Here is a 476232-nt window from a genome sequence, read left to right as displayed (position 1 = left end):
TACAGTTAGAAAAGAAATGTTTGCGATATTATGATATCATTATTGAAGTGTTGTAAAGTTTTGTTGATTTGCATCTGAGCTGCTGGAGTTTCTTGCTGTAATTAAGTCATTTGGCCACAAGAGGACATTGTCTGACTATATATTGTGCTTGCAATATCTACATTTACTGATCGATTAGCCTCATGATTTTTTTATTTACATGTTTAGGCACACTAAAATCTGAAGAATCAGTGTTGTATTCATTAGTTACTGTTTTAATTATTTGAATCTTTGTTTTGAGGGGGGAAATGTATCGACCACTTTATTTATCACTCCTTTCCTCCCTGTAGAATCAAGGTCATTCATTTGTGAGTATTATCAGGTGAAAATAACAGGTTATATGAGATTTTCTTGTGTTTTGCTTTGATTTTTGTCACTGTTTTTTCTTAACAATGCATATGAATGCAGCCGAAGTTGCTTTATTCCTGTAGTTGAATTCAGTAAAATTTTCACTAACACATTGATGTGAATGCAGCTTTACAGAGAAGTGTTATGAATAAAAATGTCTCAGTCCCATTTCATTTGTCAAAAGGCTACTTAAGAATGAAAGATGCTTCCACCCCTCCTCACCCTTTTTTTATTATTATTATTATTCTCCCAAGGACGTATGAGCTCAACTGCTGGCCGGCTGCCTGGGCGAGGAGGAGGAGTAGGAGGAAGAAAAGGGGGGCGGGGGGGGGGGGGGGGGGGGACGGACGTGTGCATTCATCAGGTGCATTACGTCACCCTGGGCCAATCCCCTGCTCTCTGACACGGCAACTCACAGCAGCTCCTGTTAGTTAAGAGGGACGAGCTGAGTTTCACCTCAAGGACGGGGTCACGGGGTCGAATCAGGTTCAGTTCAAACCTGATATTTAAGATCTGTGGTTTGAACACACAAGTGCCCCACTGTGATGTGTGTAACACTAAAAGAGTTCTCAGGAACCAAAACTGCAATGACAAAAAAAAATAATGATTCGGTTGTTGAACGGCATCCCCCTGGGCCGACTTCCTTCAGAGGTTTTCCAGGTACAATACACAGGTGGGGAAAGCTAGTTAGACTCAGATCAGAAGAAGAAGTAATACAGGTTTGGCATGACATTAAGATAGAGAGCTAACACAGCTTACATAAACTTAAGATTTTCCAAACATCAGTTTTCTCTTCAAATATCTCACATCGTGTCCTTTTGTCACAGCTTTGATGTGGAGTTTATTTAAAGTTTCTGGTCAAAAGTTCACTGGCAGATTGCACAATTCACTGAAACAATTCTGATGTAACAACTGGGAGGATTTATCTTTGCATATCACTTGATTAACTTTGCTTTTATGAGTATGCTTCTGTTCTGAGCGTCCACAGCAAGAGATGCAAAGAGATTGAATGCTTTGTCGTATATATTCCAAGTTCTGGTTTCCCCTTAAATTGTCCCATTTATCTGAAAAACAAAAAAGCCAAAAGCAAAAAATACTTTCTTAACAAAGTCCAAATTTTAAAAAGTAACAAGGTCAAATAAAAAAGTCCAAACACAGGGAGGGAGACACAAGAGCACAGAAAGGAGACACGGAGAAGGCTTGACATCTGGCATAGTAGAGCTTAAAAATACATGGGAAACAACAAGACAGGTGAAACTGATGAGGGCATCCAAACTGGATGGAAAACACACGAGGGCAGGAGGTCAAACTAGACACAAAACACTGGGTAAAGAACTACAAAAAAAAAAGCAGACCAACAGAGAAGTCAGCGATAAAACAGTAACAACAAACACAAGGGAAGGAAAAGCGCTTCACAGGTGGTGTCCTCAGTAAGCATGAACACACGGATGTGATTAGCATTTTGTAAAGCTGAACATCGTGTTCATGCGTGAGGGTCAGAGCAGCTCGGGAACATCTGTATCTGTGCTGTCAAACATGCAGGGACGTGCAAACATCGATGAGATGAAACTTTAACGACTCCCGGAGAGGCTGCAGAAGGAGGATCCAAGTAATCGAGGCATGGCAAAGATGGTTTCACTTTGTGTGTGTGTGTGTGTGTGTGTGTATTTCTTTGTGAGACGGTGGAAGAGAACACACCTTGGAGTTTGATTGATTTAGTTTTTGATTTGATTTTCTCTTTTACCAAAAAGTCTTTAGAGGAAAAACACGGTGGCTGAATTAACTCCCTTTTTTCTCGGTGCATCTAAAAAGTTCTTCTTCTTTTAAACTGCAGAGGAAAAGGAGACACAACGTGTACAATGTAAGATATGTGATTGTGTTACGCCCAAGGACAAGCTTGCAGCTGTTACAAAACCATCAATGAGTGTTTGAATTACAGAATTCAGACTTTAAGTTTGTGAATGCATTGCAGGAATTTAAGCTAAGAACCTTTTTATCCTCCACAAGATCCAAATGTTTGACGCGTTAAATCACTGATAGTGTGTGTTGTCATGATTACACAAAAGCAAGAATTAAGGCGTGCTGGTGGCGCAGTGGTTAGTGCTGGTGGCGCAGTGGTTAGTGCTGGTGGCGCAGTGGTTAGTGCTGGTGGCGCAGTGGTTAGTGCTGGTGGCGCAGTGGTTAGTGCTGGTGGCGCAGTGGTTAGTGCTGGTGGCGCAGTGGTTAGTGCTGGTGGCGCAGTGGTTAGTGCTGGTGGCGCAGTGGTTAGTGCTGGTGGCGCAGTGGTTAGTGCTGGTGGCGCAGTGGTTAGTGCTGGTGGCGCAGTGGTTAGTGCTGGTGGCGCAGTGGTTAGTGCTGGTGGCGCAGTGGTTAGTGCGAGCGTCCCACATACAGGGACTGTGGTCCTTAATGTGGATGTCCTGGGTTTGAATCCAGCCTGCGGCTGCTTTCCTCCATGTTGATCCTCACTCTCTCTCCCTGATTTCTGTCTCAGTCCACAATCCTACCTCTCCACTTAAAGCCCACAAATAAATCTTAAAAAAAATAATAATCAAGAATTAAAGGTTACAGCAACAAAAATATGTTTTTAAAGATCTTCAAAAATGAGAAAAAAAGAGACATTTTCAGGTACCATAGTGTCTGAGATCCTAAATTAAAGAGTCAATATCAGCGCTGAGTCTTCTGGAGGGGCTGCAGGAACAAATCAATGAAGCATCTGTAATAGGCGGAGCCTAATCCAATCACCTCATGACTTACATGCCCTGCCCCAACCTCCACCTCCTCTTCCCTCACGCCGGTGCCAGCTCTGTACATAAGACGATCACTGAGCTCTAATAGCATGAAGAGAGAGTTAGATCAGATACCGGAGCTGGCAGCGATATCAAGCCGCGTGTTTGGAGCGGTGATGACAGCGCTGGCACAAACAGGGAGCGCTGGCGGCCAGCCGGGGTTCAGTGTGTGTGTGTTTGAGAGTGTGTATAAGTGTGTGTGTGTGTTGGTGTGTGGCGCCTGTCTGGCTTTTGGCAGGAAGTTGAAGCCTGTTGGAATTAGGGAAATTTAAGTGCAGAGGCCAAATGTGGACATGCAAAAGTCCACTTTAAGAGGAGCAAACAGCTGCAATATGAATCTTTTATTATGTTTATGCAACACTAATCACTCTTTTGTTTATCATTCACAACATGCAACTCCTTTATTGCTTTGATTTTAATTTTAATCATGCAGTTTCAGGGCTTATTTAACTTCCTGGGGGCGTGGCTTACAGAAACCTGCAGGCAATAGAAAGGGCAAAAAAGAGGACACTGTAAGTGAGGATACTTAGTCAAACGTATTCAAAGCTGCAGAAGCTAAACAAAGTGTGAAACGCATCCCTGACCCAGTACACATAAATGCTGCATGAAGAACCCATATTTCTCTGTAGGTGTGCAGCGAGGAAACGTATAACTCTAATTGATAACATTTGACATCCATGCTGTTTGGACATCTATAAAACGTTGAATTTAACCCCAAAACCCTGAACTCAGAGCTCAAATATTTTCCAACACTGACCCTGAAGACGAGATCTTAACCTTTCTTTAAATAACTGAACAGCAGATAAAAAATGTCCTCACTCTCAAGGTCTAAAACTCTAAAAGTGGACCTCACAAACACTGAAAATACACAAAACCACACACATGCATACACACACACTCACACACACACACACACACACACACACACACACACGCACACTTGCACCGTTCCCCCCTGAAGTGTTTTGATCTTAGTAATCAGGTTGGCCAGAGGGAAGGAATCCCACCGCTATATTTATGACCAACAAACACACACACACACACACACATACAGAGGACAGCCTGCAGAGATAGAGTGTGTTTGTGTGTGTGTGTGTGTGTGTGTGTGTGTGTGTGTGTGTGTGTGTGTGTGTGTGTGTGTGTGTGTGTGTGTGTGTGTGTGTGTGTTTTCCTCTCACCTTATTTCAACCCGTCATATTGTTTCACTACCCCTCTTCTGTGACTCTGTGACAACGTATACAACGTAATAACGTGTGTGTGTGTGTGTGTGTGTGTGTGTGTGTGTGTGCGTGCGTGTGTGTGTGTGTGTGTGCAGCTGTCCTCGTTGTTGTGTGTGTGTCGTTGTCTTGTGGTCCGCAGGTTGTAATCAGCCCAGCCCACAGCCCACCGGCTCGCTGTGAATGCTTCGTGCTTATCGCCATATTTTGCAGCATATTAAATCAACCACAGGCGTTTTCACACTGTGGTTTTGTCACCTGGAGCGTGGACTTGTGTCTCTTCTGACATCTGAAAGACTTCTTTTCAACTCCTCTGGGGGTAAAAATTCATCATGTTTATCACATAAATGTTCCTGCAAATTAAAATGGACACACTACAAATTTAAGTGAGGCTGAAAATGTGCAACTCAGGTGAAAATAAATGTGCAGACTTTAGATGACTGTAAATTCTTTTTAAATCTTTAATGTGATTCTGGAGTTCCACAGGGTGCAATTTTAGAACCACACCCTTTCACAATTTTTCATATTCTGATGAACTCTGCCACAATAATGTGAAGGCAACACTGTCCCTGATGGGCCGTGTTGAACAGCTGTCAAGCTAGTGAGGGTGCACGTCTTTCTGCCTGGTCGCCATCTTCATTAGCTGAGGCTGACAGTGGTGCGGAAAACGGCATAATTGGACTGTGAGCTACCATGTGGGAAAGTTTCAGAGCTGACGAGAGACTGATTGCTTTCCTATTTAAAAGATTACTCTATTTGAACGTATTCAAATAGAAATGCACACACAGATGTTCAAATGGATAAAAATGTCTCACTACACTTGACACATTTGAGTGTAAATGTTTGTAACTGTATTAAAGAAACAGGTAGTTTAAAAAGAGAACAAATTAGTAAGGTATCCTCCCCAGACAGATGTATTTTTTTTTGTATTTGATATTCAAATGTATTTCTTCTTAAAGACAGATTGAGGCCGACCGTGAGTCTCTGTCATCCTCCGCTCCAAACAAATCATCAGCGGGGGAATAACTAGGAGCGCTTCTTCATCTTTGTTATTCTGTTGCCTCCTTTCATAATTGACGGATATTAACTTCCCATCAAGCAGCTCTAATCATAATCAATCCTCCAATAAGGCGCGCAATTAAGGGAGCAATTTCAATGGTTAAAGTTGAACCCCTGAGTCTAATGAAGACGTGCACGTAAACAAATTCATCAGGTTGACAGCGTGTCAGAGTGAACATCTGGAGACGAGTGTTGAATCGGAGATGCTGACAGAGCGACACGGTGACATCATGACCTTGAATGAACTGTTCTGGGTTCATCCGTTTGCAGGATGATCAATCGTTGTTTGGAAATCACCTTTTTAAAATGTTGCACTGGTTAAAGATCCTTTAAGGATTCATGTCACACTGCTTGTCAGACAAATCTTTACTTATGTGGATAGCAAATAAGAAGAGCTCCATCTGAAGTATACGAGAAACACATTTATTGAAAAGCAGTAACAACCACCTGAGTCGATGTTTTCTGACAGTGTTGTTGTGCAGATAATGGCTGTCCTTAATAAAGAGTTGTAAACAGTGTGACACGATTGATTGTTGTGCTATAAAAAGAGATCAGGTGGATGGTTTGGCATACAAACGATCTGACTGGAGATAGTTGTCAACAACTTGTCTCCTGACCTTGAATCTGTAACATTTAGTACATTGGAGTTTCTTTGACTTGATGCAAACTCAGATCCTGTTTTTGAGATATTTTCAGACATATTTCAGTCTTATCCAAAGTGATAAGCGGACTCTGTTAGATCTACGTCCATGAAACAGATTATTTAAATGTATCAGAAGGCAGCATGTACCAAAGATAATGAATGGTTGTGTTAGATACACAAGGGTTAAATGCAAAGCTTAAAGCTTTTCTTACAGGCCACTTTTCTGGCTTCATTTTCTCATTCGCTGAAGGACATTCTTGGTCTGATATACAGGATAAATAATCCCGCTTTTCGAAGTTAATCCAGGGTTGTATCTGTGCAAACCCACGACTTGAGTACCTGTAAACCCTCGCCCTTGATGAGACTGGAAGGAATAAAAGACTGTGGCCCAGTTTGATGTCTGTGTCTCCCCGCTCACTCAATCAATGCCCCGAGCCTAAATGTAAGATGAAAGGCCGAGAGAGAAAGAAAGCGAAGAGAGGGGAGCTTTTTTAGCCAACAAAAGGATCCCTGTGCTCTCAGACACTCCAGCAAACATCGATCTTATTCCCCCCCACCCAACCTGCACAAATGGATTTGATTGAACTCACAAACTCAGCATCAAGTCGCATGTTTTATTCAGCATTTGGTGCTCATACTCAGCTGTTTGTCGCTGCTTTAGGTAAGGCTTTTATCTGTGTTGGTGAGAGGTGATGGTGATATATTCAAACTGCGACTCAACAATAAAAGATGCAATTATACTAAAAACGCACACAGGGTACAAACAGAATATCTGATATGTAAGACCATCAAATACAAAGCAGACTAGTCCTAAACTAAATTTTCATAAAACTGGTGAAATGGGTGAAACCGTCTGGTGCTAAGACCCCCCCCCCCCGCTTACCGTCAAGTTCACAGGCTTGCATTTCGTCCTCGACACTGCCTCATCAGATAACAAGGTCTTTCCCAGAGGGCGGCGGGACGCGTGGAGATGGAAATGAAAAGTCTGAGGGCCGAGAGCTGCAAGGACACACAAGATATGTTTCCTAGCAATGATGCATGACATTCACAGGCAGAGGGCATGAATAGAGTTAAAAAAAGACAAACATCTCACTCTGATCAGTACTTAGACCGATAACTGACTTTCAGTTCTTTCGCAATCTCTGGCTCTGAGATTAAACTGTTGCTGATAAAATCCTGAGGTTTACAGTTAGATTGCATTATCAAATTATTAATGTGCTGATTTTTAAGAGAAAATACTCCCTTCTTTCCACAAAGGCAAACCAGTTTATAGTAGGTTGTCCAAGGACACGCTGCTAAACTGGAAGCTGTAAACGACAGCAATTCTCCCCAGCCTGGAAATACACAAAATGAGAACAAGGTTGTAAAATGCAAAGCTGGCACATTCAGTGTTTCCCAGCAGGAAAGAGATTAACTGGAGGACACATGAGGATGAGGATTCCCAACTTATTCTGGGAAATTCTCCAGTGGGAAGGAAATCTGAGCTACTGAGTAAGGAGCAGAAATCTGCGTTATAACGAAGCGTTACCAAACCATTCAGTGCAGAATGAGGGGGCAAAGCTTTGCACACTCTGTCCAAAACAATTTTCAGAAACGCAATTTAAACACGGTTGCATTGTATGTGCTGAATCTTGCTCACACGATTAGTGCACATTTCTGCACACATTGGTGTGTTTGACCAACAACACATCCATCTACCCAGACGGTCAGACACCAGCCGAGCCCGCCTGATGCAAACACACATTATTTTCAATTACTGCAGTTTTCTTTGCAAGGTGCCAACTGAGAGAAAATAAAAACAAAACACCAGCCAGAGTTTCTCCTCCAAAGGCCAATGAGGAAAGCAAATCCCACCTGCACTCGCCAGGCACCCGGCTCTTTCTATTTTAGGTCGACTTTAAGTTTTTAATTTGAATTGATTACAGCAGTGTAGGTGTAGCTGCCGCCGAGATAATGAACGCTGTGGGAGGGGGGGAGCTGAAGCATTATTAATGAGACATTTAAAGGTGAAGGAAGGAGAGGAGGAGGATGGAAAAGAGGCAGATTAATGAAGAGAGGGATCGGAGGGTTTGATATTTGGGGAGAGAGAGGAGAAGGCAGACGGTGACAGAAGAGAAAAGATCCTTGTTGGATACAATCAACGCCCATTTTTATGTACACTTCACTTTTGACAAAGGACGGAAATGTGTCAGATCACAGTTGTATCTTCTTTAGAGTCATATCTGGAAGTAAACCAACACACAGTCGTGTGCACTGAATAATACATAAATGTATAAATATGTGCTCCACTGTCCTCTTTACATAAAACAGGAAAGGGAGCTGAAAATAGGACATGGCTTTTGTAAAAGATTAAGGGCAAGAGAGGGACGAAAAATGAGTCGGTGGAGTGGAAAAAAAACAACACGTTGTTTGTGCTATTGCATCTTATGATGTAAGATATGATTAAGGTTTAACCATGAGGTATAATCTTTACTTCTTGTTGATAAAACTTCAACTTGGGCAATTTGGGATCTAACATAAACCTAAAACTTGGCATTAGATCCAAACAAGTTCATATTTTAGAAATCAAAGTTTCTCCTCAACCGAAAGCTTTGAGAAAATCAAACTGTAGTCCCTGACACACCAAGGAGATCGTCGGACCATCGGTCCATGTTTGACCTTCTTCTTCTTTTTTTGATTCAATATGTTGAGGTGGTGTCGGTGAGAGGACTCTCTCTGATTGGCTCTTCAGAGGGTTCCTTTATCTCCACAGCTTTGTGAAAGCCTCTTGAGCCTGCCGCTGTCGTCTCCATTTCATCCATTAGTGCGGTTTCTCCTAATTTGTCGCCTCCCCCTCTTCTTTTCTTTTCCCACTAAAAGATTAAAAGCTTATTTTATTTAACATTATTCTTCCTGGTCTTCTGGTTTTATAACAATGGACTACCTTTGCTGTCTGCCTGGTGTGTCAACCTTAACAGAGAAAGCAAAAGGAAGAAAAGGCGTTGAATTATTTCTGCTGCTGTTGTGAACATCTTCACCTGTGTGTAAGTCCTGAAGCTCACCAGGCTGCGTGTTGTGTTTTTGTGAGGCTGCAGACACAACAGCATTAACAATACGGGATCCCCACGGTGCTGCAGATGTTTCCCTCATTAGTCTCTGCTCCTCTATAGAAAGCCCAAATTGATTATCTCTGCAGCTCGTCCCAAACTGTGAGCTTTTTGGGTTTTTTTTGCAGAGAAGAATGAAAAGTCTCCAGCTCAGTTCAAGCTGAAGGCTGAAGATCGATTTTTGTTCTGCTTTGAGGGGGATGTTGAGCAATTTGAAAAACCACACAAGAATGAAAATACAAGCTGACGTAAGTTTTATTAAACATAGAGATAAGGAATCACCTCGGGTTACTCATTCTAAAGTTTTTCACTTCGATTTCAGTTGAATTAAAATTAGAAATCAGACGGCTGGGATTACCAAGAGGCAGAAGAGCCTGTCTCTGTGTGTATAGATATGTGTGTTAGCGCTCCCTGAATAAACCACACACACACACACACACACACACACCTGTCAGGGCCTCACCTGATCCTGCATCTCCAGGGAACAGCAGCAGTCGCTTCTTGAACACCAGCAGCTATATATAACGACACGTCATTTGCATCAGACTACAACAACTTCATTTTCATGCTTCCACCGCTGACAGTAACGTCTAGGAATATGTTCTCAATAGTATTTCCATTTTTCTCACCTGTTTCATCACACGGCTGTCCTTGAAGGCCTCTTACTCTCCTTTACATCACGTTTCTTCAACCTGAACGTGATTATTTTTAATCCCTCTGCATTTTCCATGACAAGAATTCATTCAAACGAGGTCTGTGGCCCCCTCCATTTGCTCGGCAGGGGTCCCTGACACCTCTGCAAGTGATTGCTTGGTGGTCTGTAGTCAGCCAAAGGAGGGTGTGTTATTTCAAAGGTGGAGAGGAGACAGATTTAAGGGAGCCTTAAAGCCCTGAAGGCAGACTGGTGCCTCTTATCCACAATCCAAGTCAGAAGAAGCAAAAGCCTCCTGTTGAACCGGCCTGGGCTGCAGACTTCAGCAGACGAGCAGCCGAGGATTGATAGATTAGTTTGTCTGCTGGTTTGTGTTTGCAAGAAAAGATGGGTCTAACATGGGCATAGCTGATGACACAAAACATCCCTGAAGGTTATGTATTTATGACTAAATTTACATAAATTGATCATCTTTTTTTGCTGAGAAAACCTGCAAAAATACGTAGACACAGCCAGTGTGTCAAGACATTAACTATTCATACCAAATGAGTTTCTCTAAAAACAATATTTCAGCTAAGAAGCTTTTTGGAACATATGGGACCTCTGGGGCTTTTTGCAGCCGGCCTACAGCAAGCAACACCTGAAGTTGCTGCTTGCATTAACTGTTTGTTGAGTAACCTGCTAAAGTTTGCTGAAATTTCCCTGGAAAAACTGAATAGAAACTGTTTTGTTTATTGGTTTGAAAGGTGGGGAGGTCTGACATCCGAGATTCAAGCTCTGCAGAAATTTGGAATGTATCCTGAAAAAAAACAACCCTAAAAGACCAAGAATATTCAGCAATACTCATGAAGCCTTAATGGAAGTTTTGTGCTGTTTAATTTTCACTTCCAAACCTTTAGACAACATCGTTTAATGTTGTTTTCTAAACAAAAGTACAACCTGAAAACTTTCAGAAGTCATTTCTTCATCACTTTGAAGCAATTAGCCACAATGTATTTTAATGAATTTGTCCTCTCTTTGTTGGAGTGTTATAAAACACTGAAACTGTCACATTAACTGTGGTTGGACGCGCCGCAGAGAAATGTTGATCAGCGTGTGCTGGCACCTGTCCTGGTCGGATCTTCAGTACAAAGCCAGCAGCACCATGGGCGCTTCGCACTGTTTGGATTCAACTGCACCAAACTCAGCAGCAAAATCACCTTTTTCTTCCATGTGCAGATTTGAGCAGATTCACACAAACAGCAGGCCTTACTTATAATCACTTCACCTACGTTTCAGTACAGGAGAAGGTGCAGAAAAGTTCATTTTTCAGCTTCCTCTTTACTAATTTTATTGGTAACAGGGAAGCTGAAATGTTTGGCAGACTCCCCTTCACAGGAGACTCACACATTCTGGGCTCGCTGTGAGGAAAGAGAGACGTTAGAAAATGAATTATTGGGTGACATTTTCTCTGATTATGTAATTTGTAAGTTGTTGGAAGCAGAATAGTTCCATTTTGTTGATCTACTTCCTGCACAAAGTCGTTTTTTTAACACTTTTGACATCCTGTAAAAAGGGCACACGACCTCATTAAGATGGGACGTCTTGCTTTAGGATTGGATGCAAAGCCAATGCATACAACAAGACAAAAGAGACACAAGCACACATGCTTATTGTACTTACATGGTGTCAGTGGACGTACCGTTCAGTGTGAGCTTTGGGGGGTCGGTCCAGGACAGAGCGATCCATCTGAGGTGAGATATTATACAACTGAGTCAGACATAACATGAGGCTGAGCATCCTGGGAGAAAGATGGAGAGGACAGAGCGTGTTACAGTCTTCATTTGTCTGATTTCACTGCTACTCTCATGAGACACAGACTTTCATTTATTCTCGAAGACTCTGTACTGCACCATTGTTGCGTAAAAGCCTTGACAAATACACATATTTTGCCTCTTGCTTGATAAACGCTATCATTGTTTTATAATATAACTGCAGGACTCAATAGCTTTGGGTGAAATCTTTAGATAAGGTAAAGGCGACTGAAGATGATGCTTGATGTGGTTGCTGTGAGATAAGAGAGAGAAAAAAACACAGATTGAAGCGGGTTTGGTGTTTGCTTCACTTTTATTCATCTGTTTATTGATAAATAAAATCCTGCATGTATCGTCGATCGGATGATGATTGATGATGATTGAACCTCCTTTAATGCTGCATGTGATTTCTGCAAAGGATACACCTGTGCATCTTTATGTTAACAGGAAAAGCAACGCCACGTGCACCAACCCAAACCTGCTGCAGGTATATGAACATAATTCATGAAAAATAAAATGAAACATAGAAACAGGGTGAAAATACTTAAATGGAAGAGAATAAAAAAGGGATGTAGATCCAGAAGCAAAAGGAGGTAAACTGGTAAACAGGGTTCACGTGTTGTTTTGTGTTTCGAGAGAAAAAAGGTGATGATGAGGGATAGACATGATCAGAGAAGACGGATAGAAAATGAGTCTGGAAGAGAGAGAAAGCGAGATCAGCTAAAGAAATGAGACGGGCGCCTGCATCCATCAACAAAAGAGAAAAAATGAGACGGACAAAAGCTGCTGCAGAGACGTAAAAGAGAGAGAGAGAGACATCCATGAAGTAAGAGCGGTAATTAACTGGAGAGAAAAAGAGAGCAAGAAAAGGGCAGAAAGGTCTACATTTATGTGGAAAATAAAGAAAAAGGGAAATAAGATTGAAAGAGCAAAGAGAGAGAGAGAGGTCCGCATTAATAAATTATTCACGGAGACGGATACATGCGGCTGATAGATGGCTTAAAGACACAGGTAAATACTTAAAGAAGGGGAGAAGGAGACATTTGCATTCAAAGAAAATGGATTGAAAAGAGGCTGATGGAGAGCGAACCCACTCTGCATGACAAAAAAAAAGATGTCTGTGTGCAGAATTTAGACGTCAGCATATACAGGATGAGAGAATATAGAAGTTTCTTCGTCGCCCTATAAGGCACAAGAACAAGAAACAACTTTAACCAAATCTCAAAAGATCAGGAATTTGCTCCAATAATTAATCTTGATGGGAAACTCTTTAAATGTCACATTCTCTCCTCAAGAACTCAAGAGCAAAGCTGTCTCTTTGTGTTTAAATTAAAAAAGCCCAAATAAATGCCAGAGCACCGCTACTATTTGAGGCTGAAAAACACAGGTCATCGTAAATATAAAGTCCAATTTCTGTGCGAGTTGACAGCCGGGATCGGCAAAGGAAAGACCTGTTATCCCCGGGCAAGACGTGGAGGAAGTTGTAGGAACTGGAAAGAGACTTTAATGGCCGGATAGACGGATGGTTCGAATGTTTAAACTCGTTCAGGTCTTGTTAAAGTTTGCTGTAAGGCATTCTCGCTAATATAGGAGATCAGTAAGTGGATTCAACTTTCCTGGACGGTAAAGGAAACTTCACTGCAGACACTGATGATGTATAACAAAGACAACTGTCCTTGATGTTTCTTTAAAAACATTGCAATTTAGCTTTTCATGCTGCCTTCATCATCATCATCATCATCATCATCCTCAGTTCTGTCATACATAAACATGAAGCTTTTAGTTATAGCAAACTGAAAAAATACACTGACAATGATCCCCATACTTATTCCTCATTAGTGGACAATGCAAGGGCATAATTATTCCTGAGGAGGAATTGATAAAGCAACAGCAAAGCGCCGTTGCGTCAGCAGAGCCTTGTGAGAATGCGACGCGCTGAGAAAATGAAGGGGGAAGAAAAGGATCTGAAGTACATTGTGTAATATATCACCACATATGATTCATGTAGTATTTCTGGCATGATGCATCATGTCCTCTGCTTTATATTCTGCACAAGGCGTCCACATCTCATTCTTCAATCTGCAACCTTGAAGGAGGAAGAGGATGGATGCACAGGCCTTCATAGCTGCAAATGAAAAACAAATAAATATTCATTCCACTTATTCCAATTCACAGAACATTTATTTTCAATGCAGCCTTTTTCATCACATGTTTTAACAATCATTTGTCAATAAAGTCCAGGTTGAAAGCTTTTTTTAAGATTCCTCTCTGACAAATATAATCCATCAATTTCAGGAATCTAACAGCTATTGTTACTCATGTTATCACGCTACAATCTGCAGATATATTCTATGTTAATGGTCTTTTGTTTTGAGTGTCCTGTAATGAGAATTCAATATGTTCGACTTCAGGAGGGTTTATAAGTAACCTGTTGTAGTTGACTGCATTCAAACGGCTCTCTTAGCTTTTTAACATTTTGCAGATGCATTTGTCCAAATAAATACAAATCTAAGCAAGTGAGTAAGTGGGTCCAACAACACAAGCAATGAGTTAGTCTTACAAGAAAGTATCTCAGGTAAGCTAAAAGCACACAAAAATAAATTAATACGGAGAGATACTACATTGTAAATGAGCTCATTAAGCTAATGAATTAGCCTCAGGTGTAGACTGTTTAGCTTTGATAACCATCGTGGCTTCCCAGCTCCAACCTCTCTGCCATATGTGGTCACTTCTGGGTCTACAAAAACACGTCGACAGCAGAAATAGTGACCTCAAGGCTTTAAATAGGCAGTCAACAAGCTAAAGGATGATGTCATGCTTTACTTCGTGCATTATTTATACACTGAAAAATCACTACTTTCACCAACATTTCTGAGTTATTTTGTCCTCGAGCTATTTCACACCTCCTCACAGGATGGCTGAGGAGGACAAGGAGGAGTAGGAGGAAGAGGAAGGCACACTCTTCCTCCTTTCGATAGCCGAGGAGCAGATGGTGCGAGAGATTTGAAACATCGTCTGGAGTCGAACAACCCTGGGCTAATGGCAAGCTGTCCTGGCAGCACTGCGGGAGCATGTGACGGGTTTGAATTGTCTCACTGCACAGTCGGCATGCAAAGTTCATTTCTGTATTAATTTGAAGTTCTGTGTTATCAGTTTATGTGCATCTTCATCTTTGTGATTGCCACTCATGAAGAGACATTGTCAGGGTGTTTCGGAGTCATTATTTCTACACGATTAAACCGTACTAAAGCTCCAGAAACCGGTGGATAAAGAACAAGTACTTAAAGTGTTAACATGTGCAGAAGTAAACAAGCCAAAGGAAATAAACAAGTGTAAATGAGAGAGGCAGTTTATGTGTCTGTGTTACATTCTCCTCCTGTGATACAGCTTGTAAACGGTGCTAGTGACTTCAATAGAGCCAATTTGTCGCAGAAGAACATGTACCCCCTGCCAACTCGCCGTTGCTTGTTTCTGCAAGAATTTAGAGCCAATGCACTCTTAAAGAACACAAGCTCAGCTGGGGTTTATGGAAACACACAGGGCCTGGAAACATGTCTTTAGATTGAAACGATTGGGTAAAGTTGCATCAATATCAAACTAATGTGGAGAAAAATGTTGCATTTATGATCTCAACAAAGGACCAAGACACCCCCTGCAGATAATTCGAGCACAAGGACTAAGCCTACTGGGGAAATCTCCCTAAAGTCTGAACAATAACATGTAAAGAGAGGAGAAATGACGAGGGGCAGATAACATCAATGTGAGGTGAAACCAATCTAAGGAGGCAGCCAATCACATACCAAGGTGGGAAACAAATGGTGCATTCATGTGGTGTCAGACACGTTGGAAAAACAAGTATTCAAATTGTAAAAAGGACATTAGTACACGCTCAAGTCGGACAACAACTCAGAAACTCAGAAAAGAAAGATATCAAAACTTTTCCACCATGTATATTGCTTAGGAATAAAATGAATGTATTTTTTTCAGCTTTAAAGTATGGTAAACAGTTCACATTAAACAAATTAAAGTACAGCGAGATTGAGTTTTCCAGCCTGTCAAAGTCTGCTGACGTTGTCATTTTATGAAGCAGCGATTAAAGACGTTCATTTTTCAAACTGTGTTTTGTTTGTGTCTGCTGTGTCAGATTTTTTTAATGTGTGATGCTTCACACAACGCTGAGATATCTTTCTTTTGCAGTGCTTTATTCTTCTTCTTCTTACTTTTCTTCTTCCAAAGTAATTGGGCTTAACATAAATGTACTAAACTGATTGGATTGGTATGACTGGATTCAGTCCTCCGGAGACTCTGTGTTCACAGCAACAACTTCTGGAACAAATAAATAAATGAAGCCCAAGTTGACTCATCAGAATCGAGAGTTAAACAAAGCCTCGGAGTATTATCTTAAAAACGGCTGAATCCAACTCATGTGGACCTCCAAATCAAACAAACACATAATGTTGTTCCTTCATGCCGTCTTAAGGAACAGAGATCTCGCAGAAGATGTCGAGGTCGGCTGTTTGTGCAACAACAACATTCCTTTAAAAGGAAGATCGTTTCCATGATTCTCTCTCACCATAACAAATCAGTTTCAGGTGCCTAACTTCACCAACACTCCTCATTAAACATGACGGATAAGATATTGAACATATAAATCACTGCAGCACAGAAAACACAGATTGAAAACTTTCCAAATGTTTTAGTCTGATTTAAGTGCAATATGCTGCTTAATGAACTCCTTCAATCTGCACAGGCATTTATCTTATTTTTCCAATATTTTACAGACATGTGACATAAAGGAAACATGACATTGGGTGGGCATCAGAGGATTGATGTATACGCGGAAAACTCTGGGGGGGGGGCTCGTTGCATTTAGAGAGACAGGCTGGTTCCTACATGGTCACAAGCCTCCTCTGCTGCTTGATTCGTTTTATATTTGGACCAATAGGGTTCAATCTTTTTCTTTTAAAAAGTGTCACATTTTTGTCAATTTATTCCAGTTTTATCTTCACTTATTTTACGATGCATATGGTTCAGATTTGACTCTTTTATCTTCACCTGCAGGGGTGTCAAACTCCAGTCTTGGAGGGCCAGCTTCCTCAGACTGTCTTCCTGCTCCAACGCAGCTGAATCCAATGAGCGACTCGTTATCAGGCTTCTGCAGAGCTTGATGACGACACGTTGGTTTAAAGCAGGTGTGTTGGAACATGGAGACATCTAACAGTCTCAGGTATCTGGCCCTCGAGGACTGGAGTTCGACACCCCTAAAGGGACTTGTTCTTTTTGCGTTATTTATATTTGTAACCTGAAAAACTGGCTGAACATAAAATCACAAAGGTCACAACAATACAGAGAAGTGGATGTGGAATCTGATCAATTCTGCAGTTCCTCTACGATTTCCCAATCAGAAAATCTCCCTGTAGTGTTTTTTTTACAGTTTAATAGTGTGTGGCCCGTTTCAGGAAATGCCAGGATAGCAGGGAGATCCTGCAGAGATAAGTGGCGCCAAAAAAGCACAGCTGATGTCACTGTCTCCAGACCGAGAACACCCCCCCCCCCCCCCCCCCCCCCCCCCCCCCCCACCATCAGAAAAACGCTAGGTTTCAAAACAAGGTGAGGCTGCTGCATCCAGCACAAGAAAATCTTTATGAGAGAGCAGCCGAGTGAGACGTTGTGGACTTTTGCTCCTAAAAGCACAGCAGCACTTTCTGTTTTAATCTTTACATGTTGCTCATTGGGGATTTTAATCGCTCAAAAGATGCAGAAAAGTGGCCATTCACACCAAAATTCACAGGAAACGAAAGCTTAAACAAGGGCTTGTTTTCATTGTTGACTAATCCTGGAGGTATTAACAAGTGTAAGTAAATAATCCTTAAGTGCGTATTTCCAAGAAACTCAAAGAATACAAGTAGAATGTCTACTCAAATGTCTTTAGTTTGAACAGCATGCTCACTGCACAGTGATGAAGAAATATCTCACATTATAGAGGATAAGTCCACAGAATCTCAGGGGGGCAAAACTTGATGACCAGGACGGTAAAACACACACAAACATATGATTGTGTGTTTGTGTACGAGGAAAGAGAGGGGAAGTAAAGACAATGACACACACAAATTATGAACCTGCTCATTGCACCTCATGATAGGACAAACAGGTCGACATTTTCTCTGACTAAAATCTTGTCTTTCTTCTTCTTTTGGACTTTTGGGAGGTCATACTGTTCTTTTTGTATTTGAACATTTGCTGCTTCCAAAACGCATGGAAACGAGGGATAAATGAATTCTTAAAGATCACATCATGAATGTGTGCTTGATTTTAAAGCGTAGGATGAGAACATTTCAAGATGCACCGAGATGCTCTGAATCTAAATGTTCATGTAGAATGTCTCTTATTTATGTATAGTTTCAATAAAACATGACTCAGACTTAAAAGTATCTCCATGTTGAGTCAATGCTTTTATCCTGATTATAAACACACACACACATACACACACTGGGGATGGATATGTAAATATGACTGTATATAGTAGAACAGGTGAGCCATATGTGTATGCAGAGGCCATGTTGTTGCCTGTGTTAAACGCCCACATGGGGCCCCAGTGCATTGTGGGAGTGGGGGTGGCAGAGCGGAGCCATCTGGTGCAGGATTACAGAGATGTTTTATCTCAGGAGGCATCGATGGAGAACAAAAAAGAATAGAAATAATGTTTCAGCATGTTTTGCATTTTGAAAACATTTTATAGTTCCTCGTAGACTACAGATACTTCATCAGATGGTTTACAGTGGAAGAAGATGGGGGGGGGGGGAGTTGTTCTGCTGGCTGGAGAGGCGCCATTAAATGATATCAATGAATTTGTTATGCTGAGAAAACCAGAAAAATAGGCTGAGACCTCGTGAACAGCCATAGCTTACAGAGATGAAGCTTTTAAACACTATTTTATTTTTTATTCAAAAAACTAAAATCTGCATCATCCCCACCCAGTTAACACTTTTACTTATAAAACACAGGTGTGCTAATATCCTCATGGAAGCAGCTGGAATATCATTTCTGTTCGCAGTAACACCTGTGCTCTCACAGCCAGGGTCACGCTGGGCACGCTGGGGATGTCGTCTGGACCTCAGTGCACACATAATTCATGTATGTTTTTTTGTAATTAATGTGTTATCCTAAAACATTTTGAGGCGTCAGCATTGAGACTTTTTGCATTTCTTCTTTTCCACTTCATATCCCAACTTTTTTCCTTTATTTCTTTTCTCTGTTTGAATGCAGGGCTGTTCATTTTCTAAAACTAGCATGGCTTTTAAAGTAGCATCCTTCTAAAGCCATGCCGCTCACTTACAGGCACGAGCGCCGTTGCTCTAGAAGTGGACCTCGGCAGAACGAGCAGGGAGACAGGGAGGTGTATGATTGGTTCATCAGATTGGTACCTCGTGGCAGAGTCAAAGTTTTTAGTCAATACAGTAGATGATGAGTTGTAATTTCTGTCAGGGCCTAAAGACAATTTCAACCAATCTCTAAAAGTGTATCTGGAGAAAAAAAACCAACACTGACTTTAAAATGTGTTTTTTGTTTTGTTTCGGTCTCATTTTTCTCCTGTGGCTGAATGCATTCACAGTAATCATTAGCTAACAACAACGTTGCCTGTCTTTAAAAGGACAAATTATCTGCTGTGATGGAGGTCAACAATAAGATTCTTCAGATTTATACTAAAACATTATTAAACATGAGTTATCTTTTCCTCCCAGAGATATAAATATTGAAGTTTCATCCGTATTGAAAATAAAAAGTGCACTGCAAGTTCACAGGTTAATTCCACAACCCTGAAAGCTGAGATTTCTTTTCACAGTTGAATCAGAATTAAACATCACTTTATTAAATATGCTGTTGCTTCTCAGAAAAGTCTGAAACCTTTTAATTAAATCTTTTAAATGCTGTGATTATTTAATGACAGTCGGGATGTTATGTTAATTAAGAGGTACAAATATAGATTCAGCGTCTGGAGGATGTTTTCTGAATCAAAAAGTGTGTTTAGGTGGAGTGGTTGACTTTTTAATCTGCTTTTATTAGTGATTCCACCCTCAGAGTAACTTGAGTCTCTTCATTTGAAATGCATAAATGTCGCCTTAGAGCTGCCTTCATGAAGGTTGGCAACAACCTGTCTATAAAAGATTTGGGGTATTGAGTTACATTCCCTAAATATCTTCCTTGTATTGTGCGTTTACATAACAGTCACGTCATGCTCAGAGCATGCGACCGCCTCAGCTTTAACGCGGTGTTATTTTCAAACTAGCCTGGTCACGCCGACACGTATTTTGGTCGTGTTCGTATTAAATTTAGAGCTGTCAGCGCCGCGTCACACCCTGGTATCCCTCCTGAGACAGAAAAGAACAAGTCAGGAGAGGTAGATTGGTGCTCAAGTGCTCCTAAGCTCAACCCAAAAACATCAAACTTGATTTTCAGAACGAGTGATCATAGCTCAGAGGATTCATGCTGCAGCTTTGCGGCTTGAAATGACTGCCCTGAAAAATAATCCCGAAGGAAATCCGAATGAAAACAACTGTTTAGTGCATAATAATGAGAGGGAAGAAATCCAGAGATGTACAGGATACATCTTACAGCCTGCAAAGGTCAAGATTTGCATATAAATGCAGTGGCAGCAGGCCTTGATAGGAGTGCTCTGAGCTCTGAAGAGAATAAAGCATTAAAGCAGCACAATGAGTTTGTCCTTCGTGGAGTATATATGATACAACATGCATCTTTGCAGCATGCGTCATCATCTGCTCTGCTTCAATACATCCATCCAGGAGAGAAATATTCACTCCAACACACAGGATGTAGATAGATAGATAGATAGATAGATAGATAGATAGATAGATAGATAGATAGATAGATAGATAGATAGATAGATAGATAGATAGATAGATAGATAGATAGATAGATAGATAGATAGATAGATAGATAGATAGATAGATAGATAGATAGATAGATAGATAGATAGATAGATAGATAGATAGATAGATAGATAGATAGATAGATAGATAGATAGATAGATAGATAGATAGATAGATAGATAGATAGATAGATAGATACTTTATTGATCCCCAGGGAAATTCAAATTCATGTATTGTTTATGTGACCTTTATTGAAGCGGAGAAGGTTGCATGCTCTTTTTTCACACCTACATGCCTCATATACAGTACAGATACATACTGGTATTCAACTAGTTTAAATGCTCTCCAAGCCACTGCGCATGGATTCTCTATTTCTGTGAAAGTTGTCAGAAACACAAACCCACAACTGCCCTTTTACATGTGGAAATTCCATTTTTGATATCAACAATTAAATTTCGACAAGTTAAAATAGAATATGAGATACCTGTATCTGTACCAGATATAATAGCACATTTGATTCCATGTTTGCATTTTGTACTATTTCAAGCCACTTCTCCAGGCTTTCAGGCTCAAGTCGCTTTAATCTCCCTCCAGTTGACCTCCAAAGTCCCATGTTTCGTGGCTCTGCTGCTGCTGACAGCGCTTGCATGTCTGGGTGTAAATACAGTAGCTGCTGCAGATCTCTGCTGGCACGCTGGGGATTACGAAGACAGTGATACCTGCCTGCGTGACACAAGTGTGAACCGCAGAGATTGACGATGTAACAGTAGATTTGTTCTTTCTTTCTTTGGCTGCATCCAGCTGACCTTGAAACCTTTAAATTGTCTTCTGCTTGGCTTAATCTGTGCTTCAGTGGAGATATAAAGTGCAGCTACAAGCGATGAAGGCTCATTTTTAACTCCCTAATACCTCCTCTTCTTTGCAGGGTTCGTGCAAGGACAAGGAAGGCAGCTGGGTGCCAGATGAGAACGGTAATTAGGCCGGTATCCACCAGGCTTTGGTTACAGGTGCAGATCTGCCTGCAGGGATGAACAAAGCTGTCAATGGAAAAGATCATTCATGCTGAAACAACAGAAAGGAGGGAGGGAGGGTTGGCTGGCTCCGGCTACAGCAATCCAGAGCCAAGACAAGATAAATCGCTCTGAGTGGCATCGCGACAAGCCCAAAGCAGGCGTATAAATCATTTGCCTGGGCGCTTTAAGAGCAGAAGGAGAGGCTTTGATTTTAGCCAGAGAGCCGTAACCTGGCCTGGAAATACCTGCTTTTTAATCACATGTGCCTCTTGTGCATTGCTGAAAAAATACTAATTGCGCTCTTGCTGAGATACTAAAGACTCTCGAGAAGAATATTTGGTACAGAAGGTTCAGTATTTGACTGTTGCCTGGTGGACGCAAACAGTAGAAAATGTATTTCCCTTTCTTTATGTGACTTTGATGCTATTTTTGCTCATGTGCACACCTGCATCTTTTCTCTGCAGCCTCTTTAAATCTCTAGTTAAATCTGTTTCATATGGAAAATATTCTGCAAGAAATTCTTCAACATTTTTTGACACAGTCTGGAAAGGTAACTCTTTTAAACACTGCAAGTTCCATGTGGTGGACAAACTTGATTGACCTGCGTAGAAACACCTTCAGTATGAACAAGAATGCCGACTGTGAGCGAGATCTTAACCCAACTTCAGCGTTGAACCTCATTCCTCCAATCTCTGCAGCCAAGCATTTAAAATGTGCAGGAAGGACTCTGACCATGAGAAGAAAAGGCTGTCAAATTTGCAGAGAAATATTTTTCATATATTTTAGTACAGTTGTGAATCACTCAAATCCATTTGGAATAGAGTAGTAGAAGGATCATATGTTTCAATACAATACGAGGAGATAGGATACAACAACTATCCAATTTACTAAGAGATGATACAATAAGATTCGATACCAGACGAGACTCCAATAAAAGGCTATATGATGTAATTCTGAATCTAAAGACTTTCATCTTGGCCTCTTGGATCACCACCAAATGATGAAGACCTCCTCAGAAGCAGCAGCCTGATTTGAGGTTTGGGAAACTCCATCCTTCCATCCATCATTCATGACTGCACCTAAGTCTCCACTCATGTCGGTGTTTCCCTGCTTCCACTCCTCATCGCACTCACTCATCGTCGTCATGATCTCTAACCTCAACATTAACGTTTTGAAGAGTGTGTGTGCAGTTTTAGACGTATTTACATCCTTGTTGCTCTGCGCTGCACTTTGCAGCAACCTGCTTTTTGTTAAAAGCACTTTGTCGATAAATTTGACTTCCCTCGACACTCAATACTGAGTCCATTAAGCCGCAGAGCCATGGGGCTGCTCTGGAGCAAGGGCCACTGGTTCCAGTAAGGTATATCTGCTGAGCTCTCATTAGCGAGCATCATCATACGTAATTCTGGCACGAGTAATTCCATTAGAGGGGATTTGGCATCTGATAGTTGAGTAATGGGATTAATAGGCCGGTAAATCTCCAGTACCAGAACTGGAGATCTTCCCCACTCAAAGGAAGACAAGCAGACACACAACCCAACCTGGCATCTCCACATGAGCGTATTGCAACTCACCCCTGAATCATTGCTGGATGCTTACTAATGTGTGCTGAGCTGGGGTTTTTTTCATTTTCTACTCGTTTCTTTTTCATGGTAGACGCATGTTGCTTAAAAAAAGCTTCTTTTGTCAGTCAGTCTCTCCTGAAAGACATTATGCACTTTGTCTTTAACAGAAAAAGTGGCATAAATATTTCGAACTAAAGACGATGTCAGGTTGCTTTAGCCATCCTTCACAGCAACAAGAAACAAGTATTAATGTTAGAGTGTTTGGTTCTTAGAGTAAGGCCACAATTTGAAACAAATTATGAGGATTATTTTTACATATGAAAGTTGTGAAAGGTCCATCAAAACCGCACATGGAAAAAAAGGGAAACCCTTGTCGTTTTTTCTACTCCACATAAAAAACACAGATACAGATGTTTATTATGGATCATTACTTTTAAAAAGTTAGTCACAGTTCGTTAAGGAGTAGAATTTTTATTTTTTTGCTTCCATGGGCAAAAGTTGAAAAGATCCAAAAAATCCGATCAGTTACTTTGCGTGTTTTCTTTAATTGTCTTTTGGAGTATATAGTACACTCAACCACTACCTTATAGTCAAGCGAGAAACACTGAAATCTTAAACCTGCATTCTTTCTGTTGGCCTCTGTTGTAAGTGTACTTTAAAATCAAGGATTTCTATGGTCTGTGGACGATCAGCTAGGTACAAATGTTCCATTAGATTTCTCCTCAATGGACATCCTCCCTTTTTTCTTTATTTGCTGTGTTTCCTGTTCCGCACTTAGGTGGCTGATATTGCTACTACCCGGTTATAATCCCGCCTACTTTTGAGATAACTGTCCTCTGTGGAAATCCTCAAATAGACCATGAATTAAGGCACAAAGGTTCCTGGGGTATGTGCGGTGGAAATGGGTCTTTAAGGACACTGGTTTCCACTAATCTGATGTTGAAAGCTGTTTGGGGGGGGAGGGGTTTCTAAAGCTTATTCTCAATCCTACAAGCACTTCTGATCAAGTGCACCGGCCCCGTTAATGTCCACAGTCTGAGAAGTGGAGTGTGTAAGGACTTTGTTTAACATAAAAGACTTCTCAGAGCACTCCTGGTCTTTTCTCGGGGGTATTAATCTTCCTTTTATGTTTCTAAACCAGCCTTTTGTTCTCTTTAATCTGTTTTCCCCAGACATGTACATGCTTGCATACAGTACATCATTATAACACCTATTTAGACCTCAAGTCAACTTACCAAACAAATGCATTGAGACTGAGCTAGGTGTTCCCCCATTCATCGTAGCTCTTTTGTCCCAATGTTTAAAGTTCTTTTGTGTATAAAATATTAATCAAAAGGTGTCACATATTGACGAGGTAACGCTCTATCATTTGAGACAAACAATTCTTGTGTTGAATGTGGATGAAGGAATGAGCTTCCTGCGCCACGTAAAAACCAGATTTAATTCTTTTGTTTGCCATCATTAAACACAGACAGAAAACAAACTTGTGACAGATTAAGTTTTCAGTGATGTGTTTTATGAGCTTTGTCTTTAACAATCAAACAACATCCATTGAGTTTAACCAGGTTTACAGTTTTAACAGCTCAAACAGAAGCTGCGTGCCGTTTTTTGCAGTGGACTGAAACACATCATCAACCAGTCTCGTAAAATAAGAAAGGACTGAGTGAAGCATCAAGGTGATCAAATCATTTTAAGTGTGTTCTTTGAGCTGACTACAGATTTACACCTGTGTGTTAATGAAGTCAGGTCTGTGATTTTAAGCTGTTTGGTCGACGAAATGTATCTAAACTTCATGAAAAATGTTGAAATGAAATCATTCTTTCAACTTTAAATCAATAGTAGCACCTGTAATCAGAGAGAAAAAGAAGTCTAAAAGAGGAAAGGACGTCACTTCATGGTTCAGAAAATGTCTTAACAAAGATGACTGCATTCACCTGCGTCACTCACTGCAGATGATTATTTCTCTGTGACCTCGGAGGAAAATCAGACAAAGACGTGAAGATGCATCACAGAGACAAGGAAAGACATCTTTTTTTAAGTCTTTGAAGAAAGCTTTAGGTTTCATTTATGTTAATAGAGTTATTCTTAGTGTGCTGACTGAGGCCGCACGCTCAAAGTTTCAAAACTCATCTCCTATCTTATCAAGAGCTTTGCATCGTACGTTCTCAAAAAATTTCAAATTACTTAGTTAATAAAAGCCACATTCACCTAATAAGTCATAAAAAAACACAACTTCATTCGAGATGTAATGAGTCAAACTAGTCACCTGTGTCATTGTTTTTGGTCATATTTTTAGTAAAATACACCTGCAAGGACGAGTTTTAACTGTGTATTTTTTAAATTCATTGCTAATGTGTCTTTATCCCAGTATTGTCTCTTTAAATCACAGGAGAAATACAAATAGTTACTTCATGTATAAGCGCTTGTTAAATAAACAACAGATTTTTATTTTGGCTTCTTTTCTTGCAAAATAGTAATTGTCTGATCTATTACGCCTAAATTTTCAGGAAAAACACACATTGATGTTCCCAGAAGTGTCCTTGTGTTGTGATATCTGACAGTGAAGGTCTTTACAAAAACAAAAATATGATTAACAGCTGTTTGTGCTGCTGTCTCACTGTTACAACATTGATTTATAACTTTTATTTATAGCTTCCTTTCCCGACAATCGTAATAAGTGTCTCTTCTGCCAAACAAAAATATCATTAAATCAAATCCCTGATTACTGAAAATCCTAATACTTTGGGGTCATTTTGCAGGTGAATTATGTTGCTCATGCATCTTTAATTAAATCAAGAGGTCGTGTGAGGTTCATTTTAAATTCCTGTAATTCAATTAGCTAATTGTTTGTGACGCAAGACAAAGGAATGTAACAATGAAAGGAAATCTGATTAAACACTGATTTGGAAAACCACTAATGTCCAAGTGTTTTGATTCATGCTGCTTGTATTTGCCAGTGAGTAACCTGAGGGAATATTGTAAACACTTCCAAGGTGATGGGATTTTTCCAGAGAGTTTGATTGTGGCAATAGATCAAAATCAAGTTTGACAAATAACATCTTTACAGGAATCGAACCCCTCACCCAGGGGCCTCAAGCTTCGACCTTTAAGCTGCATTCAGGATTGTGTGTTTTGCTGAGGATGGAAGCCAAATGCTCAAATATCGAACAGGTGACTCAGCTTCCAGCTTGGCAGAGAAATCCCCTGAGACCTTTGACCACCTAATCGTTTAGCAGCGCTTATGGTTGGATATCTGCTCCAGGCTATTAGAGAGATTAGTGTCACGAAGATTTGGGAACAGGCCAAGCCTATATCTGTACTTCATGGTATTCTCAGCATTTATTAGTGAGCACCCAACACATGTTGAAAGGTGATATGTGACAGTATAGTATAGCCTACTGCAGCATGGTGCTATATGGGGGTGCAATATGTGGTGACCTACATACAGTGACATGCTATATGTTAGGAGTACCTTTAAACAGGAAACATTTTATGGTTTGTCACAGATTAGTGTAGTTGAATATGGATGAGGTTTCGGATCTAACTTTGCATTTACTGTATATTTACAGAGAAAATGCACATGTTGACACAGTGTAAAATGTACACTGAGATTAACCAATTTTAGACTTCTATGTGCGGATTCATCTTTAACAAAAACTGGAAAACATTGGATCCCGTTGTCTATTTGATATTTGTTGGAAGATGACAGTCGGATTTAGACCGCCTACATTTTTTTCCACAACGGCACACGCTGTAGTGAAAACGAGCACTCCCCCCGAATTAACAACAATCCCTAGCCCGTAAAGAAGTTTCATCAAGCTAGAGAACGTAAACCAAAGTAATACCGGAAATATGCGATTCCGCTATCAAAATAACAACTTAAAATGAAAATAAAAAAATCCGTCAATGCAAGTTCAAAATATGTCAGTACAAGCTGAAGCAAATTAAACACTTTGAAAAATAAGCATTTCGTCATTACTACATCTGCACCAACCTCTTGTGCTTCCTTTTTCCTGCAATTCAAAGGTTAAATAACATATTTATTCACTGAGTTTTGTTCCGGTTTCTAAATTTAAATCTAAAAAAGCTCAAACTACAGCTATAATGATAATTAAAGCTTGTTGGGAAAAAACATGCATTATTCTCAAATCTTTTTTCTTGTGTAAATAGCACGTAACTTCAGCGATGCGATGTTTTATTTTGAAACGCCTCACCGGAAAGTGTAGCTACGCGTTTAACGGTTAGGCTGGCTTGACGGCAGTGACGCCATCTTGAATCGTCCCGAGCAGAGGAGACGGACTTCGGGGGGGGAAAAACCAGCTCGTCCTAAACTCGATAGCTGCTTGAGCTACGCGGATTAACAGCAGCTTTCGAGGTTATTGCTAACAAACGAGACTGTTTCCACTTCTTCGTTGATGTTATTCGGACGGAAGGAGGCTGTTTGGCTCACTTCAGGGACAGGAGGGAGGCTTGTTTGGAGCGGACGGAGCCGCGGTTGTAGCCGGGCAGCCCCGGCGGAGCGTCGGGACGAAACTAAAGCTCCCACACGGGATATTAAAACAGCAATATACGACTTGGACATTCAATTGCCACTAAAGGCGACTGTAGGTGCTTATTACTTGGCCTTTTTTGTTTTTAAGCTACGCGAAGGGGCTTTTTGCGAGGATAAGTTTGATCGGAGGACGGCGGAGTGCGCTTGATTTGCAGTCCGATGGATGTTAGCCCTGCCCGTCTGTGGCTCGGCTGTCCTCCCCGCTGGTTGAAGAGAGCAGGTTGAACACCTCCAGGGCGAAGGTGAACAACAATGCTGAAAGCCTGCCAAGTGAATGACAGCTCCGGCTCGGGTGCCAAGAAGTCAATTGTTTGTGTGTAAACCTGGAAATACCAGCACCATCTTCTTCTTCTTCATCATCATCACCCTCCTCTTCTTCTTCTCTTCTCCTTTTTGGACGAGTAAAGCTCCCTTTACCTGGGATATTCTGGATTCAGGCTCGATCTTGACATTTTAAAATGTCCTTTTTGCCAAGACAGTGCTCTCTGGAGCAACAAGGCTTTTGATTTGACCCAGATATATATATATACATTAGATTCTGTCGGGTTTTTTTGTTTGTTTTTTTATTCTCTTTCCAGTCAGAAGATCCAGATTCGGATGGAAAATGGGAGACGCCACCAAACTGGCCTTCGCCGTTTTCCTCATCTCCTGCTCTTCAGGTGTGTGTGTGTTTGGGGGGGGGGGGGGGGGTTATTATGCCTGGCTTATTGTCAGCTGTGGATAATTCAACTCTATGCTCATTGTTACCTCTGCAGAGGGCAATGCATAGCTGGCTGTTGCATGTGGGAAATGCAAAGAAATGCAATGCAAGCCTGTGGGAAGAGGGGGGGAAACCCCTCTCTCCTCACTCTGTTCCGCCTCATTATTGTTGCTTTTTTCTGTGCATTCTCTATGCGTGCACGAAGATGTGCACTGACATCCATTATACAGTGAGTTCAAGATGGGGCCTGGGGACCTCAAGGGGTCCCTGAGGGGCTCCTACCAGGACAAATCGGGCTCTTTGAGCAGGATTTCACTGGAGAATTAAGAGAACTATGGCAATGTGTGAGGAGGAATCTTTTTTTTTTCACTCACTGTTCTTTTCTGATTTGGACTATTGTGTAAGGAATTACAAAATTAAAATACAAATATCCTCAATTTAGTTTTTAAATCAATATAAAACCTGTCTTTGAAAGCCTATATCTTCTATATTTGATGTTGCAAACCATGTAGGTCAATTATACTCAAATATTTGTGCTCAGAGGTGACTGGAGATTTAGGTTTAGACAACAGGAAGTGGGTAACTACATGTAGTTGTGGCTAACTTGTTATGTTGAAGCACAAAAAAAGACATTTACGAAGCGCTGTCATCAAAAGTTGACTGCTTGGTTAAGCCAATTTGTTGACTAGTATTTTGACATCATTTTATGGCTAAGATTGTGAGACGTTCTCTGCTTCCTGAATGTGCAGATGCTTTCCTTTCTTTGATCATAGCGATGTAAAGTGTCTTTGGCTTTGTTTGTTGGTTGGTTTCACTTCGAGCTCTTCGAATAATTACTCAGACTACATAAACTCCAAATCAGCAGCAGGTTCAGCGCTTATTCAAATAATTGAGTTGCTCCTCTGTATTTTGCTCCTTTGTGATTTTTGGACGCCCTCAGTGAACCCGTTCGACCTCCCCAAACCAGACGGTGTAGCAGCAGCACATGACACTGAGAGGGTCCTCCTCTTGGGGGTAAACAAAGTCTAAATGCAGGTGGGAAGCTAATTCAGGGATCAGAATCCCTACATTTGCTCTGATGTTTACTTCATCACATACCAGGAAGGTGACAGATACTTACTCAGCGCTCTTAACTTCCCTTTATTGCAGCGCTATAATTAACATGTCCAAACTGATAACAAGGACGCAGCTTTGGTTTCACTTTGTGTTATCTGCTGGAAGTGGATTGTGGTTGTCAGGAGACACTTCGTTTGGAAAGACTCAACAGTCCCACCTCAGGGCTGATTGTTGTTTATTACGCAGAGTGTTACGTTTCTCTAAAAATGCAAAGTCTTCTTCAGGATTGTTTACATATTTGTGCAACTTGTGCAAACCGGTTTGACTCTGCCGTGTGGAAGTGAACAGCCCGGTTCCTGTGCATGTTAATAAAAGCTCCTGCAGAAGGTAAAATAAAACTTGAGCTGCGGTGGAATCGTCTTTTAACGGCGAGCTCAGGGGGGTCTTTGAGTCGAAATTAAAAGGTGTCTCAAACACGGTAATACTTTGGGTTGGTTAGAGGCGAAGCACACAGCGCAGCACATGATTATTCCACTTGCTCATTACCGTCTGAAGAGGAGAAATAAATGGTGCCTTCTCGAGGTGGAATACTTTGTTAAATACAAGCAGAACTGGCACGGCTCAAGATGACACTGAGGAACCTGTGATAAAGACGGGGCGCTCTGCCCAGAGTTTTCCGTTTCTGCAACATGCCAAAATTGTGTTTTGATTTGTATTGTAAGCTTGAAAAAACAAACGGACACACATGGAGGGACAAAACGAGACTTTAGCTGCTTGATCCAGAAACCAACAACTCCTGTTCAGCCTCCAAAGAGACGAACCAGTGAAATAAGAACACGGTTCAAGTGATTCAGACTGGAGCAGCAGATCACCTTTATGTCCCAGTTGATTTATCTGCACAAAGGTTTCCTCTTCTGACCTTAAAAGCACAAACGGATAACATGAACATTTCCTTCAGGACTACATTAAAAGTTTGAAACACATCCTCATTCTCACGTTGAAGGGGCCAAATAGAAGACTTGTAAATAGACAGAAAGCAGGGTTTCTTTGAGTCTCCCAGAATAATTAACTAACAGCTTTGATTGGCTTGTAATCAATAATTTATTGTTCCGAACATGGACGTCTAAATGTGAAACGTTCATCTTACGTAACAGCGTAATAACTCGCAAATCAAGCGGCTGTTTAGATGGAACAAACAAACTCTGTGAACTTTCTTTTTCTCAGGTGAAACTCAAGGAGCCGCTCTCCCTGAATGTTTTCAAATCCAAAAGGAAAGACCTGGAAGCAGACTCTTTGGGATGTTTGGAACATAGATGCTTCTAGTTGAATGAAAAAATTATCTCTTTGTGTTTGTGTCGCTGACTGACGGAGCCAGATCTCCCTTGAAGATTTATTTTGGGCTTTTTGTGTCTTTACTAGAGAGACAGGACAGTGTGTAGATCTGGGAATCAGAGAGAGAGAGAGAGAGAGAGAGAGAGGGGAAGGAGCCACAGGTCGGATTTGAACCTGGGCCGCCCACTTGGAGGACTTAACCTCAGTCAGTGACCCAGCTGGTTAAGTCAAATAAAATCAGTCTTTACTCAGTGGGAACTTTTGGAGAGTGTCTTTACAGGATGTCTTGCTGGTTACAAAAAGACGTAGCATGTTTAGTTCTGTGCCATATTGTGGGAGAGAGGCTGTCCAGCAGGCAGGAATGTGAAATGTGAGCTGCTGTATTGTTGCTTTGTCCAGCAGCTGCCCCGTGTTGGTGTTTTGATCCCTGCTGGCATGTCTAAACTCTGCTCCAACACATGGCAGGTCAAGGTTGTGTGCTGGAGCGCTGATGAGACAGGAGAGTGGACGGACTGCTTGTGTACGTTGTTGATGTTTCATTGCATTAATAATGATAATAATAAAACAAAGAACAGGCCTGTGCTGAACTGGAGAATGACATTTAGCCTTCACTGATCTGATAATGTGAGGCGCATGTTGAACTCAGGCCGACCTCTGCCTCCCATCACGTGTCAGCCGCAACTGCTAATCTGTAAATATTTACTGTGCTGCTTCCTGATTCAGTGCAGGAGCGCTGCAGTAAACCGTGACTTTAATCAGGATCTTTTCCGAGATGGATCACGAAATGACAGGATCCTCAACAGAGAATTATTTCATGAACTTTTACATCCATAAACGTGTGCTCAAGTTTTCTATCATACTTTCAAAGGCTTCATTCTTTTCTTGTCGTATAACAGTGAACAAAACCAGAATAAAACAACTGCAGAATAAAGACAGTGAAAAGCTCCAAGCTTTAGTAACACACAAAACGAGACCAAGAGCCCAAATATCTGCAGATCTCCCAATCTCTAAAACAAACACATTGGACAATTAAAATGTGTCCAAACTCCCATTCCTGCAACTTAACTTTGGCTGAGCGTGAAGTGCTGCAGCAAGAGCAGCTGCTAACATTAGCTTCTGCCTTAGCCACCTGAACTCCTTCATTGGAATGAATGAAGGACTTTAAAGGCCATCGACGTTTGAAAAGTGACAGGGATGTATCTGTTGTCTTTGTGAAATGACTCCAGATGTGCAGAAGCTGATGGATGTGAGAAGCCTGAATGTTTCTACCTAAAAGACAACCAGTCAGTGGATGAAGCTTCCTGACAGCAGCTCCTCTCGTTGCTTCCACTGTTTCACCACGCTCTCATATTCTCTAATGACTTAAAGACTCTAAATGAGTGTGAGCTGAAGCAACAGGAGCCTGTTCTCTTTGTCCTCTGTGTGTCTGACGTGACAGGCGTGCAGCTCCATCAATCATCCTCGGGCTGGAGAGGTCATCCAGGGTGTCACGTCGGGTTCGGTTGGTTGTGTGTTTAGGTTTCTGCATGTGTCCACTAAAGACGCTGATTGATGGCTAAGTCTCTTCTTTACATTTAACCTCCTTTTTCGTCCGCTGCAGCACTTTCACACAGACATTGATCCTGTCGCACGCCAGTGTGAGGTTACATCAATATGGCGATGAGGATTCTTCTTTTTTTAAATCCTCAGCAGCAATCGGGATCGGTCGATCAGCCAAGTCTCAGTGACGTGTGGAGCAGCTATCAGCTGCAGGAAGTGGGCGAGCACCATAGATTGAGTCTTTCTGTCACCAAACGCTAGCTGCTGCTGAGTGTTGTTTCTGACTTTGAGTCGAGCTGGCCTTTGTTTACAATGCAAAGGACTAAACCACGGCCCTGCATTTGAATAAATAGAATATGATTCGACTGTTTCAGATCTTTAGTTATTTCACTGTGCCCACCTCGAACTCCTCCTTTTTCCTGCAGATGATGAAATATGAAGCAATGAAGGACACAAAACCGATGCGACCTTTAAGATAATTACCAAACAAACCTGTTTACATATTGATAAATCTGTTTTAGTCTTGTGTCTCTCATTCAATAGGTCGTTTGAGTTCAGTTCAATAAAACATGCGTGCCCAGACACGTTACAAATGTCTCATGATCACAGGATAAGTTTTCTGGGTTTACACAGAAAGCCCCAAAAACACTGAGAGCAGAACAGACTGTCCCAATGACTGACCAAAAGTTCTGTTTGCTCTGACTGGATAAGTTGATTATTCACTTTTTGAATCGTAGCAAAGCTGAACTGAAGGTTCTAGGTGTTTCCTCCAGTCAGAGGCCCTCAACCTGCTCCGTCCCATGCTCTCCCCCTCTCTGTTTCGAGTATGTGCTCTTGCATTATGCAGTAGGCTACAAAAGCACAGGTGTATTTGTTAAGGCCAGATGTAGCTTCTTTCTCCCATCGGGCTCAACGAGCCTGACTGCCTCCTTCCAGGCTCGTGCATCATTCTGAGCTTCAGCATCATCCAAACGAGCAGCAGCTTGTGGAACACGGGGGGGAAAACTGTGACCAGAAACAGCTCGTCGGCAAGTTGAACTGGGGAAACTGTGACCTAGTTGTGGCGATGGTTAAATTAAGAGTATGGTAAACACTCCGCAGAAACCTTTTGGTGAGCTTTGTGGAAAATTACACGAGTCTTGTATGCAGAGTAAGATGTATGAATTCATGTGCGCAGGATCGGCTAAATCTGCAGTTCAGATGGGTTTGATTTGTACTTCTGAGGGGGAAGTAAATTAAAAATCTCCTTTTTACACACCAAATGACAAAAGACGAGGCTGCTGGCTGAGCCTCCACCTCTTCTGTCAGAAGTTTCCTCACATTTCGTCCATTGTTTTTAGTCTTTTTTTTTCTTAGCTGTTCTGTTTTAAGTGTTCATGTTAAAAATTGTCAGAGTGGATTATTTGAATCTTCCTGCTCAGAGTCTTTGTATTATTACCCAGCCCTTCTTCAGAGCTGGCTTTAGTCCAAACAAAGACCAGAGCCTTCTTTATGTCTTTCAAGTGATCGCTTAGGATCAACTAGTCAGTGGACTACTACTCAATGCAGACCACCTTTGAAGGGTTCAGTAGGATCAATAGCTGGACTTGTTGCTGGGGTCTGATCCATGCTCAAAGTGAACACACTTGTGTTGAAGGCAACCTTTCAGACGCTGCTGTTATGACAGGTTTGAATTCTCAGGCCCAAGGCCGCTTAACCTCTCGCCACATGAATGACTATCTAAACTTTCACTACAATTATAAGTCATCTAAACTCCATAATTGCTATTGAGGGGATTTTCTCCCTGCAGCAGTGATTTGTCCCAGCCTGCTCCTGGTATCATCGGGCTGAGCGTTACCACACAGGACAATCCACTGTGAAAAAAACCGAGCAGCATAGAGGTTAAGTAATTAGAGGAAATCATTTGAAAGCCACTTTCGGGTACTTTCTCTGACGCTGACACCATCTGATGCAATAAATCAGGAGCAGGGCAAAGCACATGCAAAGGATTATTTGCAAACGCTGTAGGGCTGTGAATCTTTTTATAACTGCAGCGTAGAGACTAAAATAACAAACATATTTAATTCAGCATCACCTCCTGCGAGGAAGCAGAGGTGTAGGCTTTGAAGACGACACTTGGAGCGTCTCTGTTCTTGTCTGAAATAATGATGGTGGTTATTCCTCCCGTATAGCTATCAATCACTACACCATCACACTCGCCTCTTTACAGAGCTCACTTCTCCTGACCTTTTGACCCTGTTTTTGTTCCTTTTTGGCTGTGAATGGTTAATAGCTGCTCTGGTACAAAGCTGAAGTCTTCATTTGTCTAAAAGGCTTACAGAGTGACACAACACGACACCTTTCATAAAGGTGAGACGTCTATTTAAAACCAGAGTTGTGTGCTACATCGTCATTCGACTCCACTAACAAATTCACAAATATTGTGTGAGATCTGATTTTACATTGAGCACTCAAGTCAGTGTTAGATCAAGAGCTCACTTGTTTACGTCTGGTTACTTTTAAAGAGAGAAAGTTAAAAGACACTTCTGCTTTCTGAAGAATCATCTCACCTTAACTTAAAGGCAGAGTTCCTTAAGGAGCCTTTCTGTAAAGTTTTGTGACACCTGGAATAACAATATGAGCCTGTCAGCTGCGAAATCAAGCAGGACACAAGTGGACGTGCTTTGATCCAAAACAATTGTCCTGATGGATTATGTTGCAGCCTTCACAGCCCCTTTCAAGGCTGTCAGCTCGTGCAGCCTACTGGAGAAACTCCAAAATCATTTTGTCATTTGGACTCCAGAATATGTGAGAATAAAAGTCAAGGTACAACAGAATAATAATGCTGGCATTCCCTTTTTAATTGCATGTAGGAGAAGGTGGGTCAACGAGGCGGAGGTCACATGTTTAACATCTGCTGCAGGCTCTCGTCCTGTCAGCACGTCCTACCTGCTCAGCTTATTGGAAGTCGTGCCGGGTAAGAGCATCAGCTAAAAGCCTCAAATGTAAATGCAGACAGAGCGCACCTCTGTAATGGGAAGTCGATGAATAGTCCCTGTAAGCATTACTGACTCAAATTAAAACTAATGATAGGGAGACTGAGCAGGAGGTTGAAAAAAAAAAAAAGACCTTCTGCCAGCTGTCTGTGAGTTTTTATGCAATATGTAAGCTAAAGGTGGACATACAGAACATGCAGGACTATTTTATCTTGAAGTGTTGGTACCCCAGAGACTAATCCAGTCTGTTCCTTTACTGTAATTAATGCATCCTGCAGATGTTGCTTTATGTGCTTGGGAGAGTTTCAGTCTAGACAGGCTGGCTGCTCAGACGGAGAGACCCGGCTTTGATCCTTGATTAAAAACTGAGCTGTACATTCATCATGCTCTTGTTTCAGGCTCTCTCAAGGGTCCTCGCCTGCTTTACGCTTCCTCCTCCTCTTCTTCTTCTTCTTGGTCCATCTCTGGCCAAGATCCCTGACTGCCATGAAGGTCACTGTAACCTCTTATCACCAAACCACTAAAGGGTGATGTGTTCTCTGCGGGGCCACGCTGATCACTGTTTGCTCGTGATAGTGCGGGTTCATCATCCTGCCATTATTGTTGCTGTCTAATAAAGCTCAAATGTCATTTAGGAAGCTGCCATGTGAACAAAAAAAAATCATCTACAGGTCTTTGGTGTGACATTTATAATCCTGTTAGCAACACAAATAACACATTCAGAGAAACTGAATGAGGACTAAGCTTGTAAATCAGAACGGAAATCCTGCTGTAGACTGAAATAATAGAATGCGTCTCATACAAGGAGCTTTGAACTGGATGAAAACGCTCCATGACGTCATCGTGTTTGAATTGATCCATAATGAAATCCAAACCAGCGAGAGCAGTCGTTCTTTCTGCAACAGAAACTCGAGGCTCTCGTCTTATGGGTGATCGCTCTTCAGGTTGGTTGATGGCATCATTTTGCATGTTTGTCCTGTATTCAAATCCATCGATACAAAAAATATCATGACAGCAGGAGTTGAACCTGCACGTCCGGATGTTTGAGATGGTTTAAAGATACTGCAGGATTACAATCCCTCGAGCAGAGTTTTAGTGGAGCCACTGTTCGAGGTGCCGTACTCAAAACGACTTCAGTGACTTTGCACAGATATTTTAGGAAAAGAAACTCATTTGTGTTGAAGCCTTCCACCTGAATGTATATAAATGAATGGAAATATGTAATGCAAATAGTTGTTTGTTGCAGCATTCATCCGTCAATCACAGCTTTTGGAAAACCTGGAATGTCGGACAGATTTTCCATACTTAAGTCAGTCGTCATGATGAGCAGACTTGCTGAACTTTGCAGCAGAGGTTTCACAGATATGATGCTTTTGAAAGCACTTCTCAGTAAATCAGGACAGCTGCTGAGGACTGCCGAGCTCCCAGGATGAAACTCTTGTTTCTCACACGACTTGCTCACTTGTATCTGTAAGCTGCGTGTTGAATTGACGGCGAGGTGAAGAGGGGATTTGTTCAGTCTTGAAACTCTTAATGGTTGGGTAGTTTTCCCCCCTCGAGCACTATTGATGGGAAGGAGTTTTATAATGGCAGTGATTTCCTGGTTATCACTGAGTCATCAGTGGTATTGATACATAGAACACTTAGAGCCCTGCTGATATTTATGATGGTTCTCCTCTGCATCAGGCAGAGTCCGAATTCTTCGTGTAATAAAACCCCAATTAAAAATACACATTTATTTTGGCCGCGAGGGGCCGTGTGACAAGTATGCGTCATTAGTTTACACTAAATATAAAGATGAAGGCAGGAGTCAGTGAGGTCGTCTGATGGCTGCATGGCTAAAAGAACAAGGAGGGGGCTTTTATTGACTCGCACCATTTATTGGTATGTCTTGTACAAATGCGAACGTGGCGAGTGCAAACAGAGAACATAATTGAAAGGCAGATAACATGTCGGTGGGGGGGCGGGGGGTCTGAATGGGGAGGTCTTTGAGTTACATGCAGCAGCAGGAGCATGTGATCCTGCGTGGGCTAACCTTGACCACAGAGTATTTTTGTCCACTTTAAGCTCTCCTATTTTGGCTTTTCTAGCGTAATCAGAGCTGCAGGAGGCAAACACGATAGCGTATTTTGATCACACCGACTGTAAGTGGCTCTGCCATATGAATTGTAAAGGTTTTACTGCAAGCCTGCATTACTTTGTGATGGGTGCTTGAGGCACATTCAATAGCTTTACAGAAGTGGATTATGGGAAATATCTCTGGCTGAATTGGACTTAACTCACAAAGGACCAATCTCCTCATATATATAATAGCTCGTCTGCCAGTCTCCCTCCATTCTCCCTTCATTGATTGCTTGTTTTATAAAAATGAATTGAAATGCCCATGCTGCAGGCTTTGTGATATTGCAATATTACTGCAAACTCAATACACCGTAGAGCTTTAAGCCCAAGTGGCACTTAACACACCCTTCAAATAAATCCAAACAATCCAAGCACAGAGGGACTCGAGGAGAGGAGGAGGGGCGTTTTGCAGCTCCTTCGAGGAGAGATAACGAGGAGTTTTGGAAAGAATGTCCGGTATGCTTTGGCTGACTGCAGCAAGCATGAGGAACACTGGCTGGTATGTGCTCCTTGTGCAAAAATGGTCCAGTCCACCCAGGCGCTCTCTTCCTCCTCCTCCTCCTCCTCCTCCTCCTCCTCCTCCTCCTCCTCATCCTGACCTGTCCGGCAACCAGCTCCATCAGCGCTAATTGAGGCGGAGACCAATGGGCGTTTGACGCTCGGGCATACCAGCGGGGATTAAAGGGATTGGATTCAGTTGCTGAGTGCTGTGGTTTTTAATGCCCCCACCACCTCGCCACCGTGCCCCCGCGGAAAGAGTGCAGTCTTTGTGACCAGCTCACCCAAGCCAACCCGACCACCCCTGCCATGTCACGACACCATCTGATTGGGCATTAAAGCAGGGCTCCGGCTAAACCCTGTGGACTGTAAAACACCGTCTGGCTGTGTTACCTCTCTATTCATTCAGCTGCTGCAACCAGATTAGCACCCTGCAGGAGAGAAGATGAAACTAATATCATCAAGACTCCAGCCTGAAATGCATCATTTCATCCAAAGATCAAATCCCGTCTGTGCTTCATCTCTGCGTTTATCATTTTTCATGATTATTACTGTGTGCTGATAAATCTCCCCCGTCACTGAAACAGTGATTAAGCTATATGGGGTTATCAGACTTGAGAATCTGCTGCCAGCTCTAAAAGCAGTGTACGCTGAGGTGGTGACCTGTCTGTGGTCTACCATGCTGCTTTATGCCTGTGATACTTCAACAGTTAGAAACAGTCTTTATCCAAGCTGGCCGGGAGCTGCCTGCAAGGCAAGCGACGCGCTGAATCTCTAACCAGCAGAGCCCACGTTTTCAAACGGGGGGGGGGGGGGACTGATAACTGATTTATTTGTTGTAATAATGTGAATTACATTGTACAGCTGATTTCCTCAATTTTCAATGCTCCTGCAGGCGACAGCGAGTGAGTCAGAGGTAACGTTAATCATAGGTCTTACATGTACAGTAGATGGACAGAAAGTGATGCCGTATCATATCTCTCTACCTCTCTCCCTCTTTTTTACATGCTAAGAGTCTTCTTCCTCTGCTATGCTGCAGACAAACAAAAGCTGTTTCTCTTCAACACGTGCTGTACTTATTTAGTCGCGTCACATTTCGTCAACAGAAACATGAACTCAGGTATGGCCTGCAGACAGCAGCTTGACCTCACTTCTTCAGTACAGTTTGAGACTCCTCGCTCACATTCCCAAACACAAACCAGCGGCCCCAGCAGCCATGCATCACCTGGAGTCTGTTTCCTCTCACACCGGATGCAGATGATTAGTTGATCCTTTGAACAAATTCCATCATATTGAACAATCCCAACTCCTGGCAGCCGCACAAAAAAAGGCTGTGATGAATGAGTTGTTTACTTACTTCGGTGCAGGCCTGGCCCGCCAAACTGCCACTTCATTATGAGGCTTCAGCGCTGAGTGCTGCACCTCTGCAACCAGCCGGGAGGATATTAGACAGTAGGCTCTGGACCGTCAGTCTGAGACACATGCTCAAAGCACCGATCACTTTTTTCGTATTTGTTCTCTTGCTGCATGAAACAGAGATCAGCAGTGAGTGAAACCTTTAAACACGAGCTCTCTGTTTTATCAGAAGCTTTCTTAAACACAGGAATTATTTTTATTGTGGTGTTAACACAGCTGCTAATGGAAAGGAGCCAAGTGTACATTTATTTACATGAGGATATATTTACATAGAAACTGTGAGGCAGGTGTTACTGTTCGTGTTAAAGCTCACTACTAAAGGATGCCGACATTAAACACACATTGGATTACGTTTTAGAGTAAAGAGAACAATGTCCCTGGGCGTCCGCTGGCTGCCGTCCAAAGTGGCTACGGTGAATTTTTCGACAACATTTGGCAGCGTGCAGCTCACCTCTCTATGTATGCATGCTGCACAGCTGACCAAAACCTCCTCTCATACCTTGTGGCCCTAAAGAGAAACATGCACACACTGGATCTGATGTAGCTCTTGTGATTTGTGTTTCCTCTGAGGAAGTGTGGCTCATGTTTGAGATAGGACGTGGGCTTTTAGAGAGAGCGTGTCTCTGGACAGAGAACGCTTAGGGGACACATTTCTGTAAGCTATCTCCCCCAATTTAAGAGATAATTGACAACAAACTTGCAGAAAAGGTTCAGACTTCTGAGACAGACTTTATGATATCTGTGGATATGAAAAAGAAAGCTTTCTTGCTCTGAAGGGACAAAACCAAACCATTTCAACTATTTTTATTCTCCGGACATTTCAAGACCAATCTGGAAGTTATTAAAAGATTCTCCTTCAAAAACCTTCAACTTTGTTTGACTTAAAAAACAGCATTTTCAAAATAAAAGCTTCTTCTGAGAAGTCCACAGTTCAGATGATTAAGCTGGAAAACTCTGAGTGGACTTGCGTCACTTGAATCTCTGCCAGACAAACAAAGATTTGCTTATTTAAACCAGTGATACACCGATTTCTGTTTTCCTTCAACCCGTCTGGACGCCTTGACTTAAGAAGGAGCCATTGTTTGTCGCTCTAAACACGTTAGATTTCCTTCACTATTCTGTTTGTTTAAGCTTCAATCTTCTCTCCAAAAGCAACGAAAGGTGCTGCAAGCTAAGCTGCTAAATAAAGCTAACAAGCTGATTAAAACCTCATGTCCAGAAAAACAAGGAAAGACTTGTCCTGCTTCAGCCTTTATTACTGAATAAAAACATGCACGTTCTCTTCACTTGTATCTGGGATTCTGTAAATCATCCGTAGCATTGCTGCAAATCTCCTCTCCACACATCATTTCTCCAGCATTTAATCTGTGAAAGCTTGAATCAATTCCTGGGCTCCAGTTTCCTTTCTAAGCCTCAGGTGAATGGAGGCCAGCAGCGAGTTGGCTGTCAGCCTTCAGGTCTATCACGGTGCATGTCGCTGTCAAAGAGGACGGAGAGAGAGAACCTCGCCCTCTCGTTGTGTTCACCGTGTCGCGCCGTCCCGCTGTAACTCTCACATTCAGCTCCTCTGAATCGACTCTACCTAGCGTGACCTCCTTGGCCGTCACACAAAAGATTGAGTTTTCAGAGCCGGCTGCAGATAATCAGTCATTTCCTCCTGTCGCAGCATCTCTGCCAAGCAAACATCTTTTCCATCTTCATATTACACTATCGCTGCTGAATCTCCTCTCCTATTTGCAGCCTAATTGCTCTTGGCTGGAGGAACATCTTAAACCCCTCTCTGTGCATTTCTCTGAATCTCCACGTTATACCTGGAACGTAAAAACAAAGAAAATGTCAGAGGAAACAGGCTGAAAGTGAGGGGCAGAGAAGCAGTTTTTCTGAATAAAGCCCCGGTGGATGGAGAAGTGGGTCGAGTGTTTTCAGACGTTTTGCAGTGGGAGGCGTTGCAGAAAAGTCCACAGCTAAAGTAGGTCTCGGTTAACCTTGATAAATCTCTTGTATAGACTGGAGAAAGCAGCTCCTTGAAATGTTTTTCCAGCAGAAGAAAAGAAAGCGTGAAGGGGGGGGAAAGGTGTTGTGATTTGACTGATTGGGGTCTCTTCTTTGAGAGCAAATGTTCTCAGGACAAAGGTTTTCATTTTGGAGGGAGGCGATCAATGAAAGGGCATAAAAAGTCTTTGGTTTATTGTTGGAGTTTCTTACAATGGAAGCACGGAGGCACGTTTTGTTCAGCTTGCTAATTTAGCCCCATGTGAGCTGACCCTCCTCAGGGTCTGTCATTACTTTTAATTAACAAGACGTATTGATTGAGGTTGAACTTCACTTTCCCTCCATCTTTTCTGAAGTTTGTCTTTCCTTCCATTCTTTAACCTCGACACCCTGCGCTGCTTTCCTTTGAGCGCCCAGTGAATTATATATATGTTACCAGCGTCATCTCAAACATAACGCCCCTGCTCAAACAACATGAGGTCATAGTCATTCAAACACACTTTCTCTTGTGATCTTTCTCCACACCAACCTTATTACAGCAAACAAAGAGAGCCTGTGCCACTCTTGTTTGACATTTCCATGCGTGAAATATCTTCTTCAGACAAAGAGCCTTCTCTGTCTTTATTGCCTGGATGTGTGCTCGTGGGTGGAAGTCATATTGTATGTCCTTGCACAATCGCTGCGTGTAGGCTCTGCATTCTGTGACATTATCCGCTTTAGTGAACTCTGAGCGGAGACTTAGTCAGAAGATGGATTTCTCTGCTTTCTATCCTTCATATCCACCATACTGCCACGCAGCTCTTTGCCCACCTTTGGCACACGGCTCTATAGGCAGTCGCTTCAATTCAGAGAAGTGATTGATTTGTCCTCATGACGGCTGTGTTTACAACGCTGGACTGTATTTGCAGTTCACAGGGCTGGCAACTTTTTCTCACACAGTGTGATAGCTGAGGGAGGCGTTATCAATGGAACTGATGAGGTGTTGCAGCTTGCCTTGGCAAAAGAACAAAAACGGACGGCTTTAAGTCTCTCTTTCAGACTCAGAAGTACATTAGTCACTTTACGTCAGTGAAGTTTGCATTAGTGCCTTTTCTTTACATCCACATAATCCAAGCTTTAAATGGAGAGGGAGGAGCTACGCTTGGCTCACTGCAGATCTTAAAACAACATTTTGAATCAACAATGGCGGGCATTATAAATGATAGCAGACGCTAATTCATCTCATCGCAGCGGCAAATCATTGTGTGGACGCAGGCGGTCGAGCCAAGCACCTGTCTCCAAGTCCAGCTGCCTGCAGCCGTTAGCCTAAAGCTGCTGCAGCCTTCATAACACCGTGAGAGCTGATGTGATCCTATTATTCTACGTCTGCTTTTGATTTGCACAAGTTTCCGTCAGCGCCCCCAGACTAAGAGGCTTGCTGTGCAAAGGGCTGGACCTCCCCACCCATGAGGTGCATATGTGAGCAGCCAGGTCAGGAGACTCTCCGGAGCAGTCCTCCTCTGGAGATTTTCCAGTGTGTATGTGAAAACGGCGTCGGTCTTACCCGTACTTTTCTTTACCCGGCATCAGTTCTGCTAAAGGCCTGATGGAGGAGATAAACTTAGCAGAAACAGGCGAGGATTATACTGCTCATTTTAGACCGAGTCCCAGCATCCATCATGGGATACAGAAGCACAGCGGAGGAGGTTATCTGGGGACAAACATCAGAGCTGCTTCCTTATCTTTGGTTGGCGTGAGCTGCGGTGGGGAAATATTCATTCGTCACCGGTCACAGGAAAACATCTTTATTTTCTTAACACAACACCTGAAATGCATGATGGGATATCTCAAGGCTCATACAAATCAGTGCCATAAATATTGTTTGCATTATTTCCTTAAGAATGTCTTTCCAACAGCTGCTGGTCACTCTACAGCCTTCAGCAGGAAGTGTCCTGCCAAAGGGCGTCCTGGCCCCGCTGTAAACAAAGAATCCTTTCAACTCAAACTCAAATTAAATGATGGATTAAAAAACAAATGCAGGAAGTGATTGGTTTGCTTTTGCTGAAGTGTACCAGAGGACTGATACTAAATCACTCGCTAAATGATGTCATCCTCCCCCTGGCGTTTTTTCAGGCTCATGTTTGGACAAACTCTTTTTTTCCACGACATGAAATGAAACACCTACGTGTGGGTTTTTTTTCTTCTCTTCCATGTGTGTGAAGGAAGTTGGACTTGATGAAGATCAGGTTACATTTTTCAAACAGTCTGCTCCTAAAACCAGGACTGTGTTTTCTTTTGCTGCTCTGGATCTCTCAGCCAACGGTTCACAGCGGCACCTGTTGCTCTGAAATAGTTCAGGGGCTTCGTGGGGGAAATGGATTTTGACGAGAGAGGAAAAAAATGCCACCAGAGCTGCTAAGAGCCGCAGTGACCTCGCCTGCCAGTGAAGTAGCCGCTCTCCGTCCCTCTCGTCCATCTGCAGCTGTTCATGTTGCTGAAAAAGAGACCTGTGGTGCGTTCAGGGTCCATGTCTGCATTAGCTGGCTTTACATCAGCCATGATCTTCCTAAAGGAGGCTTCCAAACAAAACAAGCTGAGCGCTGAAATCTGGAGACGACGCTGTCAGGGCGCTGCAGGGCACACTGCAGAGGAGAGTAAATAATCACCAGGGAAATGGGAACATTAGTCTGTATTTGTGCTGCACTTTTCTGTTAGATTACAGAGCATTTTGGGACATTAAAAGAATCAAACATAAATATAGGAGAGCCTTGTTGAGACGGTTTCACACTGAGAACTGAGCTGCAACAACAGACCGGAGCAGCTTTGGGTTGAACACACAGCACGACTGAAGATCTTTTTGAACTCACCGATCACGACACTAAAAGAGCTGGAAGGGTTTTAAAACTCTTAATGCGACAGAGGTGTCAGACTGCATCACCTGACTGAACACAGAGCCAGAGGCCTGATCAACCTGCTGACCTTTTCACACACCCTCCTTTTCTAGAGTGTGATGATGACGATGATGTGTATTTCACACTAACACGTTAAGTAATGGGCTCAACACATGAGAGGAGGAAGCTGGCTGGTTAGGTGGGATTTTTTTTTTTGAGCTGAGTGTAAAATGAAAACTAGAAAAACCCTAAAGAAGACAAATCCTGGCTTCCTTTGAGTCTGGACCGTTTGGTTTGCATCCCCATAGAAACGTCTTCAGGCCCGTCAGCAGTCCAACGTGGACTAACTGTGTGACAGGTGATGAGAGGCGGCAGCAGCAGTGCTAAACTGACAAGCTGTCATGCAGTGTTTTCCCCTGGATATCAGTTTGCAGAAAAGCTGCCGTCTGTGCTCAGCAGAAGGAAATCAGAGTCTTCTTTATTTTGGCAGCGAGGAAAAACTCTCGACTCGCTCTTGAACAGGATTTTCTGCTTCTCTAACTTTTCTCTGTCATGCCTGGCTGCTTCTGATTGTTTCACTTTTCATTGGTGTGTAGCCTCTCCTGAAACACTTAGTTTAAAAAAAAGGAGCGGGGAAGTGAACTTTACAGGCCCTAAATGTTTTTCGACGTCACCTCATTTCGTCCTATTAGGTCGTAAAGATGTGTCCTTCCGCCGGGTATTGATACAAAAATAAATGATCCTTTCTTCTCTTTCATATCTCCTCGCCTCAGTGGCTTGTAAATCCACAAATTCAAAAGCTGCTTTCACAAGTTTCTGAGCACTCACCTTGATAGTGTAACGGTTTCCTGCTGTGGTAAAAGTGGATTTTTGTCTCTTGAACTTGATGGAGAAATGAAAGCGATGTCCTCTGTGTCCTGTGCAGGTGCCATCCTGGGACGCTCGGAGACTCAGGAGTGCGCCTACTACAACTCCAGCTGGGAGAAGGAGCGCACCAACCGCAGCGGCATCGAGCCGTGCTACGGCGACAAAGACAAGCGGCGGCACTGCTTCGCCACGTGGAAGAACGTGTCGGGCACCATCGAGATCGTCAAGCAGGGCTGCTGGCTTGATGACGTCAACTGTTACGACAGGTACGCAGGAAGTGGAGGATAACCTACATGTCATGAATCTTCATCAATAATCTCTGAAAATATCTGGTCTCTGTCTTTCTTGACAAATCTTTAGTTTTCTTTCTCACTTTTTATTGTTTGAAGATCTCAGTTTTAGTCCGATACTTATTTATTAATTCCACCCAAGTGATCTGCATCTCGTCTTCTCTACCAGACACCACTTTTAGAAACTCTCCTTTACTGATAACAATCTGCTTTAGATCCATTTATTTAGAATTGTGAAGTTATTTTTCAAGTTATTCGTATTAGATAGATAGATAGATAGATAGATAGATAGATAGATAGATAGATAGATAGATAGATAGATAGATAGATAGATAGATACTTTATTGATCCCGAGGGAAATTAGAGGCAGCATTCAAAGCTAACTCAATAGACTAGCTTTTGTCTCTTTGTGGCCTTCAGCTTTCTTTGTGCATCATTAAACCATTTATATTCTGTACATTTCATCAGAAGTTTGAGGTGGAAGCAAAAAAAAAACTTTCAACTTTTCAAAGGTTGCACTTGCATTCATCTGCTGCTGAATGAACCTTTCTGCACTTTATGTGGAGGTTTAAAAACATCCATCACAATCGAGTTTTATTGCATAAAGTACATTTTCATGGTGTATTCATGCAACAACAATTAGCAAGCAGAACTGGCAAGAACTTCAGTTTAACATAAAGGGAGCATCAACAGACCTGTTGGCTCTTGGGGGGGGGGGGGGGGGGGCATCAAGTCCTGTGGTCCTTGGTTTCCAGGACAGAGAGCAGCAGCACATGTCAAACACAACAAAGTGAGAGACATCTTGACTCTGAACACAGTGGGCGCAGGTTTTGTCCCTCTGTGTCAAACACTCGTACAGAGGAACGTTTCTAATCCTCGTTGTCAGAGAAGTTCTGTGAGAGTCTCGGCTTGAAACTGATTCAGCTCGACGCACGTGTCCATCAGCAAACAGATATTAATAGATGGTTTTATTATAGCTTGTTCCTCATCAACGCGGCATCAGGCGCCGGTTCGAGCCGGTTCTGCTCGTGTTTGTCTTTGATTCCTGAGCGTTAAAGTTGCTGTAGATTCTGCAGCCAGCACCGTTTGGGTACCTCTGCTCAGACGGCGCCGCCTCGCCTCCCTGGAGAGTCCAGAGCGAGTCGAGGGCGGCTGCCACTTCCTTTGGCTTTTATCTGATGACTGTGCCAGTGTGAAAGCTCGAGCGTGTGTGTGTGATTGTTAGTGCATGTGTGTGTGTATTGGTGATGGGTGGGAGTTATTTTCAAAATATTTCTCTTTCACGTCTTCTTCTGCTTAGAGGGCATGGAGAGGAGTGTGTGTGTGTGTGTGTGTGTGTGTGCGCGCGCGCGCTTTTAGAAAACCTCATGCATGAAGAAGCACATTTGTGTGAATGTTTCTCACAGATTCCTTTTGCGTTTAAAAAAATCAAATAGCCTCCATGCTTTCTGGGATACAGGCGAGTGTGTGCTCCTTCGTTCTCACCCCCTCCTTCCATGTCCTCTGCAGTAACGAATGTGTGGAGAGGAAGGAGAGCCCGGACGTCTTCTTCTGCTGTTGTGAAGGCAACATGTGCAACGAGAAGTTCCTGTACGCTCCTGATGCGCCCCCACAGAGCGACCCGCACCACTCCACCGCCTACAGTAAGTACACAGTCCAACATGTTCTCAGACACGCAGCGATATGTTCCTCTGAGTGTTACAGCCGGGGCTACATTTCAGCTGCGCCAAAAGATGTTGAGTCCACATTGCCTCCTTCATCTCCTTTGTCTTCTCCTTGTTCGACTATTTGTGCTTCCATTTAAATGTTACCTCATAAGACACTTTTTCAAAGAGCTGCTCAAATCTCTTCATCTCTGTTCAATCATCTACAAAGCATGTCCGCTGAGTTTGATGCATGTCTGACTATTTAAACCAGCCACGTCATCAACACTGTAAGGACGCCGCCTGTGTTGTGGATATTTTCCAGCTGTCAGAAAATTTTAAAAAAACATTGGAGCATTACAAAGCTGTGTAATGATATATTTATAGCTTTACTCTTTCACTTCAGTTTTTTTAATTGACAGCAGGCCAACATCCAAGTGATCCCTAAGAGTGAGCACCGTGCTGTTCACACTCGTACAGCACTTTAAACAATACTTCATTTACTTTTTTTCTATTGTTTAAAGATGGATGTGAGTGAGCTCTTCTTTCCAGGGTTCTTGTTTGGCTCGTTTGGTTGTAATAATGTTTGAGCCTCACTGAACAGTTTGCGAGCGTTCCCCGTCAAAAGGCGACTGTGTTGTCCTTGAACGCATCACCTCACAGCTAAGTTGTCTGTTTGTATTCCATTAAAATGTGACTTCTTGAAACCTGCAGACACCCTGCAGAGAAAAACTTTTCACAAACAACCCCGAGAGTCCCATGATGCAGCTGGTGCAAACCCCACTGGCCCCCCGTGGTCGGCGTCCAGGCGTCGGCGTTCTGACAACTCTGCCGAATCAGACTGTCACACCTTGTGATGGGAGGACAGGCTGAGCCAGCAGGCGTCACCCAGCGCCTCCTGCAGGGGTCGGACACAGTTCAGAGCTCCGTTATTTTTGGCAGGCGGATTACGTTATGTCACGAGATGGATTTGCTAATCCTGCTGCGTGTGTGCGTGTGTGAGAATGTGTGCGTGCAATGATATGATCCCCAAGCACAGTGGCAGTAAGCTGTGAGCACGGTTGCTGCAGCACTTAGAGATGATGTTGCACAAAGTCAGGGCAATCAGGCATGCTATGTCTTTCCTTTTTTTTACATTCCTCTTCATCTTTCTTTCTAATCTTTCTGTTTTCTGCTCACCTTCTTGATCTTTTATTGTCTGTAGAGATGAACTAATCCCTGTTTCCCTCTCCTCCTCTCCCCACAGCCACCTCCAACCCATTTTCCCCGAAGCCTCCGCTCTTCAGCACCCTTCTCTACTCCTTGGTTCCCATCATCGGTTTGGCCGCCGTCGTCCTCTTCTCCTTCTGGATGTGGAGGCATCACAAACTGGCTTACCCAGCGGCCCTCGTCCCCACACATGTAAGTCTGAGATCTCAAAAATCAACACTCATTGCTGCCTTTTTTGTCCCCGTCTTTGCTTCACAGCGCTCATCGCAGCCGTGAGTTTCCAGAGGTCACCTGTCAATCAAAGTGGCAGCAGGGACAGCGGTGTCCCCTTTCCTCAAAGTTGCTGTTGAAGCAGTTAGAGTTTCTCTTTTTGTCTGTTCAGCCAGAGTTGCCACTGAATCCCATTTCATCTTTTAATTGCAAACAAGGGGGAAATGTAAAACGCACAGGTTCCTGCATAGCTTAAAAAATCAAGAAACAACAAACATAGTTCAAAGTTACCTCTGTGAAGACTCCTTGTTCTGCTCACTGTTCAGACACTCACAGTGTCTCCATGAGGCGATCATCTTATTGCACCTTTTACAAAGCAGCCTCTGTCAGCAGGGGGTCCAAACTACAGTAGCCCACATTGGACACACTACAAAGAGACTTTTGCATTGGGTTAATTCTGTTTTGAGTGTTTTCTTTTAAATTTCATACACATACAGCATGAGAGCTGTGGTTCTGTCTTTCTCCAAGAGTCCCTTTGTGAGAGAGCAGATGATAGTCATGCTTTTAAAGCAGCAGACTGGAGCGTCTGGAATGAGTTCTGAGGCTTCATATTGTGTCGGATAGGCTTTAAATCAGCTAAATGTTCGAGTGTGTCTTTAAAGTGCACGTTGTGCGGCTCGGATCCGAATAATTACTTGTGACCTACATCTCATGGTGTACTCGTTCACCTTTTATCGTCCCGCTCTTATTCACATCATTATGTCCTCTTTTACTCCAAAGCTAATTAGTTGGAAAGAAAGCGTTGTCTTTACAGTTTTTAACTTTCAAGATGTTTGTAAACCTCCCAAACATTTCCGCATCTCCAGTGTTGTATTTTGCATCTCCAAAATCCTGACTCAAATAGATATTTTTCCATTCTTTCTTTGTGGATTCTGAGGCGGTTTGAGCAGAAGAGCGAGTGTGCTTCTCGGCAGCAGGGGAAAAAGAAAACCCATGCAGAGCCTCCACAGTATGGAAGAGGAGTCAGGGGCCTCTGCATTATTGATGAGGCTTTATATAGGCAAACAAAACTAAACACAGAGGCGCTCAGAGCTCTGCCTCAGAGGATGGATGGTGGTGGGCGAGTGGGCGGGTGGGTGGGTGGGAGGGAGGAGGGGAGCGCGTGGGAGGAGAGTGAACAGAGACATGCAATTCTCTCAACTTAGTTATTGTATTTGCACAGCGCTAAAGCATAGAAGGGAGAAGATAAAGAGACAGTGATACAATCCAGTCAGGAAACAAATGCTAATGTGCATTGGAAAGACAACAACTGCTGGGAAACATCTAGCATTATATAAATGAATAAATAAGGTACGCAAAAACTAAACAAGATCATGAGCAAAGACGATCAGATAACCGACGACGACGCAGTGGAAAAAAACAAACAGCTGAAATATTCATAAAATCACAAGGGGGACAAAATGAAATGAAATAGCCGGGACGGAACAAATGAAGTCATGCCGGCTGTGTGTGTGCGTGCTGCAGTGTATTAGTGCATGAATGAGTAGGTGTACAAGGACAAGAGATGGAAAGGAGGTCACGCGTACAGGAATGTAGTTAAAAGTCAGCTCGTATGCTTTTCTGTAAGGAGCTGATGCAGCAAACCCCACCCGGCTGCCTCGCAAAGGACACTAAAACAAACAATCAGGCTCTGAAACATGCGAAAGTGCTGTGGCGTCTGCAGCTTGTTCTGCACTTGATTAAAGCAGGTTTTTCAATATAGGAGATGGAGGAGTCTCATGGAGAGCAGAGAGATGGATGCAGCAGGAGGGGAGATGTGGAGGGATTTATTTCTATCTCTGACTTCTTTATTTATTTATTTTGTTGTTGTTAAAGAATGTGTTTTTGTGTTTCACCACAAGCTGTTTTTTTGTTTGTTTTTTTTAAAGCAGAGGTGACTTGACAATCAGTCAAACCGCTCGCTCTTAGAAAGTCACTGAGGACGGCTTCAAGCACAACAAAAAACAAGTCACACACGTTTTTCACCACAGGTAGCACCTGCCTGATGAAATCACATAAAAACTTTATTTTCTCAATACTTAACACACTGACAGGAGAGTGGTGTAGATTTAATCCTCTAGATCTCAGTAAAAAAAAAAACAACAACAGACAATTATTTTGACATTTTAAGAAGTGTTCATGTCCAAAAGGTTCAAAAAGTCCCCCAGCAGCAATGTAATCCTCGTGGGACATGTCAAAGAGGAAGAGAGCAGAAAGTGACTTCCTTCTCTTCATAGCTACCTGACTCCAAAGACAAAAACAGACATTTTACCTTGAGCAGTTGCTCTTCATCAAACAGTCATTTTGTGTTTTTTTAGTCTCAACAATGTTGTTCAACTATTTCAAGAATTGAAGTAAAGCAGTAAAAAATCAGCTCCAATTTCCCCAAATCAAAGTAAAACGTCTGTTTTTTGGTACCTGTGAAGAGAGCGTTCAGAAAAGGATCTGTCCTTCATGAAAAAGCTCGATCTCTTCAGGGATCTGATTGTCTTTTTTGGGGAGTTTCAAAGATGATTCAGTCAGTGACACAAAGCACGCATGGAGCAGTTCAAAAAAAGATTGTGTTCGAAAAAACTAGAGCCGCGGTTTGAAATGTGGTTAACTCTGCTCACTAAATCATTTTTTTAACGCTGTGAAAACCGTTTGTTAGAGACGTCAGGTGGCACCATGCAGTACAAGTGGAAAACCAGAGGACAACCTCTTCTTTGTTCAGACCAGAAGAATGCTTCATCATGCTTGTTTCTATCCTGTGCTGCATTCATCAGTGGATAATGCACTGTACTTACTCATGTATTTTTAATGTGACAGAAACAAATTGCCCACACCTGTTGCTGGTTAGCTTTGAAAGCATCCTGAGTGGACGGGAAGTTATTCGAGCTGTTCATCGTAGGTGTTGGTAGTAACCAGTTTCTCAGTGCTGCTGCCAGCTCCACTGCTGCCTCTTCACAACGGGCCGAGCTGTGCATCGCACTGTGCACATTTAATCTAAAGCTCTAATTAAAAGCAGTTTGAATGTGATTAAGTCATTAAGCGAGCAGCTGCAGCCTGAGCAGAGAAGAAGGGGCGACACACGCACTGTGCCCATTTAGGATTTCTTTTGGATTCTGGTTTTAGTTTTGAATTCGAGGCGCACGTCATTCATGTAAAAGAAAGGGCCATTAATGTTCTGAAAAAGAGACATGACGTACGTAATGACGTATATTAATGTCTAGTGAAACATGCATGTTGTGACGTGTGTGTAAGCAAAAATGAAGTCCAAAATCCTGCCGTTCCTCGAGTGTCCGCTTGATTCTGCAGGAACACACAGCCGGCAACAGAAGCTGTTTTTACAGCAGAAATAATAACGATGCAGCAGGCTGTAGGATGATTGCCATCACTGATTTTATGAACGTTTACGTGTTAGAGAGAAATTCTCATGCAGTACGAGTCAGCAGCAGCTTCCTCTGCAGAGAAGAAGAAACAACATGAAGCTGCAGCCACTCTCTTCTTTGCAAGCTAATGAAACATGCAGTCTTCATGGTGCAAAAGTAATTGTTTCCACTTAATGATCATTAACGGATCCATTACAGCCGCTCTCTTCTTTTCATTTTTACGACCAAGAGGAAAGTGGTGACGAGAGCTCGGGTCGTACTTTCACAAAGAGTCGCCAGCTTTACGTTAGTCCGTCCATAAAGACGGAGGCGGGCTCAGTGTTGAAACAAATGGATGTTCTGATGTTCTTGCACACATACTTAAGTTATCAAGGCGACTTCAGAAGGTTGCATTCAGTGTTAGATACAGAACAGGACATGCAGCAGAGAGGCATGATGTCATCATCACAGTCCATCGTGAGCCGCATATTTTCCACCAGCCCTCGGTTATTCACGCTGCGGCGTGAAGTGGAGTACACAGCTTTCACACGGAGCACGGACACGCATCGTATAGATGAGCTCTGACACAATCACAGGAACGGTTTGATAATGGAGAGACTCACATGTTGTTAGTCTGAGTGCAGCTTTTCAAAGACGGCTTTAAGGAATCTGAAAACCATGTGGAGCCCTCCCAAATCCTTCTGTACTTTTCAATACGACTAAAACATTAGCATTAAACTAACAGACTTTTAAAAGACGAGCTCTGGAGTAGTGTTGGACGTCTTTACCACGCAAAAGATCCTGATCAATTAGCATGTTGCAGGTATTTTCTGATTATTTATCGGCTCAACTTTGGTTTTGAACTTTCTGAGCTCGCAGCGTCTCCTCTGAGAACGTTTAGTTCCGGGCCGAGCCGGACCACATCACCCGGCTTTGGTCGTGAACATTTTTGTGTCTGATTTTTCCCAGTCTGAGCTCTTAGTGAATCTCTCGTTCCCCGTCTTCTCTCAACATTTGCACACGTTTGCTGGGAACATTTTGATGCTCCTGGTGCCGGAGGGGCTTCTGCTCTGAACTTTGTCTTTGTTTGCTTTCTCTGTGATCCAAGAACATCTTTTGCTCTGTTCCTTTGAAAGATTTGTCATTACATTCTCAGTTGCTCTCATTCTTCACACTGAACCATCTAACCCTGGATGTCATGCTTGTTAACGCCTCTGCGAGCGTCCGTGTGTCCTTCCTCTGGTGTGGAGTGCGAGGAGGAACAAAAGGTTGCTCAAGGACGAGCCGTCATCTCCTTCATTTATCTGCCTCTATTTCATCCTCTAACTGACAGACAATAATTTCTCTGTTTGCTTCTTATGTTCCTTTTCGACAAGCACGCCTTTCACATTATGGTGGAGGTAAGAGCAGTTCAATTGAAGTTGAAGCACTGTCAGTTTTCTCCTTTTTTTTGGGTTCAGAGCTTGAGAATCCTCCACTCCAATCCCAGACCACCATTTCTTGTTTTTTTTATCTGTCTGTTCTGTTGATTGTTTTCTGCCTGGGTTTTGTTGCATGGATGGATTTCTTTGTTGCTTCCTGCTGGAAATGTTTTGTGCATGGTGGAAAGTGGCCGACACGGCTCTGAATGCAGCCCCCCTTTTTTTTTTGTAAGAATGTCCGACTTTAAATGTTTTGTAACGTATTGTGTGTAATGTGACCCAGTTTCCAGAATGGTACCTGCTCAGACCAATGGCTCGCCACGTTCTCCGTGTGCAGGGAATCAGAGCGGCAGCCTGCTTTTTCCATCTGAAAAGCAGGCTGAGGAAGAAGAGTGCAGATACACTTAGCATAAGTAGGAGAATTGCCACTTACCTGGAACATATTTCAAGTCAGAGAGTGTAAATTACTTAAGTAGAATAGGAGTCTAAGCTTTTTGCAAATAGGCTTTGGCTGGAGCTCTATCACAGTGGAGTAAAAGTAAGACTGTAGACATGATTAAAAAGAGTCTCAAGAGTGGAAACTTCTGAAACGTAAGAATCAAACAATCTCCCTTTAAGGTCACATCAACACGTTTTATGGTCAAGAGTGTTGGAGGCTGAGTCTTGTCATTTTTGTTCTCTTACATCAAATATCAGCGACATGCAGGACCTTAAAGAGCTGAAGGTGAAACCTGATGAGGCAACAGGAGATGGTTGAGAAGAACGGCGTGAAGCAGCAGATTCTGTTTTCCTGCTTCCTGTGGTCTGCTGACAAAGTGTAATGCGTCCCCGTTTGAGGCCACAGTGCCCTGCGATCGGACCAGGGATCCGATGTCTCCCGAGGGAGCCCAAGCCGGGCTGAGCCGGGTCGTCTCGTCGGGCCGAAGCCTCGAGATACACGACAGCTTCAGATAGGATGCAGACGTGAAGAGAGAAAAGGACTATTTTTGGACGGATGACTTTGAGTTGAAACATGCAGGTTTTTTAAATCAAACCGTCCTCCTCTTGTTTACAGAACAGCATTTAGAACAGGTTGAGGAACCGTTCAGTGAAGCCACACGTTCATTATTCTGCTTCCTGCAATCTGTTTTTGCAAAGATGTTTCTCGAGGTGCCAGCTCGTGATATCTGGGTTGCTCTGTAATCCGACCTCGGCGTCATGGTGGGTCATTTTTCCCCCGTTTGGCTGCCATTGGGTGTGAAAGCAGCGTGCGGAGACAGCAGGTCTGCCTCACAGCTCTGTGTGAGAGAGAAACGACTTTAAGTAAACACACAAACTCCCCCTGCAACCCTCTGCTCCCCCCGCTCACTGAGAAGACACCCTGCTCCATTATTCAACCCAAAAACACAACAGAAAAGTGTTTTCTGCCAACGCGACGTCATATGCACGAACACAATACATGTGTCCATTTAGCAGGTTTAGGATCCTGCACTTTGAGCTAAAGGCTAACTTTAGCATGCTCCCAGTGACGATGCCAACATGCGAAAGTTTAGCATTTATGTTTACTGTGTTAGCATTTCCTGCTAACTGACTGACACAGTTTGCACAAAGTGCGATTATGATATCCAGATCCTTTTCATAATTCCTTTATGGGGACTGTTTCTGGTCTGTGAAGTTCAGGAAACCTGAATAATGAACTTGATATTGATTTTGAACTCACAAGAGTTTAAATTCAACAGTATGTATGGAATAAATATCTTTCTGTCCTGCAGACAGATCTCATGATTATTTGAGTCATTTCAGAAGCTTTGAGTCGTCAGAGGTGAATGCAAAATAGTTTTTTATTTTCCCATGTCTGTACATTTGATTCTTTTTATCCCACTTATTGATTTAAGGGCCTCTCCTTTCTTTCTGATGGAGACGTGTGAGAAGTGGTACGTGTTCTGAGACGCTTTCTTTCTCTCTGCTCTGAAACTAAAGTTCATGAGCACACAATCGAAAACTGATCAGAAATGCTGCTGCATGATCTACAGTCTGCTTCTGTGGCTGCGATCATCTTGTCAGGACAGGCGGTAAATGTGAAACCACTTTTTCCTGTTTTTATTACTCATGCTTTTAAATGCCTTTTGACTCTGCCCTGTAGCTTTGCTTTGGCTCATTCTTCACTGCGGAAATCACCCGTATTTGTCTTTAAGAAAGTGTGGCTGCCAAAACCTCCCCGGTCGACTGAGCACACTTAACCTAAGTGTGCAGAAATGTTTTATATATCGTGTAGTCTCCTTTATTAAGTGGCACTCTTTATGAGAAGGGGTGGCCATCCCTGTAACTCAGCGCCTGTGTATGGGAAGTCCTCAAAGTGTGTTTGAGTGGATCCTCTGGGCCTCGGGGTCTTGAAACTTGCTCCAGCTTATCAGGCATCGTGTAAGCCTACAGTTCAAGTAAAAACATGAACATCCTCGCCGTGGCAGAGTGAAAAGCTTGTCTTTTTTTTTTTTTTTACTGACAGCAGAGTCACGGAGGTAAAGTCGAGGATTTTACAGCGGCGTATCAGTTTCATCAAAGGCCATCCGTCATGCGCTCGTCTTTCTCCTCTACCTTTCATCCTTTGTGGAAATGTGACTCCCCTCGCTCGCTCGCTCGCTCGCTCGCTGCATGCTTCTGTTTAACCTTCTCTCTCTCCCTGGGTCCCTCTCTCTTCTCACTCGCCCTCTGTCCTTCCCTGTGAAGTCACATGTGAAAGTGATCAGCTTAATCCCGATCACCAGCTGTGTTTAACCTACTTTAGATTTGGAGCATTCGCCTTCCTCGCTTTCTCTTTTGTTTCGACGGGATTAGCATGAGCACACAGCGCACGCATGAGGTTTGACCTGCCACAGTTGGACACGACATCTTCATCAAAGCCATTTCTTCTTTGAAATCAAGCCTTCTTCATGTTCCTTCCTCTCTCTTTGCCTTGCCTCACACCCTTTTCGTCCCCCTCAGCAGCTCACTGGATTCAAACTGGCAACCGTCCAGCAACAGTCCCGCTTCTGAAAACCCCCCGAGCAAGTGCAGCCCTGGAAGTTTAATTGAATTTAAAATGATTTCATCTAAAAACCCTGCTTGCTATGCTGTGTCTTCTCTGCCAAAAAAAAGAAATCAAAAACCCGACACAGTAATATTAATATTAAACATGCAGCACTTCCTAAACTTTCCAAAGTGCTTCAACAATCGAATAAAGCAAACAACAGAGCCACAAAGCAAAGAAAGCCAGTGCATGAAATATAAAGGAGGCTAGAAACTAAATGTGATGAAAGCATCATCAGCGTAGTGTGATGTGAAGACGATGGTGATTGTGCTGCTCTAAGCTCCTCAGGCACGCTGTCTCCGAGCCAAAGCGCCCGGTCACCTTCACTCTAAGCCACTGCTATTTTAATGCCCTGCAAAAAAAGAATCAAGAATAACACTGTCCTCTCTCTCTCGGTTGTTTTTCTGCCCCTCTCCAGGATCCCGGGCCCTCACCCCCGTCCCCCCTGATGGGACACAAACCCCTGCAGCTGATCGAGGTGAAAGCCAGGGGCCGCTTCGGCTGTGTTTGGAAAGCCCATCTGCTGAGCGATTACGTGGCGGTGAAGATCTTCCCCATTCAGGTATTCTCCTCTCCGGACTGAAGTTTGTAGATCAGTGAGAGGAAACGTTTAAACTGTCAGAAGAAGACAAAGTGAAAACCAGGCGATAATGAGCTAGTTTAGCGCTGAAACGTGGGCGCTGTTGTGGCTGCAGCAGAACTGGAAATCCATCCACTTAAAGCAGGTTTTAATGTGGAGAGCTTCAGGAGGTTTTCTTTCTGGTCACTGACAACGTTTCTGAAAAAAGTGCCCTGATGAGATCGACCTTTCTGTGCAGGGTCAGACATGTCTGCACATCACCGTTCTCCAACGTCATTTTACAGTTTTCAGTGATGAGTTGATTTTGTGATAAAAATATTGGACTGGTTCTGAGTGGATCTCTTAAATCGAGGCAGCAGAAGAGCAGCACCTCCAGTGTTTGAGTTGGTAGAATAGCTCTCGATGGAGTATGGATTGCTTCCAAGACAGCTATGTCCTTTCTGTTCCTGGTTAAAAAGAAGAGGTCAAAAGGCTTTTTTGTAGGTATCTGCTCTGTGACAAACGAAGCCAAAACAAACACTTTGGCTGCATGTACTTTGGTCCCATGTTTGCAGCCGTTACCTAAGTGTGCCACAGGAATCAAAGTTTTCTAAATACCAACATTTAAGAGGGAAGAAGAATTCCCCTTTAATAAATTCTAGCACTCCTTTGCATCAGCTTTGTTGTCTTCATGCATGAATGAGACGCTTTGGTTGATTGGACAGAAACAACACCTGCGTCTGTCTCTCTGCTCCCGCGTAGGACAAGCTGTCTTGGCAGAACGAGTACGAGATCTACAGCGTGTGCGGCATGAAGCACGACAACATCCTCCACTTCATCGGCGTGGAGAAGAGGAACAACAACCTGGACCTGGAGCTGTGGCTCATCACCGCCTACCACGACAAGGTACGCTGTCACGGACTGAGCTCCGCACCTCCAGCAACCTGCACGGCTTCGGTTTATTGATCCAGATCTTAAAGTTTGTTTTAAAACAAGAAGCTAACTTTGGATTGATGAGGACGTCGTGCAAGGCTTTTCACTGTTTATTTAAGACTCAATAAGAGGTGCATTGACGTCCTCTGACGCTCATCTAACAGCTGGACTTAGAGGAGGAGCACTAAAGCACAGGAGACGTCTAAATGCTGACAAACTGCAGGCAAATGCACTTCTATCATTTGCATGTAATCAAATCCTTGCTGGATTTGTTGATTAATCAGACACACAGGATGGATGTCTTAGTGTATATTCTTCTCCCTGCAGGACTGACAGCAGACTGCATGAGACCTCCATACTCTATTGATTCTGTGCGTTTCCTTAAGAGCCGATCCATAATTACAGTATACTACATGCTGATTCTCCTTTTCAAACCTTGTTTATCCTGAGAAAGTGGCTTTCTTGGTCCCGGTCGTGCTTCACTTCCCCTCTCTACCACCAGTCTTTTAGGAGCTTTAAGTGCCTCTGTGAATCGAGGGTCATTACAGAAGAAGTGGAGTGATTCTTTTTTGCTTCACTTGCCTGAATTTCTCAGCCAGGGCTAAGCATTTGAATCCCAGTGCTTAAGAAAGGCGTCCCTGCATGAATTAAGGTTGAAAAATTAAAGGCTGTGCTGGGTGTGCTGGCGAGGCTTTAACCTGACAATTCAACTCTTCAGAAAGCCACTTAACCCTGCAGCAGCTCCACAAGGGCTGCTCTGATTTGTAGCAGCTCTCCAAAAAGAAATCACGCCAAAAGAATGTATTTTCAAGCGCTTTTATTTTTTAGTAAAGGTTGCACAGCTAAGTGGCTTGTCCAGCATGCTTTGTCGTCATTTAGTAGCCTTGAGAGGATACATAACATCAAATGTCTTTCAAAAGCCTTTCTTTCCAGCCAGTGTTTTTCAGAGCAGGTGTCAGGGTTGGTTTGGACTGAAGCTGAGGTTGTGTAACACAGCTGGAGCAGTGATTGCAGAGTTCAGCATCTCCTTGACAGCTGATTTATGCCTCTGTGTTTGATACATCGCAGCAGCTTTATGCCTTTGTATCGGTAGCAAGCAGTGGCTTGTTACCATGAAGTACAAGTCTCTCCAAAACGACTTAATCTTCTCATTTATTGGATCGTGCAAAGATATTAATAGCTGTCATGGGTTTGCTTTAAGGCCTCATTGTTTTTAATGCTTTATTATTCACAATTTCTCCAATGACACGACTGCACTAAAAATACTGAAATACCCAGGTGTAACAAAAACAAAGGAAAGCATTCATCCAAAACCAGGACAATCAGAGCATCGCTGTGATTACTTGTCTTCACATGTGGGTGCTGACTGCCCTCTGGTGGCCACGCCTGTAACTACAGCTGCCTTTGGCCTCAGCTGAAGTGACCTTGTATTATATTGACATGCATTATGTAAGAGCAGAAATGTTGTATAAGGAGGAGGGACGGAGGGGAAGTAGCTGGAACATGTTGGGTATCCATTTCTCCTCGTTCCTCATTATATTTGCTTTTATTTATCTCATCTTTAAATGCATACAAGGAGGGTTTATAACAGCGATCAAGCTCCAAACGAAAGAGTAGACCGATGGGATTATTTCACACATGTGCAGGACTTTAAAGTTGATTAAAGTGGATGCAGAGTAAGTGTTAAATGCTCTATATCAGCCTGCGTGAAATATGAAGCTTTATAATCGGATGAATTAAATATCCTGTTTAATATTGAACCCTTTGGATTTCTCTCGGTGTGCTTTACCTTATTTCAACCGCCGAGTCCCCTATGAAATACAATACCTTACACGAGCTCTGCGTCCATCCATCAGGGATGCTGCAGTTGCCATGGAAACCTGACCTGCTCCCTGCACATCTCTATACTGTTATGAAGCAGTAAATATATTCTCTGCATTTGGTTTTTACTGCTGAATCACTTCCTTGACATTTCTGGATGTGTTGAGTGGGTCATTTCACCGTGAATAGCAAATAAATTAAACCCGTCTAAAATGTATTAATGAGCTTTTATCCTGGCTCCACTTTCTGTGCTCTGATATAATAAACGTGTTGTAGTTTATGTTAAAGAGATGGATTTTTAGTGACTGGAAACACTTTTTATTTCAAAGCACTTTGAAGCCTTCCAGGTGTTTTTTTTAAAATCTGCGTATTCAGACTGGTCTTGTGTCTTTCTGCAGGGCTCCCTCACCGACTACCTGAAGGCTAACGTGGTGTCCTGGAACGAGCTGTGCCACATCACCTCGACGGCAGCCCGCGGCCTCGCCTACCTCCACGAAGACATCCCGGGCCACAAAGACGGACACAAGCCCTCCATCGCTCACAGGTCTGCTCTCCCAACATCAACCGGTCACGGTCATGTTGAAGCTGCAGGGTCAGGCCGATGCCTAAAGTCGTGTTGTTTCTGTTTGTGTCTCAGGGACATTAAGAGTAAGAATGTGCTGCTGAAGAATAACCTGACAGCCTGCATCGCAGACTTCGGCCTCGCTCTGAAGTTTGAAGCGGGGAAATCAGCAGGAGACACTCATGGACAGGTACGCTTTACTCTTCATCACGTGACTCTTGTTGTGTCGGAGAGATATTGGAAAATATGTTGTTGTATGATTCTAAAAAATAAAATAAAACTGACTGTGAACCAGTGACACTACTTTTCTAAACATTTCCAAAAACTGAAATCATGTCCTTTAAACTCATTCGTTTGATGTATCTGCCAGCAAAGCAAAAAGCCCTCGTGTGACGAGCATTGTTTTTTGTCCGTCTCAGCTGGTCTGTGAGCTGTGTCATGACTTTCCTCGTCCTCTCTGCTCCCGCTTGTGTTTCTGTCCCTGAGCTGACCTTTTGAGCGGGGATCTTTCTTTCTTTTGATCCTGCAGGTGGGAACACGCCGCTACATGGCTCCTGAAGTCCTCGAAGGTGCCATTAACTTCCAGCGAGACTCCTTCCTGCGCATCGACATGTACGCCTTCGGCCTCATGCTGTGGGAGCTCGCAGCGCGCTGCACGGCCGCTGACGGTAAGGCTGCAGAACCAAACCTGCTTGAGCCATGCACACCGGTTTTTATCCCTTTAAATTCTGTTGATGTTGTTGTGCGTTCACAGGCCCGGTGGACGAGTACATGCTCCCGTTCGAGGAGGAGGTGGGGCAGCATCCGTCTCTGGAGGACATGCAGGAGGTGGTCGTTCATAAGAAGCTGCGGCCCTGCCTGAGAGACTGCTGGCAGAAACACGCGGTGAGCGAACAGAGGCTGTTGTTTTCATGCTGCCTAACAAAAACTCCAGTGATGTGGAAGCATGTCACACAGCAGCACACTCGCCCTCATGGTTGGTCTTCTTGTCCCTGGCAGGGTCTGGCCATGCTCTGTGAAACCATCGAGGACTGCTGGGACCACGAGGCCGAGGCTCGTCTGTCCGCCGGCTGCGTAGAGGAACGCATCAGCCAAATGCAGCGCCAAGCCCCCATCATCGGCCCCGAGGAGATTGTCACCGTTGTCACCATGGTGACCAACGTGGACCTCCCGCCCAAGGAGTCCAGCTTATGATTCATCTGACAAGCTCATGGAAACACGGATCCACACGAGGGGGTGAACGGCCGACCCTGGTTGGTTGGCTTTGAGGTTTTTGTTTTTTCTCTCCCGTTTTTTTTCTTTCTTTTCTTTTTTTGTTGTTCCTTTAAGTGCGGGCCGCTACTTCAGGAAACACCCTGCGCCCACCTCACCACATCAGTTGATATCCACCTCATTTTGATATGTGTGCCTGAGGATTTTAACGTTCGAGGAAAACTCTCAACCCGAGCAAACGATTCAGGATTTTAAGGAGTGAAAGTGTCGACATGCTGGGACAAAACACTTTTATCATGTATTGTTTTTATATACACACACACACACACACACACACACACACTCACACAGGAGGGCGACCTGTTCTGCTCGGGTTTTCTACGGAGAGAGGAGACCCGGCAGGGAAACTTCACACAACTCTCAGTGCATTTTAGTGTAAAAACAAAAAGAAAAAAAAAAGAGGAGCACCTGGCTCTGGAGACATTTTGCTGTTTTCTCGTGTGCGTTTTTTTTTCTCCTGAAGAAACGACTATCGTTCTGCCAATAAGCAACGGCTTCTGAATGTTTATAGTGTAATGCTGCTGTACATAGTGTATTATGGACCCAGACGACTTGGTAATCAAGCTTATTTTAAAAGGGGGGGAGGGGGGACGTGGAGGGGAGGGGAGGGTCCATTTTCAAGCATTGCGACGATAAGAAAACCATAAACCTCCTTCAACCAGGTATACCTCACTTCAGATGGACACAGTTTAAATTTCCCTCTTCAAAGTCATGGCTCACACTTTTTTCTCCATCACTTTGGCTCGTCACATCCACACCATCCGTTCAAAGCCTCCTGGGTAATGTAGTCCGCAAAAACCTTGATACACATCGCCATAAAAAACCCCCCACCAGTTTCTCCCTCATCCCTCCCCTTACTCAGTCTCACTTTTCTAGATATTTCGGGGACTGAATAAAAAGTTTGGTTCGTTTTCTTTTCTTCTGATCACGGTAGAAAAAATCCCCCCCTGTGATGTAGTGGTTGTTTAAAGTGATTTTTTATTTTTATTTTTATTTTGGTTTGCCGTGATAACTGTCAGCGGTGTCATTTTGTCCGTGAGATCTGGATATTCAGATTTTTTTTACTTCTCTCTGGATTAGCGTTGGGTACCATGTAAAAAGAAAAACAACTAACCTTCAAATCTCTGGTATCAGCACCAACCTTTTAAAGTGCTCCAGTGTTCTTCTTGTTCTTGTGGTTCAGAAATAATCAACAAAATCCACCCAAATTTGCAGAGGTGTCAGATGAGTTTGAGGGGACCCAGCCCTCGTATGGATTTAAACCTGTATTTAGCTGAGCCAGCTTGCTTTTTCATTTGGCCGTGCACACACACATCTCTCTTTTTGTTGTATTACTATCAAGAGTCTCTTTTGATTCACCTCAGGAATCTTTGCTACTCACCACATCCTCTTCCTCTTCCTCCTCTTCCTCGCCTGTCTCACACTGGAATACCTCCTCTGTCGCTGATTCTGGCGCTTCCTCTCTTCCTTCCTCCTTCTCGCCTCATCTCAGCCGTGCTGTCATGCCCAAAAACACTACAACTGAGTCTCCTGTATATTTAGAACCAGCCAGATTTCTTTGATATTCGATCCCAGACAAAAATCTAACTACATGATCTCATCCTCCTTCTGTAGAAACAGACTTAAAGTTTGTTTTCTCAGCCAGGCCTGCTTCCACTTTTTGGACGAGCCCAACCTGTGTTCATCCTCCAGAGAAGGCATGAAAAGCTCTAAACCGTGCTGTGTTTGAATAGTTTTGGAGACTGCTGTCTTAAAGGGTTAATGGTTGTTTACTGGCATTCTGAATGAAGAACTATCTGAAAAGGAAGTGTTTCGAGCATTCACCACAAGCTGCTCGGGGGTTCAAAAAGTGCTGAAGAACCTGTATTTATGTGCAGTTTTCTGTCCCTCACACAGGTTGAAAATGACTGGTTTTAAAACTCCTTCGACTCTTATGAAACAACAACGTGGCAAACCGAACTCCGACGAGTTGAGACGAGGATTCTCTTCTTTCCTTCTTTCATCCTGGTGCCATTTCTACGTGTCCACATTAGTTACTCTTGTAGATGTCAGGCAAAACGGATGTATCTTGTCACTGCTGCGACGGCAACAGTGGCGTTTTTTGAATCTTTTCTTTCTTCTTGAGGGACGTTGAACACTGGTGCCGGCAGACCTGCAGTCTCTCCTCAAGCTTTGGGACGGTTTCAGGATGTGCAGTTTAAAGTCCAGCTGATGAAAGTCAATTCTTTAAAGGCTGCGTCAAATTTAAAACATGCAGAAACGTGTTTCACATTCAGAGCAATACATCTTCTTTGTTTAAAGCATGCATAGCATTTTAAGCAAACGTACTGTAGTGCTTGAGATCTAGAGAAGTGAAAGGTAAAGGAAGTCTGAACTCTCCTGAACTCTGGATTTATTTTTCCTTCTTTTCCAAATTTTAGAAATGATTTTATTTCCTGACAAATTCGCACTTTCTACCAAAACCACTACAAAAGGGTTTTTTTCAGGGGGTAGGGGATCTTTCACCCCAGAACTAAATTTCCCTTGTTCTTGGAGATAGCAGAGCTCATTGTCGCCAGCAAGCCCTCCAAAATGATGACTATTGTGTCGTGTCTGAGGAAGTGGAAGCAGTTAGAAGTCTCACAGCGCAGCAAACCTGTAGGAAGTAGAAGCCATCATCTTATTCGCTGACTGTAGCATGAGCACGATACTTAGGCCATCGTCTCTCCTGAAGCAGGGAGGTCCCAGCAGCCCTTTGATTAACACTACCTCACTCACAGGGATTTCTTCGGGGTAGAGTATGGAAAATGCACCCAAAAAATAGTTCCTGTTGTCATGGAAACGTGTCCTATTTTCGGCAAACTTCCCAATTTGGTAGTTAGTTCATTGGAGTTAAACTTGTTTCCCAATACATTGGATCCTTCCTAAATATTTGTATTGAATTTTAAATTGATCATTTTAAAGAACAGGCAGAAGTGTAAAAAAAACAACAACAGTATTATCAGACTCTTGTTTGCCCTCAAAGCAAAACCTGACAGTATTTCAGCAGCCAGGTGGATTTTTAAACTCCGCCTTCAAATGTTGGTCGGTAACCTTCCAGAGAGGCCACGTGGATTTGAACGTGTTCAGCTTGAGTTTAAACAGCGCTCAAGAAACCGTCCCAAACCACAAATACCATTCAGGGATTCAGTACTATGCTTTTCTAAGTTCTCGCGAGTTATATGCAACCAGTGCCGCAAACTACCCTCCACCTCTGTGGGATCAGCTGCAGGAGTGACTTTCAAAACACACAAACACACACACGATTAACTTGTAGCATTTTCATTTTGTTTTTTAAATATTGCATATTGATATGTTGTATTTATTTTTTAATTTACAGGTCTGAGGTTTTTGGGGAATTAGAGCTCAGGTGCAACTCAGAATAACGTTGTAAGAGTTGGCACGATTGTTGTTGTTTTTTTTGGGGGGGGGGGGGGGTTTTGGGTGGGGGGGGGGGGTGTAATTCAGGAAATACTTTGATTAATTCAAAAAAGAAAAGATTGAAACTGTAACGTGCTTCTTTCTATTCAGTCTATGGACAAAAACGACCGAGGATGAATGTTCTTCAGACTTCTGGATTCCAGTATTGTGCGTACCTTGATGGATTGAGCCCGGCCCTGTGTAACTTTAGAGGGCTTTGCGTTTGGCTGGTTTCGTGTGATTGTGCCCTGTCGTCGTAGAAACCAGGGAAACCGACCAACTTGGAGATCCATTCATACACCTCTTTGTATGAAAGAGAGACGAGCAGGCAAACCGTGTGTCCCAACCAGAAAGAAAAGAACAGTGAAAGCTCCTGTGAGGAACTTTTGGTTGATTCTGAACTAAGTAGGTTAGTCTTCTTTTCTGATCTTTTCCTCTACATGTGTGAGTCTTATCTAATCCTTATTTATTTTTACATGTCTAATGTGAACACAAGAATATTTTAGAAATGGCTGTTTCTGACACCGACCCCACCAGCAGCGGTTTCAGGTATTTAAAATAACTTGATGAGTTCTTTCCTGTTGTACGACACATAAAGACGTCAGTATTGATATCAGACAGTTAAAAACTCCTCACAGGAGCTTTCAAACACATTTTGCACTTTAATGGATAATTGGAAAATGCACCAAGTCAAATCGTTTGCTTTGGCCTTAATTCAAATCTGATGAAGCATTTGTATTCTCCCCCCCCCCCCCAAAAAAAAAAACACTGCTTAAGATCCTTAATATGAAATAATTTTCTCACTCTGAATGTTTGCAACAGATACAACAGTCTCAGATGAGCTTCCTCTAACATGTTGAACATCTCAAACCTTTTTGGTCTCAACTCAAGTCCCAGAATAGCGTGCAGGTGTATGAATGGTTTTCTCCAGCAGGCAGGTTTTACAGTTTTCTACCCGACGACCTCCATCCCAGCACCTCACTTTGCTGTGCATATAAACTACCAGTGAAACATTTGTGTCTTGTTGCCCCCCCCCCCCCCCCCCCCCCCCCCACACACACACACACACACTATGTTAAGCAGTCTAGGATGTGTACAGAAATGAGAACATAAATACCTGTATCAACTATATACTCTTGAGCTGAATCTTTATAAGTGCGTGTTGAACTTCAGTGTTTCCTCTACATTCATTTATACTTTGTGTTTTGAATCGGCAGCTGGGCTCAACCTGGCTCGGCTGCAGATTAAAAAAAAAAATCTTTCTTCACTTTAAGTTGAGCTTATTGTTAGCTAAAAGCTAGAGGCTCATTGGAGTACTTTGTAAGGTATCCCAGAAGGCACTTAACGGTTTCTTGGCAGAGAGAAATTGACAGACATTTGGCCCACGGCGTTCCTTTAGGTCCAGGTCCCCTGAAGCTCCCTGAAGCTCTTTAAGAGCACATGCAATACTCCATATGTGATAAAACAATCAACCACTACAGGTATTTCATTCCAGCATCTCAATCTCCTGCTTTTTCAAACCCTCAGCAAGAAATTTAGAGGAAACATTGAACTCTAATGACCTCCTGCCAAGTCCGTCTTGGCAGCAGGATCAGACGGGTCGCCAGGCCTGAAATTTCTACTAAAAAAAAAACAAAAAAAAACACTACAAGCTTTTTTGACCCCACATTTCTCGAGGCTCTCGAGTTGCAGCGCTGATCCAGGATCTGCCAACGCAGTCTGTCGTGATAATGATGCTCGCGGGGGTTTGTGGTTTTCAAAGCTGGAGGATCACTTTTGGTCACGAGCGAGGCGTGGGATGAAAAAAAGTGTCTACAGTGAGGAAAGATGTCTTGTTTTTGTTTGTTTTTTAAACTCCTGATACATGTGACTGTATGCTTTGTGATACTGGCAATAAATGTGAAATAGGACAAGACGCTGAGGTCTGGAATTTCAAACTGGAATTACAACAAAAGCATCCCACCAGGAGTTTTTTGAGCGAGTAGTATTATTAGTTCAGCAGAAGAAATCCTGCAGACATTATCACAAAACTGATCCCTCGTCAGCGCTGCAACTCTGCTAATGGTTTTTATCAGCTGAAGTGATCCACGTGATGTAAATAAATGTGTTTTTAGATTGTGAATTCTGATGTTTTTCTGGCTTTTTTTCCCCCCTGACTATTTCTTCTTATGACTACAGACCTTTGAGTTGAGACATTTGTTGAAGAGTGGCAATTCTGCAGATAAAGGACTCCATTTATAAATATCAAGCAATTAGTAATTTATTACACAAAACTTCATTTATTTGAAAGGTAATACTTGTTTTTAGGGAATCGTGTGGAAATAAAATGATGCCATTAGGATAAAGTACACAAAATATACTATGTGATAAACATTAATAATAAACAACTATTTTGTAAGTAATTAAACCAGCTATAATGTTCAAATTCATTTCAAAGATTAAAATAGACAAGTGATGTTACTTTGACAAGAGACTTAGTTTAGTTTCTAGATATTTCCTGTAACCTTCATTTTCTCAGGTAAAAATTGGCACGGTGAAATAAGATGATAAAATGTGTCCTTCTGCAAAAAGACCGTAAAAAACAAGCCGAAGGACGCGTCTCTTTCTGGGAAGTCGCAGATAAAAAATGTTGTTGCTGTCACCGAGAAGATAAAACGTAGGAAGTTTATTTATTGCGGCATGCCTTGTGCATGAAAAGAAACCAGAAGGTCTTTGCAGGACTCACGTTGGACAAACAAGTTTACTGTCAAGTCTGCAAACTGTCCTGATACCTGTGTGTGTGTGTGTTGTAAATAATGTTAACTGCATGATATTCAGTATGTGTTCAGGGTATTTCAGCATTAAAATAACAGGTGTCTGTTTTATTCATCAGGAATAATCAAAGTAGCAAAAGGTTGTTGTCCTCGCTCAATTACAAGACTGAAGCCAGAATGGAAACAAAAGCCTCTGTGGGTTAGTCTGCATTTTCTATTGAGGACAAAACTGACCACTAGATGGCAGCATTCAGTACTTTTTTAGTCTAAATCATCTGAATCTGCATTAAAACTCAATGGCTTATTGAAACCTTTTAAATGTGTCATCTGCCAATGTGTGCTGTTAGCTTTGATTCTTTGTTTATTTGACCCATTTCTGGGTGAATTTAAAAGAAAAAAAAACATCCCAGCTGTACAAAACTCATTTTTTATTAATTAACAACTTAAGTTTCTTTAGAAACAAATACAAATGGTGTGACATCCTGTGGACAGGATTAATGTTGGCCTTTTATTGGCGCCTGCACATGGTCTGTGTTCCAGTGACAGTGTTGCAGCGCTGACAAAGAAAACATATATCCGTGCACACACAGTCCTAGCCGAACGCCGACATGGCCCACTGCTTGACGTCAGTGGGGCATTGTGGGTACTTCTGCAGGGCCTCCATGATCTGACTGTGGTCCAGCATGAGTCTCATCAGCTGGTACTCCTTCTGAGTTTTGGCCGAGGAGCCGTCGACGGGTCGGATCAGCTCCAGCTGCTGAAGGTGCTCGAAGGCCTGCGGACACGCGAGTAAATAAACCACAGTCAAGTCTCTAATTGTGGATATTTTAAAGTGAAATATTTTCTCCCGAGCTAAAGACAAACCTTCATGATGACTGGCTGCTCGAAGTTGTACATGGAGCTCGATTTTCTGTGCAGAAACTTTTTAAACTCTGAAATAAAAAGGAGAACAAAGTTGAACTTTTGACTATTTGAGCATCAGAGCATCTCTTTATTGTCCGGTTGATCGATTGTACTGTTTCTGTTGTCGCTCTTTGAGGCTTTAGCACCAAAAACAGCTGTTTCTCTTTCTGTTTTTTTCTGGCTGTCTTATGGTTACAAAGTGTGAAAATTACAGAGGTATATTTCTCCACGTTACTTTAGGGTTGAGCAGCTCTGGTTCATCCTTTATATTTCTACACATTTCTTTTCAAAGCTCCAATGGGTGTTTTTATTCTTTTGTTTTTCAAAATAAAGGTGACTGACTCATCCGTACCGTTGTGAACCATCTGCAGGTTGAACGGCTCTCCCTCGTAGACGTCGTTGAGGTGCTTCATGGCGATGATGAGGCACAGCTCCAAGATGGACAAACCTGCAGAGAAAACAAAGTGAAGAGCTGTGAAGGTTTTGGAGAGAAAGTGCCAAAGGCATTCTCTCTCTCTCTCTCTTCATATGTGATCCTCACCGTGCAGCATGTTCGCCTTGGCGTCAGTGAAACACATTCTGCTGGCCTCCAGCACATCTGCAGGTTTGATGTTTGGTTTGGCTACGGTCACACGGCTCACACACAACATCTAAGAAAAAAAAACCACAGAGAATAATCAACTACAGCTCCGAAAGGTACGGCTCAAAAGAGACGGTGACTGTTAATATCTGACATGAGATGTTGAAGAGTTAAATGGTGAGGAAAATGTTGAACTTTTCTTATCGAAGCCCTTTGACAAAGTTGTTAACAGAGCAGTGTGTATGTCATTGTACAAACTAAAAGTTTAACTCTACCAGCAGCATGTGCATCATACGGTAATCTTTGCTGGAGTTGAAGTGTCTCTGCAGAACTTCTTCAACTGATTTGTCTTCACACAAAGTCTGAGGAGAGGAACAAAACACAATCTAAGATATAAAAACGACCACAGACTGCAGATATGGACTTACAGGTTCACTGTGTCCTCCATTTCTCCTCTTTTCACCTTCACACCAGCGTTCCAGCCCTGAGCAAACTTGTCATCAGGGAAGTCATCCGGCAGGCTGAGCTGGGTCCGAACTCGCTCAGCATACTGAGGAAACGTCAGATTGCTGAGCAGGTGGATCTGACGATGTGAGAACCTGGACTTCACCCTCTTCTCCAACAGCTCCAGAACATCCTGAAAGGCAAACGAAGCACAAAGAGACTTACATAAAACAGAAGAAGAACAAGCAAACCATGAAAGGTTTGGGTGTTGATTGAGACGCACCAGTCTGCAGGTGAGGCCCACCACAGCGATGGGAGCCTGAGCGGACTGGGAGACATCAAACAGGTTGTAGAGAAGCGTTTGGTTCTTGTGGTGGGCGAACAGGTCGAACTCATCCAGGACGAACAAAACAGGACGGCTGCTGCTGCGATCACCTGATGAGAAAAAAAACAGAAACAGCTGTCAAACATGTCCTCAAAGTGACGATTACATTTTACACACCCAGTCGTCTCACCTTTCTTTAGCGCCTCCAGCAGGAACACCAGGTTCTCTGCAAAACTGCCCTGAAATAAAACCGGAGCTGATTTTAGGAGCCGCTTCATCGATGACAAAACTCTTGATAAATTTCTTTTAAAATTACTTACAAACACTTTGTCACCGACTACATTTTCCAAGTTGAGTTGCCGCGTTATTTCTTTCAGTGCTATTCTGTCGTCAGTCTGCAGGAGACCTACAAGCGGGAATCAAAACAAATGAGAGATCCAGTATTTAGGCCCTTCAATTGACGAGCTTTGGTCGGGTATCAGTCACTGTGAGATGAACCTCATGAACCAGTTTTTTGTTGATGTTTTTTGCACGGCTTGCTTCATTTATTGAGGTCATTAAATTATGCATACATAGCATGAGGTTTGGTGGGGGAACAGTACCGTTGAGATGAACCTGCAGCAGGTTTTTCTGCACTTCTGTTTCTTCCAGGAGGTCTCTCAACACACACTTCAGGAGCTACACACACACACACACACACACACATCAGAAAATTCAAGCCTCTCAGGATTTAAAAACACTTCAACACAATTCATCATCTTCTCCGTCATCTTTTTACCCTTAAGGCCATTACCAGCGCCAGCTCCGGCTGCAGAGACTCACCATTGTTTTTCCTGCTCCCCTGGGCCCGACAATTAGCACCGAGTTACTCTCCCCGTGGACAGCAGTCCGCTTCAGCAGCTCCAGAAGGTGCCTGAAAAGACAGCATGTTGACTACAAAACCCACAATGCACCTCAAGATATGTAAAATAATGAGATCTATGTTAAAAAAAAAAAAAAAAAAAAGAGAGAGAGAGAGATCTACAGCTACAATCTAACGAGTGAAGTGTCAACCTGCTCCAAGAGAGCAACACCTGGGATGCTCGTGTTGTGTTCAAGTCAGCTGGGAACTTGGAGAATTTCCAGGCTCAAACTGGGACAGAGCTGTCTGCCAGGTAAGACCAAACTGGGTCACTATAACTTACATTCAGCCCCAGATTGTCTCTTTACTGCAGATGACAGCTCCTACTACAGAGTCTGTTTAAATAGGATAAATAAAAGCTGCAGATAAGTGAGGTTTCAGCCTCGCACTGTTATGACATAAACAGACCTGTGATGAGCTTCCACTCCCTCCGGCCGATCAGGGAGCTTCTGACAGCAAAACCGCTCCCTGAAAATCTCCTGGATCTGCACACGGTAAAAATAAATGAAATGACATCAAACTATGAAGCATAGTTCCACTCTTAAGTCAGTGTAAAGAAAACAAGTCATACCTGTGTGATGCATTCTCCCACTGGCATGTGAGCATCCTTCACTTTCCTCTTGCTCATGGTGATGATGAGACTCTAAACAGCAACACATGTGCTGCTTTGTTCAGGATACGTGACATGTGATGTTTTTGTAAGGACTTCTTAATTACGTCCCAGGATAATAAAAACTATTCATTTAAAGAGCAACATTATACAACTACTCTTCTGTGCCATGTGTATTTCATGTTCATGCAGTTCCGTTTTCATCGAGCCCAATGCAAACACAGTTTCCTCACTTTGAGACTAACATGCATTAAGTTTTTGTATAGTTAACACCAGTGTGTCTGTGCGTTACAAATAACAAAACTTACCCGGTGAGAGCAGTTTCATCCGCTGTGAGCTCTCGATCTTCGCGGGAATACTGCTCTCTGCAAGCGAGGACAGCTTCCGTGTCTGACTAAAAGTCGTCGTCTGATTGGCTGAGAGAAACGCAACGTCACACACTGCAAGGCTTTAAAAATACCAATAAAATAATAAAAACCATTAAAAAAACTGGCCTTTTCTTTTTCCATTTTTAATATTTATTCATGTATAAACTTTTTTTTTTGAGCTTTTTAAGTATTTTTTTTTTTAAATGATTAATTGGAAATAATCTAAATAATCTCATTTATCGTTGATTATATCCTTAACAAAGACATTTATATAATAATTAGCTGGATGATAACCAACATAACTATGTGTAAATGTATGTTATAATAAACAGGAATGATAAATTAGAACACAAAACCGATTGTTATGCATGTTTCCAGGTTCCCAATCCAGTTCCCTGCAGACTGAGCTACATTAAGTCTGAAGAGAATCAGTGTTTACATACATAACATATTATGCATTATGTCTCTTTACAGCATTGTTTCTCATAGTTAATTTTTGCACATGGGGCAATAAAACGTATGAAGTTATGTGCACATAAAAACAACTGATGTACGTGTGTACACCATAACTGCTACAAGCAGTCTAATTTTGATTAAATAAGGAGGGACAGTTCATCTGAGGAGCTTAAAAGTTTCCTGCAGAACAACATCTTTTACTCATTCTACTCAATGATAATAAAGCTCCGGAGACACTTAAATGTTTTCTGTGGCTTTGGGTTGATGAAAAAAAAAGCACAATAAACCACACAAGATATCTCACAAAATCGTCTCCCAGTCTCTGCTCACATTTAGCCTGTCACATTATTCTAAAATACAGCCCTCCGCTTGCACATTCAGCTTTGTGTTTGCCCTTAAAAATACATGAAGCGGTACTTTTACAGCAGCACATACTCTGAATTAATTCAACATCTCCTCAGGTTTGACCTTCAGACAAAATTCAAGCGTTTTACACCCTGAGCTGCATCTGCTTTTCAGTTCACTATGAGTGGTGTTATAACACATTTATTATCCAAGACAATAATTCATATAGTCTTTAAAACGAATTGCTTTTAATGCTCCAATAAAATCACATTTTTTCAGTGAATTCAGTGATTTGTTTGTATGGTAATCTTGTTCACATTTTAACATTTTACCATTGTGTTATAACATTGGATGAAATGCTATAAGAGACACACTTATCACTAACATAATGTGAAGTCTGTTTGTGTCATTATGTAGTTATAATCCTCATTAATGAAACCAATGAAACATTTAAAGGGTTTGAAGATGTAGACTTTTGCACATGCAGACCTGATGTGTGTGAGCTCTGGAGGTAACTGTGCATCACCTCTCCCATCTGCTGCTCCTGCCTCGCATGCGCAGTGGGGCTCTCCATCATTTCCAATCTCCCAGTGTAGGAGAACCAGCAGAGGCAGAGAACTAATGGGTAGGTTTTTATTCTTATTTTTAAGCACACGTTTCACCATTTCAGCTCAGCTGGATGCCCAGGTGAGAACGGCCTGTTCACGGGTGGATTTGACGCAGGCAGAAACGTTACAGCGTCTCCTCTTCTTCTTCTTCTCCTTCTTCTTCTTCTTCTTCTTCGCTCTCTCTATTTCTCTCTCTCTCTCTGCGAACGCAACGGCTGTTAGCTAGCATGCTAGGCTAACCTGTGCTAGCTCGGCCTGGCCCTGGCCTTGCCTGGATCCACTTTGGCTCGAAACCCCCCCAACGCGGGCCTAGCTGCTTTTTTCTTCGACAGTTTGAAGTCGGAACCTGCCTCGATTGCCCTCGGCGCGCACAAGACCAGTTTCGGTTCGTTAATTAAACGCTAAAATGTCACTAGCGTAGCCGAGCTCGCCCTCTGATTCATTTTCGTTACAACAAGCTAGCTGGCTAGTTAGCTAGCTAGCTGGCTAGTTAGCTAACGGGAGCTAGACAGCTGACGCTCAAAATGCTAAGCTAGCCGAGATGCTGCATCAAAAAGCACAGTCAGACACACAGATTCCGGTTGTTGACACGGTCTCTTCTGAACATAAAGCCTCACAGATTGTTACCTTTCAGCCCAGCGTGTCTCTTTGAAGTAAAATAAACATCTAACTTCGGATTACTCTCATTAAAAAGGTTAATAAAGCAACACTTGGCACAAGTCTAAGGCTAATGTTCTCAAAGCTAATGTTGCTATTATCTAACAGTCAGGCACCTTTGGTTGTGTACACAAGAAGCGGTTGTCATGTTGTCCAGTTTTAAGTGGATAAACAGTCTTGTCATGCAGCCTCTCAGCTGTCAATTCTGAAGGCTGCAGCAGCACAACATGCTGCTCATTTCCCCCCACAGCTAGCCATCTTAGCCTGCTCTAAGGGTTACTTTAAGATTTAGAATTAATGGATTTAATCTCGCCTAGTACTAAAAGAGCAGTGATGGATGTCTGTGGGTCCAATAAGAAGAGGTTGTACTACTCAGTGCTGCACAGTTCTTGTTTTATACCTTTGTTTTATTTGTATCATATTAAAGATTATTCTCCACTAACAGCACATGTTATTTTGCAGGTAACTTGTGTTGCTTCACTGAAGCTGTAAGTGAGAATTTGAATACCCTGAGGTGTTATTTATGATGACTAGTACAACCTTTACTGTGCATGTCAGATGTTACATCTTTCTGCCTTTTCAAGGTGACATGAAGCAGCACCAACATCTTGCAAAAAAATATAAATAAATATCTGAAGTCATTCCATCAGCATGCATCATACCTTAATTAGGGTTGTGCAATTAATCATTATTTTATCATTAGTGTGAGATATATATATAAAGAAAAGTCTGTGTTTATTACAATCAAATAGTTTAAATGAAGTTAAGCCATGCCATGTGTATATTTCACCAGCTGTATGGAGGTCTGGGCATGACATCCTTGCTTTCACACCATTTTGATGCATGCAGATGGAGCGAATGTTTGCTTTTCATGTCGTTATCCCAGTGTTATCGCAGTGTATCGCATATCGTGGTTTCCTACTGTTAATGTCAGCTGGATTAAGTTTCTGTAAATCACACATTTGATGTGTTTTAAAATAATAACTTCTCCTCGTGATTATATAGATAGGTATTTAGATCTTTTCATAAGTGTCTGAAAGTGCGTCATATCCCCTGAGACAGTTCGACCTGAAGGTGGTGAAATGAACGACGATATTGAAAGTCTCATAAAAACTTAAATTTATACACATTTAGTTAAACATTGCAACACAACATGTTGTTTGGAAATAATTCTGGGATGAGAAATATGTGCAAAATATTCCTCCAATATTTTTTTATGTAGCGCCTGTAAAGACATTTTGATAGTTTCAACTTAATTATGCATCTTAAAAAGTTTACATGGTTTAAATTGCTTTGTATTTTTAAATGTGCCCCGTCTTTTAAATCAAGTTATTAAGAGCATCTGTGTGTTGCCTGCAATATATCACTATACAACCCACTATTGTTTGCACATATTCCTCCAAATTCAGACATTGAGAAAGAACTTTAATTTACATAAACTTCCATCCTTAATGGACTGAAAATGTAGTTACTCAACCTTATGATGCAATTTCTTATCACAAGCATATTTTTCTTTCCAGGATGGCCGTTCTATAAACTGTATTTACGTATTTCTCTGATTTAACTTATGTTCTTGTTCCACGCTGATTGTTTGACGGTAGCAGCTGGTTTTTGTCCAGAGCATTCCCGTCAACATTCAAGGCCAAAGAGGTTGGGTCTTCTCCCCCATTAAGAGTCAAATGTTATATCGGGGGAAACATTTGGTAGGATTATGCTTCATGAGATGCTTTGTAGTCTTGTCGCAGAACTCGGTGACTTTGCAGTGATGTCAGCTTCACAATAACCTTTCTTGACAGTTGTCACAGACATTCCTCACAAATATAATTTGTGACGGTAATACAATGCTGGCAGTTTCTGTATTGCAGACTAAGCACATTTTACATGGGATTAGATTTACATAACCTAGCATAACCATCGCTTTTGGAGTCATGAATAGCTGAAAGATTTGGCAAAAAGATGAAGATGCTGCAGCCGTGACGAGTAACTTGAGCCGTACGTCAACTATGGTTTAGCTGCAGCGACTCAGGCTTATGCACTAAAGCTACTTCTTAATCCATTGCTGCACATCTTAAAGTTCAATGCTGACTTCAGACCACCTTTTTTGTCAAATAAAAATCCACCTGGAGGTGACTCCATGCAGGAATAACTGCGTTAACTCTGCATCGTGTCGATTGGACATGTCCTCAGTTTGACCACCACGATGCTCCTCTGTCCTTTTTTCAAATGATGCATTCAAAAATGCTAAAAAGCGCCATGTTAAAGATGATAAACCTGCAGCCAAAGGTAACCTGTTAGAGGAAACGGTGTGGGGAGATGAGCATTAAAATAGCAGGAGGTGAGACTGAAGTTTGTGCTTTACATGAACAAGGTGGCAGATTTAGAGGCAGTGGCTTTGCCAAATGTTTAGATGAATTAATTTGGCTAAGGCACAAATGTAGTTTTTAATTAAAATGACTGATTTGAATCTGCTCCAGGACTTTTGCTGCACATAATTGCCCTTCTTTCAATATCCTACTTCATTCAAGAAAACAAAAAAGACAATGTACGAGACAGAACCACTTTATAAATCGAGGTTAAATTTGTGACACCTTAAAGCTGGGACTCTGCACAAAGCTCGAGTTGGAAAAATCAGATTTTCTCTCCAATGTGAAGACAACAGTGTAATACATGTTTTCTCATGTTACCGCTGCATTTTCCAAACATGGACTTGTGGGAAATAAGATTTTAATGATGAGCTGGTTGTGATTGGAAGCATCTCTCCTGAGATGATGAGGTGTTACTGTTGCTGCTGCGTTTATGTCCAGACAAACAGCGTACGTTAAAGTGCTGCTGCCTTGTTTCTTACACTGTGCCACGGGTACCGCTCTTCCTCTGTGGTGGTGTCACTGGGTTTGGTCTCAGCAGCTCGCAGGCCAGTTATGAGTCAGCAGCAGCGGCGGCTGAGAGGAGGCTTTGCATGAAGCTCCTTCACTCACGTACAGAGTTCAGCCGATTTAGCAGCTTTGATGGGCTCATACCAGTGTTTGAATTTCTCAAACAGTGAGAGAGAGAGAGGGGGGATGAAATACTGCCAATACTTCAGCGTGGAAATAAATCCATCCGTGGTACACTATCATTAGATGAAACAGTTTGCCTTGATTATAGAATCTTTTGTCCAAAATCATTCAAATGTGTCCAAATGTGAAATAGTCGTTTTCTGTAAGATATGCCCAATAAAATGATTTTTCCAGTTGATCACTGCTGCTTATTGATAATAGTGTCTTGGAGACGTTAAAGCATCGATATAATAATGTGTTGTGTCGGCTCATTCGTGTTTTTACATCCCTACTCGTACACGTTGCATCATGAAAAGCTGTTTCAAAGCAGACAGTGAGAGCTGCGTTAAAACAACACAACGGGCTACCTTGGTGGGCATGTGTGGCCTTAGGCTCAGTTTGAAATATGATCCAGGGACTCCAGTATGACTAACAGATTTTTAAATCTAAAGGATTATAAACCTCCAAGATGCTCAACCTGTAGTCCTCTCCAAGGGGATTTTACCTGTGTTTTTATCCTCGAACATTTTGACCAACAGAAGAAATGAATGCTCGAGAGTGATTTACTTTGTTTATGATTGGCCACCGCCAATCTTCGCTGGTTGACACCACGTCGAAATGTGGAAAAAGATATCTGTTTTATACCAGATTTCAGTTCATGCATGGGACACGTTGGTGTGATGAAAGCCTGATTTCAGCAGTGCAGAAAATAAACGATAGGCTTGTAGCTACAAGTTAACGACAGCCAGAATATTCAGTTCCTCACTGGGTTTTCTCTTCTGTTTTGCTCTCACAGGAACCATGGGAAAACCACTACCCAACCTCATTTGGGTACCAATATGTTGAACACACTCAACTTGTCGTACTGAAGGACTGTTTCCTGAAAGACAAATGGTAAAAACTCAAAATAAAAGACTCTCCTGAAGTTGGCTTTTTCAGGCAAGATGCACTAATGGAAGTCCGTGCTCCGTTTAGCCCCCTGACCATGAAGCAGCTCAAAGGGTAGGGTCTGCCGTGAGCTCGCCTCACCCTACCCGACTACCCACCACCCCATCAGCTCCAGCTGAGAGCGGAGTGCCACGTTGAAAGCATAATCCTGCAGTCTCTCCAACCCTACCACCACCTCCTCCACTACCACGGCTTTGGAAGACGAACATGACGTGCATCGTGAGGACGCTGGTTGATGTCTGATATATATCCCTCTGAGGTGTCGAGCGTAAAACCAGCAGAGCAATGAATGGCGGAAAGGACTGTGACACGGGAGATGAGAGGCAGGCTGTCCCTGTCCAGGTCCCCATCGGCTGGAAGCGCAAGGATCATGGCGGTGCAGTGGTATACATAAGGTATGAATGTTTTACTGTAAGTTAATACGGCCATGCCAGTAAAACTCATGAACGCAACACTGACACATTTACTCGTGCGTTCAAGTCGTGGTCGCATGCACACTGGAAGTTGGTGTCCTTTCTGGCATCTGAACCCCGGCATGTGTGTTTAGCAGTCACAATGAACCAAAGCAGTTGGCTGGTGTCAGGTTTATTTTGGGTGTTGGAAAGAATCCTGTCTACTTCTGTGACCGTGGCCTGATACTGTCACTGCACACATGTATTTGCTCATGTTCTGTTGCATTAACAGTGTGCGTTTGCTGCAGGGAGGTTCAGCGGTACATTTTTGATACAACTGAAGATTCAGCCTGTGGTTGTCATGTCACATGTTACTGTATATGTTGGATGGGATCAACAGGTGGTACATTCTGTTCTTTATCGTTGGTGGACAGTTTGAAATGTGTCACTGGAGATTTATTCTCGGCTTTTCTCAATCATTAAGTGCAAAAAGGTTTGTGTTATTTCTCATGGGGGGAATCCTGCCTTGCAGCAGCAGCGACCTTCTTATCACATTCTAATTATTTACTTTTAGTCCTCTTATATTCACCACTTTGCAGCCAGGGAAAATGTACAGACTTTGTATAAGAAGATGATGTCCCCCATTGTTTATGTCCACAGTTTGGACGTATCCGTTGTCTGATAAACTGGAAGAGCTTAGATTCAGAATAATACTGTCCAGTATGTCCTCTTCTAAATAACAGTTTGTCTTCCTTTCTGGATTCAAAAAATGTTTTCAATTGTTCTTTTAATACATACAGATGGGATGAATTCCACTGTGCTGAAGCGCTGTTGAGTGGGAGGATTTTACCTTTTGATTTCATGGTTGCTAGCATGTAAAACCTGCAGCAGAACCTGCCTGAAGCAGCTGCTAACCCACCTTAAAAAAATCATTTGTGTCTGTCAGCGGAGAATTCCTCTGTGCAACGGTTTTACTCTTCTGAGTCAGGGATGAATTCATGGTGGGAGAAGTGTACTTTAGTAATATTTCCATGTAAAATGTTCACTTTGGTGCTAAAAGTGATCTGTAGTTTGGTCCAAAAGTATAGAACAGATATATAAAAAAAACAACATTTTAAGCAATTTAGAAAGGGCTGCAATGCTAAATATCCCAGAAGAAGAATTTGTAAATTGGAGCTCCACCAGCTGGAACGTCTCCACATCCTCACGTTGTTTTCTCTCTGCAGTCCCAGTGGCTCGTTGCTGTCCAGCTTGGAGCAGGTGAAGACCTACCTGCTGACAGATGGAACCTGCAAATGTGGCCTGGAGTGCCCACTCATCCTCCACAAGGTAATCTTTTTTTTTTTTCATCTTGATTCATTTAAAACACAGCCGGGCGGAGAGTTTACAGCTGCCTCTTAACTGAGGCTCCAGGAGGTAGAAGCACCAATACACAAATGAAGTTAAAATGCACTTGTCCAAAATATTACAGCTGAACAAAAGATCCTTTAAAACTGTCAGCCCGTCCTCCAGATGTATGAACACACGCTGCTGTTGTTTAGTTGGAGTGATCATGCATTTGGTCCCATCCTTGATGTTTACAGACGAAGAGATCGAACACCTCAAAGTACGTTTTTTGTTGTTGTTTTTTTAAAGGAGAAGATCTTTCGATCTTTAGTTTCCACAGGAGGAAAAATCTGCCCATGCATGTCATTCTTTGAAGTTGTACTATGACATATATTTGGTTAATCTACTTTAAAATGAAGAAGTCACATTTACCATCCATACAGTCATGTTCATAAAAAATAGAATGGGCACAGTAACGTCATTCAAACGCTCTAAAAAATGTTATCTGTGGTTGTCCAGGCCTGTAGTCAGTCAGTTTAATTATTTTGCCTCCCATAGCTTAAATGCAATCTGCAAACATTACTGCCATTTTGATGGACATGTTAACTGCTTGTCATTTGACACAGATCTATTGTTTGTAATTAGGAACTTTGCAATTGTTATAGATGCAGTTGCTGCAACTCATTAACTCGAGTGTAAGCACAAGGCTTCCTCAGAATACATTATATCCTCATTCAAAATAGACAATCGGCTCTCGTCTAAGACAAGTCGAGACAGGACACAAGCTAGACATTAGGAAGGAAATCAACATGTCTGAGAGAAGGAGCCAAGGTTAAAACAACTTCTGACAGGCTGTTGTTAAAAGTGACGCTTTTGTTTGTGTTGAAATGGATCAAAAAGTGACTCCTGTCAGCTTGAACGGTGGCTGTAAAAACCGTTTGTAGTTTCGTCCTTCACGCTGCGGCGTGTCACAATGAAGTCCAAAAAGTGAACAAAGGTACAGGACAGGATAGAAGCTGTCCTGCAGCCTAACTCACTTCTCCACTCCCTTCCATATGCTCGACAATGTATGAAATACATTCAAGCTGGCCCTCTCCACTGATCTATTTGAAACACCGATCCACAGATGTGCAGATGCTGTGAGGAGTCCACAGTCTCACATTACAAAGGATTATCCTTCATGAAGCTAAATCCGTCACACACCATGTCTGTCCTATCAAGATGTCGTCTTGTCTTGGAAACATTTTGACTTCCCTACTCCTGAAATGATGACTCAACATTTTCAGAACATTAAACTGGTTTGATTGTGTTATTAGTTTGTTTCGAGTGTCATATTCCTTTACATGTATGTTTCAACTGAGAACAGATTTATTTTCTGCTGAGACATCAATCTTGCTCCTTGGCTTAGAATATGATGTACGTATGTGGTGCGATTTGACGCGAGCAGCTGTGAATGTACATCTCACTGAATATCCTTCTCCTCAGGTGTTTAACTTCGACCCGGGGGCAGCTGTCAAGCAGAGGACAGCAGAGGACGTGAAAGCGGATGAAGACGTCACCAAACTCTGCATTCACAAGAGGAAGCTTCTGGCTGTGGCTACGCTGCACAAGAGCATGGAGACGCACCCACCTCTGACACTGACCAGTCCAGGGGGAGGTAAGAGTCCAGCTCGATCTACTTCATTTGATTTTAGGTCCTTTTTGGGTAAGATTAGGTTTTAAGTAGCTTGTGACGTGTATGTTTCACCGACCTATTTTGTCTTAAATGTTGCTTAAAAGTTATTAGTAAACGGCACGGTCTTTATTACCCTTCAAGGTACATCATCAGTGGTCACTGCGCATCCCACGTCTCAACGGGCAATAAGGACTAAACCCCATGATGGTCTGCCAAATGCTGTAGGACCAGACTGCAAGAATCCTTTTAAGATGATGATGGCAGCAGGACAGCAGCAGCAGCAGCAGCAGAGGCTGTACCCACCCCAGGAGATGGGTGGAGCCCAACAGCCCGACCTCTACTCTGGGTACTCCAGGCAGCAGAGGCTGGGCAGTGGGGAGCCAGGCCCCAAATCCCCGTACCGGGTTGGGTATGGAGGCATGCTGAGCCCACCTCCCTCCAGTGGTAAGCTGTACGGAGATGGTGCTCAGTCTCCCAGTGCAGACACTCTAGGCAGTCCTGATGGCTTTCCAAGGACCAATCCTTGTGGGTTTCCAGGAGCTGGCAGTCCTGGTTCAGCCTCTATCCATGGAAACACTAGGACTCCTCTTTCCCCACCTAATGTTATGCTCCATGGCTCCCCTGTGGGCCAGCCATCCTGCGCCATGACAGGGAGGACTAGCACGCCCCTGTCTCCGACGGCCACTGCCAAAAGCCCTGTCATGAACATGAACATGCCTCGGGGGAACTTCCCACCTGGTATGGATATGCCCCGTGCAACGTTTCACCATAAAACACAGCCCGTACCCCCTCCTCCATCCATACCACCATCCTGTGCCCTTCAGAAACGGCAGTTGACCTCTGAAAAAGACCCCTTGGGCATCCTGGATCCCATTCCCAGCAAACATGTCAACCAGCCCTCCAACAATGTCCAAAACCCCTCCAACTTCCAGCCTAACATCCACTCTCAGGTACCAATGATGAATGTAAACATCCCCCCTCCCGCCATTGTTCCCTTGCCGAGCAACTTACCTTTGCCCACAGGGAAGCCTGGGCCTGTGGGGCATGGCGGCCATGTTCAAAGGACTCAACAAGGGGGTCCCACATCCTCCATGTCCCCATCCCCTGTCACCTCTCCTGTCCACATAGCTGGACCTGCTCTTGGGCGAATGGAGGCCTCCCCTCATCGCTCACGCTCATCCTCCACCTCCTCTGATCATGGAAACTTTGCAATGCCCTCGGGCCACCAGGCCCCGTGTGGCACTATGAAGGTTCCTCCTCGTTCCCCCAGGTCGGCAATGGGATCTCCCAGACCAGCCATGCCCTCAAGTCCCTCCACCAACAAATCTGACCCACATTACCAGTACAAGGACTCCCAGTTGCTGCCAGGGATGGCAAACTCGATTAGCACCCAGCAGCACAGCAACTCCATGTACTCACCCACCTCCTCTTCCTCGTCATCCTCTTCTATGGCAACCCCCAGCGCTTCCCAGAAGGGCCACCCAGGACTCCTGGGGATGCCCCTCAACCAGATCCTAAACCAACAAAATGCTGCTTCCTTCCCCGCCAGCAGTCTCTTGTCAGCCGCAGCCAAAGCACAGCTAGCAAATCAAAACAAACTCAGCGCTGCTGGCAACAGCACTGCTGGCATGGCTGCTGGTGGTGCTGGTATGGCAGGCATGGGGGCAGTTGGGGGAGGTAACGGAGGAGGCAGTGGGCACCCCGGCCCTATGAGCGGCCCTCGAGGCATGGAGGGACACAGCACTTTAAACTCAATGCTCCCGCCAAACTCCACCATGCTGCTCAACAGTCCTGAGGGTCAAAGCGGACGGGCAGCTCTGAGGGACAAACTCATGGCCCAGCAGAGGGACCCCATGCGTAAAAGGAGACAGTCGTCAGGCAGTGCTGCTGTGAATCATGATAACAGTAACAACATGGTCTATAGTATGCTAAACAAACGAGGCATGGGAGGAGCCCACATGCAGGGGCCCAGTGCCACTGAGCAGCTGCGAAAAGTGGGCAGACTTGGAAACCTTCCACCAAACACCTCCATGGCCCAACTTCTTCAGACCATGAGCTGCCAGAGCTCCCACAGCATGGCCGGTAACAGCCATCGTCCAGGTCTAAGTCCCGGGCAGGGGCCTGTTCCTCAAGGAGCACAGCTGCACTACAATGACAGCACAGGTATGGTCCCCGGTGGCCCTCAGCAGAACCTCCTAGCTCAGCAGAGGCTGCGAGGTCCGGGAGATGCCATGCAGCACTGCCAGAGCATGGACCCCTCTGGGGGCCATCTCGGCCCTCGTCAAGGCCAGTTTCCTGACATGATGGCCCAGATGCAGGCCTCCTCGATGAGTAACTGTGGGCCCATGGGGCCGGGAGGGGTTCCGTTGGGCCCTGACGGCATGCCACTGGGACGCCAAAATGCCAACCCCCCGCCGCTGTCCCATCCAGGCCCTCACCCCTCGCAACAGAAACTTCTGCAGAGTATGGGACGGAATAACATGGTGGTGATGCCTCATGGAGGGGGTGATGGAAGCTGTACACAAAACATCTCTGATACAGGTGAGGAATCAGCACTGATGATATCAAACTGTATTTATCTTGTTTTGTGTGTAAATCATTTGCATACAGTTCAATCAGGATCATAATCCCGTTCACTAAGACTAACAAAATGTCAGCTCTGCATCTCAACTACCTAACTCTAAGATTTGAATACACAGCAGCTCCTTCAATAATCCCACTTTTTCAAACGACTCTGCGAGTAATTATTTGGCGTTTTGAGAAGAATTGCTGAACAAAAAACTGAGCAGCTCCAGTCCGAGCGAACCTCCCTCCCCCTGGGTCCTCTCCTTCCTCCTCCTGATAAGTTGTGTTTGGACAAGTTTCCGTCTTTATGAGTGAACTGAAACCGAAGGATTTCGATGATAGGCCCCGAGCCGAGACAGTTCGGGCTCCTCCAGGATCTGTGAGTTAATGAGCAGGCCCCTCATCTCTGGAAGCTCGGCTAATTGTCAGTCAGCCAGTGTTTCTCTTTGTTTTATTTGTATGCTAGCATCAGTCAATGGTGTTAGAAGATGGAAATGGGATCTGGATCTCGTTTTAAGGGAAGCAGCCCAGATAGGGCGTTTGAGAGAGCTTCTCTCGGCTTGCTGGTCACTATAGTAACGACAGACCCTGAATAGAGACCAGAGCGAAGCCTTTGATGAGGCTTTAGGCCTGTGTGTGGGTTTGAATGACTGTGTGTGCACTACTTGTGTTTACAGTGTGTGTGTTGTGTTTTAATTTATTGGATGATGTGTGTGTCACTGCATGTTTGTTTTTTATAATTTTTGTGTATAAAAGCCCTGAAGAGACAGAGATGTCGTGTTTCTTCCTGCCTGCTGTGAGGCCAGACGATGAGTTTATGTATTCATTGTGCGTCTGTGTGTCCTCATATGGTTTATAATGGAGATATCACCGAGGTCTGCTGCAGGCCACCTGTTCTTATCACCAGGTGTCCTGTTATTTTCTATATCTTCCAAGTCATTGAAATTCTGTTGATCCTGTGCAGGTCAGGAGGCAGCCTGTGACGTTAGTCCACACTCCTGCTCAGTTCAAGTTCCAGTTTGGACTTTGAAATTTAGAATTGACAAAAACTGATTTTTATCGGCAGAATTGAAGGGTGTAGTTTCACTTTCTACGTTCGGAAGAAAGTGTGTTTGAATATGAGTCCAAGCCGAGTCTGATTTGGTGATGATTGTTGTGGAAACACTGGTCGTAATTGATTTTGAGTTTTAAAATCCTGATCTTACACATTTTATTCATCAGAGATGTTGAAGAATTGTCTCCCTATGCTCCTGACGGGCCAAGGCACGTATGTTCTTTTAGCATGATGAAAGAAAAAGTGATCCAAACATTTTGTGTTGTTAGACTTTGGCTTTTAGTGTTTTCTCATTGGATTATTAAAATGTAAAAAGAAACCACACAGATGAACAGAAATATCCTTTGTGTGTCTCGGTCCCCTCTTAGCAATGGCACATTAAAAACCCACAGCGTCTTGGGGTAAAAAAAAACATTCTCTCATCATTGGCAGATGTAATACCATACTTGAAGCTAAATTGGAGGACATATTTGGGATCTTAAGAGCCCTCTTTGAAAGTGGCCTAGTGAGTGGCTTTTTAGCATTAGCCTCTAACCATCTGTTTCTAGACAGCTAGCAAGCTTTGAACAACCCTCCTGCCCCCTCCTATTGCCATCAACAAATACCCCAAAGTTCATTGTAAACCCCCCCAGACCTCCTGCCACCCAGCTGACCACCCCCACATCCCCCAGCAGGGTAAAAATCACACCACCCGACCCCCATAACCCCCCTCATCCGCCCACCCAACTCCCCACCTCCCCCCCAACAAGCTTCCTGGCAGTGGACAGCACCACCAATCATCACTCGGTTCCCATGGCAACCTCCCCCGGCAACAGCCGTCACTATATCATAGCGGTAGCAGAGGATATGGGGAGAGGGAGGGGGGTTGGCCGTGTCGTGGCTCTCAGCGTTGGAGAGGAGAGGGAGAAATAAAAGGAGGAGGAAAAAAAATGGAGAGCACACACAGCTGCCCTTCAGCCATGTAGCATCGCACCAGCTGCTCCACAAACACACACACACACACACACACACACAAAAAGCAGCGTTAGGCCTCGGAGATTTTGTATTTGCCTCCTCTTTGTCTGTACAACATTGCTGCTGGGCTTTCTCTTCATTCATTGATACATCTGTGGCCTCGATGGTTGTTGCTCATGTTCTGTCCCTGCACGCTTCGCTAACAAGTCCGTCCACACATCGCATCTGGCAGTGGGTCCGTCTGTTACTTCTGGTGCAACAGATTGTTAATGTGCAACTTTTTTTTTTTTCCTATTCTCAAAGGTTGTGATGAGACACCCTTTGATTGTGTTTTGGGAACTGTACATTTGAAAAGCTATGCAGTTCACTAAACGGCGACATATTTCAGCATCTTTGAGAAATCTACCAGTACTGCTCGTGTTGAAGAAAATGTCCTAATAATTGTCTGATTAACACGTTGACTTCGACTGATTCAAACTCAACAATTAGTAAAAAAAAAAAAAACACACAATTAAAGAAATAGCAGCTCCTGTGTTACGATTTGTTGATTTTATTCCTACCTGCTGTCAGTGTCACCTCTTTAAAGGTACAGCTGCTGCTCTGTCTTTTTAACACACTCTGTATCTTCAAAACGTTTTCAGGAAACCCCTCATCCCTCGGCTGTGGTATGGGCGGCTTGCAGACGCACATCAACACGGTGGGAGGTCCGATGTTCCAGCAGCAGGTCCATCAGGCCATGCAGCAGGGGGTCAGCTCACATCCAGCCTATCAAGGGCAGCAGCACTTCTCAGAGAACCACCCGTACACGGACAGCAGCAACACCAACGCCGGCTCCATGGCCTGCCTCTACCAGAACTACCAGGTAGAGATGACGACTTTCAGTTCCATCTCCAGACAACTTTATTGAAACACTTTGATCTTGATTTTACCTTGCTGTTGTTTCCCTAGCAGGGGATGTTGCCGCACCCTCATTTCGGGGAGGGGCAGCAGACTCAAGGCGAGGGGCTTCCAGCAGGCACACCTGCCTCTGACAGGGGACCGGGTGGAGGTCCTGAGTCCGTGGATGCCATCTACAGAGCTGTGGTGGATGCTGCCAGCAAGGGCATGCATGTAACTATAACAACCACAGTGAGCGGGACAACACAGGCGAGTCCGGTGCCAGCGCTCAGCGCCATGAGTGCCTTCACTGCCTCGATAGGGGAGCCGGTCAACATCCCCAAAGTGGTCAGCACAGTCCTGCACGGGCACCAGGAGGGGGAGGTGTTGACTCAGCAGGCCAGGCCGAGGCAGGTGAGGTCGGGGAGGGGTCAGAAAAACATGGATCCTGGAAAGAGCACTCCAGATGGCCACGAGGCCAATGAATACTTCCGTTCTCCTGGTCGTGGGACCCCCAGGGGCCAGTGGGACGGGGAAGGGCCGCACGGGGGAGGCTTTGACGCTCATAGTAACAACAGCGCCTGGGGTGGTGAAGAGTTTCTGGAGTGTTCCACACATGTGAGGAGTAGTCCCTGCATGGAGAGACCTGCCAGCCTGGCCCCTGCCCCACCCTGCCCCACTGAGGGCTCCAACGACCATGGCATGGCCCTGGTCCACGATAAGGCCTTCCTCGATGACACCTATCGCTTCAACAACTGCAGCCGGACTCCTGCTAACTACAAGGAGCGTCTGGAGCAGATGGTGGAGCGTTGCGCCCACATCAACGGCGCCACTTCCCACTTTAACACCCGGGGTTACGGAGAAGTCCTCGGTCCTCCGCGGCAGGAGCTGACGGGGGACGACCAGTCGCCCAGCTCCTCCACTAGCCTGGAGGGACCGCTGGCCACAGCCAAAGACTACAGCCACTACAACGGCCACTTCAACGGCATGGCGCCCAGCCCCTCGGACACGAAGAGCTTGAGCAGCGAGGAGGATCTACGTCAGCCGGACTCGCCCGCGTCAGAGCTGCTCCACTACCGCTCCAGGACCTTCAACATGGGAGAGCTGGTCTGGGGCCAGCTGAAGGGCTTCCCACCCTGGCCTGCCAAGCTGGCCGGGGACGAACAAGTGCACAGCGCTGCTATGCAGCTGCGGGAGCAGGCCAAGGTGAGAAACCTCCCTGTGAACACCTGTCTGTGTTTAACAAGCCAGCTTTGGTTTTTCAGGCTGGATGAGACCGGAGAGGAACGGCTGATTTGACAGCTTTTCTATGTTTTCTATCAATATGTGTATTTGGATTTAAACCAAGTTTTTACAAACTTTTTGTAACAGTAGTGTTTTGTTTTTGTTCCTTGGCCACAGAAGAAGCAGAGATAACAGGCTCCCAACATTTTCACCTGCTGAAGCAGAATTTCAGATTAGGAGAGCTCTCTCTCACGATGACTGCAGAAATATCTGATGAACTGTACAAAAAAAAAGTATAATTCTGTTTTTTCTGGTGTGAAATTGTCGACCATTTCCTGGATGTACTAACATGTCTTCTCTTGTCTCCATGCAGGTAGAGCCAGAGAAACTAAAAACACTAACTCACGACTTAGAGGCACTTGACCGAGCCGCCAAAAGAGGCCTAAAGTAAGCAAACGTTCAACGCAGAGATAACGCTGGAATCTGTAACTGGCTGCTTCCTTTGAAATGTAACGGCTTTCTAAATGTTCTCGTCGTCTAACAGACAGGGGAAACTGAATAATCACTTGGAAGCTGCTATCCACGAGGCCATGAGTGAGCTGGATAAGATGTCGGGCACAGTGAGTATCTCCAAATCTTTTAACCAATCCTTTCCGTCTGTCGTTTGATCAGCTGTTTGAAGAACATTTCTCCCCGTCTGTCTGCCGTCAGATCCCATCGAGGGATCGTCAGGTGAAGCTCCCCAAGCCTAAGAGGAGGAAGATATCCAGATAACATTGAATGTGTTGTCCTCAAAGCCTTCGGAGACTTTGTCCGATCAGCCTTTGATGCAATCTGAGCTCTCTAACAGGTGCTACACGTGGACTTTCAGTGGTACATCTTTGTTCCATGATTTCAACTTGACTTAATGACTGACCACAGAAGGTGCTGGAAATGTCCAATCACCGATTACAGTTCAAACTGTAGAAGAAAAAAGACAAAGTAGAGAAGAACGTCAAAAGTGGTTGCAATTTGTCTACAGCTCACTGAATTAACTATTTTTTTCTAGAATAAGATAGTAAAACAAAAAAAAAGCTACAAGCATTACCTTACATATTTAAGAAAATAGACAGTCCAAATATTTCTGATACATTTTCAATATGTATATAGATAATCCTGAAATTTCATGCTATTAAGAATTGTATGTAAATATTGTACAATGTCATGTACAAGCATACCTAATGCACATTTTATCTTTTATTGTACAAACAAAGCAGAAGTGTACCAATGTCTTGGTTTCTATTCAGAAATGCGGTTGTATACGGCCGCATGCATAGGATAAATAAGAATACAGCCTAAAGCTTTTATATGATGAAATGTAAGACGTGCTGTTTATTTTTCCTTTCATTAGTTTTGTAAAGGAACAGCAGTGGAACAGGCATGAGTATATGAGTTCTCCATTGCGAAGGTCGCTTCACGCCAGTTCAAGTGTTCGTTTGTTTTGGATTTTAAAAAAAAAAGAAAAGAAAAACAGAATGAACTTTACCAGCAGAAAGTGTTCAGTGTTCCTCGAAAGCAGCTTTCCGTTGGCCGGACCAATGTTGGTAAATCCTCATCTGCTCCAGCAGTCACTCAGACAGGAGCATCTCGATATGTTGAGCTAAAAGGCTGGTTAGCAGATGAGGATTTATGATGACAAAGAGTCGGTTTATCTTCCATTTTAAGGAGGAAAAATCCACCTGCAGTCACTTTGAAGTTTGTGACCTTCATTTCAGGAGCTTTGTTTGCATGTCCGAGTCAAAGAAAGAAGTTTCCTTTTGTACAACTCTAAACACGGCTCAGGAGTTAAAACAGATGAATCTGCAGCAATAGGATCTTTTTCTTTCTTTTTTTTTTCCTTGATTCAAACTTTCTCTGGCTCGGATGACGTTTCTTCATCATTTCTCACATTCGATAGCCTGATATGATCACCTAAATCATCGAATAATCAAACAAAAAAGCTGCATGTCAATTCAGCATAACACTAACTGGTTGCAGAATTTGAGTTACACAGGTCACCAATAATCACATTTAAATGTTTCTCATAGACGCATGTCAGAAATGGTCTTACTTGAGAAAGGTGATTGTGGACTGACATGTCAACACATCCCGTTTACTTGTCGCTGCAGTGTCATCTGATGAAGTCCTGCACCTTAAGGTACAGAAACATGTGTCAGGACTTCGTCTGTTGTCTCATCGTTATTAAAAAAAAAAAGCTTGAAAATATTCAAATTTAACATTCGGAAAGACCCTGAATGCAGCATCAGCTCGCTTCTGAAAGTGTCTTTGGGTGGATTTTTCCTTCCATCACTTTTGTCCTTACGTTCTCATGTCCGTCTGTACAGTGTGTTTCCTCCATGACTGTAGTCCTTTTCTCTCCACATCTCTAGCTGTAGGTGAAGTCAGCGACGTCAGAGTCTAGATATCATGACCAACACTAACTCAACAGCAGCCGAAGTATTTCTCACATTTAGGGGCCTTTTGAAATCTTTTTATTTGTCTTTTTGTTTTGCATATTGATGTAAATTATTTATGTACAGTACTCCATATTTATTTTAAGCTTTACAAATATGCTAGATGGCAATAATACTACCAAGAGTTGAGAACTCAAGCCTTATATGTGTATATGTATGTTTTTGTTTTTTACAGTGAAGAATAGATCATGTGTTCAGAGTTCATTACAGACGCTCATGTTCCAGGTGAAAAAGTGACCATTACAATAACACTTCTTTCTTACAGTGAGGCTTTCTGCTCCACTCCTCATTTTTGTTACAGATTGTGTTACGAAGAAGTGAAAGGAAAACATGTCTGCCTGCAGGACTGTACTATTTATAAAAAAAAAATGCACATCAGAGAAAGGCAGACAGCGTTTGTGTCTGTAACAAATGCAGTTTAAACACTACTTTTTCCGGAAAGCAAAAGAATCACTTGATCAGTCTTAAAATCAACAGTATTGGGATCCAGAGGTGAAACACACATTAACACACAGCTGCTCCTCGAGAACTACAAACAACCTGAAATCACTACAGAGTTATCAAGTGCAATATACAAAATTCATGGCAAAGATTAACAGCTCACTCACACTGCTTTTTCCTCCTCTCAACATCTCCCCTGACCTCTAAAATGTCTTTAACTTCCCCTTTTTTCACAAGTCCTGACCTCAAAACAATGAAGTAGTAATTTATTTATAGCTTTACCTTTTTACACTCAAACAAAAGTCCAACTACCAGGCTCAAATATCATGTTTAAAGGTATAACTGGCCAAACCTCTGAAAGGAAGCTAGGAGAAAGGAAGAATCAGCTTGAAAAGAAGTCACTCATAAATACTACACTACTTTCTGGAGATGAAAGCATATCCAAGTCTCAAGTAAGACTTCATCCAAATTATAATTGTTCAACAACCTGCTTTGTTCATGTGCTCACACTTTGACGCTTTTTAAAATACGACATATTGAGATCTCATCTGGATCCTTTTTGTTGTTTGCTGGATGAAAAATGCAGAAAATGTTTAAAATAAAAGTCTTATATTTGTAGCAAACAGACACCCGTGCGTTGAATGTCAAAGCTGTGCAAGAATGAAAACCCGTCTGTAAAACACAAACCAATAACTGTTTTAAAACATCTCTTCAAATACTGAAAGCTAAGACTTGTCAAGTGCATTTTCTTCTAAATCTAAATTGTGCTTTTTTTTGGCGTGCACACTGAAAATCTCACAGTCATGGTTTTTACAGAAATCTGTGGTCAGAAAATCCACATGACGTTTTCAGAAATGTGACTTTGGTGTTGAGAACTCGTGAACTCTTTCGGTAAAGTTCATTCTGCCTCCCCTTCCCTGTTTTTTGTGCAATTACATGCAGGACCCAGGTGTCACGTTGGGATCCCATGTGTTATGGATCTGTTTGATCAGTTTCATGTTATTTGTGGTCAATAGTTCAAAGCATTTTTTGTGTTTGCGATGGTTTGTGCAGTCTATTTTTTTCCTCCTCCTGTATGTTTTTGTGTGTTGAGGCGTGAGTGTGATTTTGATTTCCCCCTCTAGTGAACTTTGTTTTCTGCGCTCACTTTCACCCTTTCATTGTCAGTATTTTATTTTTACAACTTGTAATTGAGTATATATTTTCTCACTAATATATACTTTACAGAAATTAGACTCGCGTGAAGTATGATGTGCACTTGTTTTCTTTTCTTTTTCGCATTAATGTGGGCTAGGGATAGTTTGTCAGAGTCCATCATTTTGAGATTGTTTGGACTTTTTTTAATGGTTTGATGTAAGCAGCATTTTTTTGTAAATATTGTGAAACATTACAGGTCATGCAGTGATGTAACATTTTGAACAATGTTGCACAGATGTTTAAGATATTAAAAACATGGTCACTCTTACTTGAATAACACGCTGTGCAATGTGTTTTTATGCTCCTAGTTTTTTCTGTCCTGTATATATCAATTACAAATTATTATCAGCTTTAAAAAACAGCAGGGAAGTAAAAAGGCATGATTTACCAAAACTGTTGATATAAAGCAGTTTCTTGTCTCATACAGCCCTCTAGTGGGCAAAAGCGAGATCACACTTTAATCACAGTTAACTCAGTTTATTTGAGAATGATATGGAAATGATCTTCTGCCCAAAACATGATCCAAATAACCACCTTTAGGGACTTCAGGGTTCAGCACACACACAAAAAAACCCTCTGCAAAGCTTGAGACAGATAAACATTTAGGATAACAAAATAAATTACTAAACAACAAAGTAAAACACCTTTATGATGAGACACATCTACAGCTGAACACTTTTACCAGTCTCCCAAAACAAATGTAAAATCGACAGATTCTTGCCAAAAAGTCAATGAATCAGAAGCGAGGCGGAAAGATTGAGATTTAACTGTGTCAGGTGGGTCCCACAAAACATCACTAAATAATAGTAATGATAATATCTAATTTAGCTGAGTAAAACTGTAATTAAGTAAACATTAAAAGTGTATATCCTGAAATAAAGAGGAATAAGTGGATAAAATAGTTTTGTAAGAAGATAAATTAGTGTTAGTTTGTGTGCGCGTGCACAGTGCCTCCTTCAGTGATGGTGGTGCTGATGCAGGGAGCGGGCACGCGCCTTAGAATCGTGCAGGGCTCGCGCTTGCGTTGCAAGACAGGACGATGCGGCTCTCTCTGCGCGTCCTCGCCGAGCTCTCCCTCACCGGACCGGGCAGCTCCCACCGAGTCCGCCCCCGCCGTGAACACTCATAAACCGACTGATTGCTCCGCTGGTGTTTGTGCTCGACTGTCCGCGTCCTCGCTGCAGAGGGAGGCCTGCTCGACCTGGTCCGGGTCCTGTTAGAGGGACGCAGCGCTGCGGTGGATCCGGTTCGGCCATGGCGCAACCGATGACACTCGGATATCGTCGGGTTGGTTGAAGGACGCGTTGCGCATTGGATAAAGCGAGTTGTCTTTGCTGCTGTGAGCAAATCAGGAAGCCTGACTTTTTTCTATTTCAGTCCATGTTAAAGTAGATCTTTGAACTCACTCGGTCCAGGACCCAAGGAGCATCTTCCAGGCCCAGGAGAGGACCCTCAACCACAGTTTGGTCACCATCCTGCACAGTATAGCCTGATCCTTGCTTTTGTTTTCTGCCTGTTTATTTTGTCTGCTCCTGCATCTTTTTTTTTTTTTTTTTTTTTTGGAGGTGTGTAAACAGAGACAGCAGCAGCAGCAGACATGATGGATGCTGCAGAGTGCGGGGTGAGGGTGATGTGCCGCTTCAGGCCCCTGAACGAGTCCGAGATAAACCGAGGAGACAAATACATCCCCAAATTCAAGGAGGAGGACACGGTGGTCATCACGGCAAGTCAAGATGTGTCCTGTGTGTGTGTTTGTGTGTGTGTTTGTGTGTGCAGCTGAGAATACAAACACTGCAGTGAGTGAGAGGAACAAAGTCACCTGGAGCTGTGCAGAGAGAGGAAGCCAGTTCCGCAATAACAATATTGTCCTTTGGTAGATTATAGAAAGTCATCACAGCAGCAGCAGCACAATTATCTCACAGTGTTGCACAAAAATAAAGGCGTGAAATATTAGGAGAAACTTTCAGTTTTATAGGCTTTTGCATGAGGCTTAAATCGTACTAAATACATCCACAGTACGGTAGCTGCAGCGTGAACAGTTTTAGTAAAGGATCCTTAAAAGAAAAACCTTACACTACCCATAAACTATGCAAATATGCATTAAAATACTTTAAATGGCCTTTCATAAATAACTTTATTAAGTTGTGCTGCAGCATGAGAGGCTTCTGCTTGTTCATAAAATCTGTAAATAATGTGAAGCAATAACATGAGCAAACTGGACATTTCTCTGTGTTCATGTATTCTGCTGCTCAAATATAAAGTTCTTCTTGTTTAAATTCATAGACATTTAGTTTTTAGTCTTTCTTAATGAGCCAATCAGGAGCAAGCTGTGTTGTGATGATGTGTGTAAAAAAAAAAGAAAAAAAAGAAGAAGCCCTTAAAGGGTGTATAAGCTGCTCAGAGGTCAAAGGTCACACCTCCAGTGACTCAGCCGTGTTTGAAATGTGCTGATTCAGGAGGCGTCGCTTCTTCACTCGGTGTGTAGGTTTAGAAACAACGCTGCCTTTTTGTGTGCAGTGTGGCCAGGACGTCGATAAGGCCTCGTGTTTGTGTCCCACTCTCGGGAATCCGTGGTGGGTGGAGCTAACAAATAAAACCTCACACTTACTGCAAGAACTCGATGCACTGTACGCCATGTCAATCTTACTTCCTTTTCAAGGACTAGAGAGAGCAGTCTGAAGAAATTTAAATGAATTTTAGTCTTCATACAAATGTTGAAGTTGTGTTCTCGTCAGCAACCGTCTGCTGCCTTCACCTGAGAAGTCCTAGATTCTGTTTTTTCCTACCTGCCATTAAACATAGCAAAATAACTCTGTCCTTAAAAAACAAGAAAAGAAAAATCATTGCATAAAAACAGAAAAAAATCCACCAAACAGGTGAAGAGACAGAAACCTTGTACAGAATAATGATGCTGCTCAGTCACCGTGGAGCATTCCTTCTGTTGTTTTACATCCCAGGAAGTAACTCCTGCCATCCATCAAACTGCAGGAACACGTCACTGAAGCTGCAGCCTCCCATTCTGCTCCAGTCAGGTCTTTTTTCTTTCTTCATCTCGGAGGTTCAGACGGGTTCAGAGTGCCGCTGTTGCTCCTCGTGAGTGCTGAGAGACGCTCTTTGCAGGAGTGATGCTGCTTTAAAATCCCCATGAGAGACGGAGTCATGAGTTTGATAAGGGCAGGACGAGTGATGGATGGTCCCACTGGGGGATCCTGGAAGCTGCTGGAGCATTCAGGACGTCGAGTTTGATCACACCGGAGGGCAGTCCATCAACTTCATCAGTATTTGTAATTAGTATCTAAGAGATACTTGGGGTACAGAGGGATATTACATCAATGATAGGTGCCATGATCTCCTTCTTTAGTATCATTATGATTGCACATTGTGATTTATTCCGACTGTCACACAAATGTTCCCTCTACGTCCTCCGACAAAAGAAAAACTATTTGACAATCATCAGAGTTATTCTGCATATGAGCATGTTTTGAAAAGATGTAATGCATTGCAGTATCTTTGTTAATGTGTGCTGTGTTGGTTCGAATCAGGCTAAACCGTACGTGTTCGACCGAGTGCTGCCTCCCAACACGTCGCAGGAACAAGTGTACGACCAGTGTGCCAAACAGATCGTGAAAGGTACGAAGGTGGAAACGTTCTTCTGATGTAACTCTAATCTATCATAGCTCAACACTTACTTAATCTCCCCCCCCCCCCCCCGTCCCATGGTTTATCCCTCAGTGTGATTTTACATCATAGAAAAGAGGACAGGGTTGTCAGCCTTATTTACTGATTGGTTTTAGTCAGGCTGTTGTTGTCAGTTGTGCTGCTCCAGGCGGCTGATGAAACAGGTTTTCAGAGATGATGTAGCCTGCTCAAAAAAATCAAATACACAGGTGTCAAAAATCAGCAACAATCATGAACAGACGTGACAGGAATAAACGAAAGGATTTAAAGACTTGGATTTGGTTTTGCTGAATTTTAATAGCTAATTTGAATGTCATGAACAACCTGACTCGGAGGAGGACACATCTGATGTTCTCCCAATCTGAACTGTTGTATTTGTTAGTGTGTAATGATGTTGTTTTGTATTTGTATGTTTGGCTGCTCGTTGTTTTGTGTCTAACTGTGTTCCTGTCTAGTCCAGGACGCTCCTGAAAAAAGAAAAAAAGAGATTTTTTTTATTTTTAATGACTTTCTTACCTGCTGAAATAAAAAGAAAGCGAGGACTCAAGAACTGAATTAGAGTGATATAAGTGGGAGGAAGATAATGCTGAAATATTGATACAACTTTTACTCATATCATGAATATTATTTGCTTCCATGCTCTTTGTATTCACAGGGAACACATCTATGGCAGTGTAACAGTGGTGGCAGTTGTGCATCAAAGGTGTTTTTTTGTTTTCTTCCAGATGTTCTGGGCGGTTACAACGGGACCATCTTCGCCTACGGACAGACGTCCTCCGGGAAGACTCACACCATGGAGGTGAGACGCTCATCCACTTCTGTGGATTGGTAGGAACATCACAGAGTCGATGAGTGATGACTGGCACTGACCTTTCTGTGACCTTTAACAGCAGGCATTGTGTAACAGACTTAACACGAACACTAAATCCAATCGAGATCGTAGCAGGACTCAGCTTTGAAGGATAAAACAGCTCATTCCCTTCAGATCTAATCGTCTGCAGTTTTTGCAGATAAGAAGTAGAATCAGACTCTCTAGCATCCTGTATTGTTTATCTTACGTCTCGATATCGTCTGATAGGGGACTCATCCACTGAGACAGCAGCCTGAAGCCTCGTTTTAATCCCCCGATCAGATCTTTGATGCGTCTCTGTTTCTACATTAATCCACACCTTTGAACCCTTCTGTTTCTCTCTAAACTCCTCCTGTAGACGTGTCTAATTTCATACTTTTAAAAGCATTAGACACGTTTGTTTGATATCCACTTATGTGTTCAGGGCAAACTGCATGACCCCCAGCTGATGGGAATCATCCCTCGCATCGCCCACGACATCTTCGACCACATCTACTCCATGGACGAGAACCTGGAGTTCCACATCAAGGTAAAGAGGGATCAGTGTGTGTCACAGAGGAAACCAGCAGAAAAGTCAAGGCTGCGTTAAAGGCAGAAATCACAGCTAATAAGTCAAAGGACACGTGGAAATTAAATGTATATAATCTCTCTTTATGACTTTATAATTCCAGAAGTCTTTTTGTTTCCTCATGTTGAGTGTAAACTACAAGCTGCTGGTTCCTTATTTGTATTAGTTTACATACAGCTGGACAGACACATCGACACTGAACTGAAGATGCTGCATAAAATAAACACGTAACAGTATCTGCTGTTGTATGTTTCAGTCACTTATATAGAAATGTTTTTGCTGTTCAAGCTGTAAGAATGTAACGCTGTTGAACACATTCGCTGCAGGTTTCCTATTTTGAAATCTACCTGGACAAGATCCGAGATCTGCTGGATGGTAAGATGGATCATTGATCTGAATTTGACAACATTTAAAGAGATTTTCGGGGACTGTTGGAGTGTTTTATGTGACGACGTTTGAAAGAAGCAGCATGTGACTTTGGTGTGCTTTGCTTTGTTTCAAGTGTCGAAGACCAACCTCTCTGTGCATGAGGACAAAAACAGAGTGCCCTACGTCAAGGTCAGGACCCTCTCCTTAAGTTCATATTCGCTGGTCAGACACAGAAATTCATTTTGTGAACATTTAGCTTTTTGGGGCAAACTTCAGCAAAGTCAGATTCCTGATCTCTGTGAAGGTGGCATGACTCCGGTGAAACAACTTTGACTGTTTGTGTATCAGGGGTGCACTGAGCGCTTTGTGTCGAGTCCAGAGGAGGTGATGGACGTCATCGATGAGGGCAAATCAAACCGACACGTGGCAGTGACTAGTGAGTATCTTTATCTCTGTGTTGTCTTCACAGTTTGAGTTTGCATTTTAAATCCTTTCTGTTGCTTTGTCTGATAACAAGTGAACGCCACGCTGCTGTTTTGTAGACATGAACGAGCACAGCTCTCGCAGCCACAGCATCTTCCTCATCAACATCAAGCAGGAAAACATGGAGACAGAGAAGAAGCTGTCGGGGAAGCTCTACCTGGTGGACCTGGCGGGCAGCGAGAAGGTCATTGTGATGCAGTGTGAGGAGAACTGTAAAGTGTTGTGAATGAAAGGGTTAATGTGAGGTCTTGTTTGGTTGAACAGGTGAGTAAGACGGGAGCAGAGGGAGCTGTGCTGGACGAGGCGAAGAACATCAACAAATCTCTGTCAGCGCTCGGAAACGTCATTTCGGCTCTGGCTGAGGGAACAGTAAGACTATCTAACATACAAAAAAATAATCTGAATACTTGTTCCAATGTGATTTATGAGACGGGTATTTTCACTTTTAGAAAACACATGTGCCGTACAGAGACAGTAAGATGACTCGGATCCTGCAGGACTCTCTGGGAGGAAACTGCCGCACCACCATCATCATCTGCTGCTCGCCGTCCGTCTACAATGAGGCCGAAACCAAGTCAACTCTGATGTTTGGACAGAGGTATCTTATCTTATTATTATTTCTAATAACAGCAAGCTGAATGTGACACAGTGAGTTCATTGTTTTGTAGAGTTTGATGGTTAATTGTGTTGTTTATGTTAAATCCTTCTTGTTGTTCCTGTTTGGTATGATTTAATGAGATGTGTTGAGAGCGGCCTGTTGTGTTTGTGGTGTGTGCAATAATACAGATCCATGTGTAACGAGTGTCTCTGTGTGAGTGCTCACAGTTTGTAGTAAAGTGTGAATATCAGGGGGCGACTGATGAATGATTAGTGTGCAGCCATCTGAAACAGACTCACATTGAAATGAGATTTCCAACATTGCAGTACAACATGCAACGCTCCCTGTTATGACCTCTGCAGAGACGTTCTGGTAATGTCATTAAAGTGCATGTTACGAGTGTAAACAGCTGTGTGTCACCTGGTCTAGAGCCAAGACCATCAAGAACACGGTGTCGGTGAACCTGGAGCTGACCGCCGAGGAGTGGAAGAAGAAATATGAGAAGGAGAAGGACAAGAACAAGAGCCTGAAAACCATCATCCAGAGGCTGGAGGCTGAACTGAACCGCTGGAGGAACGGTGAGAGAAGAAAACCCCACGTGTTTTAATCCTACTGGGTTATCTTTGAACATCAAGCTGTTTAGTATTTCCAACCTTTTGTCAATCAAAAAACAGATGTAAGATGGAGCTAATGTTGGGACTAGAGGCTGTAAGTGTTCCACAAAACCGTGTGACTATGATGCACATTTGACCTACAAAGCAGTAAAAGTCAAATGTCAATGTAGCTTTAAGATCGTCCATCATGTTTACTTGTTAAAAACACTGTCAGGGGCTTCTCACTGTGTGGTTCTGTCTCTCTTCCTCTGCTGGTCGCCTGCAGTGACTCATCTCCAGCTTCACTGTTTTTTCATCCTCTGTTGCACGCCTTCTCTCTCTCTCTCTCTCTCTCTCTCTCTCTCTCTCTCTCTCTCTCTCTCTCTCTTCACTTTCCTCACTCTCTCTCTTCTGTTGCATATTGTATTTTTATATTTTGAATCCCCTTGCGGATACTTGCAGATAGAACGCCTCCTCCTTCGCAGCAGATCAGCACAGGTGCAGCCTTTATAGCCTTCAACGTGAATAGACACACACACATGCACACACACACACATTTTGCTGATGCAGTGTTTTTGATCTGCTGCTCACGCCATATGCTGAGAGATTTCAACCGAGCAGCTCTTCACCATTTCACTCCCTCTGGTTTGTAGAGGAGTTTTTGGTCAGAAATCGTTCCAGTTTCTCCTCCTGTCAGAGTCTTACTCCTGCTCTGTGTTTCAGGAGAGGACGTTCCTGAGGAGGAGCAGCTGAGCTCCAAAGATCAGAAGAGCATCGAGCCAAATGACAACACTCCCATCATCGATAACCTGCCGCCTGCCGGAGGAGGAGGAGTGTCGGTTACCGGCGACGAGCGGAGCAAATACGAGGAGGATATTAGCAACCTGTACAAACAGCTGGATGACAAGGTGGGGAGGGAACTCACACCTTTTCTTCAAGACTCAACATTAGAAAGACAACCTGGCTGATGAAAGATTAAAACTAAATACAAATGCTTTGATTTTCTGAATTCTTATTATAACTATGACAGGATGATGAGATCAACCAACACAGTCAGCTGGCTGAGAAACTCAAGGAGCAGATGATGGATCAAGAAGAGGTTTGTCTCTCAGCCTATGAAAAGGAAAAATACACATCAAGTATTTTCATCTAAGAGTGGATTTCATGAGGATGAAACTCACTCTGACCCCACGTCTGTCCCAGTTGCTGGCATCTACACGTCGCGACTACGACAAGATCCAGGAGGAGCTGTGCCGGCTGCAAGCGGAGAACGAGCTGGCCAAGGAGGAGGTGAAGGAGGTGCTGCAGGCGCTGGAGGAGCTCGCCGTCAACTATGACCAGAAGAGCCAAGAGGTGGAGGAGAGAGATCAGGCCAACCTGCAGCTGGCAGAGGAGCTGCAGCACAAGACGGTAAAGACGATGAAGGGAAGGCACCTGAAATTCTGCAGAAACACACTGATTGTTTTACGTGTGTGTGTGTGTGTGTGTGTGTTTTGGACAGGCGTTGCTCACAGCGGTGCAGAGGGAGCTGAGTCAGCTGCAGGAGCTGAACGGTCTGCAGAGAAAGAGAGCTACCGAGGTGCTCAACCTGCTGCTACGAGACCTCACTGACATCGGCGCCATCATCGGCACCAGTGACGTCAAGACGGCTGTGAGAATGAACTCACATTTATACACACACACACACACACACGTCTTTCACACTTAGCTCATCTGTAACCTCCGTCTTATCCTCAGTCCTCAGAGTCAAAGGGGAACGGCTCAGCGTTGGAGGAGGAGTTCACCGTGGCTCGGCTCTACATCAGCAAGATGAAGTCTGAGGTGAAGTCTTTGGTGAACCGCAGCAGACAGCTGGAGAGCACGCAGGCCGACACCCACAGAAAGATTCAGGCCAATGAGAAGGAGCTGGCGTCCTGTCAGCTGCTCATCTCCCAGGTAACAGTCACTTTTAGCTTCAATGCTCCTCCTCCGCACTCACTTGTACCACTTAGTTTGTTAAAGATCTCCTCTCTGTACAGCACCAGGCGAAGATCAAGTCTCTGACAGACTACATGCAGAACATGGAGCAGAAGAAGAGGCAGCTGGAGGAGAGTCAGGACTCTTTGACTGAGGAGCTCGCAAAACTGCAGGCTCACGGTCAGAACAAAACAAGAAGAATTTATCATATATGATTGATTCCTTTTCAAACATCTTATCTCACAGAGTTTTTCATCTTTGTCGGTCCTCAGAAAAAAGACACGAGATGTCAGGAGAGGAGAAGGAGAAGGAGGACATCGGCAGACAAGAAGGAGACGAGGACATCAAGGTGAGGAGAGTTTTAGACTTAAAAAAACCCACAGAAACACAGGTTGCACTGTCTTTAATCTGTTTCTACATGTCCAGAAAACTCTGGAGGAGCAGCTGGAGAACCACCGGGAGGCTCACCAGAAGCAGCTCAGCCGCCTCAGGGACGAGATCGAGGACAAGCAGAGGATGATGGACGAGCTCACAGAGTGAGTCCACACAGTTGAGGGATTTATTTGCAATAATAAGCTGCTTCAATTAGAAGAGCAAGAGTGTATTGACACAAGCAGACATGAAGATTAAGTCGTCTTCCTCCTTTCAGTTTGAACCAGGGCCTGTTACTGGAGCAGGAGAGGCTCATGACAGATTATGAGAAACTGAAAAATGAAGAGCAGGAGAAAGATGCCACACTACAGAAACTCATGTAGGTACCAGCGAACACATCCTATGGATCAGTATGTGTTACAAACTAATCCACTTTTTCTGTGCAGATTGTTGAATGATCAGAGGGAGCAGGCCAAAGAGGATCTGAAGGGCCTCGAGGAGACCGTGGTGAGTTTCAGACTGAAACAAAAACCAAACCCAGGAGGAGAGTTCTCTGATACATGGCCGCTGGTTTGAATCATTTTACTGCAAATGCTTGAGCATACACGTCCTCTGAACTACCTGAGCTCAAAGAACAGGATGCACTCTGTCCTGACTGAATCTCAGAGTCAGCACTCTAACATCATTAAAACACTTTAAAAACCACCACAAGTGCATGTTTTCCAGCTGTAGAGCCAGATACCTGGGTAATGCTTTTCTTTTGGACACTGTCAGAAATAGATTCTTATTAAACTCTTCAGAAAGGTTTGAATCCACGTCCTGTGGGGTCCCGAGCACATCTCGAACTCCCTGAGCTAAGCAGCATGACAGCTAGTTTTTATTTGTAAGAGCTTTTCAAATGAAGAAAAGCAACAACCAAGCTGTGTTTCTGAGTGTTGATGAACAGCTCAGTGCGTAGAGAGTTGGCACACTTCAGTCCGACAACTGAACCGTCGTTCTCAATCGTTTTCTCCTCTCTCAGGCCAAAGAGCTGCAGACTCTTCATAACCTGCGCAAACTCTTCGTCCAGGACCTCACCACCCGGGTCAAGAAGGTACTAGTCCTGTCCGCTGTGTGTTTATCAACCCTTCAGAATAGGCTAGATTTACTCTTGACCTTTGACCTGTGACCTGTCTGTGTGATTCAGAGTGCAGAGCTCGACTGTGAGGAGGGACTCGGAAACGTGGCTCAGAAACAGAAGATCTCCTTCCTGGAGAACAACTTGGAACAGCTCACTAAGGTCCACAAGCAGGTAAAGACCTGAATCTGTGGCATGAAAAACACCACAAAGGGGTCATAACAAACCACATATATTTACAAGTCAAATAACGTAACCAACGAATCATGTAAAGAAGCTTGTGCTAAGTTACTTTTCCACTGCTGTTATCAGCTGGTCCGAGACAACGCCGACCTCCGCTGTGAGCTGCCCAAGCTGGAGAAGCGTCTGCGAGCCACGGCGGAGCGAGTCAAAGCTCTGGAGAACGCCCTGAAGGAGGCCAAGGAGAACGCCATGAGGGACCGCAAGCGCTACCAGCAGGAGGTGGACCGCATCAAAGAAGCTGTGCGGGCCAAGAACATGACCAGGAGAGGCTACTCGGCACAGATCGGTGAGGTGGACGTTCACGTTCACGACTCGGGACGAGACAGAAAATAATTACATTCAGTGAATTAACCATTTTGTTTGTTTGTGCTGCAGCGAAGCCCATAAGGCCGGGACATCACCCGCTGTCATCGCCCATCACCAGCTCCATCAGAGCCGGAGGCGTCTACAGCCACAACTAAAACCACAACGGCAAGTTCAACTGTGAGTCATCTGAAGTGTGTTCAGGTTTCACTCTCTCCTGCAGCCTTCTCGTGTTGCTTTCATACTAACATGTATTCAAATGTGTTATTCCCTCCCTCAGACAGACCATTAACAACTCAACGCATGCCCATCACCTCACCTGGAAACCACAAGCCCCGCCCCTCCCACTGGAGCACCAATGGGAGGCCATCACAACAGACTGTCAGCACTCAGAGAAGCATACATCCCCGGTGTAAATACTGTTATGTGACTGTATTTAATTCGCTGAATGTCGATGTCAGAGGCCTCGTTTAAGAAATGTTCTGCTTGATGTCCTGAATTTTGATTTTAGGAACAAATATTTTACCCCACCAGTGTTTGAGATTTTACTGATCCCAACTCGTTTCATTTATACTGATGACTATGCGTCCTGTTGGATCTTTTATAAATCAGGCCCTGAGCTTCTGTGTGAGGGAGGAACACTTATTATTATATGAAAGATAGCCGGCAGGATTTTAGATGATTTTCTTTCTGAGATTTAAATGTTTCAGACTTCCCGGAGATTGAAGAGCTGAGGTTGATCTTTACAATATACTTTAGTCTTTAACCAGCATTTATTGATTTAAAGAAATAGTTTAACATTTTAGATAATAGTCATATTCATTTTCCTGTAAAGAGCAGGATGAGAACGTTGATGATGCTCAGCTGCAGAAAGCTGCTCGCCTGGTTCTGTCATAAGATGAAGGTAATCTGCTCAAACGCCCTCTTTCATTCTGTCCAGACGTCCCTGCACCTGGACAAGAAACGCCCCAGCACAAAACCCCCCAATAAACCAAAACTTTGACTTCAGAGCTGCAGGGTAGGATCTGTTTCACCTGAGAAACCAGCCAGGTTAGCAGTTCCCAGTCCTAATGCTAAGCTAACCAGATGTAGCTTTCTTTGTAGCATACGGACAGGAGTTTGGTATCAATCGCCTCGTCTCACTCTAAACTTAATAATTTTGAATCTGTTTACTTTGATCGTTGACGCTCATCATCAAACACTTGACTGTAAGTCTTACTAAAGAAGCGGGCCACCTGCAGAGATATTGTTCGGTCAGCGTTAGAATGTGTTTAAAAAAGCTTTAAGATGTCCAGATTGATTGAGAAAGGCTTTAATTAATTGAATGTTATAATGCTGCTGTACACATGGAGGATTACTGTATCTTTACTGGAGTCCTGCAGAGACACTGACCAGCCAATCAGGAGATCCCAGGACTCAGAGGACAGTTAAACTGGGAGGTTCAGGAGCATGAAGAAGGACGTTTTTCAATCAGTCTGGTAAGCTCCTGATCAGCCAATCAGGGACCCTAAAAACACAGATGGTGACGGAAGAATGAATTCCCCCTTGAATTAGAAACACCTGTTATCAGATCAATCTGTGGGGAGTCTGTCTGTCACTCTTCCACACCTCGTGCCTTCAGAATAACACAGTTCAGCATCCTCTAAATGTTCCCCTTTAACCACAGATATACGTACGACCTGTTCTGTGCTGCTTTCCTTTGTGCTGCCACGTGAGCATGTTCCTGAATGCACAATATTTTTCTCCCCTATCCATGAAAGCTGTGATACAAACGACAACTTTTTTTGGCAACAAAGCATCAAGATTGTTGCCCTGAATGTTGCTAGAGAATATCACATACCTGAGTTGGGGGATTCAGTGTTTTTGTTTGTTGTTTGGAGCGTGCAGGACGGCTGAAAACGATGTATTCATGAATGTATCTGCATGGACTCGAGCTTGTGTTCACAGCATGCTCATGGGAGGGAAAGATAAGGAGGATTTTTCTGACCTTGGAACTTATCAGGATGTACATTTAGAAATGTGTTATTTTAGTTTTGATTGGCTGTGGAATCATAACTCTTAATATATCTACGACTGATGCAATTAAAGCCAATAAATATAAATCTATTTAACTTTCATCATCTCGTCTTTTTGGGGCTTAAAAAAAAGACAGGATTCAATAAGCGCTCGTGATATAATCTTTAATCCCTAGACATAGATTTCCCTCTGTAACATTGCACATCGTCGTCATCAGTTTTGGACAGAACAGACAGATGGGGTATTTTGGTCAGGTCACACGTTAAATGAATAAAAACAATCATAAATCATAGAAAAATCTTGTTCACACAATCACATAGAAAGTTCTACATATTGAGTACAACAATGTAACAGGACGCTTTAACCATTGCATCTGTACAAATAGTTTCCACATGTTTTTGTCACATTTTTCACACGTTTTTTTATGATATACTGCACGTTTGGGCCAACATACAGACGAGCGCAGAGTTACAGGCGTAACCCCGGCGCTCTGAGTCTTTAAAGGTTCTCTTTAAGGGGATTTCCTCTTCTCCAAACCTGGGACAAATATTACCAACAACCATGGCGACTTTTCTCTTGGACTGGCGGTGCATCGCCTCGAGCCTTCAGACTAATAATCTTTGTCCCGGGGACGCTGGCAAACGATATTGACGTGATAAAGCCAACAGGCTGCACACTTTGACTGCAGAGAAACATGATATCAGTTGACCTTCACAAACACTCTGGTGAACAACAACATTAGGACTGTTTCTTTTTTTCCAGAAGCACCTTTTGACTCAGCTCGTCTCTACACACTGCTCATGTTCAGAATAATGCAGATAAAGCTGAAAAGATCTGCAACATACTGAAATATCAAAACAGTAAAAAATGAACTATGTAAGTGATACTTCACTGAACTGACGTCCTTACTTTAGATATGGACAGCCTCTTAGTTCCCTGGACTTGAAAAAGGCTGTCGAAGTGAAATGTGGGTCGCTAGTCCACCTGGGTGTGAAGTGAGAGTCGTTAAAGTCATCAGAGATGAGTCTGCAAACTCAGGCATGAAGAACCTGTTCTTCATTACTTTTGTTTCTATCTAAACTTTGCAAAGATTTGATTCCTGGTGACTTGTACTTTATACAACACTCGAGTAGTTTATTTTGCAAGTTAACTTTGTAACCAAAGAGCTAAATGTCAACCTGTGATATGGATGAAAACCAGGATGCTGTAAGTATTATCTGACTTTTTACTGACTGATATTTCTTTGCTGATTATGAGTAAGTTAATGACGCGAATGTTCAGCAGTGTCTTATCGTCATATCTCAGGAATAATGTCAGTACATTTCCTTTAACCTGATCTAATGTGCTGCACAAATGTTGACATAAGCAGCCTGTGAGGACAGATCGAACTCTCTCTCTCTTTAGGTAGAAAATCCAGCATGACCACTTCATCAATAACCTTAAACATGATGACTAGATCATTAGATGGCGTGATCAGAGCTGCAAGAAGGCAGCTGTTAGCTCGCATATTAGCCATAAAAACAGACAATAAAAAGTCATGGATTTTTGCTGTGGGTATTTCCACCCTCTTGTGGTTAAAACATGCACTGCAACATTTTCTCCACAAACTCTTAATATTTGACTGCAGAAAAACCAAAGAGGATTTATCTGCATTATTGTGCACATGATGAAACTCAGTCAAAAGCTGCACGTAGGAAACTGAGCCCTGCTCCTTCAGCACAGTTTCAACACAGATGCGCACACATCCACATGCACCCTCGACCACCCTCACACTCACACACACACACACACACATACACACCCAGAAACACGAGTGCACTCCGGTCACACTAACACCCACGGAAACACACTGAGCTGGACGTACGTGGCGCCCTCTTTGTGTCTACACCCACGAGTCAGGGGAGCCGGTGAACTTGTTGGCCCTGTTTGAAGGCCTCCGCGTGGTGGAGTAGAAGTCCACGTAGTTGGTGTTGGCTTTGAATCGAAGCGACTGGGTGGCGTAGCCGTCGGGGGAGGACGGGGTGAGGTGGACCGGCTCGTCCTCGTAGGGCTCGTCTCCGTAGCCTTGAGGGGACGACAGGTACATTCTGTAGCTGTTGTAGTTCTTCCTGTCGGGCTCGTCATAAAATGGCTCTGTGTGCTGGGAGAGATTTCAGGAGTTATTGGGACTTTATTTACTCTGAAACCTGCTGCTGTTACAAACAAAAGCTCATTTTTGTTTAAGTTTCTTACCTGGGATCTTCTCAAATCCTCTCCTGACTGAGAAGAATATGTCCCAATGAAATACGGAGTTTTCTTCTCAGACCCTGAAGTTGCAAAGTGGAAGAAACACACGGAGAAAAGACGAGATAAAAGAGTCAAAAGTTTTGTCTTTCATGAAGGAAAGCAGATCAATACATTGGTCTGCGAGGGACGACCTGTGTACTGCCGTTTGTGTAAACTGTTGTCTCCATAATACGTGTCGAGTTGCATAGATGACTGCGCCCTCTGATAGTTGGAGCTGTGTCTTCTGATCCCGAGCATCGCCGGAGACGAGGTCGCGCTACCGCCTGAGGAGAAGAAGGACACAAGCAATGACTTCTTCTTTTTCTGTTCGAGCTTCATGTTTTCATTTCTCTTTGGGGATTTTGATAAAGACGGAATCTGTTTCAAGATGTCACTCACCGGTTCTCTCACCTGATTGGATGACGGGGGACATCTGCAGCGGACTGGTGGGCAGGGTCGGCTGTGAAAGGTAGCGGTCTCGCTCCAGAGTGGAGACCGGAGTGACGAAGTGTGTGTAGTTCCAGCCGTCCTACACACACACACACAGAGTATATTATCAGCTTGTGTATCACCCTGTTTGTGCGTTTAGGATATTTAATAATAGATCGACGGATGAATGCATGTTAAGGTCATGATTATGATGGAAGACGATGTTGGTAGGTTCAGTCTCGAGTTGAACTGATCCCGGCGAGACGAACGAGATGAAGGGATGAGGAAGGAGGGTGAATGTATGAGAGGAAAGGAAGGAAGGGAAGGAAAGGTGGGTCGTCGAAGAAGTGAAACAAACAGCGTGGAGAGGGAGGGCTCGGTGTGAGTCAGCTTGTCAGCTGATTGAAGGTGTGTTTTGGCCGTGGTCCTGCTCACTTCATATGTACGCACTTCATTTCAAGATGACTGTGCTGAGACATCAGATGTTACACGTAGCACTGCATTAAGACTCATTAGGTTTCTCAAAGTCAAAATGATTTCAAATAGCATCCTTAAATAGAGAGCCTGAAGTCTCGTTCTTCCTCTTTTTTCTGATTCACTTCTGCTGGCGTAACGAAACATTGAAGTTCTGTGATCGTCTGCTTCGTCCTGCTCTCCCTCCTTCAGCTCATTCAGCATTAAGTTGTTAAACTTCAGAGTTAGTTACATGATGTTAATGTTTGAATCCAAACCTTTCTTACCCGGGTTCTTCTCCACTTCTTTCCTGACTGAGAGGAAAACGTCTCGTTGAAATACTAAAACCCAGAGAGAGTCTTTGTTTTTGTAAAGAGCTCCTGCTGGGTCTCACCTGTTTGTAGAGGGTCCTCAGCTCTCTGTACTGCCACAGCGTGTTCAACACCTGAGCGGCTGCTTTCACCACCTTCATGGAGTACCTGAAACAGGAACACACAAACACAGATCAACACAGGTCACACATCACAAAGTGTTCACGCCTTCCAACATTTTAAATCAGAACACTAAAGATGTGTTTCTACATGAAGTCTCGTACCCTTTCCCTCGCCCTTTGCTGATGTCCACCAGCTTCTCGATGCCCCCGCTGTCCGCTAAAGCTTTGGCATTCTCCATGTTCCGGCTTGTGACCTCGTGCAGCGTGCAGCACACCGACGCCACTGTGTCGTCTGACAGCACGGTGGGGCTGCCGCCTGGGAGCCGGTTCACCAGGTCCCGCATGGCGTACTTTCCTGCAGGAGACACAAACAGAAGACGGCGTCCTTCTTTTGTTTCATACAGGGTCGTTTGGGCATGGTGGGGAAAAAGGGAGGCAACGACATCGCGTGTCATCAGGTGGGTGCTCTCTCTTTTAGATCCTGGTTTTTATCTCCAGTCTGCATTTGGTTTTGTGATTAAACTGTTTCAGTTATCGTTCAGAGCCTCTAAATAAAAGAACTATAAAACATGACAATTAAACATGTCACTTAATAAGTCCTGCTGTTTCTGACATTTACTTTGAGTGACATCTTCAATGCCTCTTTTGTCCACAAGGGGGCGATGTGTACTCATTTATGTCTCAGTGATGTGACAAGCTGTTCCTGACTCATGTGTGAAGATGATCTTTTCACAGTTCAGCCAATCAATCTGTTTAGTGTGTGTGTGTGTGTGTGTGTGTGTGTGTGTGTGTGTGTGTGTGTGTGTGTGTGTTTCAGTGTGCTCGTATGGACCTATCAGCTCCTTGTTGCGGCCGTCCAGCGACATGTTTCGGAGAGCGGTGGCGACGGAGCAGACGACCCTGTCGTTGTCCATCCTCAGCAGCTCCACCAGGATGGGCAGACCTTTCTCCTTACGCACCGCTGCCCGGATGTAGGCCGAAAACTAAACACACACAATTTTTTGCTTTTTCAACAGCTTTTGTGGTAAACAATGTTATTTTACAAAAAGAAAAAAAAAAGACAGTAAAGACTTAAATATTTCAAGACTTTTACCTTCCAGTTCCCAGCAGACAAGTTTTGCAGTGAGCCGGCGGCGCCCTCCAGCGTGGCCGGGTTGGAGCTCTCGGCCAACAGATTGAGGTACGGTTTCACCACCAGCGGGTGCCACAGCAGCTCCGCCCCCCTCAGAGACTGAGAGAAACCTGGAATTGGCCCGACACCGTCCCACTGCAAGAAAAACAACAATCAACATGCACAACTTGTCGGGAAATGTGGTTTGAATTCTGCAAAGCCGAAACCTTTCATGTCTCCTTTTGATGCAGAAGAACAACCGCTCTTCCCAGACAGCCTTCAGAGGAAACTCATTTCAGCTGCTCGTATCCGTATCAAAGCTCATGACCATAGGTGAGAGTTGGAACATAGATTGACAGGTAAATGGAAAGCTCCAGCTCGTCTGCATTGATTTCAAAAATCTGACCTGACTCACAAAGTAAGCCTTTCATTTTCCTGATTTCTCCAGGAGCCCTCCCCATCCTTTTGTGTGTGTACCTTGTCGTCGGGCCAGCCGCCCCTCTTCCTGCCCCGCCTCCTCTTGCCCCAGCAGAGGTAGTCCAGCTCCTTGGCGGGGGAGGAGAAGCCCAGCAGGGTGTCCAGCTCCTGGTTTCCGAGGAGGCGGGAGGAAGGCATCTCCACCTCGAGGCGGTACGAGAGGTTCCTCAGGGTGCACACGCTGTTCTCCACGATCTGAGGAAAGAGACTATCATCGAACTTTCCCCACATCAAAGGTCAGAGGAGCGCTTTGAAGTGGTCAGCACAACTTACAGACCATGTTAGCGTACATGCATCTAATGCTTATTATTAGCTATTAAAGATGTTAAAGTAACACCAGTTAGATTTAAATACATTTAATAAAAATCTGCTCACCTCTCTTCTAGAAAACGACATGATTAATTATCTGCTTTTAAGGTTAATAATTTGGCTGTGCTGGGTTAGGATTTGATTAATGTGAGGGTACGTCTCCTGGGAATGTATTGTGTGCATAACAAAAAGAGTGTGTGTGTGTGTGTGTGCTGCACCTTGCTGTCGTAGTCGGAGGTGGTGACGCAGGCTTTGAGCACATGAAGCAGCGAGTCGACCAGACCTTCACAGCTACGCAGCTGACTCCTCGCCTCCTCCCCTGCTGAGCTCAGGTTCCTCACACACACACACACACACACACACACACACACACAATAAACACACACAAAAAAAACACACACAATAATTTCAGAACGAGGTGCAGTGTGTGGATTCTCCCACAGGGTGGCTAAAAAACCTGCCCGGATACAGCAAAGGAAGTAGCCCTTCCTCCAATGAGAGCCTGCAGCCGCCGCTCATGGAGAGCTGACATGAGAGGACTGCACAGCATCACAAGACTCCCACAGTGCATTTCTATACCATCAATATACGGCCTCAGTGTGAGCATTCACAGACGCTGGAGGCTGCACAGCTCCCTGCAGCACACGAGGAATAAATCTTCCTTCTTTGAGGAGAAAAAAGCAGCTTGTGTGTGGACACGTTTAATGACGTCATCAAATGATTCTGTTTCAGACGTTGAAGTTAAATTGCAAAAGCCTTTTTTTCTGTAAGTACAGATACAGCAGACACACCTGGACTCTGTCCTGATTGGCTCCTGACACTAAAGAGAAACTGGCGTCCATCCAATCAGGCCAGTTTGCAGCATGACAGGGGAGTCTCCGCTCAGCAGGCTCATTTATTTTAGGAGACATACGAGCCAATCAGAGAGAAGGACTGAAAAGCAAAACGGTCCAAATCAATGGACAGATTCTGTTTACTTTGATAAATCAGGTTTCAGGGATGTTGTTCAGCCGAGATGGTAAATAAAGACGCCTGTGGTGAAGAGCTGTGAGCGTTCATAATTTAGCATCCTTCCATCCCTGCTGACTTGGTGTTTACATACTCTCCTCCTCACTCACTCTGGTCAACATCTTCATGTATAAATTAACTTTGCAAAGATAGTCTGAGTGCTTCTGTTAAAAGTTGCATTTTAATAAACAAACGAGAAGCAATCCGAAAAGGTTTCATACATTTACACTGAGCTTTTATAGAGTGAGCTGCTTTTCAGGATTTATGCAAATCAAATGTGCAGATAATTAATCTCAACCTCCGTCTCGGGGTTTGGACTTTAAAGAGCCGCCGCTCTCTCTCTTTGCTGTTATCTCTCTCTGTAGGATAACGCGGCCATACGCGTGCTCAACACTTGATCATCAAATCTCTGTTACACACACTTTTATTGACGACTACGGGATGAAGATGATGTGCTGTGCTTCAACACAAGACGAGGATGAATTTAACGAGCTGAAAACAGGCGAGGCGCTTTGTGGCGTCTTCTTCATGGAGAGTTTCATTCATAAATATGGAGAAACATCTTCAGCAAACATTAAAAAGATAGAGAGAGATTTGTTTTTCACAAACACCGACCTTGTGCATTTCTTAACAAAGGGTGTGTTTGTTTTGCTCACCTCAGGCAGCCGGTGGTGTTTCGCAGCAGCAGCGACGACTGGAACTTGACCTTGTGTTCGTCACGGTGCGAGACGCTGCTCCAGCCCGAGTGTGGGATGACCACCGTGTTGGTGAGCGTGGAGAGGGCGTCGCGGATGATGGTCATCTTCACGGCGTCACACGAGGAGAGGTTCCACAGGACGCCTGGGGGTGCAGGGCGCCAAATAAGAAAATTGATTTTCTAAAGAATCTTTTTAAATATATATATATATATATATATATATATATATATATATGTATATAATCAAAGTGATTATAAACAATGTGTTAAAGAAAGAAAACCCTAAAATATTGAAGAGCAGCAGATAGACTTTGGTGGCGTCGGACAAAGTCATGTTGAAAGCTTTCATTCTAGTCATCACTTTCTCCTGCCTTCAAAATCTTTATGTCTTCTGTTTATTACTTTGACTTTTATCTCCCTTTTTAAAATGATATCGCTCCCATAAAGCATCCACTTTTTACAAAGCACTAAACCTTCACAGTCTGCCGATGAAGAAGCAGAACAGAAATAAAAATACAACATTTGAGAGGGAAATAAAAAAATAGAAAACTCTGAGGAGGATAAGACAGAAGCTGTATACTTTGGCACATATTTGAAACGTGGGTGTGAATCAAAGCAGCGCAGTGTTAGAGCCTCGCTGCTCCCTGCAAGCTGCAAGATACAAAGTGAATGTAAAAAAAAATCATAAAGAGATGTTCAATCACAAAGAGAGGAACATTTGGCAACAGACGTGGAAACAAAAGCTTCAACTGAGAGACGACAGCAAGCAGATTCATGTTTTGTTAAAGCAACATGTTGTTTCCTAAATCTGAAGGTATTTGATCATCGTCTTTAAAACTCTGACGACATACGCAAGAAGATTTAAGGTGAAAGACAAATCACAGGTGGAATATCTGCTGCCTTATTGGTCCAACAGAGTCCAAAAATCAAAGTCCTGACCTGAGCATGATGAAGTAAAACTTTCCAAACACTCACTCTCACAGATCTGAGCCGTCTAGCAGCTCCACGTCTCCTGGTACAACACAGTGTGTGTGTGTGTGTGTGTGTGTGTGTGTGTGTGTGTGTGTGTGTGTGTGTGCCTGCAGATCTTCATCCTGTTTCCAAATCACGATATCTGAGCATCTGTCCCGATGACTGTGCCGAGATCCGCTCTGTCAACACTGAGCTCGGAGTGTGTTTGAGCCACTGACGCTCTCACCTCCCACAGAACAGCCGACACACAGATCCACGCAGCCAGCAAGGCGGCCAGTCAGACGGCGAAACATTAGACAACTGTTCTTTGTCGGTGTGGGGGCTTCTCTCACCTCATTTTACCCCCCTGGGTCTAAAACACAGTCTTATATCGACTACTTCCCCTCAAAGAGAACTGAAGGGGCTTCACGTCTTTGTCTGGCTCGCTGGAAGCTTTTGTTTTGTTTTCTTTCCAGATTCTTTTTGCCAAATGTTCTAGACAGCTTGAGCAGCAGTGAAATAATCCGGGAGCAATCAAGGAGACTCTGAGGACTGTTTTCAAACAATATCTGCAGCTCATGAAAAGAATCTTACTCCACTCCTACATGTATATTCATGCAACTGTGTAGACATCATTTCCCACATTAACATCACATGTTGCATATAAAAAAGACTCCAGGGACGGAGCTCTGCAGTCTCCTTCCACTCTTTCATTTGAGTTAGTTCCTCCCATCTCAAATGAGCCTTTCCTTTATTTTCTGGCCTCCTATGTTTGTGTGATTTTAAACATTTGTTTTCTTTGACCCAATTGTTTAACACTCATCTCTAACAGTACATTTGTTCTGTTGTGCATTGGAAAAACTGTTGGCAGACAAAATGAAAAGCTTGATGCTTCCAAAAACAGCAAGACGTTTGGTAACTAAATTGCTTTTTTATTTGTCTGTTTGTTAGAAGAGTCCGCCCAGACTAAACCTACCCGTGACCAGCTCTCTGACTTCGTTGTCGGTGGTCTTCTTGAGGAGCCGCAGCAGAGCGGGCACGCCGCCGCAGTTCCTCAGCGCCACCTTGTTGTTGTCCGTGGCTTTGCCGTACACCAGGTTCCTCAGGGCCCCGCAGGAGCTCTTCTGGACCTCGGCCACCTTGTGATCCAGCTGGTCCACCAGGTGCTGGATCCCTCCCAGGTGACACACCTGCAGAGCAGGGACGCAGTTTAACACAAACGTAACTACACACACATTTACAGTTAAAGAAGAACTGAGTGATGCACTGGCTGAGGGTTCAAATCCGACTTCTGACCTTTGCTGCGTGTCATCTCCTCTCTCTCCTCCCAACATTTCCTGTCCCTCTTCAACGTGTTCGAAACTTTCCCGTGTCCTCTCAGGAAACACAAACGTGTCTCAGGAGAGCAGCAGTGAGACAGGAGAGCGCTTCCTGTCTCTCTCTGATTCTCTGTCCAAACCGTCACTGAACACATTTGTTTCTGGCTGAACGAGCAGGCTCGTGTCCAGGCCGCTCTAAAGGCTAATTAAAAGCTCATCACCAAACAAACCAAACAGCGAAAAATGAAGCGCCGTCATTTGTCTTCGAGTTATTTATTGCACGGGAGCAGAGAGAGAGCGAGCGGCGTTCGAGTGTGTCAGAGAGCCGGCACATTTGGCATCGACGTAACTTAAAGTTTTGTTTTAGCAGATGGCGCTCTTTGGCTCAAAGAGCAGCAGCAAAGATCGCTAATAAAATGTAAATATCAAACTGTGTCAGCTGAGAAAAAACTGAGAGACCGAGCTGGGACACACGAAGAGCAGATATCTGAGGCAAAGAGCAACCGTCTGGTCTCTCCTGACTTTACGTGACCTTTCATCGTCTTGATTTGATGCAATATTCAGATTTATGTTTCATATATTTTAAACTCCAAGGGCTGCTTTCACATCAACTGAAGCTTCAAACATGGCGGCCTCTTTCTCCACCGCAGGCGTGAGTCATGTTTGTGATGTCCATCATGTTATTTTTACTCCTGCTCAGCGTGTGATGTGACCTCACCTCCACCTTCACCCTGTTGTCTCCGTAGCACAGGTGCTGCAGGTAGGCGGCGGCATTGGCCTGGACGGAGGGGAAGTGATGCTGCAGCATGTGGATGACCTCCTGCAGCTCGGGGTCTCGCCAAGCAAACTCCCTGAGAGGACACGGACAAGAAATCCGGTCTGTGCTTTAATTCTCTTCTTTCAAAGACTCAAATCTGTAGTCATTTAGCAGCGTTCAAAGTCTTTATGAAGCTAAAGTGACCCGTAATAATTCTCGAGGATCCTGAATTATTGAAGCAACATTTTAGTGTGAAATTACGTCATTTATCTTCTCATCCAAACATAAAGCCGCACGTGTGTTTGTGTTAGAGTACCTGGGGTCTTTGTGGATGCTTTCCATGGACGGGGTTCGTGTGCCGACCCGCTCCACCAGCCCAGAGTGCCGGTGGGTGAAAACAGGCTCGCCTGAGACCCTGTAGGGGTCGACGTAGAGAGCTGCAGTGCTCAGTCCATAACTGCTGCTTCTTTGGTATGGCAGCGTGCTGCAGTGGCTCGTAGCCCGAGGGAGGGTGCCCATACCTGAGGAAATTAAGAGGAACAGTTCAGGAACAGAGAATATGAGGACATAAATTCAATCCAGGTTTTGTTCCCTTTAAAATGGAGTCAGTAAACAGTGTGTAACACGAGTGCTTGAAAACAGTGAGCCTTTTAAAAGCAGCCACAGACGGGTTTAGTCGACACTAAACGAAGCTAAAATGGCTCCTTAGATCCTCCACGATCAAACCCCGCAGAGCCTTCAGCTTGAAATCATTCTGCAAAGGCTTCAATTAAGACGCAGCAGAGTACATGAAAGGTTTCAGCCTAATTAAGTTCTGACCTCGGGGAGCGATAAGAACAACACTTCCTGTGCCTGTAAACTGTGATTTCCACCACAGATTGGAGAGCAATAATCCCTGGAGTTGATGTGTAACACAGCTCCAGTTAAAAATATGCACTGTGTTTTTACATTTTTTAAAAAGGGTTCAAGTAGTAGAATCATCTCAAGGTTAAGAAGTAAATCATGTGCGCCTGTAATGTTGAAGTACCTGTGTTTGGCCTGTAGAGGGCTCCCTGGGGGTCGTGTGTGGGGCTGTGGTACAGCGGGCTGTGGAAGGAGCGTTCATCGAAAACAGGCGTCATGTGGCAGTCCGGTGACAACGCCGCCCTCAGCTCGGGATCGATCTGCCCGGAGTGCCCGGCGTACGAGCTGTGAAGCCCTGCACGTAAGCACACAAAGACGGAAAACACTGATTAAACACAGGAACTTCAAACAAGAGCTGAAACCTAAATGGGCATTTTTTTTACTAAGTTAGTAAAAGTGGAGGAGTGCCGATGAACAAGCTGACAGCTAATTGCTGCTCATTCATTGCACGACCTGGAGTCTATTCGTTTTCCTCACGAGATCTAAAACAAGGAGCTGAGGATGAGATCTCAAACTGTGTCGGATTTGACACACATCCACAAAGACCCCAGGACCTGATGTTATAAATGGTCACAAGCCTGCAGAGATTGATGCATTATTCCATTTGTGCAACATATATTTGTTCTTGTGTATTTGACATTATTGCATGAATGCTTGCTGTCACTATGTCGCTGACTGCTGTCCACTCAACTTGGAAACATCTGCTTATTTCTTTGCAAATTGATAAAACCCTTAAAGTTTGTTTTTCAGATCATACTCAACATTTTTGATTTCAGAGAAGGTTACGGGTGACTCACACAAAAATCACTTGTTTTCTAGTCAGTGAAAAGAAGAGTGCTTCATGTAGCATGTTGCCGCTGATGGTCTCGTGTCAGCACAGGTTCCCCCAAAGAGACTTCCCCCAAATGTTCCTTGCAAGAGAATAACTGGAGCATGTGCTGTTTTTCCTGCTATGCTGCGGCTCGGTCATTGTCTCTGTTTAGCAATCATCCTCCATTCTTGTGTTTTTAAACTGCATGGAGGTTAGGTGATAAGGGTTCTTGTTAAATGAAGCAGCAGCAGCATAACGAACATTGTAAATATGAATCCATATAAGAAAGACTTTAAAAAACAAACTTTACACTGCAACAGTTCAGTTTGTTTTTTAAAGTCAGGGGGTTTGTTTAATGCTTTGTGTGCTGCATTTTAAACTGTAACCATTTATCATCCTACCACTAGCTGCTAAATACAGCCTCTTTCTGCCTGTCGTGGTCCGACATAAATCATCTCATTATTCAGCTCACAGTTGAGTCATCATTAGGTGAGGCCATCATGCAAATTCCATCTCCAACCAAACACTGTTTTTCATAACGCCAACTCATCCCCACTCGACATTGTGCTTCACGAAAGCCATGAAGACTCCGAACGGGCTGCAGGCGTCTTCATCAGCAAGTAAAACAAGCCGAGCAGAGGGTTTCTCCCTCCTCCAATCTCAGAGCAGATCAGTTCAAAGAGTGCTCCAATTATAAAGAGGCTTTAGGGCGGGGGGGGGGGAGGTCTGCGCTGCAGCGGACTGACAGCTCAAGAACATTATTTGCACTCAGAGCTGGTGATGAAGAAGCGTATCTGTTCTTAAATGTACACACATTTCAGATCCAAGAAAATGGAAACGCCGCTCTCTTCTCAGAAGATGTGGGAAAGATTTCAATGTTGATTTAAGTCGTCTGCATTTTTCCTCAGGGCCTTGAGCGACAACATTTCAACATTTCAACCATCTATTGATGACTTAGGACTCAAGTTTTCACAATGCTCCAGTTTTAAAGTGAGACATGATTCTTCTGGTTAAAACCACAATGACACCTGCTGTTGGATTCTGTAGCTACAAAAATATTGGCACCAAATACAACAAATATTTTTTTTTAATTTGACGCCTCCTCTGTGTCTTTGTTGAGATCCAGGATGCTCATAGATCAAACGTCGAACACGCCGCTGATGTTGCCGTGTTTCAGATTATTATCAAAAATGAAGAGATCATCTCACAGCTTATGTTTGTGTTTTGGTTGCTCACCAGGTTTCACTACCTAAGCTACGAGTGCTGCTGATCGGTAATAGACTAATCTTGTATACCCATCTATTGCTTATCTCGCTCATGTAATCTGGGATTATGCTGGATCTGCAGGAAAGCTGGGAATGAGGAATTAAGCAACGTATTAGGCCACTTAGCAAAGCGCCGGATGAGAATCACCCAGCTAGAGAATAGGAGGCATTTGATTTAGTTCACTGACTCTGCCTCCTACACACGGCCAATCCCTCTCACACATGCACAAACACAACAAATCACATCACAAAAGGTGCAGACGTGTATGTGCACATCCACAGAAACACATGCATGAGCAGGATGCAGCTACACACAGGGAGCCACACGTCACGGACAAGTGGACTGAATTAAAGCAGGCACACACTGATCGCAGCATAATAAAGCCTTCCACAGCCGTCAGCTGATAATCACATGCTGATGCGCCGAGGGGCTTTGTGATAGAAACACCCCTATATGGGTCAGTGGGAATGGCTTAGTAAAGTGACAGAGGGCAGGAGGGAGGAATAAATCTGTGTCGCTGCAGCATCAGCAGCACTTCAGCTGTAAATCCTGCAACACAGCAGAGAGAAGGAAGAAGGACGTCCATGACCAGGTCGGACCAAAGGACGGGCTGCAGCATATTGGGTTTTTAATTGTTCTGACGTTTTGCAGAAGTGAACAGTTAGTGGTTAACTGTTAGCATCCCAAAGACCCTGATGGCAAAGATTGAAACATCTGGCTCAAAGTTACCAGATGTTTGTTTGTGTTTGCTCCTCACAGGCGTCAGTAAGCAGCCTGGCACTAATCATCCCCAAAGTATCTCATGAAGCCTCAAATCAGATTTCAGCAGCAGCATCTCGTTCTTTAAAATACAGATAAAAGACTGCAGAATAAGACGCAACTTTCACAGACAGATTGTCTTTGAGATGGCCACCAAACCTCCAAACCATATTTTAGAAACGGCCTCAAGAAATGTGCTTTTTTAAAGTCAGGCCGATAGCGTTCATCTGCTATTACACGAACAAACCTTTCACTTTTTCTCAGTGTGACAATTGTCTTGTTGTAAGTGTTTGGTCTTATATGTTTGGAAGTAAAGGTGACATTCAAAGGGACATTTGTTTACTTTATATATTTAGGGTCGACATCCACTTGAGTGTGATGTTTTATGCCTGGAGTGATAAAACAATGCGGAGAAACATGACACATCAGCATCCAGTCTATCAGAAACCACAGCTGAGTATCTTTAAGCTAGCTATGAAAGTAAAACTTGATTTACATTTTTTACAGTGACAGCTAAAGCAACAGTACACATTTACTAGTCTGATTCTAAAATGGAGGGATAGCTTAAATGTGGTGTTGCCTCCGCTGTGACTAACTTCCTGTTTCCTCAGCCAGCGTATTTACATTTAGTTTTGAGTGATTTACTCTAAGCCAATCAGTTTCTTTAAAAGTTGTACGTGTTAGCCAATCAGAAATAACTATGAATAGCGCGACGGTTCCGAAAGGGAGACCGTTCCACTGCTCTCTGAGAGGGAAACAACAGCAATGTGCGGTCAGGAGAAGAAATTGTGTAAATTCCAAGAAGGAAAACATTGTCTCGTTCATGCCCGTTGTTAGAACCCGGAGTAAACATTATTTCGAAGTTACACATTGTGTGTCATCTCGGTTCGGTTTCTGTCAATGGAAAGTAAAGGTGCAGCATGCTATCTGCGTTTGTTGTTTTCATTAGCTTTGAACACGTGCAAGTTTGGATTTTTTTTTTAATGTAGCACAGTGTTCGGGGTGGACGGTCTGCTGTAAATGATGGATATAGATTCACCGAGGAGGGTAGAAGACCGGGAACTTTGCTGGTGTGCGTGGGTTAGCGACGTTTGCTGCTACCAGCGTGGACTGATCCTGTGCCGGAGCTGCGTCGCTTCACAGATCTGCCGTCATCGAGCTGCTTCATACATCGTGGTCAGGTGAGTAACTGAAGACTTTCATCCTGAAAGCTGGTCCCAAAGTTTAAAATCCAAGCGCTTGGTACTAATAAGAACATATAAAGAGGTAATTTCTTTAAGAGTTAGTTTTGGGTTACTTGTGACATCACACTCAAATCAGAAATTTTCTTATTTTATTTTATTTTATTCTTATAAGGATTTGAAAAGTAATACGGGTATTGAGTTTAGTTTGTGACCTTGCAAGAGAGAATACACAATACAGAAATAAATGTATTTTTGTTATTCCTCTTGTATGGTGGTCCTGAATATTTCATTTACACAAAGTGTACTGATATTTAAAAATACTTTACATTGCTTCCAAGGATAGCTCATAAATTGAGAGAAGTAGTTCCACAGTGGAGGCACCGCGCTGTTGACTTTACATAGATGTGCTCATCATATGTCAGCATGTATTGATAACTTTACTGGTAAAGGGAGATTTAGTGAGTTCAACAGGATCCTGTTTATAAACTTTAAACTAGTGGCCCAGTCTAATCTTAATCATTGCAGTGTTAGAAAGGGGTTACACTTATTTCTGCAGAAGGCGGCCAATCATTGATCTAAATTTAGACTGCTTTGCCTCCTCGAGTCCATTAACAAAGCATTTCTGCACGTGTGCCAATTTCCAAACAAGCGAAGATTCAGCTGCATAAAATAAGTCCAGAGAAAACACCAGGCTGTAAGCACACGCTGCTTTCTTCTGCTCCCATCGACCGCCGCCCATCCCGACCGATTGATACTAACACAGTTTGTTCTCCTGCGCATCAATCCACTAAACGATGCAAGAAGGGAGAAGAGACTTAATGCATGACGCTGTGAGTCATTTCTTCTTTACAAAGTGCAGTGTGATCGTTTTTAACTGCTGCAGATCAATCACTATTCTGGGTGAGTTCAACACTACCTAGTGAGATTAAAACCCTGTCCTTCAAAGATCCCACTCTTAAGTTTTCATACTTGCATCAAATAAAATGTTATCAAACCCGGCTGCATTATCTTGCAGTGTGGGAAGATAATTTGAGTAAAACCAGCATGAAATGAGCACCCAGAGATACAATCACCTGCAGAGCTTGCACTTTGCCTCAGACTCAGTCTGTTCAGCTTTGTTTGATAATTCCTCTCAGAGATGCACAAACTCTGAACAGATCCTGCACAGCGCATGCGTTGTGATCCACAATATTAAATCAGCGCTGCTCAGTCAACTTTCCCCGGACAAAGGAAAGGTTATTAAATCAACAGAGGAAATGGTTGTCGAGGCTGTGGAGCGTGGCTTTGTTTATTTACCAGGGAGGGTCTGCAGTGAATATTCCACACACACACACACACACACACACACACACACACACGGACCATCTTCTGCAGGAGTATCTGCACCACAAGCTCTGAAGAAAAAGTGCTTTGTTCAAGACACTTAACGAGAGTGAGTCTGATTTCTGACCTGGTTTTATCGGATGCAGACTGAAGATCACTTAGTTATACACACGGTCTCTAAGCTGCAAAATAGAATATAGACAAATATAGAAGCAACTTGTGAAGGAAATCCGACTGTTGTCTGGATGCTGCAGAGCGACACAATGTGAAAACTCAGCAGCACAAATCTGCAGCCAGGGGCAGATGGTTGTTTTTTTTGAACCAACACTTTATCAGCACTAGGAAATAGTTTGAAAAGACTTTGATGAGTGAAGTAGTGTCGGATGAATCGCATTATTTCCATGATTTTATCGCGATTTTTGTTTTGCAGCTCAGACGACAAAAACAACAGAGACAAAGTAATAACTGCGCTTCTTTTGAAACTTAATTGAAGTTATTTTTCAGGGTTATATCATCTCACATCTCTTTCTTCTTTCCACACAACATCCATGTTTATAAATTTTAATGTCAGCTTTTTTCAAATGTTCATTAGTCGAGTGAACCCTCTGATTTCAACAACACATTTTGCTTTTGTTGTTTTATCAGGCGGCTCAGAAAAAGTCCAGGATAAAAGAGATAAGTGCATGACTCCATTCACTGATAAATAAATAATGAACACATAATGATAAAACATCACTCTGCATCAAGCCGGCTCTCTTCTTCCAGCTTTTTATCTCCCTTTCATTTGACTTTAAACAAACTCTGAAAGTGAATTTTATTCCTTTTGGATTCTTTAGTTGTTTGTGTTTGATGTCTGATTTGAAGGTACGATATAAAACAAAGCTTTACCGAGTTTAGTTGACTTATTTCAGCCATCATTTTCTACATGTCATATTTGTAGACGTCAGTAATGTTTCCTGGACTGAAAAGCAGATTTTTTTTACATGGGGAGGTGTCAGACTGACCTATGAGGGAGTCCGGGCGGGGCAGTGCGCTCCTCTGATACAGGCCGTATGGATCGGCTCCGTACGCCAGCGGCTGGCTCTGCCTCGGCAGCGTGGAGCCGTAGTGCTGCGGCACGGCCGTCATCCCCGAACGCAGCGGTGACCCCGTCAAACCCCGCCCCTCCACCAGGGAGAGAGTGGAGCCGAGACGAACTCCTCCTATAATTCCTCCCAGTCCACCATTTCCTACACCAACACCGCCGCCCAGGGCCTGCGTGCCGTCAGACGGGGAGGTCGGCGAAGGGCAAGACGGTGGCATGGAGGTGCCGGGGAATATGGCGGGAAGAGGTTTTGGCTCCGAGAGGATGGGCGAGTCATAGGTGCTGCCTTGGGATGTTCGCAGGGAGATGCGGGAGGGCGAGACGGTGCCAGCAGTGCCGCAACCTGGAGACTGACTCCTGGAGGGGAGGGAGGCCATCCTGCGTAGCATCCGACCAGAAACCTGCAGCGAGCACGAGACAGAAAACACAGCTTTCGTCTTGTGTGGTAACGAGGCATCGGTTTGTGTTACAGCTGAATCAAAACAACAAGAACGTTGAGCATGAAATCATTTCGCGCTCGATAATTCATCAGTTGTGTTTGAAAATGAGAGAAACAAACTCGCCAAATTAGCCGTAATGTGACACATGGAGGCAGAGTGCTTCATCCTGTCTGATGAAGAGCGCCATTATCACTATCATTTGTTCGACTAACTGAACATGCGTGCCTTTGAGTAAATGTCTAAATTCATTTTAACATAAGCCGCGCTCTGTGAGAAGAAAATACTTTATGTTTCAGATCCTTCTGAAAGAATATTTCTAATTTATGGCAACAAAGATTTCATTTCTCCTCCTTATTACTAGATGTTCAAATGTCCCTCAGTTACAGAGTCGGCCAACTGTTAGCCAATCTGTGCCGCCTTCATCCATCAGAGCCTTGAACGCCCTTAGAGTCTGGTTATGAATAAATCAGGAGAAGTTCAGTATTATCTTCACTCCTGCATCAAACAATCTATAAATCAGACGTTTGTCCCAACCTTTCACAGGAATGTGGCTCAAACTAAGTGCAGTGCTTTATTTCTAAAAGTAGATACGTGTGTCCTCTTCCGATTGTTCACACGATTACGACTTTGGAGGGTCACAACTCGTAAATCTGATATTTCTGAGGAGCACATGCAGGTGTGTTTTTTTGCCCAGACCTGCCCAGAGGCTTGACCTTCAGCTCTCGGGCTCCTGGATATGGACGCTCGGGGCTCTGAACGCACCACGTTCTGGTTGCTGTAGTAACTCACGCTGCTGTCCTGGTAGCCGCTGTCTGAATAGGAGGTCATCTGAGCCGAGAGACCTCCTGAACCTGCGAGGATGGAGACATGAGAGGGTGAGGAAACACCAAGTCTTCATCATTACATGTTGATAAGTTTGAGGGAGGATCACAGCCGCCACATCAGCTGCTGCTGTTTCATCGATTTGCATATTATCTCACTCTGCTTTCAACTTCCCCCAAAAGACATTATGCATATAAATACACGGTGCACATATCTGCATTAAGCCTCTACGCTGCTCCTGGAACAATCTGCATATATACTGTAGAGCTGCAATAAAGCTGGCCTACATTTTCCTCTTGTTGGATGAAGAGGAGGGAGCGTGTGGGGGATATTTTTACTCTTCCAGTCCACTCAGAGTGTGTACAATATATAAATAAGACCAAAGGCAAGTTTGTTTTTACAATTTCAAACGGCTTCACTGCAGTCATGTACATATTTTAATTTATTGTAATCAGACGGAGAGTTTGAATAATCTGTATGAAGAACTCTCAGGGTTTGTTTTGGGCGTCTCTGGAAGAAGAAGAATCTCTGCTGCACACATCAGAATTCACAGCTGCACTGACTGCATCAACGCTCCGCTCTATCGGCCTCCCATCTTCTGCGGTTTAACACGAGCTGCGAGGGAGCTTGATGGACCGAGATGTCATCCGCTCCAGTGAAGATGCCTAATGTCCAACAGCGACCGGCTGTGGTGGTGCTGCAGAGCTCCCAGGTGTGAACGTATGTGAAACTTTCCTGACAAGACGGTAAAAGAAATGAAGAAGACGATTCAAGCAGCAGAGTGGAGGCGGACTTGATGTTTTTACCGATCTGAACAGATGGGCAATCGATTTATAGTAACCACATTTTGAAGTTTAGTCAGCAGCATGTTTCATAAAATCGATACTATAGAGAAGTCATGCTGCTACGTCATCACTTATAGACCATCATACAGCGTGGCGGCGTCTGCTGAGAAACTGTCCTCTGATTGGATTCTGATGTTGTGGTTGACTCGGGTGTTTCCGGGTGGGGAGCGGGTGTGTCTCCCGGAGCCAATGACAGCTTACGGGGGAGTTAAGGAGTGGAGAAAGAAAAACAGACAGAACTCCCATGATTCCCCGCCAGCCTCCATGTCATCTTTTGTTATTGTTTAGCTTGAGAGCTCCCTGCCGGCTGATTGGACATGCTCTGCGTTTAACAGTAATAATGTTTGTTCTTCCTCATCTTTGTCTCTGCTGGTGTAATCGTGTCATTATGCACCCAAAAGGATCAGACGGATCTTGAGTTGTGTTGCTCATGTTATTAGATCAAACCCTGATGAGTCCTGATGAAGCAGATGAGCTGAATTTTTAATCATGGAGCTGTTAATAAATGATGGCTAAGCACGTTATTTTTCTTTCACAGGCTTTTCAGTCATTCATATTTGATGTTACGGAGACACAGTTTGGATGTGAGAGCAGGGGTTCAGGGTACTTTTAAGTAGGAGAAGAAGTCCACCGTATCTTTTGATTTATTGAAGTCAAAACTAAGCAACCAAATGAAAAACTCCTGCCTGCATCAGATCAAGTCAACATTTCCAGTGACTTAAAAAAGTGTTGAGAAGGAACAGGAAGAGAAACGTCCATCGTATTAACGTGGAGTTACAAAAGGATAAACCTTGTTCAAAGAGATTTTCAGAGAGCATCCAGCTCTGCATGATTCACAGTGTAAATTTAACAGACCCTCACTGTCATGCAGGGAGGCGCGGTCCGGCTCAGGCATGAACAGTCCCTCCTCCGCCTCCAGGTGGCGACCTGACGCCTCTATGGCTCCGCCCTGCAACTCTCCACCTGCAGAAACAATCAGCCCTTCAGTTAAAAATAAACATCAAGTCCTCGACTGACTGTTTGTCCAACATCTGTGTGTCAAAAGTAGATTATTACTCCTCCTCCAAAAAGTAAAACAAATGGTGAAGTCTGTGTTGTGCAGCATCACGTTTGCAGACAGTCGCCTTAATCGAAGAGACTAAAAGTGTCGATTCATTGGTAGAAAAGACTGAAACATTTTATAGCCGTGCCTTTATTGGAAAGCTGAAAGTGAGGAATGAACCAGGAAACAGAGCAGAGGGATCTGTGACAGAATAGTAAATGGCTCCATTTCAGAGCCCATATACTCCAGCGGAAACGTTGTTTTGTTTTGCTTCAGCGGCCTGTGCTGCTTGCTGGCAATTTTCAGCCCCTTTGGAGGCTAAACGGACTTTATACAGCTGGAAAATGTCTCCTTTCATGCATCAGAGCTGCAAGACCTTTTAGTTTAAGTTCAAACTTCATATTTTCACTTGTGGTTTAAAAACTGAAATTCTCCTGTCACCTTATTTTTATGACAAACAGAGTTAAAGGTAGAAAAATAAGAACCCCTACCTGCAGTTCTCCATGCAAACGACTTCTCAGACGAGCTTCAGCAGAAGGAAAGAGCAGGAGGAGGAAATGGAGAGAGGGACAGAAATCAAATCAGAGGCACAATGCTATACTTTAAATTCAATCAGTCCAGAAAGAGAAAGAAGGAAAGTGTTCCAAATGTGAAATGAAAATATAGATATCTATGAAATATTTTCCTTTTAAATGATCTTTCACATTCAATCTACAAAACAAGAGCTCAAGGACAAAGAAAGCATCAGATGCTTTTGTTTGAATTTCCATTTTCTCTTCAAATTGATTCAAAAATTGAAGTCATTTGACCTCAGCTGGGATGGTATCGGAGGTTGTATAACCTGGGTGTGTGTGCAGGTGTTGTATTATCTGGTGTTTCAGTTTCTCTCTGTCAAACACACACAAATGTAGTTTTTCATATCACCCCGGAGAGGAACGCTTCAGCGCAGTCTACTACTGTTTATATTATCACGCACTGTAGGAAAAAGGCTTGAAGGACTTTATTTGACAGCTGAGTTTCAAAGAACTTCAAGCTCTGATATATTTGTTTTCAAAAAGAGATATCACTCTCACATAACCTCCCACCTCTAAAAGTGAGATTGTTTGGGGAGTTTCTTGGTGTTCGAAGTTAAAAATAATGGTACTGAGCTGGTCTGCTGGGGGAGTTTCTGTCAGAGCACAAAATCACTGTTTTAATCTCTTCAAATGAGTCGTTTTTGGTTTGAAACCCGTTTGAAGACCAGAACACAAAATGCCAGAACACCAAAGAAACCTCCGTGAGTTTCTTTAAAAATACAGTAAGATAAAACGGCTGAGAATCAGTTGAAACAACGTAAGAGAGGGGATATCGAGACTTAAAATCTACCTGCTACTGTCTCCTCCTGGCGACTCAGCTCCCAGCATGCACCTCTCCAGCTGGCTGGCCACGATCTGCCGCTCCTCCTCCAGCTCCCGAGTCAGCCGCTCAAACTGCAGCTCCTGCAGGGAGACATTTACGACGCTCATTACAACCTCGTATCTGCCGTGAGTCTGCAGTTTAAGCCCCTTCTTTAAGACTTATTTGATGCCAGTAAGAATTAAATGTAAAAACCCATTTCATGCTTCTTTTTTTTCTGCATGACTTTTTTCTCACCGTCTCAGAGCTTGTTGAGGGAGTGCAGCTGTTTTTTACTTTTTATTTTAAAGTGAATTCAAGACACGGGTTAGATTTTTTTTAAAGCCACAATTTACAATACTGAGGAGAAAAAGACATCACTAACTTCTTATTCAAAGACTGTCAGGAAATAAATATGCACTACAGTGCAGCGGTGAGCGAGAGGGGTGCTAGTTCAAATCCTGCTTCTTAGCAGTCCTCTTCCATAACGGTCGTTTTCCGTTTCAGTGTGAGATTTAAAAGAAGCTGTATTGAAAGCCTTTGATTTAATGTGCCGACATACCGCAACTTTCAGACCTTGCTTCTCTGTCTTTGCTCTCATGTTTTTAAAAGGAATAAATGAATGCGTGTTGTGAATGTTAATGGGAATCAGACGCCGCTTGTCGGTTCAGTAATTTGATGTTTCACTTAAATCACTTCTAAAACAGTCAAATGTGCTTTTATCATAAAATAAAAGCATTAAAACCTTTGAGACATTTTCATAGTTTAATTAGTTCAGAACAGAGGTGTAAATAAGTGTATTAAAATATCCATGAATGTGAGTCATTTGAGCGTTCTTCTGGCAATCTGACAACACAAACACAGCCACACTTTACGCTCGACTTATTAGAAGTGTTAAAAGCTGGTGAGGATCCAATGCCTGGCTCGAGGGTACCAAAGGGGAGCAGATGTTTACCAACTGTCGCCGAATGGCTGGTAGCTCTGGCACCTCCTTGTCTGAATTCGGTGACATAACACAGAGGTTTCCCAGCTGCTTTGTAAATCTTGAAGAAAAATCACAGCTGGTGTCATCATGGAGGTCCACCAGAGAATTATCTGTCTGCAAATAATGTCTAAATATAAAACTACTCGACCGGACGACACACGTCTCCCCGGGAAACCCTCTGTGGAGTAATCCTGGAAATGTTTGTAGTCACAGAGAAAAGTCTGAAAAGGTCAATTATGTTTGTTTTGATAGGGAGTTGTTTTAGTTTTACGGTTACTTGGTCTGGAGAACGCAAAACTGAAAGGCCATCCTATTTCAGGTCGAGTAGACAGATTACAGATTGTAGGTAGTTAGCCAGCTCAGACTCATACATGTTATTGTGGAACTGTGTGAAGTTGTCGAACATCCCCTCCTGAGATACGACAATGAGAGACTCAAAAACTCGACATGTATCTAAACAAAGACGTGATTTCGATGTATTTATGGCAGTTTTCTGGATATGGACTGTCACTGTACGGTGAGCTCCACATCGCTGTGAACGAGGGAAACCTCCGTGTCTTTTGAGTTTAAATAAAGGCTTTGAATTGAATTGAATTCATGTATCTGCTTTTCAGTTTTAGAAGTACATTAGGATAAACTGCCACAAATGTTAATCCTTTGTAGATTTTTTATCTGTTTACATGTCTGTATAAAAAAGCTCTTTTGTATTTGGGTCAGCTCTGGTTATTGTGATGCACCGAGCCTGGACTGTCTCTCTGGTCATATAATGTGACAGTGAGTTATTTACTGTTAGTCGTTTAGTGTCTGCGGCATGCCGAGGGGGAAAATAAAGTAAACTGGCTGATTTCAAAGGCAATGAATCTGCTTTATTACTCAGACAAATAAACGTTTTTAAAAATATTATGCCACATAAATACAAAAGTGAGCCGACGTCGTCACAGTGGCTTTGACTTCGAGAAACCGTAATGAGCCCAAAGAGGAAGCTCGTTACACAACTCATTTTGCAATGTTAATAAGTGTTGATTTTTTCCGAAGCAATTATTCCGAGTTAATGGGAAAGATGTTTGTCCACTTACAGGACTGATCTGCCTCTGAGGCTGCAGCTCCAAAAATCACAAAGACTTGTCAAGGTTTTTATTCATTATTCAAAATCTTACACAGTTTTGACCGTTTTTCAAGATGGAGGACGAAGTTGTGAAAAAAATGGAGTATCTGAAGAGGCTCACAAAATAATATGTGGAGCTCTGAAGACTAATTGAAGTTTATTACTGCAGGTCTTTTAAAAGCACTATTAGGGGAGCTTTAAGTTTTTACTTTAGATGCAGAATGGTGAATGGTGTTGACATTTACAAAAGCCATGTAAAGGTTTTCATTCATTCCTTTGTATGTACCTTACCAGGATAATAATCATGAAGTCATAAATAAACTCTACAGATCTGGAAAAGGGAACAAATAACCCGAGCACTACAGTGTTTAAGCTCTACTTCAAGGCCTCTTGAGAATAATAAATATCAGTCACTGGGTTTAAAACGTAAACAACACACACATTTCATTGAACGTAGAAATATGTAAATAAGATGTTTGCATAAAGGAGATTGAGCATTTAGATGTTTTTTGAGAACAGAAGCAACAAAACGATTGTAATGATAAACACAGACTGTAACGTCAATGAAAAGAGAGAGAGTCAAGGTGCATTCAAGTAAGAGAACGTCAATAAGACGTCATTTTAGGAACACATTGAATGCTAAATAAATCATTGACACATGCACGACTCTATAGTGAGCCATTCAAAGCTCATGGTGTTTAAACGTGCTGCAGACTGTCTGCATGCTGACTCTGCGTGACGTCTCCTTACATCACCTCAGAGCAGCACAGAGACGGCACAAGAGCACACAGCTCTCCTTGTTTCAGCATCACCACCTTACGGTAAGCCTGGAGGGACAAACAGAGCCACGTCTTGGCCTGCACCAGTCACCTCCTGACGTATGGGGACGCGTGCCAGGCGGCGTCTTGCACCAGCTGCCGGACGATTCTCCACGGCGTCACAAAGTGTTTCTCTCTCTTATCGAGTGACACCAACCGCAGACCTCCGCGTCTTTCTCCATTTCCTGCCGTGTCTAATCAGAGCCCGCCAGTTCACTTTATCCAGACCGCATCTGTGATATCCATGAAATGTTCGGCCTAGTTCTGCTGCAGCGACACATTGCTGCTCTCGCCGTCTTAAAGGGAGAATTCACCCGTAAAGACTTGGTTAAAAAAAAAAAAAAGGGGCAGCTTAACATTTTCAAGCCCATTTTGCTGCTTGAAGAAGTATTACTCGCACTTTCATGAATATCGAGCTATACATACTGTCCAGGACATAATGAGCCGTGCCTGATCCAGCCAAAACCACTCGTATTTTACAGCACTGACTGAGTGAAAAGGTAAAGTCTCTGGCTGTGTGAAGTGAAACTCTAAAGGACATTTCTGCAAACTGGTAGAGCTAACGAATGTTTCTAATAATTCAAACTTCAGATAAAATCAAAGAACTTCAGAAAGGAAAGAAAATATCTGTAATTAAAATAAACATCTCTTTAATGTGGCGATGCAGTTTGCTCAGACAGTTTAAATTTGCAATCGCTGCATCACAACGTCCTGGAGGAGTAGACGTTAGTGTGAAAATGTAGGAGGAGGAATCATACTAACAATAGTAAAGTAAAGAACAGATGACTGAAACTCCTCTGAAGTACAGGAACTAAGTCTTTGCACTTTTTTTCTCTGACGTGCAACAATCATTCTGTGAGGTAAGACACCCACAGTCGCTTCATCCGTCCAGCACGCTGTGCATCCGTTTATTCTTCTCTCCACCTACACTCATGACCCACAGTTAGATTAAAACACTTAGAACAGCTTTAGTTTGCTCTCTCAGGGCTGTGATGATGGAAGTGGCTAAGTAGATGAGGCAGGTGGAGAGTAAATAACCTCCGGAAACGCAAAGAGCATACTGTAGACTTGTGTGATCTAAAACAATGATCCGTGGGTGAATTTCCGTTTTTGATTTCAGCGCTCAAGCTGAAGAGAATATCGGCATTAGAATGACTTAAGACCCACGCTGTTAAACCTGCATGCATCCTTGAGAATCCATAATTTGGATTAAACCAAATAGAATGCAACAAGAGGCCATCATAAGCTCCCTCTTTCCTGAAATTACACCAGAGATCAGGCATTGAAATGGGTTTTGTGCCTCAGATATCGTGAGGGAAGCACCGGGGCGATGACATAACTGGATTGAGAGAGGAGGGTTAACCTTGTATGTGCACTTTGTGACCCTGCAGAGAGCCTTTTGCAGGAACAGCAGTCACACAGCAAGTTGAGCATCACAGTCGAGCTCAGCTTTTTTTTTTTTTAGGTTCTGCTTTGACGTTTCGCGGGTGGTTCATGGTCCTAATCGATGAAATCAATCCAAGCATGTAGAGCACTGACTTGGCCCAGTTGCTGTTGTTTTATCGAGCTCCTCTCTATCCTGGGAAGGCTTTTTCGCTGAGCATGCATGTTCTTTTTAGCAGCGCCATGTGTCACATTCATACACTGGCTCCCTGCTTTCACACCTGGGAGCTGCTCTGCACTGCAACAGTCTGCTCATGACGGCCTCAGGGAGGCAAAGTCCTCGAATGAATGTCTGACAACAGCTTGGCAGAATCACTCCTCTGTACTTCAGAAAGAATGAAAGATTAACTTGCTTTGTTTTCCCTAACAGGATAAAAAACAGACCAATGAGGGAATTAGTTTGATGTTATTGTGGTTTATTGACCTGCTTGCCCACACTGAAGCGATTGTTGGAGCCACATATTTAAGCTACAGCTGTGCAGCCAAGAATTGTTGCAACCATCACTGCATGATTTTACACTGTGGGCTGACTCGATGGCGTAGTTCGGGTTTTGAAGTCGCACTTTGACAAATTCCTACCAGTCAGAATGCATCAGTATCTTATGTCTAATCCATCCTTATTAGGTCACAGTGATGGCAAGATGAGAAAGTACGTCCAACATTTTCAGCTCCATCTATAGGCTAACAAGCAGACTTGACCCCCCCAAACAAGAAAGAAACAGCTGTGATTTACATTGTGACAGTGCTGTAAACTGTTTACATCTCATATCAGAGACATATTTCACTCTTGATTTCACACAACGATGCAAATAGCTGCAACGTCCGACTCATATTTCAACCGGTAGCATCTTCTCTGCAGGCTGTTGTCTCAACATCTAATCAATCTCCGCGCGTTTGCACCAGAAGTGACTAAATCAAGCCGAGCGCTGACACAGCATCGCTGCTATGTTTCTCCTGCTTTGGTATTTCTCTCTCCACGTCGATCACTCTCTAACTTTTAATGGGCTAAATGAGAGCAGAGTGAAAAAGCGCCAGGCCTGGAACACAATAGAAGGCAATAACTGATGTGCTCCATTTAGCACGTCTAATTTGACATTTCTGTGGAGGAACTGCAGGCGGTAGATTTGTCGCTTCAGCAGCGCTGCCGCATGCATTTTAACACAGAGACTTGTACAGCAACTTGATTCTATTTTCCGGTCTCAGCCTGTTCAACAGTCTGAGACAAGAGACATGATAACATGTTTGCTCTCTGGCAGATTCAAAGTTTAGAATGAGTGCCTTGTTGTATGTCGGAGGGTCTTTCTTTAAACCTGATGGGGGGTAATTATCCATCTTTGCTGTCTTGTTATCGGATTCTAACCCATATACAAATCAGGGCAAGTGAAATTAATGTTTCCGAAATTGTTGTTTTTGTCTTCTCTTATCTGCCCCTGCAGGTTTTTCTGCAAATCCAGATGACTTAAATAAGTAAAGGTTGGAAAAGATGTCAGTCATGGTTAATAATCAATGCTGAGTGTTGGCGGCAGCTTCAAATATCTAAGTCAAGAACAATCTTCTCGCTTATATTTTGCAACCAGCTTCTGCCCCGTTACTACATTAATTCAGTGCTTTCTGGACCAAAACTTGCAGAAATTCGTTCTGGGAACACGTCGGCTATTGGATGGCGGTGATTTAGCAAATATTTTGGAGTATTTACAAGTACAAAGTACAAATATTTTGCCAATATTTAAAGGCGTCAGATGTAGCCAGCAGATATCCAGATATGATCCTGATCAAGACGTTTGATGGTGTTGGTTCGTTGTTTTCAGTCTGACGAGCAACTTCAGGTGATTTGAAATGAAGAGATGGCATGCTGTTAGCTGCAATAAAGATAAATAAACAACTAAATAATCCACAGAGAATGATTGATGGGTTCAGGGATTGCATTTCAGCCAATGCTTCCCACATATTTTCTGTAGCGCTCCCCACAAACTATTTTCCTGCAAAGTATCAACGAATGCTCAAATCGGATTGGAACATTTTACTTGGACTACAAACCGACATGCTCCTGGTGTAAAAGTCAGTCCATCGCCAACAGATTATCCAATAATGTGCAAATATTTACATAGATATGATGCAGAACGACGGACAACATTTGATTTTGCTTTTGAATCTTGACCAAATGAAAGCAAAGCATTTGTGAAGTTTGCATGTTTTAGTTTTCTTCCTTTTCTTTTTGTGATCTGTGTTAGCTTATTTAGCACCTTCTAGCACGCGTTAGACGCAGATAACTTTAGAGCTGTGTTATCAGTGTCTATATGAGAGAGGGATAAACAAACCCAACATATTGTTTCTGTGTTTCCATATTCAACTTAACTATAAGGACATGAGGTCGATCCTGTGAAGGCTGTTTATCCTGCCTCCAGATTTCCCCTGCAGGATTATAAAACGATTCAAAGCCCATTCAAGCCTTGACTTGTGTCACTCTATCGGCTCTCACATGACAGTCAGGTGGATTTACAGCCCAAATGTGACCTCAGCAACACTACAGAGGTCGAACCCATCAGCCTCCACACCAGTCAATCAAAACTGAAGAACCTCTGTGATGAGAGGAGAAACTTCTCTGGAATCTCTAGAACAGACGGCCCTGACCTAACACCTCTTGACCTGGTCACAGAAAAGTGAGTCATATTAACGATGAGCATGGTCTGTTTACCTGCTCTTTTGTAAAGTGTCTCGAGATAACGCCTGTTATGTATTGACGCTATACAAATAAAGATTAATTTTTAATTTTGGATTTAATAGCTTTTCTTCACCTCTCATAGAAACGCTGGACACAGAAATTCCAGCAGAAATAAAGCAACAAACGGATCCATTATAATAACAAAACTTTATGTCTGCAGGATGGATCATTATGTGTGTAATGAGCAAGTTTCCCGCAGCAAGCAGAGTTTGTTAAGACTGAAGGGTTACAAGCCACCTCCTGCTGTGTTAAAAGAATATCAAAGCTTCATCATAGCAGCCAAAACATCCTCAACTTCACATCAACATTTCTGTCTGCGAGCTCCGAAGAAAATTGCAGATTAAAAGTAAAAGCAGATTCTCTTTTTCTTGGACATCATAAGCCTTTAAATAGCAGTGTGCCGAATTCAGAGTCACACACCCAGGGAATAAGTTGAGAACATGGCCACGGTCCAGCCATAATTAAGAGCAGGAGAACAGACAGGCTCCCATGTTGACGGGATAGACAGAAGCATAAAAATAACAGTGGGGATGAGAGACAGACGGAGAGATAGAGGCCGACTTTGCATTGCAGCTGCAAGTGTCGGTTTTTATATTCCTCCATTAATGTGAACCTCTAGTCTGATGTTTTTGAATGTGTCAGTCGCTAAAGTTAACATCTCTGGATGTCGGTTCAAATAAATATTCAGATCTAAAATATGTCCAGAGCAAATGAGTCATCAAATAAACATATTCCTGCTTGTCAAAAATCTGTCCTTCAATGTGTTTTCGGTCTTTTCTGATGCTGAGTTGCATCTTCTTTGAGCGGTTTGAAGGTCCTCATCGTAGTAAATGATTAAAGACAATTTGAATAGAATTTCTCGTGTAAATTTGGAACGCTCAGCATGGAGACCCATTACGATGCAGTGTCATCTGGAGATAATCCTCTGGATTATTCGGTAAATTTGGGTGACTCACAGACGTTATTTATCCTGTGAGCAGGGGCGGAGCCAGGGTTGGTGCTCCCGTCTATCACGGCCACAAGCGGTGCTTCCTAATTACAAAGTCAACTTCATATTGAACTGTGGTTTTTTAGAAAGGGCCATGGTGTTTTGTTAGTACCGTGCAAAAGACACAAAACACACCTGAGAGGTAGGTGCAAAATGACGCTGACGAAACGCAAAATAGAACAAAGAGATGCAAAATGACCACGAAAGAGAAGAAAATGCACCCTTCATCAAAGTAGAAACAAAATAACCACAAAGAGGTTTCAATCTGAAGCCAAGCATCCCCAAAAATGACCTCAGAAAGATACGACATTCTAATAAAGGGATGCAAAATATGAACAGAGGGGTTAAAATGAACACAAATATATACAAACATTTACTGTCAAGAGATCTGACATAACAAAGATGCTCCAGATAACCCCAGAGACTCCAAATCACTACCAAGTGACGCAAAGGCAGTAAACGGAGTTCTCAATGGCCACAAAGGGATGCAAAATGAATTTAATAAGACTGAAAAGAACTAGAAGAAACGCAGCCAATAAAGTTATGCAAATTATACAAGGACATACCAAGATATATACAAAGAGTAGAAAGTACAACGAAGATGGAAATGAGAAACGGTAAACAAACGATTGGAAGTAAAATGTCCTCAAAAGGATGCAAAACAACAACTGACGCCAAGTGGCTACAATAACACACAAACTGACAACTAGAGCAAAACAATACCAACAAATAGGTCATGCAAAAGATTAAATATACTTCTAAGAGATGCAGATCTTGAGTCAATTCATTTTCTGTCTCTTTGTGTTATGGGGTTCTGACTTTAATGGAAATAAGGGTATTTTCTTTCAAAGGGGCCAGGGTCCATTGTCATATTATCTTTGTACGACTGTAAGCTATTAGGAGATAGATTAAAGAACTTTTTAAAAATGTCATTATGCATAGGTGACATTCTCATGGAAGATATGAGCTGCAGAAGATAAAGAGAAAGAGTGCAAGTCAAATTTATAAGAGAATGATCTGATGGGTTAAACAATGATAGATGGGAAATTAAGGCAGACACAACAACAAGGGTGTGACTGCAGTATCTATCTCCTCTTACCTGTTCTTTGACAGAAGCCAAAAGATTGGTGGTGGTTGTCGTGGTCGTGCCGCTGTTGTTGTCCCGCTGGAGGCCGTGACCGCTCGGCCCCTCTCTGACCGCCATGGGCCCTTCCCCCTCTGCATCCCCCTCCTCCATCTCCATCTCTTCCTCCACCTCCTCCCCACGATCGTCCAGAACCGGCTGGCTGCTAAGGCGCCCTCTCTGACCCTGCAGGAGGACTACAAGCCGGTCAAGACGTGGACAAGAAGGGGACACCAAGAGCAGAAAATCTATGTCATGCCGACAAAGTGCCAGTTTACAGAGAGCATATTGTGTTTTATAATAATCCTGCAGGGATTCTCTGTGACCTTAACCTCTGCGCTATTTTGTGTTTAGACCTCTTAAATATCTCTGCAAGGACTTGTAGTGTATTTATGACATGCTATTTCTGCACACTGGGTTGTTGCATTTTATGCACCTATGGTATCAATGTCTACAGGGATTGATAAAGAAGATCAATACAAGATTACAGATCCTTCTCTGATATTATGTTTTGTTAATATTATGATGATTTTCAATCCACGCGTGTTACAGGATTTTCCCTATTTGTAATAGTATTTTAATATGTGGTTTGGTGTGTGCTTTTGCAGGTGTGCAAGCACGCTGCACACAAGGCATTTATCAGCATGTCACGTTCATGATTTCCCTCCCGCATATAAGAGCAGAGCACGATCCGAGATGAGCCTTCATCAGATGCTACACGCAGCCAGTCTGTCAAACGTGAACATCAATCACTCAAATACCATCCGGCAGCCAAGGACGAGGTCACACAGACTCCCCGAACCGGAGACGGAGGCGGGGAGCGCGGCTAAACTGAAACCGAGCGTCCCCTCCTTATTGTCCGTTTCATACAGAAATGCCCGCGCGCCTGGCAAGCGGCTGTGGCTGTCAGTGGACTCACCGGCCAGATGTTGATGTGAGAAGCAGGCCACAGCTGGCTCGATCCGTCCTGTTACGCATCCATCCTCCTCCTGCAGGCGGCTGTGGCAGCTACTACATCCCCCACGCGCAGACACGACAAACAAACAGCAAAAACAGTCCCCACGCGCGTCCACAAACACTCCTCGTGCGAAATTGATCCTTCTTTTTCTCTTATCCGGTGTTTGCTTTCAATGCACCCATGCACCTACCCCTGGCGTCCGCGCGGCACCCAACAGCCACCCGCCCACCAACCAGCCCGCCCAGCCACTATTACCGATCAACGACGTGACGTCACCATGCGGCTATGGATTATTTTCCGATACAGGAATCGATCAGCGCGCATGCACTGGTGCACGGCGGCGTAGCTGCAGAAGATAAGATGAGATCCGTTCAGCTCCGTGAGAAACACTGATGTAGAGGAAGGATGCAGCCTGCAGCAGCAAACATGCGCGTGCGTTTGACAGTGTGTATGTGCGTGTAAATGTGAGAGTGTGTGCGTGTGTAAATATAAGTGTTTATTCTCCTCCCTCACTGTAGGCCAAACTGATCCTTACAGGACTCATTATAAATTTTATTTTTATTAGTACATCTTTTTGTTAAATGCAATCTCTTGACACATTTTTGTTCCTCCAGTTTTGAGATGTTTCATAAAAAGACTACATTGCACAAATAGGCCTACAATGACAACGTCAATACCCAAAAGTTGTATATGTGTTTGTGCAAGGTTGGGCCCCTGTGTGTTCACTTAGGACTTTTATTTTCGCTGCTGTGGTTTGGAAACAGGTTTTGATGTTGTTCACGTTTTCCTTGAATCAAGGTTTAAAATTCTGGTATGAAAACCTTAGTGTGACATTAAAGTATCAGAAAGACTCCGACAATGAAGACGTTTGGTCAAAGGGGACAAAAAGAGAAGAGACAGTCATTTATTTATTGAGTTTGCACATTTATTCTGTATTTGAATATAATAGCATTGAATAGATCGTGTTGGTGAAACAGTGACAACCTGTAAAGTTGACTCGTCTCCTGAAGTAAGAGTTGCTTTCTGCAGCATCACTTCTGAGGTGTTTAATTTTTAGGATTTACTGGAACAAATTCAGAGCTGTAATCTGGCTGTTATACCCAAATAAATCATGAGCTTCTTTTTTTATTCTAAGAGCATTTCCTCCACCTGACAAATGTCCCTGTAGGATTAGGATTTCACTGTCACCGTCAGGTTCACAGTTACACTTGGGAAATAATAACCATTAAAATGAGTCAGGGCTGAGCTGTCTGTCAAATGTCAAAAGAATTTATTTTTTATTTTTTAGATATCCTGAAAAGCTGATTTATTCTGCAGCCACACAGGCAAGAAGAGGAGGAAAACTTGGCGAGCCAAGATCCAAGCAAAAGTTGAGTAAGTGTTGAAATTCACAGAGCAAACAAAGAAAGTGTTAAAATCTGGCTTCCACACTCACCAGTCTGACCAGTTTATCTGTTTCCTGTGTCCTCCATTCAACCATGATATTAAACCTACTGTCTTATTCTATGGGCCCATTTCATATTTCCAAAAGAGGAAAAACTCTGCACTTTATTTCAGCATTGAGGACAAAGACAGAAGCCACATTTTCTCCAATTATTATTTTACAAATGTTTAATTGTCACGTGACTTTGAAGCATTTCTAAAGCCATCATTTGGTACCAATAACAAACTCACACTTATTACTAATACTCAATATGTTTTCTGTTTTTACTTGAAAGCAAGAATGAGCTTCCATAAATTATAATAAAGTACTCCATAAACTTTTACTGTTACGGATCCTCAGGGAGTCCTTTAAAGATCAGTCTGGCCTACAGTGAGTGAGGAGAATAAACACTTATATTTACACACACACAGTCATGTAACAGACTGTTGTGTGGTTGTTATTTGTACCCTCACTTTTAGAGTGAGGTGTTTCTGTAGGGTTACCTTAGCTGCCGTTGTTATGCTGGAAGCTGTGACTGAAGAAGCTCCCTGTCTATGTGCTGTTTATTGTTTTTCAGAAAGCTCGGTTACACTAATGTTATTTGACTGGAGCATGGAGGAAGGATTTGACCTGTTTAGTCGGAGGAAGTACAGACAGGCGACAGCTGCAGGAAGGTATGATAATAGGCTAATTAAAGGGATACTTCACCCATTTACATGAAGCTGTGTATCATTAGAAACATAGTAGTAGTGTTGAATGGTCATGAATCCAGCCCTCATTTTGCCCTGAGACGAGAAAAATATGTTTTTCTTTGCTTGAAAGTTTTCTTCATGTGATGCAAAAAGCGTCATATTGCATCACATGAAGAAAACTTCCAGGGATTCACGACCATTCAACACTACTACCATGTTTCTAATGATACACAGCTTCATGTAAATGGGTGAAGTATCCCTTTAAGACTAATTAACTCTCTTGCATTAGCCTTGTTGTTAAACTGTACACACTCTGTATTTGAGATTGTGTGAGAGTTAAAGCAGGAATGTTTAAAGTGTTTTCTGGGGTGAAGTCTGTCTGTGTTGTTTTGGGTCTGACAAGTTGAAGAAGAGGTTGGAACAAATTGTGAGTATTTGCTGCCATCTGGTGGCAGAAATAATAAACTGTATACTTTGCTGAGGTGCAGAGTGTGTGTGTGTGTGTGTGTGTGTATATATATATATATATATATATATATATATATATATATATATATATATATATACTTATCCAAACATGACATTAAATTACACTGAAATTACACGTCCAGGCAAAGAAAAATAGACATAATTATGATAAAACAATAACATACGAGGGGAAAAGAATGATATGAAGACATCATTTATAAAAAATAAATCACTGCTTTATAAGGCTTGAAAGGAGCATTGGATTTTATTAGTTAATCAACTTCTTACTTTCTTATGATGATTTTATGTTAAAATGTCAGTTGCCAGTGACCCCAATAAGCTGTGGTCTTTAATGCACTACCACAGGGGTCGCTGCAGCTTTTGAAGGGGACTAAGAGAAATACTGCTGTTATAGAAAACTATAAGTGTGAGATTTTTGTTGGGGAGAAGTAGAAATGACAAAAATACCCCTGCTCTAACAGATTTCTGAGAAGTTGTTTAAAATGTCCACATCTCGACTTCAGTGAGTGCCTCATATGGTATAGCCTGCAACGTCCCCTGACCTGAACCCCATAGAGCACACCTGGGACCAGCTGAAGCAGCGACTGGATGCTCGTACCCCCCCTAGAGAATGAAGCTGTTGTGATGTCCATCATTTATATTGATATTGAAAAAGTAAAAAATCAAGGTAACAAGAACTATCATCAGTGTGTTCAGGCCTTCCATCCATTGTTCATCACTATCATGTGTGCCTCTCCTCTTCTTCTCTTTTCCTGTTTATTTTCATTCCCTATAGATGGACATGACCCCTTCATGTTTATTTGTTGACTTTTATTCATAAACTTTTGTTTTCACAGCAATAATAATAATGCACATCATGTTCAGCAGGAACACTGAGTGAGTGCTGTCAGAGGGTGCACTATTTTTTTAGGAAGGTTTCCTCCTGTCACTGCTTTGGTTTAAACTTTGTAAGGCCTCAGGGGGCCTCAGCTGGTCCGGGGTCCCTCACACCTGCCAGCCTTGCATTTTGATTAGCAGCGCCTCTGATTGTCACAGGTGTGCCAAACAGGATTCAGGATCAACAGGGTGAGCAGCGAGGACCACGGGCAGCATCGTTGTTGATCAAAACTGTGGAAGAAGAAGAGCCGGAAGAAGTGTAGATACTCAGTGAGTCATTCAAATGTAGTTTTGTGTGAAAAGCGATGAAATAGAAAAGCTGAGGCTGCATCTATATGCGAACACGTGGGCTAAAGGTCATGCTAACGTTATCACTACAAATGTGTGTTAAGCGGTTACATCGTTACAATAAAACAATGAAGTTGAACAATATTATAAATGTAATGCGTTGTTTTCGTCATACTGTGTAGTAGTTTGTTTCCGTTTGACACGCTACTGCGGATTAGCATTTAGCTAACACTTCCGGAGTGCTACCCATCGAGACGTTTCTCTGCGACTCGTTGCTAAGGCAACGTTTCTCCACGAAACACTGGCTTGAAGAATTAAACGAAACTATTTTTTATATGCGACTATTATTTAATCGTAATTGTCCCTCACTTTAAATAATGTATATCGCTGATTAAATAAACACAAATGGGTGTATTTAGCTTTAGTTGATATCTAGATGAATTCCCTGAAGAGCATACCAAGAAGTACATTTTATGGCGAATATTTCATTTTCCATACAAAGAGCGCCATCTGGTGGTTAATGGTATGAATTTCATTGTAGAATGGACAAATATCCACCAGAGGGCGCCCTTTGTATTTAAAATGATATAGAAGCCATAAAATGCACTTCTTTGAATGCAGCATGTCCTCGTATACAACAAATAGTGATGTATAAGCAGTTAAATGAATTCCTTTTAAACAGATATTTTAAGTCTAAAAAGTAATTGTATATTGGAGTTTAACCGCTTGTATCAGAAATTATTCATATAAATCATGTTATACAGTTCTACCTTGGACCTTTATTTATTTGAGTCTTGCTTTTTATTTAACTTTTAATCTAATTCGTTTAGCGTCTTTGACATTTTTAATGAAGACACTTTATTAGTGCCATTCATTAATACAATATTTATTAATTTGATAGAAACAACTGCTTCATATTTGATTAGTTCAGTGAATAATAAAATAATCATTAAAGTAAGTCCTTCCTGTCGAGACTTACATTATGATTTAAACATTTGATGTGAGAGTACATCTTAAAGTTTAGATTTAATGGAAACGTTTACAATTTCAACATTTTATTCCAGTTGCAAGTTTTTGAATTAATGCTTCTTAACCTTAAGTATATACACTTCATCTTTGATAATACTGAACGATAATCAAATGAATGTATCAAACTCTAAATATATAAAATTATAAATCAGTGAATCATAAAACTTAAATAATCACACTGTATCATCTTGTGTCCTTTTATTAAAACAGGTTGCTCTCTGTAGTCTTCATCAAACATATTCTTTGTTTTATTTGATGTCAGGAACTAAGATGTGTTTCTCTTCCTCTGCAGGAACTCCAGCGACGTAGATCTGCAGCCTGATTGGCCGATGCGTTGAGAAGAAGGATGGTTGAGTTTCTGCTGAAGATTTAAGATAAGAACATTTTATCAAAATGACAAAGCTTGTGCTCAATAATACATTTGATTAAAAATGATCTCTCTGCCAGTGATCTAATGTTTAGGGACAGGTTGTGGATCAGAGGGAATAGATGCCAAGTTTACATGAGTCCTCTCTTCTAAAAGCATGAAGTTATATTAGTGTTTAATGGGTTCACTGAATCATAAAGAAAATAGTTAAATGTGCTGAAGATGAACTCCCATCCTGACCTGTTTGTTTTGTGTGTTTCAGGTGAGCTGCTAAACCTCTGTGGTAAGATCATTTGTCTGTTAGAAAGTGTTTAGTGTGTTTTATTTAGAATAAAGTCATGTTTACATGAAACGTGCTCTCTGGCTCTACTCATTACATATTCAATGATAGCCTGCAGGGCAACATGTATTTGAAATGTAAATAATGGTATCAGTGCAGAGGTTTCACTCTTCATTATGAGTGTTCATTGATCAGACAAGTGTTAATGATGGCGTGACATGGTCAAGTTTTATTTCTGCCTCCAGCTGTTTGGACTGTGTCAGCATACTGACCTGAAAGTATTAAACCTTCAGTCTGACTAACCATACTGCTCTTCTTTTACAGATGTGTGCTGCTTTGGAAACAGGACGTTGACTACTTCCCCAAGTGAACTGTTCAAAGCAACTTAAACCCCCTTAGATTAATGAGCTCTCCTATTATATTCTGAGGCTCTTTACTGAAGTTTATATAGAACAGGTAGTAATCTGACTCCTTCCCTTATGTCCTGGGAGGAGCTGTTATAATCTCAGTGATAGTTAGTACCCTCAATATGTTATTGAATCAAACATTGAGGAATAATGACACATGAAAAGTTTTATTGATAGAAGTAAATGTTAGTTTGTGCTTTGAGATATGACTGGGGAAGTAGCTGATGTCCTCTGTTTCCAAAGCAGCATGCTGACAGTCCCCACTCCTTCCTCATTGGGTGTGTAGGTTAGTTAGCCACAGTAACATTAGCATAGCCTTGAAGTGAAGTTTAATGGTAAAGAAACTTTACATTTATCTCAGGTCCAGATCACCTTTACTTGATCTTTTGCTGAATAATTAACATTTTCTGCAAGTATGGTGAATGTTTACTTAAACATTAGCAGTGTGATGCTAAACTGACAGATGTTATTAACTTTGAAAGATTTTTAATCAGCACACAGAAGCTTAAATTTATGACGTTCAGCTTTACTTGTTCTTATGCTGAATTAACATTTCCTGCTGATGTAAGTATGGTGAACTCTGAGTGTACGTTACATTTGCAGTGTGATGCTAAAGCTAAACTGTCAGGTGTTTTTCAGGTTGAAAGATTTTTAATCTGCACACGTCAGAAGTAGCTGATGTCCTCAGTTTCCAAAGCAGCACACAGACCTGTAAAAGAAACAAGCACAGTTCAGATTAAATGGGTAAAGCACATGTTAGCTAGCCACATAGCTTAAAGAAAAATGGACTAAGTGTTTTGAAAAGTACTCACGGTTCTGGGGTGAATCGGGCAGCATACCTGGCCGGGGCCGGCTTACGTGTGCTCGGCTAAGTGGCGCAGGACAAGTGGCCTTTCCCCTGCTTTTGCCCTGCCGCGTGCCGCTGCCGCGCCAAGACACGACTGACTCTTTGTACTCTGCTCCCGCAGGTGTTCAGCTCGGACTCGGAGCAGGTGAACTCCATCGTCCTGATTGCTCCTCTCCCAAGCAGCCAATCAGAGGGCCTCTACAGCGCGAGGGCTAACGCGCATGCGTTGACACTATTAGGATGATGTCGGTCAGCTGCGTGAAGTCGGATGGCGTGTGGGGGGCGTGCATCAATCGGGACTTCTTCCTCTAGGCTTGGAGTAATCAGGGACGATGGAGTTCACCTGCTCCGAGTCCGAGCTGAACACCTGCGGGAGCAGAGTACAAAGAGTCAGTCGTGTCTTGGCGCGGCAGCGGCACGCGGCAGGGCAAAAGCAGGGTAAAGGCCACTTGTCCTGCGCCACTTGTCCGAGCACACGTAAGCCGGCCCCGGCCAGGTATGCTGCCCGATTCACCCCAGAACCGTGAGTACTTTTCAAAACACTTAGTCCATTTTTCTTTAAGCTATGTGGCTAGCTAACATGTGCTTTACCCATTACAGGTCTGTGTGCTGCTTTGGAAACTGAGGACATCAGCTACTTCTGACATGTGCAGATTAAAAATCTTTCAACCTCTTGTGTAGAATTTTTCAAACTGAAAAACACCTGACAGTTTAGCTTTAGCATCACACTGCAAATGTAACGTACACTCAGAGTTCACCATACTTACATCGACAGGAGAGTCAGCAGGAAATGTTAATTCAGCATAAGAACAAGTAAAGCTGAACGTCATAAATTTAAGCTTCTGTGTGCTGATTAAAAATCTTTCAAAGCTAATAACATCTGTCAGTTTAGCATCACACTGCTAATGTTTAAGTAAATGTTCACCATACTTACATCGACAGGAGAGCCTTCTTATGCAGTCACTATTAAGACATTCACAGCAGGAAATTTTAATAATTCAGCAAAAGAATAAGTAAAGGTAACACTGGACTTCAGCTAAATTGAAAGTTCAGTTACTGTTAAACTTTAAGGCTATGCACATCTTTGTTTAAGATGTTAGCTGCTCTAAGTATTACACCTTTGATTCAGTCTGAAGTGTGCTACTTCCCCAATAAAATATCTAAAAACTTTTGATGTCTCATTATTCCTCAACAATGTTTGATTCACTGACATTATAACAGCTCCTCTCAGGACATAAGGGAAGTTGATTACTACCTGTTCTATGTAAACTTCAGTAAAGGGCCTCAGAATATATTAAAAGAACAGTTTACTAAACACAGTGGTTGAGAAATAACTGCACATGTTGGTTTGGGTAAGTAGCTGATGTCTTGTTTCCAAAGCAGCACTCAGACCTGTAAAAGAAAGAAGAGCAGTGTCGTTGGAGTGAGCATGCTTCAGACTGAATACTTGAAACCAAACACTTTTAAAGAGGCAACATGGGGAAGTGGGTAGGCACAGAGGCAGACAGCTTGTGTATAACATTTAATCATGTTGTCATGTGATCTAACCTGTGTAATTGGTGAACTTAATAAAAGCATGTGCCCACAAAGAAATTCATGTACTGTGTGGTTGTGTCTACATTTAACATTGCGTAAAAGTTGTTTTGCTAACAATAAAAATGCAGAGCATGTGAGACATCTGAACTTTGATAATTGACATGAATGCAGCTTATACGCCTCCAACACTTGACTGAGTCTTTTGAAATCAATCATGGGAGGAAGTAGTGAACTTACGAGTGTAGCTGCCGGTGAACCCAGACTGGGTCAGACACCTCTGAAGCTCCTCAGCATCGACCTCACCGTCCTGCACAGAACAGAGAAACACAGTCCTGGAACATTTAATGTCCATCAGTGTGCTGGTTAAAAGGAAGAGAAAGCCACAGAGCTGTGGAGGCTACACCTAACAGTAAGGGGGGGGGTCATGTTTAATGTATATAAAACAAGTGACTCAGTGAAAACTAATAAATATAACACAATGGTACACTGTCTCATACAAGCTGCACATTCACAAAACAAATTAAAGATGTATTTGAAGGGAAAAGTGATGTTTACTGAAGAATAATTAATGATGATTGATATTCTGAATGTTTCCCTTGTGTTATACTAAGGTATGATGACTCTTCCACAGCTGTGTAGGTGATTGGATAATAAAAAACATAAATGTATGACATGGTCTAAACTAGCACAGACTACATTATATATATTTCACTTACCTGTTGACAAGCATCCCCGACACTGGACCCCCATACTGAAACAAAGAAGACATCACAGGTTGGATTAGTCCTTCATCGCACTGCTCTGTCTCCTCATACATGGACAGTTGTTGGGATATATCCAGGCCTTATAGACCTGTACATGTATAAAACATGCTCTCATAACAATTACTTCTTTTCTTGTCAGACTCACAAAATGCCAATATCATCTCTCCTATGAACATTCAGTCTCTGAATCAGCAGTTTAGTGGACGAGATGGAAGAATTAACTTCATACAACACAACAGATAAACATCAGCTAATGAAATCTATTCATGTCTGATGAACGTGAGCAGACAACATTCAGGGATCACTCTGTAACTTTATAAATGTAGGGAAGTTATCAATGTACCTATAAGAAGCTGATGTGGTCTAAAGGAATTTACAGGACTGTCCACACAAAAAGGATAAGAAAATACAATAAGGTCAGATCATTAATTAACATTACACAGCTGTGACACTTCACACAATACTGTATTTCCATAATATCTAATTGTATGAAACAAAAGCCTGTTTTCTACACATTTTAATAGAAGTTATTTTAAACATTTAAACAGGTAAAGCCTTCTTCTGTGTATTAGCAGACTAAAGGTGAGAACTCTTTCCTTTTCTTTTTTTAAAGAACAGTCATTCTTTCCGCTCGTAAAGAATCACAGCTGGTCTCAAATTACTGGAAATTAACCGCAACACAACCCTCAGTCTCAGATTCAAGAGTTTCACTTGATCGCTTCAAATTCAACACAAACTACAACAACGAATCATTTACTCACCCCGCCGTATCCTGGATAAGACATCTGGTTAAACATTCAGTCAACTTTCACTGGTCTTCAATGTTTCTAAAGTGATTAACGCTACTTACAGATTTACTCTGCTCTGCTGTTTTTACTTCCGATCAATCAGACCATTTCCTACATCACATCCGGGACATCAACACATGCCGGAAGTGCGTTCAGTGAAGACAACCAATAAGCGACGAGCAGTGATTCATTAAATCACAGTGTGTTATGGCTCTTTGGGATGTTACGAGGCTATTTAAAGGACTCTTAAGTCTTCGGAGTTTTAAAACACATTCAGTTTACTGTGCACATTTCAAGGACCCGTTTGTATTCATTGACGTCATTTTAGTGACCATTCAATCAATGTGCGTGTTTTAGCTGTGTCAGCTAAAAGCCCAGCAGCTGCTGAGGCTATCTTCTAAAATGTCTGTAGGATTTATTAGGAATGAGTCGACACATTTATTTGTAAAAGTACAACATAAAAAAAGTACTCTGACCAATTATGAGTATTTCTCTCCTGTCCAAAAGAAGCAATATCTCACATATGCCACAAGGTGGCAGCAATTAACCGGTACAGATCCCAGAGTCAATGCTTAGGCCAAAATAATTCATTCATTCACAGAAGCCAATATTTCTTGATCACAATGATCATCAACTTGCACCCTGGAGGGACATGACACCAGAACGAAGGCTCATTAAAATACGTCACTAAAAATGTGGTCGATGACCTCTTACCTATATCAACAAGACCAATAACATCAATCTTAAATGCATTTAAGCCGATGAGTTTGTTCATGGAGTCTTAACTGCAATTAAAACTCAAACATTTTAGAAGGCTCGGGTAGGAAAACTGTAAAGCTCACTGATTAAACCTCCTGTGTGAATTGAGACCTCTGGTGCTGTGAGAGCAGGATCATTTTAAAATCTGTGATCAGAGTATTGTGTCCGTCTATTTACCACTCTGAGCTGCAGGTCAGAGGGTGGGACTTTATCTTATTACAGAATGACATGAGACAAAAAAAGTGAATGATAAAGTTATGGATCCAACCTCCGAGGCCTTTCATGCTGATTTCTTCCTACTGTTTACGTTCTCAGTTGCATCATGTTTGGATTACTGGTCAGTCAGTGGTCACATCCTGAGCTCTTGTCGTGGACTGAAACACTGCTTGGAGAAGTAGAGAAAGTCAGAAATAACAGGCTGAGCAGGAAGTGGAAAATATCCTACACAACCTTCACAGCATCTTATGACTCTATCGGGGACTTTCACGTTTGTAAATCCAATATTTAGGGCTTTCTATAATCACTTTTTAGAATTATTTTTGTGTTCATTGAGACAAAAAAAACCCCACACGATGTCCCGACAGCAGCACAATTTTAACAAACTATGAACACATAGAGGAAATGTTCTGATTCAGTCCAAATTAGAAAATCCTTTTTAAACTGATTTCAGTAAAATCAGTTTAAAAAAAAGAATAAACTGTTCATCCAGTTTTAAGATGTTTCATAAAGAGGCTACATTGCACAAATACATAGACAACGCGTCTATACCCAAAAGTTGTCTGTTTGTGCAAGGGAGACCGCATGAAGGAATGTGCTTGACATTTTTGATCGTCAGATACAAGAACTTCCCAAAAAGGGTTCACTTAGGACTTCTACTTTCACTGCCGTGGTTTGGAAACAGGTTTTGTGGTTGCTCACGTTTTCCTTAAATCAAGGTTTAAAATTCTGGTATGAAAACCTTTGTGTGACATTAAAGTTTCGGAAAGACTCTGAGGAGAGGACAAAAGGAGAGGAGTCAGGGTTACATGCACATGCCCATTTATTGAAATGATAAGAGTGTGTGCAGTCATCAAGATTAAGCGGGGTCTTACATTGAGCTGCGTCACCTCCGGCACATTTAATCTGTATTTCAACCCACTTGCAGATGAAGAAAGCATAAAAAGTTAAGACTTCAGGGAAGACTTTGAAAGAGTTTCCACTAAATGTTTGATAACTTATAGAACACAAAGACACTGAGAAACTCGACAAAAACACAATTTTTTTAGCTGTAAATACCGTCTCTGAAAATGTAACAGCTCATGAAAATAAACCAGCCACTGAAAAAGACGATACATTCGCCTGTTTCTTCTACTGAAAAATAAAATCCAGTGTCACTAAACTCATCAGAGCGTCTTCAACACTTTAAATAGCACATAATGACGATACAATAGCATTAAATAGATCATGTCTGCCAAACAGTGAAAACCCTAACACTGTAAAATTGAGTCGCTTTCTGCAGCATCATCTCCGAGTTGAAGGTGATGACTTCTCTAAAGCCATCATTTGGTCAATCAGGTTCACCTTTGTATGGGCTCATTTATATTAATACAATATAACAAATAATGAAGGAATGTCAGAGGGGACTTTTTCAGTGCTTCCAATCAGTAACATTACCACTGACGCTACAAGGATTGACAGATCTATGACTTCTGGGTTTGACATCTTCCAGAACCTGCTGCTAATCTTAAATCTGGAAAAATCTCTGTTTAATCATAATGCTTTAAACCCCTGGATTAAAATCTCCTTTTCAAAAATGCTGCTGCAGAAACTCCTCTCTCATCAGAGGAGGATAAACTCCCATCCAGTTAAAAGAAAAGAAGATATGAGATGGAGGTTTTTGCGGCGTGTGCAGGCTGTGCACTAACACTAAGTTCTCCTACTGATGTCTACAAAGTCAAAAACACTGCATGAGCAGGGACACAATGCTTGGTTGGCATGTTCAGAACTCACATTGTTAAAAATCGACCGTGTTGACCTTCACAGGGAATAACACTGGATGAGATTTTCAGTCTGTGGCTCTGCAAAAGGTGGTTCTTTTCCCCCTATTCCTTATTTTCATCTGTTGTTGCATCACTGCTGTGCCATCAGGCTGCATGAATACAACAATGAAGATTCAAACATGCAGAATACACCCACATTTAGACAAATTATGCACAAGATTCAGCTAAATTTAGACTTGCATCAAACATTTGGCGTCTGTTTACTGATGAGATTCCTCATTTTAAAAAGTTTAGATACATTTGCAGAACTTTAAGACTTTTTTTTCTGGTGCTTTTAACAAAAGCAGTTAAATATTTATGTTTCTCAATCTTGAAGACTCAAAAACAGCCGAGGGAGAGTTAAAGAAGTGCAACATTTTGCAAAGCAGCATCCTGAAATTTAAACCAATCTAAACCGTGCCGTCTGTGGCCATCAGCAAGCACCTCGGCCCCCCACGGTCACAGCTGCAGGGTCGCTGTCTGGACCAATGATCGTTCAGGCCCCTGCAGCCGAGAACACACGAACCTCCTATGTCCCCTTCAGAGCAGGAGCCCTCGATCAAAACAAATAATACTTCACGTCACTGGAACCACATTTCATTAGCACAAGTACTTTGAAAACTCACAAACTCGATCTTCATACAACCAGGGAGGTAAACTAACACCAGACTCAAGCCAGGTTTCAGTGAATTAGAGCTTTGAAGCATCATTCAAGCGGACAAATCGAACCAAACCTGCTTCTGCCAATCTGAAGCGTTAGATTTCTGCCCTGTGCACAAATCGTCTTTCAAATCGAGAAATCGAGAATTAAAAAAAAAAAAAATACAGAGCACTGACACATCTACGGAACAAAATCTGAGTGTGAATTCTCTTTACAAGTCAGAGCAAATAAATAGAGAGGACAGTACCTTTGCATTAACATGAGTACAAAACTAACAGTCAGTGGATGTACAATTAATGAGAGTGAATTTGGAGAAGGGAGAAGTGGCGTGTTCGTGGATCTGTGACACCATGAACCAGTGTTAGGTGGACCCCCTTTCTCTCCAGACCAGAAGCTGGGTGCTCTAATCCAGGTCGTCCACGTCCTCCGTCATGACGGTGCTCGTCTGTTCGGAGGTCACACCTGGAGAACGGAGCAAACATCAACATGAGGAGCAAAATAAAATCAGCCAAACATTTAATGAAAATTAAATAACCAAACAATCCAAAAGTCATAAGCAATTAATAAATATGTTAACGATGAATCATCTTTTTCTGCGCTAGAAGAATTCAGAAACTCATCAAGGAGATGTTAAAAAGACAAAACGTTGAACTCTATTCATCAGAAAAGAAGTGAAAGCATTTCTCACTTGAGGTATCGTCATCGTTGGGAGACTTCTTGTTCTCAACGTAGCCATGACTCAGCAGCATGGACATGCTGACAGGGGGAGCCTTCTTATCGTAACACCTGCAGAGAGACAGCATGAGTCAGCAGATGTCTTGTGACTCTGGTGATACAGAGAATGAATTAAAGGCATCAAGGATCATTTATTGAACCTTTCATGTCAATTAGCAAGTCAACATATTCAGTTATCGGTGGCTCTGGATGGATGTTTCTCGTGGCTTCCTGTTGTCTACTTGAGAAAACTTCAACCCAGAATGAGTGAAATCATTCCAGTCAAACATTATTAATGTGAATACATCATCTGATTTTAATTAGAAGACAGGAAAGAAACGTACGTTCGCTTGTATTTGCCGCCCACAGTCAGACCCTCCAGCTGATCGGTGACGCCGTCAGGAGACATCTGAGAGGTAAAGATTGATATTTAAAAGCTTTAAATTTAAGTTTCGATCAAACTAAGAAATGACGAGTCTGACGTTCGAACTGCATGCAAGACACAGAGCGGAGGATGAAAAGATGGAAGGAAACTTCATGTGAAATTAGACATGCAGCTGAAAATGATGGAAGGATGAAAGAAACAAAACTAGCTTAATGCTACAGACCAAAACTGTGAAACCTACGTTGGTATAAGAACCTCAGAATGAGCTATAAGATGCATCTGTTTTTTTGTGCGTTTTGGTTTCAGCTGTTTTTTGTATTTATATAAACACCCTGCACATATTGAATATTTTCAGAAGAATTATCAATTTAAAAGCTTAAAAAACAGACAGAAAGACTTATTTTATAAGCTCTCATCTCTGAACTTACCTCAAACTTCAACAATCTCTCCTCAAAGCTACCAAACAGCCAAAGCACGAGAAGTCATTTTTAATGCGGCGATGGAGCAAAATGAGGTTAAAAAAAGGAAAACGTGGTGGTATAAATGCCAAAAATAAATAAATTAAAGGATGGGAAGAGATGGACTTTGGGTTGTAACTGTAGTTCGCTCCATTCACCTTATCTTTACCCGGGGAAATTCTATCAGTCTCCCAGGTTGAACCGTTATCAGTGCCAAACGGTGCAGCCAGAGGCTTCATCTGGCTGTCAGGAGACGTTGCTTTGCTTCCGCTGTAAATACAAAACCACGATGATGTACCAGATATAAGAAATCAATGCAGGCCACTTTCCCAACCTCTCGTTGTGGCACTCAGGTGGATCAACGAGCTCATATAAGGTGTGTCAGTAATTCAGAGGGATTTGTCTCTTCGCTGACAATACAAACAAGTCTGAGTTTTAAAACTGACTAACGTTTTCACGCTCCAGACTGTTTCTGATACCTCCGTTTGAAATGCCTCCAATAAGGCTTAAAAAGTCGCACCTGGTATCAGAGAGAAATATCAGTGCTCTGTAAGAAATGTTTCTTCATGTCGCCTGCAAACGTCACTTATGTCACGGTGAAACTAGAATCAGTGGTTGAAGAGGAGAAAAAGAAGAACCTGATTGATGTGAAGAAAACACACAACAACAGTGAGTGCACGCAGAGACACAGTTAGTGAGCAAAACGTCAGCAGTGTTATCAATCCCACACTGGAAGTCCGTACTCGTATGAACACTTAACATTGATAGTTTCTAAATGTGCATCTTCATTTAGTCTCTGGGTCAGGCCACACAACATCATCATATCCATACAGCTGTTTACATTGATACCAAAGTATACCCAGTAGAATGATGACACTTTTCTTATTTTACTTTGCTGTATTTTGTTGCTTTTATTCAACTTTTTCAATGGATTTTATTTTTTCTTCTTCGACTTGTTGTAAAGCACTTTGGTTCGCCGAAAGGATTGTTGTAAAAGGCTGTATAAATAAAGTACATTTTCATTTGGTGTTGTTAAATCTCTGATATATTGTTTGCACGTGTGACCGGCGTTTGTACCTCTTTGATTCTACGTCTCCAAACCAGTTGGCAGGATTGTAGGGCTTCTTCAGTTGGTCGTCGGACTCAGCATCATGACTCAGCAGCCCTGCAGGACACGAGGAAACATGGCGGTCAAGCAAAGCATGCAGTCATGACACATTGTTCTATATTTCACCTCTGACAGTATAACATGATATGTGACTCTCTGTCTTATAAAGACAGACTTATAAAAGATGTTCCAGTTCAACTCTGTTTCTCTGACACTGCAGCCAGCTCTGCATCGGTGCATCTTCATGCCGACAAGTATTACAGTAAGCTTTTACATGGTAGTACAGAACTAAAGAGTGAACAACAACAAATGACTTAATTCCCCTGATAACTGAAGCCAGCACTATCGCATTTTCAAGAAACAAAAACGGCTGCTGTGTTTTCCCAAAATGCATCTGAAAAAAATCAGCAAAGATCTGGCGGTCCAGAAGCGTTACCACAGCTCAGTATCTAAAAGGTCCTATAGCACCTTGACACAATAACACATTTTACCTTTGTGTCCACCGCCCTTTGCAAGCTTGACATATTCAGAGTCAGACTCGAATATCCCCACTCTGCGTCCACTGGTCCTCTCCGCTGGGCTGGTTTCATTCGCACTCTGAGACAGACCAGGGATCTGGGAGGTTGGTCCAGACGCACCCGTGTTTATCACAAGACCTTGCTTGATGCCTGCAAAAAATAATAATGAAAGTGAAAACTATATACTTTTCTCTACAACATTACTCAATGATTAGGTCTCTGCTCTTGTCTTATTGTGACTTTTGTCATAATCTAAACCAACATTCATTTTTTTTTAAAAACAAGACAAAGCTTTCCAGCTTTGATTATTTGAATGCATTACACATGGGGCAAGAAAATGCATGCAAATGTCTTACCACCAGGCTTGGTCCTCCGATGGTTGGGCACAGCAGCACTCATTTTATTTATAGTGATGCGCAATCTGGTGGGTAAAGAAAAACAAAGAGCAGAAGCTTATTTTTAAAATCAGAAAACATACAAGACTCAAATATTTTCCATTATCAGTCACATTTTGATCTTTTTTTTCCTCAGTTCATCTCCTACAAAGAAGGGCAGAGGCCAATAATCCAGTGAAAAAAATGAGATTTTTCGAGTCAAAATTGATTATTTAGTAGATATTCAGTGCGGCCGAATTATCCAAAGTGAACAAATCTTTTGATTCACGTTTCAAATCCTTCTAAGAAAGTCCAGTGAGCTACCTTTTTAAACACTGAAGACTTAAAATATCAGTTTTTCTGACCAGGTTCGGCCTCGTGTTTCTCCATTTTCAGCAGAGCGGCCTATAATCGATAAAGTAGCAATAGGGGATGTTGTTTAAAATAATTAAAGTCAAATAAAACCACTCTTATTTGCCATACGTGTGAGAAAACGAGCATCTTTATCAAGCTGTATAGTTTTTTTCTTTTGGCTAACAAAGCCTTGCTAGTACATTTAGCCGCCTTGCTAGTCGCCATAAAGGCTCTCAAAGCGTTAACCTTTTTGACGCTCAAACAAAACCTTTTTTCAAATATTCAGATAACAGAACTGCTCACAAACAGTAGAATGCTTATCTTACGTGATATACTTGTATCCCTTAGTCGGTATAATCGAGCGGCGTTTTGTAATTAAATTCTGTTAGCTTCTTCTTGTTCACTTGCACACACTTCCGGTGACACCTGCTGCCAACTTCCGGTGCGCTAACTAAAGATCGTATATTCACAAGATGCCATTTTGTAGGTTGCAAAATTAGAGGCGCTTACATACACAACTGTGCTCTGTTGCAGTTTTTTTTCATGAATAGGAGTGAGAGCTCTTTATCGTATACCTGATATACAGTAAGAACATGAGTCGAAGATCTCTGCCCACGTTCAGAGAGCAAGGAACTCACGTTTTCTTTATCATGATCATTAAATAATAGCACATTTTAAAAATGTATTATATGTCATGCAATACCATGTTAAATATTAAGTAATCCAATTTGGTGTTTATACCTGGACCAACATACTCACTATTTATGGTTTACAGTTAAATTTAAAGGTAGTTTGTTTTGGGATATATCACTGAAATGGGTTTGACTCTGTTTCAATATAGAAAAATATTGTCAGATAAAAAAGCACTCATCAAAGCCCATGGTTGTTTTTTTTTTATTAAGATACAACACATTTTATTAAATAATAATAAACAGTATTAGTAATGCTATAACATCTCTATTCAGAACAATTACAACAAAGGTGTGATCTATTTAAAAAATGTATGCTTTTAAGCTGTTATGTGAAAATGTTAATTTATTCTAGTGAGTTTTATTGTAACAACTGAGCAAACCATTACAGTTCAAAATAAAGGCCTTGACAAGTTAAGATAAAATACAACATCATCAGCATATCATGAAAATATGTCATCAGAAGGAACAGGTTAATGATTAAGAAACTAATAAATGATGCAATAAATGCAGCTAAGGACAGCTTGGGAGAGTGCTGCTGCAGCTCTCCGACTAACAGTCAACTCTGTTCGACTTAGAGATGTTTCAGAAGTCTTTGCCACAGTCAGGGCAGAGGATGTCGTCTTTGCAGGTCAGGAAACCACGGCCGACAAGAGACACGCTGCACTTCTTGCAGTTGAAGCAGTCGTTGTGCCACTGGCGCTGCTCGAAAGAGATGTACTTGCTCCCCCCGAGACCTGATGGAAAGGCACAAAAAATGAGCCATGAGTGACCAAAAAAGACTCAAGAGCATTAAGTAATTAAGTCATTACTGTAATCGATGGTGAGTGGGAGCACAGGATGCAGAAGGCGACATGTGACCTGAGATAGTTTTGGTACACGCACTGTACTGTTTACACTGGGATAAAATGATCATCCTTTTTTTGGTTGTGTGTTTTCAACTTGTCTTACCCAGCGTCAAGAAACAAAAGATGTCACAGAAAAATGGCGGCGTTCAAAAAGCATGTAACTAAGACGATCAAATCTGTACAGTAAAGAGATTTGAATTCAATAAAAGAGTAATTTTGACAGATAAAACTGTGAATTTAAAGCTTTAAATTCACAATACTATACATAATACTAATAACAACAAGTGAGAAACCTTGCTGAGTTGCACTCTGGGTAATGTAGGATCTGCTGCTCTAATCATGTTGTTTGTACTTTCAAAATCTGTCTCTTGCAAGTCCCTTTTTTTATTTTTTATAATAATTTCTATCATATAAAAGTCTTTATTCTAACTGGCTTTTTAATGCACTCCACGTGACTCATGCACAGCGTCTACTTTACCGCTGATCGAGGTGGTGCAGTGAGCACATTTCTTGGCGAACAGGTTGCAGAAGCAGTCGAGGCAGTAGGCAAAGTCGTCCCGGGAGGTGAACCTCTGGCCGGCCAGCTGCTGCTTGCAGCTGATGCAGACAAAGCACTCCTTGTGCCAGGGCATGTCGCGGTAGGTCACTCCTCCGGTGGTGATTGGCTGAACACACAACACAATGAATATTTATGGCTGTCAGAAAAGTAGAAGAGAATAACCTTAACCTATAGCCCCAGCATGAGTGCTGTATTTCTAAATAGAGCATCCTAAAAAGATCACATTTCAACAGGAAGACAAGCTTGTTTTCTCTACTGAGATTTAACACTCGGACACACAGAACCTTACATCACTGGACTCAGATTTGCTATTTGCATGGAGAAAATTGTTGTTTTACTCTCACAGCGTATCTCTAAGGATCCAGAGCTCAGAGCACATCCCAGTGAAGCTTCTCACTGCTTAATTTGTCTGTCTTCATTGCTGCGTGTTGCTGAGTTGTTGTCTCACTGACGAGCCAGATGCCTGCTGTCCAACCTACCAGCTTTCGGCACAAAAATATGCCTCGGATTCCTGCCTGTGAGACCATCTGTTTCCTGCTTTTAGCTCTTATACAACGTTCATATGATTCCTCTTTCAACCCTCACTGTATTTCTTATCACTGTGGAAGTCCAAGCTGAAAGATTTAGTCCCAGAGAGCACAAAACTTCAATTGAAAATCACAAACATTTCATGAAATAAACTTCAAAAACGTCATTCATTACACGCACTAGACATCCAGAAAATTCAAATATTTCAATTTGAACAACTTTAAAAAAAAATAAAAAATTTCAACACAATATCAGTATCAGGAAAAAGGCATTTTTTTTAACTTGCTGAGGGAGGATTTGCTCGTAAGTGACCTTTCGAAAACAAAAAGAAAAAAAATGAGAAATCTTGATTTCTGTTGGACTTCAGAAGGAAGAAAAAGGCATATTGATTTGCAGCTGTTGTTTTACCTTCTTGCAGTGGACGCACTGCTGGGCAAACTGCTTCTCGTAGCAGGGCAGGCAGAAGTAGTTAAGGTCCTTCTGGACGAAGCTCCTGGTGCCGATAGGTTGCTGGCAGCGGTTACAGGCGAAACAGTTCTCGTGCCAGCTGTTACCCTTGTGCTCCATCTTCTTAGTGCCTGGTGAGGGCGGAGAGATACCGTGTCATAGGCCTAACTAAAGATTTAGGCTCTTAGTTATCATCAATACATTTCCTTTATCACACCCTGCCAAGCAAAGAGATTGCTAGTACAGTTAGCATTTTTCTTCATTTTTTGTATCTTCTTCTATAATTAAACATTCAGGAGGCCTCTCTGTCCTAATGGCAATTTGACAATGGGTGGGATCAGACCCTCTCACCTGGCATGATGGTCTTCAGGCATGCATGGCATTTGGCTGAGTACTCGTTGGCAAAGCAGTCGGTGCACATCAGCAGGTCGTCCTTGGTGGCAAAAGGCCGATCCACCAGAGACCGCTCGCACTTGGAGCAGAGGAAGCAGTCGCTGTGCCAGTGGCGGTCCTTGAAGGACAGATCCTGAGAAGTCGACAGAGGAATAATTCATGATAAGAGAAAGGACAAAAACTGTGGAGACAATTTTTTTAATACCCACCAAGGATCAAGGCAAAAACATGGGCACAAATGCAAACAACAATTTAAAAAGTTAAACATGAATGTGAATGGTTGACCCTCACTGAATGTTTAAACTTTTACCTTGCTGGTGCAGCCAATGAGGTGTTTGCACATTTCACAGTTTTTGGAGAAAAGAGCCTCATAGCACTGAACGCAGTGTGGATGCTCCCCCTCCAGAAGGTACTTTTTCCCGTACAGGCTCTCCTTACAGTTGCTGCAGTCGTACGGCTCGACCATTTTGACTAAATTCTCCTTTCTGAGTCAGAAAAAAAAAGAAAAAGGAAAGGTTTGCTTTAATGTCATTTGACTGAAGTAGAGTAGAACAGTAACATCTCAGATCACATGTTGTTTGTAAAAACATCCATGACCGTGTCATGTAGTGAATTCTTTTTCTTGGAACTAAATTGAGAACTACATACATCGAATTAGGCAGAGGAATGTCACAAACAACCGACACAGGAGTAAACACTGTAGACTAAATACATTCCATGTTAGTAATTAAGACGATGTGACTTTTAAATCAGGTTTACTTGCTCCAAAATAGTCTGAATTCAAGTTTAAAGACTTCGATAATTGGCATAGTTTCCTCCTCCTCTTCCAATGAAACGATTGGTTCCCATCCATCAAGAAGGAATTGTCGCTTGTATGTCACACCAAATTCAATGAAGAAAAAAAGAACGACATGAAGGAAAACTAAATCAAGTCAAGATGTTCAAATTATCGCTGACATATCGAGTAGGTTTGGAAGAGGACTGAGGACGCAACTAATCTGATTATTGGAAAGTGCTTCAGTATCAGTGAGAACAAGATTGAAAAGCTTCCATTCAAAATCGAGTTCCTTTGGTCTAATTGGGAACATAAAAGGGTTGGATCAAGTTGTTTCCTCGCCAATCAAGAAAACATTTTCCATCAATTTCTCTCCATTTTTGAAAGACATCAGCTCTAAATGAACCTCAACAAACAACTACACACAGCGAGACACTAGAAACAGGTTTGAAGCCTTTTAGGATGTCAAATATATCTTTTTGTGGGAACATGAGACGACAAATATGAAAAAAGATGGTAAATGAAGCCCAGGTTTTGTCTTTGTTTTTCTCAGAAGTCTAAATTACCCACACCCTATAATAAATATGCTCCCCTAAGTATCCCTCTAAACCCAAAGTACCTTTTAATTAAACCTCCAACAACATCTTCTTTACTCCTCTCTATCCCACACAAACCCTCTGTGTCGTTCATCCCTAACTCTACCTAAAGATCTAAAAACCTCTTAGAAAGTTCCTCTTTTCTATTTGTTCCCCCACATGAACCCTCTTCTCTAAACCCTCAGTATCCTTTGAAATCCCCCATGCAGTCCCACTATCTGTCTTTTTAGGGCTTTTAGTCCATCAGATTACTTCATAACAAACCCTGAACCCCCCTTTGAATTACTTTCAACCATTGGTCCCCCTTTTCTGCCCCGTCACACCTTTATAAAACCATTTTCAATGATTCCATTTCTGCATTTGAAACTACACACAATACTTCAGATACTTGGATTATTACAATCTCTTCATTGCTGGGAATTTAGCGATGAAAATGTTTTTAAGATACAGATCTGACACAAAATATTATAAGAGGTTAAAAAGGTTCACACATCACTGATATGGAAGATTAAAACGCAGGATAAGAAATCCCCACACGTGTGTGTTTACCTTTAAAGGATTCAAAAAGACAGAAGAAGAGCTGTAGGAGGACAAAGCTGTAAAGACGGTCCTCTTACCTGTCGGAGCAGTCTGAGAGTCAGAGGAGGATCTGGGTCTCTGCTGAGCTCTGGTGTCCATCTGCCTTTAACATTGAGTCTAGAGAAGACAGTCATGTGACAGAAATGGGCAGGGCAGATTAAATTTAACCTGCTTTAAATTGACTACAAATGATGAATCTCAGGAATGCTTGATGTTGAACTTTTTGAATGCAAAACATTTTTAGAGGAAAAAACTATTATCTATTTTTTACACACCCAAATACGTACCTCACTTTTTAAAAGTATAAACATGTAATGTGTTTAAGGTTGGGGGGTTTCTGTCACTATCTTTAACTGTTTCTGTATGAACTCAAAGGAACCTGATATAATGAGCTTCTCGCTCCAGTTTTGTTTCTTGTCTCTCTTTCGTATCCTCTCAGGCTTCCACACTTGTGATGAGCTTTTGCTTTTAGCTTTTCTTGTTGAATTCAGCTGTATTCAAACATAGAAAGAGGAGGACATGTCTGATTTGATCTCTCATTCGTCCTAGAATGAACCATGTCGTCCTGAGTTCATCTTTTATTTTTTTGTTGATTTACTGAACATGATCTGCAATGTCCCAGCAGTACATTGGAAATCTGATGCAGAGAAAACAGTCTTAATTTGATTACATGTAACATAATAAACGTTTAGTCCTAGGTTAACTGACCCACTTTGACCACTCTGGGGACACGACAGTGTTCTTCAGGGGCTCATTAGAAGTTCTCTGTGTAACCTAGAACATCAGCTGAAGGTTAAATAGGTTAGATAGTAAATACTGTAGACTTTCCTCCTCTTACAGCACTGACAACAACTGTGTTTTTAAAATGGTTCAGAGAAGTGCTGTTTCATTAGAGCTAAACAGCAGCCACCTGCAAGTCATTAAAAAGCTAAAAGGTTCGACTTGATTTATCTGTCAAACTGTGACTTCAATGAGAGAGAGCGGAGAGTGAAAATGTGACGCCTTCAAAAACGTTCCGCTTTTTTCATCTTGAATTTAATTTTCTGCTTTTGATATGTCAATTTAAACTTAAGTCTTGTGTTACATGAACCGAACTATGTGGTATTAAATTCTATTTTTTGAAATGTTTTGTACAGCTCCAACCTTGTAAATATGTCATGGTAATCTAATAGTGCAGCAGCCTTAACATGAGGGGATCATGTGAAGTCAGGGGTCCTGTAAAACCTTAAAGTCTTCATTCAGCTTGTGTAATAAATTAGAGAAAAGAACAGTGTGATTACAGGCTGAGCTCACCTGGAAAAACAAGAGCTGATTTTGTTTTTTCGATGCAAACTTCTTGGAATCCTGAGGTAATAACCTTGTTACTCTGAAAAACAAGGTGAACTTTTTTTTCTGAACTGAACTCATTAAGCTTCAGTCGAGCCAAATTGGTAAACAAGATTAATGGTAAACCAATGAATGCAGTACTTTTAAAGCCCATTTGCTGTTTCTTGGTTATCCTACTTGATTTTCACATTAAATTGATTTACAAAAAAATTACATTGTAGTTTATCTTGATATCACATTTCTCCCATAAAGTGAAAAAAAAGAATTACATCAGGTACTGAATTAAATGTGAAGCTTTAATTATTGTTGAATTGTACAAACTAGACTGACTTAGTTAGACTGACTTGTACAACAGTCTTTAACATCCATACATTTTTCAAATGCGTCTTATTTGTTTTAAATGTAGTTAATTAGGTTGATTTCAATTTTTTACTTGGCTTTTGTTTCGAATATTAACTCCTATAACTCAGTTCATTTGGTTTTATTCATTTAAAAAGGGAAGTTGTTGTTGTGCACTGATGAGTTGATCCACTAGGGGGCGGTAATGCACCAATTAGGGCTGCTATCGGCCATTAAACTGCATTGAAGAAGAAACTAAATAAACACGGAAGACTCTGTAAATAAACGGTGTTTAAGATTCACAGCCGAAATGAAAATATAAAACCTTTAGTGAACAAGCGACGGACTTGAAGAGCTGGATGTTTGAGGAGGAGAGCACGGAGGAGGGAGAGCGGCAGCAGCTGGAAGGAGACCCGGACTGGATGTCCCGTCTGCCCGAAGAGCTGCTGGACGTCCCGCTGTGGAGCCTGGCTGTCCCCGGTAACATGGAGAGAGTTATTGTAGAAAAACAAACGCAGACTTTTATTTTAACGGGAAAATAGTATTTGCATTTAATAAAAATAGCAAAACATTAAAGACATTAAAGGGGTTTCCACATATGTTTTTTTTTTTTTTTTTAAATCAATGCACATCCTCCACCTGTCACTGCAGGGAGTCACGACAGCATGTCTTTCTGTCTGGACGTTTCATCACCTGTCCTGAAATCAGAGCCCCGCCTACTCAGAGTGATTGACAGGCTGTTTCCCTGCTGGACTCGACCCTGTGTATCCCGCTGGGCCACCACACAGGTAGGACTGCAGTAGGATTACACACAGGTGCAGCCTACTATTCTGCACAGCTCAATGTTCTTCTCAGGGGTTTATTGTTTTATATGATGTTAAATTATAAAGTCATTCAATTACGGGAAAGGAGTGTGAACATTTTCTGTTGGAGAGTTTCTTTTTTGCCCTTGTGTTTTTCTTTGTGTGTAATTCCTCTCTGATGTGGAGCATTGGTGTACGCAAGGCTCCAGCTGATCACACTCAGGTGCTTGAATGAGAGAAGATTGTTCATCAATCGTTCCATCCAGTCAGAGTAACTGATCCAATAGGATAGAGGCATAACTGCTTTATGATTATTGTTTAGTACATGGCCACAGTGGAAGGTCATTTTGCTTCCTGTGTTTACATTTATCCCTACCTCTTTTTCAGCAATCAGTCCTCAGTGACCAGTGCGACCTTGGTATTCGTTTCTTTGACCTGCGGATCGCCAGGAAGCCGGCAGAAGCCAGCAAGTTGTTCTTCGCTCACGGCATCTACACACTGTTGGCTGTGAAGGTACACAAACACATGCACAAGACAACAGTCCATGCCAACATTATACACCCAGTTAAGTTTGTACTCTTAAGTGGTGCAATGAACCCGAAGAGCCACAACAAAAGAAGACAAAACCTGAAATACAGTATTTACTAAAACACCTGAAACAGAGTCATTGATACTATGGCATGTTTGTGCATGTGTGTAGGAGGCTCTGGATGAACTGGCTACCTGGTTGGATGCTCATCCCAGAGAGATTGTGGTCCTTTCTTGTTCACACTTCGAATCCTTGACTGACGAGGACCATGTCGACCTCGTGGAGTTCATCGTCATGCTGTTTGGGAATAAACTCTGCTCCTCAAAGGTGTTTCATTGAATTGATGAAGTGATTATAAAAGTTGAGAAGAAAACTCAATACTTAAAGTTTTACTGATTTAATGCAGGAGACTCCCACTCTACGTTCCTGTTGGTCCAGAGGTTGGCAGATTGTTGTTTCCTACGCTGACCAGCAGATGGTGCTGCAGCATCCACAGCTTTGGCCAGGGATACCTTACTGGTAAAATACAAGTGGATCCTTTATCTTAACACTGTGTTGGTATTATGAAAAGAAGCAGGTGATAACACAATAATGCATTAAATTGTCACAATTAAAATGTATTACTAGTTGCATTATAAGTTAGGTTCATAGACAACCCATACAATGTCTTGTGCTATAAATTACTTAAACTAAATTTCACATGAGATCAACCGGGTTCATCACATTCCGTCTCCAGGTATGCTGACAGCCCCGACCCAAAGAAGGTGATCGCCTACCTGGAGGAGCAGAAGAGCAAAGGCCGACCAGGTAGGGATGGATGTGGAAAGTATTGAATTCAGTTATCAAAGAGGAAGTAGCATCATGACACTAGAATTGTCTGAAACGACCAGAGAAAGGAAAACTGGACATTTTGCCAACAAAAACAAACTTCAAATACAGAAAAGGTATGATGCATTCAAATGTTGATATGGTCAGGATGAAGCTAACTTTGACTAGTTTAATAACTATGCATTTTCTTTTATTTTTGTTGTATAAACTGCTAAAGACAACCAGTGTTGCAGCTTTTACATCAATGTAAAACAGGAAAAAGAACATTATTGATCTATAATTGGTATAAAATGTTCCCTTGAACTTTTTTGTCAATGGTTGGTTTTTCAGACGGTTTTTACGTCAGCGGTCTGAACCTGACAGAGGACACTCCCTACGTCCTCCTCCATCCGCTCCAGAGCATGAGGAAGATGACAGTGAGGGCTCTCTCTCTGTTGCTCGAGTGGACGAGCAATCAGCGACCAGGGGGCCGCGAGGGGGGCGGAGTCAACATCCTCTGCTGCGACTTTGTGGGCGTCAGTAAATTCTGCTCCCTTGTGATTGGCCTGAACTACAAACTGCTGGATGGTCGCTCTCTCGAAAGGAGAACACCTGCATCCTGATCTGATTCTATCACACGTTGACACAGTTTCTTTCTCAGACAACAAGTCAGAAATAAGAGTAAATATTTCATCTTTTTTCAGGTTATGAGCAAGTCTCTCTAAATGTTACTGTCAGTGTCTTAAAGATTCTGTTTTTAAAACTGAAAACTTTTTTATTGCACTTTGAACAAAACTTATCTTCACATGTAAATGTGTCATTTGCATGCACTAAATCACATCTGTATGTTTTTAATTGTAAATATGGTTTTTCTCCGGTATCGTGACTTTTTCTACTCTATTTTGTGTCTTTAAACTGAAAGGTGTAAAAACATATACTGCTATTTTGTACTTTATGCTTTCACTTCAAAAACTTTTGACTATGTTTGGACTGCTGACCTGCCTGAAACATGACTGATCACATGCTATCAGCAGAAAGCAGAATGAAGCTTTCATGAACCTCTTATTAATAAAATAAAAAGAATGAAAACAAACAGAAATCAGCACCCACAAAGCTGCAACGGAGCACGAAAAAAAACAGAGGAATTTTTGAAGGCATCATCATCAACTGTGAGTTGAGAGCCTGAAACTTACATTTCCTTTAGCATGAAGAAATTTTGAACTTTATAGAGCAGCCTTTTTCCCCAACGACTTCATGAACAGTGACAAACAGGAAGTTCTCGTTTCCACACTGGTTTATTCAATGAGATTTGCAAAGTTGCAAACACAAGAAGAATTACAGATAATAAATCTTGCTGCTTTGATTTTGGCACTGCTAAATGAAACTGTTAATATATTCTCCCCTCTGGGTTAGTACCACAGACTGTAGTTTAACATCAGTGTTTGAATGCCCTCCTGTTTGTCCTGGCTGCAGTGCATTCACTGTTCTGGAATAAGCTAAACATGAAACAACATATAAAAAGCAACAGTGCATTAAGAAACAAATATGGCTGAATCTTATGTAGAAAAACATCTGTACATAACTTGGATTTGCTTGTGCACAAACTATGTCCCTTAAGTTGCATCGGTTTGCACATCAGCTGGTTATATTTGGAAGTGTTGCTGTCACACATTGTAGTTAAAAAATGCACACTATAAAAATAAATATCCCTTTGTTATTGTAAAAAATGATTTGAAAATATCATCCCAAGAAAAACAGTAGCAAAAGTTAAAGAAAAAATAAACGGTTAATCAAGTGCTTTGGGTTACAGGAAACATCGGTGTAAAAAATAATCGTTATTAAAAAAAAACACATAACTCATGTTAATGTTGCTTTAGGACGTTGAACTGTCTGACTGACGGCAGAAAGAAAAGGTTGTATTATTATCCAAACACGTCTTTGATGCACGTCACTGCCGACAGCCGTTTAGTGAGTTAAGCTGTACTTTTGATTTGTTTTCAAGATGACAGTCTTTTGGTTAAACAGGCGGGCTGAGAAGACAGCGTGAATATGAATGCTTGTTGTGGTCCATGATCACAGTGGTACATCCCTCACAGAGAGAGAGAGATTTCTTCTAGCTGAAAAATGTTTTGTATCAAACTGACAAATGACTCCATCGGGTATGAAATCAGAGACATTTTACTCAAAAGGATTCCTTAACTGCTAAACTGGGTCGTATAAATTGGGCAAGAACACGTCAAAACTAGGTTAAATGTGATTTCATCATGCGTTTAAGATATAGCTTAGTTCATCCAAATGTTAAGAAAAGCTTTTTTTAAGAGCAGTGAGTATAAAACTGTTTCTTTCCGACTTTCTTTTTCTTTTTATAAAAACATGCTGGAAAAAAAAAAAAAAACAGTGCAGTGTCTCTTTTTGTCTAGATTAAAGACATTTTTATGAAGCAGAGTCCAGACATGCGTAGCCCTGATTCTGATTCATAACATAGTCTGTTAAGAAATTCAAAACTTATTGAATGAAATGTTGAAGGCACAAACGTTGGAATGATGGGCGTTTCTGCTCGCGAGCAGCAGAGAAATAAACCGCTTTAGTTCACAGCCTGTTTTCAGGCTTTTATTTGGTCTGAAGGTGTGAAACTTCCAACATGGCTGCCGGAGGGTGTTCCCGTCGTCACCTGAGTTTAACTTTGGTTCAACTGGTGGAATTATTCTCTATAGCACCGTATACAAAGGGCTAACAAACATTAACTCATTATTCATGTGAAAAACATATTTACAAACACAGAAACGTGTGAGTGTGTGTTTGGATTAAAGCATCCACTGTTGTGTGTGTGTGTGTGTGTGTTGTTGTGTGGAAGTGTGTGTGTCTATCTCTTGGAGTGGACGTAGCTGTTCTCCACACACAGCACCACGTAGGAGCTGGAGCAGCTGCTGGAGCTCTGCTGAAGCAGGCTGCCGCTCTGCAGCGACGACGCCATGCCGGTCAGCGCCTGGTCGCCCACACGCCACGTCTCGCAGAAGCTGTCGACGTGCCGCTGCCCGGCGCTGGTCGACCCATGCCACAACATCTTGTCCTGCCTGGGAGATTAAAAAATAAATTATAATAAGAGCAGAGGAAGTTTGAGTGATTTTTTTTCACCTCTTATTTTTTTTTTCTGTGTTTTTAGAATATTAAAGAAATGTTTTTGTGATTTTATTTTGAAAGATCACATTATTGAGTTACCATTTGCTGTCACTCATAATGTTTTTCCCATCAAAGGAGTAGATGGGCACGTTGTCCTTCATCCTGCCGTTATTGAAGATGGCGTCCCAGTTGTCAAACAGAACCTCATCCTGAAAAATAAACACAACATGAAGTCGGGGAAGACCACAGTCATTCTAAGTTCAAGAAATGATTAATAAACCAAAGAGTATGTTTGTTATTTTACAGCTGCAGCTTTTAAAAAAACCTGACCTTCAGGTTGACTATCGGCATCCGGTCCCTGTCTGCCTTGCGGACGATGCTGTGGAGATCCTGGAGTTTGGCGGACAGGAAGGCCCGGAAAGTTCCCTTCATCCCGACGGCCTGAGCCTGAGTGAAGCACATGTAGTCTGCACCGCGGATTCCCCTCATGAAGCCGGTCTGAGGGCTGTTCAGGGCGATCAGGTGGAGCTGCGGACACAAGTCCAGGATCACTATTTAATTTGACAACAGTGCTATTCCTTTATGCGGCGGCATGAGGCCCGGTCCGTAATTTAAACTCAGTTACTGAAACAGGATTCAGAGTAGAATGACAAATCGCTGCAAACTAGATCAATAAGACAGACAGATGGATGTAAAGTTAGCAGGACAATACCGTTAGCTACCTGTCTAGATACAAAGCCTGAAGTTAATTAGAAAGTTAGCTGGATAATAAGATATATAGCGAGGTGTTAGCACTGACGTTCACTAGACAAATGAATAGATGTTGATCCACTAACTGTTCCATTGCACAGTACATTGACATAAACTCAGCAATAACAATACAGGTGAAATAAAGACTAAACACTTGAATCGATCAGTAAATATATCAGAGATGAGGATGTGATGATTTGAACCTGTCTTACCCCTGGACCTGAGTTGTGATGGTGGACTGGAGTCTGGGGCTCAGGAGGAGCCGGTCTTCTCTGAGGAGTGACTGCGTGGTGAGTGTCCGGGTACACAGGACGAGTCTGCGTCGTGTGAACAGAATACCTGCCGTCTGGTTGATTTAACCGGTCGGTGTAACTGGGAAACCTGGGGTCTGTGGGAACGGGGTAGCGCGGGTCGGGCTGATACCTGATGTCAGGCTGGTATCTGGGATCCAGGTGAGTTGGGTTGCGTGGATCAGGGTGTGACGTGTGATGCTGGTCTGGATGTGAGTGATGCTCGGTGCCGGCGTGGACCGGGCTCTCGGGTTGCCTTTGGGTGTCGCGAGCGGAGGTGTCGATGTGAGAGTGGTGGTCAGGGTAGTAGGGGACGACAGGTGGGGGCTCCACTGCTGCAACCTCATTACCCTGAAAATAACAAACGTGATTCAGTTCTTAAAAAGGGACATTATTCATTCTGAAGAGGAGAAAAAGAAAAGACTTACATCCTCACTGGGCAAAGGAATATAGCCCCCGAGCTGTGAAAAACAACAAAGACAATGAAGTGACAATATTCAGGAAGTTCTTTACAACTCTCCTGCAGAATGATCAACATTAAAGAGGTGCAACTTTTACCTGGACTTGACGAACTCCATCTCGGACTCGTAAGTAGAGATCTGTTTGGTCTAAAATGTAAACCAGGGAGCCTTCAGGTTGTCTTCTAGCGGTGGCTGTCATGGTGTCGTAAGACCTCAAAACGGTCACCTAGACACAGAAAACACTCGTTACTTTGATGATCACTGTGCGGTTTTTATTCAGTGTTCCTGAGATACTGACAGGATGGTTCGTTACAGAAAATAAAATCAGTCTCTCCATGGAATCAAGTGTTAGATCTTTGAATTTCTCTCTCTCACAGCTTTATTGACAGTGGTGTTTGTATTCATGATATCTTATTAGATGATGAGAATTCTCACCCCTGAGGAGTGTCCAGGTGTTCCAGGTGCACCAGGGGGTCCCGGTGGTCCAGGAATATTGATAGCTGTCAATCAAAGGGAGTTACATGAGCTCAATGCAGACTGAGCAGAGACTTAAAACTTTGTGTTTTCATCCCCATAACTCACTCTGCGTGCCCCTGTAAGCCCCAGGTAAGGATGGGCCTGGTGGTCCAGGAGGGCCTGGTGGTCCAGGTTGTCCATCGTACCCTCTTCCTGGTGGACCTGATGGCCCCTGAGGGCCAGGAGGACCAATGATGGAGTCACCTTTTTGACCCTGATGGGGTAATGATAAAAAAGAATGAGGTTTTGATGTTTAGATTTCGTGAAGCTGTGTGTTTTGTTTTTTTAAATGTTCGTGATCTCACTGGTGGTCCGGGCAGCCCTGGGTTTCCGCTCCCTCCATAACGGGGGTCATAATATCCTCCACCCGGTTCTCCTTTCTCCCCTTTGTAGCCAGGAGTTCCTGTTTCCCCTTTCATCTCATTCTGGACACATAAGCATCAGGAGATAACCAGCAGATATCATCAAATCATTTAGCCAGAGAAACAGTAATGGTGTGATTCTATGGGTCAAGAGTTCAGACTTACTCTCAAAGTGTAGATGTCAATCGACCCGTAGCCTGAGAGAGACGGAAAGTAGAAAACCTTTAAATGTTTCCACACGCTGAAAACATCAAACTCTCACTTTTAAGCATGTCAGGTCGAGTTACCTGGAATTTCAAGCGTCCCAGGTGGTCCGCGGTCACCTTTCTCTCCTTTAGCGGCTAAAAAAAGGTAAACACAAACATTCCCCTGTTTTTAATCTAAGCTAAAGAGCTAACAGTTGTAGCGCTATATTTTAATGTATAGATACAAAATGTGATTTGATTGCTTTCAGCCTCTTTTATCTCTGGGAATTTGTGAGTTTACCTGGATAAAACCTGGAGGGATCATCATATCCCTGGAATGAAAACAAAGACTTCAAATCATCAAATAGAAACATGAAGGAAATCTAAAAGCCTGAAGGTAAACATCGAGCATCAGTCCTCTTTATAACGTCTTTGATATCGAGATTCATTTTATTGAAGCGCAAACATGTTTGTGTTGTATTTAAAGGATGAGTACACACTAAACCAGTGACCACATGTTTCATGTCTTCACTCACACTTTGCCTGTCATAGGGACCAGACACTCCAGGAGGTCCAGGGGGGCCTGGTGGACCTGGAGGACCCTGAAAGATTCAATGAATATTACTTTCTGTGAGTTAATCGTCTAAACGCTCGAGCTCAACTTGTCAGACAAAAATACTGTGGTACTCACAGGGTAAGCATATCCAGAGCCAGAGCCTGAATCTCCCTTTTCTCCTCTGGCGCCGTTCAGACCAGGGCGACCCTACAACAAAACACAACATTCAGCTTAATATTGCACATCCTTTATCAACACGTTTTAATCTTTGTCTTAGTTTTAAAGACACTTACTGGTCTCCCTGGAAGCCCGATCTCTCCCTTCTGGCCGGCAGGACCATAAGGACCCTGAAAATACAAGTTTATCACCATGATGGCATTTCTCTAGCTTGAATTCTATTGATACTTATTTTGTATAAACTAAGAGCTTGTTACGCACTGGAGGTCCCACAGGGCCAGGGGGTCCGCTCTCGCCCTGTAAAAGAACAAATACAGAACTTTGAATGCAAAGTTTTAAACAATGACATATGACTGAAGATCAAAGCTTAAAGCATGCCCACAAAATGTGCTCGTCTTTTTAAAAAGCTGTTTTTACCTGCTTTCCTGCCAGACCACCGAGGTACAGAGGTCTCCCATCAGGCCCCATAATGACACCCGGCTCTCCTTTCTCCCCCTGCACGCACAACAAACAAACTTACACTGGAAACACATCTGGACACATTGTCTTCATTTCCTTTGTTGATTTGTTTAGTGATTGAATAAAAGGGAATGCATTTATTGAGTATGTTTATTTTATTTTTTCATCCACTGTTAGTTACTATCATGCATTTTAAGACCTAAACCTGGAAAACAAAACAAATTAACTTACAAAGTTTTGTAAAATGATTCATTAAGTTGTAGTGCTGAGTTTTAATTTCAGTAACACTCATACACATTCACACACCACCGACGAGGCAGCAGGAGCTTGGGGTTAAGTGTCTTGCCTAAGGACACATCGGACATGTGGCTGCAGGAGCTGGGGAACCCTCAATGTTCCTGTCCAGAGACGACCAACTAGACCAATTTTTAATGTGTAAATTGCAAGGATTTTAAATCCAGATCTTACTTTCGGTGCATATCCTGGAGGGCCTGAGTCTCCTTTGTCTCCCTTTGGTCCTGAGGGCCCCTAAATCAAGACAAAAATATATTAACCATCTTTGTTTGTTATCATATTAGTCGTTTCTGTGCACTGATGAGGCCGGCACTTACTGGGAATCCTGCTCGGCCTGGCTGTCCGCCCTGCAGGAGAGAGAGAGAGAGAGAGAGAGAGAGGAAAAAACGTCAAGAAAAGAAAACACATTTTGTGTACAAGGGTTCAAATATCTGAAGAGTTTAGTGAGGTTCATGGCAAGGTTACTTCTAGGACGACTCACCTGCCACCCTTCGTTCCAATAAACGTCATTATACTACAGCAAGACAAAGTTAGGTCAGTTAGTGCGCAGGTGAGCAAACATACTGCAGGCTGTGACTGTTAGTGAACATGAACACGTGCTCAAACTCTATCTAAATGAGTGATTTAGTCATGGCAGGCATATTTTGTGTCTTTATAACTCACATCTGAGGTCTGCTGAGTGACTTGTCCAGGAGGTCCAGGAGGCCCTGGAGGTCCAGGCGGCCCACCCTCTCGCCCTGGAAGACCCTTAAAAACACAAATTAAGACAAAATCTCAGATGAAGGACTCTCCGTTACAGACAGATCTGACTTCCTGCTACAAATATACTTTGAAATACATCAAGTATTCATCATTACCCACAGAGGTTGAACCATGATTTTTTAAGTATTGAACGCATTTCAAAAAAAATTTCCACAGATGTTCCTTGTACCCAGAACAAAAAGTAAAGCACGTTTTAATTTTTTTCTCATGATCTGCACAGTTTTCTCCTCAGATTCACACAACTTACCGGTTCTCCTCTCTCTCCTTGGTCTCCCTTTTGACCCTAAAAAAAAAAAAAATGTCATGAAAGCCCGGACAGACGAGTTGAGGATTCATTTATGTATTTAAGTTATACAAAAAAAAAAAGGTATCTTGTTTCTTACGGATTGTCCAGGAAACCCATCGACTCCGGATATCCCAGGAGGTCCTCGTTGTCCCTCTGATCCTTTGTTTCCATGGATACCTGGCAGTCCTGGCTTACCCTGAAAACCATAAAAAAACCATTTCTCACACTGAAATAAACCGACTTCATAAGTAGTTCTGTCACTTTTTAAGAAAACCTGTTTTTACTTTCATTTACAGGAAATAAAAAAAACCTTATTGAAACAATGCAAAGACTGTGTAGTACTTACAGGTAGACCAGCAATACCAGGTGGGCCCTGACCAACAGAACAAAAGGGAAATGAGGTGATGTATGGACGCTAACAACATGGTAAAGGATGTAATGCTCAGGTGATGGGCTACCTGTGGTCCAGGTGGGCCAGGTGAGCCGCTGCCCCCCTCTAATCCGACCTCGTTACCCTGGAAGAAAGAAAAGAAATACATGAGACAGGTTTTCTTGTACGTAAAATGAGAGGAAATTCAGGTTTAACATTAATATTAAAACCACATTATAAATATAAACATGTTATTCAGAGACTGATGTCTTGTATTCTCATTCACTTATGCTGCGTTCACTGTCCACACACTCCTCCGGCTCAGAGTTTGAATGCACCTTGATGTCACCTCTACTCACAAAGCCAAAGCGGTGCGGTGGCCCAGGAGGTCCAGGGGGTCCTGGGGGTCCGACTGGTCCCATGGGACCTGGAAGCCCCGCAAGCCCAGTCTGCCCGGATGTACCTGTTCTTCCTACGTCACCCTGAGCACCCTGAGGTGAGAAGAAAATGTCAGCGTTCCTTGTGACTTTGATGTATGACTGAAGGAGGACTGTTAGACATTCCTGTTAATAAAACTGCATCAAAGTCTGATGCAAAAAAAGATGAAGAACAAGACAGATGAAAACTATGAAAGCTTCAGTGATGCAGTTTGATGGGTTAAAGAAATCAAGAAGGAAGGATATGGATAAGAAAAAAAGAGGAAACAAATCACCAAAAGAGAGACCCGCCCCCCGAGTACCTGTGCCCATTACACACCGTAGAGGACGGAGCAAAGTAAGAGAAGAAGGAGGTGAAAGGGTTGGAGTCTTGGGAGTCTTGCTGGAGAAAATCAACAAACATGGAGGACAGAATGTATCCGGATACACCCGCCACAAATGTGCCATAATTTGAAATGTAAATACAAAAGCAGAACTCGATGAAAACTTGAATGATGTGATTGAACTCACCTTTTCTCCAGCTGGTCCTGGAAGACCGAGCTCCCCGCCGTCACCCTGGAGATAGAGTGACATTTAGTCTCTCTGAGATCTTTGAACTAGTCGTGGATTGATTCTGATGAAACTTTGTACAGATATCATTTATTATCTTCAGAACACAGAAGGCTAACGTTAGCGCTCAAAGCAACACTCACAGAGGTGTTAGCATGGTCCAAGTCCGTTTTTAAAAGTTCATGTTGAAGTTGACCTCATTGGGTTTTCTGATCAAACGATCAGACATATCCACATCAACCTTTAAATACTCACCTTTGTTCCGCTGGGCCCAGGTGGACCCGGTCTACCTGGAGGACCAGGGGGGCCCTGAAACAGCACACAGCATATGCACAAATGTTAAAAATGTAATATGTGATGAAAGCAGTAATCAGGCAGCTTGAACAATGAAAACGTCACGTCAAGTCTGAATGCTCACTGGCAGACCAGGTGCTCCATCCACTCCTGGTGGTCCTGGAGGTCCAAAAGCTACTGGACCATTAGCTCCCAAAGCGACTGAAGTCCCAGGAAGGCCAGGCTGACCTGGGGGGCCCGGGGGACCAGGAGCACCCTGGGAAACAAGTCCAAAAGTTGTTATGTTGTATAACAATATTCATAGTTAAAAAATAATTCTGATTTATTAAACGTACCCGAAACCTTTCCAAGTCTGGGAATCCTGATCCCTCCATGTCGGAGAACGTCTATCAAAATAAAAATTTGTGAAAAACGGAAACAAGCAGCTTTGAATCAATAAAAACTAAAACATATATGAAGTGAGGACGTACCGGGCGGTCACCATTGCCAAGTCCTGGAAGTCCTGGAGGACCAGGGGGGCCTCTAGGTCCTGGCTGACCCTCTCCACGCTCACCCTGAAAACATCACACGGTGTCATTCCAAATAAATAATAAGAACATTATAAAGTAAAAAATAAATAACTGATTTCATCCACTGATCTTATTTCATCGAAACCTTTTGGCCTTGAGAACCAGGAGTTCCTGGAGTTCCTGGGAAACCTGGTGGCCCTGCTGGACCCTGGATGAAAAGAAAAGAAGAATTTAAGGGGTCGTTCTTCAATAATCAGTTTCAATATTAAACTGTCTAATAAGAGAAAGAGGCGTACAGTTTTTCCGTCCTCTCCCGGATCACCCTGAAAGATAAAAGGCATTCAGTGACGATGCTGATCCAAAAAGTTCAATAACGTCATAATCCAGCTCCTCTGTCTGCACTCACAGGCTCCCCATCAGTCCCTGCAAGTCCAGGAGCTCCGTTCAGCCCAGGTGACCCAGGTGGTCCGCTAGGTCCAGACACCTGCTGCACAACAGAGCCGTCCCCGAGTCGAACCACCTCGGCTGCGGGTCCAGCAGGGCCAGGGGGCCCAGGAGGCCCCGGATCCCCTCGCTCACCTTTGTTACCGGTGTAACCGAAGCCAGAGCTCCCCTGAAAACAAAAACAAGATGCTCAGCTACATTCTGACAGAACAATCTGCTGTTGAGTGAAGCAACAGAGCAAAGTGAACATACCTTTGCGCCTTTTTCTCCCTGAAACAAAAAGGCACACATTGAGTTAAAGCAGTCAAAGCAGATTCATGCAGGTAAAAGCACAGAGGGACGTTTTACCTTCTGTCCTCCACCCTGAGAGGACGAACCAGAGCCAGAGCTCGAACCTGGCTCTCCCTTCGGTCCTGTAGGGCCCGTGTCACCCCTCAAGCCTTTCTCTCCTCTGTCACCTTTCTCACCTTTCGCACCTCCAAGACCTGAAGAGGTGTCACATGAGGGCAGTTAGATAAAAGAGGGAAAAACCTGAATGAACTACACAAAAAAAGAAGTACCAAATGGAAAACCCAAAACAGATCAAAGGAGAGAGTGGGTGGTGGATTTGAAATGTTTCTGGATGTAGTCTGACGCCACCTCGTGGAGCTTATAAACACATGCATGACAGGGAGTGCAATTCTTCTGACCTGCAGAGGGCGCTGTTGCACCAGTCATCCCTCTCTCCATGGAGATTTACAGAGTCACTCTTTCATTATAACTTCACATGTGCATTTGAATGTCTTCATTAGGGTTAGGGTGAGAAGACGCTGAACTAATCAAACACGTTTGTACTGGAGGATTATTTCACATATGTAGGTTTCTTCTTTCCTTCTTTTTGTTTTTACCCCTCACAGGAATATCAGAATCAATGCATGCGGGACTGCTGTGGCGCTCATGTTGTCATGAAACGGAACAACAACATGCTCAAACATAATGACAAACCAAACCACCAGACACCAGGCGCTCATTCTATCCTGTGATAGGATGGCCTCATGTTGATTAGGACACAATCCTAATCTTAATCTGCACTGCAGCCAGGCTGTGACCCACCTCTGGAGCCAGCTTGTCCAGAGCGACTCTGGTCCACCGACTCCTGCCGAAACCTGGCGTCTAAAATTCAACACAAACACAACTTTACCTGCTCTGACAGGAAGCACGCATTGGCCTGCAGTCTCTGATTAACTCACCTGACACTTTTTAGAATTGCTAAAAAAAACATATCCTAACCAACCACCAGGGGGAGCTACAGAGTTTAAAATTACACAGAACCCTGCAGGAAAATTCCCCTCTCTTTCAGGTCCAGACAGGCAACCTGATGCACATATTTCTGCACAAAAGAGAAGTCCATCTATAGGACGTTTCTTTGGCAGCAGCTCCCCTGTGATTCTGTTTCAAATATTTTTATTGAATCTTTCACATGTCATCCATCAAGCAATTTTCCTTCACTTTGTTTTTTGTTTTTTTGATTGAACACAAAGGGAAATAAGAAGACCAGAAATGCAAATAAAAAATAAAATAATAATAATGTGCAAAAGAACCCCCACCCCCCCATTACCCCCAGCTCCCCTGTGATTCTAAACTTCCACCTTCATTTGCTCCCTTTAGTTTGTGTGTACTGTGCAAAGCGTCTGGGTAGCTGCAGAGGGTTTATCTGTACCTGTTTCTTTGACTCTGCTTCCCTTGGAGGAGATCAGAGGGGGTTCAGGTACGGGGCGGAGGGAGGCCGGGGTGGTCTGGACATGAAAAAAAGGAACATAAAGGTTTAGATTTGTGCAGACAAGTGGAACTTTGTAATATTTAATGCCTACAATAAAAGGGTCAGTTCTACTGGTTGGAGTGTATTGACCTTCACAGTGCGTCCCGTCTGTCTCCTGTCCCCGTCACCGCTGCCAAAGTCACCAGACGCCTGCAGGACACATAAATGTTGCACCAAATTCACATTCAGGGACACCAACAGTTTCTTCAATATTTAAGATCTTATACGTACAGCAAAGTCCGAGTCATCCTCGTCATCACACAAACGCTCAGCTGCTCGAGGGTTTCCAACCAGTTTAAAGTCGGAGATCTCACCCTGAAAAAAAATAAATACACAAACTGAATGAGTTTTAAATTCACCAGGAAGGAAAACATGTTCATGGCTTCAGCTTCTCCAACTAAGCACAAAGTCAGTATGTTTTAATACAACATATTAATAACTAATGATGTTGTTTTTCTTTGGAGAATGGAAACATGCATCTACTCATATGACAGGAAAGACAAAAACATTCGAGCAGCAAATCAGAGAGAAAAGAGATGCTGCCTAAGGAGTAATGAACATAAGCAGTAATGGCTTCCACATGTGAGAGACTTTCATTTATAGAGATACATCTATTTCAACGTCTACAATCTTTCAGACCTAAACTCCGGAGTTCCTGCAAAGGAAATACTCAAGTGCTGAAGAGATGTTTGCTCATCACACTTCTGACACAAATGACCAAAAAAACAGCCATGAATCGTCCAGTGGATGTCACCCACGGGAGCTGGAAAAGTCAGAGTAATAAACGGTGTGCTAAAAGAGCAGGTGGGGGAGACGGTCATTTGTCTGTGTTTTAATATCTCCCTGTGGCACCTCACAGCAGCAGGTTTGTGTCAGGGTCACAGGCAACCGGAAAGACAGAATGAAGCCTCCTCCTTCTACTAAATCTATTACTTCATCTCCTCTCTCACCTTAAACCTCTGACCTTTAGAGAGCACCCAGTCAATGACCCGGGCGACCACATGAGACCGTCACACGAGCTTTGAACTCATCCTAAAGCCTTCTTTATCCTAAGGCAAAATATCCCCCAAAGTCCTTCTTGTTTCAAAGGTTCAAATCTTTGTGGTAACTTTTTACAATACTTGTAACTGACCTTTATTTTGAAATGTTCACAGTACCTGGAACTTGTCCGCATCAGCTCCTCCTGCCTGACCTACAAAGATCCCCGCCCCTGAGTCCAGCTCCATAGGATCCGGCGAGCGCTCAAACTTCACCACCTGTGGCTCAGAGTCACAGCCCTGGTAGAAAGTTACCGTCTCCTCAAAGACAGAGAGCGAGAAGCGGCTCCATGTTCCCACCATGCTCGGCACGTTGAAGCTGGCTGCCTCGTACGAAGCCTCGGAGTCGGGCTCGGTGTAGAAGAACTGCACCATCTGACGTTGGGAGCGCACGGCGCTCAGCTTCACACCGATGTACATGATCTTCTGAGGAAAGTCTGTGATGGAGAAGAGGACCGAGCCGGACGGGGAAGAAGGTTTGATGTGGAAGACGAGGGAGAAGTGGCGATGGAAAGGGTTGGGGACGTGAGCCAGAGCCGGCTGGCCTGACGCGGCGCCCGCGGTGAAGACATAGGAGGCCTCCCCTCTCGGTCCGTAGACCCGGGTGATCTCATTGGGCGGAGGGTCTCCGATCAGCTGCAGCAAAGAGACACCGCTCTCTTCTGCAAAGAGAGAGAGAGAGAGAGAGAGTCATTGGATGTTCAAGAGCTTCTCTAAAACAGAAACTACGCTCCTAAGACAGTCAGTTAAAAAGCACAGAAACGATCAGCACATCACAATCTGTTAAGGTTTATCACACGGTGTGCTGTCTGACGCTCGTGTCCTGGCTCCTTTTCTGCACAACGTCCCTCTCTTCCCCTTTCCTGACTCTATCCAATGACTTGGATAACATTGAGGTAAAGATGATCTTTAAGGTGTTAAAAACATTCAGGAACTTATCCATGAAAACTCCAGAACCACAATCACTGGTCAAGTCACTGAGTTACAGGTTGTTAAACTAACAATGAATTCTAATTTTACAGTTTCTAATTTTACACCACTGTGCCTGTGAAACTGCGGGTCAAATTAGCTGGGGGGAAAATGCTGATTCTTTGGTTCCCATACAGCGGAGGAGTCCAAAGGGAAGAAAACTGAAGAAACAGAGAAAAATTAGAGTGTATTCTCATGAATCCACATCACAGGGGAAAACAAGTTTTTGTCTTGTGGACACTGTGGACGCTTCCACTCAGTGTCTCCTGAGGATGGTCCATCAGCCACAGATTTATGGAGTCATAAAAAATGTATTATGGGGTCACAGAGGTCAAAATGTGTTGGGATTCCCGCGTTTCTGAAGTGTTCAGTCAAACAAAGTAAACAGCAACCAGCTCGAGCTGAATGTGGGGATGTTTGCCTAAAGAACATTCTCTGAAGAGCCTTGAACTGAGTTTCATTAACACTCACTCATAACTGGGTTTATGTTCAAAGATAAGGGATTATTTTTCCTGCAGAAATGAGCTATTAATATATAACAGATGAATGGAAAGTCATTGAAAGTTATTGGAAAACCTTGCAGACGTTGATCAAAACTGTGAAACATCGTCCTGAACATGCTCTCTGAGGACTCCAGGCTTTGACACGGAGCTACTAAAGTTACGAGCTGTTGGACCTAAGTTCACGCCGCTCTCTCCACCTGCTGAGCACAAAGAAACATCTCCTTGTGCAGCAGCCTGCCATGCAAAGTCACCGACGGTCCAACCAGCTCATAACTTACAGCACATCTGCAGTGAGCAGCCCAGCATGGCAGGGACTAATCCTGAACACATGTTCCCACACACACACACACACACACACACACACACACACACCCTTAGTTACACAGTCCTTGTTGCATGAAGGGTGTGTTATGCTATCTCAAAGCGCTCAGCAGCTACAGCTAAGCCCGGATCTTGTGGGATTTCATCCAATTGGAGCTCGGACGGGACACGCCGGGTGGTCAACTTCCCACTGAGTTCACCTGCTCTTGGTTACTCTCAGAGTGACACAGCTGCTGCAGCTGTTGCACAGCTCAGGTGGGTGTGATTATGAGTGTAGGACTCCATTTGTGAAATGATAAAAGGAAACTTTCTCGTTTGTACCAGCTTGTGAATTTTCTGCAGCCAGGTTCCTGTTTCTCTTCGTACACGCACACATTCACATCTGGAAGCCGACCAGTCCCAGCACAGCTCTCCCACTCAGGCAGTCACAGCTAAAAGCTCCCATGAACAAGAATAATGCCTGCTTATTCTTCCATAGCAGGCACAGACCCATTATGTAAGAGTAAACATACTTTGACATGTCTTTATCAGAGCGCCGATCTCAGGCTAAGACTCTGAGGGTAGAGGAGAAGAAAAAAGGAAAAACTTTTTTTTTTTTAGGCTGGTTTTTTTTCTCCTTGTGTTAATCTGAATACGTCAGTCCAAAACAAACATTTAGGAGGGTGACAGTATGTGCAGGACCTATCATGTGGACAGTTCAGAGGCTGAGGTGAGGAGGTTTGCAGGTTTCATGGTCAAACGTTCCTGCCTTTGAGCTAAATAAAAAGTCCGCCTCTCATCTGTACTTGATACCTTTTGTTTTGGTCAATGCAACACATGATGAACTAAGTCAAAAAACATGCATGTCTGTTTAAAGCTTCCTCTGAGTCAGGGATCAGCTGCTTCTTTAACTTGGCTCTTCTCCAGACGACAGATGGACGCTGGCACGACACATAACCATGAGAAAGAATCCTGTTAACCTGGATCTCTCTGCTCATGGCTTCATGCCCTGTTCTTCACGCTAACAGGAGCGATTATAAGAAAGAACAACATACAGCCATGTTTCTCTGCCCTGAAGGCATCGCTGAAATGAAAAATGACTTCACGTATTCTGTTACAGAGGATTTTCCAACATAGAACACCAGAGAAATGTGATGCCTGTTGTAGTGTGTGAGGGGGAAAAAGCTGGTGAAGACTCAGACAGACGGACAGATGGAGAAGCTGAGGCAGAGGAAGGAAATGCGTGTCAGATGTCCATGGGAAAGTGGACCATGAGGGACTCGAACAGGAGGAAGAACACAGGCTGATTCAGTCCCAGAAGCCTTCAAGGAGGAGCCATGCCAGCTAAAACAGACTGAGATGTCATTGTAGGGAAGACGAGCTGCTCCAAAAGGGGAAGCAAAGCTCCAAACCGTCTACAGAACTTTAATAATTAAACAAATATAGCCCATCGAATCATGTACAAATATGAACTCAAAGCTTATAGGTCCACAGCTGATGGGGTTCAAATGCACATGACACATCCTTAGGTTCTCTGCAGCATCACAAGTGCCAACAACAAACAGACTTTTTGTCCGTGTAGGTAAGGTTTGAGTTCATATGTGGAAACAGACTCGAGTGTTTCAAAGTGCTGAAGCAGCGTTTGAATCTTCTGCATCACAAGCTCAATGAAATGAGCTGTGAAATTAAAGACATGCAGAACATTAAACCATACAAGAAACACTGCCTATCATGACTCTATAAATAACACAACGTTCATCCTGCAGCTCGCTGCATCCTCCATCATTTAAAGTCATGACTCATTATTACTCAGGGTTCTCGTCTTTTAGCTTCTTTGCAAACTCAAGTGGAGAAGTCTGTGCAGGCTCTCAGAAAAGGCCTCATTCAGAGCTCAGTGCTCTGAGAAGATAACTTTCTAATGAAGGACTGTGAAGGGATCCTAACTTCATGAAGTGCAGAGAGAGACTTCAGTTCACACCATCATGTGACCCCAAGCTGCCAGTTTAACCAGTGGGCTCAACCATTAACACTCCCAGCTGGAGTTGGAACCTCTTGAGACGGAACCAGCTGGACTTCACACGTCTGAAAAGCCCAGTGGATTCAGTCATCACATCAAACGGAGGCGACGCAGCTGTGACAGTTTAATCCGTGTTTGAATAAACTGAGAGCTGAGAGCCAATTAGAGGCGAGCGATGGGGATCAGTGAGGAGAGTCACATTTCTCCAGCCCGACTCTTTTTTACGTGTTGGATTTGAAAGAGTTTTTAAGTTTCTAACTGTGTGATGAGTTCAGGAAGTGATGAGGAGGAATCTTCAGCAGCTTCTCCTTCTATGTGTTCAAATGTTGAATCATGGATTTATATATTTCTAGTTTTTAAACGACTGCGGTGTATTGCTGTGGATTTCGCTGCTGTTGCTGTCGATGCATGAGCAGCTCAACACTTCCTGAAAAACAGTCATCAGAAGATGACAGGAAGGAGTAAAAATTGCAGCATGACGCTGTTTTGTAAGACAACTGGGCGTCATGTGGGACTTTTCCTTCAGCAGCGGGTAACTCCCTGCCCACACAAACAAAAGCCTCTCTCACTCGCTCTGTCTCTGCTCATCCTCTAATGCTCTGTCAAACACTTTATTACCACCCATCAAGTCTTACTGGTTTTAGAGGGTGGGCGACTGGCTGTGACCTGTGACCCCTGGCAGATACTTTGGGCCGCTCCAGTCAAAAGGCTCTCTTGTTGCCCTTTCTCCTAAACGAAGCACACAATCCCTGCAGTCTTTCCTCTGCTGCAGACCGATTCCTCTCCCACAGCCGCTGTCACAAATGCCATCCAGGGCCCCGTCCTCCCCTCCACACATGGTCTGATTGTTTCTCCCCTCTGGATGCTCAAACACCAACCTCTCTCCAAATCCACTAAACAATCCACAACAGCTGATCAGACGACTGTGAAACACGATGACGAGGAGATAACCCAGGAATGAAATGTGTCGGCACGCGAGAGTAGGATGTGACCCGAGGGATTATTGCTCCACAGGTTTTTTGCTGTGTGGAGGCAAACTAAGAAGACCAGAGGAAAATGAGAGTGACTCTAACCTGCACTGAACTCCTACATGTCCCTGGAAAGCCTCCAGTCCAGAAAATGAAGACGAGAGAATCAGTCATTTGATTAGTCTTCACACAGTTAAAGTTTCAGCAAATCCTCATCCCAAATGTCCCTGAAGCATTAATAACAAAGACTTTCATTTCATTTCCACTTGTGCTCAAATGATCTTCAAAAGGTTCCTTGCATATAAAAATATTCACTTTTGCATGATTTTTATTGCAGCAGTAGTTTAAATAAAACACATGTTTTTCTGGTCTTTGTCTGCACCCACTTCTGCCTGTAATGTTACCAGTGCTCGTGTTTCACACTCGGACACCAAAAAAAAAAAAAAAACCTTTTCATTCTGCATAAAAGGTTTTTTTAGGGAGCCATTTTCACGTCACCTTGGTCATCATAAGTCATGGAAGTCCCACACACAGGGCTGCAGATGCATCCACTTATCTTTGTCTTTAAATATCCTGAAGGTTATCCAAACAAGAACCCGACTTCTGGCCACTCACAAAGCGACCTGCCACTTCAAGCTGGAACATGTACATTAATTATTCCTGTGGGAAACATATGATGAAGATGCTTTTATGTAACAGAGTTCAGGCTGTTCACCCTTGAGAGAAAAGAGTCCATACAGCACAATTTACGACGCCACTCCAAGGCAGGACACGGGCCTCAGGAGCACTTCCTGTCTGAGCTGGGTTTGTTACGCTTGTCTTATCTTTCATCTATTCACAAACCTTTTACTCAGTGCAAGTTAGGCACACACATTAGTGCACAAAATCATCAAATAAGCAGAATATTTTGTAATGCATGGGGATGTTTTCTCACTCAATCTTTGTAAAAACATAAAAAGTTGTAACCAAGAGGAAGCATTCGAAGAACCTGTGAGGTTGCTGCTGCCGACCATTTCTGACAGATAACACGAACGATGCTTCTGCAGACGAGGTTCTGCTCTGCACAGCTGACAAGACCGTCACAGGAAGGTTGCATGCAGCTTCAGACAAAGACATGAACGGACGTGTGATTAGCATGCTTTTATACTGAATGACCTCCAGAACGAGAATGACACAACATCACATAAAAAACTAAAACAACCACAACACTGGTTCTGCATGTTTAAACACATTCACTGCAAATGTAGAATATTAGCATTATTCACTGATGCAAACTTCACTTACACATGCTAGATTGATGCCTGAGATTGAGTATTCATTATAGTGAGAGATCAAAGCTGTTTATTGGTCTATTAATGGACTGCTGTGTGCAAAACAAAATGCAACACAAAATGTAGATGTGCAATGATCATCATTTCTGACATTAAGTCTGTTTAAGAAGAGTTAAGGAATAACTGAATTAGGTTCATTTGGTCTTAAGTGATGTCACTTAAGTCAGGACAATTTCTGTTAAAGACTTCAAATCTCAAAAACGTAACAAATCGAAGTTTGTTAAGAAACAAAGAAATGTCCTCACAGGCTTCTGTAGCTGGTTATCTCTGGCTGCCCTTCTGAATCTCACCTGACCTGCAGACTGAACTGTCAGTGGGGGAGTTGCATTGTGGATAATGTAGGCTTTGGTTTTGCCAGATACAGTTCAGAACATAAAAGATCATGTTTGCTGTGTTGATTTGTAAAGAACTCAGTGAAGTTCTTTAACTTGAAGATTTATTTTGTCACATAAACGCATCAACTTTGTTGTCATCTTGAGCGCTTTAATGTTGGTTGTAATATTGTCAACATTGATCTAGATGTCTTGTGGTTGCATTAAAATGGGTTAAACATGCAAAATCAACATTTAGACCTTCAAAAAAAAGTCCACAGCAGCCAGGATATTTCTGGACACGTTTGTTACCCAAGCACACATCGAACAAACAAACGACTTACGCAGACTAAAGCTCAAACAGCGACAACAAGTGACGTGACATGGGATTGAAAATGTATCACCAAAGAGGATACATTCTAACCCACCGGGGTTACCTTTCCAGTTACTAACTGACACGCACGCAGGGCGCCCCGCCTCCTGCGGCCACTCAGGCAGGTCGTGACACTCCACCGGCAGACGCCCATTCTCCAGAGACGCCCAGCAGCTGTCCTGCAGCACCTGGCAGAAACTGCGACAAGGCAGGTGAAAGGACACGGCGGGCGAAGGACACCTTGGCGTCAGCAGGAGGCAGAGAAACCACTCTGCACCAGGGTGGCACCTTGCTTTTGTAAGCCACTCCCACTCATTTAGGACCGCCCCCACCTCCTCCACAGATGTGTGGTTGAAAAAGTTAGGTAGCGTGAGGATTCTTGGTTGTTTACTGGAACAAATGGGCCAATCAGAGGGCACAGGGAGACAAGCCGGGTGAGAACTATTTAGACCAGGCGTAAGTGTCGGCTCCCAAACACCATCAACTGTCCCGTTCATTTTAGAAACATCACTCAAGTTCCCAGTTACAGTGCTAGGTAGGACTTCAGCTCCATCTAAAACCATCTCTGAGTCTACCTGAGGATCGGCCATAAGCCCTGATCTCGACCCATCCCCATCCCATACCCCGACCCCCTCCTCCTCCCTCTCCCCTCTGAACCTGTCTGGATTACCCGTGGTGTTGGGCTTCGTGCTCTCCACCTTCTCTGTCAGGCCTCCGTTAGTAGTCCTGGCACTCAGGGTGGTGGGCAGGGTCGCGTCCCACACCTGGACAAACTTACGGATTCCTGTGGCCAAGTTGATGATCTCTTCCCCGACCCCAGACAGGTCGTCATCCTCCTCCACCTGCTTTTCCTGAGTGACGTTGGCTGCCAAGGTGGTCGCGCCCGTCTCTGCCGGGGCCGCTGACGTTGGCTCTGGAACTGAGGACCAAAACCAGGCCTCGGAGCTCCCGGCACAGAGAACCAGAACAAGCAACCACTTCAACATGCTGCAGCACCGTCCTGCACACTCTCACCACCTGTTAGCCAGCCGCTCAGCAGTTAAATCCAAGCTGTTCAAGGGCCACTGAGCATCGACTGAATGAGAAGCAAGACATGAAAACTCTGCTCACTCTCACAGACCCTCCCTCTAAAGCTCACAGTGCATGTTCACTGCATGAAAAAGCACTGACAGGGACAGGGGGGAAACCCACGAGTGGAGGCAGGCTTGTTATGATGATGATGGAAGTTATTGGTTACTCCGATTTGCCCCAAAACTCCTCCCCTGTAAGAGTCGATGAGGTTTTTAAATATAAGTGTCATTGAAGTGTGCAAGAATCTGAGGTCCTTTAATAAAATACAGCTTTGCAGGTTTTTAGAAAGTATGAAAGGAACAGTAAGACGCTCCCTGTTTGAATTTGTTAAAGAAACTTCAGATAACTGTAAAATACAAGCAGGAAAACGAGAACTGTTTTTGTACTATTTGTTCTTTTCTGCAGCAATCAAACAATCACGATCCTCAACCATATTTCCAAACAAAGATGAAGATGAATCTAAGAAGACAAGATGGATCTCAGACGGTCCTGATGAAGAAGAAGGCGGGAATGGACAACAACATGGGAACATTTTCACATCTCACATGTCTATTTCTGGTAAAAAATTAAAAAATAACCCTGAATACTTGACATTTCTAGGCTTCTTAAATGTTCCAGAAATGAGGGTTAACAAGTGCAGATGATAAAAAGGATGACTCGTCCTGGAATAATGGAGACAGCAGCTGACAGGTTGAGATAACACCGGGGGATTATCAGGCAGCAGCAGAGAAATGATTTCATTTGCTGTTTCAGACAACAACAAAAAGGAAAAAAAGGGCATCAGGAAAATGTGATGGCATGTGGCTGTGATTTATCTCCTTTATTCAAAGAGTGGAAAAACCAAACAGTCAGAACAACAGATGAAACTTTCTGCTGTTTCTGGAGTTTGACAGCTAGCGGGCAGAGTTTGAGGAGGACTGACAGACAGCAGCTGAGAAAGAGAGAGAGACAGCCGGAGAGGGCGTATCTGATTGGATCGATGTCTTAAGCTCTGCTCCCTTGGGTCTAACCCTGTTGCTTCATCGGAGAAAATCCTCGGAAAATGTACCACTTCCAGGTTCTCACAGCTCTGAGATAAGCAGAGGGAGGGATCCTCCTCTGTGTGCCCTCGTGTGCCCCCCTCGCCTTTCAGATACCCGCCTCATCTGTCCAGCTCAGACATCCAGCTGTCACACATTCCAGCCCTCGGACCTCCCACACCCACGCTGCTGCTGCTGCACGACATTTGGAGATTTGGAGGCCGATGCATTTTGATCATTTCTGCATCCATACAATCCTGTTACCGCTGTCAAAATGTGTGCTAAATCAATTCTGATGGATGCTGAGCAAGAGAGAAATTATTCTTACGTTGGAAGGAGAGTGGGAGAGCCAGCTGTTCAAGAAGATGTTTTTTTGGCTCGTTCGTCCAGAAAGGACTAAGTTATGGTTGTCAGAGAATCAATCTTCATCAAAGCACAGCAGAGAGAACAGTGGAGCTGCATTTATCAGATGCTCAAAACACAACTCTGAATAAAAACTAATACTGCCTTATAGCTCGTTTGCTCGCAAGTTCATAAAAAGGAAAAAAAACGACGTCAAAAATGTACAAAAAGAACTTTCATTTAATCAACTGAATGTGCAGCAACTCGAAATGTGAAACTTCTGGATGTTTCCTGCTAAAGCGAGATGGTCAAGATCTGAACTCTGCAAGAAAGAAATGTAAGCATCTAAAACAAAGAAAAAAACAAAGCTAGGTTTTAGTTATTTCGCAGTAATCATCGACAGCAGTTCATGCAGGAACTCTGTCAAGTGGAAAATTAGATTTTCTATTTGTTTGGTTCCGCTGTCTGTGCTGATTGTGTCCCAATAAATGCCTTCAATGTATCAGAAACCTGAGAGATTGGTTGTTTCTGGTATTTCTTTAAAAGGAGTTTGCTGGTCAAAAACGTGCACAATTAAAATTTAGTTTTCAGCTATTTAAACTTTAATTACAAAAAGTCAATTTAGACATTCATGACTGACATTCTCCTCTTCTCAATGGTGCGTTCAGGTTCATCACCTAAGTCGTTATTTCCCCATTAATGCACCACAGACCCCCCCATCATGTTTGCAGCACTTTTCATCACTCTCAGCTGACAGCTGCTCCGACCTGCACGGGGCCACGAGCAGGGTAAGTAAACACGCCACAGCTCTGTGGTTCACTGACTTAATGTCACACCATGAAGACGGCTGGCGCTCTGCGTGTGGAGCATCACACACATGAACACACACATACAGAGTCCATACAGGACGTTCAGTACTACAGCTGCCTGTTGAGGTCCAGAGGAGACTTCAACAACACACTTCCTCCTCAAACAGTCTGAAAACATCAGCTACATGTTTCTTCTTTCTCCAAACTCAAGTCGTCCAATATGACTAACGTTAGCTGTTTCCAGTCTTTATGCTAAGCTATGATAACTTGCAGGAGGTTGGGGCGAGCTGATTGAAATTCATTAATTGAGGAGATCAGGAAATTTAGTCATATTCATCAGGAGCTGGATATCCATCTTCAGTTAATGTTTCTGCCAGAGAAAGTTCCCCTGAAACTTCCCCATGTTTGACTGTTAGGACATAATATCTCCATAAAACATTGGCCAACAGCAGCTCCAGCTCCAGAGCGCCCGGCTCAACATGAGAACATGTGTGTTTCCTCACCACACTTTATTGAGTACAGAACATACATGTGAGCGTGTGAAACGGACAAGAATCCCTGTGAGAGAGAAACATGATACACCAATTAACTGGAGAAAAGAGGCTGTAGGGCCTGAGAAACACCAGGACACACACACACACACACACACACACACACACACACACACACACACACACACACACACACACACACACACACACACACACACACACACACACACACACACACACACTCCCTTTTATTATCCTGGCTCTTTATCGTTAGTAGGTTAAGGTTCAGAAATGTCTCTAAAAGTATGTTAGCTTTATGTTGGTGATCAATGCAGTTTCTGTGTATGCAGCAGTTATAAAGAGTGGAAAATCCCGACCAATCACGATTTGATTTGATGTTCCTGACAGCTTCAGTATAAACTTCCTCCTCCTCCTCCTCACTGAGTCATCCTCACATAGAATCCCAAATAAGGAGATACACAATACATCTGAACAATCTTCAAAGCAATAATTCAGAATAAAAAAATCGAATGAAACATTCATAGCTTCTTCCCCTGACAGCTCAGGATTTATTCGGTTGCCATGGCAATTAGTGAAAAAGTTGGATATTTAAACCCTTTACTGTAAATCAAGTTCATCTGAAGCACTAAACCTTAATTCTTTATCTCTTTCAAAAGACTGTTTGTCAAACCCTGTGTTCATATAACCGCTGAATGAAAACCTGGCATCTTAAATGCATGCTTTATGAAGACAGAGCTATCTTCTGAATAAGACTTCTCTGGTGTGTTAGTGCTCATCCTTTTATGCTTCTATCTGCATCTGTATTCAGAGGCATGAATAAATCTATCTGCAATACTTCACCGAGCCAGCAGATGGCAGCAGAGCAGCGGCTGCAGCACACTAACAGAGCACTACAATAATATAACATACAATAATAAACTCATCTGTAAAAACACAGCGTTCTGTTTATGCTTTTTCTATGAACACACATTATAAGTCTACAACACTGATTTTACAGAATAAAAAACTCCACTTTGGTTGATTAAAGGCTGCTTTTTTTGTCTCTGCAGAGCTTTAACTGATCATTTAAAAGTTTGAGATACAGAGATAAACTCAACAAAAAGAAAGTGAAATGCTGCCACCTGGTGTCCGAAGTCTGAATTACAACAGATGGGAAACAAGAACCAAATCTGCACTAAAATGTGTGAGAAGTGGTTTAAACCTCACCCTGTGACAAACCTAGAAATCTCTCCATCACTGCAGTAAATCATTCACACTCTCTGAATTATTCAAATGCTTCACAAAGTGAAGAGTTAAAAAAAGTTCCCCCGTGGGACATCTTGGCAGAGGCTCTGCAGAAACCAACACCCACGATTCACTCCTCCTCCTCCTCCTCCTTCCCCTCTTATGGTATGTCGAAGTGGGATTTTTGGCGCTGACAGACAAAAGCATTTTCAGACAAGAGGGTGTGAGACGGTTCACTTGTCGAGGCCTCAATGCACGATTCATTTAACGACACAGGAGCTTCAAGACAAGACAGTCGAGCCGTTGTTTGGAGAATCCTCGACATAAAGAGGACTTTTGTGGCAGAACACATGCGGTGAAGAATCATGGGAGAAAAGTCTTGTGGCGACTTTCAAACATGAGAAGTTTTGTTCCAGGACGAGGAACTCTGACGCCTCCTCTGATGACGTGATTGACAGCTAAATTTAAAACCAATTATGAAGATATTTCAGTAATTAAAGGTTGTTAATGTTGAGTGTTAGAAGCTTAAAATGTTCCTCCATGTTTTTCTTCTCTCCCTCCAAAGATCTCACCTGTCAGGAGGAGCATTTTTGCAGCATGAGCCTGAAGAGATGTGACATTCAAGTGAAGTGCAAAGAGCTCGTAACTCGAGGCTTCGGTTTAAATTCCTGCAGTTATGATACCGCGGGGCAAGTACTGTTCATAACCTCGCTAATGCTCACAGTGAGTCATAAAGTGGAAAGCTCGTACAGAGCAGCTACTGTGTCATCGACACAAAGGCAGCACGAAACAGTAACTGAAGCTTCCTCAAGCTGGATTTTTCACTCTCTCGTAGTTTCAGAAAGTTCTAGGTGATTACTTCAAATCATTTCATTCCCCCTTCAGCACATAAAACAAGAAGTCTGATCACAACCACTTTTGTTTTTCTCACAACATGCAATCAAGACCTGGCTCTACTCCAGTTCAGAAGGAGCTGGTGATGCACCTGAAGACAAAACCACAGAAGAAGACAAACTCCTGCACCTTGGCAGTCCGGTTAAAGAAGCCCCATTCTTCAGTCAGTTCTGCAGGATGTAGCAGCGCATGCTGCAGGACAGCTCCATGTGGAGATCAAATCCAGCACTGGTGCTTAACATCAATAAAGAAACCTGGATCCACCTCAGTCAAAGAGACACCTGCTGCTTCTCCTGCTAATATCAGCTTCAGGCCAACTCGGGATGTGCAGAAGTCTGACTCATGTGAACTTGACAATTATGGATGCTTGACCTTAAACATTCCTCCACGTCATTTTGAGAATCTCTTGTTAAATGCAAGTGTCGGTTTTTTAACATCTAAAGTTAGCTAAGTGATGTGTGGAGGAAGATGCACCTTCATCTTTTCTGAAGTTGAAGTTCCAAATACACCTGGCAGAAACAAAAACATCGAGAGATATGTAAATGCACGATGATTCATTCAAACACCTGTTCAGTCTTATCTGTCTTTTTTGTGTTCGAAATCTGAACCTGACAAGTCCCTTCAGCTGTTGGACAACATGTTTACTCTGAACGTGACGTTTCTTTAACCTTGCTCATGTTCTGTTTCACTAAACCGTCTTCACACATGTGCTGCATTCAGTGCTTCATCTGTGCTCAGTCAATCTGCACGTCAGTAAAACACCCAGCACAGTGAGGAGCTTCTTCTTCTTCCTCTGTGTCACTTTGGTTGATTAACAGCAGTGTGAGTCAGTCTTCCCGGCCTCTGGTCTTTGGCAGCTGGCCAGTCCCCTCTGGATGATATTAGTGAGTGTGGCAACACTGAACGTGATGAGCGAGGCAAAAAAAACCCAAAAACATGTTGAAACCCAGAAGGAGAAGACGGCAATGAGAGTTCAGGTTGAAGGAAGTTCAAAGTCTCACACGAAGAAAAAAGAGAAAGTTACTCCAGCAGCCTGACATGAAGAAAGCTTTTTTGTTGATTATAAATTCAAGTGAGGACACTTGAAGCCTTTTAGGAAGCTTCAGTGGAAAGCTCTCAGGTTGTCTCCTCCATCCTGCACACATGGACGATGTTTAGTGATGTCATTTTGCACGTTGAAGATCTTGCTTCAGGGCACTTCATCTTTTATTATCACGGTGATTGAACTTTAGTTATTTCAGCTAAAAGAGGCAGAGATCCAGAGCTTCACCCAGAAAATAACTTTTATTTCCATCATTTAAAACCAAAGTTCAAACTAAGCCTGTTCTTGAAGTGTGATTTTGGAAAAACCTCCTGATTAGATCTAAAAGAGACGAGAAGCTGAAGCAGGTGGGAGAAGCACAACCATTATCACCATTTTCACCACCTCAAAGCCACCAGTGTGTGCAGCTGGGAAAACAAAGCATTCCCCAGTGACAGAGAGGAACCTTCTGACTGAACAGTGGAGATGGAGGATCAGATAGAAAGATGGAAAACTAAACATCCTCTCAGCCGTCAGCTTGAGATCACACCTTTAGACTCGGAGCAGGTACGACCCACAGCTACCTTCATCAGCCTTTTCAAGCTCTCCAAAGTGAAGCCATCAGTATTTACACACTGCTGTAAAAGAGCTTTGAAGTTACTTTTGTTACTGTGTGCACGTCTAATCAGCGTGAGCAGGGTTTGAGACATGCAGGACAAAAAGGTGTAATTACAGATAAAAACTGTGTGGTAAAGGCGGAGCTGAAGAAATGTCCTGAGGCTGAAATAAAGAGGAGTGCCCCGAGTTTGTTTTAAAAAAAAAAAGACGGAGGGGAGACTGCTGTTTATTCAACCTGAGCAGACAAAAGCCTATTCTTCTGCTGGAAACATGGGTGGTTCTTTCAGGAACGACCAAATATGGGCATCATAAATCTGCAGGGTTTAATTTACTCAGCGGTGATTGATGGAAAAGCATTTGGTCATCAGTCCATTGGGTTATACATTTGTCATATCTAATACAATATACGGTGCACTGAATAAAACACAAAGCCTGGAGTCTCAGTCAAAACAATAACAAGAGGTGACGTCGAGGCTGGCAGGGAATCATGGGAGTTCTCTCTGCAACTCGCTTTGTAAAAAAGAAACCAATCAATGTTCCTCTGATACAATAACTACAGGTCTGTGAACAAACTACAGAACCGCCCGTTTCCTGTCCGGTAAGAAGCCTCTTTGAAGGGCCCATTCATTTCACCAGCCCCTTCATTAACAACCTTTAATCTACGAGAGAGCGACACAGAGCGACAAAGTCGACCCAGGTTAAAAGCCACAATCACAAGGAGAGGAGAGGAGTGACTCTGCACTCTGCATGTTCACTTTGTTGTGTCTAAACTTGTTTTGACACAACACAGAGTAAAGCTCATCTGATCTGAATCAAGTTAAGAGAAATCAGCGTTAAATCCAGCTGAGCCAGATGTGTTCAGTCCAAGCCAAAGACTCACCACAACACACACTTGAACACCATCATAAGCAGCTTCACTGAGAGGTGAGCAGTCTGTTGTCATCACACATACTCCACACTGACTTAGAGTAATCATCTGTTTTCTTTCTCTTCTTCTTACTGACACGTTAAACATGGATTTAAAGATCATCCAGATTTTGGGGAATGAAGGTACTTAATTTCTCAGCAGCCTCTTGTTGGATAATCCTCAGCAAGACCGGAGATAAAGATTGATAACATGCAGACTAGCATATTCTTAAAGTGGTTATTTGGGAAGCAAGCAGTCCAATGGTATTACATATGAGAAGATGTAAAAGAAAAATGGAGCCGTTTTTGTCATTTAGGAGGCGAGCAGTTAAGCAGCTTTTGTTCACTTGTTGCTGCTGTTGATTCACGAAAAGCTGAACAAAAGAATCTGTCAAAGAAAACAGAAAGATTCCACATTTAAAGTCCACAACATGTCGTCCTGATGAGTGAAGTCTGGCTTCGTAAACGTGTTTTAACAGCCTGCAGCTGTAATAAAACCTCACATACACAGCTGAGATTTCAAACTGACCATCAAGTTAAAAAATGTGTCACATTTATTGGTCTGAAAGTGTCAACAGTTCACTTTTAAAACAGATATTTGTCTGTGCAGAAGCAGCACTCACGTTGAGACAGGCTGAACGAGCCGTGCACGCTGGAAAAAGGCCATAAATCCTGATTGATAACTATGCTGCATGTTTCTGATTTAACTGTCAGGTAAAGATCCCTTGTTTTATTTTCCTCTTTACATCCTGTATCTACAACACACAGCTACTCATTTACACTGTTATCATCGGCCTCTTTTGTTGTCTGCTTTGATAAAATAGAGCTTCATATATCAGGGCTGTTGGGCCACCCAGGAGAGATGACTCCTGCTTGTGCTACTGCATACTTTCAGACTGCTGACATGTTATGTCAACAGAGCGTTCTATAAATCTGTTCATGCTGATTAAGAGAGATGATGTTAATTCAGATGATTAGCTGGAGGGGGAGGCTCCGCACTAAATTCCTCCAACACTTTAAGGCTGTAAATGATCTCTTCATGATGCTCCGTGTTTGACAGGAATCTCCTTATATGGTCGACTTGCCGCTCTGCAACCTGATTGAACCTCGACACTATTAATGAATGTCCTACATTTCCCATAAGACCTTTCAAACTTTCTGACCGTAATGATTCAAAACGTCTTACTCAGAAAGGTAATAAAATCCAAATGTTAAACAGTGCTTAAACATTTTAGTAATTGGAGAGAAACATGGATGGAAAGAATTCATTTGAAACACTTAAATTTGCTCTATTATTGTGTTTTTCTAACTTTAGATGGAAACAGAAACAGTCTGGTACCTTGCAACAGTCTGGTACCTTGCACAATGAAACTTTGTGTGGAGTCAATAAAGACTATCGTAAAATGTTCTACTTGTGCAGCTGAAGTTAATGTGAAACAGCAGAGTCAAATATTTTCTAGTCAGCACAGCAGATTTTACTTTGTCTCAAAATGCAAGTGGTGTTGATGCATTGTTTTCTGACTCTCTGAAACACAAAAGTGTGGGCGTAAACGATTAGTCAGTTCTGCCATTTGGACGACACATTTTGCTCTCTATGACTAAATAAAGTGTCGGACGATAAATCCTTAAAGCCTGAAGCACTGCGACAGACATCTCTACTTGTTGATATGCTGGTCTAATAATTGCAAAAAGATGTTCCTCTTTTTCTCTTTCATCTTTCGGTTACTTCAATAAAACAAAGTACACAAAACAAAAACCAGAACAACAGAGAGCTGCATCCACTAAAGCTGCTTTAAGAGTGTTTAACATCTGGAAATCTTGTGCAAATGTAGTTGAATCCTTTCTGCACCTACTTTGTCTCTACATGTATATGTGGGCATGCCTGGATGTCAGCATGTCTGTGTATTTTGTGAGTGTGTGTCTGCAGTCAGCAGAAAAATCAAACCACAGCCAGGTAAGATGAGGCGGTATGGATGAAGAGCGTCTGTCTCTATGGAAGAGAACCAACAAGCCCTGAAGAAGGGAAAATCTGAGCAAACCACAAATTACCACTTTATGCACACAAACACACACACACACACACACACACACACACACACACACGCACGCACACACACACAGACAAGCACCTGCATAAGCAACATCCCACATGGGCTGGATTAACTCTAATCCTAAATACCAAACTTTAAGAAGTCATCATCTTCCAACTTTGTATTTAAACACAAGCAGGCACATGTGTGCAAAAAAGATGCTCTAAGGGATACAGGCACTCTGGAACAACAAAACACACACACACTTACCAACAAGTAAACAACAGCAAAGAAACAAAATGGCTACAAGGCTACAAAACCCCGCTTAATGAGACGAAGAATAAACCACAGAAAGATGCAAAAGCCCCTGAAGGATGCAGAGTCAGCACAAAGAGGTTCAAGATGATCATAAAAAGATGTGCCTGCATCTCTTTCTGTCTAACAAAGGAGAGGAGGGGGATCTCTGCATGTCAATTAATTAAAAATGATACAAAGAAAAAAAAACAATCTGACAGGTCAGGTTTCATTTTTTGCTTTAATCGAAGAACAGGTCAGAGCATGAGTTGATAAATGCAGGATTAAAATCCAAACATAAGTGCAGACTGTACAGCTGAAGTACAGTATAAGCCCTGACAGAGCGCGAGATGCTGTGAGCTATTCCTGATTCCTAATAGACAAGTCCAGACATTAACACAGACCACAAACTCATTCCGACCTGAAGAACCCAGCGATTCATTCAGACAAAAAGAGGAGGAAGTTTCATTGACACTCACAGTAATCCTGTTTCTTTAGCTCATTTAAGAGTCCAATCAAAAGTCACTTTACAAAATATAACATTTACGCAGTTTAAAGACAGTTACAGTATTTCTACATGGTTTTATAGTATTTCTGTGCCTTTTCTTTTCACATCATTCCTGTGTGAATTTTGACTTATTTGCAGTTACATTTCGTTAAAAACACAAAATCAACAATAATGGCAGTAAACAATGTAAATATTATTATGCCTTAATCCTACCTGTTCGCTGTGATTGTGCCTGTGTGAGCAGCAGCAGCAGGATGCAGCTCTTCAGGGTCGACCACCTGTCGCGTGGACTCATCCTCAAGCTGGTTTTTTTTTTTTTTTTTTTACGATTTTGAAGATGAAGAAAATTGAATAAAATCCTTTTAGAGTTTCTTTCCTGGAGTTCTCATCTTTCAGGAGCTGGTGGAGAAAATAAATCACCGTGAGGGGAGGTTCACCGACCTGCTGTCTACCTGAGGAGGCTGCGAACACCTTCAAGAATCAGCAGCAGTGTGGACGCGCGCGGCATTTCAAGCACGAGCGAATCACGTAACATCCTGCAAAGTGTTGTCACAATAAAAGTGTTGTACTTTCTCTGTATTAAAGTCAAAGTCATGTTTGACTACTACTACAGATATTTTAAAAAATAAAGTTTTAAAGCATGTTTTAAGCAACTTAGGAACCATAACTGATTTAATGAGTATTCGCAGTTCCACTGTACAAATTAGACTAGCATGGCCTAATCTTTGAGAAAAGTAGCCTGTAAAGATTGTTTTTTTGGTATATTTATGAAGTTGACATTTTGCCTTTTTTATTTTTTGTACTCTAAAAAACACTTTTGCAAACTGGACTTTTTTTATGTAAATAAAATATATATTTCTATTATCTGTTTCGATATATGTCAGGTCAAAATAATTGCATTGAAATCTTAAAAAAAAAAAAAATAAGAATAATTTATTTTACTCCATAAACCCAAACAAAAACATGCATTAATACTGAAAGAAACTATTTTAAATCGGAAATCCTCATTTTTTTCTGTTAACTTCACACATCTGACAGCAGTAGTCATGGCAACGTAGAGTTACCCAAGGGGCAACCTCCAGTGTTGTAAAACGAAGCCAATGCGAAAGTGCAAAATCCTGCAGTTCTTTGAGAATTGTTTGATAAGTCACATTAACCTGACCTAACTGACAAAGGCTTGTAAAGACTCGGCTCAGCACCAGCTCTCAGTCTGTCATTGGCCAGTTAGGATGAGACAGCATGTGGACCGCAATCGATGGGACCCTAAAGCTCCCTGAAGTTCATTGGCAGTCATCCACTATCTCAAAGTGCAAATACTGTATACCAGAAAGTTTGGTCATCTGTTGTGCAGGTCCACTTTACACAGCTCACCTTTGTATCAGCCAATATGTTTTGTTAAAAGCTTTTTACAAGACTCTTACAAACAAAATATATATATTTCATATTGCTGCCTTTTTCTACTTTTTAGATTGTTTCAAACTTCTTTGTTATGTTTTTCCCCCTGTAATAATGACTGTTTATATGAGAGGTCCATTAAAGCTTATAGTTTAGTAATACCAACATAAGAGAATGAAAGGAAGCCCACAGGTTCTGTCTGGTCAAAAAGTGTGAAAATGATGCTGGAATCCCCCTGCCTGTAGTTCCATGAAAGTTTAGATTCAGAACCTGCAAACAGCCACCAATAAACTTTTGTGCTGCAACCACAGAAGCTTCCCCACATCTGAGACCTTATCAGTGTTTATAGCTGTGATTGTGAGAAAAATCAGTGGGCTAATGTAGGTTGTCCATGTGTTTCACTGCCTCTGTTCAGACATGTTAGCCTGCGGTGTGGCACCTGTCTGAAACCTACATTCCTTGCAGGGAGAAAGGCTTCTTATGATGACAGATACCCTATAAATACCCACGGTACATCCACACCGCCTTTTAAGCTGTGCATCTTTCTGCAAGAAATCAAGCACAAGATGGATGTTATTCAAAAGGATTCCTGGTAAATAAGCACTGTGTTTTCTTATAAGGAGGAAAATGAGTGTCAGCATTAAAGGGTTTGTCAGAACATGCCCTCCTCAATAGAAAGAACTCTTTGACACATCTCTCCCTGTGGAAGTCTGGATTTCAGCCTCGATCCTGTGTGCACACGTAAAGATAAGCCCCACTTTTCGCCTTCGGCTGTCTTCTCGGGGGGCATGTGTTGTTGTAAAGACCCCCCCTCGCCTTTCCCCTTGTCTACTTCTTCAGATCTAAATTCCATCCGTCCTCTCCCCTCGCTCTCGGCTGTCAGAGCTCAGGAAGAGTCGTCTTGAAAGGTACCACTTACGTTGCGACCTGTAAATGAGTGGTGCAACACCCGCCTGTCATTTTAGTCTGAAAGCACAATATGATAGTGAAGAGGAATCTGGGTCTCTTTCCAGAAAGGGTTGTACCTTCTACCTGCCAGGTGACATCAACTATTCCACCTGGATTTCAGGAAGACAAGCTCCTTAAATGTTACACATCCCAAATACATCATAAATAAACTATGAGGTGCATTTGCTCGCTACATGAGGTCGTTCAGCAGATTTAAGAGATTGTAAACAATACTCAAGAGTGAACAGTGGTACTATTTATTAAACCACAAAGAAATCAATGCTTCTGGGTTATTCAAATTATACGTATGCTTCTAGATGACAAAAAAGACTGTACACAAGAAATGCTTGTAGCTTAAATTTTTATTTGCTGCACAAGCGAATGGATGCAAAGTCTTGTGTGTTGTGTCCCTTTTTATAATTCCAAAAGTCTAGAATTTATTTATGAGCCCTTCAACTTGAAACATTTCAACATTTAGGAAACAAAATTGCCACAAAAACAGAAATATGAACAATTGCAAATGAATAAGACACACTTTCTCTTTTGATCCCATTTTGATTTGTTCTTCAAAATCCAGATACAGCTTGAATACACAACTACAATGTTCCCTTTCAGCTCATGGACATGTTGAAAAAATCTCTTTGGAATGTAATAAACAGCAAGATATACATTTTCAGATTCAGTCAGTCAAACACTCCACGTACTATACTGAACATACTGCAAACAAACAGGACTGTAGCTGCAACATGAAACCTTCAGATAACATGTTCATGCTGATATGTGATACAGCACTTTGTGACACAGTGAAAATACATGAGGCACCTGTAGGTGTGGTGTCACTTCAGTCCTGTTATAATCTCAGCTAGGACCACAAATCAAACACTGGCTTTGTGCTTGTAACGTTATCTGAAACCAAAGTATCCTTTCCAGGCACCGTTACACTTTGTAGCAACACGGGCAACACAGGCATGTGAAGAATACACATTATTCTTCATGTCCCAAATCCATACAAAAAACTTTCAAGGCAGTTCATTCTGCAAGGTTTGTTTATTAATCTAAAAAGGTAGCCTCGAGTAAGACTGCAGCTGTATTAAAGTGGGTTCAGTTTGGAGTGTTAAAGAAGAGCTCACAAAGAAGCTGCAGAAGCTGCTCATGGCAGGAAAAAATAAAAAATTATGTCAGTATTGTTGAAAAAGTTCCAGAAGATTTCTAAACAAACTTGATAAATTCATCATTCTGTCAGTGGAGTGTTTTTTCCACTTTTAAAAGAAGCCTCGTATGGCACGTTATTTTAAAGCGGGGTTGTTTTTTTATTGCTACATCGTTAAAAACAGTATTTAGAACATACTGAATAGAAATAGTGTGCAGTTTAGACCTGGGACACAAATGGCTCACATTGTAAGTCATCTCAAACATAACCTAAAAATACACTTCACAGTTTTCAATGTGAAGTATACTGACTTAAGAAACAAACTAAAGAAATTAACAAATTAAATAAAACAATACTAATTCTCTAAGCGAAACTTAAATAAATTCAAAAACACACATAAAAACTGTCAATTCAGATAAAGATGTCTATAAAGATGGCACATGATTATAAATGATGCACTTGATCTATAAGGAGAGATGAACAATCGTTTTCCTGATTTTTCTGTTACACTTCATGAAAGCACATGTGGTGGAACGACACCAAACTGGTTTGATGTTAATGAAGTGATTTAAAATAGGAAACATTCAGTATGTTGGCCATCTTTAGCAGCAGTCCATAAAGCGAAATGACAGTTTGATACAGCGCATGTATGAGGACCTCCAGTGGTCAGCAGTGGGACTACAGTAGCAGATAGAAAATAAATACTTTGTAAGAGGAAAGATCCCGCTGGAGTAGCATGTAACAAGAGCTGTTTTCACATTTGAATACACTTTTAGAAAGAAAAAAAAAGTTTAAAATGCCTCCCTCAACATTTCATTTCATCATTCATTCATCTTCTTTTTGGCATGTTAGCATTAAAAAAATATCTAAAACAATCCTCATATATATAGTTTATATTATTAAATGCCTTTCAGTAAAACAAACTCCTGTTCACATGGTAAGAAAAATAGATTTAAATAGACTCAAAAAGGGCTTTGGCTTTTCAAAGTGACAAGGCCTCGGTGCAATATAAAACATCGACACAGACCTGATAAATATTCAAGTTGGATGAGTGTCCTTGGAGGAGGCTGATTGTCTCAGGTTGGTTTGCACCATTCAAGTTTAGAAACAGCCACATTAAGGGAAGAAGCACCTGGAGCCTGTTTCTGTTGCTACAAAAATAACCTCTTTGTACAAAATACAGACTGTTTCCACTGTGAAAAAGGCAGGTCAAGTCACTACACAGTACTCAATGATAAGGTTTGGTGGTGATATCAAAAGTCCCTTTTATTTGACGTGGAGCACCACAATATTAATTTAGGATGATTTTAAATGAGTAACTTCAAGAGTCAGATCAGTTGGAGTAGAAACTGCATAGTTTTTTTTGCTGATGAAACATCGGTTGTAAGGAGCGCTGACAGCCCAGCGGTTATGACAAGTACAGACACTAAAGTCCCACTACACTACTAAAAGAAGAAAAGATAGTCACATGTGAAGAAAGCTGCTGTCAGAAAGCCCTGCAAATAGTTTATACTTAAAAATACAACTGTAAAGTTTTAAATGAGTATGAGCTCCTCCAGTTTGCATAAACAGCAGATCTTACATTTCACTGTGGAGCTTCAGTGTTTTCTGCCTATGTGGGTTCAACAGCAGCTCAAGTCCTCTCATCCCACAGAGAAAGAGGAACACTGTAAAACTAATAATAACTTGATGTTTCAGCTCAACACAAAAGTGCCTTTTTGAATATGTTGTCATGTAACAGTGGTCGATGTTGTAAGACCTGTCAAAGTACTTCATGAAACTTATTTGCCTTCTTCATAATATCAAACACGACCATATATCTGATAACTTCCTTTTGACCACACCTTGCACTCAGTGCACTGAATTTAAGTGTTGAGCACACTCAAGTGTTATATAACTGTGTGGTCCTCAAACACATAAAGTAACTTTGAAATGTTGAAGACATCAACAGCAACTATTTGTTTGCATTTACATTTCCTCCTTCACTGCTGTGATCGCTGAACAGGAAGACTTCACAGCACAAACTGCATGACACAAAAAACCAGGCGAGGCAGCTATGTCAGAGACATAAAAAAAACCAACATCCTGAAAACTTGGTCTTGCAGTAACAGTCATCTGTCTGCGTGTTCACACTGCTCATGGTGTAACATCTTCATATGGATGAGAACAATGAATGAACAACTGTTCTCATTATTGTGGTAAAAAAATAAATAAACTGAAAATACTTTAGGGTTCATTGAGATCTCCTGTGTCATCAGCTTCCTTTTCATCAGCTGGTGCCACTTCCTGCTCGTCTGTCAAAAGATGAAAAGAAAAAAAAATCACATTTACAGTAAAGGCAGAACAGTCAGAAACCAGCCCTTTAGTGATGGATACAAATATAAACAGACAATTAATAGTGTAGTATAAGATTATCAGGTGAGAAAGACTAAGGGCTGTTGTTTTATTTTATTGATTAGAGATAAAATAAAGTTTACTTTAGGGGTTATTCACAACAGATTTTTTAAGTGTTACCCTGAAACCTCATTTTTCTGGGATGTTCTCGGCTTTGTCAAATGAACTGGAGAGTTTTCGAGAATTTCTCAAAGAAACATTCACATTCATTAAAATAACAACATGTTGATGTCAATAAGCAAAGTTGGTGTTTTGGACTCACCTGTTTCCTGTCTGCTTGCAGGGGAAGCAGGAGTCGTTGGGTTCTGGTCAAACATCACAGCCACGACAGATGGGCTCTCTGTTCATTGATACACAGAAGGATTTTAATTTTGAAGAGAGAAATGGTGGGACTCGTTTGATCCTATAAGGTAAATAGACAGTTCTGGGGGGATGCCTGACCATCCAATGTGATATCTGACATAAAACATGTTCATTTTATATGGATACAACAATACATTTATTTTTTATCCTATTCAATGTGATTTATCTCACCAGCTTCCTGGTCGGCCTCTCGGGGTAAGGAACTCTTCAGGTCATCGGATGAATCCTCTGATGCCTTGACTACGAGATGAGACAACAAACAAATAGGTGTGAGGAGTAACTCGAGAGGAAATACTATGCTGGAGGAGTTCAAGTACCTGAGATATATCCTGAGGTATGTTCATGTACTCAGTATGATCTATAATATTATTTGACTCACCAGCTCCATTGCAGCCATTCTGCAGCGGAGCAGGGTTGTTGGATGCATCTTGGACCTCAGGGATCATCACTGCTGTTGACCATTTTAAAGAAAATAAAAAATGACGACAATTTCTAAGTGAAAGAAAGTTCTAGTTCAAAATTCTCATTTAAATGTTAAACAGAGGTTTTCTATTTCTATGCGTCTCCACTCCATAACAGATCTAAACATGTTTCAGATTCTGTTTACAAACCAGATCCATTGCTGAGAGACGTTGGCTCCTGAGTGTTTGGTACATGGACCTCTGAAACAACAAATAATAAATGAATATGAGAAAACATCTCTCACAAAATGCAGCTTGTAGTAGAAATGTTCAGAGAGCCCACTGTCAGTTTTGAACATCTTTCACATTTGACTCACCTGCAACATGGTTGGCTTCTTCCTGGGAGGGTACAGGATCTGTAGAGACAGATTCAGATAAACACATTTATTGTGTTGAACCCTCAAATGAAGTTATCATGCACTTAAAGATACATCATAAAGATGCGCTGTAGTAGAAATGTTCAGAGAGCCGACTGTCAGTTCTGAATATGTTTGAATTTGACTCACCTGCAACATGGTTGACTTCTTCCTGGGAGGGTACACGGTCATATGACTCCATATGTACGGGCACTATCAAACAATACACAAAGTGATCATTAAACATGATGTCACTTTACTTCTGTTCTAACAATCCATCAAAGAAATCATGGTATTAGTCAAAAGTATTGTAGTATCACCACTTAATAACCACAGATAGTTCATCTGCATTTATATTTATATCTACTGTGATAGAGCTGAGAAGAAAGTCAAACTATTCATGTGGATAACAGATTGAAAATCTTACCTAGGTTGTTACCTCTGTTCTGTTCTCCTGTGTGAAATGTTCCTGTATTTAAGATAAACAAATGTAAATTCATTACTATTCATCACTAAGCACATTAGTTTGACTGTTTTCCTGCGTATTTTTAAAAAGTGACAGCAGCAAGAATCCACTGCAACTCCTTTTATAAAGATGGATGTCACAAAACTGATGAGAAATACAATATTACTGAACATATTTGAAATCAACACTGGCTTCTTACCAGTTTTGCGTTTGTAATTATAGATGAAAAATGCGACAATTGCCCCAATCAGCAGAAGAACTGCAACAACTGGTATCACGCTGGCTGTTACCACCGTGTTATCTGCTAAACAAAGGAAGAATGAATGAAAACAACATGAAATATATGTGCTGGTTGTAAGCTAATGCGTCTGTGTGATAAAGTGGTACTGCACATGTGCAGAGTGATGTTCTATAAAAACATAAAGTGTGTAAATGAGGTTGATATTAGTTGGTGTGGGCGGCTCACCTGAGAGTAAGGGGTTTGTCATGACTTCACTGGTTTTGTTGCCGACTGGGTTGAGCAACATGCACCTGAAATTCTGCTCCTTCGTCTCCTAGAAATTGAGCCAAAGATAACCATGAACACAAATGAAATCAATCTGAATGGTTTAACAAAGATGAATGATTAATGTGAAGCGATCACACTCATTGGATCAGGCTGACAGGAGTGTTGTTGGTTTTTCATACCTTTGTTATGACGTACATCTTGTCTGAAGGTCCCTTAGTATCATCTGCAAACCACTTTGTGGTGACAGGTTCCGCTTCTCTGGTGTTGCCTTCACAGGTCAGGTTACAGGTGGTCATCTCAGTGTCACATGACTTGGAGACCGAGGGTTGAGGGACATGAGCTGAAAAAACAAGTAACCAAAAAAAAAACAGACCTCGTTTTCCTCACTCTGAAAATCTAAAAACTTCTTATGACCAAAATGTATTTTAAGTTTCATCACTCACAGATGACAGTGACTTCAATTGAGTTGTGATCTTCGTAGTTGATCTCAGGTTTGTAGATTCCACTGTCGGCTTTAGTCAGTCCTGTGATTGTCAGTGCTCCATTTGAATGATCCAGCTTGCAACGACCTACAGTATAATTATTAAGCCGTTATATAAAAACTGGGTACTAAGGTCGCTAAACTGCTGACCAAAAATAATCAGTGATAAGTACAAACACATGCCTCAATTAAAATGGATTTAAATTGATGCATCATCTTATTCTAGTGGTCTACCCATAAAAGCCTTTTTATAGAATCCAATCCATTCATTCAGCAAACACTAGAGGTCTAATAATCCAAATACTTTCAAACTTCAAACAAAACAGACCTAAAAACCTTCACTTGGATTAAGGTGCTTGTTGTGTTTTCAGGTGTAAATAAAGGTATTTAGTGTAAATGAATTTACCTTGGAACTTTGTGAGACAGTTTGTCTCGTTTCCATACCATTCTGCAGCGAGGTCAGCCTCATGTTTCCATGAAATGCTTTTGATGGGAGGAGGCACAAGAGATGGCGTGAGTACAGCGTCCCCGCCTTCTGCAACATACACTGCGAAATAATAAAGACAACGTCAAATATAAGAAGCAGGCATAAACTGCTCTTCATTTCTGACAGCCTCACTCACTACACAAACCAAAGAGAAATAAACAACACATACATACAGTAAGAAATGTGTAAACATGGTTTATTAATGCGTCATAAATGATCAGACTGGTATAAACCTGTTTAACGCTGTTGTAGGGAGTCTTAATGCATATTCAAACACTTCCCTTTAAGTTTATAATTGAAGTTACCTGATTGTTTACTTTTTAAAATAACTATCAATAATACTATACTAGTATTAATTTTACGGATCTCTTATATATATATATATATATATATATATATATATATATAGATAGATATAGATATAGATATAGATATATATATGAATGACAACTTCGAGAAGATGCATTGCATCATTAGGCAGTGACGCAGTTAAAATTAAATGTATGCATAAATAAATAAATAAATAAAACAAGATATCCTGTTCGTTTCTGATTGTACACAACTATTTAAGATTTCAATATAGATTAAAATCGTGAAAAAGACGTATAAAGTACTTTTAAACTAGTTAAACTTACGGGCGTTGGCTGGAGTCTCCAAAATGGCGACAAAGATAAAAATCATCACCTGGACGAGCTTCATCTTCTCTTCAGTTAATGAACCTGAAACTACAACCGCGTGAACGTTGATATTTAATAATTTAATAGTATTTTATATCTTTTAAATCACACAAAGGCTGTGTAGACAACGTGAAGACAGCGACTTTCAGTTCAAGTCTGCGAGTCGAAACCGAAAGTTCATTCAAACCAACACGTGACCGGAAATGAGCTCCACCCTTTCCCCTAAACTCCCCATCCTGAAGGATAGGATACTTTAATGCTGAAGTTACGGATCATTTCAATTTTTTTGTTGTTTCTTTATAAAAAAAAAAATAATAAAAAAAAAAGCTAATTATCCATCACATCAACACAAATAGCGCAAATTGTTTCCAAAAAAATCAAAACTTTGTTTCCCCAAGACAATGACAGGCTAACGCAAAATAAAACCCATATATAGATGAGATATATTTCAAATATTGAAACATCTAACAATGAAATAAACCCTTAAAATAAAATCGATGAATTACTCTCAACATATATAAGCCACTATTCAGTGAATATTTCTAAGGAAGCTAAAAACACCCACAGTGGACACATTTATCTTTAAAGTACTGAGTTTTCTGTTCAAAGTATAATTATTTCCCCAAGCAGAACCTTGTCATGGTTTCATGACACAATAACCAAGCATTAGTGCAAACATAAATCTTAATAATTTTATTGTCTTTGTTCTCATGATTTTACAAATATGATACTTCTGCAATTCAACTTTAACTGTGCAACACAATGGCATCATGGACTGTTAAACTTGACATCCCAAAGGGACGCCTGTGACTCCAGGGAGCTGTGAATCCTGCAGACCGAGGGCTCGAGTTGATCTTTTTTTTAAAGTGTCATATTAGGAGTGTTATGAAACAAGCTTTAACCTTGAGTGTTACATTTATCATCGTTCACCTCAGGGGCATTTCTTTGTCCGCAGGATTCAATAGCAGCTTAGACATGTTTTTTTTTTTTTAACACGGACGTAACAGGCGGCTACAGTCAGAGGGGGGAGAAAGCCGGGTCCCTCCGTCCCCTCCCCTCCCCTCCCCTCCCTCCTCCCCCTCAGGTCAGAGCGTGGCTCCTCGGACAGTTACAGTCTCTTTGGATGAGGCTGGTGGTTCCTGGTCGGAGCTGCAGGGCTGCTTGTCTTTTTAAGGATGGGTGATCTGGCCACTTAAGGTTTTTTGGGACACCAGTACAGATAAGAACAATGGCATGCAAGACTCACATACAGACCCACTTGTAATTATTTCTTTTCTTTTTTTTTTTAATAGAAAATAAAGATTCTGACATAAGTACAAGCACTGAGCCCTCGCAAACACCCAACAGCCAAGCGTATCGGAAACTTTACGGAGGGTGAACGACGCCTACACCGACGGCGTTGAGAAGTATCGGGGGCTTGCGACGGTTAAAACCATTTAAACACAACAGCTGGCTTCTTTTCATATTCAATAAGTCCTGTTTGAGGACATAACACATCTCACATTTATATTATTTCATCTTCTACACCTTTTTACGACAAATGTATGTGCTTTTGATTTAAAAGAACTCTGGGATTAACTTTGAAAAGAAAGGTTTCTGTAGTTCAACGACACTTCACTCCGGCCGATTTATTGCAAATGAAGTGAGAACCTCTGAACAGCAACACGCACTTCAATATGGCACAAGCGTCTTAGAAATGACCTAAATGCATCGTAGTGATCGTCGTTGTGGGTGAATATCAAAAACCAAACCACAACATATCTAAAATTATTAAGACATTAATCATCAGTAGAGCAGAAAAGAATATTTTTCCCTCTTCCTAACATGCCGCTCTGCAAGCAAAAACTCGATTGTGGACCCGTTGGTGAAACAGAAAAATAAAGAACCGCCTCAAATGCATACTATGAACACTTCAAATGATTAGCACTCAAGCTAATACACTTCTATATTCACGAGAGGAGCTGCAGACTTCAAAATCCCGGTTATTGTGCAACTGTGGATCCTGTTTTCTTCTTTAATCGAGAGCCGGATGACGATTCCTTCACTGGAAAAAAACGCGCAGCACCGAAACAGTGAAGCATGGAAATACTAAATTTGCCTTTTTGGGTTTCTGTGGCTGGAACTAAATTTGAACTTAATTAAAACAAATAATAAGCAAAACTCTGTTTAATGCACTCTCTGTTCAGACCTACTTTACCTCCCCTCCTGTTTCACCTTTTAGACATGTCATGTGCTTTTTTATCTAAGTGAATGTAGCTTTGGCACGCTCCCTGCTGAGGTACCTAACAAAGATTTTCATACCTACGGAACCTACTGTTTGTTCCCCCCACCGAGGATACTGTTGTTGTGTTATACTGTAAATATAGAGGAGTTAATTCTCTAAAAAGTCTCTGGAGTGTTATGGAGAAAATCTACTCATTGAAGGCATTCTCCTCCAGCCCTTTCTCAGACGCTGTGACGCGGAAATCCCGGCTCAGCAGCCCAAAACTTCCATTTCTTCCACTACAAAAATCAAAATAAATATACTTTAAAATAAGGGCAAATTGGTAAAACAGAAGAAAAAGTAAAGCAAAAATCAATGTAGTGACCTCTTATAATGTAACACAAACTCTGAAAATACAATAAATCCATCACCATCTGCTCTGGTCAGTCAAATAAGGGATCAAAGAAAGAAATATTACAGGGAAGGATATATCTAGAGTAGTGGTTGTTTTACAATGGCGCCTATGTCGAGAGAGGGACCGGGCTTCAGTTTCTCATGTTGCAACTTCCTTAAAAACTTCTTCCTCCGTCTCTTTTCATTCTTCGCACGGAGGTGATCGTGCTCTGTCTGATCAAAGTCTTTGACCGTTAACCTTTGGCTCCCCTCCCTCCCCCCCTTTTCCCTTCCCCAATCCAACGACTCCTCCTCCTGCCCTTCATCTGCTCCGATGTGAGGGATTGTTCAGTCGGCGTAGTGCATGATAGACTCGACGTAGTTGCCGGGAAAGAGGCCCGTGGTCCCGTTCATCACGCCCTCGTACCAGCCGTCATCGTTCTTCTTGATCACGTAGATGATGGCGCCCTCCTGGAACGACAGTTCATCCTCTTTGTCTCGGGCGTAGTCGTAGATTGCCACCACTGTAGGGGAGATAAAGAGGAGGAAGTGAGCTGCCTTATTAGGACTATTAGGACTAACCTCAGCTGGTAGAGTAGGCGGACTTTGTACAGAGGCAAAGTCCTCCATGCAGCAGCACCCGGTCAACTTAAATCCTTTGAGCTGTGTGATTTCATTCAGATCTTATAATGAACTCTACATCTCCTCATCTTAAATATGATGTCATCTCCTACACTATCTCAACATACAACAGTCCTCGTTCATAAAGAAAGGCTTCCTTAATAATAAAAGCAGCTCAACAATAGATGTCAAGTCTTGAGGACTTCTTAGGATAAAAAAAATACGGACCTTTCTCCAGGTAGCTACGTGGAGCCCAAGGCGGGTCCTCCTCGGCGTATGGGTCACTGTACTCCACCACCGCCGACTCTTCTTCATCTTCATCGTCCTCATAGTCCTCTGGTGGTGGAGGGGGAGGTGTGGGCTCTTCAAACACCGGCTCCTCTGCTGGTGGAGGCGGGGGTGGCACATCTGAGACTGGATTTTAGACAAACAGGAAGAAAAGAGAACCAATCAGAGGCAAGGACGACAAAGATGACTGTGCTCTTTAAGAGGGACACAGACGTGCATCTCATGCTTTAGAAAAACAAAGTGTCCATGCTGGGTGCAAGAAAACAAACTTACAACATAAAACGTTCTTTTCTTGGTCTGGGGGATTTTTGAATTCATTCAGGAGGAGGTCACACAAACAAGAAACATTTAAATATAATCATGCTCATGAATAAACTCACCAGCATGCATCATCATTCAAATCATGCTTTACACGATGGTTTAACTGGGAGTATCAACCAACAACATTTGCTGTCAAAGGGTGCGAGATGGATCTCAAATGTAGTGTTTTTAAAACGACACGTATCAAACATTGTATTTCTTCATACTGTTTCACTCCTCTCGTTGTCCTGTAGCTCCTTTACACACGAGGTGATGGTTTCTGCCATGAAGCTAGAGCAATGAAAAACTACACGCATATCGATCTTTGTAGATATCATCTTCAGGAGGAAGTGATGAGCTCACATCCAGAGATGGTAAAAATGTGACAAGTGACTGAGCTAATGTTGGAGGTTGATCCCAATATTCCACCTAAAGTAGGACGTTAACTGAAACTGTAGGGAACTGGAGGGAAGAGGACTGCAAAGGAATGGTGGTCATGCAGGACGAGGGACGAGGAGGCTTTAAGCCACTTACTAGTCTCCTGAACTCGGGCCACAAAGCCCATCAGAGGCAGCTGAGGGGTGATCTGCATGGAGGGGGGAGGGGGCGCGAGCGGGCCGGCTATCACAGAACAGTATCAGTACACAGAGAGAGGGACAGACATAGAAACAGTGACGACGTGAGAAAATCAAGTATGATATTAAGAAAAGCACAGGGCAGAGGTTAAAGATCAGGAAAAAGAACATCACTTAATTGAATGATTTTAGGAAAGCACTGTATAAGATAAAAGAAGTGAGTGGCAGATTATCCCTCAGTGAGAAGAGAGAGAGCTGTTGAAGAAGTGATATCTGCTTAAAGCTGTGAAGGTGATGAAAACAGACAGGTGAGAAAAACCAGGAGATCTTCTCCCAACAAACACAGACACACAACAGACTCAGGCCTCCCATATCTCACCTTAGACTAAAGAAGAAAGAAACTGAATTCAAATAAAAAGGGGGGATATGCTCCTTTACTCTGGTTTCAGGTTGAGTAAAGCTCCGTCTACATTGAATGCTCTCTTAGTGGGGATGCATGTGTCGGTCGAGTGTTGCTCTCGTGTTATCAAACCTCTGTACCTTGGTTTGGGACAAAGTGTGGTCCCCCATTAAGCTGGCTCTGGGCCATATTGGGCTGACCGGTGACGGACGAGGGCCGGCGGTACGGCAGCGAGCCTCCCACCTGCTGGTTCTGGGGCGGCTGCGCTGGTCGGTTCATGCTGTAAAACTGAGCAGCACCTGGGGTAAACAGCAAGGGGCAGCAGAGAGCCAGGTAATGAGTGGAGAAAGAGGAGACAGTTAGATTTCTGTCACTCTGATGTCCTGAACAAAAAGGTCAAGCTGCACTTAGTAGTTCTTCTCATTTTGACTCTTCTTTGTCCATTTCAGTTTTTCTTGCCTTTAGTCATTTTTAAAAAAAACTTCATTGTTGTTTTTTACTTTACAAACCTTCATAAATATAAAGATTTGTGTCCTGGTTTTCATTCAAAATAAAAACACTTGGCTAATGGTTATTTTATACGCTGAACAGCAGCAGCATGCACGTTAACCAATTATTACAATATTCAGCCACAAACAACAACAACAACAACAACAACAGAGCTGAATGAATTCTTATGAATGAAGAATCCACTGAAGCATTTCAGCACACTGCTCATGCATGAAACATCAGAGCAACCACATCATGGTGGAGGAGTGCGCAGGCAGCTGATGAGAAGCTGAGACGGGTGAAGAGCGGACCATCCATCAGCAGAGTGACATGAAAATCTGAGCTAGGGGGCAGAAGAGAGCGGCAACACCACCCAGACCTTCGGTCACTCTGACCGTTCTGTTCAACATTCAGAAGTGCTCGGCGGTGACCTTTAAAGTCGAACTTCTGTACGAAGCACTCAGGGAAAAGAAACTGAGATTCCAATAGAAAAACAGGCTTTTTTCCCAAAACGTGCATAAGAGATCACATATCACATAACAACATTTTCTTTGCAAATGATTGGATTTGTAAATGTTTCTAGTCTGGGGTGCTGCCCTGAGAGGTTGGCATCTCTGCAAATGAGGCAAATAAGATGAAGGTAACTATCTGAGAGCACATTCAACAATCTACTTCAGAGACTTCCAACTGTCTCAATACCACGACTTTGTGCTAAAAGTTTCCTTGCTAAATATTCAGGGAGATGGCGTGCTGCTGGATGAACATATTGGGGCCTTTCAGGCAGGAGGATGAATGTGAGGGGAGGTGGGATGGAAGCAGGGAGTGTGCACAGAGTGCACAAGCTACTCCCACCGGGTTACACTCACCTTGTGCAGGGTTGCCGTAAGTAGCGGGGCCTGTGCCAGTGGGGGCCGCAGAGGCAGGGAGCTGGGGAGGGGGCGGGGGAACAGGCGGGATCTCTACAGGGGGGTTGGGGGCCTGCGGGGGGCCGTCTAGGGCGGAGGTGGGGGCTCCGGGGGTGGTGGCGGTGTTTGTGGGAGGTTTAGTGGGGTTGGATTGGGCAGGGGCTGAACCGAGGGGTAAAATAAGATAAGGAAGGAGAGAAAGGACAAGTGAAGGAGTCAAGAGGAGATCAGAGTGAGCAGGGAGGAAAGGAGTCGAGGAGATTCAGGGTTCCTACATGTTCTCGTTTACAAACATCTGCACATGGACATGTAGCAACTCTGGATGCTAAACAAACATTAGTCCAGTTAGTATCACACACAGAGCATCAACAGGAAGTAAACTTTACCTGGGAAGGCGGAGGGCGGGGCTGGAGTCGGCACGGCGATTGGCACGCCCACACTGCCACTGCCGCTGTTCTCTCTGCTGCTGCTGCGACTGCTGCTGGGGTGGCTGCCTCCACTGCTGCCACTGCTGGTGTGGAGTGTTGTAGCATACACATGAGACCAAAAACCCTCACACACACACACACTCTCAAAGTCACACCGTGGTACACTCAGACTTCCAATTAAAATCTATCTTTATGAGTTTATTGTGCTGAGCTGACAGTCAAACATATGAAGCCCCTTTTGTTCAAATAGTTTCAGGAGCCACAGAAACTGAACTATACGACCATCCTGGAATAATATGTTTTAGCCTTCTTACACCTCACATATTCAATGTGGCACCCTCAAGAGCATCGATGTGTTAGCGTGAACTGTTATGCCTTTGAAATGACTATGTCACAGTGATAAAAAGAAGCAGCTGGAAACCTCACCAGGGACACACGACACAGGTGACGCAGAAGACAAAGACAAAGAAGTGACACGCGGTTAAAGCTGGAAGCATCGAGACACATGGGGCAGACGCTTTTTGTACGACAGAACAGAGCGCATGGCTGAAAGATGAACACAATGAGCTGTGGATGCAGCGGTGCAGATAAACACTACTCGTGCTTAAAGGGAGAGTCAGGGGAAAGTTGGCTCGTCTATTTCTGGAGCGCAGATATCAAAAAACATTTGGTCAACAGATGGGGCGCAGTGACGACATTTGACATGTTGATCTTCCCTTGTACTCCTCTCAGGGCTGACCGAGGAATCTGTGGATATGTCTGTGTGTTAGAAAGAGTGTCTTATTGGGAGACAAGCTGACATTTGGTTGGCAGGACTGAGGGGGCGACGCTGCCTATCTAATGACTATTACCATAGGAACCTGCGTCAAGCCGTGCTAAACACGGCTCTAAATCTCCACCGCGTTTCTTTGCCCTTTTTGAGCAGCAAGGAGAAGAAACAGGTGAGGGATTTCCAAAATTAAATGGGGCATTACCTGGTAGTTGCAAATTTAACCTGGGTGGAAGTTGTGAATTCAGGTGAAAGTCTATAAGAATGAAGCAAGTAAACTCTGTAACACGTTCAGAAGAAGAAGGCGGGAGGTATGTTGAAAAGCTGGCTGGCTTTTAAGTGTAGAAAAAGAGAAGAAGAAGGATTAAGGGAAAAAGGGGGCGTGTTTCAGAAGTGTACAGAGGCATGCTGGGTATTGGGAGGGGGTACCTGTACGTGCGGTTCCTCTGATTAACGGATGCAGTGCGTGCAGGGCTCTGCTGGGGTTGCGCCATGTTGCGCGTCGGGCTTGAGACGTAGTCGTTAGGGACAACGGGCGGACGCACCGGCTCGAGCGTCCGATAGGGGGAGTGGCGCCTGCGAGAGGGTCAGGAGGACAGGAGTCGAGGGGGGGAGGGGGAGGAGGAGGGGGCATCCACAGAGAGGAAGTGTAAGGGCAAGGGGGGAGGAGGAGGGAGAGCAAGAAACAAACAAGTGCAAACTTAAAAAAATGGGGTGTGACAGGTGGTGAATGTCGGGGTTGGCCGGGGTGAGTCCTCAGGTGGGGGTGGGCGGAGTCAGGACCAGTCACTGCTGTCGGCTTAAAATCACCTCTCCACAAAACGTATTGGAACACGTGTTAAAGGAGAATAACTAACAACTAAGCCAGTTATGCAGCCAACGCAGGCTTAGATGCTTTACGTCATAATGTTTCAATTGAGACCATTCACCGTTTCTTGACTTTGTTAATGATGAAAAGTGACTCAGCTATGAACAGTGACACTTCTAACATTTGAAATATAAAACACATATTCAGAAAAGATAATTAAGACTTATTTAGCGCTCTGCTCAATACATTACACACATTTGAGACATGATTTCTGCTTTCTTAAAGTGTTTCTAAATATTCATGCTGACTTTCATGGCTCATGGGTAATTCAGCTTCATGCCATGTTAACTGTTGAATGAGGACAATGAATGTGGTCAGCTTCTTCTACATGACTCTGGATGTTCCTCACTGGGCTTTTTGATCATAAAAGTTTGAACTGGTCCTTTTTTTGAAATCGCATGACAGGAAGAAATGTAGATCTCAATTAAATTCCTGCTGACATATTCTGAACTCCAATGAAAACAGATCAGGTGTTTGTAGCTCGACAGCAGCGCTGTGCCGTTTGTGGTGACAAAAGAACAACCCCGAAGTTTATTGACCTGGGCCTGAAAAGATGTGCTGGTATGTACATTTCCCAGCTGACACAGCGAGGTGACCCAACTCTGAGCACTGTTGCCATGGTGAAACATTGCTATGGAGGAATATGGGGCAGCCAGGAGTGGGCGGGCTGGGTCACAAAACACACAACTGAAAGTAACTTTTAAAAACAAACAGAAGAAGAATAACAGAGGAGAAAGGATTAAATAAAAAAAACAAAAGGAAAGATGTCCGCCCATAGCCTCAGGCTGCGGCGGGAGCTGCATCATGGAGGGTTGGAGCTGTGGTTGATCGACATGCGTCTTGAAGGGACAGACAGACAGATACACACACACCTTTGAAGGGAAGGACACGCTCAATCACTCACAAAGTCAACAGATAACTCGGACACACACACACACACACACAGACACACACACACACAGACACACACACACAAAGAGCACTTCAGCGCACAGGAAGGTCCCACAGGTGACAAACACACAACATGTGCTGCACTGTCAGAGTCCCTGCAGGATAAGAGACACCTTCAACAGTCAGACACGCAGAACAGAAAACACCTCTCCAGCTTGAAGACAAGAAAAACACAATAATAATAACAGTCACTTCACTTTAAAGCTAAACCCACTCTGAGACAGACACAGTCAGGGTGAGAAATCACGACATAATCACTGCTATTTGGAGTTCACATTTTTGATATTGCATGCTTGTATGCGTTTTATTTTCAACATTTAACAGAAACTTGATGAAGGCACTGATGGAATTTAGGGTCAATGGTTTAGGATTTAAATCCATAACTTAGTGTAATATTACTGTGAAATTACAAACTTTCATCTCTGATGTTTCTTCTTTTCTACTATTTCCAACAGTTCAGATAAATGAACAAGCTGTCAACATTTCAGTCTGACTCTGATAGTGATTGACCAAGCAGGTTGGATTCTTTGAAGTTTAAGGCAGATTTAAGTTCCAAGCGTGGAGTTTGTTTTAAAATAAAAAACTCAACTTGATTCCCACCATGATCAGCGCTGGCACAGAGTGCAGTTAATTTGCTGTCATACACCTTTGTGATATTGCCCTCCTGTGCCCTGGCATTCGACAAATGCCAATAAAAGGTTGAAGCCTTGAGAGATGAGAGAGCTCACCACCTGCAAAACAGTTTGATCCCCATCTACTGCACCGGAGCCAATCACAGCTGTTCGTCTTTCTGCTGCTCGCTGAAATATGACAGTTTGAAGTTTCATCTCCTTCACGCCTGTAAAATGTCTGTGTGTGGTTCACTATACTTCATTCTTTAAATGAACTCTGCATGTGGATGTCCATCTTGTTTTGGTTTCTTTCCACAGTACACACATGACACATGCAAGTCAGACAGGCTGGAGGTTTTAAGCTGAAACTAAAGATATCAATGCATCTAAAGCTTCGAAAATATCGGCTTTAACAGTTCATTTCATGTAGAAAGGAAGTGGTTCACTTCATCTTACCTACTATGTTACAACACTTCTCTTTTCATTTTTTGTCACTGAATAAAGGAGGGTGCAGTTTGGCACTAAGAAAGCAAAGCGATTCTTTATTATAAGAAATGGTTGAACGCTGGAGCTTTGATATATCACAGTGAAAAAAAAACTTAACGCTAACCCGAAGAATAAATGAAATCCATTTGGGAGCTTTATAAAGGTTTTAAATGGATTTTTGGTCAAATAAAGTGTTGCATTGGTTTACGCTTAACTGTCAGATCAGTGCTCTTCTAAAGAACTCAGCGTCTCCGACCCGTGTGTCATTCCTTTTTACCAAGAAGCTGCACAGTCAGACACATGATGTTAGATTGTTCCTTTTTCCAGCCTTTAACAAAGAAACAGGAACAGTCTTGACTGGATGATGAATGACTGAATCACCAACCATTTCAACACTTGAATAAAGATCAGACATGTCCGAAGGCCTCCTAATTCACTGTTTGCGTGATGTGTTTTTGTAGAGGAAACCCCAAAGAGCCACATTTCAGCGTGCAGTTTGGTGTGAAAATCACTGCAGAAATGTGACAATGAAGCCAATTAAGGAGAGAAAGTGAAACTCCAGACTCCGTCCTAACAGCACAGAAGAAACCCAAACAAAGCACACCACGTGTGACGAGATCTGTCCCTGAAATGGATTTCGAACCACCCCGAGGACACTCATTAAACAAGGAGGTGAAAGGGTGGTGATGAAACTGGGAGCAACTGGGTCCTTCTGATGGGTGCTGGTTACTTTTAAAGAGCCGAACAAAAACACAGCTGGACTCTGAAAAGCGTCTAACAGACAACTCTGAATCCATCGCGCCCGCCTGAACACGAGGCAGGTTGTCGAGCACCGTTACATACCCAAGGGTCCCTTTCCCCGACATGGGCGGGCTGGGGGGCTTCTGTGTGGGGGGGTTTGTGCGAGGGAGTGCGCCTCCTCCTCCGGCCTTCATGTTCTGAGCGCTGGCCTGCAGGAGGAGAGAGTGAGTGATTAAATGAAAAACTTCAGAGAGAGGAAAATGAGAAGGAATAAAAACCTTAAAAGGATGTTTGACATTTTGAGACCTGGATTGTGGGATTATTCCTTTTCTTGCTCTGTTAGATAAGAAGATTGACACCTCTTTTATTGTAGTCTATTGAATATGAAACTGGTGCCAACGTCAGTTAGCGTTGCTTTGATTAAAGGCTGGAAAGAGAGAAAAACAACCACTCTCACTTCATCAAATGATGCCAAAATCTGCAGGTCATTACCTTTAAAGCCCACAGATTTAAACCGTATAGCTTGTTTGTTTCATCCCCCCAAAAGGAGAAAAGCAGATGAAACTAATTAGATTTAAGGTGTTAAATTAATGTGGTTTTCCTGCCTTTGTTCTTGCTTCGATAAGCTCAGCGTTTCAGACTTCATATTATGGAGGAAAAAAGGGGAAGTGATCAACTCAGTTCAAAAAAAGTGATTAGACGATTCCCAAAATGTCAAACTCATCCAAAAAAACATGGCTCTCACAGCAGCTCAACACAAGAACAGCTCACTCAGAATCACAAAAACCCCTCTCCTCTCTGACAGTTGTACTTCAAAAGTCTTACCTTAAACCTTTGCAACCACTAGGGTTGATTATTAAGACAAAATTAGGCAAGCGGAAAAAGAGAAAGAAGAAGAAATCAGAGAATTAGTAAGTGAAGGAGAAAAACAACTTTTTTTCATGCATGCTGTCCATAAAATCAAGCTAGTTAGATTCAGGCAACAACAACAACAACTCACTGTGCAAATTTATGGAATGTGTTCTTTTAAGGACAAAGCCAGTGATTTGATTAACAAGAAAACAAGCTTGTCTTTGTTCACACTGTTATTGTAGAAAACAGCTTTTCAAACATAGCTCACTTCCATTCTTAAATTAAATAAACACTTCACAGGCACCTGTAGGTGTAGAGGGGAGCTGACTTCATGCCCTTTATTTCCCCTCCTTGTTGAAGACCTCTGTTATCGATTATTTCCTTCTATTACTCCTCACTGAAACCTAACCGTGGTCACTTGACCTCTAAAAGTCCTTTTAGATTTTCTGCAAACATCATTTACACAAACGCACAATCAACATTGTTGACTCATCTCAATCAAATGTCTGCTGCTTTCAGTATTTAAAGACACGTTTGCAGATCTAGAAAAGAAAAACTGCACATCTTATTTTTTCTAAAATAAAATGAGTTTTTATATTGTTTTGCATCACAAATGTAGAGCAACTGAACAAATCCCTCTCAACAGTTAATCAAATATTCCTCCTCAGTTGGCCTGTGATAGCTGTCATTATGTTTCACTTCAAAACAGCTTACACAGACCTTCTGTCATGATTCAACCACAGAACTAAGTCAAAGTGAAAATAAAAATAAGGAGAAAAGATCATCCTTTCTACCTTGACTCCATGGCCCATGTCGTCCAGCATGCTGTAGTCGATGGGTTTGCGGATGTAGCGCACAGGCCTTTCGGGATTGGCCGGGGCGATGATCTTGTGTGTGCGGGATGTGTTCTTGTTGGTGGTGAGGATGCCGATCTCTCGCCGAGCCACCTTCTCTTTGTGGATGTCCACCGTCTGAGGAAAGAAGATTCTCTTTACTAACTTGCACACATTTTTTAAAATCAGAACTCTGGAAAAAAATAAAAAAAACCCTGCAGTTTCCGTGTTCGTTATCCATGAACTCCTGCAGGGAGGCTGAAGAAAAACTTTTACTTTATTCAAGCTGTGAAGTCAATGTTAAAAAGATATTTTTTTTAACCCAGCATGCGATTCCAACACTTCCCTGCTCTGCAGATAAACTGAATTATGCATGCACACATGTAATGTGCACCTTCTCTCGCTGAGCTTCACTATTTACTCCCTCTAAATTAACTTCCAATAAATTACTTTTTAATGGAAACAAGATTGTGTGTAAGAATGAATTCATTTGAAGATATTCCAGGAACAAACGCAACCCTTTAGGGGCTTTATCTTGTTCTCGTCTAACAGAACAACATCTTCGTGCCCTCTTTATATTCAGTGATGATTGTAAATCACAGACCTGTGAGATGTGGTTGATGGAGGACTCCATGCGGCGGAGCTGTGACGCCTGGATGTCGAGCATCTGCAGGACATTGTTGGCCAGCGTGTTGATCAGGTAGGCTACGCTGGCCAAAGACTGGGTGGTGTAGTTCTTGGTCTCCTCCAGTGCCCTCTGCTTGTCTGGAGACTAAACATGAGAAAAGAGAGAGAGAGATTAAACATTTGAAAAGATTAACACAACAGCAGATATCAACAGGAATGTAGTTTGTCGAGTTCTAGCAGCAAGACCAGCATAAAGTCAAGTTTTAATTTAAAATAAAGGCAGAGTGGTGAGCATCATCTTCAGGTTATGGAGCTACAGTAAGAGTCTGCAGGGGAGCTAGTCAAGGTGAGCTCAGTGTGGGCACAATGACGGAGCATCAAAGACAGATCAGTTAATGTGTCCGTTAGGCATCTGAGTTCCTTCCTTACTGATAAAACCACAACATGCAAGGCTGCAATGACTCTGAAAAAAAGATAAGGCAGATAAATCAATGAAAGCAAGATTAAGTTGCAGGATTAGAAACCAGAAGGAATCAGATCAATGATTTATGCTTCTTAGTTTAAAAAGCGTTTCATCTTGAATTTGACAAAGCAGAGTTTTTAGCAAATCATTTCACATTGATATCTTCCACATATGTTTGATATACTTCTTTATCATATCTTGTAATCACATCAGGTATATTTTTAGTTAGAGGCCGGGCCGGCGCAGCTGCAACGTCAAAACAAAAGCATTCATTCTGTTTTTTACAGCAAGCTCTCCTTTTTGTGCACAGATCGTTTACAGCACGCTCTAAGCTGTGATTGGATATTGACTGATTGAATTCATTTGATTCTTTCTATTCAAATTGACAGCTTGCTCTCCTGTGAGAGTAAACAGTCTGCATAGACCCTGAAATATCTCGGGCTCTCTATAGATTGATTTGGTTTTCACAGTGCAGCTCAGTCTGTGCCCTTATGATCAAGTTCTATAAACATGGTGAATCAGAGTGATTTAAAGTCATCATAATTGAGTTAAATTGACATTAAATAATTATGAAACCATCTTATAAGAGGCTGCACATAAAGCTACAAACAGGGGGGTCCCCACGAGTTTAAACAGCAGCACCCTCTGAGGTAATGTTTATTCTCTTCCATGTCAAACACAGAGAGCTTGTGATGTAACATACATTTCTCCAGAAATCCAGATCATTCAAATCCCTGAAATCATCACAGAGGCGCAGTCTGAATAAACAGCAATGCATGAGGGGGAGAGGCGGGTGCAGCAGTGCTGAAGACAAAAAGGCTATGTGGTGAAAGTCAGGACTGTAGCTGTTTCTGATTCCTGCAGGGTAGAAAAGACAAACTCTCATAGACTGGTGTTACTGTATGTTGCTGCACAGGGTGGGTGCACAGCTACCAACTACTTGAAATGATGTCTGCCTTAGGACAGAGAGGGAGATCCGGGAAAACACACCATGCAACTTTTCAACAGACTTTCCTCTCTTGATACAAACATCGAGAGTCACAGTACTGATGCTTAATCTTTGCTCTCTTCAACAACCTTGTTCGAATCATGATTATGAGCCCTAATTTCTTGCAAGGGATGCTGCATTACTCAAAAGAGGATTATGTCTAGCTGATGAAGAAACTTAATTCCAATATATCTGTTACAAATAACTGATTCACAATCAGGTAATTGAGGTCTGTACTGACTGACCTTGATACAAATCCAGTTGTAAATATTTGGGGTGTGCAGCAAAGCTGCCATCTTAAAATAAGAATCTGAATCATCAGTCATGGGGATGCTTCAATGCTCATTGTTAACAAGGTTAAACAAGAAGCGCTCAATTAAGCACAGATGTTCCTCCTCTTCAAAACACACAGTGAAATATAAAGCTGTTTCATGTCATAGACAGATAGATCATTTCAAATTCAAATGTCAGTGTCTCATAACATGCAAGCTGAGCTGCAACTCAGGGACTTGTTTTTACTGGAAAAACATCAATGATTTTGGATACAAATTCATCCACCGTTTTTTCTCCTAGTGGAAGAAAATAGTGCAAGCACTGATGTGAAACTACACTTTCAAACAAGGTGGTTCAATGCAACTATGCGTCATTGTGAAAGTAAGCCAGGGTTATCCGAGTGCACACACCTGTAGGAAGTGATTCTTCCTAACAGGTGTGTGCAACCCTGGACACAGAAGCTTTTGTGATTCAAGTACTCTTAGGAAAACCAACAAGTTCAACAAGTGTCCACTCCTGCGTGACTAATAGTGCACAAAACAGGACTAAGAGACATACATGGTATGGACGAGGATTTGAGGTGAAGTATTCTAGAAAATGTCCCTCTAACAAATATTTCTCTCCAGCTGATCTATGAGTGGGAATACCCACTCGACAGCAGCTGGGAAAACCTTGCAGCATGAAGAGAAAACAGGGCAGCCTGCCAGACAAGGAAGCTGCCAACATCCAAGGGCTGCTGCTGCTGCCTTAACAGGGAAACCTGTCAGACCTGATCAGTCCTGTTCTTCAAGGATGTCACATTTTAGCATCACACTTTGTCAAACCCTCTCTCCCAGCTTGCACTATGGTCCAAAATGTAAACCTCTGTGACTGTGGGCCTTCAAAGTGTGGGCAGGGGAGAGGAACAGGTAACTAAATAAGATGAAAAAAATAGAGATCAAACATTAAAAATCCCAAATTACAAGCTGTAAATGAGACCGGTGACAGACAATGCTGCAAATTAATCACACCTTTCGCAGCAAGTGTTGACTCATATGTGCAACATGAAACTACTATCTCTCTCTCTGAATAAGAATTTATGAATGAAGGTAGGTAAACACACACACATGTATGTATCAAATTGTTGATTTGAAAGCAGAGATGTTAGTGTGTAATGTAGCTTTGAGGGGGTTTCATCATAAATCAGTTTGTTAATACTGTCACGGCGGGGTTTTCATCTGTCCAAACACAGCTCATTAGAGATTAATCTCTCTTCATATCTCGTCCCACATCTCCATGATCGGCTGGCTGCTGGAGCAGGCAGAGATTGATCCCGCAGAGGGAAGGGGGAAATTGATTTTCACGGTGCCTGTTTGCTTATTTAGTCTGTGGGGGTGATGCCGAGCAGCTGGCTAGCAGGCTAAAACGTTAGCACACGGTGGATGTACAAGTCACACATAATCTTATACTAATAGAAACATTAAATTATAAATATGTCTTGGCATAAATGAAGCAGTGTATTTAAAATGTGCGTCTTATTTATCAAATCAAATGCTCTGACAGCGGGTTGTTTTTGCGCTACCTGAGGCAGGCTAGCTGGCTGGCTAGTTAACGGCTGCTGTACAGCAGCGTTAGCAGCAGTTAGCCCGTTAGCATCGTCAAAAAAATAGAAAACTACTCCGTCATTTATTGAACGCCTACCTGGACATAGTTGCTCTCACAGTACTCCGCGACTCTTTCCAAATTGGTGAAACTGTCCAGTAGAGCGCTTCGTCCTGCTGGAATTTCTTCTTCCAGAAGCATTTGTAACTCCGCCATTTTCACATCTTTATCACAGCAGTGTGTGTGTGGGAGGGCTCACTGGCGCCACTGGCGGATGTGTGCGGTACTTCATGACTCTCCCATCAGCTGGTGTTGGTGGTGATGGTGGTGGTGGGGTGGGGGGGGGGGGGTAGCTTCCCAAAATTATTAATGTTTAAAGCAGAAATGTGCATGGTTTGCCATTTTAAATACGTAAATGCAGGTTTATAGCAGTGACATTTTATTAGTTTTCATAGCAGTAATATTCTACTTCTGGAAACTAGATATATCAATACTTGGGGGGAAAAAAATAGATTGTGTATCTCCTTTAACACTTTTTCTGCACAGTTATAGAGCAGCAGGGTTGGATCTGGGGAGGAAAACAGAAACTACCCAATGGTCCTTCTGCAGCACATACATGGGCAAATTAACGGCTGACACCAGATTTATAATGTGATACTGCACTCTGCAGAAGTTCATTTATATGGGAAACTTGCTTGAGAGAAAAATAGTGATAAGAAATATATATCAATTGGATGGCCTGGCTGTTATGTTAACGCTGTGGGTTCAGGTCCGGCCATAACTCTTTGCTTGCATATCATTCCAACTGTGATATCCAATGTAGGCAACCATCTTTAATAAAGGAAAAAAAAAATCAAATATTCATCAATTGAAAATAACACACAGAAAGTCTTCATACATATTTAATAATATGTAAGGTACAGTTATGTCTAAAAAAGAGCATTTCTGAATGGGATGTGGGTTTTATCAATAAAATAAACAACCACGCCAAACTAAATCTGGACTCCAGGCACTTGTATAAGGCAGCAAAGTTTTTTTTTTACTACATTGTAGAGATGGAGCCTTAATGCGTGAAAATCTGTTGTGTGGACAGACAGCAGGTGTAGTAGTAAGGCCTCATATTTCTGTACAGTTAAAAGCACCAGAAAGAAAAAAGATAGAAAGACTGATGTGGTGAAAAAAACATAATTAATGTTCAAAAGTTATCCATCACATTGGCTTTAAGAGAGACATAATAAAAAATTCATTACAACCACAATGGATGAAAAGAGGCATGAGTTTTTGAGTTATCAGCTGGAAAAAAAAGTGTTACTCTGTTTTAACATTCAAGAAATATTTTGTTGTTATTTTTCTAAATCAAAATGCAGCAAATGTTTTAATGAGCGACTAGCTTCTTCTGCTGACTGTGATCCAGGTTTCATCTTTAGGCGTGGACACCAGCTCTGATCTGACTTCCATCACCTGACCCTTCAGCTGGTGGAGCTTCAGCTGCCGCACTAACGTGCTGAGCAGGAAGGTTGCGACGGTGTACGCAAACCTGTTAAGGAGAGAAAATAGAATCAATTTTGTAGATTGCTATTATTGCTGTTAAAACTTGTTCCTCAAAACTGAGAGCTCAGAGTTAAAAATGACCTTCAGTGGCACCAAAAATGACTGCATTGTGGGAACAGTGGTTGAATATTTCCACTCAATATCGTGAGCTCAGAGGAATAATTAGGAAACAGTTTGCACTAAATCCTCTTAAATACGCTTGTATGTCTGTTTTTACCTGAGCTCTGGGCACGTCTGATTCCCAGAAAATCCAAGCAGACAGAAGCTCTTCCTAACAGATTCTTCTTCAAATCTATCAGGGTCAAACCTGAGGAGAGTACATAACAACAAATACATCCGATTTAATACTGACAGATGATCCTGACATTTCATTACGTCACACTTTTTTGTTCACTGTATTCAGTGTCTACTTTACTTCTACTTCAGTGGGTGATATCCTACAATCCCCATGATGCTCTGTGATAAATGTGGAAGAAGAGAAGAAACCGAACATCTGGGACTGGATCCACTAAACAGCCTACATCCATCCTAACTGTTTAATGAGGCTATACTAGAGCGTAATGCTAACATCAACATGAGTGAAGAGTGAAAGAAAAAAGAGTGACAGGCTGAAAAATGAGGCTTTACTTTTTCAAGCAGAGTTTGGATTTTAAGATTTGACCGGTCAGACTTGTAGCCCACACTTAAATCTGCTTTTTGTGAATGAATAGTAAAGGACGTCAAAGTGACTGTAAAAACACATGTGTAGTGAACCTGTATGGGGTGCTCCAGGTTTCAGAGTCTTGCAGGACAACTCCCAAAGCGTAGATGACCAAAGTCTGAAAAAAAGGCAAAATAAAGACTTATTGGTTTTTAGATATTTAAACATCTTTTAAAAAAAAGATCTGCATCTTATAAATGTCTCTGTACATTTTCTTGTGTTTCTTTTTGTGTCCCATGCTGTCTTAAATGGAGCTGTGCCTTGTCTTGCCTCCACTTCTAATATATCATAGTAGAACAGAGTTTTTCTTGTGGATGCCCGGGGAAATAAGTCGACATAGAATAACAAGCTGGGACCAAAAAAAGCAAAGACAGACCACTGAATCTAAATTCTTCTGGCTCTTGTTTTGGACACTTAGTTTATACAGATGGAACACATTTGAAACCTTGGTTTTCCACTGACATAAAACTACGATTTGTTTCATGTTCTACCAAGATGAGATGAGGAGATATAGACGAGAGAGTGAGAGCAGGAAAGCAGATACCTCTTTGGGGATGACGTGTTGATCAACTTTTCCCTCCACTTCCTGAAGCCGAGCTGCGACGGGGGTCAGCTTGGCCGTCCTCACAGTCTCATTCAGGACCTGCTGGCAGTATCTTTCCATGGAGAGAAATATGATGAGATTGAGGTTATGGACACACAAAACATGCCTGGATGAAATGTTGCCACTGGATTCTCCTGCCCTAATCATGTCCAATTTGAATCCTTTAAACACAGTGACAACGTGAATTATAGTTAGCATGTTTTTATAAACTAGCACATTATATTTGATGGATTATAGATAAACCCAGGTACCTAGATCCTACCTGAGTTGAGGGATTTTGTCCAAAGAAATTGGATCAGAACCCAAAACCTCCTCCAGCTCCTGGTACAGTTTATCCTGAACCTCCTCTGAGGTGGAGAGGAAACGAAGCGCCCAGATACACACTGTAAAAAACACAACAGTATAAAATAAACTTCAGGGGTTTATCTGAAAACAGAAGCGTTTGTTTCCCAGTGAAGTTTTAATGGACATGCTGAAGGTTAAATAGCAACATGACGTCCAGGCAAGAAAATTAAACTTTTCACCTTTTTTCAACCAAAAAGTTAAAAGAAAGAGATGTTTGGGAAGTTGTCACATAAAAGGAAAAAATATTCCCCCATTTTTTCCCCAAGTTTAAGTTTGTAAATAGAAGAAAAGTTCCCTGTCTTTAAACTTAAATGTCAGAAGTGAATTAATTCAAATTCTCGTAACCTTTAAAAAATTCATCAATTCTTTTCAAGCTACAAACTGAATTTCTTTGAGTAATTAATTCATGTTAGACATTTGAAAATGTCTGAAGGAGCTTGAGTTGTTTATTTACATAAGAAAATAACAGGGAGTATGATCTTTTCTTTGCAGCTTTTTAAAGTCAGCCAGGGAACAAATATTTGATCTGTTTGAGACTTACAGTTGGCAGTGATCGCACATCCTGCCAGAGTGAAAACCATACAATCCTCCATGATCTGAAACGACCAGAAACAGGGACATTTGAGTATTTAATTTGAGGCCTTAATGGAATTCAGTGAGGGCTCTTTACTTTGTCTTTGGGGCTTCAAACCAGAAAGTGTGACTCCATCAGTATTCACCTGTCGTTCTGTGAGGCTGGACTGAAGCAGAGTGTCTACAAACACAGTCTGCTTCCTCTGGGCTTTCCTCTCCTTTGACAGGGACAGCAGCACAGACTCCATCTCTGACAGAGCTAAACACCCGAGAGGAAAAGTGAAGAATTAGTCCACAGCAACAATAGTCCTTGCCAGATAAATCAATAAAAGTCTCCCCTAAAACAGCTGCTGCTCACTGATTAAGGCCACAGTTATGCTCAGCCTGTTTCTGCTCTCAGACTCTGTTTCTAGTTGCCTGTCAAGCTGCTCTTTACGCACACGCACACACGCACACGCACACGCACACACACACACACACACACACACACACACACACACACACACACACACACACAGTGTTTGAGCCTCTGCAAACTTTCCCTCCTGTTTATCCACAGTTGAGCATCCAGACGCGGCTCCAACATGTCAACACAGAGCAGGTGTGAGGGGCAGCTAAACAGACTGAATAAAACAAGGCCGTCTAGACTTCAATAAAAACACGTTCATATTCTACTCAGTATCATAGAAGTTCACTGAGAAAAATAGAAATTTAACATCCCTGTACTTCGAGGAGAACACACTCATAGGACACAAATACACTTTCTCAGTTCTTTGTATAAAAATGGTGAACTTAACAGAATACTTTAAGATTATTTACAGCAATAACAAGATGAGGGAATCTAAGGGCTTAACTGAAAAGACAAAATGAGACTGCAAGGTGGAGAGAACGACAGATTAATTTACAATCATTCCCCCAGTTTCTCTAAAAAAATGATAAACTGAGCAAAACTTCACCCACCCTTCTCATAATGTCCTTTCCTGCTGGCGCTCTTCTCCAGGGAGCCATCCAAGTAGCCTTTCCCAATTTCTGACCAGATCTAATATGCCAGTGTGAGATGTGAGAAAAAATAAAACAAATCAACGGACACTTTATTTTGATGGAACTTCAACAGGTCTTTGTTTGTAGGCCGTTTTTTAACTCAAAGGGATGAAAAGGAGTCAAAAACTTAAAAAAAACAAAAACTTTTTTCTTGAATCTGAATTATTTGTCTTTTTTACTCACTGCATCGTGGTTCTTGCGGAAGGTAATGACCTCAGCGTTGTCCCTGAAGCTCTCGCCCAGAGCCAGCTGAGTGACAGTCTTCATGGCGAGACCCAGCATGTGGGCGCACAGAGGGATGTGTTGATCCTCTGGGAATGATTTCCACTTTCCCACCAGCTCCTCCACAAGCTAAATCAAAGAAAACAGTTAGAGAAAACATAAAAGTTTGCAGCGGTAAAGATGTTATTTTATCAGCGATACAAACCTTGAGAACAAGAGGGAGGTTGTTCTTCAACGTGTTGTTGATGGCACTCTCGTACATCTTTTTCCTTAATATGCCCTCGGTGGCCCCGCCTCCCATTCCCGAGTGGTAACCTAGCAATGACTTCAGCATCGTCTCAAATGAATCGGCTGAGAAAAGCAATAGAAAGCTTTGTTTATTTTCATTTACTAATATAAAAAATACAGAAAAGTACAATGGAGAGGCCTCTTCAAAGTCTTAATTCAGCTGGATAACAAATCCAGAAAGCACGCATGTATGCTGCTGCACTCACTGGTGTGGTTTGGGTTGATGTGTTGCCGTAGCTGCTGCACAGAGCCCAAGCTGACAACCGGCCGGCCGCCGAACCAGAACGAGGCCACAGGTCCAAACTCCTGATGCAGACTGACAAGGAACTCGTGCAGATTGCCTCTGTTCACAATGTCCTGCAGGTTCCCATCCCTGACAGAGCAGAAAGACAACACTTTTTTCATCCTTTTAAAAAAATCTATTTAATTACATCAAGCATCCTGGTACTAAATGAAATAGAAATAAAGATGTCAACTTACTTTTCATCTGTAGGGTTGAGACCTGGGATACCAGAGACCCTCCTTGACGACTGAAACAAAAAAATCAAGTTTCCCCATCAGTGTCAATGTAGTAATTTAATTATTACATTTTTACAGATTGATGTATGGTGTTAAAACACACTTTAAGCATTTTTGTTGGTTGTTCACAAATGCCCTTTTTACAGGTGCAGCCTTTGACTGCACGCTCCACTCAGCAGAATGAAATCTCATTCAGAAATATGTCAACTTAATGCTCCTTTATTATTACATACACATACATAGTGTGACAACACTTAATGTTCATCATATAAACTGTTTTAGGTCTTCGGGTAAACTCGGCTTTAAAAAGAAGCCACAGTCAGCATCCATTTCATAGATTTAACTTGAATAGAAGTGAATGTAGAGGGATAGACAGACGCCTCCTGCAGTCTTAAAATAACACTTTCTTAAAGCAGGTTAGTTATTTGAGTTTTAGCTGAAGGCTGAAATTAGAAAGGGGTTGTAATTTTTCATTCAAGATGTTGAATAAAGTTTTCAGTTGCACGCTTGTTAACCAATAAAGAAGCATTATTTATTATGTTGAAGGCGTAATAAACGTGTCAGGCTACAGGTAGCTGGCGTGAACTTGAAGCTAACTTCTTGCAGTAACTTACCGGATACAAATAAAGAACAGCACCGACCAACATGATGACAAAAGTCACAGCGAAGATGGCAAAGTCCAGCATGACTTCTGGCTTGAATTTGCACCTATTCGCTAACTTTGAGTCATGAATATCTGGAGGCTTCCACCTCAACTGATAACAGTCACCGTTACCACGTAAACAGAAACTGCATGTTCGACTGCACAGCCTGGATGCCGGGCAGACCGAAGTAGTTGAGCTTAGATGGAATCGATGAACGATAATCACTCGTTAAAGATAACTTTATAATATTTCTAATAACTGTCTTTTAATGTATTTGAGTAACAAACTAAGTAATGAGTAGGGTCTGACACGATAAATAAATAGAGGAGGGGGGAAAAGCCCTCTATAGAATACATTCTAAATGTTGAGAAAAAAAGTTGAAATTTCGATTTTGTTCCCAAAATTGCATTTCAGTTTGATCCATCTTTAATCAATGAAATCTGAATAGAGCAGAATAATGTATTCTTAGCATTACGATAAGTTCTTTCTCCCTTTAATGACTACAGCCTGTGTCCCAGTAGTTGTTTTTAATTATATTGATGGGAGTCTTGAGAAGTTAGGAGGTAATTATTAAAACAAATAAGTACCTGCATGTACCATCAGAAACATAAACAAATATATCAAGAGTATTTCAAGGTAACAGTCAGCTCTAATGTTTCATGTAAATGTATGATATTCTTACGGAAAAGAAACATTGGGGGTTTGTTGGATAAAACTGTTTATAAGAAGAGACACAATCACATTTCAAAAATACAAAAAAAATATCTAAAGGAGTTTATGAACAAAACATAAATTATACAAAATGTGCAAAATGAGAAAACAAGAGACAATATACACATTTAATCTTCTCAGGCGGTCATTTCTGATTTGTCCTCTGGTTTAGGAGGTTCGATTTCCATGGCCATCAAGTAACCTGAGGAAGAAGCATGAAATATTTAAATCAAAACGTTTTCTCTTGTTTTAAACACCTAAACATTTTCACTGAGATTAAACAGATTATTTTCTCTTACTTTCAGTATAATCTTTTTCTGGTCGTGTAGCGAGGAAGATCCAGGCAAGCCCCACTAAAAGAGCCACCACCAGGTTCACTGTCACCCACGGGTGAAGAATCTGATGCTCTGACCCTGGTGGCCTAAAGGAGAAAAACATTAAGTTAATTTGTCATTGTAAAAGTGTAAAAATAAGTGATTCCAGTGAGCTCACCATAGTGTTGCATTGAAGGCAGGGTACAGGTTGATTCTGTCGCTGGTCATCTGCTGACTCAAAGAGAGGACCAACGCTGAGAAATACACTGGAAGAAAACAGAAGAGAGTGACGTGAAGCCAAACAAATACTGTTTGAGAGGAAAGGCAGAACTAAAGCAGAGTGTGGACTCACAGAAAGAGGCGAGAGCGACTGGCTCCAGCGTCATAAACTCCCTCAGAGCCATGGAGCCTTTGGCCAGGTTCACTCTGACAACACAAGGGTTCATATTTAACTTAAAGAAATGAGGCAGTTAAGTGAGTACAGTGACATCATGTTTTGGAGGAGATCAGTGTCATGACTCTTCAGCTTCACCTGTCAAAGGCCGCCACCGTGCTGATGGCGAGCAGCATGTAGAGCAGAGACTGCGAGGGGTACGCCAGGCTGTTGTACTGCTGCAGGAGGTTGGACAGAGCAGTGAGCTGCTGCCCCGCTAACATGTACACCACCACCACGTTCCACACGGCGTAGCCCGCCAGGAAGCCGTGGCAATACAGACCAAACATCCTGCAACATAGCGAACAAAATGACAGAAGAGAGGGATAATTCAGAGGAGGGACATTTCTTTTAGGGTTTTTTTTTTGTTGTAAAGAGACTCTTCCACCTGAAGCCTTCGTGCACTCTGATAGAAATGTCTCTTGTTGTCCAGAGAGGCTGAACGTGTTGAAATTCTGTCATGTTGTCCATCTGGACGCTGGTTTTCCTCCAGTCCGAGCGCTCCGCAGGCTGGAAACGCTCTGCACGTAAACACATAAATTATTAAATAAGAATAACCACTTCTCACAGACTATCACATCTTCTTCTTCGTTCACTTACTGTTCCTCTCCACAAACACTTTCCCCACCAGCTGGCTCTGACCTTGCGGCGCCGTGAACAGGGAATGCTGGGGGATCGGAGTAGTGTCTGTAACAATATCATCTTCTGCTACGTCCAGCTCATCGGGAAGCTGCGATTCAACAACTTTTGACCTCCTGAAATGAAAAAAATGAAAAAAATAAATATAGGTTTGTATCTACACCTTTAATCATTCCAATGATCTCTTATGCGTTTAAAAAAAAGCTGCATAGAATCCTTTTTTAAGCAACAGAAAAACACAGAAACTGTTTCCAGCACTCAACATTTTTCCTGACTTTTTATGGATAAAATATAAAAAATGTTTGTGATGTTGTTTCAAGGTGATACACTATGACATACTTCTTCTTTCTTGTCTTTTTTACCACTTCCTCTCCATCAGTCAGCTGATCTGCTGTGTCTCCATTCACCAGGTCTGTCTGGTCATCATCCAGATCTGACACCACAAATTGACACGTCTTTAGATCCTCTAACTTTGTCTCACTTCACCCTGAATAATCTAACACAATTACAATCAAACATGAGACTTTACCTACGGCTGCAGTTTTCTTTTTCTTCTTCCTCCTCTGTGGAGGTGCGTCCGACATGGCTTCAAGCGTGAGTTGTTCTCCGACCTCTGATTCCCTCCGGCTGCCCACGCCTCCCATCTCAATCCCATGATCTAATGAGGGAAACAGCAGAAGCTCTTTGTACTTTTCTCGACATGCTTTTTTTTATAAATAAGGACACTAAAGATTAGCTCGTGGAAATAGCACACATATGGGAGAATCTTCTGTGGTTTTGTGTTTCTATTAAATACACTAAATATCATCCTTAAGTTTTACTAGACTAAAAGAAGCAGCAACAGGACAGTTCATGTGGAATATTAGAACTAGTCTGATCCCCTTTTGCTGCTCAACATGGCTCGAACCTTTACTTGATTGATTGATTGTAATTGTAGACCTTGAGGTGTTACGGTGAGTGAACCCTTAAATCTCTGAAATGTAAACATAATACTTAGTTTACACACCATCCGTGTCATCGACTCCATTCGTCTCCTTCCTTGCCCTCCTCTTCTTGTGTTTTGTAGCTGGTACTTCTCCTACAACAAAGATGGTTAAAAACTGCTATAATAGAGGATTAATTAATTAACTGTATAAATAAAGACGTACATATCCTAAACATCACCGTTTTTTTTTTTTTCAACTCTGACTCACCGGCTGTGTCTTGGCTTCAGGTTTCCACAAATAAAGAGAGAGAAAAGAAAAGTAGAGTTACCTCTTCAGTATGAACACAGTTAAATACAAAAAATGTCAAATTACAGTAACAATCACCTACATCGGCATTGTGGGTAGTGTTCGTTGGCTTCTCTGAAGACAAAAAGAAAAGGTCAGATTTATTTTTTTGTGTAAGATGGTTCAGTTTTGAATAAACACAAATCAAACATGGACCAGCAGATATTTCTCTCCTGCAAGTTTGGATAAAAACGTTGACATCAGGATGTTTTCTTGCACTTACTTTAAAGAATAAACCTTCAGGTTTCACAAGTGATCTATAATTCCCCTCAAACCGACAACCTAACGAACAAGCCACTACTAATCAGTAAATCGAGCTGGAGTGAGAAGGTGTTTGGTCACATTAAAGGCAGCGTAAACACATTAACAAATTATCCTGTCTGCGACACAGTGAGCCAATCATGCTAAGAAAGTCTTTCAACAAACACGGTATGTAATTCACAGATTTTCTCGGTTATACAGTAGCAGGGTCTGATATGATGAAGGACTCTTACCGTGGTCTTCCTGGACCTCCCCCTCCAAAGAATCAAGAGAAAATGGAGTGAAGCTACAAATAACATCCTGACTGACACGGATAAACCCTTGGGCTAAATCTGCGAGAGGATTACTCAGGGCAGAGGTCAGACTTGAACCTTTTCCAACTCTGGTTTGTGAGTAACTGAATGAAACTACCAGGAAATGTTTTTTTAAGTTCTCTGATGACATGCTGCCATTTACTGTACATGCATCAATCAAACAACACTTGGTGTGACATAAGTTTAACTGGACGCTCTGTAATCACTTTAATTTACTTTATAATTGTCATTGTTTGATGTCCTGTAATGTCCTGAGATTTCATATTCTTTTATTTTGCATTTTGTATCTGCAAAACATGCCTCCTTTAAAATCCCTTTCAGCTAATCTTATCAAAGGTTAAATCACATTTTGTTATTTACCCATTATGTTGAAAACTTTATTTGTGTCTACGGTTGTATAAGATGTTCCTCTTATATTCGTTGTCTTTGTATACTATTTTGTGGGTTTCAAAGGTATTTTTAATCATACTTTATAACACTGTCTTTGGCAGATATCAACATGACTTACCTGTGGAAGAGGAGGGAGTTCCCTGGGTCGCATTTTCTGTTACGGAAAAACAAAGATTATTGGCATTATTTAGAAGTTATTCAGCTTTAGAACAGTTTGATTATAAGACTAAACAAAAAGTTATTGCACGTTGTCGTAAAAAAACATATAATAGTTAGCTATCGTTTTATAACACAGTATAAAAAGAAAAGTGACAAATAAGTCATGAAATTAGACGATTCTGCATCAAAACAAAATAAATCACAGCTGGAAAAGGTAAAGGTTTTTGCAGTAAAAACCATTATTTATGAAAATAAGTTACCTTTGAGCCTCCTGTCGCCATAACATTAATTTCTCCTTTAACTCTTCCTTTTAACCCGAATTCTCTAGTTAACTCATAGTAAGATGTTTAGTTTATTTAACCCATAAAAACCGACTAAAAGACTGTTTGATTGTCGATTATTTACGCTCTGAACTGAACCGTTACCCGGAAGGATTTCCGAGCAACACACGCTTCCTCCTCTTCTTCTCTGGTTTAAGAAAGTGTCACAGCAGCGCCGCCAAGTGGACTTTAAGTAACACTACATTCTCTTCAATACTACGAGAAAAAAGGAACATAAAAACAGTAAACATAAAAACACCTTGTGAGAAAATGACTCTCAAAATTCATTTATTATCATCACAATCATGTACAAATGTGAAATAGTCATTACATTGCTTGAACAGTTTTTATTAAAACATTGTTTTATTAAAAAAGAGGACACAAAGTGCCATACACTTGTACTATGTTCTAATTAATCGTTTTGCATGTAATCACACACCAACACAGCAACCACAAAGAAAATTACAGAAATTCTGAATTGAAATAAAATGATGTATATTAAAATCAAACCAGAAACCACCTACATTTTAAATTTGTAAACATCACTTGGAGAAAATTCACAGAAAAAAAAACATGAAAGACAGTTGAGTAGCACAGCTGTAAATCTTGTGTGTTTTGTTCAAGGGCCACAGTGAATATTTGCTCAATCAAAGTTAATTCCAGAGTTTTTGTGAATTTTCTGACACTATTTGCGAGCAGCCTAATAAATCATAGAAACATGTGCCCTTACAACGGGGCGGCTGTGGCTCAGTTGGTAGAGTCGTCGCCCCTCAATTGGAAGGTTGAGGGTTCGATCCCTGTGGCTGTGGCTCAGTTGGTAGAGTCGTCGCCCCTCAATCGGAAGGTTGAGGGTTCAATCCCCAGCTCCTGCGAGCAACATGTCCGATGTGTCCTTGGGCAAGACACTTAACCCCAAATTGCTGCGTCTGGGGCATATGAATGTGCGTGAATGGATAGATACTGGATGGGCCACATATCCAGCCCATCAGTGTGAATGGGTGTGAATGGGTAGGTGTAAAAGCGCTTTGAGTAGTCGGAAGACTAGAGAAGCACTATACAAGCTCAAGTCCAAGTCCATTTTAAAGTTTAGACCTTGCAATTAATAAAAACATATCTAGTAGCCCATTTAAGATATCTAGTAGCCCATTTAAGTTGGCCCTAAATTTGAACTTCTGACTTGGAACTCTAACACAGTGGTTCAAGCATCCCTCCCATCCCTCTCGTCTCCTCCTGTCTCCTGGTTTATGACTCGGAGGTGGGTCGTATCCAGCTAGCAGGGACCCACTGTGGCTCATCCTGCGCCTTTCTCACCGCTGTCAGCAACTCCATGCAGGCGTCCTGCAGTTCCTCATTGATGATGACGTGGTCAAAAAACTGGCCGTACTGGGACTCCATCTTTCGAGCGGATTCCTCGATCTCCTGAAAATCTTCATCCTGTTGGAGGAGGCCACATACAGCAGAAATACTGTTAAAAAATGTACAAAGAGTGGACTTTAAGACAAATCAAACATATGATATCTGGTTCCATAGTGGGATTACTTTAAAGGGACGGTTGACGTAGTAGTTAGTGGTGATTAATGCTTCCTGTCTGGTCTCCCTCAGGCGCTCCAAAGGTGGTGGCTTTACATAGATGATGTAGGCCCTCAGTTCATGGGTCCTCAGTGCCTGAACGGCCTGGATACACAAAAGAATTTAAAAATGAAATGTAGAATTAATCAAACTAAGCCTGTTGTTTGATGTCCAACAGAGACATTTCATTCATCTTGTTCTTCACTTTTGTTTGTGTCTCTGAATTTTAAGTGTTGCTGATTTGAAGAGAGAGTCATTCCTCTCCCTTGGATGCTGAAAGAATAGGATGAAAGTGACAGTAAACTGAATCTTGAACATTATTATATCGTGCTCACATTAGGCTCGATGTCGACGACGCAGATCTTTCCACTGTTTAAAACCTCCTTTGCAGACTCGATGCTGGTACCATAAAGATTCCCCTTGTACTCACCGTACTCCAGAAACCTGTGAGACATGACACAAGGATTACTCGTACTGAATAATGTAACATACATGTGTGAATCCCCTCAGAAGTCAGAGAGTTGTATGAATGAATATGTGGCTGACTTTTGTACCTGTTGTTGTAAACCATGTTGTCGAAGATTTCTCGGCTGGTGAAGTGATATTCTCTGCCAGACTCCTCGTATCCTTTGGGTGCTCTCGTGGTGTCTGGTCAAAGAGATAAGAAATGTTATGAAATATTTAAATCAAACGGGATCAGAAGCTCTCAACAAGAAGAAAACGTTGGACTTAAATTTTTCTATGCATTCTTTTTTTATAGGAAAACATTTTGTTTCTTTCATTCAGTGCATGGCTGAGATTAAAACTTACGAGCAACAGCTCCCTGGAAGAAGTTGGGGTTCAATTCAATCAGACGCCTTCTTAGTTCATTCACACCCACACCTGATGCACCTGAGAATAAACAAAGGAATAGTTTTTTAAAAAGCTCCTTTCCTGTTTTACGCGTTAAAATAAACAATAGGGATTTTATTGTCTTCATAATCACTCTTAGTTTGAGCTTTACTGTACCTATGAGGGCGATGAGGCGGTGTGTGTCCTGCGGGTGGCGCTGGTATCGCACCACCTCCTCGTAGGGGCTGTTGAGGACGCTGTAGCAGCTGCTGGGACAGCGGGTGTGACAGGACGGCTGGGTGGTGCTGTGAGAGCGCCGCCTGCACAGACGCATGCTGCGCCTGAAGCCCGCTGGAGGAAGAAAATGAATTAATGGATTTGTTGTGGTTTAACAAAATAAAAGACACGGCGAGACAAATATGTGCAGAGGGATTGATGCTGTTTTTACCTAAATAGATGCTTTCAGTGTTACTGCTGAAGTCATCCTCCTCTGTGAGACAAAAAGACGCAGATGAGTCAAAGACACTCAAGCTGTGAGTCATTTATTTCTACTGTTTGAACTCCACTCCATATTATCACTGTTCATCTCACACCCTTTCGTCCTCAGGCATCATTTGCATGTTTAGTAACTCAAATTTGCACACAAATGTAAGTTTTGAGGTCTAACATGCTAAAATATATATATATATATATATTTGCACATAAAAAAAATCAGGAAACAATTCCTAATTTCAAAGGAAAAGTTAAATTAACAAACATAACATGAGTTTGTCAGTTTGCTATGGTTGAATGAAGACTTTTTATATTTTTTTCAAAGATCCTACTATTCCTATCAGGCATGCACCAAATTTCGTTAACGAAACTGAAGTTTTTCTGTGCCTCCCCCCACCCTAAATGCTCATGTTTGGTCCTCTGTGATTTTCCCCTCTTTGACAGAGACAAAGACAAACAATCTGTGCTTGACTCACCTTCTCTGAGCTCCTCTGACATTTCACAATCAGAAAAGAAACACAGAAACAAACGTTTCACATTAAGATTAGACAAAGCTCAGTGAGAGTAACTCTGGGTTCAGAGTCAGAACAGATTAAATCAACAAAGACTTACCTACCAGATTCAAAAGCCTCCTCATCTGACCAGCAGGAAAAAAAAGAAAAAAAAGGGAAAATGATTTACAAAGCAGCAAAGATGTGCAGGAGTTTGTGTAGGAAAGATTAATAAAGCAATGAATGACAGACGGAGCTATACCTGCTTCCACACATTTCTCATCGATGGCTATCAGGTCTTCCTCTGTCAAAGACAAACAGAAATAATATATTCAACATAAAAATCCTCTAGCTGTGATGTTAAATCTCTTTGAACTACAGCAGCGTTTTATTTCTCTCCTTACCTTCCTCTACAGTGCTCACTTCAGGGAGCATGGAGTAGAAAAAAAATCACAAATCGTACACTAAGATTTGCAGTGACTGTCGAGGTCAAAATGATCAAAGAAAATATGTTTCAACTTACAGGTCTGTATGCAGGCATGTGGCTGATAAGGCTGAGACCACCAGAACTCCCTCTGCTTCCTGTAAAAACATACAGATTCAGAATTAAACAGACATCTATGTTGGTGATAAGTTATGATAAAAGAACTGATTGTTAAACGTCTTGGTTTAAACTCTTAAAATCCCGACCGTTTGAGCAGGTTGGTGGAGGGGACGAGGCCGGCGCAGGCTGTGGTGTTGGGCAGTTTCTTGGCCTGCCACCAGAGGGCGTCTGTCTGGTCCACAATCTCCAGGACGTCACCTTTTCTGAAGCTCATACCTGCGTCGGCACAGGGGATGGCCGGGTCCTGCTGCGGGCTGTAGTCGACCATGGCCCTCACGTACAGCTAACAGCAGACATTACATTTTTTATGATGAACTTTACGTGTTTCGCCGATTTAAAATAAACAGGAGCGAGAAGTGTGTTTACCATCGTCTGGTTGTGGACCGGCCTTTCTGTGATGGGGATGACCTTGAACATGATGGTGCCTTGTGACCTTGCTTGCTGATTGGTTGTAAAAAAAAAAGGAAAAAAAAGAAGAAACAGAATTGATTACACAGCAGAAATGATTGGCTTCTTAACTCATCACAAAGACCAAATCGACAAGGAGAACTATCAAACGTCACTTACCACGACTTGGATCACCTGCTCAGGCTCCATCCCATCGACAGGAAAACCATTCACCTCCACGATCCTGTCCCCTGCATGCAGTAGACCTACAGACACACACACACACACACACACACACACACACACGTTAACTTCATGTTTCTTCTAACACTGTTTCTCATCGCCCTTTAGTCCCATGAAGAAAATAATTATTTACAAATTCAAGACTGTGGTCTAGGTTTTCTAAGAATACAGAAAGCCTGGTCTTTCTCAGTTGTTATTTTTACTTTTGTATCACCAACTTTTCATATTTAAAATAGCACAATTTCTACTTTTTATTGATGCCACAAAGCTGGAAAATGAAGTCCATTAAGAGAAAGCAAGAGTATCGTTGAAGGGAAACACTCACCACTTCGATCTGCCAGCCCTCCATGAATCACCCGAGCGATAAAGATCTCGCCAGAGACCTCGTTTCTTTTTATAGTTGCTCCCTGAAACAGAAAACAGAAATATATACATGAACTGTGATGGTCATATTTGGATTAAACGAGCGGTGGAGTCTTTGGGAGGGTGTGACACTTAAAGATGAAACAGGGTGAGACGATTGTTCACAAACAAGATGAACCAAAGCCTCAAATGAAGACTGATGGCGTTCATGAAATGTGGCGTGAAGGTTTGACGGGATGAAATGCTCCAACACGATGAAGAATCCAACTGAAAGTGAGAAAGAAATCTCAACTACCACTGTTTGTTGTGATTGCAGGTAAGCCTCTAAGCAGGTTCATCTTGAAAGACACTTTTTCTGCATCCGTCATGTCGTTTTCTTCTTCTTCTTCTTTCTCCGCTGTGACCGACGTCCCTTCACGCTGTTGGACGTCTCCTGTGGCTCACTGAGGAGCCCGTTGGTCTGCGGTTGCTTTGTCTCTTTCAGCTCAACGTGAAGGTGCTTCTTCTGCGGCAGAGTGGCGTTTTTGGATTTCAGAGTGGTTCGTGGTGACCCATGGCAGGACGTGGAGAGGCAGCTGGTGCCATGAGAGGTGGAGGGAGCGTCCAGAGAGCTGCTGAGGGAACTGGAGGATGAGCTGGAGGAAGGAGGCGAAGGGAGGGAACATCTGGACTGGTGTGCTAAGGATGGACGCTTCTTTTGGATCTGTGGTGACTGGTTTGTCTTTGGTGCTTCGTCTCGTTCGGGTGCTGCAGTTTTTGAGATGCTGTTGGCAGTAAGGAGCGTCTGAAGGCGATCAACCACTTGTGTGAGGAGTGCCAAGGCTTGAGAGTTGTCCTGCACGGTTTCAGACATGCGTTCTGTTGCGGCAGCCATCTTTTCTCCGAGAAGCTTGATGTCTTTGGTGCTGCTCTCCATGGAGCTTGCAGCGAGCTGAACCGTCGACCTCAGCTCGTCTAAACTCTCCTGCTTGGCGAGTTCGACTGGGGGAACAGGAGGAAGGTTGACCACACGACCACGGCGAGGGCGCATGGGGCTCGGGGGAGCAGTGCGTACGCGGGGACTTTGGTTGTGTAGTCTTTGAGGAAGGCCTGGAGGGAGGTAGTCGTCTACGTTTGAGTAGTAGGGGACGGTGAGACACGGGGGTGTGACAGTCCAACGCTGAGCTGTACGATGTGACGACCGGACGCCGTCTGAGTTGTCTCCGCTGTCCAGCTCTTCAATGACGTTGTCTGAAATGTAAAAACAGACGTTATTTATGAAGAATGAACAATGCAAGGCAATGATGACGGCCATAGTGGATGATGGAAAACCAAACGGATCTTCTTTACCGATCATGACGGAGCTGTAGACGGAAGGCGCTGAGTGGTTCTGCTCCCAGAGAAGGTTGGTGTAACAAACTCGACATTTGCTCACAGGCCTGCCGCAGCACCTCTGACAGCGCCTCATCGGTTTGAAACAAGGAGGAGGGTACGGACGACCTGCTGCTGTGCAACACGGCGCTTCAGATTGTGGGAAGCTTCCTCTTCTAACGCTACACCAGTTGACGTCCATGCTCCCAGCAGCAGCAGCAGCAGGGCTCTGGACTCCAAACGCACCTCCTCTGTGCAGCGTCTGCCGGGTCAGACGCTTCAAAGTGTCCCAGTGGCTGCAGGCGGCGCCTCTGGAGCGCTTTTTTGTGCACGGGGAGGATGAGCAGGAGAGCGACAGCCCGACTTTCCGTTGGTTGCGGAGCTGTGAGACAACAGAGTCACTCAAAGGTAGAGGGGAATTATCAATACATTGTCTGATAGTCTGAATCTCTGCACTCTTTGGATCAGTTTGTCAAAACAAAGCTTTATTTTGCTTCTTCTTTGTTGCTGCCTCATTCCCTGGCAACATAACAACAAATGAGATTAAAGCTTCATTGATTAAAAAAATTCTAATCTTTCTTCAATCATCAAACAAAAGAGAAACGTTTGGTGCATGTACCGGTAAGTATCCTGCAGGGATTAATAACAATAAATATCCCCAAAAGTTGTTTTTTTTTCTTCTAAAATCCGTCTTTTTTTTTCATCGCTTCGTGCGGTCAGGAAATGACCTGTAGCATTAACAGACAATTAGTCAAATGAGAGATTATAAAAATCAAACATCTGCTCTCTGTGGGATTGAGTCAGATGTTTGATTCATTTTTGGCAAAGAAAAGCTGACATGCCGAAACATCCGAGAGCATCTGGGAAAGCATTTCTGTGGAGGTAAAGTTTCTCCTGAAATAAAAGCAGAGCTGAATTAGCACACTTAGTTTTCTTGAGGTCTTCACTGATTCTTCTCGTAACCCGAGAGCTGCAAAAACCTTAAACCAGTCACAGAAGTGTTCTTAACTTTCCTCATTAGTGGTTAACTGCAGCACCAAAACACTGACTTGTTGTCTAGATCACCAGAGAGTTCTTCTCCTGCTCTTCTCCATAGGTTTACAGTCATGCAGATCCAGCCATATACCATCCACTTTTTGTTGAAACTGCTTGAGCAAGTCGCTGTTCTGTGACAGAAGGCTGCTTCATACTGATGAAGAAAAGGACTGACAGTGACGTCCTTGAAGATCATTTTTTAAATGTTCTCTCTTTGTCGCATGACTTCCTGTTAAAGCTCAGGAAAAGTTTATCTGATGGATCGCACTGATCCCAGAAAATCTGTTTTTACAAACGGAGGTTTAAAAAAAAAGACAAACAAAGGGGATCTCATCAAGAAGTGACCTCAACTAAAGCCTCCATACTGAGGATGAAAAGAGCTTGAGCCGAGCGTCTCACCAGAGGCTGTTTGTTTTTCACCAGGCAGATGATCCGGGTGGCCTCCTCGTCGTCAGGCAGGTCTTCAGGCATCGGTGGCAGCACTGGTTCATAGTCCTTCTGGGCCACCGTATCATGAGCGGAGAGAAGAGCCTTTCAAACAAGAAAATCAAAAAGGTTTTTTTTTTTTTTTTTACTAGAAACTGCTGCCATGCCGTCCAAAACAACACAGCAGTTCATGATTAATCATTTTAAGATCGTGAAGATGGAGCTTCGATTCATTCAGACCTGCATGTGTGGCTGTCTCAGGAGGCGGTAGAGCTCTTTCGCATCTTCAGAGCAGCCAGGCAACGATCGGATGTCGATCAGCAACTACAGCAAAGCCACAACAAAACCACCGTTTAACAACAAAATGATTCTGAGCAACAAATTATGAAAACGAATCACTCGATCTGAGGGTGAACCTGGAGTGAGAGTCCTGAAGCGTAGTCCAGGGCCGGGGCTGGGGAGTTTCTCAGGTACCTCTGAAGACACTCGTACACCTTTCAAACGATCATTTCAATGGTTAAAAACTGTTTGAGAGACTCTCGAAGATAAAAATCCAGCTTACATTTTATCAGCCTGTTTTTTGAAAACACAAAATCACAAACAACTTTAATGAACCCCAAAAAGTCAAAGCTGTCCTCCAGAAGAAGGGAAGTGTAAAACGTGATGTAACGTGTTGGATTTTTTTAGCTGGACAGGATAAATGTGATTTTGCATGTTGAAGATGATTTCAGACCTTGAGCAGCGACCGCAGCCAGGAGGCGTTCAGCAGACTGTGCAATATCTCCGCTCCGTTAATGTCCGGATTTACCGACTTCCTCACTTCCTCAATCACATCTGTGAGGATCTGACGCAGGCCTTTGACACACACACACACACACACACACACACAAACACACCAGTGTGTTAAAAGTGTGCTGTAAAGAAAAATCAAACACTTTTCTAAGTGATTGGTTTCTCACTGACCGTGTTCTCCGAGCTCACAGTGGGGGTTCAACACCTGAGCCTCCACCGCCTGCCTCATGGTCGCTGGACCCCCGAGCTTTGGCTCCACCCACAGACAGCTGGCTGCTCACAGGCACAGAACACCTGGAAAAGAAAAAGGAAACAAGACAAACTGTTAATCTTTGCATGCTTTGGATTGAATGGGGGCTTAGCTGCTTACAACTGGTACTGGTACAACATGTTTATGAGGATGAAAGGATGCAATGAATGACATTCTTTAGATTCGAGAGAAGCAGAGCCCGTTTGGGTGAAAGTTGTTTAATGGTTATAGAGGCCTTCTGATCCTGATTCTGATTGGATGCAGGCCTCAATGATTTGTGTCTCGATGCGGAGGAAGAAGCTCAGGAGGGCTTTAAATGAAAGCAAAAAAACAACCAGTAAATGCAGGACAAGCCAATTCCACGCACAGATATAATCATTGAACTCACAACATGGACATTGGAGAATTACGTGTTCAGGACGCAGAGACACATGACCTGTGAAGCGTCCACGTCAAACTATTCCTGGAGCTGAGGGACAAAATGAAACTGGTTCGGACGCTACATGGACAATGTAATATGTGTTATATAATGTGTAGCAGTACTTAAGAGCCTGGATCTAGTGTGGCCTTACATACTACTGTGTCATACATCATTTTAATGCCAGGGCTGCAAAAGGATCTTCATTATTGGTTTTATAAACCAGTGAAAGGACTGATATACAACAAGATAGGAGTTGCCTCATCAGTAATCCAGCCGTGAGCGTGACCTGGGATCAGGTGGGAAAACTCCATCAGTGTTTAGTGTGAAAGCGGGTCAGGGGTTAATGGCACACTTCAAGAGATCTTAGAAGAGGGACAGCCATGTAAATACTAAGATGTACAGAGCATAATCTTTGCTCCGCTGACCCGGACTGTTGTAGCAACAAAAATCTGTCGTTTGTTAGACATGATTCAGTTTCTTTCTCCACAATTGGTTTATTGATTTGTTGAACAAAAAGGTGAATAAAGTAAGATAAAACAGGTTTCACAGCCTTAAGAAGAAAGGAAATATCCTGACTTGCAGAGTGGACAGCTGCAATCTGTGCAAGACTACACAGTTTATGAAGCCAAGTAATTTTAAGAAAGTAGTTCAAGCTCCTCTGGAGTTAAGAAGAGGGGAAATAATGCTTCCTTTCTTGTTTAAAAAGTCACTCTTACCTTTAAATCCAGCTCCTCAGGGACTCACCAAGCTTTTATCCTCCACCTCCTGCAGGTTTCAGCACCAGAAAAGTTGCAGGAAAATGTAAATGTGATGTGAAATTATTCCCCGGGGACTGGACGCAGGACTCATTGAGCTGCAGGAAACATGAAAGAGAAGAGAGATAGAGAGAGAGAGGGCTGTAATCTCTCCCGATCCCACTTAATCCCAGGGCGAGTGAGCCGCCTGCCTCTGGCCACCGGAAGCCGGTTCCTCCCTCACCGGCTGGCTGATTTTGCCGCGGTGGCTGCCAAATCTTCTTAACTCTTTCAGCTTTCAGCTGCACGCAGGAGGAGGAAGAAACTCTGCAGCCTGCAGAAGGAGGAGAGAATAAAAGTGACATTTTCAACATCACACTCATGTATTTCACTCTCAAAGTTGAAGGAAATGCGTTTCTCGTTAAGGGAGGATGTAAAGTTTAATTGAAAGGAAAAGAAACACGGACATTGCAGGACTTGTGATTAAAGTTTCTGCTCATCCTCCTCAACAGCTGGAGTTAATAGAAAGTGAAAATGGTGCTCAGTCTCCTCGTTCAAACCCAAAAGTATTTGTCAGGAATGGAAATAATCTCTTGAGCGGTAATCTAATTCCCCCTCCCTCATTCTGAAAACACAATCTTATTGTCCCCAAAACACTGAGCTTATCTCTGCGATTGATGAAGACCACGTTTGAAAAAAAAAAAAAGGACAACTCTGAGAGGATTTGCTGATCCTTTTGTGACATGATGAAAGACATGCTGTCCTGTATCCAACAGTGCATTTCAGTTATTTTCACCAAATCTCCATCAAATGGTACAATTGGTGTCTGCATGCTTTATTTACACTGTCAGTGCTTTACTGAATAAGTGATACCTACAGGTTCAACTAAAGGAACCTGAACCTGAAAGCTACAACATGGATTTTAATCCATACTGTGTCAGTACCAGCTGGTCTCTAACTCCATCAGAACTTCCCCTAAAAACAAAAGTAAAATAGAGAAACAAGTATCAGTGAGTACTAAACAATTCTTTTTAAATATTGATTTTTATTTTTTTAATAAAAAGCATTCTTTGATTGGATACTTTTTTATGCCTTACACCTACATTTACTCTCTTTGTTTGCTCTTTTTTATTTCAGTTTTTATGAGTTTTTTCGGGCTTTTTATGTGAGAGACAGGGCAGTGGCTGGAGTGGGAAATCGATGAGAGAGAGCACGGGGGGGAATGCAGGAAAGGAGCCACCTGCTTCAAGTACGACAGCCTCTGTACATGGGGAGTGCAGACTCGCCGCTAGGCCACTGATGCCCACCGGACCAAGATCATTTATTCATAACATTTTTCAACCACACAAATCTGTTTGCAATGTCTATCAAATGCATTTATTGCCCTTTGTTAGTATTTTTAAAAGGTACAATACATTTAACATCATGTAAAAGACACACAGGAGGGCATCAAGTCAGCCAGCTGAAACACAAAACATGTCAACTGGTCACCAACGTCGTCTGACCTCTGAGGGTCGTTTTCATGATGAACAGGTGTTGAGATGCAGTGAGTCAATCAAACAGGTGTCAACAGGTCTGAATCATGAACCGAACATGAGCTCATGAGCATTACCTTCACTTTACATACAAGTCTTCAGTTTGGGTTTGAAACAGCACTTCATGTACAAGCATTACAGTAAAGGTCTCACTCTGCCTATGTGGTTAGGCAGTCCTCTTAGCTTACTGATACTTTCTTTTCTCTAATGATGTAGAAGTCCAAATATCAGCCTTCATGCTCTGTTAGGAGCCGGATCAGAGGCTTGAAACTGCACAACATGTCAGGTCACTCAAACAACACTGTCCGTCAAAGAACCAGGGAATGTTTTCACAGCGTTTCATGAACACAATATTACTTCACTTCTCTAAGTGTCAGGAGGCACATATGTGTACAGTTATCGTGATCTTTCTTTTAAACAACATAATGCAACGTTTAACTTACAAACAAAAAGCTTCAGAATACTTTTAAGGTGCACAGACGTCTTACAGGGAACTTTTGGGTTTCTCTCTTTACAAACCTGCTGCATGAAAATAATGTTAAAGGGGAAAGGCTCTGGATAAGACTGAATCCTTGTAAATGTCATGTTATAAGTCTTTCACCCAAGAGAACAGCTGTACCGTTCAGACCTGAACTCTGTCCATTTGTACACAGGTATTCTCCGGATTGGTTTTTAGAATCAAGCGCCTCCTTCTAAAAATGGACTCTGATCCACCAGCTTCACTATTGTTAAACCATCGGAGCAAACAAAAGAGATGACATTTAAAAAAAAAAAAAAAAAAAAAAAAGGGCCTGGTCATCCTCTGAATCCCCTCTAAGCCCTTTTATCAACTGCCATGTGTGACGCAAATCTCAAATAAGCGACAATGTCTGACGGTTGAGGCTGTAAATGGTTTTAAAAAAAGAACAGTTAGCATTAGCAGATGGTGCAGAGAATCAGCTTCGAAACATCACTGACATGTATACGACAGTGTTTACATGAATCTGAGCACCCAGGTGGCTTTTACAGAATTCCTTCAGCCTCTTCTTTCTCTCTCCTCTCAGTGTCAGTGGGGCTGAAGGGATCCTACAGCTCAAACTCTGTCCTGAACACAGAAGGTATTGATCGATGATTGCTTTACAGAACACTTGCAGCAGTTTATAACAACGAGAGCGAAACAGAACAGAAAGTAACATGTCCAATAAAAGATGCATCTCCAATTAATTCAAGATCTTTTTCAGCTTCTTGATTTTGGTCTTTGTTGTTTTCCGTCACTTGGAGAGACGATTTTATTTGTGATGTTTTCAGGATGCTAAAGATTGAAGATGCACACTTTTTTTAAAGGACATTAACAATTAACACTTCAGTACAATACCTTTTTTTTTTTTTTTTTTTTTTTTTTATCTTTGCCATTTCAAGTCACACAGTTGAACCCCATACTTTATCAGATTTTACTAACCTTTTAAAAGAACCTCGTCATTACTTGTACTGAAACCCGTTTTTCTCAGCTGGTTTGTGTTTATTTAAGATAATTCAGCTAATTAGATTTTTGTGTTCCAGCTGGTTCGAGGGGAATTTTAACAAATTCAGTTTGCATGTACCTAAAAGCATGCAGTACATGCTCTGCATAAACACAACACAGTATCAAACCCAGCTCTACAAAAGCTCGTGATCAGACGTGGGGAAGTTAAACAAATGTTTCTGAGCTACAAGAGGGCGAGCTGGTCTTCATTTTTGTAGCCTTCCTCCTTATTTGAAATCACAATAACTGTCAGCTTAGTGTGGCTGTAAACATAGTGCTCTGTCAGTTGATTTAGACGATGAATGAAAAGACAGTCAGTTTCACAGAGTGAGATGCTATTAAGGTAGAGGATAATTCCTCATACAGTCTGTTTCTCCAAGTGGATGTCATAAATAAAGAGTCGACGACCTCTGAAAGCTAAAAGTGTTGCTGTTTTTTAGGACAATGGCTTTGTTTAATGCAGAATATTCTAGCTTTATACTGGAAATTGTGTTTAAAATGAGGTCCGGTATCTCCAGAGAACAAAAGCTGCTTCCATTGGCACAAAAAAAAAACACACAAAAAAACAACACAGCTTGAATTCTCCTCATGTAATAAAGTCCCCACAGTCAAGATTTTCCTGCAAAAAGTCGTGTCAGTCAGGTTTCTCTGGACGGTTGGAAGTGGCTCATGACCCCGTACTGTATAACACAGACACATATTCACATTTGTACCTTAATGATCCGTGGATAAGCGACCAGCAGAGGTCACTAAAGGGCAAAACAGTGCGTGTGTGTGTGTGTGTGTGTGTGTGTGTGTGTTTGTGTGTGTGTGTCAGGGAGGGGGAGGTGGTCCCGTCTCCATAACAGCAGCAGATGGAGCTGTCAGCAACCTGCTCGTATGATCCTCTGCTTCCTATTGGCTACTGCACACGTCCCTCACTCCAAAGCCTTGTGCTTCTTCCCAGCCCTGTGATTGGCTGTGGTTGGAGGCGGGGCTTGCAGATGCACAGAGGTAGTAGAGCCGCTCTGCTGGAGTTATGTGACCTTCTCATGCTGGATCTGGTAATAACAGGCCTGCAGGATAAAAATATTAATGTGTTTAATGATTTTAGACAGTTTTATTTTTCATTCTTGAAAATAGTCTTTAAATAGTTTTACAATAAGTCAGAAACTTATTTCACTTCTCAACCCTGAGGAATGTGAATGAAAGTATGGCAGTGTGTGTGTGTGTGTGTCACCTTTAGCGTCGTGAACATGATGCCGTGCTCTCCGTGCTGAACGCAGGGATCCATCAGGTCTTCAATCAAGCTGACTTCAGACCCCAAGTTCCTGATTCTAGGAGCAAACGATCAACAGCCTTCAGTCAGAGGTTTTGTATTATTTGAAAATTTTGCACCTTGTGTTTTTTTTAACATTTGCAACAAGACACTATTAAAAAATCACTTTTTACAATATTTAACTCGAAAGCACATTGTGAAAATGAGCTGTTGATTAGCTTCAAATATGATCACAAATACATCTTAGTTCACTATAAAAGGACATTTTTTGTTGTTGTCTGTTAGGTGAGAGAACAAGGACGTCACGCCTGACTGTGTCCGAGTGTGTGACTGTGTGTGTATGTTTGGGGCTGACCGTGCACGCAGCACTACGTAGAGGAAGACGGGGAAGAGCTCGTCCATGGACCACAAGAAGTCCTGTTTGAGCAGCGACTGAACGTCGCGGGTGATCTCCTCGAAGGTGAGCTGGATCACCTGCAGCTTGTCTGATGGCGTGAAGGTGGTGCTGCAAAACAAGGACACTTGATCTCAAACGATCATGTTTTGCTTTGATCATCATCTCATGTTCTTATTTATAATGAGTGTCTGCGTGGAAGGAGCTACATGTGGATTTCACTGCACTTTGTTGGAGAATCACAGCTCTTAATGTGAAACCTTTTTTTACATGTTTTTGTTACCTGATCTGTTGTAATGTTTCCACTGCAGAGGCGAAACAGGCGTCTTTTGTGCTGGAAAGGACCTAAAGCAAACAATAACACCTTTTTCATGTTCCTGCTAAGGATGGACAACTGTCATACATATCAGGTATGTGGTAACAAGTTAACATTTGTAAAGCTGGGATCACTTCGATTTGCATGATTATGTTCATTTAGTGAATTTAAGAAAACACACAATATCTCATGTTTACCTCAAGATCAATTCAATAAATTAATTTATCTACATCTTAGAATGAGGTTATTAACATATCAGACCAGTGGTCAGTGTTTTTCTATCTGATTAGCTTCAAAGATCTGTTTGTTTAGTTTCCGTCTTTGAGACTTCCATCAGATACTTTAGGGACATCATCATAAACATACCTGCTGCTTCTCCCCCAGTACAGACAAGGCGACAGAAAAAGAAACAGGCCAGAACTTTCTGCGGAGGTTAAAACAAACATGATGTAAAAGTTTAAAGGGTGTAGCATGAAATTAAGCAGATCTTCTTTTGCAGTGTGTGACTTACTGCTGGACTCCCAGGAAGGCGAGCAGGGCGAGATCGGGCTGCTTGTTGAGCCGGAGGACGCACTCCCAGTAGACATCGTCCTCTCTCTCCTTGTCCAGAGCGTAGAGGGTGAAGAGCGGCGGGTAGAGACGTGGCAGCAGGACGGGGAGCAGCAGAGCAGAGCTGCTCACCACGCGGCTGAGAAAACAAACACAGGACAGCTTCATGTAAGACTCCAGAGGAGCTCTGAAAGCTTTAGGGGACACTGCTCAATCTTTACCCAGGTTTTGGTGACTCTGGCTGGGCATCAGTCGAGCTGCCGTCCTTCTTCTCCTGGTTCGAGGTCGGCTCTGGAATTAGGCCGCCCTCTTCTGGCAGGTCAGGGAAAAGAAACCTAAAAACAAAAAAATGATACTGAACAAAAAGGAATTTCATTTTGATTGCGTTGTCATGACGCTGTCTATACCATACCTGACGATCTGGTAGATACGGTTAAGATAAGACTTGATCTCGTTGACAGCCTGAGGCAGCAGTCGACGATTCGCTCCAACGCCCACATAGGTCATCCTGTAGACCGCCACCAGGGTCTCCACAAGACGGCCGAGCGGGTGCAGGGGTGTGTCACAAGCCTGGACGAAGAACGAGAATAATTAGCGGAGGAATTTTGTTCTTTCAAAGACAGTCTTCACATCCTCTCTCTTTACATCAGACTGTTGGTTTACCTTGATGAGGTAGAGGCGGATGGTGTGATATCGATCCATGGTGATTGGTCCTTCGTGCTGAGGGATAAACTCCAGACTCTCCAGAGTTCTGCTGTGACTTCTAGAAAGAGTCTCCGGACTTGTAAACAAAAGAAACGTCACTTAGGTAACTGCATTGTGGTGATTGTATGAGGCTACTTTTCCGCTCTGATGGGAGAGCTGTACCTGTCCTGGATGTGAAGGAGTCCGGTGGTGAGGGCGACGGCGATGTTCTCCCAGGCCTTGCAGCTGTCTCCTCGTCCTGGCGCCTCGCAGCCTAGCTGGCTCCAACACTCCAGAAACACGGCCTGCCACTTATCCTCCGCGCACACACACAGACGCCCCAGCTTCCTGTGTACAAAGTACAACAATGTACTATACTGTGTCTTATATAAAGTCAGTCATGTTTATTTGATTTGTTAGCTTACACGGCCCGGCTCTTGTCCTTGTCTGTGTCGAACAGATGTGGTTTAAAGTAGGAGCCCGACACTTTGAGTCCAGAGCCCCATTCTCCGTTAAAGGAGCCCTCCAGGTAGTCTCCGTTTGGCATGGTGAGCACACCCTGAAGGACGCAGCAACACACGCAACATTTTAAACACGGCACACGACTGCGTTTTCATTCACACAAATCACTGACCCAAAAGAACAAAGAAGTAATCTTTTGTAAAACAAGAAACACAATTAAACCAATGAAAGTGAATAAAACAATGTCCCATCCACTACAAATATTTCTGCTATTGAATAATAAAAATATATATATATATATATATTTAATTCCAGGTGAGATTTTAAAATGATCTAAATATTATTTTAGGTATTTATGTAATCAACCATTCCTGTACTTAAGTTTGGAGATTGTCACCTTTCCATTTAGAGTCCAGTCGTCAGAGAATTCCCCCTCGTACGTGGTGTCATCCTCGGACAAGAGGACTCCGGTTCCCTAAAGAAAGAGACAGATAATATGTCCAGTGAATTCTTTCTCTCTCAGGAGTGTTCCCCCTAAGTGGCGATCAAATTTAGGAGCTGTGATGTGAAACTACCTATTGATGCACAAACACGAGAAGACAACATGTGCAATAGAAAAACAACAATCTGTAACTTTCTTGGATTTTGAAAAAAATGGTTGAGAAATATTAACAATTAATCCTTCAGTTTTTCATTTTTTGGTTCATGCAAACTGTAACAGTTTTAATTTCTGGTGAGGCGTCTTCTTCTATACAAGTCTCTTGGTTACATGGTTTGGTGTGCATCAGACCAGACACTGATCTTCTCACCATCATCTTGTTATCCTTAAAGGCTCCCTCGTAGTAAAGGCCAAACTGAGTGACCACGACCCCGGTGCCCTGACGCTGGTGATCCTGCCACATTCCCATGTACTTCTCTCCTCTGGATGGAAAACAGGAAATAATCAGCTCTGGCTTATCAATGCAAATATACAGCGGTGAGATTTTGCAGAAACACACATTTGTTTGCATTCTGTGTAATTTCACACATTGTTTAAAGAAAGTAATGTTGAAACTTTTCCAGATGTGAAAATCTGCCAGTGAATTTTCAGAACTAAAGTTGACACGTGGCGTTGATAGTAGCATACTTTGTGATATCGTCAAAGACCCCGTAGCCGGTCTTCTTGTCCTGCAGCCACTGGCCGATGAACACGCTGGGGGAGGAAGTGTTTAGCTTCCCGCTGCGCAGCATGCCGTGACCGTGTCGCATGCTGTCCTGAAAGGATCCGTCGTAAACTTCCCCGCTCGCATACCTGCAGACGGACAGAGGGGGAAAAGAATCTGCAGCTTTTCTGGTCTGATGCACCAAAGTCTGTCCTCCAGAAAATACAATTAGCTTTTTATTTCATGCAAACTTTTTCTCAGAATAAAAAAAAAAAAATTCCTCCATTTTTTGTACATCTATAAAACAATGAAAAGCTCCTGACTCACTATTTGAACTCTCACCTGTATGTTCCCAGACCATGCATCTTCCCGTCTTTCCAATGACCTTGGTAGTGATCATTCTTGTTGATTGTCTTTATGGGAGCCACAAATTCCCCAAAACTGCAAAATCATAAAAAGTGCATGAGAGAAATGAAGAAATATGAGCAACACTTTCAGACCTCTGCACTCTGAATATGGAGTCCTGTTCGCTGCAAGGACTCACCCATCCTCTAATCCGTTCTTAAAGGACCCCGTGTATATTCTCCCATCAGGCCACTTCAACACTCCCCTAAAAAACATCCACATGATGATATAATATCAATCATTGAACGACTCAATTACACTGTTGACAGACTGAGTGTTCGAGAGTCTAACCTGCCGTGTGGTTTTCCAGTGAGCCAGCGGCCCTCGTACTTTGCGTCTTTCAGCCGTCCGTCTTTATAAAAAGTGTAGGAGGCAGACCTGGAGATGGGAGGCTCTGACTTTTGCCCCGAGCTGACTGATGCTGTGTCCTGCCCCGCCCCGCTCAGCACCTGGTCCACCGCCTGGTTTATGGAGCGAAGCCACTTAGCCTAGGAAAGAACACATAAAATACTTCTTAAACAATTTCTTCCTTTTTGTCTGTTCATTGGAATGAAACAAATTGAAATGTTGTTTTAAGGAGAATTGATTGGTATTATATATTTACCTTCTCCATGGGAGAGGAGGCCAAGAGGGTGAACGTCTCCTCGGGTGTGATCACCTTTAATCCGTATCTACAAACACACATTCAAACGAGAACAGCAGTTTAGAAATACAGTCGGAAACATCCCGCAAAGCAAACAAAAACAAAGACTGAAAGACACAACGGGAGAGGTTCGGCAGGAATTAGAAATTTGCCATGTTCTGTTTCTATGGACGTACATGCCAGTGTTCTCCTCTGGGATTGGCTCCACCCACAGCGTGGCCAAAGGGAAGACGTGATGGGTGGAGAACTGCGGGAGACAAGAGGGACAAGAAGGAGAAGGATTTAAAACGGGAAAGAAAGAAGACAGTGTAACTAATCTGTCCACACAGTAAGACAATGATACACTCATAAACACTGGAAGGGCTTTACAAATAAAAAGGAGCGATCTAAAGCCTTCTCTTTATGACGACGCTCATCCTCAACATGTTATACTGAAACATTTCTACAGAAAGGACACTGACAGGATCCACCTGCTGTCAAAGCTCAAACAGTTGGAGGTCATGCATCACGTGTTTAAAGCATGCTCGCTCTTTTTCAAAGACACCCTCCTCCTCCTCCTTCTTCTTCACACAGCTGAGGAGAATTACATCTCCATACACAGAAGACAAAATCGTCTCTTTCTCAGCCTTCATTTTAAACACACCCACTTAAAGCTTCATCGTTTATTGTTTGTATTTTAAACAGCCAGGTTATTACAGGATGACCACACTTGAAGAGAAAGGAAGGAGAGAAGAAGAGGAAAGGGAGAAAGGGAAGGAGATTGCTGAGGAGGAATAAACTGGAAGCTGTCGGTACTTGTAGAAACTTAAACCATTAAAAATGGTAATTCCTTTAAAATTGTACTGCAGAGGATTTTATGGCAAAATATTAAAAAATGTTTCTTCTTTTTTTTTTAGTTCCATGTTGCAGAATTACTTAACAATAAATGTAAAAACCAAAGTTACAGTCAGTTCATCCTTCATGCAGTCTTCTTCAAACAGAGAGCAGAGAAGGAGGCTTCGTGTCACTGGAAATACGAGTCACCGTCAGTGAAATGTAAAACTAAGAAAACATGTTTTTACATGAATCAGCTCTTAAAGGTTTATTCCAATGACACGGAGCTCTAAGCCCTTCACACACAAACACGCAGGCGCACACACACAGAGAGAAGAGACGAGAGGTAGATGGAGAAGGGGGGAAGTTGAAGTCACACACACATAAAGAGGAGAGGGAGAGCGGGCAGAGGGATGTTTAAGTCACCATGGAGATATTTTCTTCTGTCTGCATACTTACAAGACTTTTAACAGGCGCCACGCCCTGACAGCACGGAGGCAAGCACACACAAACGCTTAAATACCAAGTTAAAGAGTCGGACATTTGTGAAAGGGCTTGATGAAAAGTGTGTGTGCGTGTGTGTGTGTGTCTCACCTGTGCATGGACCAAGGCGTCGTTGAAGAGGATGAACCAGTTGACGGAGAACCTGCCGGCGTTCTGCAGCGTCAGGGTTTTGTTGCTGCTCTCACAGATGAGGCGGCGTTGAGGTTTTCTTAGCGATTCCTGGCGGAAAACAATGACACCATTCAGCCGCCTGTGACATCATGTGACACCTCGAGGCCTCGATACGTCACACTCAGCAAACTTTACCGTCATTTTGCCGGGAAAGTTTTTCCAGAAATTAAAGGTGTAGTCCGCTTCTTTTCGTTTTCTCTTCAGCTGGAGCACGGAAGCTTCGAACTTGGAGCAGCTTTCCTGCAGCTTCTGGTAGTCATCAGAGCACTGAAGACACAAACTGAAATATTCATCTGACTGCTAAGAAGGTTAACAACAACTGTGCACAACAAAGAGGACATAAACAAAGAGTTAATATTATGTGTAATAATGTGAGAGGGTGTTACGCTCACCACTTCAAAGCAGGTCGCCAGCTTGAGCAGCAGACGTCCGTATTCATGAAGGTGGCGAGTCGGGAGGTAGAAGAGCGCCACCAGGAGGTCGGACATGGCAGGGTTTTCCTCGCTGCACTCCGACAGCTTCTGAAGCAGCTCGGGAGTCTTTCCGAAGAAATCTCTGCACAGAACATTTCAACATTTAAATTATTATTCTTTTATTTTCCACAAATTCTAAATGTTGTGTTTGTTTGTTTGCTCACAGCGAGGGTTTGGTCAGGCTCTGAAATCCTCCCATCACCTGAAAGTTACCTAAAGCGCTGCAGTACCTGAGCAGTGATGAAGAAGAAAAGTTGAATTCATGGTCTTGGAAGAAACGAGTGATCAAACGACCTGCTCATCTTTTTCATGTTGAAGAAACACGCACCCCTTATAACACTCAAGAAAGATGTCAGAGTGGTCCAGTATGAGCAAGCTCTTGACGTCTCTGCCTCGACGCAGGTTGGCGGTGAGGCTGGCGGCGTGCTGCCCCGTCAGGTGACACAGCAGGCTGAATCGGCCTGCCAGAGTCTGCAGGAGGCCGAGGGTCACCTGACCGAGGGTGGAGCTCAGAGACTCTGAAGGAGGACACGGACACGTTAACCAATAAAAACACAGAAAGATGATTGTTTCTCCTTCATGTGTCATTGTTACCCAGCTCCAGCAGGGGGCGTATGATCTGCGTCTTGATGTTGCTCAGCTTGCAGTAGGTCTTCCTCTCGGCTGAGGCGAGCTCATGGAGGCTGGCGATGAAGCCCATCACGTTCCTGTCTGAGAGCGCCACGCAGCTCCGACCACCAGCAAACACATTACTGACATACCGCAGCTGGAAAACATAGAAATACACACATTTATACATTTTATGAACAAACGTTCAAGTCGTAAAACAATCTTTGTTAAGCTGTAGTTGTTGAAACATGTGTCACAGGTAAATGAACATCATTAAAGTGGGGTCATGTTTTCCTTTTTTAAAATGCATTAATTCTTCTGAACTGTGCAAAAAAAAAAAGAGAGAGAAAAACGTGCAGAAAATAAGCAGGGATTTGTTCCTCACATTCATGCAGAAGGGTAACAGCACAGGCTGCTGGGTGTAGCCGCCCGCATGCTGCTGCTCCTCATCCTCCTCCTCCTTTTCTTTTGCGAGGCTCTCCTCCTCGCCCTCCCTCACCTGCTGCCCGCTGTAGTAAATAATCGGCTGGATGCAGTCTCCGTCTGCGAGCAGGACCGTGTGTCTCTCTCCTGCACTCACGTCCCACACACGGATCCCCTCTGACAGCTGGAGCACAAATGGAGATGTGTTATTGAACTTTTTCTGTGCATCTACGTCGACGTTTATACGAAAGAGAGACGTTTCTTTACTTTAGCGAAGCGAGGAACAGTGCTGGGTGACTCCATGTGTCCAAGCTGACCACAGCTGTTGCTTCCCCATGAAAACACCTGGAAGAAAAGAAAACGTTTTTATGCCACGAAACAAGCAAAGGGGATGGAAAGATACATTTCTTCTTGTCAAATGTCAGAGTAAAAGAACTGACCTGAGACTGAGCAGTCAAAGCAAGGGAATGATGAGCACCAGCAACCACTCGAACCACCTCCTTGCTGTTCAGACTCTTGATGCAGAGCGGCTGTAATCTGCAAGCACACAGAGAGTGAAGCATTCTGGGTCCTTTTTAGCCTTATGTTGCTGTGCAAAGTCAGTGCCCACTGAAAAGAGCTGGACAACAATCGTACAACAGGAAGTGTAAGTGAAGGTCTGATCCAGAAGTTTGACAGTCGGAGTCTTTTTTTCCTCTTTCTTATTTCTTTTCATCTCATCTTCTCACAGTGTCGTCATTTTGTGCAAATTATTTTTGAGCCGACAGCAGCGCTGCAGAGACTCCTTCCTACCTGGCCAGACTGTCTCCATGTCCCAGCTGTCCGTGCTCGCCGTGTCCCCAGCTCCACACCTCCGTCTGCAGGGTGGGAAACACATCCTGGGCCTCTGGGACCGAACCTCCCAGCGGGGTGAGGGCGAAGGCGCGCATCCTCGGACGACCGGCTTTCCTGAGCAGCCGAGGGGAGACTGTGGGACCAAAACATGTTTGGTTTTGGTTTTTTTTGTCATCAATGTGTTTCATAGATTAGGCTACTCTTTGCTTTCGTACGTTTATGATTCTGCACACAGATATGAAGGCAAACTTCCTGGAGATGAAAAGCCCACTTGGCATTAAACATGATGATCTCATAATCAATGTAACCTAATAAAATCTGCAAAATGTTGACATGTTCTCAAGACCAAAGCACCTGAATGAAGCTGTCAAATCAAAGTGTGTTATCATCATCACAGACACAGGCTGCAGCACAGCTGACACACGATGAGGAGGAGCCTGCGGGCAGCACACCAAACAAACACGGAGACTTACAGGAGGAAGCAGAGGAGAGGAACTTTCAAGTCGTAAAACAATGGAGGAACCGGCTTTAACTTGAGTGAACGACTTCAGGTCAGAAGGTCATTCAGCTTCATATGATCATAAAAGACGTGTCTGAAAACAAAGTTCTTGACCTTTTTTTTTTGCAAAAGATAAAAAATGTGAATATTGCTTTAAATTGCTCCTTTTATCTGCTCTTGCACTAAATGTAAACACGTTTAATTTTCAAGTGAAATTATGTTTTCACTCCATCTCTGAACATGTGAGTGAGACTGGTTTGTATTGGTCTGCGTTATCCTGGATTTTATCTTTGCTCTTTTAATTGCAGATGAAGAAGTCTTGAGATTATTTCTCTCCTCTCTGCCACTGTCCTTTATGCCTCCAGATGGCCGTTACCATGGTTATTAGCATGATGAGAAAGCCTGAGGCCGAGACAAACACACACGGAGCAACATCAACCTGCACATGCGCAAGGCGTACTTACGCAGCAGATTATAGGAGGAGGATAAGACGTGAACAGCGTATCTACCCTGTGAGAGGAGTCCAGGCAGCGAGAGGCGGCGGCGCAGACCCTCCGCCTCCTCCTCACGGATGTCTCCCGTGCTGGAGCTCTTCTTGGCCTGCGTGGGGTCCTCCAGGCGGACTCGATCTGTGGTGTTATCACCCGTCGTCCCGCCCGGCCTGGGCACTCCAGAGGGGAGGTAGTTCATTATCTTTTTGAGGGATAAAGCCTCGTACGTGGAGGCGACTCGCTCGCCCACTGCTGAGGCGCAGGAAGCTACCAGGCTGTTGAGCGCAGAGCCGGGGTTGGAGGTGGCGAGACCTCCTGCTGTGGGCTGGAGGAAAATCAGAAAATAGTTTTTTTTTTTTCAACACAAAATCCTTTTTTACGATCAGCAGAAAAAATCAGAATCAGAGTTTTTCTATTTTAGAGTATTTCAATATTTGCTGCTTTTGTCTTTTCCTGAAAGTAAAAAAAAAAAAAAAAGAGTTTGAAACAGTGACACAGTCTGACTCACCAGCAGAGCATGCAGTCCTCCAGTGTTCGTTTTAGCCATCTGCTCTACCTGCGTGTTGTCCGACAGCTTCTTCAGATAATCTTTGACAGCTTTTTCATCTGGATACGGAGAACTCTTCACTCCGCTTTGAGACGGAGCCGAGGAGTCTGACTCGAAAGCTGCCAATGCACCATTAGCCAAAACTAATTCCTCCTTTTCCTGAGTGGAATCAGAAAAGGTCTCGGCACATTCAGAGGGCGCAGGGGAGCCTGAGTTTGAGGTTGATGTTTGAGAAGGGAGGACTGGCTCGGACGGGGACGTTCTAAGGATTTGTATGGGAGCCGGTGCCTCCAGGCAGCTCTCGTCCTCTGTGAGCTCCACACCGAGGGGGCAGTAATGTCCGTCAGAGATGATGACGTGGTCCTCTTTGTCAGTCATGGTGTACAGCAGCTGGTTACACTGTCTGCATTTGTCCACATGGGGACGCTGCAGATCATGTGGGCCAAGGCAGCGCACCAGAGCGAGGCTGTGCATGGCCCCGCAGGCCACCTGCAGCACGTACCTGCCTGCTAAGTGTTCAACCTTCTGTGGCTTCCACACAGGGAAGACGGTAACGTTGAGGCCGAGCTGGCAGCCGCTTCCCCACGCCCAAACCTCCCGCTGCACAGACAGAGCGAGCGTGTGCTGCCGCCCGCAGGCCAGCTCCAGCACAGGCACCGTCTGCGGCGGGTTGATGTCAGAGTCCAGGAGAGCAACCGGTGTGGGGTTAGGGACGGTGCTGAGGCCTGAGAGGCCACACTGACCCGAAGCGTTGTCGCCCCACATGTGGACGCCTCCGTCCTCTGTCACGGCTCCGCTGTGGAAGCTTCCTGCAGCGATGGAGATGACCCGCTGGCCGCTGAGCACGCTCTCCAGGGTGGGTTTCTCCGGCTCGAGGGGTTGACTCTGCTTCCATGGCAACTCACCAAAACTGTACACCTGCCCACCTAGACAGACAACATAACAAGAGCAGAAATCATGAGAGGATTTCAAAAGATTTGTATCCTCATGTGTGAAAAAGTGAAAAAACAACAAACACAGTTCAACTCACATTTTCAAATATATACGCAACAAAGACCTGTTTAAGCGTTTACCTTCAACCAACAGGACAGCATGTCGCGTGCCCAGTGCAACCTGAAGGACAGGCCGGGGAAGGAGCACCCTCTCTGGGGTGACACTGCAGGAATAGCCCTTCCAGGTGTGTAGCAGACCTCGCTCGCCTTCGCTGTCGTCCTCAGAGCTGAGCGGATGATCAGTTTGATATAAACAAAAAGTTTGTTTAGCAAACAGCCGATCTCTGACAGGTGCACATTAACAGGTGTAACAAACGTTCTTTAGACACGGAAAGGAATAAAAACAACAACTTAAAGACAAAAGCCTGCGTAGAAGGCATAAACATGCAACAACAGAGGTTATGTGAGTGAAAGCAGAAGTGAACAGCACAAGCATCCTGCAGGCGATGTCACATGGTGATCATATCCAGCTCGCCAGCCACAAAAAGAAAACAGTGAGGAACACAGACAAACCTCTTCCTCTGGGTTTCCATCTGTGTTGTTTATTTCTCCATCAGCATGTCAGATCTGCTGCTGCTGTCATGCTTACCTACAAAAACAAACAAAACACACCTCAATGTTTGCTCACAAACATTGTGAGCTCTCAGGAGAACTTCCTTATTCTGCAGACGACTTAAAATACAGAGTAATAATTAATTCATCACAAAAAAACAAGTTGAAATGTCAAAATTAAACCAGATTTAGTTTCAGTCATGAGCTCTGGAAAGGTTTAAGATAGCTGTTTCCTCAAATGTTCTCCCAAATTAACACAAAGAGATGTGCAGTCACTACCTGTCACCTGCGGCAGGTGTTTCCATCTTGAAGTTAGCTGAAGGAGGCTAACGTGTTTACTAATGCCGCGTTCAATGATGGAGAATAATCGGGAAAAGGAGCTCTCTACTGGGAAAATTACGTGAACGCCTCCTTAAGTGAGACCAAAAACTCTGGAAGTCAGAGAAAATGTTCGCACTCGGATTAGCTAAATCAACACAGTTAACTTGATGTATAACATGTCAATGTTTGCTCACCTGTAATTAGTGTTACTATCGTTATCGTGTTACTGTAAGATTATGTATAATTCATGTTACTTGGACTAATTCTGAGCATTCAAAACTTATTTATAAATTATAAAGCGTTCACAGTATTTCGATGAAACTTATTTAAACTCATGAACGCCTAAAATTCAGAAGATAATTTTAAAAAAGTCGTAATTCCGAGCATCCGAGGGATGCGTTAATGTTGCATTAATCTTGCTTGCTAACATTAAGCTAGTTGATCAGTCCAAGACAAACAATTTACCCCAAACCAAAAGTGTCACGTCCTTCTTTTGTGTCCATTAAAAGCCTCTTCTGTCTTACCGGCTGATTCCACGAACAAGTCCTTGATGTGCTCTGAGACAGATCAGTAAATCGTGCCGTTAGTCGTTGTTTTCATCTCCTGATGTTGACACGGAGAGGCGCAGCTAATCACAAAGATCGTCAACAAGTCAAGAGGGTTGACTCAGCAGCGAAACCGAGCAAGCCAAAAGTTAGTGTTGGTGCAAAAACTAATACAACAAAAACTTCTTATGCACTAGTACGTATTTTACATGAAGGAATTTCAATATAATTCATAATTAACTTGGATTGTTTCTCAATAAGTATCATGTTATATAGAGAGAAGATAGAGATAGATAGATAGATAGATAGATAGATAGATACTTTATTGATCCCGAGGGAAATTCAAGAGGGAAATTCAAGATAAGCCAAAAACATTTACATGTTAATTAATATATGATTGTATTTGTATGGAAATAGATTAGTTTAATTTATATAGTCAGTAAATTCATTAAATAAAACAATTTATAATAAGTTTATGAATAGCACATTAAAAAACAGATGTTTACAACGTGACAGACAAGCAAAGGCAGAAACAATAACACAGTAAACATCTGCAATGCTATAAAGCAATAAAAGTAAATTAGTCAGCATCAGCAAGATGATGATAGCAATATAAACCAAATAACTTTATAAATGTATAATTTCTTTAGCCATTAAATCTCGATACATTAAGGTTGAATTTCAGATTCTGTTCACCGCTGAACATTACAGCGATAAACATGGATGTATTTATCATCAATTTATCTGAGAATTGAATTATTTAATTACAGGAAATCATAGATTTTCTGTGCCATCGTTTAAATATATAAAAGAGAATCATTTCATAAAGAAAAAGTAATCTGGGCCAAATATCGAAAGAAGCTCTGCACGATACCGCCCTCCTGTGGAAAGATCTACTACTGCAGGACTCAACACACTAAAACCTTCAGTTTATTTTACTTTATATATTTAATGTATTTACGCTTTACTCTTCATCAGAGTTACATATGATCAAACAATTATTTAGCAACACATTTATGGAAATACAAATAAAATATAGATTTTACGTCATGTTTCCTGTTTGGGTCAGTTTCGTCTTTCTGTTAAAAAACCCAAATTACGGACTGAATACAGGTACAGAAGTGCAAAATATAATCGACATAACAGCGAGGATCTGTTCAGAATATCGTGTTTTTTATACCAATAAATAGGATGTCCTTTAATAAATATGAGGTTGAGTTGCCACTTAGACTTTCAATTTGATCCGAGCCACGAAAAAAGCAGCGGAGTGAAATGTCTTACTTTTTTGTTCTATCATGCACACTTAAAACCACCACCGAAGAAGAACTCGTCTTCCTCTTCGTCTACTCAAAGCTTGTATGGCTTTTCTCTGAGCTGCCGAGAGGCGCCATCTGGTGGCGGCAGCAGTGAGTTGCCTCTCAGTCACATGAACTGTGATCAGCTCTCTCAAAACAGCCAAAGCTATGATAAAATAAGGCAATCTGAGCCAATTAACCAAAAGAAGCGCCGCACTACAGATGCAGAGTGAGACCTCATATAAAATTCACTTAGACTTCCACTTTTATCCGAGCCACGAAAACAGCAGCGGAGTGAGATGTCTTACTTTTTCGTCTTATCATGTGCACTAAAAACCACCGCCGAAGAAGAACTATTTTACATCTTCTTCTACTCAAAGCTTGTATGGCTTTTCTCTGAGCTGCCGAGAGGCGCCATCTGGTGGCGGCAGCAGTGAGTTGCCTCTCAGTCACATGAACTGTGATCGGCTCTCTCAAAACAGCTAAAGCTATGATATAATAAGGCAATCTGAGCCAATTAACCAAAAGAAAGCGCCGCACTACAGATGCAGAGTGAGACCTCATATAAAATTCACTTAGATTTCCACTTTTATCCGAGCCACGAAAAAAGCAGCGGAGTGAGATATCTTACTTTTTCGTCCCATCATGCGCACTAAAAACCGCCGCCGAAGAAGAACTCCTTTTCATCTTCTTCTACTCAAAGCTTGTATGACTTTTCTCTGAGCAGCCGAGAGGCGCCATCTGGTGGCGGCAGCAGTGAGTTGCCTCTCGGTCGGATGAAGTGTACCTTGTTTGAAGACGAGCACTGAACGGAGCCTGTTTTTTTTAGCCATGGACAAAAACAACTAAAAAAACTTCTCAGACAGACTAAGCGTCTTCTGAACGAACCTGGAGTTTGTTTTTTTTATGTTCAAATGGAGCAGAAAAAACATTTATCATCGCTTTACTGCGTTTGGATCCTCATTAACTACGGTAAGTAAAGACCGTGAAATTCCCCTGCGTTAATAAATTAATATTAAATTAATATTCGTACTCCTGATCTAGAATTTTTTTTTTCTCTACCAAAAACACTTCTTATATTCTTGTAAAATTCTTATAAACATTAATGTTTATTATATTATATAGGACTAATGGGGGCAGTGTGTAATTTATAAATGATTTTATTAGTTATCATTTAATATTATAATCTCCAGTTAACGGGTTGTAGTTTAAATTAATAATTGATTAATCCCTCATAATATTCATATATATATATATATATGTGTGTGTGTGTGTGTGTGTGTGTGTGAATAATATGAGCATTTAAAAATATGTTAATTATCAAGGTTATATAAGCTACTTTTAATTTTATATTTAAATAAAATTTAAATAAAATAATTCAACTTGGAGCCAAGACAGACAAGAAGACAAAATATGTCAAATGTTGTAAACTATTTTTAATTTAATGACAGAAAAACACAAATTAAAACCACCAAGAGGAAACTATGAAAGTTGCGACCTGTACATTTAGTTTTCTACAACAGAAAAAGCTCAATGCACATTTAATAACACATTTAATAATTTAATGCTTCAGTGTTTAAAAAAAAGAAATGACAAATATTGTTTTTTACGGCTTTTAGTAAAACTAAACAAACATTTGACACATGCATTTTAAAAGAGAAGTCAGTCTTTGAACTTGATGAGCAGCAACACATAAAATAAAAAAGTCCAACACAACGTCACATTTGTGTCACAGTTTAAAGCAGAATAATTAGTTGTCAACAAGGAAAAGATCATAAACAAACAGTCTCTGTGCCTCGTAATCCTAAGAACATGTTATCTGTGTCTCCTCCTCTGGCACTGCCTCACCTGAAACATCATTTGATGCATTATAAATAGCCAATATAATCACAAGAGCTGGCATTACACACATTTGCACAGTTTGTGCTCTTGGCTCGCCGTTTATTGCACCGGCTAATCCTAAATTGCTCGCCGGTGATGCCAGATTGCTTGCCAAAGTTCAGAGAGAGAAAGAAAAAAGAGAGAGGTGAGCAGAAGAAGACATTTCAACTCCTGCAGCCTCCACCTGCGAAACAAATGAAATCACAGCTGACACAAAAGGTCGAACAGTGGAGATTAGAGAGGTTTATTTCAAGCATGAAATTATGAGTGATGACTGCTGGGAAAACTTGGCTAAGTGTTGCTCAATTATCTCCAACAGTTCTGCTGAGTAACAAAATAGAATCAGCCATAGATCTCCGGCTCGATCAGTGACATTTGATGAACATAAAGTTCAGGTAATTGCTTCTTTTTATTGTTCCAGAGAGAGGAGACAGCATTTCTCTCTGACTCTCTCTGCTGTTATTTTAGCAGAAGAAGAGATTACGAAGGGGGAAACGTAGAGATCGTCCTTTAGACACATTTCAACAATGAAAGAGTAAAACACACACAAAGCATCAAAAAGGAGGCAAGAAAAGATTGAAACTCTGAGTGTGACTTCTTATCTCTGCTTATAAGCTAAAGGATTCTTTCCGTGTGTCTCTGTGTCAGCTCTCTCTGAGGACTGGCCTCGTCTCCACACCGAGGATGATCTCTTCAGGAGTTTGTTTGGAAGTTACAGCAAGTGGACGCGTCCCGCTCGCAACGTCACCGACGTGGTCGTCGTCAAGTTCGGCCTGTCCATCGCTCAGCTCATAGACGTGGTGAGAACACGAGCACATTAACCACACACACACTCGCTCATGCACACTCCTTATTGGCTGCTTTCTGTCCATTTTTCGCTCCACTGCAGGATGAAAAAAATCAGATGATGACGACCAACGTTTGGCTGAAACAGGTAGGAAGAGAGAAGCAGACCCGAGGGACTGCGTGTCATCTTTTCCTTTAAACTGTCGTTAAAACACGGTGCATGTGTTGGCAGGAATGGACGGACTACAAGCTGCAGTGGGCGCCGTCAGACTTCGACAACGTGACGTCCATCAGAGTTCCCTCGGAGCTCATCTGGGTGCCGGACATCGTGCTCTACAACAAGTACAAAAACACACACACAGCAAATTCTCAGAGCTTTAACGCTAAAGTCGAGATTTATTTCACACACAGATCCAGTTTAATATGATTAAAAGTTTTATCCTCGCTGAAAAAAAGTAAACTCATCCGTCTGCCTGTTACTTATTTGCAAACAAAATTCCCTTTTCATTTGTCATTAAAAGCACAAATGAACTTTTTCTGCACAACACTGATATCAAACTTCTGTCCAATTAACTAAGAGTTCAGAACAGCACCTTCATTATTCCTGTTTTCAGTTTCGTTAGAAAGGCTGCTGTTCTATATGAAATATAGTCTTTGCTCCACTCGTTCTTTCTTCTACATTAAACTCTCAGAGATTCTAAAAATGACACAAATCTGAGAGGACATTTGTGGTAAGTTTGTGTCGTTCTTCCTGTGCTTTTCTTCATTTATATGTCCGTCATCGTTTGTTTTCTTTGTCCTGGTGAAATGATAAATGACTTCTTCAGGGGATAAGGAACTCATCACCTGCAGGCTTTTTTTTCTTGCCAGTAATAAAAAAATAAGTAAAGAAGTGAAAGAATTGCAGATCCAGCTCTTTAAAGGACCACATCCTGAAGGGGAACATACAACATGAGAAGATGCCGTCATGAGGAGGAAATGCTAAATAAATGGATAAGTAGTTGTGGAGTTTAAAGCTTCAATAAGAGCACCATGTTGGCCCTCTAAAGAGCTCATGTGCTACTAAATACGCAACAACTGCATAAGTACATCTCTTCATATCAAGTGCATCCACTGCTTTGTTGTAAATCTGCAGCAGAGAGGATGAAGCTCCTGCACTGAAACGAACACGACTTTGAAATTTCCGCAGGTGGAGCGAGAAATTATCTGTAGTGATCAATTACCTGCTTGATCAGCGTGTGAAGAGGAGGAAGGTCAAGCGGCTTGGTAACATCACAGTGTTTCTGCAGATTTCTGCAGACCCGTGTGTGATAAATGTAAATTACCCCTCTGAATAAATGACCCTGATTCCAGCGCTGTTGCATCACACAGCTTTAGTCTGGTTTCGTCCCCGCGGGGCTGCCAGGAAGTATTACATCTGAAATTTGTCTGGAAGGAGGCGAAACTTTCTCCTCTTTCAGCACTTGTTCAAATAAAGTTGCATCACGGGTGCCGTGTCGTGTCTTTAACATCCAGTGGTTAATTATTAATGGTCTCCTGTGTGAATTGGAAATAGCCCGAGGTTTCTTGTTTCACCTCGGGAGTTTGAGACTTGAGATGTGACGGAAACTTCTACGTCTTCTAAACAGAACACAAAGGAAGAAGTCAGATCAAATCTTTATTTTCCACATTATTCAAAAGGTTTTCCTTGTTATTTCTCTCCGTACTTCTAATCCTCATCTTTGGTTTTTGTTTAATCAATAAACTAAATAGACTAATAGTCAACAGAGTAAAAACTATTTTGCTTTAATTGTACGGTTAAATATGTAACCAAAGCAAACTGCATTTCTTTTCTGGGGTTAATAAAGTAGCCTGAATGTCTCTTTAGGGGTAAAAGTGTGAGACAGGAAGTACATCAAACAGGAAATTAAAAAAAAGTCTTCTTTTCTTCATCCTTTACTTTGCTTCTTTCTTCCCCCCGACTCAACGCTGACCTTTGACCTCGTTATCTCCCTTTCCAGTGCAGATGGCGAGTTCGCTGTCACTCACATGACCAAAGCGCACCTCTTCCACACGGGTCGAGTCCGCTGGGTCCCGCCCGCCATCTACAAGTCCTCCTGCTCCATCGACGTCACCTTCTTCCCTTTCGACCAGCAGAGCTGCAAGATGAAGTTCGGCTCGTGGACGTACGACCGCGCCAAGATCGATTTGGAGCCCTTCGAGAACACGGTGGACCTGAAGGTGGGAACAAAGACGTTTTAATGTCTAATAAAAGCACTTAAAGCAGCTGTAACTAACATTTCACACCTGCAGGATTATGTTAAAATGGAGTCTGCAGGGTGGATCCTCTGAGGCTAAAACTATTCTGATTTCTAGAACTACTGGGAGAGCGGTGAGTGGGCGATCGTCAACGCTGTGGGCACCTACAACATCAAGAAATACGACTGCTGCCGCGAGATCTACCCAGACATCACCTACTACTTTGTCATCCGCCGCCTGCCGCTCTTCTACACCATCAACCTCATCATCCCCTGCCTCCTCATCTCCTGCCTCACCGTCCTCGTCTTCTACCTGCCGTCCGACTGCGGCGAGAAAATCACGCTGTGCATCTCCGTGCTGCTGTCGCTCACCGTCTTTCTGCTCCTCATCACCGAGATCATCCCGTCCACGTCGCTGGTCATCCCGCTCATCGGCGAGTATCTGCTCTTCACCATGATCTTCGTCACGCTGTCCATCGTCATCACAGTGTTCGTGCTGAACGTGCACCACCGCTCGTCAGCGACTCACAGGATGCCGCGGTGGGTTCGATGGCTGTTCCTGACGGCGGTGCCACGTTGGTTGTGCATGAAGCGTCCGGTCCACAGGTCAGTGAGGAAGCTGTGCTGATATCGTTCCCAGAAAACAAAACATCAGGTTCTGCAGAAAACAGGGAGCGAAGAGCGGGAACATTTTCAGAATAATCTGGCAGTTCAAGTAAATAAAAGTAAACAACGGTCTTTTTGCTCTGCTTTTGGTCTCCACCACCTCCGAGAATAAAAACACACCTCCTTGTTTTCTTCTCTTTGGACAACTCAGGCGGCGTCACCTCAATGATAAGCTCCTCCCCCTCCGGAGTCCAGGCCACTTCACCTCCACGTGGATCAGTGAGGAGTCAGATATTGATCTCCATGGTTACGAGAATGAAAACCTTTGCCACAGCAGCCACCGTCTCGACATCTTGGACACGAGAGGTGAAATGAAGTTCTGCGACCTGCATGGCTGCGAGGAGGCCGATCATGTCGGGGGATTTGGGGTGAAGATAGCTCGTCAACAGAGGATTTCGTCCCTCTCGCCTCCTACTGCTCGATGTCTGGGTTACACCATCCTCCCCCAGAGACCCTCCACCTTCAGCCTGGACTGGGACGACCCTCCTGTTGAGCACGGTACGATCCAGAGCACCCCGGCCTCCTTTCTGTCCCCTGCTGTGGTTTCTGCCCTGGAGGGGGTGACCTACATCGCAGAGCATCTCAGAGCTGAGGATGCAGACTTCTCAGTGAGTATATACGCTTATTATTGTGCCTCTCTTTACCAAAAAGATTCACAGGTGTTCAGTCCTTCACTTCTGCGTTTCTCCAGGTCAAAGAGGACTGGAAGTACGTAGCCATGGTTGTGGACCGGATCTTCCTCTGGATGTTCATCATCGTGTGTCTCCTCGGGACAGTCGGGCTCTTCCTGCCGCCGTGGCTCTCTGGGATGTTTTAGAAGCAAACCAGATATGGAAACAGTGATTCATGTTAAACAGTTTACAGGTTCACTTGCATGTAAACATGTCAAGTTAAGTTTACTGATGTTTTATCCACTCTAAAACTTTAGAATTTGTTTAATTGTTAATTAAACTGCTTTAACTTAATTTTAATGTTAATTAACTTTATGAATGATTACAATAATTATGGAACTATGTAAGCTGTTTTTAAGCAGATTCTCTATGATCATCCATCCCAGCATCACGCCTCTCAGATCGTTTGAGCTTCATCCTCATTTTCCTTGGCAGCTCTTAATAATATGAATGTACAATAGGATGAAGAAAACATTCAAATCAAGATGCAGCATCCATCATATTTTCTTCCCAGTAAGCCTATAAATACTTTAGAAGCATGCTTTATAGTGTTGTTCTGTATTTCCTGGACTAACATGCCACCCTGTTTATCTAACTTCAGCGTGAACGCACTCAGGACAAAAAAGGCTTTGAGAGTTTGACACTCAGGGAGTTCACTTATACCCAGAATTTATATTCTTAAAAACACCCAATGTTTGAGTGTCCTCCTCGCATTTCCATGCCCATTAACACACTCCACAAAGCATGCTTTCAAGAATACAATCAATGACAATATTTTTGACGACATCAGAGACTTTGCATGTCATAAAGACTCTCTTGTGCTGGCTGAAAGCATTTTTCTTTCTGTATGTTGTGTGTGTAGCTTCTGCAGGACTCCCTTTTTCTTAGATAAATAAAGCTTCGGTAAAAATCAAATAAAAATATATATATTATTTTGCTTAAAAGGTTAACAAGAGCCCCAAATAATTGACTTAAAAAACTAAACAAGGTATCAGTCCATAAAACTTATATTTTTGTAGCCATGGTAACGGTGTGTGTGTGTATGTCTGAGTAAAGATAGACAAAACAACAGTCGTGACAAAAACTTGTTATTCCAACAGAGACACTTTAAGATGAATAAAACATTTCAAGAGATAATAAAAACAGTGATTGAAATACAATTTATACAAAAAAGGTGCATTTTAAAGAAAGTCAAGCGAATCATTATATAGACATTCATTTCATGGCAGGTTTTTTTGTTTTGTTTTTTTGCTTCTGATGCTACCTTGTTTCTTTAAAGTCGTCTTTCCTAATTGGCATAAAGCATTTGTTTTCTTTTGGTGTACATGGAGCTGAGCTTAAACACCGCATCAGTGACAGCCGTGGGGAGAAAGGGGAACACCTTGAAGAAACACATATCCATCGTGGACACCAGCAGGTATCTGTATTTGGGTTTAGCGGATGTGACCGCGTGCAGCATGGCGTCGATGACGAGGTCGGCGTTCTTGAACCCACTCCTACACGTGGACAGGAAGTACTCGTTGGCGAGTTTGACGTACTGCATGTTGAACCTCTGCTTTCGGTCATCGTCCAGTTTCTCCCAAATATCATACGCTGTTTTCATCCTCACGATGTTAGTGGCCTGGCCGAAGTTACCAGGCTGGATGATGCTGACCTGAAGATAAAAATCACACATTCCTATCATCAAAAACTGTCTTGGATTAAATGTATCTGAGCAAACATTGAGATACTTGTGTGATTTAGGTCATCATTTATCCTTAAAAATCAGTCATGTTGTTTTGATACTGGATGAACACTATTGACATAACCGTAACTGGAGATACAAAACACTGACTTCCTGTTTGACTTCAGGCATCACATGAAATCCACCGCAGACTTTTTCTTATCTTAACATCGTGCCTCAGAGTGCTTAGAGGACTTGTGTGTATGTAATTGTACCTTCACGCCAAAACTGGCCATTTCCACCCTGAGGCAGTCCGCAAACGCCTCCAGGCCTCTCTTTGACACGCTGTACGCGCCCATGTTCAGGCAGTTAAAGAAGGAAAAGATGCTGGACATGAACACCATCCGACCTGTGACATGTGTCAGGACACGTTAGAGCATGGGTTTTTTTTTTTAACTCAAAACATCAGCACAGGTTTAAAGACAGGCTGAACGAGCTGACCTTTGGTGGCACGGACCAGAGGTAGAAACGCGATGGAGGTTCTGATGCAGCCGAAAAGGTTGATGTCAACCATGTGGTGGAAATCTTTAATGGTGCTCCATTCGATCTCAGCCCAGTCGGAGATGCCTGCATTGTTCACGACCGCCCACAGCCCTGAAAGTGAATGAAAATCACAAGTCGAAAATTTAGGTCAGGCAGCACGTTGCAAACAGATAATTTAGTTTTTTCCACTCATATAATCCACCTGTATGCAAATCCATAAAAACCCAAACTGCTTTAAGTGTGACATTTAATATGTTTCATCTTAAGGATTTTAAAGACAATCTCATCTAAAAGGATCAGAATATTTTCACTAAACGTTTAATGGAAGCACATTTTGACAAAAAATATGGTAAGTCAATTTTATGAGGAGCTGCAAGCTTTTAAGATCAATACAATGATTTCAGAGAAAATCTTAAAATCACAAAAAAGAGTTGAGATTCAGTTGCACAAAGCTGCATATTTCCTAATAATGATTATTACAAAGAAATGAAAATTAAGTGACGCTTTATCTCCTATCTTTTCTTGCAAGCTTAGCTTTCATCCACATTAAATTAAACACAAGATTTCTTTTTTCTTCTCACCTTTCTCTGGTAAGTTCTCCTGCACAATCTTCTTCGCCTGCTGGACGTCTTCATCGCTGGTGACGTCCAGCTTGAGGGTTTTCAGATTTTTGGAGCCCAGACTCTGCAGGCTGCGGGCCCCGGGTCCTTCCGGACACAAACACCCTGCAAAGACCACAAACCCTCTCTGGTCCAAGCATCGAGCCAGCTGGTGCCCGAAGCCGCTGTCGCAGCCAGTTATGAGAACTGCAGAGCCGTAACCCTCCTGCATGATCACCGGTTTGCGGCAGACCAGTTTTGCGAGGAGGACGAGCAAAATGGCAGAGATGGAGAAGATGCCAATGACTTGGCCGATAAAGAAAATGTGATTCATTCTGGCAAAGCGTCTACTGACCACCTCGTCTGGAGACTGTCTGCTGCTGCTACTGCTGCATTTTATGCAGAGTTCATCTCGCCTTCTGATGTATTTGGGCTGATTTCAAACAATTAGTTCAGGTTCACATGTGACTGTAAGGAGACACTTTATACTTGTGTTTACAATCATTCATGGTTTTTCACTCTCCTCTTCAATTAATTCGTAAAACAATATCACGACTCATCTTCCAGAGAGGATAGAAAAGCATTCAGGACTGCCAGTTCCTGGAATAACTTTAGCAGCAGAGTTACATATGAGCTAAGAGTCTGGAGCGATATGTGATTGTCTTCATGTATGTTGACGTTGCCAGGAACTGCAGAGGCAAAAAGCATGCAGACTTCAATCTGATTCGGTTATAGCACTAAGACATAATTGCAAAGTCTAGGCTGCATATCTGATTGTCATATTGTCACTTCACCAAATGCTGCACAGCTAGTTAAGAATTGTAGAATAAGTTTGGATGTGATAAATATCTGTCTAATTTAAACATTTCTAACTTGTCTTATTTCTGTGTCACAAAGGGACGAAACAACTTCCTTACATTATTTATGTAGCCCCTCATGCACTGTGAGGAATTGAATGCATTTCCAAGACTGTGTCAAGTTATCTCACAACATTAGTAAGTAGGCCTGTAATGAGTTAGGTCATTTTAAGTGAGCCCTGAGGGGGACACAGACTTGTGAAGAAAAATGTTTCTCAGCATGAACAACCCCCTCTGTTGTCCCAGGAACTGACTGAAAGGTTTGGTCAGAATGTTTCCGGGAAAAATAACTTAAGGCATTCTTCTAAAAATTTTAAGAGTTATGAAATGTATCTCGATGTGCTCTATGGTCCCATGTTCAGGTCTTTTAAGATGGGAAAGAGAGATGTATTAACCCACTTACTCGATGAGAGGCAAGAGAGTCTGGAGTTTTATGTAAGGTAACTGAAGTGTATTAAGCTTGTGACACAGTGTGATATAAACTATTATGTGAACTGTAACTGTGCTGGTAAAATGTGAACTTTTGTTAAAGCAATAAGTGTTCTTAAGGAAGAGCTTGGTTTAACATCCAAGAGTAGGAAGTGGTGTATTAGGGGTCATTATTTCAGAATGTGAAGGATAACATTTGGGTCTAAACAAGAGTAAACATGTGGACCCTTAGGAGATACTACGAGGGAGTCAAACCTGCATTGACTTATAATCCCTAAGGCCGTATGTTTAAAGTAAACACAAGGAGGATAGGATGTATGAGAAGATGCTGACCTGAATGCCATTTGTTGACCTACAGTAAGTCCAAATAAGGGCATGGATGTTCTTCTGTTGCTTTGACCAAATGCTGAATGAATCCCAGTGTCCGTCTTTATTGGAGAGGGATCGCCCTCGAGGCTGGTGACTCTCCCAGGCTGGAGCGGTAACGCTGCTGTTTCTTGTCTTTGTAAATAAACATCTTAAATTACCAGAAAGTCAGTGTCAGCGGATATTTCTTCATCACCTGCACATCATCATCGTCATCATCATGAAAGACGGATAAACTACATAACTTACATACCTATTATTTTTTAAGATAAGTTGAAGTTTCCAGGCCTCAACAGTAGTATTGGCTGCTATTAGATTGAGTTAAACTAATGACTTACATTTTAAACTGCATTGCTCGGCGGCTTCAGTCGGTCAGCTCTTGTTTCTCAGGACATGCAGAACTTCAAGGACTCAGTGGATCCATCCTTGTTTTGTCGGCTGCATTACAAAGAGCCTTTTCAACAGCACAGGCTGTGCTTTGTACTGTGTGAGGAAGGAAGAGTACCTGGAGAGAGCCCAAACATCCACAGGGAGAACATGCAAACTGCACAATAAAAGACTGATTTGACACAGGAACCTTTTTGCTGTAAGGTGATCAGGCTAACAAAAAAAACATTAAATTAAATCCCCAAAATCCCTGTTTCCTGCAGGGAAGGACGCTGCATAACATTTAAGTCAAATGATTTACATTTCAGTTTGTGTAACCACAGAAGAAGAATGACCCTCGTTGTGTTGAATCACACGTTTCGGTTCTTTTTTCCCGAAAAACTAAATCTGAAATTCATGTAATAAAAGTCATGCTTTTTTTGCATTCCAAGTTTTCTGTTTTTAAGAAAATTGTGTTTCTCGCTTCGAGGACAATCATGTGCTTATTTTGGATTCAAACCTATTTACTACATTTGTGTAAAAAGTTGAGGTTATCAGTTTTACACGAAGGCTGTGTTTCAATAAGAGATCAGTCGCTGTCCTGAGCTCACTCTGATGTTCTTCCCTTATAAACAGATGAAGTCATTCTTCTTGTGTAACACAAACACAGTTTTTCATGAAGCCCTGACAAGGATCAGTGTTTAATGTATGAGTGACAAAGATAAGATCCATGTCTTTATGCCAACACTAACAGGAAATATAAACATTTGTTGACAAGCGTCAAGATCATAATTGTGTCTTATTACGCTGCCTAATCAACGTTAAAATCCTCCAACAACAGATTGTCCCACGAGTCACTCTCTATACGTCCTCTTTGTTGGATGTACTTGCTGTTTTTGTGAGAAACACAGGGATCGTTTCGGAGGGAAATATGTGATTTATGAAGTCAGAAGTTTGTCAATAAGGGGAAAGTCTGGTAGGAGATTGTGTTTTGTTGGTTCGCTTCTTACAGACAGAATATTTACAAAAACAGGTCGTAGGCAAATCACAAGTTTCACCATCTTAGCTCTGCTGCCTCTTTATACTTAGAGACACACGTTACACAGCTCGTCCTGCAGAGAACACTCGTCATGTTGTGCTGCACTGAGTGCAGATCAGATGAGTCAGTCAGGTTTATTGTTGCAACGGAGAAGGTCACACTCTGGATGTTTTTCAGATTATTATTATATAAAAAAAAATATTTGATGAAGAAAAAGGGAGAACAGGGAAATAAATGCTCATTAACATCGTCTGCAAAATGTTTGCAACCAGCAGTGGGCTGGACAGTCTGTCTGCTCGCTGTAAACTCTACTTCAGTCCAGTCTAGGTCAATGAGCTAAATGCAACCAGGGGTAGGGAAGAGCAGTGACTCCCCCTGCTGGTGCAGATAAGTAACTGCAGAAAGTTTAGGCAGATTTCACTTATGACTTTGGATACGGTTTATTCAATTCACGGGTGACAGCTGGAGTGGACCGTCACAGTGGACCAGCACACTTCCTCATAACTCGGGGCGTCTGTGGCACTGTGCACGTTTCAGTTTAATTAATGTCTTTTCTTTTTGTTTTCTTGCACGTACAGTTTAAATGTAAAGCTTCAGTAAGACACCCTCACTGCATCGACACTTTCTCTCGTGTCATGAACGGTATAAAAAACAGATGCTGTGTATTGACAATGATCCGTAGTCTGCTTTGATCTTATTTATTTATACATGAGTACATGGGAACATGTGGCGTTGAAGATTTTTGTCTCATAAATATCAATGTTGGAGTGTTTGACATTGATTATATCAGTGCTTTTTCAGGGTGAGGCAGTGCTGTTTATATGCTTTTTTTGAATAGGAAATAAAAACATTCTCATGTTGTTATGCATAATGTGGCAGAAGCATCTAATACAGTATCTAAAAACAGTTGTTTGACTAAAAGGTGGAGAAATCTCTCTGCTGCAAATCAATCTAATCTAAACTCTCCGACACAGTAACTTGGGTGTTGGGTTTAACAGTTTATGTCTTGATTGTACCCGGGATGATCTCGGCCTTCCTAAAACACAGAATTGTCCCGAGAGTTTCCCCATGCAGCGCTCCCCCTGGTCCAATCAGGTTTCGACTTTCCCGAAGGTACCATCAGGCGGTCGGTAGTGTTTGGGGAAGGCTTTGAGCTGCAGCGAGTTAAACGCGTACTTTCGGCATCCGACGTTCTTCACAGTGTTTTCTCGTCTGCAGCCCTCGCTGAGGAGACACAACAAGGGGCGGGGGGATGTTCACAGACAGAATGAGAGCAGAATATTGAAAGGACGACTGGTTTGAGTTACCCAGAACTGATTACATTTTTGTCTTCATTCCTGAGCAGAAAAACCTACTTAAGTCTTCCAGGGATTGTTTTGTCCAGGGAGTCAAAGATGTTTGACGTTGGGTCAAATGAACATTTTCATGTTTATAGTTTGGGAGGAAAGTGAGCAGCAGGGAGAATAAGAGGGATTGTTTTTGTTGTAATTCAAGCAGATTGCCACTAGAGGTCAGTGAAGGCTTATTAATACTGCATTAAGCTGAATTGAGTGACAATAAGACAAGAGGACATACATATGTATCATTCAGAGACAAACATGGAAGAAAAGCTGAAAGGAAATCAGTTAAAGCAAGTTAAGAGATCAGAGTTGAGTCAGGCATAGATTGAGAAACAAAACGGTTTAAATTTCCATCAAAGTGGATTTTTATATTCTGCAGCTGGAGGCAGAAAACCTTTATTACAACAGGAGTGTGGCATTCAGGGACACTGACTGCAGGTTTTCCCGGGTTTGAGATACATTAAGAGCAAGATGGGAGGCAGCAAGGCGAAAGCTTTCTGACATTTAACGTCTGCTGAGTCTCAGAGGAAAAGCACGACCGGCAATTGTTGAAAGAAACACAAATAAATACAATTTAACAAATCAACGTCCGTCTGAGGACAATAACATGAACATCACAGAGCAGGAAGCCACAGTGAATTAAATATAATCTCAAACAATCATCCTTTAACCCTCTCTATACACGTCAGGCACAACAAAACCTTTCAAAATAAAAGCAGCATTTAAGAGAAACTTCTCTCCACAACCTGCCGCCATTAATCCCCTGACTTACACTAAGTACTCCTACTAATCACTCTTAATTAATTAACATGTTAAAAGTGACAATTAAATACTCATAATACTAATAATAGTCAACACGTTAGCATGAATAATAAATGAATGCACTGTGAAGTCTCTTAGTAAATTAAAACATGTCGATCTAAAAACAGACAAAGTGAGCCGAGTTATAAAGTGACGACAGCGTGACAGGCATAATAATAACAAATATTTATATCCACTATATATATATATTTATATCTATATATATATTTACACACTCTGCTTTGGATTGAAAGAAGAACATAAATATGCAGCACACATTTCATCTCGGCAATACAAGCATTTAAATACATGTGCACACAGTTCTATAAATATATGATAGAAGAGAAAACTGACGAATTACAACATTTAACATTGTAAATTAAAGTTCAATTCTTTGTCAGTGTTTTAAGGGATCACTTTATTGTGATTGCATGTGTAAGTATGAGAGGTTAATAAAAGTCTATTTTAAATAGTATTTGATTGGATCAATCATTACATCCCTGCTGTAATTATATATAATCAATACTTTCATGTTTTAGAAGAATCTATTCTTTGAAATAAAAATAAGAGGACACAGATGGCCGAGGTTCTTAACAGCCCGACTCTCTGTGTCTCTAAATGATGCAACACATAATAACACATAATGCGTCGCTTGTTTAACCTGTAGATAAATGCACGCGGCACAAACAACAATTAGACGTTTGGATCGATGAGCGTTTCGTGTCCCACTTTTAAGGACGGGGTAAATTGCTCAACCTCAGCCATTTAAAGTCAAATATAAATATAATACAGTTTAATCTATACTCTTTCTACTGACAACAAAAAATCCTGGCAGACTGATTTTCGGTTACAGTTTTTTCCTCAGATTTATGAAAATGGAGACGAGTGTTCAGGGGTCACGAGGGCTCGACAAACACTCCCAAAGGAGGCTATTTTTGGTCTGATCCATTTCTTACTGGGTCGATCTAAATGAGACGATCTTGAAACTCAGAGATCAGTGGCGCTGTCGTTCAGTTTCACAGGCAGAAATATTGATTTGACACCACAGTTTACTCTTTCTGGACCACTAAAGGCACAGTCTGACATACTCTCAAATCTAAACCAGACCTGTCGTTTGCTGATGGACATTTTTTTCTTGGGGGTTTTAACACTCAGAAAATATTTTTAAGAGCACAGACATTATCAAGGAAATATGGAAATATGATCATGAGACTGGCTGAATTGCTAATTTCCACATTAATATATAACTGACACAGAGAAATAAAATCTTTCTCCATGAAAGGTGCTCGAGACATAATTTAGAATAAATACATGCGTTCACAGGAAAGTCAGCTGGAACTTTTCTTTGTTATATTAGTTATGTAACTTCATGTCTTTGGGTTCTCTCACTGAAAGTTTGACAGATAAACTGAACAAATAGTCGGATAATGAACTGATAAAACACACTCGGACACTGAACCTATCAGAGAAGAGAACTGGAGCTTCATCCTCTCTGGAATAATCTCTCTGCAAACACAGATCCTACAAACCTGAATGAGCCTGACTAAAGCATGGATCGCTACATTCTTTACATCATCAGAAGTCTTTACTCCACACAGCTCCATAAAGACACCGTCATAGCTGCAGCGTTGACCTCTTTGTCACATTTACCCTGAATAACCTACAACATGTATAACCCACATGTGTGCAGAGGAAGCAGAGCTGCTTCCTTTAAAGCGCAACGATGAACTTCATCAACTAACAAGAGTTGAGTCTTCGCAGCAGAGGTGGCACTGTATCTGGAACGACCAATATAAGTGTCGCTACAGCGCTGCAGGCCTGAGCCGGTTGACTCATGATTACAGGGATTGAAAAGTACGTAAGCTGTGATCAATACTTTAAGGAAAGAACTGAACCCACTAATAACCCCTCAAATGACCAACTCATTTATATCCAAGACGGATTAGTGTATCATTTACATATCTTTCATAAGGCTTTACTTTTTGTAACATTATTTTGCATGCACTGTCATGTAAAGAAAGTTCATCCTTTCAAATTAAAAGCCTAATTCACTGCATTTACTGAAGATCCAGAAACAGATAAGGACGGACACATTAAATTCACCTGTTGTTTTAAACTGCTACAGCTTGCTACAAAGATAAATACACATTCTGCCTCTCCATCATGGGTCTATTTTTTTCTTTGGAAAGTGGGTCATGCTTGTTTTCACGGGTTCTGATCTCTGGAATTTCTGATCTGCTCATTTTCTCAGTCAAGGCATGTGAGGTATTTCAAACGCTTGAGATTAGATGATTAAAGGGGGATGCAGCGGCTTCTTGTCGCTGGCAGAGAAAAGGCATATTTGACTGCAGTGGACATGAGTGTTATTGTGAGTTCAGTTCATTTACGTTCATGTAAACAGGGCGTGAAATACAAAGATCTCAAACGAGCAAATGCTGCCTGAAAAAATATATTGAAGCCAAAGGCAGCTCACTTTATTTGGCACAAAATAAACTTTCTCTGCTTTAGCTTGAAAGTGCAAAAGCTCATGGAAGACAGCGATAGCGTAAGCTCAATGTAACAACTTGTTTAAGTGCAAAGCTTAAATAATAACCGAGTTCTCTTTATAAGAGCTACGATCAACTCTCCTGAAAGCATGACTTCAATATAATCTGTTTGTTTTATAAATATTCACAACTCAGCTGCACTTTCTGACCTGTGCGTCACAAATACACAAACTCAAACGTTCTCTTTAATCTAGCTGTCCTTTCTCCACATACTGTAAACTGTGTTTAGACTGTTTTCAGCCTCGCTGACACATGTGTGATCGCAGATGTTCAATGAGCCACGAGTTAACATCTGAAGAGTAACGAGGTGACATGTTGACACTCAACATCAGGAGCTGAAGAAAAGGACGTGGTTGCTTACTGACAGGAATCACTTGTTTTGCAGTTATTGTCGCGTGGACAGATTTTACCAGAATGTCCTGATAAGAAGTTTAACACGTGTTGTTAGCTTCAGGCAGCTTCGCGTGGACACCGTCTATCCGTCGGCAGATGATGCATTATTTTGTCTCATGTTTCTACGACACTTTTCCGGTGCATTTCTTTTAGGTTAGAAACGTAAAACGAGGGAACAGAAATTGTCCATGAACGGACGAATCGACAGATTAAGAGGGCCGGCTTGGCCCCTGATGAGCAGAACATCAGAATTGCTCAGCCCTGAGTCCGAGTGGGACGGTGTGTAAATGCTGTACAGAATCAGTGTGCATGAGCTTTACACACACTCACGAGACAGTGGCACAGTTACATCCTACAGAGTCAGTGCGGGGCACTCTCAAAGAAGCTGATCATCAGTGTCTCTCAGCTGCAGCGGAGTTTGGCCAGAAAGTAAGCCACGCTGAGAAAGATCCACACCACCAGGAGGTTGGGACTGAGGGCCAGCAGGGGCAGAGAGTACAGGAGGCTGGGGTCCAGTCTGAGGTCCCGCACCGGCAGCAGGCCGCTCAGGTTCTTCTGGATCACCCCCTCCCTTGTCCCAATGCTGCCGAGTCACGAGGGAGGTGAGGAAGAGGAAGAAGAAGAGGAGGAGGAGGAGGAGGTGTGGAACAGCAAAGGATTAGGGGACAAAATGGGAGGAAAGAAGGGAGGCAAAGGGATAAAGGAGAGGGAGAAAAGGGTGTAGAAGGATGGAGGGTTGGGAGGAAAAAGGGAGGGAGAGGAAGGAAGCAGGTTCCGCAAAGGAAGCCAAAATAAACAGATGGCGTGCATAACGGTGAAAGCAAAAGGAAGAGGTGATGCCGGCGAAGAGTCACAAAAACAAAAGAGTCCACAGCCACGGATGACGGACAGAAGTATCATGGCAGGACGAGAATAAATATAAATCATAAGAAAGTCACAACAAAACCAAGAATGAAACAAACCCCACAAGACAAATAATAAGCAGAGTGTACAAAACCAAAATCATGGTAAAGTCAAACATGAGGAAGAGGAAGAAAAGAGAGAAAAAAGAGAAAATTAAGAAAGACGTCTTTTAGAAAAGGAAGGAAGATAAGAAGATACAGTAATGGCTCTCCATGTTTACATAATCTAAGGTATGGGATGAAGGAAGAGGAGGAACTGGAGGGAAATGAGGGCAAACAGGAAACACCCTTTAAAATGTTAGGAGTGAAGCGTACATTTGAAGATATCTGCACTCTCCATCAGGTATCTCATTTAGCTTTTTACAGCTAGCATGCATTCAGAGTACCTGGTGCAGACCTGCCTTCAAAATGTTCACATCTTAAAGGTGTCGTCATCAGAACTTGGAAAAGATGAAAAATGGATCATGAAGGGGAAAACTGGAGGGGACAGGGTACGATATCCCGAAGCGTTTGTCCAACATGCTTCGTAGCACAAAACCATTCCAAACTACGTTCTTCTATCAAACAGCTGTTTTCATGCCCGTCGACTGATCCGGCAGAGGGGAGGAAGAGGGAGAGATGAAGGAGAGGGACAGGAAGGAAAGGTTGAAGAGATGTCATAACGTGTACAGTGGGGGAAGGAGTGCACCTTTATTGAGCACAAGTACAACGAGACGTCTTTGTACAAACAAATATTTACAACGTGAAAAGGCACACTTTGAACAGGCGACATTTTCTGACACATAAAGGAACAAAACTCTGTTTTTATTCTGCTATCTTGTTTTCTGAGAGCAGCAGCGATTTCGGGAGGTGAAGACAAGACTGAAGAGACTCGGAGACAAACAGAGACAAAACAACAAGCACCATCTCACGCAATCAAAGGAGGATTCTCGTTTGAACATCAGAGTTGTGGCGCCCTCCTTCACACCCTTTGAGTGCTTATCAACTGAATTTGAGCATTGACAAGTCTGACAAGTATTCAAGGGAAAACACCATCCCCTGATTTTCAAACTATTGAAGAATCCTCCTTTCAGAAGTACCAGCATCTCTGATTCTGTTTTTTATTTTACGGGGAAGCAGGCAGTGGTGAGTTTTTAAGACATCCTTTTTTCAAAAATGTACACGAGGAAGGTTCAAACTTTGTAAAATTAAAAAGTTGGAACTTCTTGTGTGTTTTCTTTTTTAGGCATGGTGTGAAAAAAAAATGTAATCGGGCTCTGTAAGGGAGTCGTACCTGCGCATACAGTCGAGAGCCTGCGTGAAGACCTGCGGCGCCATGCCGTGCTCGTGCTGCAGGATCAGACACTGCTCCAGGGTCACAGACATGGCCGTGCGGTCTTTGGCACTTTTACAGCTTGTGAACCGAACGCCATTCAGCCGGCGGCAAATCTGTGACAAAGAAGAAAACAAGTTGTTCTTTATTAAGATGATTCCAACATTAATTCTCTGCAGTTCTGACGTTTCTCAGCTGTTTAAAAAAAACCCCAACATTTTATTGTGTAATTCAATCGTTTTAAATCATCTGTCCGGATACTCAAAAGCAGTGAGCAGTGATTTCACCTCAGCCGCCTGCCAGAGGATGTCCACGTTCTTGTTTTTCCTGGCATGGACGTTCTGCCCCAGAAACCTCAGCAGCTCAGGGAGACAAGTCTGAGAACGAGACCGCGGGAGGCCTGAGGGTTTAGGAAGTAAAAACAGTACATTAGAAAGTTTTAATAAATACCGTTGTTTGGTCGCATTACAGAAAGGGTTCAGAATAAAAGCACTTACAGTCCTCGGGCAGGACTTCTTTAAATTGCTCGTAATATGAGTTCAACCTGGAGAGACTCTCCAGATTAATGATCTCCTGTAGGGACGTGTCTCCAAACCTGAAAAATATAAACAATTTATCAAAGACTCACATTCAACCCAGATTCAGCAAAACATGCAACACGTCACTCACTTCTCAGCGAGCGTCTGCTGCTCGTTGATGCCGACGTTGAAGTGCACCGGCTGCACTCTCAGCAGCATCCCGCTCTGAATCTCTCGAGGTAACGCGTCAAACATTGTTCCAGGCAGCGGGATTCTGACGTTGAAGCCGTCCCTGTTCCCTGTGATGATCGGCAGCATGTCGGGGGCGGAGCTACTGGTGGCCTGGGTCACCTTCAAGTGACAGAAAATGTTCCAATCAGGCTTATAATAAGGAAAAATACTCATTTTACACAGGAATAAACTGATACATTAAAAACTGTTTATTTTGATGAACTTACAAACAAAAACTAAAAAACAGGATACAAAGAGCATCAAATATGATGACGCAGTTTGAGTTTACCTTAAAGGTGACGTTACGAAGATCCATGATGCCCACACTCATATCCTCCAACATGGCCAGCTCCTCTCCTGCAAACATAAACAACTGATCATCAGCCGGCCTCAGAAGTGTGTGTGTGAGTGTGTGTGTGCGTGCGTGTGCGTGTGTGTGTGTGTGCGCGTACCATAGGTGCTGAGCAGGGACTCAAACTGAGCGAGCAGGCCGATGGTGTAGAGCTGTCTGAGGAATCCGTTGTCACGGAGACAGTTCCTCAGTTTGATAATGAAGCCACAGATGAGAGCAGTGAGCTGCAACACAAAGACCTGAGCGTCAACATCAGTTCTGCTTTAAGCCTGGCTCTCTGAGTGTGAGTGTGTGTGTGTGTGTGTGTGTGTGTGTGTGTGTGTGTGTGTGTGTGTGTGTGTGTGTGCGTCAGTTACAGATGATTAATGAAGTCAACCTTGTGCCAAGTATCCCTGTTAAAGAGCAGTTTTTATTCCGACTGTGTTGGCAGATGACGGAGCTAAGATGAGAGTCCGAAGAAATCATGTTTCATTATTTCAAATGACTTTTATTTTCATTTTATTCGATTTTGTGATTTTTTTTTCAACCAACCTGTTATTTCAGCTTTGATTCTGTTCTGTTTTGTTCAAACTCCAACTCAAGTAGCTTGAACTCTTAAGAAAGAGTCTTTTTCTTAAAGGTGCAAACTGTCTCTAAAACTTGTCTGAGATTTACACTCCATGACCAGCCTGAAAGCTGCTGTAAGAGTGACCAAAATATCTACAGTCAACCTGCTGAGTAAGCACCTCGCTCAGCCAAAACTACAAAGACAGAGGCTTTAAAAATAACACCATGGAAGAAAAGAAGATCCTCTGCCTGGACTACCTCTGGCACACGTTTTGTTTTAACTTTGGAGGAAAGAAATCCTCGAGCTCTGTTTCATGTTGTCTTCTCCCGCTCTGTCGTCTGTTTAAAAATCCCATGACAACCTTCAGTCCCCGCTGCTTAACCATTAGCATCAACAAGTTTTGCACATTCACAGATTCAATCGAGACTCTTCCACTTTGAGTTTTTCTCGAAACATCATATATTGCATATTACTAACCGTCTGGCAGAAGACGACGTCGCGGCGGTACTGCAGTGAAAGGTCCATGGCTATCGTTGGTGCACTGTCCTGCATCAGCAGGAAGACCATGGACTTTTTGGCTGTGTCGCTCATCATGGCGACGCACTCTGTGAGCGTGGTGAGGAGAGGGTACAAGGCCTCGCTCCACTCACCTGAGAGACACAAAAACACCTTTAACAAAGTGTACACAGATAAATACGTCACAACAACCCTACACAGGCTGAGTCTGACTTATATTGACCACCAATAAAGTTATATTAAAAAGCAGAACATAATCTGATTTGACAGCAAACAGGGGGAACAAAGAGACAACATGGAAAGCAAAAGAAGAAGACAATAGTTAGATAAGGATACGGTTTCGATTTTATTCTACACTTTCTCACTTCACTTTTTTGATCGCTACAGCGAGCGACGACTTCCAAAGAAGCAGAAATGAAACATTTGAGATTTCAAAGGAAGGTCTCCGTGGGATTTCCCAGAATAAATCTAACAATTGGCTACACCAACTTCCTGGTTTCAATGAACTATTCAAAATAAGTCTTTGAGATATGATGGAGCATCAAGGTGTTTTTACTGGAAACAAGTGGAATACATTCAGCTGATATTGTTCTTGTCAGAAATCATATTGAGATTAAACTATTAGGAAGGTGGAAGAAAACTAGCTGCTTTAATCACTAAGAAAGAAATCATTTCTGTTGACCAGAGACGTGGAAAGTTGGGGACAGATGCCGAGAAGCTATGGGCTGGACAGCAGCTCTTACCTGGGTACGCCTCCTCAGCTATCGGGCTTCCATCTGGAAGAGGGGATGGAGGTGCAACATGCATGATTAGCGGCGCGTAAGCCACACAGGGCAGCAGAGACAAATACAGAAAGCACAAGAAAGCAAGGTCAAACATCTATCAGAAAACACACGGCTCTGTCGCTGGATAAGATGATGCATCTTATTGGATCGCGTTTGCATTTAAAGAACTTTTTGAGAGAAATGTAATCATGTTTTTTCCACCTTTACGTCAACATGTGTCATCTTTCTGCACTGCCTCTGTGTGCAGAAGTAAACGTGTGCATTGAAATACAACATGTAAATCAGCAACAGGTGTCATATACAGAAGCAGCACAAAGCTTGACACAGAAGAAAGCTGAGTTACAGGTACAATATTACTGCAACGTAGTGGAAAGACAAAAAGGCAACAACACAGAAAGTTTTTCTCACAAAATTAACAGTGCAAGTAAATTGTCCCAGAAATTAGAAAACAATCTCTCTGTGAAAAAATCTTGCAAATTGAGAACAGGAGCGGAGGCTAAAAAAGCAAAAAGGAGAGAAATGATAAACCTACAGGATTCCTGTTCGGGGCTTGGAGGACGTGCAGAGGAGAGGGCAGGAGGAGAGGAGGAGGAGGATGGTAGGTGTGATGAAGATGGTGGTGGTTTTGATGATGAAAGAGAGGAGGATGATGATGATAAACAGTCTGGGTTGATCCAGAAAGCTCGTCTTTTCCCATCACCTTTTTATAGCCACACACAACAAGTCTCAATCACACTTTTTAATGTTGTCAAGCTGCACATATCGTTTGTTTGACACATTAAAAAAGGCAAGAAATTAGAACAACTTGCAAAATGCAAAACTGATCATTTTACATCTTTTTTTCACGTTATTTTTCTATAATCCATAAAAAGGGTTTTCACAGAAACTGTTTTATCGGTTTCAGATCTACCTTTCTTGCTGGCGCCGCCCTGCAGGTCAGCCTGTCCACTGTCCTGACTGCTGATGCTGGGTCTCCTCTCTTTCTGAAGCAGCTTGTCCACACGCTGGATTATGCACTCCAGAGATTTATCCACATTTACCCAAACCTTCTCCTGAAACAGAGCGATGTGATCAATAATTTAGAGCTGGATGTTTGTAAGAAAGGCTAAAAGACCTCTGAGCAAATTTAAGCAAGGAGAGAAGATTCACAAAAATGTACAACTTTTAGTAATAACACATTCATCATCGTACCCATTCCTCCTCATGCCAGTCAACTTGCAGCGAGGACCGACTGTTACGACCGGTCCACTTGGCCAGCAAGGTGTCCTGGTCGTTACGGAGGACAACTTGTTCTGAGTCTGCGGATGGAGACGCTTTGGAGGCGATGTAGTCTGGCCGTGCTGCATTCAGGGCCTGAATGGCTGAGGCTAGCAGCTTACAGTGACATACTGTCACCAGCTGACGAGTCTGGGAGGAAAAATGGAGGAGCAAAATGATCATTTTTTTTCCAAGGAGATTCTGAATGATCTTTGATGTTACATTAAAATACCTTATCAACTAGAATAGTGAGTGTCCTCTCCATGCCGCTGGCAGATCGATCCTTCGCCGCTCTGGAAAGCCTCTCGGCGTAGTAGCTGACCTGAGTCTTCAGCGTGTTGATGTGGGCGATGATCTCTTTGGCTCTGACTATGTCCTGGGGTATGTAGACGATGGACTGCGAGCTGGAGAGAGCGCGGCTACAAAATGCAGAGACCAATGACTTTATCTTAAAGTCTGGATTTTAATGGAGGCAGATGACACTTAGAAATCCTCATAATGCAAAACGTTTACTGTTGAGTCTTCAAGCTTTCATGAGAAGACCACATGTATGATAAATACTCCTCTGTTAAAGAGTGTAATAAACAGACAGTGACATCGCATTTGCATGCACATGCCTGTTCTAAACATCGCTCTTGGTCGGTGGATTTGAGGGAACGCTCAACACAAAGACGACACGGGGAGTGATACGGCTCATTTTAGAAATTCATTCGAGATGTTGTTATCTGTGCTTTGATGTCATTTTTATTGTTTTCAGTTGCTGAGTCATGTTTTTAAAATCGACCAACAGTGATTACTGAATTTACAAAATGAGCAGCATTTTCAACAAACCTGTCCTGAGTTTTCAATTATTCTGATTTGAAGAGGTTTGTTTTGGACAATGTGCAGCACATTAAGGGACGTTAATACAAAATGCAACATGTGTCATTATTGGTCACTGTCTATATAGGTGAGTTATGTGACATGTAAAGTGTTTCATTCACCTAAGACATGCTCCCCTGTTCAGCCAGAATTGCAAATATCATGACCATAAAAAGTAGCTGACAACTTCCGTTCACAGTTTCTTATGTGGTGGTACAAGGCAGTGAGAGGCAAACAAGTGTACAAACAAATGAAAAACAAGCAAAGCAGCGCAAAAACTCACCATTCCTCCTCATAAACGCTGATCAAGAAAGTAACAAAAACAAAAGTTGAAGAAAAAAAATGCATCCTTTACGAGACAGCCAAATCATAAGAGATACATCGTTCATGCAAAAGAAGTTCATATGGATCAAACGTTTTTCAAATAAACTCAAACAATGATTAAAGGAACATGAAAACCACTGAGATTAAGGGGGAGAAGAGCATGCACATGTATTTCCTTTAATTTCCTTTTGAGAGTTTAAACTTACTGTTTCTTTGCCTCCTCAAACTTCTGGATGAGTTTCCTCAAACCGCTGTTTTTAAAGCCTTGGCAGTGAGCCGCCGGAGCTCCGACTGTTATCACATCATATGTGTGTTCTGTAGAGTTCAGGCAGATATCAGGTGTTTCAGATGAGGAAAAAACACTTGTTGGATATGAAACGTAGATGATTTTGTTCTGTGTGCCGCACCAAAGCCCAGCTCATCTTGCACCCTCATCCTCTGAACGTGCAGGTTGGTTGGCATGAACTCCAGCTTCCTCTCTGCCTTCAGGTTGCTGGCTTTGAAAGAAGGACCTGACGTGTGTCGACAGCAGAATAGGGGTTAACAACCCATTAGGATAAACATGTGAAGGTTTTTTTTTTTCTGGTTTAATAATCAGACGCTAACCTCTGTAGTCGTTGAGGTTGGACAGTGTTTCCTGGTATGCGAGGATTATCGTCTGGTACTGAGAGACAATCTGTCGCCTCAGATTCTCCCAGCAGGGGGATAACTCTCCGAGTTCCTCCAGCTCACACACCCTGGAGAAAAAAAAGAGGTCAGGCACAAAGACCAAAGAAGAAATCAATAACACTGTAAAACGATAGTGCACTTACCTGGACAGGAATAACATGGATAATAATGATTCACTGCATTACGGGACATTTTGTGATATCTCCATCTCTGACATTTCAGCAATATTATGGTGCGAGCAGTATGTTGACTAATGGACAAAATAATTGTCCGTCACTATTTATTTTGTGGAAATATTCTTCTGGATTATTTCAACCAGGTTTGATGGAATCAATTCTTGACCAATAAAAACATCTAAATTGATCAAGAAACACTCGCACGGAGCATCAATGTGCACTGAGCTCCAAAAAGAGCCTAAGTTTAGAAATGGACGTGTGTATTCCTACCTGGCTGCGTCCTCCTCCAGCAGCAGTTTGACGAACTGTCTCGGGATGTTTAACGAGAGGACGCTCTCGGACATTTGTTCCAGCACCCGTAGGTGGTTCCCATCTGTTGTAGGGAAGCGGTACATCCGTGACATCGTGCCTCCAAACACTGCAGCCACACAAAAATTCAGTTAGTTTTGAAATTAATTCGACTGATGGAAACAAAAGCGAGAAGGTGAAGCCTAAAAAAAGCCTGTTGTTAATCTTATTGTACCCTCTGTTTTATTTCTGGATCAGAGATGTATCTCGGAGGTAAACGGATCCCTCCCACTCTCTGCTGAAAATCAATACATTTAGACCCTGTGATATGATTAAGGGTCTGATGTATTTTTAAACATGGAGCCTTTCATGACCAAACTGAAGCTCACAAGAGTTTAATAAAAGATTCTCCACACATATTTGTACATTTTATTAAGTATTCAGTTTTAGATCGAACTTTATCCTCTTTTTTTTTTTTTTTTTAACGAGATACCTGTTCCTCTAAATCCCAACAGCAGCTCTCACTCAGACGCCCTTTAGAGCAGCAAACAGTCCCAGACTGTTTAGTTTAACACAGTATGTGTTTGGTTTGTGTAGAGATGCTCGTGTCTGTAGGTCTTATTGATGGGAATGTTATTAGTTAGTCAAATTTGTGCAGGCAAATGAGATCTTTGCAGATCAGACACAAAAGCCCGCTGTGGTCTGTCAGGATCAGCTGTGCAGGTAAATCGTGTTTCACTGGTGAAAACAAGTGAACTCAGGCTGGCTACATGCTGACTGGAGAGACAGAAAGGAAACTGAAAATACTGGATACCCAGCGTGACTGAATCACCGGGTCTCTGTGGAGAAATCTAGCACCTCGTAACTCTAATTCTGAGATATCCGAAAAACACAGTTGAGTTTTCTTCAAAGATGCTGTCGTACCAGAGCGCAGCAGGGTGTCTTTGCATAGAGAGGCGTATTTGATCCTGACTCCCATCGACTCTGTGAGGCTTTCATCAACAGTCAGCATCGTCTGCAGGACACACACACACACACACACACACACACACACACACACACACACACACACACACACACACACACACACACACACACACACACACACACACACACACACACACACACACACACACACACACACACACACACACACACACACACACACACACACACACACACTCTGATGTTACAGAGCCAGATAAACACCTCCACCTGCCTGTCCACTCATTCAGGCCCACTCTTCCCTCCACCACGCTCGCAGGCTCCAACACTAAGTTTAACTGTGACGTGTCGGTGATGACACAAGGAAGGAGGAAACATCAGAGACAGATTTGTAAAATCATAAGATTTAACTTAAGTTTAACTTTCCAACATGACAGACACACATGTTCAACACAGAGTCCAGATTTTCCTCTCACCCGGCCGTTGATGCTGTCCGGCAGTCGGCCGACCATCATCCTCTGATCTGCTCTCTCTTCCATTTGCCAGGCTGCTATGGTGACGTTTCCCACCCGCTGGTTCTCTGCTGATCTGTCCATTGAAAGCACGATGATTTGATTTGATTCCCATATGAATGCATAAGGAGCACAGCTGGGTTCTTTTATAAAAAGTCTACTGATTTGAACATTTTCAACTGTTACGTTAAAACAAAAAAGTTTGGAAAAAGGATGCTGAATTTGTACATTTTGAATCAGAAAAAACCCCAAAAAACAGCTAAATTTAAGTTTCTGCAAATTTCCCTGATTAATCAGAAGATGATCATTTATTCAAACTGGGAGGTATCTGATGTCGTTTTCAGGCGTACTGAATGTTTCTTGTGAATCTCACTGAGTCTTGTCAAAGGAAATATATTTGCAGAAAGCACACATTTATATGTTGAACATAGGAGCTCCTGCGTTTCTATCATATGGATTATTTCACAGCTGTTGGTCGAGAAACAGAAAGGAGAACGTTTGTGTTACCTAAGTTCGAGCTGTAATCTGTGGCTCCTCTCTTGCAACAATTCCTTCACAGGAAACAGAGCTGAGCCCAACATGTACATCTGAGGAGACACAGGGACCACATGTTCACTGATTCTCTCTCTCCTATTACTAACTGGTCCAAACTTGACAATGAAAACTACTCTAACCAGTGGAAAACATTCAATCTAAAGTGTGTGTGTACCGTTCCCTGTGAGCGGTCCTTCACATCGTACACGGCCACTTTGACCTGCGTCTGTTGGGTGATGTTGGACTCCTGGAAGAAGGCGATGCTGCTGAGGAAGATGGGGTTACTGGTGCCCTGCGGACACACCCAACAAATCATGAAGAGTTCACAGGAAGTTCATTTTTAATAAACTTTTTTTACTTTTTCAATTATGCGTCATCAAACTGAGAATTCAAGGTGAAATAATGACATCGATTTTTCTTTCTAATATGTGCTTATTTATTTATTTTTGTCCAAGTAAGTCGAAAACGTAAGATCATTCTGTGCAAAATGCTCAATAATAATATTAATTTTCACCAATTTTCCATCTCTTTGCTCTTTCTGTTAAACCTTTTAATGACTCATGCTGCTTTAGTGGGCATGTATAAAAAATGTTTTTCAACTACAGGTTATGCAAAGTGACCCCTAAATGGCCCTCGACCTTGTTGGAAGAGCAGTTTCATACAGTCGGAGGTTTATTTTTGGTTTTCAGTGTGTGTGTATGGTTGCAGCTGAGTTAATGTATCTCTCTCTTCACTTCTCACATTTACAAAATAGATGAGGGAGGTGTGGGTGGATGAAAGAGTCATCGGTAGAGATTATGACCAAATTAGACACATCCTGTCCTGATACAAGGGGAAAGGGATTGTGGGATAAAGAGTGTTTTGGAGTCTGACCTCTATGACCTCAGTCTGGGCGTGTTTGGTCCAGAAGGCCTGCGGTGGCGTCGTGCAGCTCACTGCTACAAAGCTGTTGGGTTTTCGATCCAAAGCAGGAGTCAGCAGGTCTGTGCAGGCTGGAGGAGGAACACAGAGGCAACACGTTCACAACAACATACTTTCTCAGAGTATCATTCTTCAGTGTTCTGAGTTTCACTTACTGACACTGAACTCCAGCACGGGCTCATCTGGGTCCTGGCTATTTCCTGGAAACAACCGAAAAGTCACAAAACACAAGAGATAGAACAAACAGCTGGAGTAAACTCTAAAAACATCTATTTAACTCAACTTTTAATACACCTTCACGACATCTCAGAGGTAAAAAAGAATGATAATGAAAAGAGGAAGTGAAAATATTTTACTGTCACGCTGTGATTTGTTTGCACTGCCCCTCGACTCACAGTGTGATTGGTTAGCAGAGGAAGAGCAGCCCTCAGGCCTCATTATGATCCGCTTCAGAGGCTGAAGAGGCCACAGGTTCCCACACTAGTTCAACACACGGCCAGCTGAGCGCGTGTCACACTTTAATTCTAGTTTCTATGCTGCCGCAAGGGGCTCACATTAATCACAGCCTGAGTTTATACAGACTCAACATCTCGTCATAGAAATAAACGTTCTTACTGGATGGAAACTTATCGGAAGTTTTATGAAGCTCAAATTTAGAGATGAATCTCTTCTCACCTGCGAGTGCCAGGCCGATCATCTCGCTGGACAGCTCGAACGTGTTGGCCCGGTACACCGACCACGGCCTCTGTATGCGGGAGCCACGCTCTCTGCCCCCCGCCATGCCTGTCCTGGAAGAGCGGGCGCCGGCAGGAGGCCAGAACACACACCCTCACACACACCGGCACACACTCCCATGTGATGTGGTCCTCTTTCTGCTCACATCCACAGCTGCACGCCTCTCTGCACAGAGAGAGACCAAGAAGAAGGAATCAAATCAATCTCTCTTCATCGAAGCTTGAAAATCACACATTTTACAACTTCTGCACTGGCAGAGAGTCATTCACCTTGCCAGAAATAAACGTCCCCCTTCATCAGTGATAACATCCCCAGACTCAGTCTCATTGAAATTCCAAATAGATGCACCATGAATTTAAACTCTTGTGTAGATTCTCCTCCGTGCAGGTAGCTCCAGATGTTTGACAGATGAAGGGCACTTGCATCTAAAGACACTGAAGTAGGGCAGCATATCGGGCACACATTGAAGGAAGTAGGCCACACCCTAATAACCCAGAACCACTATGAAAACGAGACCACTCTGTTCCCTGTTTGTGAGAGATTGTGAGGAGTAACGTTTGTTAACAAACCAAACCTCAAAACCAAATAAAAAGTGAAAATAGAGTTTGACAGCTCTGAAGTGAATCACTACGGAGCTGAGACACAAAGAAGTCGTTTCTATTCTAAACACAGCACACTTCTACCAGAACAACCCTCACAGATCTCTATCGCTGCAAACTAACTAGACCACAGCGCCTCTCCATCTCCTGCTTCGTGTCCCTCTGCTTCTCTGCTGTGTTTCAAATAGGTTAATTGCTCTTTAACAAAAATGGGACAGAGGGAATGAGAGCAGGAGAGGCAGCAAAGAGCGGGACAGTTACTCATCCACAGGCTGAAACCTTTAGGGGGAATGGATCCCAAAAGAGAGAAGCAGAGAAGAAAAAACTATAAAGCACAACTGTGTGTGAAGAAGCTCAGGTGAAATGGGGAGGAAGGAGGATGGAGGAGAGATCTTTTAGAGGAGACAGATAAATAAAAAAGTTTAAGAAATGCAAAGAAAATGAGGAGGAGGAGGAGGAGAAAGGCCTCACCCGAGAGTCTCCTAGCAACACCAACATATGATCATCTTTTAGTGGGCACACAGAATGCAAAGTTTTTCAGAGGGTAGACAAATGCAGATGCAAATAAAAACACTGCTGAAGTGAGCATCAGTTTTTAAAACATATGAAGTCAGACTGTAAACATGTGCAAACAGATCATAACACACGTGCTGATGTTGAGATGATGCTCAGCGGCGTGCTAACAGACACGTGCCCCCCTCACTCTTCACCAGTCTATAAATACAAACAGAATAAATAAATATTTAGAGAGCCATAAATACGTCTGCCTTCAGCTCAGTGTGGCAGCAAGAACAGGAGAATATTTTCTGCATCGCCACCTTTCACGTTCTTCTCCATTAAGTTGGGAAAAAAAAGGGGCAGACAAATTTGCAACCATCAAAAGAAAAGTTCAGCCGTGCAAAAACATTCAAGGATTATGTTTAGAGTCACAGCCCATCGTGATGCTTCCTCATATCGAATTGAATCGTCGACAGGATCATCGTCATCGAATGGTGAGACCGGTGACGACGAACAGCCTTCAAATCAACACGCAAGGTTTTACGTCTGACCTCATTCAATCACTTCAAAACTTCTCCAGATAAATAGAGATCAACTTTGAGACTATTTGGAGCTGAAGATGAAAGAAGATCACATGTACATCTCTTGACCTTCAAAGTTACAGTGCTTTCACTGAGGGAGGTTTCAGCTCGGACTCTACTTTCTGTACCTTGTTCCTTTTTTTCTCGTCTCCACATGTTCCCTGCTCGCTGCAGCTGTCAGCGTTCACATTGCACACCAGAATCCATTCAGATATGAATACATCAGAATCTATGCAGCTGGTTGAAGGACACATTCAGTCTTGACTGGCAGGTGGGTTTTTTTCATTGCAGAAGTGAAATACTGTTTTGGGTTCATCCTTCTTAATTTCATACCACAAGACTGAGAGAACAAAAACATGCATTTCATGTCACAAATGTCCTGAAAAAAAGGCCTTCTGTCCATGTGAATAACACAAAATGTCATAATTTACTTTCTTTTTACACTAAAAAAATAAACCTTAAAAAATATTGCACAGGATCAGGAGGCTTTCAAATCCCCGTGTTTAGAGCTTTAGATAGTAAGGCTGCGTTCACTCCAACCTGAGCAATGCATGGAGTGCTTGGCCAATAACATACCTGCATGCTCACATTCCTGGTCGATTATTCTTTGGTGTCTGTGATTAGTCGTGGTTAAATACTGTCCGTGGATACAAAAGAGGGTTGTGCAGGTTTTGGCAGATGTTACAGGAAGAGTTAGACGGGTAAATGCAATGACAGAAATGTAAACAGGAAGCTAACGTCATAACTCTGAGGACAAACAGAGAGACAGAGACAGATCCAGAAAGGTGACGTTTACCTGCCGCCTCTCTGGAGGAGGCTGTTTGTGCAAATATTCAATATGAATGTAACAACATGTGACAGCGTGGTTGGAGACAAATACAGGCAGACGCGCTCTGTCCTCTGCGATCAGATTAAAGTGCTGCCGGCACAAACACTCAGTCATCAGTCTACAGGGCCTTTAAGATGAGCTGCATGAGAAGAGACACTCAAGCAAAGCAAATAAAAAAAAGAGGAGAATAAAGTGGTTAAAGGGATGCCTGCAGTATTTACAATCCTTCTTTTAACCCGCCTGCCTTCATAATGATGATGACATCACACCTAACCAGGTACGCCAGGAATAAGAACAGAACAACGAATATGTAGAGCTCTCTATTTTTAAAGGTTTTGATATGAAATAAGTACACGAGCTAACTCAAACTAGAACTGGATGTCCTCTATGAATAAAAGCTGTGCATGTATACAAGCTTCAGTTGTCTTAGTTTCTGTAACAGCACAGCAGTCAGAGTGGCTCCAGCTCTCTCACTGCAGATTTATGAATCTCATGATGCATGGACACCATGCACACACACACGCACACAGAGTGACCAGATCAAAGAGCTCTCAGTCAGCTTGGCTCAGGTTTCTCTCATGTTGATACATCAGCAGCAGGTTCCTGCTAAAACACCAGAACATGCACCCAGCGGAGACGACAGTCGTCTGGTTAATGTCACGGAGCTAGAATCCACAGTTTGTCTCCTTTTAAAGCGTCCATGATGCAGTAATAAAAAGATGTGTGCTTCCAAGATTCAAACTTAAAGATCTTGCACATCCCAGTTTGGTTGAATGAAACTAAAACAGCCCTCATAGGATGTCTAGTTTAGCCTTGTAGCATCTTAAACATATACTTATAGTTTAGTTACTCTCGTAGCTTTTGAAATATATGCGCAGAAAAAAATGCAATGAGTCTTGACGCATCTCAGATTTTTTTGTTTCCAAACCGAGAAAGAAATTTCCAGACTCTCGGCCAACAGGAGTCAGATTTTCCACTCACAACGCCAAAAAGACGACACGGGAGAGAGAGATTAAGTCGAAGCGTGGTCTTCCAATCTTTCTTATCAAAGATGTGCAGCATTACAGACATCAACATCCTAGATATATTCATAATTATTGAGCTGTCTTTTAAAGTCCTCGGTACCTTAAAATGGTCATTTATAAGTGATGCATTATACGTGTATTAACCCTAAAAAGAAACACCATTACTTTCACTCTGAAGTTTTAATTGATCTTGCAAATCCCTTTAAGAACGACCTGCAACAGGCGGCACATTTAACACTTTGAATGCACAAAGACTCCAGAATGTATATCACATAAAAAAGAGCAGCAAACTAGAGGAAGTCCACCTTCACTGAGGGGGAAAAGCTGCCTTATAAGGGAGCTCCACATTTAGCCTGCTGTGTTGGAGAATTATGTGTGTGTAGGTCTGTGAGTCACATGAATTGGGGCACGCACACACTCTCACACACACACACACACACACACACAAACAGACACTATAGACCACGGTTAATCCAGGATAAAGCTCCTGACACATAAATCCCAAATCCAGAATTCACAAAGTGGATTTGGGTGTATTTATTATAAGGGGTAAAAATGAGCCTAAAGGTCAATTAAAAAGAAAAACTCTTGTTCCCTTTGTGTTCATTTCTTCCCATTTTCACTCTTTGGCACAGTGTAAACAAGAATGCACGGGTCATGCACTTGTTGGAGAGGCCAAGCAGGTGGCTTCTGGTTCAAAGTGGCAGCTCATTTGGAATATAAGACAAGTTGTGAGCAGGTTCAAACTTTCTGCCTCACAGACTGATCTCATCTTCTCTGTTTGTATATATTATATCTGCTCATGAGTGGGGGACTGTTTAAATCTTGGGTCTCAGTTTTAAGGACAGAGTGCACGAGAGTGAGGTTCCAGTTACCCATACATGGTGAAAACCAATTTTACAGCTTCCTCACACGGCACGAGAAGGCATCACGCCACACTCACAGCTTGTCTCAGACTGGACGACGCATCTTTCTGAAATCTTTCTTTCATACGACATCCCAGAACAGAAGGACGACTCCAAATAAACACAAAACACAACCAGAAAGCGAGGATGCAGAAGATGGTGATTCAAGAAGAAAGGAAACTAGAAACAATGTTTAAGAGGACTGATTGATTCTCAGTATCTGTTGAAAGGATTAACTTCCTTTTCTGAAACAGAGAGAAAAGTAAACGAGCACTTTGACTAACTGTGTCTGATTACAAGATAAACTTCGTAGACCTTCGTTTATTTAAAAAAAGTATTTTTTCTTTGGAGTTTTAAAAGTGTTTTTTAATTTGTCACACCTTTGCAGAAATAAGGATCAGACGAACATGTTGCTCTGTGTTCACACTTTACTCTAACTCTCTCGCTTTTTTGAACTCCTGCTAACTTACATGAATCCACGTTTCCATGGTAACCCGAGGTCACTGAGAGAGATCTGTTTTTAAATCAATTAAAGACATCAGATACTGCATGTACTCACAATCTGTTGAGGGAGACTGAAGGATGAGGAGGAGACACGTTCACCTTCAATGAGGACGAGCGGCAAGAGTTCACAATCTGAAACAAAACAAAAATAAAAACATGTTATTCCCGACATTGTTCATTTTGTCCGTTTTATTGTATTTTTCCAGTTGGTATCCGAGAGGTGCTCTGCTCACTTTCTACCAGAAAAACTAAAAACCACGACAAACAGATTTGCCCCCATGTTGCGCCACTGAAACAGTAATAGTAGCTCCTTGTCCCTCTGTGTGTGTGTGTGTGTGTGTGTGTGTGTGTGTGATGTGTGTGTCTGCTCATGTGCCCTGTGGGACCGACATTAGAATAAAGCATGAATAATTTCTTTGGAGGGACGGAGCAGCTGTAGCCCCTTTCACATGAAAATGAGCATCGCCCAAACCCACACACACACACACACACACACACACACACACACACACACACACACACACACACACACACACACACACACACACACACACACACACACACACACACACACACACACACACACACACACACACACACACACACACACACACACACACACACACACACACACACACACACACACAGGGCTGTATTGAGTTGCTCCTCCTCGCTCTCGGCCACGTCACTCTCTCTAAATCACCATGTATTTCTAAGTACTGCACAAAAATGACTCATTATCTTCAACAATGTTTCCACTGCAGCCTTGACACCCTTGACCTTTTGGGTGACCTTGCTCGGCTAAATCAGATTCATGAGTAAAACAAGTTGAGATATTAAACAAACAGATACTTGATGCCAACTAAGGCACAAAATGAAGAGAAAAGCAAACCCGACTCTGCATCTGTGCGCTGTGCGTGTGAGAAACTGTCTCTTGCTCAAGTTAGCATGACTTCCTCGTGTCGTTTCCGGAAGTGTCTAAAAGGAGTCTGACAGTTACCTTCTCCTTTAAGCTACAAAAGCCCAACCTCTTTACAGTCAGGACATATAAGAAACGAGGAAACGACCTCAGGATTTATAAAAAGCAAGTTCCTCTATGAAGAGAAACTCATCAAATTAATTTACTTTTGGTCAACTGGCGGCATTATTATCTTTCTATGCATATGAGACGCTGCAAAGTGTAAAAAAGTGTCAGTGAAAGTGTTGAGTTTTCACACCTAAAGCACGTCATGTTTAGAGCATATTGTGGTCAAACATGAAGCAGAAGATGGTCGGCGGCGGCGGCGGGGTTTGAAGAGACATAGAAAGCAGAAGTTAGTCTGCACTTTGCAGGGTAAAGGTTAGTACGATATCTCTTTACGTGACTGTGAGAGAAAAAAAACAGCAAGGAACAAAACCTGACAGGACAAAGGAAGTGATCTTCTTGAAATAAAGTTTGTCAAGACTGATTGAATCACCTCTTACTTAAGCTGGAAAACAAACTGCTGCTGGATGACTTTTGAATAGATCTCTTCTAACCCCATTCCAAGACAAATGTCTTCAGGTTCATCACAGTTACGGAACTACAAAAGCTGTCCTCCATTTTTATTAATGATGCAGTAGTGACTTGTAAACCTTTCCTGTAGTCGAGCGATACCCAATCATGCCAAACCAACACTCTGCAGACCATAATCTCAATTTTTTGAATTAAAATTCGAAGGACAAAACAGAACCAAAAGAAAAAATATCATGTGACCGTGACCTCATCTGCTCCGAAGGGATGTAGGCATCATCAGAAGGAGCAACAACAGATTCCAACCTTGAGTCACCACCATGCAGTCACATCTGATTATTAAACAGCAGCGTAGATGTTTCTCTTGAATCGCTTTAACGGCCTCTTCACTTTAAGAGTGGATGTTTCTACCTGCAGATGAATGAAGAGAGGAAAAAGGACTACAGTTCTCGAAGCTCATCAAAAAGATGAGACACAAAGAAGCCTTCCCACATGATTAGCAGTTTAACTTTGGACTGCAAACCTATTTAGAGATTTTCAGAATACAAGAACATGCAGGTCAAACGAGTGACCAGTGAGTCTCCCGCCAACTGTGTCACTGTAACACCAGGACTCACATTTGTCTGCCTCATTTGTCAGGGCATCATGTCATTGAAAAAAAACAAAAAAAATCACAGTCACACACGCTGTGTGTGTCACAAGCACACACATATACACACACACACACATCCATCTCCAGCTGGCAATCTGAGCCGTCGCTATGACACAGCTTTTTCTTCTGCTCGTCCAGTCTGATGCACAAAATCCACTTCAAGTCTTTGATTAACATGAACATAATCATCTGACTTAGACTCAAGTGCAGACTCTGGATCAGGGTGAACAATAATAAAGGAGCTAAAGGGTCAGAAGATAGAGCATGTTCATCAAAGGTGCAGCAAACAGGTGACTTCCTTTGAACACCAACAGAGAGTATAAGAGAAGACAGATGCTCTAAAAGGCACTGAGAGAAAGGTTGTCAAATTGGATCAAACTTTAAACTTGTATGCTTTTGGGTTTCAAGCCTTTCTTCTCTCTGAGGTTAGCGGAGCAGGTCGCCTAGGTCTACTAAATCCTCTGGGGTGACCCCAGATGAAACTGTCCAAGGTTAAGGAGAAACAATATGTTAACATTTCAGAGAAAAACAGTCCTGCTAACTCAATCATAGAACTTAAAGATGTCATTTTCAGGTTAATATGCCAAATATCAGAGTTTTGCAATTTGAATACATAACTTTGAGGTTAAAGTGATAGTGGCAACATTGAGATTTATACACAGAAGAGAAAACAATCAAAGACTCTTCTCTTCATTTAAGATGCATCAGGGTCTAAGAGGTTTTTGTGGAGTCATGCTTGAGTGGAAACATTCTCTTTATCTCTGCTTATTTTGAGTCACTCTTTTCAATCTTCTTCTTTTCTTATCTGCATCACATACCGCGAGTATTTTAAAATCCCCAAAACACCTGCCTGAACGCTGCTCTGACAAGCACATTTGTGGTCCTGTACCACAGCAGATACTTTTATACATTTCCTGAATCTTTGCAGCATCGTTTCGCAGCAAGAATTGCAGACAATGGTTCAAATACAGCCAACAGCATGATTGTGTGTTTTCTCCCAAACAGCTCAGACGTCAGCCTAAAAAACGTAAGAAGAGCGTCACGTTTCTAAACTGTGTGAAGATGGTGTGAACAGATGGAAGCCTGGGTTTACACACATACCCGACGAAGATGGATGTAAACAAACTCACGCTGCTGCTGCTGCTGCTGCTGCAGACGCCGTCACGAGGCTTAGAGACTGCAGCTGCTGACAGAGCTCTCCCTTCTCCTCTTCCTCCTGCTCCCCATCTCTCTCTTCCTCCCTCTTCCTCACCCTTTGGTCTCTCTCTAACAGCTTGCTGCCTCACAAACATTCAAGCCAATTAACTCTTTCTGTGCCGGGGCTGCAGCAAAAGTCAGCTGCTTGATCTCTTCTATCACGGATGCCAGAAAGAATCTGAACACTAAAGCCTCAATGATGGGGGGATTTTTACTGTGAGACTCTTTCATTAGACTGTATGCATTAGTCCAGCTCTGTCTAATACTGAAAACTGCTGCACACTGTCTAAATCACATATGAAACTTTTCAGCATGGAAATGTTGTATTTGTGCAATCTGAAAATTGATATATTTTTGTTTTCACGGACACACTGAATTACCTGATGAAGAAAAGCAGAAGAGAATCTTCCTTTTTCAGCAGCTTGAGCCTGTCTGTGAACTTTCCGGCTCAGCGAAGGTCTTCTCTGTTAGAGCAGAATAAACAATGAGTTGGATAACAGCCTTAAAGATGCATCAGGACAACACGCACATTTTAACAGGAGTGCTTCAGACAGCGGATACTTTTTACAGTGCAGACGTGTCATGCAGAGAGCCCGTGGGGGATACAGATCACGTTTTTTGCCATGCTCTTCATGTGGTGATCCTATCTCTCTCTCTCTCTCTCTCTCTCTCTCTCTCACACACACACACACACACACACACACACACACACAACAACACATACAGACACACAAAACAAACCCACGGTTCACTCTCTTTATGATCCCCCTCCACTTCCCTTACGCTCATCAATAATTAAAGTCACTGTTGCATGAGAGAATCAGTGGAACTGTGTGTGTGTGTGTGTGTGTGTGTGTGTGTGTGTGTGTGTGTGTGTGTGTGTGTGTGTGTGTGTGGGGTGGGGGGGGGGGGATTTAACATTTACTGTCATATTTATTCTTCATTTGTGTCTGACTGCATATCACAGAAATGTTTTATAACCTGCTTCCTGTTGAAATTCGATGATGAGGCTTATGGTTTATTGAGCGATCCTTTTTTTGCTGAAGAGGATGACGAAGCTCATTACCGACCCACTGAGTGTGACTGTACACCTCTATCTCTTCATTATGGCAGTGATATGCTTCTCTTGTTTCATTTTTAAACAACCAGACAGCTAACATCTGTCATAAACAGCAGCATATAAATATATTGGACATGTCTTACGACGACAACATGGGAGACACAAATAATGATGAATCAACAGGCTCAAACCTCTGGAGCTGAGTGGGAGACTTTGATGAGTCACCACAGACCACACACACACACACACACAGATATGTCAGACATCATGGGCTTCCCGATCAAATCACACTCCATCAATTCAGATCAGAGAGTGCATGTCGAAAACACCAAAATAAGAAATAATGCTTCATGATCTGTCTCAAAACTGTCCTAAAAGAAACATAATGCTAAAAAATCAGACGTGAGGATTGGCTGGAGGAAAATGAAAGTTGTGGCATTTTCCAAAACAAAAGTGGGGACTAAAAGAAATGAAAACAAAGATGCAGAATTGATTTTCAATTGAATTCTTTAAATTGTTATCATTATAAGGTGGTTAATTTAGCTTACAGCTCGAACAACAAAAATATATTTGAGCAATTTAACTGTGTATAAAGTTGCTTTGCAGTCGTTTAGATGCACACAGCAAGAATTTGCACCAATTCAAATCTTATATTATACAAGAAATAAAGGTCTCCATGCACAAGCCTCACAAAACTCCCACCTGAAACCACTTCCTATCTCAGACTTTGCCTTTGACCACACAGCATCTCATGCATTTCCAGCAAGCAACTATTTTCCATTTTAAAAAAACATTAGCACCATCGATGTCCACGCTGACCTTGACTCCTGCACAGCGAAACTCAAAACCCCCGGGATAGCCTGTTCAGCAGAGACTGCAGCAGTGCAATGTGTGTGGAAAAACAACAAACACACACATGCAGACGAAGCACGTGTGTTTGCAGGAGTCAGCATGCAGACACAAACACAGACAGTCGTTGCAATCGGGGTGACATTAAATAAATGTACCTGCTTATGTGCAAGTAACAGGGCGACTCAATGACCGATCATTTTAAGGTCATTAACTATTGTTTACACTTGAAATGCACCTTTACTTAATAAGTTACGTAACACTTGAGGCAGGGGTGTTTTTCAAGCTGTGACCCGCCTGTCACACTCAAGAAACACACTACAACGTCATAACATGTAATGTCACGTGAGATTTTCCAAGCAACATTTGCACTTAAGCCATAATTCAACCCTTTTAAACGTGTTGTATATCTTACTGCTGACTCTGTACTTCCTGTGCATCCTCAGCGTCAGTCTGCAGCACTCACTTACACTCTGAGTCGTTACATTTATTAGTTATATGCCCATAAAATGCAAGTACCATCCCAGAAAGCAAACATAAGCTCCCTTTACTTAACTTACCATTAACAGAGTAAACACCAACTAAGCTGCTGGCGTTACAGCTCTTTAGTCGAGAAAAGACGTCACAAAGCTACGCACTTTGAATTAAAATAAACAGTTCATAAATGTTACTTACAGTTTCGGGTAATTTCTGTGATAAAATATCCGTTTTAAAACAAAAGAAAACTGTTAAAAAGAGAGCCTCCTTCACAGCCTGCCGCACTGTATACGTGTGTGTCTCCCTCTGTTTGTGGGCGTAGCAGCAAAAGCAGCTAGCCACGCCCCATTGCGTTCCGTTTTGGTGGCGTCATCACGCAAACTGGACGGAACACCGAAAGGGTCAAAGCTCAAGTTTTCCCCGGTCTGATTTTATAATTAAATTGTCTTGAATTTTCAATTATAAAGATTAGAACTAAACAAGCTGCTGAACTAACTCAAAATTTAAAGTTATTGCTTCCAACTTAGACCTCAGATATTTGTTTTATTGTTCTATTTGTTCATGTTTTATTTTTGTTTATTAAGTCAAGCTCGGTCTGTAACTTTCGATGTAAACTGTGATTTTTGTAATAGTCAAATTGATTATAAATAAAGTGGGGGGAAAAATTGTCTTGAATTTGTTTTTTCAGTCTTTCAAAAAGTTGTAAAAAAAATGTGGTTGTTGAGACAATATGAATTATTTGTAATCTGTGAGATGTCAACACTTTTGTTATTCAAAAAGGCTGAGTCAAGAACAAGAAAAAAGTCTACTTCCAGGTGTTTTAGAAGGTCATGGTTTTCTAATTTTGAGGTGAATAATATTTCAAGTAAATTCTTTCTCTAAAACAGCTCTTTTATGCAACAAAACAGTAAAGTTCCCCAACAAAAAGCTGGAAAAAGGAACTATAGAAGAAATAAATCAAACATTATTCTCCATTGTTTCAATAAACTGAAGAATTGCAATCCTCCTGATAAGTTATAGTGACTATAACGTGCAAAAAAAGCCCACAGGAGAAATGACATTGTGTTCTGCTGCCATCAGGAGGAATTAATGTGATACTACAAGAGTTTCCACCTGAAGTTTTTACCAAATGCACGCTATATGTGCCTATTTGAGTATGTGCCTAAGATTTTATATTTTGTGTTTCTTTTTAGTTTTGAAGAAACTTTTACAGTAAAGCAGGGGTGGTTAAAGTACATTTAACTTGGTAATTTCTGTAAAGCTGCTAACAGTGAAATTGCCCCCTACTGTCACAAGTGGAATCAATGTGGTACTGCAGGTTTCAACAATAATTTAAACTCTAGTTATTGCCCTTTTACCCATGTTTATTGAGGTCTTTTTTAATACGATTTCATCTCATTTTGACTTGGATTTGATCAACAGCATAGTAACAAGTGCTCCATGTTGCTTGTTTCTTGTCCATGTCAAAAAGTGTTGAAGGGTTCCACCCAGTAGGCAGGGTCAACAGGTGATGTGACAAGCAGGTTAAACAAGAGTTGAAACCAGAAACAAGTTGATCCTTCGGCAGGATCCGGTTAGGAGTGTTTTGAATTAGTTTGTCTCTGTAATACTATCTTACAAAAATGGATAAGACTTTTAGTTTTATTTTAGATACCTATATGACACCTTATTCTAGTTTTTTAATTGACGACAGCCCCCTGAGATTGCAAAATAGAATTGTTTTTAATGTCTTCAGACTTATATTTTAACCTTGGATTTACTTAAGATCTATACTTTGGAACTGTTGGAACAAAATGAGGACCTTTGTTTCATTTGCACTCTGGACTGAGAGAGGAACTTTTTGCATGCTGCTGGTCCTCCTGCTCGGCTGCACTGGAGGGAAATGTGAGCTCCAGGAGTCCAAACCTGCAGCAGCGACCAACATCCCTGCTGTCAAACCTGTACACAATGAACCCCAAGCCTTCCCTGAAGAGGAAATCGGTTACCTTCCTGTCTTTACCATGGACTATCCTCGGATCCAGGTCCCCTTTGAGTTCACATTGTGGATTCTGCTGGCTTGTTTTGCCAAAATTGGTATGTTTGGATCAATCTTTTGAGAATTGTTGAGGTTTGTAGGTCATCCCATTAGTCCAATTTTTTCACCTTTCTCCAGGTTTCCATATTTACCACAAAATTACAATTTGGATCCCAGAGTCCTGCCTCCTCATCACCATCGGCCTCATAGTGGGTGCTATCATGCACGCAGTCAAAGAGGAGCCCCCCGCCGTCCTAAGTTCAACCGTCTTCTTCCTCTACATGCTCCCACCCATCGTCCTGGACAACGGCTACTTCATGCCAACGAGGCCATTCTTCGAAAACGTTGGCACAGTGTTGTGGTACGCTGTGGTTGGAACTCTGTGGAACAGCATCGGCATTGGGGTTTCCCTTTTTGTTATCTGCCAGTTTGAGGTGTTTGGAGTTCAAGACATCAACCTGCAGGTCAGTTAAAGTTACAAGAAGTACAGGAGGGTTTGCTTTAGTTTAAGGAAATCTCCAGTGAAAATGCCCACAACGTTTCTGAAAATCCCAGTGAAGAATCCAGAATGTTTCATCTGTAAAATATTGAATTACAAGTTTCTTAGAAACTCTTTAAATTGCTCTGAAAATAGATTTTAAAACATAGCAATTATCATGTACTTTCATTGTAGTAATCATGGCTCATCCTCGGAGCAGACAGCAGGAATCAACCTTCTGTTTTTTTCCCACTCGGTTTGCTGCAGGAGAACTTGCTGTTCGCCTCCATCATCTCAGCCGTGGACCCTGTGGCTGCGCTGAATGTGTTTGAGGACATCGGAGTCAATGAGCAGATTTATATCGTCATATTTGGAGAGGGGCTTTTCAACGATGCTGTCACTGTGGTGGGTACAGGGGAATGTGGTAACTGTGAGCTGTGTTGTGGTAGCCTTGAGGCTGCTATGTTCACAATCCAGATACACCACTGCCACCAAATAATAGTTTGTAGATGCAGAGTTAATTGTTTTTTTCTGAAAGTTTAATTTATGAGCAGATGTATCCATGCAAAATCTGGATTTCCTCTCCCAGTTAGGTTTGAACTTTAAGTAAGAAAACCTAAAAATGTGATGTTTTCAAGGCAAGTTCTACTTTTACTGTCCTTTTTTCTAAAGGACAGTAAAAGTATTCATGGACATACTGTGTATCAAAGCAGATGATGATTTCCTCTGTAAATCTTAGTCAGACTGAACATTACATACATGTTTCATGTCTCAAGTTTTCAATGAATAATGATGATATATATATTTTTGTGCATCAGAAATGGGCTCTTTGAAATGCACATTTCTTAAAGTTAAACTTCAGCACAGCTCATTTCAAAGACAGATGCTTCGTCTACTTGGGGGAATAAATAGACTAGGTCTATGTGCCCCTGCAATCTTCCACTCAGTCTAGTTCATCCAGTTTCACATTGTTGAATGGGAACGTCAACCAGCTCTACTTTGGCCAGGTTTCACTCTAGAAACTAGTTTCACTCCACACATCCTGCCCCTGATCGTCTTTTCTTCAATAAGCGTGTCTATATTGGCCGTCATCTAACACAAGCACTGTCAGAAGATGATTTTAAAAGGATCCAAAGTGAATCTTAAGTGTGTTTGGAGCAGATTCTTGAATGTGTTTGAGCCGTTAAACCTGCTTTACGACAGCTGTGTGTGATCTGCAGCTGACTTGGGTCCCTTCTTAAAATCTCAAGCTAAATCTTACCTTCTGTCTTTGTGTCTCATCAGCTATTTTACAACATGTTTTCCTTCCTGGCAAACCTGCCTGAAGTTGAATCCCTCAATGTGGTTCTGGGAGCAGCCAAGTTCGTCGTGGTGGCAGCGGGAGGCATCTTGTTTGGCTTGCTGTTTGGATTCACGGCTGCGTTCACCACACGCTTCACCCACAAAGTCCGTCAGATCGAGCCCCTCTTCGTCTTCATGTACAGCTACCTGGCGTACCTGATTTCAGAGTGTTTTTCAATCTCCAGCGTCTTGGCGTAAGTTTCCTCCAAAAATAACCTGAATCCAACAGGCAGAGGACGAAAGAGCTTTCAGATGTCTCATTAAATAAACACATAGGCAAGATCCTATCTATCTACAGTATCTATCTAAGCTAAAATACAGAAATATTCTCAGAAAAATAAACCAAGTAGCAAAGGTAAAGGTCTTTAATTAAATACATTTTTAAACAATTTAAGTTTTAAATACCTTAAAGAAATGATGTTTTAAATATAAGATAAATGATCCTTCATTCAGGAAAGAAAAGATAAAACAAGTTGAGATATTTTGAATTATGCAGAAACAATTTTACTGAAGTGGTGGATTTTTACATTTATTTTAAGAATATTTTTGCAGTTAAATCAACAACTGTATATCTTACACCACAACCTACAACTGCTTCCTTACCCTGACCAATACAGTATCATATGACGTGAATGTAACTGTACACTAGAGATATGAATCTTCTTTACTCTTCAGAGTCCTTACATGTTTGTACAACTAAAAAAACCTGTTCTACTACCTCATTTCTCACCCTTGGAGTATGACGAAACTTCAAAGCAAATGTGTGGCATCTTATAAAGCATGTGATCATGGAGGTAGCAAGGTAACAAGTGCTGACTCAATACTCCCTGTGTGACTGTAAATGCAGTTGAGTGTGTGCACTGAAACAAGGAGGGAAAAATGAGAGCAGAATAAAGGATTCATATTTCATAAGAACAAACTCCTGTGTAAAATGTGACCCATGGCCTTTGTAAATATATCATCTATCCATATTTACTGAAGTTTACCAACATTTGCTCGAGGAATTCCTGCACGTTTCTAAAAAAATCCAGGGTTTACAAAAAATTCCTGATGAAAATTCTCTAAATGTGGTTATAAGGCAAATAATAAAAAACATCTTAGTCCTTTCGAAGCATTTATAGGGAGCGTGAATGTGTTACAACATAGTTTATATAAAATAAGAAGTCATATTTCTTTAAATTAATCATTTTTTTTATTGATGATTTTTTTCAATATTCCTCTCTCTGTGCAGCATTATAACATGTGCCATAACCATGAAGAACTATGTGGAGGAGAATGTATCTCAGAGATCCTGTACCACCATCCGCCATGTTATCAAGATGCTGTCCACTATATCTGAGACCCTCATCTTCTTTTTCCTGGGTGTTGTAACCATAACAACTGACCACGACTGGAACTGGGCCTACATAGTGTTCACGCTGCTGTTTGCCTTTATCTGGAGAGGACTTGGTGAGAACCTGAATTTATCCTATAAAAAACCCTCTTATAAAGTTCTAAAATTCCAGTTGACTCCCAAAACTTTGTCTTGCAGGCATCTTGGTGCTGACCCAGATCATTAACCCGTTCCGTACCATCCAGTTCAGCAGCAAGGACCAGTTTGGCCTCTCTTATGGAGGCCTGCGAGGGGCAATCTGCTTCGCTCTGGCCTTCACTTTACCAGAAGACATCAACAGAAGGACCCTGTTTGTCTCAGCTTCTATTGCTGTTATCATATTCACTGTTTTTATCCAGGTGAGGCCTTCACAGTCTGCTTTATACTCGCACTTTAAATACAGCAGTCTTTCATAACTAACTCCTATAAATATTGTTTTTTCCTGTTGTTCGAAGGGTATCAGTATCCGTCCTATTCTCGAATATCTAAACATCCGGAGAACCAACAAAGACCTGAACACCATCAACGTGGAGGTTCACACCAGGGCAAGTATCACTTTTGGTAGATAAAATATGAAGCAGGTTAATTCATGAACTGTTCCAAACATGTTTGCATGCTCGTATTTTAACCAGGTGATGGAGCACGTTGTGAGTGGCATTGAGGATTTGTGTGGACAATGGAGCCGCTTTTACTGGAAAGACAAGTAGGTGTAACGTGTTCATTCACAAAACTAGATTGATTGGAAACAATGCCAACTGCTAAAATAGTCCTATTGAAAAAGATAAAAGTTATTGGTTTGAGATTTTGTTGGTCTTTTCCTGCAGAAATTGACTAAAAATCCACACTACAAGGATTTGTACAGCAGCAGTTTTTATTCTGTTGTCTTTGGGTCAGGTTTAAGAAGTTCAACGATCGTGTTTTGCGGCGCATACTGGTCCGAGAAAACAAAGCAGAGTCCAGCATTGTGGCCCTGTACAAGAAACTGGAGCTGCAGAGCGCCATCGAGTTATTGGACACACCGATGGGCGACCTCAGTGCAGCGCCATCTATTGTTTCTCTTTAGTAAGTACTACAGCTTGAGTTGTTTTAAAAGATTTTATATCTTACTATAGAGAGGAGTTCTCATCTGTAAAATCAGTTTTTTTGTAAAAGTTTTGATGCTTTACAATCTGTCAGCCCTGAACTTTTAGTCCTTATTGCATTATAATGGCTCATTATTGATATAGAAGTCAATGTACTTCTTAAAGTCTCTGAGTCTGTATCAGCATGAGTCCATCAGCTTAATGTAACTTGATCTAATTTCCTCCAGCCGATGACGATGTTTTTCCATCAGATGAAAGTCTTAATCACATCCTGATAGTAAAGCAATAATAATCCATTACATTTAAGTATTATCTGTCATTCACTGTTCACTGCTCTCACCTCCTGTCAGTGACGAGAGGAAGGAAGCATCCCGACCCAAGAGGAAGTTCAAGGCGACTGACATCAGGAAAATGCACGACATCCTGTCAAAGAACATGTACAAGATCAGAGAGAAGGTAAATACAACACCTGCATATTTACTTTCCTTAAGAAGTAATGTCACTGCCTCCATTAACACCCCTCATATTCACAAATCTTAAAACTTTCTCCAAAGTTTTTTAGCTAAAATTATATGTGCTTTTCTTTTCTCCTTAAGTGTGACCATAGTGTGCTAGTTTTCCACATTTTACCTATTTTGGACAATACCTTGTAGATAAAATTAATATAGTAAATAACCATCCGTGTTTTCCAGACGATGGCTTACACCAGCAAATACAATCTGCCCGACGACAGCAAAACAAGGGAGATTCTGATTCGCCGGCATGCAAGCATCCGACGTAGCCTTCGGGCTGAAAGTTTCCATGAGCAGGTGGGTTTTTTGTAGCTAAAATGTTGAAACTGTATCACTATCTTTTTTTCACTTGTATCAATGTCACTCTTCCTCCTCTACTAGCCTGACCAAAGAATCCCAAGAGATAAAAGGTACTACTCACTCCAACCTGGAGGGGATCTGGAGAATGCCTTTATCCTTAGAAGAAGAAGTCAGGGTGCGTTTATGGCCTGATTATGAAGTTCTGGATCTTTTTTACTCACAAAGAAACTAAATGCTCACATATTTGTGTTCCTTCAGGTGGCAGTGGTGACGTGGACCATCTCTCAGTCCGTCTCCAGCCCTCCAGTGTGTCGCCACGCTCCTCATCTCGCTCTTTCAACCCAATGAGGCAATTAAACACAATCACAGAGGATGGAAGTGCTGCCCACCCATCTCCCTCACTTCCTGATGTAGATTTTCGGGATGTCAGGGGGCCTAGAAGTCTTGGAGGAGCTAGTCTTCGAGGTAGAAAAGCACCAGTTCCTGCACTGAGGAGGCAAAGTTCAGATCAGGTAGATGGAGATGAAGACTCTGATCGTACAGGAGAAAGAGTGGAACAAGTGCAACCACCCCCTCTACCACCGCCACATGTTTGGGTGCCTGATGACCAGGATCAAAGAGACAATGTTGCAGGAAACCCCTTACTTAGAAACTCTTCACAAGGGCCTCAGCGCTCAAGCAGATTTTGAAGGACTAAGACGGAATGATTTTGGCTCATTAAGTCAGTAAGGGTGACGAAGAGAAAACCTCATTGGACAAGATACTGAACAAGGTGTAATTAAGATTTTTTGGGTGGGTTTTTTAAGACTGTATCACCAAGACAGGACAGAGGACGGAGTCAGAAATCAGAGAGAGAGAGAGCAGGGAAAGGTACACGGAAAAGGGGCCACAAGTTGGACCCAAACCTGGTGCAGCTGCCTGCCCCAAGGGCTGTAGCCTTAGTGGCGTGCTAACCAATCACCAGGCCACCAGGAAACCCATGGTGAAATGAACTTACTGGAAACTTTGAATTGCAAACAATGGACATGATCAGAGTTGAGTTGAAACATAAAAAAATATGTGACCTTTTTCCACAGCAAGAGTACTTTTTTCTTTGTTAAAAACAGACAACAAAGTGTCATTAAACTGTATTATTGACCTCTTCTCTCTAATATTTGAACTGTTCTTAACTATGAAACATGAGGTTTGATTTCCACCCACTGAAATCCTTCTTTTAACAATGCCCTTTTCACTGTGGTAAAGATAAAGCAGTATAACAGCCTAAACTTAAGGGTCAGTGGTACAAGTGTATTTGCAAAAACAATTTTTCACTTTTAGTAAAAAAAATATGTGTATGGTTTCGCAGACATATGAAGGTCACTTTGTGTATTTTATAAAAAATAATGGAGCAAACCTCTTTATAGGTGGCGTCTCATCAGTACACTTGGTCAATATGGGCTCTGCAAGATCCCGCTGGTGATCTAGGAGTAAAAAATAGCACAGTTGCATGTACTGTTCAAGTCAATAATACAAAGGGACTAATGCAGGCTTGAGCTGCCTGTCAAGAGTCCACTCAACAACAGAAACCAGCATGAAGCAGTGGATAGAATTTAATGAGGAACAAAGACTTTGCAACTAATTACAACTCTAAATAAATACATTAAACAATTTGTAATAGTAAAATATGCAGAAATATTATTCTATAATATAAAGACGTTGAACTATAGTATTATAAAGAGAAATCCAAGTATACATCTATAAAAACTGGAATGAAAAGATGTTAGGCTGTCAAGGCTTTAGCCTAAGCTTCCATTGTTAGCATGTCAGGCTAACTAGCACAATACTTGGGGCAACAATTATTGACAAGCATTACTCAAAAATGCAAATAAAACTCAAATACCTTTAACTATCTAGAGTTACATTTTAGTTTCACGTCAACCACTTTACCTGTGTGAGGTGCAGTATGTCCTACAAGTATTATCTAGACTTGTTCACAGCTACGAGCTAGCAATAGGCTAAAGTTAGCTGCCTTTTTCCACATTGAACATTTAATATGGATAATAAAGGTTTTCAAAATGTAAGGTACAACACATTTTAAATAAATAAAGGATAAATTAAATAATAATAAATAAATAAATGTAATTAATTAAAGTTAGATACTGTTCTGTGGGTAGCATAACACGCAGCAACCAAACTCCTGACACTATTTTTTTTAATTTACTTTTAAAACTTTATTAAACCATGAATGTTCGCACAAAGTCATCAAAACACACAGACACACAGTTTTCTTTTTAAAAGCTATGAATAAAGATTTTTTTAGAAATTTGGCTTGATGAATGATATTTACCTAAAATAGGTTAATCAACAAATTAAATGTGTATAATTATTTCTGGTTTTTACTATTGTTGTTGTGGATACATTTTCCAACAAAGAGAAGCTCAGATTCAGCATCATCAACCGAAGCTGTTGGTGGAGGGACAGTGCTAATTACCCCCCATTGTCATGATTGTAGACACTGTTTTCCTTAAAATAAAATTAAAATAAAAAACTCATTTATAATTGTCTTAGCATTTCTGTGGAATTTAAATGCACATTAGCCAACAAGCAATTTTTCATTTACTTAACTAACTGTAAAGCGTCCCAATTGTCCTGCAAGGCTCATTAAAGACACGGCTCTGCTTTGGGAAAGAGTTTGTCTTGATTACGCTTCTTTACCTCCTCCACAGATGCTCTAATGAAATATGTTCCACTGTGATTAGCAACATTTCATTATCTATCTAGAATCACAGCCGTATGAAATTGATTACTTTTGTATTTGGGGAAAGAAAATTATGATAAATTTGAAATATCATAATTAGTGGAACCTCTGGTGTAAAAAATTAAGATAAATATGCAGGTTTATCAAACCACAAAGCCTTAAATATTTCAATAAAACGTCTGTGTATAGGTTTTTCTCCGCTTCCTATGAATTACTTTCATTATGAGCAAGAGCTAAAAATGATCTTTGACCTTGAAATGATCCAATAGAAAATGGGCTGATGAGACATTGATGAGCCATTCAATGAAACTCCACAATGAATATAATAACTTACATAAAAGATATCTATTTGTTGTTGCTATTTTTGGAGACTCAGAACATTTCAATATAAATATTTAGTGAATTTACATTTTCTCAAATAAATTCAGTATGCATGACACATTCTGGATTTTACTTGTATGAAGAAATGTATTACTAATATTTGTTTTCTAAAAATAATAACATAGAAACAGTTTCTCCTTATATCTTCTTTTGATTTCTTCTTATACTGTTGCTTTCATTTTCTCCTTTATGTGTTATTTTTTTCAATGGAACAAGCAGCAGGTTGTTCAGAGTCAAACTTTGAGCTCCACTCTCATTCATCAGTGTGAGTCTTGTCAAAATGTCTTTCATACAAACAGCAATCCCCTTTTGCTGTAAGACACTTTGAAGGAAAAAGCTCTAAGATGTAAGAGATCCAACCAAACCCCTGAAACGTCTTCTGCCTGGAGCCAAATTTGCATTCTAATGAAGAAAAACGTGGTGGTATGTGGGAGGCTCTGGCAAACATCCTGCTTTATGAAGTGTCTGCTGGCTGCGTGTGAGTCGGCTGCTGAGAGTAAGAGGAGAGGAGGCTGTGAGCATGTACTGACGGGAAATCAGATAGTGTGTTTGAATGGTCACTGGTGAAGGTTCAATAACGACAAGGGAGAGATTCTGAGCAGCCTTTTTTTTTCTCTTGTTGGAGGAAACTTTGAATACAGAGCTGTATGGGAATCTATCTGGGTTTTACTTGATTAATTAAAGAAGCAAAGATGAACCAAACAGCATCTGTCTCCCATCAGATTGATTGTCAGCCAGGCAAGGATTCAAAGGTAGGTGGGATATCTTTATATACTAAAAAGCATTGTTTAATGTAATTTTTGAATTTTCCAATTTTTATGTATTTTTTCCTTCTAAATCTCTTCCTCAGCTCTTAAATGTTCTCTTTTTAACCAATATATGAATCTATGCATCCATTTATAATCATGCGCTTGGTCTTCAGCAAGAAGTGACAAACAAGCTTTTTAGTCCTTAAAACTTAGGAACACAAACATGAGGATGGAAAAACAAGCTCCAAGCTCAGAAAATATCTCCTCTTGGAGACCTCTTTAAAAGATTTTAAATCTTAGAAGCCTGTTTTACTCTACCTTATAAATATTCTTGTGAGTTGTATCTAAGACCCAGAAAAGACCAAAAACACACTATGCTTGAGTCTTCCTGTACTTTGTGACCTCATCGTGTTTTGATATCTGCAGTGAAACAACCAACAGAGACACATCGACTGCATCAAGAAGGAATGGAAGCTCCAACTCTAAAGAGCTGTATTATTGCTCACAGTTTATGCAAAATGCTTCTTATATGCGAGCTGATCCTTCAGACAGAGATGAACAGTCAGAGTATAATCCTGCACAATCCTATAGCAGCAGGGGGAGAATAATCTGGCAGTTTTTGGTAAATGTGCAAAGAATAGCTCCATTACACTTTTTATGGATGAATTACTGCAACAAGGACACAATATGTGATGTTTCTTGAGCATTTCCTGTCATCCATACTGTAATTGTTTTGGGAAAAACAAACATTATTTTTAACCAGCAGGGAGGCTTTGTTGCTTTTGTTTTCAGCCTGAGTGGTTTCAAGAGTGTCACAAATCACATACCAGTAATCAGCCATCATGTGCCGCCTGCTCCATAAATAAGCTGGTTTCAAACATGAACTGTATATGTGAGGATTTACACCACAAAGCTGATCATGCTAAAGTAAAGGCACAGATCTTCTTTTTTGTTAGAATTTGTAGGAGTGAATTTAAGACATTTCATGATCCAGAAATATATATGCAATAAAACTAACTGTCAGGGAGCATACAGACCCATTTGTTTTTATTAGCTAAAGCATAGATCTATCCTACAGATGTTACTTTTTAAATAAAAGAAACACTTTAAAGAAGAAAAGATTGAAAAATGCAACAGATTCCACACAGTCAGTGTTGGATTTTCTGCCCACGCAGGACCTGCTGTGGTGAAAAAGAATGACCTGAGCCAATTCACTTCCCATGAGTGCTGCAGACTGAAGTCCAACAGAGTGGCTGTGTGACCCTTAATTGAAACACCCAAGCAAAGAAGCTAAACAGCCACACAGCTTTATAGCCTGTCAATCATCTCTGCTGACACAAATCAAAGGTGTTCTGTAGGCGTGAGATCTAAACATAGACGTTGCCAGTCCAGAGAAGACAAATATTAATAGATTCAGAATTATCAAGGGACATTTAATTTGCATATCGTTCATAACAGGGGCTTAATAAAGCTTATTTCAGAATATATAGATAATCCAGACAAACACTTGTACCTACTGTATATAACAAGATTGCTTTAATATTTGAGTTAATCTCCTGGGATGACAGTGGCCTGGTGGTTGCTTCTTGCCGCCCATGTACTGAGGCTATGGTCCTCAAGTGGGCAGCCAGGGTTCAAGTCCAACCTCTCTCCTTTGCCCTTTATCAATCCCATCATTCTCTCTCTCTCTCTCTTCATGATTTCCAAATCTATCCATTGTCCTATCTCTGTCATGAAGGCATAAAAAGCCTGAAAATATTTTTCAAAAATAATGTAGAACTTTTTTTTTTTTTCATTGGAAAACAATACATTGAAAACTGTACAAGGCTATCATCCTTCCATCAGGGTTGTTTTTCGATGTCTTTATGTCAGTTTCCTCATATTAAGTGCTGCTTGGATTGCACTTGTAGTTGCTAGGTAACATATTACTCGAGGACATGTTTATCATATATTCATAGATATACTGTATATCTGTCAAATCCCACTTGTACAGGTCAAGTAAGTGGGAATGTGTTCATGTCGAAGAGTTGTAGACAAAAGCGCAAGAAGATTCCTCACACGTTGTGAGGTGTCAGTCGTCTTGTCTTACTCTCACAAAGAAAGGGAATACATATAGTTCTCAAATGTCCAAAAACAAAACATCTTATTGCCTAACATGATCTTGGGTCTTAGTTGACTTGTTTCATCCTTTGAGAAGGGATTAAATAAACTCTGAGTCTTCCTTTGACTGAGCTCCAGCCCATGAAACCTGTGAAACTGAACAGATTGTCATCATAACAGAGTTAAACAGCCTGTGCAGCTCCACAGCACAGTCAAAAATCGCTGAATGTTAACATTAGCCTGTGTCGTCACCAGCCATCTGTTACAGTGGCGATGGACATGGCATTAAGAGGTTTATTAGCATGTCAGTTGTGGATGGAAGATGATAAATCCTGTTTAAGCTGTTATCCTTATCACTTAATTTCAGCAACCAAGAAGCTCATCTGCCTATGATAAGCATAATAGTGTTGAATAGCTTCATACTTTACTACATTCAAATTCAGAATTAGTTACAAAAGTCAAATTACAGCTAAATAAAGTGGAGGTGGTTGTCTTTGTACAGCCTACACTGTTATTGTGTGAAAGCCAGAATGTCTGTGAGGTGAAAAATTCTGCTGCCAATTTCCTGTGTCGCACAGAAGCGTTGGAAAGAGTATTAAAATTATGTTTAGTTAAAGTAGAAAAATTACACTATGAAAATACTCCCGAAGGAAAATCACATTACATGATTTTCAAGTTTTACAAGTCGTGCAGTAAAATAGTGTTTCACTTCTATACTTACTATAGTTACTTTTGAGTGCTGTATACTGCATTAATGTCAACATTGCATTATTTCCGCTGTAGATACTTGATTGTTGAGCTAATTTTTGCAGTTTTATTTACATTTGGGTTTTATAATTTGCAGCAAAGCATCATTTTCTAGAAGTAAAAAACCAACACTTTAGGTTTAACAACTCAATATGTTTCCTAAAACAAAAAATATAGCAATAATATATGATATTTAAAAAGTTAGTTAAGTCATTAAAAGCAATAACGTGTTTATAATTCGTAACAAGTGCTGCTTTCACGGCTCTAAGATAACCTTATAAAAAAAAAAAAGCGGTACAAAGAAAAAATTTATTTATTATGCAAATCAGACCATTGAGCAGTTTGAGTGTGTGCAAGTCCATTTTGTGCCACTAGATGGCAGTCTCACCCAAAGTTTCTTTGTAACTTCTGTTCCTGTTAGAGGACTCTCTTCTTGCATTCAGAAATATTATCATTTGACTCAATAGATGGAGGATGTGTTCAAGTGCCTACAAAGAACGAAAAACATCAGAGGGATTTTTTTTTAAAAATGCACACAATTAAGCATGCTGCTCTGGCCTGAACATTGTGAACACTGGCATGAAATGTATCTACTGCACTTACATGTATAAATGGTTCTAACACTGCCTGGCCCTAATTAAATAGGCTGACAGCATATTGGTCATGAAATGTAAGCACTAAGAGCCATTGCTTGAAACATTTCCCTTTGTTGTTGGTCAGTCTGGTGTTTACTTGTGTTTTATTCTGAGTCACACTGCAGCTCATGAGACATCATCTGAGGTCAGAAGTCTATGAAGTACAATGTTGAGAAGGCAGCAGCCCAGAGGCTTTATTCAGCTGGAGCTGCTTCACTTTAACACTTGAAATAATAGGAAACTTATAGCTCAAGCATAGGACAGGGAATACATCTGCTGCCTTTATTAGCATTTGTCCACTGGAATAGTCAAAATATAATGTGTTAAAAAAGTGCAGTGGTTCCATTTGACCCTGCAAGACATAAAAACCCCCAATAAAAGCTGTATTCCTAGTTTATTATTACAAATGGACACAGTTGAAAAGTAATAGGCTACAGGACTGACCCAATTTCAGACAGAGAAGAATTGGTTGAATTAAGAACAAGGTCACATAACAAGTAATCTTGCAATAAAGTGTCAAAACTTTACAGTGAATCTAACCTTTTTTTCATTAGATTGATTCACAGTTGGATCATTTTAATGCAATCCACAAATACTTCTGGCCAATTCTAACATTTAGGTTTAGGTTGCTTAATTAAATAAGTCAGAAACAGAGTCAGCTTTGTAGCTTAGCTGCTTCCCACTTTCAACTTCTATTGAACTGACTATCAGTGCAACTGCTCATTAAGAGAGCTATGGTTTGCAGACCACTTTCAAAAAAGATTTGACGCTACAAATACATCTTTTCTTTAAACGAATCATGTAAAATGGGGGGAAAATACCAGGGGGATTAAACAGCTCTACGCAGAGAAAACGGATACAGCCACAGTCGCATACTGTATGGGTGTTTTATAAGTATATTTGCAGCAGGTGTGCTGAGATAAAGTGAAAAGATAAAAACATAGATGTGTCTGTTCCAAACCACTGGCTGGTTTGTTAAAAGCTGTGAAGGTCAAGGCTGCTGTTTTGGTTTCCCAAAAGAAAACTGGTCCTGGATTTAAAAGAATTGCCTAATATAAAGGAAGACCTCGAACGAAGTGAACACCCTTGGTATGCTTTGAACAATAAATCATTTTCCCTGTAGTGCTGCACTAAAAGAAAAATGTATTTTTTTTGTTTCCAGCCATAGAAAAGAAAGTAGTTTTCATTAAATGTCCATTGAGGAAGAATACTTATCTATAAAAATGCTGAAGGCAAAACATGAAACACACTTTTGATAGCATACTATCTATTATAAATTGAACTCCAGGAAGTGAAATCTTCTTAAGTATTTTTTTTCTTGCAGCTTTAGCAGCATAGCATCCAACTAATAGCTATCATTAGATTTCATCATTGAAAACAGTAGGTACCTACATTTTTTCCCCACATGCTTTGGCTTTTATCACCACAAATAAACCATTATAGGATGCCTTCACTTCCCAATGTGTAGCCTACTAATAAATGAAGCTCATATTGTTTAGTAATGATGTCTCGACTTGCATTTTTAGTTCTAGCTGTCGTCCAGCATTGCCCCAGATCCGAAAATAAACAATAAAATAAGGACGTTTACAACATGACTACATGGACTAAAATCTTCAAGTAAACTAAATTAAATGTTAATGTTTCTGGGTTTGTTGAGCTGGGGTTGGTTTAATTGCTGCAGATGCAGTTGGTCCAGTATGAAAAGGAGTAGAAAGATCAGAAGAGAGACAAACGAAGAAGGACTGCTGCTTCTGACTTATAAAAGCTTTTCTCTTAATCAGTAACGAACTCTGTGATCCATGGCATCTCTCCAGGTGCTAATAGAGAGAGAGAGGAAGGAGAAAGGAGATCTGGACTATAAAGACTGGAAAGGCCACATGAAGAAAGACATTTTTAAATTCTTAATCCTGCTAATATAACCAAGTGGCTTCATAAGAAGTGTTTGACATTTCTGCAATGAGCCTTTCACCTTTTCTTGCCAAGACTGAAGTAGTCAAATTAGGCTACAGGTTCAGGTTCCTTTATTTGTTCATGTAAGGAGATTTGATTTGCAGCCAACACTCGAGACAGAGAGAAGGAAATATATTTAAATCCTATTAAAACATGATAAAAAAAACCCGAAACAATATCATAAATCTTGCTTTTCTTGGCAAACAAAGGCAATCAGAAGTGTATTGTTATTTGTCTTGCTGCATCTTTTAAACTGACTTGCCTCTAATTGTCCTTTTGACACAGAAACCCAGTGTATTGATCTCAGAGGGCCGCTGTGCCACCAACAGATGAATTCCCTCACGCTAGCAGAATGAGATTATCAGACTAATGATGCCAAGTGAAACTGGGTTGACTGATTTTGCTGACACCATTTCTCACGTAGTAAAATCAGAACAGAAAGTGCATGTGTGCCAGACGTGGGTTTACTCTGAGGAGAAAAGGCAGACGGACAGGTTGCATGAGCCAGAAACAAGGCTTTCTTTTACTTCATTTTTGTTGTTTTTCCACAACCTTTCACTGCAGAATATATGCTTTTCTTGGTCTTGCAACTTCTGAGAGAGAGAACAATTTTGACTTCAAAGAGAAAGTGTCTCCCTTTTGCCTGAGTTGCCTGCTTCAGAGTTTGGAGTTTTGATTGCAGAGACATCATAATGATGGACCCAGAGCTCAGGTATCCAGAGGTGAGGTGTCACTATGCTGTCATTTTTAGACACTTTGCTTTTTGAAAGGTGTTATGTGAGTGTTTTGACATGTGGGCCTGCAGAAGAGGCAGAGTGTTATGTCAGAAACAACATTATGAAGTTATTTTTAAAGCTGGAGAACAAACAGAGAAGAGTATTGTGTGTTTTTTTCTTCTTTTATCATTAAGTCCCAGGAGAGTGTGCAGCCTCAGTCGAGGGTCCGAGAAACAGAAATGCATCTTCCGGGACTCAAATTGTGTCGGAGAAAATTGTGAATGGGCTGGTGGCTGTGCTTATGTTAGATTTGAGGAAAGGATGCAAAGGTGGTTGACACTTTGACCAGTGGAAAATCAAGAAAAAGTTGGCTTTAATGGATTTTGTTTTCAGCTGAAAAGATGTTATCAAGCCAAAAGGGGAGCAAAGAAAGCTTATAATAGCTAAATAAAGAAGATCTGGCTGGCATTGTTGCCCAAACTAGACATGACACAATTTTTGAAGTAGAAGCTGCAGAAAAATACTTCAACCAACAGTTACAGTTATCAAGTAACAAGAATAATGAACTTAAAGGGAGAGCTGTGTCTTCCTTCTTTTATTAAGAATATTTATTTCAGAGAAAAAGTAAAGCAATCTTTTGCTCTTATTTGGAATCATTAACTTGTTCTTATCAGGACTTCAGGGGCCATTAACCCTCTTAGGAACCTTTCTTATCTAAAAAACACTTTCCCAACAAACCTCAGTGGTTCCAGACTTGAGCCCTGCAGGCTTCCATCTTCCGTCTGCAGGTTAATTACATTCACCTGTCGTCCCGGTTGTACTCGAGTCCCTGATTAGACGTCAGGAGTGAGACCCAGGAGGGAAATGTTAGGCGGAGGAACATCAAACGCTTTTAGCTCATAACCTCTAAAAGAATTTTGCTTCATGATTCGCTTGGTTAAGTCTGCACAGAGTTGTCTGGTGCTGGTGGAAGTTATGCGAAAGCAAAACAAAAAAAATCATAATCTGTTTAGTTGTTTAAAGGTTAACATGGAGAACGTGTTGGAAATTAGCTGGAATCTAAATCAGAAATATAATAATAATAATTTACACTTTATTAATCCCACGAGGGGAAATTCGGTTTACACTCTGTCTAACACACACATAGGCCGAGATACACACTCATGCACAAACAGGGTTCTAGTGACATGCATTAATGGAGAGGTCTCAGAGAGAGGGGGGTGACCACAGCGAGCGCTCCAGAGCAGTTTTGGGGTTCGGTGCCTTGCTCAGGGGCACCTCGGCAGTGCTCAGGAAATGGACTGGCACCTCTCCAGTTACCAGACCAGTTTCCGGACTTGGTCCGTGCCGGGACTTGAACCGGCGACCCTCCGGTTCCCAACCCAAGTCCCTACAGACTGATTTATTGTTTATTGTTAATGTTCTTAAGGTTTGGTATTTATTTAGATTATGTCTCGCCCTTCTGTCTTGTGATTAGTTCGATCCCATTTCAGTCGGAAATATGTCACGTCAGGACATGGCACACGATAAATACGTTTATGAAGATAAAATAAAAGCTTTTTAACTGACATGTTGGTGTTGAACCCAACGGTGTAAAGGTTTGGTGGGCTCTCAGTCTGAGTAAAATCTAAGTCAAGATTGAGGAAAGAAACCTCAGGTGGTTCAGTTCTTGGTGGAGGCCAGTAGGCTCCAAACTTTTTAATATTTCATTATGAGGAAAAAACAAAACAAAACAAGAGTAGCACAAAACAAAAACACTGAATATAATTGCCAGATACGTGTGTTGCTATCCATGCAATAAAAACTATTGGAATTAAACATGCCATTTCCCATCTTATAAACAAAGGCATAAAGGCTCTTATTTGCAAGTAAGGTTTAACAAACGTCTCTGAATGCTAACTTCAGTAAAGCATCTACAAACACAAGCATTACACCAGCTTTGTGGTCTGCAGACTGTAGAGAAGGTTTCAGCCTCAGAGACATCAGTGAACTTCCCAAATGGTAGCAGAGGTCAGAGAGAGAGATCATTTCCACACGCTCTCTGATTCCACCTCTTTAATATTTAATGGAGAAGTGAAGAAAGTCCAACACACGCTTTGAGGATCTCTTGCTTTCTGGTCCTTTTTTTTCTTCCACTGTTGCTGCCATCTTTATCCTCTCTCTTTAGATCAGTCCACTCATTTTCTCATTATCTGCTCCCCTCTTTTTTCCATCTGCTGTCTTTTTCTTTATTCGTTCACTGAACACTGACCTCAGGCCTTTCCTTACATTTCCATTGAAGCACTAATGCTGCTCCCTTAGTCTCCATCAGTCTCACACACATACTCGCTTGTCTGACAGCATGCCTGGGTATCTTTTACTCGTTATTCAATATTGAAGCCAAACATAAAGATTTAAGACACTTGTGGCTTTTAGATAACTCACCAATTAAACACAGATCAGCATTCCATATTTGCGATGCCCTCTGAACAAATGATTGAAGAGCAGATAAGAAATGCTTTTAAGACTATCACTGGCTCTCAGTTTGGGTTTTACTGTAACAACTCAGGTGTTTTAAGTGCACACGTGTGTTCATAATGAAAGAGCAAAATACAATAAGCAAAGGGAGGACAAGTTGGTTAAAATGTTTCACAAGTGTTTATGTAAAAACACTTAAAATAGAAAGTTAACATTAAAAAACAACTCAATTTTTTATCTCCCAGGTGCTCTGAAGTCCAATTTCCATACATTTTCATCACATCCCCTTTTCGACACATTTCTGTCACTATCACATCTTTTGTATTTTCTCCTCATACTAATATTATGCAGATTGGTTTGCTGTCCTCTCCATCTTCATTTATGAATACATATACTGTATACTGTATGTGATAATTAGCTCAGTATTTGTTAGTAGGAGGTTATTCGTATCTTCAGGGCTTTCTCTTTGACACCTATCAGTTTGCATTCAGTCACTCAGCAGCAAGAAAAGGCCGCCTGGTTCCCAATCAGCCTGATTGTCTTGTTTCGTTTCCCTCTGAAGGTATTTCTCACAGATGCCTCAGCCGCGTTCATTCTCCGATGACACGTCAAGCTTTAATCCCTATCATTTTATATCCGAGGGGTGTACTCTAATACCAGATATCACACAGGGGCTCTTTTAATCCCTGAAGTGATACTGTAGGAGTAGGAGGGTGACATCATCAGAGGTAAAAATACCACAAAGTGTGAGACACAGGCACACTGTAAGTCCCTGAGGGGAGATTACACTGCTGTACAAATACAGCAAAGTATACTTGCAGTCATCATAAAGGCATTTTAGAGAAAAGGTGTTTGATTATTTTATCATATTAGCATTAAAAGTACTAGAAATTAAGAGTTCTGCGTCTTAATGGAATGATTAAATAGTCTATTTTTTTTTTAAATATTTAATAAAGGCATGTGCTGTGAAGCTTCATTTGTCAGGATTAATGAAACTCCAGACGCGGTTTTTAGCCTAATTAATGACTGATTTCAAGTTTTAAATTGCTTTAATTAACTGGGGAGACATAATAAGACTGTTTAATTTGCCAGCCCAGGAAGCTTAGCTGAATATTTCACACCAAACTAGATTTTTATCAAACTATATGTGCATTGATTGATTATATTGTTAAGAAAACAACGCTTAATCCTTTTTTTTTAATGCCAATTGTGGAAAGTTATTTTGTTTATTTACAAAAGAACTTTACTTGTGTTATTTCCTTCATAACACATTTAGTAACGTTATAGATATGGTAATAAAATAAATAAAACAGTTTCAATTCTACACAAGGAGTACTTCTAATTATATAGGCTACTATATTTATGAAGCCAAAACATTGCAGTGTTACCGAAGTAAACAGATCTGAGTCAGCCTCCCTCTCAGCTGTTTATTATTGTGAAAGATTTCCATCATGTTAATAGCTCTTTATGCTTGTGCTGTTTGTTTAGACCAATCAATATAGTACAGTATTAATTATTCACACAGTATTGAAATAACAGTACTTACAATTTAGTGTGCGCACTGACAGTTTCAGCACCACGGACAGCGCTGCACGCATTCAACTTTGGTTCAGCTACGTCACACCGGATCCTTTTACTTTATGAAGAAATAAGAGTACGTAACAACAAATTTGGGTTTTCTTGACCATGTAGTGAAGTATTAATATGGTTTTTACTATTCTCTTAAGCATCTTAAGCAAAGCAGGTTTGACATTGGTGCTCAAGTCATATTCTGTTCAATCAAACAGTACGTTTGAATCATCTGTTCAATTCTAATACATGTTTTTATTCTTACCGTTATGGCTCTATTTATTAGTCACAAGAGGGATGAAATTGAAATAACCGTGCAAAAAAATACAATAAAATCGTAACTATTTAGAAAATATGAAATTTAGAAGCGTTAAAGTTAGCGGATGAAAACGCGTTGATGCAGCTTTTATGTTGAAAGTCACACCCGGAAGTTGCCATGTTTGACTCTGGTTAGCTTACTAGCTTTCCTTCTAAATTGCCGCGCGCACTGATTCGGACTCTAGTACCGTGAGAGCGGCTGGATTCAGGCGGAGGAAAAGCACCGTGTCTCCGGGAAAATGACCGCGTCCAAAGACCCTACCAAGAAGAAGCCGAAAGAGGGGCAACAGGACGAGGTATTTACCCAAAAAAATACGTCAATTTTATTTTATTTTATTATTTTAGCTGAATAGAAAGATGGAAAGCTGCTCTCACGCTGAGATGCTCGATGTGCGTTTCTGCTATTTCTGTTGTCTTTGAATAAAACAGAAATATAAATCATATTTTACGAACATTTTAAGATAATACTTAGTATTAGTAAAGTATAGTACACTTTAAAGAAATAATTAGACATTAAATACTTTTACCTTTTTTTTGGCTGCTATAGTTTTAATTTCAACATACAGGAGTATTTTAACTTGACTGATGAGTTCAAGTAACAGGTAAATAATTGTAAAAAATCGTGTTATAATGAAAAGTACATAAATGAACTTTAAGAAGCCAAAGTGAAAGTACTCATTATGCAAAGTGGCTCATTTTAGACTCATAAATTATGTATCACTGTATTATAACTAGTGATACAGTAATTATTACATGAATTAAATGTCGACCACACATTTGTCCAGCAGTTTGGGGTTTAGAGAGGATGGAGGGAGATATATAACTTCCATTTTTCCACCTCTAATTACAAACTCTGCAGCAAATTAAATAAGTTTCAAAACCTAAAAAAATAAGATTAAAATGCTTTTAATTTGTAACAGGGTTCAATCCTCCAGTACAATTGTGATCCCTGTCTTCAGGTAGTGAGGTGATTTTGCTTATTTCAAACAGGTTTGTGGACCTGCAGCTTTATAATAACATTCGGTGATGTGATTACATGCATTACAGAGACTCAAATAAATTCATCATCCATCACAGAAGAGGGACTAAGGGATATCTGGATGTAGAAAGACATTGCAGCAGACTTTGCATTTATTTTGTAGTTAAAGTAAAAGTATTTGTTTTTTGATCAAGAAAAGTCTCATCTTTTCTAAATTCTCATTTGTTTGTCTGTATCTTCCTCTCTGTAAGTCTCCTCCTCTATATCACACAGACACACTGTCTGGTCAACAGACTGTTGCAATGGATTGTGTTTGCTTAAAACCACGTACACACACACACGCGTGCGCAGTGAGCATGCAGAGAATTAGCTCCCAGATGTTGAGTTAATACTCTGAGCAGTCAATGACACAGCTGTGTGCTCCACTCCCTGCTGTGCCAGCTTTTTCCCGATTTATCAACTGAAAGTCAAGAGTCTCTTTTTGACTTTTTTATCTATATACCTCGACCTACACCTACACGTGTTCATGCTTACCCCTCTTCTTTAATGAAACTGGAGACGCCGCTCTAAGAGGTAAAACTCAGTCTGAAACATATTTAGAGGCGTCACAAGGTGTTCTTTGACGTCTCTGTCTGACTCTGAAGCACTGAGGCACAGTGAATTAAACACTCTTTGACAGCTCTACCTGTTACTGTTCCCTGTAGTGTCTCAGCTGGAAACTTTGGTATCATAACACCTATTTTTTTATTTTTTTGCCAAATCCAAGGTTGAGCTATAAATCCTTCTTGCATCATTTTCCCCGTCTATACTGGTCTCTGCTGCAGGTGACTTACATCATCCAGGCTGCAAGTGAGAGAGAGAAGACGAGTCCAGAGAAATGATGTAACCCCCGAGACCTCTCCATAAGCTGGGCCAAATACAGTATAACACCAAATATGACGTTTTAGATGCGCAACATCTTCTGTGACAGATGAGAGCATCATCTGAATGGCATGAAATCAAAAAGAGCAGATTGCATATTTATAACATCAAGCCCAGAGGTTTACCTTGCGTGTTTGGACAACTGGCCAAACTCTGATGACTCTTTCTGCTGGACAAACAACGCTCTGTCTAGACGTGATGATATAAGAGTGTGTACAGTTATATAAGAGAAGCTTAGATTAATTCATGTAGTTCAATATCAGATACAACTGCTAACAAGTTACCAACAAGAAACTGTTAATCCAGTGTTTCAGACCTGACTAACTTCCTCTAGGCTCTCTGGTAAAAGTCCTCTGCGTCTGTTTATAACATACATTAATATTGAAGGTACTTATTGTATTCCACCCTCATCAATTTATTTATTTATTTTAGAATTACTCAGGCAAATAGATCTTGAGTTGATCTTGTTTAGTTCTTGACTTGTGCTTTATTTTTGTATTTTATTTAATTGCTAAGATTTGATTTCCTGTTTTATTTTGACATTCACCCTTGTGTTCTTGGATTTCTCACGTGTTCCCTCCTTCTTTCCCTCCTTCAGTCTTGAGAGTCTCCTGCTTTATTTTCTCGTTCTTGTCCCAATGTTCGATGTCTAGTCCTCCTTCCTGATCTCGTGTGATTGCTCTCATTGTCCTCACCTGTGTCTCGTCAGTCTCACCTGTGTCTCGTCAGTCTCACCTGTGTCTCGTCAGTCTCACCTGTGTTTGATTGTGTGTAATTAAGCGTTTATATTCCTTGCCTTCTGTGTCCGTTCATACTTACTCTTACTTCGCTGTGAATTGATTTTGCAGTGCAAATGTCAACATGAGCCTCTATCAGTAGAAATGACAAATTAACAGACATATTCTGGACATTTAAGTTGTGAGTGTTTCCAGACAGTCCTTTCACATCTTTAGCATTGAAGCTAACTAGCGCTCAACACAACGCACAGTTCATTAATGTTGTCTAGTTTAGCCATGGGGATTCTGTATTCATGACTTAGTTGTTGGCAATTTGCTCTGTTGATTTGTTTATGTCTTTGTGCAGGAATTTGTGGACGTCAGCCCCCCGCAGAGGAATTGGAAGGGCATCGCCATCTCTCTGTTGGTGATTGTGGTGGTCTGCTCGCTCATCACCATGTCTGTGGTCGTCCTTACGCCCAGTAAGTATCAGCTGATTCACCAGAATGTCCCTATTGAGCTGAAGTTGTAAGAATTTCCTGTGGATTTAACATTTATTTACCGTGTCTCCTCAGAGGATCTCCCCGGCAGCAGCAGGTCCAGTCTGACTGTCGCAGATCTGTACAGACCAGAGTTCAGCACACACGACCCAGAGGCCACGTGGATCAGCAGTGAGTATCGCCTGCTCCGACAGACCTCATAATGAAGAGTTCTTTGTCCCAAGTCTGAAAGAAGGTGACGCTGGTTAGAGTGGTGCTCAGGATTTGTGTCACGAGGTGAAGACTTGATAGAGAGGAAGATGTGTTGATGATAAAACAGATGGGACTAAAAGAGTGCGACTTTGAGGAGAAGAAGAAGATCGAATAGCTGGGTGTCAGATTCTGGAGCCTGATGAGAAAAGGTTTGGTATTTTTATCTCTGCTTTTTTTCCAGGTTTTGTTTGTACAGATGCAACCGCTATTCATGTGTGGCTGCTTTCATTGCTTTTAGAAATCTGCTTACAGGGGTTATTGGCACCTGTGAGATTCATCACCTGAAGCACATTTATCTCACAGAATAACACTTTGAAGATTTAGGCAGACTGCTCAAAATGAACGTTGACGAGGTCAAATTTTCTTTGCACAAAATGAGTTCCTTTATAGGTGACAGAGGTCACGATCAGGTCATGCCTGTCACTTAGCAGTAAGCTGCTACTTTCAGCCTGAGGATCTTTTGTGTAGGCTGTCTCTGTAATCCATCACAACGCTTGCATTAACAATGCACAGTGCATAAACACATAAACTAATGCAGGCGACCCCTGCTGACCTGCATTACAAACACAGATGGTCTCACAGTGTCATGTTGAATCAAGAGCAGCGAGTCAAATACCCTCCCTCCCTGTAGTAATGACAATGATAACACTGCATTATAAAAACACAGTGCTCATCTTTCACACGATGCCATTATTGGTTATTACATCTGTGGTTTATCAGTAAAACGACATCTTCAGGGACTCTGTTAGAGGCTTTTCATGCTCACCATGTTGCTCCACATTTCTCTTATAAAAGAGAAAAAACATCTTTGGAAATATGAGCAAGAGCATTTTTTCTCATAACAGGAGAAATGTAGCTTCCATTACACCACGCTGACCTTTCTTCTCCCCCATCTTTCCCAAGGCCACAATACCGACACCTCCTCATTACACTTCCATCTTCGTGTTACGTAAGACACACACTATGCTTGAGGTGTAGCAGCACGACCTCGATCTGTGACAGAGAGCTTTATGATGTGTCACACGAGAGCGCCAATCCACCGCTTGTGCTCGAGTCCAAATCCGAAATTCCACATAACCACATCCTAACGTCCGTGTTGGTAAACTGGCTGCTTGACAGCGTGACAGATTGTGTTTGCGTTCGGGGCTCGGAGAAGGAAGGAAAAAGATTAAGGAAGACGGAGAGAGAGGAGGAAAATATCATCTTTAACTTGCAGCAAAACAATGAAAGATTGCAGAGGTTTGTTGACAACTTGACAGCCAAATTATTGCTTTACTGGCGAATGGAGGAAAGCTGATGACTTAATATATCCATAACACCAATCTTGAGACTCGCTGGGAGTGACGGAGACACACGAGGACAGAGGTGGAAGGGGACGCTGAGAGACTGCCTTTCTGCTCTGGAGATGAAACAGATCCTGCACCCGCTGCGTCCTTCCCGTCCACAGAGAGATAATACTAATGACGAGTCCTGTGGCCTGTGGCTTCTCATTATGAGCTCTGCTTTGGGTGGCCTCGAATAAACACACACACACACACGGGTGTTTATTACAGTGTCCTTTTGGGGACTGCTGTATTCCTGAATGGCAGGGACCCATGTTTGATCTCCACATGTGTCTTTACTCTGCTGAATAAAAGAATTTCAATCTTTTGCTGCGATAAAATCATCAGATATAAAACGTTTAAAGCTCAACAACTCATGCGTCTATTTCCATATAAATGGAGTCTTTTACCATAATAGGGCAGCTAAATTCTTCACATTTTGAGTAATTGTAGATTGTTGCATTTTAAATCTGTGTTTTTTGTTTTCAGCTCTTCTTTTGGGTCACTGCCATATCTCTGAAATCTGGATTTTCAGCCCAAAAAAAAAGCCCTGAACACGACTTTCCAAGCTCCAAACAGCTGACAGACACATTTAGAGACGAGCTGTTTGACATACTGAAACATTTAGCTGCTCAAGATCTTTTTTCAGAGCTAAAGATTTTAGGCTTATTTTCAACCTCATATTCAGTTGTTTAAATGTGAAATTGCAGCGGGGCTTTGGAGTCCCATCGAGAGCGATTGCCATGCTGGAAATGCTGTCACCCCCTAACGTCCAGTCAACCAAACAACAGGCCGCCTGTCTATTTGCTGTGTTCCTCGATCGTGACACAAGTCGCCATGTTTACGTCACACGCAGACGCTTTGTCCATGACGAAGACGAGACGCTGGTATTATGTGATTTGAGGTGCAGATCTTAAAGGTCGATCATTTGATGGTGAATTATTCATTCGTGATGGATTGACTGCAGTTTTTGTGTTCATTTAGAAACTAATCGAGCTGTTAGCTGAGCTCTGACAGGCTGTAAAACAACACCTTGCAGAGTTGGAACTTGTTTGGTCGGACCATAATAATGAATTTTCAGCACAAACAGGGTCAGCTGTCCCGTTAGCTGCAAGTTAGGAAATTTATGTTGAAGTTAGGAAATTGCTATCTGACATGCTGCTTGTCGTAAATCTATTGTAGACGCTTGTGGTCTGGGCCTGAATTTACTGCTGTGCTTCTTGGGGATGTTTTGGGTATAATTCAAACATGTCTGTGATGGAAATTTCTCCCTTGAAAACCTCCAACTTGTTTCCTATTTTTCCCCTCGAACATCGGAGTCAAACTGAAGAAGCCACTCGCTCTGTTTACCAGCAAAAAACCCTTTTATCTGTGAAATCAGATCTCTTCCAGGACTGAGAGAGAGTACCAGACTGAAACGAAGAAAGAAGAACAGGAGTCTGGGAACTTCAGAAAAAAACAAGATCGTATAAGAAATTAAGATGCAGGATTGGATCTGCTTAAATTCAGTGGCTTTGCAGACAAGAGTCGAACAGCATTAAGTCAGAGCAAAACAATCAAACACACACGTGTCCAAATCTCTTTCCTGACCGCACAGAGCACGTTTCAGCAGCACACACATGGCTGAGTGATGGGAATGAATAATGCACTCAAACTCACATCCTGTTGAGGTTGATCAATCTGGTCCTGAGTGTTGGTAATATAAACACTTGGCCTACTTCTTTGAATACAACAAGTGTTTGAGTGTGTTATTTTGTACCAGTAACATTCACTCTACAGCGAAGAGTTTTTGTGTTTTTGGAATATACGCACGCAACCTGCTAACTTAGCTTAGCATAAAGATTGTAAACTGGGGGAAAAACAGCAGCTCCTACAGCTTATAACATTTGAAACTTACATCCTCAAATCTGCAAAGAACAAAAAACATTGACGCCTCCACTGCAGCTGAAATGTATTTGTTTTATTTTTCAGACTGCCTTCTTTCATTTGCAATCTCACCTGGGATAAATAGTGCTTTTTAATTCCTGTAAATGTGAGTGAATGAAGGAGAGAGTCCCCATTGCAGATAGAGAGCAGACCACGAATAGGGTTGAAATCAGAGAGAGAGAGAGAGAGTAGGGAGTGACCTGCAGGAAATGAGGCAGGTCGGATTTGAACCTGTGCCACTCGTTTGGAAGATGACAGCCTCTAAACATGGAGCGTGCACACTAACCACGAGGCGGCTGCACTCTGGATTCTAGTATTCTAAGGTTTCAGGTATCGTTGGATGAATTGAGGTCGTTTGTTTTATTTGAATGAAATTGAAACAGTTCTACTGTGACGACTCTTCAGGCTTTGTTTGGATGCTGTGCCTCTAGTCTATATCACTCTCTGTGCGTATTAGTGATGATCTTGCATCATCATCATCACTGTTGTGAATGCTACATTGACTTCTGATATATAACCACATCATTGCCTCTCGGTGGAGATTCATTACTTAAATTTGTTTTGACATTCCTATATGTGCTTGGGCACGGGGTCACTGTGCTATGAGAGTCAATTATTCATGGAGCCGTTGTTTACATTGCATGTTCTTAATATACTACTGATGTGAAGTGGAGCTTGTTTATATTGGATTAGGCCCAAGATGTAGAAAACCTCCAGGTACTTACATGAGAGAGAAATATTTATAGCGTGTGTGTGTGTGTGTGTGTGTGCGTGCGTGTGTCCAATCAGGGTATGTAATAGTTGAGTGCGTCGTGCTGCTTGGCTTGTCATACATGATTGCTAATGAAGTTTGTACAAACAATAGGCGACATCTTTAGCAGTGACCCGTATGAATAAAACAACATGAATAATGCATCGTTTGTGGTGATGTTATGTAAAATAAGTGCATCATATTAAGACGAGAGCAGTAGCTTCATTTAAATATGAAATCTCTAATATGCCCCTCTGCTTTCAGACACTTCATGGCATTTGTTTGACTTTTTGTTTATGCCTCTTTATCGATGCACATTCAGTCTGAAAGCAGCCTGTTCTCATGCAGCACTGAGTGATCGCCTCCTCTGCAATCAGCCACAAATTCACTCCAAATGAGCTTCAGGAGTTTGTCGGTTGGAGAGTGGAGACACAGCTGCTTCTGGTTCTGTTTGAAAAGGATGTTCAGAGAATTAAAAACTAGAACATACTTTTAGAAAGAGCTTAAAAAGAACAGAATATTTATTCTTTTCCTTCCCAAAGTTACAATTAATCTAAGATTTCATCCATAAACGCAAAACGGTTAACTTATCCAAAAAAAAGTGCATTATCTTTTCTTGTGCTGCATATTTGTAATAAGTCTTTTTCTTGTGCACAAATGTAAAAATGTTTTTCTGCGTAATCTTGATATTTTCAGGTCATTTGAGAAACAACGTTGTGACTCTAGCTGCAGATTCCAGCACTTCCAGGTCTGCATTAATGTGACAGCAGCCCTGGAAGGTGTAGCTGTGACCTATGTGAGATAAAAGAAATCCAGGACAGCATTCGGTGTGTGTGTGTGTGTGTGTGTGTGTGTGTGTGTGTGTGTGTGTGTGTGTGTGTGTGTGTGTGTGTGTGTGTGTGTGTGTGTGTGTGTGTGTGTGTGTGATTACATGCCAGAGCTACCTGTGTGTTGCCATGAATTACAAATGTTCCCAGGACAGACGGCTGGGTTCAGAGCGACGACGGCTAATGAAGTGACAGACTCTGAATCTCTGGAGAAATGGAAACTGAAGGGAAGGGGAGTGGGGGGGGGGGGGGGGGGGGGGGTGCAGCACTTCCTGTTCCCTTTTTATTTGCTAAATAGAAGAACATTCCCCACAGGAATACCTTTTTTTTAAATCCATTTTCTTCTGCTGATTGATGTGACCTTTAATTTTCACCTTCTGGCAATCGAGTCTCTACTCATTTTTTATTAATTGTTAATTTGTAATGAATGTCTCAGCATTGAGGCCACTGTGAGTTAAGATAAGGAGAATATGTCTTTCAACTTTTTTTTTTGGTCCTTTTTCAACATTTGATTCAATTCAGTGGGTCAGTTTATGTCAGGGTCTATCAAAGTCACCAGTATATGAAGCAGCGCTGTTATCTGAATGTTCCCACAGCTGTGATTCAGTTGGAGGCATGACGCTGCTTTTTGTCACTCTCTGTTGTGATGTGTCACAGGTTCATGTGTGACCTTTTCTTTCTGCAGGGTGTTTCACGTTTCTTTGTGGTTTCTCTTTCAGATTCAGAGGTCGTGTACAGGAACCGTGACGGACATGTCATCAAGTTTAACTTTGACACAAACGAGACGGACGTCATTCTGAGTAACAGCACGTTTGTGAGTACTTGTTTTTAAATGATTTGATGTGTCTGGTTTTATGACATTATATCAATGATTAAGATGCATCATTTAAGTGAACTGGAGTCATTTTTTAACTGTTTTGTTTTTGGTTGTGATCCCCTTAGCACTAATGTTTTTCTTTATGGTTGAACTCTAGCTTTATAGATATATATACTAATTAATGGTATAAATAAACAAATAAAGCTCACATTACACAAGGATCATATGCCTCTAACTGTGCTGTTGTAAAAACATGTTCAGCTGGAAACTTTACCACTTTGTTTTAACTCGTCATTAGGACCTTATTACATAAAAATGAGTCTTAAAAAAAGGGATTTAATCAAACGCTTTCCAGGGAAACTTCAGAGACATATAGAGGTTTAAATCATTTTATTTTTCATCCTTAAACAAGAGAGGTTTTTTTGCCACTTCTCCGAGAAAAAAGAGCTGTGGCTGCTCTGTGCTCATCCAGCTGGTGTGATTGGATCCCCAGAGGCTGCAGGAAAACATGTCAGAGCGGCCGTCAGCGCCTCGTCACTTTAACACCTGCAGAATCAGAATATGATAATATCCTGCTGAGCGGGTCGTGTATCCAGCTGTCTGCGCTGTGGGCCAGCTCAGGCCTTTGAGGTCCCTGTTAAATCTGCTCGCCTCACCTCAGTTCACCTCGGCAGGAAGAGAGAGAGAAATATGCTTCTGCTTGAATTGCATCAAACCCCAGAAAAGATCCCTTCAGCTCACCTTGTTATGAAGCACTCGATTAAAAAAAGAACATTTACTGTGATCTAATGCAACATTACTTCCAGGAACTTATAAATATGTCAATATTTGTAATGCTGTTATTCTTAAATTGCTTAAATGCTTGTGTGAGCTTACCAGGCAGACAAGAAGCAGGCCCAATTTAGCTGCTTTCTAATTGCATCATAATAATCCTGCTATTTCATAACACGCATACACTTAGTTAGAAATGCTAAACCATAAATCTGTTTATTCAAAGGCTCTTTTCATGTAGCCACATTTTTCCACTTCATCATAGCTTGTAGTTTTAATGATTACATAAGAGGGATTTGATGAGGATTTCAGTTCCTGCATTAAGCTCATCAAACCAGAAAAATGGAATCAAAAAGAAGAGGTGGGAAGTCACTGAATTGATCCTAAAAAATGCTACAGGATCCAAACTAAATACTCTCGCTTTCTGGCAGTACAGCTTCCGACCAATAAAATGGATTTAAACTTGAAACAGTTACAGGCACAGAAATAAAGTTGGATTTGTAAGCGTTTGGTTTGACAGTCTTTTGTAAAATATCTGTCCACCCCGTCCTCTCCCAGAAATGTCACAACCTGCCAAGGCTCCCTCGTGAGTTTATGGCCTTTAGCAGCTAGATTAGTTTTCTGCCGCCACATTGTTCGACATTGTCATGGGATGAAAGCTGGAAATACGAACGATGCAGCTGACAGGAAAAAGCAATCATTACCTGTCAAATATAAGTCATCAGCACTGAATGAGGCACATTTCTTCTCTTCTCTGCAGGAATTGTTTAAACCATCATTGCATCGTAACATGTTATATCTTAAATCAGAAACTTGACTTAGCAAGCATGCAACCTATTGCTAAAAGGAGGGATTCTGACTTTTACATGTTAGCATTGCTAATTCATCACTTGTGGATGTGTTAACTTATCTGTCATACCTGTTTGGTTAAGCCAATGTTTTGGTCTTTTTTGCTAGGTGGCTTTCAAGGTGGCAAAGTACTCGCTCTCTGCAGATCTGAAGTATGCACTCTTTGCTTACGAAGTCAAACGGGTGAGCTTCAAATTAAAACGCACCCTCCACCCAAAAACTCTGATGACGTCAAAGAACACAAACGTCACCGTTTTATTTTTTTCTACAACTGAACAATCTGTGATCAGGTTGTTTGATCATCAACATTACCAGCCGTACTTTTAATTGTTGTTTACTTCCCGGCTGGCTGTGGTTTACATGGTATTTGTGCGCCGTCCCTCGGAGGCTGCAGCTTGCTCATCTGCATGCACAAACAAAACCAGATGCACAACCTGCCACCAGCTATTAACGTGTTTGTGATATTCATTTAAATGTGTGCTCTTTTATTCTCTGGAGAGATTACATCTTCCTGTGTTTGAAAATGGAATTGGCTCAAGTTAAAAAGGTTAACTTTAAGAGTTTGGTGCGAGTCCAAACATGCACCAAGAGTTTGGAAAACACACATTAAAAAAACAGCGTGCACCACCTGCACTACACAGTTCTCTATTTATCTGTCGTCTTTCTGTGTGTCAGTGTTTTTTTGTGCTCCTCCACTTTGTGGATCTCTGTGTTTGTCGGTGTGTTTTTTTACACGTTCAAGCTCAGTCATCCACTGCAAGGCTTTCTTCTCTTCTCAAAGTCAAGGTTTTTCTATTGATTTTTAGATTTGTTTGCAAACAGATGGATCCAGGAAACACTGCTGCAGCTGAAAAACCAGAGGAAGATGTCCTACAGTATTTTCTGTAAACATTGTCAGATCAAAAACACATCTTCAGGCCCTCTCAATGGGATAGGGTTGTGTAAAAAAAAAATCCTCTGTGTAGATAGAAACATTGATTTATCTTCGCTCCTCTCCTGCATTTTAAAGCCTAATTGATTGCACTCTAGTGTTTAATGTTACCAGGGCAATGTGAAATCCCCTTGAGCTTTGAAAAGCACAACAGACTCAGGTTTAGCTGCTCGCAATTGACTTTTCTCTTAGTTAAAGCAGCACCAAGTGTGGAAGGAAATCAGCTATGCAGGAAGCATGGAGAAGAACTCTTTAGACTGGGAAGGAAAATAGGTGTGAAGGAATTTTAGCCACTAAAAAGGCAAAATCCCAAAGTTCTGCAGGCTGCGTTGTCACTTCTAAATATGCCCACACTCATGATGAATGAATTGAAAGAGTGTAATCTTTCCACCTTTGCTTTCCTGATACACACCAGCCAAATCACCATTCTGATACGTACTGATTAAATGAATTACTCTCATACTGTCTGCTCATCCTGATCTGTTTTTTTCGTTCTATTTTTCTGTTATTTTTTGTTATTTTTCAGTTCTGTTTGTTGCTTCAGTGAATTTGTTTCCTCGTGTGAATCTCTTGTGCTTCTCCCTCGCCTTCAGGTATCAGAAACAAATCAATGTTTGCATTATGTGATGGGTTTTGTTCTCGTTGCAGATTTACAGATACTCATACACGGCTTCTTATATTGTTTACAACATCTACACGAGGTAAGCAGGTTCTCCTTTCTTTTCATCCCTGGTTTGATGAAAGCCTTTCTGCACCAGATGCACGCACACATCCAGCAACAGATGGTTGGCTATATATTTCTGTGTGATGTGATTGTGTTTCAGGGAAGTTTGGGAGTTAAACCCTCCGGAGGTGCAGAACGCCGTGCTCCAACACGCAGCGTGGGGAAGACAAGGACAACAGCTGGTGAGGCTGAGTGTTTACGTGATCAGTTTTTTTTCTCTCCTTACTGTCTGTAAATGAAAAATCCTTCTGCTTCCTGTCTCCGGAGGGAATCAACCCAACATTTCCTCAGTATACACTTTGTTTGCATCCACCCTGAGATTGTTTCTGCCTCTTTCTGTCTGCAAGTCTCAGCTGCCTGTAAACTTTTACATGACATTAGACTCAAGGTGCCCCTGCACACATGAGCAAGGCATCTGCAACACATCTGCAGTGTTATTTAATCCAAGAAAGAGTAGCTCATTGAACACGCCAGCTTTTAATATAATGTCCAAACAAAGATCTTGTTGTAAGTTTGTTCTTTTTAAACCCGGAAAGAACTGAAATTAGCTGCGTTACGAGAAATATAAGTTATTATTTAAAATAATGTTAACCTTGCGAACCGTTTTTAGAGTGGCCCTCTATCAGTACGCTGTAAATAATTAGAAAAAGACAAGTGTGAGAATAAGCATGACGACTCACTCGTCGTCTTCTGCTCTGGTTTGCTAAAAATGACAATCAATCGACCAATCACAATCACTCGTTCTGTGAAGAATTTCTTCTGGACTGGATTTGACTGGATTTAAAATAAAACAAGAACAGCAACATACAGACAATAAATAATCACCCTACAAGGTGATAATAATGTCTCAAGGTGTTTCCATAGTAATAAGACTAACCAGTGCTAATGAGGAGGGTGTTGGTGTAACAGGTGTAACAGGTGCATCAGAGCTAACAGGAGAGTGTGGGAGATGTCAATCAAACGCAGGCTGCAACACAGAATCACAGTCCTGAAAAGAAGAGTGAAGCAAAATAATAACTCTCCAGAGTCCTGTGAGTGTGCAGTCAGCAGCTTCTTTACAACACATCATCTGTCCAGTTTGATTTTTTACTCAGGAAATTTGTTTTTTTCACTGAATTGAATAACACTGTTTTCTTTCAGTGAACTTTACAGGAAAATATATAACTAGACTCTTCACTGAGGATATATGAGGAAGAATGCCTGTTTACCCAGCAGACTGTAAATATTAACGGAAGCCTGAGTGACGTCAGCCATCTGTTTCTACAGAGGGCTCTGGAGGCTCATCAGCAGCCGCCATGCTGGAAATCCTGTCAAAGCCTAACGACAGGCTGAGAGCTGGAGCTGAGGCGGGTTTTAAGCCTTTTAACGAACCGTTACTCACCAGCTACACGTCCAACTATGGATAATTCACATCTTTCATAAAATCAAAAAGTAGCTGTTTCAAAAAAAAATCTACCCTCATACAGTGTGTGCCCATGATGACAAGAACTAATCAGACCTGTTTGGTTTTTATACCAGGCTGTAAAAATGTTTATTTATGCTGTAAAAACGGCTTGTCCAGGAGACACATGAATCCAGGAAGACTCCTCAGGATGTTGGTGAACATGCTGGATGTTGGCTAATCAAATGCAAATATTAAAACACTGATGGAAGAAGGCGAGTAAACGCACGTTTGATGTGTGCTGAGATAAGGAAGAGGATTGAATATATTTATATATATATATATATATATATAAAAAATCTCACAGAGGAAATCAAAAAGGAAAATCAGATCAAACAGAATAAAGTAAAAAAAGAAAAGAGTGGAAACAGCAGCATGTTGGCCGACTATATTTATGATCCTTAAATCAATACCTTTACTCTTACTCTCTATCTTTCGTTTCAGATCTACATCTTTGAGAATAACATCTACTACCAGTCTGATGTGAAGAGTAACTCTCTGAGGATCACGTCCTCGGGGATGGAGGGAGTCATCTTCAACGGACTCTCTGATTGGCTGTATGAAGGTGTGTCTGGACTTGGTGGTTGTTGGATAGGCATAAAAAAGGATGACCAGGAGGTACACACAGTCTCTGGAAGATATGAAGCGAAATGATGCAAGGAGAAAAAAATTATTCAGATTCTTAATGAGCACTGAAATAAAAAAATGCATTCAAAAGATAAATATGCATGTTTAGATGCTTTTCATACTAAAATGTAAATGTAAGCACTTAAGTGAGTTCCAAGTTGCTTACTGAAAGTTTCCTTACAAAGTAAGATGTTTTTTTTTAATGATAACTGCTGAACATGTTTGTTTTTTATTCTGGTGAAACACTTTGAGCTCCTGTTTGCAAAGTTTTTCAGCAGGTCGAAAACTGCTGTGTGATTGTTGGTCGAGGATTTTTTCGGTCTTCATCGCAGCCTCAGTTCAGCTGTTTCATGTCTTTCACAGATTTGTCTTTTGCATTAAAAAAAGAAGCCGAACAGCCAAAACAAACTAAACAGAAAGGCGCTGAAAAAAACCAGCCACAAACCTCTAGAATCCATTAAGTCTGTGTGTAAACAAACCCGGTAATGATGTGATGGTCTTTGCACAAACACAGGCCAAGGCTGATGGGAAACATTATAGAATAATTTCTGTTTGCAGATTCACTGTGAGCTCTGTGTTTTCTCCCTCTTTGATTTGCTTTAGATTGTAATCATTTGGCTGATGTTTTGATGGAGGAGGAAAGAGCAGAGTTAAATGTTAAGTGCTACTTCATATGAGGAAAACAGCAATAAGCTGCAACAATCAGCAGACGAAAGACAAATAAACTCCATTTACATGTATTTTCCCCTAACAATTCATGATTTTGTGGATGCTGCTGTTAACAGTTTTTAAACAAAGTAAAACCAGAGCCATAGAAGCAAAAAAACAAAAAACAAAAAAAACAGCCTAAAACTGAAATGAAAATGTAATTTTTGTATTTTTTCTTCTCAGAGGAAGTTCTGCGCTCCCACTTGGCTCACTGGTGGTCGCCTGATGGAGAGAGACTCGCTTTCCTCACCATAAATGACACCCTGGTACCAAACATGGTTCTTCCCCAGTTCACAGGCGCTGCCTACCCCAGAGGACTACAATACCCATATCCTATGGTGAGTCTGGACTCTGCTGCAGATGGACTTTAGGAAATAAAATCCTTACGTCTTCTGTAGACGTATAAAACAAACCCTACTGACTGTACACAGTTCCTTTTTAAATTTTTATATTCTCCTTTTCCAAACTGAGATGTAACTTTCCTGTTGACAAAAGGCATTTAAACAGAATTGTGAGCTTTTGCAAGTAAGCCTCAATTTATCTCAGTATTCACTGGACAATTCTATTTTAAATTCCTATTCCCAGAACGTATGTAGTGATGTTTTTAAAAGCTTTGTGTCTGTCTTTCACCTTCAGGCAGGTCAGATGAATCCTGCTGTGAGGCTTTCTGTAGTAAACCTGTTTGGAGCGACGCACACTCAGGAGCTGCAGCCTCCAGACCAGCTCAAGCACAGGTGTCGCAAACAAACTCAACACAGCACAATTAAATACACACACACACACACACACACACACACACAGGTAGGAAGTCCCTCAGTCTGACTCTCCTCTCTGTGTCTCGTCTGCAGAGATTTCTACATCACGATGGTGAAGTGGATCAGTAACACTCACCTTGCAGTGCGCTGGCTTAACCGGCCCCAGAATCTTTCACTGCTGACTGCGTGTGACGCCACCATCGGAGTTTGTGTGCAGGTTTGCAAGTCTTAAAATTTCACTTCAAACGTTTATTTATTCTCTGAGGACACTGAGTTTTTTTCCCCCCTCATTTCTATTACAAGCACAGTAAAACAAGCAAAAACATTGAGGTGCCATTATCATCTCCAACAGCACTTGAAAAAAAAATTCTGTACAAGAGGGCGACACCCACCTCTGAATGTCCATGTAGAGCACAAGTCACTGTGTTTTCTCCTCTTTCCACAGAGACACGAGGAGGCATCAGACTTGTGGCTCTCCAGACAGGTAAACCTAAATAAAGACATTTTTCATAACAGCATGAAAACTTCCAGAACCATCTATCCATCTGGAGCTGCACAGTGTGTCTGTAAAGCCATATACTGTACCTTCCATTATCGAGGGCAGAACACATCAGGACCCGTTCATGCATACAGTATGTCACCTCTGAGGTCTGTTTGTCCGCAGAGACAGCAGCCGCTCTTCTCCAAAGACAGGAGCAGATTCTTCCTCACTCTGCCTGTGAAACAAGGAGGTCAAGGAGATTTCCATCACATCACCATGTTCACCAGAAAGGTGAGTAAAAAACACACACACACACACACACACACACACTTCCTGACAAATTATCTGAATAATTATATTCCCCACGTGCAGAAAATAATTATCTATTCAGACACAATTTTGCATATTTGGTGGGGGGGTTTTTTTCTTCTGTTTTTTTTAGTTACGAAGCGATCAGAATGAAGTCCGACACTTGACGTCAGGAAACTGGGAGGTGACACAAATCGAAGCCTATGATGAAAACAACCAGATCCTGTAAGTTTGTTGCAGTTGATTTAATCCTAAAATCTTCATTTAAAGTGAATATAAAGTCTGTATAGATTCAGCTTTTTTTTCTATAGGAAGGTAAGAAATGAATAAGAGGTTTATCTTAAAAGAAAATGGTTTCGTGTTGCGTGTAACATGCTTTGTGCACTGCAGAGTTCATGGCTTTATAAATCTGTGTTTATGGTCGGTGAGAAACTGGAGGAGGAAGATGTAAAATGGATCTGTGACCTTGTCCTGTTTTATCTGCTCCTCACAGATACTTCATGAGCACAGAGGACGGCGCACAACACAGACACTTATACAGGTAACGCACTCTGAATGAACCACGGTCGACGAACACATTAAAGCCTTTTCATTCCGTTTTCTGCTTCCTATATGTGATTTGTTTCACAGAGTGTCCACGCTCGGCCTGTTTCCAAGGCGATGCCTCACCTGTGGGCTGAAGGACGAGTGCTCGTTCTTTGACGCTGACATTAGCGCTGATGCTCAGCACGCCATCCTGTACTGTAAAGGTCAGAGAAGCGAAAATGAAACAGACTATTATCCACACAGATTCATATGAGTCATAATAACAGATGTTTATTTTCTCCTTTTAAAGGCCCTGGAGTTCCAGCTGCTCTTCTTCTAAGTTTTGACGACGTCGACTGTGAGTTTGATCGATTCTGCCATTCTGTGTCTGTGTGATGTTTGTGCGGGCGTGCAGATGTGCCTCTGCTTTGAAATGGAAAATAATTTTCAGCAATTAAGCGTCATCATCTCATTTGTATGAAAACATCAGCAGCTGTTGGATTTGATTCAGAGCCAAATTGAACTGCTTTGAACATTAGAAGATGTTTAATGTGTTTCACAGTTTGATCAGCCAATATTCGTCTCCGTTAATTGTTTTTCTGAGACAGCAAACAGTCACAGTCACTCCTCTGGTTTCTGGTTTTTACAAAAAGACAGATTGGAGAGGAAATACATTTTAAAAATGTGAAAAAAAAACATCAGAAAGCACTGATTCAGATGAACAATTATCTACCTTCCACTTCTTCATAATGTGACGTTTATGACGCAGCAAGAAGCTAAAATACACAAAAGTGTGTTTTTTAAAAGGTATATGAACCCTGCCTGCCTGCTATATATGGATCAGTGGTTAATAAATAAAGATGGAGTCGGGCTCTTCCATTGAAAGGGATAACATGATAAATATTTGATGTGAGCTGTTGTCTCTATATTGTCGTCTCTTTCTGGAGCTCATAGTATACCTGTGCTTTTATGCACCAAGAGGAACGATCAGCTTCTAGGCTTTTACGAAATGACGCGGCGCATGCTGAAGTATTTTGAACACACCGACACAGCCCAGCAGTAATTTAGCAAGCTAGCGTGAGCTTTCCGCTGGTGTTTGGCTCCTGCCTGTCCAACGGAAAGCAGACCAACTCTCTCTTCAACACATATGATGTCTGTCATTTCACAGCGTACTTCATCCTGGAGAACAACCTCCTTCTGCGGTCGGCGCTGGAGACCAAAAAGGCGATTCAGACGGAGATCCGGACGATCACGAATGACAACTTTGGTACAAATTATGAGCACTTAACAGCCGCATGTGTGTTTGTGTATTGATTTCATACATATAACACATCCTCATGAGCTAATAGAGCTGCTCAGAGGACGGACAGCATGTGTGTGTGTGTCCTTTGTTTCACCTCTCGGTTAATTTTGTGTCTCTCCTTCCTCCTCCTCAGAGCTGCCGCTGAAGCTCATCTATCCACCTGACTTCTCTGAGTCCTTCCTCTACGGCCTCCTGCTCATGGTGTAAGCCCGCTCTTCTTTATTACATTTACATCTTTTTCATTTACTCTGTCTGCAGAGCTCAGAGCCTCTAAAGTAAGGACAGACCCTGTTTCTTTGTGTCTGTCTACAAATCCACATACAGGACAATAAAATGCATGCAAGAGGAGATTTTTGTCAAAACAGCAAAAGTTTTCTAACAACACCTTCATCCTCTCAAAATCATTCTTTATATACGCAAAGAAATAAAGAAGAAAACTCTAAATGTACCATTCATATTTTTATGAGACCATTAAATGCTTTCAATTAGAGAAAAGTTGCAAAAATAATCAGGATTTTTTTTTTTTTTTTTGCTTCTGTCCATCACAGTGGCAGTTCTCCAGGCGAGCAGGCGGTGACAGAGGAGTTCAGGCCAGACTGGGACTGGGTCCTGGGGGGATCAGAGCAGGTCATCGTAGCCCGCCTGGATGGCAGAGGCTCCGGTTTCAGGGGTCAAAGGTGCTTGGAATAAATACTTATCAATCATGGTATCTTCTAGCGCCTCTCCAGTCGCTGACTCACCCTCGTCCTTCACAGGGTCTTACAGCAGGTCCATCAGGGGCTCGGCACGCTGGATGCAGAGGATCAGATCGCTGCTTTGGAGTATGTATCTCTCTATGAACTACACTTTTGACTAAATCTTAGACTATAACAGAGTAAAACAGGTGGAAATGTTGAAAATCCAAGCAAGATGTTTTAGTTTGAGACGACTTACTGAATGCTAAAAATAATCTCCAAGTTTTATCTCTTCCAGAAAGGAATCTAATTATATTCAAGACAACTGGATTTGATTTGAGAATTGCACTCGTCTTTCTCCTCTTGCTCCACTTTAATGCAATGTTGATCCAGTTATCCATTAACACACAGTAGCTGGTGCTGTACTTTTTGGTTTTCTCTCTCACGATCAGTGGAGGCCTCACAGGACTGAAGTTTGACCTCCTCACTGTTGGTGTCTAGACAGAGTGTGGATGAATGTCTCAGCTGGATTTTTGGCAGAAAAAAAGAAAAATGTTTTAATTGTTGAAACGTTTCTTTCTGTGTGTGCTTCAGGTACCTGACGAAGCTGCCGTTCATCGATCGCACTCGAGTCGGAGTCTTCGGAGAGGTTCGTCCACGTGCATGTGAATTAACCTCCCACGGATTGTGTGTTTTTTTGTTTTTTTTTCGATGATCAAAAAGGCCAGTGTGGACGTTTTTTGGTTCGTGGTTCAGATATTTGGTTTGAGGGTAGATGTCGCTCTTTACCTTTTAACTTGGCCAGTGTGCATTCATTCTAGCTTCTAGCTCGTAACGTTCTCAAATCAGGAGCTGCATTATGACACGCTGCAGACTTTCATCCTGAAACTTCTCTTTTGAACTTTCATGAGACACCTGCAGAAGATTTTCTCCCAAAAAGATTATCATGGTTTCAAGAGGCCTGGATGTCTGAATAGTACAACGATTTGAGAGCAATCTTTCTCATGATTATAACTTGAGTTCTAATCTCTGAATCATGTTTAATTTCAGTATAAAAATGTACCTTTGTTCCTCCTTAAGGACTACGGAGGTTTCCTGACACTGATGATGCTGAAATCCTCCGAGAAGCTGATCCGCTGTGCTGCAGCTCAGGCTCCCGTCATCGACTGGTCCATGTACGGTGAGTAAAATAACTCCTTCTCCTCCTCTTCTTCTTTACCACACACATCAGGGACAAGGAAATACTTATTACTTCTGCTGCTGCAGAGCCGGTGTCTTTATCCTACATGCTGCATTGTTTGGGTAACGCGGCTTTAATCATCCTCAAGTTCTGCGTTTGGGAATTCAGGCTTATTGAATTTTTAGGTTGAAAAGCTGTCTTTCATTTCTGGGAGTTACTGTACATCAGAGGAGGCGCTGCTGTCTTATATTGTTATTATAGTTTCCCTCTGGATCTTGTGTGTCTAACAAGCAAAGACGCAGCAGAACAAAATGTTCTGAATGTTCAAAAGTTACAGTCGGAGTATATGATGCAAACATTTATTGTTAAGTTTCTGTGTCTTTCTTACAGCTTCCGCCTTTTCAGAAAGATACCTTGGCTCACCATCAACTGAGGAGAACAAATACACAGTGAGCTGCTTTTAACCACCTTTTTATTTTATATCCAAAATACAATCTTTTCCAGCATCCTTAATCATAAATAAAAAAAATCAAAGATTTTGAAGAGCCTGCAATAAAACCCATTATCTTAAAATCAAACATGAACCAAATCATATATATTTCTGGGTAAATACACTGAATGTATACTTGAGTTATGTCTAAAGATTACAGTTACAGTTTAAAATGAAATTAAACATTACAAAGTCATGAAACGGGACTCTTTAAATGAAAACCTGACAGACAACGTTTAACACGCTTTTTAAAGCAAATCAAGGTTAGAGTTAGTGATAATTAAGAACATCAGGCTAACCCTCTTCTGTCCTTGTGTGCAATACAAATCAAAAGTCACATTAGTGATAATCAATACGATTCACAAGTTCATGCTGACATTTTTGCATCAATGGTGTTTTTTCCTTTCTTTTAAAATGACTTCAAAAATATGACTTGTCTTTCCACAAAATGTCTCTTTTTATTTTCTGCATACAGCTCTCAACAAAATCAAACAGGCCCCCCCCCATACAAAATGTCTTTTAAAGAAATAAAGTGAGTCCTTAAATGTTTCCAAAAAATGTGTCCTTTGCAGCAACCAAAAGGAAAATGACACACAGACGTGAAAAACGCTGCAGGCTCAGGCAAACAAGAGGAATTACACTATTGTCCTCCAAGTGAAGGTTGCAGTCAAAGTCTGTTTTTCCTCCTAAGTGGGTTGCTTTTAACTGGGCCAGAGGACGCTATTTTTGTGACTCTCACAGTAGGAGGTCCAGAGGGGGAAGGGGGAGGGTGGTCTGCTTTTAATAAAAGCCACAGAAGAAGAAGAAGATGTGATCAGACGATAATCAGCAGGATTACCATCAGTCACCCTGTCCTCCGAGACTCAGAGAGAGGAATGGCTTTTTAAAACTGTCCGCTTGATGATTTGGCTTTCTGTTTCAATCACAGCAGGGGAACAAATGAAAGATTGATGAGATTAAGATATCGTTTAATAAAACGGCCAGAATCCAAACTCCCTCGAGCAACAGATTTAAAGACAATCTCAAAATGTAGCAAACTCTCGCTTCCATTTTTCACTTTGAATTCTACTCATGCTGCTTGAGACGACAAAGGTCAACTGGCTTTCTAAATATCCCTCCATGACCTTCAAAGGGCCCTTTTTCTGCTCACACCAACATTATAATTATTAATATAAATGGCATATATATTAATTACACAGCTACTTTGAAATCAATGTGAGGCTTTATTCTTTTCGATGATTTTGGGTTTGTTTTTTTTTGCTCTCTGACATGAGACGTTAAAAGAAAGTTCAAAACATGATGTTATTTTACTAGTGGTAATGTTTCAATGTTTTAATGGCTTAAAAACACTTTAAAACATTGGTGGATCCTCGGTACCAACAGGTTGCATTCACAGAGGAAACTGGGGCCAGACAGAACCAGGCTAGCAGTTTCCCTCTGTTCCCTGTCATTATGCTAAGCTAAGCTAACCAGCTCCAGGCTTTGAATTTACAGCTTATTAAGGACAAATGCATCAATGTTCTCTTCTGTCAGAAAAAAACACAACAATTAAAAATGTTTTAATGTTCAATTGATGAGATGAGAAATTAAAATAGTCTGTTTGTGTGTCCAGGCATCTAAAGTTCTCCCCAGCATGAAGGGTCTGCAGGGGGGATCTCTCTTTCTGGCTCACGGCACAGCTGACGGTACACACTTCTCTTTTCTCCTGAACTGTCCTTTTTCATGCTAACCAGTGTTATTAGAGAAGACGTCTGTTCATCTGATGGTCGTGTCCTTTGCAACGACCCTGTCATTGATGTAGACGGTATTAAAACTTGACCTTGATGAGCGCCGGAGCTTTTATATCCAGCAGCTGAATTAACCTCCAGTGACACTGATTTGCATGTTCTCCTCTTTTTTTTCCTACAGCGAATGTTCACTTTCAGCACTCAGCAGAGCTCATTAAACACTTGATAAAGATCGGAGCCAACTATACCATGCAGGTAAAATCTACACTCTTAGAAAAGAACTGATTTCATTCATGAAAAGCTTCTTCATCCAGGACTGGAGACGAGTGTCTGATTCGCTTTTTTTTTTTTTTTTTGCTTCATCTTCAGTCTTCAGTTTGGCTTGTGTTTTTTTCTGTGATAAAGTTGAACAGTTTCTGAACACTGAGCTCATCCAGTGCATGGCTGGAAAAGTAATTATGAAACTCTCCTTAAAAAACCCAGAACATTTGATAAATTCTGGTCGGAGAAAAAGAAACATTTTAAAGCAAGACAAGCAATGTCATGCTGTTAGACCTGGAGCTATTTACTCAGTTTTTAATGGGTTTTACTGAGTGTTCGAGGATTAAATGTACCGTCTTGGGTTCATAAAACTTTATTGAACAGACTCTGCAAACATCAAACTGCAATAAATAAAAAAAAAAGGAAATAACTCTTTCAGAATAAAAGCTTTTTTGAGAGGAACCAAAAAAAAAAAAATTAAATCAGACACTAAATCTCCACTCAGGGTCTTCTGACTCATTGTGAATGACTTTAATTTGTAGATTAAGTTTGCTATTCTTTTAAGAGAGCTAATATGGTTGTCAAAATTATTCTGAGCATTTAAATTGATTTAATGTGTCTGGTGGTAAAATGACAGCTGAGGAAGAAGATGAAGAAGACTGTGTCATCGGGTCAAAAGCTTCAAAACTAACAAGCTATTAAGTGAAACTGAGTCTGAATAGAGTCTTGATTTATTCTGCTATGAAACAAATCGACTGATTTATTACAAAAGTTTCTCTGTGCAGACCAAATTAACGGTTTTGTATTTTATTTACTCGTTCACTTGTGTTTCTCTGTCAGATTTACCCGGACGAGGGACACTTTCTGTCACAACGCAGCCGGATTCAGCTCACTCACTCCCTAATTGGTTACTTTAGAGGATGTCTGCTCGACGTGTCATCATTACTCGACCAGGAAAAACGGGACGAGGAGTGAGAGGCAGCGTGTGTGTGAGTCTGTTTGTTTAGGTGAGTGTGTGCCCCTGGTAAATAGACAGAGTGTGTGCGTGTGTTTTATACCTGTAGCACAAACGTTTGACAGACTGGAGATGCTTCTTTACAACATATCAGTCTACGTACAGTATCGCCATCTGCTTAGTGGGATATAACTCCTATAGTCAGCTCTGTCGGATACCGTTCATTTTGGGGTTCAAGCAAGATTTTAAATTCTCTAAAATGAGGCAGAAGTTTGATGGAGAAAGTGCTTAAAATACACATTAGCTCTGATGATCCTTCAGTCATTTTGACGGGCTTCTGCCACCAGTATTTGTGTGACAGTCTTGTTTTTCTGTACTATACTGTACTTTCCACCTTTTGTGAAACCAGGCTGCCTTTGTTAACTATATGCTAGTTGTTTTTTCTGCCTAGTCGTACATCAATAGATCTTATAGGAGCCTGTTTTGTTGATTATGATGTCTATTAAATCTCCATTCAAGGGGCCTGGATCATCGTAAAGGAAGTGTTCTCGTTTACGTTTGTAGTTCGTTGGCAGTCTTATTATTAGAGTGTTATTAACCAATCACGTGTCAGCAGGCTGCGGCGTATGCAGGAAAAACAGTCAGTCTGGAATCACAGCCTGGCTCCCATCGCTGATAATCCGACATCGTTCTCTATGAACAGATATCTACATGTAAGTTCAGTTTACAATCTGTCCTTGATCAGTTCACCTTATTAACAAAGCGTCTTGATGCTGTGTTGCAAGAGCCAATCAGCTTCAAGATTTCCAGACTTTCTTGAATGCATCAGAAAGACCGACATGACCAAACTTTCACCTCAATTTTTACAAGTCTGCATCATGATGTCGACATTTAAGACCCAATCATTTCAAGTAAACCACAAGGAAGTAGGTTTTCTCTTCCATGTTTACATCAACCAAGACGTCCAAATCTGTGAGACATATTTACAGCTAAACTGAGACTCACCCATATTTATTTTGTTTAATTCACTTTAATAAGTATTTGTGCTAATTTATTATCAAAGTGTCTCACGTTCCAGATGAGTCTTTTCAAGTGCAACTTCTCTTCATTTTGCCACCACTTTGTGCTTCAAATTATTTTCTTTTTCTACATTAAACAAACCCTTCAGCTCTGTCGAGTTACCCACAAAGCTTTGCAGTGAAAGGCATCATAAGTGTTATGGCAGAACGGTGGCTGAGAGCGTCCTTCACTGTGGTTATAAGAGCATTTCAGACGATTACCTTCAACCGCACACGAGAGCCATAAATACACTGAGCCGAATGTCCTCCATGCTTTTAGTTGGTTCGGTTATAAACAAAAGGTTTGTGGTATAATATAAGAATGAAATCAAGGGAAAACTGATTACTGGAATACAAAAGCCGTGGCAACCCCTTTACTGTTGGCTTATGGTCGCCATGCCAACACGTCTTTGAACAGCTCTTTAAAGTCTTGTCGACAAACTGTATCACGTCGTATTTATTGTTTCTATCAGGGTTTGTACTGTAAATGAAACTTAATTTATTTTGTTTTAGGGGAGAAACGGTGTGGGGGAGGGATCGTTGATGAAAAGCTGTTGTAATTTTTGGTTGTTTTAATATTAAAGAACAAATACATTAGCCATTCACACGTCTTTGACATATTTTTTTTCCTTTGCATGGGTTGAATAATTGGCCAAATCCCTACCTGAAGTGTTCTGTCAGTGCAAATTCCTGTAAATTACATCTGTTAATTTCCCCATTCGCCGTACAGCACACAGAAGATACAAACAACTTTCCCTGCAATCTGGTAAACTTATAGTTCTGCCTCTTTCACACTGAGGAGGATGTAAGAAGAAAACCATCAGGCCACTCATGCAAACACAAGAATTTTTCCTTATCTTCTTCTCTGTCCTTCCTGCCCTTTATAAATCCCTCGTCCACACACTGCCGAGTCTCTGCTCAAATTGAGCCTTAATTACTTGAAAGCAATTACAGAGCCAAAGATGGAGGTGTCATCCGCTGAGGAAGGAGGGAAAGAGTCCAGTGGAATCTGTAAGTAAAGACCTGACTTTACTGTCTGTCTTTTAGTGCTACTTTTACTGTAACAGGAGAAATTTGCCTTAATTATGACCTTTCAGAAAATGTATTCAAATCAGTCTGACCTGCAATATATACATGTATATATATATATATATATATATATATATATATAATGAACTAAATGAATATAATGAAGTGTTACTCTGCAGCACATAGACAATAAGCACACATCTCTTCATCCAGTTAAAATGTTTAATTTGTGACCAAGCTGGTCTTAAATGTACTGTATGTAGTTTGTTCTGTGCATCTCATCTTCTCCCTCCTTCCCTACAGTGTAGGTATAATGCATAACGCCACACTGCCATCTGGTGGAAGAACAACCACAGCACACCAAACTGGAGCTTAGATTTACTCAACTGGGCTTTTGCACAAGTTAATAAAGGTCATGTGAAAATAACAGAAAATATACCTAAAAAAACAAAAAGAAAACTATGATTTGGATGAGTTGTTTCAGTTTTAATTATAGATGAGTGCACTGAAGTTCATCTTTATTTAACCAAGAAAGATTTGACAAGTTGTAGATTTAAACAGCTTTATTTAGAAAAAGCATTAAAGGCACATCCTCTCTCATCAGAGAGTCTTCTTTTAACCAAACACCATGGGATTGATCTCAGACAAACATCTCCTTGCCGTAACACAGGAGCTTATTAGTGGTCTACATATAAACACTTCAAATGAACCCGTTACATGAGAGAGAGCTTTACACTGTCCCTAATACTCCTCCCCCTCCTCGTCCTCTTCAAAGGAGTCGACTCCGACCTCCTCGTAGTCCTTCTCCAGAGCGGCCATGTCCTCTCTGGCCTCGGAGAACTCGCCCTCCTCCATCCCCTCCCCGACGTACCAGTGGACGAAGGCCCTCTTGGCGTACATGAGGTCAAACTTGTGGTCGAGTCGAGCCCAGGCCTCGGCGATGGCGGTGGTGTTGCTCAGCATGCACACGGCCCTCTGCACCTTGGCCAGGTCTCCTCCAGGAACCACAGTGGGGGGCTGGTAGTTGATGCCCACCTTGAAGCCTGTGGGACACCAGTCCACAAACTGGATGCTCCGCTTGGTTTTGATGTTACAGATAGCAGAGTTGACATCTTTGGGAACAACGTCACCACGGTACAGCAGGCAGCACGCCATGTACTTTCCATGACGTGGGTCACATTTCACCATCTGATTGGCGGGCTCGAAGCACGAGTTGGTAATATCTGCAACGGTGAGCTGCTCGTGGTAAGCTTTCTCTGCAGAGATTACTGGAGCGTACGTGGCCAACGGGAAGTGAATTCTTGGGTAAGGCACCAAGTTGGTCTGGAACTCTGTCAAGTCAACATTCAAGGCGCCGTCGAAGCGCAAAGAAGCTGTGATTGAAGAGACAATCTGACTTATGAGGCGGTTCAAGTTGGTGTACGACGGGCGCTCGATGTCCAGGTTCCGGCGGCAGATGTCGTAGATGGCCTCATTGTCCACCATGAAGGCACAGTCGGAGTGCTCTAAGGTGGTGTGGGTGGTCAGGATGGAGTTGTACGGTTCAACTACAGCTGTGGACACCTGAGGAGCTGGATAGATGGCAAACTCTAGTTTGGATTTCTTGCCAAAGTCGACAGAGAGGCGCTCCATGAGTAGGGAGGTGAAGCCAGAGCCGGTTCCTCCTCCGAAGGAGTGAAAGACGAGGAAACCTTGGAGCCCGGTGCACTGGTCAGACTGGAAAAGAAACACAGAATCTACCCTTATTAATTGGGGTCAATTTTGTTCGCTTGTCACCAAATCACTGAAATTCCACATCAGCAGTTTATAACGTCTTAAAGGTTGGACTATTGTGAATTTTGACTTAAAGAGAAAAAAAAAGGCTGAAGATTCGTACCAGTTTGCGGGTCCTGTCGAGCACAGAGTCGATGTGCTCCTTCCCGACGGTGTAGTGACCACGGGCGTAGTTGTTGGCGGCGTCCTCCTTTCCTGAGATCAGCTGCTCAGGGTGGAAGAGCTGGCGGTATGTGCCTGTACGAACCTCATCTAAAAAGAACGTACAGAAAAAGGATGAGGAAATATGAAACAATTTCAATTATGAAACAATTTCAATTATAACAAGGTTTTAGAGCTTGGATACAATTTGTCAAGTTATATAGATTGTGCATTTAAATCCTATCCTTTTCTGTTTTTGCCCTGAAGTAAACCCTCTTTGACTCACCGATAACAGTAGGTTCCAGGTCGACAAAGATGGCTCTTGGGACGTACTTCCCGGTACCGGTCTCACTGAAGAAGGTGGTGAAGGAGTCGTCGTAGCCAGTGGAAGGCTTGCTGGGCATTTGACCGTCTGGCTCGATGCCGTGCTCCAGGCAGTAGAGCTCCCAGCATGTGTTGCCCATCTGGACCCCCGCCTGGCCGACATGGATGGAGATGCACTCACGCTGTGGAGGAGACAGGAGAGGTTCTGTTTAAGTTTATTCTTCACCTCTCTTTCCTGAAATGACCTGTACATGCAATCACAGCGTTTGTGCTCTAAACTTGTCTTAACCTGAAGAAAATTTCTGCTGCCAGTTTATGAGCCCTTTTGAAATATTTGCAACAGAATCCAAGTTCTCTGCAGACTTTGCATAAAACTGTTAAGACTTCAAAGTATGGTGCAACAAATCTAATCAGCAGTCAGCGATGTGAATACGCAAGCAGAAGTGATTAACAGCAACATGTCAAAGTCTCTGTAGGGGCCAAAGTGCTCCCACACCCTGCTGAAGTATGTCTATGCCTTGTAAAGATGTGGGTGTGGAAGGAGGGAGGAGTTTGAGGGGGGCAGTGGGACCAACAAGTTTGGTCTCATTTATTCTGGAAATTTGGTCTGAGGGAGTTAAAATGCAACAACTTCTGCTCAATTCAGCCCCGTTTAAAAGAAGCTTAAAAATGCAAATGTGACAAATTGAATTTTTAAATTGCCCTCTGGTGACAAACAGCGTAAAAGGAAACCCCTCATGATGTGCTAACGTGGGTGTTTGCTTTATTGCTGTAGTAAGTCTGTCAACAAGAAGCCAGCTGTTTCTGCTAACATTAGACAAACATGTCAAGAAATTACAAATTGCAATTGTCCGTCTGTAAGAAGTCTTTCATACCTGCCAAGGCAATGTTTGAATGAACTCAACCCCTGTATGTATGTGAAGTAAATAACGTCTTCTATGAGGTTACTTTATGGCAGCTGTAGCACACCAGGTCCTTTGACCTAATTTCTAAAGGGAACACACAAGCCACTGTAAACTTCATGTTGTGAAACCCTTGAGTCGTCCCTCTTAGAGCCTAAAGCTGAACCTGAAGACATCCCGACAGGGCAGCTCGCCATGTTTTTCCAATGTGGACTCTTTAGAAAAACAAACAGACAGCTTTCAGTCGTGCACAGCAAAACAAGTCAAGCATCTGAGAGGATCTCTGGCTCTGATCAGCTACATCAGAATTAAAGTTTTATCAGGAACGATCTTACAGGAAGTAGATTTTAAGTTTTTGACCTCCTTCCTATAAACAAAGCCTCACATGTTGAAGAGTTTTATCTGATTTTCTTACAGTGATAAATATTTCAGTTTTTTTAAACGAGTGACAAATTTCAATTAGAATAAAATACAGTATATTAAAAAAAGTTTAAATTTGTTTCCCTATTTGAGGGCATGATGACAACTTCATTAATCCTGTTAAGGGAAAATAATTTGGACCAACCAAAATTTTAAATTTAAAAAAAGTTAAACAGTGACAAACAAATGACATAATGTTGAATTAAACTAAATAAATTCAACATTTGAAATAATTAGCACAAAGTAACTGATAAATTGGTCAAATGAAGTTTGAGTTATTAAAATGGCTTGATGCACGAGCCCACTTAAAGCCTACAAATCTCCAAACAGAACTACAAATGAACTGTTCACTTGTATGAACCACCACAGACAGTCGATAGTTTATATTTATATAGTTTTCATTCTAGGCTTTGGCTTGTTTTGAATTTGGATCCCTTTGCCTCCCCTCCCCCCTAAAAAAGCTTGCGATAGGACGAGGAGGGGGGGGGGGGGGGTGCTGTCTGACACCATGACAGGGGAGTTGCCAAGTATGGCGATGGCAGCCAGCTCAGCAGCTGGCTATTTTGAGGGAAGCTCAATCATAAAGAGACAGTCAGATAAACTAACCCAGTGATTTGGGAGAGATGAACAGGGGAGGTTGCAAAATGCATTTCAAAAACACTACATTTCATACTTCCCTCATCCTTGTAAGAATATGTACAAACGGGTAGTTCAACAATCCTTAAAATCGAAGTTTGCACATGAACAATGGAGGAGTCTGATGTTCTTATAATAACAATACAAATGCACACAGACATCCCCTGTAGGAGTCTTTAGAATTGTTATAATGCTTGTGTTAGGATAGACTGTGTGTGCCTTGATGTGCACAGTTATTATATAAAGTGTGGACCCCCACTGAACTGCAGCCTGAGCCTCTGCGCCCACGCACAGACTGCACCCATCACCTCGGGGCGCTTCTCACCAGTGCTTGTTGCTAGGTTACAAAAGTGTACTTGCGTTTCCCTCAGTATAATGATCCGTAAGTGTGTTTAACATAGATCAGTGTGCTTCATAGTTGCTTTTATTCAAGGAACTCTAACCCTGCAGATACGCAAGCAGTATGAGGGTTTCCTGTCCAGGATCGTTGACAATGCTGAAATTATAAGCCCCGCCCCTTCTTACATTTGAGGTTAGTGAGGTAGGAGTGGCATTGATGCACGCCGCGTTATTCCAAAAGTTGAACTATTTCCAACTGTGTGCGGACTGCGACAAAAAACAGCTGACGCAAAGGGGGGCCTCCGCGCGCGTAACTACAATGGCATTGTGTTGGAAAAAAAAGTGCTGCCAGCTCAAAAACTGTCTGTGGACCGACGCCCCCAAAGAAAACACACTGCTTACTTTGCAAGGTATAGTATGTGATGTGTCAGTCTATATTTCACGCTGGTTTTGAGCCATATATCTTCGACATCTGTTGTAAAAAAAAAAAAAAAAAAAAGCCGAAGTGGAGCTCTGGTGCCAAAACCGGTTACAACACGCCACATCCGCTTGTATTTGCATAGACATGGGGCCATTGAAATCAAGTCTAGGGCGGTAACGTGCGGTTGGGCCACTATGATACATCCATGCGGAAAGCCCAGTTATCATTCACTTCCTGTATCTTGTCCTTAAACTGCGTCACAACTGGTGTTTGAGAACTTAAAAAGACAAGAGGGGTATTGTGCGTAAATCTCAGGCTTAATAATAACCCGCAGAAAAGATCACGATTTAGAATTAACATTAAATTGCCTGATTAAACAGATCCCCAAGGCAGACACCAAAATGCAACATTAATGCGACACATTTCATTTTTTCAATGTGGGAAAGCAACTCCGAGGACAGGAAGAACCCACCCCCAACCCCCCTTATGTTGCATACTTAATAGCCCAACAGGATGAACCAGCTATGTGGAAAAACAAACTTTTCCTCATAGATACACTACTCTGATTCACTACTGCCTTTCCAAGATGGCCTGCAAACATTACAAAACGTCCTCTGTTTGCAAAAGATAAAGTCAAAAGGGAAAAGGTCAGCGTCCTGAACTCCAGAGAATGAACTTCAGACTCTTTAGCTCTTACAAATGTTAATCCCAAGCTTACAGTCATGCGCCTGCCATCACAAAATATGCATGTGAGCTGCCTTTTGTGCGGATTTTTTTTTATTTTTCAGCACGTGGTGCGTCTCTTTTATGCGTTAATCTCTCAGTCTGACACCAGGGCTATGCAGCAGCTTATCAGCACAATGGTACGCAGCCGAAATAGAAATGTAAAAATGCACAAGCGGCCTCTGAAAGCCACATCAGCATTACCAAAAGCAGCCACACAAACAGGCAGCAATGGCCTCCAGTGCCCATATGGAAACTGTTAACCTATACTGAAGGCAGAGCCACATGTCTGGTAGTATGTTTCCACTGATTTACTTAATGTTTTAAATGGATAAATGAGATTTACGCGACGCAGCAAGGCCCTAAAGTTACTTAAGAAGCTGCCATGGCTCTATTACAGTAGAAATATTAATAAAAACTTTTATTTTTCAAAACAATTTGGAGGGAAACTAACAGGAAATCCACAATTACCGGTATTACACAAGACTAGAAAAGTCACATAAACACTTAAAAGTAGCACCTACAATAATCAACAAAGTATCCATGTGTATCTCTGTGAAGAAGCATCATTAAGTGCGTTAACTCACCATGATGCTGTTCTGATTTGTCTTTTCTTGAAGAAAGAAGGAGAAGAAGATTCAGGTCTCACAGTGCACCTATAATGAGAGCCCTGTGAGTGGAGTCCTGTCAGCGTGTGACGCACTCCTCTTTATAGCCTCTGGAGGAGGAGGATAAGGAGGAGCCTGCAGTGAGTGATATTGCTTCCTGTTTGACCTCTTCAGAGTAAAAGCAACATCCCGAGGTTCTCACATGATCCTGAAGTGACATCCCAGAGGTGGAGAGTGAGTCCAATACCCTTGAACTCTTTTCATCAGTTAGACCTTTAACTCCAATAATTCTTATTTTAAAATCTCAATAAACGCTTATTCCATCTGACACCGACAGACAAAATTAGGCCAGCAAGAATTGTTTTACCTTTTTAATGTCTCCTATGTTAGAAATAACAATTTCTATGTGATAATTCATCCAAGTTGTATTTGCTGCATCGTCCTTTTATAACCCTGTACTTCTTTTTTTATCCTAAATTATACTTTGACCTGCGCACAAATGGTATGTTTGGTTTCTACTTGCTCTTCACTTCCCACCTGAGATAGTTGATGTGGTTTAGAAGTATTTTAAAACTTCATCTATTACTTCTAATTTCTCATCTTGTTTATTCTTGCTGTATGAGTTTGCAAAAATACTCGTGACCTTTAGTCAAACTAACACGTTGACTCAAAGCTCAGCCCATAAACCTCTCCACACATGAAGCAGGGTGTTACCCTTTTTTTAAGCATTTACAATGTGGTATCATAAAGAGCAGTCACACTTTTAAAATACAAACTACGGAAGCCCTAAATGGACACACTGACATACATTTTATTTCTCTCCGTTTTCCTGATAGTGGATCTTTGTTCTCTCGAGATCTTGACTATTTTATCCTGTTGTCTTGGGATTACACTGCAGGTTTCCTGTGATAACGACAATAGTACAATAATGTACAAGAGTGCAATAAAATCTGTGAATGAAGGTGTGTTCTCTAATAAGGTATAAACGAACAAGTATCTACCTAAAAAAAAGGCCACATTGAACAATATGTACATATTTATTCAACTAGTTGTGGTGTTGTTTACAGCTTTAACTGTAAGTGTCATTATAAATAATGCATCTTCATAAACTTGTAGATGTTTTCATGGGGTCGGTCATTGATATATAATCATTTATTACTTTTATTTTTATACTGTATGATTCATCCAGCAGATAACTGCCGACATTTCTTCAGTGATTGTATTTGATGCAATACACTTTAAAGCCACTAGATGGAGTCCTCACCATGTTTATTTTGCACCCAGCACAAGAAGTCACAGGAACATGCTAGTTAAAATGCACAGTGTAAAAAAAATAAATACAACATTTTTGGCAAAAGAACTAATCAAAAATCACTCCCACTGCTTTGTATTGAATAAGTGGAAGATTAAAACAAACTCACAGCTGGATGCTTGTAAGTGTATCGTCCTATTATTGCCATCATTTAGAAAATGTTCCTCGTTTGTGCCGAGCTTTCTTGATATAACTTTCTGTGCTTCACAATTGAATTTTCTGCAGTTTGTGTCATGCATAAAGCTACATTGGCTGTGTTGTAGTCCTATTAATGTTTGCTTATGCTTAAATATTATTCTAATAGCGTCAAGCTTAAGAATAACCTCTTTTTGTTTGTCCTTTTCTCTTATAGATTTGTACAGGAGCATTAAGAGGGAGGTTTGCAGCAACACATGAGATGATATTTTATGACAGAAGGTTCAAGGGAAGAGAGACAGATTCTGCCTCTTAAATTCACTTTTCAGCTCACTTATCTCACTTTGTGAACTCCACCTGTCCATCACTCTTTACAGGAATGCAGAGCTGATCCAGAAAGGCTTCAGAGGCTGGAGCTCATCACTGCAGGTCTTCAGCTCTGAATGTAAACGTCCTCATAATCCTCAGACAGACCCTCCAGTCCTCCCGGAGCACATCGCTTCATCCCTCGAACACCTCATTCCTCTTCAAACAATCCCGTAAGCATCTTTTTCTTTTCGGATAGTGGAGATATTTTTTACGATAAGCGGATAATGGAGATCTTTTTCAAGTCTTGTGTTTTGTCCTCCCAACCCCTCGGGGGTCCACAGATTACTTTTCTTTTACATCTTCCTCAGCAGTGAGGCTGTAAACTGTTTCTGTCCCTCACTTCTCCTCGCAGTGTGAGAGCTCTTCTTTGTCATATTGTTATAAACTCACACATATAAATAGTATTCGGGGCAAAGGATTTAAAAAAATCATGTCGGGGGGGGGGGATAGAAAAATGAAATATCTTTTGTGTAAAATTCAAGATAAACAATGATATAAAACTGTGGACCCACATGAAAACATGAAAAATAAAATAAATAAACAACAGATTAGGCCACCGGACACATAGATTATTCAGTTACCGTGTTGTCACGATTTTAATTGATATGTGCAATCTAATTTTGACAACCTCAGAGCAGACACAAGTAAATCCCTTTAGCACAGTAAAATCATCTCCCTGTTAATAAGTGAGCTCTGGTTTGGGGGTTAAAATTTCAAGTGGGATATTTCACATTCTTAATGCATCATCTGGGATTCTCAGTTTCTTCAGTTTGTTTCCTGTCCTTTTTTTAGGAGGCAAATTAATCACCCAATCCACTCATTCAAGGGTTTTGTTGACTGCTGGCTGTCAGCAGAAATGCAAATTTCCGTAACAGGCTCCCTGAAGGATTCTCCCTGCAGAAACAAGAGACTTTAATCTCCTTCCATAAATGTCTGTTGTTGCAATGACGTGGGGATTTAGTTGTTAAGGGGACCCTTCATTGTGATCAAATACTAATCTGTTTTAATATAAAATCCACTTGTTAGCTTTCCTAAACAAATAAAGCTCTATGAAAAGCCTCAGCGCCAATTAAGAAGCAGACATGTTGGTGAGCAGCCGGTATGACTTGAATCTAAAAAAAATCCTCGTGTGATACATATCGAACCGTAAATTGAGTGTATGGTCACATAGGTCATCTGGTCGAAACATTGTGATTCAGAGAAACCTTTTTTGTGTCATTTGAGCGAAAGCGCCTGCACTCCTTCTTTTCTCAACATCTTAACTGGAGACAATACTCTGATATCAGCCACAGGAATAAGATCATCTCAGTGGAGGAATATGAAGGTGTTGTCCATTTTAATCCCACATTGGATATATTTGAGATTAATTTTTGAGAACACATGTTTGGGTGTTGACGATGGAACAGTTTTAATTCACTGGCAGTGAAAAACAATATAGATTGAGACAATTCAAGTGAACCACGTGGAGAAGAGACGACAAACAAAGGGTTCACATAAACAGCCCAATCAAATGCCAAATATCTGTCTCATCTTCACTAATCTGTTATAATCTGTATTGGATTACATGTTGAAAGTGAACGGGGGTCCCTGCCTGTAAATCCGTCTTGATGCCGGCGGTCTCTGTGCTGGCCGTGATAAGGGGTTAAGCTGTATTGAAGCTGGATGGATGCAGAGATCAAAGTCGGCGGTCAGAGCCGCTCACCAGTCGTGCTCTTGAGATAAAAATACCTGATGCTCCTGTGCCGTCTCGACCTGCCGGAGGGCTTCAGGTGGCGTCACCCCTCCGACCCCCCACCCCCACACACACGCACATATAAACACACACACACACACACACACACACACACACAAAAACAGTTTCTGCAGCTTCTGAACCCAGAAGGTAGATTTTTAAGCTTTTTAAGAGATAATCAAAATTTACGATACTTGGATTCTTTTTGAGGCCACGTTTTTTTACAGTGATACCATCTCTGATCAATCATATTGAAAAACTATACATCAGAAGTAATCTATTTGACCTAAACCTTCTGATGTTCATGATTCGAGATGTGCTGCCTTGTTGAAATAAAAGATGCTGCTTTGACCACAGGGGGCGCCAATGCTCGCTCTCTCTCTCTGCCTGTCAATCACCATCTTCATCAGAATAAATTGGACTTTTATCCAATACTGCTATTGATTAATTTCAATCTCTTCCTGCTATGCCAAAGCATTGAACAGCCTTCAATATTGATCTGCAGGCCTATTAAAACCTCCATGGGAAAATCATCTCATTTTTTTGTTTTTAAAAGACCTTTTCCAACCCATAAAATCAATCATCTTCCCGTATAGATGAAAACACATGTTGCATTGATTGGAGACAAGAATGAGGCCGGTACCAATCAGCTTGGATGATTTGAAATGATTTAATTTCTCCCTGGAGATCTGATTATGATTCATTAGATATTTTACACATAAAGATTTGGTTGTTACCTCGAGACGGTGGTTTTTAAGGACAAAAAGCCCAAAAAAATGTAAACAAACTGACAGACATGAGGATGCCATGTGAGGATGTCGACCCAGAGGTCAAAGATTTTATTTATGGGACTTGTATTTTTAGAAAAAGCGGCAGTAATCTGACTTTCTTTAATGCCACATATAACCAACGGGCTGCAGAAATGTCAGGCAGCCAGGGGCCATAAACACACTCACAAACACCCCCCCACAAACACACACACACACGTTACACCCATATCTTCATGTCTCATAGAATAATGTATTAGAATTTCTCAGCTGCATGCCACAATCCAAATATGAAGCTTTAATGGAATTGAAAAATCACAGCATGTGGATTATGCATCTGGATCTTTTGAGTATTTGTCCAATCAAATCTGTATAAATGTGACAAAATGACTTGTTGTAAAACGAATTTAATCTCTAAGGTTTGGCTGATATTTTAAAGACACGAGAAGATGAAATGAAAAAGAGAAATACAGCAGCAGTAGCGTTTATGTATTTATTAAAACATGGACAATGACAATTAACTTTCACCTACAACATCAATATCCCAAATATGAGTCTATAATATTAATTACTATTGGACAATTTTTTTTATTTTTTATGAAAGGGACACACTGGTATCAAAACTCTACACAGGCTGAGAAGAACAAAATAATGAAGGAAGCTCTTTAGCTGCCAAATGTATAAAAATTAAATAAAGTAGGAATATTTTTTTATTTTTTAAGAAAACATGATTCAACAGCTGAAATTTAAACGTGAATTTGTTTTAAATGCAGTGCACAGATGTCACTGTGCCGAATGACTTGATGATGAAAAAAAAAAACCTGTCCCCTTGTGATTTCTCTCTTGTCTCTAAAATGGCAACGTGTCGAGGAATAACTTATCTATTATTGCAGGCGGCGGCACCAGATCCTCCAGCTTCAGGTAGAAAATCCTCTGCAGGCCCTGGATGCACAGAGTGCGGAGCTCTCGCAGTTTTTCCAAAAGTCTGGACAAAGAGTTAGACCAGCAGTCTGAGCCTCCGTCCCTCTCCTTCAAACATTTAACGATGTTGTTCTGCAGCTCCTCCACCTTCTTTGGCTCCTTCAGTCCGTGCCGCTCTGATGGTGCGTTTGTCACATTTCAGCCACAGGTATGAGGGAATAAAAACAGCAAAAGAAAGATTGAAACTTTGAAAACAATAATCTGATAAAACTGACAGACGAGGACATAAAAACGTAATATGTTACAGTAAAACATTTACCCTTTTACTTTTTGTAAAGTCAAAAGGTTTTAAGTTTCTGTTCTTTGCTTTTTCACATTTATCCGTCACTTTGAGCTCACCAATTTGACTTTTTATTTACAACAATAATTAATGACTATTTAAACATTTATCATCATTATCAGTTAAACCTTCTCGAGGATTTATCACTGAACCCTCTTTATGACCTTTCACTGGTCATCAGTGAGGGGATTGTGGAATTCTTTGTGCTTATTTTTAATGCTTGAAGCTGCTGCAGAGGGTCAAGACTGTTAGACTGTTAGAAAAAAAGCGAGCTGATCATTTTACTTTGGCATGTACAGTACATGACAAAATCAGCTATGACATAAGATGTATTGCTTTGCACTAAAGCTTATTGAATAGTGCAAAGGTGTCACTCCAAACTCAATGTGTGGGTGCTTTTTCTAGTTAAAATTGAGTGATTCTAATATGATTATTATTATTATAATTTTACAGTCTTAACAGAAAGCACAGGGTTTAGTTCTGATGAGCAGAAAAGGTTATTTTTCAAATTAATTGATGTCTTCCTGCATAATTTGATAATTAGCACAGAACGACAAATATTTAAGGTTCTGCTTTTTTTTTCTCAAGGTCAGTTATGTTTTTTGTATCTATACATGCGGGATCATTTCATTCTCTGCATCCTTGGGCTGATACACTTGAGTGCTGCACGAGTAGCTTATTAGGCAGAATCTTTTGAGAATCTCACCCGTGACCAGAGCGAGCGTGCACACGCAGGAGAAGGTGGACACATCTAGGTTCATCCTCTGCAGATTGGCGGAGAATTCCACAATACTGTCGATCCACTCCCCAAAGCCCCGCAGGCACTGGAGCCGGTGCCACACAGAGCCATCGCAGAAGATCAGCTTCCCTTCCTCTGGCTTGGATCTGAAATAGAATGACGTGCTACAAGTGTGAAAAAGAGAAACCTGTCTGAAAGCTTCTACATGCATCCAGATTCTGAATCAGTTTACCTGTATGAACACCTTAAGACAAAGAGCTCCAGAAAAGCTGAGTAGAAGAGGAGGTCTTGGTCGTGTTTTGGAAGAGACGTAAAGCCTGGGATCTTCTGAGCCCAACCCCGAATCACCTCCATCGATCTGGTAAGAAGGTCGTAAAACTGCCGCACGTGCTGAGCATCGTCTCCCAGAGGACTTGCTGGACTCTCCTTAAACTTTTGAAGGATCGCCATCAGAAAAAATGGAGAATAGAAATTTTCATTAGCCTCTCACATATCATTTTAAAGTAAAGGGTTGCACATATTTCTTACTTTTAAGTATTCCAGGAGAGAGGGCGGGGGGTTTGATTCCACATGTGCCCTGATGAGGGCGCTCAGGAGGGAGCTGACGGGTACAGAAGAGTCAGGGAGAGCTTTAGGTTTGGACGGCAGGCGACCTCTTCGACCTTTCAGACCATCAGTCCTCACAACTGCAGACAAACATGGGACTTTTTTTTAACTTCTTGTTTAAATTGTAGAAATATAATATGACAGTCAGGTCAATTCTCCATTTCTTTTTTTGTGCATTTTCAGATTTCCTACATCTCAATACTATTTAGCTTTATGACATTTGGACATGCAGGAGAGAAATCAGATTTTTCTCCACCAACTCCTCACATGTTTTTGTCTATAATCTGAACAAATTCTCTGCAAATTGTAAATCAGGAGAAATGACATACAAACACTTTGTGTGGCACAAGGCTTGGCTATCAATTAAATAGGAGTCAATGCTACTGAAATTTCAAATTTGACATAAAATATGTTTTTTAGGGATTACCTTCTTTGACCATTCCCACAGCGAGGCACTTCTGGAATCGACAGTATTGACACCGGTTCCTCCTGCGTTTGTCCACAGGGCAGCTTTTGGCGGCCAAACACACGTACTTGGCATTTTTCTGTACTGTTCGCTGCATATATAATGAAATGTGTTATATTTCACAAAGAACAAGGTTTCAATAAGGTCTGCTCATTAGACACTGACTTTAACCTGATGCATGTTACGAGGCAATGCTAAAAAGTACCTTTGAGTTAAATTAACTGAATTTTGAACAGTTTGATACTAAAAACCATGTTTGTTAAAAAAGCTAGTTAGGTCAAAGGAAACTTTGCAACACAAATATACCTCAGATACCTCAAATGTGTTTGTAAATTAATTTTTTAGTGGTCTCTTAGGGGATTCTGATTAAAATAGGGCAGTTAACCCCCCGAAAATCACAATAAGTTAGATAAATATTTTTGGACAGTTTGTTGCTGCATTTTAATTAGAGGACCTTTAAAGAGAATTCAAGAATAAAATTGGTCCCTTAACAACCAATTACATAGTGGACAACTGTTCCAAAATGTTCACTTTTTGTCGATTTTTTTTCCTTTGACACACCTTTGAGAGTCAGTCTAATCTGGTGGCATTTGGAAGCGTTTTCTTAGACTCTTGGGAAATTGTTCAACATGAAGGACCTTTTTTTTTACAACACGTTTTAAAGTAAAAAGCCTTAAATGAGCTTTTAAAAAATTAGCAGCAGCACTCCTGCTCCTGTGGGCCATCTGAGGCAGCATAAGGCATTCAACAAGGCGGACAGGGCAGTCTGGGTAAATACAGGGTCGTGGTCATTCGTAATTTGGAGATATGCCCCTTGGGAATCTCCTTCAGAGAGAAGAAGAGGAGGGTTTTTATTCAGGGCACGTTGGCGGCCATTTTCATACAGGACATTTTGCCCTAAAACCCTCAAGAGTCAAGATATCAAGACGTGCATGAGGAGAAAAATGACCAATTTAGCAGGCTAGTCATGGGTCTCAGGGGGATTCTTACAAGATAGCTTACTACTTCAGTTAACGTTTTAGAAGAAGACAGTGTGGCAATGAAGGTTTTTGAGGATGAAAATGAATTACAGGTTTTTCAAGTTCTCATGACAGCATCATGAGATTTTGTTTTCCAAATTTCAGAAGTTTGACATATACTTCTTTCCTTTTTAAAAAAAAAAAAAAAGTAAAATGTTCAGGATTGTAAAGACATTTTCTACATCTGCCTGAAAATATCCATGTAAAAATGTAAGCTTTGTCCTGCTGCTTTAAAATTAGGTTGCACTGAAACGAACCTTAAAGAAGCCCTTGCAGCCCTCGCATGTGCGCACTCCATAGTGCTGGCACGCTGCGTTATCCCCGCACACCGCGCACAGCCCCTCCGTATTCAGAGATCCCCGGCCGGGAGCTAAAGAAGTCTGGTGGTAGTCCATAAAGTGGTGGCCATGTGCGAGCTGGAGAGGGTGAGGATACCCAACTCCGGGCTGCTTTCCCAAAACCCCGGAGCTGTCCAGCGGCTGGTGAGCCCCGGCTGTTTCCAAGCTCATGGACACGTGGAGAGAGCCGTCAAATTTGACGTGGTGTGCGCTGTGTGGCGCGTGTTTAAGGGAAAAAAGGGAGAATCTGGAGAGAGCATTTTTCCTGTGAGCCGCAGCTAAATAGTCCTGTCGAAAAGTGTACAGAGAGCCGGAGTCCTCCCATATGTGTGCTGTTGGAGTCTGGAAGTTGGAGGTGATATTGTGAGGTGATGGAGAGCGGTAGTAGTAAACAGAACCAGGCGAGGGAAGTATTTCGTCTGACTGGTGCTGATTCGGCTGATATCGCGGACAACCGTGCGCATCCTCCAACTTTACGCACGAAAGCTCCCCTTGCACCGGCACCTGGAAGAGACATGGAGGCTTCACGTCGTATCCAGAGCTGAAAGTGTCACCCAAAGAGCCAAAATTTGGCCCCGAAGTTGTAGCAGAGACTTCACTGTTCGTGAGATCCATGCTGAACTTGACAAACTCCGGAGTGAGAAAGTCGCAGCTGCGCTCTCCTCCGGCGTTCTGAGACGCCAGGCTGGCTCCTTGTGGAGAGGAGCCGCACTGGGTCTGGACGCACGGCATGGCCCCTATAACATGGTCGTAATTTAGTTTATTTTGTCAAGTGGACAAATAAGATATGAACATCTATTAAGCTTGATTTGAAATGTTTCTTTGTAATGTCTAAAAAACACATTTCTTAGAAAATGTCACTGAGTGAAAGATAGCTTCTACCTCAAAACAATGAACTTATAACAGCTCAATGGCACTTTTTTATTTTGCAGAGTAAATTCCATGGCTAATTACCTGTGGGCTTTAGTTTTGTTATTTTCCAAAGGATGTTTATGCCCGTTAGAAGTTTCCTAATATGAAACAAAAACATCAGGTATCACTTAAATGCTTGACAAAATTCTCAAAGATTTGGGGAGAAAAAGAGTAACAATCAAATACCTCAGAGCTCCATCCAGTGCAAGAGAACAGTGCAAAGTAATCCCATCTTTTGCAGATCTCTAAAGCTGTAGCTGCAGCCAAAAAATGTCCACTCGCTGTGTGGAGAGCAAAGGAAATCACTGCTCACTTCTCCCACTCTTTGGTTTTCACACTGGCTGCCAGTGACACCGACAATGTGCTTTTGTTTACGCGGTGCGCACCTCTCTGCCAAACCCTATTACGCACAAGACCCAAAGGGGCGGGGTGGTGTGTGTGGGGGTCATTGACTGCTGTTGGCACAGACAGTGGATCATGTAATGTGGAAATAATGCTTATAGCCCACTTTCTTAGAGCGCATCTAAGGGCTCGAGTTGCATTTTTTATAACTTAAAGTTGGGGCAGCGACATCAAGTAGATTTCTCTCAGCTCTCTCAGATCATGTTCAACAGCTGGTCTTTAATCTGTTGAACACAGATTAAAGAGTAGGATTTAACAGTTTAAAACACATGTAAGTGTAAGAACTATATCCAGAATCAGCAAAATACGTCATATGTTAAAGGATTTCTTATTTTTTTTACATGCCTACTGTCCTGAAAGACAGAGAAAACGACAGATGGTGTGACTTCTCCCTCTTTATTATTATCCTCAGAGAGCGGAGGATGAAAGGGAGACCACTGTTGCGCAATATCACCCTCCCTTTACGTCAACAACATGGCCCCGCCTTTGCTTTAACGCCATTGGACGAGCTTGCTCGAGCACTGCGCTCCGATTGGCTGTCCCGCTGCGTCGCTCCTGAATGCTCAGCTTCCTGGTTGTAGCTGTCAAACCCAGGCCACGGTTTTAGATAACAACCGATGTCCTCAGTCGCCGCACGGCATCGCCCCGAGCGAGTTTCACTCAGCCACAAAACAAGAAAGCCTGTAAGTGTAAACGCCTTATCTGTCGCAGAGTGTCTTGTGGACATTTTTTAACATTTCCCTTCTTTGTTGTTTTCCTGTTTTTGTTGGCCTCGAGCCAAAAAGCGGAGCAACATCTGCGATCCCATGACAACGAAGAAATAACCTCTTCTGTCTGCTTCTTACACCAAAGGACATGCTAAGCTAATGTGTTCAATTTATTTTATTTTAAACTGTAAAAAAGCAGGTTTTATTTTCCTTCAACCATATCCAGTTTCTTCCTGTGGAGGTGTAATTATAACTCGTCTTATTTTTATAACGTAAAGCGCTTAGTCGTGACTGTTAAGACCAAACTGAGCTCTGTAAGATTTCAGGGTTAGACAACGGCGACTTCCTCTTGTGTGGTAATGCTACAACGCAACAATGAAGCAATAATAAAATAAACTTTATGATGTACTACCACCTGCTGTTAATGAGGAAACCTGCTCTTGAGAATCCTTGTTATGATGTGAAAATACGTGGAGATTAAAACAGGCAAACAGTCAATGGGATCTTTCAACTATTAAAAAGAAAAAAGAAAATCCCCTTCACAGTGAGGAAGCCCCCACACATGCTGACTCATAATGAGTCTGATTTCATGTTGTAGTTCCTGTCAAACCTATGCTTTGTTTTATACCTGTGTTAGTCCAGGGGGTTCCGGTCACGACCCCCCAAAAATAAGGGGGGCAGAGTCTGGGGACCCCCAGTGTCCCAGGCAAATATTGTTACGCACAGCTGGCTATAAGCAGAATATAAAAAGGGTCTTTGTATAGACTTTAAAACATATACCTTAATAAAATAGTCCATCTTTATGTGCAAAGACTATACAACTTTAAATGTTCATCAGATTTTTTGGGCCCCTCTATTATGGGGGTGTGACCCCCCCAGAGGGGTTCAGCACCTCTGCTCAGTGTCTCCATGTGGTTAATGCAGCATACCGTGCGTCCTTGACTGGAAATCAGGCTTTTTGTTAATCAACCTGGAGTCTGTTGCAAAACTGAAGGAACTGGCGTCGTGAAATGTTTTTCAATCTAAAGTGAAAGAAGCAGATTCTAGAGGATGCCTGGTTGTACAACTGACTCCCAGAAAATTCTTTGTTAGACTCATTTGTTTGTGAATTGTTTCCCTTTGTGTGTCTGTCTGTAACACATACAAGCATTATTCCGTGTCTCTTGGACAGATGTTGTCGTTGATATTATTTTTTTGTGTGTCCTGTTGCTTTTTATTCTTATTTTTGATCAACAAAAATAATGTAGACCTGTCCTTATGTGTCAAAATGTATGGCTACTCCAGGTTAGTAATTGGGAGGGACTGGGCCGTGAATTGGGATGGGCTGTTATTTCAGGTTTAATGGTACGTCCACGTTGGTTTTTGTGGTTCAGCGGGTGAAGCACCAAACAAAAAGTCCCAGTCGTAATTGTTGCCTCAGGCTAATTATTGTGATGTTTGGCTTTCACAGTCTGAGGTGTGAGATCCTGTAGTATGTTACAGAGTAGGTTTTGATTATTTAATTCGGTGTTATGAATGCCAACATGCTAAGTAGGTTAACTTATGTTCTGATGCTGGAACTTATTTGACTGTATCACCGAATAGTTTCAGTCAATCACTTTGAGAAGGAGGAGTCAGCCAACCTCTGAACATATATCTGCCTGTATTGGCTCATTGCAGAAATGTTGGTGTGTTTTGTCTATGGGGTTGCAGCCTTATTACATGTTAAGGTTTACTCTAAATCTACCATACATGTAATACAGTTTATCATGACAACAGGATATTTTATAAGGCCTTGACTTCCCTCTGTCTCACATGAATGCACTGATCACTGATAGGAAAGGTTTAAAGAAAGCCCAAGTTCAGCGTGAGGTCATTTAAGACACTAAGTTAAAATTGCAACTTTTGTGAGGAAGTCATGTGTTCGATTCAGTTTGACTTCACGGGCACTGGTGTCGTTTTTTTTCAGCCATTAAAGAATGAAAATTATTTATAAAAAAAAGCCAGTGATTCATTATCTCACGCAGTCGAACAGATCTATCTTCGTCTGTTTTAAAATCTTACATCAGTCATACTGTTAGCATCCTACACATGCAGTTTGGATAGTTCACTTTTAAGTTTCAGCTCTGTATAACAGGTTATACAAGGGCCTGGAGAACTTCTGTAATCAGTCAACTCACAATGCCGTCGGGCTGTTTTCAGGCAAATGCAGGTGCAAACACGTCAAAGATATAGCAATGTAAAAAAAATAAAAATGTGTTGTTGACCCGACAGCATACTACTTGTTATGATTCATTTGTCACACCATACTAGTTATTGACATTTGGGCCATCTGTAGCTGAGTTTTATTAAAATGCATTAGAAGCTGCTCCAGTGTGAGAAACCTTTATTCTAAACTCAAAATACTTGATTTGAGCTTCTCCTGGTGGGAATGAGGCCCTGCTGCTGTCATGCTCTGCTCATTAGGTGTTTATGAAAATGTGGTTAACTCCAGATATTCTTCTTCATTTAATCATCCTTTTATGAAGAGGTTTCAAACATGCAAACTTACACAGTGCGACCAGAATCACGGAAACAAAAGTGTTGCAGAAAAAACACAGATTTTATTTTGTAATTGAAAGGACTGGTGAGAGTCATTATTCCTGCTCCTCTGATTATCTATTTTTCTGTTTTATGTGATCGCAAGGTTAATATTTATAATCAGAATTTTCAACTAATCCATTCATTCCTAACGTAAGTGGTGTATTCATCGACGATGAAGAGGATTGTGAGATGCAGCTCAAGATTATAAAACACCACAGTTTTCCTGTGGTTCATTTACAACACATGACAAACGTGTTCAACTTTTCTCCCCCCGTCTGTTTCAGCCTGACTTTTTGGACCATCCCACATGCCTTAGTCTCTATCCTGCTCCCTCCCTCTCTTACCCACGCATGCTTCCTTCACATGATCACCTGTCATTTCAGAAGTCTTATAACCCCTGCTGCGTCTTCTCACTGCACTTTACTCTTTTTGTTCTGCAGGGCCAACGATGGCGTTCAGGAAGGCTCTGAAACGAACAGCGATCATAGGTGGCGGGGCAGTGGCTACGGTTTTTGGCCTGTCGCAGCTCATCGAGTACAAAAAGACACAGGTAGGTTTGGTGGATTTCATGTTACCTGTTATTGCATTGCTTTTTTTGTTGCATGAGCTTAAGAACTTTATTTTTGCAGAGTTTGAAGGCAGATACGATATTTTAAAGCCTTCTTCTATTAAATATGTTGTTGTTGAAACTCCAAGGTTTTCCTCTATATGCTGTTTAGACTCTTTTCCAACCTGGACAGTTCAAAATCTTCATACAGACTCTTTCTCTGGCCTGAAAAGTCTTCTAGTCTGAGAGGGAGTGCCTGTATGGACATGCCTGCATACTGTACAGTCAATTCAGGAATGTGTTTATTTTTCATCTCCAAAGTGTGTTTACTTTTTTATTTTAAAGTATTCCTTCCCAGCTGGTGTACAAGATGCATCCTCCTCCTCCTGGCCCAGCGACATATATTTGTATAATAATTATAATGTAGGAATGAATACAGCTTGTTCTTTCGGAGGCGTGGCTGCTTTTGGAGCTCGTCAAAACATAAAGTAAATATGTAAGGTGTTGTGTCAGGGGAGTTAACTGAAAATTAATCTCAAGTCTGCTGTTGGCTAACGTAGCTGTGCATAAAGTCTGAAACGGTCGGCAGGCAGCCGAGTTCTCTCCAGGGCCTTTTTTTTGGGGGGTTCAAGCCGAGAAACAGTGCAGCCAACGTAAAGAAGGAAACTGGCTCTTAGCAAATTAAAAGCAACATGTTAAAGTGAGTAGGCAGATTTTGTTACTTTCAGATGCAGCCAAGTTAACAGTTTCCATCTAGTGGAAGCCTTTGTGCTAAGCTTAGCTACCTGTCTACGTCTTCACACTTTGCATGCAGACATGAGAGCATCTGAAAGTATTTCATCAGTGCATTCCTTTCATGTAGAGATTTTCATTTGTAGCTCGTTGGTAAATTAGTTCAAAGTTGTGCTGGTTACCATGGAAACACAGCTGAACATCTCTTCGCTCGCAGCCAAATTATAAATGTAGTAATTTCTCCCAGAAGAGGTTTACAAATACAGGCTTTAAACTGTTGCACCGCTGTCCTTGAAAGACGGTTCAAGTCTCGAAACGCGGCCACTGACCGTGCTCTTGAACATAAATAACTACGAGGTGTGACTTCATTTGAGATGGACAAGCAGCTGTGTGTTTCTCCCCTGACTTTTGACCTGACATAGAGCTATTTCAGGCCAGACTCACAGCTACATACCAGCCTTTATTTGACTGTACAACCTAATGTGAACTCTGTTTTGTGTCCACGCGATACCTCTGTTTGCCCACCTTCATCCTCTCAACCAAGCCTGGATTGGTAAGCAAGATGTCGACCCTGATGAATTATAATTATTATTTTTTTCACGATAGTTTGTAATCATGCATGCCTCTAATCCCAGTAATTGCACTGCTGATGACATGAACGTCAGTCTTGTCTCCTTTACAAGGGCATATGGCTTGGAGAAGTTATCAAGACAGCGGCCGATTGGCTATTAGCATGGGCTGCGCTGTGACTTAACTTGATTACAGGGGGCCACGCTGGTGCTTAATTCTCCGACGGTGTTTGTCAGTGTGCATCATCGAAAATAGACAATGATTATATCACCGTCTTTGTTTGTGGTCGTAGGCCTAAATCACAAACGCCTGCTTCTATTTGCAAGTCAAATGCCACGTTTGTTTCAAAGCAGCTTGATGCAATCATTTAGCTCCAACTGCTAACTGGAAATATGAATAAATATTTCATTAGAGGTGAAATCCCACCTCATCAAATCAGGGGGGAGCTGTGCTTGTCTTGTATTCGCTGTGCTTATGCCTTAAAAATTTGCTAATCAGACAATGAGCCACTGACTATGTGATTTAAGTTGTGTTTTTCTCTTCTTTTGCAAAGCTGAGCAGCATGATGCAGCACATAGTGACCCTCAGCCAGTCTTGCTTTGCTTCCATCAATTACATTTTTGTCTTCTTTTTTTTAGCAACACTCCAGGTGACAAAGAGACATCATAAGCACCATACATATCTGATGTATGCAGCCGAGTATGAGCTTAAGAAAACTATAATAAATGATACAAAAAAACATTTATATACATCTGTAAATATGTCTGTGGAAGTGACATTAAGGTATTGGTAAATATTTATAATATTGATCATAGAACTACACTGGTAAATAATCTTATTTTAAATGTAAAACAGGATGTTTTTTTCAACAAATATTTTGCAAACCTGCAGCTCAGTAATCATTTGTCTTTAGTTTGGCTACATTTGTTCAAGAGTAAAGTTTCCTGTTCAGCGCGTTTATTGATAGCAAACTTCAACAACAAAACAAAAGGTGTATTTAGGCGACGACAACTGAACTGCGTTCTCTTAAAAAAATAACCATCAAAACAACTTGTAGAAATCAGCAGAACATTTTTGGGTTGTGCTGAACTTGAACACTAAATCCAGAATATCTCCATGACAGGTGCAGAGATGATCAAGTCTTAAAGTCATGACCACTGTAACGGTCGCCACTTCTTCTAATCCCTGAAATTAATTCATGCCGACTTTCACGAATGATGTTCCATCCATCACAACTCACTGATGAATATTATAAACATTTGTATGTGTCACCGTAATGTCATTACCCATTCACGCTAAATCCATAATGTATTAAAATGATTGATTGCTAGTCATTATGCAATATATCATTTAATGAGGAGAATATAATGCAGGGATTATACATAAACATATGATACTTAGAACGCTGCTTATGATGTTTCACATGCACCTCAAGGAAAGTGCTGCTACATTTTCTGCTAATATAGAGAAAATAACATAGAAGATTTCAACACAGAAAGTCTTGATTTACATGCTTAAAGGCAAGCAGGACAATCTGTGTACTGTTGCTCATGGTGTTAATGCCGCCGTATCTGTGTCACATCCAGGCTCGGCTAGCTCATGTGGCTGCAGAAGCTGAGCTGAGGGTTCCCTACGCCGACGAGTTTCCCTCTCGGCAGGCGCAGCTCTCCGCGCTGCAGAGCACCGAGGAGTTTGACGTTCTGATCGTAGGAGGAGGAGCCACGGGGGCAGGATGTGCCTTAGACGCTGTCACACGCAGTAAGATCGCTCTCTGCAGCTTCTCACGTGATGTGACAGGTTCCAGTGTGGAGAAGTGTCTTCATTTAGCCTTTATAAAAGGAGGGAAACGCCTCACATGCTGGCAGAAACTGTTTCAGTATGTGAGGCGTTAAACACACCTAACAACATACCGTACTTTAATGCAATGATGACATTATGTGTGGCCTATTAAACATCCACAGTGACACAGTTCAGGTTTATTTTCTTTTTCAGCAGGATAATGTTGTGGTGGTTTATTGTCTGCCCTGTGGAAATTAATGAACCTTTAAAAGTAAATATCTAGTTTAAGAACGTATTGTGTGATCTTATTAATGTTTAGTCATAGAGCTGAAATCAGGGTGTTTAAGATGACTAGCTTCAACAGGAAAAAAGAGTTTTTTCTGAGTGAAATTAAATGTTACTTTTAGCATTTTCTTCTCAAATGCAACAATTCAGAAACAGCCTGTAACATGAAAAAGATGTTGAGGAACATTAACAAACCATTGTGCAGATGTACTGTATGTAGTTACCCTTTACTGTTACTGTTGTTTGTTTTTTTTTCTAGACCTCAAGACTGCTCTCGTGGAGAGAAGCGACTTCTCCTCGGGGACGAGCAGTCGGAGTACTAAGCTAATTCACGGAGGAGTCCGCTATCTCCAGAAGGCCATCATGAAGTTAGACTACGAACAGGTTGGTATTTGTCCTCTTATGTTTAATATATCAGTAATTTGCTCTTTTCTCTTCATCTTCTTCTTCTGTCCACTGGAACAGTACATGATGGTAAAAGAGGCCCTGCATGAGCGAGCCAACCTCCTGGAGATAGCTCCCCACCTGTCTGCACCGCTGCCAATCATGCTGCCTGTTTACAAGTAAGTGCATCACACATGTTAGGGAAAAATGCACGTAAAAAAAAGCAGCTGATATTTTGTATATTCTGCAAGATGCATTATATCTTTAAAAATATGTCATATAGTTTGTATGTATCTGGATGGAAAATTAACACCAGCTTTCTCTTTGTAGAAAAGACCTTAAAAGTTCTCTGTGAAAAAACTCTGAAGTCTTCTTTATTCTCTGTGTTTACTCCCTAGATGGTGGCAGTTGCCTTACTACTGGGCAGGGATCAAAATGTACGACCTGGTGGCTGGGATCCAGTGCCTGAAGAGCAGCTACGTCCTCAGTAAGACCAAAGCCTTGGAGCTGTTTCCCATGCTCAAGAAGGACAAGCTCGTGGGAGCCATCGTCTACTATGACGGTGAGTCGGGGCTCCACATCTCTCCAAGCTCTATGTTTATTAAACCTGATCATTTTATTAAGATGCTTATACGTGTGGACAGTAATCTGAAAGACACGGTTCATTTGTCGATTCATTACTCACCTCTTTATTTCCTGCTGAGTCACCGTTTGTACCCTTTTCAGGCTTGTCTCTTTTCTTTCGTAGATATGATGGGTTAGCCGCGATTGCATTATCACATCATGATTTATGATCTTGACAGTTAAGAGGTGTCTCTCTTAAAACACACAAAAAAAACAAACCTGTGGAAACAAAGATTTTCCAGCATTTCTGAGGAGTGAGACTTTCTCTGGATGGAGAAAATACAGCAAAGGCTCTTTAATCTGTCTGTCTAAGAATATAAACAAAAGCTGAGGTTTGTGTTTCAGACGTATAAAAATGTATCATAGCTTCTTAAGACGTTAAAGGTAAAATAAACAATAAAGGGGATAAAAAAAAAAAAAAATAGAATTCACAATGAGCTGCATTTTTAATGAAATTGTTTACAAATCTTGAGAGTTAGACATGACTGGAGATTTCTGTTAAATGAGATTTATTGTTGCCCCAAGCGCTGACATCTCTACTGGTGTTCATGAAACGTGTTGACAGGCTGGTGGGAAGCCCTCTTTTCCCCCTCTGGCATTAAAGGTTGCGTGTTCCCCAGATGGCTGCAGAACAGAATCAAACATATGCTCAGTGTCCAGCTGAGTGTGAGGGACTCAGTGCCGATGGCGTCCTTTTCTGTCAGTCTCTCCAACGATAAAAATACGTTGTGTCCGTGGGCAACTTTCGAAAATTAACTCGTCATGTGTGATGACAACTGGCGGACAGGTCTAATTTAAAGAAAGAAGAAACATCTATATATGGCTATTTAAAGGATGAAATGTTTGTCCGAAAAATGAATGATCATGATCTTAAAATGTGGCTCTCGCTTTAGTTCTTAGTTGTTTAAATGGAATAAAAACGCAGCATAAATGATAACCTCGAGATGTGAAAGTATAAGTGGTCAGGTTTGTGGATTTACTGCAGCCTGGAAAGAGGAAGAGCACATCTTTGGTGCAAAGCAGCATATGTTTGATTTCCTCCTCCCCCCAACCCTCCATCATCTGCTCCGAGGGGAAGGCATGGTGGAGGAATAGTGGAGGGGTGGGGCGTCTTTTCTCCAATTATGCCGTCTGGAACAATCACGCCGGTGACATTTCGAAATCTGACCTTCTCTCCCGGCGGTGTAGAGCACAGAAGAGCGTCGTCGTTGGTCGGCCGGGCTGAGCAGCAGCAGATATTTCTCTGGCTGTCTGGGTGACTGCTGCTGCTGCTGTCACCGACAAAAAGGATGTTTTTATTTACACCAACACTAACACTCGTCTCACTAAAGAGCTTCATGATTAATGTCTGTTTCCGTAGCTCAACCTATTTTAAACCCTTGTTGAGATTTACTAGTATGAAAACACTGGGGTCAAAAAGAGAAATAGCTTTAAATCCTCTGTCACATGCAGGATGGAAGAATATGCTGAAGTGAAAAATGACCTGAACAAAGTATGAAAATGATCATTTTTGAGTGCTCCTGGCTGTTTATAATATTCTCTCTGTCTCAGATTGTACGAGGTTTTTTTGTGTGTGTCTAATCAATTACTCTTTGGATGAAATAAGTTTCGGACACGACATTTGAATACTTGTAGAGTCAATGAATGATAGATTCTCACACTCTACTTCGTCGTCTCCTGCAGGGCAGCACAATGACGCACGGATGAACCTCGCCATCGCCCTCACCTCCGCACGCTACGGCGCTGCTGTTGCCAACTACACAGAGGTGGTCCACCTGCTGAAGACAAAAGACCCTGAGACCGGCCAGGAGAAGGTGTGTGGAGCCCGCTGCCGGGACGTCATCACAGGTAAGACCAACACTCGTCCCATGTGTAAAGGATTCCTATTAGAGTTTTTAAAGATACCATTAGTTGCTCGGCACTTTTTTTGTCTGTGTGTATATTTACCTTGAAGGCGTTTGTATTTATAGATTGTTGATAGAACAATTTGTAACCGGTGTTTAAAGGTTCTGTATAAATAAAGCAGTCCGGATCGTTTCATGTTTTGGAACTTTTTGACAACTTCCTGTTTCCCTGACAGCGTGGAAACGTTTTCAGTCATCAGCCAACCCTTAGATTTCTAAAACCAATTATTTATATAGTTAACATTGTTAAGCTGTTTAATGTGAAGTACACTTCTAACTCTCTAAAGCATTTGTTTTTTAGAAACATGGCACAATAGATTTTTGTTTTTTATCCTCATTATTTCTCTTGTATAGGGAATGAATTTGATGTGAAGGCGAAGTGTGTGATCAATGCCACCGGCCCGTTCACCGACTCTCTGAGGAAAATGGACAACCAGGAGACTGCAAACATCTGCCAACCGAGCGCAGGTGTTCACATTGTCATCCCTGGTTACTACAGGTACGACTCGCTTCAAATAAATATAAACTGAATGATGTTCTTTTAACTTCCCGTCAGGTGTTCAGGAGTTCATTTATTGCAAACAATAAGCTGGCTCAGCTATTCGCTGACCTACACGTCATGCACAGGACAATCTTCTGTGGTTAAAATACAGCAGAGTAATAGAGTGAGTTTTGTTGAAGTCAGGGGCTTTTTTAAAGTTCAGCCAAGCTTATTGAGCAAAACCCGAGGGAGCGTGAGCCCTTTGAACATCGGCAGAAATGCCAACCACCTAATTCTCTTCCTCCTTCCGCTATCTGTCCCCTCCCCGCCTCCTCTTCTTCCCACATATTCCACCTCTGCCTATTTTCTCCTCTGTCTTCGCTCTCTTACTACCTACAGGATTTTTTTCCTCTCATCCTGTTTTCCTCGAAGCAGCTCGAGTAACATTTTATGGTTCTCCTCATTCTACATAAAAAAACCATTGTGCCTGTATTTTATTGCCCCACAGCCCAGACAACATGGGTCTCCTCGATCCGGCCACAAGCGACGGGCGCGTCATCTTCTTCCTGCCCTGGGAGAAAATGACCATCGCTGGGACGACAGACACGCCCACCAGCGTGACGGCCCACCCCATACCAGGGGAGGACGACATCAACTTCATCCTGAGGGAGGTCCGCAACTACCTCAGCCCTGACGTAGAAGGTACGGATCATGATGTTGATCTTTGATGAGCCAAAGACAAAACTGAATTTCTAAAATGTAAGAAAACGTTGTGACCAACCTCATTAACATTTTTAAACAACTCACCCTTCTACTTATAAAGATCATTTACTGCCAATTAAGAGTGAACTAAAATAAAAGAAGACATTGAAAACAAAAAGACCGATTTTAAATTCAAGAAAGTTTCATGGATGAACATATTTTTTAAGGCCTTATCAAGTAAGAGCACTAGTTGAAACTGAAGCATTCTGGTGCAAAGTGTCTATTTCTTATGTCCACAGTCCGTAGAGGAGACGTGTTGGCAGCGTGGAGCGGCATCAGACCCCTGGTGACGGACCCAAACTCCAAAGACACTCAGTCCATCTGCAGAAACCACATCGTGAGCATCAGTGACAGCGGACTGGTCACCATCGCTGGTCAGTGAGCCTGTAGCATTATCTCTCAGCGCTGCGTGTTTACTCTGGTACACATGGTTTTTATTTTGTGTATGCAGGTGGAAAGTGGACCACCTACAGGTCGATGGCTGAGGAGACTCTGGACGCGGCCGTTAAATCTCACAGCCTCTCAGCGGAGCCCTGTAAGACCGTGGGTCTGATGTTGGAAGGAGCAAAGGGCTGGACGCCAACACTCTACATCCGCCTGGTGCAGGATTACGGGCTGGAGCAAGAGGTAAAACCACAATCTGCCAGAAACAGCCATTACTGTACGTAACACTGAGACTTCAGAAAGCTAACCTCATGTCATGAAATAGCTGCAGTCTAACGGCACATTTTCACATTTTGTTCACCTCACAGGGGGGAAATGTAATTATGTTGTAACAGCAGCTCCGCCCCATTTGACTTCCTAAACATTTTTGGCATGACAAGATGTAAAAAAAATTCACATACCAAGACCCACTTCGCCCTACCAACAAGCGTGTAAAACCTCACAGATGCACGCACACTCACTGCCTTCTTCAGCAATGTGAGTTGACATTAAAGCTGCTGCTATAACAACGCTGACATTTCTGCAACACAAAAGACTGGACACACGGTGAACTGCACTGTACACTTTTATCAATGGCATTAAGTAAGGGCGCATTGATTTACAACAGCTACACGCCATATTTCCAATAATTAGCCTGTGCGTTTTCATTGAATCCAATAAAACATAGTTTCAGGAAGGAAAAGTAGTGGCACAGTCTACTTACTCCTCATTAGAGCCGTTCTGCACCGACTCGTCTGCCTGTTCCAATATTACCAAAAAGGTCACTGTTGATATTTGGACAGCGTTTGCCCTTTCACATGATCGGCACGCCAACGATCTGAATAGCAAATAGGCCTCTCGTTTTCTGTAAACACTTGACAACTCAATGACAAAACGGTGCTAGCGCTAACACTTCGAAAGCTTTACTCCGATAGGCAAAATCACTTGTGCAAGCATCCACAGCTGCCATTATAATATACGTTGTTTTCACCGTTCCTTCAGATGGGAGAGAGTCTCTGATGATTTATCATGATAAAAAGGTTATACTGCTTCATACGCTGTGATGGAAGAGAACATGTAAGAAGTTCGTTACTTAGCCTCTTTTTGCCATAATGAGCTGCTCGCTGGATATTATTGTGCTCATTACATTCCTGCTGACTGGTTGTTCTTTTACAATTTATCTATTTTTTTTCCCTTCACACACAGGTTGCTCAGCACCTGGCCGCCACGTACGGAGCGAAAGCATTTGACGTGGCAAAGATGGCTCAGGTCACTGGGCAAAGATGGCCGATCGTCGGGAAAAGATTGGTGTCAGAGTTCCCTTACATCGAGAGCGAGGTGGAGCGAGGCTCAATGCTTCTCAAATTCTTCTTTTTGTTTCTTTTTGTTAACGCGGCGCGGCTCTCCTGTCTCAGGTACTGTATGCGATGAAGGAGTACGCCTGCACAGCCATCGATGTGATCGCCAGACGAACACGCCTCGGTTTCCTGAACGTGCAGGCGGCCGATGAAGCCCTGCCTCGCATCGTGCAGATCATGGGGAAAGAGCTGGGCTGGAGTGAGGAGAAGAAGACAGTGAGTTTTCTGTGGAGTTCAGTTTGTGGAAAAGTTCCCTGTTGCAGAAAACCTGCTCTGTATCACACAATGCTTGAATCCCTGGAGGTTTTTGAAGTTGTTGGCAGTGTTTCTTCTTCCATTGGTTAACAAAAGAAAGGTCCACGCCCTGTATGCCCTCAGAGGAGAAGCTTGGTGTGTGTATGAAAGAGAGGAAGTGATATGTGTTGCATGAAAGCTGAACTCTGAACTATTTTAAGCTCTTATTGTGAACACAGGACACCCTGAACTCTTAGACGACATCTGTGAAAAACACAATTTCCAGGCTTTGATGGTTTTGTGAAATGTTAATTATTGAAGTTTTAATCGTTTCATAAAAGCTCTTGATTTCAGTTTTCAGATTCTTGGTTGCTCTGCTAATGTTTCCTTCAGGCGGAGCTTGAAGCAGCAAAGAAGTTTTTGTACCACGAAATGGGCTACAGGTCTCGTTCTGAGCAGCTGACCAAGACGACTGAGATCAACCTGGACTACCAGGAAGTAGTCAGGTACTTATTACTCCTCCTGGTTTTTTTAAACACATCCAAACATGCAAGCTTTTCTTTTCTTGTTTAGAGTGCAAGGTAAGTCCCCTGTTTGCTGTTAATCAACACGATGAAATAAAAGAAGTGAAAGGAAAAAGCCACAAAGCAAACAAAGCCTCAACCTCTTACTATTCGTCTTTTAGGTACAAGAAGCGTTTCCATAAGTTTGACAAAGAAAGCAAAGGATTCATCACCACTGTGGACGTGCAGCAGGTCCTGGATGTGAGTTCACTTTCAGCCCCTCTTCTTCTCCCTCTTTGTTTTTTGGTGCGTCTTCGTACACTTTGTCTCACTGTTGTGTTGTCGATCCTCGCACTCTTCTTCTGTCTCTGCAGAGCATCAACGTGCAGATAGATGAAAATTCCCTCCATGAGATCCTGAATGAAGTGGACCTGAACAAGAACGGACAGGTGGAGATTGATGAATTCCTGCAGGTACGTAACACACAACGATGGCTCAGTGACGACAGCAACGATCGTTCACACGCCTCGTTTGAATATCAGCAGATGTCTCTCTGTTAACACTAACTGCCGTCATGCTTTTGTTATTATTATTTGTAAACCAACATCTTATTTTGATGCTCAGCTGTGAAGATGTTTATCACAATGTTACTGATGACCCTTCCAGTGAGCTGATGGAGAACACCTGTGAGGATGAATCTAAAAGGCATAGCTAAGAGATAGAGTACCGCTGTTATACAAAATGTCATGTGCATTCATGTTCAGGGGTTAATTAAGAATCGTCCTTCTAATGGAAACAGGTGACTTATCTGTCCTAGCTCTACATTAATGTGTTAATTTCAGTATTTATCATCCATGACGATTCCATTCACTTTCATAGATTTTTAAGGAACATGTGGAAAGAAACCAGTTGTTTTTAGCAAGTAAAAGTTTTAAGAGCAGGAGATATGTTACAAAATGTTCCAGATGTGCAGCTAATGAGAGGAAGCGTTAAAGGCTAACACCTCTGTCAGGACTGAAGACATGAAGGCCGGATAATAGAAACCCAAGGGAGCACCATCCAACACACACACACACACACACACACACGTACACCCTCTGAATTGTTGTCATTGCAGCCAATTCCTGTTTTCAATCTTCTTCTTTGTTTTGCTTTGAGAGTCGTCATTGAATTTGACTTTTATCTGCCATTTTATTCTGATTTAAAAGTATTAATATATAAAAGCACATATATATCATAGATAACCAAATATGATTTCAGGAAATAGAGGCATCAACCATTCTTTCTTGAGTTGGTTTTCCTCTGAGAAGTGTTACCACGATGGATGAAACAGTTTCCTCCTCACACATTGCTGCTCATAAATTGATCCATCGTTAAAGAAAAGAGAAAACCCTCCACCTGAGCTGTGAGAAGGTTGAACATCCTCTGCTGTACAAAGAAGGTGTGAAACTCTAACTGGACTAGATGGAGCTAATTAAAGAGAAGAGTGTCAAGCGACTTGTCCGTCCACTCATAAATTACTTCCTCACCTGAGCCCAGAACGAAGAGTCATTACAGGAGCGCTCAGTGGCAGTCGATAATTCAGTCAGATAAAAGTCAACGTGTCTTTTGACTAGAATGATGTTTCTCAGTTGTAAACCATGTTTGATGTGTCTGTTGTGATGCTGAATATGTGTGTTTCTGCTTGTGTGTACGTCTGACCTGCACGTCATCGACTTTTAGGCACAACAAACAGGTAGTGTACATGATGGGAACCAAACGCTGCAACACTCTGTATTAACTATAAAGTTACCTCAAACTTTATTTAAGTCTTGTGGTGAACAGAGACAACAACGGGAAGGGCTGAAGGGAGGAAACACACCAAAGTGTTAAAGCTGAACAAGGAAGCCATGAATGGATAAATACGGTCATATTGTATATTTTTCTTACACCTAAAGAATCCCAGAAACAGGCCAAAGCAAAAGCATCGTGGTTGATATTCATATCTGATGCCAAAGATTGTTCCAGGAGGGACGGAGTTACACGGGATTGTTCTTGGTCTTTTAGGGATTTATTGACAATAAGAAAAATATGGAATAATTCCTTTCTTGTCCTTTGAAAAGGCCGAACACATAAAGAGTTAGACGGATGTCTTTGTAGTGAGATAAACTCAACGGGAGGTTGAAGGTTTTTCTGTTTATTTAAATCAGAAAACAAATGAACATTTTAATTTCATGTTAGAGTGGTGACAAAAAAAAAATCAGATCCAGTTCAGCTTTAACACGTCAAGAAACATCGTTGGTGTCTGTTTCGTTTTCTAATTGTCAAAGTGCGGGTTGTGAAGGTGACCGTGCGTCTCTAAAGCCTTTCATTGTGGGGTATTTTTGTTCAGGTAATTATTTCACCCTTCCGTTGGTCTGACAGGTTAACCTTTATCACACACGCCGTATACGAATTTATGTTTTCTACTGTTTCCAGCTGATGAGCGCCGTGAAGAAGGGGCTTCTGTCTGATAGCCGTCTGGCCTTGCTGATGAAGGCGGCGGAGGAGACTCTGGATAAGAGAGGGCCGGTGACAGTGGACCGGAGCGGGGGCGGAGTCTAAAACAGACAAGGATTAAATCCGGTACTCTAAAAGGTTGAGATGGCAAATGCAAATACGCTATTTGAATGACAATAATGCAATCAGGCACAGGGAGAAGAATTTGGTCAAATCACCGTCGCTCCTGAGTTTGTTTTTTAATGAAATTATCTCTAATGGCCTCTGATTTGACACATTAGCTCTCTTTTATACTGTCTTTGAAACAAACTTTGATATTTCAATAATTACATTATCTCTCTTTCTCTCTTTACTGCAACACTCCTTTCGAACACAAGCGACGGTGATTGTTGAGGAAACACTTTCCTCCACATGATGCAGCTTCAAGCTTTTAATCATGCTTAATTTTACGGGTCCTTTACTTCTTTACAACCCTTTCAGAGTTTCCAAGAACAAGATACAACGTAGTTCCATTTACAGAAAAAAAAAAAGAGCTGCGTTCCCATGACGTAGAGAGGCATTTTTTTCATTTCCTGGTACCAATAAAGTTTTTACACAATTTTCCTCCGATACTCTCAGTCAGTGCGTGTTTACGGTGTTTAGCTTCTCTGTGAAGAAAGTAAAGCACAACTAGAAATCAAGCTAACGTACACACCAGCAGTCTGATCTTCTCTTTATTAATAAAAAGTATGTGTGTGTTGCACTGAGAGATTCATCTCATTCGGGTATTAATGGATTTATTTAATGTGCTGAATGAAGTCAAGCAGACGTAGTGAGACAATATTTCTATGACGAAAGAAAACATAATTAGTTTGTTCTCAGTGTCAGACTGTCAAATCTGTCCAGGAGACTAAACCTAAAGGACTAATGGACCCTAAAATAAAGCACAAAGAAGCATTTAGATGTGTTCTTCTGATCTGTTCGTGTTCCAAGCACTCGTCGGGTAATGTTGAGTCTTTCTTAAAGCACTCTGAGATGTTTGTGATCTACGCTGTTACCCCAGAAAACCTTTCTATTTGGGGAGGAAAGAATCTGAACTGGGTTGTTTCCTGACTGTGTTTTTCCATCTATTGCACTAAAACTCAAACCACTACTGACACTGAGGTTTACACGAGGAGATGTTTCTAAATCACTGCTGCTTTTCTGTGTTGACTATGTATGTTTTTAAAAGTATTTATTCTTCCTGTCTCTCATCACTGCAGCTGTTTACGCACAGACATGTCAAGATTTTAGACCGAAGAACGGATTTCAAAGGGATGTTTCTCTCTATGTGCATGCTAACTGTTAGCCCTTCCCCTCTTAATAATGTCAATCTTTATTTTCACTACGTGTGTTTGATGTGGAGATCTGCTGGATGAACCCACATCCTGCAAACAGGATCATGAGATATAGCTAATATAATAATTCTGCTCTGCATGCTGTTTGCGTCTTTGTGAAAATGAATGAAAGGCAACGCACAAACTGAATGTATGATTCGTGCCTTGATGTGCCTCTAAGACATTTTCACTTTGCCACACTTGATGTTAAACAAACAGGAACTCGTGCTGAGAATGTAAAGATGTTTAAAGATGTTGTGAAAAGAAAACTATTTAATCTGTATTATATGTTTTAAGCGACAGAGAGCGTGCGGCCATGTTGGAGGAGATAACCGAAGAGTAGTTTAATATAGTGATGCTTTGAGTTCTTTCTTTTTCATTTAGGATGTTTTTTAAAAGGCAGTTTTAGATGTTTGAAGGTTTTTGTCGGTCAGTCGAAGTTTCACTTCATCGATTGTTTTTTCTTTGAACTTTTTTGACGATGAACTATCTAATTATTTATTCCCCACAGTTTTAAAACAACTCTTCAACTTGTTTTTCTGACTTTTAACTTTTAAACCGTATTTTTGAAGTATCGGAAAACATTTTGAGTATCGGTGGACCTGCAGTGTTTTGGCCTCTCGAACCCTCCTCAGTTTGTAGATCATGAACAACCCTGCAGGCTTCAATGCAGGACGAATTATGGTCTGAACGCCAGGATTGTAAGGTATCCAAAAAAGGAAACAGAAAGTTTGATTCATGTATCCGATCATGGCACTGACACTGTCTTTAAACATAAAGACAAAGTTACCCACAGCCCTTTAGATTTAGAGGTTTGGTTTGTTTTAAGGAAAATTCAGATAACTTAATGAATTCAAAGTGAATAGAAGAGGTTAAATTCTTCCAACATGGCGGCCCTCGCTCTTCCTCTGTTGCTGAAGCTTTTATACTGGAAACAAAAACGTGTTTATGTTCAGACTGTGCTTCCTTATTGCCTTCATGTTATGATTTATACTCAGATTTTTGTACGGACTTCTTACAGAATCATTCCACAGGTTTGCTCCCACTGTACAAACACTGTACCTTTAACTCAGTGTGTGGTCACAGGGGGAGCTCAGCAACACGAGGACCCTTCAAACTGCCAACATCGGCCCCCCCTGTAGAGAATAGCTGGTGGGCAGTGTGACTTAAACCCACGTCCACATTTTAGATTGTCTGCCTTGGATGAAATTACAGCTTTATCCACGCTCAAAGAGAGTCCGATTCCGTCTTTCTCACTGTTCCACAAATACTGTACCAATACTGAAAGAGAAAACAAAGCAATTATCTCATTAAATGTATCCGGTTGCTGAAAAGCTTTGTGTGGTCTTCATTCATATGTGGAGTCAGAACATGTGATGACATGTGAGCAGAGACACTTCAGCATGTTTACTGCATTAACGTTTGACTTAAGTTGGCAGAGACCCTGAAGAAACGGAGAGGAACAGTAGTCAACACCACCCCCATCGTCCTCGCACTTTCAATTAGTGTGCATGCAGACACGTCGGCGTGGCGACCATCGCAATCCCCCAGAGAAGAAGAAGAGCGTTAACGGTCATATGCTAACCACATTTGTCCCATTATTCGTTACAATTAATTGCTTCCTCCTCGTTCTCTTTCCCAGAGTGTAATATGAGCGAGGACTTATAGCTGTCATTCAAATACCACTGTGACCTTTACGGGGGGAAAAAAGGCTGTTTTTCACCCAGTTTGGAGGGATGAGGTTCAGTTAGTGTGTGTTCTTCTATTCTTATGAGATCTGCTGCAATCTGACACCCCCCCCCCTTTTTTTTTTGTTTTTTATAAAGTGACGGGTAACATTTAATCCTGCTTAATTTTCCCTAAAACGAATTAATACATTTGTAGCTTATTTTCAAATTTAACTTATAGTTACATCCTCCTTTTTTCTAAATGAGAGATTATTGCTTCATGTGACTTTAAATATTTGGTCAGAAATCGTAATCCCCAATCAGAATGATTTCACTCAGATTGAAGAAGTGTTTGTAATCAGTAACTGATAAGTGGAAAATAATCGGCCCCCCTGCTTCCCAGACACAACTTGTTGCTAAATAATGATGATTTTAATGAGTTTTAATTAGAACTGTGTGTAAGAGTGTAGGGGACCAAACGGCCCCAGAACAGCTCGACAAACCCTTCACTTGTGCAGCTAATAATAAATGTAAATAAGAAGATAATTAACTGAGAAATTAATCACATCGACCTCTTGTGAGGAAGGAAAAGTTCAAATATTGGTATGGGAGATGGAAGACGAGTGTGCAGACATAATTAATTAGTGTTATTTGTGCCTTTACGGCAAGTTGCAGGGAAAGATGATCAGATTTTGAAAATTGAAGCACAAAAATCACAACTCAGTGTTCAATATATTCAAGTATGAGAGGACTGTGGGTGCAGAAAGGAGGGAAATGGAGGAACAAAATGCTCTGACCCCTGTAACAATCTTCAAATAATGGTTCAAACCTTTCCTTTCCTGTGCCACTCTTGAACCTCACTCAAAGTTGTCCTGACATTTACCTGGGTCACTCTCAGGCTTTTTGTGCAGACCGGAAGCTCTTTCAGCGGCATTTCAATAGACACCTGCCAATCAATCCAAACAAAGAGGATTAAACATCCTCAAATACAAAAAAAGAGCAATCTAAGCATCAATATAACAATCAAATCCTCTTTTCTCTGTAAAACAGAGTCTGTTTGTCTCAACATGTGTCTGGCGCCATCAGAGTCCAAATATCTCCATGTGGACAGACGCCTCAGTGTGTCTTGTGACGACAGTGGGTTCACTGCGGTTCCTCCTACGCAGTGTGAATGAAGCATGAGCAGTCCTCCTCATCCCCATCTTCTTCCTATCTGCAACAATGCTGCCTTTCACACTGGAATCTGTCCATGAGTCATTCACTTGAATATTATCAGGCTGTGAACGAAAAAATTCACAGGAGTTGCGTGACTTTGGAAGTCATGCGTTTGATATTAATATTTGACCAAAAATGTATAAAAAAGTTTTTGTAATGGAAGGGTTTTTTTGTTCTTAAACAACCATGTAATTCATTAACCATGATGTTTTAATATCCTGTTTGAAAAATGTTCTGTGATACTATCCTCTTCTTTATATTCATATTTGTAAATGCGGTCACTTCCAAACGTGTCCACAAGAGGATGCTGTTTCCTCCTAATTTGGAGGAATAATGATAGAAACCCCCTGAATCGATCAACTCGCAGTCGATGAACCATCAAATTAAAAATATAATACGTATAACCACACTTGAGTCATAATAGTATAGTTTTATTACAGACTTTTCCTGCTGTAAGTGTCTTTAAATGTAGCTAACACACCCTCACTTTAAGAAGCGTTGCGAGCAGCGCCGCAGTTTCGCTGCTCATTAAGCCACGTTTGTACTTCCGCGTTGCGTCGACGACGTGCCTATTGAATGACGTTCCAACCGCACGTGAACAATCAACGACCGAACTAACCTCCAACCGTCGGCTTCCACTCGAGCTCCACACGCATTTGGTAAGTTTATTGTTGTTACTGTCAATTTATTCAAAATGTTAGTAATATTTTTCCAAAAAGCAAGACGTTGAAACTAATTACGGTGTTATGATTTTTTTTTAAAAACATTTTGAGGGGCAGCCTGACCAAAACAAGACGAAAGCCGTTAGCATGTATGCTACACGAACTAGCCTGATTCTCTCCAACATTTCATGAGTGTTTTTCTTTTTCTTCTTCAATGTTCAAAAAGTTAACACTGTTGATTTCTTCAACTGTTTGTGTCACATATTCTCGATTTTATTCGTCGGAAAATCTACTATAGAGTAAGATGACCAGATTTCTGTGGTGGTTAAAATTATGTTAATTATTAAATATATAACAGGCGCAAGCACACGTTAATGTATTTTAATTATATTGTGTATTAAAGCCAATAAAGACCCTCGGTTGTTCCAGTAGTATTAATTATAACAATTAAAGAACATTAGCCCGCTTCTGTTAAAGCTGCTTATTAAAACAATGTCTGCAGCATTTGACATTAAAGCTGTAAAAATCAGAGACAAAAGAGATTCTTAGCTTATTTAATTTATTTAAATGATGGATTTTAGGACCAGGTCTCCCACTAAAGTCAGTATATTGGTTAAACTAGTGCAACATAGAAATCTTAATTATTGGGCAAGATGTGTTTACAAAGCATCATAAATTGAAGTCTTCTATTGTTTTATAGACTTAAATGTGTACTGGTAACATTTGAAAATAGCTTCACTGGCAGAGGGTCTGGTTTGAGTATGTGCACCAAATTTAAACCCTGATGTCTTTGTTTCTTGTGTTTGCTAATCCAGGTGTCCTTGACCTGTGTGATCTGAGGAGTCTCTGTGCTGCAGCTGGATGGTAAGATGATCTCTCAGCTGTTTAGTTTTTTTATTTGCAGTCTCTTTAGGCACTTTAATTGATGGTAATAGATTTAATTTTAAAGTCCTAATGTGTTTCTGTAGCAGAGTTGTTAACTTCTTTTCGTCACATGTAGCTGTGTAGTCTTATTCATGATGTTTTTTACTCAGTTTGGACATGTTTATTGTTAGTAGATAATTAAAGATATGAGTGCTTTGTATGATGTTTAAGGTCTTCTCCTTTGGGTGACAGCCTTTAAATATTGTAATGTAAACTCTTATATTAACTTTAACTGTAAAACAATAAACTATGAATGTAATCTTACACTCCCTGGTTCTTAGTTTTTGTTTACACAAGCTGTCCTGTGAATTAAGTAATGATCAATTGTTTCAATACAGAAGATACTTATTTTACAGAATGAGTAATATAAGTGTTATTCTTACTTTGTTAAAATTAGCTATGATTCTCTTAAGTGTGGATGAATTTACATAATGGGTCTTTTTAAAGAGGACAAAAAAGCCCTCACACTGCCTGCAGTATACTGATAATCCACCAGGGAGCAGAATACATGCATCAGGTTATACAGTCAGTTTTTAAAGAGTTAGATCACTGCAGATCCAGGATATTAAATTGTGCAGTCATTATCCTGCCCCTCCTTAAATGTATTTATTGTTCTCATGGATGCATCCTTCATTTACATGTTTATTGTTTTCTCAGAGTGCTGTTGCCCAACAAATCCTCTGGAATGTCCTGATTTGAAGACCACCCTGGGTGGTCACTGCATATAACAGTGATGTCAAACTGCACAGAGTGACGGGTGTTTATAACTTTGAAAAATACTCCACAATTGGTTGAAAGATTTTTAATCAGCACACGTCAGAAGTAGTCAATGTCCTCAGTTTCCAAAGCAGCACACAGACCTGTAAAAGAAACAAGTGTTTAATACTTACAGGTGACAGTCTGAACATACATTGTTAAAGTAAGTAATGTGGGTAACAGTAAATAAGTAAAGCGCATGTTAGCTAGCAGCGCCAGTGACTAAGTGTTTTGAAAAGTACTCACGGTTCTGGGGTGAATCGGGCAGCATACCTGGCCGGGGCCGGCTTACGTGTGCTCGGCTAAGTGGCGCAGGACAAGTGGCCTTTACCCTGCCCTGCCGCGTGCCGCTGCCGTGCCAAGACGAGACTGACTCTTTGTACTCTGCTCCCGCAGGCGTTCAGCTCGGACTCGGAGCAGGTGAACTCCATCGTCCCTGATTACTCCAAGCCCAGCAGCCAATCAGAGGGCCTCTACAGCGCGAGGGCTAACGCGCATGCGTTGACACAATTAGGACGATGACGGTCAGCTGCGTGAAGTCGGATGGTGTGTGGGGGCGTGCATCAATCGGGACTTCTTCCTCTGTGATTGGCTGCTGGGCTTGGAGTAATCAGGACGATGGACTTCACCTGCGCCGAGTCCGAACTGAACACCTGCGGGAGCAGAGTACAAAGAGTCAGTCGTGTCTTGACGCGGCAGGGCAAAAGCAGGGTAAAGGCCACTTGTCCTGCGCCACTTTGCCGAGTACACGCAGCCGGCCCCGGCCAGGTATGCTGCCCGATTCACCCCAGAACCGTGAGTACTTTGAAACCACTTAGTCCATTTTTCTTTAAGCTAATGCTAGCTAACATGTGCTTTACCTATTTACTGTTAAACTTTAGGTTTACACTATGAAGGAGTTTGGACTGTCAGCATGCTCACACTGCTTCTTTCTTTTACAGGTCTGTGTGCTGCTTTGGAAATGGAGGACCTTGACTACTTCTGCAGTCAGTGTTCAAAGCACAAACTAACATTTACTTCTATCAATAAAAAAATAACTTTTGGTGTAGCATGATTCCTTGACGTGTGACATTCTGCATCATCTGTTTGGTTCAATAACATTGAGGGGAGTAAGTCAGATTACTACCTGTTCTACATAAACTTCAGTCAAGGGCCTCAGAATATATTAAAAAGCTCATTTACCCACTGTGGGAGGGTGGATAGTTATTTTGTGGTAAGGGGGACACGATGGTTTAATTAAAGACTGGGGAAATAGTAAAGGTCCTTGGTTTCCAAAGCAGCACACACCTGTAAAAGAGCAGTGTGGTTAGTGAGCATGCTTCAGACTGAATGTTTACAGTCTTAACAGCTGGAGGCAGAAATAAAACCTGTGAAAATAGACTTACTAACTCACTGTGCTTTTCTGCATCTAGATGTGAGAAGGATCCCTGAACTCCTCACAGATGTCTGACCAATGAAGCTTTCAATAAACAGTGAAGAGTGAAACCTCTGAAGAACAAACTGTGGTGTAAATGATCTACATCCTGAACCTCTGTATTTACATTTCAAATACATGTTGCCCTGCAGGCTATCATTGAATATGTAATGAGTAGAGCCAGAGCACATTTAATGTAAACATGACTATATTCTAATTAAACACACTAAACACTTTCTAACAGAGACAAATGATCTTACCACAGAGGTTCAGCAGCTCACCTGAAACAAAACAAAATAGGTCAGGATGGGAGTTCATCTTCAGCACATTTAACTATTTTCTTTATGATTCAGTGAACCCATTAAACACTATAACTTCATGCTTTTATTGGAGAGGACTCATGTAAACTTGGCATCTATTCCTTCTGATGCACAACCTGTCCCTAAACATTAGATCACTGGCAGAGAAATCATTTTTAATCAACAAATTTATTGAGCACAAGCTTGATTTGATGTTTTTAACTGAAACTTTGTTCAACCAAAATAAGAGTGCAGCTGATAAATGATCAGCTCGTTTACATTGATTTAACAAAGGGGGAAATAAAGCATGCTTTTTATCTGACGTGTGTTTACACCTTCATTTACATACATCTAACTATTTCACACTAGAGCTGTGAAATCATGTCTTTAATCACAGGCTCTGTTCTTCACTGATACAGGTGATTAAAGGCGCCCTGTAGTTGTCACATTGTTCATCTCACCAGGCTGCTTTTAAAACTGAACTCAAGTCCACAGCAACACAAACTCTTCAGTCTTTATCATGTTGATAAAATGTTCTTATCTTAAATCTTCAGCAGAGTCTCCATCACTTCAACGCATCGTCCAATCAGGCTGGAGTTCCTGCAGAGGAAGAGAAACGCATTTTAGTTCCTGACGCCAAACAAAACAAAGAATGTTTAATAAATACTGAGGATTAACAAGAAGATTACAGAGAGCAACCTGTTTTAATAAAGGACATGATAATTCAAAACTGTTAAGTTTTATGACTCACTGATTTATACTTTAATATATTTAGAGTTTGATCCTATCATTAAAGATGAAATATATATATATATATTTATATGTGTGTATATACACTTAAGGTTAAGAAGCATTAATTCAAAAACTTGTAGCTGGAAAAAAAAGTTAAAACTAGATTTTTCCATTAAATCTAAACTTCAAGACATAGTCTTGCATCAAATCTTTAAATCATAATTTAAGTCTCGACAGACGGGACTTACTTTAATTAAATTAATCAAATATTAAGCAGTTCTTTTCATCAAATTAATCAATATTGTATTAATAACTAGCATTAAAAAAAAAGTGAATCTCGTTTAAAAATGTCAAAGGCACCAAAAGAAACTGTAAAACAAATTCGAGTATTAAAAAAAAACCGATTAAGACTCCATTAAATAAAGGTCTAACAATTTATACATGAATAATTTCTGATACAACCGTTTAAACTCCAATATATAATGACTTTTTAGATTTACAATATGAACTGTTTAAAAGGAATTCATTTAACTGCTTATACATCACTATTTGTTGACTACAAGGACATGCTGCATTCAGAGAAGTGCATTTTATGGAATATATATCATTTTACATAGCAAGGGCGCCATCTGGTGGATATTTGTCAATTCTACAATGAATGTCATACCAGTAACCACCAGATGGCGCTCTTTGTATGGAAAATGATGTATCGGCCATAAAACGCAGTTCTCAAAATGCAGTTCCTTGTAGGCATAAATAACCACCAGATGATGCTAATTTTAATTCACTAAATCGGTTTATATAATTAATCTAGAATCAACCAAAGCTAAGATAAGAATCCTTTATTCATAAATACATCTGTCTGAATTTATGTAATTAGCTTTAAACATTTAATGTGAGTGAGACGCATAGTTTGCTTTATTCCAACCACGTAATTATTAATAACGTTAATCTAATAGCTAACGCGTTGTTATAGCAAAAAAGTCAAATTTAGACTTTAAGACTGACAGCTGTGACATAAATATTAGTTGCATATAATAAAAAAATATCGTTTAATTCTTTAAGCCTGTTTCGTGGAGAAATGTTACCATAGCAACGAGTCGCACAGCAACACATCGGAAGTGCTAGCTCCATGCTAATTCACAGTAGCGTATGAGCGTTGATTAGTCGGTTGTCAAACAGAAATGAACTAGTTTACAATATGACGAAAACAAGGCTTTAACTTTATAATATTGTTCACCTTTATCATTTTATTGTAACGATGTATCCGCTTACCAAACATTTGTAGTGATAACGTTAGCATGACCTTTAGCCCACGTGTTAGCAGAACGGTGCAGCCTCAGCTTATCTATTTCATCGCTTTTCACACAAAACTACATTTTAATGACTCACTGAGTATCTACACTTCTTCCTGTTTCTTCCGGCTCTTCTTCTTCCACAGTTTTGATCAACAACGATGCTGCCCGTGGTCCTCGCTGCTCACCCTGTTGATCCTGAATCCTGTTTGGCACACCTGTGACAATCAGAGGCGCTGCTAATCAAAATGCAAGGCTGGCAGGTGTGAGGGACCCCGGACCAGCTGAGGCCCCCTGAGGCCTTACAAAGTTTAAACCAAAGCAGTGACCCAAAATAGTTTTGTTTTGCAGTGACAGGAGGAAACCTGCCTAAAAAATAGTGCACCCTCTGACAGCAATCACTCAGTGTTCCTGCTGAACATGATGTGCATTATTATTATTGCTGTGAAAACAAAAGTTTATGAATAAAAGTCAACAAATAAACATGAAGGGGTCATGTCCATCTATAGGGAATGAAAATAAACAGGAAAAGAGAAGAAGAGGAGAGGCACACATGATAGTGATGAACAATGGATGGAGGGCCTGAACAGACTGATGATAGTTCTTGTTACCTTGATTTTTTACTTTTTCAATATCAATAAAAATGGACATCACAACAGCTTTAATAAAAGTTTGCATTGTAATTTTGACTTTATTCTCTTTCGGTTGCAAAATGTCTGCATTCATATTTCTGCACAATTCTTTCAGTGAAAGTGTTTTAATGTATGAAATATTCAGATGTAAAAAAAGAAAAGGAAAGACGTAATTTCCCAGGCTGCTCCCACCCGTCATCACTTAATGGCTTCTTTAAATGTCAGCGCGGAGGAGGTCGTAATACACGTCAGATTAAAAATCTCATTAAGTCACGAGATCCTCCTCCAACACCTGCAGGAATCGCGTACAAAACTATGACTCCCGTTGAAGACGATGAGAAAAAAAACATGATTGAAGAGGTTATAACCAAAGTGGCGGAATGACTCAAACAAGCCTGTTTCCGTTTTTATGGTCACAAACTTCCTTGGAGCATCAGAGAGGAAGACGAGCCCGAGGCGAGCTGTGATATTTCAGTGACCTGCCCTTTGCAGCACCTCACAGAATCCTCCTCCTCCTCCATCCTTTCCTGTCTTTTGTCTTCCAGCTTGAAAGAAAAGGAAGAAAAAGACATATCACAGCAGAGGGCTTTTTTATTCCAATATCTGAAGGTCAGAGGGCCTGCAGTGTCTGATCTCAGAGTCCTTCCTGTGACCTTTGACCCCAGAGGCCCTGAAGCTGCTGCTCGTGCTCAGTGTGGGGTGAACGCTGACATTTGCTTCTAATTAGATAAACCTGAAATATATGCATTCATTTAAAAGTGTGCATCTTTATTCAACAGGGCGACGGAGCAGATGGTCGTGGTTGCGCGTCTGTTTTCTTGCTGACCACCTCGTCCCTGCAGAGAGCAAATCCACCTGCAGGACACAGCTCAAAATGAAGGGAACACCTCCACCTGCTGGAAACATTATTTCAGGATTATCCATTACTTTAATTTATTTAAAAGATCTGTTGTTGACATATTTATCCCTTAATCGACAATCATCAATGATAATAATATATATAAAGGATACTTATACCCATCTATCCACCTCTTCATATCTTCCTTCGTTCAGCGTGCACATTTTATGGCGTTCTGGCGCCATCTGGTAGCCAAACTAGGTAACTACCCTGAATTTTTCTTAATTAAAACTGGAGAACATCCCGTTAGAAATCCAGTCACATCCGCAAACCTCTTTATGAAGTTTGATATTTGATTGAAACTCTTAAATGTGAATGTTGCATTTGTTAAAGAAGAGAAGAATAACTACTTCATATTCCTTTGTGTAAAGTCTAACCTACAGGACTGCATGATGTGTCAGTCACTTTCTTCCCTCTAAGAAATGTGTAGCTCTAAATATTCATGTATTCTCTAATCTAAGGGCTTTACATATCTAATCATAAAATGCGCAACATGTCAGAATTTCTTAGCCTATAAGAAGTAATATGAATATTGCAGATTTTCACTCAAATAATCTATACTAACTTTAAGTGTAAATGTTCTTCAAGCACAAAAATCATGTGAACTTATTTACATGCAAACATCTTCAGAACATTTCATCCTTCATTTTCATCTTCACTTGTTTCACAAAAGTAGCATTAAAATGACAACAGCAGAAATGACACTCCAAACTCTGACCTCTGGGCCTTTCTCAAACCGCTCCCTCAACACTCACGCCGTCTGACGTCACGTCCACAGCTTCTTAAAGGTGGAGGTTTAGAAGTCGCAGCAAGCTTTAGGACAAACTCCTTCACTCCCACGTAGAAGATGACACGTTTTTTTAAGTCCCTGAAAATCATGAATCAGAGGAGCCGGGTTGTGATGTTAACTTTTTCAAATCTACATCTGTGACACATCTCATTTAAACGCCTTTCAGTTTTTTGATAAATCAGAACCTTGATGTGCAGAGCGTCTCCACGACGATGAATAAAAGGTGTCACATTCGTTCAGTGAGTCAGCATCTTGTGTCACTCAACACTCAACTTGGCGGACTCTTCATGCAACAACACAAACAGAGTCACAGTGTGAAGGGAGAGCGACTTGAGAAAGGCCTGATGACTGCAGAGTTTGAACAGACAGATGTAAAGGAGGCGGAGTTAAAGACGCAGCAGAGCGACGCTGTTCTGTCCATGAAGGCACCGCTGGAGCAGCTCTGCAACCAGCAGCTTTTTTTATTGCTTTAATAAACTACATTTACCATCAACACTGAGAGGAAACTAACAATCGAGTAAAAAAAGACTCCTCCAAGACTTCACCGAATTTTAAATGCATGACCTCTAAGTTCTGATTATTTAATGAAAGAGAAAAAGGACCAAACGCATCTGTTTACATGAACAACAAACGTATGTAACTTATTATTTAAGAGTTCATTTATCCACTTTTCCCCTCAAATGTTTAGTTTGAATCACACCTACATGTAAATATCCTCTTTGTACATATTCTCTATCGTTACATATGATACGCCTGTGTTCATGTTAGTTCTGTACAGATTACTGATCAGAGATTAAAGTTGTATTAAATGTAAAAATCAAACAAATTAGGGAAGAAAAGAGGATCTGGCCGACATGCTGGGAAATATTTACAGCGAGTCTTTGAGGAAGAAAAGAGAGGAGCTGTGATTCTTTTTGTACGGGGGGACATGAGTTTGGCTGCAGGTGAAAAAATGTTAAACTCATCGAAAACTTTCCAGAGGTCCACTGTTTTGATTTGATGCTGCAGAAACAGTCTTCAGCCACTAGAGGGCAGCAGTCATTCATGTCTTGAAGTAGTTTGCATGTTCTCATAAATTGGACTTGTAAAATGTCTATCAACCCTGCATCTGTCACATCATGGTGCTGAAGAGCTCCTCAGGTAACAGCTCCTGCTCAGTCTCAGGAACATGAAGCTCTCTGCTGTCAGACTCGGATGATGCTGATGGAGGAAGAGGCTCTGTGCAGCTGAGAAACAGAAAACAGAGACAAACATGTGAGTCATACACACTCACAGGGTCGCACGCAGAGCTGGTGTGTGGGCTGCACTCACATGCACAGACACGAGTCTGCATGACTTCAATGTATGGACGTCACTCAAAGATTCATCAACTAATCAATGAGCTGACATTTATCCGCATTTCTAATCACTCCCTGTGGACTCATCTGGATCGAACTCTTGACGTCGCTCAGGTTTGAGAAGCGATCTTAGAACAGGCACATTTGTCGCTGTGAAGGAAACAGGATGTTGAATAAATCAGGTTGTGCAGAACTTTCTCTCGTTTTTTAACTTTCTCGACCCTCAGGCTTCTTTCTCCCAAACAACTCTGTAAATGGATTTCGCCTCTGAAACTGTTTTTAATCAACATGCATCCTCACCACACACTTTAAGTACCAGCGCTGTTTTGTACCCATTATTTTTTAATCCATCATTGTCCACAGGCGACTTGGATCAGCTCCAAACTCCAGGTTTTAATCTCTTCACTCTTTTTAAATTCCTGCTGTGCAGCCACACTTTATTAAACCTAATTGTAAAAGTCAGACACTGATGCTAAAGTTTACACACACACTAAATATGTCAGGCTGTGTTTGCAATAATAATGATGCACAAAACATCCACAATTTATCAATTGAACAGAATACTGAAACTCTAGAAGTTATCACACTGGAAACTTTCCTTTCTGTTTTTTTTTTAAAGTAGATCAAGTTAAGACAGTAAATGATTCACTTAAATTCTTTATGGCCTTCAGGATGATGATTATTTTTTTGGTTTAAATTCATTAAATTAAGTTCGAGCAACATATATTTAAAGGTTGGCTTGCTTCAGGTTTCATGATATTTAATTCTGAAGGATCTGCTTGCATCAGGAGTATTTACATTTGTCTTAATATCTCTGAGGGAGAACTCCAAATTTAAGAGTCAAATCGTCCTCCTGCTCACAGATCAGCCGCAGCTCTGCGTCTCCAGCTCTCTCTCTGTGGTTGATTTATATTTAGCCGTGATAGCAGCAGCTCTGGTTGCTAGGAGATGTGAAACTACAAAGCCTCTACAGAGAAAAACTACATTTCCCTGCCAGACAGATTGTGTTTGGAAGGTGTTTCAGACCCTGCTGCTGCGTACGGCTCCGTTGTGGTAGATGGGCGAGCTGCCGGCTGACGTGTTGTAGAAGGAGGTGGAGCGCACCAGCGGCCTCTTGGCTTTGTCTTTGGAGCTGCTGGAGTCGTTGTCTTTGATGATGTCGTACTGCCGGCAGAAGAGGGCGATCACCGCTGAGGAGGAGGAGGAGAGAGAGAGAGTCTTTCTTCTTACCCCAATCAGTCTGTGTGTCATGTGACTAACTTCTTGAGTCTTAAAAACTGAGTTTAAAAAACGAGTGTCGAAACCTCATCCATGAACATGAACATTATAGTGAAGTAAAGCAGTGACACAGATGACCTCTGACCTGCCCACAGCAGCAGCACGGTGGTGATGATGAGCAGCTCTCCTGTCTGCAGGTGAGGAGTCATTCCCAGCCCCTCCATCGCTGGTTCATCTGAGGACACAAATAAAACATGAAACTTCCAGGACGTGTTTAAGGAGAAACAGAGGAGGTGTGTTTTTATTTACGGTGGTCCAGGACTCCGGCTGGGTAATGGTCCGTCTTCTCCAGAGTCCTGAACTGGACGGCACGGCTCGGCTGGCTGTCCCCGTGAGGCCCCACAGACTGCACCTACAGGAGAGAAGGATCCAGATGCTGAGACATGAAGAGAGGAGACATTATGTCCCAGTGACAGGGAAGTGGCTCGCAGAGGGACATTTAGTGACGACATGGTGCTTTGGGTTCTGGCCCGTTGTCAGAGGACAAACGTTAAGAGCAGAAGGAACACTGAAGACGAACGAGGGAATACAGATGTGAGCTGAAGACTCGCACTGCGACCTTCTTTGGGACACTCGACAATAAATCCATTTAAAAATGACTGCAGGAAATAAATAAGCTTGTTGTTTATCTTGTTTAAACAGAACACTGAGATATTTCCAGCAGGGCCAGTTGAGTCTGATAACAGAACATATTAAGTTTAACAATCACACAGAGACAGAAATCCATCACAGAGGTGCTATTAGATCCACGAGAAGCTTCAGCTGCCGCCTACACACGCCTACACACAACACGTCTTCTGTCGGGGAAATCATTCGAGCAATATGACAGTCCTTGAATTCATCTCAAAGTATCCAAAGGATTTCTTTAATTCAAAAGTTTCATGTTTGATCTCTGCAAACTTTCTCTGCTCTACCTGCTCCCTCTCGCTCTAACCAAAGCCCACAGGGGGAAAATGTCTGTTTTTAAACTCTGTATTCTCCACAGACGCTGCAGCAAGGAAATCCAGGAACTCAGTCAAGAAACTGAACAATAAAATTATGAATTTAATCAGCATACAAGTATTCAAAGATCCTCTCTAGTTTCTACAATTTTAAAGTTTGATCTTTGAAAACGATCTATAAATCTTGCCTGCGGTCGTCATGTACAGAGGCTGGAGTCCTGGCTTTGAGTCCGACCTGTACCTCCTTCTGCATGTCCTTCCTCCCCTCCTCTCTCTCTGTTTTTAATAAATGGGACGTTTCATGTCTGCAAACTGTCGGCAAAGCTCCGATCTGTTCGCTCTCCGTCAAACTCCAGAGAGAAAATGTCCCAATGTTCCTCGCCCTCTCCCCTACGAGGTCAGGGGGAGAAAAGTCAAACTTTTCCGTGCTCCCGGTGTTGGCGAGGCTTCAATGGCGTTTTGCTCAATGACTGTCCTGCAGGACATCCTCGTGCTGACGAGCGGATTCAACCGAGTCCTTGAGCTGAAGGACGCCGGGTGTCAGTCTATTAAGCTGTAATGGATTATAAAATGTTTAATAGAGTCATGATAATGGAGTCACATTAGATTCTCCTCCTGAGCTGAAAAGCAGCTTTCAGTGCAGAGTTCATACGAGTTACTTTGTGCAAACACAGAACACTAATAAAGCTGTTTCAGGTGGGACGGCTCTGCTTGCATGTCATGAATTACTCTGTTCTGTGTTTCATTACGAGAATGAGCAGTTATTAAAAACAGCATGTGGCACGCCAGATGGAGAAGAAATCTGTGCGTGACATTAGTTAGCTCTTTAATAAGAGCCTGAATGATGTGAAGCTCTGTCATATCTTCTTTAAGCTTTCAGAGGGACTTTTTTTATTCTTTTGATGATGCTTTTCTTACTCTTTGTTATCTGCAAAGACCAAACATTCATCCATCATGAGCACTAAGTCAGAGTGGAGAGGAAAAAGTTTGAAGAGGCAGAAAGCTCGAGCAGAAGCAGACTCATGATGAAGAGCGTCTGCTGAGCCCGTTTGGCTTGTAAAGAGGGAAGAGAGAGAGCGAGAGGCAGAAAGGAGGAGACCAACGCTGCTGCAACAACAACAACAACAACAACAACAACAATCAATAACACTGATGTTAAACTACAATGTCAGCAAGTGTGAAGCTCCGTGAATCGCCTTGTTGCTGCAGAAATCAATGTGACTTGTTTGAAAGTGGAACATGTGTGACCTGCAGTCCGGACGGGTTAGTAATAACCCTGCTGCATGGTGTGTGTGTGTGTGTGTGTGTGTGTGTGTGTGTGTGTGTGTCTCACCTGTACGCTGTAGTGTGTGTCCTCGTCCAGATCCCACAGCACACACCAGCGGCTCGACGTGTTCACCTCTCGGATGGAGCGCTGCATCAGGCCGTCCTGCCTCTGGACACACACACACACACACACACACACACACACACATTATTTCACGCCTTCAGCGCAGATGTCATCAGTGTAAATAAAGTCCTGCCGCCGCAGCTCATAGAAATTCAGCTCGGACACCTCGCCGTCCCAGCGGAGGGAGTCAGGTCTGCAGGAGACGAAGAATCAGCTCAGACAGAATCTGCCTTCAGAAACACAAACTGTGAAGAGCTCAGACATGTCACCATCCAAAGTTTGGACAGATGAAAACATAAAGACCTGAAGACCTGAGATCACATTTAAGAAGTGGTGCTATTCAAATGTTTATTGAGCGACTCGGCTACAGAAAACATAAAAGTATATAAATACAATAATTCATCGAGTGACAGCAGAAGGTTCAACATGAAAAAAGGAATTAGCTCCTTTTCAGGTGGATTTTTGGTCTCATGTTAATGTTGTCATGACGAGGAGGGGCAGCTGCCTGCTGTGAGATGTTATTAAAGCACCAAAACGTCACATTTTCATCCTCAGAACCGAAGCACAAAAGGTCGATTTAGCTCTAAGAAGCTGAGTGATATTAAAGACACTTTAAGAGAGATTTATCAAAACAACTCAAGGACAGATTCATGTTGAAATCTTTTATCTCTGCAGGAGCTCAAAATCAATCAAGACGAGAAGGTAGAAACCTTCACTCAAAACAAAAAGTCAACTATTCCTGGACTGAACTCGCCTCCTCAGACCTGTGCTGGGCGTTAGTGTCTCGTTGAGAGTAAAAGTGTGTGTAAAGCACTAAGAGCTGAAGAGGAGTCAATAAATAAAAGGGCTGGCAGGACGCTCGAGGCGGTCCAGAGACTCAGCAGAGTCCGAGGCGAGGCTCACTCTCTTCTGGCAGCTCTGAGAGCAGCGTGGATCACAGATGAAGGCTTTACTGTCCCTCAGCTCCAAAAAAGACACAATAGACTTTTTGTCTTTGTGCAGCTTGAAAGGGATGTTAATCAGGATTTCATGCAAACTGGTGACTCAGCTGTGATTATGCAAGATTCATCCAATCTGGACCCCAAAAATTCAAACCCAGCACATGAAGCACAAACGACAGAACTTCAGCCAGAAGACAGAGACACCTTCGTCAAGGGTGAAGACGAGGAGGAGAGGAGAACCTTCATGGTTTACGTCTCTGAACGTGTGAAATCCAACGAGTCCTGAAAATCTTAATTTGTGTAAAATCACTTCAGTCACTCTTTCGTGTGTTCCTCCAATCGCAGCATCAAAACAACAAGCTGAATTTCCCCTCACAGTAAAAAACTTTGAGCCCGACATTTTTTAAAAGGTCCTAACCTCCTGCAAAACGTGTTCTCTTTGCACACTGGCCTTTTGATCCTGCAGCTGAAGACGACGTTCAGTTGAACAGTTATTTTTAGTTTCAGAGAGGAAAGGAGTCTTTTCTGTTGCTCAGCAGTGAAGAAGCACAATGTTCTTCTGACGGCAGGTATAAAAATAAAAAAAAAACCTCTCTGCAGGAGCAGCTCCGATTTATTTGATCAAAATCCGCCCACATGCACACATCAATCATTACCTGTGTGTGGGGTTTAAGAATCAGACTGAGCTTTACTGTGTGTGTGTCTGAAAGCTGTGTTGCGTAACGTGTGAATCTCGGCAGGCGGATGGGATCTCTGCAGGAACAACTTGTGAAGGAGGTCTTTGTCTGAGCCGGCTCACTCGTCCTGCTTCTCCTTCACAAAACCAGAGACTCAGCTCCTTGCTGAGAGATAATACGCGGGACGTAATCTCCTTCAGCGGCCAATGTGTGCGTCTCATTTCATTTTTGCTCGTGTCTTTAAACCATGAAGCAGATTTTTCCTCGTGAAAAACTCTGGATGCACCTTTGATTGACAGCTTTCTCCACCTTTTATATAACTGGCTGTTTGCACAGTTCTGACGACTAACAGGCAGAAATAAAACCTCCTGCACCACCTCCCATATTTATATTCGACTGCTCTTCTCTTACGTTTCCGAGGTTACAGCTGGAGATGTTTAACACTCACTTCCTCTGTTTTAGGGAAAATGCCATGAAGTTGATGGATTGGGAGTCGGACGAGAGGCGACTTTAAAAAGATAAATATTAAAAAGCAGTCGTTTGGCAGCGCCACCGTCGAGGATGTCTCTCCCGTGAGACGAGGCTGAGCCAAATTATTTCCACTAATGGAGACGCCTCCCACTCGGAGCTCGTCTGATGTCTGATTCTGCTTTGTGCCAAACGGTGGGAGGTAAAAACTGATTAGGATGAACCAAGCTGAGCGAGCAGGCCGTGTTACAGGAGCCCAACATAATGACGTGATTTATTAGCTGAATTACAGTTAATGGAAGATGTCCCATGGTTTCCAACCCCGGGTCCTTGTACCCCCCCCCCGGAGGACTCTTCTGCAGCTGCTGGAGGGGTATTTAGAAAGATGGTGTTGTAGTGCCTTAAAAGAAAGAGAATATGTAAGCTCTGAGTCTAAACGGACAGAAGGACGGACCGAGAGAGAAACAACAATCGGCTGCTTCACAGACTGATCAACACGCAGCACAAACAGGACGAGAGATGCTGACGTCTACAAAAACTCAGAGAGGCTTCAAACGTTTAGAACCATGTTGTTTGGTGAAGATAACAAATTTAAAATGACACATTTGGGAAGTGATAATTGCTGTGGATTAATGACTCAAGGGTTTATTTAAAAACCTAATGACTCCTTCCTCTCTTCATTAACGTCTCTGTTGATAGCTTCCCGTTCCTCTGACACTCTTTGTTGGTTTTCCTCTTTTTGCCCGATCTCTCCAGATTGTTTGAATGTCATATTAATGAAAGAGACGTGATAAAAACCTGCCGTCTTCTATGTTCTACCACTGATTCTGTTTCTCTCTAACTGGATGCTTGAACGATACTCGCTGGAAGGAAACTGCTGTTCGCACTCTGTTGATGGAGAGATGTCCGAGTGCGGCGGCTGGCCCTACTGGAAGCACCTCCTGAGCTGGTGCGGGCTTCAGTGCCTTGCTCAAGGGCAGTGCTCAAGAAGTGGTATGGCTCCCTGTCCAGGTACCAGATCACCTTATTATGTCCGCATCGGAACTTGAACCGGCGCCCCTTCAGTTCCTACGCACTGAGCTACTGCTGCCGACCTTCACCGGCCTTTTCATATTCAATGTTCATGATGGGATGGCCGGACCTTTCCAAACCTTTAGAGGACACCTTTTGTGACTCGACTCTTGCCCTCCTGTGTGACACAGCGTTTTAGAAACCCTGCTGTAGACAACAACAGAAACGAGTCTCTGTCCCGGAGTTAAAAAACAATCACAGATAATACATAATTCAACTTTCAAAGGAGCTGTTTTTTAGCTCCCAGCGTGGCAGCAATCCAAGCTTTCCGGGCAGAGGCTTCATAATTTATATCCCTTCAATTTGTATCCCTGAAAAATTAATTGGCCTTCAACCAAACGAGCGTGCAGACGGAGAGAGGTTCAGATCAGGAGAAATTTGACGTGTGACAGATTGACTCCATTTAATGAGCCGTCCGACAAATTATTTTTCAAGCTTTTTGAGGATTAAACCAATTAAGAGAGATCAATCTAAAGCTGCGTGCATATCAAACACACACACACACACACACATTCAGAGATAAAACAAAGACTATATATCCGTACCTGCTGTGAGATGGAGTATCCGATGACGGTGTCTCCCTGAGGGACGTTCCAGGTCACCATGGCTGAGTGCGCCCTCAGTTGGGTCACCGACACGTTGACGGGGGCCGCCGGCACAGCTGTGACAGACACATAATGTAAAAGTGTGAGAAACAAACTCATGTCAGTTTGAAGGAAATCCACGTCCTGCTGCAGGAAAGATCAAGCACAACACAGAACAGTTTACACTTCCCTCCTGACTCTGGCAAAAAACGTTGAATGTAATTGGATTTAAAGGCAACATAGGCGACATTATAAATATTTACAGGCTACAGCAAAAATCCTCGTATATCCTGTGTAAATATATTGTAGCGTAAAAAGAGACAAAAAAACATGTTGATAGAAGACAATCCTGCAAAAAGAAAGTTTTACTTTCTGTGTAGATTACACAAGACGGGTGTGTTCGTGTTTCGTTCTGTCCACGTGTCATTGACGAACTCACTGATGAGGGCGACCCTTACATCCGCTCTGTCGGTGTGATTCATCGGATTCAAGTGTCGACTAAATGGCTGAAATGTAAATGTATGATCATGTGCAAAAATGAAAACCCACGCAGATACATTTCTTAAGGCTGCTGTTAATGAATCTCTGGAGGCAGATTTAACCTGATGACAAGTATCTGCTGAGAGGGTGAGATTTTTTTAAGTAGTAAATCATCAGTAAAAGGATGAGACCTCTGCAGCAAGGAGGGGGAGGGAGAAGACAGTAAAGAAAAGAGAAGCACGTTTCTTTGGGTTCTTATGCAGAAAAAAATGCTATAACGAGGTAAAAAAAAAAAAAAAATGAGAAAACTAAGAACTGGTCATATAAACATAGAAGTGAAGGAAGAAAGAAAAAGACAACAACGAAGGAACTGCTAACAAAAAAAGAGAAGAACAGACAAAACATTGAAAATATAAATATAAAAGTCATAAAACAGGTTAAAGTGGAGAGAAAGAGATCAAGAATACGAGGTTAAAGAAAGTGATGAAGACAAAACAGAAGCAGGAGTGGAGGAAATACTCAGCGAGACATAAAGAAGGAAGGAGATGAAATACAACAAGAGAAAAAACATAAAACCCATAAAGAGAGGAAAGTAATAAACCGTCAGAGAGAAAAGACAGTAAAACAACAAGATAACCAAAAAAAGAGACAGAAACACAAAAATGTGTCTGAGAGAACCCAACAGAATAAAGACATCAAAAAAAAGAAAAACAAAAGCAGCAACATCAGATAGCTTAGCGTCTGCTTTAAGGATACAAACCGCTAGGCTACCTAGCGCCCCTGACTGGCCTTTTCTAAACTTCTCGACAGCCTTTAGTTATGTTTCCTTTTTATTTTGAAGCATGTGTTTGTTATTAGATTAAAATGGTCACAGCTGCATTGTGTTTGTTTTAGGTCTGGCGTATCCGTCCCTGTATTATTCCTGAATCCAGCGCTGCCTTTTTTTACACCAAAACAAAACCGACAGCAGCACCTCCTCTGTGCTGCAAACACAAAGAGCGCGGCTCATTTCCAGGCGGCTGGAGGCGGCAGAGCTGACACAAACTCTCCAAACAGACTTTAAAAAAAGGAAAATTCAGCGGGATTTCAGATGGAAAGCATCCAGTGGAGTACGGCCGTGAATGTCAAACCCTATCTGCGGCTAACAAGCTAACCATTATGCAAACCTCAGCTCCCTGTAGGAGACGTCAGCCTGCTGCCAAAACCACTTCAGAGCCCTTATAGAAAAACCTGCTTATTTCTTCAACATAGTAATCTGTGACCAAGTCCACCAGGTCTTCAATCTGCCCTGTCTGCTTCTGTTTGTCACCCTAGTTTTCCCAGCATGCCCCTCTGGCAGTGAAGGCGTATGGACCTGTTGCACAGGGAGTGTGTGTAGGAGGACTGAATGAAAGCAGAGAGAGCAAAGAGGTGGGAGTTTTTTTAGCTGAGGAAAAAGCAGCATGTGTGTGGCTGCAGTGCATGCTGGTCTATTTCCTGACACTGTGGGTGGAGGAACTGGCTGCTGCATCTGTTCTGTGACAAAATCCTCAATGTATAATTACTAAATGTCTGTACTAAACAACAGCTGCACAGAGACAGAGTTTGAGGAAATGACGGAGAACACGGTGTTGCTTAACAACAGCTGCATGTTAAACATTTCTGAATTATTCGATGTGATTAAACTCTGCACTTTGTAAGATTTTGGAGCCTGGCTGATGGGATGCAGCTATTAACAAGAATGCAATCAGGTTGCAACAATTCTGTGCAGCAAACAGGTATGAAAAGGACGCAGTGCAGGCTGCACCACAGGTAGGGAACACGCAATAATGCCAGTTCAAAATTAAGCATTTATCCTGCAACATTTTAAATCCGCTTTCACACAAACAACATCTACTCAGTCGAAGCAGTAAAACAGGTTTCTCAAACTGGACTTCCTGGACTGTTTTGTTGTCTAACAAATAAAAAAATAAATAAAAAAAACAAGCTTTAGCTGGCGTACTTTCTACAGCAGCACTCTTGTTGGATTGACCTTCACAAAAAAATCTTTGTGTAGCTAATTTCATGCACGGAAATGATCTTCAAACAACTGCTGCAAAAGAACACTGACAAATTAATCGACTTATTCAGGTCTGCATATTTTTTGGAGTTTCTGCTGTTTGTTGCAACGTTTTAGAAGAATTTCAATGAGGATTAAAGAGAGTAGTTGACATGTAGAGAGTCAGAACATCAAACATATGTACATATATTAAAGGCAAGCCGGAAAGATTCCATCCTCCACCTAAACACACACACACACACACACACTCCTTGGGGGAAACACACACTGAACATGTCCCTCCATCACGGCCAAGGACAGAAAAAAATCTCCCCCCAAACTCTTGTCATGTCACGGCTGCTAAACCCCGACTGCTTTCATCTGCCAGAGCCGGCACGCTGAGCACACACGCTGAATAGACTCCTGTGATTACATTATACACACGGAGAGAGGAGGAGAGGGTAAGTTAAAGTCAGGAAAGACATGAAGATGAAGAGGAGGACGGGAATATGACAGGACAGGGATGAATGAGTCAAAAGACAAAGGGGGAGCAATTATCTCGGACTCCAGTCACAAGATGGGAGAAATAATTTTCAATGTTTTTCTGATCGGAGGGACAAGAAAAGACAAGACGGCAGAGCAAAGTGAGACATATGGACAGAGCAGGAGGGGGAAGAAATACATGTTAGACAAAGTGGTAGAAAAAAAGGGCTGAGAGAGAGAGTAGGTGAAACGAGGAGGAGGAGAATGTAGCTATTGATTAAATGATGAAATATAGCCGTTCAGGTGGTTGAGAGAGCACACACACACACACACACACACACAAACCCTGCTCGCTTGCCCTTGTCTGTCCTTGGTGTTTTCAGCTGGTTTGTTCAGATTAATTTTTCATACATATTCATCATTTTTTTAAAACATTTCCGGATGCACTCAGACACTTTTCAGATTGTGTTTGCTCCTGTTTGAAGCCACATTTCTGAGCTCCAATCTCTTAAAATAACCGATGATATCCTGGATATTTTGTCAGCATCGAAAATAAGCGACTAACTCTGATTTCCCCAATCCAAGCGTCGTGAAAGAACACATAAAACATTAAACAGTGTCATTAAATTGGCTACACACAAGACGATTTTAGACGCCATTTTGGATGTCAGAATGAACGCCAGCCAGCTGACGACGCTGAGCTACCTCCATAATCGTTTTTCCCGTCTGATCACAAGTTTCTGTAAGATCTAGTGTGCTTGGAATCGGCCCTGTCAAATCATGACTGCAAACAGCAGGTGTGTGGCTGAACACAAGTGATGTGTAACACTGGTTTTAACCGTCCTCATGTCTGTGGTCTCCTCAGTTTATCTCGTATGAATAAAACAGCTCCAGGAAGAGGAGTCCAAACCTGCAACAGAGGCAGAACTTTCAAAACACTTGTCTTTGTTTTATCATTAAAATAAAACGTGTTCATCAATCTGCAAAGAAGACAGGAGCAGCTGGTGTGTGTTTACTTGTGTGATGCCTTTACTGAAGATTTCCCTCCTTCCTCTTCTTAATTGGCTCGCAGAAGTTCAGAAAAACAGACATAACGTTGGTTTGATGTTTCCACAAAATCCTCTAGTCATGCATCGCACGGAGGGACAGACAAGCCTCCACCAGACTTTTTTTTATCAAATCAAACCTGCAGCACTGACTCAACAACAAAACAATGACGAGGTCTAAACATCATCGTCATAAACAACAATAATCACTGAACAACAACAACAACAACAGGCCTCATGACGTTGTGTTTACAGTCGCTTCTCTCTAAGAGTTGTGTGACGTACGACCCGAGCAGGATAGTGGATCATAAATCACAGTGTGCTGATACACTCAGACAGAATAATCTGGGTAATGGCTCCACACCACTCTCTGAGTCTGTGTGTGTGTGTGTGTGTGTGTGTGTGTGTGCTGGAGATACAGTCACAACCTGTGCATGCTGATTCAGACAGTTTGATGAAGGATAATTGGAGACGTTGGGGACATGTGGAAGGACTTTTTTGGGTTGTTTTATGCCTTCATGAAAACTTTGTATCTCTCTGTGGTGGTTCGTTTCCTCTTTGAGGTCACCGTGTGTCCTGTCGTTGTGATTAGACATCTGTTCGTTGGCCTTCATTTTGTTCTTATTAGTTTTTGTTGTTCTTTATGGTTATTAAAAGTCGTTTCATAGTGGTTTCATTTTGGGATCACCTTGGTTCTCGTCTCTGCAGTCTTTCAGTTTCTACTTTGAGCCGTCTTGGGACTGTTAGTATTCATTCATCGTTTCTCTGAAGTTATTAGGAGTACGTTGTTGTTTTCTCTCGTCTCTTTGTGATACATTTTAAAGTTGTTTGGCATCTGTGTCGGCATGTTTGTGTATCTGAAGTTGTAATTTTGAGTCATAATAGCCACTGTATCTTTTCTTACATGTTTACAAGTTATTTTCTATCTCTGCAACATCTTTTGGGGTCACTTTGAATCTTTTGTTTGGGGTGATTTTCCTCACTTTGTCTATTTGTTGTTGACTTGTGTTTCAGTTGATTTACACTCTTTTCTTTCTGTGGTAAATTTAAGTGTGTGTGTGTGGTTGAATGCTCTTTATTATCATCCTGCGTCTCTGTAGCCCCACTGTTTATCCAATCAAAACCTGATGTCATAAATACAACTTTTAATTGTGTTCCAACATCTGCGGGGTCAACTGAAAGTTGCCTATCGTTTCGGATTAATGAGCACATTATGCAAAAATATTTTCAAGTTCGCCCAAATGTCAGTAATTACAGGAGAATTGTGATTTGCCCTTGATAAATAAAGTCACGTCTCACAAGGAACCTGCAAAAGGGATTTACATGAATTTCTGTGATTCAATTCATGTAGGCGAAACTGCACGAAAACTGAGACACAGAGTTCATTGAAATCCTCAGGTAGTCCGTGGAAGTCAGAGTGAGCAGAGCGGTGAAGTGCAGCAGAGCCGAGCAGAAGGAGGAGAGTCTCCCTGCATGAATAAAGAAGCTCTTTGACCCTCTCTCTCTCTCTCTCTCAGTAAAAACCTCCTTAGGTCGCAGCCCGTGCATTTTTAGGATCCCCAATGTGCTGCTAAGCCTCAGCATCCTGCTCTGAAATCCTTTCCAAGTACGCTTGCAGATTTTTAGGTGAGGAAACAAACTGCCTGCCAACTTTCCATCTGGGATCAAAAAATTCCAACACAAAAAAATATCAAATCCAGTTACCGTAAATTCCGTACTATTGAGCGCACCTGGATATAAGCCGCACCGGCTAAAAATAAGTAAATAAATGTATTTGTACATATATAAGCCGCACTTGATTATAAGCCGCAGGTGTCCACGCTATAACAAGAGCTATTTACACAGACGTAGGCTACCGGTAACATCCGCAAATACTGTAGCGTCCGTACGGACGTTAAAGGACGACGAGAGCGTTCAAATAATAACTTTTAATAACCCGATCACTGTCGGCCGTGACCACGCCGTTTACAGCAGAGAGCAACACATAACTTGCCATAACAATCCAACTCTCTCCCCCAGCGTTCTCTCATACAGCCACTCAACACGTTCTCGCTGGTGCATTCACTGACTCTCCACATAATCGGAATTATGAACACATTATCAACTACTGACTTTACAACATGAACCGTTACAATACGAAGCCTAGCCGACGGTGTCTGTAACACGGCTGATGAAAAAGATGACCGTAATATATTTCACAAGAAAAAGTCCATCCATTCACTGCCTCAGAATGACTTCATTACTCACTTCCTCAGTCTCTGTTGTCGCTGTCAGTGTCATCTTAACGTGCAGCAGCTCTGTTAGCTTCTTTGACAGCCAGGTCGATCGCCTTTAACTTGAAAGCTGCATCATATGTATTTCTCCGTGTGTTTTCCATCATGAGGGTGCGTGCATGAAGCGCAAAATGACTGATATTAAGATCCGACGTGACGAAGTCAAATGTTTTTGCGGCAGAAGCTCATAGTCCCCCATAAAAAATCCATGCATTAGCCGCACCGGAGTAGAAGCCGCAGTGCTCGAAGTGTGAGAAAAAAGTAGCGGCTTATAGTCCGGAATTTACGGTAATTTAATCCTCTGAAATAAGTAGATTCAGTCTTGATCTTCAGGGCAGATACTGCTCATGAGTCTTCTTATTGCTACTTCCACGATAAGTTTCCTGGAGCGTTTGACCTTATTCAAACGACTTCATCAGTCTACGTTAATTGCTCAGTGAGTCATTGTGAATCCTTTTTTCCGAGACGTCTGTGACTTGATCAACAGGAGGTTGCAAATTAGGAATACACTGTTGCCCTCTGTGGAAGCATTTTGGCTTCACTATGACAGAAAATGACGGCGGTGAGAAGATAACAGAGGAGACAAAAACTGTGTCCAAATACTGCAAGAAGACGGGGAAGGACACAAACAGCACAACCAACATGATGCAGCATTTAATCGACACCCCGATGAGAAGCTCCACTAAAGGAATCTGTTCCAGTCTTCAGTCTCATTTTGTAAAATAAACCAGGAGAGAATTGTATCGTGAGCCCAGGACTCCTTTTCAATACCCAAACACCTAAAACAGCCATACACTGTAGAGGACAATGCCACCAAGCCTTTAAAGTTTCAGGTCAGCCCAGCTGTGATCTCAGTGGAAAACTATCTTTTTTACTTGGTAAGGTCAAATATGCCCCCAAGTTTTGCTGGAAGAAACTGTGTTTCCAAGAGAAGAAAGACCTCAGCTCACCGATAAGAGTGAAAAAGAAAAAAAAAGTCTCTTGAGCAAACGTGTTTTTCTGGCTTGTGGTTTCCACTTTCCAGAGCTTTAACTTCGATTCAGACACTGATCGGGCTGTTTTTCCATAAATAAAAATCCTGGTTTCAGCCTGAGGTGGGACTGCAGTGGGATGCAGCCTGGGGGACACAAGCTCCTGAGCAGGGAAGGTGAAGGCCATGTGGGGGAAATATAAAAGACATCTCATGGGATAAATCAATGCAGAGGCTCGTAAATGCAGATTAGCCGCCTGTTGGTGATCAGTCAAGGAGGAGAGCACTGATTAGGTTTCATTTGTAAAGACGTAGCTTTGATTTTAACGTTGTATAAAGGTAAAGAGAGCAGGGACGGCAGCGGTGGAGGGATGATTTAAGTGCCCGCTGCAGCTAATTAAAACGAGCCAAAGAGAGGTGAAGAGATTGGTCTGAGATGTCAATCCCAGGCTAAACATTAAATTAGGCTTTTGACAGGTTTACAACAGCTGTTTGTCTAGTTGAATTATGAGGAGTAAACACGGTGCAGCAACCCCCAGCAGCACTCACCCGGAGTCAAACAGGAAAGCTGTGCTGCTATGAGGAAAGAACAATATGTCGAATGGACTTGTTAATGGTCAGATGGGTTTTCAGCCTCGTAACCTCCTCTCTTATCATTTTCTCCACGCTGAAATGGCCTCACACAAAACAATCATTCTAAAACTGTTGGATCATTACATTTTATCGAAGCATTTTGACACTTATATTGGCTTGTTTTCCACCAATTCATCCATCTCCGTTAGGCATTCAAATAAAGTTAACCTAATTTGGCCGATTTTGAGTTGCACAGCCCGAGCTTTAAGTGCAGCAGTCTTTAGGATAAATGGATCAATACAAAGAAAAACACCCAGTATGGGAGACGTTTACTCGATTTGCCTGAAAGAGGAGCAAAATGTCCTTCTCAGCAAGGGGCAGAATTACTGTTACAATTAGTTAATACATTTTTAAAATATTGGATACTAACAGAAGAAATGTCCTTGCTTCAATACTCTTGAACTGCAAACTATAAAAATGAGGCAAACGTCCCTTTTCACCTCATATGTGAATGAAGTATTTTATCTATAATATGCTAGTTGAAGACAGTCTGCTTCACGGATATGAGACCAATGCTCATGTTCATGTTTGATTCATTAACACCTTAATCTGTTAAATTGGCTTTTATGTGCAACATTTATTAACTGTTTTAGCTGTTTAGTCTTTTTTGAACTTCATTGAAATACAAAATAAATCGTATCTAATAAATAATAATGATTGCTCACTTGCTCCGACCAGCTCCGGAGTCTGCCAGCAGGCCAGCAGCAGCAGCATCAACCCGACGTCCAGGTTAAGAGAAGCGGTCATAACCTTATCTTTCTCCGCGCTCCTCTGCCTCTTCACCCTCTCCATGCCTCTTTTTGTGTCTCTTCTTTTCTTCTTTTTAAACTCTTCTGCGTTTTCACTGCAAGTTTGCCCACATGCAGGGTCACCACCGTCTCCAAATCAGCTCCATCTCCACCTCTTCTGCGTCGCGAGTTTGACCCCCAACTTGCACAAAGTAGGTCAGTAGGTATGCGGCGAAGGAGTCAAATATTCTCAATGCCTTCTCCTTCGTCTTCTCCTCTTCACCTCCTGGGAGTCGGGTTTGACGCGCATGCAGCGGAGGCGGTGTAATCCAGGAGAAGCTAACAGGTTGTCCTCGGCTCCGCGTGCGTCTAACGGGATCAATTTTGCGTCAGATCGCCGTTTTGAGGCGCATTAATTCGCTGTTTTGCAGCTCAGAGAGGTCGCAGACGGGTTTCAGCACCATGGACAGCTCACAGACACGTTTCGGCTTTTATTCCAACGAACAAGAAAATAACGAACATCGGCGTTTTTCCCAGGATTTAAATGATTAAAAACCAGAGAGGAAGAAAAAGAGCGCCCCTCTGTCTTCTTTTTGAGGTGCAGCGGCTCTAATCTGATAGATTATACGATTATACACCATCCAAATATGTCTGTCTACAAGAGATTCACAGTAACTCCTCCGACTGAACGCACACACATGCACACGCATGGACAAAGCGCGAGGCGCGCACGAGCCTGACGCTAACATGCTGCCACTCCACTGAGAAGAGGAAGAGGAGAGAGAGAGGAGGAGGAAGAGGGAGGGGTGCGCATGTCATCAACCTGAATCACCTGCATGCTGTCAGAAACTGTTGATAATGTAATCACGTTATAGACTGCAGCACTGCATCCAAATAATGCTGTGACACTAAAACAGTGAGAGTGCAATGAGAGTCAGAGGCAAGTTCTCAATGACAACATCTGCTGCATTCAAACATCCTGCTCAGTAAAATGACTTAAAATAAAAATGTGAGATACTTTCTGACAATGGGAAAACAAATACTCTGCCAGTCAGAGAGAGAGAGAGAGAGAGAGAGAGGGAGGGAGGGAAAGGGGAATGACATGCAGGAAAAGAGCTACAGGTCAAATTTGAACCAGAGCTGCCCGTTCTTGTGGGCTAACTCCTCTTTCCATCAGGCCAACGTACTAACTGCTCGACTTCAGGCATATTTTTGCAGATGTAGAAGTTGTAGACTGAGCAAATACACATTTTTAAAAACAGGACTGATAAGTGTGAAAGAAAAAAAATGCCAAGTACTGAAGATTTAAAGCATTTTACAACGAGTCAAAAGGAAAACCTTTGATTCGATTCATTCGATCATAAACGCAAAGACTGCTTGTCACATTTCTTCTCAAAAATTAAATCCTGTCCACAACGCAGCAGAGCAGATTGACCTTGATTGTTAAATCACCTCTATAAAGATAGGACCTTCTGCAGAAGCTTTCTGTGTTATTTACTGGCATTTGTCCCAGGAATGATGTCAAAATAAAATACATCTTTAACACAGAGCTTGTTTACGAGCTGCAGGGCAGTCGTGACAGTCTTCACACGTCATTAATCTTTAGCCACAGGATTATTATACCCCCTTTACCCCCTGCAAAGTCACACTGTACTGTTTGACTTCTGTGACATCGCACATTGATTCAGGATCAAAGGCAGCGTGGATTTTCTGGGATCAACTGCGAATGTTGAACAACCTTCAGAATGGAGCGAACGAGAAGAAAAGATGACGCCTCAGGCTTCATGCGGGTTGAGCAGAAACATCCTCAAATGTGCATGTTTTGAAATAAATGTACGTAACACACGACATTAGAACCTACGAGATTAGTATCTAGAGTTTTGCACAATAAGATATTCTGGTTGTTTTTGGCTATTTTTATTGGGACAAAACGACGTAGAATTAAAGTGGTTAGATGACAATCAAGCTGCAATTAGATAAAGAGAAACCAATTTTGTTTTCCATGTTTGTTCTTACAGCTGTGTTCCCCTCGCCTTTATTTGTGTTGATTGTTGGCAGCTGTGCACAACTTCCCCACCGAGAGAGCACGCTTCAGAAAACAATCAGCTTTTAGAGTCTTAAAATATACTCATCATGTGTAACTCTGAATGTGTTTGAGCTAAGAAGTTTAGATTTTCTGTCCAACAGAATCATCTGGACGCACAAACAGAACCTGTGGACTGTATCGGTGCACCAAATGATTTCAGTGCAGAAGAGAAGCTTCAAAACTTTGTTTCAAAGTCGGCAGGTCACACACATCTCCGAAATGAAGAAAAACTACTTCAGACCTCGCACTGACATCTGCTCAGGACGCCTCCTGCACGCCCCCCTGTGGTGATTGTTTGCTGCAACAGGGACAGAAACAAAGCAGGAAGATGAAGAACATGCTGGAGGGGCGAAATATCCCATCTGGTGTGGGGAACACCTCGGGGTCTATCTGCAAGAACTGAATCAACCTCTGACAGAAGAAACAGGATTTAGAGCTGCAGAGAGCAGCGCAGGGAAGGAGAGAGAGAGAGAGAGAGAGAGAGAGAGCAGCTGAGAGAGAGAGAGAGCAGCTGAGAGAGCAAGCGAGAGTGCAGCTGAGAAAGAGAGAGAGAGAGAGAGAAAGAGCAGCAGAGAGAGAGAGCAGCAGAGAGAGCGAGAGAGAGAGTGCAGCTGAGAAAGAGAGAGAGAGAGGGAGAGAGAGAGAGAGAGAGCAGCTGAGAGAGAGAGAGAGCAGCAGAGAGAGCGAGAGAGAGAGTGCAGCTGAGAAAGAGAGAGAGAGAGAGAGAGCAGCGGAGGAAGAGAGAGAGAGAGGGAGAGAGAGAGAAAGAGCAGCAGAGAGAGAGAGAGAGCAGCTGAGAGAGAGAGAGAGAGAGCAGCAGAGAGAGCAGCGGAGGAAGAGAGAGAGAGAGGGAGAGAGAGAGAGAAAGAGCAGCAGAGAGAGAGAGACCAGCGGAGAGAGAGAGAGGGAGAGAGAGAGCAGTGGAGAGAGAGAGAGAGAGCAGCTGAGAGAGAGAGAGAGCAGCAGAGAGAGAGAGAGCAGCGGAGAGAGGGAGAGATATTGTTTGGTGCTCTGTATGATCATTATTCATTTATTTATTAAATGAACTTTCATTTTCTTTCTGATTCTTTAATGTGTAATAAATTATTTATTTTGAACATATTACATTTTATTAGAATTCTATCTTGTAATTTCCTGAAAACGTTTGTGAGCTCTTTAAATCTTTCAAAGAACAAACCATAAGGAGAGGAGACAAGGGAAGCAGACAAGGACAGAAAAACTGAGAAGTGGCAAAAAGTTCCACACCAGACGAGGTGTGGCTGCAATCTACAATCTCGCCACAAGAGGACACTAAATCCCCAACACGTCTCATTGAAGACCAACAAATTAGCTAAACAATCATTCTCTCATGTGATTGGTTTAAAACAGGAACCTGGATGGATTTCCTGCTTAGTTTGTCTCCATTCATCAATCTTTACCACAGAGACCTCTTTCTTTTTTTTAAACAGCTGTTTTGTTGTTAAAGTTCCACCTCGCTGCACAGCCTGATGAGCTGTCCTCTCTCCCTCCCTCTGCTCCTCGGAGGACTCGTTGGCAAAAGTCAAGCTTTACTCGTGTTGTTTGTGTCAGTATGCTAATGTTTCTCTGCTGAATAATGCTCCGAGAAACAAGCAGAAACACCCTGAAGTGGAAATGCAGAGTGAAAGGATTAACAGTGCATCTGCTTTGAATAATAAAACACAGCAGAATCAAATTGAAGAGGGAATTATTTAATAACTTCATACTTATTCTAATCTTTTAAAATTACTTTATATTTTGTGAGGGTGAAATATTCAAGCTCTAGTCATCTAATTTTCTCAATGAACCTGCTTTAAAGGTGATTATCAGGACATGATGATGATAATGATCTGATAATTGAGTCTTTTATGGCTCTAGCAGATGATTTGCATGATTTATAGCTTCCAAATGTGATTACAGTTTTTGGTAATAATGAAGAAAAAGCCCAATGACACAAACGATTAATCCTTTTTACTTTGGTGTATCTTTTCTCTCCACCAGGGGGAGCTAGCAGCATGCCAAACATTATTTGTCCTTTGGCAAAGATGCCAAGATTATGAGTCAACCAACTTCAGATCACGTCTTCCTCCAGCAGAGCCCCCCCCCCCCAACACACACACACACACACACACACACACACACACACACACACACACACACACACACACACACACACACACACACACACACACACACACACACACACACACACACACACACACACACACACACACACACACACACACACACACACACACACACACACACACACACACACACCCAGTGAAATGAGGCCAAAGCACATCACCACACATGCAGAGATACAGTATGACTTGTCTGTGCTTTTGTTTAACCTTGTTAGGCTGTAAAACATGAGCAATCGACAGCGCAGCTTCAGGGGCGGGAACTGGATGCAGCTGGAGTCAAAATATTTTAAATATTTGACGCCTTACCCACTACAGCAATGAGGAAAGAGTGAGATGTGGTCATTACAAACTGTAGCCATGAAGCACAACGGAAATATAACACCCGATGCACAAAATGACTTACTAACTGGGACTGATTTATGGGAAATGTACTCCTTACAACATCCTCATTCTACCTTCTAATAATAAGAGTAATTTAACAATAATTACATTTTTAAAAGACCACTAATTAAACAATATGGATCCTCAAAGGAAAGTACTCTTTTGAACATTATGAAAAACCTGTTAATCAGTACTTCATGTTCATAAAAACACATTATTGTGTACAGGCCGTCCATCAACGATCCAAAAAGTCCAAGAGGGATTCATCCTCTGATGCACACAAGTCCAAAAAGAAAACCACTCGACTAAAACAGTGTATTAGCAGTTACATGCTGTGACTCATCCCTGAACTCCTGTTTAAAAAACACAAGAATGAAAATGTGTCTGAGTGTAAAAAAAGCACAAAGCTGCAGGGTTCATCGTGGTTTGGCGCGGCTGAGCGGTCTCTGCTACCTCACAGTCTCCCCTTAAAGACGTGAAGGCAAATTAACACACATTATGACAACGATGGAAAGGAATAAAATCACAGTTCTCTACCTGCTGGGCTCGGACCGTTTCATATGCAGTTTGATTAAATCATTCATGGCACCACTTCTTATCTATTTAAATTATGACACACGTTTTGCATTTTTCATGCCGTCGTGTAAACCTCTGGATCTTTTCTGACAAATCTGGACCTAATTAGATGTTTTTAAATTCTGTGCTAATGATGAAAGCTGGCCATGCATGATCTGAGTGAGCAGCTCCACATATGGCGCCACAGCCACAAGGAAAGTCCGTTTTATTGAGCAGCAAATCCACTGTATGGCAACGTCCGTTCTGCAAGAGGCTTTTACATAATCCGAGTCAAAGAAATCTAAAAATGGAGCCAGACATCATTTAATACTTTAAAAAAACAATTTTTTTGCACCGTTCTGCTTTTTATTGATGCATGGAGCCCATACCAGTGAAGGGATTTGTGTTATGTCATGCAAGCTAGTAGGAATTTACAAAAAGCAAAAGCAAAATGTAATGCAGCGTCCATTTGAACAAACACTTCAGCACATTCAGAGAAGAAGAAGTCACACGTCGCCCACACGCCCATGACTAACTAATTAGGCCCCACGGACCGGCACTGGACTGTGTGGTACTGCGAGACACACGTAAAAACCACAGAAGGCAATAATGAGAGAAATTAAACAACCTAACACGGACACGACAAAACTGCAAAGAATGTGACGGGACCAGTTTTCAGGGTTTTATTGAAACACCACTTACATTAAGTTCTGCAGCCTCATTGACTCAATCTCATTTATTCTAGCTCTTTACTGTGCCGTACATTTTGTCCAGTCTAAACTCCAAAAACCCTTAAATCAGAAGATTCCCAAATCTGTTCCAATCAGTGTGTAAGACCTCTCAAATCTGGGATTTTCTCTCCCCGTGTGGGTCCTATAGAACGTGGTCAAAAATCCTTCAATCTGCCAGGATTTCAACAAGGACATTTGTGATTCCTCAACAAGATTCAATTTCACACAAAGCTCACCTTAACCTTACATTCACCGTTCAACCAGAGCTTCTTCTCCTCACATCTGGTCCTCACAAGCATAGAATGACCACACAGACTGTGTGCTTTCACTGTACAGACACAGACCAATATGCACACTGTGACACGTTCAGTATATTCAGGGCATCAAGCCTTCAGTCCTACTGACACCCAGGGGAACTTGTGTCCTTTGTCAAAGCAACTGGTTCTGCCACACTGGCAGCTTCAGCTAGGAGGCAGTGTGTGTGTTCTGGTTATTATGCGTGTGTGTGTGTGTGTGTGTGTGAGACAGCTAGTATTCAAGATGGACAGAACAATTACTGTTGTTTGTGCTCTGTATGATCATAAAGCATAACATGGCTATACGACACATGAAATCCAAATGTTCTTGCAGCCAAAATCTACTGGTTTGATTGACAGCCGGTCCATAGCAACAGTGCAGATATGATTGCTTAGCAACAAGGGCACAGACAAGATGTATCAGCACTTAATCTGTCATTCTGAGAAACGCAGGAACTGAAGCCAGAAAAAGATTGCTTTATGTCGGAAACTTTTACTTCCAATTATCGAGCAAACATGTTGACATTATCAAAGGGAAGACACGGATTCAAGCTTTGTTAAGCTTTTATTATCATTACATTATTATATGTTCATCCATTATGTCCTTGAGATTTTAAGAGAGCTTTGCTTCAGATTATGGGAGAGGAACTAGAGGACAAGATTTATCACAAAGATAATCATTTGAATGATCTTCTTTATACTTGTACAGTGATTATTTACAGCTGGTCCATACGAGGCCTACATGATATGAGAAAAGTATGCAACGTGTGACAACACTGTTGATGAATGAGTGCATACGAGCCATAAGTTTCAGTGTCAGAAGCACCAATGTTTACTTGAGATCTTTCAGCTGCAGAGAGGGAAACCACCTTACTACACTGCAGGTGCCTTCGACTTCGAATTTGTTGCCGTTGGCGTTGAAAATGCTATCAATATAGTTTGACTTTTACGAGGGTTACACAGAGATTTAAAATTCTGGTATCTTAGTTTATGTTGAATTTATTTTTTATTGCGTTAAATGAAGACGTTTGCATGTGTTCGAATGCTCATATTGCTACGACAATGATGTAGGGATTACTGTAATCCTGCAGTCCATACGACTGTGTGTTCTCAGCCTGATAGATTTGGCATCTGAGAGTACAAGCTGGAGAAAAGGGAAATGATTAAGTGATGATTAATAGTACAAAATAGGATATGATCAGCTGCTTTTTTTTTTTCTTTTTCTTTTTTTTTAAATCAGATGCTTGTTTGAGTCTCACGGGTTTCCTTTGTGGGGTGCATTCTTCTACCATCAGGGTGAACTAACTTTTGGAAACCTTCTTAAATTATTCACTGGAGGGATAACCGGGTTAATAAGCGTGCTTAAACTAATCTGCAGCTATTTTAAGAAACCATTTTTTAAGACTCACTGGGGTTTTGGGACCAGGAAACAGGCAACAAAAACTGTGAATGTACGGAGCATCTGCAGCTTTTGTGAAATATTTCAGAAACGTAGTCTGCCTGTTTTTTTCGTCTCCGCTGCTTCTCCAGCTCCCCGAGGTTGTCTCAAGTGTTTGTGGGTTACGGCCCTCTAACTTTGCTAGCATCAAAAACTGTCCTTCTGAGGTTCCGCCATGTTCCTCTGTGTGTGTGTGTGTGTGTGTGTGTGTGTGTGTGTGCGCGCGAGTGTTTCTCGTCTCCAGCCTCTGGCATGGTCAGGTCCAATTTCTATCACTGCACTCAGTGGACAGAATAAGAAAGTGGTTTTCTCGGCCTCTGCATGCACCAGTCGTCCATTTATTCATCAATACAATCACTTAAAGGTCCATGTATCCCCTTTATTATTCTGTACGTCCATCTGTCCATTGATTTTCATCCATCATCAGCCCTCTGTGTTGTAAATCATCTCAATCCCAGATGTGTGTTCTTGCACCACCTGCCCTGCAGTTACCGTACCCATAATCCCCTGGCTCATATCACTGTAGCTCAGCACATGGTTGCCCTGCTCATCATCCTCATCTGGTTTCACAGCTGTATGTGCGCGGCATCTTAACATGTCAGATCTCATCACATGGCACGAGTCTAAATCCTATCAGGAGGATTGTTCCAGGAGAGCCCACGTGTCGATGCATTGTGCTGATTAAAATAGATTTCAGTCAATGTATTTGTTGTGACTCAGAACTGTTGTTCTCTCCTGTATTAACATCCTGGTAATCCTCGGGTAGACGCGCACACAAGAAAGAAGAACAGCTCTGTGCGAATTATGAGCAGCAAAATACAAAAAACTCAAAACTGGATCCAAAAGTTTCATCGGCACAAATTACACACAAGCAAACTACGTCACCTGCTTCAGATTTAGCTTCAGTTGTATTCAAGAAACGATCAAACAGGGCGCAGGATAGCCGAGCAGTTACAGTATGTTGCATGCCACATGCACAAATACATAAATATAAAATAACACAGAGCTTTGGTTTGGATGTGGATATTAAAGCTTACAGAGAGGGACTGAAAGGAGAACTGATAAGACTGTTTCCCTGCTGCCAATAAAGCATTGAAGGTCTTCTTTTCATTGGAATAGATCTGACATAACAAAATGTGTTTTATATAGTTTGATGGTATACATAGCCTGATGTTTGAGTATTTGTCTATGAAGGCAACACATTTAGATGATGAGAAAAGATTAGGATTGAAAAAAAGGGCTAAGGATTTGCTAAACTGAAAATAAAGCACAAGGATTATCTCCAATTGCTCAGGATCTGTTTGGTAAACAAGAAGGATTGCAAGACTTTGCTTTAAATGTCTGTTTCTTTAGTACCCGTTATGTGATTTTGTTTTGTCTTTCAGGTAACTGAATCAATCGTTGGTGCAGGAATAGGCCGAGAAATGCGATAAAACAGATTTAAAAAAGGCATGAAAAGTTATGAAAACGTCAGTTGAAAAGAGTAAAGCTGCTTTCAAAACATTCCCCATCTTCAATTATTTCAATTTCAGTCCAATTTAATTTATTTTCTTAACTCTTTACAAAAACAAATCAAGTTCACATATAATGTTTCCCCTTCATATTATGGCAAATAACCTCCCTTTGCATCAATGATAACAATGTCATCCGCTGCAACTTCCTTACAAATAAACTTATAGTACATTACATACTGCATCTTCACGGTACTGTATCTTGTTTATTTGTAAACGCACAAAGCAGGAACACAGCGTTTGAGCCCAGAGCAGTCAGACGCAGAGGAAGTTCCTCTCCAAACACAAGTCTATTCATCATCAGTTTAGCCAGGAGGCAACGAGGCTCCATTACTGACTGCATTGACCACATCAGTGGAGAGGGTCGGGGCGATTTTTTCCATTAGGACCATGGAGTTGTTTTGTGTGGAGCAGCTTTAGAGTTAAAGGACGAAGGCTTTTTAGAGCATGCTGAATTATTGCGGGAAGTTTATTGTTCCCAAGACACAAGAGTGCTCCTGTTATAGCTCTCTGGGGACAAACAAGCAGGATAAAAGAAGTTGTGTTTTACATGATCAAATGTAAAAGGGCTCAAAAGGACCCACATGTTTCTTTTAAGATTAGATTAGATGTATCTTTAAGGACAGTTCCCTTTTGTATGTTAAATACCTTACATGGCTGTTTTATTCCCACACATAAAAGTAAAAAATATAAAATCCTCTTTCATGCAGAAACTTAAGCTTTTTGGATTTGTCCCATATAAAAACTCACATTTTTTACTTCCTAGTTTAAGATGGTAATCTTCTTCAATGGTTAAGACAAAAAAGGATGTTTTACAGTCAATGGAAGTGCAATTAATCACACTATTTATAAGAAATATGGTATCATCCAGTTCTCAGACAATCAATGGTTACATGCTGAGGGTAAATAATGGAACATCAACATCGATTGCACAGTCTGGCAGACTGAACTCAAAGCCATTATGAACCATCACTCCCATCATGAATATTTTTCTAATACATTAAGATTTTCAAAAAAAGGTATATGTCTAAGTTTCTGACACTGAAATACAGCTCTAAAATTTAGTATTGAGTTACAGAAAAGTAAGGATTGTGCAGCACTTTCACTGCACTGGTACAAACGGGGTCAACACAGCCCCCTTTTTGTCGCCATGGTCCATCGACAATCAGTTGGATTGACTGCCTCTGTGATCCCTTACTCTCTCCTTCACGCCCTTCTGCCTTCATTAGGACCCTGGCACCCTGATAGGACACATGGGTGGCTATTAGGACAAGCTCTGGTAGGGGTGGTGTGGTCTATACACTCTGAATGAGCCCGGGTTCATCACCTTGCTGGAGGCCATGGGCGGGGGGGTTAGTCAACTTATAGGGTCCTGAGAGCTGCCCCAGCCCTTTAGTGTGCCCATTATCTGCCATCTTGGTCCTAAACTCCCAGACTGCACCTCTTCCCTCCTGGTCAGGAGCCTCCCCACATCTTAACCGGTAAGCAGTTTCACTCCAAACCTTTGGAGTGCTTTGTTAAAAAGGCCTATTGACATCAAACAAGACTTTCTTTTTCAGTGTTAGCCTCATGTAAAGATGATCTGCTCTCAAATACATGTCTTCAAACTCAGTGGAGAATATTTCTGTTTTTCTATTTTCTATCTATACATGGCTTATTATGGCCTTGCAAGCCATTAACATTGCTTCATCAAACAATGTTTGGCAGATTAACTGGCATTTCTCAAAGGAGAAAGTACATTAAGCTGTAAAAAGGATTACAGACGTTACTCAATTATACAAGGATGTTATGTAAACTAGTTTTGCTGCCACCCGTCTTGATTTGGGTTTTGAAGGTGAGCCAACAGTGCTGTTGAATATAAAGCAGATTTCCTCTGACGTGCTGCTCCATTTTACCACACACACACTCTTCCTTTTATGATTCAATGTGGAGCAAATTTAATGCTCTATTTGTATTTTATCCCATGGGCCATTTTATAGTCGGATGGGTAGGTAAAGGCATGTCTACCATTTTTTGTTGTATAGGTACTAATACAAAGGCACATGCATATTTGAAGCCTTAAACGTGCTTGATATAGGAGTTAGATTAGATTTTGCATTAAGGGCATCTGTGCTTAATGAAGACTATCAACTGTGAGGGGGAATATGTTCTTCATTGTCTGCATTGTTGGCCTTAATCCAGTCTACAACCCCACCGTTTGCTTTTCTCTAGCATCACCATTAAACGTTCTGCTGCTGCCGTCCAACCCTAATAATGTCAGATTAAGCCCGGCACACAACTGTCCATCTGACATGAGGGCTGGATTTGTGCTGGATTGGAAAATCTGGATGGGATGCCTCCAAAGCTCTATAATTCTGCACATACACACTCACTGAGAGACGCACAAACACACATCAAACACACACTAGAAGGAGATTAAAAAGCAGAGGAGCAGAGCAGAGAGATTTCACAGGACATGCATGCTATGATGGTTGCACCATTGGGTTTTTGTGCATTGCCCAAAAAGTAGCCCAACTCTCCTTCGATTCAAACCCAAGTAAAAGAAATAACTGACAAGCAGCTCTGTTACTTTTGGGTCAATCATCACCAACAATAAGGACGATGTGTTGGTAGATTTTGTGGATGCCCAATCCTCCCCCAGAACAGACGAGCACCCCAGAGGCTACAATTCTGATTCAGACCACCTCATCCCCAGACATACCCCCGCAATGCCCGCCTGCCTCAATAGGCATGCCCCCCTTTATGTTGCAGCTGAGGGAAGGGGGGCAGCTGACAGGGCGATGGGTGATGGTCACCCAGATTATGCCTCATCATACGGCCTATTTACACTTGACACCAAACAGTATGGCAAACAGAGTATCGCACCGCAGCAACAAAAAACCGTGCTCGCCGAGGACGCCAGTCGCTTTTGTGTCATCATAGAATTCCGAGAACCGTCACGTGTTCCTGTGGTCGCTCATGTGACCCTTTGGTACGGACCAATCGGCTGGCAGGGTTTCTACTGGGCAGAGCAAAAGGAAGAGGGGAAAGAAATCATTTTCCCTTTGCGATTTTTAATCTTGCAACGCTGAAAGTGGTTGTCATCTACGGTATCCTGCACGACATAAAGGTAAAGCTTCCTTTTACGTTTCTTATGAAGACTCTTTGGGGAAATTCTAGGCCCAAATTTTCTTTACAATTATTCCAGGAATGCTGGTATTCAAATGGATTTATAATGTGATTTTTTTAGACTAAAACGTCCAGTTGAGTGATTCATGGCATCTGGACTTTCAAGGCATCAAACTGTTAAAAACTTGCACGTGATACAATCCAATGCCGAGTTAGGTAATGTCGTTCAATAATTAATCAACTTGATAACTTCAACTCAGTCGAGAAAAATCATTATGCTCATAATTAGCTGTGACAAAGTGCGACTTATTGACTGGTTATCTAACATGGTTATTTGAAGTAGATCAAGTTAACATTTTGGAAGTTACCCCTCGCGCGCCCAAATAAGGTGACGGCATGCTGTGTGGAAATATTCTGATTTTCCCAAGACAATAACCAACGTTATGCTCTGTCGACTCTGTTTCAGGGTGCTCTTGATTGTCATTGTTTGAGTTTTTGTTTTGGCTAAGATTCAAGCATGAGCACTTTTTTTTTTTGTTGAGTAATTACATCTGAATAAAATACATCAAACAAATGTGCGACAACCGAAGGAACTGCTGTGCTAACAATGAAACAACATTGACGGTTTTTTCACTGTAGAACTAATCAAAACGTGGCCAGTGGTATTGATACATCAGTCCGCCCCGAAGATCGTTATTCCAATTATCGTCAGGCTGATATCAGCGCTGCTAATGGCCTCATTCTTGGTTAGTCAGAGACCAAAAATGTCATCTGTCATTACCTCAAAAGATAACCGCTGTATTCGACTAAATACGCTGATAAATGGCTCCTTTGTTTTGTTCAAAAAGCCTTTTGTTTAGCAGTGAGATCAACAGTGAAAGTCCAATACAATGCCAAAGAAAAAAAAAAAAAACCCAGCAAACACCAATGACTAGAACGATTAGCTAAAAAGCGGTGAACCAAAGAAATGGGGACGCAGTTGCAACTCAATCTGCATGAATGCTCCGCAAAAGCTCGGCGTATGGAAGCCATGACTTTGTGACAAGCGGTGATCTCACATTACAAATTGTGGCAAATCTAAAATGGCCGACATAACGCTCAGCTCTTAGCGCTGCATTCATAGCACAACATGGTGTGCCTGCATCACAACGCATTCTACGCTAATGCAACTAGCGTTAACGCGTTAGAACCCCTACTCCCTTTTTTATTCTGATTATTTCCAGCTCACACCGAGTACTCTGTGAGGTCGTTTTTCAGCCGCTTGGTGAAAGTGTTTCATCGTCGCTGCTCGATGAATCCTCTGATTTGACTGGTTGTGGTGAGGATGTAGTGGCCAGAGTTTTGATTGTGATTTGGACTGAGTTATCAGGATGCCGGGCTGCTGATGTGGGCTGACAGCTCTCGAGAGCACTGTCATAGTGGCGTATAGGAAGGCCGATGGGGTAGACGCACCCCCCCCCCACACACACACACACACCACCACCACTTTGTGCACCGCACCACATACAACAAAAGCCTGAGCCAGACGAGACAAGAGCTGCTCATATCCCAGTAAACTGAGGGCCAAATCCTCAGGACTCAGAGAAACTCCTTGATTTCTTTAACTCAATCTGCACACAGTTACCATTTGTGACAAGAACGACCATCGCCACCAATTTATTCATCACCCGTTGCTCCTCAGACTCCTCTTTCCTGTCGCTTTTCATTTCACAAACTTCGTCTCAGAGAGGTTTTTTGTCCTTTTTAAAATCGGCATCTAATCAAACAGTCCAGAAAGTGAGAAGTTCCTTCATGCGGAATTTAATTGTTTTAAACAGATCTCGTGTAAAACATATGGATCAACTAGGTCAGCCTCTGTGCACCCCCTCTGCTGCCCTATATGCACGCTAATTTCCCTTTTGTTCGCCCTTAATTGGAGCACAAACACGAACGTGGGGAGATCTCCCTGGTCATAGGCTGAACATATTGGCGATATCATAAGTAAACCAATTCTCTCATGGATGAGTTGAGCTGCAGCTGCAGACATCTGCAGTTCAATTTAGTTAAAATCATTCTGTTCTTTTACTCTTAAAGTTAAGAAGAAAGTGAATAAATCAAATCACTCTCCAAAACAAGCACAAGGATATATATAAATACAAATATCTGCTGCCCAATCCCATATTTGACTGACTGGACACAAAGTACGTTTACCTATAGGTGTACTGCACATAGTTATTACCTGAAACAGGTCCTCTTGGACTTATTAAATCATCACCATGCAGATAAAAAAAAAGGCTTTGCCAAACTGTAACTTCATAAAAATATATTCTAACTTAGTGTGAGAATGTAAGGAAAAATGGCAGTGCATTTAAAAGTCCAGTTGTAAAAAGGTTATCGAGTAGAGAGTCGGGCGCCTCCTTTTGTAGCATGTAAATGCTGCTTAGCAGGAGGACAGAAGGAATCCCTGCACCGGCCTTCATCCAAACATCATTATTTCACATCTCTAGATCTGATTAACAGAGGTCGCTTTAAATGGTATCCATTTATGGAGAAACTCTCTTTAACAATTACTATATTTTCAGGATTGCTGCCGCTGCGTGGTCTCTGGTCTGCAGGCACTGAGGTTGTTTTTTTTTCTTCTAAACGTCATGGTGACATATCTGTAGATATGTGGATTAGGATGGAACAGATGACAGAGGCTTTAGCCCAGATTAGACTGCTGGTCGTCCATTTAATGATTTTCTTTACAGGATTTCAGATGTTTCTCTTTTTTCCTTCGTTTGTCAGACATGTTATTGACAGTGAGCTGACTGTAAGGAAACATCACGATAGTTCATCTGATTTTGGTTACAGTAACTGTTCTGAAAATGCTTTTAAATGAACATGTTTATAAAATGTTTATTTATTAAGTAGAGACCAAACTGGAAGTTGGACTTGGATGATGGAGGATTTCATTGTTCACCATCAACCTCTTGAAATCCAAAAAAGCCACCGCTTCTCAATCAATGTACCTTCTATCTTAACATATGGGACGTGCTGCACATGAAATTCTTCATGTTGCATTGAAAATCTAAAAAACAAGATTAATCTCCTGACAAACACAACCAATTAAAAAAATAAAGCGAAGGGAAACAAACTAAGAGAACTTGGTCTTGAACTTTTTCTGCGTCCTGTAGTTTGCACGCTCTAGAGCACTTCCTGACACGCGACAGAGTGACATGGATCAAGTGAAAAGGGGCCACAGTGACTTGATGGTCACTTAGCTTTGCAGCGGCCCTCGACCTGGAGTTCAGGAAGAGAACGAGTCTGTAATGAGATGCTTCCATGTCTGCAGCAACCCCTTACTTCTTCTGGTCAAAATGCAGAGAGTCAAACAATATTTAATAATTAGACATGTTTTCTTCAGGATTTTAAACACTTAAATAAATAGTTACATCATTGTTTTAGCCAAACTCTCGGCCCAAGCTCACAAACAAGCCAAATATAACCCTCAAACTTTGCTTTTGATCTGTTTGTGAGTGTTTTTGCATCATTTACACCCGGTGACTCTGCACAAGGGAAGCATCGCTGCATTGTTCACTGGACATAAAAGAAGAACGAACATGAAAAGGGACCATAGACGCAAGTTTCTTCAAGAGCAAATGCACAAGTCTTTTTTTGTGGGCGAGTGCAGAGCAGACGCAGGAAGAGATGGGAGGCGGGGAGGGGGGGGAGCGGGATGGGGGAGCCATTTTGTGCAGTGCGTTGTCCAGCCGAGCGTAAAGCGTGATTAATTCAATAGCCGCCATAGAGGAGGAGGCTAGCAGCGCTGCAACACCGAGCATGACCCACTTTCCCCGTCAGATGTCATGAAATATTCCCTGCCATCCCTCTGTGTGTTCCTCATTTCGCTCCTTCTCCAACTTACTCACTGATTAACAAACACAAAGTGCTAAATAGATGCACGCGTATTCTGTTCAAATAATCCCACAAACAGGTCAGGTAAGAGAGATTGTTATGTTGAAATAAAGGAGCTGTTTAACGGGGAAAGAGACGCAGACGTTAAAATAAAAACTGGGAGGTTTGAGCCCATTGGGGGTGAATGATTCACCGGGCCTTGACCTAATTCTATTATGCTACAGGATGTATGAGCAGAATACAGTCTGGGATAACAGCTATTCAAACGCAGCTCTTAACGCTGAGTGCGCTCAAGTCCGAGGATCCTGCACGCTTCTTTTCGCCAAATAAAATCTACAGCTTTCGTGACATAATTGCAAAAGAGAGTCGAGTACTAAAATTTCCAAATTCACGTTAAAATGTTATCTGGTGAAAAAAAAAGAAAACATTACGCAAGAAATCCTGCACTAACGCACTAATTTTACCCCTAAAAAAAGTCAATTTGTTGCCGTGAATTGGCAGCAAAACAACAGCATGAAGAATCTATGTTAGTTTGAATCCCATCATCAATCTTGGGGGTTTTTCCCCCGCCCCCTCCTTTCCTCTCTGCCCCTGGAGAGGACCTGCACCGCTGGCTTGGGTCTTAAACCCGGATTAAGGCTTTTTATGTAATCTGGCCTCCTCTGGGAGATTGGAGAGACAGCTGGCAACAGAATCCCTGTCCTCATCTCTCGAACCTCCCTCTGGCCCGCTACCAACACGGCCCTCGGCTCGCAGCTTTGCAGGCAGCGTAGATTAAAAGGAGACGATGGAGCAGGCAGGAAATGTTCTTTTAAACATTTCTGTGAAGCCATTTTGGAATTATGACTTCGATCAATAGGTCATTAAACTGATCAGACATGAACCTGTGCAGAACTTCACGATCTGATCTTTAAAACATTTTAACATTTTAAGTCCAGAATAAGTTTCAATCCTATCTTGGTTCATTTGTTCTTTGGTGCCATTTGATTGATGATGGTTCAATAATCAATAAACACAGTCACTAAATGTCTCAGCATGTTGCAGTGCACATGTTTGTTCAGGACTCAGGAGGTCAAACAGTGAGGTGAGAAATAGCTTTACAGGGAGCTAACAAGGAGTGAAAAACTGGTCACATGTTCTCCCACATCAGCATTAGCTGCTCGTGTGTTTTGTTTTTATGTGAGAGGAAAAAGAAGATGTCTCTGTTTTGGACAGCTGGCTGGTTGTCTTTAAGACAGCTGGCCGTCCAAACAAGAAGAAGACGTCACGCTGCCGTTTTTAGGATTCATTTAGGAGCAAAACAAAGACTAAAAACATGCAGAGTCATTGTTTCAGGAGACAGCCATAAGAATATAAATAAAGTTTAGTCATGCTCAGATAAAAAGAGCTTCATGCTTTCCCTGCATCCTTTATAAAACTCACAGGGGAATCAACAAAACTAACCAATGACAGAAAACAAAAATACAAAAAATCAAATGCAAGACGTGTTAAATAAAATGAAAATCAAATGTGCAAAGAGCCAAAGTGAGCTCAGAAGAAAAGACTTTTTTCTTGCTTATACATTAAGACGTTACTGGATTTTAGCACTTTAAACATGTTTTTTCTGTCTTGTAAAGTTCTTTTATCAGCTGAATATGCTCATGTCTCATTTCATGAGACAGACAGTGAGAGATGTGCAGGATGTTCTGGTGTTCAGGAGAATAAAAGCCGTTCAATCAGGCTCTTTCTATCCGTGATAAAGGATGCTGAACCGAGGGACGGAGAGGTCGAGCAGGTCAAGAGACAATTCCTCCTGAATCAAAGCAGCTACACCTTCAAGTGTCTCTCCAATCATTTCATTTCAAATACAACTGCAAAAAAAACAAAAGTCTTCAATCCTCCAGCTAATTAGCAATCAGGCGGCGCAGAGAGGGGAGCGAAAAAAAAAAAACGCTTTTCCACATAGCAACAATGAGTTTGATTGGCAGACGGTGACTTTATCTGTCCCTTCAGTCAAGGTCAGCGGCGTCAGGAGGTTTCTTGACTTGAAGGGGGGAAACGACATCGTCCAGAAGAAGGAAGAACATATTATTTGACTCATATTTAGGCCTGTGGATTTTAAGATTATTTTAGACCTAAGAATAATTAACAACAAAAGCTTTTGGTGCTTTTTTTTTTTTTTGCAAAATATAAAGAAAAATATTTGATCATCTTGTGTTTCTGACTTGCTACACCTTTGTGTTCCAGGCAGAGAATAAAAGTGGACATTTTATAAATGTTCCTCCCTTTGAATCTTAAAACCTTCTTCATATGTCAAATTTGTATTCAAAGTTCCCATTACGTATTTAATTTGGACCCCTTTAAATCCTTGACTGCAGTTTATGAAGTCCTCACATCCACTCTCCAGACTGTAGCACCCTCTTGTGGTCACTCTTGATACTGCACTCTCATTTGACTCATCGCATCACTTGTCAGGCAGAATTAAGAAGAGTTCAGGCTGAATTGGGCTTGATAAAAATAAATATGCAGCTCACGTTCGATGGCTCATATCGTTACAGGGGAGACGTACGCTGACCCACATTTTTAACGAGATAGTGAACAAACAACAGCTCGTTTTTATCCAGACGTCTTGGGAAATGTTACTCGCTCACGAGTAAGATTTAGGAAGCAATTTAAAATCCTACAAAGTCTTATCATCCTCTGTTGTTTTGTTTTTTTTACTACTCCTGCAGCAATAACCACACGCTGCTTTGAGCCCTGTTTGTATCTAATAAAATGACAGACAAGAAGTTTAGTGTTTTGACTATTTCACAGACAACACAAGCTTCAGAAAATCTTAGGAACAAAAGTCATTGAAACTATACGAACAGCCACTTATCTATACGTCTTAGAGGACTTTATGCTTGTGGTGATGTTTGATGAAAGACTGAAGACAACTCTTAAACCAGTTCCAGCTTTAGTCCAAAAAACGATTAAAGCCATCGTCATCACTTCAGCGTTGCACTGGGTGTCATGTTTCGTCTACGTTCATGCACCGTCCTGCTGCAGCTCCAATTGTGGATTCTTCCACCGCTGGATATAGTTCCAAACAAATGCTTTTTTTTATTTCAGAAACATTCACACAAAACTAAAACCTACAGAGAGCTGCTGTTTAAGGAAATGACCGTGTATGCATGACAGTGTTGTTTTCTTACTAACACCTCCAGAAGAAACCTGAGAGGTCGAGGCAAAGAGCCATCTGCAGTCCCAGTGAATTGAATTGAAGACTCTTAAGTTTTATGGGACCCAGTTGGGACCCACTGGGGACCCGGCTTGAGTAAAACTGTGTATCATGCAACACAACAACGAATGAGCTTTAAGTGTGTACATGATCCTGTTTTTATTTCTGTCCGTCTCTAATCTCAGTTTGCGTCTCTGTGTTTTGTCTTTCAGGTGACCGGTTGGCCGACTCCACCATCACACTCGCGTTGGCCCTTGCTCTCCTCTCTCACGTGACCACGCCCCCTCCTTCATATCCAATCCCGACATGGAGCCCATCAAGGTCCAATCAGAAGGTGGACTGAATGTGACCCTCACCATCCGCCTGCTGATGCACGGCAAGGTAGGGAAACAGTTCAGTTTGAGGCGGTGTAACTTTATTATGGAGCAGTTTCAGTTCTATAATTATTTTATCCAAAAAGTGAAGGTTATTTTGAAGGCCACTTTGACATAAAATATACTTAATATTGTGTTTTTCTTCTTGATGCAGGAGGTCGGAAGCATCATAGGAAAGGTATTTATCACAAACACAACAACTGAAACTTAATAAAGCAATAAAAACGCCCGTGGAAATCACACAAAACAATGTCGCTTTCTCTTTACTTCCAGAAAGGAGAGACGGTGAAGAAAATGCGTGAAGATGTAAGCTCAACTTTTCCAGAAAATATCCCATTATTTTAACTCTTCATTTGTGTTTCTGTCTTTACAAAAACTGGATTTTTTTATCCTTCAGAGCGGTGCTCGTATCAACATCTCAGAGGGGAATTGCCCTGAGCGGATAGTCACCATCACCGGGCCAACAGACGCCATTTTCAAGGCCTTTGCCATGATCGCCTACAAGTTTGAGGAGGTAAAACATTCATTTGTGACCACATGAAAGACTGTTTTTACAGGGGAATAAAAGGAAAGTCTTTTACTGAGTGAATTCAGATAAATGTAACAGAGTAAAACAGTTCAATCAAAGTGCTTCAAAGGTGCAGCAGTGAATGTGTTTTGTTACATGTCTCGTCTCTGCTCGACTGTTTGTACCGACTCGTCTGCAAACAGAATACAAAGCAGGCTTGGCCTCGTTATGTAGGACAGAAATATGCTGATCTAACCTTGCAGCACCCTTTGAAACTGGGCCAGTTCTGTGTTTTGATTTGGGTGCCGGATCAGCACGCTGCCCAGCGGACCGAGACACGGTGTCTCTGAAACACAACAGATAAACCTGAGAGGGGCGAGGGCCACATTTGAGGAGAGCAGATATTTCCTAAAGATGATCGCTTTGTGCTAAATATTCACTGCAAAGTAACTCAAGTATGGAGCTCTAACATAAACATATAGTAGAGTCAAATACAGAAGATTTACTTTGGAAACACTAAAGAAAATCAGAGAATAGATTTGTGTTTCTGAACTTAAACAGAAAGTCGTAACGGAAACTCTTCAAAAAGTGAATGAGGTTAGAAGTCATCACTGATCAGAAAACAATGTGAGCATGATGACAAATGAAAATGAGGGTTTGTAAAATACTGAAGCTGATGTTACGGGATGAACAGATGACAGATACACAATAACTGCTCTATTTTTACTCCCCTCAGGATATAATCAACTCTATGAGCAACAGTCCAGCCACCAGTAAACCCCCTGTAACCCTGAGGCTGGTCGTCCCAGCCAGCCAGTGCGGCTCGCTCATCGGGAAAGGAGGCTCCAAAATCAAAGAAATGAGAGAGGTAGGGCACAAGAAGCAGAAATCTATCTCCTTCCATATCGAAGATCTTTATTAATATCATGTGGTGGGTTAGGACATTAAAGGAGAAGCTGGAGTTTTCTGAGGGATTTGCATGAGGTAAAAACTAAGGAATGTTTATGATTTATTTATGTCGCTTTTATCGTCCATGTTTATAAATCCAGCATAAGCTTTTTAAATCCCACATTATGGTTTATATACTGTCGCTTCAATTTAAGCTTTTAAATCTTGCTTAATCCCAAGCACACTCTTTATTATGCCGTTCCGTCATCAGTTTAAAAATATTGATCTGTTTGAGGTTTATTTTGTATGTTTTTTTTTTAATCATAATTCTTTCAGTGAATCCAGACTTACTGAATCTTCCTCGTACCTTTAGTCCACAGGAGCTCAAGTGCAGGTTGCGGGCGACATGCTTCCCAACTCCACGGAGCGAGCGGTGACCATCTCAGGCGCCCCTGAAGCCATCATCCAGTGTGTCAAACAGATCTGTGTGGTGATGCTGGAGGTAGATGGAGATGTTATTCAAACTAAACATACGATTTCATGGAAAACTTTTGTGGTTTTTTTTACAGTTATGATCCCAAAAATTTCAGTCTGGGTAAAAGAGGCCACATATTAAAGTGTTTATCAGAAGTGGAAATTGGATTTTTTAAGCCAGTGCAGAAATGATTTAACTCTGCATTCTCATTAATGGTCAGCAAGGGGAGACAAAGCCAGATTCTTTTGAAATCAGATGGGAAAATTACCCAACTTCTGACATGATTTTTAACCTGTGGAAACATTGTTCGAATTCATTTTTGGTCTCAATCTCTAGTTTGAAGTGTTCTTCCACACAGCATGTTGTGTACTTGATGAAATATGTTCCTATGATAGGACAAACTAAGTTTGGTGTACTGTCATGGATACCTACAGTATTCTTTTCATACACGCCTGTCAGCAAACTATAAACATTTGAGTGACAAGCTTTCAGGGAACATTTCAATAGAACCTGTTTGTTCAGAATGGAGAACATACGATGAAGGAACGAACCATCAATTCTACTTAAAGATGGGATATTCCAATCAGAAGTTTTTTAGTTTTTGATCATGGGCATGAGTCCATTTCAAACACTTGCACTTAAGCGCGTACTGCTTTATTTAATGTATTTAAAAACAGTGTTTGTGTTGTAATCTGCCAATATATACAGAGACGTTTAAAATGTGATTTTTCTTCTTTCCTGTGGATTCACTTTTCTTCTGCTACAAACAAATTAACCTTCCTAGTTACAAATAAAGCACACGGTAGCTATAATGAGCTTATAATTACCATAAACAGATTATTTTCTTTATAACAGCCGTAATGCTTTGGAACAAAGGGATACACACTCTGCAGTTTTCTCTTTTTTTTCGTGCATTATTAACTTGAAACTATCTGCACAGCCAGTTCTCCATTGGGCCTTCATGATGGCACCAGCCATGGATACTAGGACTTTTGTGACATGACTGTAAGTCTCCAGATTGAAGAGTTCACCAGATATATGATAAGAATTCACTTTGTTGAGTCATCATTATCCAGTTGAAAGTGATGTTTCAGGTAAATCCAAGTTTAGTTGTGCACTGAACCACGATTTGGACTTTTTCCGTCAGCATGAACACACAGTGAAGAGCACTTTTTGTGTGAGTGTCACAGGTTGTCTTCCCTCAGGCACCGTCCCTCTTTGGTCTCACTTTATAAAACTTCTTTTTCTCCCTTTCTCTCTCTATCTACTCGCTCTAACACTCTCTCCACACCTTCTTCTTCTTTTTTTCCCCCCACTCTCTCTTCCTTTTGCTCTCCTCAGTCCCCACCGAAAGGTGCCACCATCCCCTACCGCCCCAAGCCTGCCTCCACCCCTGTCATTTTTTCAGGTGGCCAGGTAAGAGCAGACCCACTGGGGGCGTCCACAGCCAACCTCAGCCTCTTACTGCAGCACCAGCCACTGCCTGTTAGTGTCACACCAGGTTTTTCTCACTTTTCCTCCCTTCCTCACTCTCCCCCGACCTCAACCCTCTGGACTAGCATGACACCATCACTGTTGTTTACTTTGCCCTCACTATCATCCATCACCTTCAGCCACGCCAACCAGAACTGGGATACGGCTGTCATGATATAAAAGAATATAAAAGTTTAATGAGACTCTACTAAAAATATAACGATATCGGTATACATCTCAATACCCAACAACAACAATTGTCTGGTGAGACAGATTTCTTTTTAAGTGTTGGTACTTTGATAGGAATAATTTCCAAAATTAAGTGAACGTGTATTGTTCAAAACGTGGTATGGACGAGAATCAAACGATAAACAATGTTGACAACTTAATCTGGGATTAATGACGGATGTTTATGTTGTTTACATCAGAACCATCATGTTTAATAGTAAGTAGGGAAACTCACCCTGAAAACAATTGAAGACAGTCAGTGAAAGAAACATTTCACAGCCCTTGCTGAAAACCCTAAAAGAAAAAAATGGGAAAAAATAATTAAACGTGTCAACTTTTGAACGGGACTCAAAACAAATATTAAAAGACACAAAATAACACATTTAAAGAGCAAATATTTGTCAGGCTGGCCCTCAACCAGGCAGAACATCTAACTCAGCTTTACACACTGTTGTTGAACATGCTACACACACAGGCTGAAACACACAAACAGGGTCCTGCAGACAATAAAGGAGAGATGTTAGCGTGAGGGGGCTGCACATAGCAAGCACTCCTGAGGTGGTGGAAGGCTCTGGTGCCTTGCTCAAGGGCGCCTCAACAGTGCTCGGAGTGGACTGGCACCTTTCCAGCTACGAGACCATTTCCCAGGCTTGGTCTGCACCGGGACTCGAACCCAATCCCCTCCAGACTGAGCTACTGCCGCCCTGAGAGGGCAAAAAAAAAAAAAATATATATATATACATAGATTATACTAGTTAAAATGGCAGAACTTACAGAAGTATTTGAGACTACACTCTTATCTTATTCAACTTTAAAATAATACATTTTAAACCTAAGAAATCACTCATACATGTTTTAGCTGCACTTCCACTTACCTTTGAAAAGAAAACAGTGATATCACTTAAACTAGGGCGCATACTATGACAAATTAATAGACAATTTAATGTTAGTATCGGAAAAAAACTAGCAAAAATATGTGTTTTAATTTATAGGAAAGAGGCAATGAGGACTGGTTTAAAACAAATTTATGTAAAGTGGAACAAATAAATCAAGTTTAAATTAAATCTCAAAAGTACACTAACTAAAAGTTTATACTTTTATTTAACGTTTTTTAAACCTTTACAATCAAAATATCTCTTACCTTTATGTTGGTAGCTAAGCTTGCTATGCTAACACAACGGTTACAATTAGCATCAATTCAAAGTTATTTTTACGAATACTTTACTGACTCAAACTTTCCTAAATTATTCTAAATTCGACAAACTTAAATTTAACCGTGAGTCAGGACAGTAACATGCTCAAAAAAACAGCAGAACAGAGGGCTGTTGAGTTCCGCGGCTAATTAGTGGCGCAGGTGCGCAGACTGTATTATCCATGGTATAGTAAATATTACACAGACCGGAAGTTCAATCAAGGCGATCTGCAGATGAAGGAGAACTCACTGGGGGTGTTTAGTGGACGGGAGGGGAATGACAGGGAATGACAATTAAGGCATAACACAAACTCATATCTTCTTTTATGTTTATGTCTTACTAAATGGCAGCTATTGCTTTTCTTTTACATAGATTTAATGCTAATATCATCAATTTGTAAATCTTAAAAAAATATCTTTTTGTCTCATTTGCTGTAAGTAAAGTAAAGTAAATCATATAATAGTTTCTGTTTTCAGTTATTATATTCCTAATTTATTGATTTTTTTTTCTAAATAGACCTCATGTAGACAATCAAAATGTTACTTTTCATGTTACAGTATTGCTCTTGTTGCTGTCAAATTTAATCCAGCTCAGTTCTGACCGCTTTGGCCTCTGAAACCTTACACATGCAATGTAGGCCAAGTCACATTACTCCTCTCAGGGCCACTCCTCTGGTTTCTCCCTCACTCCCTCCCCGCCACCTCCCCGTTTGTCTCAAATGTCCCTTATTGATTTAGTTCAACTGGATCTGATTGATTTATAGAAAGAGAATAAGACAGATAGTCTATAGTGCATGACTTTCTTGCTAAAATACATCACAGCGGGTTTAAAAAAAAATAGTGTTTGAGTTTTATAAATGTGATTTTTGTTTAGTTATATTTCATTGTGTTTGCAGTTATACCTTGTGAGAATGTATTTTGTCAGTTTTGAGCATTTTTGTGATATTTTCGGTGATGTAACAAGATAACAATAAGCTCTTCCTCTCGTGTTCGCAGGCTTATACCATTCAAGGACAGTACGCCATCCCTCATCCAGATGTGAGTGCTAACACCACAAGGCAGTCACTCTTTCTTTCTCTCTGTGACTCGCAGGCTCTTTTGCTCTCTTTCCACCCATATTAATATTAACTGATAATATTAATACAGCTTTTTTCTGACATGTATTTCCTATTTCTTCTAACTTTTCTGACTCTTGCCTTCCTGCCCTTTGTTTGGCATTAAACCTCATGAGACTTGGCCTGAAAAAATATGACAGATTTGGCCGCAAATAGTTTCCTCAAGAGACTTTTATTGATAATTTTGGTGGATTGACATTGCTTAAATATGATGCAGAAATAATCTTAAGACCTGGAATAAGTTTGATAAAAGCAACCCATTGGGGGAAAAAAAAACAAAAAAAAAAACAATGTACTGCTTTCAATTTGATTGAATACTAATTAGTCTAAAATGCAATGCAGTTCTGGGCTGAAGTCTGGAAATTGTGTACTTATTTGTTTTATATAATGTGTACACCAGAAGCTAACCTGTGGTCAAGGACATGTAGAGATAGTAATCGAAAGTATGCACATTACCAGGATGCATGAGCTCATTTAAATAGTTGTCTATAAAAACCTCTAAAAATGTATATTGATTGCATTCATGCGGTGCATTTTTGTAATATTCTCAATTCAACATACAATGCTTTGATTGTCTGAGTTGCTTTTCTGCAGCCAATCCAAAAAACTAACCTATGAGATCACCTGAAATCAAACGATTTTAGGGCAAGAAGTCAGGCTAAAGAAACGACTCTAAAAGATAAAAATGATAGGCTTTGGAACATGTGATAAATCTCTCATCTGATAACATCATCGATTTTTCTTATCATAGGAGGCTAAAGCCAGCACACTCTGAAGAGACGGGTATGATGCTTTATCAAAAAAAAAAAAGGAAGAATGAAAACTTCAGTGGAACTATTCAATCTAAAGATTGCAAATATAAATCAGAGTCGTCTGGTCTAATATCACCCAAAAAAACTCAGGCCAAGTCCTTTATGAGCGTTGTCTTCTTCTCTTCTTTCTCTGTCTGCCTCTCTATCATTGTCCTTCACCTGTCTGTGTTGTTACTTCTCCTCAGATCCTCTTTCTACACTCATAGCGTCTTTCGGACACACGTGCGTGTCTGTGTGTGTCTGCTTGTCTGTGTGAGCGTGTGGGACTTTCAAAGTGTGTGTGTTTTTTAACGATGACCTCATAGCTCTGCTGTCCTCCTCCTCCCCCCCTCAGCAGTTGAGCAAGCTCCACCAGTTGGCTATGCAGCAAACCCCCTTTACCCCCCTTGGACAGACCACCCCTGCCTTCCCCGGTACGTACCCACCTACACTACGAACCCTCTTTACCGCAGCTCCTTCTCTCGTTTTTACCTGTAGAGACGAACACATTCTCTTCCTCCTTTTATTTCTCTGTCTCTTCTTTTTCCTGTCTCTTTCTTCTTCTCGTTGTTCTCCTCCTAATGGTCTCTGTGGTGCACAGATTCAAATGACATGGCCTGCTGGTGGTCTGCTCTTGTTGGTGTTGAGGTTTTCTTTTGTTCCCCTTTGTAATGATGCCTCTGATTGTTTCCCCCAGTTTGAGAGTACAGTACAGTTTTCCGAGTAAATGTGTAGGCTCCTCTCAGGGCCGAGTCAGGCTATCCAGGGACACAGAACAGTTGCTAGCGGTCAATAGCCTGGGGAATGAAAAACACTTCAGGACTACAATTTATCAGTGCTGTTCACTCCCTCAATGTGCCAAACTCTATTTTATGTCCTCTTCCTTCCCTCCCCCTTTCCTCCTCTCTTCCCGTCTGCTTCATGTGCTCAGCAGCAGGTTTGGATGCCAGTAACCAGGCCAGTACTCATGAACTCACCATTCCCAATGATGTGAGTACATTTAAAACCTTTACTTTTGCAGAAACAGAAATTAGTCTTGGGTCTGATTCATGAATGTGCTAATGAGTCAAAATACACCTTCCAATTCACAAGACACAAGCAAAGGGTTATATGTACACCAGCGTCTCACTTCACCTGTGCTGTTTGAATCTTATTAAAGGCACCATCAAATCATTTGCGAAAAATTGGTCCCACACATAAAATGTCTAAATCCCAAACTATGGCACTATAGCCACAAACAACTAGTGTGACTCAACACTCCTCATCCAAGTGTTCATTTTAGTGTTTTTGTTGTTGTTGTTGTTGTTGTTGTTTGTTCTTGCTCCAGTCAGGGAGAAAGCACATGTCAAAAACTCATATCACATTTTTCAAGGTTGGCCTCACTCGAAAAACACTCCTCATCTTGGACAAAATGTTCGGTCAACATGAGAGTGCAGCTCTGCGCAGAGTAAAGGTCCACACAGTTTCTTTCCAAGTTCAGACACTAAACGAGAGCAGACTAAGCAGAACAGGACAACTTTGTGGGCATGTTAGCTCCAGAATATCATTATCCCTATATTCAGTCTAATGAACTATAAGTGGCCATAATCCATTCTTTGTGATTCAGGCCCTTTATTTTTCAGCTGGAGACTTGTAATTTATTTAAAATTGATCAACCTATACAGAGAGTTACAGTCTGACATAAAAGCATGAATAACCTGTTTTAATCCTACAAAGAAGACTTAAAAGTGTCGGCCACTGGCATTACATTGGATGATTTCTCATTAGGTGCAAAATGTCTGCTTTTGACAATGCAAAGTGCAGTCAGTCTCATTTTCTCTGCCAGGGTTTCTTTTTGAACACAACGGCAACAACACTTCAATAAAAAGCAAAGATTTGTCATCTAACAAACTGACAGGACGTCAATTTCCCTCTTTACTGAGAGTACTTAAAGACAATATTGACAATAAGCGTCAGACTATAACACTTACTCAGCAGTTATCATAATTTGTTGCCAATTGGGCCAATTTGTCTTCAAAACAAACATTATGACAGCAAATTCAACAGAAAATCAATGCAGGAGGTGGTTCTTTTTACCTTTGTGGGTTTAAAAGCCTTTTGAAAGACCTATAAGAGTCAAGAAATCTTCATATGATTGGTTGAATAGTAATCAAATTCCCTAAATAGCAGCACTGCTCAGAACTAACTGCAATCAAAGCACAAATTCCCAAACACTGTTTGACTACAGTGCCAAAATCTCTGGTTTGTTAAAGTGGCTTCCTGTTGAAGTTTCCAGAGATACAATCTGACAGCAGTTCTCTTTTTCTAGTGCAGAGATTTTTTTACAGCCAGAGGCAGTTGAGTTTGTAAAGTGATTGTCCTTAATGGAAAAGACTTGTTGGCTAAGCAATGAAGTTTGAGCTGAAAGGCTGACGATGACACGACCACGCTCACATGTTCCGTCAAATACAGCGTCAGATAAAAATGTCTGTATCTATGTCTCTTTCATGGCCGTTCCATTTTCTTCCCAGCTAATAGGCTGCATAATCGGACGCCAGGGAACCAAAATCAACGAGATCCGTCAGATGTCTGGGGCGCAGATCAAAATTGCTAACGCCATGGAAGGGTCATCGGAGCGCCAGATCACCATCACAGGGACCCCCGCCAACATCAGCCTGGCTCAGTACCTCATCAATGCAAGGTCAGAACTTGGTTTGTTATTTAAAGCCCTTTTTTATTGTGAAAACCACGACACAGGTGTTTGCCATCGATATGATATGACAGGATACCATATGACACAACATCATGCCACTGTATGCTTGTCTCAAAGTAGAAACTATTCCTTTTCTTCGAACACTCCGGCTGCAGGTTCAGAGACGTGGCGGCCATGTGGAACGATCCATCTTCCATGACCACATCCTGAGATCCCTGACTGGCTCCTCCGTTTGGCCCTTTCCAATGACTGACTACCGCAGACAACCCTGATGAAGCCCTTCGGACTCTGGCTCTGGCTCTCCGAAAAATACTGACGGCCTTCCCGCCCTGGTTTCAAAGCTCTCTAAGCGGCAGGGAGGGGTTGGACGCTTGTTTTGATTTCAGAGAGCCAAATCGATTAATTTGAAGAAGAAAAAAAAAAAGAATAACAAAAAATAAACTTTCTCTGTTGATTAGGTTTTTTAGAGAACTGTTAAAGCATGTTGAATGTTTATTAGGAAACACTTGTGTTAATCTTTCTTTTTCTTTCTCTCTCTCTCTCTCTCTCTCTCTCTCTCTCGCTCTCTCTCTCTCTCTCTCTGTCAGTGCTGCGTCATAGAACATCATTTAAAAGTATACTAAAGTACTAGTGAAAGATTGAACATTTTGTAGAACGTAGTTATTTGCTTATAACAGCTGCTCAGTGATGCTATCGGCAGAGTGTGTGGTGGGATGTAGCCAAATTATCTAATTTTGATAATACATTTTAAAAAAAGGAAAAACATTGGACTGTTCTACTTTTGTCCTAATTTGCATCTTTGTATACTCTACAAATCCAATCTCTACCCATGACTCTTTGCTGCATCACATGACCCTTTTAAGCCAATGGTATCACTCCTAGAGCCTCCCTTCTCATGTTTATGTCCTATATTTACATTATTGCTTATATTGCATGTGCTCAGTGTCGTATGGTTGTGTATTTGAGTATACCTGTTCAGTGTATGTGTTCCTTCAAATGTTATTATTATATCTTCGCACTCCCGTTATTTTTCCGCAAACTTTTCAGCATTTCTGGCCATTCACGTCTAGTCCTACTCCCTGCCCAAATGAGAAACTTTCCAACATAGCCTCCTTCTACTAACACAGATTATTAGTATATAGATGCATGAATGGGAATTAGAGAAAAATCAGTCGCTAAAACACTGAAACTGAAAATTGAAATGATTGTTTACTAACTTATTATTATTCTGTATTTGTTTTGTACAATGACTTTTGTGACTTAGCACATTAGTCAACTACGCGGCGCTCATGCAATAGACTATTCAACACTTTACTCTGGACTGCCTCTGATATGGGAGGAATAAGTTGGACTTAAAAGCCAAGTGTTGCGTCCAAACCATTCGACTTCCTTCCTTTGTTTCAGAACATTTTAGTTAGGCAGCTGGCAAAAATATTTTGAAGTTTCTTTTGGGCTTTTAAAAGTGCGGAAAAACAAGGGAAAGGAGCCGAGTATTTCATGTTTGGACGAAGCTGATTGGTATTTTTGGGGCCAAGGAATGTTCAGGGGTTCATTGGGGGGAACCCGCGGGGCCTGGGCGGACGTGACCACTCAGTCTCTTTTTCAAGATTGTTCATCTTGTCGTGTTCTTTTTGTTGTCATACGGTTGATTTGACGCATTAGGTTTGAATGTCTTTTTATTGTCACGACTATGTCAGCGATTTCATTGTCTTTATTTAGAAAAAGGACAAGTTGGATGACAATTCCTGCTTCACTGGTTTATATAAAAACCAGCATGTATTTATTTATTGTGTGTTGATGCACATATGACTTTTTGTTTGTTGACCATAAGCTAAGTTAGTTTTGTTGTGTTGTCTTTTATTTGAGGGGGAGGTATGGATGATATTTGATTCAGTATTTCAACCATCCCTCACGTATTCTACTCATAAGGATGCTCTAAACACATTTCGGACAGCTTTAGTCATCTTATTTCTGAGCTACAGCTGAGCTCGAGCCAGTTTTGACAGATACAAACAGCTGTTGAATGTTATTGTCGAATCACATTATCTACTGTCCAACAAAACAACATTCTGCATTTCCAGTCTCAGTTTCTACATAAACACCAATTCTTCGGTTTTATTTTCCATGGCCTATGCTGGGCTGAAAGGAAATGAGTTTTCTTGGGTGGAAAACCGGCTTATTCAGTTTCTTGCCAAGCTTCAGACGAGAAGATTGATACCTCACTTACAGTATGCTATGTATAAAACTAACGCCTGTACAGTAGCTTGTTAACCTAGCTTAGCATAGAGACCGAAAGTGGGGAGATAGCTACCTGTCTAAGTTTGGCAAATGACAATCATGTTTGGTTGAAACAGGTGAATAAACTGCTGGTTCTTCTGTCAAGCTAACTGACAGCCAATCTACTCATGTAACTCTTGGTGAGAAAGCAAATAAGCTTTATTCACAAAATGACAAACTTTAAGCTCTTTGATGTGATTCTATAAATAGACCAAATGCTGTCTCACTAAACTGAACCATGCCTATTCAAAGATTATTCTGCAATAATTCTTATATTTTGATGTAAACTCGTGTAGTACTAGCACGCATTGAAATCATGGGTTTTTGTTTCTTTACATTTTGAACTGTTATCGCTTGTTATTCAATGGGAACGTTTGTCAAATGAACAAACTGGAATTGTGTTGTTTCTATTCTTTGCTTCGCGAAGTTTATTTTTGGAAGATTTAGCTAATACCTAAGAGGGCATTCTTTCCCAACAGCGCTGCACCAGTAAAGAATATCCTCAAGGGTATTTTGGCTTTTTTTATCACAACTGTTATCAGTGCATGTGTACCATTGAAATGTCTGCTTTAAAACTGTACACGTGTAAGAATTCAAAGCATAAAAATACATTGCTAATGCTTAATAGCATGGTTAACACCTGCATTTGACAGAGATCTTAATGTGTTATATGAATTTGATTGCTAAGCAGGAATATTGACTTGTAAGTGATGGCAGTGTGATTTTAATAACAATCAATATTCATGTGTTACTCAGTGTTTTAAAAACTGTATTTAAATTTGTGTATATGGCTGAGTATACTTTGAAACAAACTGCAACTAATGCAATAATAGGGTGCAATGTGCAATTATTTATTCAGTTATTTACTTCTTAGCTTAGATACAGGAGAGCCGTGTAATGCATTTTTATTTAATTCAATTTCTATGTGGCGGGAACAACAGGAAAAAAAAGGAACAACTAGACATGTTTATTTTGTTTTCTGCTTTTGTTTGTGTGTATCGCAGTTTGGGGGAAAAAGTGATAGAACTTGGTAACTATTTTGGATTGATTTATTTGCGATGTGCAGATCTATATTAGTTGTGAGTAATTACATAGGTTTTAATTTCAAAGTGTTGGTAAGTATAAAAAAAACAAATAAAGTTTCATTTTTTTCTTTCTGTGACTTGTTTTTCTCTGAGTTTCTCTTCGCTTCTGCGAATACAGCATCAATTTTCTTGGCACACATGACGGCCCGATGAACTACAGGCTGATAAAAGCCATATCAGGTAAAAATCAGCTCTAAGCTTTGATTGTTGTGCAATAATGCTTTGCAAGATGCAAATCGCAGAGATCAGCAGAAATGTCAGGAGCCCATCTGAGGTCTTTCTGGAGTTTCGTGAAGGGCCAAGTGCAAAATTACGGATCACTATAATTTGTTTTAATCCTAACCATTAACTATAATTTAATCTTTAATTTCACCCTAATCAGAGAATTATTAAAGCTGACTCTTCTAATTAAAGACTGCTAACTCATCACTTTCATTATACCAGCCACAGTATGGAACAAACAATGACATCTCAAACAGTATTATATCACAGACTTCGACTTCAGAGTTGAACATAACTCTAAAGTTTTTAAGACTATTTGACTTTTTATTTGAGTCAGACATACTCCACACACACTTTTACACATGTATGAAGTTTTACTGTCACACTAGAATTCAATTGCAACAAGGAGGCTCATTAGTATTTCACATGGACTTTGAACAACATGGACACAGTGGATTTGTTCTCAGGCGGGGAAGCTCCTCAAGGACAGAAAGCTGGTCTTGTTAAATGGTGTGTTACAGAGCGGTGGAATCATGTATGATGGCAGGAATACCACTGAGCTAAACTGATGCCTTCGAAAGGGGGGGGGGCATTGTTTTCGTGAGCAGGAAAGGCTTCCTGGATTCAGGGCAGGATTCAAGGGTAGATTAAGAATTTTTCTTGGTGACAGCCAAGAAGCTGTCTGAGAATTTGATTTGTCGGCAGGCCATAATCATTGGAAGAGATCCAGAAAGGAGCTTTGCAGTGTGTAGGCTATCTGAGGTCAACGGGCTGCGGTCTGAATAAGGAGGCGAATCCTGCCACACAACAGGTATTTTATTAGTAGTACAAATAAATGTGCATTAAGCTGTTAACTGCAAAACTGCCCTAAATGTTATCTTAACTGGACTTCCTCAGGAGATGTAAGTTTACTTTTTGTCTTGGGTTTGTATGTCTTAACCCTGTGACATTTAATTTTTTAATGCAGATTACCATGGTGATTCATATAGGAAAGTTAAATGTCAAATCAAGCACACAGAAGTGCTCCAGCTGCCAACCACCTACTGTAATTTTCTCTATTTAGAAGATTAACCACTGTGCCCGAAATAACCCCGACCAACTCACAGCTCTGTTCGAGCCAATTTTACATATGATAAAGTAATGTGACATCCGGCTTCTCAGTGACGTGAGAGGCTTACAGTAAATCTAAGAGGACATCTGAGCTGGAAACCAGCATAGACCAAAGATCAGATCCTCTCATGTCTGGCCTTTTCGATCACACACGAGGTAAAGAAAAGCAGACAAGATTTTTGTAGGGTTAAACAAAACACTCGGGCAATAACTAAAAAGGACATCAGCAGTTCACTGTGCTCTCTTCAATTAAGGTTTTGTCTGACTTGGCTTACCTAAAAAATGTTAAGGCATCCTTTGCCCCTGTGTTGGCCTGGCATGAGAATTGGACTGGATCCATGCTATCACTCAGCAGTACTGTAAGCTACTTACAGACAACCCTTTCTCGAGAGCAGAGATGATGATGTCAGAGCAATGAGGGAGAAGAGGTGGGAATCTAAACGTTGTTCCGTCTTGAGAAGATCCGGGCTTTTTTCACCTTCCACTCTCAAGGTTGTTTGGAGAGGGTCACAGCGCTTCGAAGTACCGTGTCCTCTTGTGAGTGAATGCAATTGCAAGCAGAGCAAAATGAGCAAAATCCAATGTCAGACGGTCTCTGCAGCAGGAAAGCATCATCAAATGTACAGAGCGTTGCTTTGGAGAGGTCAATATGCACTGTAGGGCAGCACAGTGCTGCTGTCAGAGAGTGACTGCAATGTCAAAAAGAACAATGCAGAAAGTGCAGATTGATGTAGAAATTGGAGCTGATTGTCATCAGTTTGCACGAGAAATATCTCTTCACAAGTATGCAAGGAATAACTCGATAACACTTACCTGACACAGGTACTCCCAGTTGGCTTGGCTCCATGTCATCCTGGAGGAGTGTGCATTTATTCAAGATGGATCACCGGGTAGGAACTTTGCCAGGAGTCCGGACATGATGAGAAAGGGTGCTGAACAAACGCCTTGGCAAGTTTCAAGTAAACACAGCACAATGTGAAGTAAATCACCCTGATAACCAGACTGCAAGACAGACACTGGTGTTATGGGTTACTTTGACATTTATAAGTACAGGTTGTGATTTTGGATGCTCTTAAAAATAAAGCACACTTGTTTGCTCATTTTAGGGGCGGGGCTCAAGAAGAGATGCAGAGAAGAGAGTATATCCTTTTAAAATATCAGCAACAAAAAAAAAAACTTTAAAAAGGGGCATTTGTGTAATGGAGTTGTGGTTATAGCAATATCTCAGGGAGCTGGGCTGTGGTGGAGGGGCCTAATGTGATATCCTTTCAGGGGGCTCAGAAATCATGGATGGCACATGCATGCTAGAATGCATTACTGGTCAATACAATCAATAATTCTGCCTTTTAACAAAATTGTAATCATCCAGATGTCTTCGGCTGAGTTTAGCTGGTCTTTCCTGATACAGCCGGGAGTAACTGGAAGACGCTTTGGTCACGTCACTACGACACCTCTCTATGGTCGTCCACCATTAGCACAGGGCAATTATAATCACAGTTTATGAGGAATGACAGAGCCTGACACGAAGGTCAGTCACACAATCAGTTACAGGGCGAGAGCTCGAGGAACAAGAGGCAGCAGCAGATGACCACAAAAAGATGTGGTCATCTGCTGCTAAATGCTAAAGAAGATTACGTGTTTTATGGCTTGGTTGGTCCATACTGTAATATATTCTGTGATCTGTTATCCTAGCTTAGCATTAATGCTCTTTTTAATTTTTTATTGCATGCATTAAAAGAAACAATTAACGTGTGTATTAATGCGCTTTGAGGTTTTGTATTTTTAAACCAGCTAACAGTCTCCTCTTTTATTTCCTCTGTCTTTACTTTTTGGGTTTGATGTACAAAAATAATAAAGTATAATTTTTTCAAAAACAATGATATTCTCAGTTTCAACATTTTACATTTTGTCCATGCTGCATTTTCAATTTAAATTAGCCTTTCAGTGTTATGCAAATCATCACTTTATGTCTAATATATATTTTACAAAACATCCAAACTTTAAGTAGATGCAGTAAAGAAGGTGGTGTAGAAATATTAAGTGACACAAATAGGGCGAAAATATCACCATTAACCACATCATATTCCTCCACTGATTATTAAATGAAAATCTATTTCCTGTCATTTGAATAATTGGCTCAGTTTTATTGCATAATTTTCAATTTGCATAGTTCCAATAAATGAGTGAAATGATACCAAGCATATATTGATATGCAGTGATTTGATGTCCATAAAGTTGAAGTTGATGGAGCAGAGGGAGGGGTGTGGGGAGGAGGTGGGGGGTAATACCATTAGTCTCCCCGCTGACTCGCAGGTTCAGCAGGGATCCTTTTTAACAGCACGAGGGAAGAGAAGGGACCACAGCGGTGCAACTTACACTGCTGCGCCTCTGCGCATATCCACACACACACACACACACACACACTTTGTGACACACGCACATCGAGAGACACACAGCTGCTGCAAAGCTGCTCTGACAGCAGGTTGTAAACTGCGATCAAACAGTTGGACACTGACTCCTTCAGCGGCTGTTTTCTCTGTTGCTGGAGATGTTTCTTTGCAGGAGATTTTTCCTCAGATTGTTTATTCCTGGATGTCTCATCAAACACAATAAAGCTCTCTGGTGACTGCACGGAGCGGGCAGAGTGAAGCTGTCAGGTAGGTGCTGACTCTAATAACATCCTCAACTCACTTTTTGCTCTTCTTTTTCCTGCAGCGATGTAGCGATGCCTTCATTTCAAACAAATAAAGCATGAGATCATTTAACATGATTTAGGTTTCACACTGATTGTTTTGTGATAAAATGTAAACTTTGATTTGAAATAGTCTAACACAAATGTATTTTTGTTTCTGCTCTGGTTTTGCTAAGATTCGTTTGACAGAAACATTTGTATATTAAATTATATAATTCTGAAGCTTTAACACTTTCTTGATTGAATCTTCTATTTCTTACTTTTTTTTGCAGGATTTCCGTTTTTTTCTGGAGTGTTGTAGTTGTGAGTGTCTTCTACCTAAAGCAATATGTGTATATAGTCAGAGCTATTTAGCTTATGGATATTAATGTTTATTGAGGGAATCCTGCAGAAATGAGAATTTCTGCCATTCCCGAGAAACTAGTCCGACATTCATCATCTTGATCAAACAACCGCTTCCTGCTTATCAGATGCTCTTTATGATGTTATCTTCCAGCCCAATGCTCTGTGTCCCACAGTTGTTTTAATTTGTATTCTGACCTTCACTGCTCTCACATGCTCCCCTGTTAATCTTATAGAGTCCATCAGTTCTTTATTTAATCACGCATCAATGTTTAAAAGTTCACCTGCTGCGTATAGATGAGCCCAACAATCGGTTAATGGCTCGTCATTTTCTCAAAGGAACACATCCGGTGTGAAGGGACCAGTGCTTTAGAAACATCCTATTATTATGATAATTCTGAACTTTGCTGGCTTTTTTTCAGGAGGAAGTCATCTGAAAAGGGAAAAACGATTTGGGAATATGAGCTTTGAGATATGACCAAAAAAAAAAAGTTGTCAGCTTCAAAGTGATATGAGGCGTAGACTCCACAGGTTGCAAAAAACAAAAGCAAGAATCTCTTTGATTTGACATTTTTCTGTTCTTTATCTCTTTTTCTTGCAGGATTCCTCCGATCTGCCAGGAGGAAACATTATTCCAACCCTGGCACATGTGACATGTGTTGATCCAAGACTGAACGAGCATGCAAACCAGTCGGTACTTGCTCCTCTGCTGTTGGATCTAAGCTTGGACTCCCACAACTTTCAAGATAAACGATGACTGATAATGCTGAACCTGGCTGCAACATTCATTATTCAACAAACCAAATTCTAAGACTCTCTAACCAAAGAATAGATGTCGCTCTATCGGTTTCAGGGTGTTGAAAATCTTGATCCTGAGAAGTCATTTGTTGCTGCCAAGGCTTTGAATTCATGGATTTTTCTGTCAAACTGGATATCCTCGCTTATATTTCATGTCCCAAAAGCAACATTTTATCACCAACGCAACTCCTTGCGTTGATTTAACGCAGGACCAATTTGCCAGCTAATGGGGGCCTCTCAAAGGTGCGGGTCATCCTTAAAACCTTCATCCTGTGGTTCTCCTTTCTCTTTGAGAACATTGTGGCTTCTGTCAATGATTATGACTGCACAGGCTTGCCCTAAGGTCTGTCATTGCACGGACAGGAACGGTGTGGTGGTGCAGTGCACCTCACGAAACTTGGAGAGCATCCCGACGAACTTGCCCAAGGACACTGTCGTTCTCTTGCTTTCATCTAACCGGATCAGACACATCACAAGGGAGGCCTTCACAGACCTCCACCGCCTCAGGGAACTGGACTTATCTCAAAACATCATCGAGAACGTGGAGGTCGGTGCCTTTCAAGGAATTTCAGAGAGCCTGCGGACCTTGGATCTTTCAAACAACCACCTCAGCGGCCTCCCAAAGGACACCTTCTCCAAGCTGCACGCCCGGGTACGCCTGTCCAACAACCCCTGGCACTGTGAGTGCTCTTTGCAGGAGGTGTTAAGGGAGCTGAGGCTCGACCCCGAGACGGTGAACGAGGTCAGCTGCTACACGTCAGTGCAGGAGGAGTACGTCGGACAATCTGTCATCCAAGTCCTGGACTCTGGGATCAACTTTTGCAACTTCCACCACAAAACGACAGACGTGGCGATGTTCGTCGCCATGTTCGGCTGGTTTTCGATGGTGACTGCTTACATCATTTATTACATCAAACACAATCAGGAGGACGCCAGGAGGCACATGGAGTACCTCAAATCGCTGCCCAGCACGTCCCACATCAGCAAGGACTACGACACCGCCAGCAGTGTTGTCTAATGTTTTTGAGAATGGATGCAACTTTACAGAGGAAACCTTTTACCTTCAGAGCACTTCTTACTGGGGCTTACAGTTGCTACGTTACAAAATTTGGCCCATTGCACTTCTACTTCTGTCAGTAGGGTGTTAAATATTTAAATATTTAGATAAATTTGACAAATAAAACATGAAAACTATTCAAGTTCTCATGTTCTGTACCCTCCAAAAGAGCGGTCTGATTACTTTCTGCTCCGCCGTTTGTTTTCAATAAGTTGATATATGAAGTCCCGCCTCTTTTTGATTTTGATTGGTCAAAGAGGGGCGTATACAAGCATAGTGGTGTTCCAAACATCAGACCAGGTTATAGAAAATGGGCTCTGGCAGGAGAAAATTGGATGATGAAAATGTTTGTTTTATGCATATTTAGAGATGAGCTGCATTCTTGTTTTTGTCACTTTATTGGAAACATTCACATATTTTGGACATCTTTGCTGTGTTCTCGTTTTTCTTTGGACAGCCTTAGTTTGTGGTTTCTCCAGTTTTAACCTGACTTTCTAATTAGGAATAATAAAACCAGTGAACTTCTAATTAGATTTTTTGTTGTTGGTTCTAGTATGGTTTTCTTAGAGGTTGTATTTACAGTGAGCTGCTGCCCTTTAATGGGTCTGTGAGCATCCCTGCAGGTTGCTCCATAAGTCAGACACTGCTGCTGCTACTTCTTATCGCAGAATGTTTATTTCCTATTTCCTCTTTGGACATTAAAAAAAAAAAACAACCTCAAACTCAACATTCATCAGAGTCCTGCCCCTTATTTGTTCCCCCTCAAGAGAAGCAGGAGTGGAAGCAGAATGATGTGTTTATGGGTTTTGTGGGTTTGTCTCAGATTTAAACGAACTATCAAAAATCTAACACGACCTTGAATCATCTCTTCTGCAGCTCCAACACACTCCTCACATTAACAACTGTTATTTATCTCTCTAGATGCCCACAAGCCTCGATATTGAACCCCATATATCTTCAGTTACATAGAGCTGGAAGAGGCAGAATATTAATGCGTGTCTGGCGAGTCGCCACCCAAAAATAGTTCAAATCTATAAATGTAATGAGCCTTTGCAGGGGAGGTTAACTTAGGATCTCTGTATCAATCAGGGGTGCCCACAGACTCATTTACAACCAGACACCATCTGATAAAGTGAATAAAACAACTGTGCCTCATGTCGTACGAGATCTTAGTGTAGCCAAATGTCTGCCAGTTCAGCACTCTTTAATATCTCTCTCACTAAAAAACTAAAGGAACAAGCAGTCAGGGATCTTTAATAGTTTCCTCAAGCTGAGAATCTAATTAAAAGTAGGACTTAATATACTCTTACACACCCTCACATAGTCTTTGCCCTGACACAACTTTGCATCCAGACTGCATACAGTTGGAAGCTGCAGCTTTAATCCCTGATCTTTGATCCACTCTCTCATGCACAAGTCGCTTTCAGAGAAGGAGCAAAACAAATCCCATCATTGACAGAGTTGCCACAGTATCATATCATTATATGTTAACAGTGAAACAACTCTTAACTAAAGTAAATAAACCATCAGTTTAGTCTCTATGTAAGTCACATTCACTGTATAGTTATTTGATATTCTTGTGGTCTTGTTTCTGAATTCGAGGAGTTTGTGAAACTAATCTTCTGATGTGATATTACACATCTTTAAGCGTTCATAGTCCTGCCATCACGTAACACATTTTGTGAAATGTGTGCGTCCAGTTCTCCCATTGTTATTTCTGAAACTCGACCTATCTGCTGTCAAACGGTCACAACATTAATTACAGTCCACATTTCTTTGTCTTACAAGTCCCCGAGGGCCGGGGCGTTCCTACCAATGAATTGAATATTTTTAATTAGCTGCATGCAGTTGAGGTCATTGTGTCTCTCAGAGTTCAGACAAACAAAAGGCCCTTCATTAGCGCTACACAAGCAACAGCAGAAGTGACTGGTATCTATTTAGCAGCTGTTTTTCAGCATTGAGGCAGTGCGACAGATAGTGTTTAAAATTACAGCGTTATTCTGCTACTTTAAAATCAGGGCTCTGAAAAACACTTCTAGTAAACGTCCTGCTCCCCAAATTAAATCAGTCCACGCCGTAGAATATTAAAGTGTCCACATTGCTGAACAAGCAGCTCCCAGAATGTGAATTAAAGATGCATATGCACCAAAACTGGCTAAAATTAACATTATTGTGGCACCAGGCGCTTCTCCGAATACAAAAATGACAGTCAGACTTTCCATGTCCTCTCTGATTATGTCACTGTTATTATAGAGTCCTTTTAAACATTTAATGCTGTATTGTTCAGTGTTCTTGTGTGTCAGTACAGTGTCATTGATTTATGATGCACATACACACAGGGGACACACAACAGGAAGTCTTTAAAGAGATTTATCACTTTCTACTGGACGATAGCCTGAAGGCCATCCTGTGTCTTTAACCATCATAGAATGAGTTCAGTAAAACATTTTGCTGCTCGTTTTTACTCCCAAGTCTGTTCTGATAGATCAAGTTACACCATCAAAACCTGCAACAATAAAACTGCTGTAACAGAGGCTCATCTTCTCAGGGGAATCATGAAACATTAGACTTTTAAACCAATCTTCTCACACCGTAGATGTTGACTTGACTCCTTTGAGAAGGTTATTATTAAGATGATTCTCCCTGAAGCTTTTATCCAAGTAGTTTTCTTAAAGCCTGCCTCTATCCTTGACTGTTATTGTGCCACCTCCCCTCTCACACACTCCTGATTCATTTAAGGTCTTGTGAAAATGTGTCTCCTTTAACTGGATCAGGTGCTAAGCAGCTAATGTCCACTTTAATATGCAGCAGATGTTGTGCAACAGATTTGGTCCTGTCTCTGTACTGAGAGATATTTCCACTTTTCATTATTGTTGCATTTTGGCTTCTTACCAAGATTGGACAGTTTAGGTGTTTTCCTCGATGGCCTTTGACCGTTTGGCCGCAGTCACACACATGTTTCCAAGCTTTGCAGAGTCATTCTGGGAAGCTGAAATAGTTTCTCAAGATGGGCAACACATAGCTGCATGATGACACATAAGTACAAACCACTACAATGAATACAAAATCCTGTTTAAAGGAGATTCATGGAGCACATTATGTGTCATGATGACCGTCTGTTCTTGCACTAGATCACGCTAGGCATGCATGCCAATGAGACTTAGCTCGCATCCATGAATATGTACAAGACTCAGGTCTACTGTTTCATTCAGGGCCACTTCAAAAGAGCAGACTTCAGTCGTTCTAATATGCGAGTAAAGCAGAAAGAGCTTCAAGAAGAAGTCAAAGAGAGAAAAAGGCACAATACCACAGAAAGTCGAGACACTCCCAGCGAGGGGTCTTTCAATTTAAAGTGAAGGAAGGTGCAGTGTTTGGGTTTACAGAGGAGAGGAGAATTGGAGAGAGAATGATTCACTATCATTGTGTTGCACAGGGAGCTGTTGGGGGAACATGCTGAGAGAGGGCCCGCTCTGTTCAGGATGAAATCTCAGAGATATGAAGCATTCGAAGCGTGTGTGTGAGAGAGAGAGAGAGAGAGAGAGAGAGAGAGAGAGAGAGAGAGAAAGAGATGAGGCAGAGTGAGATAAAGGAAAAAAAACTTCTGCACGTTGACACGATTTTGATTCAGGATGCATCCACTGAGAGACAGTTTCTTTATGTCTGTGTGTGACAGGACGTAAATAGAAAAGACTGTGCAAAATGGCCAGAATTAAGCACGTTGTATTTCTAACAACACTCAACATTTTAGAGCTGAAAGTCAACAGTATCTAACAAGATGAGGGCAGCAATTTTTAAGAGAATCATACAAATAAAGCAACCCTTTTCTCTTTTTATCGGACCCTTTAAATTGATCTTTACGTCCTTAATTGGGTCCGTAGAGGTCATTTATCAGATGCTGCTGCAGCCCTTTAACTCCTGAGCTCCAAAGAGCTTTTTTATATCCCTCATAGAAAAGTTAGAACAACTGTTTTTAGACCTCTGCAGAACGATTTTTTTTTTTTTTACGGAGGAATACATACTGCCCTCCTGTGGAGAAACCCAGTATTACAAGTCAGAGTGCAATCTTTTACTTTTTTCTATACTCCCTTAAAACATTCCAGCAAGTTTGACATGCTTATGTGATAGTTATTTTGCAATTTCAGAAACAGTTTGTTTCAACTAAAAAAAGCTAAATTGTGATAAAGTTGTACCATAATTCAATTATTGTGATTGTATCCTGAGTTCAGTGATTCTCCTATTGAATGATTTGTGATAATTATCCATCACTTAAACTTTTATTTAGGTCTGGAAAAAAAAACCTGGACAACGTCTAACAGAATATCAATCACTTGCTATTTTGAGTGTTTCTGTGTTTTTCTATTTTATGACAATTTAGATCAAATTAGAAATATAAATGTGATGATGCTGTGACACTGACCTGAATATTTATTTCCCATGTGCAGCCACATTTTAATACCAGTCAGCTTCTGCTCTGTATCAGCAGAAATAGCACTGGTGTAATTAATAGCATTAACGATGCGTCATCATTAAGTATCCCAGCATGCACCTCATCGTGCTTCTCCTTTATTCTGGTGTCAAAACGTCTGCTGTGAGGAAAGTTCAATGTTATATTTATATCTCTAACGCTCATACGTCTGATAATTTATGACTCCACTCAACAGAATGAGAAACAGATTCTTCCTGGTTAACTTTAGAGTCTGTGGATTAGTCATTTGATTAATAGACTCCATTCATTAATTACAGTCTGCACTCCCTCTTTTTCTTCTCTTTTTTATTTAAGACACTTGTACAAAAATACAGATTCAACGTTTTTCTCTAAAGTCTGTGCCGATGTCTAATCTGAGCTGATTCGATAAAACAGACACAAACACTTGTTGTAGACAGGATTTTTTTACTCTATCAGCGCATGCATTATTTATAGCCCATGTCTCTTCTACCGACAGAGATCTACACACAAGGACAAGTGCAGCTTCACGTGTGTTATGTTTAAGGTAAAAGTGCATCCTTACAGCAGTAAGAAAATTAACACAAAAAAAATCAGTAAAACCTTCATTTAAAGTATTAGCAGCTTCCGTTTTTGACATTTCCTTCTTAAAGTTATTGATTTGGGTTGACACCCAAAGTGACTCTTGAACTTGTCTATTTACATAAATAATAAAATATTTCTCAAAAGTCTCCACTGATTTTGTAAAAGTGACCTCTTAGTCCTTCCCTTTTCCCTTCTCTACACGTTCATGTCCTCTGCGGTCGTGAAGTCCAGCAGGGAGTAGCGGTCCTGCTGCTCCTGCACAGAGTTAATGGACGCTGGCCTGGAGACGACGGGTGACGTCTTGGTGTTTTGGCTCAGATGCTCCCGAGCAGCCGTGGGGAGAGCGGGGCTGCGCCGCTGGCCGTCCAGACCTAAATGTGTGCTGATCTGCGACGAGCGGAGACTCCTCATTTGACCCTGCGCACGCTGCTCGTACAGCTCAACCGAGGTTTTCTTAAACCTGCAGGAAACAGACGCTGATCTGTTTACCTCGAAGGTTTCATTTGATTAGATGCAGAGAAACTACAGATATTTCAGCCTGCTGTTTCTCAAAACATTTAAATATATCCAAAACATAATCTCGATGTGATTTCAAGTAAATATTTCTGCACACATGTCACAGCTTTGATTTATTTCTTAATTTATTTGTATAGTTTTTGGGGTAATTATTGTCCTATTTTTAAAACTGGTAGCTTGTTACAGAAGTTTTTTTTTAAGAGAAAAGGTTTGCACATTTTTGTTTCTTGTTTTCAGGCAATAGAAGTAAAAAATGGACTCACAATCTCAGCAGCAGAGACGACATAACGACTGAAACAGAGGAGGCGGCCATTGCAGCAGAGCCCATCCATGGTTGTAGCACGAGGCCGGCCGGCATGAACACGCCTGCAACCAACAGAAGGGACAAGAGGTGACTTTATTTAGCATGCAATTCATGCTATGGGTAAACAGGAGGCAGTATCATTACTTCATGTTTATTGGACAAAGTCTGGAAAACAAATCATAATTTCTACTTTTACTGAAATCCTTACATATTACAAAAACACAGAATGTCATTTGGTGTATCATCAGTGCTCACCTGCAGCTATTGGGATTCCTAAAAGGTTGTAGATGAGAGCGAAGACAAAGTTGATTCTAATCCTTCGCACCGTCTTCTTTGAGAGCTCGATACTCGCCACCACGTCCAGCAGGTCGTTCTGCAGAGAGGGAGCACACTCGTGTCAGACAGCTTTAAGATGTACGTGCACCTCTGCACGCTCAGGGTGATTTACTCACACGGATCAGGACGATGTCAGCAGCCTCGATAGCCACATCTGTGCCCGTGCCGATGGCGATGCCGACGTCAGCCCGAGCGAGGGCCGGTGAGTCGTTGACGCCGTCTCCCACCATGGCCACCCGCAGGCCGCTCCCCTGCAGCTCCTGGACTTTGGCTACTTTATGTGATGGCAAAACCTCTGCAAACACCTTCCTGATCCCCACCTGAGATTACAAACCCTTTTATTTATTTATTTCTTCTCTTAAACTCGGGTATAAAGTCTTTTTGGCTTGCTGTGTCTTTTACCTGTGCTGCTATTGCTTTAGCCGTGCGTCTGTTATCTCCTGTTATCATGACCACCTCGATGCCCTGACTTTTGAGCGTCTGCACCGCCAACTTTGACTCCGCCTTCACCGTGTCTGCGATTGCTATCATAGCACAGAGGACACCTAAAGGGAATATTCGAAGATGAAAAAACTGCAGATAAGACTAAAAGAACATGTTAGTGTTGTGGATTCTTGTATGAAGGTTGTTATTCTCACCGTCTATAGACACCAGAATGGCAGTTTGACCTTTGGTCTCATGGCTCGCCATCGCAGCGTCCACGTCTGCTTCGATGTGGTGTCCGTTTCTCCTCATCCACTCTCTGTTCCCAATCAGGACGGAGTAAGACGAAGGCTCGCCTTTTAAAAAAAGACAATGAGAACAATGAACTGAAAATTTGTGAGAGAAAACGAGAACTCACTTTAAAAGGGAGAAAATAATGATACTGATAAAACAGGAAGAAATGGATCTAATGACATAACTAAGTTACTTTAACTTTCGCACGATCATGTGATCACAGCTCCTCTTTTTAATACTGATGGTTTATTCAAATGATCTGATTTGTTCTCTTTTATCTCCTCTATGAGATTAAATTAGTTTTATTATCGAGGCTGCTACTGACTGATCATTCTGAATTCATTCCCAGTCTCCACTGAAGGCCTCTGACCTGCAGTCGTGTCCTCTGCAGGAGCGAGCAGGCTGCTTTCGTCTGTGGTGGCTCCAGGCAGCAGGAAGCGCTGCTCGCTCTGCGACGGCAGCAGATGTTCCACGCTGGAAACCCGGCAGCTGATCCCACAGCCCGGCACCGCCTGGAAGTCCTGACAATATCCCAGCACGCCTGATCCCAGCTCCTGGTGTGTTAAAACACAGGGATTAAGAAAAACATGACCCCTGACTGTTTGATGTGGATACAAATAAAACTAAAGGAGAGTAAACTCAGGCTCATGCATGGAGGCTCAGAGATATGAAGCAGACTTTATAGACTTTATATTTCTTGTAAACAGACATGAAATCACCTCCTGCACAGGCTCACCTCTTTGCAGTGTTTGGCGACCGCCATGCCCAGCGGGTGCTCGCTGCTGGCCTCCGCTGTGCCAACCACCGCTAAGATTTTCCTCAAAGGCATACGGGCCATTTCCCACAACACCAACACACGTGTCACCTTCGGGACGCCGTTTGTGATAGTGCCAGTTTTATCAAACATCACCACACGGATCTGAGGGAGCCGGGGATCAGAAAGAGACATCATACACTGCAATGGGAAAATATTACTACATCCTATTTTATATTTCTGCCTCATTCTGCTCCTTTATCAGTAATTTAATTTATCCTGCATTATCGATTTACACCACAAGGTGTCGCCATTTACCTGCATTTTAAAGAAATTACATTTTAGAGCCAAATATTAATTCATAAAAATGTATACCCTTTTTTGAAAATCTGACCACCGCCAGCTTAACATGAGGTCACAAATATTTAAGGATGAAGTTAAAATCATGTTTAGAAATCAGAAAGATAAACAGACAACAGAAGTTGGATAATATGGCTGATATATTATCTCTAGCACATGAAGTAAAATGCATGCTGCTAAAAAAATAAACCTTAAAATGTAATTTAAGTAATTGATTATATTTGATGTAATTGTGAAATGTAGAACATGTGCCATCCTGTGATGTGTTGATTTTCTCCTCTCGTTGTTCCTACTTTGACATCAAGAAAAAGTAAAGTGCTTTGCCTTGTGGGCCATCTCCAGCGGCTCGCCTCCTTTGATCAGGATCCCGCTCTGAGCGCCGACTCCTGTTCCCACCATGACAGCCGTCGGGGTTGCCAGCCCCAAAGAGCAGGGGCAGGCGATGGACAGAACAGTGATGGAGGCCTGGAAGGCAAAGCGAACGATGACCTCGGCTTTGGAGATGTTCTGGTTGTAACCCTGCAGAAAGCAACGAGGTCGTACATAAAAATGCTTCAGAGTCAAACGTGATGAAAGACTTTTCTCCTGAAACATTTGGCTTTCGTCGTACCGGGAAGTTTTCTTTGACAATTTCAAAGTTGACGAACCCGACAGCGAGCCAGGCCACCAGTGTGAGCAGAGAAACGAGCATGATGAAGGGTACGAAATATCCACTGATCCTGTCCGCAAACTGCTGGATGGGAGCCTGAACAAACACAAGAGAGGACACAGGAAACAAGGTCAACTTTTTTTATGACTGAGAAAATTAAGAAATAATTAGTAAATCAATAAGAAACGTTAAAAACAACTTAAAATAATACTTTGTGATCAAGTCTCAACTTTCTCTCACCTTGGATGTTTGAGCCTCCTCCACCAGTTTCACTATCTGACACAGAGTTGTATCCGCTCCGACGTGTGTGGCCTCCACCAGCAGAGCGCCGTGAGCGTTGATGGAGCCGGCGATCACTAAACTACCCACCTTCTTACTGACGGGCATCGGCTCACCTGATGGAGACAATAGTTTCACAAATTTTGTTGCTGCTGTTACTCGACTTTACGGTTGTGCATGTGGATTTTATGTCCTCTGATGTAATCTGAGTCCGTCCCTCCTACCTGTGATTAAAGACTCGTCTGCCATCGAGCTGCCTTCAATCACTTTCCCATCCACAGGAAACTTTCCTCCTGGGGCGACTTTCACGATGTCGCCTCGCTGGACCAGATCCACCACCACCTGCTCCTCACTGAACACACACACACACACACACACACACACACACACATACACACACGTTCATTAAAACCTTTAATTGATTGGTACAAAATGCATTTAAATGATGTACTAAATAAATGGCTGTCCTGGGAACAAACAAACTGAGAGTCAGAGGCACAGAATAAAAATCCTTTATTAAACAGGGGTGTGTCTACATGAGTCTTTGTCAGGATATGAGATGTATGATGTCCTCGTCAGGACTCAGTTGAGCTGAAATGTTAAGTTTAGACATTTCCATTTCTTCACAATAAAACATGTTTGTAACTAGGACACTCATTTATATATTAGCCATTTGACCTCTGCCCTGATTCTTCCACATTCTTGGAGCCTGTGCAGCGCACGCTTCACACTGACATGAATGTTTTACCTGATGATGGTGTGGTCGGGACCTAAAGTAACCACGGTGGCATCAGTGGCTTGAAGTGACATCAGTTTGGCCAAAGCCTCGGATGTTTTACTCTAAAAGAAAAGAAAAACAAAAGTGCATTCTGATAGGCTGTTTTGCAAAGTGTTGTATATGTTGCATCGATAAATTATAAACACATCACTTAAGTTTAATCACTTTTGGCCTCGTTTGAGAAGTCTTTCAGATCCATAGAAAAGAGTTAGAAGAGCAGGGGATTATGGGAAATGTGGCCTTCAGAATAATAAGGTGTTATAACACCTGAACTTGTTTTCAACAAAATCATTCTCACATTCACAAGTTTACATTTTGGGTTTTTTCGTGTGATTTATTTTCCGACCTTTGCTACGTGCTCCAGCCATCGGCCGAGAGCGATAAACACGAAGAGCATGGGCGGAGTGTCGAAAAAGGTGACGGGACTCTGACTGGCTTGTTCAGCCATCGCCACAACGAGGACGACACAGGAGTAGATGTAGGCGATGGAGGTGGCTAACACGATCAGCACGTCCATGTTAGCTGTGCGGTGTTTCAGAGAGCGATACGCCTGGATGTAGAAATATCTGCCTCCAAATATCTGACGGGGAGAGGAACATTAAGATGCCTTGAATTAAAAAAAACACCTGACTCGTCTGATGCATGAGACATTTCCCTGACTGACGAAGCTACCACACCTGCACAGGAGTACACAACAGGAAGAAGGCCAGGTTGAGGATGGAGAGACCAGGCAGCAGGTTCTGCTCCTCGGGCATTGAGCCTCCATGCTCCTGGTGCTGACTGTCCATCACCATCATGTAGATCATCAGCCCCATGACGGGGAGCCCGAAAATGAGACTGAGCAGGAATGAGTTTCTCCACCTGGAAGGAAACATACATGTATGAATAATTCACAACACCTGCAGCCTCCATACTGATGCAGCCTATTCAGCTGTTTTACATTCTCATAGTGAGGGAATTCAAAATCTGATACTTGCTGTTGAATTTCTTCCGTGTGATCGAGGTTTTCTTTGAAGCCCGTCTTCTCCAGACTAGCCTCGAAACCAAGGCTCTAAAAGGAGACGAAAGAAAAGCCGGTACATAAAAAAGGTCAAAGATCAAGAGGAGAGGAGGCTTTAAACAGGAAGTGATTATTTACCTGAATGATCTTGATTATATCTCGAGCACCGAGCACTTCAGGGTCAAACTGGACTTGTGCTTTTTTGGTTGCGAGGGCGACAGAGGCCCCCAGGATCCCTTTGGTTGAGGTGAGTTTGGACTCGATGTTGTGGACGCAGGATGCACATGTCATTCCTGTTATCTATCAGAGAGAAAAACGAAGGCTGTTGTGGCTGTTTCAGAGTATTTAGAGGAGATGTTTTTATGTGTTCGTAGACCCACAGTGAGGTCCAGTTTCCCCCGTGTTTCTTCACTGTCGTCCATCAGTTTCGCTCCATAGCCCAAGTCTTCTATGAGCTGAGTCACAGCAGCAGCGTTCATGACTTCTGGATCATATTTAACCTCAGCCTTTCCTGCCATAAGCGACACCAACACAGTGCTGATTCCTGCAAAAGACAAACAAATGACCAGAAGAAAAACAATTTTAGACAAACTTAAATATTGTTCAAATAGACTTGAGTGAGCTCACCTGTGTGTTTGAGCAGGTTCTTCTCAATGTTGGCCACACAGGACGCACAGGTCATCCCTGTTACACAGACGAAGCATGTCTGTGCTTTCGTGGTGCTCCCAGACGTGGACTGTGGTGCAGTGCCGTTGCTGATTCCCGCTTTGTCTGGAGACTGTACGTCAGGTCCAGAGCTTACAGGTTTGGACGTGTCATGCCTTTGAGTGCTCTTTGCAGATTCTGTACCTTAAAAACAAAAGAGAGAGAGATGCTTCTTGTCTAACTTAAATAAGTCTAATTTATCCCTTAGTGATCCATTTTCTTCTGAGTTTATGACTTAAGAGCATGCTGGGGAAACACACAGAGAGTTTTACATCTTGTTCCTCATGTAACTTATTGGATTCATCAACGATCATGTGCATGCCAATAATGTTTTACTTTCACATGTGCAGCTGTTAAATACAGTCTACCTGTTTAAATATATAGAACCCATCAACTTCAGTTAGAAACAAAAATATGAAATCTATTGAGTTTAAGGTCGGCTATGATGGTAACTGAAGTAAAAAAAACCCACCAAATTAAATCTCGACCTTGACAAGAGAGGAAAAGTCACCTCACCTAATTACAAGTCTTGGCACAATGTTTTTGTCATTAAATCCAACAAGAAAGCACAAGGGCCCTCCATGTCGCACTGGAGAGCATACTTGGTCTCGTTTCTATGGTAACCAGTGGAAACTGTAGTGAGGGGAATGAGAGGCTTCCTGTTTGGTTCGCAGCTCAAAGCACTGAAGTCCTGCAAAGCTCCTTCACTACATACGCACCTGCACCTATTTTTTACACACAGTCTTAAATTAAGCAATGAAACTATTCCAGGAGAGTATTTCTACCTTCGAGTGATGCGTCAAATCCCATGTCCTCGATAGCCAGCCTGAGTCTCTCCGGCCCTGTCAAACTGGGGTCAAAAGTGATGGTTCCCTTTTCCTCCTTCAGTGACACCTGGATGGATTTCACTCCTGGCATCTGAGAGATCCTCCCTTCAATAGACTGCACGCAAGAGTGGCAGGTCATCCCGACAATCCAAACGGTCGTGGTCGATGTTTCCTTCTGCCAGAAGCTTGTATCTCGTTCAGGTGGATCGTCCGCCAGTAAAATGGCGCTAAAACCCATTTCCTCAACACTCTCTCTTAGCTCCTGCTGTGTTACAAAAAGAGGCTGATAAACAATCAGCGCCAAGCCGTCTTTTAGTGAAACCTGAATGTGTGAAACTCCAGGTAGAACCCCAATCCGCCCCTCTATGGACTGCACACATGACTGACAGTGCATACCATCCACTGTGATCCGGGCCACCGACTCCACACTCAATCCCACAGCGTGGATCTCCAGTGCGATCTCTTTGGTCGTGATAACTGAGCTATCATAGTCCACTTTGGCTAAACAGTCAGGTGGAGACAAACTCACAGCGAGAACGCCCCTCAAGCCAGATAATCTGGTTTGAATAGTCTGGGTCTGGTGCTCAGCGGAGAGTCCCAGGAGTTTAAGAGTCGCTCTGGAACAAGTTTTTTGTTGAGGGTAGAGCTCGCTCTGACTGCCGTACTCATACGCCAAGTTGTCAAGGCCTTGTTCCTCCAAGTCAACACCATTTTTCTGAAACAAGAAAACAAGAAACAGTTACACTTTTTTTCTTGCTATCTCCCCTCGATTGGAGGTGTTCTGATACCAATACCTCGAGTCGAGTATTGGCCAATACGGAGCACTGCTTAGGTACTTGTGGGATTAAAAAATAAGCAGAATATTGGTGGGATTATGCAGATTTTACTAACTTTAATAACTGGGGTGGGTGCTGGAATAACTCACTAACTTCAGAAGCATTCGAATAGTCTCTTCAAATCAACACTTACAAGCAGTAAAACGTTTCAATTCAGCAGATTGTGAGTCTTAATATGAGGCCGGACCCTTATGAGTCTCTCAGATAAGACTTTAGCGTCATGGGTAAAGCAGTAAACTGACATGTTTAGAGGTTTAATCCTCCTGTGAATTAACAGCAGGCTCACTTTTCATGCGGGCTGTCCCCTTTCTTACAACACAGATTTGGTTTGAGCTCGCCTCGTCACATTCCTGGGGAGCAAAACTTGAAATAAGAGTCCAGGGGAGCGATATCTGTTCTCACACACTTTACAGACGCAGCCTGCCGCAGCAGAGGTGGTCTCATCTGATACAGTTAAAAGGATATACTAAGTTTAAGTGTAGGTGGTGGTCTTAAATAGGACCTTCCTTTTGACCCTTAAAGAGAAAAGTCCAGCGTTTCTCGTTTGGGGCCAAAAACCCCCCACATGACCTACTCTTCACATAATCCTCCCAACGTGACTCTGCTTAAAGTCAATATTCACAAGCACATCATGGACCATAAGAGGGGCGTCAACTCTATTTGTATCGTAATATTCCCAACAGAAATCTTCTTTCATGCCACTTTTAATCTTGTACCAAGATCTTGTTTTTCAGCTTCTGAGGCCTTTAATGTAGAGACAGAAAGAATCAGGATTCAAAGACAGAGAGGGGGGGGAGAGAGAACCACAGGTCAGATACAAATCCAGGTCGCCCCCCTTGTAGGACCACAGCCTCCATGCATGTGTCACTGGTAGTAATGCAAACATTAAAATGAGTTCACGAGTCCTGTTGAAATGTTCAAAGTGCAACACACACACACACACACACACACACACACACACACACACACACACACACACACACAGAGTATCAGCACAAACATGTCCCTGACACATTTAATACTTCCAGGCGTCTTTGTCTTACTCTCTTATTCCTCCTCAGCAGGGAAGAGCGGTGACGTCCCAACATTACGACCATGAAGTGTTTGTTCAGAATAAAGTCAAACTTTGTCCCATTGACACTGACACTGTACTTTATGGTTTGTTTATCTTGTCCAGGCGTATGAGAGGCTGTGGTTCAGGGTCGGCTAAGGGGCACTTAAAGGGGGTGTAAAGGACAGTTTGATCCAGAAAGAGCCGACTCTTCTATGATGTTTAAAGTCTCATTATCTGGAAATCTTTTCGATCTAGATGCGACAGCTCGCTTGGTGAAATTATATCGTTTGGTTTTGGTCCAAAAAGCTCCAACAGTGAGTACTTTCATGCTGCAGAATGTTACAAGTGATACATGAACACATCCAATCTCTTCTTTCACTTTCTGACAGTAAAACGTTTGTCCAGGGCTCGATGTAGAAACAAATCAAACCAGGTGACTCACACGAGGAATCAACAGAAAATCACTGAATAAAGAGCCAACGCTGATCTTCTGACTAGCAGTGTAAACATCAGTTTTATTACTGATGTCTGCAGCATTTGAATGTTGTCGTTGGCAGAGCTTTTTACAACATTGTAAGAGTTACCTGTAAGTTTTACTTTTTGTAAATGAACACTTTTTTTTCTCAGTATCACAGTAAAAAGTTCAATATTACAGCAGTATATGTGTATATAAGTATAAGTGTGCTGATCTGATGAGCCATATTAACAGAGGTAAACCAAACTGTTGCAGGTGGAATTTTGACCTAATAAAATACTACTTTAAAATCACATTCTTGTCCCTTACAATCTTTTAATTGGGACTTAAAAATGCAACTTGTGCGCAACTTGCATCATTGTCTCTTTCAAAATAAGATATTCCACACCTAAACACACCTTAAAATAAGATTTAATAATCAATAATGAACACGTTAGCCTGCTCAGAGAGGACCAGGGTGTGAGGCTTTGGATGCACGAGCTCTCTGTAGGCCTACCTTGAGCTCTCGCGCGTTGTGTCTCGTGCTGCAGGTGAAGTCCGGCTTTGATTCAACCATACAGATCTGCTCCCCGGAGCCCTGCGACGACTTGGACACATATTTGGAGAGACTTTTTGGAGACTTTTGAGAAAACATCGTTTCCAGTTTCCCTCTCGTTATTTGCTTCTTATCAGTACCTTTCAAAGTAAGAGTTCAAGAGTCCGCAGAGAGAAGGCGCTTCGTCCGGTGTGTGCAGATAAGAGGAGCGCAGCGCGGCGCCGGTGAGCTCTCCGGTGAAACCTCATGTTTCTGCAGAGTCACAGGAGGAGATGGAGGGACAAAGCCTCCACTCACATGACTCCTGCATGCGAAAAGAATACATGCACGGTCCAAAACAGCGTCATAAAAGGTCATTTAAGGCCATAAAGGCAATTCTCCTCAACTGCAATGTTTTAAAGGTTGATTTGGGTCAGGAAATAAGGCGTGCTATCTGTGGAAATATCACTTATGTTAGAGTCCAAATAAATATTAATTACAGATTGTTACTTTACTTTATGTCAATAACTCTGAAGAGTATGGGGACCCTTCGGTTCCAAATAAAGTAAAAAAATAAAAAAAATAAAAAAAAGATTTCTTGCTTAAGGGCTGTGACCTGACAAATCAGGACTTCCATAAAAAAAATTAAAATTACTAAACATATTTTTCTTGGCTAAGTCTAAAGGTGATCCACTCAACAGTGCCTCATATAATTACAGTAACAATATTTTTCAAATGTTCAAATAAATAAAATAAAAGCAAAATGTTCCCATGCATGTCATTACTGAATAATTAACTGACACCCGACTGATTATTTACAAAATACTTTTTATTGAGTTGTTCTTGTGGAGGTGAACAGAAGGGTGTAACAGCAAACTATTTGAAGAGACACAGAAGAATGTGACACATTTGAAACACTGAATTAAAAAGAAAAGGACACAAGTCTTCAAATGTGAACAAATTATATAAAAAAAAAAACAGCACGCTGCAAGAAATATCCGCTTTCAGTCAAGTCATCTGCCGTGTCTGAAAAAGCTTCTTTTCCCGACGAAGAGTGATGAAAATCTGCAAAGTGATCCCAGAAAAAACATCCCTGAATGCAGAGAACAGGAGCAGCCGACTGATTCCTGATGAAGAAGTCTGCATAGGAAGCTACAAGGCACTTAACATCCAATAACAACGACATTCTAATATAGTTTATTTTAAAATTTTATTTGGGACAAAAAGTTTGTTTAAACTATCGCTGCTATGGCAAAAAAAAAACTTTCTTCTAAAAGTCAGATATGTGAGATTCACACAGATTTCTTTTTTAAGATATAAAACGTTGTATTTCCTGCCATAAAACTCTTAAACTTCTTTTTACTAGAAACCTGCTCCTGTAAGACAAAGAAAAGGGAAACAAATCTCCAGAATAACAAAAGGAACCGTGTGACTTTGGTGAAGTTTCTCACTTCTTTTTCAGGAAAAAACAAGAAGAGCTTTTTGGACGTCAGCTGATTTTTAAGGGACATTTCTTGCGGTGTAGGTTTGATAATGGGGCTGCAAGCGTCAGGGGGAACTAATGGTAAACAGGAAGTGTTCGTTTCAGAGAAAGGATCAGCGCTGTCGATCCCAGCGCCAGATGGAGGCGTCGTCACACACGGCGATCAAGATGCTGCTGTCACGGCTGAAGCTGGTTTGCCGGATTGCGGACGTGCATTTGGGGAGAGTCAGCGTGATGCACCTGCAGGGCAGAGAGACGAAACTTTACGCAAATACAGCCGTGAAAAATGTTCTCATGAAGACTTCAACCCATACTCTAAGGCGACACCTTTAAAAATAAAGTCTTACTGTGTTAGATCCCTGTTTTTTTGTCATGTTGACTGAATGAAAACTAAACCTGCAAATGTTCTGTTGTGTTTTTTTTTACAAGCGAACAGAAGAGTCATAAATCACGATGACATATGCAAAACAGAGGAAAGCTGTATTTGTAAAAACATTGTTTGCTTTACGAACACAAATATAAAGCTCACAAATCATCACCCGACGACCTCCACAATAAATAACAAAAGCTTTTATTTTGTAAACTGGTCGGGTGTGCTTGTAAATCAGGACAAAGACTAAAGTAGACTCGAGGACTTTCATTGAAGCTTCCTTTGACTTTCACACTTGCAGAAAACTCCTGATATTTGCAGGTGGAGGTGTATCTGAGTTTCTGCGAGCATGGCCCGAGCCTTTTTTTAAGGACGCGGCTCTAAAGCATAGTCAGTGGCAGAGGAAACGTCTCAGCTGTCCAAAAAGGGAAAAAATGATTTAATTGCCATAAATAGAAACTCTTTGGCTCACTTACTTTGCTTTATGAGGATCCTCCACTTCAAGGTCCCACACATAAAGCTTCCCCACTTGGTTTCCCAGAGCCAGCATCTGCAAATCAGCAAAAGGTTCAAATGTGCGCCAGGAGCTCTGTAATTGTTACACTTCAAGAACTTCACAGATTAAACAGGCTTTTCGCAGACATCACCAAAAAGGGTTTGAGATACAACACAACACTTCAGATGCATATTAAATGGTTTTTTTAACCTTCTGCCAGAAGTCCATGGAGAAGCGCATGTACCAGATGTCACACTGGCTGTAATCGAAGCGTCCCAGGATGGTCACGTTAGACTCGTTGGGTTTGATGTGATCGATGTCGTCCTCCATCCTGCCCGGTTTCCAGCAGACGATCGCGTTTTCACACGACTGAAGAGAGACAGACAAAGACACAGTGGAGACAACAAAAAGGACGTGAGACAGGCTGTTATTACTACAGTCTCTGCTTTAACTGTGATACATACAGGACAGAACAGGGAATTTCAATTTCTCCATTTCCTCTGTAACATTTCATTTCTGCGTCCTCAGACAGTATGAGGCACTATTCTATAGACTTCTGTGCATAAGGATTAATAAGAAATTGACTAAATTAACATGGTTTTTTTTGGTTGTATACTAAATAAAAAATTAAAAGGTTTCATGAATACATAAACATGTTTTTTAGCTACAACTTGGAATGATTGTTGATTTTATCTCGCTTCATCTGAAGACGAAAAACGGGACCAGAAGTGAAAAAAGTTTCAATCATCACCAACTCGCCTTTGAAAGAATTAAATCCCCGAACCACCGCACACAGTCCACGTAGTTTCGGTGGATGTCTCGCGTCGAGAAGTCGGGGAAGTGAATTTTTTGTGAGACAAAAGGCCTGAAGAGAACAGATGTGTGAGTCAAACAAAAAAAGAAAGTTGTCTACACGTTGTAAAAAGTGACGTGGTGATGCTTCGTCTTACCTGTTGGTCTTGGAGGGGTTGTACTCATAAGAGCCTCGGATGGCTTTCTGCATCCTCTCCGAGTTGATTCTCCAAAGTTTGAGGGAGTGATCCATCCCACAGGACATTATCTTTTCACCTAAAAGATCAAAGTCCTGCAGCAGAAGGGAAATACATTGACATCCAGGTGTCATGAGGGCTGAGTTTATCATAAAGAGCTCGTTTTGAAAATACTCACGGCACTAAGGACTTCATCACGATGACCCTCCACTCCTCCGAAAATCGCCACTAACGTGTCCGTCTGTATGTTCCAGAGACGGAGAGCGTGATCTGACGAAACAAGGACAGTCAGGTAAATAAAATCATTTATTTTTAAAGATCGTCATCATGACTTTTCAGCTTGATGCTGATCCAGCAAACTTTTTAAAAAAAAATCATTTTCTTCTCCTCTCACGGCTCTTAGGACCCGTTTTTTAGAACTAACACTTCAAAAGCGCGGGAGGCGATGACTTGCAGAACTACAGCCTCTGTACTGGTGTGTGCAACATAACCGCTAGGCCACCTGTCACCCCTAAAGAGAGAGGATAGTAAACTAAATCAGCTGAATCAAACGAGGGACTCCTCCTTCACACCGACGTCCCCGTGAACATCACAACGCTCTTTAGCAGGGTGAGGCAGATCCACCTGACGATCACGCAGCCATAAAACCTTTAATGTAACCTACATTTATAAAACATCATAGACGTCGTTGTGCCTCTCAGCACGAAGAAACAAATCACAACAAGAAGTTTTAGTGTCCAGATGACGCCTGTCAGGTCATTACAGTCGATGTTATTACGGCCACATAAAAGTCTTGGTGACTCGTTGGGATCTACTGGCTTTTCTGGGTCAGAGCTTCGTCGCAGTTTTGTTTTTCTTCCTTTTTTTTTACCTTTGCTGACAGACAGAAGGAGATTTGGATCCCTTGGGTGAAACTTGAGCTCGTTGATGGCGTTTCCATGGCCGACGTAATGCTGCGTGAGTGAAAAGAAAAGGTTGTTAATTCAGATTTTATTGGACTTTCTTCCCACACGTTGTAAACTTAGTTCTGCACAACAACAACAAAAACAACATATCCAGCTCATTATTCAGGTCACCATTCACATTCTTCGAAGCATTTAGCAAAAATTGGAAAAAACAAAAATCATCATCAACACCCTTCAACAAACATTTAGATTTCATTTAGCACCAAGTTTAGATCCCCCCCCCCCCACATTTATACCAGATGATATTTATAGATGTGAACCACGAGGAAATTAATGGCAAACCAAAGTGTGTGCACGTCTTCACACGTTACCTTAATACACTGCATTGTAATGTGGTTGATCACCCGGATGATGCCACGAGAGCCGGCGACAGCCAGCAGCGGGTGGCTTGTGTTGGTGTCGTAGGTCCAGGCACACGTGTAGAAGTTCTCGTCTGCCTGAGCACACATTTAGTCAAGGAAGCCAAACAAAAGAACTCCTGAATGACGTTTAAAAGGACCTAGAGTTAAGGGCCTGTTTTAAAGCTAGTCGTGTCTGTTTCTTCTCTCTACAGCAGCTTAAATCTCTACAGTATTGGTATGCAAACATCTCGAGTATAACCATATCTTGATCCAGATATTGTTCACCTCGAGTTCAGGTGACAAGAGGTTTGACATCTTTCTTTTCCAGAATGAAAGGATACGTCTGCGTCGACATATGATTGCAGGAGTCTTATTTCTCCCTGAGAGTGACATTCATACAGAGTTACCTGTCGGAGAAAAGAAAATTGTTTTACACAAGATAAGACATCACTTAATTTTTACCCATTCAATCTTTACAGTTCACACCAGCTAAAAGTCCAAGGCCTTTCAAATGTGCACTGAGGCCCACTTAGTAACACCCGACATGTATTACTTACCCTGTTACTTCCCACTGTGGCAAACACCAGCGGGTCTCCCTCCTTGCTGTGCCAGTTAAACTGGACTCCAAACAGAGGCTGGCCGTGGTCCTCCTGCAGATCACACTATGTTCAGATCGGAATAATCTCCCGCCCCACTCTTTCATACGCATACACTTATGAGTGTGAGAAGATCCACGTGTGTTGTCGGCACTCACCCTCAGACTGTTGACACATTTAAAAGAATATCTGCACTTCTTGGCCTTCCATTTGCCCTTTCCCCAGAGCTTTCTGCCAGGAGCGTTGGCCGTGTTGGTGGGTGTGTCTGGGCGCTCAGCATTGGTGCCACTCTCCACACTGACAGCATCATCCTTAAAAAGCAGAAGATGATCCAGATGATTCAGTTGCTTAAAATACATGACATGAGACGACTATTGCATCAACTAACACCATTTTTTAAAGGAAACTCCAGCACAGATAAAAACGACACACATTAAGGTGCAGCTGTTCATAAATCCATGATTAAAGCGTCTGAACAGGACGATGAAAACAAACATCTGGCATGTTTCTGAAGTCTGAACTTACAGGTGCAAACCTAACAAGTGTCAATCAACATTGCAGACACACCAAGCTGTTTCATTTGCGTCATGCTTGAATCATTTCAGGTGTAAAAACAATATTTTTTTTTTAACCCTTTCTGGATTTAATGAGTGCTGACAGGATGTAAACACCTAAATGACTGACAGCTCAAACCTTATTAACTCCAATTAATTAATCATACATCTAAAACTCATGGGTCTCCTATAAGCTTAAACATATAACTCACATTTTAAAAACATTGTGCATTAGCTCATCAGGCTAACCACAGGCACAGGTGAAAGTCTGAGCATGTAAACAACATCTTTTTTAAAGTCAAGGAGTAAACGTCCGACAGTGTAAAACTACACATGAGTATTAATGGCATAATAAATGAGTAAAATGTTTATTAGTTACAATTGCAGTTAGACAACCTGCTGCAGCTGTTCAGGTGAACAAAGCTGCTAGCTAAACCATTTTAGCCGGCCGGCTCCGTTAGCAACATGCTAGCTCGTTTTAACTAAAAGGTAATTCTTTAAAAAAAAACTAAAAAAAAACAACGATTCAGCTGCTTACATTCTCGTCTCCTGATAAATCTGGATTACTGTTCTCGTCACTGCTTAGTTTTTGTTTCTTTGCTGGTATTTCTTTTCCCGCTTGAGAGGGGGACTCGGACATGTTCTTGTTTTCCCTCATTTTGGCTCAAAGTACGTCGCTTCCGCTCGGCCGCCGCAAAGACTGCCGGGTAAGGTAGTTTCGTTCTGAGGCTGTGGTTCATGTTTTTCCTATTTCTTTCAAATTAAAAGGAACATTCTTGTTTGTAATGCTGTTACTAATGTTTTATTGCATATTGAAACATGCTATAGTTTAACCCCAGACATTCAAACGAAATACAACTTAAAATAATTTAATGAACAAAGTCTTTTAGTTTTATTTAGTAACATTTGCAGACATTCTTAGTCTGGAGTGTTTTAATTCAGCTCTGTGTAGAAAATCCACAGAACAGTGACTAATCATTAGTACTGAAAACTAATGCTATGACAAAAAACTACAATTTTAATAGTATTCAAACTACTAACCGTGTCAGAAATATCAATCAACTTCCTATAATGTTGATGTTTTTTTGACGCCCAAGGTAATTTACTAACTCATATAGTCAAAAAATGGGGGAAAACAATCACTTTTTCACATATTTAATTAAAAAAAACAGTTAACAATTTTTATAAAGTACACAGAAATATATTTGCTTTGACAGTCCAACACAATTTTTCCGCCATGTTGATGAAATGAGGTGCATTGCTGTCAGGCTACAGGATCATGTCTGCACCGTCCAAGGAGGCTTCGCTCATCTCTTCAGACAGCTGTCTGTCATCTTCTTCCTCCTCCTCCTCCTCCTCCTGCTCCCCCTCCTCCTCCTCAGCTGCTCTCTTCATGCCCCTCTGCTTTGACAGAGCCACAGCGTAGCGGATGTTGAACACGTTAAAATCACACCTGTAGGGATAAAACACAAATGTACAATTACAGATTTGGTCTAAATATACTGTCTTTCTTTCTGGGTTTGCTTTGTATTTTGGATCCGGATCAGGATCTAAGACTTACAGTTTTGAAAGATCGTCAAAGTGTCTCTGGATGCTCTTCTGCAGCGCCTGGAGTGTAGGAAGAATTGCCCCCGACCTGCACACAAAAAGATTACCTTGTCATCTGAGATGGAAATGTGACAGAGCCATGACGTGTAGTAAACCTCCAGGTGTGATAGGTGAATCTCATGTAATGTGGAAGGGCTTTAAAACTACACTCTTTGTAATGAGACTCCAAAGCACACCTGTTCTTCAGTTTGTGTCCATGCAGCATGAGCAGGCTCTGAGCCCACGTCATGTAGAACTGCAGGTGACTCGACTTCTCCAAACACGCTGCCACAAAGCTGAGCAGCTTCTCCACGTAGATGTCAGGAAGAGAGCTGCACACCACTCGGACTGAAAAATAAAACACCATAAATTTGACGGCGAATCTTTTTTTGAGATTTTTTTGAGATAAAATGAGATTTCTTTACTCACTCTGATCATGCGGCACTGACTCCAGCACTTCCTGCTTCAGGGCTTTTTCGTTGAGTCTGAACGCCAGGATAATGGCGGATGTCCACTCCTGAAGACGCAGCTGTTTTCGTATGCTGGCTGGAGTCACGTCCAGGTCGAGGTCGTACGGGTCGAAGACAAGAGAACCGTCGAGGGAGTAGACCAGCAGACCCTCGGTTGTTGTGGCTGCCCAGCTACGTCCTGGGACAAAACGACTTAAGTACCAACCTTCCTTTACAAAACCTACAGCAACATCTGTGCAGACGCTTTTAATGTCAGACACCTACCAGTAGGCGAGAACCTCAGTGAGCTCACTCTGATCTCTGGCTTAAAATGGCGAGAGCTCATATCACCTACAGGGACACACAGGAGGAAAAATCATGTAAACATAAAGTGCAGAAAAAAAGACCCAGTGAAAAATATGTCAACAAATAAAGCAAAAACCAGAGAAAAAAGAGAGAACACATGAAAGGAAACAGGAAGAGAACTCATTGTGTAAATCATTCTTCATCTTCATGTCTGAAGTTTTTTATGGTGCAGCCAGCATCACTGTCATATTGTTTATCACTATTTGGAGAAGTGGAGGTGTTGACATGTTTCATAACAGCTCAGTGAGTGTTGAAGGGAGCGTCACACCTCTCCTGACTCCGGGAAGGCTGATGTTGACTCCGTCCCCGTCTCCGGCTCCCTCGTCCACAAGTGCCAGGCTGCCAAACTCCGTCATTTTCCGTCGGTCCAGGAACTCCTGAAGTTAATGAACCAAGTAAAAACATTAACTTCTAAAACCTCGTCCTTTGAAATTCAAGGAATATAAATTTATTTTCGGCTTTACAGTTGACGGTTTTGTGTGGCTTAAAAAATGTGACAGAGTGGATAAGAAAGCCGTACCTCCATGGCATCAAAGGAGAGGTTACAGGAGATCTCAAACTTCTTCATCAGCATCTGCTCTTTGACGTTGTAGATGCAGACGAACTTGGACTGACCTCCTGCTAAAATGGACTCTCCGTCTGCAGAGTAGCACAGCGATGTAAAGGACCTGGACGCACACAGACACAAGAAACACAAGCTGGTTTAGAACCAACAACAGGAGTGTGAAATGTCTGATTCAGTTCTCTCACTCACTTCCCCTTTGCAGACTGCTTGGCTGTGATTTTATCCGTCTCTTTGCGACCCGTCTCCAGGTCGTGGCGTCCGGACACGGATCCTGTTTGTGCCGCTGTCTGTGGGTTCCAGAAACAGATCTCACCGTTCAGAGTGGCTACGGCCAACTCCTGACCGTCAGGCCTGTACGTCAGTGACAGAGCTGAGGGGGGAACACACACAACACAAAGTGCCGTCTATATTAAACAGAACAAAACTACAGACATCTTTAACACCCGATGATTTACATTCCCCAGGGTCAGCGTTTACCATCGGAGGTGAGATGAAGTGTCTCTTTGACCTGCCAGCTGTCCAACATGTCCCACAGTCTGATGGTTCGATCCCATGATGCGCTGGCCAGGATGGACTGAACTGGACTGAAACACAGACAGCTGACGGGACCCTCGTGACCCCCGAGGACCTGAACAATCACACAGTCAAAATCACACCATAAACCTCTTCAGAAAAACTATAGAGGACTATATTTATGATGTAGACGGATATCACTCCACGCTTACCTCCAGCAGTCTGCCAGTCTGCATGGACCACAGGAAGATCTCAAAGGAGTCCTGAGCTCCGGCGCTCACCAGCTCTCCGCTGAGATCTACAGCCAGGGAGGAGAACTGGGCCGGCCGCGGCGACGTGAATGTCCTGAAGTTTCTGTATCTGTAATAAACCAACACACACACACACACACACATTAACTCACAAAGTTCATATCTAAGCACATTTTGTCTCAGTCTAACTTCTGGAAGTGAACCAGGTGCGGTGAAAGTCACCTGTGCAGGTCGAACGCTCTGACCGTCCCGTCCAGAGAAGCGCTGACGATGACGAAGCCGCTGGAGGTGAAGGTGACGTTGGTGACGCTGCTGGTGTGCTCGGTGAAGGTGACGAAGCAGAGGCCGCTGTTTGTGTTCCACACTTTGACCTGCAGGAGAACAAACAAGTCTTTTAGATGTGCTTCATAAATACACCTGACAGGTTTGAGTTGGAGTTGGAACAGAAGTGTGAACGCTCACTTTGCCATCATCTCCTCCTGTCACGATGTACTGTCCGTCCGGCGAGTACGCCAGTGACGCCATGTTGTTAAAATGTCCCTGCTGTTTGAAGACGTACGACTCGCTCTGCCACTCCCACACCAGCAGCTGACCCATCCCTGAAACAACGACACTCAGAGTTTCATTAAGACAGACAAAAAGATGCAAAGAAAACCGCACAGAAGAGGGGGAACAGAAACGTCTTACCTGAGCATCCGAAGCCAATCCAGTCTCCAGAAGAGTTTACAGACACAGAGGAGATTCTCTGGTCTGAAATACTGCAAAGAGAAACATTCAAATCATCAAGCGTTCTGAAGCACATGAAAAAAACAAACTGTTCTGTTCGCTCACCTTAGAGAGTGAATGAGATTAAACTCTGGCAGTTCGTGCAGGTGGAAGATCCCCGAGGCGAAACCAGTGATGAGGATGTGAGTGGGCTTGTGGTAGGCGGCAGCAGTCAGGTTGTTAAAATCCCCCTCTTTGTTGAAGAAGTGCCTAGAACAGGAACATGAGGAGTGGATGAATGAAGCAGCTTTGTACATTTTCTGACTATTAAAAACTTTCCTACAATGAAAAAATGACTGCAGAACCTTGGCTCGAAGCGGAAACACACGCTGATTTACAAATGTGGATGCTGCCATCCGCACTTAAGAGCAGCCAAGGGACAAATACATCAGCGCTGTGCAGCCAAAAGCCCTAATGGAGAGCAGGGTAATTGGCTTTCAAAGTGTCAAAGCATGAACATTAAGGGTTCTTTTAAGGACTACTGCAGCCAAGAGTCTGAGATAATCAAACTGATGTACGACTTTAAGAATTCTTTGGTTCCAGCTTCTTTAATGTAAATATTTCCTGGTTTTTCCATTTTTACATGACATGATCTTTTAAGTTGTGGACAAATAACACAACTGTGAGTGTGATATGGACTATAGAAAATATTATTTTACATCTGTCTGGATATTTTTTAATGCAAAAGGCTGATCATTAAATAAATAATAGAAAGTGCAGTTATTAGTTAGCCTTTACATAAAGTATGTTAATTATATTGCAAAGTATGCCAACCCTTTACAAAGAAGACGTCTCATTGGACGGAATAATTCTCCTGAAACACGTACTTGCTTCTCAGCTTGAACCGCACGTTTTTCGTCTTCTTCTCTTTGGGAGCTTCGACTTTCCCTCTGATCACCTCTCCCTCCTCTCCCTCCACCCTCTCCTCCTCATCCTCGCCCTCCTCTTCCTCTCCCGGTCCCGGAGGCTTAGGTTTGCTCCTCTTGGACAGGATGAGGCCATCCAGCTCTGTGTCACTCTCCCAAACACACAGCGTCCCGTCCTGGCTCACCGTGTACAGCTGAAGACAGACGAACAGCGGCCTCATCACTCACATTCTCTTTATTATTATTATGATGCACACTTTCACATCGATCCAAAC

The 476232-nt window shown here is 41.9% G+C and overlaps 29 protein-coding genes and 3 long non-coding RNA genes across 71 annotated transcripts in view; 11 read left to right on the top strand and 21 right to left on the bottom strand.

Annotated features, from left to right (window-relative positions):
• orc4 (origin recognition complex, subunit 4) overlaps nt 1-71715 on the bottom strand; it is a 213585-nt gene extending 141870 nt beyond the window's left edge. The window contains exons 1-14 of one of the 2 annotated variants that reach the window (XM_079336144.1): nt 71628-71715; nt 71281-71352; nt 71118-71194; nt 70631-70721; nt 70411-70486; nt 70129-70214; nt 69999-70047; nt 69767-69918; nt 69503-69676; nt 69315-69401; nt 69001-69109; nt 68812-68907; nt 68421-68488; nt 68036-68331 (exon numbers count right to left, since the gene is read on the bottom strand). In XM_079336144.1, the coding sequence (XP_079192270.1) occupies nt 68149-68331; nt 68421-68488; nt 68812-68907; nt 69001-69109; nt 69315-69401; nt 69503-69676; nt 69767-69918; nt 69999-70047; nt 70129-70214; nt 70411-70486; nt 70631-70721; nt 71118-71194; nt 71281-71337 (1305 nt within the window). In that variant the 5' untranslated portion in view covers nt 71338-71352; nt 71628-71715 and the 3' untranslated portion in view covers nt 68036-68148. Of the gene's footprint in view, nt 1-68035; nt 68332-68420; nt 68489-68811; nt 68908-69000; nt 69110-69314; nt 69402-69502; nt 69677-69766; nt 69919-69998; nt 70048-70128; nt 70215-70410; nt 70487-70630; nt 70722-71117; nt 71195-71280; nt 71359-71627 lie in introns of both variants that reach the window. The other variant, XM_079336145.1, reaches the window with a different exon arrangement.
• On the top strand, nt 27339-61871 carry LOC306818641 (activin receptor type-2A). Of its 2 annotated transcripts, XM_079336323.1 has the most exons (12): nt 27339-28303; nt 45069-45276; nt 46810-46943; nt 48190-48344; nt 53128-53151; nt 56637-56780; nt 57540-57683; nt 59930-60075; nt 60169-60283; nt 60623-60761; nt 60848-60978; nt 61093-61871. In XM_079336323.1, the coding sequence occupies exons 1-12, from the start codon at nt 28249-28251 to the stop codon at nt 61285-61287; spliced, it is 1590 nt and encodes a 529-aa protein (XP_079192449.1). In that variant the 5' UTR covers nt 27339-28248; the 3' UTR covers nt 61288-61871. The 2 variants fall into 2 exon arrangements, with proteins under 2 accessions (XP_079192449.1, XP_079192450.1); XM_079336324.1 differs by lacking the exon at nt 53128-53151 and having other exon boundaries at nt 27340-28303.
• A 1224-nt stretch (nt 71716-72939) lies between the features above and the next one.
• mbd5 (methyl-CpG binding domain protein 5) lies at nt 72940-89317 on the top strand. The gene is made up of 11 exons (XM_079336129.1): nt 72940-73113; nt 77585-77682; nt 77764-78131; nt 79355-79457; nt 80940-81111; nt 81271-83670; nt 86344-86564; nt 86651-87784; nt 88176-88249; nt 88347-88422; nt 88514-89317. Exons 3-11 carry the CDS (start codon nt 78022-78024, stop codon nt 88574-88576), a joined length of 4353 nt encoding a protein of 1450 aa, XP_079192255.1. The 5' UTR covers nt 72940-73113; nt 77585-77682; nt 77764-78021; the 3' UTR covers nt 88577-89317.
• A 3559-nt stretch (nt 89318-92876) lies between these two features.
• Nucleotides 92877-105179, top strand: LOC306818516 (kinesin heavy chain-like). Its single transcript, XM_079336143.1, has 26 exons — nt 92877-93655; nt 95475-95562; nt 96336-96409; nt 96885-96989; nt 97355-97403; nt 97531-97586; nt 97746-97833; nt 97940-98064; nt 98145-98249; nt 98330-98478; nt 98908-99056; nt 99795-99979; nt 100102-100170; nt 100275-100481; nt 100573-100722; nt 100809-101006; nt 101090-101207; nt 101300-101376; nt 101454-101563; nt 101677-101778; nt 101846-101906; nt 102421-102492; nt 102586-102690; nt 102829-103045; nt 103135-103242; nt 103343-105179. The coding sequence occupies exons 1-25, from the start codon at nt 93530-93532 to the stop codon at nt 103218-103220; spliced, it is 2871 nt and encodes a 956-aa protein (XP_079192269.1). The 5' UTR covers nt 92877-93529; the 3' UTR covers nt 103221-103242; nt 103343-105179.
• A 44-nt stretch (nt 105180-105223) lies between these two features.
• Nucleotides 105224-137996, bottom strand: LOC306818512 (plakophilin-4-like). 6 transcript variants are annotated; one of them, XM_079336130.1, is made up of 23 exons: nt 137244-137996; nt 136301-136510; nt 127132-127244; nt 126258-126292; nt 125580-125687; nt 123754-123908; nt 122538-123018; nt 116315-116485; nt 115604-115808; nt 115249-115381; nt 114188-114401; nt 112220-112403; nt 110774-110891; nt 110247-110441; nt 109752-109925; nt 109491-109641; nt 108821-109013; nt 108620-108704; nt 108513-108539; nt 107743-107872; nt 107496-107627; nt 107311-107384; nt 105224-107218 (listed from the first exon to the last, which is right to left on the bottom strand). In XM_079336130.1, exons 2-23 carry the CDS (start codon nt 136442-136444, stop codon nt 106961-106963), a joined length of 3480 nt encoding a protein of 1159 aa, XP_079192256.1. In that variant the 5' UTR covers nt 136445-136510; nt 137244-137996; the 3' UTR covers nt 105224-106960. The 6 variants fall into 6 exon arrangements, with proteins under 6 accessions (XP_079192256.1, XP_079192258.1, XP_079192257.1 ...); XM_079336132.1 differs by having other exon boundaries at nt 107755-107872; XM_079336131.1 differs by having other exon boundaries at nt 125586-125687.
• Nucleotides 137997-144879: 6883 nt separating this feature from the next.
• On the bottom strand, nt 144880-147240 carry LOC306818574. The gene is made up of 5 exons (XR_013778288.1): nt 147042-147240; nt 146233-146267; nt 145754-145823; nt 145188-145365; nt 144880-145147 (listed from the first exon to the last, which is right to left on the bottom strand). It is a non-coding gene; the product is annotated as an uncharacterized lncRNA (long non-coding RNA).
• A 1608-nt stretch (nt 147241-148848) lies between these two features.
• Nucleotides 148849-154879, bottom strand: cUnh7orf57 (chromosome Un C7orf57 homolog). 2 transcript variants are annotated; one of them, XM_079336322.1, is made up of 8 exons: nt 154721-154879; nt 154046-154110; nt 153663-153839; nt 153141-153228; nt 152222-152333; nt 151565-151629; nt 151195-151292; nt 148849-150968 (listed from the first exon to the last, which is right to left on the bottom strand). In XM_079336322.1, the coding sequence occupies exons 2-8, from the start codon at nt 154086-154088 to the stop codon at nt 150910-150912; spliced, it is 642 nt and encodes a 213-aa protein (XP_079192448.1). In that variant the 5' UTR covers nt 154089-154110; nt 154721-154879; the 3' UTR covers nt 148849-150909. The 2 variants fall into 2 exon arrangements, with proteins under 2 accessions (XP_079192448.1, XP_079192447.1); XM_079336321.1 differs by having other exon boundaries at nt 154744-154878.
• A 424-nt stretch (nt 154880-155303) lies between these two features.
• Nucleotides 155304-161944, bottom strand: LOC306818894 (four and a half LIM domains protein 2-like). Its single transcript, XM_079336625.1, has 7 exons — nt 161822-161944; nt 159870-159948; nt 158192-158366; nt 157840-158014; nt 157450-157619; nt 156433-156619; nt 155304-155843 (listed from the first exon to the last, which is right to left on the bottom strand). Exons 3-7 carry the CDS (start codon nt 158345-158347, stop codon nt 155692-155694), a joined length of 840 nt encoding a protein of 279 aa, XP_079192751.1. The 5' UTR covers nt 158348-158366; nt 159870-159948; nt 161822-161944; the 3' UTR covers nt 155304-155691.
• On the top strand, nt 161844-165994 carry LOC306818892 (PI-PLC X domain-containing protein 1-like). The gene is made up of 7 exons (XM_079336623.1): nt 161844-161976; nt 162148-162284; nt 162687-162812; nt 163000-163155; nt 163235-163347; nt 163565-163635; nt 163987-165994. Exons 1-7 carry the CDS (start codon nt 161856-161858, stop codon nt 164256-164258), a joined length of 996 nt encoding a protein of 331 aa, XP_079192749.1. The 5' UTR covers nt 161844-161855; the 3' UTR covers nt 164259-165994.
• Nucleotides 164299-195815, bottom strand: LOC306818891 (uncharacterized protein). 3 transcript variants are annotated; one of them, XM_079336622.1, is made up of 43 exons: nt 195525-195815; nt 177412-177953; nt 176486-176569; nt 176345-176404; nt 176156-176231; nt 175549-175608; nt 174805-174941; nt 174709-174726; nt 174419-174625; nt 174309-174335; nt 174158-174220; nt 173974-174057; nt 173839-173889; nt 173628-173759; nt 173465-173518; nt 173171-173215; nt 172980-173042; nt 172583-172714; nt 172312-172368; nt 172200-172226; nt 171951-172049; nt 171815-171850; nt 171469-171552; nt 171287-171319; nt 171123-171152; nt 170980-171039; nt 170470-170547; nt 170314-170349; nt 170169-170222; nt 170011-170082; nt 169856-169921; nt 169621-169651; nt 169422-169475; nt 169300-169331; nt 169078-169197; nt 168839-168986; nt 168692-168756; nt 168354-168482; nt 168224-168256; nt 167718-168146; nt 167086-167283; nt 166855-166964; nt 164299-166709 (listed from the first exon to the last, which is right to left on the bottom strand). In XM_079336622.1, exons 1-43 carry the CDS (start codon nt 195604-195606, stop codon nt 166499-166501), a joined length of 4209 nt encoding a protein of 1402 aa, XP_079192748.1. In that variant the 5' UTR covers nt 195607-195815; the 3' UTR covers nt 164299-166498. The 3 variants fall into 3 exon arrangements, with proteins under 3 accessions (XP_079192748.1, XP_079192747.1, XP_079192746.1); XM_079336621.1 differs by lacking the exon at nt 195525-195815 and adding an exon at nt 184734-185210; XM_079336620.1 differs by lacking the exons at nt 171287-171319; nt 195525-195815 and adding an exon at nt 184128-184655.
• Nucleotides 195816-197998: 2183 nt separating this feature from the next.
• On the bottom strand, nt 197999-205154 carry LOC306818838 (uncharacterized protein). Its single transcript, XM_079336555.1, has 15 exons — nt 204956-205154; nt 204240-204380; nt 203796-203921; nt 203532-203692; nt 203311-203398; nt 203044-203148; nt 202806-202847; nt 202529-202591; nt 202340-202378; nt 202173-202223; nt 201941-202012; nt 201733-201801; nt 201461-201538; nt 199125-201098; nt 197999-199029 (listed from the first exon to the last, which is right to left on the bottom strand). The coding sequence occupies exons 1-14, from the start codon at nt 205017-205019 to the stop codon at nt 201031-201033; spliced, it is 1167 nt and encodes a 388-aa protein (XP_079192681.1). The 5' UTR covers nt 205020-205154; the 3' UTR covers nt 197999-199029; nt 199125-201030.
• Nucleotides 205155-205675: 521 nt separating this feature from the next.
• Nucleotides 205676-221924, bottom strand: abi2b (abl-interactor 2b). 8 transcript variants are annotated; one of them, XM_079336450.1, is made up of 12 exons: nt 221742-221923; nt 218315-218482; nt 217672-217848; nt 216851-216868; nt 216128-216234; nt 212798-212944; nt 211558-211682; nt 211133-211333; nt 209918-210076; nt 209337-209423; nt 208443-208628; nt 205676-208117 (listed from the first exon to the last, which is right to left on the bottom strand). In XM_079336450.1, the coding sequence occupies exons 1-12, from the start codon at nt 221856-221858 to the stop codon at nt 207942-207944; spliced, it is 1668 nt and encodes a 555-aa protein (XP_079192576.1). In that variant the 5' UTR covers nt 221859-221923; the 3' UTR covers nt 205676-207941. The 8 variants fall into 8 exon arrangements, with proteins under 8 accessions (XP_079192576.1, XP_079192579.1, XP_079192578.1 ...); XM_079336453.1 differs by lacking the exon at nt 212798-212944 and having other exon boundaries at nt 221742-221924; XM_079336452.1 differs by lacking the exon at nt 209337-209423.
• Nucleotides 221925-222528: 604 nt separating this feature from the next.
• Nucleotides 222529-228325, bottom strand: cyp20a1 (cytochrome P450, family 20, subfamily A, polypeptide 1). The gene is made up of 13 exons (XM_079336422.1): nt 228100-228325; nt 227447-227496; nt 227173-227339; nt 226884-227029; nt 226640-226807; nt 226376-226454; nt 225562-225674; nt 225384-225438; nt 224760-224880; nt 224438-224549; nt 223947-224011; nt 223411-223500; nt 222529-223179 (listed from the first exon to the last, which is right to left on the bottom strand). The coding sequence occupies exons 1-13, from the start codon at nt 228169-228171 to the stop codon at nt 223029-223031; spliced, it is 1389 nt and encodes a 462-aa protein (XP_079192548.1). The 5' UTR covers nt 228172-228325; the 3' UTR covers nt 222529-223028.
• Nucleotides 228326-228830: 505 nt separating this feature from the next.
• On the bottom strand, nt 228831-233082 carry LOC306818690 (transmembrane protein 237B-like). The gene is made up of 14 exons (XM_079336384.1): nt 232882-233082; nt 232581-232616; nt 231541-231572; nt 231420-231433; nt 231233-231304; nt 230756-230884; nt 230566-230659; nt 230188-230342; nt 229976-230108; nt 229687-229878; nt 229507-229580; nt 229333-229420; nt 229140-229261; nt 228831-229042 (listed from the first exon to the last, which is right to left on the bottom strand). The coding sequence occupies exons 1-14, from the start codon at nt 232900-232902 to the stop codon at nt 228978-228980; spliced, it is 1227 nt and encodes a 408-aa protein (XP_079192510.1). The 5' UTR covers nt 232903-233082; the 3' UTR covers nt 228831-228977.
• A 988-nt stretch (nt 233083-234070) lies between these two features.
• On the bottom strand, nt 234071-243946 carry mpp4b (MAGUK p55 scaffold protein 4b). 3 transcript variants are annotated; one of them, XM_079336354.1, is made up of 23 exons: nt 243174-243946; nt 242912-243048; nt 241696-241818; nt 241466-241587; nt 241149-241226; nt 240973-241056; nt 240706-240837; nt 237884-237965; nt 237496-237581; nt 237295-237369; nt 237015-237211; nt 236848-236906; nt 236729-236746; nt 236587-236628; nt 236450-236470; nt 236310-236324; nt 235790-235831; nt 235519-235692; nt 235321-235401; nt 235065-235158; nt 234846-234954; nt 234481-234615; nt 234071-234375 (listed from the first exon to the last, which is right to left on the bottom strand). In XM_079336354.1, the coding sequence occupies exons 3-23, from the start codon at nt 241751-241753 to the stop codon at nt 234184-234186; spliced, it is 1896 nt and encodes a 631-aa protein (XP_079192480.1). In that variant the 5' UTR covers nt 241754-241818; nt 242912-243048; nt 243174-243946; the 3' UTR covers nt 234071-234183. The 3 variants fall into 3 exon arrangements, with proteins under 3 accessions (XP_079192480.1, XP_079192481.1, XP_079192482.1); XM_079336355.1 differs by having other exon boundaries at nt 242912-243946; XM_079336356.1 differs by lacking the exon at nt 236310-236324.
• Nucleotides 243947-244283: 337 nt separating this feature from the next.
• On the bottom strand, nt 244284-259715 carry als2b (alsin Rho guanine nucleotide exchange factor ALS2 b). Of its 4 annotated transcripts, none has more exons than XM_079336124.1 (35): nt 259572-259715; nt 258688-258763; nt 258256-258401; nt 257144-258108; nt 256609-256960; nt 255604-255778; nt 255252-255348; nt 255079-255156; nt 254774-254995; nt 254374-254545; nt 254108-254297; nt 253944-254009; nt 253699-253861; nt 253442-253573; nt 253226-253354; nt 253091-253114; nt 251995-252065; nt 251780-251846; nt 251467-251663; nt 251315-251380; nt 251113-251211; nt 250755-250919; nt 250438-250549; nt 250026-250103; nt 249592-249725; nt 249350-249514; nt 249146-249263; nt 248895-249052; nt 248704-248817; nt 248445-248621; nt 248300-248357; nt 247901-247962; nt 247579-247728; nt 247185-247281; nt 244284-247020 (listed from the first exon to the last, which is right to left on the bottom strand). In XM_079336124.1, exons 2-35 carry the CDS (start codon nt 258705-258707, stop codon nt 246982-246984), a joined length of 5058 nt encoding a protein of 1685 aa, XP_079192250.1. In that variant the 5' UTR covers nt 258708-258763; nt 259572-259715; the 3' UTR covers nt 244284-246981. The 4 variants fall into 4 exon arrangements, with proteins under 4 accessions (XP_079192250.1, XP_079192252.1, XP_079192251.1 ...); XM_079336126.1 differs by having other exon boundaries at nt 256654-256960; XM_079336125.1 differs by lacking the exon at nt 253091-253114.
• A 1716-nt stretch (nt 259716-261431) lies between these two features.
• LOC306818398 (neuronal acetylcholine receptor subunit alpha-2-like) lies at nt 261432-267296 on the top strand. The gene is made up of 8 exons (XM_079335959.1): nt 261432-261859; nt 263417-263568; nt 263658-263702; nt 263787-263896; nt 265555-265774; nt 265910-266397; nt 266609-267065; nt 267149-267296. Exons 1-8 carry the CDS (start codon nt 261802-261804, stop codon nt 267272-267274), a joined length of 1656 nt encoding a protein of 551 aa, XP_079192085.1. The 5' UTR covers nt 261432-261801; the 3' UTR covers nt 267275-267296.
• Nucleotides 267297-268367: 1071 nt separating this feature from the next.
• On the bottom strand, nt 268368-270516 carry LOC306818399 (D-beta-hydroxybutyrate dehydrogenase, mitochondrial). The gene is made up of 4 exons (XM_079335960.1): nt 269916-270516; nt 269293-269445; nt 269067-269200; nt 268368-268782 (listed from the first exon to the last, which is right to left on the bottom strand). The coding sequence occupies exons 1-4, from the start codon at nt 270265-270267 to the stop codon at nt 268417-268419; spliced, it is 1005 nt and encodes a 334-aa protein (XP_079192086.1). The 5' UTR covers nt 270268-270516; the 3' UTR covers nt 268368-268416.
• Nucleotides 270517-273669: 3153 nt separating this feature from the next.
• On the bottom strand, nt 273670-301466 carry LOC306818397 (inositol polyphosphate-4-phosphatase type I A-like). Of its 7 annotated transcripts, XM_079335953.1 has the most exons (29): nt 301322-301466; nt 299118-299201; nt 297950-298022; nt 295452-295528; nt 290396-290620; nt 289876-289920; nt 289673-289791; nt 288975-289091; nt 288773-288852; nt 288230-288341; nt 287733-287823; nt 286791-286938; nt 286282-286412; nt 286083-286187; nt 285882-285990; nt 285635-285652; nt 284723-284909; nt 284425-284640; nt 284144-284285; nt 283766-283933; nt 283192-283224; nt 282410-282582; nt 281486-281609; nt 281323-281390; nt 280954-281153; nt 280782-280879; nt 280572-280684; nt 280246-280400; nt 277966-278653 (listed from the first exon to the last, which is right to left on the bottom strand). In XM_079335953.1, the coding sequence occupies exons 5-29, from the start codon at nt 290499-290501 to the stop codon at nt 278473-278475; spliced, it is 3039 nt and encodes a 1012-aa protein (XP_079192079.1). In that variant the 5' UTR covers nt 290502-290620; nt 295452-295528; nt 297950-298022; nt 299118-299201; nt 301322-301466; the 3' UTR covers nt 277966-278472. The 7 variants fall into 7 exon arrangements, with proteins under 7 accessions (XP_079192082.1, XP_079192084.1, XP_079192079.1 ...); XM_079335956.1 differs by lacking the exons at nt 277966-278653; nt 297950-298022 and adding an exon at nt 273670-274214 and having other exon boundaries at nt 301322-301465; XM_079335952.1 differs by lacking the exon at nt 297950-298022.
• Nucleotides 301467-302318: 852 nt separating this feature from the next.
• Nucleotides 302319-309490, top strand: LOC306818904 (sodium/hydrogen exchanger 2-like). Its single transcript, XM_079336636.1, has 13 exons — nt 302319-303196; nt 303276-303601; nt 303883-304020; nt 304900-305150; nt 306188-306405; nt 306488-306687; nt 306784-306873; nt 306961-307031; nt 307223-307390; nt 307761-307866; nt 308103-308219; nt 308304-308397; nt 308481-309490. Exons 1-13 carry the CDS (start codon nt 302917-302919, stop codon nt 308909-308911), a joined length of 2490 nt encoding a protein of 829 aa, XP_079192762.1. The 5' UTR covers nt 302319-302916; the 3' UTR covers nt 308912-309490.
• A 2319-nt stretch (nt 309491-311809) lies between these two features.
• On the top strand, nt 311810-347964 carry LOC306818332 (inactive dipeptidyl peptidase 10-like). 4 transcript variants are annotated; one of them, XM_079335870.1, is made up of 28 exons: nt 311810-312092; nt 325565-325679; nt 325773-325868; nt 331495-331589; nt 333321-333395; nt 334792-334844; nt 334968-335049; nt 336753-336873; nt 337827-337981; nt 338280-338377; nt 338492-338615; nt 338844-338882; nt 339063-339170; nt 339322-339413; nt 339682-339729; nt 339819-339937; nt 340024-340071; nt 340882-340980; nt 341150-341219; nt 341565-341693; nt 341772-341837; nt 342285-342339; nt 342771-342870; nt 343261-343319; nt 344973-345045; nt 345269-345342; nt 346189-346355; nt 346920-347964. In XM_079335870.1, the coding sequence occupies exons 1-27, from the start codon at nt 312033-312035 to the stop codon at nt 346321-346323; spliced, it is 2388 nt and encodes a 795-aa protein (XP_079191996.1). In that variant the 5' UTR covers nt 311810-312032; the 3' UTR covers nt 346324-346355; nt 346920-347964. The 4 variants fall into 4 exon arrangements, with proteins under 4 accessions (XP_079191996.1, XP_079191995.1, XP_079191997.1 ...); XM_079335869.1 differs by having other exon boundaries at nt 346189-347964; XM_079335871.1 differs by lacking the exon at nt 311810-312092 and adding an exon at nt 322727-322877 and having other exon boundaries at nt 346189-347964.
• A 146-nt stretch (nt 347965-348110) lies between these two features.
• Nucleotides 348111-348824, top strand: LOC306818330. Its single transcript, XR_013778167.1, has 2 exons — nt 348111-348372; nt 348694-348824. It is a non-coding gene; the product is annotated as an uncharacterized lncRNA (long non-coding RNA).
• Nucleotides 348825-348935: 111 nt separating this feature from the next.
• On the bottom strand, nt 348936-354762 carry LOC306818329 (tubulin alpha chain-like). Its single transcript, XM_079335868.1, has 4 exons — nt 354657-354762; nt 350591-350810; nt 350267-350415; nt 348936-350106 (listed from the first exon to the last, which is right to left on the bottom strand). Exons 1-4 carry the CDS (start codon nt 354657-354659, stop codon nt 349132-349134), a joined length of 1347 nt encoding a protein of 448 aa, XP_079191994.1. The 5' UTR covers nt 354660-354762; the 3' UTR covers nt 348936-349131.
• gpd2 (glycerol-3-phosphate dehydrogenase 2 (mitochondrial)) lies at nt 354733-383757 on the top strand. 6 transcript variants are annotated; one of them, XM_079335862.1, is made up of 20 exons: nt 354821-354911; nt 356502-356663; nt 359886-360095; nt 368445-368563; nt 371440-371611; nt 372177-372301; nt 372383-372480; nt 372700-372863; nt 374609-374773; nt 375184-375328; nt 375819-376012; nt 376312-376446; nt 376524-376699; nt 377702-377833; nt 377911-378069; nt 378481-378593; nt 378773-378851; nt 378965-379063; nt 381048-381194; nt 383458-383757. In XM_079335862.1, the coding sequence occupies exons 3-19, from the start codon at nt 359939-359941 to the stop codon at nt 381171-381173; spliced, it is 2358 nt and encodes a 785-aa protein (XP_079191988.1). In that variant the 5' UTR covers nt 354821-354911; nt 356502-356663; nt 359886-359938; the 3' UTR covers nt 381174-381194; nt 383458-383757. The 6 variants fall into 6 exon arrangements, with proteins under 6 accessions (XP_079191987.1, XP_079191988.1, XP_079191989.1 ...); XM_079335861.1 differs by lacking the exon at nt 354821-354911 and adding an exon at nt 354733-354817 and having other exon boundaries at nt 381048-383757; XM_079335863.1 differs by having other exon boundaries at nt 368445-368554; nt 381048-383757.
• On the bottom strand, nt 360128-365010 carry LOC306818327 (nuclear receptor subfamily 4 group A member 2-like). The gene is made up of 6 exons (XM_079335866.1): nt 364376-365010; nt 363341-364158; nt 362026-362155; nt 361521-361678; nt 361225-361424; nt 360128-361138 (listed from the first exon to the last, which is right to left on the bottom strand). Exons 1-6 carry the CDS (start codon nt 364449-364451, stop codon nt 360862-360864), a joined length of 1659 nt encoding a protein of 552 aa, XP_079191992.1. The 5' UTR covers nt 364452-365010; the 3' UTR covers nt 360128-360861.
• Nucleotides 383758-387678: 3921 nt separating the features above from the next.
• On the bottom strand, nt 387679-389954 carry LOC306818331. The gene is made up of 2 exons (XR_013778168.1): nt 389322-389954; nt 387679-387751 (listed from the first exon to the last, which is right to left on the bottom strand). It is a non-coding gene; the product is annotated as an uncharacterized lncRNA (long non-coding RNA).
• Nucleotides 389955-394635: 4681 nt separating this feature from the next.
• On the bottom strand, nt 394636-411876 carry LOC306818541 (fibronectin type III domain-containing protein 5b-like). The gene is made up of 7 exons (XM_079336179.1): nt 410962-411876; nt 402356-402471; nt 398597-398698; nt 396572-396674; nt 396408-396497; nt 396071-396234; nt 394636-394933 (listed from the first exon to the last, which is right to left on the bottom strand). The coding sequence occupies exons 1-7, from the start codon at nt 411086-411088 to the stop codon at nt 394892-394894; spliced, it is 744 nt and encodes a 247-aa protein (XP_079192305.1). The 5' UTR covers nt 411089-411876; the 3' UTR covers nt 394636-394891.
• Nucleotides 411877-421728: 9852 nt separating this feature from the next.
• On the top strand, nt 421729-443524 carry LOC306818540 (poly(rC)-binding protein 3-like). 4 transcript variants are annotated; one of them, XM_079336178.1, is made up of 13 exons: nt 421729-423275; nt 430562-430730; nt 430878-430901; nt 430997-431029; nt 431121-431237; nt 431968-432099; nt 432493-432621; nt 433936-434079; nt 436484-436525; nt 437752-437827; nt 438328-438383; nt 439904-440073; nt 440241-443524. In XM_079336178.1, the coding sequence occupies exons 2-13, from the start codon at nt 430656-430658 to the stop codon at nt 440293-440295; spliced, it is 1053 nt and encodes a 350-aa protein (XP_079192304.1). In that variant the 5' UTR covers nt 421729-423275; nt 430562-430655; the 3' UTR covers nt 440296-443524. The 4 variants fall into 4 exon arrangements, with proteins under 4 accessions (XP_079192304.1, XP_079192302.1, XP_079192303.1 ...); XM_079336176.1 differs by having other exon boundaries at nt 438325-438383; XM_079336177.1 differs by having other exon boundaries at nt 437749-437827.
• Nucleotides 443525-447155: 3631 nt separating this feature from the next.
• LOC306818847 (leucine-rich repeat-containing protein 3-like) lies at nt 447156-449961 on the top strand. Its single transcript, XM_079336572.1, has 2 exons — nt 447156-447436; nt 448415-449961. Exon 2 carries the CDS (start codon nt 448838-448840, stop codon nt 449627-449629), a length of 792 nt encoding a protein of 263 aa, XP_079192698.1. The 5' UTR covers nt 447156-447436; nt 448415-448837; the 3' UTR covers nt 449630-449961.
• A 4463-nt stretch (nt 449962-454424) lies between these two features.
• On the bottom strand, nt 454425-464968 carry atp7b (ATPase copper transporting beta). The gene is made up of 21 exons (XM_079335926.1): nt 464784-464968; nt 461881-462637; nt 461018-461239; nt 460771-460934; nt 460529-460690; nt 460368-460441; nt 460068-460251; nt 459737-459970; nt 459361-459452; nt 458837-458964; nt 458574-458728; nt 458295-458429; nt 458009-458203; nt 457307-457489; nt 456941-457124; nt 456492-456632; nt 456256-456398; nt 455970-456173; nt 455773-455890; nt 455477-455579; nt 454425-455157 (listed from the first exon to the last, which is right to left on the bottom strand). Exons 1-21 carry the CDS (start codon nt 464919-464921, stop codon nt 454893-454895), a joined length of 3981 nt encoding a protein of 1326 aa, XP_079192052.1. The 5' UTR covers nt 464922-464968; the 3' UTR covers nt 454425-454892.
• A 641-nt stretch (nt 464969-465609) lies between these two features.
• On the bottom strand, nt 465610-471308 carry eed (embryonic ectoderm development). The gene is made up of 12 exons (XM_079335941.1): nt 471134-471308; nt 470200-470352; nt 470003-470095; nt 469787-469852; nt 469416-469541; nt 469011-469092; nt 468318-468409; nt 468101-468234; nt 467910-468015; nt 467361-467519; nt 467131-467204; nt 465610-466524 (listed from the first exon to the last, which is right to left on the bottom strand). The coding sequence occupies exons 1-12, from the start codon at nt 471251-471253 to the stop codon at nt 466398-466400; spliced, it is 1332 nt and encodes a 443-aa protein (XP_079192067.1). The 5' UTR covers nt 471254-471308; the 3' UTR covers nt 465610-466397.
• Nucleotides 471309-471734: 426 nt separating this feature from the next.
• Nucleotides 471735-476232, bottom strand: part of pwp2h (PWP2 small subunit processome component) — a 5617-nt gene continuing 1119 nt past the window's right edge. Inside the window, exons 4-18 of the mRNA XM_079336533.1 lie at nt 475919-476151; nt 475158-475301; nt 475014-475084; nt 474789-474925; nt 474549-474697; nt 474288-474435; nt 474040-474190; nt 473752-473932; nt 473518-473665; nt 473266-473374; nt 472917-472982; nt 472612-472830; nt 472380-472530; nt 472157-472231; nt 471735-472048 (exon numbers count right to left, since the gene is read on the bottom strand). Coding sequence (XP_079192659.1) covers nt 471865-472048; nt 472157-472231; nt 472380-472530; nt 472612-472830; nt 472917-472982; nt 473266-473374; nt 473518-473665; nt 473752-473932; nt 474040-474190; nt 474288-474435; nt 474549-474697; nt 474789-474925; nt 475014-475084; nt 475158-475301; nt 475919-476151 — 2166 coding nt within the window. The 3' untranslated portion in view covers nt 471735-471864. The remainder of the gene's footprint in view (nt 472049-472156; nt 472232-472379; nt 472531-472611; nt 472831-472916; nt 472983-473265; nt 473375-473517; nt 473666-473751; nt 473933-474039; nt 474191-474287; nt 474436-474548; nt 474698-474788; nt 474926-475013; nt 475085-475157; nt 475302-475918; nt 476152-476232) is intronic.

This window comes from Symphodus melops (genome assembly GCF_947650265.1).
Source record: "Symphodus melops genome assembly, chromosome: 23".
In the NCBI taxonomy this organism is placed as follows: Eukaryota; Metazoa; Chordata; class Actinopteri; order Labriformes; family Labridae; genus Symphodus; species Symphodus melops.
Note: the sequence above shows the minus strand (reverse complement) of the source record. Positions and strands in the feature narration are given on the sequence as shown.

Excerpts from the sequence above, each read along its gene's own strand:
- eed (XM_079335941.1), bottom strand. The coding sequence starts at position 471,253 with ATGAGGGAAAACAAGAACATGTCCGAGTCCCCCTCTCAAGCGGGAAAA. Across the intron at positions 469,853-470,002 it reads CCACAGTGGGAAGTAACAGG|GTAACTCTGTATGAATGTCA; the intron begins GTAAGTAATACA and ends TTTCTCCGACAG. Across the intron at positions 468,410-469,010 it reads CCTTCTGTCTGTCAGCAAAG|ATCACGCTCTCCGTCTCTGG; the intron begins GTAAAAAAAAAG and ends TTGTTTCGTCAG.
- LOC306818690 (XM_079336384.1), bottom strand. The coding sequence starts at position 232,902 with ATGGCGACAGGAGGCTCAAAG. Across the intron at positions 232,617-232,881 it reads TGGCGACAGGAGGCTCAAAG|AAAATGCGACCCAGGGAACT; the intron begins GTAACTTATTTT and ends TTTCCGTAACAG. Across the intron at positions 231,573-232,580 it reads AACTCCCTCCTCTTCCACAG|AGAAGCCAACGAACACTACC; the intron begins GTAAGTCATGTT and ends TTTTGTCTTCAG.
- cyp20a1 (XM_079336422.1), bottom strand. The coding sequence starts at position 228,171 with ATGCTGGACTTTGCCATCTTCGCTGTGACTTTTGTCATCATGTTGGTC. Across the intron at positions 227,030-227,172 it reads CATCAACCCAAACCACACCA|CCGATTCATTTGAGACGATG; the intron begins GTGAGTGCAGCA and ends TGCTTTTCTCAG. Across the intron at positions 226,808-226,883 it reads ACCTCCCTCTTGTTCTCAAG|CTTGTGGAGGAGCTGGTGGG; the intron begins GTTTGTATCGCT and ends TCTTTGATTTAG.
- als2b (XM_079336124.1), bottom strand. The coding sequence starts at position 258,707 with ATGGAAACCCAGAGGAAGAG. Across the intron at positions 252,066-253,090 it reads TGGCGCCTGTTAAAAGTCTT|TTCTCCACCCATCACGTCTT; the intron begins GTAAGTATGCAG and ends TGTCTCCCGCAG. Across the intron at positions 250,920-251,112 it reads CATGGTCTGGGAACATACAG|GTATGCGAGCGGGGAAGTTT; the intron begins GTGAGAGTTCAA and ends GTCCGTCTGCAG.
- mpp4b (XM_079336355.1), bottom strand. The coding sequence starts at position 241,753 with ATGAGGCAGGCGGTGGAGGCTCAGGTGTTGAACCCCCACTGTGAGCTC. Across the intron at positions 241,227-241,465 it reads GGCTGCGGTCGCTGCTCAAG|GTGTACGAGTGTCTTCAGAG; the intron begins GTCTGAAATCAT and ends ATCGTTTGAAAG. Across the intron at positions 241,057-241,148 it reads CTTCAGGACTCTCACTCCAG|TTGCTGATCGACATCCGATC; the intron begins GTTCACCCTCAG and ends GCTTTGCTGTAG.
- LOC306818838 (XM_079336555.1), bottom strand. The coding sequence starts at position 205,019 with ATGAAGCTCGTCCAGGTGATGATTTTTATCTTTGTCGCCATTTTGGAG. Across the intron at positions 202,848-203,043 it reads TAATTACAAACGCAAAACTG|GAACATTTCACACAGGAGAA; the intron begins GTAAGAAGCCAG and ends TCTTAAATACAG. Across the intron at positions 202,379-202,528 it reads AGAAGTCAACCATGTTGCAG|ATCCTGTACCCTCCCAGGAA; the intron begins GTGAGTCAAATT and ends CTGTCTCTACAG.
- LOC306818540 (XM_079336175.1), top strand. The coding sequence starts at position 430,656 with ATGGAGCCCATCAAGGTCCAATCAGAAGGTGGACTGAATGTGACCCTC. Across the intron at positions 431,238-431,967 it reads TCGCCTACAAGTTTGAGGAG|GATATAATCAACTCTATGAG; the intron begins GTAAAACATTCA and ends TACTCCCCTCAG. Across the intron at positions 432,622-433,935 it reads TCTGTGTGGTGATGCTGGAG|TCCCCACCGAAAGGTGCCAC; the intron begins GTAGATGGAGAT and ends TGCTCTCCTCAG.
- mbd5 (XM_079336129.1), top strand. The coding sequence starts at position 78,022 with ATGAATGGCGGAAAGGACTGTGACACGGGAGATGAGAGGCAGGCTGTC. Across the intron at positions 78,132-79,354 it reads GGTGCAGTGGTATACATAAG|TCCCAGTGGCTCGTTGCTGT; the intron begins GTATGAATGTTT and ends TTCTCTCTGCAG. Across the intron at positions 86,565-86,650 it reads GCCTCTACCAGAACTACCAG|CAGGGGATGTTGCCGCACCC; the intron begins GTAGAGATGACG and ends TTGTTTCCCTAG.
- LOC306818397 (XM_079335953.1), bottom strand. The coding sequence starts at position 290,501 with ATGGCGGGGGGCAGAGAGCGTGGCTCCCGCATACAGAGGCCGTGGTCG. Across the intron at positions 284,641-284,722 it reads TCACTATTCTAGTTGATAAG|ACTCGTCAGCTGGTGACAGT; the intron begins GTATTTTAATGT and ends TTTTCCTCCCAG. Across the intron at positions 281,391-281,485 it reads GTCCCTGCTCAGCACCTATG|GAGAGGAGCTGGCCATGTTG; the intron begins GTACGCGCACAC and ends TTATGTTTGCAG.
- LOC306818541 (XM_079336179.1), bottom strand. The coding sequence starts at position 411,088 with ATGGAGAGGGTGAAGAGGCAGAGGAGCGCGGAGAAAGATAAGGTTATG. Across the intron at positions 398,699-402,355 it reads GATACTCCATCTCACAGCAG|AGGCAGGACGGCCTGATGCA; the intron begins GTACGGATATAT and ends GTGTGTGTCCAG. Across the intron at positions 394,934-396,070 it reads GAGCCGTACGCAGCAGCAGG|CTGCACAGAGCCTCTTCCTC; the intron begins GTCTGAAACACC and ends TCTGTTTCTCAG.
- LOC306818512 (XM_079336130.1), bottom strand. The coding sequence starts at position 136,444 with ATGGAGATGGAGGAGGGGGATGCAGAGGGGGAAGGGCCCATGGCGGTC. Across the intron at positions 110,892-112,219 it reads AACACCACCGGCTGCCTGAG|GAACCTGAGCTCAGCAGGGG; the intron begins GTGAGCAAAACA and ends TGTGTGTGTGAG. Across the intron at positions 107,219-107,310 it reads AGGATTTGAGAAGATCCCAG|CACACAGAGCCATTTTATGA; the intron begins GTAAGAAACTTA and ends AATCTCTCCCAG.
- LOC306818327 (XM_079335866.1), bottom strand. The coding sequence starts at position 364,451 with ATGTTTTTGTTTCATATTAGGAAACTTCTAACGGGCATAAACATCCTT. Across the intron at positions 362,156-363,340 it reads GCTGCAAGGGCTTCTTTAAG|CGAACAGTACAGAAAAATGC; the intron begins GTTCGTTTCAGT and ends TTATATATGCAG. Across the intron at positions 361,425-361,520 it reads CTCTCCTGGAATACTTAAAA|TTTAAGGAGAGTCCAGCAAG; the intron begins GTAAGAAATATG and ends ATCCTTCAAAAG.
- LOC306818892 (XM_079336623.1), top strand. The coding sequence starts at position 161,856 with ATGTTTGAGGAGGAGAGCACGGAGGAGGGAGAGCGGCAGCAGCTGGAA. Across the intron at positions 162,285-162,686 it reads CCCGCTGGGCCACCACACAG|CAATCAGTCCTCAGTGACCA; the intron begins GTAGGACTGCAG and ends CCTCTTTTTCAG. Across the intron at positions 163,348-163,564 it reads TGGCCAGGGATACCTTACTG|GTATGCTGACAGCCCCGACC; the intron begins GTAAAATACAAG and ends TTCCGTCTCCAG.
- LOC306818329 (XM_079335868.1), bottom strand. Across the intron at positions 350,416-350,590 it reads CCTGGAACCTACTGTTATCG|ATGAGGTTCGTACAGGCACA; the intron begins GTGAGTCAAAGA and ends CGTTCTTTTTAG. Across the intron at positions 350,107-350,266 it reads TCGACAGGACCCGCAAACTG|TCTGACCAGTGCACCGGGCT; the intron begins GTACGAATCTTC and ends TTTCTTTTCCAG.
- LOC306818399 (XM_079335960.1), bottom strand. The coding sequence starts at position 270,267 with ATGAATCACATTTTCTTTATCGGCCAAGTCATTGGCATCTTCTCCATC. Across the intron at positions 269,446-269,915 it reads GGAGAACTTACCAGAGAAAG|GGCTGTGGGCGGTCGTGAAC; the intron begins GTGAGAAGAAAA and ends ATTCACTTTCAG. Across the intron at positions 268,783-269,066 it reads TGGCCAGTTTTGGCGTGAAG|GTCAGCATCATCCAGCCTGG; the intron begins GTACAATTACAT and ends TTTTATCTTCAG.
- LOC306818641 (XM_079336323.1), top strand. The coding sequence starts at position 28,249 with ATGGGAGACGCCACCAAACTGGCCTTCGCCGTTTTCCTCATCTCCTGC. Across the intron at positions 56,781-57,539 it reads TGAAGATCTTCCCCATTCAG|GACAAGCTGTCTTGGCAGAA; the intron begins GTATTCTCCTCT and ends GCTCCCGCGTAG. Across the intron at positions 60,284-60,622 it reads CAGGAGACACTCATGGACAG|GTGGGAACACGCCGCTACAT; the intron begins GTACGCTTTACT and ends TTGATCCTGCAG.
- LOC306818332 (XM_079335870.1), top strand. The coding sequence starts at position 312,033 with ATGAACCAAACAGCATCTGTCTCCCATCAGATTGATTGTCAGCCAGGC. Across the intron at positions 336,874-337,826 it reads CTCTGATTGGCTGTATGAAG|AGGAAGTTCTGCGCTCCCAC; the intron begins GTGTGTCTGGAC and ends TTTTCTTCTCAG. Across the intron at positions 343,320-344,972 it reads CTGAGGAGAACAAATACACA|GCATCTAAAGTTCTCCCCAG; the intron begins GTGAGCTGCTTT and ends TTGTGTGTCCAG.
- cUnh7orf57 (XM_079336322.1), bottom strand. The coding sequence starts at position 154,088 with ATGAGTGCTGCTGTGCCCAACCATCGGAGGACCAAGCCTGGTG. Across the intron at positions 152,334-153,140 it reads GGAGACGTAGAATCAAAGAG|CGGAAGCAAAGCAACGTCTC; the intron begins GTACAAACGCCG and ends TTGTATTTACAG. Across the intron at positions 151,293-151,564 it reads GGCGGCAAATACAAGCGAAC|GTGTTACGATAAGAAGGCTC; the intron begins GTACGTTTCTTT and ends GTCTCTCTGCAG.
- atp7b (XM_079335926.1), bottom strand. The coding sequence starts at position 464,921 with ATGTTTTCTCAAAAGTCTCCAAAAAGTCTCTCCAAATATGTGTCCAAG. Across the intron at positions 461,240-461,880 it reads ATTTGACGCATCACTCGAAG|GTACAGAATCTGCAAAGAGC; the intron begins GTAGAAATACTC and ends TTTGTTTTTAAG. Across the intron at positions 459,453-459,736 it reads GGCTGGAGCACGTAGCAAAG|AGTAAAACATCCGAGGCTTT; the intron begins GTCGGAAAATAA and ends CTTTTCTTTTAG.
- gpd2 (XM_079335861.1), top strand. The coding sequence starts at position 359,939 with ATGCACAGAGTGCGGAGCTCTCGCAGTTTTTCCAAAAGTCTGGACAAA. Across the intron at positions 368,564-371,439 it reads AAAAGACACAGGTAGGTTTG|GCTCGGCTAGCTCATGTGGC; the intron begins GTGGATTTCATG and ends TGTCACATCCAG. Across the intron at positions 376,700-377,701 it reads ATTACGGGCTGGAGCAAGAG|GTTGCTCAGCACCTGGCCGC; the intron begins GTAAAACCACAA and ends CTTCACACACAG.
- abi2b (XM_079336450.1), bottom strand. The coding sequence starts at position 221,858 with ATGGCGGAGTTACAAATGCTTCTGGAAGAAGAAATTCCAGCAGGACGA. Across the intron at positions 211,683-212,797 it reads CAGAGGAACCGCACGTACAG|CAGTGGCAGCAGTGGAGGCA; the intron begins GTACCCCCTCCC and ends ACTCCACACCAG. Across the intron at positions 210,077-211,132 it reads TTACGGCAACCCTGCACAAG|GTGCTGCTCAGTTTTACAGC; the intron begins GTGAGTGTAACC and ends TGTTTACCCCAG.
- LOC306818904 (XM_079336636.1), top strand. The coding sequence starts at position 302,917 with ATGAGGACCTTTGTTTCATTTGCACTCTGGACTGAGAGAGGAACTTTT. Across the intron at positions 303,197-303,275 it reads GGCTTGTTTTGCCAAAATTG|GTTTCCATATTTACCACAAA; the intron begins GTATGTTTGGAT and ends ACCTTTCTCCAG. Across the intron at positions 306,874-306,960 it reads ACGTGGAGGTTCACACCAGG|GTGATGGAGCACGTTGTGAG; the intron begins GCAAGTATCACT and ends TATTTTAACCAG.
- LOC306818516 (XM_079336143.1), top strand. The coding sequence starts at position 93,530 with ATGATGGATGCTGCAGAGTGCGGGGTGAGGGTGATGTGCCGCTTCAGG. Across the intron at positions 93,656-95,474 it reads AGGACACGGTGGTCATCACG|GCTAAACCGTACGTGTTCGA; the intron begins GCAAGTCAAGAT and ends GGTTCGAATCAG. Across the intron at positions 98,250-98,329 it reads CGGCTCTGGCTGAGGGAACA|AAAACACATGTGCCGTACAG; the intron begins GTAAGACTATCT and ends TTTCACTTTTAG.
- LOC306818398 (XM_079335959.1), top strand. The coding sequence starts at position 261,802 with ATGGAGCAGAAAAAACATTTATCATCGCTTTACTGCGTTTGGATCCTC. Across the intron at positions 263,703-263,786 it reads CCAACGTTTGGCTGAAACAG|GAATGGACGGACTACAAGCT; the intron begins GTAGGAAGAGAG and ends ATGTGTTGGCAG. Across the intron at positions 266,398-266,608 it reads ATGAAGCGTCCGGTCCACAG|GCGGCGTCACCTCAATGATA; the intron begins GTCAGTGAGGAA and ends TGGACAACTCAG.
- LOC306818891 (XM_079336620.1), bottom strand. The coding sequence starts at position 184,653 with ATGGCCGATCCTCAGGTAGACTCAGAGATGGTTTTAGATGGAGCTGAA. Across the intron at positions 173,760-173,838 it reads CAGACTTGGAAAGGTTTCGG|GGTGCTCCTGGTCCCCCGGG; the intron begins GTACGTTTAATA and ends CTTGTTTCCCAG. Across the intron at positions 171,553-171,814 it reads AAGGAGAGAGAGGAGAACCG|GGTCTTCCAGGGCGAGAGGG; the intron begins GTAAGTTGTGTG and ends TGTGTTTTTAAG.
- LOC306818894 (XM_079336625.1), bottom strand. The coding sequence starts at position 158,347 with ATGGTCGAGCCGTACGACTGCAGCAACTGTAAGGAGAGCCTGTACGGG. Across the intron at positions 158,015-158,191 it reads TCATTGGCTGCACCAGCAAG|GATCTGTCCTTCAAGGACCG; the intron begins GTAAAAGTTTAA and ends TCGACTTCTCAG. Across the intron at positions 156,620-157,449 it reads AGTGCGTCCACTGCAAGAAG|CCAATCACCACCGGAGGAGT; the intron begins GTAAAACAACAG and ends TTGTGTGTTCAG.
- LOC306818847 (XM_079336572.1), top strand. The coding sequence starts at position 448,838 with ATGGGGGCCTCTCAAAGGTGCGGGTCATCCTTAAAACCTTCATCCTGT.